Raw genomic sequence first — 479,268 nt, 5'->3', positions numbered from 1 at the left:
AAGCTTAAATCCGAGGCACATTACTTCTTCATACTATTCTCATTTATCAACAAAACTTTTACCGATTATATCGCGCAAAATGAATTCAAAATACATACCGTCGTTTCGAACAGAAGTTTTACAGCGTTGGACAAAATAGTTTTATTTTATGTGTGTTAACTATCGCGGTAATCGAAGAATTTACTATTTGTAATTGAAAAAAAATATGAAGACAATAAATATGCGCGTGAATTTAGTTTATTGAGTAAGATGACTGGGTACTATTATAGATAATGGGTTATTGCATCTTATAGGCTTATTCTTTCTTTATTATTCTTACTGGCTCGTATATCTCTGGCTCTATCACAATTAAAATGAACTCGGACAGTAAAATTAATTTTATTTACAGAACTCGCACGGGCGTCGGGCGTTCAAGAACAGAACACGAGAAAGGAACGGACTCCGAAATGGGCGTGTCGCAAACGACTTCGAGTTGTATCTCACGCCGATCAACTGTCGCCAGAATGCGAGGCGTTGTACAAACATTACAAAAAAGCCAAAAAAACAAGTGGACTACTTCAGACGAGCCAAGATGGCGTCTAAGTTGTCAAAAGAGGCTTCATTCAAACAATTAGTGGCAGGAATGAACTCTGTGGCAAGAAAATTTCTGTGGATGCAGATGAAACTCTGTACTACGAGTAATGAAAACAATACACTCTTTTTGTTTTGGCAGTCGTGTAAAAACAGAAAAAAGGCAGAAGGTTTAGCCTAGAGAAAAAAAGTTATTGCACTTTCAATTATGAAACAAAGCCCAAAATGCTACAGATTCTTGCAGAGAATATTCATCCTGCCATGCAAAACGACACTTAACACTTAACAAGTTGTTATTAAACGTGAACATTGAAGCTGGCATTAATACTCAAGTCTTTAATGTCATTAAACAAGAGGTTCGTATGAATAAGAGCCATCTACTTATTCATTATTTAATAAAAGGTATCAAGTATTTTATTGTTAAAGGGATAATTAAAAGCAAGCGATGAATTAATTGTATTTTCAAACATTAGAAAAGTATTAGTAGGATTATGTTATCAAATTGGACCCTGGGCTCCTTTAAGATGCAACCAGGGGCCCGTTTCTCAAAAGCTTGTAACTTGTAATATACTTTTGAGAAACGGGCCCCTGGACGACGCTAAAATGAGCAAGACCTAAAATTAAAATTAACATTTTTTTTTATTTTCAGGTCTGCAAATGGAATGAGGCCAAAAGAATGTGTTCCATAATATTTGATGAGATGAAGTTGGAGGCTGGCGTCCATTGCTCTCGGAAACATGACAATATTAATGGATTCGTTGAATTGTCTGAGAAGACCAACCACTTGGCCGACCACGCTCTAGCGCGCGGTTCATAAGTGGCAACAACCGATGGCGTATTACTTCTCCGAAGGTGCCGCGTCGGGTCCGCAGATGAAGGCCATCATCAAGGAGATAGTGTGCGAGACCGGGCTTCAGCCTATCGCTTTGATAAGCGACCAGGGCACTTCGTTTCAAAGCGCCTTCAAAAGCCTTCAAGAGGACACTAAAAGATCACAAATCTTAGCAGGCCAGGAGACCGGAATATCTCGTACATATCTTAATTTCTTAGAAAAAAAACTATTTGTTTCTAGTTTCTTACGAAATTTTAATTGTGTTGAGTTAGACCAAGTCAAGTCTGCAACGATTTTGATAGCAAACGCAGTGCAAGTGTTATTTATACGTCATAATTTCAGAGACGTACGACGTTTATTTTTTTTTAAATAACCCTTGCACTGCGTGTGCTATCAAAATCGTTGCTTACTTATCTTGGTCCAACTCTATTTAATTTTATGAAGATTATATGTGTGGATGAAACTCCTCTGGTTTTGAAACTCATTATGTAGTTCTACGCAGACCAGCTTGTCCTTCTTCATTTGAAATTGCGCTGTTTTATCAAACCAAAATTAATGTTGTAATTTCACAATTTAAAATTCGTACCAAACAGTATAAAACTTTTTACATTAAGGTTTGCTGCTGATTTATCATCAGTAACTTTAGGTTGTAGTGCGGTTGTATTATTTATATCATATATGTATTTTTTTTTGTATATTTTCCAGATGACACTATACACTTAAATGGCCAAAGCCTTACTATGCTATATGACCCGCCACATTTGATTAAAGTGACTTGGCTAGGCAGACATTCATTTCTGTATCTTTAACACTAAGCATTTTTAACTGGTGTAATACATTAAATAAAATTTTAAAAGGCACCGATGTGTCAAGATTTAATATTAAAAACTTGCCTCTCATGCAAGCACAGGCTTACAAAAAATATATAAGAAAAGGTTTAGGAATAAATGATAATAAATATTACATTGTGCTTTCATTTAAAAGGTTATTTCAGTTTATCTGGGAAGATTCCGGATAAACTGAAATAACTTTCCCTATTAAAATAACCTTTTTATGAAATTATGGTAAAATATAAATTTGAAATTCCCGCGCTGTGGGAAGAGTAGAATTTAAATTCCTTAATTATTCCCGCCATTTGCATAAAAAAAAATTATCGAATGGGGTTGGCCGGTGGAAGTTTTTAGCAGATGGCGCCATCATAGCTTGCCCTGTCAATCCCTAGAATTGTGTCAAATTTAAGCCAAATCTCATAGAAAAAGGGGCAAGCTATGATGGCGCCATCTAGGCAAACCTTTGACAGTTGCCAACCCCATTGCACCAGTTGCCAACCACAGATATACTGGGTCAAGCAGATCTTGTCAGTAGAAAAAGGCGGCAAATTTGAAAAACCGGGCAAGTGCGAGTCGGACTCGCGCACGAATGGTTCCGTACCATAATGAAAAAAAAACGGAAAAAATGCAAAAAAAAACGGTCACCCATCCAAGTACTGACCACGCCCGACGTTGCTTAACTTTGGTCAAAAATCACGTTTGTTGTATGGGAGCCCCATTTAAATCTTTATTTTATTCTGTTTTTAGTATTTGTTGTTATAGCGGCAACAGAAATACATCATCTGTGAAAATTTCAACTGTCTAGCTATCACGGTTCGTGAGATACAGCCTGGTGACAGACAGACGGACGGACGGACGGACGGACAGCGAAGTCTTAGTAATAGGGTCCCGTTTTACCTTTTGAGTACGGAACCCTAAAAATGTAGGCGCGAAAGGATATCGTCCCATAGATAATTTGAATTTCGCGCCTTTTTATACTGACAAGATCTGCTTGACCCAGTATACTTAACGACTAAACAACAAGTAGGCCAGACGTTTGTCTGATACGTAGTATCTTCTAGTTTGTGCATGATAAAGAATTATTCCTTACAAACCAACATACATACTACCGGCAGAGAGTATAGCTACCGGTCTCGCACATTACTTAGCCGATTTGCCGATAGATGGCGATGGCGCTATATACATAATTATGCTTAGTCATGGTATAATAATATACTCCGCCTGGTACTCCATTCCCGTCTTTTCTAGGTCACCTAACTGACACGGGCCTACGTCATCATGCGACAGCGCTATATGATAATATGCGATAGCGCTATATATAGCGGCCATGTTGTTGTGACGTAGGCCCGTGTCACTCTGGGAATGGAAGACCATGTTTTATTAGACTATGTGCTTAGTATACTTTGGTATACTTCTGGTCAAGTCTTTTTTTGTGTTTATAGTTATATGAGATAATTGAAAGTTTGTACGGAACCCTCGGTGCGCGCGTTAAACGAACTCGCACTTGACCGGTTATTCAATTTTTTTAATTAATAGTCAAATTCGTGAAGGCCCTCCGAGATCCGAGGCGGAATACAATTCAAGAACAACGGATTAAATATTTCCTGTTTCGCAGGCCGAAAAAGTATTTTGAGGGTTCCGTAGTCAACTAGAAACCCTTAAAAATTCGCCGTGTCCGTCTGTCTGTCTGACTTTTTCTTTTAGAGTACTACCTACTCATCCTTACTTCATGCGTACTTTTTTCCGCTTTAACCCTAAGTATATGGTGTGATGTGTTGTTGGATAGGTCTTGTAAAACTTCTTTTTTTATAACATGAATATTTTTTGTAATTATGCTCCCCCTCTTCAGCAGTTTTGACGCTAAGGTGGAACACGCGACACTGACATACACCCCGGCAAAAAATATAGACAGCTATCTTAACTTTCCTTTTGTCTTCGAAAAAAAACCGGCCAAGTGCGAGTCGGACTCGCGTTTCAAGGGTTCCGTACATTACACAATTTATACAATGTATTTTTTTTATATGAAACGTGAGTGAATGTCTTTAAAATTCCGTAGGGGTCGGATCAAAAACTAAGTAATTAATTCACGCTTGTCTGCACATTTCTAATAGGTTTTCCTGTCATCTATAGGTAAAGAACTATTTTATGTATTTTTTTTTCAAAATTTTAGACCCAGTAGTTTCGGAGATAAAAGTGGTCATTATTTGCCTATTTTCTTGAATTACTTCTAAACAGTTTATTCTAAAATTATAAAAAAATATATATTTGAGATTCACACAATGAGCTCTTTCATTTGATATGTAACATGATATAGTTTGAAAAACTGTATTTTTTATTTTTTCTCATTTACCCCCCAAAAGTGGCCCCGATGTTTAAAATTCATTTGTTTACGTTACATGTCTGACTTTGAGTCACAAACTTACACATGAGTACCAGATTTCAACTTAATTGGTCCAGTAGTTTCGGAGAATATAGGCTGTAACAGACGGACAGACAGACAGACGCACGAGTGATCCTAAAAGGGTTCCGTTTTTTCCTTTTGAGGTACGGAACCCTAAAACCCTTGTCATCATCATTTAAAATCAAGGGAAGCTCTGGCTCTGTTATGAACAGAAGCCATATTTAAGAGGGATTCATCTTCTTAACTCATGATAAATAAAACAACCGTTTACTTCCTATAAACTTCCTTTACTTAAAACAGATTTCTAAAAAGGACACTTTTTCATGTATATACATAATATCTATTCTTTGAGCAAGTCAGGTATATAACACATCAAAACATGTTTATTTTTTTGGAATTTAACTGCTAATTAATGGAATGATTTTTGGAGACAAGATAACTAGACATACAGGATGAAATTTGAATGACCAGCCATACTAACCCTTTACCAGGCTAAGGGATATACAGGTTGTTTGGTACATCGTTTGCCAAATTAAAACGGCAGATAGGTTGAGTCATTTTTGCTATCTACTCATGCCTAGAAAAAAAAAATGGCCATGGTTTTTTTTACTACTGCGCAAGTAAAAATTTGAAATTTACGAAAAACTGGCATAGAGCTGGAAAAAAAACGTTCGCAATATTAAAAATTTCTAGGCCTGGGAAGATAGCAAATGACCCAACCTATCTGCCGTTTTAATTTGGCAAACGATGTACCAAACACCCTGTATATTTCCCACATACGGCACTTCAAACATGTGTTCTATTTTCGATGAGTAAGATTGACATTCGATTGTCAATTTTGAACTGTCAGCCTGGTAAAGGGTTAAGGTCATACTGATCAACTTAAATGAAGGGACCAATGCCGAAATCGCGAAAAAAAATTTGGCTGTCCCATAGAAATCAGCGGCATCACATCAGCCGGAATGTATTCGCAATTTCTGCATTGGTCCCATAATAAAAGTTGTTTAGTATCACCTATAAAGTCATTACGCAGAGTTTGGCTAGTGGTTAAAATTCGACCCTGTTACTGTTTGCAATCTATCCACGAGGCTAGAGAGTTGTCTCCTTTGCCCGTGTTTCTAATATATATCACATACAAGTTGACGATTTATACCTAAATCTACATTTTGGTGAACATGGTAATCAACTGGCACATACTACATAACATTCACAGCCTCTGTATATTTGAATCATAATTGTAAAAGGCACACAATTTCATGTCACAATTTAAAATCGAACCACATTTGAGCTTATATTATATATTTATAAAACATAATTTAATAAAATATTTTTCATACATAGTATATAAATGTCATGATATTCACCCACTTTTCCGTAAAATGATGCAAACATTTCAATAATATTTTGAACCAGTCGTTTCGAAGTAAAACGAAGACATGCAATTTTTGTGTTATAATTATTTGCATCAACACTCACTCTAAACATTGCAGCTGCTCCGACCATTCATAACGATTATTATTACAATAACTTAAAGTAACCTACATAACTAATCCATAAAGACATTCACAACAGTTGTCATGGGCATTCATGCGACACTAATTACGTAATTAACTAAGAACCCTAATCTGAACAGCAGCCTTTGTAGGCTTGCTGTATAGAAACACTTGTGTATGGCAATCTTCTATTAATCTACTCTGACCCCTTTATCTTACAATTAGCTAGGACCTCGAGGTCGTATGTGAAAGGAATCCATTTACACCCCACGGGAGCGGCTTGTCGAATACAAGGGGTCGTTGTATACAGTTTGTGGCTTATCCACATAATTAAAACATTAGCGAAGAGCATTTGTTAAACGTGTGAAAGGGACATTTGTGTTGACGCATATTAAACTTGCTTATAGCCATCTAATAAAGTCCTATAGGAATTCGAGATACCTATTTGTAACCTCGAGGACCTAGATCTCGGAAGTTTATCTGGTGTTGAACTATTGTTCAGACTATTTTTTGCATAGTTTTGGTTGGCTGTATTGACACCAGATCAATTTTAAATATATGTCAACACACGACACCATGCAGACAAATGCGCTTCACCGAGGAGTAAAAACCACTAAATGCATTTACGAGGTCTTGGCGAACCCGAAGGAGTTCCACTTCTCGATGTGCGGCATGATCTCGTTGATGACGGGGTACCATTCGGCGCCGCGGTAGTCGATGGCGGGCAGCTCGCCGCCGTAGTCGGACGGCAGGTGCGACGGCGCCAGGCACTTGTGCAGCGACGGCATCTTCGAGCCGTGGAAGAAGATCTGAAAATTAATGGTAAAAAGGTTAAAATAAAAGCGCATCACGGTATATATCATATCAGAAATTAAACAACTACCTAGTTTAAAAGTAAGGGAGGGGAACGTAATAATAAAAGGAGGGAGACATTCTGCCCGCAGCTGTTAAACTTAACACATTTAGCGCCACTTGCACCTTCCCACTAACCCGGGATTAAGCGTTTAAAACGTTAACCCAGTGTCAAATTGTATTGGTAACCATGATAACTTAAGGTTTAACCGGTTAATCCCGGGTTAGTGGAATGGTGCAAGTGGCGCTTAGCGTATTAAATTCCAAATAGTAGATTGTTAGTCAAGGGACGAAATGCACCCATTTCTGACAAGATAGGGCCAAGTGGGTTCAAAATGAGACATAGGTAATAACCCATTCTACCCATAAACCTGTTTAGTTCGAGTCAGAAAGGGGTGCTTTCAACCGAGTTAAATAGTCTACTACACATTTTGAACTAAGTACTATAACTTTCATGTAACAATTTGAGGTAAAACGATCATTATTTATGAAATTGGGAGTTAAATATCAGAATAGACCGAATCCCTTTGAACCGAATTTCCATTGCTAGTCCTACAAAAACGTACTTGGAAAATAAAACGGCCTAAGGCAATTTAAAACCTGGTTCATAGATAAATAGAGGCAGTATTTCAGTCGAATAATATTGCTATAGCTAAAACAGAAGGGGCTTCTGTGTGCGCATGCGTTAAGAGATTTTTAAACGGTTTCTTTTGAGACGGTTTTTCGGGTTTTAGAGGGCAAGTCTTATGAATAACTATCTGGTATCAATTTTTCTCTGAATCTAAACATAAGTTTGTAAACAAACATATTCAAATTGTTTACTTTGTATCGCTTTGTTGGTGAAATGCACTAATGCAGTTTTACGTGAAATTATATATATCGCAAAAATATCCTAAATAACACTGAAATTATTAACTTTAACTTTTCTGTGCCTTAACTCGACGACTCGAGCTATTTCTGGCTTGCCAAGATAAAGGATGAAAGGTAGGCAGTAGGCACCCTCCACGCAAGGTATAGTATACTCACTCTGTTCTTGAGCTTCTCCCTAACGAAGGGCTTGAACATGTTCCAGACAACATTGAAGACCATGGGCTGCTTGACGAAATGCACCTCCTTCAGCCGTAGCGGCATGGCGTCCTGGATGAACGTCAGAAGCCGCTTCGAGAACGACGGCGTCAGGCCCATTGTCTGCAAACAAAATCGAACAACAACAGTCCATTAAATTGAATCATTAAAACAATATTAAAGATTTTTGTTCCTAGTTGCGTTAAAATACACGACTTGCTCGCATTTGTTGCACACAACCCAATTTGACAACAATATACGGGCCAACTTCGTTTCGCCCGTAGCGCGCGTCTTTACGGAGTAATATATATAAGTCAATCATCGACGTATTTGGTGCATCAAAATGATATTAAAATACTAATTATTTACACATTTTTAACACTATAATGTTTTAAGATTCATTAACGAAGGTTAAAGCACTCAGACATGATTATTGCACCCACTTTCTCAGCTGATAAAATAATAAGTATATTGTTTTAATTTCAGATATTCCAGTATCGGTTGCTACCTACGAACGTAGTACTGTTGAATATGATATCATCAGTTACATTAATTATGATACATAATAGGCACTTACTAGTGATAAATTGTAGTGTTCAAAGTTATCTACATGTACTTCAAGTGCAAACGGACGTACCTACCTCTACTTAAACAATGTTAATAGGTAGTTACGTTGCCCAAACAGATTTTTAGTGTATGTACCTATTAACTATGTTACAAGAATGTATATTTAGATAAATAAGATTTGTATTTAACCTGCAGCTTTGCAAATTGCTACCAATAGAAATATAATTTCTTTTTAAGCACAATTTGCAGTAGTTAATTAGCGATAAATAGGCTATAACACTTCATAGATCACGGCCGTCTTGCGGCTGACCACAGGTGTCACCCTCAACATCGGACACCAGCGCGCCGAGATAGGAAAACGTGCCCACACCTACTTGTATTTACCCGTCAAACGTTTATGTCCTTTAACCATTTGGAGAGGAAAACATACTTCCTCCATCGCCGCAGGGAACGGATGTTTAACTAAAATATTGACCTATCTAAGAGGGACTCGGCAAAAATTAGCACTGCAGATAACTTGAACAAACTAGCAAGATCGAGAGGTGTTTCAAATACTTAAATATACACAATCGGAGATGTTCTTGGACACCCTTGTTCTCATTGCATGTAGGTCGATCTTCCACGCGTGATGCATCTCAAAATTCCTAACATGCTACTATAACCGGAATAAACGTCGTTTTATGTACTAGCCTCGGACGTGACGTCCCTTGAGCCTAAACCCTGAATCGAGTAACGTTTTCCTCGGAGATCGTCTCGTTGACCGTCCGATCATGCCAACTCCGTGAAAATTGATTCATGACACCTTCGTAAAATCACAAGGTACTTAATTTGAGAATCTTTTTACTGTTTATAAATCTTGTTGCAAGCATAACGATCGATAATTGGTAATTAAGTGTAGGAAATCGATCATAACAACTTGGAAGGTTGATTATAACAATTATGTGTTTGGAACAATGGTGACAGACACGTGCTATGAAAATTAAGTTTGAAAATGTATTACGCACAATTGATATGTGTATAATCTATTAATAGTACCTTGAGTACCTTCTAGCTTATATTGATGTAATACATGGATATTTGGTTGATAATATGATAATGATATATGACGTATTCATTTTTAATCTATAGGATTAATATACAAACGTGAATCATGTGTTAATAATTCATCATAAGTAGTTCATAAATGTGTCGTAAAGGTTTTTCTAGAGAATGAAGATCCGGTATCCGTTTTAAAATCTTGTAAAGAGTTACGTAAACCTAAGCTTTTCTTGGATATAGTATTCAATAAGAATTGTATTTGTATTGAAATAGAAATAGAAATAATTTTATTCGTGAGCACAAACACAAAATAAAAACTTATACTGGCGGCCTAGCCAAGGTGACGATCGCCATCGCTTCGCCATCGAATCGGTTTGTGTCTCCCTATCTGTGTATTGGTTGGTGTATATAACGACGCTCGCAGCCTCTCGGAAGTAGGATCATATACTTAATTATATTATAAGATTGTGGAGCACTCAATTAATAAAAGGTTATAAATGTTATAATAATATAAAGGTTACCTTTGTTGCTCTCATTTTGTAACAGTTCCATAAATAGGTACCAAGTTTTATACGTTTAACAATAAATAAAGAGACGATAGAAAGGACGATCTCAAATATTCTTTGTTGGGAGTATAATTGCATTTGCTAAGTACTTCAATTTTAAACAAATACATTGTTTTAAGCGCTGTGTGAATCACGCGATGAGAAGTGCAAGTAGGTACCTACAGCGTGCGAAGACGTGAGTTTCATGCAAAATCATCCCAATGTAGTAGTTTCCGCCGCCCCTACTCGAAAACAAGATGTACTTATAAACATAAAGTTTGAATTATTTTTTGGCTGACTGAAACTGGGTTATTGCAGTAATAATAGATATAGGTACTCGGTGTCATAATGTTACCTTATCTAATACCTACCAACATAAATCAGAAACCGTGTAAACTAGGTAGGTAAGTAAGTATACAGTAAAAATATATATGCTCTACTAACATTTAAATTAGTTAGGTATTTTGAGACGACTGTACTCTCATGCCTGTGTTTATTTATTCCTATTTGATCTATGAGTGACAAGCCGTAAATTTTCACTTTCTTGGGACCTGATACGAATGAAGTTTTGTTAAAAGCGACAATTTCACCAGCGAATTCACATTAGCATGAAACACATGAAAGTGGATATCTTGATAATTCTGAGATAGGTACCTATCGTATAGGTAGGTATGTCATATCGCATTTATCAGAATTCAGGTAATGTCACGAATTGCCTGTTGAACTGAGTTGCTGTCCCTTTGTTGTGGTTGCGCGCGTCTTTTGTCATTCAGCATGCGCGTGCGACGGTGAGTGAAAGTGAGGCGATAGCGGGTGCTTCTGTCATCCTCATCCCGTACAGATCGATCACCGATACCAGTACTGAGTGTGATCTCTGGTTGCGCATAGTCGTTTTAATTCTAGAGGTTAAGTTATACTAGGTACCGGCTCAGAGGCATACAGATTATGATTATATTCAATTACAGATGGTATCATTATCATTCGTTGCAAAAATGCTACAAGATTATATGTATATCTATTCCTACTATACATTTTTAAACTGATAGGTACCTTTCTGCATTAATACCTACATTTGTTTACCAAGATTCGCTTTATCCGACAATACTCACTCAAGAGTAGGTAAGCGATAAGCTTATGTTAACAACAATTTATAAACAAAGTGTATCGCTCTGTACACGCGTGTTATCGTTATTTAATTTTTTCACTTTTAGTTATTCATTAAATAATCATTCCTTCAATCATGTATATTCCACAATGAAGTATATATTTCTTGATTATGAATAACTTCATTAAGAATAAAGGGTTTTGTAATTTATTGTATGACTTCCCTAATGAATTCAGGGACTGTGCTAGCGTGCCAAACACCTGAACAAGCCACAATGAACCCTAACACAATAGGTACAGAGGCCATTGACGCGTCTTTGTTGCAAAGCCATGTGCGTCTCAATCTAGGTTTCATCAAAGACGTGTATTAATGAATTGGGTAGACTGCATAATATAAGTTACCTGTGTTTCTTATAATAATTGCAGATATCACATAACTACTGTAACTATAGTAGGTACTATGTATATTAGACTTGTATTTTTTTTAACTTCCTAACTACTAATGTTCTGATTAAAAACTGAAATAATTAATATTACTGTGCAAAAGATTGCGGCTAGACTTGATGAAACATTGGACCGTTTCGAAAAAAAGATGCTTAAATAAAACATATAATATATGTATATGATGAGTGTTAGCATCAGGTACGGGTAGCATTATCTACTTCTGTTAGGTATTTAGGTACATAAAGCTAAAACGAGTTTCACGATTTGTAAAGAGATTAAAAGTTTATATTATGGACATGTCTGTACATCCATAAAACACGAATACAATGTGTAATCACGCGCTTCGTAACAATAACACAGATGCTATGTTTGTACAACGTAGATCTAGATCCATTAACAAGCGAGTGCTCGATTTCTTAACCTAATTGACTTGCAAGTTTACGCTGTTATAAGACAGTCCAAAGCAACAGGGTATAAATAAAATAAAATAAATAAATATTATAGGACATTATTACACAAATTAACTAAGCCGAAGTAAGCCCAATAAGGCTTATGTTGTGGGTACTTAGATAACGATATTATAATTATATTATATGATCATAGAATTTGATCATTTCATGCAATGCCATTTTAGAATAAGTGCTAATCTTATCTTTAAAATGTTTTGACGTGTAATGTATCCGTGCATTTACGAAATAAAGAAATATGAAATATGAATTGATCACTTCACGATGTCGTTAGGTTAGGTTTGACTTTTTCAATTCAAGAAATGACTGTCACATCATGAAATGATCAATTCTAATGATATTTGAAGAGATTTGAAATATTTGAACCCTGTACCACCGGCTTCATAGGCAGGGTCACTACCGACTGGGCCAAACAGGTCGTCAAAACAAATTAATATAGAATTGCATTCATAGGTACCTACAATTTTTTGGCTTGGCGACTTGATATACGTTCTCGTTTAAATACTCAGAAGTACCAATTAAATTAGGGCTAATTGGTGGTATATTGTATGTAACGTTAAATTACAAAAAATGTAACTAAACATGAGATGTATTTAAAAGATTACAAGCCATTTTAAATGTGGTGAAGACATACGAGTAGATGGCGAAACCAGCAACTCAACAATGAAGCGCAATGGCTGTTATGATCTAAGATAAATCTAAGGATTACCAACTATAATAACACACTATCGTTGTGCATGCAGAGTAAGTTTAAGTTGTAATTCTAGAATTAGTACAAGGTTAGTGTAAACGCCTCGTCAAAAGAACGTAAGTATGTGCAGTATAAGTTATAACATTCGGTAATCATTTACCCCCTTATTCATAAACGCGCTACAAACCTCAATTAGCTAATAATCTTTATCTGTCATGTTAACTTATGTATTTGTAAGAAAGGGATAAAACTTATGTTTAACAATATCAGGCCCGGAAAGTTTTATGAATAAGGGTTAAAATATAAGATAAACTGTAATATTCCAAAAAAACCTACAATAATAACCTTCTGCCTTCATATTTAGTAAGGGATGTAACGGCAATAACCAGTTGCACCAACCACATTTGACAGACTGATCAACGTCAGCGGGCGCGCCCCGGCGCTTTACTAAGAAACTTTCCATACTTACATAAAAATTTAGCGAACGCTTTAACGATACGAACAGTTTGGTGCAACCGACCCTTAATCTGAAGTCAAACTATATTGATCAAGTACTCTCTGGCCCTGGCTACCTCCCAAAAGGAGGGAAAGAATTGCTCCTGATTGAAGAATTGCATCGATGATTAAGAACATCTCGCTACTAAGTACATGTCTGCACAATTAGCATTAGTAAGAGACATCTCCAGTGTTCCAGCCGTGTTTCAAAACAATTCATCAGTTTTACACGTGCTTGACAGGCTGTTTAGAAAACGAATTGTCAACAGAGGAAAGTCAGAGACTTGTCGATGAAAGGTGACCGATATATCAAAACCAAAAACAGCATTACACTAATTAATTATTTACACTAAAATCTGTTAAAAGTAGGAATATTTTCAACTCTTTGGTGGCCAATGCTTCAAAGTCACCCTATAAGCTCAAAAGTCAGAAAAGTCATAGGTTCGAACCCCCACGCGTAAGTTTTTCAAACATACCTAAGTATTATAAACAAATTAGTGAAATTAGTATGTGTATGCAAATGTTTGTTGCACATCACTAAGCAATTGAGGCCTGTTTACCGTCCTAAAGGAGCCTCAAGTGTTAACGTTTACAAAACATTGTAGTAACTATGAACTTTTCTAGAGTAACTAAGCCGTGATATTCATAACAACCACTTTGTCGACCGCCCTAATGTACAGCGAACTGCAAAATTACATGGACACATTATGAATGAATTAATTCATAAAGTGGCCATGCAATTTTGCGGCTGTGGTGTACCTACGCGATAAAAATATCGATTTAGTTCGCTTGTGAAAGTTGTGAACAAGTGTCTCGACTCACGACTGATAACAATCCTGATTAATCAGAGATGAATGAGTGCTAACCTGCGTCCAGCCCATGTTGTTGAAGTCCATGATGACGACGGTGCCGCGCACCTGCGACTCCGGCTCCAGCATGGCGGCCTCGTGGATCAGGTAGAACAGCCGGAACAGCTGGTCCGCGTTCACCTTCTTCGGGTCCCAGGAACCTGATCACCACCAGCCATCAATATAATGTTACTTTCTACAGTTTGTTTCGAGAAAGATAGACTTGATAATAATTTGTTTGTAACTTAAAGGCACCTTGTTTAATCTCTTAATAATATATTATACAATTTATAAACCAAGCATTACATATAAATCTTGATAAAACAAACCCTAGTTTTAAGATTTAAAGGATTAGAATTGAGATAAGACACCGATATAATAGTAAGTAGGCCTGCTCAATTAATCCTTGGCATCATATTTACTTTGTATACACTTATATTACGCAAATAATAGACTTAAAGGGAAATAGATGCACGTTATTTTGTAATTGTATTAAAACAATTGTTCATTTATAATGAAACGTACCTACATAGTTTAATTATCTTGTTATTTAACTATCAGCTTTGTTCATGTTTTTTTTCTATGAATGAAATATAATTTGAGAGGGTTACAGTTATTTAATTTGGTAATTTTCGAAAATAAATAAATCGTGTTGTATTCTTCATTGATTGAGTTCTATGCACGAAACGTAAAGATTCAAATCCTGGACGATATTAAATTTCTTCAAAATTTTACCGTACGGAGTGATATAATACTGTGATTAGTACGTACCTACCTAATAACAAGATTCCCTCTGTCACGGGACAAGAGTTTAGGACGTGCATAGGCCGGTGTGTTTTTCAGTATTTACCTCCTGCGTTGACGATGAGCACCCGCCGACCCTTGTGGTCGCGGCCCTTCATGACGTTCACCACGTTGTGGTTGAGGAAGGCATCCTTCTCGTGGTCGGGCATCAACCCGTCTAGCAACGACGCATTGTCGCGCTTGAACTCTGCTATCCTTCGCATCTGTGAAAAACATTCATTTTTAATAAATAAAAATAAATAAATAAATAAATATTATAGGACATTTTTACACAAATTGACTAAGCCCCACGGTAAGCTCAAGAAGGCTTGTGTTGTGGGAACTCAGACAACAATATATATAATATATAAATATGTACTTAAATACATAGAAAACAACCATGACTAAGGAACAAATATCTGTATCATCATACAAATAAATGCCCTTACCAGGATTCGAACCCGGGACCATCGGCTTCATAGGCAGGGTCACTACCCACTAGGCCAGACCGAACGTCAAAAAATAAAGAAATAAATTCTAACCGTGTTTTGATCAGAATAAAAAATATAATAACTATTCCCTACAATGATTGACATATTAATTGAGTGGCATAGGTCGGTTGTGTGTACGAAGATTTTTTCCTATTTCCTTGCACAGTGCTGGTAATTTATCTCGGTTATATACGAAGAACAAGTAGTCTGAATTTATACAACACACTTATTGAAGGAAATGTAACCTACATTTGTTTATACATTCGTTAGCTATGTCGCATTAACCGCGATCGAAAAGACAACAAATTTGTAGCATTTCACCACTGCGTAATAAAATTCCGCCTTTCGGATTCGCATACAAACATATTATACATTTGTACAGTTGGTGACATTGTACCTGCTTGTCATCATAATAATCAAGTCGTTTACTATACCTGGGGACACAATGAACCTCATTTCCTCATATGATTTGGATAATTTGAGTAAGTAACTACTAACTACACAACAAGAAAACTACCGGGAAATGATTTTCTGAAGAAAATATGCAACTACTTAAGTGGGTAAATTGTGTAGCAAATCAGCCATGACTTAGAGTCGAAGGGCAGTCTAGCCGACTGTCTCTTGTGTGGCCATTTTAGTGACCATTAATTACGATAGGTACGGAGACGGTGCATGAAAATTACAACACAGGTTAAAGTTTAATGCACCTGAATGTATTATGCTATTAAAAATCACATTGTAGAATCCTAACGTCTCATTGTAACCAACATGTATTCACTAATATCGTTAAGTTATGGATTACATGCATCATAACGGTTCAGTTTGTTATTGTTTCAAAGAAAGCTAAACAATAGATTGCGCGTCATATAATATTTAAAGATCTGAAATGCCAAAAAAAAACAGGAAAAAGGTGTAGTGGTTTTAAGTATGACGGTGAGTATGTAGGGTTGGTCCTGCTCACGTAGCAATGAATCACTCTGTATAAACGTGTACCTATAAAAAAGTCGGATTAAACCCAATAAGCCATAATTTGCCATTAGCAGTCGCTATAGGATAGGCTCCTGCAGAATACGATCAGGAAGGCGTTAAAAAGATATCTTTTATTGTTTAGATATGTAAGATGATTAATTGAAAGAAGATGCTTGCGATTCTAAAATGACAGCCGATTTAGTCAACATAAGACATACGTAAGTCAAAAAAGCCTCTTGTCATTGTGTAAATTTAAAATTTTGGGCAATCCATCTTCAGGATAATTTAGATTGCCAGCAGACCCCAGCTGCATATGAACGACCGCGGGTTGCCCAACCACGTGCGAGCGGCGGGTTAACGACTGATTGCAATAACGCGGCAACCCATACCTTCAGAGCAACCATGAGGTTGCCTAATCATTATTCCGTTATTAAATGTAATGGAGCTGCCAATCGGTGCCGTTGCATCGACATAGATTGCAATCGACACCATCAAAATGATGTATATCACTATGAAAAATGAATGTACTTAAGACTTTCTATGTAAGAAACTTTTTACAAGCGCCTTATGCTGACATGTCTATATAGAAAGGTTATATACCTACTTAGCTGTGTGAACAGTAAAGACATTCACCACTTTTTACTTCAGCAGCATTCGCGTTGTATAATAGTGTTCGCTACTTTTTAACACCAATGGATAACATTAGTTATTGACATAGGTACCTACATAATTATTATATCATTTAATTTGCCGCGTATTAATTATACGTAGGTATCAATCTTGTTGGTACTTAAAATCTATTTTATAACAAGGCAGTTACAATATGTACGTACAATATAGTACAATACAACTTGCAACATACAATATAGTACAATCTACTAGAAAACACTTGGACATGGTAGCCTAAAAGGTAGTTAGTAAGTACGCTTTTTTTTTAATTTGCTCAAAAAAATTTTATGTAGGTACAGTCAGCATCAGTTAAAAATTAATATCACGGATCTAACAAGGACGCGTCCATTTGGCAACTTTCGCTGATACCTAAAAACTATTTGATGCTAACTTTGCTGTAACTACCCTAAAGAACCCCACGGGCGCAGCACGGTTCCATTTTTATCGCCTATCACTATGCGCGTCCCTTTCGCACTTACATACTTGTTAGAACGTGACAGGCATGGTGACAAGCGATAAAAACGCGACCGTGCTACGCCGCCTGGTCGATATTGTAAATAGAAAACAAAGAAACAAACACTAGTTACAGCTAAAACAATTGGTGTTCTTGCTTATCAGTCGTGCCCGCCGGCGGCGAGCGGTTGAAGCAGTTATCATCCAGCACGATATCGTGTTGATTCGTTCGTCACATCATCCACGAATACAGAATTACATGGTCCCTGCCCTGCCCTGTGTCAACGTGTGAATAATACAGTAAAGCCACTTTCTAAACGAAACGCAACGAGGTTGAAACACTTTAGAGCTAGAATCAAAACGTAATTGTGATTTTCACCTACAGCCTATACAAAAAAAATATGAATAAAGAAAAGACACCTCACAAACAGGCACATAAAAACATAACCTGGTCTCTTGCTATGACTGGGTAAAATAAATAATCTCGGCAAGGTAAAGGCGGCAACCCCTCTGACGTTGCAAGTGTACTAAACAGTGTCTGCATAAGAGCATACCATGGTACGGATGGAAGAAAATTGCTCATTTAATCCATTCATGCCAAAAAGCACTAAGGTGAAATGCAGAAATATATACCTATTTACTTTTTCAAATTAAATAGGTCATCCAATGTAAGCTAGCAGCGCGGAAAAACTAATTCGCATGACTTCAGACAGAGTGACGTATGGACACAAAGTCGCCAAACTCCGGGTAGAGATGGCACATGAAGAAGAATGCAATAAGGCAAAGTAATTAGTACCATACATCGATATAGATTATAGACTGTTAAGTGTAGGTACCTACTGGTGCGGCTGCAGGCGAGGTGCCTGCCTGCGCATCCGGCTCATATCGCACAAACGCGGGACGTGTCACCGCCGCCCTTTGGACCATCGTAATCTAACACAAACACTACACTATTACCACTAAGTACATAACTTATTGATACTAACCATTCATCAATTATGTCATGTAACAGTTAATGATAAAATAATTAAATATTATTGGTGGCAATCTACCGGTCCTACTCGTATATTAAACAGGGCTTGTACTACCTAAGTACGTGCGTAGGTATATAGAAAAAAAATACTTGGGTAGAATGAAAACATCCGACACCCAATGCGTTACTCACAATTTTTTTAAACCGGGTTTAGAACCGGCATGCATTATATTAAAAGATTATTCCACGATTTCCAGGTAAGTAATTACTAGGTAGAGGTACATCCATAAAATCCATATTTATGTAGGTATGCATGGCAATAAAGTCCTATTTATATTTACCTACTATAAAAATAAATATCGTTTAAATTAAAACATAAGAGCAGACAAAGCGAATTAATTTAACTTACGAGTATGAAATGCTTATGATTGTGCAGATGTGTATCACATATATTCATACATATGTGTCGGTTAACTTCAAACTCGGGTAAATCCATTCGACCCTCTCAGCAAATATCTACCCTATTACCTTTTCTTAATACCAAAATCGCATAATGTGACAGAAGGATTTACCCGAGTTTGAAATTAAGCGACTCATATATAATTCGACTATATAATTCATCTATACTAATAATTATTTAATTTAAGCTATATGCTAACTCTACTAGCACACCTAATCATTGATTTAGGTACCTATTAAGTTGAGTGTCAAGTAAAAAGTGACTACTTTAAAAAAAATCGTATCTTGATCTGTCAATAAAAATAAAAATGTGGTAACTATGTATGGTATGCATGTCGTAGGCCGATCGTAAGATCAGGCAGATCGTAATGTTCCTGTGTAATGTTTTGACGATAGTCACATTAAACCAATACATAGGTAGGATAGGTTCGTTAGGTTGCTTCAGATGCCCGAAGGGCAAACTGTCCAGAAATAGGAGCCTCGCGTAGCGGGGCTCCGTCGACTCAGAGAACGAGTCAAAGATTTTCACGTTTCACGATACACCTAGGAATTTCACGATATGCCTGATCTTACGATCGGCCGCCGACATGCATACAGATCAGTTACTGCGTTTTAACTTCGAGTAGCAGTGCGAGATACGAGATTTTCAAAGTAGTGACGAAAAGTCACTTTAAGTAACATAAGGAATTAATAACATTATGAGCCTTAAGAGTCAGGAGTATTAGGAAATAAAGCTAATTATGTAACTCCCATCAATGTTTTTAATAACATCGATTATTTATTAAATACAAGAATGAGTCACATCTATGTGAGTGAGTACATGTAATATCTGCCCAGTAAAGTCATTGTTTACTTTATTCACACATGTATATTTAATGTGCAGAGCTTAATTAAAAGTTACGAAGAATCTTGGTACTTACATGTTGGCATTGGCACTTGCATATACCTACTTAAGGTGCAGTGCAGTAGACTCAGAGATTTTTTTAAATTTTAACTTCTAAAGGTACTAAGCGGCTCACAAATTACACCTATATACGTTCCAAATTTAATCAAAAAAGCTTTACTTTTCAGTTAAAATGGCTGTGACATACGGACAGACAGACGGACATGACGAAACTATAAGGGTTCCGATTTTGGCTACGTAACCCTAAAAATGAACATCCACCATCAGTCTTTATAAAAGAACATGATGAACTTGTTATAAAACAAGTAGAATTGAGTCCCACTTCTAATTTACGTTCCTATGTTAGTATATGCACTAAAAAGGATTGAAAAGGAAATCCTTTGCCGCCTGATAACTAATGATAAAATGTAACATTTTTTATTATTTATAAACCTTGGCTCACACAAACATTAGGAACCTTGGCACACTGTTTTCCCCAATATCGTAGAACGGTGAGCTATTGCATTCTTCCGTATGATTCAATCGTCGAGTTCATAAATACAATTATGCATGTTGCACCGAGGCAGTGTGATTAATTCATAAGATAAACAACCTGTATTATCGGTCCAAAGACGTATCTAAAAATCACTTAAGTAGGTACAATAATAATTCCGATTTACGTCAAGATTACAAAGTTGGAATTATTAATATGTTCGTTCGTATATTCGCTAGCCTGTAAGAGGCTAGGTTATACTTTAGCTAGGTTAATATCTTGCAATTAGAGGTCATCATAATAATACGGAGGTGGACGGCAGACGGCCTAGAGGACCAAATCCAACGAGATGGTGGTGTGACCAAATATCCGCCCAGATGGACATCCATCACACTAAAAACTAAGCAACGCTTTCCACAAAGCAACCAACAGGGAGAAGTGGAGAGCTACTACTTAGGGCATACTGAAAATTCCTGAACTGGCCACTTTGAAAAAATAAGTCGTCTCATATATCAGAATCCAGAAACTTTCAGTATGGCCCACGTATAAGGAAAATTAGTATGCAGAGTCACGATGCTCAGCAGTGAGGGACCGACTTAGAAGAAGAGAGAGGTCATCAAGTTTTGGAAGTAATGAATGATTCATTCATTCTTTGGGTTTGATGGAATTAGTCCGGTATCTTAAGATGTCTTCTTCGGCGAAAATCTCATCTAAGTACAAGTACGATCCAACACCATACTAGGATTTAAAAATTACAATGACTTTATTACTTATTTTCATCCAACTAACAATACATAATTACCATACATCGGGGTTTTCGGTACGGGAATAATTTCGTGTAAGTATTTATAACTTTGTTTATTGTAAAATAATTACCAAACTATGAATTAAACGTAGGTAGTGAGGTCCAAATGTGCTTAGAAATGTTAAATTAGTATCGTTTTTTACAGTTTTTACCTGTTATTTGGCTAGTGTAAAACATTCCCGCACCGAAAACCCCAATGTATGATAATTACATATATTTACTTGCTGGACAAAAACATTGCTAGTCAAATTGAATTAAAGTACCAATATAAAACTAGCAATAAAGTGGTAATAAAGTGCAACAATGTCGATGCCCTCCCGGTACGTGCACTGTGACTTACATGTGTATTATAATATTGTATAACCGAGTAATAGAAGTAGTTGACATTGGGCGCTGCTGACAATATTTATTCTACCGGTCCTTGCCGCGGCGATGTTTTGCGCCAGCAAATAAACTAAGGATAAACCAATTAACTGCATGTCTTCTGAACGAGAGTTTACTCTCAGACATAGTAAATCTTGGCAGAGGGTAGCATAATCGTTTCAGTATTTGTAACAAGTTTTACGATATGCCATCATTTCACTTTAAGGTATATTGGTGTAACTGCAGACGGGCCAATAACTGCAATTTTAACCTAATCTAAGAATCTCACAGAGAAACAAACTAAAACCCCATAGCCTAGCCACCTACATGTCCCGTAGAAAGTATAATTTTAAATACTGAACATACTATTACAGAAACAACCCTAACGCGAAAATTATACTACATATATCCTGAAAGACATTTAATTTACCATGTCTGCTATAAAATTAATTCGCATTAAAACCCAACAATTTTCTTTAGACGTACGTAGATATTAGACAACATTTCCCTACCAGCAATTTGTACTTTGAAAGCGCTCTAATTACAGGGGTTAAGCGAGTCTCGTGAAGGCATATCACTCGTCTATCCACTTATCCAGTTATAACTAAGTAGTTTCCACAACGTTGCTAGGCGGGGATAACGTTGTTATTCGAATGCTGCTGTTAGTTTATATGGAGCAAGCATATATCGATAAGCGATGCACTTTGACATCGGCTATCGTATGCTCTTCCGGATGTCGTCATGAGAGAGTCTAGGTATCTCCTTATGTAAATGTGTGTGGGGCAAACAGAGGTTACACTGTTTACAGCGTTTACTGATAATTTCTTTAACTGTTAAGTAATCTGTGAAAGATAAAGTATCGCCAATATATGTTTCCATTCATAACTTTAAACAAATGCTAAATCTTCTCTTTTGTTCTGTATCTAATCTACTATTTTATGCCACATGTCTGTCCTTTGTCCTTTTTTATCCGCAAAAAGTGAAATTGTATAAAATAGTCTTTAATATCAAAGTGCCGTAATATCAAATCGTCAATATTTACGCTCGTGAAAGGCAACGACGATCGGTCGTTGTTATGTCAACTCACCGCCAAAGAATAAAGATGTTACGACAAAGCGCATAACAGATTAATTTTGCTTATGGTGTTGTAAAAAAGTAATGTTAATATCTTCAACATCATCTTCATATATTTAAGAGTTAGACTCTTGTCGGTGGATAATATCTTATGATGGTAATTAAACATCACTGCAGAAATAGTTGTACAGTCGACGTCAAATATATGTTTACATTTTTCGCCTTATTACAAAGGAGTAAGGTGCAAAGGTGTAAACATATATATCTTTGACGTCGACTGTACCTATGATTTATAAATACATGTTTTCTGCTGATGTTCGTAGTTTTCAGCATCCAATAGGGGCACACATATATCTACATAGGTACATGGTATAATAGGTAGGTAATCCTCGTATATGTATTACGATACCTACAAATAGATCATAATTATCATATCTCGTTGACAAAACACGTAAAACAATAATATTACCGAAAAATAGATATATACATTTAAATAAATTTAATAATTGCAGACTGTGCCTATTAGACGAATCGGTACAGTCTAATATACAGCAGGATCTTCTGCATCAAAATGAAACAAACCTGCCAACGTAGGGCAAGGACAATGTAGCCGTGCGGAATTAAGACTGGCGTAGAAGGAATTTAATCAATATTCATACCTACTTAGACATTGTACAGATTAAGCCTGTGTTGTATTACTGCCATTGGTCTGTAGTTAAAAAATAAGAATAAGAAATGAAGTACCTATTATTGACCGAGCAAACGCGAAATGCGAGCGATATATTTTCTTTTAAACTGCAAAAATACGTTTGTACATTCGACGGCTTTCTTCTTCTATGCATTAGGTACTCATTCTCGTGAAATTTTGTGAGCAAAATATTACTATTGAATTATATGTTTTTTTTTAAGTTTTTGTAAATGTTTTAAAATTGCGGATCCATGGGGTCTCGCGAGGTCTACAACTCACAGCACAAATCATTTCAAAAATGCATTAGCCGTAATTTAAGAGATACGAAAGACATAACAGAGATTACGCAGACATTAAACGGCGAGGTCTAGGCCAGTCTCACGAAGTCGACCGTTAACTTCTAACACCAAAGAATTACTCAACAGTACGTTATTACGATGGGTAGAGTTACGCAAATTTGGTACGCTGCCGGCAGCCCGTATGGCATCCGTAAAATTTGTCGGTCAATGAGCAGGAGCACTTATTGTATAAATAACACATCGATGCTTAAATCATGCTGCATGCCTACTATTGTTCTTTGGGCCGCATGATACAGCACATGTAGTTATTTCAATATTTATATTTAGTGAATGTTTTTTATTTTATATCTAGAACCACCTTGACCAATTTGACCATTTAACACAGGTTACACAGGGCCAACAACGTTCTCACGAGTATTAAAAAAAAAACTTAAAATAATTTGCAAGCGGCTATGGAAACTATAAAAAAAAATATATCTACATTTAAATTTGTTCAGGTATTTAAGTAGGCGCTAGTACATTGAGATATTAGTATCTAATCTAGCCAAATTTAAAACACGCACGCACCTTTGCGTTTTTACACGAGTCCAATTTCACGGTAGGTTAAATTAAATTAAATTGCATGCCGCAGACCGACGAAAATATACAGCTCATTTTGAAATTAAACTATCTACTTAATTATTAGGTATTATCCATCGTGGCAAAATGTCGAAATGATGAATTATGGTGCCCCAAGGATTCTGCGGCGCCCCGTTTCACAAACAACCGGTCACTTCGTTATGCGATTCACGTGGCTCATACAGATGCAGTGACAAACGTGGTTAAACAATGAATTATATAACTTGCAGTGAGTTTGAACTTCTGGCGAAATATCATACACAATGGATAGTTTGAGGTCAAATTAGTTTTCAAAATAATGAATATAATGATGCTGGTTTTGGTAATAACTATCATTTTAAGAATAACGACAACTTTCGCAAGTTTTATTAACTTAACTACTAAAACCACTTATCTACAGGGTGTCCCATAAGTGACACTGGAGGTAGACCAGGCCAAGAGGACCCAAACCAACTTAACATGACCCCAGTAAAAGTGGCACGGTTTTCGAGTTATTGCCAAATTAAGGTTTTTCATGAATTTTGACCGTTTTTAACATTGTTAGTGCCAGTGTGCACTCGGAAAGGTCTCGAAGTTTATTTTTTTATGTGTACGGCATCATGAATAGTTATTTAAGATAACAGTATAGGTATTTTATCGATAAACAATGTAAAATGCAAAAAAGTACGGGTTTAATCTTGAATTAAATTCACGGCGAAACATTAATTTCGACTTTGTCCACCTGTCGTGAAAAAAAAATACTAGAAAAGTAATGAGAAAATAACATCAAGCTATTGAGCATGTTATGCAGATTCAACAATGGTATGACACATGTACCTTCCTGTAATATAATAGGAATTATTATCATCTTTCGAAAGCCTCATCAAAAAATAAGTTAAAACTAGGAAATCAGCTTTTACTGGGGTCATGTTAAGTTGGTTTGGGTCCTCTTGGCCTGGTCTACCTCCAGTGTCACTGTGACGTGTCACTTATGGGACACCCTGTATAAAATGGGCCAGGCCAAGATAAAAGTAAAGCTACGCTTAAGGGAAATCGACGAAAAAACGGGAGCACTTCTTGTAAGATAGCTCATCCCAAATGGATAAGGTCACCAAATATCGATTGTACAGTCTTGTTTCTCCCATTAAACAGTGTTATATTTCAGGACTTAAACTAAATTTGCTAAATACATAATAATACCAGGTAGGTACTCACCAGTGCGAGAGCGCTTTCCGGGTACCACTTGCAGGGACGGAGAAAGATTGTAAGCGTTTCATCGTCATCCGCAAAGTTCAGGTCCTTGTTCTCTTTGAGCAGTTCGCGCAGCCGTTCCAGCGCCTCGCGCACGCGCTCGGGGGTCTCGCGTAGCTCCTGCTCGGCCAGCGCACGCGTCTCCGCCGACAGCTCCTGGCTGCGCTCCAGGCGGAAGTCCGTGGAACTCATGGCGGTTTTACTGTTGAGGAAAATTCATCAGTATTCAAGCTGCATATATGGCAGGCGAGTCGAATTTCATGGGAGAATGGCACTATGTGTGGTGCTCATGATTGATTGATGAAGTTTATTTTATTTTCTCAACTAGTTAGGTATTGTAAAAGTAAAATCCCTTGTGTTACCAAGTTACCACTTAGAGTAAAAAAAGTTAGACGAATACAACGTGACTTGAGCAGCAGACGTAAAGTTAATATAGGAGGTGTATTGTATTGCCATTTGTCCCCGACGGGCACAGATGGAAATATGTGCATTCATATGAATGATGAATCATTCAACTTTTTCACAATACACAAAGTTTTTTTGCTTTTGCTTTTGCTGGGTTTCAGTTAACTAACTGCAACCCAGCAAAAATTCAAGACGACTAACAACGACTACAGCCAGCTTCAGTAAAACCTCACCCACAATATTACCAAACCAAGTTATTTCAAACTCCTCCAATCTATTTTGGCCTTGAAATAATATTGAATGAATCGACAAAGGTTAGGTTGGTCTCAAAGTTAGTATTTTAATCACCGTTACATTCAATTATCTACCTCAGTGGTGGGCAAAGTACGGCCCGCGGGCCAGCTCCGGGCCGCGAATGGATTTTATCCGGCCCGCCGCCGGTCCTATGAAATAATTAGTATATGGGCTATATGGCATTGGCCCACGATTATCACAAATCAAAATAAATTTCGGCTACAATTCTGGCCCTCCACTTAAATTTCCTAAACTTTCTGGCCCCCCCATGAAGAAAGTTTGCCCACCACTGATCTACCTACACCATTTTTTTTAAGTACTTAAAGCAAACTACTTGGGCAAGGTTTAATCGTAACTGTTTATCTAACCTAACGAATAATATATACTCGTCGTTAATAACGATTATCCATGAGATTCCTGTTAAGACTGCAGACTTCCTAGAGATGTCGGCCGTCGGGTCCAACTCGACTTGACACTGGGCCCGAGGTGAGTGAGGGCTCCTTAGGATGCCGGGCACGCCCGCACGTGGCCGCGCCGATTTAGATCGCTTAGTATTCACCTGTCTTCGGAAATTAACCGACTTGATTTATCACTAGCGCGGATTGTTCGTAAGATTAATGCGATGGGTTGCAAATCTATATAAATTAGGTATTAGGTACTTAATTGAAGACTGCTAATCAACCACAATGTTGTTAGACGATTTCCAAAAAAGTTATGGTTTACAGTCGCTTGTAGTAGGTATTATTGCGAAACGGATTCTGAGATCTAACTAGGCAGGCCTTAGGTTTGGATTATATACATTTGTTCGGTCAAGCCAAGAGTAAAAAGTAATTTTGATATCAATTTGTTTCATCTGTCGACACTGCCAAACTGCTTCTTGTGCTTCATATTCGTAGAACTTGGCATATTCTTTAATAAAATATTTTTGTTGATGGGGTTGATAATAATATTACTTGGAGTTAAATTTACTTAATGGACACGAATATACGAATGTAAAATTATAGGATTGCACAAACCACAGTTAACAGACTGATCAACGTCACGCGGTAGAGATCTATAAAACTTCCCAAACAATACAATTTAGCGAATACTTTAACCTAATACCTAATACTTTTGGTGCAACCGACCCAATATGAAACCTTGACTTAATTGATTTGATATAAAATAAAGTTTAGGGTGATTAACCAACTGATTAAAATAAATAGTATTTTAAACATTAATATAATTAGGGTCAGTTAAAAAAGTTTAGATTTTAGAAAGACGAACATTTGTAAAAAAGATGCAGTTACTTTAGTGCCTAATAATACCTTTCCAAATTTGAGTTTTCAATATCAAAAGATCTTTGAGAATTTCGGTACAAAACAAAATATTTTTCTGATCCAGCTACATTGATAAGATTCTGTTTATCAAAGAATTTGATTAGAACATAATTCAAAGAAAAATCTGCAAACAAATGATACAATTGTGCAATACTCGAATATTTATAGTCAATGTGCGCAGACTGTATGAATAGTTGAATACCCTCAGGGCATAAATTAAGAGAATGGTCACATTTTACACAGCGTACCTAATCAATTCATTATTTTAGTCACTTAACTTGGTAACACGCATACGTAAATAGGTACATGTGTAATAGGTACGTACACGTTTCACAAATAAAATTAACTATTACCAATAATGCACTGTAGTCGATAAGTCTCACTATCACGATTTGTGTGCATGGCTATAGTCAGTATAAGTACATACATAGATATATTTGGTATTTTGATTGCTACATATTTTCTATGATCTTCGGTTCAGTCAACTCTGCACGCGCTTAAGTTACTACACTTGTTCCCAATTATTTTGCACACTTGCATGTTGTTTTGCATCGATAGCTTTTCTCTCGAAATAACGAAGTCAAGTCAGTTACTAGACAATGTATTCCTTACGCAAGCAACTTTGATATATTTTGTCTATTGATGACTAAGAAACCTTTCTCTGAATGTTACATTTCTCCCAATCGCACTGAATACTTGAATCGGTTTTTCTTGTGTTATTTATCTGTTAGATATTTGTTACGTTTAGAACTAAAAGGTACCTACCACTTCAAATTGAAGCTTTATGGAAATAGCGTCTTATTCACAACCGACAAAATGTACCCTTTTGGTTTAAATCGGCACATTTATAGTTTTAGAATTCATTTATTTATGATAATAAATATAAATACATATATACAAATTTAGACCGATCGGTTATTTATACCAGTTCTCGGAATTTTTTAAGTACGAATTAAAAAAAAAACAATGAATATTATTAAATTAATAAGTCAAAAAACATCTATTGACAAATATACCCATGGACAATTTTAGAGGAACGCAAAAAAGGTAGGTAATTTCAGAATTAGTACTTAGGTATTTAAATTTTTTTTGTTTGTAATCCTCTAAATTTGTCCATGAGTATAGTATAGTAGTATATGTATAAGTAGGATCATATATGGTTACCTAAACTTAAACGTTAGGTGTAACAAAAATCTAATTCCTTAAATTTTAATTTTACCTCTTTCAAGTAAAAATCACTACTAAAAGAATCACAATCGTAATTTCGAAAACAAAACAACGGAACCTAATTACACAACAAGCGAAAACAAACGAGCACGACACTGAAAGATGCGAACTGGTGCAGTCGCGCTCCAATTTGCTCACACAAGCGAATAAACTTGTGAAAATCGCACACTAACCTCGCTTGGATCGCGTAGAGGAACTCGCGCGCCGGTGGAAATGACAAAGGGCGGGAAATCGATCGTGCGGCGAGAGAGAGGTGTGAGCGAGTGTGCGCGCGCGCGCCTACGCGCCCCTTATATACGAGCGATAAGGCGCTCTTTGTAATCGCATAAACACAGGGTGGTAAACAATGAACATATTAACTACCAAATTTAAACCGCTAATGATTATGAGGGTCATAAACAAAGGGATGAGACGGCGTTGTTTTCATTTTTCTTGTGGTTTCTTGGGAGTCATTATTGTTTTGTACGAATGCAGAAGGAACCTTCGTCCTTGGTGCCGTTGGACTTTGCTTTGGATCAGTCACCGCAAGTCGGTGCACCCCGCTCGCATCCAACGTCCGCTTGATAAATAGTAATACTTAACTAGTAAAAGTATAGGTACTTACAGGGTTCCGTAGTTACCCGTCCTTCAAAATGAGGCTACCTTGAAGGGGGGCTATCAGTGGGTATCCTATGCATAACAACAAGCAAAAGGTACCTTTGTAGCACTTTTACTAAGAAGGCAAGACTTTTGCACAAACTCAAAAACGGCTTTACCGATCTCGTTCCCTATAGTTTTCCTTAAAAAGTCTTTGCTAAGCTTTATACTTTCACGGTTTTTTTCACATGTTTTGGACCCATGGTTCAAAAGTTAAGAGGGTTTGGTTTGGTTTGGTTGGAGATTTGTTTTTTTCTCTCGGAGCAGTTATTTCTGAAAATATTATCTAAATTATGTTTATCAAAAAATGGTTCGTAAAGATCCCTAGTGATTTATATTGAAAGACTTGTCCAACGAGACCCCACACTATAGGGTTGAAACAAAAAAAAAACATTCACACTATTCGTGTAGGGGACCTACCAAAAAAAATTATAGGTACGACTTTGTCGGCGTAACTGATTTATATATCCATGCAAAAAAATCAGCTTTCTAGCACTAACAATCACGGAGCAAAGCTGCGTACGGACAGACAGACGGACATGACGAAAACTACAATAGGTAATTATGAAAATAACTATCTATTTGCAAATCTGGTAGATAAATATACATATACTCATGGACAAATTTAGAGGGACGCAAAATAAAATGTTTAATTACTGGATTACAGCAATTAGTAATTAAACTTTCTTTTTTTGCCTTCATCTAAATTTGTCCATGAATGTAGTTCACTGAAACCAGTCAAGTGAGAGTCGGCCTCGTTAAACCCTAAATATATCTATAGGATTCAGTCATAGTTAATATAATATGTTATTCAAAACTACACCAAAATAAATTGCGCTTTGAAGTTATTTCGCCAGGAACTTCTAAAATTATGTTCAAAAAATAATTACCTATATTAGGGACATACTTATTCTCTTCACCTTTGCTTTCCAACCGATTAATGATTAAAAATACCCAAACCCTCATCAGTAGATCCAGAAATGAGTATCTTTTATAATAAATAAAATATCCAAATCGGTTCAGCCGTCTTATATAATATAAAATGGTCATAAAGATCCCGACGAATGGATATTTACCTACCTACTCGTATTTGAATAGGTCACTTCTAGTTGACATTAGACCTCAAATTAGTTCCATTTGAATTACTCTGTTCACATACATTTAAGAATGTATACATGTAATCTACTTACCTGTTGCTAAATAAAATGTGCGAACTTATAATAAATGGACATTTAATAACGGAAATGACCTTTCATAATTATTACCTACCATAATTATTTTAATTATAATTATAACCCATTTAATACTCAATTAAAGACAACACATTTTATCTTTCACAAAAATCGGTGTCACACACTGCTTACAGTTGCTTCATACGCAGAGTCAAGTGAAGTAACAGTGAAGTGACAGTCTCTTGATGGTTGCATCTTTGCTAACCGTGTAGTACCTAATGTTGCGACCTGAACATCTTAATTGTTAAGTCCATAGCGGCAACATACTTGCCATCATACTTTAAACAAAAACGCATCTCTACAATAAGTACCTCTCTAGAAAAAGAATTACGGTTCGAAATCAAATGACTAGAAAGGAATGTAAAATGGTTTAAGGGTTAATGTATAATGCAGACTTGGAAACAACTTACTTAGGTACCTGATTTTTTAACAAAAATGAGTAGTATTATGATTGAATAGTCAGTCCAGTGACCTCGTATTAACATCAATAAATACTACGTGCTGCATTGTAGCTAAACTGGTGTTAACCGATTTTGAAACATTTGTTTGCATTTAGTGGTTTCAATCTCATTATGTTAATACTGTTAGTTTCAGTCACACTGATAAAATATAATTACAAGAAAAACTTAAAAACAACTAGAACACGATTCTTATATTTAAAATACAGGGTGTTTATTTAGTGACCTGCAATAATTTACGGGGTGAATATATATGTCATACTGAGAAACTTTTACTACAGAACCATCTCCGAAATCGCGTAAAAAAATAGAACTACCTTAAGGCAATCGATTAAAACTGTAGATTTCCCCTTATATCACCCGGATATAAAAACCATTCAAATGATCCCCCGTTCATCAAAATTGGCTGAGTAGATTTGACTCTATGCTGAGATACGTAAGTATAATGAAAGATACAAACATACATACAGTCGCCATCAGATTTATCGGAGTAGCAAAGTCTTGATAACAGAGGCTCAGTTCAGATATTTGTGAACACCTCGGCCGCTCCAATATATCTGATAGCGACTGTACAATTGTAGATAAGACTGCTAAAATCATAACTTTTTCTTATGGCTTTGCCGTCGTCCGTGAAAATTAGTAAAATTACAGTTTAATAACAAAACTACATGACTACTAAAACTTCGGAGGCTTGGACAAAGCAATTATCAAAGTTTAACGAGTGATTCATTATATTTATATACGAGATAGGTGCAACGGTCACTGTGTCGAGTGTCCCGCTATAAATCTATATTTGCTAATCCTAATTAATGTGACAACCACAATGAAGACGTGTTTACACACTGTCTGTACAAAGTACTTTGTAGGTACAAAGGGATCAAATACACAGTTAAGTAGGTAGTTGTTAGTATTATCACAGAATAAATAATAGTACTAGGTACAGAAGACTCACTCTCCAACAAAACGCGTCTGTTACGATCAGGACAGATATGGCCGCTAGGTGGCGACAGCGCCACGCGCGGCTTATGGCTTTCCCCAAAATTGGTGTGGAACGGATGTACTTTTAGCTACCTGTAAATCGACGAAATCGCGGAGTGAGCCACGCCTGGTATTAGGTATAAGTAAATAGGTGTACTTTATCTACCTCGAGGGTGACACATAGTAGAACCGAATAGCAAATCAGCGTTTTCAATTCGGTTGATGATGAAATTATAGGCATTCTGTTGACGTGTGAACTGTGTTAAAAAAACCCGGCCAAGTGCGAGTCAGACTCGCGTTCCAAGGGTTCCATACATTACACAATTTTTAACAATTTTGTTTTATATGTGAAATGAAACGTCAGTGAAATGTCTTTAAAACCCGTAGGGGTCGGATCAAAAACTAAGTAATTCCGACTCACGCTTGACTGCACATTTCTAATAGGTTTTCCTGTCATTATAGGTAAAGAACTATTTTGTGTATTTTTTACAAAATTTTATACCCAGTAGTTTCAGACATAAAGGGGGGGAATGGTATTTTTTCATCTATTTTCTTTCTAAATAATTTATTTTAATATTGCAAAAAAAAATTGAGTCACTCAAAATGAACTCTTTCATTTGATATGTAACACTATGTAGTTGGAACAAAATATTTTTAATTTTTTCATTTACTCCCCAAAAGTAGCCCCCATGTTTAAAATTTATTTCTTTACGTTACATGTCCGTCTTTGGGTCACAAATTTACATACGTGTACCAAATTTCATTTTAATTGGGCCAGTAGTTTTGGAGAAAATGGGCTGTGACAGACGGACAGACGGACAGACAGACAGACAGACAGACAGACGTACGAGTGATCCTATAAGGGTTCCGTTTTTTCCTTTTGAGGTACGGAATCCTAAAAACCGGCCAAGCGCGAGTCAGACGCACGACCCAAGGGCTATCATACCATCATAGTTTTTATAATGTACATATTTTTATATTTGATTTTTCAGGTAAGTATATTTACTTGTTAAAGAAATTTTAAAGTTTTTTTTTTCATATGGTGCTGTAGCGGCAATAGAAAAAAAATAGATATTTTCAACTATTACGATTCTTGAGTGAGAGGCCGCAAGCAGGTATAGATGAATGGACAGCGATGGCTTAACACATTCACTGCCAGTGACCCGCTAGGCGGGTTCTCTGTTCGTGTTTTTTCGAGTTTTCGCTATAAAGTAGAAACTTGTATTATCGGCTACGCTCGTAGCGCGTAGCTGGAGCAGGCAGTGAATGTGGTAATAATAGTATTCCGTGGATCACTTTTCGGATACAGAATCCTAAGTCATTAACAGAATTTCAAGAAAGTCTCCGTTGTTTGAAGTGAACGTGTATTAACTGGACCTATACCTACTTACCTATGTGATAAAACTGATAAAAGTAGGGACGAAAGAGTTAAAATAGAACTACGTCATACCAAAACTACAACAGAACAGAAGTTCCTACCTGGGAGAATTAAAAGCTCAAAAGCACACACGATTGCTAATTTTGATACCATAGGTACCTATTTTTGGCTAAATTACGAAACTACACTATACAACTAACTAAATATTAACCAAGTCTACATTTCACATGCGTTTACCTTGCTTTTCTTTATACATAGGCTATAAAATAAGACATTTAGGTACTTACGTCCCAAATAGATGGATTCATTTAGCTTATAGTGATCCCATTTAACTTCAGTTCATGTTCTTTCTTATGATTAACTTCTTTCCTTAAATTGTAAAGTGATTGATTATGATTAGAATAAAAAGCATAGTACTGAATGTAGATTATGTATTCGAAGTGGATGGCTCGTCGTTTTCCGTAACATTGGCACTGGCGGAGGCGTCATCTGAGTTAGCTTCATCGTCGCTGCTCGCTTGCTGCGACAAAAAACTCAGTTTTAATACTTTTAATATACTTAGACACGAGGATTATAGATTAATTATAAATTAATTACATTTTTAAACTAGGCGGATAACTTTATTTCTCGATAGCAATGACGCACTTTTCATTAAGCCCTATTATTAAGCTTACTTACTTAGCCCTCAAAGACAAGTCTAGAATTTTTACCCTTTTTCTAATGCTAAAAAACGAAGTAGTCTCAGTTTTTATTGCTTTGGCAACTTGTTGTATAGTTTCTGTCCTGTTATATTGGGATACTTTTTTAGCATATTTTGTCTTAAGTCGTCAAGATATCCTGCAGTCATCATTACCTATATGTCGTTACCGTTGTTTATATTTCTAGTTTATAAATGTTGTCTCCAACTATCATTAGACGTGTAGTCGTGATGGGTGCCGGGCCGGGCGGTAGTTTACCACCCCGTGTGTGAACTAAACAGGGACAGGTTACAGGTACTTACTTCAAGCTTCAAATCGGCGCTATGCGTAGCGAGCAGGGTTTTCTTAACGTAGCTAAAGATGTGGTCGCGGCAGGCGTGGTCGGTGCCGGGCGGCAGCCACCCGCGCCGCGCATGGCACAGCAACGTCGCCGGCGGCACAGCTAGCAAGGCTTCCACTTCAGGTAACTTCACGTCGCAGTACTGTGAAACGAAATATTACAAATGACAAGCGCATTATTATTCGTTTATCACGGTAATGTCGGCATCAATAAAGGTTAGTAGAATGCAGAAAATGGTCAATAATAGGGTATTTGACTACTAGTCAAATCAGTTTCTTTTTTCGAACTGTCAAAACGATTTTGCTACTATTGAATTTATATGAAAACACTAGCATGCGACGTCACAATCAAATTACCTACTCTTTATAGTTTTATACGGGTTTTAAAATAGAAATTGTGTTTCAAAATAACTGCTGTCTATGTTTCTCTATTCATGTTCTGGTGCTTTATTTCATACATGGAGTAAAATAATTCATTTTAAATACAGTCAAATACCCTATTGAGGACACTGAATATGAAAGATTTTTTGTCGATACCAATGTTCATACCTGGTAGAATATCTGGCGCTGCGCGGGCACCATGCCCGGGCGGAAGTAGACGGAGCCCTCGGGCAGGTCCTCGGCGGCGCTCTCCTCGTTGCGCGTGTTGGGCCGCACGCGGTCGTTCTTCTTGTAGTGCACGACTTGGCCGCGAGTGTTCACCATGGAGTGCACGCCCGCTGTCAAAATAGACTATTTATTTATGCATTTCAACTATGATACAATCGGCCCTCCATAGAACGTTGTCACAATTATTTTACATATTAAATTAATGTAATGCCAATAGGGTATTTGACTACTAGTCAAATCAGTTTCTTTTTTCGAACTGTCTAAACGATTTTGGTACTATCTATAGCATGGTATAATAAACCATGATCTATAGTTCGTTTTTTTAGCATTAGAAATAAGGTAAACGATCTTGATGTGTCTTTCAATACAAAAACACATTTTAAAAATAAGTTACGGCAAATATGTAACAATTATGAATGTAATACGATGGTTTATATTCGTCTGCTTTCATAAGTAATAGTTATTGATTTTTAAAATGCGTTTTTCAATTAAAAGACATGTCAAGGTCGCTTACCTTCTTTCAAGTTCTTTCTAATGCTAAAAAAACGAACTATAATATATATCTTATCTTATACCTTTAAACGAGCAACTCTTGTTTATTTATATATGTTACTGTAAAAGCCCGAAGTACGGCGAAACCTAGGTTTTACCGATGCCGATCGGTAAAAGCCCGAAATGTTAAATCTTACTAGTTTACTTCGGGCTTTTGCCAACACCGATATGGTAAATCCTAGGTCTTACTACGGCGACCGGTAAAGTTTGAATCATGCACTGATTCTCAACCCCTCCCGCTCAAACCCCCGTACACCGCACCGCATGCGCCGTTAAGTGGGTTAGGTTAGGTTTGAACTGCGATCCTCACAGAACCGAACAAAAGTGGGTTAGGTTAGGTTAGAACTGCGACCCTTACAGAAACGAAATGCTACTAGAAAAGTGGGTGGTTTTTACCTCCTTTTCTACATAGTGCACCATCTACCATAATCTTCCATCGGGAACCGAAGAAGTCGTTTTCTTTTTCTTAAAAATTATCATCTAATAATCTCAAGAATCAGTGCATGATTCAAACTTTACCGGTCGCCCTGGTAAGACCTAAGATTTACCATATCGGTGTTGGTAAAAGCCCGAAGTAAACTAGTAAGATTTAACATTTCGGGCTTTTACCGATCGGCATCGGTAAAAACTAGGATTTACCGGTAAAACCTAGGTTTTGCCGTACTTCGGGCTTTTACAGTAACATATATATATTTCGGGAATCTCGAACGGGAATCTAACGATTTGCTTTCGGGGGTGCTAAATCGATCTAGCTAAGTCTTATCTCTGGGACAACGCGCATTTTTGAGTTTTTCTAATGTTTTCCGAGCAAAGCTCGGTCTACCAGACATTGGAATTTATATGAAACACTAGCATGTGACGTCCTAATCAAATTACCTACTCTTTATAGTTTTATACGGGTTTTAAAATAGAAATTGTGTCTAAAAATAACTGCCGTCTACGTTTCTCTGTTAATCTTCTGGTGCTTTATTTCATGCATGGTGTAAAATAATTTATTTTAAACACTGTCAAATACCCTATGACGTAGTAAATGTGAAAAGGTTTCATAGTGGGTCAAGAATCAAATTGTTCGATAGTACATATAAATAAATAAATAAAAATAAAAAGCTTTTATTTCAGCCAGTACCCATATACAAATTGCATTAAAACTAATTTAAAACTAGTGGCTCTGTGAGCTGGAGACCTCGCGAGCAGAGCTTTAAATAACATGGTGCTAAGAGCTTTAAATATAGTAAATTTAAAAAAACAATACGAAATTTATGTGTAAAAAAATACAAAAAGTTATAATATCCCAGCATACAATTACTGGGGATCGAACCCAGACCCTCTGTGCAAACAGAAAAAGCGAACATTTACAAACTGAGCCAATAGTTCTTCAATGGGTTGACGAAATTTAGCTACTACTTCTCAAATTAAAATTAGTTAAAATTAAATATCTCAATACCTCCGAAACCAGCGAAATAATTTTTTTCTGAATTTTTGGCCATTTAATCTATAAACATATCTCAAAAAGAAAACACTCGCATGGTACCGATACCACTATTTGTTTAGACGCGAGCTATCACGACTCCGCCATTTATAAAAAATTCAAAAAACCGGACGGACAAAAACAAATTATTTAGACATAGAATCCAGTCACAAAATTTCACGAGATTCGGTTAAGAATTGCGACCTGTAGAGGAGAACATCCGGACATACAAAAGCAAAATGCTCCAGTCGAAACGTAGACCTTCGCTACGCTCCGGTCAACTAAAACTACTGACTTGCTACTGACACTGTAGAGGGGTGCCACTCATGTTAAAATAAATCAAGATCGCACATTTTAAGTGCAAGTCATTTTCTATTCTGGTCCATGTGAACAGAAATCCAGCGCTTAAACACCGGACTCCTTATATCGTCAGAAACAGCCACAAGTATTTTGTTGTCGGAAAGGCGCAGTCTCCTCCAGAACGAGGCAACGCGGGATCTCGTTACCGCGAAAAAGTCAGGGACCCCCGCGTCCGCGAACATGCCCGACGCGCTGCAGCACCGCGGCAGCCGCATAAGAGCCCGGAACGCGTCATTGTACTGAACTCTTATTCTGCTCATTGCCTTCTGCGAGGAGGCAATGAGCAGAATAAGAGGTATATCCACAGTAAGGTATATAGGATATCCACAACTGGGAGGTGTACACGCCTAAGCAGTATGCCTTGAAGAGTGTGGTTTTTACATCCTTGCTGCATTTAGAAAACCGCCGAGCGAGCATGTTGCCTCTGACGGCGAGGGCCCTCCGCTCGCGGTCAATATCAACATCGTCATGCAGCCGTTCCGTCAATAAGTGCCCCAAATACTTGAACCGCCTAACAACATTTATTTCCGACCCATTTAAATACACCGGAGGTACGCTGTCCGGCCCAGAACCCGACGCGAACACCATCATCTCGGTCTTGGAAACATTATATTTCAGTCCATATAACAAAGAAGCCACAGGCTATTCTGAATGTGATGAGTAAGAGCAAACACAAAGCGTCATAAATGATATCATTTATTACGAGCATCATAGCACAAAGTACATAAGCGAGTTCTAGAACCAAAGTCCTAAAACACGTACATTGTATATTTTTTTATCTTTACCCATCCTTTATTGCACCTACCCTCTAATCAAATTAAAACTGTCGTGAGCCATAATGACATTAAATTCATATCAAACCGTAAAATTAATTTAATATTAGTAGGTATGGCTCTCTCACGTTTTCTTTTAACCATGCGCGAGTAGCACGACTTGTTTCGGAGAGCCTCAGTGCACGATACCTGCGCGCTGCGAAACATGTCGCGCGGGTGACTAAAAACTCTTAAAATCAGTTTGATTTACCCACTTTCTCTTTGATTCCATAAAATACATGCTGTTGCTGAATGATGAATGAAACAACCCTAAATGAATTATCCTCCAGAACTGCATTAAAAGACCTTATTGCATGGTAATAAGGTTTCTAATGGTTAGGTTGTAATTAAGTAGTTTTGTAGTTTATTATAATTATTTATAAAAAAAAAAATAGTTGTTGCCGTTTAAACATCAGTCCATTCAAGTTCATTTATCTTTTCTTCCAATAAGTAATAAACGTTGTAAAATCAAAACTTTTAAAATTCTACCTTGATGCCTCAGCCTAAAATCCAAGGTCTGATACATTCTAGCTTCAGGAATCTTCCTAGGATCATAACCATATTTGACCCATTGCATCCTCCAAGGCCCATCCTTCATGTAGATGGCAACACATGGCAGAATCACCTTCAGAGAGCTTGATTTCATTTTCGTGTGGTATCTCAGCAAGTTCTGAGACCAAACTGGTCTTTCTTCAAACAACTGGACAATAATTAGTAATTACCAACAGAGATGGGCAAGATGTGACTACAAATAACAATTAAGAATAAAAATGCAAACATCATTTGCAATGACACTGTATTTTTTTTTGCAGACATAGCTAAAATAATGCTGCAATAAATTGCTGAATCATATAAATAAGTAAAATATAGGTAGGTATATTTATTCTGTTGAAGATTGTAATCATAAAAATTTCAAGCAAATTACTTAATGAACTTAATCAATAAAATAAATAATGAATCAAGTTTAGCAAAGAGAAAATTTTGCCTTCGTTTTGACAAAAAGTTAAAATTTTACCGATTTTTCTAGATTAGATCATTTTCCCTAAATTACATATTATTTTTGTATTAACAAAACTAGTTTTTGTACCTTGTGTATTGTTTCTATCTCCTGTTTCAATGGAGGATAAACAGACAACCTCAACTGTTGTTGCTTCACATAAGCCTCATTTGGTTCAGTAGGCAGACTATCAGTCAAATTGAATGTATAATGTGCCATGCCAATCCCTCTCTCAGTTCTCCTCTTGTTGTGAAAGTCGTCTTTGTCTGAGTCCTTGTCCTGGGCTTGCTCTTTTTTGTTTGGATACCTCTTGTCGGAGTAGGAGTAGTTTATTGGCTTGTCAGACCTTGTGAAGTTGGAGGGGACAACAAACAGAGAAGACTCCTCCCTGTGTTAAGAAATAAAAATTGTGAGAATTTTCCTAGTTCTTAACAGTAAGCCTAATAATTTAATACATCTGTGAATTTAATGGGCAAGATAGAGTCAGAGAACATAATATATGTATATGGTGCCGTGCATTCTGTACAGTTTTTGAGGGTTCTGTACCTCAAAAGGAAAAAAACAGAACCCTTATAGGATCACTTGTGCGTCTGTCTGTCTGTCTGTCTGCCCCTTGTATTGTACTGTATTGTAGTATGGGCGATTTTCCGCAACTCGACGTCCTGCGCCTATATTCCGTCCGCCCCTTTATCTCCAAAACTACTGGGTCCAAAATTTTGAAATTAATACACAAAATTGTTCTTTACTTATAGATGACAGGAAAACCTATTAGACTGTGCAGTCAAGCGTGAGTTGGACTTAATCACTTAGTTTTTGATCCAACCCCTAGAAGTTAAAAATTGGGTAATGTACCTCCACTCTGCACTAGCGCCACCTTTTTGTTGTTGCTCTTTCTGTTTTTTTATAATTTTACATTTTTGATGAATAAATGTTGTGGCATTGGGTAATGTAACATTGTTTGTGGACCCAAATCATAACGAATTGGTATCCAAGAGATGGCAAAAGAAGTCAAGGATGACAAAAAATGCGCTGGGAGGATGAGCTGAAGCTCACTGCGGGACCAAAATGGAGAAGAGTTGCCCAAGACCGGAAACAATGGAAGCTATTGGAGGAGGCCTTTGCCAACAGGCACACTGAGTTGAGAGACTTCTTATAGAAATAGAAGCCAGCAACCAATATTAACTAAATTCTCTCACCCAGTCTAAGGGGCTATATCAATAAATAATAAATAAATAAAAATGTAACATTATTGCACGTGAATCACATGATCAAATGTCCTTTAACATACTAAACAATGATAACAAATTTACGTAATACTTACGTCATGAAATTGAAATCATCTGTTCCTGAGGGCAATATTTCATCTATAATGCACTGGGCACTCTCTCCCTCTGTTTGTACAGGAAGATATTGGAAATCGCACATTGCTGTAATACCAAGTAAGCTAATAAAGCCATTGTAACTTTAAAAAAAAAACAATAAAATTTATAACAACTTATGTATTATTGTATGAATGACTATTATTCTCAAAAAAAACATTTTTATGTTGGATCAATATTACTGAAAGTAAATGGAACCACCAATAACAACTACAATCCGATGTAGTCAATCAACAAGAATGACATAAATTTAAAACTTACAATCAAATTTATAGATCCTTTTGACCTGTCCCACAACTGAGGTTCCCACAACCTCCCTCTTAACTTCATCCCCGTTTTTAGTTTTCTTCACTTTAACCTTCAAAAGCACACCGGCAGTTCTCTTGTTGTCACCAAACACTTTCTTTATGAACGGATTTTGCGGCTGAAAGTTCAGACCCAGCCGCTTTTTGTTTGGTTGAGCTAATATCTGTTTCGAACGAAATTGTATTAAACCAATTATAATTTATCTAGTAAAAAATAAAAGTTAACAATAATAAAAATTTACCTCGGAAATATTTCGGATACCACCTAAGCATTCCATAGCTTTATCTTCATTTTTTACAATTCCCGGAAATTGAATACAAACCAATTCTCGGTTTAGATCTTCGTTCTCCATTATCGTTTGATAATTTTCTTTTTACTGAGAAAATAGGAAATGCTTAGTGCTTTATTTTAACTGTAAACTGTAGCTCATTTTAAGGTTATGTTGACATTACACTTTAAGTTTGACAGTTGACAAAACAAAATGATATCGTTCAGTGTATCGTTCAGAAACTCAAAAATTAATTCATGGAATTGACGACTACCTTTCTCCAAAGAGTAGTATAATATACCTTTCTCGCTCTCGCTTAAAGCCGTAATAGACTACCGCACCGCACGACCTTGGTGTCGACCGGAAGCTTGTTTGGTGCGTGCAATCACCAACGACAACCGCCAACCAAGCTTTCGGTCAAAGTGGCATTGTCGGTGATTGTCGGTTTCCAACCATGTAGGTTTTGTACTAAGTTTCAGACATTGCCCCTAACCATAGAATAAATAATAGTAACTCCCTAACTTGTAAAAGTACAGGGATCAAGCTCGCTATTTGCCACTTTTACTTAAAAAGATGATTGGTCAAGGGTAAAACTAAAAGTTTATAATATACTGTGTACCTATAATGTGTAATTTAATTAATATCACAATTTTAATCAAACTTAGTGATATACTTATAATACTGTATAAAACTAATAACCTAGTATCAATAAGATAATGGAAGTCATCTATGTGCTACAGCTTCTACAGCCACTAGTAGTCTGTAAAAAAAGATTATGAGTTATTACACATTTGTAAAACACGAAAATAAATATTATTATAATAATTTAACAATATCATCTAATAGGTACCTACTTTTCTAATAACATATTCCTCTGCCGCTCAATCTCAAGTCTATCCTTCTCCATTTTGAGTCTTATGTTATTGCATCTCTTCTTTTCTAAAAGTTTTTGCTTTTCTATTCTAATCCTCTCTTCTTCCAAGTTTAAAAGTCTGTCATGTACCAGTCCTACAAAATAAAAAATTAAAAAAAGGTTTTATTTACAGATTTCAAATTATGTGAAATAAAATATAGTTTAACTGGTATTTTACTGTTAATTCTTGATACTATACTAACTGACTGGTCTTCCCCTTTTCCACAAAGGCTTCCCAGTGACTGGAGCAGAGGACACCTCATTGGAACTCATCGCTTGGTCCATGTCACCCCCAACTCCATCTTCTAAACTCATGTCAATGTCTGCTTGTGTGAAATGTTGTGGATCCGATGGCCATTTCTATGCAAAATATTAAATAAAAATGTAATTAATAACTAAATGTAAGATGTAGTAAATATTGTAAAAAATTTAAAGCTTCTTACATAATGTTCAATTATTTTGTTTTCAATATTATTAAAAATAAAATATTTTACCATACTGCTGGTAGACGGATCTGAACTGCATATCTCATTTGATATGTTACTCTGAGACGGAACCTGAAATAGTCAAATAGTATTAGTAAGATACAACTCTCTTCTTCGTTAAGGTAAATTTAATTGTATTTCTTATTACCATATGATTTGATGAGAGAGCTGATGTTTCAGGCACTCCTGGTAGTCCAAATGCTGAAGTATTTGTGCAAATAAGTCTAAGAATCTTCTCTTCCGAATCTGTTAACTGAGTACTTGCATTGCAACCGGGAGTAAAGCGATTTTTGCGTATCCTAAATGCTTTCTTTTTCACATTAGATTTCCAATCACGCCATGTCTGAAATGAAGCGAATTTTACTAACTCATGCTCACCAGAAACTGTTCTTGACGTAGATTATGCTTGCTTACCTGTTGCCATTTATCAGGAGTCTTTATAGCACCAGATCCGAAACCAGAGTTAGCATTTAGTTTTTCGGTAATTTTAATCCAAGCATTCGTTTGCCGAACTCTACCTTCCAAGCCTGTGAATTTACCTATCGCTAACTCTTTATCCTCCTCTAAGAAGTGCAGGAGCATGTTCAACTGCTCGGGGCTTGCCTTACGCCTTTCCATCGCATTAACTTAACAATAATATCAACAGAATGATTTCAACTCAGAATATAACAAAGTTTGTTAATGAAAAGTCTAATTATACAGCACATTATCGGTTAATTTTGTTAAATAAGTACAAGATAATTGGTCTTTAAGTTATTTTCACTATGAAATATTTCTTTAGCTTCTTTTATTTCATTTTTTAGTATGCCAACAAACCACAAACCAAACTTGATGCATTTGCATTTGCATTGCATTTTGACATTGACATTTCATCTTCAGAGCTAAAAAGCACTATCTGTAATATTAATAAAAAAAATATCGACTTTAAGATCAAGTAAATAAACCACAATTTACAATGGCAGTAAAAGTTATTGTTGTTGTTTTTGTATTTTGATTCGTAGCAACAATGCAGAATCCGTTTAAATACCTAATTTTAAAATCAGTCGTATAGATTTCTAAGTTAATTTATAAAGTTGCACGAAAAAGCTTAGACTGCTGATATACATATTTCAACATTGCTCTAGCGACTAAGTGTAATTAAGGTTTTTGTTATAGTTACTAACTAAATAATGAGAATATCACATATTCTATCAAAGGAAAAATAAAACGGTATTTGGCCAAGTGAGACTGTCAGTGGCCAAACAAACTTTTTGTTATGTTAAGAAGTTAAGTTAGTATTTATATTCTTTGGTTAGTATTCAAAGAAAAGACTTATTAAAAGGGGAATGAAGAGATGAACACTCTTTTTAAATTACAATTGCTACGAGGCAGTTCTCACAGAGAGAAAATAGTACGCAGACACCTCCGAGATGTATCCGATTGTGTAAATCTGCCCGACTCGTATTTACTCAAAAACTGTGGAGTTAACCGGATGGTATTCCATCGAATTCTACTTATACTAGAGCCTGTTGTTCCCAAGACACAAAGGTCGAATGGTATACCATTCCCTTTAAAGGTACATCATTATTTTAAGAAGCTACTGTAGGTATTGTTTACCCCTTGAACTATAAATAAAAATGGTCCTTCGAACCAGATATTAGCATATTAGCGTTATTTTTTTACCCGACCTATATACCTATTATGTATGATTGTTTCAGATTCTAGTTTTTTAAACATTTTGCTTACATTTCCATTTTACTTTCTAGGTACTGCTGACTTTGTCATTTCTGGCTAGTGGTTCCCATCAGAAGTCAGTGGGCAAAGATTTCAATGTCAATATTTCCCAAAAGTCAGTGAGTAGAGTTATCAAGATCATTGTAGAAGGACTCAACTTTGTGTTGGATAAATGGGTGGTATTTCCAAGTAGTTCCCTTCAGAGGGAACAAATAAAAGATGGGTAAGTTTAGAAGTAATGTCAATAGTGGGTACATACATACTGCATTGTATTTTTTTTACTTAGGTACCTGTTATGGTGATTTGCAGTTTTTACAGGAAGTATCACTATCCTGAAACTATTGGATGCCTAGATGGCACTTATGTTGAAATAGTGTGCCCTAGGGATGATGAAGAAGCATTCTATGACAAAAAATGCCAATACTCCATACATGCACAGATTGTAAGTATTATTTTAAAAGTTTAATACTGACAACATACTTTATTTATTGGATTTCTTATTTTCCAGATATATCTTGCCTTACTCAAACTTACTCCAATATCTTTTCTCATTTCAGTTCATCTAAAATGAATAAATTTATTAGTGATCACCATTATCAGTTTTACTATGGCCAGTTACCTCATTTATAATACGAATACTAAAATAATTATTAATATTCCAGATGTGTGATGCGGATATGGTGATAACAGCAGTGTGCTGCCGTTTTGGCGGGGCGTCGAGCAACGCCTACATCTGGAGCAAGATGAACATTCGGCCTTTTATCGAGCATGTCAGTAAGCAGGGCGAGACTGGCTGGATTATTGGTACCTACCTATCTGTAGTCAATTTAACCTATCACTCATTTTTAAATTCAGCGTTACTAGCTACTATTTAGGGTCACCTCACACTAGCGTCTTTTGAGCGTCGGCGTCTAGTCAGCGCGTGATTTAATACTCTTTGGTCAGCGCTATGGAAAATGGCGTTTCCGCTCAGTTGCGCCAACATTGCGTCGAGCAGCACCCATAAAGTTGTCTAGACGCTGACGCCGAGAGACGCTAATGTGGGGTGGTCTACATCACCTTACATTTTACAGCTACCCTCTCTTTCGCATAGTGGAAAGGCCAAGCAGTATACTACCGACGAGTAGAAATAAGGGGTTGTCGCTTTAAAAAAGTGTTGAGGGGATATAAAATCAACTTTTGTGATAAACACATCATTAGTATCATTCAACACATCACATTACAGAACAGAAGGATACCAATTATTTTAAAACTTTTTCAAAATAAATGCTTACGAACGAGCCGCCTGCAAGATCGGTACAAACAAGTACCTTACACAATCTTGTGAAGTCTATGTGGACCACAAATGTCAGTGTATAATTATTTCACTTTTCTTTTTCCAGCTGACAGCAAATATCCGCAAAGACCATGGCTTATGACACCGATCCCCCACGCGCCCCAAGGCACGCCAGAATCCCAGTACAACCACTTCCACGCTCGCACGAAATCCTGCATCAACTGCTGCATCGCGAAGCTAAAGGGCCGATGGCAGTGCCTTTATAAAAGACCTCTACATTACTCCCCACAAAGAGCTGCGAAGATTATCAATGCTTGTGCTGTGTTGCATAATCTTTGCACAAAAGCTGGGTTGGACACGGAGCCTTATGTAGAAACTGAGGCGCTTACGATGAATGAAGCTACTGAACTGCCTGAAGATAATATGAATGACTTGTATATTGGTATGGAAGTGAGACGGCAGTTGGCGGAAAGAATTTACTACAGTGTTTAAGATACATATGTTGAATCTTTGTAACATGATTGTAAAGTGAAAATTTTAACAGTATTACGTAAGCAGAAGGGAAAATCAAAAGACTGATCTTATTAATTACAAAAATACTTTAATAATTACGTAATTGTTATTCAAAAATGATCTTTACTCATTAGTGCATAAGGATCTGCATCTGCGCCAGTTGGCTGTAGGTGTCGCCGGGCATTCTGTACGCGATGTTGCCCGCGAATGTGTTCAGCACCTCCGCCTGCTCCCGTAGCCATTCCAATTGCTGTAAATAATTTATCTTTGAAAAGAATGCTGGAATATGACGTCAACTATTACTTTACAATTTCAAAGTATCATAGACGTGAGAATTTATAATTTTATTAGAGTGTATGATGTATCCCATCGACGAAAGGTGGTGACTGGTGACATATTTATATTATGGAATTCCCCATCACTGCATTGCTCGTTTGTGCGGTTCTTTTCGAGGTTTCACCCGTATCGATCAGCAGTTTGGTAGGACAAACACTTTATCGCTATAGGCAGCGGGCATAAACTGTAGGAGGCAGCACAGGAGCCCCCTCCTTTATTCAACTCTTATTAAGGCCATTAGATGGCAGCACTTGCTTAGAGGCGTTAAACGTTAAGGTTTGCGATTCAAATTACGAGGTGGCAGACCCTCGAACGAGCACTATTCTGTGTACGGGGTACCTTGTCGGTGTTGGTGTGCGGCGCGCCGGGCAGGGCCTCCCTGGGCGCTTGGCGCAGGCGCTGGCGCTGCGCCACCAGCACCGTGCACACGGCGCGCAGCACGGCCGGCAGCGCGCGCAGCAGCGCGCCGCGGGCGCAGCGCGCGCCCGCCACGCGCGCTTCCAGCTCGCTGCGCCGGAGCGGGACTAACGAGCACTCGCGCAGCGTCTGTGAAAAATTACAAATATTTCTCAATTAATCAAATCCTTTATGCTTAATACCGACAGAGTAGGGGGTTATTCCCACTAGTTACCACCAAGTTCTTACCAGTGGTAACTACTGGGAATTTTTTTCCCACCTTTTACCACTGGTAACTACTGGGAAAAAAAGTAGTTACCACTGGTAAGAACTTGGTGGTAACTAGTGGGAATAACCCGACAGAGTATAGTATATAGAATATTACTATGACACTAACCTCCAATGCGGCGTCGTAATTCTCAGCATGGAACTGATCAAAGAAGGTAATGAGCTTGCACAGCTTCGTGTAGGCTTCGACGAGCGCCGGCGGCAGCGCGGGTCCCTCGCGGCGCAGGCGGCGCGACACGTGCTCGGCGCGCGTGCCGAGGCGGGCGCGCAGCGCGCCGCCGCCGCCCGCCACCAGCACTTGGGGGAGCAGCATGCAGAATAGCTCTAGGACTTTCTCGAGGTTCTGAAAAAAACAAGTGGTGTAAAAATTCGGCCCACCACAATAAATGGAAGCTTCTAAAGTAAAAGTTCTCGAATATCCAAGAACTTTTTCAAGTTTTTGAAAATTCCGCAACTTGCACATCTGTATTCGTACTGAATACGTGAATTCTTATAAACAAATTTTTTCACTTGCACTTATAAATCTCATTTAAAAAAAGAACACGTAATTGACGCAAACAACTAATCCTAATAAACTTGTACGGTTAAGGCGCTCTTATACTCGAGTTTTACGTTTTCAAGGGGTGAAGACGCAGCGATAGAATAGGCAGGGGGGCACCCCGCGCGCCCCGCCGCACGATTCCCGCGCCGCGCAACACGTCTACTTCCTTATTCTGTCGCCATCCGTATTCTGGTTTGTTAGTTCCAAATTTTTTTCCGGAAACTTATATTGAATAAGGTTTATATATTTGCGAAATAAATAAAATTGAAATTGATTATAGGCTATTTCGAATTTTGATGAGTATTTAATGAAATTTACAATGGTGGTAAGTAAAGATAATTATATAGGTATACAATACTAGAGTATTCCACAGTAAAATAAATAATCAATAATTTCTAATCACAGTTAATTCCACGTTGTTTTATCATTCATGTAGTCTTGTGTGATATATTAGAAATCGATACTTTTGGGTTCAATTGGCGTAAAGGACATTTTGGCGAAAATGAGTTATATATATATATAGTTTTATTCAGAATTCCAAGCGCTTTCGTTCTGTATAGTTAAAATTTCAATATCTCTTTAAATATTTAAATTTTGGAAAAACATCTTAGCTCAGGGGGCGTAAATGACCAGTTATAAAATACATAGTATAGTAAAAGTAATTATTATAAATTGTTTTGATATGGGGTCATCCATTAATTACGTCACACGTTTAGGGGGAGGGAGGGGTCAAGAAAATGTGACATGTTGTGACATGGGGAAGGGGGGAGTCACAAACATTGTGACGTCACTTTAACTTCATCAGTAACCGAAAATTAATTTAATTTTTTTATTCGCTGTACATTTAAATAATGAGTTTTTGGAAGTCATTTTCGTTGGTAAATTCTAATTGGTTTTGTGTTATAAAATTACTAATATTTCTTTTACCAAAAATATTTTTTCATTAAAAAAAATAATGCCGAGTTACTATTACTGATTTTGTTGAAAACAAAATTGCCTAAAATGTGACGTCACACCAGGTGGGGAGGGATTTGCAAAATGTGACCAAGTGTGACAATGACAAGGAGGGGGGGAGGGGTCAAAAAACCTAGAAATTCGTGTGACGTAATTAATGGATGATCCCTATACATAAATAAATAGATATAGATGGTAGGACAGCAGTGATTCTGTTGAAACAAAAAAAAAATGTTTTGTGGTTAAAATTTTTTGTAAGTACATTAAGGGGCCCACTGATTAACAGTCTGCCGGACGGTATCGGCCTGTCAGTTGTTCGGAACTGTCAAAATTTTGTTCTAACTGACAGGCCGATACCGTCCGGCGGACTGTTAATCAGTGGGCCCCTTTACGCCCTTTTTTTAATAAGACAACCATAAAAAAAGAGGCGCAAGGGACGCCCTTCTTAAAAACAGTCGTGTTTTTTGGCGTAACGGACATGCTATTTTCGTAAATAAGCATTGTATCATAAGTTCAAGCAATCAGTTCAAAAGAGCTCAAAAAGTTAAGAATAAGCCATATACACATTGGCGTAAAGGACATTTTGGCGAAAATGAGTTATATATACAGTTTTATTCAGAATTCCAAGCGCTTTCGTTCTGTATAGTTAAAATTTCAATATCTCTTTAAATGTTGCCAATTTTTTACCATGATTTTGGAAAAACATCTTAGCTCAGGGGGCGTAAATGACCAGTTATAAAATACATAGTATAGTAAAAGTAATTATTATAAATTGTTTTTATATACATAAATATATATATATAGATGGTAGGACAGCAGTGATTCTGTTGAAACAAAAAAAAATGTTTTGTGGCTAACATTTTTTGTAAGTACATTACGCCCTTTTTCTAATAAGACACCCATAAAAAAAGAGGCGTAAGGGACGCCCTTCTTAAAAACAGTCGTGTTTTTTGGCGTAACGGACATGCTATTTTCGTAAATAAGCATTGTATCATAAGTTCAAGCAAACAGTTCAAAAGAGCTCAAAAAGTTAAGAATAAGCCATATACAGACATCCGTTTATTCAAACAAACCAAAAGGTATGATTTTTTTTCTCAAAATAAAACCGTTTTTTGGCTCCTAAAAATCGCGTTTTGTCCGTTAAACCCTTTGAGCCTACGGTAGTCGATGTGTACCGTAGTTGGTAACGAATACACCCCGAACTTAGACTAAAAAAGTCTGAGTATGTCACTTACGACCCCCTTCTAAACAAGACTCACTAAATTATCAAAAATGTCATGGTCGTAAAGGACATTCATAGTGTTTTTGACCAATTTTAAAGGACATTAACTTCTTTCGTATTGAATTTATAGATATGATCGTTAATTTAGGTTAAAGAGACTAACATTTTGAATACTTTTCCAATATACATCAAAAATATAGCTCGATAAATAAAAAACGTATATCAACATTAAACAAAACATCGCAGTAATTCGCGTCTCCTGAAAAGTAGCATTTTGTCCTTGTTGTCGTTACGCCAATCGAACCCAAAGGTATCTTCAGTCTTGTCTTGACCGGGCGCGTGCAACATTACACTGCACTGCCGAGATAAGGGAGTGTTCAATAACTACTTTGCGTACGATTTCCTATTCCTAAATTATCGATTTAAAAGTAATGTTAAAAATAGGCTCATATTAATTGTTATATTGTTTTATTGTCTAGTGGACATAATATTGTCTATCATTCGGACAATATTTTATTGAACTTGCCGAGTTTGTTAGTATGAATGTACTCGTAGCTATCTATGTACCTATGTTTATGTAACCCGAGAGATTTAACTAGTCTTCAAGTGTGGTTTCATTTAGATAGATTAACCACATTGTAGGACAAAAGTTAGATAATATCGATACCATTGATAAAATATGCTGCTGTCGATCGTCCTATAAGTTGTCAAACACAGTCCTTAATAATCCCCTATCCTCCTAAGGCCCAAGGTCCTACCTATAGCATTTATTCAGTTCGATGAAATTTAAATCATAATAATATTCAATTGGAACAGTCGTTCATGTTTCAATTTTTTTGTAATAATGGATATTCTTGTATAAGATGTATGTGAAAGCTTTTTAGTACCTACTAGTATTTTTATTCAATAGCCTCACCACGACTTTGACACTGACATATTCGCTAACGTCTGCGTAACTTACTTTCTATACATCATCGAGTATCTTCTTTTAAAACGATTATGAAACAATTAAGTAAACGAATTAATTTAAACCGATTTGGTCATTAAATATTATTTACTTCTTCGTCCAGATACGTTTCAAACTTTCTAAAGTGCTTGAAACGAAGTTTTTTTTTTATATCAACGAGTTATTGTAGCCGAGCTCATGCAATGACAGAAATAATTAAATTACACACAAACAACCAGTTCCACTGATCAGGGACGAATAATAACAGGCATAACATAACCCTGCGCCCGGTCAAGCTGCATCTCCGATGTGTGACCTGTCTTGTTCTCCTAATCAACAAAAAATGCGAATCAGAGAGGTACAGAGTGTATTATGCACAGGCTAGTATGTTGTCGCAGGACTATAAGAGATTCCACTGCGAGTAAAATAACGATAGTTGCTGAAAAAACCTGAGCTGAGGTTTCTAAGTTAAAGGGCAAACATTACATTTTAGTAATAAAGGGCCCATAAAACTATTTAATAATTTGGTATTATAGATCTTTACGCCCATGAGTAAAGATAACTGCGGAAAAAACTCTTAGCGTAAATGCTTTAAAATTTAAGGACAAACATTAGGTACATTATAGTAATAAAGGTCCCAGGAAACTTTTTATTTGATATTATACACCGCTACGTCCATGCTATTTGTTTTGAATTTAGAGTTTAGAAACTAATTTGTGGTAGTAAAAGACACAAATATTAGAAAAGTCCTGTACAACCTAGTTCGCTTCATATACTTATGGTAAAATCATTTTTAGGGCGGGTTGTAAAGGGCAAGTAAAATAATATCAATACTAAAATATGTCCTTTATGACCATCTTGACCATACGATATGAAAAATCTTCAAGACAAATGAAGGGCTTAAAGGACGACAAAAGACATGTGAGTCATTTACAACAATATTTATATTTAGCGGTAACCTTTACGATAACATCTTTGAGCATGTAACTGGTCATTTACGGTCCCTGAGCTAAGGTGTTTTTACAAAATCATAGTAAAAAATTGGGTCGTAAAGGCAAGTTTTTAAGAGATATCGCAATTTTAACTATGCAGAACGAAAGGGCTTGGAATTCTGAATAAAACTGTATATGTAACACATTTTCGCCAAAATGTCCGTTACGCCAATTGAACCCAAAGGTATCGATATTATGAATGTCACAAGTTTTCCTAAAATTGACAATACTTTTATATACCTATATACAGAATATTCTAATAAATGTATTGACAGTGCGCTGTTATTGTCAATTTAATTAAATTGAGACGTTCCACGCGAAAAGGTACCTTATGGCGGCTGGCGCTTACGTCGCATAGCACCGCATTAGTATTGAAGCGGCGTTAATAATAGCGTAAGCGCCAACCGCCATAATGCCGGCTACATACGTAACGATAAATCGTTGCGATAAAACTGTGCAGTCCGACTGTGCAGATAAATCGAACCGTGTGTATGACAAATCGTTACGATAAATCGTTGATCGGTGGCAGTTGCAAATTATATCAGAAAAATCGTTGTCGAAGCGAACTGCACAGTTTTATCGTTGCGTGTGGATGGCGACCGTTCATTTCGGCAGTACTTCACGTCGCTCGCTTGTGTGCGCACGTGGGTTACCTATTATTCAAGTAAGTACATTAATGAAAAAAATAAAGTTTAGAATTTGGAAAGTAAAGAAAGTGAATTAAACTAACATTTATTATGTGTAATCAAATATATATACGGTTACTGTCTATCCTTCGGGGCCCCCTGAGGAACGGGGCCCTGTGTGCACGGGCCCCGTGTGCCCTTATGGTCAAGACGGTACTGCATTTAGTGCCAGTGACCCGATAGTAGGGTTCTCTGTTCGTAGTCGCTGTTTTTACAAGCTTTTATTTAGTTTCACCTGACTGTTGTCTGTCTGTTTGTCGGTCTGTAATCAAATCTAGCAAGTTAAATTTGATCCACTTCCCGGTTTCCGATTGAGCTGATTTTTTTTGTATTTGCATTGTATTTGTAATTTGCATGTATAAATCGGATGACAATCCAATATTATGGCACCATTGAGCTGATCTGAGGATGGAGACAGGAGGTGGCCATAGGAACTCTGTGATGAAACAACGCAACCTAATAGTGTTAGGGGTTTTTATAATTGTCTTGATGAGTATTAGTTGTCTGTTGTAAGAAAAGTACAGTCAGCAATAAAAGCTTGTACCAAAAATGAAATTTTTGGCAAAAACTTATTTATGTACTTACGGGATTTTTCATGTTTTCCTACGCTCATACTATAATTTTATTTAATCGTATGGCTTTACCTACATTATACATCTGTATAATAGAGAAATCATAAATCTAACTCCAAAGCAGTGCCATTGTGGATGACATGTTGTTTCTGATGAGCTTTGCGGAGAACTGACGATCGGCTCCGATATCGGAGGCGTGTGGAGGCACTAGGAACGTTCGATTTATCGCACAGTCGGACTGCACAGTTTTATCGCAACGATTTATCGTTACGTATGTAGCCGGCATAAGGTACCTTTACCCGTGGGATGTCACAATTTATCTCTAAGTGAGTTTCTATGGTTCATTTTATATATTGTTCGAATAGCCCTCTTCTGCAGAACAAAAATGGTAAAATGGTATTTAGAGTTAGACGAAGAAAAGTCTGCAGCGGATTTGATAGCCCACGCAGTGCAAGTGTTATTTTAAACGTCAAACTTCTATGAAATTATGACGTATAAATAACACTTGCACTGCGTGGGCTATCAAAATCGCTGCAGACTTTTCTTAGTTTAACTCTAGTAACTATTCGGTCGTGTCAATGTTACAATAGTATCTGAACGGTTGCTCCTTCTGTCTTATGACATAATGCTATGGCAGTAATGAAAATATACTGATCAAGTTGTTTTCACATCGGTTAGCTAACGAGTTTTGCTCACTGCAAAAGCTGCAGAACTCAGTCTATTCGAAAGAGCAGAAATATGGGGACCCCACTGGAATTTAGAATCTAGAGTTATACCATGAAAAACTGTAGGTACTATCAACCAATCGTAATATGGAGCGCTTCAAAAATTGGCAAGCGTCCGTCCTCCAACGCGTCCCGCTCGGGACTGAGCGGCGGGCTGGCAGCGGGGGCGCGAGTAAATGGTGCCGTGAATTCGTAAATTTTGAGTTTAAAGTTATATGTGTTACGAAATTAACAATATTAAACCCGACGGACATTACATCATTACAGACGTTTACTTTTGATGTGATTTTCAATACATCAAGTAGTATAATATTGAAATGAAATGAGTTTTAAGGTAGAAAATAATGGTATGTTTGGATTTTTTTTTATCGAGCGAAGTTTGTTCAATTATGTAACGAGTACCCGACGTACTTACATAAAGGTCTCAAAAGCAACATATATTTTTTTCACGTGTCTAATCTTTGCCGTTTCTTAATAAAATGGCACTAAAAATTACGTTTCTAAGAGCTTACCTCGCCTTAAACTTACCTCGGCTATATCATAAACAGTAATGGCATCTTCGAACAGGCCTTTGTTAACTAGCTGCTCAGCGACATTCAGGGCAATCACCTGCAAATTGATTAAAATTAATATTCGAACTTCAATCTTTGTCATTTTCTGCGCCCCTCTTTAGAGACACAATTTGACAAGTCGACCTTATCTCACAGCAATTAGGTATACTATCGGCACTCACTTTGCTGTCAATGTGCGGGTTGTTGAACTGGTCGAGCAGGCCGGGGCTGCGCACGCCGGTGTTGGTGTCGGAGCGCCCGAACAGCATCTCGTAGTCGCGGCACTCTAGAGCTAGGTCCGTGCAACAGCACATGAATAAGTTCTTGCCTTCAGGGTCTTTCAAGTTTCTGTAACAATATAGAACGCTAATTTTAAAAACCGGCCCAGAGCGAGTCGGACTCCCGCACGAAGGGTTCCGTACCATTACGCAAAAAACGGCAAAAAAATTACATTGTATGGGAGCCTCACTTAAATATTTATTTTATTCTGTTTTTAGTATTTGTTGTTATAGCGACATCATCTGTGAAAATTTCAACTGTCTAGTCTATCACGGTTCATGAGATACAGCCTGGTGACAGACAGACAGACGGACAGCGGAGTCTTAGTAATAGGGTCCCGTTTGGGTACGGAACCCTAAAAAAATTTTATAGAGGAAGCAGAGTAGTGGGTCATAATAATTATAATAAATAGAGAAACAAAAGTTGTCTATCCTTTTCCCAATAGCAAAGGATATTACAAGCTGCATGTGACTTATATCTGCGCCAAGACGGCCAGCGACGACTTGGCACAGATTTTTTTTTACGATACATACAGAATTTTCAGTGCCTAACAAAACCAACGTATGACAAAGGGGGGTTACGAATCATGTTGCCCCTACATCGCACAACATGTTCCCTTCTTTGCTTGCTGCACTGTACCATACATATTTACTTCTCGGTGCAATCGTGAGCCAAACTATTGTGTGTGATTGATATACTACTGGTATTGGCCTGTACCATAAATATTATTATTTGTTTTAACCTTTCCGCAAAGAAAAGACAAATTACAACCCAAGTCTAACTCTAGTATAAGTTACTATTGTCTTACCTGAGGAAGAAGTAATAGTGTAAAGCATCGGAGGGGTCTGTGAGCTCAAACTTCCTCACGTAGAGCAACAACAGGCGGGCCAGGTTGAGGCGGCGCAGCGGCGGCGGGTCTTCCGTGTCCACCGACACTGGAATAATACTTATTGGTAATAATTTGTTCTTGTAGCCCAGGTGACATTTTTAACCTGCTTCCAAAAAAGGAAAAGGAAGGAAGGATACTATACAAAAATAAAACCGAGGTTATCGGCCTTGTTTATGCTGCTATTGCTACCTTAATTAATGTATATAGTGTATGTGTATACTTACGTAGGGGCGCTTGGACGTTGCGAGGTGTTCCCAACATGTAGACGTCATGTAGCGCCAGGGCCATGTGAACACCGTGTACTCGATATCTAAATAATAACAATACATATTTTCATTTTAAAAGTTCAAAACAAACAAGAAAAACGACATATCATCATTGGCCACATCATCTGTTGTAGATGCTTGATGCGGCGCTTGTGGGTTTGTGGGTTTCCGCATCGCTTTTGATGGCTATAAAGTCCTATAGTAGCGCGGCATTTCTTGATATAATATCTAATATTCACCTTGGTATTCTTGACAGGAATTCAATCGCCGGTTCAAACTGTCCAGTCAATGTTAGCACTTGGAAGTAGACCAGTGGTTTTTCATACGCGTGGTAATGTGTCTCACCTGTAAGAATAACACATTAAATTTCAGATTTTTATACAGTATGTTAGGTTTTAAGTTTTTTATGGTATTTTAACGAAAAATGTTATTCCCCAAATACAAAATATTTGACGGCTTTGATGCTCTAGTTAGCGCTGGGCCCAAGTCAGAGTAAGGACTTGGAGTAAATGGCTCAATCAATGGAGTTGGATTCTGCATTGATTTGCTATTTTAAGGAGATGAATGTTGGATAGGGCCTTATATCCTTGTTTACCTAGCCTAGGGTATCTTAGGGACTACAATCCTTACCATATTCTTCTAAGATCAGTTTCTGCAAGTCGGAGTAAGTGAAGGACTCGGTCTGTGTAGATCCGCTCTTGATGACCGCCAGTTTCAACCACAGATAGTCGTCGGCCGTGCGAGCAACTTCGGAATGTTCGTCGCTCGGGTCGCAGCCGCCCACCACACAGTATACCTACGAACACCATGGTAACGTCAGAATGAGGCTAAATGAGTTGTAATGTTGTTATAACAAAGATAGGGCGTTCTGGACGCACGACGATCTGGGCGGCGGGCCCACATTTTGATCGTGCCGCGCGAGCCGCCGCTCGCCTAAAGACTACAAATTGCTTCAAAATTTAAGTATAAGCCGGGTACTGACTGAGCGAGCAGCCTCGTGAGGCAAATCCTCGGTCAGTCAGGACGTGCCTCGCCCGAGGCAAACGCATGTCTGGCCTCGGCCGAGCGCGCCTCGGCCCGAGCCGAGCGTTGTCGGTTTTTTGTCCATGCTCAAAGGCGCCTCAGTAAGTTTGCCGCGCTCACTCAAGACGGTTGTGTTTTGCCTCGCTTGTTCGGCGCATGTTAGCGCCATGGATAAAGAACAGTGCCTTAAATTGACACAACTATATGGTGAATATAGACGATTATGGGATCGAAATGTCCCGATTACACTAATAGAGGACTAAGAAAAGATGCGTGGAGAAATATAAGCCAAGAAATAAACATTCCAATAAGTGATTTAAAGAAAAAGATGGAGTCCTTGCTAGGATCTTACAGGAAGGAAAAGTCGAGAGAAAAAAAAAGCCGAATCACAGGATCAGGTATTTAGGCAGACCACTGCCTAAATACCTCATATCATCATCTTCCTCGCGTTGTCCCGGCATTATGCCATGGCTCATGGGAGCCTGGGGTCCGCTTGACAACTAATCCCATGATTTGACGTAGGCACTAGTTTTTACGAAAGCGACTGCCATCTCACCTTCCAACCCAGAGGGGAAACTAGGCCTTATTGGGATTAGTCCGGTTTCCTCACGATGTTTTCCTTCACCAAAAAGCGACTGGCAAATATCAAATGATATTTCGTACATAAGTTCCGAAAAACTCATTCCTCATATATAAATAAATATCGCTACCAAGCGACAGTTTTCGAATGAACGGCCTCATTACACGCGCGGTCTCTGTGCGACTTCACGTTAAACTGAGCGCTCGATGTTTGGCTCAGGCGTCACCGTGGCTCGGCTTTTCCGCGCGCGGCAGCCTCGTGCAACAAAACCTAGTGACCGAGGCTGCCTCGCGCGGCAAACGTTGCGCGGCAAACGTTGCGCGGCATTCGTCCGAGGCTGCCTCGCGAGGCTGCTCGCTCAGTCAGTACCCGGCTATATTGGTAGCCACGGTCACGGTGGTAGTCACGGTATAGTTTTTTTTTTTGTATAAACGAGACGAAGATTGGGTACTGCAGTCACATGAGGGCGCACGAGCGAGCAGACCAGCTCAGCTCCCGCTCCTGACTTACTTGACTTAAGATCCTATGTCCCCTAGATGGAGCTGAGGGCGTCCACAGTGACTCTCCATGTAGATCGATCTTAGCTTCTCGCTTCATTTCGCTCCAAGACTTCCCGAACTTCTTCGCCTCTTCTAACACCGTACGCCGCCAGGTTTGTTTGGGACGGCCACGCTTTTTCTTTCCTTGGGGGTTTCAATCTAAGTTCCGACTCCTAGGCATAATAAAATGCAGTCGCTGTGGCCGAAATCGGCCGGGAGAAGAGAGAGACCACGCGCGCGTTTTGTACATCAAATTTCTTAGGACACATTTTTTGGTAGATTAAACCAAAAATGTCACTAACAAGACTGGCGAATCACAACGTCAAAAATTACAGGGGCAAAAACGCTGTAATAACCCTGCCATAAAAATAAATGTATAAAGTGGTCTTTCCAATAAGCTATACTCACAGCTCTTTTATATGGATCAGTTGAATTGCGAACTTGGATTCTGTACTGGAAGTTGATAGCAGTTTGCAGCTTATCACTTAAAGCCTTCTCCGGATTGCTGATGTGCTCCTCCAGAGCCGCAATAAACTCTTCATGATCTCTCCTGTGAACAAACAATAAGAAAATTTCTGCAAAGTAATTAAATTACAAATAAAAGTGAAGAAAATCTCAGGGGAAAGTGATGTCCATGAAAGAAGTGATAAGTAAATATTCACGGCTTATAGAGATCTCTATTTCTTTGCCTAGCATCAAACATCAATTTAGATATTTATGTACACTAAAATGCACAAAGTTATACAAAAAAATAAAAAAGCTCCACTCACCCAGCCTTCCTGAGGCAATGTAATGCTGCAGTAGCATCACCGCTTCTCAAACAGTAATACACCATGGGCCAGAGAGGACGGTCGTCAATCGTGCCGTCAGAGAGCGCGGGCGCGGCCTGCAGGCGCAGGGCGACGAAGCCCCGCACGAGGGGGTAGGTGCCCGGCTCACCACCACGCAGCGCGCCGCCAGGGTTCGTGCGGACCACGTCGCTCATGTACTGCTTGTATCTGAACAGATATGCGAAGTTAAGCCTATGTCATGAATTTAGGTTGACTATGATTGTATATAGTTAGTGACGCATCACTGCGCGGATTTTATAGCATCCATGAAGTATTATTATGTATTGATAATATTTGTATAAACAGCAAAGTAGTAATTTACTGCAGGTTTTACTTTTTATAGTTTAGCTGACAATATATTTAATTAAAGACATTCATATGAAGTAGAAATATTAATCTGTTGTATACAAAAAAGAGAATCAAATCTCTAGTGTACTTTTAATGTAACATATTTGATATTGAAAAAAAAGACAGCAAAAGAAATAGACAAACCTCTTTTCCAAATACTTCTTCCCTTGTGCAATGAAAAACTGCTGGTTGGTGGGATTCCCTCTCAACTTCAAAGGATCCTCCTCCCTTGCTAGGAGCGGAACATTGGCCATTGTCTTTATAATTTCCCACATCTCTTTCACTTTCTGTAAAAACAATATCACATTTTTGGGAATTCAAATACATTATCAAATATAGACTTAGAAATGAGAAGAGTTAACATTTGTAGTCTTACACAAACTGGTCAATTCCACTCAGCGGAGTAGGTACAGTCATCTTCATTATGATAAAATTTAGTGAATATTTTAACTGTGACAGGTTGTTTGGTGCAACCAAGTTTTACTTCTGTTACACCAAATCATAAAAGGTATTAGAGCAAATTGTAGTCATTATTGGAGTAACATCATGAAAAGCAGCATTCAAATTAGAATGGAACAGGAGATCTTTTTATAGGAATCTGGGTGGCTAGAGGATAATACTGCGTACTTACAGGGTGCAAGCATACTTACAGGGTCATTCAGCTCCTCGGCAACCTGTGCAAATTTCTGGTACAAAGGCGTTCTTGACTTAGAACCTTGGAACACCAGCTTATTGTACTGATGAACTTGCTTTGAATATGCCACCTCCACGGGATCTAGGATAGAGTGTCCAAACTTCTTGGGAGTATCAGCAATGCTAGGGGGCTCTGCTGTGCGTTTTAAATCTAGCCAGTTTTGAGAGGGGCCTATCATGGCATTCATTAGCTTGATCTTCTCTTTGTTCCATTCTGATACCATGTGCTCCCATTTCTGGTCTTCAACTGTTTGTAGTGCCTGGAAGTGGGAGTGCCTTTTTTAAACATGGAATCTACTTCAATGAGTAACTAATTAATCATGGTGTTTCTACATTTCATATTACGTTTTTTAAATTAAAATATATAAAAATTAAAGCAATAAATCTAGTGAAGTAATTAACCAGATTTTGCTACATCTTATTATGAGTAATTTGTACACTTACATTTCTGTTCACTTCATCGATTAGTGATAATATGGCGTTTTCTCTCTCATTCTTCAAGAAACTCTCGACGTCTGAATCCGCAATAGGCTGCAGAGGCTCAAATGTTCGTTTAGAACTCAGTGTATCTAGCTTTTGAGATATTTGCTGCAAATCTATTCCTTTTGAACCGAACAGCAAGTGGCTACAAGAAACAAACGTATGATAATGCAATCCAATCTTAAAATAAGTATTTACAATCACTATTTGCAACACAAACATAAGTTACATACGCTTGGATGTCATTGGCGCCAGATTGAATAACTTTGGAATATAACTCTTGTGAAGCCTCCAACACCTGCCCCAAGGAGCGCTCAACCCTTGGCAGTTCTTCATTGCCTTCTATCTCTGTTGTTAGCTGTTCCGCTTGCTGTAATAACTTGCTAAAATCGGAGTCACCCATGGTGTTATAGGTTATGCTTCCTTAACAATACCGGTTAGAAACCTTTAACTATGATATAATATTCCACAAACGTTTGTGAAATCATAAGAATGGTCAATTTAATTTCTCTATCAAGTTCTACGATGTCACAACAATAAGAAATTATTTTTAAATCGGTCGTTAGTAGTTGGTAGAATCAAGCGTTTTTGTAGCTTGTTTGTAGCTGTCAGTGTCAAACGTAAAAATCTAATGACAAAATTGGACCACAGATAACGTATACGTTATAGAGTGCGTTCGTATACTACCCCGATAATTTCTTGCAGATGGCGCATGTAACTTGCAAATGGTGCTTATGTAAGTTCTGTTATAACTTAAAATACATCTTGTACCATCACCCACACTGTTAACTATAGATCGGTGGACTTTATACGTTTAGTAATAAAAGCCACCGATGTACATTTAGGAGTGTTGCTGTTGTATACGTGCAAACAACGGTATAATAGCAGTAACACACTATCGCACCGCACCAAGGTCATTGTGCGACGCACCCATAAGTAAGAGCGAGAAAGCGATATCTCTTTCTCGCTCTTACTTATCGGTGCGTCGCACAATGACCTTGGTGCGGTGCGATAGTGTGTTACGGCCTTTAAGCAGTGTGCGAGTTCAGCAAGATCCTAATATGGCAATCTGAGAGAGAGTAACCAACAGTAACCAAGCGCAGCGTAACTGAAGCAAATAGGAGACCAAAATAATTTCACAAATAGCCCACGTTAATTAAAACGGGGCGTGACTTTGGTGCGGTGCGGCGCACTTATCGATAGTGTGCAAGGGCATACATGCGTTAAGGACGCAGGTAAAAGTTAGAGCGAGTAAGAGATGTTTTTACCACCGTCGCGGTACGGTGCGGTAGTCATTTACGGCTATAAGAGCGATAATCTCTATAAATTGTAAATAGTGTACATATTTAAAACCTAAAGGGTATCTAAAACGGTATCGCATAATTTTAATAGGTACATTAAAAGAGTTAAGTGGGTGTGTTTTACAAAAAACCAAAATGTTTCCTCGCTTCATTTAATATTAGAGATACATAACATGAAGTACTTGGAAGTACAAATACAAATCCGATTACAACTTTCGCTTTACTATACGGAAGGCCAATTCTCCATCGAAACATTTGAAGTGAACGCCATCAGTAGAAGACAAGACTCATAATTCCATTGAGTCGAGTCTGTTTCATTTGAATTTCTTTGGTCCGAAGATGAGGTCGGCGTCGGGGGCGCCCTTGGGGTGCTGGTACTTCTGTCGGACGTGCTGGCCGCGGTTCGGGTTGCCGAGCCCGCCGGAGCCGCCGCCGCTTTCGGCACTGTATTCCTCTTCTTCTTGTCTTTCTGATATGTTTAGAGTTAACCTAAGGAATGAAAATAAATAAAATTAAGGTTGACTGGTAGAGAATGCCTTATGGCATTAAGTCCGCCTTTTGTACTATAAGGTTTTCTTTTGTGCAATAAAGATTAAATAAATAAATAAAAATTGTTACTTTGTGCCAGAGACCTGTAACTAATAAATTTTATACAGTTATATGTTTACAACAATATCCTGGCACAACTGGCTCAAATCGTTGCCTTATTCGCAGGCAGGCAGGCAGAATAGGGTTCTGCTTCGGGTAAGGAGAAGTGAATTAAATTGCATATCATTAAAGAGGTCTAGCTCTGGCAACGCAAGCTGTTTCAGTGTTCCGAACATATGATACTGCGATTTTTAAGGAAAAATAGTATGGCAAAATTAAATTAAATCACCACTTGGGGTTTAAATGGAGTCTTCTTCTTCTTCAGTCGGTCCCTCAATGCTGAGGATTGTGACATCATGTCCTAATGGAGTCTACATACCGTTTAACTCTTTCCTTCTCTTGCTTATCGGCCAATGCCTGCTGCTGCAAGTTGCTGGCCAGCTCTGGCGGGGCGTTGAACGACTTGTACTGGGGCTTGGTGCCTTTCCGTACCATCAGGACAAATTCCACACCTTCCTCCCCTTGCTGTAATAAACAAATAAAATCTATTATATTCTTATTATGAAGGGTATCAAATAAGTTTTCATAAGACTTTTATCGTTTAGATCGCGTTCTAAAAACTGACGGATAGCTTCTTAACGGATAAACCGATTTTGATGCAGTTTTTTAATCCAAGGTGTCGTCTGTCGAGACTTCTACTTTTTGGCTCGTGGCACAGAATAAGTAATAAGTAGTACTACCGTACAGAAAATAAACTTTCTACAAAACCGAAGTTTGACAGCGATTCAGGGACGAATCATGCTGTGCCTTTCTTATCTATGGTACTATCCCTTTCGGCTATTAAGGGTTGTCAAAATTCAGGGTATTATCTTATCTGTGGTCGTACACGCAAAGGGACGCCAAGTTGTGCCAACCCTAATAATTGCCCGGAACAATGCTGAGGCGAACGGAGCCGAAAATGCCCGAACGCTCTAGTTTCCTACCCCTGCTCGTGGATAGTTTTCGCTAACTAGATGTCGCTGTTTTAAATTTGTCAGAGGTCTTAAGTTATATGTAAAGAATTGTTTGTACAGACAGAGCCTACCAGCAGCTGGTCGTAGGTTTTCTTGGTGGTCTGGCGGCACGTCATGGGCACGGCGATGTCGCGCTGCTGCGGCCGGTTCTCGCGCTGCCGCTCCGCTATGTTCTCCATCACCATCTTTTCGAATGCCGACTCGAATTCCACGTCTTCAACCTACGGATTTTTTTTATTATTAGATTAGCAACTTCTTAACGATGACTGAGAAATGCTTGCTAATAAATATGTATAATGTAATGAAAATTTATATATATAGATGACCGACAATACATGATTTACAAGATGATATACAATTACCTACGCATGAAAGCCCAGCGCCCAAATAAATTATGTATATAGAATATTGTAGGAATATTACCGGCTTAGGCGCGGGTCTCCTAGGCTCGTTGCCCATATTATTATCATCGCTCTGCACCTCATTCTCCTCCATCCCAGCATTCTCCGTTAGCGGCTCGTCATCTGAACTCTCGTCCATCAACTGCGGATTATCAGTCTCGTCATCAGTCTCTATAATCGTGTCCAACCCGTCATTCACGCTATCGTCACCCTGGTCCTCGTTATCATATTCCTCCTCACCTAATTCTGGATATAATGTCTGCCTCAACTCTTCAATTGCGTCTTTACACTGCTGCCAATCCGTAAAAAGCGTTAACTTCGGTCGGAGCGTCGTCAAGCACTCCTGATAAATATATTTGACGTAAATAGGGAATTTGTTTTCCTCAGTATAAATGGGGTCGGAGCATTTGAACCAGTAGTAATTTTGGAAGAAGATTAAGAAGTAGTCGAGGCGTTTTTTGCTCGAGCCGCTGTTGAAATACGCGCCGCAGGTCTCTAGTAAAGCGCAAACTAGTCTGATTCGGAAGACATTATCTGGTGGATCGAGTGGGGAGACGACAGTATGGTCGTTGCTGACGCCAAAAGTAATGAATGAGTATAAGACAGTGAAGACATCGCGCGAGTCGAGCAGCTTGTAGTTGTAGAGCTCGCCGAGGTAGCGCACGGTGGCGATGCGGCGCTGGTTGTGGCGCGGGTGCGGGTCCTCCAGCGTGGCGCGGATGTCCTCCAGCACCGCATCCACCACGCACGGCGCCACCATCTCCTACAGCAGCAACGTAACGTTTTAGGTTTAGTTTCATATCCTCCTGAGTCCCGGATACCCTAACAAAGGCCTCATTACAAAATTAAATTATAACTTTTATTAAGTAAGACAAGGTTACAAATTCAAAAACAAAACTAAAGCTCCTGTTAAAATCAACATCGTCAATATTGGTAAAAATGTGGACAAAATATGTGAAATTAATGAGTTGTATGTATCATGGTAAGGTTGAGCACTAGTACGAAAGAACGAGGGATCGTTCATGTTCCATGTAGATTCAGAAGTAGTGCTCACCTCATCCTGAGGGCGAAAGGTCAATTTTCGGGATAATCTGGTCTCTCAAATCCAATAAAAATAATGGATTAGTGTTCCTTTATTTATCCATATGTAAATGTAATGTAAAAAAATCTGCATAAATTGTTCAAAGAAACCTACTTAGGCTTCGAGCAACACGGAAGGGAGGCGGCATTCGCACTATTTCCCCTCTGCCGAGGTACAAGATTAGCGCGTCAATCTAATCTAGCGCGGATAATAAAACTAGTTGCACTTGGATTTTTCACTAGACCGAGTCCAGACGCGCGCGTGAACACTGCTGCACAAAAATGCCTGTTTGCTCGGTTTTTTGTTATAAAAAGAGGTCGGGGACATCAAATTTACAAAAAGAAAGTGTTACATTTCACATGTAATATTTTTTTTACATATCATACGTTTAATTACATTCAAACACAATTATTATATTTTAGTCTCATGTAATTGTTAGATTTATCGATTTTGCTCGCTCAGTACAAATTGCGGATCGGTCGAGCGACAAATCCGACTTCTCATCTCTCAGAATACAATAACATACTTCAACGAAAATGTGTTAGTGTGCGTGTTGTGACACTTGTCACTCGTCCGTACACAAAAAGAGATCGAGGTTTGCAAGATTTGTCTTTGACGTGTGTCATTTTCTATGTATTTGTGTCGTCATTACAGATTGGATTTTGTATGTAAGTGTGTGAGAAGTGCGACTGTGTGCACCTTTCCCCCCGCGAAAAATGGCAGAAAGATTTGTACGGTGAGATATCGCTTGGGCCCCTCCCTTCCGATGTGTCGGAAGCCGGTGTTGCTCGAAGTACTTAGGTATTCAATTTCAAACAAATGAATCTACCTTTCATACTCAAGCCCAGTATACACATACCTGCCAAGCCGCGAGCTCCGCCGCCATGCGCGCGAGCGCGCGGCGCGCACTGGCCCGGACGCGCCAGCCGCCCGCCAGGTGCTGTATGGCCACGGCCGCTATCTCCGGATCCTCCCAGTTTATCTTCCGCATCAGTCTGAAGATCTTCTCCTCGTTACTCTTCTGTAGATCCTCGTGTAGAATTTTCCTTATGAACTGATGCATAGGTGGCTCTTCCTCTTTAGGTTGGGCCGGGGCTTCTGGCGGGCAGACGTAGTAGAACGCGTTCTCGATCTGCGTTACGTAGCGCGAGTCGAGGGCCGAAACGGTCTAAAAAAATGCTTAGATTATTTATCTATTTAACATAGACAACTGCCGCGCGAACTTGCATGCGATTTTAGTTAAATTGCGGACTGTTAGTTACGCTCAATTCAATCGACCGATCAAAAACCGCAATGTAATGAAACTCGCATCATCTAAATGAGCCCTATATATTGAAGATTCGAGTTCATTTCAGGCTAAAATTGATGAGAGCCCTGCAAAATCGAAGTGGAAACTTAATGGTATTTTGAATGCTATTGAAACGAGCAAATAAGTAACGCACGATAACTAACAAGACCACATCTTAATCCATAATAACATACCTTTTTCCTCATCATCTGCTGCAAATAAATCATCGTCCTCTGATGAGTGTCAGGATTGCAATATAGATACCTCCCGCACGTCTCAAGCAGGTTGCACGCCATTTCGATGTGATGATGCTTAAAGTCGTGTAGTAACACTTTCAGGCAGTATAGGGCTTCCATTTTGGAGTACAGACCGAATTTTACTAATTCACCTATGAATCTCACTACTTTTATCTGTGAACAAAAATAAAATTGGACTATAAGTTCTCTATACATGTACTCCACAGAAAATTGCAGATTACAGCAAAATATACCTTTGATTCAATGTTGATCTGATCCTTTTTCCTAACATGATACTTAAAATCTTGCTTCAACATCTGGCATAAGTCGATGCAAACATCAGGCAACACTGGATACAGATTTGCCGCAAACCGGGAATAAAATGGCAACAAATCTAATCTGGTTCTGGCAACACTGAACAGGACCCTTGTCAGTTTCTTCCTGTTGTTTTTGGTGTTGAGATTCAGGACGAAGTCTACAGCTGCGTTGTCAATAAGTTCCCGATTGATACAGTTGGGCAGTTCATTCAAAAATGCATCTAGAGCGTATCTGTAACAGAATATTAGGCAGATTATTTGTAGATAGATATCTGGAAATTCATACTCCTACCTCCAGTGTCAGTTTGACGTGCAATTTTTGGGACACCCTGTATATATATTTTGTAGGAAATGTTATACAGATTATTTACGTATAAGACAATTTTTTGCTATGGGCTACCGTTTACGAATTATTTACGAAAAACTATAAAAAGGGACCTTTAAACCCCGCCCTACCCGTTAGCTTCACCCCCACCCTTCGGTACTTTTAATATGTTGTTTAATACACCATTCCCTACAACTATGCCAAAATACGCGACACATTACTTCCCCAGTTTTTCCTTCGTTTAGTGGCCTATATGACATAAAGCGTTCAAAAAACTTTACAACATATTTACGATAAGTGCTAGTGCTGCACTCTGGCGGCAGAACATTGCAAAATTACATTACCCCCTATTCAACACTAAAGAATCATATATATAAAATTGAAAAACCAGAACGGGATAAAAAACGAGGGAAGAAGCGAGATGGCGCCTTACAAATTTCTAAAAAAGTTTTTGACACGTTTCTCAAATACGACGCACGTATGATAAGAAAAAACTGTTCTAATCTATTATCTAAGTATGAGAATATAACTAGAGCATAAAAACTATCGCTTTCGATGCGTATTTAATTTACAATAAGCAAAAGAAATTTTCATAACATTCTTCGTTTTACGACTATCGGCTATTTTCGGAAACTCTCGGTTGGTTTTGTTTCGAACTTCAAATAACCAAAATTATGTTTGTTATGTTGGTATGCAGTGATTTCGGCCTTTTTTACTCGAAGTAAAATAAAAAGTGCTGTCAACCTCAACCTTTTACCTTAGTTTATGCCCATACGAGTGACATGCCATATAATGACTGATAATGACTTATCAATATCAATAGTCATTTGTATTTTGTTGTTTTAAATTTCTTTTTGAGTTATGTTATTCAGATTTACTTTCACAGCTTCGGCAAACAAATTCGTCCGGGGACCGGGCTGCCGAGATGGGCCAAAAATACAAAGTTGATAGCAAGTTATAATGTAGGTAGATAAAATTTAAGTGCATGTTCAGATATTTTTGAGCGAAACGACCTGGTGAAAATAAGCAAACGTACAGTCAGCAGTCGGCCAAATATCGTAATATAACTCTGTTGCTATAGAAATAAGGATGTGTTCCGATATACTGGCGGAATACTGAGAGACAAAAGTGGCTAAGCTTACATTGGCTCGGACATTTAGAGAGAATGGGAGAGGATCGTGCCGTGACGAGAGCGTACTTGGGACAACGAAATGGGAGACGCCCAATTGGACGTCATAGGTACCTACCGCTGGAACGACGTAGTTGCTCGAGATCTGCTTATCCTCGGCCATGGGGACTGGCGAGAGCTATCGCAAGACCGAGAAACATGGTGTGTTTTGTTTTGTCTTTTCTCGGAGGCCAGGATTCACATAACCGTAAGTAATGTTAGTATTCAGAAAGGGAAATGGGGAGTACGTACGTTTGTACCAAAAGGCGATTTATGGGCGGTGGTCGTCCATATTCGTCTTAAGGCGGAAATTAATCTAATGAACGTTTTTGCAATTAGGCTTATAAAAATAAATAATAATTTTATGTTGAAACGAGTTTTAAATAAATAACTACGTAGATGAAAAAGTATAATTTTGCCTTTTATCAAATCACATAATTTTTTTCAGTTATTTTGCGTATTAAGTTATCCAAATAACAGGTACAAATAAGAAATCCCTATCACCGTTATGAACCCTGGCAGGGTTGACACACTCTTAATTTCATTTACGCGAGCGGAGCTGCGGGCCCGTCTAGTTTACTAATATCAGGCGTGGCTCACACCGCGATTTCGTTGCGTCGCAACAAGTACATCCGTCCCACACCAATTTTGGTGGCTAGTCATAAGCCGCGCGTGGCGCTTGAGCCACCTAGCGGTCATATCTGTCCTAATCGTAACAGACGCGTTTTGTTAGAGAGTGAATCTTCTGTACCTAGTACTATTATTTATTCTGTGCTAATATTACTTGTTGGAGACGCTGGCGGGCTGATGGTCGTCCTCCACGTCGGGCACGGCGGGCTCCTCACTGTCACTTAGCTCGTCTTCTTTCAGGTCCTCGTCCAACATTTCCTCTGTTACGGTTTCAGTCTTACTTTTGGTTGTCTGCAATGATCATAGTTTGTTTGTAGAGTTATTTTAAATGACGTTTAGAAAGGAATATATCAGATTATGCGCGACATTAAAACAAAAGTGCCTTTAGGAACCAATGGAACAATGGAAGATCATAAGAGTCAAACTAGGAGGCGTAAAAGCGATCATAAAACTTGTCTGCACTTGCCTTGCCTTTTGCAAGGGCTTGGATCCAGTTTTGACATTTACAAAACATACAAAATAGTTTATTTGGTTTTAACACATGATACAATAAAACATAAAAAGCTGGAATCTCCCATTAAGTATAAAGATACTTGTGTCGGGAGACATACCGCTCTTCCATTGGCAAATAGGGTACAAACCAACAAACTGATATAAAATTTAAGGTAATAATTGTTTGGTATGTCGCAATCTCTTACCTCCTTTAATTGATAGTTAGGCATAAACACTTTCAAATCCGGCAAGTGTGTATAAAAGGTCCTCGTATCTTCATCCTGCCAGGGGTCGGTGCCGGCCTGCATGTTGAACTCCTCGGTGCCGCCGATGGTGACGGTGCCGGGGGTCTCGGTGACGGTCATGGACAGTGTGGGGGGCTCGCCCGCCTCGCCCAGCTCCTCGCCGAGCACCTCGGCGAAGCTTTGAGCGCCGGCTAGCAGTTTGTCGTAGGTGGCCTGAAAATATGTGAAAATTGGCGTTTAATATGTTTAGGAATAGGATGACAATGATCATGAATATCATGATTGTACTTGGCAAATTGCAAGATGAATTTTCATAATTATTTTACAAGCTTTTTATTAACTTGCAAATCTTGCAATGTACGTAAGAGACGGCTATAGGAACTCTGTGATAAAACAACGAAACCTAATTGTGTTTGGGGTTTTTAGAATTGTTTCGATGAGTATGAAATTTTTTCCAAAAACTTATTTACAAGTGAATTTAGTAAACTTGAAATTTCATTGTATAAATTGCAATATTTCCACTGTTACTTAGATAGTAAATTGTTTTCAAAACCAATAAAAAAAATATAGAAATCAGCAATTCTCAAAAATATAACAATAGACCATACACCATAACAGGGGCGTATTTACCCTAGGGCCATCCGGGCCATGGCCCGGGTCGCCAAGTCCCAGGGGCGGCATATGCCGCCCCTGGCCGATTGCATTTTGTTTTTCTTCCTTGACTTCTAGGGCGGCGAAACGTATATTGGCCCGGGGCGCCAAATTTCAAAATACGCCCCTCCACCATAACCTAATTATTGCTGAAGTTACACCTATCACTAGTCTTCTATTATGGTGTCCCATTGCTGGGCAAAGGTCTCTCCCCGTGGCTTCCACAATTCCCGTCATAGCGCTCTGCTCTGGCCAGTTGTTGAGAAGGTTGTCTATGTCGTCCCGCCATCTCCATCTGGGCCTGCCGCATCCGGTAGTTATTAAGTGGTAAAAATGATTGGCCGGTCTATACCTGGTGGTGTTCCAGCTGGTCCTTGCGCTCCTGTGAGAGCTCCCCGCGCGTGTGCAGCGTGCGCTGGTTGGCGGCGTGCAGCGCCTGCAGCTGCGCCCGCTCCTCCAGCAGGTGCTTCAGTAATGTTGCGAAGTAGTCCTTGAGTAGCTGGCGCACTACTGTTTGCTTTTCGGCCGGCAGGAATGTGTTTCGTGGTATTTGCACATTCAGCTTCTGTAATGCATGAGACGTAATTGGTAATATCACAGTCTTAAGCCCATGATTCTACAACATTTGAAATAGTAGACATAACTTTTGACGTTTGATTCCTACACTGTCAATTCCTATACCAGCCTATACTAATCGTCTTAATAGTCTGATTGTTAATATAGGAAAGACATGAAACTAAGAAATAAAGAATATGGAGACTGTAAGGTGCAATATTGTGAAAAATAGTTTGTTTCAGGGTATTTATTATTATTATATTGTTTAATACACTAGCAGCTGAAAGCTGATGCGTGTATATCACTGCACTTGTTTTTTTTAACAATTAATGTTGATTAATATTTCTTAATATTTTTTTGATAAATGATATCCCTCATCATAAGGTCAGCCTGTAAGCAACAGTAGCTGACCTCTCAAGCAAATGTTGTTGATTATCAATTGTTTAAAACATTTGTATTGGTGGCAAAGAATGGTGACACATTAGTCAAATGCTATGTAGAGCACTTCATTCAAAAACAAATCGCGAAAGAACAGGCCGGGTTTGTTAAGTGCAAAGGGACGCGTGAGCAAATCTTGAACATTAGGCAGCTCATAGAGAAATGCAGAGAATTGAATGTACCTATGGTGCTCTGCTTCATCGACTACGCAAAAGCCTTCGACTGCATCAGCTGGCACAAAATGTTCGGAGTAATGAAGGAAATGGGTATACCAGAACACCTAGTATTCCTTGTGCAGAACCTCTATTTGAACGGTAGCACTAGAGTGCGGTTAGATGACGACATTTCCCATCCCTTCAAAACAGAAAGAGGCGTCAGGCAAGGCTGCATACTCTCCCCTCAGCTTTTTAATCTGGTTGGAGAACATATAATGCGCCGTGTACTGGACGGCTGGAAGAGAGGTGTAAGGGTTGGCGGCCAATTAATAAGCAACCTTCGGTTTGCCGATGACACCACCATTATTGGCACCAATGAAGCCGAACTCTCGGAGTTATTGCGCAGGATCGAGGATGTCAGCGCAGAATATGGACTTCTCATCAATAGGAGCAAGACCAAACTTATGTTTGTGGACCAAGCGGACCAGATGCAGAGGACTTACGAACTGCGTGACCTGGATACGGTGCAGGAATTTGTGTACCTGGGGTCACTAGTTTGTAATAACGGGGACTGCGATAAGGAAGTGACAAGGCGTGGGCAAATGGCCAAATCAGCTGTCAACCGGCTGGGGAAAATATGGAAAAACAGAAACATCAAGCGCAACACAAAAATACGCCTCATGCGCACTCTCGTTTTCTCCATATTTCTCTATGCAGCGGAAACTTGGACCCTAAAAGCTCGCACAAGGGCAAAAATAGACGCGTTCGAAATGTGGTGCTGGCGCAAAATGTTGGGCATCTCATGGACAGCGCATCGCACCAACGTGTCTATTCTGAACGAGCTCAACATAAAAACCCGTCTATCTACTATCTGTCTCAGGAGAATCCTCGGCTTCTTTGGGCACTTGTCCTGGCGGGAACCCGACAGTCTAGAGAAGTTGATGATCGGTGACCAGGTTGAGGGCAGAAGAGGCAGAGGCAGAATACCCACACGCTGGTTTGATGCCATTGAGGCAGTCACACGCGTCAAGTTCCAGGGCTCTATGCGGAAGGCAGAAGATCAGCCAGGTTGGAGAGCAATCCAAGAAAATGCAACTTATGGCAGTCACAACCCTCAGTCATGAGGTTACGACGAAGAAGAAGATGTAGAGTCGGCTCACGGCAGTCTGCAACTCTGCACCATGCAGTCTACATACATGGCTTATGACCGCACAAAATAGAGACAAATTACATGTGATTGTGATACTCAGCAATGAGGAAACAAGAAAAAATAAGTATTGAAGCAGAAGGTAAATGCGAACCAATTAATTAAAAATCCTAACAGCATAAGTGCTTTATTTGATACACTAGAATTGATGTGAATTTATTGATAATATTATCCTATTATGTACAAAGTTATTTTATCTATAAATGTATAACATTACCTCTGCAGTATCCTTGATTTTTTTGGGCACTAACCCTGCGTAATCTTCACCACAGTGCTTGCAGAACGACAACAGTATTGGAATATTGTTTGGCTCATCCTTGTCCATGTTAATCAGAACAGTTAGAACATTTCCCAAGAGAGGCAAACCAATTTTATTAGGGAACACACCCACTGCAACTAACTCTGCATAAAACCTGATATCCACACGCAATTTAGAAGAGTTCGTTATTTTATCTGTCACTTTAAGAAGTTTCTGCCAATTTTCGAAGAAATTTGAAGAGAATTCCGAATACGTGCGGTGGACAGCTGAACACAAGTTTATTGCGGCTGGTATGTCTGACATCTTTAACTTTGCTTCTGCTATGGCAGCCGCTACCTCAGATATGTATTTGGTAAGGTTCAATACACTGTAATCTTTCAGTAACGCGTCCATTTGAATAGCACTGAACGACTTCAATTTTTTCACAAAAGTGGTGTTCTTTTTTAAGCCAGAATCTAATTTTGAAAAGTAGCTGTCTGGGGGTCGAACGCAGTTCAAATTACTATTCCTCATTTCAGTTTTCTGTTTTATTCTTGCTTCCAGGCCAGATATATATTCGGCAAGCGCCAGTTTGTCATTCTCTTCCGTATTTTCAGCCGTCTCATCAGCTGCACAGTTCGTATCGGTTTCATTTTCAGGTGCACTCATTGTGAAATCATATATATCATATCCGCATTATATAAAACGATTGTCTGTTCTTATTTGCTATATATTTTAATGTTATTTACTCCGTTCGTTCTTGTGTTCCACGTCCATTCACAGAGCATTTTTATAGCATGCTATGACAATTTATGACTTCTAATTTGCTTTTTATAGAGTGACAGAACACAGATATATTTTTCTACTTATCTAGTGTTTTCATTCTACTTTGAGCAGTTAAATAAGTAACTTGAATATGTTTTATTGCTTAGGCCCCGTTCGCACGGCAGCTTTTTCAACGCGCGTTGAAAAAGCGTTTGAATGACGCAAATGGATAACCATGTATGTATTCACACGAAGGCGGTTTTTAAGCGCGGCGCTTTTTTATCGAGCACTGTTCGATTTTCGGCGTTGAGCGTTGGCGTCAAATTGAATAGAGCATACGGAACTCCGTGTATCTGTTCTCACAAGCGTTAAAAAAGCGCCGGCGCTGCTGTCAGTTGGCTGTCAAGTGTCAATTTTTGGTGTCAATCGTCAAGATTATTATTAGTTTCACCTTAAAAATGTCAACTTATGCTTACAAATTCCTGAAATATTCAAGCTATATTCAAATAATACGTCGTAATAGCAAATAAAGTATGGCTTTGCTGAGATGCGTACGTGGCAGTACGACTCACAAGTGATTTTTAAGCGTTCATATGAACACAAATATTGGAAACGGTAAAAAAGCGCCAACGTCGGGTTTTAACGCAACGCTTTTTAAGCTGTCGTGCGAATGGGGCCTTATGTTGGCCAATGAAATGTACTTAGCCCGCTCCACACAGTGTGGAGCAAAGAGAATATAATCACTACGTTTTAAGAGACGGGACTTCCATACTAGCGACTTGATTGGTCTGTGTATATGTTTGGTTATCCAATCATTACCAACACGTACGACAAAGAGAATATAATCACTACGTTTTAAGAGACGGGACTTCCATACTAGCGATTTGATTAGTCTGTGTGTATGTTTGGTGTTCCAATCATTACCAACATGTATGACAAAGAGCTGTCAAAGAACAATAGTACCAACATAACAGGCTTAAATAGTGTAGTATGCCAGACGCTTGCGTATTTTATCGATATCGATAAATTGGGGAGGGTTGAACATGGTCCCCTGTCAACAAATTTCGTACTAGAAATCAGGTTAGAATCGAGTCCACATTTAAGTCGTTATGTTATATATAGTGTGGACTTTTAGTGGACTAATACATGTTGGACTTAAATGTGAACACGATTTTTATTTGTTAAAATAAAAATATGTAAAATGATTTTATTTTAATAATTTAATATAATTAATTTAAAATACATCCCGACGGTCCGACGGTCCACAGGTAACAGAGTAAAATGTGTGTTCACCTGATTAAATGATTTTTTTTTCTCTATAATATATTCTTGAATAATGAAATTAAGTCTTCCTTTACAACTTATTTGCGCCACTGCCTGCATCTGAAAACATTTAATAATTAAATCAGAGACACATACTTTTTCTTATATTTTAGGTTAAAATCTTAAATAATAGAGAATATCACGCAAAACTCTGCGTAGGTAGCGCCACTACCACTATCTGTCACAATCTAGGGGTCTACCACGAAACAAGAAAACCGAAATTTCGTTATCCTCTCTATCACTCTTGCATATTCGAGCGATAAAAAGGCAGATAACTAATATTAGATTTTCGCGCTTACCAGTACTTAGGACCTTGTTAACAAACCGCCTTGATGCATCAATGTCATAATAATTTATTGTCTGTGAAAACTTGTCAAAAAACAGTTTAAGGCAGAGTATGTATAAGTTAGTCTATGAATTTACTGGAGTCGGTAGTACTGCACTCTGGCGGCAGAACATTGCAGTAATATCCCCTATTACTAGATTCCAAAAATATATAATATAAAGTCCATTCCATTAATGCACAGATGATAAATAATTTTCCACTAAAAATATTCGGAGAAATAATTATAGTCATGTTGTATACCAGGAAATTCACTCATTTTATTTTATTTACATTGATAAAAAATTAGGCTGCAGTCGATATCGATACGTCACTAGTTCACAATGAAAGTGGATATGAAATATCTAATTTTCGATGTCTTTATAACCTGCTACACCAAATTAAGGCTAAAAGTATCTAAAGCAATACTTACCGGTCTTCATCTAATGGAAATTTCGAAAAATAAACTTCCTTTTCTGCGATTTTCGCGAGCGTATCAATTGCCACATATTTCGCACTGAAACAACTTCGTTTTCGGTGGCATTTAAACAAAATCTATTGACTCACTGTATGTTCTTATCACGTTTGACTGTTTTGGAAAATAACGAAGGCTTTTAAAAAAGAAATTGCAAGAAATACGTAAGTAAAACCTACGAACCGCCATGACAAGCAACAAAGCAATGTGGCTGACAGTTGACTTGACAGATAAATAGCACTGACGTTTTATTTTGTTTTTTTGGCTATGGCTAGGTCACTGAAGCCCATACAAAACCTTTTTTTGTTCCCAGTTGCGTCAGCCTGGTGTGAAGGGGGCTTTATTTTATAGTCTGTGCTTCCGGTAACTGACAATGACAGAAAAATTTTAGGTTACTTTTTAACTTATTTGTTCATGTTAAATATTATTTCTAAATGTATAAATGTTGTTATAATAATGTGTGGAATAATTTGTGAAATCTGTTACTCAAGTTCTGTTACGCCTAAGGTAACTCAGATCGCTACAATTTCAATTTAGGCAATGCAGGTTAGCGCCAATTTCAAACTTTTATTTTATTTTAAGGTTTACAATGATCGTACTATTCTGCAACGTATTAAGAATAGGGGTCCAGACTGTTTCAATACCTCAGAAATAAATTCCGATGGCGGTATTAGGATAATTTTCTGTGGGGCAGTGCTATGGATGCAGGGCCAGGAGCTAACACCACAGCCTGTTGAAAGTGATGTTGGAATTCTGCTTTATAATGGAGATATTTTTGACGAATCTTGGAATGAAAGTGTCTCTGATACGATGACTATAATGAAAAAGATTGCTCCAAAAACAGTAAGTTATTTTAATGAAATAATAAGTTTGGTAAACATTTGCCTAAACATAAACTTTTTTTTTCAGGAAACTTCTGCAAAAGAACATATTATTGCACAGTTAAAATTGCTCAAAGGGCCCTTTAGTATTATTTACTATGATAAACTTACGCAAGATCTATATTTTACTCGTGATCGGATTGGTAGGAACAGTCTGCTGTTTCATAAAATGGATAATTATATAGCAATCAGTAACGTCTTGGGTGAGCTAAAAATACTTCTAGATGTTGCGCCACAAAAATATCTTTAATACATAACATTAATAAATTTAATATTTTTAGATAGAAGATATAATTGTGTAGAAGTTCCAGCAACACATATTTACTGTTTAAATATTAATACTAATAAAGTCACATTACACTCATGGGCTAGTAATGAAACAGAAAATTATTTAATTGAAGATCTATATGAGACCTTCCAGAAACAACAAAATATACCTGATGAGGATTTCAAAGTTGCATCCGAAACTCCAAGAGAGCTCTGGATTGAGGTGGGTGATGTAGCATGCACTTATAAATATACATTAATTGCAAATAATCAATGTATAGGCATTAAATATTTCATATAATATTGTGTGTTAACTTTTACAGGATGATCTGATAGAGTTTCTTAGAGCTACATCCAAAAACAATGATGGGCATATGAAAATGATGGAGACACTTTTGAGCCATCCAACTATTATAATCACCGTTAGAAGACTGACTGAACTTCTACAAAAAAGTGTAAAAATCAGATTGAAAAGGCAACCCAATAAATGTAAAAACTGTCTTATTTCTAGAGAGAACTCTTGTTCTCATTGTACAATTGGTATCCTATTTTCAGGAGGTTTAGACTGTACTATTCTTGCATATCTGGCTCATAGATATGTATCTGAAGAACAAAGCATTGACCTTATAAATGTTGCATTCAAAAAAGATTCCATGGCATCATACGATGTGCCAGACAGATTGACAGGGAGACAGTCTTTTGAGGAATTGAAAACTCTATGTCCAACAAGGTGACTCATTTATAACATTTTGCTAAATTTGATTACACTTTATGTAAGTTGTGTTCACTTCCTTGATTTTAATTATATTATTTTGTAGAAAATGGAATTTTATAGAAGTTAATGTTCCCAAAGAAGAACTAGAGGAGTTTCAAATGAAAACAATTGCAGATCTAGTGTTCCCAAGGAAAACTATTTTAGATGAAAGCTTAGGATCAGCTTTGTGGTTTGCCTCTCGTGGACAAGTTGAGGATAGTACTTCATCTTGCAGGGTAAAATGAACTCTATTTGTACACAAATAAAATACATTGTAGGGAATATAACTTTTTTTATTATAGCAATTGTGTTTACAGGTGTTGTTATTAGGTTCAGGTGCTGATGAATTATTTGGGGGATATAAAAGGCACTATAATGCATTTAAGAGACATTCCTGGCCAGGGCTTAGTGAGGAACTTCTATTGGACTGGAAGAGGATATCTTTTAGAAACCTGGCGCGAGATAACAGAGTGATATGTGACCACGGGAGACAACCCAGGATGCCGTACCTGGATGAGGAGTTCACAGATTATGTTTTGAATTTAAAACCCTGGCTGAAGTAAGATTTTAACTTACAGTTATATATGATTTAATAAATTAACACAATATAAATTAATTCTTGTGTTTTCTATTCTAGGTGTTTCCCTAGTGATGATTTTGGTCCTGGCATTGGAGACAAACTAATGTTGCGTCTTGTTGCCTTTAATTTAGGTTTAAGAAATGTTGTCACCCTTCCCAAAAGAGCTCTACAATTTGGATCAAGAATAGCCAATAAAAAAGAAAAAGGTAGTGATTTGTCAAGTAGGTTCTTGAACACTTGAAATAAACTATTATAGTATTTGAACCTTTATTTATCAGTTTAATCACCCATATCTCATATCCATAAATACTAAGTACATGTTGCATCAACAAAGTGTAACAAGCCAGTTAACCCTTCATCAAGACCCAAGACATTTTAAGAGACAACTGTTAAACCACAACCTTAGCATGTCCTGTCCTGTCTCATTTGATAATAGTGTTTTCTCTTTTACAATGTGTTTTGTAATGTTTCCTAAGACCACTGTGTGAAGTGTAGCTCTTGTCACAAACATTACAGCTATATGGTTTGGCACCGGTGTGTGTTCGCAAGTGGCTATGTACATCACCAGAGCGCTTGAACCTGCGGTCACACCTGGGACATGCATAATTTTTAGCATCACTATGAATTCTCATATGTCTGATTAAATCTTGCCGTTTTGTAAAGGACCTTCCGCATATTTCGCAAATGTATGGTTTGATACCCAGATGGATTCTCATATGAACAACCTTATGTTCTGCTCTAGTGAATGTTTTTGAACAAAGTTTACATGAAAATTGTTTGATACCAGAGTGTGTAGCAATGTGCTTACCTAATACTGATTTGTTTTTTAATATACGCCCACAAATCTCACATTGGTATATTTTTGGTTGAGTTGATTCTGTTTTCCTCAAATTTCTAGATTGTTTTTTAAGATGCATTTTCTTATCATCATGTTGTGGCAAGTTGTTCAAGATTCCTGATGTAGGTTCATTTTCGTCTTCCTTGCCAGACACTTGGTTATTAAAGTAATCCACATAAAACGCTGAGTCGGCGTCATCTGACAGCCAAGAATCAAATGTGTTCTTCAACTCACTATCCATTTTGTTAAAAATATCACATTCTATTTTAATATCCATCTTGATATTGTCCAGATCAGTGTCATCCAAAGTTAGTTTGCTTGGTGAATACTGACAGTTCTTAGCTAGTTTCTCTTTTCTTAACTTAGAATCAATAAATAAACACTTTTGCTTGAAATCATAAAATGTTTTTACATTATTTTCACAGATTTTGCATATGGCTGCAGGTAACCCGTCACCAATACCAATCTGAAAGTTAGATTTAAATATTATAAGTATCAAATCATAATCTGGCGCGATGAATTTTTTAATTCCTAAAATGTAACTTCTCTTTCCAATGCTTACTTACCTTTAAATCAATACATGCACTGATTTTTTTATCAAGTGTAAGATCGCCATCCACTGAAAATAAATTGATCATTGCCTCAGTATTCATGCATAGCCTGCACGTTTTTTCATTTATGGACATTTTTGATAAACAAAAATTGAAAAATTTGTTCGAAGAATGGAAGATCTTTCGTAAATACAATCAAAGTCAAACGTAAACAATACAATACTGCGTTCGAATACCTACTACTATAAAGATGTTTTCGTACCACCGCCTTTGAACAAAAAATGTATAAAACTAACTACACATCAATATTTCTAATCTAAAAAAGAAGGTAATTACTTTCACTCAATTTAGGTTGATTTCTAATAAATAAAAGAATAAAAATCCGTGGAATATTTGTCTATAGTGGCAAAAAGTAATAATATTTGAACGCAAGTTGACATTGTCAAATCGATGGGATAAAGCCACAGAATAAATAATAGTACTACCGTACAGAAAGGAAACTTCCTACAAAACCGAAGTTTGACAGCGGTTCAGGGTCGAATCATGCTATCCCTTTCTAATATATGGCACTATCCCTTTCGGCTATTTAGGGTTGTCAAAATTCAAGTGATTATCTTATCTGTGGTCGTGCACGCAGAAGGAAGTCAAGTGGTGCCAACCCTAATAATTGCTCGGAGCAATGCTGAGCCGAGCGGAGCCGAGTTTGACCGATCTCAGGAGTTTCGCACCCCTGATAAAGCATAGAAGGTAGGATTGTATAGAAGTGGTATACGCGTGCCACCGTGAGGGACAAAACATAGGCGACACTGTGATTGGTCGAATTCATTTGTTGCCCACCATTATCCATACTAAAAAAAAGGTGGGGAACAAATAAAATGTGCGACTGTCACAAGGACAAAGAATAATAGCTCTTTCGCTGCTACTCCTACTGACAGATACATAAGGCCAAGCACGCACCACGACTTTTTGTCGCGCGATAATTTAGTCGCAGAAATGTAACGTATGTGTTTATATGGCAGTGCGCGCATATGCGACAAAAATATCGCAGCGATTTTAAAATTGTGATTTGTCACATTTTTCCGCGACTGCTCGCGACGCGATTGTCGCAAAGTGAATTGCAGCATACGGAGTTGTATGGCCCTGCGCGCACTGCGATAATAAAATCGCACCGCGGAGCTCAGTCGGCACTTCGCTCTCCAAGCCTCAACATGTCGGAACCTGCTTCTCCGATGGAGTCTCAAGATGAGACGCTAGATGTTGACCATTTAATTGTGGAAATAGAAGGAGATCACCTTTGTGGTATAAATACTCAACGTTATACGGCGATCGCATATTAAAGACACGTTTCATGACAAACGACTGGTACGAAATCCATGTTGAGAATGAACAAATCGTCGACTTTTTCATCGCAGTGCGCGCAGTGAATTTTCTGCGATATATTACAGCGCGATTCTAATAGCCGGTTTAGACTCTCGGCTCGCGGCTCGTCTCGCGGCGCGTCTCGTGGCTCGCCTCGAGTGGCCCTGAGCGCATGAGCCCGTCGAGCTAATGATTACACTCTCGCCTCGTGGCTCGGCTCGAGGCTCGTCTCATTGCGCGTAAGCTCGTCGAGCTAATATATTTTAAACACTAACGGCACGGCATAATAGTCCTGTAGCGCTGGCTATATTTTGAGCCCTAACTTAAATTAATATTAAAGTCAATTATTTTTTCGCTTACGAATACTGTTATAAGATGTTAATCTTACATTTTGTTTTGTGTCACAGATATTATTTGCTTCTTAAGTAATTTAATAATTTGTGGTAATTATTTTTATTTTGAATTATTTTGGAGAAAAGAATATTCGAGAGAAAACATGTAACTGTGTCGCATTTAGGATAGTTTTTTTAATGTGAAAACATAGTTTGTGTCAATTACGTCCATTGCAATCGGATACTATGTCATACTATTCAAAATGACTCAAAAAATAATTAAAGTTAAAAAAAATTGCTGACGTGGCATTTAATCGTGTCAATATGTAGGCTTATTAAGGCATAGCTTCATAAGATTTGTGATAATTTTGTTCTAACAGGCTATTACCATAACAAAAGAATATTAAAGTTACTAGAGTTCACATCTTATTAATATAAAAGGCGGGATTAATAAGAAATATGAATTTGTGTCAGTTTCATCCATTGCATAAACAGATAATACAAAAATAATGTTTGCGTTCATACGACGCTAGCGGGCGGCTATTAACGGGCAACGCGGGCCGTGCAGGGGGGGCGGGCGCGGCGGGCACGGCGCGACCTTGGCGTGGCGGCGGCGGGTAAGGGCCTCTCTCTAAAAACCACACGTTGCGTACGCAACGCATGTTTACTTCGCCTGCGCGCCAAATTAACGCAACTTATGCAAAGTTATAATACTACAAAGAGAACTTATAGATATTGTACAATGTCACCATTTACCAAAAGAACTGTAAGTAAGTACATCTTATTGCGAGAATTAAGGTCTGTTTATATCTATATACACATTGAGAATGTGAAATTCCTCTTTGACGTTCGTTACGTAATGTTGATTAACAAATATGCGACAGATCCATCCTGAGGGCCTACCGCGAACATCGCAATTCGCAAATTGCGGACATCTTTCTCTGTCACTTTTATTACGTCTAATTGGAGTAAAACAGAAAGAGTCCGCAATTTGCAAACTTCAGTGTTCACGGTCACGCATCATATATTTGTGACAATGACAGGGAAAAGGTACCACTTTAGTAAAATTTGGTTATTAATACCGTGACTTGACTAATAAATTTTAATATAAAGATATAATTTTTTTTTCGTTATAAATAGCATAAACCAGTCTTTCCATACTTAACATAAATTATGCACATTATTTTTTTAATATTTTTTTTTGCTCTTATCATTTTTTTATAATAGGTATTATTAATTACACAATTAATAATACCTATTATAAAAAATGCTACGAACAAAAAAAATTGAGGTTATTTAATGCCTGTTTATTCTGATGTTTTGAATATATTTACCTTAAATGATAATTACCAACACTTTTGATAGTTCAAGCTTCTTGGACTGGGTTCAATTGGCGTAAAGGACATTTTGGCGAAAATGAGTTATATCCACTACCGTAGGCTCAAAGGGCTTAACTGACAATTGAGAAAAAAAAATCAGACCTTTTTTGTTTGTTGGAATTAACTGATGCCTGTATGTGGCTTATTCCTAACTTTTTGAGGTCTTTTAAACTGATTTCTTGAACTTATAATACAATGCTTATTTACGAAAACAGCATGTCCGTTACGCCAAAAAACACGACTGTTTTAAGAAGGGCGTCCCTTACGCCTCTTCTTTATTGTTTATCTTATTAGAAAAAGGGCGTAATGTTCTAAAAATTAAACTGTTTTAGTACCATTTGGCGTAAATCCAACAATTTCGTTGCAATATTGGCAACTTGCATTTAGGGAACACTATACTTCTAAGTGCACAAACTCCCCCCTTAAAACTAGGATCACATAGTCTGGAAAGAGTTAGTAAATACAGTGAAACCTGGTTAATTGGCACCTGGATAAATGGAAAACCTCAATAATTGCAACCAAAAGTCCGGTCCCGGTCCCTTGAGACCAAAGGGCCTCTATAATTGAAATTTTGGAACCTCTATAATTGCAATTTAGATTTTAGGGCTTTTCGTAATTTTGCCTCTGTAATTGACCACGTCGCAACTAAGACCTCTATAATTGACACTGTGCTAAAAAAATCCGTTATTTTTGCTCTCCTTTTTACCTCTATTATTGAAACGAGTCTTACTTATTACCTCTGTAATTGAAATAATGTAGTTGTAGACAGCAGAAACAATATTTTAATAGCAGTGATCATTTTATTTATATCTTCATCCAGAATTCAATTTATTTATTGGGTATCTATCACAGCCTGTAGTAGGTGAAATATTTTTTATTAAATCAAAAACAAAGTATGCTTTTTACATTCCAATAAAACTTTCTTCTACAATTCAAGGGAATTTTTTAAACCCAAATGATTAAGAAGAAAATAAAGTAGTAATTAATGTAGTGTAAAAGTGCAAGTATAGAAGCTATATATAGACCAGAAACCCAGAACGTAAGCGTGTAAATCTACTTTCAATGGTTATTTGCACCTCCATAAAAGAAATTTGTCAGAACGCAACCTCTATTAATGAAAACCTCTATAATTGACACAACGATTTTTTGAACCTCGTTAATTGACACGACCTGCTTAAATGAAAAACCTGGTTAATTGACAAAAAATGGCCGGTACCTTGAGATTGCAATTATCCAGGTTCCACTGTACAAATACCTCGGCTGCTGGCTTAATGAAGCGTGGGATCCTGAGCAGGAAGTTAAAACTAGAATTGGTATTGCCAAGAGTGCCTTTCAAAATATGAAGAAACTGTTGACCAACAGGAAGATTAATTTAAAATTAAGGTGGCGAATGGTGAAATGCTATATTCTTCCAATCCTCATGTATGGCTCCAAAAGCTGGACGCTAAGGAAAAATTTGATCAGTAAATTACAGGCTTTTGAAATGTGGATCTATCGTAGAATGCTTAAGATAAAATGGACCGACAAAGTTAGTAACGAAAGAGTCATGTTATTAATGAAGAAAAAGGTGGAAGTCGTAACAACTATTAAAGAAAGGAAAGCTACATATTTCGGACATATATATAGAAACTCAAAATATGATTTATTAAAACTAATTATTGAAGGGAAGATTGAAGGGAAACGAGGACGTGGGAGAAGGAGAATATCATGGACACGGAACATAAGAGACTGGTTGGACGTGGGCAGTACAGAGAAACAAATTCGCATGACTTCAGATAGAATGGCATATAGACATAAGGTCGCCAACCTCCGGGATGGAGAAGGCACTTAAAGAAGAAGAAGAAGATACTTCTAAGTACTATAATTTACATTCTTTTTTCCGAAAAATTATAGAAATGTATTCACTGTTAAGTTTTTCCCCATTTTTGTTATTTTGGATACTTAAACGTGGAAAAGGTCGTTTTCTTAGCCACAAAAACAATGTTTTTTTTAATTTGTTTATATTACTTCAACAGAATCACTGCTGTCCTACCATTTAATTTGTAACAAATTAATTTTACTATAGAAAGTATTATGCGTTATTTCTGTTTGTAATGTTAATTGGATTATAAATTTTACTTTTACATACTAAAATACTATTAGGTATAATAGTAGTTTTGAAATTTCGTATGTCTATTCAGTAAACCTTAATGAATATCGACTACCGTAGGCTCAAAGGGCTTAACGGACAAAACGCGATTTTTCAGGAGAGCCAAAAAACAGTTTTATTTGAGAAAAAAAATTATAACTTTTTTGTTTGTTTAAATACACTGATGCCTGTATGTGGCTTATTCTTAACTTTTTGAGCTCTTTTAATCTGATTGCTTGAAAATATAATACACTGCTTATTTACGAAGATAGCAAGTCCGTTACGCCAAAAAACACGACTGTTTTTAAGAAGGGCGTCCCTTACGCCTCTTTTTTATGGTTTCTCTTATTAGAAAAAGGGCGTAATGTACAAAAAAATTAACTGTTTTAGTACCATTTGGCGTAAATCCAACAATTTCGTTGCAATATTGGCAACTTGCATTTAAGGAACACTACTACTTCTAAGTACTATAATTTACAATTATTTTTTCAAAAACTTATACTTAGAGTATTCATTGTTAAGTTTTTTCCCCATTTTTTGTTATTTTGGATACTTAAACTTGGAAAAGGTCGTTTTTTAAGCCACGAAAACCAATGTTTCTTTTTTTATTTGTTTATATTTCTTGAACAGAATCACTGCTGTCCTATCATCTATATCTATTTATGTACTTATATCAAAACAATTTATAACGATTACTTTTACTACAGAAAGTATGTATGCGTTATATCTGTTTGTAATCTTAATTTGATAGTAAAATTTAAGTTTACACACTATAATACTAATAGGTACAATAGTAGTTTTGATATTTTGTATGCCTGTTCAGTAAAACTTAATGAATATGCGATTATTTATAACATAACATCAGAGTAGGGAGTAAAAAAGGCATATGGCTAGGCCAACTTCGTACTTCTATGGATTTAAATCCAAACGTTATAGACAATAACTTTCATATTCCTATAAATTAGGGTTTAATTTAAACGAAAATGTATTAATATTACGTCTAATCATAATTGGAAATGGGCCAGTCACATACAAAACCGAAAGTTATCAGTCTAACCTTAATTAAAGCCTGACAACAGTTTATTTAACCCTGAGATAGTGTCGCTGCAAACAGCTCACGTATGGCAATAATGTGCGTACGTCATGTATAGTCGGGGTAGTGGGCATTGGCTTCATGTTGATACTCATATAATGTCAAAACATTGCTTACAAAGAATTCGGTTCTTTCAATTTATCTATTCGTCAAAATCTGATTCTAAATATTCAATATTTATATATTCTTCGTTTTCTGACTCTGACGAAGTCTGATTTTCATCAGATGTTGTGTCGCTTTCAGGACCACCAACCTCGATTATAAAATGTTCAGTCTCCAATTCGATTAGGTATAGGATTTTTATCGTCGATCTACATAAACCTTAAATGAAATATTAAAGTTTAAACCAAACAACTAACCAGTTCAATAAAACCGCACTATAAAATGTCAATACCGGTCATGTCAACAACCAACTTTAAAACATTGTTTATTGGATTGCTATGTAATCCTTCGTCTTTTTTAAGCTGTAAGTATTTGATTGCATTCACTACAATTTTTTTCGCAAATTGGTAATTTTTTTGGCATTTTTGTAATAAAACCGTTTTTGTAATAATATTTGAATATATTCGTAGATATTTTCCGTTTGTTTACATCGGTGACATTCGATGACATCCAACGTTCGTTGTCAAAGAGTACTTGTTGCCAGTAAAATAAATTAGTAACATTGAAAATCCGCAAAATGGCGAGGGTCAAATAAACTGTTGTCAGGCTTTAATTGCCATAATTATCACTTGAATATAATCATGTTTTAATATTTTCTTAAAACTGATGAAAAAGGAACCAACTAGTTCAGTATAAATTGTTAAGTTTTAGTAACCCTATATAATAAAGCATTAATGAGCACATGAGCAGGTAATGCAAGTACCTCCTTAATAAAAAAATTGACAAGGAAAGTACTAGGTCATCCCAATTAAACACAAAAAAGCAACAATTATAAACTCGAAATTGTACATAGTATGTTGGCGTATCTCTTACATTGTATTCTCTAACATTCGTATAAATATCCACTAGTTGTGGGCGTAACGTACATTAAGCACTCAAAAATCTACTGCAAATAGGGAAACTGACAAAAATTAGCACATATTTAATAAAATATCCGATACAAAAGGGCGTATCGTACAAAAAGTTGGGAGCTACGCACAAATGTCTCACATATTTTTTTTGAATTGGCAGATACGGCAAAATGCGTTGGAAAATTGTGTTCAAGCATTGATTTTTCAAAGGGCTTAACGGACATTTTTTTCAAGTTATCGAGACGTTAAATATACCATTCGATAGAGAAAAAAAAACTGAGTATAACTGCATTCATAACTCATTTTCGCCATTTTGTCCCTTACGCCCTTTGAGCCTACGGTAGTCGAATGATCGCATATTTATGACATTATATTAGAGTAGAAAAAGGCATATGGCCAGGCTTACGTACTTCTATGGATTGAAATGCAAACGTTATAAAGGTTAATCCTGTAAATTAGGGTTTAAACAAAAAAGTATTAATATTACGTCTTAATCAATATTACCAATGACCCAGTCACAAACAAAACTAATAGTTATCAGTCTAACCTTAATTAAACGCCATAATTATCATTTGAATATAGTCATGTTTTATTATATTCATAAAACTGAGGAAAAAGTACCCACTAGTTCAGTTTAAATTGTCAAAATTTAGTAACCCTATAAATAAAGCAATGAGCACATGAGCAGGTAATGCAAGTACCTACTTAATAAAAAAATTGTCAAGGAAAGTATAACTAGGTCATCCCACTTCAACACAAAAAAGCAAGAATTATAAACCCGAAACTATACATAGTACGTACGGGGGCGTATTTCTTACATTGAATTATCTAACACTCGTATATCCATTAGTTGTGGGCGTAACGTACATTTAGCACTCAAAAAGCTACTGCAAAGAGGCGTAACGGACAAAAAATTACAACATATTTAATAAAATTTCCGATGCAAAAGGGCGTATCGTACACAAAGTTGGGAGTTACGCCAAAATTTCTCACAACATTTTTTTGAATTGGCAGATACGGCCAAATGCGTTGGAAAATTGTGTTTAAGCATTGATTTTTCATAGGGCTTAACGGACATTTTTTTTCATGTTATCGAGACGTTAAATATACTATTCGATAGAGAAAAAAATACTGAGTATAACTGCATTTTCGCAATTTTGTCCCTTACGCCCTTTGAGCCTACGGTAGTCGTTATATACAGTTTTGTTCAGAAGTAAGTACTCGCCGTTAGCAAGATGAAAACAACCGGAGATAATATGCCTGTGTTTTCTTTATTATTATACTATATTATCAGAAAAATATTAATTATAACTCTAATCGGGATATACCTGGCATAATCAACTACCGTTTGATACATTTTTAAGCTTCGTAACAGTAAATTATGCTGAGAATAGTCAACATGTGTACCGTGACTGGTAACTAATACACCCCGAATTTGGTATAAAATAGTCTGATAACGTCACTTACGACCCCCTAATAAACAAGATTCACTAAATTATCAAAAATTTCATGGGCGTAAAGGACATTCATAGTGTTTTTGACCAATTTTAAAGGACATTAACTTCTTTCGTATTTAATTTATTTATAATCATATCTATAGCAATCGCTAATTCAGGTTAAAGAGACTAACATTTTGAGTACTTTTCCAATACACATCAAAAACATACCTAGATAAACAACAAAAATATATTATAAACATTTTAAAAATGCAGTTTTTTGCGTCTCCTGAAAAGTAGCATTTTGTCCTTTACACCAATTGAACCAAAAGGTATCGTAATAATATATATTACTAAAATTAATAAAATCAGTCTTTATATTGTGTATCAACTAGGTACATATTATAGTTGCACATGCAAGTGCAAATATTTTCATTGCATTCAATTCATGCTATGTTGTGGGGGGCGTGGCTAACGATAATCGCAAGCCAAAATTTTTCCTTTTGATTATACCAACCCGGTGGAGCCCGTAATATCACCAAAATAATTAAAACAATTATATTCTGCTCCTCAAACGAGCATTTTTTTTTTTCAATACCTTTTAAAATTTATGAAGTCTTGTATTCAATGTAATTGACGTTGCTTGCCACGCTTTATACATCACCAAATTAGCAATACATGGCGTCTTAAAATAATCTTAAAAAGTGTACTAAATATCGAATAAATGTTATTTTTAAAAGTCGCTGATGTGACATTCTCATTCAAAAGGTACTTTGTCGTTTACCATAAAGACGAAATTTTATTGTATCTTTATACAAATAACCTATCAGAGAGTCCTTATGGCAAGGATAAAGTGGTACCTTTTGATTGCGAACGTCACGAATGTTGGTCAGTATGAGGAGCCTACATTTTATTTTTAAATATACTTACAACATACCTACTCCCACACTATGAAAAGACTTCATGTAATTATGCCTCCGAATGAAATAAATACACTGTAATGGCTCCTCTACACGATGGGCCAACGCCGGCCACTCCAAGGGACGCATTTATGCGTTAGAGGGAGCAAGTGATATTGCTATCTCATTGAGTGGCCGGCATTGGCCCATCGTGTAGAGGAGCCATAATGTTCATGTAACAAGCACCCTACCCGCGTAGGTAGCCTTCCCCGCGTACGCTGTTCATGCAAAGTTTTATTTTGCCAAATAGTAAAAAACCGTTGTTGAAAATGACCCAAATTATGAATGTTGTCTCGATGTGGCATTATAATAATGTAGACGTAAACTTAATAACATGAATTTTTTTTTGTGGCAGATACATGATGTTTATAAGAAAAAAAAATATTAAAAATAAAAGCGCTGGATGAATTTGACACACATTTGTTTGAATAACATATTATAATATCCTGTGAAGTACAACACTTCACTTACCGACTATAATTTTATTTAAGGCATTTTAGGTTCACTATTAGGTATTTATTAAATGTCATTATACCCGTGGATGAAAATGACACAAAATGCGTGTGTACGTCGGAAGCCACTTTGCTTTTACAGGGAAACAAAGAATTTCATCTAGAATATTTTTTTTACCGAATGCTGTTTAAAAAAAGAAATAAGTACCTAAATTTCTACCTAAGCAAGTACCTAGGATGACACAAATTATTATTATTAGATTTAGTGTGTGGTCTGGAAACTATATGTAAAAAATAAGCAACATTAATAATCTTATAACATCAAAAGTTATTGCTACCGGACTATAAAGTTTATAATCGAATGACAAGTCGAACGCGAGTGTGAACGCAAGCGCGCGTCCCGCGCGAGCCCGTTTGACTCGTGCCCAAAAAACCGCTCCTCCACGCGAGCCAGGCGAGCGCGAGCCGAGCCGCGAGACGAGTCACGAGCCTACCGTTCACACTCGCGCTCGCGTCTCGTGGCGCGGCTCGCGGCTCGTCTCGTGGCTCGCGCGAGAGTCTAAACCGAGTATGAAATCGTGTCGCAAAAATTAAAATCGTGGTGCTCGCTTGGCCTAAGACTATCCCGTTCTGTCAGTTACCCCCACCACTCATGCCAGAGGGGCTACCGCGAAAACCGAAATTCGCAAATTGCGGGGATCTTACTCTTTTACTCCAATGAAGGCGTAATTAGAGTGACAGAGAAAAATGCCCGCAATTGACGATTTTCGGTATTGGCGGTAGCCCTACAGATATCCTAGATTCATGAGATAAAGTCAGTGCCACAAAGACGGAAAACGCGACGATCCGCTACTGCCGGCTACACACGTAACTGTAAATCGTATCGATTAATCTGTGCAGTCCGATTTGAGCAGTTTTATCTACCGTGTGTATGACAAATCGTTGTCGATTATCCAAGGGCCCAACGTTTTCTGTTCTCTTTCACGGCGCAGCAACTAGTATCTCTCCTCGCTCTTTTAAAAATGCCGTTTGTCAAAAAAGGACAACTATACTATACTGTTGACAAGATGGACTTCAAATCAAGTGTTGCCTTTTTTGATGCGCCCAGGCTGTGTATGTGTGCGTAAAAGCGTATATGTGTGCTCTTTTAGGGATGTGAAAAGTCAATTTGAATCATGTTATATATCGATAAACGCTACACAGCGGAACGAAATAGCGATTAATTGAAGCTTCAATATCTTCGTTAAACATGAACATAATTGAAATGCTAATGGATAATGAATATATTATAATGTAATTAAACAATTCAATTATTGCGGAACACATATTTTAGTAGGTATTTATGTATTTTAATTAAATATCTGAACTTTCCCTTGGTTCCCTGCTGGGGCGTGACGATAAAATTGTGATCTGATAACCACAATAAAGAATGAAAGCGTTTTTGTTCATTTTAGGTATCGTTAAACCTTTGAAGTAAAATTAAAATTGCAAGAAATGTCGATAGTTTATCGATATGACTTTATCGACATGGCTACAGCAAGGTGGGCCTCATTGTTAATCGTACACTAAACAAAAGTGGCAACAGTGACAGCTCGCTGAGATGGGATCTCTATATATTAAATCTATGCGATTTTCGTAACGATTTGTCATACACACGGTAGATAAAACTGCACAGATTAATCGCTACGATTTATAGTTAACGTGTGCAGCCGGGGTACCGCTACAATGGACTCCACAGTTTCCACACTTGCTCCACACTCGCATTCGCGGCTTCGGGCCGTGATTCGCGCACGAGTGTGAAGTGGTCTTTAGGAAGCGATATTGCTTTCTCATTCCGCCGTTGGTCGAATATGTCTTTATGTTGGTACTAAGAATTTGTTTTAGTACTTTTAGTTACATATGCTGTGGCTCGTGCTGCAAGGGCGGAACTTGCGATTTGGCATTTCTTATTATTTTTAGTCTGTCTATTACAAAAATGGCTGCAAACCGTCGCAAGCAAGACGACAAGAATTTAGAAATTTTACGTGAACTTATATCTATTAATGGAAACAAATATTGTTTAGATTGCAACCAAAGAGGACCTACGTACGTTAATGTTACAATCGGTTCGTTCGTTTGTTCAAAATGTTCGGGAATGCTGTAAGTATTTATTTTGTGCGTTATTGTGTTGTTGCTTTTGTGCTAGAAATTAGATCAACAAACAGATAATTTGAACTGCACGATTTATTTGCAGACGTGGTCTGACGCCTCCCCATCGAGTAAAGTCGATCTCAATGGCCACATTTACCCCGGAAGAGATAGAATTTATAAAAGTGAGAGGAAATGATTACTGTAGGCGCGTTTGGTTAGGCCTATACGAGGGTGAAAGTGTGAATTTTACTGATGAACAAAGTGTGAAAGATTTTATGTCGGACAAATACGAGAAGAAACGTTACTTTCTCGATCAACCGCTGAATAATACTGTTACGAACGGAAGTTTATCATCGAAGAGTAAGTCAAAAGCTAAAAGCGGAAGTGCTGCAGCGAGCTCAGCACAGCTGATATCGATAGCGAGCCAGGCGCCGAAGTCGACAGTTAACAATAACACGCTCGTGAATGCGCCCAAACTGGGAAATAGCTTTTTCTCTGGAGGTAATGATGTCAGCATGAAGATAGCTCGGCCGGTGCACAGCATACCACAGGCCAGCCCGCTCGCGGCGCCGCCCGTCGTCGCCCCTGCTCCAGTACCTGAGTAAGTAATATTCTTACGCCTTAGTAAATATTCCAGTTTTGTGTGCACTTGGTTTAATGCTTATATTTTTGTTACAGTTTTCCTGTTGACTTTTCAACTGCAAATATTTATAACAGTAGCCAGTTTAATAATAATGTAAACAACAATTATGTGCCTGTCCCATCCACCACTACAAGTTTTGCAGCTTTTACTCCTCCATCATCTACTGCTAGTGAGTAGTCCATTGCTATTTTTATTTATAATAAGCTAACTTACTTAATGCAGAAGCAACGCAAAATGATCTTGGTATTATATTTATTACTACTCTAAATAAATTTTCTTTGATCCATTTGAATAAAATAATCGATGACTTTTCCAGATGATCGCTATGCAGCATTAGCAGATTTAGATCATGCACTGAGACAGCAAAACATGAAGTCAATGGGTAAGTATAATGATGGTAAAAACACTGTGTGAATAAATATTAATATTTTGAGATGTTTTCTCTGATCCACTTGTATTTTGCAGAGGAAGGTAACAATATAAATAGCAAGAATCCGTTCCAAAGTGCACCAACCAATGACTTCTTCGGCAGTAAAAACCCTTTCTTCAATGGGAGTTGGAGCGCTGCTCCGGCGCCTGTGCCTGTTAATCCTTTCATGGTAAGTCAATAGTAGTATATGGTTAATTTTAAGTGGTAATCAATATTTTCTCACTCCTTTTTTCTATGGTTATAAGTTTATAACTTTAAGGATTTTTGCTGTGTTTTCACAAACAAATAAAATAATTAAACCATAATGACAGATTGGTTCATCAAAATAGGGTATTTGGTATACAAAAACAAAGTTCATTTGAATTTTGATACTTCATTTAAATTTGCTAAAGATTTATTTGGTATAAAGTTGGTTTTTATTCTGGTAACATTCAGCACACTTTTAGGGGCAAAAGTTGCACTTAAGTTTAAGGAACAAAAAGACATTGTTACCAAACCGATATCATAATTAAGATGATAACATTATTTATGTCATTGTTTATTATAGTGAGTTCATCATACTGCTTTGTGTTCTTATTTTAGATCATTGATAATATTGTTAAAGAAAATATACTTTATTATGAGCAAATAATATAATGATCCTACAAGAAACAATTAATCAATTTAATTGGCAGGGACATAGAGATATATTATGGGCATTTACAAAATGATGAATGTATATCATGATACAAAAGTGTAGAATACTTTACATGCCTTATCATATGGAGGAAGTTGTAGTATTTTTGCATAACAGTTCACAGAACTTCTTATCAGTCACATCAATTTTGCAGTTTTATTTTTGTGTACATTCCAATGACTCATCATAATAATGTTCATTTTTCTTGTGAATCATGGTTATTTGGGGTTTCAAAATAAATTAATTTGTGTTTGTCCTGAGTGGCTTGGGTCACATACTGCTTATGGGATTTATCATGGATTTATCCTACTTTAAGGAAATGTTTTTCTTTTACAGCCATCATCTAACTCTGGGAACTATGTTAATTCGAAGAATCCTTTTCTTTGAAGAGGTGGTCCATGTTTTGGAGACAAAGAACAAATGTATGCAACAAAAAGCACAAAATTAGCTACAAATTTAGTATAGTATACATTTTTGAATAAGTATATTATGATTTTACAAATTTCTCGGTGATATTATATTGGCGTTACAACTATTTATCAGTCTTAGATTAATGTGCTTAATTTTAGCAACGGATGTGCCTCTTTTTGCCTTAACAAGTTGTAAATTTCTCAGTATATATTAGGCAAGTCAATGTTGTGAAAGTATTGTATTAGTATGTCTGGTATAGTTTAAATCAATCAATCAGGAAATCTGAATGTGAGCATGTTGCAAGGCAACTTGCTGTGTCCAATTTATTCAATTTAAATTCTCCATTATGTGGTTAGGAACTGCTCAGTAGGGCCTTATAAGGATTGACTGGGGCTAGTTTTTGTAGGTCGGGACAATTATGTACCTATGTATATTGTATACGATGACGCAATTCGCGACGCTCTGATGATCTTATCACACCCAAATTGCAGTTTTCGTGCTTAAATCGTTTTCTCAGCAAATATTTGAGATATATGGAAATTATTGTAAAATTAGTGAGCATATACCAGGTATTAAAAAGCATAACAAATTGTTAAATTATATGGAATATCCGATTAACTTATTTGAATGAAACAATTTTGTGGGATGTTTTTTTTTCAGACAGCCACATTGCTGTTATTCTGAGAAATAAGTAATATAGTATATAGGTATAATATGAATAATAAACAGACAAATGAGGCAGGGACCATTCCACATGAGGAGGATTTTTCTCCTTAAATTAACTGACAAACGTATGGATTATTTGATCCACACATAATATAAATGCCAATCTAGTCAGATTATTAATGAAATTGTGTTCTGATGACTTTGTTTGAAGCAGCTGAGTCATAATAGATACGTTGGCGTAAATATCCGTTTGTTAAAATTATCAGTTCATAATAACGTAACTTTACTGTGGCATAATCGCCTATTATTTCATTATAGTATAAAGATAAAGAAGGTATCTAGGATACTTATTTCCAGTCATTGCGTCATATTACCAATAATACAGTAAGTTAGTGAGACTACAAAACGAGATTAGTATTTAGATTAGGCAACAAGCTGTGTGTGATGAGTCATCGAGCGCGCGCGGCGGCCTTATGTTCATAGTCATGCCCGCCATGAGGAAGCGAGCTTAGTAAGTACCTAAATGTTACTGTTTCCATCCAATTCAACGCTTCAAATTTACACATGTTTATTCTAGATAGGGGTGATATTAATTAAGAATACGTAGCCGAGAAGTATGAAGCGACCAAACATTTCCACACAAAGTATTTTAGTCTTGTAAAGCTTTTATCTGGATGGATTGTTTATTTACACATCATTATGAAGTTTTAGAGGCTTAACATTGTTATTATTTTTTATCAACTTGTTTCCTGATTAATGTCTACGTGTTTATTATCATGAATTGTTTTATATCCGACTATGCCATCGTATCTAGAATTATATATTTCTATCGTATAGCAAGTATTGATTACTTTTACTGGTTAAAAAACCATGACAAAAGTAGGATATGTGTTTTTATAAGAATCATTTTTATGTTGTCGTATGATTTGACTTCATTTATGAATTATTGTATGTTTGGTACTTGACGCCTAATCATATAAGTACCAGCTTCAATAGTTATAGCTCACATCACATCTAATCATAATTTGTTTCGTCTAATACATATCTGAAGCCGGCTATCCATCAACAGACTATATAGTGGAAGTTAATTGTAGGTATTACGTATTTACTTGTATCTATGATCAATTGATCAGTTAAACTGATGATAAGTAAAGCTTATAGATGTACATTTAGCCGGCGTAAACAAGCTCTCAAATCATGTGCTTGATCTGGTCTGTGATTTAAATCAGTAACTTTTTTAGTAATCCTAATCATTTAATTGCGAACAATCTTTACTTATCAATGCACTATTATTTATTAATTAGTTATTAAATTAACGTATTGTTTTTTATTTGAGCACCAAGATCTGTTATGTTGTATTAATGGTGTAAAAAATAAACACTTATTTTTTTTAACAAGGATATTCTTTATTCAATCAAATTTGTCTTAAACATTATCAGTCTATTTACATTTTCGGGTAGCTACGACGATGATTGTCGGTCACATTTTATATTTGGTGTTCCGGCGGGTGAACATGGGCGTGGAGAAGTTGTCTGGGGTGACGTTGGGGCTGGGCAGCGGCGTCTTGTCGGCCGCGGGCACGGAGACGGTGGACGCGTTCTTGATGGCCTCGGGCAGCTCCTCGTGCGAGCAGTGTGGCTGCGACGATGACGCTGCCAGCCTTTTTTCTGATATTGTTTTTAATAAGTTTTTACCAGCTTCTTTAGTCTGGAACAAAAAAAAATTTTTCTTAAAAAAATACTAACGTAAGTGATCGGTCCTCCTTAGTACAGTCAACTGTAAAAATATGGGTGTAGACAACTTACTCAAAAATATGTCCCATAGTTCTTAATTCACTGACATAAGAGATATGGCACATATTTTTGAGATGATTTGTACACTCACCCATATTTTTACACTTGACTGTACCTATTGACTTTGCATTGCGTCTGATAACATTCGATGTGAGCGTAGGCGCATCGGATTTGCATGACAGGGACTTAGCATATCTCAAAAAAAGATACCTGTGATAACAATGGATTGGATCATTGGACAGCTTAAATTGTTTTTTTTTTAAATAAATGTAATTATTCTACTTAACACATTTAATACATTATTATTCTACTTTTAGTTTTAACCCTTTTCCAGGTTGTAACAATCTACAAGAAATCCCGACAAATCTAAATATATTCGAAATCTGTTTATGTAGAAGTACCTAAAGCATGCTCCATCCTAGACTCGCATCGGCCCTTACCATCAGGTGAGATTGTGGTCAAATGCTTACATTTCCCGTAAGAACAATCTAATTTGAACCTTAAAACGCTAAAGTTGAAATTAAATTGACACGTATGTGGTCGATGAATCGTACTATGCCTTCAAAAGGGTTAAGGGCCCTGTTCGAACATATTAGGCTTTGTAAATGATCACTCACAGTATCGTGCTCCAAGCACTTGTAGGCGTAGTGCGCGGCGTGGTCGAGCAGCGAGAAGCGCAGGTAGTAGTGCGCGAGGTAGCGCATGGCGGGCGGCAGGTCCTTGCTGCCCGCGTTGGCCGCGTCCTGGCACGCCGCCGTGTACGCCGCCGCCGCGCTGTTCGGCATGTTCGACTTCTCGTACAGTCTGCAACATTTACTTGTTATACTTAATTTGTCAGGCAACAAGCGACATTAAAGTTTTAAAGTTAGAGTTGACTCTTTGCTGACCTGATTGTAGGTAACGAGGTGTGTGTGGGGTTGAAAATCGTGGGTTCAAATTCAAACCTCAGTAGTGCCGCGTAGAGCAGAAAAAACGATATAGAAAAAATGCAAACGGGTGGCCAAAAATTCGGTCAAGATACTTATCAAGGTAAGGATCATTATTATACACTGACGACAGGTTAATGTAAGTAAATTTGAATATAATTGTATAGTTTTCTTGGAGCGTAAGAAGGTGTTTAATAAATATCACTCTTCGCTTTGAATGTCAACGACAGATAAAACGGCCTTGAGCTGTGAAATTAAAGCATTTTTACAACTGCCAATGATTTATCAGTCGGTCAAAGTCTCAAAGATATCAATTAGCATGACTATACTTACTTAGCTAATTTAAATAGCGCCATCCCTTCAATATCGCCCGTACTATGAGCTTTATAATAACATTTCAAAGCATTAGGTATCTTGTCCATCTTCTCATACGCCTCCCCGAGAGAGACCAGCATTCTCGAATCGTCCGGTTTTAATTGCGCCGCCCTTGAGTAGTAATAGATGCAGTAGCCATTCAGGCCGAGTATTTCGTAAGCCTGGCCGAGACCGTTCCAAGCGCGATAATCATTGCGATCCACATCTGAAATAATATGGCCTAGTTTAGCTTCAATTTACGAGAACAGAACCTTATATACTAGTGGCTCTGTTGAGCTGTAGACCTCGCAAGCATAGCTTATTGGGACCATGCACGATGACAGCGCCACACAGCGGTTTGATCAATCAACAATACGAAAATTTTAATTTAATAAAAAAAAACGAAGTTTTAAGTGAAAAAAAAAAATACAAAAAATTATATCTTACTGGGGATCGAACCGAGACTTTCTGTGTGCAAACAAAATAAGCGAATGTTTGCAAAATGCGCCATGATAGTTCTTAGCTAAGCTGACGAAATTCGGATACTCATTCTCGAGTAAAAACTAAATATCAAAATACCGTCTAAACCAGCAATACAATTTTTTGCCATTTACTATGTAAACATGTCTCAAAAAGAAAATACTCTTATGATATCGATACGACTATTTGTTTAAGAGCGAGGTATCACGACTCCTCCATTTTAAAAAAAATCCAAAAACCGGATGGGCAAAAAAAAAATTATTTACTCATAAAATCTGGTCACAAAATTTCACGAAAATTGGTTGAGAATTGTGACCTGTAGAGGAGAACATCCGGACAGACATACAAAAGCAAAATGCCCCAGTCGAAACGTAGACCTTCGCTACGCTTCGGTCAATAACTCGATAACTGTGTAAATTGGGATCCAATTTGAATGCAAGCTTAATACGGACGGTGATAATTTGTATCATACTGTGTTTGTGTTAAACATTAAACATAACAAATTACATACAACACAGTCATAGATAGACACAAGAATGCATTTAAACATACTAATTAGTTATACATATATTATATACAACAAATATAGATACGTATCTACTAGTGCTACATATAAATCATTAAAGAGAACCTAAACAAATTGTTGAGTCATGCATTGCGCTACGGAACTCCATATTTAATTACTAGATAATCATTATCAAAACTTTGCTCTTGATTATTAATGTGTTATTAGCTAACTGCGCTTCTGAATTTAGTAATGAGGTAATTAAGTAATTCAACAGAGATTAAATGAGGATAATAGGTATTTATTTATCGATAAAAGTATCTACTTATATGTATATTTATTTCGCATGGTTTAAAATAACGGCTTGACGTATTTTATTACAATTATTACGTAGGTATTAGAACATTTGTAAATTTTGAATATATATATTAAGTATTGACGACCGGTCTGGTCTAGTGGATAGTGACCCTGTCTGCTAAGCCGATGGTCCTGGGTTCGAATCCCAGTAAGGGCATTTATTTGTGTGATGAACACTAATATTTGTTCCTGAGTCATGGTTGTTTTCTATGTATATAAGTATGTATTTATCTATACAAGTATGTATATCGTCGCCTAGTACCCATAGTACAAGCTTTGCTTAGTTTGGGGCTAGGTTTGATCTGTGTAAGATGTCCCCTAATATTTATTTTATTATTATTTATTTATTGAAGTTGGGTAACTGTGAACTAATCACTATTTACTCTTTCTTCCACCACTCCAATGAAGGCATTACCTATGTCATCTAAAATCCTACATAGAATGAAACATTTATCAGATGATATACCTTTATGTGCCTTGAAAGGGTTAAAGTAGTATGTCAAGCATAATGAAAACATTGAACATATTTACCAATGGCCTGCCTATAGCACTGGATAGCTGCATTAGAGTTCTGCAGCTCTATGAACTCGTGACCCATGAGTATCCACGCGGACAGGTATTGGGGGTCCAGTGATAACGCTCTCTGGAAGTATATTACGGCCTTTTGGTGTTCGCTCCGCAAACTGTAGTAGTTTCCTGGAATACAATCGTGATCTTTAGGTTTTCACATCGCACAGTAGCCGCAGTTCAAGTAGGTCATCGCTATAGCTATAGACACGCAATAGGTATCTAGAACGCTTCAGTGTGATAACTGCGTAAATTAATAAAGATTATGATGAAATTAGAAAGAGGCGAGTTTTCGACGCAGTCTAGCAGTAGAATTAAAGTCAGGTAATCTCATTCATGGTAAGTGATGTTAAGCAAAGTGTGACGCAATCTAGTTAATAGGAGAGGTGACAGTCTGGTGTTATTCGGGGTTACGCATTTGACCCTGGACTCAATTATGATCTCATGTTATCAGATGTAATTGGTTCAGAATCAATAAATACCTACACACGTCTCACATAGATACATCTATTTACGACTCCGACGAGACGATAGCTTAATTGGTGATATACTCGTATAACTAGGTTGCCCGGTTTATTCCGGGTGGCTGCCCCTCAACACCTTCCTGACATACCCACTTTGCCCACGCCAAATTTGGTCTAGCCCCGCGTTTAAATTATCGATAGGTACATTAGGGTCAGAGGTCAAAGGGGGAAAGATAAGAAAAGGTTTAACTAACACAAAAAGTGCTGGCAACATTGTTTATAAAATTGATGAAACATGAATAAGGAGTGAAAACTCGAAAATATTCAAAACAAAACTAAATATGAATTGAAAATACAAGTGTGTATAACAAACGATACCCTATAAAATATGCCCTACAACTAAAGTAAGTCGACTGTGGCTTGGACCTTGGACCTATTGCGGGAGTATGGTTTTTCAGCTAGGCTGGGTTATAAAACTAGACAAAACTCGTATTATAAGGCATAAAAAAAACAGAGTTTATTACTTACCGATTACGCAGCAGGTCTCCACTCTGTACTTGTCGATGGAGACGGCGCGCTGTGCGAGGTGCGCCAGCTCCATGCGCCTCTCTTTCAGGTACAAAAGGTGAGAGTACACATCCCAGTTGTCCAGACGGTACGGATCACTTTGGCATAGCTCTCGGAATAGGGCTAGGGATGAATCCACATCTGAAAGAGACAGCTAACTTAGGCTCATTCAAGACAATGATAGAAGACTTATTTTATTATGAAGGATAGTTGGTACACTGAATTGTGCTTGCATCAGCTGTAAATATGTGCAGACTCTAATGGCAGGCAGAATATGACATTAAAAATTAGACTGGCACACTATTAAGAGGCTCACAGCACAGTTATCATAAGGGAAATTTATAACCGCGCTATTATTTAATTAGTTGTTATTTAAGTTTGCTAAGGTTTACTCTGTGTGTACTAAATATTAGAAGTTTAAATTTTTAGAGTCAGTCTAAGTTGCAGTCTAACAGATTTTGAAGTGACAAAGTGTAACATTGCATTGCCACTATAGTTCGTTTTTTTTTAGCATTAGAAATAAGGTAAACAATCTTGATATGTCTTTTTATTGAAAAACACGTTTTAAAAATAAGTCACAGCAAATATGTAACAATTATGAATCTAATACGATCATTTATATTCTTCTGGTTTCGTAAGTAATAGTTAGTGATTTTTAAAAAGCGTTTTTCAATTAAAAGACATGTCAAGATACCTACCTTCTACCTACTTACCTTCTTTCTAATGCTAAAAAAAACGAACTATAATAAATATAATATTTCCGTCAGACTTAACTTGATGCAGGAGCTTTGTTGCCTGAAATAAGCTTTCATTCCTGCTTTCCTTGATGAAATTTTGACTTGTGGAAAGGGCAATAGTTAAAGGCTAACTACTACCTTATTTTTTGTCTACATAGTACCTAACACATTAAAATCTCTTACCTCTTCTATCATGATGTGCAATAGCCATCTGTGCTATAACATAAGTACTCTTATCAAACCCCGCAGCAGCCAGCACCATGTACCCTTCGAGTGCTTGCTCTGACAGCTTCAGGTCCACAAAGGCATGTGCGGCAAAGAAATACATCATCCAATGCTTCGGTAACTGTAAGGAGTCCAGTGCATCATATTCATTGGCTAGGCCTGCTAGCTCAACCCAGGCACACCAGAGGATCGGGACTGCAGAGACTGCGGCCTGCAGTGCTGTGACTGCCTGGCTCCGCAGGTCTAGCTTCTTTAATACTACTCCTTGTAAGTACAGTAAGTATCCATCTAGGTTGTTGCGGTTTGCCTGGAGTAAACGATAACGAAGTTGTCATTTTTTTTCAATTTGTTGTATTTGTATCACAGACTACATAAACCTGCATATGAGGCAATTATCAATACCCTAGTTTACACTGGTAGTTGCAATCATGACTGTGCACAATGGTACTAATTAGTTTCATTACAATAAAATTTCGCTTGTAATTATATAATTGTGCACTAAGATATTGTTATGAAAAGTATAAGGTCACATGGTGATCTCAGGATCTATATTTCAAACTTCAGTGTTTCTAGCAGGTTCATTACACTTTCTCTTTTAATAAAATGTTTCTAGATTCCATGTAGGAACAAACAAGTTGTGTATCTGGGAGTCAAGTTTGATGATCATAACTTAAAAAAGTGTGGATTTAGCAAATGATGTCTCTTAACACATTCAATACCACTAAGTGCTACGGGTTAAGCTCGTAGCGCGTAGCCACGGTTTCGTCGTATGTAGCGCGTAGTCGCTACGAACAGTGTACCTGACAGTCGGGTTCTTGGTGTTGAATGTGTTAAGCAAGATTTAGGGTTTAAAGATTAAGAGACCATGGCGGGGTCCCTTTGTTTCCCATAAAGTTTTAAGTCATAATGTATTGTTTGTATGTATTGTGCATATTATCGTTAGTCAGAAAACTGAACCGTTAACTTTTTAGGATTTTCGTAAGGTTATTCTATAGATAGGTTAGGTTAGGTTTGTTTTATGGCAGTCCTGAAAAGTTACGCGTTTCTGAGAAAAACCAATTATGACTAACGAAAATTCGGACAAACAATATATTATGACGTAAAACTATTTGGGAAACAATAGAGACCCGACTATGGCATAAAATGATTTTTTATGGGCGGTATATGGCTATTGATAGACGTAAATTTGAATATAGCATGAGGATAGACAATAAATAAATGCTAAGCTTACCTTAAAAAAAGACAGCAGATCCAGCAACACCTGTGTGGATTCAGTGTTCTCAGCACCTGTGTCCGTCGCGTTATCCAGGCGCTTCTTCTCACTGGACATATACTGCGCGTACCGGTGCAGGAACACGCACTTCTGAGACGTGCAGTTCTCTAAGAAGTGCGCCGCCCTGTCGTACTCTTGACAATCAAAATAACTTTTCGCTAATAAATAAGATTCCTTCTCCTCCGCTATGATTCCATCATCATAACCCCCGGGTGGTTCTTCTATAGTAACTTTATGATCTTTTAATGCAAAATTTAGTTCTGCGAGCCATTTAGTAGTCTGAGACAGACCCCGAGCTGAGCATTCACGTATTCCGTGTAATATATCTTTTCTGACCTGATCTAGGTCTATTGGGATATCTCCTTTAGGATTCATTGTTAGTGGCATGTTTATAATCTTGAGGAAACGCAAATATCCACAAACAATAAAAATACATCAAGCACCGGCGATTAGAATTGTTATGTCAGTGTCAACGTCAACGTCTTGAACATCCGTCAAATCATTTAGAAATGTTGAAAAAAAAAGTTTACATACTCTTGTTAAGTTGGTACACTGGTTTTATTCTATAAGTAATTATTATATTGAAATCATCACTTATCTAGTTTTCTTATCTATATTCATTTAGTCAGTGTATTCGAGAAACATTTAAAAACGTTGTTTGGTCCTGCAATATCTCTGAACGGGATACTCTACTGTATCTATCAAGGGCCCAACGTTTTCTGTTCTCTTTCACGGCGCAGCAACTAGTATCATTTCTCTCTCCTCGCTCTTTTAAAAATGCCGTTTGTCAAAAAAGGACAACCATACTGTTGACAAGATGGACTTCAAATCAAGTGTTGCCTTTTTTGATGCGCCCAGGCTGTGTATGTGTGCGTAAAAGCGTATATGTGTGCTTTTAGGGATGTGAAAAGTCGATTTAAATCATGTTATATATCGATAAACGCTACACAGCGGAACGCAATAGCGATTAATTGAAGCTTCAATATCTTCGTTAAACATAAACATAATTGAAATGCTAATGGATAATGAATATATTATAATATAATAAAATAATTCAATTATTGCGAAACACCTATTTTAGTAGGTATTTATGTATTTTAATTAAATATCTGAACTTTCCCTTGGTTCTCTGCTGGGGCGTGACTATAAAATTGAATTTTAGGTATCGTTAAACCTTTGAAGTAAAATTAAAATTGCAAGAAATGTCGATAGTTTATCGATATGACTTTATCGACATGGCTACAGCAAGGTGGGCCTCATTGTTAATCGTACACTAAACAAAAGTGGCAACAGTGACAGCTCGCTGAGACGGGATCTCTATATATTGAATCTATGGTATGTATGATGAAAAAAAAAACAAACGTCATTTACATTTCATTCATTGTACGAATACAAGACGATTTGTTTTGCGTTTTCACTTGAGATTGAGCAGCGGTTAGTTGCTCGACGAATTCTTATAAGCAACTGCAATTTAAAATCATGGCAGACTCGAACATAGAACCTCCTACCAATGACGTAGAGAGTAACTATTCAACTCCTGCAAATGATCCCAAAAACATGCAGGAAGTAACACAGTATGTAAGTATTGTAAGTTTGCTTTTATCTATTCTCTTTATAAATATACCATAATTTAAAATAATATTGGACATTATAGGATTATGACATTCATTTCTTGAAACTTGTAAATGGTGAACATTAGCGAATTTAAAGGATTTCAAATGGTTTCTTACAGGTACAATCACTGCTCCAAAATATGCAAGATAAGTTCCAAAGCATGTCAGACCAGATTATAAACAGAATAGATGAGATGGGGACACGAGTCGACGAGCTTGAGAAGAATATCACGGACCTGATGACTCAAGCCGGAGTTGAGAATGAAAAATAGGAGCTTCATGCACAATGTTAGGGTAACCTTAAGGTACTTGCTAGTTAGTTTGCAATATCAAACATATTTAGACTTAAAATGCAGTTCAAATTATTATAAACAATTAAGGTCTGTAATCATAAATATCTTTGATTCAATGTTGTGAAATTTGTGTCATTTGAAGATTTTTGGTGGTTTATAAAAATATAATTAAAAATAGTTACTTCAGACTTGCCAAGTTTTGTATATTTTACATGTTATATAATAAAAACTGCATGATCACTAACCACATCACCACAGAAGATAACATAAAAGAGTGTTACCCATTAGGCTAAGTAATTATTGTTAGGCAATAAAAACACCAATTGCTATTGATAACCTCACTAATAAAAGCAATGTACCTATACCTTGTAATTTTAAGAAACTTGATTTTGTAATATAGGAATTAGCATTTATATCACATACTTAATGTGCTAGTTTTGATGTACCATTTTGAAAATAAGCACATGTTTTTAGATATAACTCATTTCTAAATTATTTAATTTGTAGCCCTATTTTATAAATTACACTTAGTCCAAAGTACATACTGATTTGTTTTATTCATCAGATTCATACTTATTTAGTTTGGGTTTGGAGGGTGCATATTGATTATCACAGTGCCAGCCACTGACTGGCGCAAGAAGACTTGTAATCAATACACCATGGCACCAATGTCAGTTGGTCATGCAACAAAATGGTAGAAACAGAAACAACACAAAGGCATCAAAAAACTTGGATACATACATTAAGTAAAGGATAAAAATTGAGAAATTTCTGACTGATAACAAGGATAATAAGGATGCCACTTAATTAGGTATAGCTTTTTATTTTACAATTTTCAGTAAATTTATAGTTGCAAAAAGGAAGCAGGTATGGACTAAGACTAGACAAAAATGTCTGGCCAAATCTAGACAAATAATTCTCAGAAATGTGCTTTGATTCAAAATGATCAGTTAAAATTTCGACCTTACTGTCTAGGCAGAAAAGATTAAAACTGTTATGACAGTTTTCAAGCCATTTTGATATTTGCTCAGTTGTAAAATTTAACCGATTCCGACTGTGTTATATCTTGGAACAACTGTTCACGCATTCTTTAGTACATAAACCATCGCCCACACTGTGTAGTTCGTAAACCTTATTACAAAGGGCATAAAGTCCATCGATGGACTGTTAAAGAGTGTTGCTGTTTGTACGCCGCCAAACACGTCAACTCGTTAAAACTAAAAACAGTAAAAACTGATAGCGCTGCCTGAACGCGGTGTGCCAGACTTTGAAGTTTGATGGAAACTGGTTGGTTTTTGTCAAATAAAAATATTTGACTTGGAAGCTTTTATTTTTGACCCCCGACGCAAAAAGAGGGGTATTAGAGTCTGTGCGGAAAGAGAAGAATCGTGGAATGTATGAGGCCCAATACATTCCATGACTCTTCTTCCGCACAGACTATATGTTTGACGGCAATGTCTGTCTGTGGCATCGTAGCTCTCCAACGAATATACCGTTTTCGATGCGGTGCTTTTTACGTGATAGAGTTTCCTTGCGGTGGTTCTTACCTATGTTTGATAGAAATATGTTTGTGGGCTCAGCACGGTTCAATTTTTATCGCCTATCACTATGCGCGTCCCTTTCTCACTTACATACTTGTTAGAACGTGACAGGCATGGTGACAAGCGATAAAAACGCGACCGTGCTACGGGGGTTGATTTCTACCTGTGATTTCTACCGATCCAGCAGTTTGAGGAGTATCAGCTCTTTGCCAAAATGATGTAAGGCATTTTTGGCATAAAATGGATGTTATGGAGTAGGGAGACTAGGGAGTTTTCAACGAGAGTTATTGATGCAGGTTATTAATGACCGACTGTGGGTACTTGTTGTTACCGAAAGGCCTATTTTAACATTCTAAGTCAATGATGAGGTTTCGTGATTTTATCAAAGAACTCTTATGGCTTCCCTTCCCTTCCATTATTATTAGATCAGATGAATCATACGTAGGTACATACTATAATTGTTACCTGAGTTACGTTGTAGGTAGGTATGCCAAATTTCAGCTCAATTGGAAAACGGGATGTGAAATATCTCGCAAGATTTGATTACAGATATTGATTATTGGGGCAGGTGAAATGAATAGAAAAACTCATAAAAGAAACAAGACACCTACACAAAAAAATATTTTATTAGTTTCTTAACCATATAAAATATTATAACTACTTATGTAAAAATACCTGTCTATATAAGATACGTTTTTATATTAGTAAGTAGGTAAGTATATTACTTAGCCTTACGTAAAAGTGATCCAGCCAGACAAATTAACGCGACTCGGTTTCTTCCGAGGACGTTCCTTCTTCAGATTCTTCAGAATCCTAGAACAATCAAGCATAGTAAGTATAGGTAGGTAGGTATACTTACTAAAATTACCTACTTTCGTGCGAAAGGAGTACCTAGAGGTGGGTAATGTAATGATGATGATGGCTCAAGCTAACTAATTTAGATTGACCTGCGATTACGTTTAGTATCTATCAAATCTCGGGGTCAATTTACCTACCTACATGACTAAATGACACGATAAAATATTAAATAGGTCGACATTGTTAGTCATATTTTTTTATGACTCTATCTATGAAAAGAGATCCAGTGCCCGGTTATTTTATTTTTAAATGCGTCAGCTTAACATAAAGTACTTATTTTTGCAACTGACAACCCAGGTAAGTAATTATTTCCCATTATCGAACTGACCGTAGTTTCCTCTTCCTGCTTAGAGCTCATTAGAGCCGCCAGTGAAGACGCCCGAGGCAGCGTGGACGCCCCGTGCTTCTCTGGAGTTCGCAGTCTACGCATGTTCTGCAAAACCAACATATTCGTTAGTTAATAAAACAGCGGAAACGGTTCAGTTGAATAATTCAGAGAATAATAGTTACTAAGCCACTAGGTATGTCATAAGCGGCTTAATCCGACCCTGGCGTTACAAAAGAAAGGTAGCTACTTACAGTACGAGGGTCGCACTGAAATATTCGGGAATGGGACACTTAGAAATAACATAATAGAAACAGGCATATAATTTATAAAAATGTAACTCTTTATAAAACTTTTAAGGTATATTCCATTTGGTTGTCATTTGTATTTAAGAATTACTGGCAATTTGAAAATTGTATGTCGAACATTATTTGAATTTTTGGCCAAGTGATTTTTCGGATCATATTTTTAAACGGTTTTCAATATGCCCTCAGCGAACAAATAAAAGTTACAATGGGCTTCTGTTATTTTTTTATGAACTAGAGTTCATCGTACGCTCGTTTGCAGTTAAAATTAAATATGAAAGTCACTTTCATTTTATACCATGGGTGATCTTAAGAGCGCTCTTACAAGAAAAGTCGAAATAATGCAAAATTGATGATACTAGTCGACGAAATTCAGGACTTTGCGCTCATTATTAGAAACAATGAGTACTTGTTCCAGTAAAAGCGTCTTCTTATCTTTATAAATGTCGTTGTAAATATTAGAAAAAGGACTTATTAAATTAGTAATGATTTTTTTTCTGATGGTCGTTTCCGAAAAACCCCGTGAAGCACTGAATGGCGAGCTCTTATTTGGAAATGTTGAGAATTTTACTCTGCTAAACCTGGCTATTTTGTATTACTAATACCCTGTACTTTAGGCATATCAAACTATATTTTTCCTACATACCTTTGAGAAAGAGAAAATCAAAGTAAAACGAACTCGATTTTCTCTCAGAAACAAGTGTCAATTCCTACGAAAATCTACTTAATATCGAAGTTATTTTCATACTCAAGCAATCTGCAACGTTTGCTTATACTGTTGGTATACATTAGTGTTTATGAAATTCTACTATAATTTTTTGGCAATTTTTTGAAAACTACTCTATATTACCGATGACGCGCGCTGCGCCAGCTCAGTGCCGCGGCAGAGCTTGTAGAGGCAGGACGTGTGTCGGTCGGCTCCGCACATTTTCAACGGCGACGACGAGGTTTTTTATCATTGTGTGCGGCGGGCGCCGTGTAAAACGCTATACTGTGTGCGTGTAAACCGCAACGAGAGACTTTGATCCTAGCACCGTTTTTATAGTATTATCATTTATAATGGTACAGTTTAATAAACTACCGGACAGGATTAAAAATATTTGAAACGACCTGACATTCTATATGTATTTATTTGACTCAAGATAGTACTCAGGGTCTGATGATGGAGCCGGAAGGTGGGCACCGGTACCAATCAACCATGCCACTAAACCACTTTGTGTTTAGGCTCGTTTTATTCATCTCAACAAGATCTTTGACACAAGATAGTACTCAGGGTCTGATGATGGAGCCGGAAGGTGGTCACCGGTACCAATCAACCATGCAACTAAACCACTTCGTGTTTGGGCTCGTTTGATTCGGCTCAACAAGATCTTTGACTTAAGATAGTACTCAGGGTCTGATGATGGAGCCGGAAGGTGGTCACCAGTACCAATCAACAATGCAACTAAACCACTTCGTGTTTAGGCTCGTTTTATTCGTCTCAACAAGATCTTTGACTTAAGATAGTACTCAGGGTCTGATGATGGAGCCGGAAGGTGGTCACCGGTACCAATCAACCATGCAACTAAACCACTTCGTGTTTGGGCTCGTTTGATTCGTCTCAACAAGATCTTTGGCACAAGATAATACTCAGGGTCTGATGATGGAGCCGGAAGGTGGTCACCGGTACCAATCAACCATGCAACTAAACCACTTCGTGTTTAGGCTCGTTTGATTCGTCTCAACAAGATCTTTGACACAAGATAGTACTCAGGGTCTGATGATGGAGCCGGCAGGTGGTCACCGGTACCAATCAACCATGCCACTAAACCACTTCGTGTTTAGGCTCGTTTTATTCGTTTCTATAAGATCTTTGACACAAGATAGTACTCAGGGTCTGATGTTGGAGCCGGAAGGTGGTCACCGGTACCAATCAACCATGCAACTAAACCACTTCGTGTTTAGGCTCGTTTGATTCGTCTCAACAAGACCTTGGACACAAGATAGTACTCAGGATCTGATGATGGAGCTGGAAGGTGGCCACGGGTACCAGTCTACCATGTAACTGAACCACTTCGTGTTTGGGCTCGTTTGATTTGTCGCAACAAGATCTTTGACACAAGTTAGTACTCAGGGTCTGATGATGGAGCTGGACTGTGGCCACGGGTACCAGTCTACCATGTAACTGAACCACTTCGTGTTTGGGCTCATTTGATTCGTCGCAATAAGATGTTTGACACAAGATACTACTCAGGGTCTGATGATGGAGCTGATGATGATAGACAGGTACCCGTCGCCACCTTCGCGCTCCATCATCAGACCCTGAGTACTACCTTGTGTCAAAGATCTTGTTGAGATGAATAAAACGTGCCTAAACACGAAATGGTTTAGTTGCATGGTTGATTGGTACCGGTGACCACCTTCCGGCTCCAACATCAGACCCTGAGTACTATCTTGTGTCAAAGATCTTGTTGAAACGAATAAAACGAGCCTAAACACGAAGTGGTTTAGTTGCATGGTTGATTGGTACCGGTGACCACCTTCCAGCTCCATCATCAGACTCTGAGTATCACCTAGTGTCAAAGATCTTGTTGAGACGAATCAAACGATCCTAAACACGATGTGGTTTAGTTGCATGGTTGATTGGTAATGGTACCTTCCAGCTCCATCATCAGACCCTGAGTACTGTCTTGTGTCAAAGATCTTGTTAAGACGAATCAAACGAGCCCAAACACGAAGTTGTTTAGTTACATGATAGACTGGTACCCGTGGCCACCTTCCAGCTCCATCATCAGACCCTGTGTATCTTCAGTGTCAAAGATCTTGTTGAGACGAATCAAACGAGCCTAATCATGTTACTACATGGTTGATTGGTATCCGTGACCACCTTAATCATCATCAGATCCTCAGTACCAGTTCGTTTTTAAACCCTCGTTGATACAAACTTTACAACCTATAGGTACCAAATGCAATGACGAAACATGTAAATGAGCGAGTAGGTACCTATAATTTCTTTCGAGTAATATACCTTCATAAGTACAAGTATGGGGCTATTCATAAATTACGTCGTTTCAAATGGGAGGAGGGGGGGGGGGGGGTCTGGACATCGGATGATGGTAACATGACGTAGGAGGAAACAGATTCATCCGAAGCTTGATTTTTGGATGATTTGAGGGGTGGGGGGGGGGTCAAAAATCGTCAAAAATAGATGACGTAATTTATGAACAGCCCCTATGTACATTTGCACTGCATTTAGTATTTTCGTACTTACCAAATAACAGTTTTAGAACTTTAAAAGTTAAGTACAGTTAGTGTTGTTATGGTTGATTTCAATATGCTTCGCGAAGGATCAAGAATGTTTAATCCATCATTGTAGTGCGAGTGTGGTAGAAGGGATCGGCGTACTGAGCTCGCACGGCCTGCCGCAGCGCGTAAAATACCTAAACTCGCTCAACGCCGAAATGTAATAGCGCTCTTAAAGAAGCATGTCATTCCAAAGCGACGTCAAAAATTTAAATCGCATTTGTGCTGTTAATTAAAAAGACTGCCAAAAAAGTTGCATATCGGCAGATTTCAACATTCCTAAAGATTCATATGACAACAGTAAAAAAATCTTTTATATATATATATATGTAAAAAAAACTTCAATTCCGTTGGCTACTCCACGAATTTCATACAAAACCACTAAGGCCCCAAAATCGCCATACAAAAAGGACTTTGGGATTATGAGCCGTGTGCATTACAGAATGATTACTTTCAAAAGAAAATTTATATGCGTGGTCAGTTTGAGTTTAAGTATGCATTAAAATAAAGATTGACTGTCTAGATGCGACAGTTTTCTCTATTCCCGACATTTTCAGTGCAACCCTCGTACTTACACTCGGTCATGTCAATGTGTTAAGCAATGAGCACACTTAATTAGAACTTTGTCGATTTAACATTTTATGACAGAGTTAAAATGTATCATTCGTAAACCATAATGCAAAGATGTAAGATCCATTGATGGTCAGTGAAATTGTTACGTGTCAGTTCATTGTTCTTCGAAAGTTTCTAGACGACAGGCTGTCATACTCATACCCCAAAATGACGAGTCCGGCACGGCGCCGTAAACTTTTGGTAACGGACAACGCTTTGTTAGACTGAACAATGTGTCGAAATGTCTTCTAATTGAATGCTGTGAATACCTTCGTCATCTTTCATTGTAAATATTATGTCCATGATTATGATTGTTTGTATTGTAGGAGTACCTACGGTGTATGATATAATGTATCTTATCAACCTATAGATGTATGTGTAGATATGCGACAGATAGCATGTTCTGCAAATAAATAACGATCATAAGTTTGGCCATAAGGGTATCAATATCATCACTATATGCTGATGTGAGATTCACTGTCTCGGAAAATGACACGGTGGCTAGCGAGCTTTTAGCACACGTAGGTATGTGATTAACTTCGCTCCTGACAGTCCTGACCCATGTATGAGCGAGTGACTTTAAATGATAAAAACAAAATAATTTTGTGAGATATTTCAAGTTCTCAACAGGGCTGAGCTAATAACTACAGGATCTAAGTAAAAAACAAAATCAAAGTCATGAACAAGTAGGCTAAGAGCAGTGGTGAGACACTCCTGACTTCGGTCGAACTCGGCTCCGTTCGGCTCAGCATTGCTCCGAGCAATTATTAGGGTTGGCACCACTTGACTTCCTTGTGTGTGCACGACCACAGATAAGATAATCACTTGAATTTTGACAACCCTAAATAGCCGAAAGGGATAGTGCTATATATTAGAAAGGGATAGCATGATTCGACCCTGAATCGCTGTCAAACTTCGGGTTTGTAGGAAGTGTCCTTTCTGTACGGTAGTACTATTAATTCTTCTTTGCTATGAGGGATGACTGTTCTCACCGCGGAGTCGTCGTCTCGAGCAGGCGAGGGCTGCAGCAGCGACGCGAGCGAGGAAGAGCGCGCCGACACTCCCGTGCTTACTTGCTTCTCAGGAGACCGCAGCTTCCTTCTGAAGTTCTACAAATTGACAGCCCCGTCTATGTTCTACTCGAGTGTTGTTTACAAGTGTTGTTACAATTAATCTGGTGCATTAGGTGCAAATAATATGAGACATAGTTTTTATTTATGCAGAGAAATTATATCACAGTTGACAGAGTGGGTAGGATTCAAAATTACTACAAATATTTACCGTTGGTTCCGAGTCTTCCGAGAGACCTGTTAGAAGCTTAAGAGAAACAAAATCATTTATAAATTATAATTAAAAACTTTTCAGATGGATATTAGCTTTTTTGTTTTCGTTTAGTCAGCAATTAAAGTAACTATACGGGCCAGGTATTCCAAATGAACTGTAGAAACACGTTCTTTGATTGTTGAGGGAGTTAGAGCGTGTGCGGACGCACACCACATTGGGCTTGGGTTCTGAGGGCCTAATACCGCCAACATAGAAAACTCGACTCGAATATATTTTTTCTGCCTCTCATTGCTCTTGCGTATTCTAGCGTCAGAGAGGTAGATAGCGTGTTTATATTTTTCGATGTTGGCGGTAGGCCCTTTAAAACCGATTGTACTTGACAGGTTTTTTTTGCATTATGTTTGCTTAACTATAGTGTGTACCTTTCAAATAGAGCTCGACTCGAACGGTTTTACTTAACAATAGAGAATAGGATTAGCCGTCGAGCTCTATTTGAAAGCTACACACTATACCATATTATCTTTTCAATCAACCTTACTAGAGGTTTGAATTTGTAAAAAGTCTCAAAAGTGCTCACATCGAGATCCGCCTTATCATTGATGTCAGCGACCTGCTGATGCGCCACCGTGAGCAGCTCCAGCGCCTTGGCGTGGAAGTTCAGCTCGATGAGCATGAAGTCGCTCAGCAGCGCTTTCAGCTGCTGCAGCTTGCGCCGCTCGAAGAACTCCGTCTGTTCGCTCAGACCCTTCGCCGTGCGTGACATCTCCGCTGACGCTTTTAGAAGCTCCGATTCCGCGTATGTCTACATCAATTTGTTTTTAGACGTACGAGTAGGTAAGTACATTAATTTTATTTGAAGTGAAATAAAAAGTTACGAAGAATTTAAAACAGAACTTCAAAATATTAAGTTACAAGTTACTAAACGGCGAACTTACCCTTAAGAAACAATCACTTCCAGACACCATTAAAGTTGTAGCATTAATGGTATTAATTATTAGTATCACTAAGTATTACGCTGATACGGTTACTAGGCATTGCGTGAGACTCGAGCATAAAACGATATGTGCGGGCTCATTTAGACGATGCGAGAACTCGCATGCGAGTTTCATTACATTGGGTTTTGATCGGTCGGTTAAATCAAATCAAAAAATATTTATTGTATGGTTATGTGAATTGGACGTAGGTAACCAACAGTCCGCAATGTAATTACAATCGCATGCGAGTTCTCGCGCCGTCTAAATCAGCCCTAAGGTTGGAGGAAATGGAGGGATATCCCTAAAATTTAAAACCTTTACATTTAAGAGAAATAACGGCAATAACGCATTTTCTTGCTGACGACATATCCCAAATGCCAATCTCCGCTATAAGTACCTCACCCCATAACACACTCGACTTATAGTAACAATAGGTACCTACAAATACTCTTCATTGCATATTGCACACGACAATACCAGAAAACAACGAATACAGTAACTCAAGAAGAAGTAAACAACAGGCGGTCTTATCGCTAAAAAGCGATCTCTTCCAGACAACCTTTATGTAGCGGAAATTAGTAACATACCACTTGCTGTCTGTTAAAGGGCTGCCGCTCCCTGGTTTTGTCCAGAACCTTCTTCCTGGCCAGTTCCTTCTCCCTTACGCTCATGGTGTGCTTCACCTCCTCTCTCGCGTGCTTGCATATTGCCTCGTACTGACAAAGCTCTCCAATGACCTGACATAAAATATACCTCTTATACTTAGTAATATAGTACAAGCCATTCTACTACACACGAGATAAAAGCTATCCTCAGCAACAGTGGAACCCTGGGTGAACATGGAACCGTTTCAAATTCACAATAGTAGGTGAATAATTAAGAGATATTCCTTTCGACCTGAGCAGGCGTGGCTCACTCCGCGATTTCGTCGCTTTGCTACAGGTAGCTAAAAGTACATCCGTTCCGCCCCAATTTTGGGCAAAGCCATAAGCCGTGCGTGGCGCTGTCACCACCTAGCGGCCATTTCTGTGCTGATCGTAACAGACGCGTTTTGTTAGAGAGTGAGTCTTCTGTACCTACTGTACCTAGTGCTATTATTTATTCTGTGACCTGAGTCACATTTGAGATAGTATAATTGCGTCACAGGGTATCTCTCGTCTGTACTACTAGTGCCTGCTAGAGTCTGGCCAAGCTAAGTTGGCAGCGATTTTGATAGCTAAGATTGTGCAAGTGTTATTTTAAATCGTAAAACTTTTATGAAAATATGACGTTTACTTAACACTTGCACAGTCAACTTAGCTTGGTCTGACTTTATGAACTGTCTGTAGGCCAGTAGACATACCTTGGCTTCTAATCGTTGTACTTCGCAATTTCTATATTCTTCAATAGCGGTCAATGTTATTGATACGTTTTCAAGACCAGCACTTAATGACTTATTGACTATTTCATTGTTCGCGTACTCCTTCAGGACCTTAGCAAGCTCGTCGCCTTGATCCCGTAGTCTAAGGGAAAATAGAGATTATTCAAAAAGCTGTGATAAAAAATAAATCAATAAGTAATGTAAACGGGGTGTGCAGCAGAAGTTGCTAAGCAGGCGAGGTGTTCAAAATTATCTTGATGCGACTTTATTGTTAAGAGAATAAGAGCGTGTCAAGGTAATTTTGAACACCTCGCACGCTTAGCAACTTAACTTCTGCTGCTCACTGTACCTTGCTGTTCTCCTGGCATAATCTCCAAACGCAACGCACAATTCCCCAAAGTTTTTTTCGACATTAGTAATTCGATCTTGAATAAACTTTGCTTGTTGTTCATAGCTTAAGGAGTGCGAATTATCACCTCTAAACATATTTGCAACTAATTTATTTTATTTACGTATTATGTTTGCATACAATGTTGCTATAGAAACCATTTTTTAAATTGGGCGCCATAGATTCAAAGAATGAGATTGACGCCATAATGTTGGTTTACGAACTGAACTAAAAACAAAAGTACCAACGTAATAAATGATGCCACTTTTAGCAGAATAAACTATGGCTTGAACGTACTCAGCAATCAAATGTCAAATTGACATTGACACATCATTGACAATATGGAATGAACTTACTCTTTGGAATGAACATTGGTCGATTTGCTTTTCGTTGTTTTCGTTTCGATAAACAAACAGCTGTTTTTGTGGAAATATAGCATAATCTTTGCCTTATAGCAATATGAATGAAGAAATTGATGAATTTGAAATTTACCATCAAGATTTCACAACTGCTTCAGAGTGGGAAGTATTTATTGCACGAATAGAAGAGATACTAAACGAGTGGTCACTCGCCAAATCAAAAATTTGCCTAAATTCAGAATGTCAGGGTACAAAATGGGTCAGTAAATGCGAAGATATCAAGTTCCATGGTCTGAGTTTCAAACTTTCATATCACACGCTAGATTTTACTGAAAGTAAAACGGATGACAACGATAACAAGTCTTTGTTAGAAGATTTACAAAATGGTATTTGGGCATCAACTGCAAACTTCATCGATGAAGTGGACGGCGGCAGTCCTTTCCCCGTTTTTACATGGTTCGGGCTTAAACGTTACGTGATGCTTTGTCCAAGTGAGCCTCTTGTTGATGGTAGCCTTATAAAATTAGTAATGAGTTCAGCAAACATTGCCTTTGCCAATGTAGATTGTGGAGCGCCTTTCTTCATAAAAGTTAGAGAACATTGGCAACAGTGTTATTTGGGTTTCTATGAGGACAGCGAGCATAAGACTAGTTTTGATTCAATACACCTGAAGCGCATCTCTAATCAGTGTTCTCACCTCAGTGGCCTTGTTAGTTTGTTTAAATCAAAGATTGCTTCGCCAGTAGCCCTCGGAGCTGTTATAGTATCAGCTAAATTTTCTTATGAATTGAAGGATGTGGAAGCATTTGCCTGGACTCGCACCACACATTCAAATGAGTTCCTATCTATTGATGGCTTTGATGTTAAGAAGTTGATAGAACTGCCTTTTGGTTCGGAAAAAAATCCTATCTACAGTGCACTGTTAAATGCTATCTGGCCAAAGTTCCTAGAGAGCTCTATTGTTGATTGTTCCACATTTTCTGACATAGACCCTATAATGGCCCCTACATGGACTATTAGTTTGAAATTGAGAGACAATCTAACATGCCAGTTGTCCGAAACAATTGATAAAATGATGAACTTACTGGATAAAAATAATTTGTTAATGGATACTCTGGGCCTGAGTCGGAGTCTGGGGCTAGTGAATCCTTTGCACAAGATCACGGAGGCTCCCATCACAATATCAAAGCTTGTGAAAGCAGCAATAGGCCAGGGCACCAATATACAGGAGTTCAAAGGCCCCATAGCAGATGACTTGCTCATGTCACTGCTGTACTACATATTTCCTGATGCAGTGGAGGATGACACATTTAACTACCCAGAAAAATTAGAGATAGAAATTAAGGTGGGTGAATCAACATATATTGGGTGAATATACATACATTAAAAGTGTAGTATTATAAAAATAAAAATGTAGTATGTAGTATTATAGCTAGTCATTAACTTGGTGTCTAATCTATTTTTAAGTTAGCTGAAATTATTCTCAAAATTAGTGTAGAGAAATTTGTGGATATTAAATTTTTATAGTTCAAATATTTAATGAATAAATTACAACTTATAGCATTGAGTATGTAGTTAGTAAACCAGAAAGATTAGTAAACTTTTAATAATCATTTTCTTTTTATTGTCTTTCCAGGGTGAGGGTGGTGAGTCTAAGTTACTCGGGTACTTAAAGACCTCGCCCCGCAACGGGCTTGTATGGCGGTTGTCAGTGGCGGCGGCGCGCCTCCTGGACGCTGGCGGCCTGCCTTACCTAGCACACGTGTGGTACGAGTTCACTCAGGAACTGCAGTACCGCTGGGAGCGTCGCATTCTCATTCCAGGGTAAGTCTGACTTATGGTCATGAAAAAATATTTATTTGGCCATTTTCAATATTAGTTCGTTTTTTGAATAACAGGAAAATATAGGCCAGTTGTTGTTTTGTGTCAGATGGATAAGGAATTATCCCTTATGCGTCTGTTATAGTAATTACAACAGTTATATTTGAATTAAAACTTTTCAACAGATTTGTGGTTATAACAGTTTAATAGTCAAAATATTTTAATTTATTAACAATATTGATTTAATTATGAGTAAAGTGTATGTACAAATTGTAATAACATTTAGCACCATTTGGATTATGCTTCTCTTGTATTTGGTTATTGGAAAAATTAACTGGATTATATTACTTTCTTAAATATCTAATATTTACAACTTAAAAATAATTACAATACCTATTAAATATCTAACTTAACATTAAGTACGTATATCGACAAAATAAACAACAATGATAATAGCGTATATTAAATAATATTGCTTTTCCACCATATAAAATAATTAGTTAAAAATATGATTTAAGTCTCATAATTTCGTTGGACGGAAACGATCTCGGATCTGACTAGTTCTTAATTAACCAAATGGAATGGATAAGTTGCTCGATTTCTGGATCCATAATATTCGTTTCGTTACTTCGGGTGGAGGGAATATCTTAATATGTCTATTTTAAGTCTCGTGTGCGCAGCAGCAGAAGCTACGTAGAAAACGAAGCTTATAATTTTATTTACCCATGCCTCTTTTTCTTTGGATAAAATGTTCAACATTCAATACTGACCGACGTTCGGCCGAAATTGCGACTTCCGCTGCTCACTGTAAATATGTCATCGACGGCGTAAATTTTCCTTGCGTGCGATCAAAGTAGTGGTAACGATCTCTACTACGACGGTCACCCTCGGATCACTTCTTGTTTTTGGAATCGGCCTTCTTCTCGAGGCTGTCCCACGGCGGGCTGCCGCCGGGCTCGGCCGCGCGGCGGGCGGGTGGGGCGGCTGGGGCGCGCTCACGCGCGGACCACGACGTGCAGCGCGCGGCGCGCCGCGGCGCCGGCGAGCAGCGCGCGCGTGGGCTCCCCGCGCGCCGCGTCCGCGCCCCGGCCCGGGCTCGCTATAACGGCACCAGGCCGCCCCGCGTCGTCGGGTTCCGGGCCATGTAGATGTCCATGTCGTGGTCGGTCCAGTTGTCGGACGTGTCGCAGTAGCCCATGCCGAGCGAGCCCACGCTGTACCTGCTGGCGGGCCGCGAGCGCGAGCGCGGCCGCCGCCGCGAGTTGCCCGTGCCGCCCGTCGCGCCGCCCGCCGCGCCGCTCAGCGACAGCCGCGACGCCCGCTCCGATGCCGCCCCGAGGGACTGCCGCGACTGACGGAGATCTGAAAATCCAAATACCGTATTGAAAAAAATATGCTCCCGAATGCGGGCCTAAGCTACGATAGCGATAGTGAGAAGAAAAGGAAGCGTTCAGGATCGGGTCGGGATCAAGCATGACTTACCGGTTCGAGATCCGAGAAGGCTGCCCGGGTAGCCGGGCATCCCGTAGCGGGCCGAGGGCGCGTAACTGTGCTGAGATTGGCCGTCGGCGAGGGAGCGGGCGCGGCCGGGCCGGCCGGGCAGGGGATCGGGGGGAGCCGGTTCGGTATAGGTTCGTGCTCGCGGGATCGAACGTGCGCTGTAAGCCGACACTTGATCCCACTCACGCTGCTTGCCGAACGCGCCGAGCGTGGCGAGGGAGGACAGCGGGCCACCCGGGCTGGGCGTGCCGAGCGCGCCGCAGCAGGCGCCGGGCAGCTTGTCGTTGTGCAGCCTGTGCACAGTCCTCGCTCGGCGACGAGAAGCCGCCGCGAACACGAGGACGGCCACCACGATGGTGCCGCAGATGGCGGCGCTGGCGGCGATGGTGATCTTATCCATGTTGGAGGCGGCGGCGGACACGGTGCGCACCTCGCGGCACTGCGAGTACGGCACTGTTTCGGGGCTCACGTGCACTTCTTCTAGCGAGATGACGCATACCACTATACATTCCTGTACACATACAGAGATATTAATACCATATAGGTATAGCAATAAAACATATTCATATTTTTACGATTTACTATTATAATCGTGATCAAACAGTGATCTATACACAAAACAACCAACCGTACCAAGCGTACTTAGGCATATAAACATTAGATTAATGAAAGAACAGCAATTACTTCAGTCTTTGTAGTGCCTTCGCAAAAAGTATATCGAGTAGGTAACGTACATAAGTATTTTGCTTTTTGCGTGCATAAGACGTGGCATGTAGGTACAGTCGCCATCATCAGATATTTCGGAGAGGCCAAGGTGGTCAATAATATCTGAACACGCACTCTAGCGCCTTGACAGACGTGTTCAGATATTTGTGAGCACCTTGGCCGCTCCGATATATCTGATGGCCACTGTACTTATTTAAACATTTGTGTAGCACTCACCTGGGATGGAACGTTTTTTATTTTGAATTCCCTCTCACTGGCTTCAAGCGGCGGGCCTTGTTTGAAAGTTTTATCACCAAACAGTCTGTACACCACTCGGAATCCAAGAATATTCGCTACGTCTGAGTCCCATTGTATAATGACAGAGTTGTCTTGCCTGTAGGCATTCTTAACGATGACCTCGTTCGAGTCGTCCACTTTTGGTTTCTGGGGAAAGTTCATAACGAGCGGCGGGCGCTGGTGAGGGGCGTGTCGCCAGGTGGGCGACGCGGGGCGCACGGCCGGCGGGGGGCGGGGCCGCGCGGACGCCGTCGTGGTCACCGGCGCCTTCGACGATGCCTCACTACTAGTAGTCGTAGCAGGACTGGTTGCAGCCGTTGTTGTTGTAGTTGTAGTGCGTGTGGTTGTACTTCGCGCAGTTGTCGATGTTGTCTGACTTATCTTCCAATCATTAATCTGCCTCTGTGGCGTAGTCGACTCTTCTGGAGTAGCCGTCGTTCCGTGCTCACAAACCAGCTCATTTGGTTGGAAACTATAGAAACCGCGCTCACGGAATTGTGGCGGGTGGCCACAGAACTGGGGATTTCTTTCTCTAGAGGTTACTTGTAGTTCACCGTCTCGTATCCATTCTATAATCCAGCGAAGTCGACAATCACAATTCAAAAATCGTCCTCCGATACTTAAACCTCGAAGGGTATGGTTTAAATGGGCAAGAGCTTCGGCCGGCACGGTGGGTAATGGATTACCGTCCAATGCCAGAAGTGTAATCGATGGATTACTTCCAAAAGCATTTCCAGGCAGCTTGTTTAATAAGTTGAACCCTATGTCGAGAACTCTTAATTCCGATAATGTGCCAATCGCAGCGGCAGGAAATTCCGGTAAGAGATTATTTAAGAGACTCAGGGAACTTAATGTGGTTTTCATACCAGCAAATGCGTCTTCTTTAAGCGTCACAATCAGGTTTCGTTCCAAGTTAAGCGCTGTCAAGGAATCTAACCCTTCAAAGGTTTGCTTGCCTTCAGGTCCGGGTAATTCTCTGATGCTGTTCTGCGACAGATCGAGGAACGCTAAGCTGCGAAGACCTCTTATACATTCTGGGACGCTTTTTTGTTTAGTTCCTTTAAGATTTAAATTTTTTAGCGAATTTTCGAGTCCGGTCAGCGCGTGGGGCGCCAGTGTGACGTTATTGTCTGATATTTTTAATGTTGTCAGTTTTCGCAATGTTATAAACGAATGGTTATCTATGTAAGTGATGCGATTCTTTGAGATGTCGAGAAGCGAAAGATTCGTTAATATCTTAAAAGCTTTAACTGGCACTTCATACAACTCGTTATCTTGCAAGTTCAAGTTCTTCAGATGAGGCCCTTGCCCGCGAAAGGCGTCGTCATCTATTCGGGTGATCTTGCAGCCGGAGATCTGAACGTTGTGAATCTTTAAGTGCGTAAACATGCCATCCGTGAGCGCCGGTATCGTTGAATTGTTGATGTACAATAAGTCTATTGGAATGTTTCTTGCGCTCGAATTCAGTGCTTTTAAAAGCACAGCGAAGTCCACCTGAAATATAAGCATACAGAGTATTAATCAATAGAATTTTGAAATTACTTCTGATATAAATTTTGTGATCATTGTAATTTGAATATTCTGAAGAAAAAAACAAAGCTAGATTGTTTTGGTAGATTTTGATTTGTCATTGGCCAAATGACATAATATTAATTAGTACATATAAGTATTTCGATATATTTTTTAAGGGGCCAATTTTTTATTGTTGAGTTATCTCTTAATATCCACTAGATGTCGCTAGCGGTCACCACGTATGTGGGTATAGGTACCTGGTCGCACTGGACGGAGAGGTCCCTGGCGAGGTTGACGGCGCACACGCAGGCGGCCTGCAGCGCGGGCACGGGGTCCCACGGACACGTGCCGAGCGCCTGCGCCAGCGTCACCGCCGCCACCACCACGCGCACCCACGGCCGAAGCCATGAGACGCGCATTCCCACTCCCTGTAAACAATAAATGTACACTGTCAATCGAAATATGTAGTTATATTATGGTCGTGTAGTAATTGGCAGAGTGCAAATCACACTTATTAGCAGTTATCATATATCGTGGGTGAAGTTTTCAATGGTAGTATAGGACTGGAATGAAATTCCTCCTCATGAATGGGCCAGACCACTCAGACATGCAAAGACAAGGGAAGAATAATTTTAATTTAGTGTGAACCTAGAGCTGCCCTTAAATGTTGCACCAAGTCAAATTAGGCTACACATAGTCACATAATTGACACTGTTAAGGATTCAAGATTATTTATACTTAGGTATTTTTAAAATGAATTGCCGAGGAATCTTACTTTCTTCACACAAACGCTAATTGAAGGCATAAGTAACCCGAGTAAGTAAGAAAACTGCCTTATAATTAGAAAAGCGCCAGAAATGAAGATTTCACGAGACTCTTGCAAAGCGTTGTGTGAGCTCTAATTGGACAGGCGAGGAATCCGCGCGGTGACATTTTCTCCGCGAGTGTCTTTCCGCTCCGCTCATCCTCACCTCACTTCACGTGTTTAATTATTTGTTAAAGATGTCTTGCTTTGCTCACTTTCCGTTTCCCGGTGCATATTTGAATAAGCTCTTACATAACTTATTTATTAAGTTTCACTAAGGCTCGTGGCACGTGATTTTGTGTCCAATAGAAAAACTGCAAGTCGAATTGTCTTATTACGATTTCTTATGGAATCAATGCGTATTCGCTTGCATTTCCACATCTTTGTTTCGTTGCCACACTCTGTGGGGTAAAACTAAGGTATAAAATTGCTGGCCTACAAAACTTCAAATGGATCGACCCTCAGATAGTGATTGATCTTAATAGGTGCCATTTTAGAAAACGATGATAGTAAAATCGAGTTTTAATATTTTGTGGTAAAGATGTAAGGGTATCGATGATACACTTAAGAAAAGTAAAGTAAGAAAAGTGAAGTGTGGCTGATAAAACTACGCGTTTCTCCTAATAAAGCTATGTACAAGAAAACCACGATTTTATGATTTGACGTATTAGCTTGCATTTCCACATCTTTGTTTCGTTGCCACACTCTGTGGGGTAAAACTAAGGTATAAAATTGCTGGCCTACAAAACTTCAAATGGATCGACCCTCAGATAGTGATTGATCTTAATAGGTGCCATTTTAGAAAACGATGATAGTAAAATCGAGTTTTAATATTTTGTGGTAAAGATGTAAGGGTATCGATGATACACTTAAGAAAAGTAAAGTAAGAAAAGTGAAGTGTGGCTGATAAAACTACGCGTTTCTCCTAATAAAGCTATGTACAAGAAAACCACGATTTTATGATTTGACGTATTAGCTTGCATTTCCACATCTTTGTTTCGTTGCCACACTCTGTGGGGTAAAACTAAGGTATAAAATTGCTGGCCTACAAAACTTCAAATGGATCGACCCTCAGATAGTGATTGATCTTAATAGGTGCCATTTTAGAAAACGATGATAGTAAAATCGAGTTTTAATATTTTGTGGTAAAGATGTAAGGGTATCGATGATACACTTAAGAAAAGTAAAGTAAGAAAAGTGAAGTGTGGCTGATAAAACTACGCGTTTCTCCTAATAAAGCTATGTACAAGAAAACCACGGCGCATGTTACGAGCTGCAATCAAGCGGTGCATGGACCGTTGCAGGGAAATGCAGCGTGGCGGCCGCAGCCGCCGGCCGGGAAACGCGGGCTTTCCCTACCACGCGCTCATCCTACTAATTCAAGGAATGAAATGCTCAGAATTTTGATCAGTTGTCGGGATTGCGAGATTACTGAAACGCCAGGAAATAATTTACTGTTAACATGAAATACTGAATAAGTACCTACTGATTGTTTTATTACACAAACGCAAAAGAATTCTTTTTTTGTAGTTTATGAGACCTAAAGGACGACTACCACAAAATATTTGCTTGCGGGTGATGATGAAATGTGTATTAGGTATCCAAAATGTTTACTTATTCATGCAATACAATAGGATAGAGGATAGATAGGTACTCTTTATTGCACAGTGGCGTGCACTTCATAAAGGCAAAAAGGCACTGCCTACCCTACTATAATTCCGATGTCTATCCTCTTAAACTACTTAATTTAATTTATACTTGATCGTACTATCAGTAATCGATATAACTTAAAACATTCTAAAAATTAATAAGCGCTCCATCTACCGGTTAAGCTTTGTCATCAAGTCATCATCTATAATAATTCTACGCGACGAAGTTTACACCACGCGGCACTAGCGCCGCTACGTGCCTTGCACGGCAAAGACAGAAAACATTTCCGTCTAAATCTTTCTATGTGTGCCTTCGTCGTTACGCGGTTACAGTGTAATGGGCCTTCCTATAAGTACGAGCACACAATTATACAAGTAACGCACACATTTAGACGCAATAGGCAGTGTCTTTCGTACCAAACCTAAACGAATGAAGCCCGAAAGTTTCCGAATAGTTCCGATGTTTATGTGACTATTTTAAAAAGTAGCATTTGCTATGGTAATTTAGTGCAAATACGAGACTATTTTTTTATTCGTTTACAGTATTTGGTTAAGTTTATTTTCATTTTTTATTCGGTCGCCATTGTTTGTTTGTTTTGGTGAGTTTATGAGATAACAGTTAACAGTTGCCGGAAATTATAAAGTGCGATTAGTGAAAAAATGGATAATTTAACTGTGAAAGTTGTGGTGGGTGTGTGTGTGTGCAAACTATTAAAAATGATACGTTTTCGAAGCTTTCGTTTAGCCAAAAAAAGAAGTAAGTAATTGAAAAGACTTGACAACAAAATGAAAACCATCACGCAATTTTTTTGGTGAGTTAGTAGCTCTCATTTTTTAAGGATCCGTATCCAAAGAGTAAAACGGGACTCTATTACTAAGACTCTGCTGTCCTTCCGTCCGTCCGTCTGTCATCAGGCTGTATCTCACGAACCGTGATAGCTAGACAGTTGAAATTTTCACAGATGTATTTCTGTTGCCGCTATAACAACAAACACTAAAAACAGAATAAAATAAAGATTTAAGTGGGGCTCCCATACAACAAACGTGATTTTTGACCGAAGTTAAGCAACGTAGGGCGGGGTCAGTACTTGGATGGGTGACCGTTTTTTTTTTGCCTTTTTTTGCATTATGGTACGGAACCCTTCGTGCGCGAGTCCGACTCGCACTTGCCCGGTGTTCTGATATAATTTTGCCTACCCAGTCCCAAATCTCTGTGCACGCGACTGTTATTGCACAATACTACTACTACTTTTTCTTGAGTATTTTTGCAATACTCTTATTATGGAGATTTCTATCATTATCATAAGAAGTATGGACAAAGTAATAGATACGTGTGAATTTAATGTGATGTTTTTAACGTCGTTTGCACCTATCTCGTAACATGGTCTAAGTATTATTCGCTCCGTAATACATTAACATTACCCAGACAGGCTGACAGACTGCGGCAAACATTTGCCGACGTCCAGAAATAATTGACTGCTGTTTGTGGACAAACTATAGTATCAGATTACACTCACAATCAATACCTCTTGTGTCTATCCAGACATGTATGTATACTTTATATTGGTTTTTACATACTTCATAAAATAATCCATTAGTTTTTGTGAAGAAAATGTTTATGATTATTTCCACAATAACTTAGTTTAAAAACTCCCAACCAAATTAAAGCAGTACTTTCGACCAAAAAAACCGCACTCAAATCGGTTCATCTGTTGGGGAGCTCAAATGCCAGAGTATACACACTTCCGTCGGGTTTAAAAATATAAAATAATACCTATGTTTAGGGAGATGTTATTTATGAGTTAAAACCTTGTATGATGAACCTTGTTTTAACCTACACTACAATCCACTTAGTTTTCATTTGCGTGTGTGAGAATTACGATTTTAATTAAGTCAGTTCATTGATTTTATTTCAGTTGCCTCATTACAAGCGTGGTTGGTGCCGAAGGAATTTATTGATGTAACTATTGATTATCCACGTAGTATAGGTAAGAGTTTACGTGCATACTGCCAATGAAAAAATACGTAGGAAATATATAGGAAGTGCGCCTCTTTGAATTATGTTCAATAGTAAGATTTAAGAGGCTAGGTAGAGGTACTTACCTCAAACCTTTAGAACTACGATAAAACTCACGAACTCTGTTGTAGTTTGCGGAGTAATGTATAATATACTTATACAGTCAAAGTTCAAACATAAAACATCAACTTGGACATACAGATGAATTTATAGACAAGTTTTTGAGTAAACTTGTTTATAAGTTTTTGAATTATAAATAGAGAGTAACTATGTATGTATGTATAAAGTTATAAACTCTTTATTGTACAAAACACAAAACACAAATTTATGGCACAGGATAGGCAGTACAAAGGCGAACTTATCCCTTTAAGGGATTTCTTCCAGTTAACCTTTGAGTAGATGAGAATTGATGAAGAACGGTAGACAAATATAGCACTGAGTACAATAGACTAGAGGAAAGTCAATAAAATTATAAAAGAGGGCGAAAATAAATAATATAAGATAAACATTAGAAGAGAAGAAGAGAGTTTATGATACCGTGATGATACTCCTATTTATGGCACCTTTGAGGTGGCACGTCACACTGGCCCATTTGCATGCGTTTACGAACATCTTCGAATTCGCCGCTAACGGGACCGCAACGCGAGCTTACGCGATTCACTTTCGCGTCTCGTAGCTTTGAGCTCGAGCTCGTTCACTACCAACAAGTAACATCGATGACACGACGGTTTCGCTAACCGCTAATTATTTAAGTATTTAAAAACCCAATTATCATAATTTGAAAAATTAAGATAATTACTTGTTTATTAAATTTTGTCTCGCGGTTTGAGATTTTAAAGTTGCGTCTCTCGATTTGTAAGCCTTGTTTTGCGGTTCTTGAAATTAATTTGTTATGGTTATCTTTTCGTCTTAAATACACCCTTGTGTTATATTAATTTTTCTTAAGAACACCTAGGATAGAACCTTATTGTTTTCCCGAGACGAAAGTAATTACGAACTTAACTGCAGCAAATTGCTCTGCTGTTGCAATCCCGTTTAGGAACTTTCCCGACATGCATGGCTTAAGCAATCTTAGTCATTAGTACAAGTGCATTATTAGTAAAGTTGTCTCTTAACAACTGCTGACAGTTTTGGATGTATTCGTGTAAGAATGTCACTATCTTCCCTGGGTTCTTGTATTTGTTTTCATTCTTAGATTTGAGTGCTACAGTGACAACATAATGTAGTACATGGCTGCTAATATTTGATACCTATTTGTATTGAACCATCTGTGGGGCAGAGGTCATCAACTGAACATTTATTTTTGCCGTGATCTCGAGATACTATTAAACTTACTCCAATTGATTCTCCAGCGTGGTTTGTTGAATGCATGGACTAACTAGTCCGTGGTGAATGACAGTTCTATTAAAATTTGCACAGTTCCATCAGATCGGTGTTGTACCTCTGACACGGCCGATGCGACCAGCAGATTTTATTGTTTTCAACTTTTGGCATCCACCTGCCGCTCGGTACAAAACTCTTAATTGAAAGCGAGTTAACTGGAAAGCGTCTAAATTTAGTCGGGCTGGTACCGGACGTGTGTTATGTCAAACTTTCTGGAACATTTTAATTTTTCTCGGCGGTGCACGTTAGATTTCAGAATGTTGTTTTTTTTGTCCTATTTGTTTATTTCTGTTATGTTGTGGAGATGCTATTAATATTGCTTTTATTTAAGTTTAGAGTGATGTACTGATGTAGTTGTATGAAACTGCCAGTATCAATCAGGCATATTGATAACAAGCTTTATAGCTGACGCCAACAGATGGCGCAACTGACCGGTGTCTTCGACGTCTTTTCATTGCTGTTGACTTATTTCAATGTCACTTAAGCTTAAAACCCTTCACTATTAATATATTGTATCTTTTCATACGTAAATTATAAAAAACAAGTTTAAGATGTCACGATATTTATTTATTGTATTCGTTTATATTCAAGTTTCTTGGAGTAATTTAGTTACCCAATTCCTCACTAGATGGCACTTTAGCAGAATGAAACTAGCTAACGCTTGTTCATCGTGGAATGTACGAAAGCCGCTGTGAACACAACTGTGTTGATCTTTCCAAAGGTTAACGGGGAATGATGATTGGATTGGACATGCGACTGCGTGAAGTCCGCAACCACTGTTACGCTTTGGCGGGCCTAAATTCCACTGACCCCTATTTTTTGGAAAGATCATTTTAACTGAAGTATGTATTGTATGTTTTTTTTTAATGACGATAATAAGGCTTAGAAAACACTGCGATTTTCTTACTAGTGTAGTAAATAAAGGTAGTGGACCCCGCAGTAATTCCTCAGCTAGAAAAAACTTTACAATATGATAAAGTATCAAAAAATAAAAAGTATTGTATAAATATCCAAAGAATAATAATAATAGTATTTTCTAGTATCTAGTCAGCGGCAATTCACCACCTGCCTCGATAACGTGTGTTAGCATTGTTATGGCAGGTGTCCGGACTTCTTTGCAATAGCCCAGTCTCATTGTCCCCCCAAACTTTAATCCAGGATATGTAGACCGGTATACTATTCACTTTTTCTACAATAGTCCCAATGCCTGCTGGGACCGGTTCATGGGTGTTTATTGTTGCGCCTGTGAACGGGTTCCAGCAGGCGTTCTACATGACATTAAAGCTCTCCAAAGGGCCTCTACGTGTTGGATCTATATCCCCACGCAAGCCTATCAAAAGACCGGGATGTATGCCTATACATCCCGGTCTTTCGTGAATTCCAAAATAGTATTTAAGTAAATACCTATAGTCTTAAATCGTTAATATCTTTTTACGGAAAAATGCTCCGTTCAAACTTTCGTCTTCACCGGACATATTCATGTAACGTATTGCAATAATATATGAAATAAAATAAAAAAATATCCCAGCAGAAATACCAATAAGTTTGGTAAAATAATTTTGGACGGAGGAATTACTCGGTTAAATATATAAACAGATTTGTATTTTTACGTATAAGTACATACCTAACTTATGAGTGTTTTAGGGTTCCGTACCTCAAAAGGAAAAAACGGAACCCGTATAGGATCACTCGTGCGTCTGTCTGTCTGTTTGTCACAGCCTATTTTCTCGGAAACTACTGGACCAATTAAGTTGAAATTTGGTACACATATGTAAATTAGTAACCCAAAGCTGGACTTTTTTTTTTTAATTTTAAAATACATAGGTTTGTAGTTATTTAAGAAAATACAAATCGCCAAAAAATGACCATTCCATTGAAAAAATATACAAAATAGTTCTTTACTTATAGATGACAGGAAAACCTATTAGAAATGTGCAGTCAAGCGTGAGTCGGAATTATGTACGGAACCCTAGAAACGCGAGTCAGACTCGCACTTGGCCGGTTTTTTTTGGATATTTATATGTTAGTTTCGTTTCGGCTCATACTATACAATAACCAAGCAAAATTTCATCGACTGAGAAATTAATGCATGGGTCTCCATACAACCACTTGCTTCGTTTCCTACACTATACGGTTTCAGTCTTGCATTGCGTGCGGTTATGTAGCATTCCGTACGTTACACTCGAAATTAAAAAAATTGGCCCAAGGTTTTAAGATACGTCATTGGAGTGGTTAATTATTTAGAACAAAGCTTATTGTAGATTGCTGAAATAGTACATTACTACAGAGGCTGGGAAGTAAGGGGTTGCTAGTTGTGAGGCCGACAACCTCTTTTCACGCCGATGTATGTATAGTGCTTTTCTTAAACATGCAATGAAATAAAAATAAAAATTGATGATGATAATAATTGTTTCATGTCCTAATGTGATAGGTTATTCAGTGCGTGGGCTCCTTAAGGGGAATGAAAATTTTATTATTTTTGCGCTACGACGCACGGTTTAGGAGATACAGCCCTATAAAGATTTTTCTTCCGTTTTTTTCGTATTTTTTTCTTTTTTTGTGTTTTTTAAATATTACTTACGGGTTATCAAACTGCACAACGGGACTTAATCGCGTATTTAAGTTTTAAGATTTACCTCCGACGTTCCCGTTCGTGGTCCGACGTTGACCACGGGGACAACGCCGTCCTCGAAACGTCGGAGGTAAATCTTAAAACTTAAATACGCGATTAAGTCCCGTTGTGCAGTTTGATAATGTTTAATAATCGTGAAAGTTTAAATCAGTGTTTTACTTACGGGTTTCTTAAGGGGGAACGAAAATTTGATTATTTTTGCGCTACGACGTACGGTTTAGGAGATACAGCCCTATAAAGATTTTTCTTCCTTTTTTTTAATATTAATTAGGGGTTTCGTAAAGAGGAACGAAAATTTTATTATTGTTGCGCTACGACGCACGGTTTTGGAGATACAGCCCTATAAATATTTTTCTTTCTTTTTTTCGTTTTTTTTCTTTTTTTTGTGTTTTTTGAATATTGCTTAAGGGTTTCTTAAAGGGGTACTATTAAAGGGAAAATTACTTCCCGGCCTAGGCCTTCAATTTTGTATGAAATTCCTTTACATTTCTCTCGAGTTGGTCCGCCCGAAACGTGACACTTCGAAGCCTGTTATAACGCACGTAACGACGACATTTCATTGTATGTTTGAGAAAAAGTTATTTAAGTGTTGGAAGGTGGTTGGTTAAAGTTGTTTTAAGTTTTAAAATGAATATCATAGAACAGTGTTCGAGTGAAATCGTCCGGTTAATTTCCAATCAAGGTTTGACATCCCTATTGCTCCTGACTCCATCGCGAAACATAATTGTATTGCGCGTTGCGTCACGAATAACGCTCCTAAATCTCCTAATGTTCGTATTATTAGTATATCGGGTCACAGACTAGTTATTATTAAAGACGAAGTAACTACACTATCTACTAATAAATCTGCACGGGCACAAAGAGGCGTCCAGCAGAGATAAAAACAGTAGATGGTATCACTTTAACGAGGTCTAGGACCTTTGCTTACATAAAACAATTGATCAAGATATATCATAGTGTCATAAGTCATAACATCGGTAAGCGAATATCAATGCGCCATACAAAAAATTGTGTGGAACCGAGAAAGTAGGTCTCTAATCTCTACCGTCTACAACAATGACAAGTATAGCTGATTCACACTCACCTGTCTCGGTAGCAGTTCTTATCGGATTGCGATCGGATGCAGTAATTTGTATGGAGATTAGGGGTCAATCGACACAGATTTAGTTTCTAATTTGTCTGCTGTACTTACCCAAAAGTAAATTAATTAGAGAAAAAGAAATCATTATTTATATACAGTCCAAAACTACGCCAAGACCGGTTTTAGGTGACATATATCGTAACTAGGGTTATTAGTGTGGCAAGAATTAAAAATTCCCGGTTCTGGTTCTGTTTTTGTATAGGAACCTAGCCACAACAAGGAATTGGAGTCCATTATCCTAACTTTTAAGGAACAAAAGGGACAACTAGTTTATCTGATGACGTATGCGGCCGATTAGCAGTCTATAATATACTAGTCACTGATCGGGAGCGTGCCGCCGCGCATCCACTTCCACGGGCTATTCAACGCACGTCCGCAAATTACGCCGCGGGATCATTCAAGACACGATCCTTATGCGGCACGAGACTGGATACTAGCGCCACCGTTACAAATGCTTATCTAGAGCACCGAGGCGAAGGTTACGACTAACCACTACAACACACGTCCTTGACCGCCGTAAAAGCTATACGTACTCGGAGAGCACACTTATACTGGGTCTTATACGCGTTCGACTTTTATAGGCTCGGTTAAGCGTTTGGCATAACATCCCAACCCAACGAGCAGAATCCTCTCGCCCATATAACCATTCCAGTCGCAGAATCACAAAGTGGTAACTAAATGTCAGATGTGTCGTAACAGAGTCCACACAATGTGTCTAGAATTGTTTCGAAACAAAGTGTCGTCGCCGTGTCTACACTTTTCCGTAACAAGGTGTCGACACATTTGTGTGCACTTTGCGTGCGGTTTGCGACTAAATCTGACAGCAAATTTGTGACAGCAAATGTCAATATAAAATACCTCTTGAAAACCAAGGTTTGTCAAACTACTATTAGTGTCTCGTGTGCTCGTAATTCTAGTAAGTCATCATGGGCAATGCAAATGATAATAATCGACCGAAACCATATAAACACCCAACACCCGTCAACCTTTTACAGAAAAGTTTTTAAAGAAATTCAATAAGCTACTTAGGTCAGGCAACGAATGCTCCAAAAGTTGTAGAGGGAAATGCTCGGAACACAATTTTTGACTCCGTAACTCGGTTTGACAAGTTAGGAGGTGAACATATCAAAAGTGCCCGGCCGTAGCCCTTGAGCGGGGGGGAGAGAGGGGGCTTTGAAGGTCCCATTTTCCCGTTTTTCGATTATATCTCGGAAACTATGCATCTCAGCGACATGGCCACTTATACAAAATGAAAGTTGAGTTGAGTCTTGAAAGTTTATTTAGGGCTCTCAATTTTATCTTGATATATCTATATCAGTGAAGGTGCTAGGCCGTGTTTGGTATCGTTTTCGTATAAATCTGGGGTGCTGAATCCATTTAAAATATCACATTGACACCATTCCACAAAATAAAAATAAATCTTTTTAGGGTTCCGTACCTCAAAAGGAAAAAACGGAACCCTTATAGGATCACTCGTGCGTCTGTATGTATGTCCGTCTGAATACAAAAAAAAATAGTTCTTTACCTATAGATGACAGGAAAATCTATTAGAAATGTGCAGTCAAACGCGAGTCGGACTTAATGTACGGAACCCTTAACGCGAGTCCGACTCGCACTTGGCCGGTTTTTTTGAAACTCTTCTTGACGCTTAACCGCTGAACCGATTTCGTTGAAATTTGGTATAGAAATAGTTTGCGTCCCGGAACAGGACATAGGATAGATCTTATAACCAAAATCATCTTTTGAAGGTGTGAAAAGTGGCGTAGAAATTTGTACGGGAAATCAATAACCGCTGAACCGATTTATATGAAATTTGGGATGGTCTACATCTTTGATTTAGTTAAAAATGATGAAAAAACATGACTTCAAACCTAAACTTAAACAGTATTAACTCCAAGAAGTCAATTCTGAATTCCCCCCTACACCTCATTTCACACCTTTAAAGGATGATTTTTGAGATAACTTATTATATCCTGTCTCGGGACTCAAAATATATGTGTACCAAATTTAAATTAAAACTGTTCAGCAGTTTAAGCGTGAAGAGGAGTTTAAAAGAAAGTATTTTAATAAGTTTATATGTTTTTACTTCGGAATGGTGTCAATGTGATACCTTAACTAAATTTGGTACTGCGAATTTATACGAAAACGATACCAAACATGGCCTCGTAGCTTTACTGTTGTAGAAGTCAAAATAAAATTGAGAGCCCTAAATTCTTATTACTTGGGCAAACTTGTGTAGAAGGAAAAGGTAAAATAAAAGTCTTCGGCAGGAATATAAGACACAAATATTTTTTTTTTTTGCGTTACTATTTCATTCATCAAATATAAACATACCTTGATTATACTATTCTAGTGAGATCCTCATAGATAAACAAAAACATTTACTTAAAAAATTACAAGGTCGAAATGTCACGGAACTTGTGAGAGTAATATGTGAAAAATAAAAACTTTTATGACAAAAAAAATCTGGACACAATTTAAGAATCACCCAATTGCGTCGAGGAATCATCTGTATTTTTGCTTGTTTCATTACCTCCTCGCTTCTTTTTTGTCCTTTGTATTCTGTAGCAATTTGTTAGATCTGAAAATAAAGATAACATGCGTCGTCACGGATGTCGATTTATAGGTTTTAGGGAGTGCAGAATTCGAAAACGATGATCATTTTATAATCCAAGATGGCGGCTACGTATTTTGTCATAAAAGTGGAATCCAAAATAGTCATCATTTTCTAAATCGGGGCCCCCTAAAACCTATAAAACGACATCCATGACGACTTTTATGACATAGTGCATGGCCGCCATCTTGGAATCCAAAATGGTCATCATTTTCGAAATCTGCGCCCCCTAAAACCTATAAAACGACACCCATGACGACTTTTATGGCATAGTGCATGGCCGCCATTTTGGATTCCAAAATGGTCACCATTTTCAAAATTGGGGCCCCCTAAAACGTATAAAACGACATCCATGACGACTTTTATGACACAGTGCATGGCCGCCATTTCGGATTCCAAAATGGTCATTATTTTCGAAATCGGCACTCCCTAAAACCTATATATCGACACCCATCTCGACTTTTATGACAAAGTGTTTTGCTACCATCTGCATGCAAGACATTTCTATTATTTTTACGTACAAAAATGGCCCCCTGTCAACTTTCAATCGAGATTTAATCGATAATTTATTCGATTAATATTCAGATTAATTCAATTTCAATCTATGTTAGGTCGACTAAACTAATCGCGATTAAAATTTGAGAATTAACTTTTTTTATTCCATTAATTAGTCGAATAAACAGTTAATCGATTAATGTCCATCTCTGACCACGGCATTTTTACACTTTGAGAATATCTGAAAACAAATCAACACAAGGAGCCATTTTGCAAATCCAGTAACATACCAGTAACTTTGTTATTACTTTTGACAGCGCGTGTCATGTGTCAACACAGAGTCGACACAAAGTCGAAACATTGCAACTACTTTGTGACTGCAATATTTCTCAGCCTTAAACCATATTTATACATCATAATTAACAAGTTTCGTAGTATGTAAAGCGTTATTTCTGTTATTTAAGTATAGTATACGCATCGAAGTACTAAAAATGCTTCAAATAATATAGTTATGAACACAGGCACTGAGAAGTAAACAATTTCATTTCCGGCTAAACTAAAACAATGTGGTGGCGCGTTGATTATATTACACTTAGTTTATCAAATCACTCGAGCAGTTTAATTCCCCATAATAATTTAAGTCCTATTGTAATATAAATGCAAACAATATATAATTACGTCTTGTAATCCGTTTTAGAGATGGCGTATTAATGTCACTTATTTTTATTTAAGTATTTTTCCATCTGACAGTTTTCATTTGACAGGAACAAAATGAACGAATGAACGAATGATTTTGGCATAAAGTAGTCGCAAACCCGAAACAATGTGTGCACACGGCGACCACACTTTATGTCACTTTGTGTCATGTGTCGACCCTTCCCCATTTCTGGTAACTGTGTCGACACGGCGACGACTCTGCGACTGGAATTGTGACCGAAACAGACGGTGTCGACACAAGATGTGTCAACACCGCGTCGTAACGGCGACTGGAAATGGTTGTATGGGCGGTGTTTATAGAAAAAAATGCCGGTATACAATCTGACTGCGAAGCAATCAAGTCACTGATAGATGCGGATACAATTCGAAATTACGTTGGAAAGAAAGAAGTAGATGCACATGACGATATTAATATTTAGCACGTTATTAGCTCTAGGAGTTTGTAATGGGTAAGGTACTGACAAACTATGAAAACTATTAGGGACGAATCAGACTACATAAAGAATAAAGATATGTATATAATTATGATCTCTATACGGTATCGGGTGTCCATCGCACAGATCCAATACATACATGTTTAAAAATAATGTTAATTGTTCTCCATATTTACGCAACATGCATTAACAAGTGCATTTAAAGTATTTAAACGGTTCGAAATTTCTAAAAGCACTATTCAAACTCTTATTTTATATCCCTGATACTAAAATGACAGTTCAATTACCCATTCTGCTACCGAACTACCCAATCAATCTAGTTGGATTGTGTAAATTGCGAATAGAACTGTCTTTTTAGTATCTTGGAAATAAAAACAGCTTACTTATACATATAAGTACATACAGTGCAAGTTAAATAAAGGCCGCTCCAATCTATTTCCTCTGAAGCAATCAAGTCGCTGATAGACGCGGATACAATTCGTATTCACGTTGGACTATGAATGAAACGAGCGCAGATAACGATATCAACCGCGCTTCAGTGGGTGTGTGTTTACAAAAGCGCGGTTAAATAAATATACTCACTATAAACAGTCAAATAAAATGACTAGGTATTTAAAACAATTTAAACTCGCTCGATTATTCACCAGCGAATGGCTGTCATGTTTTGCATTTCAATATTATCCTGTATTTCAACAGGGCGAGGCGAATTGAATCTCAAATTCTGATTAATCGTTTAATAACTATAACGATTGCCAGACTATCTACCTCGACCTCGTAAATCTGCAATAGGATTATTCTTAGTTCAATATTTGATGTCAAAAAATCTTTAAGCTCTGGATTTTTTGACTGATCGGATAATTGTCTTAAGTATTATGAACGTGAGTAGGTATATCATCAAATTTGCATCGCCAATCTGCAGGAGATTTATATTGGAAGGATAAAAGTTTGTAGCTCCCTTTATAAATTTATCGCAAGCTCTGCCAAGATACGACATTAAAGTTTCATGCCCCCGTCACTCCGCCTGGAATCTTGGGAACTAACTGACACCGCAGTTGCCTCCAGGGATAAGTTTCGTGACAACTTTTAGCGTTATTTATAACCTTTAATTGGTTTCTCGGCTTCTTTGAATAATGCAATTAAAAGGAGATACCTACATTATATATAAATTAGAAATATTTTATATGAAGTGACCCGATTTCATCGATCTCGACATTTTGAGGGACTACCTACGTATTAGACGTGATGTGACTCGGTAAGGATTACTCGGAATTCTGAATTTGAGTAGTAACCCGAAATAGTTCGTGTAGTATTTACTATTTCGTCGGCTTTTCCACACTTCCGTGTGTAGGTGGAAAACGTGTCCTTTAAAAGACGAACATTTTTTTTCTAAGAAATATTAAATGGAACACGATAAATTTATGAAATAAATAACAGTAGATTAAAGGAAAGCTAAGTGAAGCTTTGATAAAAAGAATATAGTCTGTATTAATAAGAGTCTCCACTAGGTACCGTAGATGCGAAAGGCGTACAAATTAATGCTGTCACGAGAATAACATATGACGCACTTCGTCAACGATAACATCATGAATTAGGAGTTAACGAGTTGCACAATACGAGATCTCTCCTAAACAAAGACAGTTTTAAAAACGCCATTTGTCACATCCACAGCGAAAGTTTGTGATTCAGCATTGGCACGACTCCGATAAGTCATGGTCTCGGTTTGTACCTTTCTCCTGTGAATCACAAGCAAAGTATTATTAGTTAGTTAAATGAAAAATGGTATTTTGCTGTGCCCTTACAGGGTTTCATAGCTGTCCATATCCAAATGTAAAACCTAATGTACTTACCTATGGAAGCAATAGATTATTACTGAATGACGAGATTTCTGGTAACAACCAACATGGCGAATAAGGATGGAAGGCTAATGCTTTAAATGCCTATATGCATAGGTAGTGCATGATTATTTTCCATCGTATTTTTACGGAAACGTACCTACGGACGTCCTTTATGTTAAACGTATTTCAGTCAGTCTCGGCTCGGAACAAAAAGTACTGAAGTTGACTGAAGTAGCATGACAAATAATATGAACAATGGAAAGGAATTATGCACTACATCTGTAATACATTATATTATACCTAGGTCCATTTGTTTGCCGGCTCGATGTTTGTGGAGTTGCTTGTGTCCATTGTTGGAGGTGGGTGTTTAGTTAAACACTTATGTAATCAGCCTGGTTTATAGTTTTGTTAATTTGCTTGTATATCAAGCAAGCAAAATAATATTACAAATTACAACATTTAGCAGTGCAAAATGAAAAAAATATAGATTAATCTTTCATACACGCAATACGTGATCGCTTGAACCCAGACTCCGCTATCTCTGCCTCTCCTTCCGGTCTAACATAATAGTGTGTTTAACTTTTTGAACGCCCAAGACGTCAACTGACGCGCCGCGCGCGGCTACTGCCCAATATCAAACATCATCGTATAAAGTCTGCAGCGATAAGTCTGCAGCGATTTTGATAGCCCTCGCAGGGCCACTGTTATTTATACGTCATAATTTCATAGAAGTTTGACGTTTAAAATAATACATCGACTGCGTGGGCTATCCAATCCGCTGCAGACTTTTATTGGTCTGACTCTACATTCAGACAAGGTTCACGGTGACACGCCACACACGATAGGCGTGGCGTGCAAAACGATGTAACTGAAAACCGCTTGATGCGTGGTGCGACAAAAAAGGCACCACTGAAGTAATTTTTGCCCAAATTCTAACACAGCTCGACAGGCCTATTCGGATTTCGAGATAATCACAAGATCTTGAGACGATTTAGAGATCAACTAGATCTACATTAGATATCGACTAGATCTGATGTGACTTGGATATCTAAGTCATAACTTGTCGAAATCGTTCAAGAGGACCTCCAGAATCGCGGAAACGTCAAATTTGACATATCTATCTTACAAATATCTTTAAATTATCCGTATCGTAAGTTGTTGAAGTCTAGTAGAAATCTAATTCATTTTCCGAATCGAGCCGCGAGTTCCTTCTCGGATTTGTTGCCGACGACAAGCATAGCGCTAGAGGAGGAAACTGATTCACTTTTTCATTCCAGTCCTTTGTGGTTACCTTTTTTGTTGCCAAATAATTGTCGTTCCAAGAATATTCAAATAAGGCTTACGAGATGGGGCGAGTTGTTTAATGTTACGCTTTAGGCTCGACGACAAACTTGCTACAGGTGATCTGCATAAACAAGCTCATGATATTCTTAACGGCTCAACTAGTTGAGCATTTATTGCGGCAGTTCCGTTGTGGCCATTTAACCGGACTGTAATGTCGGTCATTATGCTTCTGGAGCGTGCGGTATCGGCGTGAGTCGCCTAGTTGTCCGTCCACAGGAACATCGCGCTATTTAATATGCTGTCCTAGCTATTTTTCCAATGAATGACTAGGAAACGTTTTATGGCAAAAGGTTTGTAAATATCCTATTGACGTCAACTGAAACAAAACACTTGCCTATGGGCACTTGCAACTACAGATTACGTCATATGAGTATTTTCGAACATTATTGGCATTCATTAATAATTATAATGATTATGGCAGCACAATTTCAACAAGCCCTCGAGCTTGGTTCTCTCCCACCTTCCTTAACAACTGGTGTCACCTTCCTGCTCTATAAGTCCGGTAGTACCACGGAAGCGAAGAACTACAGACCCATCACATGCTTGCCTACACTCTACAAGCTCCTTACATCCATTTTGAGAGCAAAAATCAACGCGCACATTGTCGCAAACAATATTTTGGCCTCTGCTCAAAATGGATGTAGGGTTGGGTCCCGTGGTACTAAAGAGCTCCTCCTCATAGACATGACCATCTGCCAACAAATCCGGCGGACCAAGGGGGCCCTCTCAGCCGCTTGGATTGACTACAAGAAGGCCTATGATTCGGTGCCTCATTCATGGCTGGGGAGGGTCTTAGAGCTGTACAAAGTTGATGCAGCTTTGAGAGCCTTCCTAAGCGCGTGTATGGGGCAGTGGACCACAGTCCTTCGTCAACCTGGAGGCGGGGATGACCGACCTGGCCCACAGGATTTTATAAGGATTGAGCGAGGAATCTTTCAGGGCGACAGTCTGAGTCCGCTATGGTTCTGCCTAGCTCTGAATCCCCTCAGCACCCTGCTGAAGGATTTGGGACTAGGTTGCCGGCTTCGGAGAGAGGGTGAAGTTATTTCTCACCTTCTGTACATGGATGACCTCAAATTATTTGCACCAAATACCCAAGGCTTGTTGGAGCTACTGAAAACCACCGAAGACTTCAGTAGTGCCATCAACATGGAGTTTGGTGTCGATAAATGTGCGGTTATGCATGTACAGCGGGGGAGGGTTGTAAATTCAACAAATTTACAACTTTCTGAGACAATGTCTTTCAGATCTATCTCTGAATCAGAAACCTATAAATACCTTGGTATGTCACAGTCGTTGGGTATTGAGGACGAGGGTATTAGACGGTCAGTGAAGGAGCGCTTTTTCAGTCGGCTCACAAAAGTCCTTAACAGTCTTTTGTCAGGAGGCAACAAAGTGCGCGCCTTCAACGCCTGGGTATTAATGCCCCTCCTCGCATACTCCTTTGGCATACTAAGGTGGACTCAGACCGAGCTGGACGCCCTGGATCGGAGGGTCCGATCACTGCTCACCACACATCGCATGCTACACCCACGCTCGTCAGTTATGAGATTGTACATCCCACGGAAGTGTGGAGGTCGAGGCTTTCTAAACGCCAAGGATCTCCACAACCGCGAGGTGTACAATCTCAGGAATTATTTCCTTAACAACGAGTGTGGGATGCATCGTGATGTGGTGGCAGTAGACAGGAACCTCACGCCGCTCTCCTTGGCAAACGAGAACTGGCGCAAACCTGTGGTACTAAGTACTGCGGATCGCAAGGCGGCATGGGAGAGTAAGGTGCTACACGGGCGGTTCTACAAGGCCCTCACGGGACCCGATGTGGACCTGCTCGCGTCGGTGAATTGGTTACGATTCGGGGACCTCTTCGGAGAAACCGAGGGTTTTGCCTGTGCAATTGCGGACGAAGTGATGATGACGAACAACTATCGGAAATACATCCTGAAGGACGGTACGGTCGACATCTGTCGGGCATGCCGCCGTCCCGGAGAGTCACTCAGGCATATAATTTCCGGTTGTTCTCATCTTGCTAACGGTGAGTACTTGCACAGACATAATCTCGTAGCCAGGATTATTCACCAACAACTTGCTCTTCTATACGGCCTTGTGGACCGCGAAGTACCGTACTACAAGTACTTACCTGCGCCTGTTCTCGAGAATGGTCGTGCCACGCTCTATTGGGATCGATCTATCATCACTGACAGGACTATTGTCGCCAATAAGCCTGACATCGTGCTGATAGACCGATCGCAGCGCCGGGCCGTGCTCGCCGACGTCACCATCCCCCATGATGAGAATCTCGTGAAGGCCGAGAAGGACAAGTCCAGCAAGTACCTAGACTTAGCTCACGAGATTACCGCCATGTGGGATGTTGACTCGACGATCATTGTTCCGATAGTTGTGTCAGCGAACGGTCTCATAGCGAAGAGTCTCGACCAACACCTAGAGAGACTCTCGCTGGGTGGTTGGATCAAGGGTCAGATGCAGAAGGCGGTAATTTTGGACACGGCGCGTATAGTACGTCGGTTCCTCACTCTGCGGCCCTGACCACCGGCAGCTTGGGCCCTGCCCCGCTGCCGGCGGCACCCTAGGTTAGGTTTTTTTATAATGTGTTTATATGTATTTTTTATTGTTTTGTAAGTGTTTTTATATTTTACTTTTATACTCACATTGTAAAATCCTAACCTAAGACCCTAATTGAATAAAGAAAAATAATGATATGTCCATGTAATTTTGCAGCTCGATGTAAAAACAAAGGTCCCTTGCTGACAAATAAGGACCTGTGTTCATTCTCGATAGCCCTAACAACCTTTCTCACCATTAACAACGTAAAAATACGCTCATACATACTATAATTATTGTCCAGCAACTGCTTTTGTTTACAAAAAGTGAAATGTACACCAAATTGCCAATTGCGGTAGGTAATGTAGCCGTACAGTCGTCTAATGACTTGTTGTTCATCGCGCTGATTGCCGGTATCACCAGGCTATGCATTCCCATTGCTTGCGTGATCACGGGCGAACCTACTCAGGCGACTAACCAGTATACCCATCGTGAGACACTTCAGTATAAAGAGCGCGCAATCAGAGTGCCCTGTTATATTGGTTCGGTTAGCAGCAGCCGGAATGCTACCACAGCTGCGACGCTGCGCCCGTGACCCAGCTTGGGCTTTCTCTGCTGACAATTGTTTCTCGCCGCCTACACTCATTACTATTACTTCCACCTGCTTCATATAAACGTCTCAATGGCAGGTTTCTTTCAATTTGCCGTAATTGCGAATGGCTATGTGTGAAGGTTCCCAAATTTAGTCTCGTTAATGTGAAATGGACCATGCTGTATGTAATGAAAGCGGCGGAACGGTTTGACAATGCCAAGTTGACAATATTTTCACTTTCTTGTTTTTTATTTATTTACTAAGTAAACTGGCCCTGCTGGTGTTTTCATGTAGGTATTTATTGTAAATAGGTCATTGTGTAGATTTTATAATGTAGATAATTCTAACGACGGGAAATAAAACCGCCATTTGGCATAAGTAATATGAGTAAATCGATTAAAAAGATGGGCGTGTGTCCAAAATGGTTTGCGGGGTATCTATTTGAATAACTTTTAAGAGTTCAATGGGTATCATTAGGTCGTTACATTTTATATCGACACCATTTTGCAAATTGTATTTATACTAGGTAGTTATCTCAGTTCTGGTAAAAGTAGAACCTCAAAGGTCCGTCATTTCACATAGTTAACAAAGCAATCTCACAATTCTCTGAGGACCTCTGACCCATCTCAGCAGGTATATGGCGGCCGAGGGGTCAGGACGTACTTAGGCGATATTACGGCATGTCCGATTGACGTTCTAAATCCCATTTTGATCGTCCCGATTTCACGTTGCTGTCAAACGACGATCGACAGGGCTTTAACTCTCGATTACACCCTCATCGTGAGCCTCACTGTACCTCGGATTATAACTATTCCAAAAGGTTGTCAAATATGAACCTAAACCAAATAAAATCTTGCTCATTTAACGACGGACGGCCATGATATACCTATAAACAAATTTTAAATATCGTTATTTAATGTCAATACTACGCCTATTATAGCCCAGGACAGGACCTAACATTTATCGATGATTCAGTAACGAACCTGCACTTTTTGGTTACTTATGGACTTTCTGCTGTAATATCAAATGCTTAAGTATGTCTTTATACAGTTCTACGCATTTTAATCGATAGAGGAAAAGTATAATAGGGTTTCCGTCCGTTTAGACTAGTGTAACGGTTAACGTGAGAAGAAAGCGCGACTCGACCAGGCTCGAGTGCCTGCTCGCTACTGTTCGATACATAACAGTACTGATACTGACACACGGTACCTACTTATAGTGGTATACGAATTATGGGTGTCTACGTATTAAGTAAGGGCAGCCACGCGAAGAAGCTTTGATCGTGCAGGGAGCTGCCTACTGCGATGTTCATTAGCACCGCTGCTTACATACCGATGTAAACAGTTAACACGAATTGTGTGTCATCATCTTTACTAGGTCAATCTGGCCTACCGCTCGTTTACAAGTATTATGACTTATTTATAACAGTTGCCGTTAAACGAAGGCTGTTGGGACAACTTTCATGTTTATGAGAAATCTGATAATGAGCTAAAGATTCATATCGATGCATGAGCATGATTTGAAGATATTCAAACAAAAAAACAAGTAAGTAGACCGGTATATTGTATGGACTATAGTTTGCCCGATACGGTTATACATCTGTATCCGATTGAGAATAATTGCAACAGAGATTAATAGACGCATTCCGGATCCCTTCTGCAATGTAATTTAACTTCCCTTTGGTTATACTCGTATTTGGTAATATTGGTATAATTATGTAGCTCCGATGAAACAATCACGATTCCGTAAAAACATAATTATTCACGGGCGCGGTTTCCTGAAAACGTGTGTTGTCGGCACAAATGTTAAGTATGATATCAGCCAAAATTAAAGTTCCGAATGTAATTATTTTTGTTCGTTTATCAGAATTCTTCTTTTTTTCTCGAACGCTGTGCTATGTTGGTTGCCGAGCTAACGTAGGGTTACTGGATACAATTCTGATAATGTACCTGGTACCTGATTATTGTTAATAGATAAATCCTGTTATTTTATGAACGATAGCATTTGGTCTGCGAATTCATAAATTAATTATGTAACAGGTATTGAAAGTTACGATATGATCAATTGATCATAAGGTCCATGCTTATGAAAGTTATGAACGAAATAACATTTCATATTTACCAGCTGGTTCTTGGTTACCTGGCGAAGGGAGCTTTAAAAGACAAAGTTAGCCCAAATGATCTTGTACATGGAAAGAAATCCTGTATTCAGCAGTGGGACGTGACGTACCCAATCGAGATGGTCTTGAATAACGTTCCAAACATTTCTGTAATTCGAATGTCAAAATCCCTAATGTTTTACGAAGAATCCAGACGTCTAGTAACCCTAACCTGTGTATGAAGAGCGCGGGAGTGTGAAATGCGCGGTATGCGGGGCGTCAAGTTAATGAATCGAGGCGGACAGTCGACTCGCCGCGTAAAAACGCGCGCCGTTGGCGACCGCGATGCCGAGCGGCGCGCGACGATAGCCTGATGCTGATACTATCGCGCATACACATGGATTAACACTAGTGCATTTATATATTCAACGTATGAGGTGATGAAGCGCTAAGATATTCATGATATTAAGTAGTTTATCTCACAAGTGTCACGTCGGAATCTGTGGATCTCTATTGACCAGGTGAATTGGTTAGTTAAATTGATTCAAATTTGAAAAATAACAACATTTACCTACTTAGGCAAGTGGGAAAATGATTCGAAGATTGCTCACTTTTTTTTCTTCAGTTCGGTATTTTTTTTTGTTGAATGTCAAAATGTTTGAAAAGTATTAGGTATAGGTTGCTACATTAAATCGCATTCAATATCTTATCGGGCACAAAAATCTTTTAACATAGCTAACTGGATAAGTATATAATAAACATAAATATGAGTCTGATAGTGACTAATAGGTATTTAACCTACACTTTATCATTCAAATTATTCAAAATATAAAACCATATTACAATAACACGCAAGTAAATTAAACTTTTGCTAACACAAAACACAACTTAAAACTAAAAACTAAATATAAAAGACTTCCCCCAAATCACTCCCTTCCGGCATGGTCGCAAAAACGCTAGCGGCGTACCCCTCTGCCTGCACCGCCAGGCTTAACCTCTGGGCAAAGAAAGCGCCAGCCCTATGATCGCCTGAGATGCCTATCAGCCGAACTGACACTTCTCTGACAAAATCCTTGGTGTCAGACGACCACGGGCCCAACGTTTCCATTGCAAGCGCCGCAAACTCATACCCATTCGTCAAGAACGCGTATTTGCGGCGCTTGACAGTCTGGGCCTGGTCCGCGGCAGTCCCAGGCTTCCGAGCCGACCCTTCCACGTAGGACGGAGCCAGCGTGTCCACGCAGGTGGCGTCCCACGCCAAAGGGCGACCTAAGCTCCAGGGCACGAGAGATAGCCATCAGGTCTCTTGCTGCATGTCTGCTGCGCAAAGACCTGACGGCTCCAACGTCGCGGGAAGAGAAGCAGTGCTGAGGGCGCGGCGGATTAAATCATTACGGGTAATGATGCCTGCCATGCCTGTAAAGTCGGCCAGCGCTCATTTTGCAGTGCAGGCCATGCCGCCCCAGAGTGTCCACCGGCTGAGCGCAACGGCTACAAGTGTGGGGCTCGTAGATTCGTAGACCCAGGCGAAGGCAAACCGCAATCCTCAGAGCTGAGGGTTCCGTGGCGGAGCCCAGGTTTCGAGAAGGGAGCGCATGCAACCAATAACCCGACTCCTTTTCTGACACCGCCATGAGTCTGGTTCGTTCATGGTGGTTCGGGGAATTCAGCAAGAGAAACTGGTGATTTCTTTTCACAAAAATTACTTACTACTACAATACTTACCTACTGTTGTTATGTAAATGTTTATACCCTTTTTAATACACATTCACTGCGTATCGTAATAAGCAGATTAAATCGAGAAAGTAGTTCGTAAAATATTGAGTAACTTCTCGACAAAACTGAATCAATACATACTTCCTTATGTCTACCTGGATTTTTTTTGCAGGTGTAATGTAACATCAAATTGATTAGGCTATCCATTCTGCTTCAAACCGATTTGCTGTGTTGCATTCGCTATATTGCCATATAGGTTAAAAGCGTGCATTATAGCACAATCAGTATAAACGGCGGAGACAATAGGCAGGCGCGGCGTCCCTAATGTGCACAAAGTCTATTAGACAACGTCCGAGTGTCCATCCATCATGTCGTCCGAAGACGTGAGTAAGATGCATGTCGCCGCCGCACCTGGCCGCGCGGGTCAATAAACCACATTAGTTGCATTAGCTGCGCTTACCGGCGTTACCTTACCGCGCACTGCGTGCACTATCTAGGTACGGTCACTAGCACTACCTACATTCGCGTCCTAGACACCGCAAGGTCAAGCCGCTCGAGGAGCGTTTAGCCAAAGTGTAAGGCGGAAACCACTTGATGACCAAGCTACGATTGTTGTTTGTTGTATTATGACAGATTTCCATAATATATAAGTGGAGATAGTACTTACCTAACACTTTTTTTAACCCTTTTTTGCAGGTAAGTAGCACGTGCGGTTTTACTTAACAATAGACAATAGGATTAGCCGTTGAGCTCTATTTGAAAGCTACACACTATACCTACTTATTACCATGTGTTTTATGTGAACGTTTTGAAACGTCCCTGAAAAATACACTGATGGATCTACAAATGTATCTAATCATTTTATCTTGGAAATCATCATGTTCGGAAAGCGGAAATCGAGTAACATATATGTATATGTTTTAATTTAAATAGTTCTTATTATTTAAATTAGCTTTAGGTATATCAAAATGTAACTCGCCATTTAGCAAAACATACGCTTTGAACAATCTTCTACCCAGACCCACCGACACGTGGCTACCGGTATTCACTTGTACCTATAATATAATAATATACCTTCACCTACGTTTTATGGACTCGGTCCGGTGTCAGTCACGACGTGCCGTGTCCCCAATAAGCTCTTAAAATCCGCAAATCGCTGACGCCTTATACGGATAGTCCCGGTTCGATGTCCCCTTATTTGGCAGGTCTTGTTGCTAACCTTTTTAGTTTTTATGTGGTATTTCCTTACATTATTTCTTATTGAGTTTACGGTACTTTTGATTGAGAATTTAGTAGTTTTGGTAATAATATTTATATCTTCCGTGCGTTATAAAAAAAACGAGATTGGTAACTAGATGGTTCCAAGAATTGCTGTTTTTTACCAAACAACAGTCAGCAGACGTTTCTAATACACACATCTTGTATTTTATCCTCTAATAGCCGGACATAAACCTTTGATGTCTCTCAAACGCTCGCTTATGGATATACGAGATGATTTTATGTTTAGGTAACGGCTGTTACTTAAAGATTTTATGGAGCAATTCTTGCGCCGCGGCAGGAGCAATACGAGTAAATGACAAAAGGAACGATCAAATCTTGATAGCGTATAGTAGCTACTGTGTTCTCACAACGCTACATTTCGTAAATGAGGGGCCGTGGTAAAATTAAAACTTTGAAATGGGCATTTACGTTGAAGAGAGTTGTTAGTGACCCATATTTGCGGCTATTAACCTAGCTGCATGGTTGGCGCGTCTGCACGCTTGCCGCGGAGTTTGTTGACGATTCGCGCATTAATCTCGACGCCCGGCGGCGGAGACAATACGCGCGTTGTACAATAGTTATTGCTTTCCGTACTTGCCTTGCTATAGTCTCTGGCGCTTTAGAGCTTTGATTACATATACTTAAACCGGATGTTAAGTACACACTTATATTGGTTCGCTTGAGCTAAACGCCGGTAAAAGATTGGAATGCTAAGTCTAGTGTCCCACGGCGCATGCTCCGCCGAGCTCGCTAATAGCGACACAGTTACTCTGCCCATTGTCTTACGTGCGTCGTCTTAGGTTTTTGTCCACTTGAGACGTCGATAAAAATTTGAGGGAGAATATGCTAGACGGCGAATTTTTAAGTAGTTAACAACAATTTTATTCGGGATTAATTGACATGTGTGTATGTTAAACTACGTCCAAGACCACCGGTGGACGGGCAGCAGCGTCCCTCAAATTCGGTGTACTCGACTGCGATCGCCAACCCGCCTGCCAAGCGTGGCGATTATGGCATACACCCCCCAAAGGGGGAGGCCTATGTTCAGCAGTGGACGTCTTATGGCTGAGATGATGATGATGATGATGAATTGACATGTGACGGAGCAAGTTAAAATGAAATCATTTTGGAATAACAAAAAATATAATTTCTGTTTGAATTTTTTTTTTACATCCTCGTTGGTATGTTTCTATGTGTGAAAATTCAATACCTACATGGCAACAGTCCTATGAATTGTTGCTGCCGATAAGTCGATAACGTGGACGGTTGAAGCGTGATAACGCGAATTTCCCGCCCGCCCAAACACTCACTCGCGATAATGAATGCATGACATTAGCTTACATAATTGCGCTACTGGAAACTAGTGTACAATAACATACACAATAACATCGCTTTTTCACCTCAGTAGTTAGGACTAACTTTTAGGTGTTTTGATGCTAGGGTACAAGGTACAAGTAAATGACAGAATAAGAGGTCAATAGGTACGATGTTCAATTTCTAATTTCAGACTAACCCTGCAATATATTAAAATTGCATTGTATTCAAAATCAGCTAGTAATAAACAAACTTACGTCGTATAATCTGCATTTGGTGTTTTTATTATGAAAAGAAGTCTAAATAAATAAAATAATAAATTTAAATGTAAGTACTTATAAATATTATTTATTTAGGTACGTGAAAACCACTTATTATGGCGGTTATCACACCGTCGCCGTATCCGGATGCGGCGCCAATGTGATTTCCGCCTAATAGCTACCTCCATTTAAGAAATTATACAATTATTATAATATAAGTATACACATAGATAATAAACATAAATATAACATGTTTTATAACAGTTTATTAACCATTGTCTTTTTTATTTTAGTCGATAAATTGATATTATATGATTATTTACGATAGATGGTGCTTTTTATGAAACTCGACAAGTGCTTACGGACGATTTTCTCATCGTAACGACATAAGCGGCCGCGGCGTCGCTTCACGTTTCAGGCGTCGTGGTGGGTGGAGGCTCCCCGCGACCCTGGCTGTCATTCGACTCGCAAACCGGACATGGGCGAAACCAAAGGTCAACAAACCAGTATACTTGCGCTCTCCGACTTCACATAGTTCTTACTCATCACGAAGTCACATGACTCTGGCTCGCCCAAGAACCCACCCCCGCCCACGCTCTCGCGGCATTTGGAATATACTCCTCTCCTGGGGGTACCAAATATTCCTATAAATAGAAGCTTTTATCCCGAAAGTTACTATAAATTTACAACCACATATAAGTGACGAAGTGCTGCGAAAGCAATCACGAAACCAATTATTAATGCTTATTACATTACACGTCTATCTAATAAGGCATATTAGCAGTTCCATTATTTCATTTCGTAAACATTGTTAGTGTGAGTACGACCGCGTAGAATTCGGAAAATTGAATGCGCGCACGCGTTAAATACAATGTAAAATGTTAGTATTCAAACAAATAAAGTGAAAAATAAATTTGAATAGGGTAGGTAGGAAAACTTCAAAGTTGGCTTATTCTTGACGGGCCACTTGCCAAATGCATGTTATCTTAGCCGGAAGTTCTTCAGTTAAATGTAGTGTCGGTTTATTTGAAGAGCTATATCAGGGGCTACCGTGAAAAATTAAAATCGTACTTCGTGGCAGGGCCCCTGCTGCTACCATTAAAACGACTTGAATTTGCGTCCAGATATTACTGCTTTAAAGTAAGTAGTTTTTTTAAAGAAGGACGGAAGCGGGTTACGTGTAAAAAATTGCGTCTAAAAGTCATTGACATAGATATCTAGGGACTGGCTTTACGGACAATAATAATGAGGCATGATAGGGGCCAGTGCAACAGCGGTGTGACGACGGTACAACGCGATTGGTTGATGAGTTCGCATCACGAGCGCTATTGGTCGCAACTAATTGCGTAACACTGCACGATTGGCTGGAATTCGTGAGTCATACCGCTAAACTAGTACCATTTTTAGTGCCCGTAAGGCCAGTCCATAGATATATATATATATCTAAATATATATATATATATATATATATATATATATATATATATATATATATATATATATATATATATATATATACATATATACGTTAATGCTAAAAGTGCACACAGCGGTTTTGTTTTGTTGTAAAACATTAATTGACAAGGAAACCATCCTTTAATAGGTATTATAAATACTATAATGTTAATTGCTCGATAAGTATATTATTACATGATACATGCACACCGTATTTTCGAGTCCATATTTTGATATACCGCTTCGGTTAGACGGTTCCCGGGAAAAGCAATTTCGTAGTTAGCGACTACCCCAATTACCGTCACTCGCTAGTCCGAAGCACCTAGCTGCTTGTTAAACACTGCAAATGCCAGATATCATTGACACACGGGCTTCCAGTCACAAACAAAGCACTCCGAACTTCGAACTTGCAGTTTAAATTACACTTCTCCCTCGTGTTTCGGCTGGTTTGACTTCAGTTAATATTACTTATTATGCACAATGTCGAATTGTTTATTTGATGCCTCGCTTTTTCCGGTAACGCTTGTACTACTTGCCAGTAGTAGGTATACAATAAAAAAAAAACTTTTATTTCAGACAACATAAGAAGTCCATATCAACATAACTACATTAAAATTACAATATAATAGCAGTTTATTTATAGACTAAATTGAGTTAAAATTTTCCAAAAGTAGGTTATAGACGGTCATGTTTGACGTGGGCGGCACTATTACCAGAACCGCAAGCAAGCAAACAAACCAAGTACATATTTAGTTAGTTCAAAGATCAACAAAAAGGTCCGAATGATGAACCATTAGTATACATGCACTCTCCGAGGAAGATCGATCGTTTTATATTAGAAAAGTTTCATATTTTCGATGAGATGGGTGTAGATTGAAACAATTGTACACAATTGGGTTTTCCTTAACTTTCATTTCCTCGTTGACTGCTATTAGGTAGGTGCCTATATTGCACACAGCGCTGTAGTTACGTTGACCCTGATCAGTTTTACTTTTACGTGTGAATTTGATTAACACATAATAAAAACACGTTTTCTTATAAAATTGCTTTACCTAGTACCATCAGTTATCCAATTATCATTGTTTAATCCAAAACTCCGTACCTAGTAAACGAAGAAACCTGTAGTGGAAATCTTTAGAAAAAATTGCTGAAATCTGTTCTACGAGTAGGGACAGTATTTTTCATGTGAAGAAAATCATATAAGACTCATTATTTTTTCATAATAATCTTAAATTACCGGGCTTATCTTTGTTCATGTTTTTCTACAATCTTATTTACTGGTGCTATTATGGAGACAGTCGCCTGGGTTTTTAATTTTTATGTAAACAGTAACTCTATCAAAGTTCAAAGTTTTTATTGTATATAAGAATCAGGTTACATTGCAGGTCGAAAATACAATTAAACATTCGTTACACTGAGACTTTACCTTTTCAGGTGTACATACATTTGCAACATATATATTTATCATTTATCAACAGCGGGGAAAACTATGTAGCGATTCGCAATTTAACACGTGCTCAATTACGATGCGTACATATTCTTACGTAAAATGAAACGGTAACTGTAACAGCACATCGTAATGCGTTTTTAATATGTTTTAAAGCACTGTTGTGCGGCGGGAGCGCCCGGGCTCGGGCACATGTCAGGTGCCTCGCGAGGTTCCCACTGCACCGCTATCGACTGACTCTATCTCGCTTATCGCGGCCTGTCGACGATGTGCTGTTAATGTAGCCTTTATCCGTTGTATTTTGTGCAGACATTTGTTTTATAACCGGTATGATATCATTTGATATTTACCACTAGCTTTTCGGTGAAGGAAAACATCGTGAGGAAACCTGCATACATCTGCGAAGAAATTCAAAGAGGTGTATGTGAAGTCCCCGATCCGCATTGGGCTAGCGTGGGGACTATAATAGCCCAAGCCCTCTCGCGCATGAGAGGAGGCCTGTGCCCAGCAGTGGGACATATAGGCTGAAAAAAAAAGATATATATATATATATATATTGTTATGTTTTTCGTCTTCGATTGGTGTGGATTTATCCCGTCTATCTTAGCATGAGTAAACAGAAATTATCGATGTAGGTATGTACCGGTTTAGTTTACCTATTTGCTGCATTTCATTAGCAGCAAGTTAGGGTGCCGATGCAAATGTACTAGAACAAAGCGAACAGCCGCCCGCCTAATATCCGGCGCCGCCATTTCTCGAAGCGACTCGATTCGGTGCCGTGCCGCATTTTCGAACTTGTATTTGGCGTAATACCTAAATTATATTGAAAACATGTTCTTTATGTTTTCCTGCTGGCATTACCTAAAAGCCCAGCCACATATAATCGATCCCTATTTTTTATGGAGGCAATTGCCATTAGACCAACTGACACAAAGTGGAAGCTAGTGCCCTTATTGGAATTTCGAGGTACTTTTTTTTTTTTTTTTTTTTAGCCTGGTTAAGTGTCCCACTGCTGGGCAAAGGCCTCCCCTCGCTCCCTCCACTCAACCCTGTCTTTTGTAGTTTCCCGCCAATCCAGACAAAATACGTCCAAGTCGTCCCGCCATCTCCTTTTCGGTCTGCCTGCACTCCGGCTAGGTACTTATATCATTTTAATCTCGATGTATTGAGAATGTATTTTATAAATCCGGGATAACCCTCGGCTTTCGGTTTGATAGAACAGCACACTACCTCTTCTCGTGAAGTCAACGTGACGTATTGGTGGCAATATTGGATTGGTGTTGACACCTGCATCTGTATTGAATTTTGATTTCTGAATGTGTTCCCCCGTTTCGGAACGCGCAACAATAATGCACTGTCGAGTCGCGGAAATGCAACGTGCCGTCGAAACTGCCAATATTTCACGGGGAAGATTACGAAGGCTCCCGCTTGTGTACAAAATATTGTTGAGGGTGATGTAATGGAGCAAGGGCTTACTCATATCGATAATTACGACTGTAAATCAATTGATTTATTGATACGTACAATGTAATACATGCCGGCAGTTTAAGCGTCATAAAAAATAATTGAGCATAGGCGTATTTTTTTTCAAGAATTTCATTATATTCATAAGCAGTGATAGTTAATTTTCCAGCAATTTTGGTGCAGCATAGTAAAAATAAAGGATTTTCTTCATTTTTTTTCTAGGGAGAGTATTGGCTAAGGTTAATATTACTGTTATTACCTAACCCTAATTATCTATTCCACCTAGAGTAGGGCATACAGATGCTTTTAACCAATAATGCTGCACCAAAATTGCTGGAAAATTTACGATCACTGTTCATAAGAGACCTTTATAATATTATCGAAACGATTCTGCACTGATTTTAAATCAAATTCAGCCATAAAACGAATGATGAAACGGAGGGTTAAATCGGTACAGCTGGCGTGAATAAGATGCAACCCCAGCGTCCACTTGTCATTTTATACTGCACTCGCTTCTGAGAACTTTGCCTTGCTTTATTTTACGACAGGGCATTTATTTAACGTTCTCATATCTTGATATTTTATCATCTCTAGCTGACGCGAGCTGCTCCGGCAGTATAAGCCTGGTGTTAAACTTAATAACGCGGTTTAAAATGCAGATGTGACTATAAAGAGCGCATGAAGCAATCGAGACTGTCTAGAGTCAATATAGCGTTTCTAACATATTTCCGATATCGCAAATACATTTTTTTCGAGAAACTACGAATCTGAATAATCTGGAGAAAGTTCGCGGTTGACGGAACTACGCGTGCGGCAAACAGCATCGCATCGCTGCGTAAAACTCCCACTGTAGGGTTAACATATTAATTCAAATTCATATTAATTCAACGCAGAAGAATATCAAACGGAAAATAGATGATAAGTTGATCATCATAAATATGGAAATGAAAAACGACTTTACGCTCTTAATTTTATTATACCAAAAACCATATCCATCCACAGGTTCTGATCAATTGATATATGTATAATATACCTCAATAATCATTAAAGCTCCAGTACCAAGTGTCGCAAATGCGCATTCTTGAAACCGAATTATGTATTTGCGGCACTTGCAATTGAAACTCTCGATCCCTGGTCGTCAAACACCAAAAAACTAGTAAAAGAAATTTCTACCAAACTAGTCTGGGTGTCTGGCGACCTACGAGCTGCCCCTTTTTTGCACAACTCAGCCTCACTGTGCAGAGGGGGAACGCGGCCAGCGTCCTGGGAACAATGCCACAGGCTAATTTAGGGCTAGATTTATGATTTATTTAGTTTGTTATTTAATCTCTGTTTTATTAATAGGTAAAACTTATTAAAGTTCCAGTTCTTTAAAATATACAAAAATAATAAAAATAAAAACGCTTGATTAATATAACCCGGTGTACGCTGCGTGCACGAACGGAAAGCTAGCACATCCAGGAAAATAATATACCTACTTAAATCGAGCCTTGCGTGTGCCTACCGCATATGGTTTACGTATGTGTGAAATAAATAAAGATTTAGGTTGTCAATTGTCGATTTTCGGCCAAATGTCTGTTCCCATGATTTTAGTATCGATGTAGTTGTACTCTTTTAAATAAATAATGTATAAAAAACTGTTGTGCCTATAATATTATGTTCTTCTTACAGTAGATTTACCGTAAAGATATCTACTCAGTTGAATTGCGTTAGTTTTTCATACTACTCCAGATAAACAAGATGTTTTTGATTTGAATGCAGCTTCCGTTTGATCCAACGTACGTAATTGCAGAAATGCGACCTCTCTTGGTCGCCGTATTTGCCAGCCAAACAGTGAAGCAGAACGTAAACACAGCCAATGTAAACGAATTCAGTGCACTCTTGTAAATTCGGGTTGCCGCTGCAGCTTGCTGCTGGTTATGCGAATTTTAAATTAGGTGACTCCAGGAAAATGTCTATGCATAGGTACGTAAATTAAATTTTTATAGACCTGGATGTGAAATTATGCCCTTGCAGCGGAGTACTCCCACTTCCGTGTGCATATTTGATAATAACACAACTTTGAAGTGCTCTTCGCGCGAACAAACCGTGTCGGATGCTTATGTTCAGAAAGTGGGTCAATGTACGGAAAGAGATTTTCTCTAGTGTACCCCAGGCTTGAAATTTTACCTGCAAATCGTCCTTTAAACTAGTATGCCCAACTTACCATGTCGCGTATAATCCTGACGGGGTAAGCAGATAATCCTTTGAAAATGGCCACTTTCGACGAACACTGTCACGTAAGAAAATTTTATAATTATTAATTGAATAATATCACCGATAATTTGTCATCGTTGGGGCACAACAGTGGTAAAGAGGTCACTTTCGATTAGCGATCAGGAACCGGTGCGGTGGCTAGGCCGGCGGTAGCAGAGCCATGTCTGCAAGATGCACTCTCGGCAGTCGGCGGCGGACTGTGCGCCGGCGACGGCCCCCACCAGCTCCTGACCTACACCGCTGCGGCAGCGCCGGGTCCGTCCGGTAAACAAACGGTTCACCGACCGATTGCGCGCGATGCGACCATTAGCCGAGCAGCCTCCTCACCACTCCCAGTCAACATTTGTAATTCAATAAGCTAACGGTCCCGAGCGCGTTCGCGCGCTTAGCTCCCGACCAATCTGGGTCGTGGCACACAAAAGACGACCATAATTTCGGCTGGCTTAATCGGCGTCAGGTGTACATTATGGCAGCGGCGATCACGATACGATACGTTTGCAAAGTATTACAATCAATCTGCCGCGGTCTCTCGAGGCGGCGCTCGATGTGCGAAATTTGCATAGGTAAACGAAAGAGAAAATGTTTCGCAGCTCGCGTTAGTCGCCGAGTGTTCTTTTGATTTATTTAGGTGCTTTCTTTTCGAGGTCGTGCATTTGTCTACTCAAATTGCTTACAAAGTGAAAGTTATGACGACGTTGGTGGAACGTGACAGTTGTTATTTAATGATCACATGTAAAAAATCTTACTAACTAGCAATTTTATTTTTTGTGTAGGTAATAGGTAGGTAGGTTACACACATTTGGTTTAAATTTATTATTTTTGTTGTTAACAGAATTGCCGAGGGGAGTCCAAACGCGAGAACATGTTTGCTTCATCAAAAGCTGCAGTTGTTGAACTGCTGCATCCAGCGCTCGCAAGAGTCAGGCGGGGCACCCGGCAACTCCTCCGAGGACGAGTTCTACGACTGTTCGGAGGGCGAGGGTGCCGACTCCCAGTTACCTTGGGACCGTCCAGTCGGCAGGCTAAAGCGCCTTGAGGACGCTACTCTCAAGAATGGAGCGCCCCTCTATATTCCTCGCACTCAGGTAGGTAATAACAAACAAAAAATATCGGGGGATATAGTGGCAGTACTGCTAAATAAATTGCACTCTTCTGTCTCGGACGTCGCCGCTAAGCACGATTTTTACTTAAGTAAAACTAGCAATTCTGTCAAAATAATTATGGGAACGAAGTTCCTTATAGGACGGTTTGCGGATGGGGGCTAGGCGCAAAAAATGTAAGATTTTGCCGTCACAGGCCATACTAGTGCGATAGACGCAAATGTCAAATATTGGCGTCGCCAAACCTAAGACAATATTATGCAAATTATATTAAAATTTTGCATTACTTTTTAAAATAATGAAATGGCTTTACTATACGTGTCTAGTATCAAAACGGATGTGATAAAAAGGCGTTTCAATGTAGGACCCGGCTCCGAAGACAGAAGACCAGCTGGAGGAAGACGCTGAGCTGATGGTGCGGCTCGGCGACGACGCGCGCGCCTCCGAGCTGCGGGCGCGCATGATGAGCGCCTCGCTGCTCTCCGACATGGAGGCCTTCAAGGCGGCCAACCCCGGCGCCGAACTCTGCGACTTCGTACACTGGTACTCGCCGCGCGACTGGCGGCCCGACGGCGGCGGCGCGCTCGGCGACCGCATGCTGCTGCCCGGCAACCCCTGGGTGGAAGCCTGGGACGTCGCGCGACCGGTCCCCGCCGCGCGCCAGCGTCGCCTCTTCGACGAGACTCGCGAGGCGGAGCAGGTTCTTCACTTCCTGCGCTCCCGAACCGTCAGCGGCGCCGCGGAACTTCTTTTACCGGCAATTTTGCGAGCGGGTGCCGTCAAAGCCCAGGCGGAGGGGGTCACCGCGGTCAGCGCGGCGGTGGGCGGGGTCGATCAGAGGCGGTCCTTCGAGATAGCCGCGCGGGAACTTTACGATGCGGAAAGGGAAGCGTGTCGGTCTGTCTGTGTCCGCACCGTGCTCGGCGATAGCGAGGAAGACCGGCCGCTCGACTCCGCGGGCAGGAGTCGGATCCTCAACGCCGTGGGCGGCAGCCTGCCGGCGCCCGCGCGGCGCGAGTTTACGCTGCGCGTGCGGGACGACGTGGCGCCGCAGGTCATGCGCGCCGCCCTCTCCACCGACATGTTCATCATCGGCGCCTTCACAGAACGCATAGTGTGCTTGTAGCGATACAAATATTTAACCCCTTTATGCCATTATGCCACTGTGCCAGCGATCACGTTCATTTTTGTATTAAGATTATTAACCGTATACTAAATGTTCAAATTAACGAAGCATTTGTCAATATACAGTGAAACCTGGTTAAGTGCGACCTGGATAAGTGAGAAACCTCTATAGCTGGGACTCATGGTGCGGTCCCGACACTTTAGCATTGAATTATCTATGTAAGTGAGATAAAACGAACCTCTGTAACTGGGATTAGTTGTTGTGATTTTATTGTCACATTTACCTCTATAATTGAGACAGAGGGTGTATTTTACCTCTTTTACTGAGACTATTTTTATAAGATTACATTTTCCTAATTGTTTTATAGAATTTTATAGGAATTGATCTCTGTATCTGAGACTCTCTAACTTGGACTTTATTGATCAATTTCCGTATTCTTACTAGAGTCGGACCAAAAAAAGCCTGCATCGGATTTGATAGCCCACGCAGTGCAAGTGTCATAATTTCATAGAAGTTTGACGTTTAAAATAACACGTGCACTGCGTGGACTATCAAATCCGCTGCAGACTTTTCATGGACTGACTCTAACTCTTAGTCTATCCACAAATGCCGCATTTGCTTAATTGCGTCTTAAAGGATTTTAAGTTTGATTTAGTTACTTTATGTAGTTAAGACTATCGAAACGAAAGCTGAAATCTTGATAAGATTTTCATTTAATAAATTTCTAAGACGCAATGAAGTCCATATCAAATTTAATTTTATTTTAAAATATCTATCCTTTGGAGAATCATTCTAAATAAATTCAAAGCAACATTTAAACAGACTTTAACAATATTTAGGGACAAGGATTATTTTACCTTATTTATTTTTAAAGATACAGTGAAACCTTGATAAGTGAGACTACAAGGGACGAGCAGATTTGTCTCACTTAAAGAGGTATTCCACTTACCCAGGCTCTCAGTTAGCCAGGTACAAATAAATTTCTGTCTCATTTACAGAGGGTCCCATTAATAGAGGTGAGAATAGAGGATATATCTCAGTTATAGAGGTGGTTAATAAGGTATTTTGTAATTATCTTTAAATGTTTAGGTAAAATAATCTTTGTCCCTAAATATTTTTTAAGTCTGTTTAAATATTTCTTTGAAAATATTTTGAATGATTTTCCAAAGGATAGATTTTTTCAATTAAATTTGATACGGACTTCATTGCGTCTCAGAAATTAATTAAATGATTGAAATTTGTTTATTCTTGTTACTTATCAAGATTTCGGATTTAGTTTCGATAGTTTTAACTATATAAAGTAACTAAATGAAACTTGAAGTCGTTTAGACACAATTGCAAATGCGGAATTTGTGGATAAACTAAGAGTTAGTAAGAATACGGAAATAGATCAATAAAGTCCAAGTTAGAGAGGTCATAGATTGAGGTTATCTCAGATACAGAGGTAATTCGTATAAAATTCTAAAAAAATAATTAGGGAAATGTAATCTTATAAATATAGTCTCAGTAAAAGAGGTAAAATACACTCTCTGTCTCAATTATAGAGGTAAATGTGACTATAAAATCACAACAACTAATCCCAGTTATAGAGGTTCGTTTTATCTCACTAACAGAGGTAATTCAGTGCTAAAGTGTCGGGACCGCACCATGAGTCCCAGCTATAGAGGTTTCTCACTTATCCAGGTCCCACTTAACCAGGTTTCACTGTAATTACAAAATACCTACCTTATTAACCACCTCTATAACTGAAATATACTATATTCTCACCTCTATTAATGGAACCCTCTGTAAATGAGACAGAAATTTATTTGTACCTGGCTAACTGAGAGCCTGGGTAAGTGGAATACCTCTTTATGTGAGATAAATCTGCTCGTCCCTTGAAGTCTCACTTATCCAGGTTTCACTGTATATCAATCCAATCATGCAGCATTATCAAAAACGCTAGCGCAACACTTGCAAGAAAGAAAAAACTAAATGCCCTCTTAGTTCAGTCTTCCTTGAGATAAAGTGATAGATTTCGTTAGTAAGTAGATAATATAATATAATAGATAGCTAATAGTACCTACAATGTAAGATAAATTAGAAGACAGATCGCCTTACCGCCTGCTCAGTTTTGTTAACTGGTTAAACAATACTGAATGTGTAATCATGCGCAAGCAGGAGTTACGTCGATCTGTCTCGTAACAGGTAAATAATGTTAAGCGTATTGGTGCAATTGTAGTTGAATAAATAATGTTGAATTGTTCATAGAATTTATTAATATATTTATAAGAACTTGTTTGTGATGTTCTAAATGTTTGTTTAAATTTTACGGTAATTCAATTAATGCATATTACACTTTTGCTAGTGTGCCTATGTGATATGTTCCGGGGACTAGGGAATGTAAACCGGTTTTTATTTGTATGTAATTTCGGTTAATAACTGGTTACCAGCCGGTTTTTTCATACAATTAAAAACTGGTAGTTTACATTCCCTATTACGGACCCGGACGCTAAGCTGGCTTATCAAACTCTACGCCAGCAGTTTTTACGCTGGCGGTCTATCTTGTAACACCGAATTTGTCTCATAATAATCTCGTGAATATTTATTGTGTTTCGAACATATGTTTATTCCATAAAACGTGACTATGTAAATTTATATGGACAACAAGACCGTGTTTTATTTATAGCGCGAGTAATAGGGTCCAGAAATTCCCGCATCCCGCAAGTAACGTAAAATATTCAGCGCCGAAACAAATTCAAAGCCGAACCTTTCGACTCGCACTCGCATGAGTGTAAGCACCAATTTACTCGTGTTATGTTCAAGATGATTTAATAAATTGCGACTTGTTGTAGGGATCTACTTGTTAATTCAGAAGGAAAGTAGTAGGGGAAAACGGGAACCGAGATAACTCTCGCTGTCGACTTCTGAGATCTGAGATCAGTTTTATTTGCCGGTTTATGGCTGTCTCATTGCCGTTAATGAAATAAGACGGAGTATACGAGCAGTCGTCCCGGCGTCGCAGAACTTGTGAGCGGACTTGTGACGTCATTTTTTGATCCTTGTGCTGTCACTGACTCGGTACTGTGATCGTTATAATACAGCGAGAGACGAACGAGAAATAAATCTGAAGTGTGTACATTACTGGGTGCGGTAGGTTAGGAACGGCCAGAGTGTTTGGCTGGGCGGAGATGGAGGGGCTGTGGCACGGGCGGCGGAGCGCGGGCCGGGCGGCGCATGCGCGCGCCGCGCCGGGCCGGGAGCCTCGCGAGTCCGCTCAGTGGTGCGTCGGGACGCCCGGTCGATTCCAGGGGCGCGCGCAAACACTCCACTTTCCAAAAACCGAATGAACCGTAAATTTTGTGTAAGAAAAATCATCAAACCGCAGCTGTGCTAAATGAATTTTAAAACAATTCCTTGCCTCCTTGCACGGCTACCTGTTACTGTTTAAAATTTTACCAATATTGCGGTCCAAATTTGTCGCGAAATCGGTAGGTATTTGGGCAAATATTTACTATCAATTAATTAGAAAACGAAGGTGCGTAATCACACATGGATTGTTTCCACTTGTCATGTCAATATCGGAAGTAAATTAATAACAAGTTTGCGTGAGAATAATATACGTTATTTTTAAAATTGAAATGTCGCATTCTTGATAATAAATGAAACGATAAAGTGTCACAGTAGAAAGGTTATGCAAAATTAACGAGTTTTAATAGGCAGTTTTTTTTAACTCGTTGGTCGTTAAGTTTTAATATGTGCTAACCTGGAGCCGGTCCGCAGCAGAGCTGAATGACAGAGAAACTTGTTGTACCCGAGGTAAGTGCCTGTTATATTAACTTATTGGGGAGGAAAATATACGAGGAATACGGAATTGGTTATAGCAGTTGCTAAATCGAGACTAATCTAAAATGAACTGATATCAACAGTTGACAGACCAATATTTATCCATAGTCGTAGCCTTGCTTACTTACCTATTCCTTGAAAATTCGACATAGGTTAGTATAAATTTAAACACCATGCTTACGATAGTGCCACTGACCGAGAACTTGTAATAGAATATTAGTTTCCCTGTATCGCACAGCTATAACGTGTATTTCTGGTTACGCGAGTGAAAGTCCGGACCTCATCAGTGCCATCGTTGGTACCTATCGAAAATTGGAAATACCTTAGATGATGGACGAATAGTAAAAAATGGTGTTAATGAATTTCATAGAATTTCGAGCACTCGTAGGTATTTTATTTTATCGTAAAACTAAAAATAGTAAGATTACTACGGAGCACTTATGGAATCACTTTGGTCTTGAAAATCGATTGTTATTTTATTTTTATTTTGCTTATCTGCAATGCAAGTAAGTGTGCATAGGTACGTCGGCATGCCTGCAAGAATGAAACTTCGTAGCTCCATTACAAGATTGATTAAACGAAACCCTTATCCAGCGTCCCACGTCTGTCTGTACGTCGAAACCTCGCACGGACGGAGATTTCTTAAGTTGAAATTTACCACAAAAAATACGACTAAGTTGTGCCTGGTCTTAGTAAGAAGATAGGGAGTATAAATTTACTCGAACTTTAATGGCACGTGAATCCCAAATACGTCATCGTCAGTTGTTTTCTTTTTACTGGATAGGTTACGGTATTAGGTTATAGTACATTACGATACAACCTTTTCGCACGTGTATTGTACAACGTTTTACGTAGGTACCTACATATGACCCTTTAAATTTTTGACATAGGTACGTATTGTATTGTTTACCTTAATCCGGCCCTAGAGCGGTAAAGTAGCACCATATTGTACTGTATCATCATCAAGGCCTGTTCACTTCCTAAGAAAGTTATGTCCCCAAATAATTGCGCATGTATGCGCCTGAAGCTTCTATGTGTGCTTTGGCCTCCTAGAAAAAGTTGCCAGTAATCAAAATAAAAACATTTTTCTACAGCAACATTGAGCAATGTTGCTGCCAACTGAGATTTAAATTTTCACGAATTTTTTACATTATTAATCATAAAACGGGACTTCAAACACTTAAAGCTGAACTACACGCGATTAAGTTTTATAATGAATATTTGCTTCCAACTGTCTTTATCAATGTTCATAAAATATATGGAGGGTAGGTACGTCTACCCACCATAATAATAAAATATATTTGTCAATGACTCTGTCCAACTGCTGTGGTTAAAGTTCATAACGAAAATTGTATTTATTAAATCTTTAAATAATAAGTACAACGTACTACCACTTAAGACTCTGTAAGTCTGTACCTACATGGATTACAGCAATGCACGTAGAAAATGTGCTAAATGCGGAGCAACGGCTGTTGAAGATACATATTTGAGTGAAATTCATAGCTTTAGTGGGTTCAGAAGGAACCGCGTCATAACGCATATGGAAAGCGTATTAATTAACCGTGAAGAAATGTATGAATACAAGTTGGAAATCTGTGTAAAATCCCGTGTGTAAAGTGTAGTGTATCTGTGTGTGTAAAGTGTAAGTAATAGGTAGGCACGCCTATAAAGTTTTCAGTATATTATACTGAAAACTTTGTGAATGCGCTTTATTAACGTCTATTTTTTTAGTAAGTTGTCAGGGTTTAATTTTCAGTGTATATTTCTATATGTAAAACATTTTTTTAATAAATAAAATAATACAATGTTATAAACATAAATATGCCTTTTATTTAAATCAATTGATAATACCACAAACAAGGGGTAATATTTGCATCTTTTATATATTTCGTGATATGAAGATAACAAATATGTTTATCAACAGAATTACTACCTATACCTACCAATACCCGCCAGGCTAAACCGGTTGTCAACTTTAGTTCCATTGGTACACAACGACGGCGCCACTAGTATAAACGTATAAACGGTTGGGGACATTTTTTTGTATGGAGTTACCGTTCTTCTCCTAGTGAGTATTATATTCTTTGATCATCATCATCAAAATTTAAGAGCATGGCTCTTGTCGGTGGAGTATGCGCCAGTTTTCGCGGTCCTCGGCCAGGTTTTTTAGGTCCCTGTAAGACACGACATTTGCTTTTGCTTTTAGTTGTACTGTAAATAAATATAAAACAAATCTATCCATTTACAGATTTAATTTCTACCAACAAAATTGATTCATTATTAAAAGTGATTTCTAAAAAGGGCAAATTCCAAAATCAACTGTAGGTACCATCTTTCACACTGTACATCTTTGAAACAAGCAAGTTTGTCAGAAAACATATCAATCTTTATTAACCAATATTTGTATTCTATTTCAAACACAATACCTGTATTGTTTTTTTTCTTTTTTAAATTAGCCTGGTTTAGTGTCCGATCACTGCTGGGCAAAGGTATTGTTTTATTGAATAAATATATGACTACCACCTACCTAATAGACAGTAGAAGAAACAACCGTAAACAAACTAGAATTGCCTTTTTCCTCATTAAAGTTTGTCACATTTAGCCCTCATTTTATATGTGTATCAAAAATAATCACCTTCCGAGTTTTCTGAAAAACTAGACTATTCCAAAATAAGTTAGAATCTTCCTTCCTTTTTATAGTGTGTAAGAAGACTACGTTGGTACTATAACGAAAAATATGATTAAAATTATCTTATAATATGTAATATAAATTGTATATGTTTCAAATGTTAGTACAGTAGAGTCCGGTTATAACGACCCCCAAGGGACCGCTGATATTACGTCGTACTAACCGGACGTCGTACAAAACGAACTGCCAATTTTAATATATTTTTTTAATTAAAATAACTACATCATTTTGTATTTATTAATACTTATGCGACAATCAAAGAAAAAAATAACATTTCTTTTAAAATATTTATTTACGTTAGTATTACGACACGTGGTCTTAAATGGAAAGACTTGTGTGTTTAGCAGAAGCCAATTTTCAAGGTACGCTTACTACTCACTCGTCATCCGCAAATTACCCGAATCCCGTATAATAAAAAGTCGTAATTCTTGGGGATCTAATCAAGATGACGTTGTTTTATCACACAGTTCCTATGGCCACCTCCTGTGTCCATCATCAGATCATCTCGAAGGTACCTACCAAAAAATTGCATTGTCACCCAACTTACAAAATTATGTAAGGTTTACTCGGGTAATTCCGAATGTCGAAAACTGTCGGATAATTCCGAAAAGAGACTTTTATTATGATGGAATTAAGGGTGATTTTCATCTGAATTTCGGAATTATCCGACAATCGGTAATACCCGAATACACCTTATGTGAAAATTTAAGCTCAATTGAATAATGGGAATTGGGTTTTATTTAGTTTGCAAGATTACGAAAAGTCACATGACTATTTCATCTTGCTCCGTTTTAGGCAAAAGGGGGAGGGGAGTTGGGTGCGCGGGACGGAGTAAGCTTCTTACCAACAAATTATTTGTAAAAACTACGTCGCTCGTCGTTGTAACCGGACTTGACGGACGGATTTTGAGTCAATTTTCGTCGTTAAAAGCGATCGGTCGTTATAAGCGGAGTCGTAATAAACGGTTGTGCTTTCATAGTAGCTTATACTAAAACCAAACAAGTGCCTATACTTACGTCGCTATAAGCGGTTGGTTGTTATATGCGAAGTCGTACTAACCGGACTCTACTGTAGTTTTAAGTTAACTGTAGTATAGGTACCTATATGTTGCTATGTCATTTAAACTAACCCAATATAGTAACAGCACCAGTCATGGGACATTTAAGAGGAAATTTGGAGTATTTATGATATTTCCCTTGTACATGTAAATGGTCTTCCGCTTAGCGTGTTAAAAGATGAAAGTCCTATCCGCCTTTCATGTTTTAGGCGTGTTGTATCAAAGATACTGTAATGAGTTTCCACATAATTAACAAATTAAAACTATGCTTTTTTTCTCCAGTCATGGACACCAAAGCTCCAGTAATGGGCCCCCGGTAATGGACGTGGATCCAGTAATGGGCCCCCTATAATGGACATTGCTCTATCAGTATAAAATATTGAAATGGGGAATAAGTTATGGCAAAAAAAACAACAATTTTTGGTATAAGCTTTTATCGCTGAATGTATTTTTCTTTCCACAGCCAATTATTATTGTATTAGATTCATCGAGACAATTCTAATATACCCAAACACAATTAGTTAGGGTTTATTGCGATAAAGTTCCCATGGCCACCTCCTGTCTCCATCATCAGATCAAGTCCATGTTATCATAATGTTGCATTATCATCCGATTTGCATACTTAATTACGTACTTACACAAAATTTCAACTGAATCGGAAATCGAAAAGTGGGTCAAATTCAGCTACCAAGATTTGACCCACACTAACTAACAAGGCAAGTTAAATAAAAGTTTGGAAAAACGATATTAATTTATCCTAAGTCCGAGAATACCTCCTGGTTGACATATTTCGTAACTACATTTTACTTCTGTATTGTTTAAAACATGAAATTATGGCATGGCAAGCATCATTATGTCAATTGTCCCATCATAGGAGGTATGCAGTTTTACAGCTCCTATAATGGGATTGGGCCAAATACCACTATTTTTTTACATCTGTGGAGTCACAACATAGTGTGTTGTATACCTTATCTCATGGTAAATGCAATTAACAAAACACATTCTAGTTTTCATCAAGTATTAATTAATTAAAATTTAATAAATTAACTCACCTCTCTTAGCGAAGTTGTTAAGAATTTTTAGTGATATTTTTTTTCAGTGGCACGACAACTTTTGGGTTGACGCACATTTCTTAAAAAATAACCGAATTTAATAAAAATTCAAACATAATCAGCTCTAGGACTCTTATTTATGATAAAAATATATCCAGTGTTTATAAACTACTTTTATATACTTATTTTAGAGGAATTGTGTTTTTTTGTCCCATTACTGGTTCCGTGTCCATTATAGGGTATACTACTATAATATGTACCACCTTTATAGGTTGTGACATACACTAAATGATCCTCTTATGTTATATTCTACTTGTCCATGGACACTGTGTGTTAGGCCAAGCGCGCACCACGACTTTTTGTCGCGCGATAATATAGTCGCAGAAATGTAACGTATGTGTTTATATGGCAGTGCGCGCATATGCGACAAAAAAATCGCAGCGATTTTAAAATTGTGATTTGTCACATTTTTCCGCGACTGCTCGCGACGCGATTGTCTCAAAGTGAATTGCGGCATACGGAGTTGTATGGCCCCGCGCGCACTGCGATAATAAAATCGCACCCGGACCTCAGTCGGCATATCGCTCTCCAAGCGTCAACATGTCGGAACCTGCTGCTGAAGACGCTAGATGTTGACCATTTAATTATGGAAATAGAAGGAGATCACCTTTGTGGTATAAATACTCAAAGTCATACAGCGATCACATATTAAAGACAACGTTTCATGACAAACGACTGGTACGAAATCCATGTTGAGAATGAACAACCCGCGACTTTTTCATCGCAGTGCGCGCAGTGAATTTTCTGCGATATATTACAGCGCGATTCTAAAATCGTGTCGCAATAAACTAAAATCGTGGTGCGCGCTTAGGCTTATGGCTGTTATGTGATATGTTTGTATGGAAACAAGCGCTCTCAACCACCTCAAGTGTCATATTTAATCGGCAGTAGTGTAAGCATAACGCGTACCGTTTGAGGTATGGACAAAAGGTGCGGTCGTACGACGGTAGACGTCAAAGTTATGTTTATATTTTGAACCTTATTTCGTTGTAATAAGGTGACACTTGTCTTTAACTTCGGTCGTATCAATAGTAACCTACCCATAAACATGGGAACAGATTCGTAACGTAACCCCGCAGGTAACGCAGGTTACGTGTGTAGGTTTTATTTATTACGTTTCCGCCGCTCCTACCTGTACGACCTGTGGGCAACTGAGGGCCTACCGCGAACCACGTTCGACGTGTTGCCTCTTTGTCGCACTTGTAAATTCATACGTAAGTGTGACAGGGAGGCAAGACGTCGAACGTGGTAGGCTTACTGGGCCTTGGCCGCAATATTTTTGGACCTTAAGCACAGAATAAATAATAGTTAGGTTTAGTTTAGGTTATTCTTGTTTGTTACAATTGAGGATTAGGTATACGATGAGCTCTACTCTACATATTTTATTAATAATGAGATACATCAGACGAAGACATTGGAATAAATAAGAGCGTACATTTTATGAACTCGCACTTAGGGGCTATTCATAAATTACGTCATTTCAAATTAGAGGGGGGGGGGTCTGGACATCGGATGATGGTAGCATAAGGGGCGGGGGGTCAAAAATTGACAAAAATCAATGACGTAATTTATGGACAGCCCCTTAGGGAAAACTGAATCGTACCTAAGTACCTAAACATGGGAAAAATTGTAATTTAAATAGTTCTTATCTTTTGTTATATATACCTACATAATATTACATAATAATAATTCAAAGAATGAGTGAAAGAAGGCTAACAAAGAGACGGCGCGATTCGGGAAATGAATTAGAGATTCACTAGATATGAAATACAGTAGTAGTAAAGATATGTGACGTTCCACGGCAAAAGGTATGGCGGTTGGCGCTTACGCTATTATTAACGCCGCTCCAATAATATTGCGGCCGCCATAAGGTACCTACCTTTTTCCGTGGAACGTCACATATCTTTACTGTTTCATATCTAGTAAATCTCTAATTCATTTCCCGAATCGCGCCGAGAGTGTCGGTAACATAAGGGAGAAGTAGAAACGGGGAGTGGGAGGGGAAGACCTGGGCGGACTTTATGTTATCAGATCGGGAAAATCCTGAAGAAAGGCCAGGACAAGAGCACCCTAAATCGACGAGTGTGTACAACGTGAGGAATGTTATGAAAGTGAAGGAAGGGAAAGAGGTAGGTATGTCAGGATCGTAGCCAGTGGAAATACGTGGTCTCTGTCTACCACTCCGGGAAATAGGCAGGATTATATGTATGTATGTACCTATGTAATAATTCACATTACTTTTTAGCCTTTTTAGGTACCTATCAAATACATTCTATATATCTTTGTATAGGTACGTGAAATGAAGTAAACTGAAATAAAAAATATGGTGCGTAGATATAAGTATTCCATCAACGCATTTGGTCCGCATGCGAGTAAACTAGCTGTAATGTTAAATGGAGCGGTGACCACGTCCTCCATGTCCACTGAATGGTCCGACCATTATAAATAGACCATTATAGTGTGCGCTCGGGTGGACAATGGCTAGGCGACACTTCGATGCACGTCTTGCGGAGTCTGCCTCTGTCCGTGTGGCAATCTATTCGACAAATTTACATATTACGGTATTGAGGGTAATGGATTGCATACGATTTAGTTTATGTGGCATTACTGCTGATTAGGGTTGAGCCGTTTTATAGGTACCGTGGCGCATAATAGTACATTATTGTCGAGGCTCGGAAGTAGCTACTTGCAGGCTGAGGATTCGTTTTAAACGGACAACCTTGGGAGTCCGTTTAATTGAATCCGAAGCCAGCAAGTAGCCTTCCAGCCGAGTCATATATAGTGCTTTTCTCAAAAATGGTGCAAGAAATATAAATATCATAGAAATATTTTACAAAAGCAACTTTCTTACGTATATATTTTCACAGAAAAAAGTAGAAACAATTGAAAAAATTAGCTTTGACGCCTTTTTATTTTTTTAATAAAAAAATAGAAGTGTATTTTTCTGCCGAAAATACGCCAACCTATTTGAGACAGCTAAATAGTCGCGGTACTAATCATCTGTTTGGCTGTTTAATGGGCCTGTGCCTTCATTTGATATGGCCATTTCAACTTTTAAAAAGTTTGGAACTCGACAAATAATGGAATTTGTATGCAACATTGCAGTCCCAAAATCGAGACTGCAATGTTTTTAACTTTTTAATTTTTGACTGACCATAAACTACGCGCTTCGCAACCTATTTTTTAAACGGCAAAGTCGACTTTGCCGTCCATTTTTGAGAAAAGGAATATTTTTATTTTTAGCATTTTCAGTAAGTATCCCGAAACTGTCTATTAATTCAATAGAGTTTACCGGAGTATATTATTATACCATGGAGTTTACTTAATTATCGGATCAACATCTCGTTTAAAAGTTGACCGGACCGTTAACGTTAACACCTCTAGCATCTCCTGGGGATGCCTTATAAAGCGGTGAAACATGTGTTCAGTATTTTCTTATCATTGATGATGGTTTGATATACTTGGCGGCGTGAATGCGTAGTTAGGTACATAAACTGAATATAAAATACGCAATTATTAAGTAGGTAAATTTAAGTAATAGAACATCAAAGCAAAAACATTTTAGGAACTATGGAGGAATAATACGAATGAAACATTTTTAGGGTTCCGTACCTCAAAAGGAAAAAACTGAATTCTTATAGGATCACTTTGTTGTCCGTCCGTCGGTCTGTCAAGACCCTTTATCTGCGGCAACGCGTGGAGGTACCGAGTTGAAATAAAAACCGTAATATACTCAGGTCTACTACAGCCCCTTGAAGCAGTGAAAAAATCTACTTCTAAGTGAACGTAAAAAAAGTACGTATATTTCGAATTTTCGACTTTCTCAAGGGAATTAAAATTTATAGGGTACCTACCTACTTCCCGTGGCTCTAGAACTTTGAAATTTGGCAAGTAATATCATCTAACACTACAAATACCTTACAGGAATAAATCTGAAAACTACAAATATGTGAAAAAAAAGTTAAATTTGTACGAAACCCTCGGTGGGCGAATCCGGCTCGCACTTTTTTGTTTTTAATCATAGATTATCCGAAAGAATGAAAAATTGCACTTTCAAGTTGGCTGACCATAACGTCATTAGCTAACATGAGCACTGCACCAATATAACTTTTAGCCCCTTATTCATGTAGGTAGATCCTATATATATATATATACATAATTATACATAACTCTGGCCTTTTATATTGCGTGATTAATTATTTTATCGCAAAACCCGTCAAACCACAGCCGGAAACAATTATACGATAAAAATTTTCGGAATTGTTAGGTTATTTTAAAAGTGTTAGTTGGAGCGAGCCTCGAGCATCATGTACTGGCGAATATGTACGTGTGGGTAGCTAGCGGAATGTAGCTGTTTTTGATATAGCATATTTCCCGGATATAGGCTGGAGGTGCGCCGGAACCTCGGGTTCGCGGCTGCCGATCACATTCCCGGCGAGCCTTCCCGTTTCCACCACACAGATTCTCATGTATATCTTAAAACTTTTCTTTTATTTAAAATCATTTCTTATTTTCTATTATTCGTACTTAGATCATAATTTATTTGCCTACCTACACAGGTTTCGGCTAGCAGTTAAGTAAATGACCGACCGCTCTGAGTGATTACTTAAAACCTACTAACTCAGCGCTTTAGTGTTATGGAAGGCACTGTTAATCCCATGGTATAATAATATACTCCGCCTGGTACTCCATTCCCGTCTTTTCTAGGTCACCTAACTGACACAAGCCTACGTCATCATGCGACAGATAATATGCGATAGCGCTATATATAGCGGCCATGTTATTGTGACGTAGGCCTGTGTCACTCTGGGAATAGAAGACCATGTTTTATTAGACTATGGTTAATCCCGGCTTTTGTTTACAATAGAAGATAGGTAACTGACCTCGGGAATAACTAGATAGGTAGGTAATAGATAAGAAAACTTTAGTTACCTATCTAAAGTTAAATTATCCCTCAAGAAGAGAGTTCTTTCCGAAAAAAACCGTGTATCCTAATATGTAGTTTCGTTCTAAAAACATTGCAGTCTCTTATTTTAATTTATAGCTGCGCCTATAATCCTATTTCTTCAATATTTGTACAATTTTATTATATGTAAGTAAGGTCTATATACAACTACATATATAATAGGTAGTATCCAGTACAGTTCAAGAAAGGGTTCTATGTAGTACCTATATTAATCTCATTTGATTGCATGGAATTCCAAATGTAACTCTCCATGCAATCTCCCAAACGACGGAATGTCAATGGCATCGCGATATCCAAGGGACATTGGGCAATCTAACAAGCGACTACTCCCAAACTGTTCATTCATGTAATAGGGTGATTGAGGAAGAGGTAACCATCCCAAGGCGTTAGTTTGCTGAGCGCAAACGTCATAACATACCTATGAATTACAATAAAACGTAGGTAGTTAATCGGTGTGCTGATTGCTTTGAATGCTTAGACTTGCTCTGGAAAGAATAAAGGAGTACCTACTCACGCTATAACGGTCCGGATCCGGGCCTGGTACCGACTTCAAGGATATCAGTTGCAATAGGCATACAAAATGGATATAATATTTTATCTTATCTTTTTTAAATCGATTTTCGTTTTTGTAAAGGTTTTCTTAAGATAAAATTACCGATCACTCATCATAGAAAACGAAGAGTCTAACGGCTTGGCCCGACCCGGACCGTTCTAGTGTGAGCCATCGTTAATCGTGCTAAACGTATCAGTAATTGTAGCAAACCGCACAACACGACACCGTTCTTCTACTATATCCAAATATATCTACTGACATCATATAGGATAGGCGATAATTATCGATGAGGCTGGCTTTCCGTCTTCCCTAGCTAGATGACATATTATTATACCTACTTACATGGTTAAAGGTGAAGATGCGAAACCATCTATGGATGGTATATAGACGCTACTTATCTAATATCGACGAGAAATCTAGGCATGGGTTAGGTATGTAGGTACATATATCTTCAATGCTTCAGCTGCAAGTCTGAAGTCGATCTCATAATCCGGCGCTGCTCGCGCGCGCTATTAATCCCAGCGTAAACGTCTAGAATAGATAGCCGAGTGCAAACTAAAGGGAGCAAAAGATCCTAGGTTTGATGCCTGACTTACGGAGGCGAGGTAATCTTTTAAAGATCAACGGCAGTTCTTTTAAAGTGGGTTAGAATCCGGAAGATTAATACAACTATTAACTACCCAAGCCAATTTGAATAATGTTTAATAAATGGCATGATGTGGGATTTCATACCGTAAATATATAGGTAACTAATACTTACCTATACATATTAATAGGCTACATATGTAATTAATTTCATAAGTGATTTACGACTATTTGCTGAGCGGCCCCCCTACAACTTGAAACTCAAATAACGCATGCAGCTGAGGACGCACTACAACTTTCAAGTTGTACCTTATGCCGAGCGGCATTAGAACCGAATATTTCATATAAGTAATACCTAAGATACGATCAAATCAAAGGCATATTTACCAGAAGTCTAATGATACGTACTTACCTAGTTTAAAAGGCCATGTGAATTGCCCATAAAGAAAGATGAAAACGTCTGAAAGCAATGCTGTAATACCCTGCAATGAATCGTTTTCGCAAAGTATTATAACAATTAGTATCCTCCATTGACGTATTATATCTATGGACTGGCCTTACGGGCACTAAAAATAGTTCTAGTTCAGCGGTGTGACTCACCAATTCGAGCCAATCGCGCAGCCTAACGCAGCTAGTTGCGACCAATCGCGCGCGTGATGCGAACTCATCAACCAATCGCGTGCGTGATGCGAACTCATCAACCAATCGCGTTGTAGCGGTGTCACACCGCTGTACTTTGGCCCCATTCTTATTGCCCGTAAGGCCAGTCCTGAGATTTTATACGTCAATGGTATCCTCAAGATTAATTTGACAAGTAGGACCTAGGTAATTTACGCCTATTCGCTGATAATATTCTCTCCAACATCTTGAAACTCAAATAACTCTTGAGATGTAAATCAGAGACAAAGACAAGGCATGTTTACCAGAAGTCTCCGCAAGCAGCGCTGCTCGAGCCTCGTGAAACGCCCATAAAGCGAGTCGAGGGCGCCTGAGGGCTCTTTCGGCCTCTCGCTTTTTTACAGTTTCCCACTGAATTTTCCGACAAGTTTTATGGGCAAACTAGTTTCTATTGGCAGTAACCAGTAACTGTGGCACTAAATAAATGAAACGATTTTGTGGCTTTTATCGTAATGAGCTCTTGTACCTATGTTGCTTAATTTTTATCCCGAGTGATTTAAACATAGATACATTTCGCAATGTACGTCGTTTAGAATTCTTAAAAGGTGATAATAAACTATACCTACCTAATACTTATGTTTTCTGACTTCGTACGATTTGTCTATCTTTGCTTAATCCCGAAGCAGTCGATTTAGTCCTGTGGTGGCTATTTATCCAAGGAAATATAATTTATCTATATTTGTGTTATCCGACGAGATCTTTTCTTTACCTACTTTTCTCTGACCGGTTGCGTAGACTCGTTCCCGTCCGCGCGCATTCCACCAAAATTATCTGTTCGTTTCGTTATATCCGCTGTCATAACAGTACGCGTGATTGAAATCCAGACAGAGACAGACAAATAGTCCGATACACAAAATTTTATATGTGCGGGCAGCGTAGTTGAAGATGCAAGTAGGTATATAAAAGTCAACATTTAGACCCTTGTGCCGTGAGAAAATGTACCTACTTAAACTTCATCTAAAATCTTATTATTAGAGTCATGTGTTCTGTTGGCTTCGGGGTTTCTAAGACTTACATTAAGTTTCATTCATACTAAAAATTAAATTTCTGTCGGAAGAAATCACAATCTCGTAATCAGACCAGCAATAAATAAATCTATGTACAATAAATCTCAGTCAGGATTATATAAATACAGTAGAACCCCCTTAAGACGATTCTGAGGGGACCTAGAAAAAAAAAGTGTCTTAAACGGGAAATCGTATTAAACGTGAAATAAAAACTAGTATCAAGCGTGGCTCACTCCGCGATTTCGTCGCTTTGCTACAGGTAGCTAAAAGTAGGTAAGTACATCCGTTCCACACCCATTTTGGTGGCTAGCCATAGGCCACGCGTGGCACTGTCGCCACCTAGCGGCCATATCTGTCCTGATCGTAACAGACGCGTTTTGTTAGAGAGTGAGTCTTTTGTACCTAGTACTATTATTTATTCTGTGCTAGTATTATTTCATGTACAAACACCGCAGCGGTGATAGTGAGCGAATGATATCTAAGTGTAGGTAGGTTAAATTCACACGCGGTTAAATAATCTAGGAACACTAACGATAGGCTCTACTAGAAAGTCGTGAAGTAAGTAACTAACTGCAAATAAAAATGTGGGAGCATTAGCTTGCACTCTGTGGTCCATAACCGTCAAGCAGATGGCATAGCATTCTCACGCCGATAAGGACCCGACAAAAGATATTAAAGACAAAACCAAAAAATCTAAGGTAAGTAATAAACACATTAAAAAATGTTGGCTAACTACATATTAAGAATAATCTATTGAGAAAACCTTATTACTAATGTTACATTGTGCGTGAACATTTACATTTAACGTACATTGTTACGTGCGCCTGAACTAGGATTATAATCCTGTATCTCAGGCAGAGATAACGTTGTAATTGATATGTATTGCATAACAATACGACCGTACGATGGTTATGTCAATAACACAAACGTGCAGATGGTGCGTAATGGGAATTTTAGATGGCGTATTAAGCGGGACGCGAGTCGTATTAACCGTGAAAAAATGTATTAAAACTCGTAAAATGGCGTATTATGCGGGAAATCGTATCAAACGTGATCGTATTAAGCGGGTTCTACTGTAAAACTATTTTTACATCTTTTTAAAAATAAGTCCCATCATGCATACGGAGACAATTACATTTTCTACAAGTTTCACTATTTACCTATAAGGAGTGGTCCAGTAAAAAAGTCGCAGTGAATTATATGGTATATTTTTTTTGCTAATTATGAGCGGTTTTTTTTAATTTAGTTAATTATACTATAAAGTAAAAATATAAAATAAAATAATATCGATAAATATGAAATTGTTTCAGGTTTCTCATTTTTATTGCAATGTACCTACTTTGTAACTTTTTAGGGTTCCGTACCCAAAGGGTAAAACGGGACCCTATTATTAAGACTTCACTGTCCGTCCGTCCGTCCGTCCGTCCGTCCGTCCGTCCGTCCGTCTGTCACCAGGCTGTATCTCACGAACCGTGATAGCTAGACAGTTGAAATTTTCACAGATGATGTATTTCTGTTGCCGCTATAACAACAAATACTAAAAACAGAATAAAATAAAGATTTAAATGGGGCTCCCATACAACAAACGTGATTTTTGACCAAAGTTAAGCAACGTCGGGAGTGGTCAGTACTTGGATGGGTGACCGTTTTTTGTTTGTTTTTTTTTTTCTTTTTTTTTTTGCATTGTGGTACGGAACCCTTCGTGCGCGAGTCCGACTCGCACTTGCCCGGTTTTTTTTGAACAGTACAATTTGATAATATTTGTTTACCGTTTTCTACAACGCCACACATGAAGTTCCAGTTTCATAACTTTTTTTATGCTTTTAAGAACATCATCTAACGAATAAGCTATTCCAATAAACTGGAATTTATCTTGGGTAGTTAGGAAGTCTCTCCAATCTAACCTCTGACAGAGGTTTTTCTATGGAAGACAAACTCTGTAAAAATGGCAAATATACAAAAGTAGAAATTCCATGTAACTACCACAAAGTGAAGTCAAACAAAAAAAGTTATATATAGAACGAAACATAATTTGATAATGTATTAATTCGCTTATCAACTTTTAGAACAAAAGACTTGTATGAGAAATACCTTATAATTTCCTTCAGAAGACACTGTTCAAAAAGTGTAAGTGTACGAGAGATGTAATATAAAACGCGAAAACTCTAATTCACTCTTTTGTATTAAATACGAGTGTATTTAATTGTAAAGAATAGTAATCTACGGATGACTATAGAAATGAACTGCTTACAAATTATTACAAAATAAAATGAAAAATCCACATAATGTGCTGCTACTTTTTTTCCGGACTACTCCTTAAGGGGCCCACTGATTAACAGTCCGCCGGACGGTATCGGCCTGTCAGTTGTTCGGAACTGTCAAAATTTTGTTCTAACTGACAGCCCAATACCGTCCGGCGGACTGTTAATCAGTGGGCCCCTTTACGTAGTAAACTGTAGTAGGTAGGTATATAATGTTTCTCGGTACTTATAGCGAAAATTATTTGTAGAGGCGTAACTAATATAATAATCATTTGGCGTGATTAGCTCTAAGTGTTTTAATGTAATTTTAACTTTATAACTTTATAATTAATGTTTCCACTTAACGGATTGTGTTGAAATTAATGTTGAGTATCAAAATATTGTTAGAAACCTCCACCATCAAGATCACCTAAACATTGGTACTTGTGGGTGGTGGGTTGTTGATAAAAACAAATTCACTAATACGATGAGCATACCTTAATACCCGATTTTGAAAATACTGCCCACAATTAAATATGTTGAGACGTGAGACCTTGAGAGCGAGGAAATGCCACCAGCATCCTTGGTACAATGCCATAAGGGTTTATTTTAGATTTAAGCTAGTTATTAATTTATTTTAGTAATACCACTGTATATATCTTGTTTGTAAATAAATGATTTTACCGCTTCAGAAAAAAAAATTGACATCTGTCAGACACCAGTGACAATAATATCAGACATGAAATAAAATATTAGGCTGACCCGATTGTTCTACATCTACATAATTTACATGTATGTAAATTTGAATAAAGTTATTGAAATGTTAATAAGTAGTTAACATCAAAAAAGTATTCTGTGCCCATTAAGAGTCCAATGAAAGCAATCCTCCTCAAATTGTGAACCTTAATTACGCAATCAATTTTCGATGAATCTTCATTCTTATCTAATGAGGTCATTATCATTCAATTTGGATTTAAAAAAGTCCCGTTCCCGAGATGCCCGTTTTTACCATCATCTGTCTATTCGCCGTGCCGACTTACAAAACCAAAGGTGAATAAACGAGAATAAATTTCGTGTTATTTTTATGTCCGGTTTTACGACTTTTACGGTTCCAGAAGCTTTTGCAATATTTATATTTTCAATTTAAATTTACTGCTTCGTGTTAACCATTTATATCAACTTAAAACTTATTGTTAATATTGTTTAAAGAGTTTAGGTTTTATTTTTTTATTTTACATCATATTATTATTGTGTAGGTAAGTAGGTAGGTATATTGAATTGAGTTACGACAGCTGGCTTGAATAGTAGTTAGGTACACAATTACATCAAAGTCGAGATCACACATCACACACCTCACCTTAACTTTTGTCCGGTCTAGCATTTGCCGCCTGTCATTTCGAGATCCCTGACACGCTGCCACCGCGCCCTCTTCCTCTTTGAAAAGGCGTGTCCTTCAGTTTTCTGACAGATGGTCATGTCATGATAACGAAATACGGAACCCTAAAAACGGTTTAGGACGTTAGTAACCTTGGTATATATAAAACATGTTGTTCCTGTCTCTATTGTCTGTAAGCTGAACGCGGTCGCCCAAATGCTAAATACTTAAAAAATATCTGGGAGACCGAGCTTTGCTCGGAAAACATATAAAAACTAAAAAAATGCGCGTTTTCCCAGAGGTAAGACCTAGCTATAGATCGATTTATCCCCCATATAGAAAATTTCATTGAAATCGTTAGAGCCGTTTCCGAGATCCCCGAAATATATATGTCGGCGGCCGATCGTAAGATCAGGCATATCGTGAAATTCCTAGGCATATTGTGAAACGTGAAAATCTTTGACTCCTTCCCTGAGTCTCCTTCGCTACGCGGGGCTCCTATTTCTGGGCAGTTTGCCCTTCGGGCATCTGAAGCAACCTAATGAACCTATCCTACCTATCTATTGAGTTAATGTGACTATCGTCAAAACATTACACAGGAACATTGCGATCTGCCTGATCTTACGATCGGCCGCCGACATATATATAAATAAATAAACAAGAATTGCTCGTTTAAAAGATAGATAGATATATAAATAAATAAACAAGAATAGGGAGTATTACTGTATTGTTCTGCCGCCAGAGTGCAGCACTAGCGCCTCTAGTAAACCATAGAGTAACTTATACATACTGTCACTTAAACTGTTTTTTGACAAGTTTTCACAGACAATAAAATATGACATTGATGCATCAAGGCGTTTTGTTAACAAGGGCCTACCGGGTAACGCGAAAATCGACATTTAGTTAATCTATAAGATAACGAAATTTCTATTTTCTTGTTTCCCGGTAGACCCCCAGATTGTGACGGATAGTGGTAGTGGCGCCTCCTACGCAGAGTTTCGCGTAATATTCCCTATTGCTCGTTTAAAGGTATTGGATAAAACAAACACGTGTTAAAAATCACGTTGACAGATTTACACACACGTTGTTTAAGGGATAAATATTGTTGATATATGAAAGTATTTGTGTCCGTCACACATTACACAACGGCTGGATTGTTTGTACAGTCACCATCAGATATATCGGAGCGGCCATGGTGCTCACACATATCTGAACACGCCTCTATTGTCAAGGCGATAGAGTGCGTGTTCAGATATTTTTGAGCTACTTGGCCGCTCCGATATATCTGATGGCGACTGTATGTCTCAGATAACTTGGCGAGCGGCCAGCAATTGTTTCGGCAACGTGGAAAATACATTGACGGCTTACTACGGCCGACACTGTCGCACGAAATGATGACCCCAGCCGATCGATCATGTGTTAGTACTCTACGTATAGCGCCGAAGTAAAATATGTATAGGTACTGGCAATTATATAGCATGCCTGTCTAGCCCTGCACAATGCGTTGTCACTTTTGTATCAGATTTAAACGCATATCCACCAACGTCAAAGTTATTGACAGTAGAAGAAATGTAAAGCCTAAGTATAGGGGCCGTGCGTGTTGGAGGATCTGCCATCTTGTGGCCTGAATCGGTAACATAAGCTGTACAGTTACACTTTACGCCAGAGGAAGTGCTGCCCTCTACAGTTCACGTATGTTTTCTTCTAGGTTCTGCCATCTTATGGGCTACATTGGAAGCTTAAACTTGACAATTACACTTCGCGCCAATAAGAGGGGACTCCTATGCTGCCCCCTACAGTTCATGCACGCTCCCTATGAAAAAATCGTACCCGCAGTTTGATAGGTGAAATATTATTTGTGGTCAAATGTCAACTTTGACACCGAAAGTTACCGCGTAACGTACAGAGCCGCCATCTACATGAGCTGTCACATTCGAAGAACTTTATAGTAGGCTTTGCACATCTCATACAATCATATTTGTTTGCCAACGTCGTAGGTACTTACTTTTAATACTTACTAATATAACTTAATCAAATAACCGTGTTGAATTTTTCGGGGTTTTTAAAAATAGGTCGTCATTTGTGTTAAGGACCTCGGGGAAGCCCTCGAGCGTCATTGTCGAGGCCCCACAATAGAGGTGTTCATTATACGAAGTGTAACCAATAATAAGCACGGAGGCTGCGTCCGCCCGGTGACAATGCCTATAGGACCTTGTTTGTTTCATATATACCTAGCATCTTGTTTATGGGACTAAATAATGTCATATTTATGTGTTCTTGCCCAGCATGCATTTTAGTAGTAATAGTAGTAAAACACGTTATTGTACAAAAATCTAAATAAAACAGGAAAAATAACAATCGTCATTATTACAAAGGCGAACTTATTCCTTTTTTATTTGTTTTGACGTAGAATTAGTGAAAACACAAGTGGACGGTATAGTTTTGACTGCATGCTACATGTGTCTCATTTTATTACGACATCTTATACCTTTAAACGAGCAATTCTTGTATATTTATATATATATATATATATATATATATATATATATGGGGATCTCGGAAACGGCTCTAACGATTCCGAAATTTGCTATATGGGGGTTTTTGGGGGTGAAAAATCGATCTAGCCTGGTCTTATCTCTGGGAAAATGCGCATTTTTGAGTTTTATATGTTTTCCGAGCAAAGCTCGGTTTCCCAGATATTGTTAAATAATAAATATTTAAACGAGCAATGTTTGTGAAACTGTCTGACCGCTATAAATATTATGAAATAAATATACTGTACGATATTGGTCTATTATGAACGTAGCGATTTAAAAACTAAACTAAAATTAAAATAAACCTACTTAAAAATTTAACTAATACTTATAATATTATATAAAAACTAAAATATACTAATAAAATATATGAAAATAAAAAGAAGTTATAAAGAGAATACCCCTTCTAGAACCTCCGCCTGCGGCATTGAGCCCATAACGCTGGCTGCGTTACCTCTCTGTATTGCCAGCGATATGCGCTGGGAGAGGTAAGCGCCAGCTCTATGGTCTCCCGAAGCGTCGACCAGCCGTGTCGACAGGTCCCCCATGAAAGTTTTCATGTCCACCGACCAAGGACCCATTGTTTCCACTGCAAGCGCCGCAAACTCATAATCTTGCAGTAAAGATGAGTATTTGCGGCGCTTGAGTAGTTGGGCCTGGTCGGCAGCAGCGCCAGCCTGTGCCCGGGTAGCCTGGATGTGGGACTGCGCAAAGGTGTCTACGCATGTAGCGTCCCACACCAAAGGCCTACCCAGTCTCCACGGCACCAGTGTGGCTCCGTCCGGTCGCTTACCATCGTCTCTCGCCATGCCTGAGGGTTCTAAAGTAGCAGGCACAGAAACGGTAGCAAGCGACCGCCGGACCAAATCATTAATGGTGCCGTGGCGATATAAACGGCCGGCGCTTTTGATGCAAGAGAGGCCATGTCGACCTAGCTGGTCCACGTCCTTGCCGCAAGCGCAGGTGTGGGCGGAGCATATTTTGGCCCCAATGCGCAGGCAAACTGATATTCTGAGCGTGTTTTTTTCTAAAACAGTACCAATATTGCGAGACGGTAAGGCGTTCAGCCAGTGACCCGATTCGTAACTAGAGACAGCTAGTAGGCGGGCGCGATCTGAGTCGTCCGGACTATTTTGTATTAGAGACGCGTGAGTAGCTTTAAGGCCCAGGCTCTCTGGACATGTTTTGTGGCCGGGGCGGTCACCCCTGGGCACGTGCCACACCAAGCGGTCTCAGCCTCCGCCAAGCTCGCTATCTCAGCGCCGGAAATCTGAGGGAGATTTAAGATTTTACCGACGAGAGACAGCGAACAGTAAACGGAAGACAAGAAGGCAGGCAACGCTACGCTGGTCGAGGAGCGAACACCCAGGCCACCAAATCGAACAGGGAGAACCGCCTGGGTCCATGATCTGAGGTCAAAATTAACATTTAAAATTTTAGATAGAGTGGTTTGGAGACTGCTGTCAATTGATGAAAGTATGGCGGGGTATTTCCATATCGGACAGGATCGAAGTAAATACATAAATTTTGGAGTGAAAAGGCAAAAACGGATGATGTAAAGGGCCATGTGGGGATTAATTTCGAATAACAGATTGGATGTGCAGTTAAACAGATTTAATTTGCAATTAATAACAGGGTTGATGGCTTCGTCGAAAATTGGTGAACCTAGAAGCGTAAGAGATGAATTGGAATGAACAGAGAGGTTGGGCAGGATGGCGTTAAAGTTTGTAAGTATTTCGGATTTTCTTTCTGATGGAAGGTGATTAGGTAATATTGGTCTTAGTTTATTCTTAAATCTTTTCCCTGAGTTTTCTCAGTCATATGTAGACAATTTTATTAAATAGATGTTTGCCATTATTGCCTTTATTCCCTCATCTATTATTTACAATGATGGTATTACCGTGTTAAAAAAAGTGGGAAGTACCTAGTCCATTACGAATTATTTACAAATTTCTTACCATCAAAGAAAATTGTAGAAAAAATACAGCTGAACTAGATGGTGTCAGGCTTTTGACAACCAGAGTTTAATTTACCTATGTACCCGTAGATAAAGCGGCCTCAACATCAATTGTAAAATTCGAAGCACGTATTTTCATAGAAACTATTTAGACAAACTATTTCGTACCTGAAGTCTGCAAGCGATACTAAAGTTTTTAAAGGAATCATCATAATATGTATACAGTCAATCAATCTTTACTAAGTTTTACTTGCTTACCTTGTCAAGTGACCGTACGGTACGGTGCACTGACATATCGTGCTAATTAATATTGCCATGTGCAGTCAGGCTTGCCATTTAGTACGGTATTAGTCTAGGCTAGAGAGCGTGTAAGTATAAAGCGTACTCCATTATAGTGCCGCCCGCTACCGCTACCAACCCTAAACTACGAAATTGCCCGCGACACAGACCACTTACGAGTAAGTACATACTCATAAATAAGTTTACACTTATACTAAAACTGACTAAAAAATAACTGCATCCCGTTGCCAGGGAGGGTTTGGGATTATATTGAGCAACTTTTACTATGGGACCAATCCCGAAATCGCGAAAAAAAATTTGGCTGTTTCATACATTTTGGCTGGTCCATTTTCTATGGGAGGGTAAAATTTTTATTCGCGATTTTGGGGTTGGTCCCATAGTAAAACTTGCTCAGTACAATCCCGAAACCGCCCTGGCAACGGGAATGCAGTTATTTTTTAGCCACCGTGTATAATAAGCCGACTCCCGGAGCCCAATTCAGTTATAACCATTTGTTATGGTTTTGATCTGGTTTTGATACCACCTTGATGCATGCTTGATGCTGATTAGTGCATGAGAAATGAAATGAAAGTTGTGCGTGAGATGTGCGCCAATCACCAAGACGACCGTCATGTTAAAACCAGTTCAGAAACATAACAAATACATATTTCAATTATTTCATATCTAGTGAATGTCTAATTCATTTCCCGAATCGCGCTGTTAGTATGAGAGCAGCCTGCGTAGACAAGATGCCAATCGTTCACGCTCCGTAGCGTAGCGTAAATTGTCTCTCTCTGTCACTTTTCCATATTAGTGCTACAGAGACAGTTGCGTTTCGTTCGCTAACGAGCGTTTAACGATTGGCATTTAGTTTTTTCGTAGCGTTTACGTTTTCCACCTACTCGGATGTGAGTTGATATCAAAAATGTTTCTACTTGTTGGTATGTAATAGGTACTGTGGAGGTTTCAGTATTTATAGTTGGTCAAGCAGATCTTGTCAGTAGAAAAAGGCGGCAACTTTGAAAAATGTAGGTGCGAAGGGATATCGTCTCATAGAAAATTAGTATTTCGCGCCTTTTTCTACTGACAAGATTTGCTTGACCATCTATAGTAGCAATGTCGTAGTGGCATATATCGTATCGTACTGTACTAGCAAGTCTTCGTCTATCCTTCATATCACCGAGTCCAAAGGCAGTAATCTATGTCCCCATGACTACGACCTACGAACTTTCACTCCCTGCATTATAATGGCGTTCCTTTTTTAAAGGTTACAAACCTTCCTTCGTGATGCACTTTATGGCGAGTCTTTACTATTGCAGGACTCTTTAATGAAACTCTGTTGAGTTATTTTATAGATGACCAGAGCGCCTGCCGCGAACAACGTTCGACGAGTTGCCTCTCTGTCGCACTTGTAAATTCGTACATTAGTGTGACAGGGAGGCAACACGTCGAACGTGGTTCGCGGTAGGCCCTCAGATATTGCGGTTTTATCGTAGGTACGACAGCATCACTCTCGCAATTATGTATTTACTAAATTTTGATAATAAAGCTTAATAAATACTTGCCACGTAAATTGTTTTGAATATGCACTGTTCAGCCATTTCATAGGTTTTCTCAAAACTTATCTGCTTATTAAAACGGCGTAAGTGCCGCGAAGGTACGCCCTATTGCTTTTATAGCTTTTTGTATTTTTTTAGGTACGGAAACCCCCATTATGCGATTTTATGCGTCATGTCATGTGACACGCACTGGCCGGTTTTTATTAAAAAAAATTCAGAGTTCAGATATTGTAATTTCATGAAAACAAAATGATACTGGTGATGTCATCACGAGTCTATAACAATAATATGAGAACTTTTTACAAAAAAAAAGAAAACCGACTTCAAAAAGGTTGAAATAAAATATTATCCTTTTTTAAGTCTATGCGTTACCAACTGATTTATGTTTGAAGTCGGCTTTATTTACAAAAACAATATTTATTAAACGGCTTTGACTAAAATTATTTTTGGTAGTAGGTATAATTAATATAAATTATATAGATAGCATAATTAGGTAGGTTTATTTTTACAAGTTAAATATATAATATATAATATAATAATATCCGTGACAATTTTTACGTATGTAAGTAGCAATAGGTATGTGTCGATAGGCCTTGCAATAAATGAGTTTAATACAATAAGTAACCGATGCTATACGAATAATAAAGAAGTAAGTAATTAAGTATCCTAATGTCTAACAACTTTCGTTGTGGACTCTATTGTAAACGTTTCGTATCGACACAATCTACCCACCGCACGACAAAGTGTTAACTGTCAAGTGTTAACTGTCACACCTGTCATCTTTGTAAAATAGGGAGAGATTGCAGACTGTAGAGACAGTTCAGGATACTTACTTCTAAAGATATTCACATGGGGCGTTTTGCAGACATCAAAGGAAGGATTTTAATGAATAGGGTATATATCTGACTGCTAGTCAAAACAGTTTGTTTTCTCAAACTGTCAAAACAATTTGCCACTATGGAATTTATATCAAACTCTAGCAAATGACGTCACGTTCATGTTACCTGCTTTTTATATGTTATATAAAATAGAAACTAGAAACGCACATTATCACGCATACTAGTGTAATGCAGATTAGTGTCAAATATGTCAATCTTTAATAAAGTTAATAAAGCAAGAAAATAGGCAACGCTTTATTGTACCTTCGTAGCACTGTTTTCCCGCTATGTAGGTAGTGAAAACTTTTCGTAGCGCTAAACCGCGATATAGCACCAAACGCAGTGAAAGGGTTTACGTAGATATACTTTTATACATATCGGAGGCGCTTTTTGTACAATAGACCGCTTGCCCTGTAATGTGATTTAGCAATTTCCTTCGCATTTTACCAACAAAAGCATTGGGGGATGCTCTAATAACTTTTATAGGCTCCTGTTTTATAGGCACTTACTTATTTAGTATCGAAAAGGTATGCCGTTGTCGTATAATGTACCTATTTTGGTGAAAAACATTCGAATAAAATAATTTAACTGTCCTTAGCGCCTTTACATATTCATAATCAAATTAAATAAACAGTCCTAGGCGTTTCAAATGGACACACGTACACGGAAGTTACAATACATCTTAGAGCATTTAATAACTCGAGTCGGCTTTAAGAGCTTACCCCTCTGCCGAAAACCTTGCACAATTGTGCAAACTTTTGTATGGACTGTGTTCGAGCCGCTATAGTTTAGTATCCAAATTTCCTAAGAGATGGCGTTGTTACAAACGCAAACTAGGTAACAGTAGTTCATCGTAGAATATACATATATAACTGTCAAATATGAGAATAAATGATTGGTATTGGTATCTTAGCAACTTATTCAAACAAAGTGGTCCTTCGAGTTGAGAAGTGAAGTGACTTAAGTGACATAGACAGTGCATTCAAAAGTGAACTTTAATTACAGTACAATAGAACCTAATATTGAACTTAAGTGTCAGTGACTTAGAACATTTAGAAATATTTCAAGAAGCCGTCAGTCAAAATTACAAAATTAAAATTAAAGATTTCGCGAAGATAAGATAAATAAAATATATGTTCAGACCTACGAGTAAACTCAGAAAATTCGCCGCTATAAATCAGTGCTATTTACAAGATCAGAATTTATTGAGTTGGAAAAAATAAGATTTCACAAATAGAAGAATAGAACACGTCAACATTTTTTCCATGTCAAATAAAACAATCATGATTTCGGTGTGAATTTTCATAGTTTTAAAGAATAGTTATCTCAAAATGTCTCAAGAATTACCTGGTTTATTAGCCGAGCAAGAAAATATTTGTGGATTAATTCTCAAAGCGCAAGCGAACTTCAAGAAAACACCAAAAGCGAGATTAACAAGAGGGTACATCAAGACACGAAAAGAATCGATAGAACAATATTTTAGTCAGTTCGTAGCAAACAATCGAGCCTTGATTAAAATATCAACACGTCAGACAAAGCGAAGTACGAATATTTCAAAGACGATGTATATTCAGCATGTGAGGAAATGTTCCTAGATTTGAAAGCAGAGATGACAGACATGCTTGAAGGTTCGACGACGGGTTGCACGAGCAGCACTAATCCAACACCAAGCACAAGCAGGGACGACGTGAAGCTACCGAAAATAGATATTGCGAAGTTTACCGGTAACTATCAAGATTGGACTTCGTTTTACGACATGTTTACGTCACTCATCCACAACAAACAGAACTTGAGCAGCGTCCAAAAGATGCATTATTTAAAAAGCTACTTGTCTGGAGAACCTGCTCAACTGTTGGATCATCTAGCCGTCACTGAAACAAACTACGAATTGGCATGGCTCACGCTGCAGAACAGGCACAACAACAAGAGAGTTATAGTTAATTCCATCTTGAGCAAGTTGATGAATCAAAAGAAAATTCACACGGGCACTGCTAAAGCGATTCGAGAGATATTAGATACAACTATGGAGTGTCTTAATAAGCTGAAAGTACAAAACATTAATACAAGTTCATGGGATACACTTATTATACACATCATTGTTGAGAAGTTAGACGCCGAGACACATAAAGAGTGGGAGGAAGAAGCAAGTAACCTGAACCTCACAGAGTTACCTACAATGATCATGTTCAACAAGTTTTTAGAAAAGAGATTCCGAGTTTTAGAGATGATGCAACCTAGCCAAACAACGAACATGAACATGCAGAGTACCTACGGAAGCACCCAGAGAGAACCTAATGTCACTGTCGAGTCTAAGTCATTTCACGTGTCACCAGTCATCAAGTGTGGTTTTTGTAAGCAAGACCATCATTTGAATCAATGCAAAGAGTTCCAAGAGCTAAAACTAGAAAAGAAAACAGAGTTCATTCAAAACCAACAACTCTGCTTTAACTGCCTAATCCATGGTCATGCTGTCCGTTTCTGTAAGAGCAAGTTTTCATGTCAAAAGTGCGGAAGAAGACATCACACACTGTTGCACAACAATACGTACCAATCCAAAGAGAAAGAGCTCAAAGAAGAAACAAAACAAGAGATAGAAAGCAAAGATTTCAAGCGAGAGAGAGAAACTAAACAAGAACCCAAGCAAGACATGACAAATAAGAGAGAGATAGTTGCCCACCTAACAACAGGAAGCATGACAGGATTGTTATCTACAGCACAAATTAACGTGACGAACCATCAAGGAAGAGAATTCATATTAAGAGCTTTGTTGGACCCATGTTCTCAAGAGTCTTTCCTGAACGAGTCTGCAGCCCAAACTATGGGGCTTAAGAGAAAACGCGTAAACGGAAACGTATCAGGTCTTGATCAGATGAGCACACCCATTCGATTTGCTGCAGATATCGAGATTTCATCACGTCATAATCCTGAAAAAAAAAATGAGTATAACAACCTACATAGTAAAGCGGGTCACTAACATCATGCCTTCAGAGAAACTAACCATCGACAACTGGGTTCACCTAAGAGACTTACAACTAGCTGATCCGACTTACCACCAACCAAGTTCTATAGATATTCTATTGGGAGTAGAAGTTTACAACGAGATGATACAGCCTGGTCTGATCAAAGGCGTTCCAGGCTCTCCCATAGCTTTACAAACACATTTGGGATGGATTATATCAGGAAAAGTCACAGTCGGAACAGAACAAGAGCGAGAAGAGAAACCATTCATTAGTATGCATTTAAATGTCGAGTTGAACCATATGCTAAAGAGATTCTGGGAGCTAGAGACAATAGATGAAGAGCTAACAGCAGAAGAGATCGAAGTAGAAGAGTTATACGAGAAAGGAGTCATAAAAGAAGAGATAGCGTCAAACCGCTGGAGGTCTACTGAGATTGTTATGTGCGAGAGAAAACAAAGAGTAAGACAAAGAGAGAGGAAGATTCGCAGTTCATCTAACATCCGATTCATGGTCATTAGACAATCCTCTAATAGCCTCCACCTTCCAAATTTGAGAATTTGTCTCTGGAAGCCCTGGCAGTTCGAGTTTCTAAATCGAGTAAAAGAAAGGTGGAAGTGAAGACAGTATACACACGAGCTATCGAAGAGAAGACTTTTTGTTAGTAACTTTTAGTGATGTTTATTTTATTTTATTAAAAAATGACATTCTGTCATTTAGGCGGGAGTATGTTCGAGCCGCTATAGTTTAGTATCCAAATTTCCTAAGAGATGGCGTTGTTACAAACGCAAACTAGGTAACAGTAGTTCATCGTAGAATATACATATATAACTGTCAAATATGAGAATAAATGATTGGTATTGGTATCTTAGCAACTTATTCAAACAGACTGACGTTTATTTGTCATGGTTATTTGTACGTTACGTACAAAATAGCCATACATTGCGTCATGTACATTTTATCTTAGTTTGACTACCATTTCATATGTATGTATGTTATGTGTGTGTATGTATGTATGTATGTATGTATGTATGTATGTATGTATGTATGTATGTATGTATGTATGTATCTCTCAGTTACTTAAAGGTTAGCTGAAAGAGATCCCTTAACGGGATAAGTTCGCCTTTGTACACATTTACTGTACTCTCTCTCTGTGTTATGTACTTGTTTTGTGCAATAAAGTGTTTACTTACATACTAAGGTACTTACTACTTACATTTGACGTGCTCCTCCCCCGCAAAAATCGGCAGACTGTTTTGTACAGAAAATGACAGACAAGGCGCCTCACTAAATGCTCTAAGCCATATTTATTATTTTCACCCTATTAAGCAGTGAGAACATACCTAGAGGGACAGAGATAATAGAACCCAAGTATATCGAACTTGTATTAGACCCCGCATGTTGAAATGACATTTGACTATAAAGGTCACTTGAATGTCATTTTGTCTCACTCAGTGAGCAAAATCGCATTTTGCTCACTAAGTGTGTCTCACTCAGTGAGCAAAATGCGATATTGCTCACTGAGTGAGACAAAATGACTCAGTGAGCAAAATCGCATTTTGCTCACTGTTTTTAAGAAGCAAAGTACCCTTGTTCGAGCTGCTGAGGTGAAAAATTTTGTGTACTACACGAGATCAAAGTTATTTACATCTCGTGCGCTTTTGAATCCCTTACTACGCTCAAGATTCTAAATTAGATTCACTCGCTACGCTCGTGAATCTATTATAGAATCTTTCGCTTGCACGGGACTCAAAATAAGCACTCGAAGAAATATCAAACTTTGATCTCTTGTTGTACAAATAACTATAGGTAAGTATAGTGAGTTACTTACTGCTGCTTCGACACTACAAATACTTTTATAAATGAACATAACACAACTACACTAAACAAACAAACAAAAAACAAATTAGTCATTCATATTTTATTTAAGTTTGAGATCAATCAATCAATGTCCTTCGTCGATAGTCATGACAGTAGCGGTGGGTTCGTAGTCGGGGTTGAGGGTGCGCGAACGGACTATTTCCTTGTAGACGAAGGCGGACTTGCGGGGGGTGCGTGTTCGAGCCGGGTTCGTGTAGTCCACCTCGTACAAACCATATCGCTCTCTACCAAAGTGATAAAAAAAATTACTAAGTACGTAGAACGGACGAACACTGATTGAAGGATTGAGTGTTATTCTTTTTAGTAGTCAGTATAGCCACTAATAGTCTGAATAGGCTGCTTGTAGTTGTAAAATAATTTATATTTAATTTATAAAAAAACAGATAAGTACTTATAGGGCAAATGTCACGATTATGACGAATATATGAACCTATACTATTAATATTACAAACTTACATGTAGCCCTGCATCCATTCGAAGTTGTCCATGATGCTCCAGGCGGTGTAGCCCCTGACGTCGGAGCCGTCGTCGATCGCGTCCAGCATGGCGTCCAGGTAGCCCCTGTAGTACTGCACGCGGTCGTCGTCCTCCAACCCTCCCAGCGTTGCGAAACCGTTCTCCGTGATGTACACCGGCGGGTTGTTGTAGTCCTTCCTTATCTTAGTTAAGATCTTGTAGAATCCCCAAGGCGTGTACTAAAATTGATTGTATTTTTCATAATTTGACCAAAATTTCAAAGACTCGGAAAGAAAATTCAATGATTCCAGCGAATCGCGCGCGTCGCGCCGTCATCGTCAGGGAGCGGGGTGAGTAGGTAATGATAATAGTACTTACACCCGTTTTGTTTTTGTTGTAGTCGCATTGCTTAACTACACGCGTGATAATCTCAATAGTCGCGTTGTATGATGCAGGCTCACCTAAAGGACACTACTGGTATAATAATAAATTATTCAAAGCCAGACAATTTATTATACCTCTTCGGTAGGAAAGTGTAAAAGCAACTTACTTTAACTTTACCTGATGCTCCAAATGTCCAATCTTCTAAAGTGTATGTAATTGCATTTATGTCATCCCAGAAAGAAGGAGTGGCGTGATATCCGCGTACAGTTTCATTTCTGTACGTTAATGTCGAATAGTAATGATTCAGACAGAAGTAGTCTGATGTCCCGCGAACATATGCCTTTTCCTCTTCGGTGAATGCGGGTAATCTGGATTTAGGATACCCTTGCAGAGCGCTCTTGGCAGCTATGTTTTCAACCATTTCATGTGGATAACCACCGTTTTCCGAGAAAATAGGATGAGCATATTGGCCCCACTGAGAAAAAACACAATGTGTTAAAATATTGTAAGTACTTAAGTATTAAGTTTTTTAAAATATGGTCAAAACCTTACATCAAATTGGTTGGCATCTTCAGCGGCTTGAACATGTTCCATGTTATTTTCATCTTCAGGCTCATACCAAGTGGAGCTCAACGTAATACTGACGGTGCCGCTCTGTTTTGATCTGTACTCTTCGTCATACATATGCCAAGTTTTTGCGTGTGACATAAGTATATTCCTAGAGCATAAATACTCTGCTATTCCTTTGATATTTAGTCGCGGCGCCATAGTCACGTCACCGTAACCGGGACGGCAGGTAGCGTGTGGCTCATTGAAAGTGATCCAGAACTTGACCCGATCTCCGAATAACTCGAATGCAGTACGAGCGTAGTCGGCGAACCAGTCAACAATGTTAGGGTTCGTCCAACCGCCCATTTCCTGCAGCTTTTGAGGCAAATCCCAATGGTACAGTGTAACCATAGGTGTTATATTATATTTTAGCATTTCGTTGATGTAGTTATTGTAAAATTCCACGCCTGCCGGGTTTATTTGATCGGGAAAGCTGGTGGGCATTATTCGAGTCCAAGACAGAGAAAATCTGTAGAAATCGATTCCAAGTTCTCTCATCATCTCTACATCTCTTTTATATAAATGGTACGAGTCGTCCGCGATGTCTCCATTGGAGCAATCTTTAATTGCACAAGGATCGGTATGAGTTAAATGGTCCCAAATGTTTTCCGATTTCCCTGTAAGAAATGAAAGGTACGTTGAGCCTTATAAGTCTAACAGCGAGAAACAGCGTAATACTCTTTTAACTGTCATTAGGTACCTAATTAAGTTACGTTTAATCGAGCACATAGCGTACCATCTTCAACCCAAGCGCCCTCTATTTGGTAGGAAGCAGTGGCCGTTCCGAACACGAACCCGTCGGGAAACTTGCGTGGCTCGTGCCGACTGCCGGCCGATTTGCCTTCGGCCATGACAAGCAATACTGAACTTAAACTGAAAATCAAATGTATAAGTGTACAATAATACATCATACATAATCATCATACGTAAATTTAAAATCAAGGCCATATTAATGTAGATTATTAGTTACCAAGCGGACCCCAAAATGCCGGGACAACGCGAGGAAGACGATGACCCAGTACGGCACTCTCTCTTATGAAAATCCCAAAAGTATGATCCCCATTGATTTACAAAACAAGAAATGGAAACAACTCGTCAATATTTCCTTCCTTTTTCTAAAACCAGATTTCCTATTTCTAAAACCAGAACCAAAAAGTTATAAATAATGATATGTAGGTTGCATACCACGGTATGCATTAAAGGGTAACACAGCTTTCTTCCGGTTGAAACTTTGAAGCTAAGAACCCGTTACACTTGCTATTCATACCATACCTACCTAAATAAATAAAGTAGGAAATATTATAAGATTTTTAATACTCACAAAAGGCGTGCTTTCCACATTTTACTATTCTCAAACGTCTTATAAAGATGTCTCCATTGGCACAGTGCTTATATATTGCTAGATAAGAACACAATTTCTCCAAATATAAGACACTATCATTTCAACGATTGATAAAACGGCCGAAGATCATATGTGCATCATATTATCTGAAGTGTTTAAATAACAGATGATAGGACTTGTCACCTGCAATACTATGTTACACAACGAAGGCCGCAAAAATATCTGACACGATCTTAAGGTAACGGGCCCCAAGTTCGTGTTAGTACGTTATTTCGTTAGTTTTGTTTCTGGCGCAAATAATAAGGAATTTAAATATTTTTTATTCAAATTATACATATGAAAAAAATCAGTATTATTTAATCTCTTCAATAAAATAATAACCAATATTTTAGTGATTAAACTGAGAGTAATACGACGGTCGAAACTGTCAGATGGCCGCGAACAGCTGTGTTGTATGCGTGCACTTTTTTTAGGCGTAAGGTGCGCGCTCTCACTTGTTAAGCTTATAGGAAGGAAAAGCTAAACCCATTCGAATAAAAGGTTTTGGGAGTGTTTCTGTGGGTTCCTTAGTAATTGATTTGATAAGAAAAAATATTTAATATATGCATAGAAATACCTTAAAATTGCAATAAATCGACTCACGAAATAGCGGTCATTTTATTTTACGTGTATCTCCCATTTCGTGCCACTAACGAATCAAGGATTTTCTAGATACATTTTGAGTTCTTGTTTTGACATTGGAAATGTCTTTTCGTTCGCTCCAGTATACGGTCCGATTTCACGAAAAAGTGCGATCCCCTTATATCTCGGAAAGTTGTGAAGATATGATATTAAAAAATAGGCTCAAAAGACGCATAATCACGAGAGCTGTACGGTGCAAAAATAATTATTCGAGAAAGTCAAAAACAATAAAAAGTTATGGTCGAAATAGTGAAAATAAAATTCAATTTTTTCCGAATTTTTGATTTTGGTGCTCGATAATTTGGAAACGAAGAATGATATCAAAAATTTGAGAAAAACGGCTCTGGAAAATTTAGTCAGCTACAATTTGAGCCTAAAACAAAGACGATCGGGTTAAGGGTTTGCCCTGTAGCCTAACCTTAAAATAGTCAAAAAGTCAGAACGACATTTTTCACAGGACATTTATGACTTCATGTTTCGCAGAGTTCGTTATCGGTGTTTGTTGTGAATTATCGGGATTATGACGGCAGAATAACACTTGCACTGCGTGGGCTTTCAAAATCGCTGCAGATTTTTCTTGGTCTAACTCTATCTATCCTGTTTGAGACGGGCGTATATAACGCACTATTCGACAATCTATGCATTCTTGTGGTGGTGGAAATAGAGATAGAGGCAGAGGTAGAGGTAGAGGCAGAGGCAGAGGCAGAGGCAGAGGCAGAGGCAGAGGCAGAGGCAGAGGCAGAGGCAGAGGCAGAGGCAGAGGCAGAGGCAGAGGCAGAGGCAGAGGCAGAGGCAGAGGCAGAGGCAGAGGCAGAGGCAGAGGCAGAGGCAGAGGCAGAGGGAGAGGGAGAGGGAGAGGGAGAGGGAGAGGGAGAGGGAGAGGGAGAGGGAGAGGGAGAGGGAGAGGGAGAGGGAGAGGGAGAGGGAGAGGGAGAGGGAGAGGGAGAGGGAGAGGGAGAGGGAGAGGGAGAGGGAGAGGGAGAGGGAGAGGGAGAGGGAGAGGGAGAGGGAGAGGGAGAGGGAGAGGGAGAGGGAGAGGGAGAGGGAGAGGGAGAGGGAGAGGGAGAGGGAGAGGGAGAGGGAGAGGGAGAGGGAGAGGGAGAGGGAGAGGGAGAGGGAGAGGGAGAGGGAGAGGGAGAGGGAGAGGGAGAGGGAGAGGGAGAGGGAGAGGGAGAGGGAGAGGGAGAGGGAGAGGGAGAGGGAGAGGGAGAGGGAGAGGGAGAGGGAGAGGGAGAGGGAGAGGGAGAGGGAGAGGGAGAGGGAGAGGGAGAGGGAGAGGGAGAGGGAGAGGGAGAGGGAGAGGGAGAGGGAGAGGGAGAGGGAGAGGGAGAGGGAGAGGGAGAGGGAGAGGGAGAGGGAGAGGGAGAGGGAGAGGGAGAGGGAGAGGGAGAGGGAGAGGGAGAGGGAGAGGGAGAGGGAGAGGGAGAGGGAGAGGGAGAGGGAGAGGGAGAGGGAGAGGGAGAGGGAGAGGGAGAGGGAGAGGGAGAGGGAGAGGGAGAGGGAGAGGGAGAACACAAAATAAAAACTTATACAGAGAAACATAAAAAAGAAAAAGTGCCACGAAATGGTCTCACCTCAGCATGTTGCTGGCGGCTGCTAGCAGATAGCTGATGCTGAACCCTGGCAGTACCTAGTGGAGCTCGGGTTTAATACAACATAAACACACGCTGTTTTGGTCATCGGACTCGTCTCGATGAGCACTTAGGAGAGTAGTACCCAAGATAGAGCTGATGCTGAACCCTGGCTGTACCTAAAGGAACTCAGGTTTGTTGCAACATAGGCACACGCTGTTTTGGTCATCCGACTCGTCTTGATGAGCACTTAGGAGAGTAGTACCCAAGATAGAGCTGATGCTGAACCCTGGTTGTACCTAGCGGAACTCAGGTTTGGTGCAACATAGGCACACGCTGTTTTGGACACCCGATTCGTCATGATGAGCATTACCCAAGATAGCTGATGCTGAACCCTGGTAGTACCTATTGGATTGGTCATCTCTCGTCGCGTCAAACTGCTGTCAAGAAAATTTCATATCTTGCAGCAAATGGGCCGCTGCCGATCACCACTTCTCGAGTTGACTACGGATTTGCCGTGTAATAATTTTCGTGCACTTTGAACATTACTATATCCTACTTATTAATCGAAAAATGAAATATGTACCTATACTTATGTGCCACGGCGACAATTATTCAAACTTCGATACGCGTGTGGAAATTTTGCAATTTGTTTGTTCACATGCGTTATGTCCAGTATACTTGTGTTAGTCTAAGAATAAAATAATTATCATTCAACGTTGTAGTTTTATTTTGTAACTTTTTCCTTATCCAGACTTTCTCGTCGCTCAGCGACAATATTTTTTTGAATTCCGTAGATTCATTTCCAATGTGCTCGATAGTCGTGTGAGGCACGAAATCTGTGAATTTTTAAATACATATAACGACGAAGATAATTAAAAAAATAAATTAGAAAACAATTAATGTATTTCATGAAGTTTCGTATGAGCGAAATTCGGTATATGTTTTTTTCACTAGAATTCTCATAAAACGAGTTTGAATGTGACCCGAATTAAATTTTTTAAGGTACATTCCACGAATATTCTCATATTAACTACTAGCACAATTTTATTTATAAGTAATTCAATTTATTTGATTTATTTTTGTGTATATTTAGTGTATAAGATAGTTATTTTTTTTGTAAATATATATTTATTAATTGATAGAAGAAAGATTTAATATTTATTAAATCCATAGTAAAGTACCCATATGGTTTACAAAGTCTTAATTCAACCATTAAAGTCGACGAGTACAAAAAACTTTAAGCTATAGCTGGTCAAGCAGATCTTGTCACTAGAAAAAGGCGGCAAATTTGAAAAATGTAGGCGCGACGGCGTCTCATAGAAAATTTGAATTTCGCGCCTTTTTCTACTGACACGATCTGCTTGACCAGCTATAGCTCTCAATTTAACATTTTTTTTAAATATTATTTTTAATTTGACCTTACAATTACTCGTAAGTAGGTAAGACCGTTAAATATTTTTTCTACTCCCGTACTTTTATTTGTCATTTAAAGGGTCGTGCACACACCTTTAAAACCCTACCTTATGGGTCAAACAGATCACTGTGTTATGTCTTTCCTGTAGACATACACAAGGGTTAAGGGCTATAAAGGTTAATTTTCTTATTTAACCCTTATCCACGTGAAAAGGTCCTCCTTTTATTTAGAGAACTATGATAAAATCATTGCTTACATGCCCACAAGCTGTTAACTATTGCCCACAGGAGAGAAAACTAGTGTGTTATCGCGAACAGTGCATTTTTCTCTCCTGTGGGCAATAGTTAACAGCTTGTGGGCATGTAAGCAATGATTTTATACTAGTTCTCTAAATAAAAGGAGGACCTTTTCACGTGGATAAGGGTTAAATAAGAAAATTTACCTTTATAGCCCTTAACTCTTGTGTATGTCTACAGGAAAGACATAACACAGTGATCTGTTTGACCCTTATAGTTGTCAAGACAAGTCTTTAGTCTATTCCCCAAAAAATAATTTGTAAAAAGAACGCAGTATCTTTTTGGCGATTTTACGATACTTCGTGTAATGACCACTTAAAAAATATTGAATGAAATACAGTGTTGCCAACCTTATTTTAAATGTCATCTCTGACAAATAAGTGAACCATAGACATGTTTTTTTTTAATTTCATTCATTCTTTCCCCACCCCTAGCCTCCATTTTTGCTACTTCTTGAATTGAAATATTTGTTAAATTTACAATTTTATTTCAAAGTAAGTGCTCGGTCGTAGAAAAAGTATTGTATGCAACGTTGTTTAACTGAGTCAAAAAATACTCGTGGCTTCGGCTTCGCCTCAAATTGTTACTCACGCCACTCGCCTTTTTTGACCTCTCTTAAACAACGGTTGCATAAAATACTATAAAATATTATCAGCAAATTATCACCAATTACTCTAAGAAAATTTATTCCGAAACAGGGGACACGAATTCACGAACTTAGGAGCTGAGCTAAATTTGTATCACGAAATGGGGGCCAAATAAGAGGTTCATGAAAAAATTAATATAAAAAAAAGTTTCAACTAAAACCCTATAGTTTATACATTAAATTATTAACAAAGAACTAATATAACTTACTCGAAAGCTTTCAAGCAGTGGCGGATTTGCCCTAAGGCCAAGTAGGCCCGGGCCTAGGGCGGCAAGTTTATTGGGGGCGACAAATTGTAATAAAAAATTCGCTGATCATAACAAGAAATAACTCAAAATGTAGTCGATATGATGGGTGCTGAGAAAGGGGCGGGTACAGGGCCAGGGGCCTAGGGCGGCAAAGACTGCAAATCCGCCACTGCTTTTAAGGTATTGATATGCTTAGTAATATTTAAAAAAAAATATACAAACTCTCAAGAGCCTTAACCTGCCGAAACAGGGGCCCTTTACCTTATTTGTATAGCCATAAGAGCGTGTCACATATTTTTGCGGCCTTCAAAGAATAATATATTATTGCAGGTGACTGTACATAATTCAGTAACGGGTTGCGAGGCGTAAAGCTAAGAATAGAAAGTGGCATTTCTTGACTGCAGTCAGCTGACAAATAAAATCCTTAACAATTTCAGAACAAGAAATTAAAATCAGAATCGGGCTCCGGGCAGTGTAGGTATTACGGGACATGTGAGGAGTGTCTTTTCAAAATGGCTTATTTTGTTAGGAGGAAAGCTGCTGCCTAGTGCGATTATGAATCGTAGGATGTACCGTCTATCGTCATCACTCACTTAGGGTAGGGCCGGTACAGACGGACTGCAACTTGTATCGGAACTGCACGCCGACGTTGCAGTTGGCGTGCAGTCGGCGTGCAGTTCCCTTACCTACCGAGTTGCAATCGGGTTGCAGTCCGTCTGTATCGGCCTTTAAAGATCAGTATTTTCTGTAACCTTAAAGTCGCTTTCGTAAAGCCTGATGCCTAGTAGCCGTTTAAGAGAACGAGAAGGAATACCGAAAAGTAGACGTTAGTCCCATGGGTTACGATTACGAAGGAGTAAAATAAACGATACAAATGTGTCACCGATGAGTGATGACGAAAATTCGTAAACGAATGTACGAATTACGTTATACTTATGCCTAATACCTAGCGACGAAATTTGACGCGTAAAGCGACGAGGAACGTTTTAAGTTAAGTAAAAGTTTGTCAGTCACGTATGTTTGAAATATACCCCGCCGAGTGTGGCTCGGGGCTTAAGGCTTGGCCACATACAGAGCGCGACGCAGCGCCGCGTCCACGCCGCGCGACCGCGGCACATGCTAACAGGTTACCGACGTCAAACAGACTGCGTCCCGCCGGTATCACGCCCCGCTTCTGTCGCGCCCCGCGCCGCGCGGCCCATTGCGTCCGCGCGGCGCGTGCGCAGCGCTGCGCCGAGCGAACGCGGCGGCCCGCCGCGTCGCGCAAGGTCACGTCAGTAGGATCGGACGTAGGCAGCGAGCGGTGCGCCGCGTTCCCGCGCGGCCGCGCCGCGTTCACGCGCGCCTTGAGGGCGTGTTGAGAGCGTGAGGCCGGCGCGATCGGCGCGCGCCCTGTTTGACCAGGCTTCGCGTCGGCATCACGCGGCGCGGACGCGGCGCTGCGTCGCGCTCTGTGTGTGGCCAAGCCTTTAAGCCGCTCGCGCCGATAAACATTCAAGTGATTTTCGCAAAAGTGTATTATTTTCTCCACGTGTAATTTAAGCGAGAAATGAATTTTGGGCTTAGGTTTGTCGATTGAAATAAACTAAATAAATGATGACTCACGCTAGACCGGGTCGTGCCCGGGCCGGTGCGTCCGACATGTCATTTTCTATGACGGCTGATTGGTGACTACGTGGTGCTTGCCATAGACAACGACGCGCCGGATGCTCCGGCCCGGCGCCGGCCCGGTCTAGTGTGAAACCTTAATGGCCACATCTTGGAACGGCTACTTAACTTAATCTAGATATTTATTGATTTAAAATAGGCTTGCAAAAGTGACCCAATATCTCAAGAGTGTTCTTTATTTTATACGGCATGGGTCATATGGGTTACTATTTTTTTTAAACTTTGCGTAAACAAATAAATTGTTTAAAAACGTTGCGTACGTTTTATAACGCCTTTCTTTAAATTGTATAATCTAGTACGTAATGATTTAATGAAACTACACAATATTTCTGAAGTTGCCTGCCCGCTTGGCGCAGACCCTTTATTTGATTGCGCGAGTATTTGCCGCGCTATATCGTAGCCACGTAGCATTGTTTTCCCGCTATTTAGCGAAAACTTTTCGTGGCGCTAACCATGTATTTTAAATTGGTATCAATATCAATTTAAAATACGTTTACATTGATATATTTATTTTGTAATGTGATATGATATGGCAATTTCCTCAGCATTTTATCAACAAGCATTGGGGGATGCTCTAGTTAACTTTATAGGCACTTTCTTTAGTACCAACTGAAAAAGTACATCGTTATCTACCTACCTACTAACTAGGGATTGCAAATCGACAAACAGTTTCAAAAGTAAAAAATTTAGTAGAGTGAGTTTTTAATTATAGTGTTGTTACATGTCCAAATTTTCCAAGACGTCTTTTGTTAGACGCTCTATAAACTAGGAAACTAAACAAAAAACAAATTAGTCAGTTATTCATATTTTATTTAAGTTTGAGATCAATCAATGTCCTTCGTCGATAGTCATGACAGTAGCGGTGGGTTCGTAGTCGAGGTCGAGGGTGCGCGAACGGACTATTTCCTTGTAGACGAAAGCGGACTTGCGGGGGGTGCGCGGCCGAGCCGGGTCCGAGTAGTCCACCTCGTACAGACCAAACCGCTCTCTGCCAAAGCGATCAGAAAAATAAATAAAAATACTAAGTAGACCGGACAAACATTTCTGTTCTCCAAATGGATTTTTTTACAATAAATAGGAAATACTAACCTTACCTCCTATTGTTAACAAGTTTCTGTCCAAAAAAAAAGAATTACATACTTTTTACTGACTGTACTCTTCTCATTAACTCGTCTATCAAGTACCTTTCGAGACCTTTGTAATGAGCTTAGCCTCGGTGTTTGTGTTTTTCCATCGAGGAGTTCCTTTGGTTATATTGGTTATATGGTTCCTTCCGACTGAATCATCAGATCAGCTCCATGTTAGCATATTATTGCATTGTCGTCGGAATTGGTTTAAATTTTAGTTAATACAGTGAAGCTAAAGTGTGTAAAAACAGAATAATTTACACTCAATATTAGGGTAGGTAGGTCATAAATAAATTAGGTCTAAAATCAGGTAAGCAAATCGACCAAATTAAAATCAACCTAAATACTAAAAATTTGCAAAACAATCTAAATGAATAGTGCAATGGCAAATCAATGCATTGAAGATTTTAACAACAAATTATTTATTGTTAATAGGGATTGAAGGATTGGGTCTTATTTTTTTAGTAGTCATCAGTATACCCACTAATTAGTCTGAAATGTCACGATTACGACGAATATATTTATAGTACTTAGGTATTACTTACGTGTAGCCCTGCATCCATTCGAAGTTGTCCATGATGCTCCAGGCGGTGTAGCCCCTGATGTCGGAGCCCTCGTCGATGGCGTCCAGCATGGCGTCCAGGTAGCCCCAGTAGTACTGCACGCGGTCCTCGTCCGCCAACCCTCCCAGCGTCGCGAAACCGTTCTCCGTGATGTACACCGGCGGGTTGTTGTAGTCCTTCCTTATCTTAGTTAAGATCTTGTAGAATCCCCAAGGCGTGTACTAGAATTGATTGTATTATTTAAAATTAGTCGAAAATTGCAGCGACTTGGAAAATAAACGCAACAAGTTTATTAGAACCTAGCGAGACCAGTTAGACGTTTTTAAAGGAGTAGATATGTAAGTATACATTGCTAGTATTGAGACAGTTGTAAAATATTATGGACGCAGTAGGTAAAAGGAACGGGTAAGGAGGAACGCAGATCCGGGTTCACTTAGGTACTCTGAAGGGGAAACGGACACCAAGTGCGCTCTCCTCGATAGCTACTCGCCCGTATCAATAGGAGGACCAGCTCATAACCACCTCCAATGCAAAACCAACAACCAATAAAATAATACATAATAATATATTAGCTAGGTACATGATCTGTAACACCATATTGTAACATCCCCATACTGTATCAATGCAAATAAATAATTTCTGATTTCTGATTTCTGATTTCGGATTTCTGATTACCTACTTAAGGTGATGGTACCAGTGCTCGACATGCTAATGCCCAATAGATGACTCCCTGCTGTCACCTCTATTGACAATGACTTAAGTTTCAAGATGACATGTACTGGGACCGCGTCGAGCACCAGTACCACCACCTTACTCGTGACGAGGTACTTGTAAAAAACCCGTCGTAAGAATATGGCTACGAAATACCTACGGTAGAAAAAGCGATAACACAAATTGCTTACTATTGGTATAAATTATTCAAAGGCAGACAATTGTTAATAGGTACCTTTACGGTAGAAAAGTGTAAAAGCAGCTTACTTTAACAAAATCTGATGCTCCAATTTTCCAATCATCTGTGTTGTATGTAATTGCATTCATGTCATCCCGGAAAGAAGGAGTGGCATGATATCCCTGTACAGTTTCATTTCTGTATACTAGTAACGAAGAGTAATGATTCAGGCCGAAGTAGTCGGATGTCCCGCGAACGTAAGCCTTTTCTTCTTCGGTGAATTCGGGTAATCTGGACTTGGAGTACCCTTGCGCCGCGCTCTTAGCAGCTATATTGTCCACCATTTCCTGTGGATAACCTCCATTCTCCGAGAAAATAGGATGAGCGTATTGGCCCCACTGTAAAGAAAAACAATGCGTTAAAAATAAGGTAGGCTTAAGTTTTTAAACAGTATTAATATACGAGCAAAGTCCTTACATCAAATTGGTTGGCATCTTCAGCGGCTTGAATATGATCCGGGTTGTTTTCATCTTCTGGTTCATACCAAGTGGAGCTTAACGTAATACTAACGGTGCCGCTCTGTTTCGATCTGTATTCCTCGTCATACATATGCCAAGTTTTAGCGTGTGACATAAGCATATTCTTCGAGCATAAATACTCTGCTACCCCCTTGATATTTAGTCGAGGCGCCATGGACACGTCACCGTAGCCGTAATAGCAGAATACGTGAGGCTCATTGAATGTGATCCAGAACTTGACTCTGTCTCCGAATAACTCGAATGCAGTACGAGCGTAGTCGGCGAACCAGTCAACAATGTTAGGGTTCGTCCAACCGCCCATTTCCTGCAGCTTTTGAGGTAAATCCCAATGGTACAGTGTAATCATAGGTGTTATATTATATTTTAGCATTTCGTTGATGTAGTTATTGTAAAATTCTACGCCTGCCGGGTTTATTTGATCGGGGAAGCTGGTGGGCATTAATCGAGTCCAAGACAGAGAAAATCTGTAGTAATCGATGCCAAGTTCCCTCATCATCTCTACGTCTCTTTTATATAAATGGTACGAGTCGTCCGCGATGTCTCCATTGGAGCAATCTTTAACAGCGCAAGGATCGGTATGAGTCAAATGGTCCCAAATGTTTTCCGATTTTCCTGTAAGAAATTAAAGATACGTTAAGCCTTTTAATTCTATAGCAGCGAGAAACCACGAAATGCTCATTTTGACTGTAGTGCGTTACATAGATTACGTTTAATTGAGCACATACCATCTTCATCCCAAGCGCCCTCTATTTGGTAGGAAGCAGTGGCCGTTCCGAACAGGAACCCGTCGGGGAACTTGCGTGGCTCGTTCCGACTGCCGGCCGATTTGCTCTCGGCTAAGACAAGCAACACTGCACTTAATCTAAAAATCAAATATGGACGTGTATATTCATCATAAATATACTGAAACTTAATGTCTGTAAATTGAACATTAATGCCAAGTTAATGTGAATAACAATTTTACCCAGTTCGGCACCCTTTTCCATCAATAATATACCTAAATTCAGTGTCTTTAAATTAATAAAAATAAAATCGTGTTAATATGAATTTTAATAATTAATACTTAGGACGGCTCCCTGTCCTATCAAATTTCATAAAGTATAGTCTCACCAGGAAGAATGCATAATATTTGGCATGCCATGCCATGAAAAAACTCGTCAAGTGGTTTAACACATAGATTTACACTGTGCTGCTAAATCACTGACAAGTTAAAGTCAAAAGCATTTTACAACATTACATAAATGACCCTGCAAGGGCGCAGCAAACTTTTGATAAAATAAAAAAAAAACTATTGAAATTGATTGGTATGTAAAATTGTATGAGATCACATTAATACTTAAGAACTAATTTACTTACATAGGTATCTAATTTTGCATAATATTAATTTACCATTTATTTTAATAAGTTAAGACAAAATTTTGTATTTAGATAGTTATTATTTATTTAGTTAAACCTTTGGGAAGCAAACAGGCAAAAACAACACAAATATTAAATCAGATAACACATTCACAAGCCACACAGTTTCCACTAATGAATAATAACAGTTATGTTGTTCAGAAACTAACATTAATACAATTTAAACTTAATTTAACATTAATTTAATATTACAATACGAGGAGTTAAACAGCAACGTTGCCCCCTTGTAAAACAAATAACTATTCTTATATGTAGGTATATTAGGCTGCATTCTACAGTAGGTAAGGTAGTTAGTATGCTGTTGAGTGAAACACAGTTTCTTATGGTTGGGTCTTTGAGCTAAATACCCATATACTACATATACCATGCCACAATAAAATAAAAACTAATGCTAATACTCACAGCAAGCCTTTCCACATTTTGCTGTTCAGCCGAACCTCCTATGAAGGGACCCCCACTGGCGTCGTGTTTATATATTGCTAGATAAGATCACAAATTTCTCACATATTGACACTATCGTTGTAAAGGTTGATAAAACGGTCAATGAGTGGATTACCGGTGTCACCTTTTACTTCACATTATCTAAAGTGTTTAAAAAACAACAGGTCTGAGGAGTTGTCGTCATAACATCTTTCATACAATCAACATAGTAACTTAGTAAGTAATCGGCATTTGTATCTGTGTCGAGCTGGCGAGTCGTGGAGCTTGTCAATTAATGCACCCCGTTGTTATTATATTTTTATTTTTCTTTGGGACTGGTTGGGATCATATCCGTTGATTCCGTTGCATTGTGTCAAAATAAAGAAGTCGGTTGTAATCGTTTAATATGGGATAATTATGTGGAATCTTCATATTAAGCAGTACAGTAACGGAAAATTGTTCTATTTTTTACTTACAAATATGGGCCATTATGGGGTAGGGTTAGCCAACAACGGACCACCGAAAATGTAGGCACGCGATGAGTCGATCAGGCGATTCCAATTTGCACACGGAACACACAATCTACACAGCGAACGTAACAGGAATACGAATTTGGATTGTACTACGTTTTCAAATTAAAAGGCGGAAAAGGTGAAATCAATAATTCCATTGGGATTCGTAACAAAATAATTATTTTTTCCATTTGTTCATCGAATAGGATCAATTTGAGCCTTTGCCACAAAGACAATTAAATTGAAAGGCATGGAGATTTATATTTATGTTCATTGTGATAAAGTCACGCATCTCAGTCTATGACCGATGGTACAGCGAGCTGCAATATTGCATGGACGAGCTGCAGCAAAATTTAAAGACGACCATGCAGTAGCTGTACCCGTTAGCTATATTAGCATTAGCTATAAGGTACGCAAACTAATATGTATATAAACATCAAACTTTCTATAAAAATAGGAAGTACTACCACGACACTGAACTTTCCACGAAATTTGCATGCATCACACATGTACACGTGTTAAGTCATTTCTGTCTTCAGTTGGCGGAGAAGACAATAATTTCCTTTTCAACTAAGTCTTGATAATGGTTGGCGGCACGCAAGTTGTACTCAAGATCATTCGGATTCCGGCGGTTATATTTTATTGCACCTTTCAGTGCGAACGACACCACCCATGCCAAGATGACAATCTTTTGCGCCGTAGCGAACGAAATGCCTCTCTCTTTCTCTATCGCACTATACTCCATATGGAAGCGTGATAGAGTGATATTAGCGTTTCGTTCGCTACGGCGCAAACGATTGTCTTCTTGGCTAGGCTACGTACTATGGACAACGTAAAACTTCGTAGCAAAGCTGGGCCTTGATAGTACGAGTATTTTACCTCTGTGAATCATAAAGAAGATTAGGTGCGTATTTAATGATATCACGAAACCAAAGTTGAAGGCAAGTTTTTGCCGCGGCGAAGTTCCAAAAGCTTGGGGCAGTTAATTGGAAATCCTCGTAGCGGTTTCGTCGGCACATTTTTTTGCTGCTCTGAAATTTGACTCTGATTTCTTTGGTTTGACCCAGATTTTAATACTATTTAATAGTACCTATTGTCCTTAATAGTACCTATTGTCCTTGTTTGCTGGGTATTTTGCATTTCATTTAAATTTATCTTTATTAGGTAGTAGGCACCTACCTATTTTTTTTGTTCATTGAAATTACCATCAATCCTATCCTTTTCACACTTGTTTCTGTTATTAGTTAGCATCGAAGTGACTTATATCATATCACGATATCACAAGTACAGAGACCACCGAAATATTAATAAATTAAAAAACTGTAGCGTAGACAACTTTACTAAAACTCGCCAGCTAGGGAATCACTGAAATAATTTCTGCGTTCTTCTGCTTTTAAATCGTCAGCTGAAATACCACGATAACATGCCACAGCCGTATTCAGCGGTCCTCTTTTGTTCATTGCAATTTTGACAGTTCAGCCGTGACATTTGTCATTTATTACGAAAGTTGCAATTTGATAGCCTGATAGAGGTCCGCCTAAGCTAACTATGGGAGTGTCATTATTTTAAACGTCATACCTAATAGCATTAATGATGATACCATATTGCAACACTTTGTTATTGCATATGTTATGCTGAGTAAACTTGGTCTGACTCTATCGCCTCGTCTGTTAATGTTTCGATTCCATAAAAGACACACCAAGATATAATTAAAATCCTTTTTAATGTAAGGCGAGATGTAAACATATCCTTGACGACTTTGACGTCGACTCTTCGTCGACTGTAGATACATAAAATAATCAACAATAATATCAACATTTTTTCAAAGTAATATTAAGAGACTAAGGTACCTGTATAAAAAAGCTCTAAGTACTTTAGTGGGTAGCTGAAAATCTTCCTAAAAATTTTATTCATCTGCCCTCCTGCGATTTAAGTGATGTTAATTTGCAAATAGTCACCCGAGACCTCCTCCCCCTCATTTAATAGATTTAAAAGCCTTTTGCAATTAAGGTGACACACTGTCTCTTCCCGACATTCATCAAGAAAGTACTTGGGACGAGTGCGCATTTATAATCGTTGGATATCTATAAGAGAGTAGGTATAGGTAATTTATTTAGATGACTATAGTAGTATATAATATATGACACTAAAAGTAGGTATAGCTCTAAAGTATAATGGTATGGTATATACTTAGCTAATATAATAAAAACCGGCCAAGTGCGAGTCGGACTCGCGCACGAAGGGTTCCGTACCATTACGCAAAAACGACAAAAAAAGACACGTTTGTTGTTGTTTTTAGTATTTGTCGTTATAGCGGCAACAGAAATGCATCATCTGTGAAAATTTCAACTGCCTAGCTATCACGGTTCATGAGATACAGCCTGGTGACAGACTGACGGACAGACAGACAGACGGACAGTGGAGTACCCTTTGGGTACGGAACCCTAAAAAGATAAAAGGATAAAAGTTATATAACGAGTCAGTTGCTGATAGTGAATAACGTGTACTTTGTTTGTCCTTCATATTGCTGAATTCAGAAAACGGTTTCTGACATCCTAAGACTAAGACTCCTTAAACTCAGAACTTGGGCTGGGCCATATTATAATAACAAAGAAAACCATTTCTTTATTATTATATTAGCTAAGTATATACCATACCATTATACTTTAGAGCTATACCTACTTTTAGTGTCATATATTATATACTACTATAGTCATCTAAATAAATTACCTATACCTACTCTCTTATAGATATCCAACGATTATAAATGCGCACTCGTCCCAAGTACTTTCTTGATGAATGTCGGGAAGAGACAGTGTGTCACCTTAATTGCAAAAGGCTTTTAAATCTATTAAATGAGGGGGAGGAGGTCTCGGGTGACTATTTGCAAATTAACATCACTTAAATCGCAGGAGGGCAGATGAATAAAATTTTTAGGAAGATTTTCAGCTACCCACTAAAGTACTTAGAGCTTTTTTATACAGGTACCTTAGTCTCTTAATATTACTTTGAAAAAATGTTGATATTATTGTTGATTATTTTATGTATCTACAGTCGACGAAGAGTCGACGTCAAAGTCGTCAAGGATATGTTTACATCTCGCCTTACATTAAAAAGGATTTTAATTATATCTTGGTGTGTCTTTTATGGAATCGAAACATTAACAGACGAGGCGATAGAGTCAGACCAAGTTTACTCAGCATAACATATGCAATAACAAAGTGTTGCAATATGGTATCATCATTAATGCTATTAGGTATGACGTTTAAAATAATGACACTCCCATAGTTAGCTTAGGCGGACCTCTATCAGGCTATCAAATTGCAACTTTCGTAATAAATGACAAATGTCACGGCTGAACTGTCAAAATTGCAATGAACAAAAGAGGACCGCTGAATACGGCTGTGGCATGTTATCGTGGTATTTCAGCTGACGATTTAAAAGCAGAAGAACGCAGAAATTATTTCAGTGATTCCCTAGCTGGCGAGTTTTAGTAAAGTTGTCTACGCTACAGTTTTTTAATTTATTAATATTTCGGTGGTCTCTGTACTTGTGATATCGTGATATGATATAAGTCACTTCGATGCTAACTAATAACAGAAACAAGTGTGAATAGGATAGGATTGATGGTAATTTCAATGAACAAAAAAAATAGGTAGGTGCCTACTACCTAATAAAGATAAATTTAAATGAAATGCAAAATACCCAGCAAACAAGGACAATAGGTACTATTAAGGACAATAGGTACTATTAAATAGTATTAAAATCTGGGTCAAACCAAAGAAATCAGAGTCAAATTTCAGAGCAGCAAAAAAATGTGCCGACGAAACCGCTACGAGGATTTCCAATTAACTGCTCCAAGCTTTTGGAACTTCGCCGCGGCAAAAACTTGCCTTCAACTTTGGTTTCGTGATATCATTAAATACGCACCTAATCTTCTTTATGATTCACAGAGGTAAAATACTCGTACTATCAAGGCCCAGCTTTGCTACGAAGTTTTACGTTGTCCATAGTACGTAGCCTAGCCAAGAAGACAATCGTTTGCGCCGTAGCGAACGAAACGCTAATATCACTCTATCACGCTTCCATATGGAGTATAGTGCGATAGAGAAAGAGAGAGGCATTTCGTTCGCTACGGCGCAAAAGATTGTCATCTTGGCATGGGTGGTGTCGTTCGCACTGAAAGGTGCAATAAAATATAACCGCCGGAATCCGAATGATCTTGAGTACAACTTGCGTGCCGCCAACCATTATCAAGACTTAGTTGAAAAGGAAATTATTGTCTTCTCCGCCAACTGAAGACAGAAATGACTTAACACGTGTACATGTGTGATGCATGCAAATTTCGTGGAAAGTTCAGTGTCGTGGTAGTACTTCCTATTTTTATAGAAAGTTTGATGTTTATATACATATTAGTTTGCGTACCTTATAGCTAATGCTAATATAGCTAACGGGTACAGCTACTGCATGGTCGTCTTTAAATTTTGCTGCAGCTCGTCCATGCAATATTGCAGCTCGCTGTACCATCGGTCATAGACTGAGATGCGTGACTTTATCACAATGAACATAAATATAAATCTCCATGCCTTTCAATTTAATTGTCTTTGTGGCAAAGGCTCAAATTGATCCTATTCGATGAACAAATGGAAAAAATAATTATTTTGTTACGAATCCCAATGGAATTATTGATTTCACCTTTTCCGCCTTTTAATTTGAAAACGTAGTACAATCCAAATTCGTATTCCTGTTACGTTCGCTGTGTAGATTGTGTGTTCCGTGTGCAAATTGGAATCGCCTGATCGACTCATCGCGTGCCTACATTTTCGGTGGTCCGTTGTTGGCTAACCCTACCCCATAATGGCCCATATTTGTAAGTAAAAAATAGAACAATTTTCCGTTACTGTACTGCTTAATATGAAGATTCCACATAATTATCCCATATTAAACGATTACAACCGGGTTCTCTCAACAGGGTTCCGTACCATTACGCAAAAACGACAAAAAAAGACACGTTTGTTGTTGTTTTTAGTATTTGTCGTTATAGCGGCAACAGAAATGCATCATCTGTGAAAATTTCAACTGCCTAGCTATCACGGTTCATGAGATACAGCCTGGTGACAGACTGACGGACAGACAGACAGACGGACAGTGGAGTACCCTTTGGGTACGGAACCCTAAAAAGATAAAAGGATAAAAGTTATATAACGAGTCAGTTGCTGATAGTGAATAACGTGTACTTTGTTTGTCCTTCATATTGCTGAATTCAGAAAACGGTTTCTGACATCCTAAGACTAAGACTCCTTAAACTCAGAACTTGGGCTGGGCCATATTATAATAACAAAGAAAACCATTTCTTTGTTATTATAATATTTAATTTATCAGTCTCATTAATTGCCTGATTTACACACACACTAAATTCAGTGTTCCTAAAAAAGTTAGGAAGGGTAGATTGTAGGTAATTAAATAAAGTGACACATTATGCTAAAAGCGGAAATTTGGTACCTACTGAAATAATTGCAAGGCATTTATTTGTCAGACCAAGAACGTTTTTGATTCATTCAAAACAAATAGGGCATTGGTAACTTGGACTTTCTGGTTAGAATGGTGCTATTGGTTCTTAGGTCAGTGGCATACAGTACCTGAGATCCGACATATCAGAAAAGCTTTAACTCAGCTACGATTTTTATTGAAGAAAACCTCTTTCAATGTTGGCTAAAACTGTTAGCCCGAATTAAAACGAATACAATTGATATTGATACCGCATTTCCCAAATTCAGCTCTGGAATTTAATTTGACGCTACGGTGGAACACACAACACAAATAACTATATAAACCTACATTAGTTTTGCGACACGGGTGATATGGGTTACATTTTTAATTTAGGTACCTACATACTACTCTGAAAAAGAAGGAAGTAATTTGTACAAAAGAGATCGTAGTCGGGTTAAAGTTTTGCAATACTTTGCTTATTCAAGTAAGAAAATGCTGCAGACATAACATAACATGTACATAACTAACAAATATGGACTGTAATTTTGGTCTGAAATAAATATATATTGATTGATTGATAACTTTAAACAATATACTAACGATAAAAGTGATGTTCCAGATGTGGCGGGGCTGGAGGTGAGCGATGCGGGCGCGGTGGGCGGCGTGGGCGCTCGCATGGTGCGCGTGCGCCGCGGCCGCGCCCGTCGAGTCGCCGCCGCCGGCGCCGCTCTGCGACCCGCTGCTGCTACGACACCCGCCGCCTAGGCCCTCGGTAAGACTTGTTGCGGATGTAACGGGAGTAGGGGGATGTGCGGCGGCCGCACCCATCGAGTCGCCGCCGCCGGCGCCGCTCTGCGACCCGCTGCTGCTACGACACCCGCCGCCTAGGCCCTCGGTAAGACTTGTTGCGGATGTAACGGGAGTAGGGGGATGTGCGGCGGCCGCACCCATCGAGTCGCCGCCGCCGGCGCCGCTCTGCGACCCGCTGCTGCTACGACACCCGCCGCCTAGGCCCTCGGTAAGACTTGTTGTGGATGTAACGGGAGTAGGGGTCTGTGCGGCGGCCGCGCCCGTCGAGTCGCCGCCGCCGCCGCCGCCGCTTGTCGACCCGCTGTTGTTGCGACACCCACCGCCTAGGCCCTCGGTAACGCAGCAAGCGAAGATGTCACCGTAACCGTAATAGAGTTCGACACGAAACGCACGCTCAGAGCGTGCAGTACGGTTACCATCAGCAAACTGATGGTAACCGTACAGGTTGATGCCACAAATGTACGATACGACGGTCGGCGAGTGTGTACGCTCGTGACGATCCAAGCGTGTGTTCTGTGGCCGAGGCATAACTCAGGCATAAGTCTGGCTCATACCTTTAAGGTGGGATCAGACGGTTCATTTTCTAGTTTCATTATTCATCTTTCACTCAAAGTGACACGTCTGACCACAAAATGAACCCAAAATGAAAAATTAATTCATTAGTGAAAGAATCCAACAATGTTGGATATTTTCATTCGGCATCTTTCACTCGCACTCCGAATGAACAAAAAATGAACTGTGTGAATACAGAAATGAACGTTCATTCGGATTTTGCATATTTTCCTCGAATCCTGTGGGTATACTACCTACTATCTAGCTAGACAAAGATAACGTAAAAGCAATAAAATGGTGTTCAAGTGGAACGAACAAAGTAGGATATATGGTATTTCTAGGTACCTACTCTGTACCTATTAAATATCTCAGAGTTCCAAAACAATCGCCAGTAGCAAGGTATCGCAGTACAATTTGGAGTTTTATTCGGCTAGGTATACTGTCTCTCATTAAAGTGTTTTCTTTCGCTATTAACGGACCTATTACTAATAATAGAAGTTCTACAAAATTACTTTAAGTCATCCGCAAATGATTGCAATAGGATTTCGGATCTTCATCGGCTAGTTCTCTCAGCAATATATTCGAGGCTCCAAATATTTTTTTTCTTGCGATCCAAGGTCGCAGCCACTACCGAGCTACCGACGACGTTTTCTTTGCATCTTGTTTGTTAAAATCTTTATTAAATGTTTGATCACAAATTAAACTTATACCAAGATGCACAACTTCATTCGACGCCATAGTGAAAGAAAAGAAAAAATGAATAATCTTTTCAGCTGCCGTGTGAACGTGGAATGAAAGGAAAATGAAACATTCACTCAAGTGAACATTCATCCGAGTGAACCGTCTGATCCCACCTTTATACTATTACTGTCAGTCTGTGCTAGCGTGATCGTCATAATGAAATAATCTGCTGTGAAACAGCCACTGCTTGAGCTCCAAACACATAAGTTATGCCGTAAGATAGACTAATGTGAAACTTTGGTGAAACCGTTTGTGGTTGGTTTGGTGGTACCGTCCTTGGTTTGAAATGTACACAATAACACAACAAATCGCCGTATGACAATAAATAGGCACATACTATCTGCCAAGTAGAAGATACCTACTTATTTATTTACAACACCGTTTAGATTTATCATTTGAATAAAGCGCAGATGAATTATGCATTCGTCATACAAAACCTGACCTAAATTTCATTCAACTGCTGTTTCTTATGATTCATATCCTATCAATGTCTATCATAAACCTGGAGATAAACAATATTAAATTTTCTTAATCAAAATCAACAAGTTTCTAATATTGGACGATTTGAGCATTAAAATTGAGTATATTCTTCGAATTAAAAACTCGTCTGTATTCCTGAAAGACATTAAATTTATAAATAATTCATCCAATTATACGGACGTCGCCAGGAGAAATGCACCAACTTCCAACGGCCAAACTTGAGGAAATTAATTTTAAGTCAAGACGTCTATTCGCTTACCTCACAGAGCTATGATAACGCCGAACCAGCGTAATCTGACCTCCAGATCCGTAAGCACCGGGGAGCACACGGGTTTTTCTGAGTGGACGCGCCTGTGCTTGGGGAGCTCTCGTCCGCAGGCCGCGGCGACTTCTGGACCAGTTTATTTTACGAAGGGGCTTCGTTAAAGTTATTAGGCTAGAGCGACTAGAGCGTGCTTAATCTGTGCTGAGCTAGTCGGACTGTGGCTCATTCTCTGAATATTGCTTGGATAGCGTGATTTTTTTAGCGTACCTACCTATATACTTTTGAAGCTCATATCAGTTCAAACTGTATGGCGTAGACTCGGCTGTCATCATTCGCATTCGGGTCTATCAAACATGTTAATTATTACAAGAGCTACGTATGTGTCTCAAATGTAAAATAAATTTAACAACAGTAGGTACAGAGGTACCGATATTACATTTTTTACGAGACAAAAAATCGCATAGCGACATGTTGAATTGCACTCTGTTTCTTTATAAACGCGTTCAATAACACCACATTAATGGGTCAAACAGATCACTGTGTTATGTCTTTCCTGTAGACATACACAAGAGTTAAGGGCTATAAAGGTTAATTTTCTTATTTAACCCTTATCCACGTGAAAAGGTACTCCTTTTATTTAAAGAACTATGATAAAATCATTACTTACATGCCCACAAGCTGTTAACTATTGCCCACAGGAGAGAAAAGTAGTGTGTTATCGCGAACAGTACATTTTTCTCTCCTGTGGGCAATAGTTAACAGCTTGTGGGCATATAAGCAATGATTTTATCATAGTTCTCTAAATAAAAGGAGGACCTTTTCACGTGGATAAGGGTTAAATAAGAAAATTAACCTTTATAGCCCTTAACTCTTGTGTATGTCTACAGAAAAGACATAACACAGTGATCTGTTTGACCCTAAATGCTAACATAAAAATATGCATGTTTAAGATAGCAGGTTTTCAGGAGTTTCATAGTAAGTAGAATCGATTGACGATTGATCGATTCTTTCAAAAAATTCAAAAATTTCGATTCAAATTAATTAGGTAACCCAACTGCTACTTATTTTAATTACAACAACCAATATCAAAATCTACGCGAACGAAGGCGCGAGCAACACCTGGTAAAACAATAAGTGAAAGTAAATGCTCGAAACCTTTTCTAATCCAAATTGATGAGAATGATGAGATCGCTTTACTAATGGTCGAAAATAAAATTTGCCCTTATGTCTTCCGGGGTCAGGGTCGGGTCTGATACAGGACAGTCTCTGTAAGTAGAGGTATATCATCGCCTACCAAGCGCAGACGACCTACTCAAATCGACCAGCAAACTGTGACCCTGGAATAACTTATTATGCGTATTTGAATTGCTAGTTTTGATACTAAATAAACATATGCTCGCCTGCGACCGGAATATACGGACAGGACGCAATACCCTTTTCCGGAAACCTGGCGTTCGTACTGACTCCCTCACGTGTCAGGAAAAAAAACGCCCGAAGTTGTTTTCCAAGTATAAACACATAAATGTCACGTGGAGATAACAGCTATGTAGTTGATATACGTAATGCACGTAACATGTGATAAGGATGTTTATTATGGGTTTCATTCATAGTCGAATAATACAGATAATACTACCATACAAAAGAGTTTTTTTTACCATGGTAAAGGGTTTGTTTGGATAAATAATCCTAAGCTAAAAGAACACTAGGTGTTTTGAGGTAAATGTTACCCAATCAGGCTTACATATTTACTAGAAATAGATACAAATCTAGAATCATTTACCTATCCTCGTTCAGCGCAGCTCTAGTTGACATTATTCTGTTGGTTCTTAACAAACACATCCCTCGCTAAGCATCCTCTCATATCTCTGGTAGAAACGCAGCCTTAAATCTGTGTATTCACAGGGATAGGATTGCCTAGGTATCGTCTTCGATAAGTTAAGTTCTCGTATTCAACTGAAGAAATCTTACTCGGTTTACCACTGCTGGCATAGATAGACGTTACAAATCCCTAGATACCGGATTTACGTCAATAATTAGGTAAGTAATTAAATTTTTAACAAGCAGAAACGTCAGCGAACGATGCTATTAAATTTAGAATAAAGTCAGTCATTGCGAATGACACTGTAATCAGCCAAGTAATGAACTCCAAATTTCTTGGCTTTGAGCTAGACAGCTGCCTCACCTGGAGTGGCCATATAGACCAAATGTGCAAGAAACTCGCAACGGCATGCTTTGCGTTAAAGCGGCTGGCTCGAGTACTTCCATTTGAAATGGTCCGAGCGTGCTATTTCGCGTCAGTCCACGCTCTCCTGCAGTACGGAGTTGAACTGTGGGCCGGTGCCGCCGATTGGGAGAGAGTCTTCCGGCTCCAAAAGCGCGCCGTTCGCGCGATAGTTCGCGTCCCTCAATGTCACTCCGCGAGGCCTCTGTTCAAGTCGTTGGGAATACTCACGCTTCCCTCGCTTCTAATAATGCAAATGGCAATAAATACACGTGATGAAGTAGACTCCAATCCAATCATCGAAGCCCCGCGTAGGTACGCAATGCGCAGCGCGCGCGCTGGAATGCTGCCACTCGCGTCGCACAGACTCGCGAAAACCAAAAAGCTAAGTCATGTAATGGGTCGAAAAGTGTACAATTGCCTTCCGCGTGAAATTGTTACTGCAAAAAGTGCGTCAATGTTCAAAACTAAACTTAAACACTGGCTCCTCGAGCAGACGTTCTATGACCACAAAGAGCTATTTATAAGTAAACCTATGTCATAGAATAAGAATAATATTATATAATACCTTCCTACATATTGTAGTACCTATTTGACATGTAATTTTATATTATTAATAAATGATGATTATGATTATGATTATTATGATTAAATTTAAAAGTGGAAAAATTACTGTCTTGGGTGAGACTTGAACTCAGTTCAAGTCTCACCCAAGACAGTAATTTACAGTATCGACTCCAGCACCCTGCCATTACCTATACTTACTTTACTCTTTGTTGCTGGCTATGGATGAGGTCTTGGTGGCTCAGATGACAGAGCGCTGGAGTATCGATCCAGAAGCCGTGAGTTCAAGCCAGACCCAAGACAGATTTTTCCACTTTTAAATTTATTCTAAGCTTAATTAGGTACTTATGAGTTCCAAATGTTCCGATTTTTAATAAACTTCTAAAAAAAAATTCGTTCTTAATAAGCCGGCTGATGGACTGATCTGGAAAAAATATTTTAATACATATCAACATTGGAACCAACTTCACAGTGGTCATACGCTACAGGAACACACTGTTTGATGAAATGAACCTGCTGAAGATCATAAAATGATGGCACGAAGGTGGTTCATTTCTGTAAAAGATTATTAATATACTAAAGTTTATTAAAATTTTGTTTGTTTAGAACGTGCTGGAGGTAGAGTCAGCCGCTGCGCATGCTGCGCGGTCGCTGTCCGAGCTGATCGAGACGGGCGGCGTGAACGAGACGCGCGCGGCGGCGCTGGCGCGCTCCGTGCTAGCCGCCCAGCTCGACCCGCCGCCCGACGCTGTGGCCCTCGGCGCACCGCAGCTTCGCCTCGGCGTCCTCTTCGTCGCCGACCCACCCAGACTGATTATCTTTCAACAAAACAATTCTGCAGCCCTCCAGCAATTCTGGAAAACTTTAGCTTCCGCATGGAACGCGAGTAACGTCGTCTGGTCGAATGCCTGGTACTCGTGCGAAAGGGAAGACAGAGGCTGGTGGAGCGGCGCGGCGGCGGCACGGGGATCGGGCGCTCTGCGTGCCGCGGCGGCGCTGTTCCGACGAATACCTGTTATGCCGTGCGAAGAAGCAATGTACGATCGCATGGGTGGGCCGCCGGCCTGCGATCCGGACACAACGGATTGTGAAGCCTTTCCGGCCTCGGGATCTGACTTTCAAAATATAGAGGTACAAAATACAGACAGGACAGGACTGTCAGAAGGCCCAAAAGCGGGGTACGTCAGTAAATTTCTGATCCTACACAAATTTTAACCCACCGCAATTAATAAAAAGGTTTACATTTTTAATTGGTAAATAATAGTCCCCACATTACGCTATATTATTATCAATATTGGTTAACTTTTTTAACTTACTGATTGTAGGTAGGTACTTGTTAACGTGCCGCGTTTCTCGGCTCTCTGACAGTGATATTACTGATGTTTATGGAACATAGTTATATTTAAGAATACCTATATACCTATAATATCATTTATCTTGATAAATGTGTTTGTTTTAAAGTATCGGTGCAAGTGCCGGCGGGGCTACTGGCACGAGATCGGCGGCGGCTGGCTGAGCGGGTCCGCCATCACGGATCCCCTGCGGTGCGCCGCGTGCGGCATGGCCAGCAGCGACGAGGCGCAGTGCGACGGGGAGATCTTCCACGCCACGCTGCTAGCCGTCAACCTGGCCGGCATGCTCGTGTGCCTCGTCATTGGCTTCATTATATTCAGAAAGAGAAAGTGCAAAGTAAGTAACTCTTGGATCCGCGAAGACAGGATGTTAATGGTTGCTTGTTTATTTTGTTAAAAATACTTATACCGAAGATAAATGGAATAGAAGTACCTATATACTAATAGACGCCTTTGGCGTCGAGACACTAGTCCATGGGGTAGGGGGGCTCGGGTGCTCCACAAGGCGCTCAGCAAACGCCTAAGGGAGGCCACAGGCCACTCGCGCAGGCAGCTTTCTCGCGCAAAGATTGGCCATAGCAATCCAGCGCGGGAACGCTGCCTGCGTGATGGGCCCTACCAAGGGCGCAAAATATTGATAAGTATTTTAAATTTTTTAGCTTTAGTTATTTTAATTGTAGTTAATTTTAGTTTTATATTCCTTTTATAACACTTATTATGACTAAATAAATGTTTTTTTTTTCACTAATAGACACTAGACAGTAGGTTATAAATTATATGTTGTATTATTGGTTCCAGGCCGTCGCAATGGGCATGTGGACTGTGCTAGAGGTGGTGTTGCTTGGGGCTCTGTTGATGTATGGATCCGTAAGTAGCAAGTGGTACACATACCTACTTATATCATATTTACGTAGCTTCTGTCACCAATCGGGTAATCGCTCTTCAACTTTGTGTACCTACACAAAATGGATATGATGAATTGTTAAGTAATCTGACGTTATCTTGCCGTCAGTGTGCAGTCAATACACGTAATATTATCAACACAGTGAAAATAATGTATCTTTGCACTTCTTTTATCTAAGTTTGTTTTTGAAATGAAATCGACATTTTAGATTTATCTTATCATTATCAAGTCGTGACAATGTATCACATGTTTTATATTATTTATACATATATTAAATGTAGGGAATTTTTATGACATAAGACAGGGAAGTATAGGAAGTATGTATATGTATATTTATTACTTCTTTTTATTTATTTTTCGTCTTAAGTTAGGTATTTTTATAATATGAATATAAAAGTAAAATATAAAAACACTTAAAAAACAATAAAAAATATTTACATATAAACACATTATAAAAAAACCTAACCTAGGGTGCCGCCGGCAGCGGGGCAGGGCCCAAGCTGCCGGTGGTCAGGGCCGCAGAGTGAGGAACCGACGTACTATACGCGCCGTGTCCAAAATTACCGCCTTCTGCATCTGACCCTTGATCCAACCACCCAGCGAGAGTCTCTCTAGGTGTTGGTCGAGACTCTTTATTACTTATTATTACAAAGGTCAAGGTGTAAATTTTGTGTTGACGGTGATTTGATTTTTCTAGGCAGTCCCTATTAGAGGGACGTGAAGTTTGCACTTTTCATGAAAAAATTGACCCATTAATTTCCATTATAGGTAGGTTATTTTTGGTGGTTATTAGCTATTAGCACCATGCCTTAAACAGTTAAACACTCGTCGTACAGTCAACCTTGGCAACATTCTCAGAAAATTTAGCCTACAAAAGTTATTTGAGCCATCATAGTAGAGAGCTCGGGAGCAGGAGTTATGTTTTACCATCATAGTTAGTTACCATAATATTGTATATTGTGCAGGCAGCGACGCAATACATCAAGGAGCCGCGATGGCGCTGCGTGGCGGGCGCGTGGCTGCGCGAGCTGGGCTTCGTAGCGTGCTACGGCTCAGTGGTGCTGCGGCTGTGGGTGCTTCTGGCTGAGTTTCGGACTAGGAAGGCGCACCGGTGGACTCCAAGGGACTCTGAGGTACGTCATTATACTTATATATGTATGATACATGATGGCAGCATGATCTCTTGTTATACTATAGTTATAGTCACCCTGCTTGATGGGAGAGTGATTACGTGAGTTTGGTTTTGTGGTGTGCTTCGGTTCAGTGATGTTTCTTGGGTTCGATCGTGGGTGCTGCTGAGTTCCTAAAGACTCATGTATGATAGGTACACTGTGTTGCGATACTGAAGGTGTAGTGGCTTATGGGCGCTGCGAACGTTTAGCTTCTTGGAGTGCTACGGCTCTGTAGGATTCACTAAATTCACTCACTATAAGACAACATTATTTATAATAATGCCATTAATGCCATTATGCTTCCGTGTCGTACGGTCACGTAATGCTGCGACTATTTGTACTCCTAGCCCGTGGCGCGCTCATTCTTTTTTCCGTGGTGGAGTCCGAGGTTACAACTGCAAGTTACAAATTACCGTGATAGGACATTGCTAGTATATTTGGCCGTGATGTAATTATGGGTTATAAGTTATGTTATAGATTTCAAACTGAACAAATGCGTATAACTGGTTTTACATACAAGTTGTTTTACCGATAATTTTGTGTACTTTGCAGGTGCTACGAATAGTAGGCGCAATGCTCTGTGGCGCTACGTGTTATTTAGCAGCCTTTACTGCGACAGCGGCGTGTGAGCGAGAAGGCTGCACCAATGCGGCTTGGCATCATGTCACCGCTGGCGCAGAACTACTGCTGCTAGCCGCCGGAGCTAGGATCGCATATGCGGCGAGGAACGCAAATGTGCCCTTCCAGGTAAATACTTACTTACTTACTGCTGTGGCGCAACGACCCGAAGTGGATCTTGGCCTCCGACACCAAAGACCGCCATGCTACTCTGTCCAAAGCCGTTTCTGTCCAGTCGACGTTCGTCCAGGTAAATAGATCTTAAAAATGATTTTGATAAAAACCTTGTGCTTCATACAAGGTTATTATAGACGGAAGCCACCTCTACATACCCAGTTCACATTTGCAACGTAAAAGAGAGAGGTCTAGGAGGACACCAACGAGACATGGCCCCATGTAACTGAACGGGTGCTGAAATGCTTCTTAATACTGCGACCCATTTTGCGATAATATATCCTGATGACAAAGATTCGCAAAAGTAGAGCGACTTAACCCCGGATGAGTTACACTCGTTACCCACGAAATGACATCTTTAATATGTATTGTATTTTATGCAGGAGCGCGGCTGGTTGGCGACCGCGCTGGCATGCGAGTTTTTTAGCGGGCTAGCGTGGCGCGGCGCGGCGTTGGCGGGCGCGGCGCCCGAGCAGGAGCCGCTGGCCGCCACGGCGCGCGCGCAGGTCTCCTCCGGCGCCGCGCTGGCGTGCGTGCTCGCGCCCAGGCTGTGGCATGGATACCGCGCGCGGTCTCTTGCGCAGGAGGTAACAGTATAAAAACTATTAGACATAGAAATCAGCTATAAAAGCGATTATGCCAAGAGATACAGGTAGATTCTGACAAACGCTAACTTTGCACAATCTTGGCAGTAAGGATTCATACTACGTAAAACTTGGTATGAAAACTGAACTAATGTGATCCGACTCTATCCACACTTTGTTGGATGGAAATTATCTTCAAAAACTTGGTTTCAGGTATCTCGCAGAGGCCCAGCAGAGGGCTTCGGTGTAGAGGGCGAGGAGGAGCCCACATCCGAGGAAGTGAGGGCCGAGCTGAAGCGGCTCTACGTGCAGCTAGAGATCCTCAGGAACAAAACGCTCCGACGGGACAACCCTCATATCAGCAAACGCAGGGGAGGACGCAAGCCGCCGCACAGGCGGTTTTCCTTACAGGTATACTTGGTGCCAGGTTGATATACTTGTAGCATCATATTATGGCTGGACTATCCATTGAGTTTTTATATCGCCGTGGTTCTGACTGGTAAACTATCAACCAATGGATATAAAGCATAATCCGCCTCTGAGACACATCATGCATACCTTTAACACTTTAAAAGATTAGCACAAGTGCAAGTGCTACATGAAATAACATGTACTTCACGCGCCATAACAGCAATAAGTGCCATGTAAGCTTAAGTATGTACAATTTCAAATTTCACACATGTCATTATCAATGTTATATTTATAATAATTACATAACATGGAACCATACAACAGACGGACATCCGATAACGACAATTTTGTCAAAAATTATAAACATTTGCATCTACAGAACACTTCCATCCCATAACCTATGTATGTGTAACGTATGTACCTACAACAACCCAAATATGTAAGTACCTATATATTTGAGCATTTCTGGTCAGTAAAGTAGTACACCCATCTACGAGTAAGTATACAATATGCAAGATCCTTATAGTTACTATACTTATTACTTGCTACATCATTATCCAGTACTAACTAGTTATATCCCGTATTTCTGCAGATTATATATGTAGGAGGTCTTTTTTCCCAAAATACTCGTCAACCTTTATACAAACCTATTCTTGAACAGTACCTACTTATGTGATACCTACCTCAACCCTTCTGTATCGGTGTTCTCTATCTTCATTGCCATTAATTAAATGTTTCATCTTCCATCCCACACCGACTTTAGAAAAAGGGCAGTCGTGAAAAGGTAAGGAAAGGTGTGATAATATCGCATGTGCACTGACGTGGAGCACCCGCATGCCCCCGGACCGCGCCCGCCCGCCCCGGCGCCCCACCCCTGTCCGTCTGCAATGTTTCGGATGTCTGCTTTATCTGTGGCCGGGTCCCCAGCCATTGGGCACCCGGCTCTGCGCTCGGAACTATCCGTTTTATCTTTCAATCGAGATTCCTCGATTGAAACCATAATAACGGATGTTTTTGTTCGCTATTTCTGCCGTTTGGCTTGATCTTCCTTTGAGCGTCTTTCATCACGCTGACGTTTATTTGTAGAGATTAAACCGATGCTACACGAATAATTTATGATTCACGTTTCATCCTGACCTGTCTAAATGCACTAGATATTATAAAGCGTGTTGAGTTTTGTATCTGAAGTATTATCCTAATAATCAAGCAATAAGTTCTCAGTAGGTACTTATTTACCTAAAACGCCATTGAAGTTAAAAAATACCAAAATGTCTCAATTAGCTACATGCATGAAATGTTTGCAATATACAGATGTAGTGCATAATCATTTTCCTTCGTATTTTCACACGTACGAACGTGTCTTGCTATTTCAGTCAGTCTCGGTACAAAAAGTACTGATGTTGACTGAATTAGCATGACAAATACGAAAGTTTCCGAGAAAATACGAAGGAAAACAATTATGCACTACATCTGTACGTCAATCGATTCTACTTCCCGTGAGATTCAACTGTTTCTAATAAACCTGCTATCTATTATACCCCGGAATCTTCCAAATTGTAAAACATAAATGTGGGGCGCGCACCGCGAGTAAAAACGCCCCCTTAGTAAAAGCGTGTAGCGCTGCGCCAAAGTGTTTAATACACATATTAAATAGGGTAATAAAAAAATGGCGTATTTATATTTCACAGTTTTGTCTTAATTTCGTGTTGTTAAACTTGTTTATTGAACAAACATTATAAAATATTTTTCATGCATGTAGCCCAGCCCTTTATAAGGAGATAAAGGTTCATCAAGCACTTACTCAAAATAGTGCCAAGACTGGATGGTTTATCTAATCATTATTACATAACCATAATCTTCAAAAATAGCATGAGTGAATTGAGCCTATGACTCAAACTCTTGAAACTCTACTACGCTTAATTACACATACCGATTGTTAAAAGTCAACACGCTTCAGTACCTCTGTCGTTGTCGATAGCTCTCTAACGAATGGTTCTATGTCCAGGCGTTGCAGGCGCGGCGAGGCGGCAAGGGCAAAGCCGGCGGCAGCGCCAGCGCCGTGGAGGCCAGCGAAGCCGGCGACGCCTCCCGCACGCCGGAGGACTCCGTGTGCTCCAACGAGGGCCCCTCGCACTACACCGACTGCGACCAGACGTGATCCCGCCGCCGCGACGGGAACTCGTCCAGTCGCTCCACGGCCAACGGCTACGGCGACCTGCTGGAGGTTTGAAGACTCGGGTTGCGCATCACCGTGTGTTGGTTCAAAATTCGGACAATTGCAAAAATTTGGTGGTTGTATTTCACTTATTAATCGTCGAAGTACTGTTCGAACTGCGTTTCGGCAGCTTTTATGAATGATTCTTCTCTCAACGTTATCCGATTAAAATTAATGGGGTACCTAAGTAAATATTGCTACGAGCAATAAAATCATTTACCAACGCGTCCAAATTGTTATTTGGATGCGTTTATTGAAATTGTAATCTAAATATTGAGGTCTTGCCTAAAAACATTTTAGAACATAAATAAAGCTCATGAAATGAGCAGGGCATGAAGCCTGTAACTAAATGTTAGTATTGAATACTCCTATGTAAAGAAAGCGCCCATCTCCTGAAAAAGTTGGGCCCGTTTCTATACTAGGTGTATGGCTAATCGCGTAAGATCATGTTGGATAAGAAAAATAGGAAAGTGAGCGGTAGTTATCGTATGTGTTGCGTTTAGAGCGGAGTTGATTGGTGTATTATAGATGAACCACGGGGGATTGATCTTTTTCCAGAGCAATAATTTGCCTAGTTCCTGACCATTGATGTTACTGTAAACTAGTTTCTAAGTGGCAGGGCAGTCAACTTGTAGCCAGTGTAGCCACTTCTGCCACCTTCACGAGTCATTTTGGCCCCTAGTTGTGCCCGCTGAAGTACCTACTTACTAGGGTAAAATGGTAGTTATTGCCCACTACCAGTGATTGCCCGCATTTTTAAATATACATTGTTAAGGTAACAGCACCAGTCATGGGACATTTAAGAGGAAATTTGGAGTATTTATGATATTTCCCTGATATATGTAAATGGTCTACCGCTTAGCGTGTTAAAAGATGAATGTCCTATCCCTCTTTCATGTTTCAGGCGTGTTGTATCCAAGATACTGCAATGAGTTTCCACATACTTAACAAATTAAAACTATGTTTTTTTTCTCCAGTCATGGACACCAAAGCTCCAGTAATGGAACCCCGGTAATGGACGTGGATCCAGTAATGGGCTCCCTATAATGGACATTGCTCTATCAGTATAAAATATTGAAATACGGAATAAGTTTTGGTAAAAAATCAATTATTGGTATAAGCTTAAAAGTTTTATAAATCGCTGAATGTATTTTTCTTTCCTCAGCCAACTAATACCCATCGAGACAATTCTAACATACCCAAACACAATTAGTTTGCGTTTATTCCCATGGCCATCTCCTGTCTCCATCATCAGACCAGGTCCATGTTATCATAATATTGCATTATCATCAGAGTCCGAGTCAAAAAAAACGGAGGAGGTTCTCAAGTCGACGCGTATATATATATATTTTTTTTTATGTATGACCACGCATAACTTTTTACAGAGATGTTCGATTTTGATAATTATTTTTTTATTGGAAAGGGTATACCCCGAAGTTGGTCCCATATAAATTTGGAAAAAAAAATCCAACCTTAAGGGTAGGAAAATAGGGGATGATTGATTTTTTCACTCACCGATTGTAACGTATGACCACGCATAACCTTTTACATAGTAGTCGTAATAATAATAAAAATTTGGAAAAAATCCTACCCTTAGGGTGGGACAATAGGGGTAATTTATTTATATTACAGAACAAAATAATAGTTAAAGTAGGATTATTAATATAACAGTTAATAGCTAAAGCAAGGTAGGTAGCTATTTTAAAAGTAATCAAAAATTAAGCATGTAATAATTTGTATAAATTATAGCCACAGAAAATTATAAAATAAAAACTTTTTAACAAAAAAAATAACCGCCGAAAAAAAACTAAAAGGAAATAAAAAAACCGGCACTAACACGAAACGAGTCGACCAACAAAAACAATAGCACACTGAAAAGAAAAAAATAATTATTTTGTCTTCAATAACGCAAGTGAATACCTATGAACTATGTATATATGTCGCAGTCGGATCGTATAATCCGCCGTATTACATTACGGCTAGCCGTTTTCAAAAACAAGGGCGTTTTGAAATGCGGCGGTTTAACGATTAGCCGGATTGAATGCGGCTGAATGAGAATCCGCCGGAATGTATTCGGCGCCATACGTTCTTCAACACGGCTAGCCGTAATGTAATACAGCGAGTCATTAGCCGCCGCTTTGACAGTTTTTAGTTCCCATTTTTAACACCCGTGGCGCTGCCTGACAAACGCTGGGGTGTCCATCAAATCTGGAGTTCGTCGGACTGTTTCTTTTCAAAAAACATTTCTTTCGCAACTTAACTAGACGGAGCCCCGCTTCGCGGGGCTCCTATTTCTGAGAGGTTTGCCCTTCGGGCATCTGAAGCTACCTAACGAACCTAACCTACCTACCTACCTATTGATTTAGTGAGACGTCCGTGAAAACATTACACTTTGGGGAAAAAAGCGTAGGTAGGTAAGTAGGTAAGGTTCGTTAGGTAGCTTCAGATGCCCGAAGGGCAAACCGCCCAGAAATAGGAGCCCCGCTTGCGGGGCTCCGTCTATTTAAGTTGTGAAGGAAATGTTTTGGAAAAGAAACACATGTAGTGCGGTGGGACCATGGTAAAAATAAATTAAATTGCAAACATTGTCAAACTCCGGTTACGTAGGCGACCGAAAGAACTGGTCACCCATACAACCATTTCCAGTCGCCGTTACGACGCGGTGTTGACACATCTTGTGTCGACACCGTCTGTTTCGGTCACAATTCCAGTCGCAGAGTCGTCGCCGTGTCGACACAGTTACCAGAAATGGGGAAGGGTCGACACATGACACAAAGTGACATAAAGTGTGGTCGCCGTGTGCACACATTGTTTCGGGTTTGCGACTACTTTATGCCAAAATCATTCGTTCATTCGTTCATTTTGTTCCTGTCAAATGGAAACTGTCAGATGGAAAAATACTTAAATAAAAATAAGTGACATTAATACGCCATCTCTAAAACGGATTACAAGACGTAATTATATATTGTTTGCATTTATATTACAATAGGACTTAAATTATTATGGGGAATTAAACTGCTCGAGTGATTTGATAAACTAAGTGTAATATAATCAACGCGCCACCACATTGTTTTAGTTTAGCCGGAAATGAAATTGTTTACTTCTCAGTGCCTGTGTTCATAACTATATTATTTGAAGCATTTTTAGTACTTCGATGCGTATACTATACTTAAATAACAGAAATAACGCTTTACATACTACGAAACTTGTTAATTATGATGTATAAATATGGTTTAAGGCTGAGAAATATTGCAGTCACAAAGTAGTTGCAATGTTTCGACTTTGTGTCGACTCTGTGTTGACACATGACACGCGCTGTCAAAAGTAATAACAAAGTTACTGGTATGTTACTGGATTTGCAAAATGGCTCCTTGTGTTGATTTGTTTTCAGATATTCTCAAAGTGTAAAAATGCCGTGGTCAGAGATGGGCATTAATCGATTAACTGTTTATTCGACTAATTAATGGAATAAAAAAAGTTAATTCTCAAATTTTAATCGCGATTAGTTTAGTCGACCTAACATAGATTGAAATTGAATTAATCTGAATATTAATCGAATAAATTATCGATTAAATCTCGATTGAAAGTTGACAGGGGGCTATTTTTGTACGTAAAAATAATAGAAATGTCTTGCATGCAGATGGTAGCAAAACACTTTGTCATAAATGTCGAGATGGGTGTCGATATATAGGTTTTAGGGAGTGCCGATTTCGAAAATAATGACCATTTTGGAATCCGAAATGGCGGCCATGCACTGTGTCATAAAAGTCGTCATGGATGTCGTTTTATACGTTTTAGGGGGCCCCAATTTTGAAATTGATGACCATTTTGGAATCCAAAATGGCGGCCATGCACTATGCCATAAAAGTCGTCATGGGTGTCGTTTTATAGGTTTTAGGGGGCGCAGATTTCGAAAATGATGACCATTTTGGATTCCAAGATGGCGGCCATGCACTATGTCATAAAAGTCGTCATGGATGTCGTTTTATAGGTTTTAGGGGGCCCCGATTTAGAAAATGATGACCATTTTGAAATCCAAAATGGCGGCCATGCACTATGTCATAAAAGTCGTCATGGGTGTCGTTTTATAGGTTTTGGGGGGCGCAGATTTAGAAAATGATAACCATTTTGGATTCCAAAATGGCGGCCATGCACTATGTCATAAAAGTCGTCATGGGTGTCGTTTTATAGGTTTTAGGGGGCGCAGATTTCGAAAATGATGACCATTTTGGATTCCAAGATGGCGGCCATGCACTATGTCATAAAAGTCGTCATGTATGTCGTTTTATAGGTTTTAGGGGGCCGCGCTTTCAAAAATGATGACCATTTTGGAATCCAAAATGGCGGCCATGCACTATGTCATAAAAGTCGTCATGGGTGTCGTTTTATAGGTTTTGGGGGGCGCAGATTTCGAAAATGATAACATTTTCAATTTAAAAATGGCGGCAATGCACTATGTCATAAAAGTCGTCATGGATATCGTTTTATAGGTTTTAGGGGGCGCAGATTTCGAAAATGATGACTATTTTGGATTCCAAGATGGCGGCCATGCACTATGTCATAAAAGTCGTCATGGATGTCGTTTTATAGGTTTTAGGGGGCGCAGATTTCGAAAATGATAACATTTTCAATTTCAAAATGGCGGCAATGCACTATGTCATAAAAGTCGTCATGGATATCGTTTTATAGGTTTTAGGGGGCGCAGATTTCGAAAATGATGACTATTTTGGATTCCAAGATGGCGGCCATGCACTATGTCATAAAAGTCGTCATGGATATCGTTTTATAGGTTTTAGGGGGCGCAGATTTCGAAAATGATGACTATTTTGGATTCCACTTTTATGACAAAATACGTAGCCGCCATCTTGGATTATAAAATGATCATCGTTTTCGAATTCTGCACTCCCTAAAACCTATAAATCGACATCCGTGACGACGCAAGTTATCTTTATTTTCAGATCTAACAAATTGCTACAGAATACAAAGGACAAAAAAGAAGCGAGGAGGTAATGAAACAAGCAAAAATACAGATGATTCCTCGACGCAATTGGGTGATTCTTAAATTGTGTCCAGATTTTTTTTGTCATAAAAGTTTTTATTTTTCACATATTACTCTCACAAGTTCCGTGACATTTCGACCTTGTAATTTTTTAAGTAAATGTTTTTGTTTATCTATGAGGATCTCACTAGAATAGTATAATCAAGGTATGTTTATATTTGATGAATGAAATAGTAACGCAAAAAAAAAATATATGTGTGTCTTATATTCCTGCCGAAGACTTTTATTTTACCTTTTCCTTCTACACAAGTTTGGCCAAGTAATAAGAATTTAGGGCTCTCAATTTTATTTTGACTTCTACAACAGTAAAGCTACGAGGCCATGTTTGGTATCGTTTTCGTATAAATTCGCAGTACCAAATTTAGTTAAGGTATCACATTGACACCATTCCGAAGTAAAAACATATAAACTTATTAAAATACTTTCTTTTAAACTCCTCTTCACGCTTAAACTGCTGAACAGTTTTAATTTAAATTTGGTACACATATATTTTGAGTCCCGAGACAGGATATAATAAGTTATCTCAAAAATCATCCTTTAAAGGTGTGAAATGAGGTGTAGGGGGGAATTCAGAATTGACTTCTTGAAGTTAATACTGTTTAAGTTTAGGTGAAGTTGAAGTCATGTTTTTTCATCATTTTTAACTAAATCAAAGATGTAGACCATCCCAAATTTCATATAAATCGGTTCAGCGGTTATTGATTTCCCGTACAAATTTCCACGCCACTTTTCACACCTTCAAAAGATGATTTTGGTTATAAGATCTATCCTATGTCCTGTTCCGGGACGCAAACTATTTCTATACCAAATTTCAACGAAATCGGTTCAGCGGTTAAGCGTCAAGAAGAGTTTCAAAAAAACCGGCCAAGTGCGAGTCGGACTCGCGTATTAAGGGTTCCGTACATTAAGTCCGACTCGCGTTTGACTGCACATTTCTAATAGGTTTTCCTGTCATCTATAGGTAAAGAACTATTTTGTGTATTCAGACGGACATACATACAGACGCACGAGTGATCCTATAAGGGTTCCGTTTTTTCCTTTTGAGGTACGGAACCCTAAAAAGATTTATTTTTATTTTGTGGAATGGTGTCAATGTGATATCTTAAATGGATTCAGCACCCCAGATTTATACGAAAACGATACCAAACACGGCCTAGCACCTTCACTGATATAGATATATCAAGATAAAATTGAGAGCCCTAAATAAACTTTCAAGAGCGGATATCTCAAAAACTATTCAACATATCGAAAAAATTGATTGAATAAACTTGTAACAAATTAAATTAACTTTCATTTTGTATTGTCGTCAAAGTGGCCATGTCGCTGAGATGCATAGTTTCCGAGATATAATCGAAAAACGGGAAAATGGGACCTTCAAAGCCCCCTCTCTCCCCCCCGCTCAAGGGCTACGGCCGGGGACTTTTGATATGTTCACCTCCTAACTTGTCAAACCGAGTTACGGAGTCAAAAATTGTGTTCCGAGCATTTCCCTCTACAACTTTTGGAGCATTCGTTGCCTGACCTAAGTAGCTTATTGAATTTCTTTAAAAACTTTTCTGTAAAAGGTTGACGGGTGTTGGGTGTTTATATGGTTTCGGTCGATTATTATCATTTGCATTGCCCATGATGACTTACTAGAATTACGAGCACACGAGACACTAATAGTAGTTTGACAAACCTTGGTTTTCAAGAGGTATTTTATATTGACATTTGCTGTCACAAATTTGCTGTCAGATTTAGTCGCAAACCGCACGCAAAGTGCACACAAATGTGTCGACACCTTGTTACGGAAAAGTGTAGACACGGCGACGACACTTTGTTTCGAAACAATTCTAGACACATTGTGTGGACTCTGTTACGACACATCTGACATTTAGTTACCACTTTGTGATTCTGCGACTGGAATGGTTATATGGGCACTCTACAATCTAAAATAGTAGTACGATGCGGCTAAACGTTGGCCGCCCTATTGAAGAACGTATCGCAATGACAATCCGGCTAATCGTCGAACCGCCGCATTTCAAAACGCCCCTGTTTTTGATAACGGCTAGCCGTAATGTAATACGGCGGATTATACGATCTGACTACGACATATACATACTTCTGAAATCAATCACACAAATCTGCGTATTTATATATTTACAATCTGTTATTTTTGGAGTCGGTGCCAGCCTCAAACAAACTTGAGCACCTTAGTGAAGCTAAGCATACCTCCTGGTTGACATATTTCGTAACTTCATTTTACTTCTGTATTGATTAAACATGAAATTATGGCATGGCAAGCATCATTATGTAAATTGTCCCATCATAAGAGGTATGCAGTTTTACAGCTCCTATAATGGGATTGGGCCAAATACCACTATTTTTTACATCTGTGGAGTCACAACATAGAGTGTGTTGTATACCTTAATCTCATGGATTCTAGTTTACATCAAGTAATAATTAATTAAAATTGAATGAATGAACTCACCTCTTTTAGCGAAGTTGTTAAGAATTCTTAGTGGTAATTATTTTCAGTGACACGACAACTTTTGGGTTGTCGTCAATTTCTTAAAAGATAACCGATTTTAATAAAAATTCAAATTGAAACAGCTCTAGGACTCTTATTTCTGATAAAATATAGCCAGTGTTTATAAACTACTTTTAGATACTTATTTTAGAGAATTTGTGGTTTTATGAAATGCAGATCTTTTTGTGAAATGCATTCTATTTTGACGTGTGAAATTTAATGTATATTTACAACAAGAAATAAATGAATCTAATCTAATCTAATCTATGTCCCATTACCGGTTCCACGTCCATTATAGGGGTGTTTACTATATGTGGTACTTAACAGTTATATAGTTATCAAGCGGACCCCAGGCTCCCATGAGCCGTGGCAAAATGCCGGGATAAAGCGAGGAGAAAGATGTGTTAACAGTAAACAGTGCACAAAGTAAAGTGATTAATGCAATCAAACATCAAATCCATAAACTCATTTTATTGGTTTGCTACGATTAAGGATTTTAAGGAATTGCGTGCCTTTAAGTGGATAACGAATTATGGTTTTTTTTTCTACTGCTAACACATGGTGAAAACAGCAGAAACAAGTATATGATCATTTCACAGAAAGTAAAAACATCAAACCGAAGCAATATAGGAAATAGGAAAAACGTTCATACAGTTATTTTAATCGCGTTAGTTATTCTAATGGTCCATTAAGCACAAGCAATACGAGTTTCCTTTTTAGTTACTCGTGTAGGTACAAACATAATAATATAATAGTTTTATAAGTTAAAATGTGATTCTGAAGACCAAACGAGACCGCTAAAGTAGATATTAATTAATTAAAGTATAGGGACTCGAACATTCCAGCTCATCCTGTTTCTGTTCTGAATGCGATTATTGTCAGGCAAATATCAATATCAAAAATAGATTTTTGAAAATTTTAGGTTAAGTATGACATGACTTATATTATAAGAAATAAGACGTTAATTTATTGAACTGTTTATTTTCTAGTCCATCACAGCTTAGCTATAACTAAAAATCTCGACCTTCTACATACATATGAGTAAAATTTGTTTAATATATTGATAATATATTTGTTGTTGTACTTAGACTTAATTTAAAGTAATTTTTCGTTGTAAGTGTTGACTATTGGTTTGTAAAAAAATGTATTGCCTACCTTATAACAGCAGCGTACCTACTTACTTGGTTGTTCTACAGGCGTCTATTTATTTCTGAAGCTGAATGATGTCAGGCAACTGACGTGGCGCTCCATGTTATTATCATATTTTTAAAGTCTGCCTCTTTATGATAATTATGATATACACCCAAGTATTGTAGGTACCCAAATGATATGTAAATATGCTGCTAAGTGGGAACACATTTAAGATATGTATGTAATTTTGTTTCTTAGAAAATTAGGACTTTTGTGTCCAGTTGTTATTGTATTTAAAACATTTTCTCTAAAGTATATTGATGGGTAATGGATAGCGCGGGTATTATATAACAATAGTTGTGTGTACATATTAGAGTAAGTGTTCAAAATTACGTGTGCGAAGTCTGGCAGTTTGTTTGTGTTCCATTGAGCTTTGTTCCATGTTTGCGATGCGCGAGCGCGTATATTGTGATGCCGAGTAGTATTATATATCGATGAATATATTATTTATTAATAAACCACATGTTCATATTTGGTGCTGTTTTATTTTCCTGAATGGTCGGTAATTTTCGCAAGCCTTTATTTTAGATTCACCGGTCTCCGGTAAAGACGGGTTGATCGACATATCTAACATTTATATTTGATTTAGGTTGTTCTCGGTTTCCAATTGAGTTAAAAATCATACCTACCTAACTTCCGTGGCAATCGGCAATTCGGCGAAAAAACTGTTTCGTTATTTAAAACAGACTATTTCGCGTCTACATATGTATATCCTTATTCAAAGAAATACGTATGTATGCAGTGGTAATGGGCCACATTAGTTATGTGAACTGTCACCTATCACCAATAGCCCGGCCGTGCCACACTTATCTACATTTCCGGCACTTCCCTGTAGAGATAGGTAGGGGTGAGTAAATACTGAGTATTTACTCGGTATTTACTCAAAGCACCCGATAAATACCCGTATTTACTCATTTAGGTGGGTAAAAACGATTGCTTATAAAATATTCAAAAGTGAGATTTAAGAACAAAATTGTCTTTTATTGAAGAGTGCTAACGTGTATTAACAATATCTATAAAATAAAAAGCATATAGGACGCATAATTTAGGAAAAAAAGGTAATTATTAGTGAGAGGCAAATTGTGATAACGCATAGTTAATAATTTTGTTTTAAATAAGAGGGTATTTACTTTAAAAATATGGTACTTACTTCAATTCTATCGATGTTCTAGATAACTGCATGTCGCGCAAAAGTGCGTGTTTACGCGGCACTTACGACCTTTTATTAAGGGTTTTTTAAAGTAAACTCAATCCGATGATGTTCAAAATATTGTTTATTGTACTCCTAATACGGCTAATCTCCCGATATGTTTTCATATTTTTTCTGAACTTTGGTTCTAAAGTTATAGAGAGGTAAACATTATTTTGGCCTTTCGAGACGGTTTTTTTCCAAAAATATTCAATTTATCCAAAAATGTTCTTTGAAACATTCCAGTTATTTTTTGAAGACCAATTTAATGATGTGCAACACGTTGGTGGATTCTGAATTTTTTTTCGTGACTATTAGTTACATGTATGGAGTGCCTCTCTTGAAAAATACATTTCTTACAATTTTGAGTACTTAATCCAGTAGCGGCTTCCATAATACACCTATATTTCAAATTTATATGCCCCTTTGCACTCTAAATAGTTTATACCCACCAATTTGGGTATAAACGAGTAAATACGGGTATATTGAGTAAATACTGAGTATTTACTCAGTATTTACCCGTGAGTATTTACTCACTACCCATCTCTACTTCCATGGCCCTGCGTTCCTGCGTAGCACAGCCTTGTAACCTCTACGGGGTCACGCGGCGCGTCAAAACCGCTCGTAGCAGTCGTAGCCTCTATCCAATACAATAGCAATAGGTCTATCATCTACTTTTCGACGTCACAATTAATGCATCTATTGCCTCTCCTCTGACTGAGTTTTTATTTAAATTAAAAATAATTTACTTAAAGCGGAATAACCATTTACAATTTGTACTAGAGTGATATCGTTTTTCTGTGTATTCTAGAAAACAATTATATTTGTGTACATGAAACAACCGTAATCATAATATTCATAATCGCCCTATTTGTCTCGAATGTCGAAGATCACTATCGAGATAGTGATCTTGATTCGACAATGTATGTCCAGGTGATTTGTGATATTTTTAATGGATTTTCTATTGAGCGAATTCGAGGCTTCTTCATAACTAGAATAAGTTCTATTACCAATGTGGATTGTGGAATGTGGCTACGTGCAATGTTTTATGTCCATGGCTGTTATGAACGCGTAGCACGTGCTACGCCGCGGGCGTTGCTTAGCAACCATTGCTCATATTTATGCGTCCTACGAAACATTTTTGTTTTTATTAAAGCATGAAAATGTCGCATGACGACTACATACCCATGGCAACAGCAGTCAAGTGAACTGAGGAACGATGTAGTCGCTAAAATGTTTGTTATTATAATTTAATTAGTACCTATGGTAAGATGAGACATAGTGATTAGATATATTTACGATAAGGCAGCTTGGTGAGAAGATCGTGACACCATCGCCATCATGTCAGGTAAGTACGGGTTTGTACTTACAAAAAAGTTTCACGCATTAAGCACTCAAAGTGCTTTATTGTTTGTTAGACTTAGTAAATAAGTAAAATACCAAAGAAAATTAAGTAGGGTCAGGTGGGATGAATATAAGACACGGGTAAATATAAGACTAAGTTTTTAACTCACAAAAAAATATTCTACTTCATTCCTATTGCAATTAAAAAGAAGCCTTGTGTGTAGACCCTACATAGGTAACTAAGTATAGACTACAGCAATATTCTAGCTACCGTCTGAATTATATTAATAATTAATAATCTTAACATTTATATATGTTTATGTTGTAAGCCGATTTTTACAAATCCCGTATAGTTTATGCCAAAATAAAAATTGTATAAAATAGGAAATGCATCCTGTGACATCTACTAGAAGTAATGTGGCGTTTAATTTTGTGGTGCTCTACCATGCCTGCTAGAATTGTTATACGAGGCATGCGGAAAGAAACACGACACCCGAGCATGCCACACGCCACCCGGTCTATCGTACCACATCACATTATGTGAGCCCAGTGGCGGATTTGCAGTCAATGCCGCCCTAGGCCCCAGGCCCTGTAGCCGCCCCTTTCTCAGCACCCGTAACATTGACTACATTTTGAGTTATTTCTTGTTATCATCAGCGAATTTTTTGTCACAATTTGCCGCCCCTAATATCTTGCCGCCCTAGGCCCTGGCCTACTTGGACTTAGGGCAAATCCGCCACTGTGTGAGCCTAGTAAGGTAAACGTACTAGTGCTCGACATGCTAATGCCTTGCTGCCACCGCTATTGACAATGACTTAAGTTTCAAGATGACATGTACTGGGACCGCGTCGAGCACCAGTAGGTACGTTTACCTTAATTCAGGCTTCAAGTATAAGATTAGGAAAGGCACTAGGCATTAAGAACAAATGTTGCTGGCAATACGGGACACCTTAAATTAAAAACATAAATGATAGTTTAGAAGCGGGAGACCGACTTTACCTCGCTTTTGGTTTGTATAATTGTAGATCTTGGTTAGAATGTGAAAGGGTGGCGGGATGACGATTTTGGGACTTATGCAGTTTATAAATGAATAAATACATTTATTTAAAGTACATAATTATAAATTTGGTTTAGAAAAACATTGGATTATAGTTAATATATTTTATTATTAGATTTTAAGTAATCCAAACGCATTGATTGATGCAAGCAACCATGACGCAAACGCATGGCCGTACCTATTTTGTACACCTACATGACAACGCCAAATCTGTCAGCGGCCAGTAAGCCGGCTTCTGGCTTCCCATTCCAAAGTTATTGACAAAAAAGGTTTACGCCGAAAAGGAATTTAGATCGGTGACGCTTTAAAAGTTAATATTGTTGCATTTTCCTATAACCGCAAATTTAAACTATAGGTAAATACCTAGATTTCAGAGCTATAAAACGTTTTTGAGAGAAATTTTTAAATATTGAAGTTGACGAGCTGCTTTATTTTTGCGTCTCATAATCATTTATTGGTAAAATATTAAATTTTACAAGTCTACATTTTAAATCGATGACAAAATTTCAATTATATTAAATTATTGTAATTGATTGTATACAATAATAATATTTAATAAGTTTATAATAGATTGTAGAAATATTTATGGCATTACTAGCGTTGAAGAATGTTGCTGCTGCCTGTACTTCACAGCACCGACCCCGATGGTGTAGTGTTGTATTGCATGAGTTTAAGGTGTTTGCGAATCAATTCGCAATAAATAGTTAACCTTTCAATCGTTAGTGGATGGCGTGTCGCTGTGAACGGTTTGTATCGCGACTTACCGCCAATCTTATGGGGCACTAAGTTTAAACTACGTGAACTATACAGGCTGATTACGGGGCGAATATGTATAAATATGTATATTCTGTAACAATGTATAAGTTTCTAAAAAAAATAATGCGATCGGTGTTTTGGTCGCAAAGAGTTTAACTGCTGTTTATATTTATATCGAAGCGAACCTACCTACTTACATATCTCCATTTCTGTAATGGCAATATGGCACGAGTGATGAAGGGGACTTTCAGAAAATGTTCTAAAGGAATAAAATCTGATTTCAAAGTACGTATACATTATATTGAAAAAAAAGCCTATGGTCCGGATTATCCATGACTGCATATCCATAACTCTTAACAGCAAAGAAAACATTCGCCCTTCGGCACACGCTTCTCATTTATCTATCACCACCAGTCGGACAGCTGGGTTTTTCGATAACAATTTACTTGGGAGAGTGGATATGGTGTTCATCACAGGTCGTGAATCGGGGTGGGCCTTCGAAGAAAATGCTTATTCAATTTGTTAATTTAAAAAAAAGGTTCGTAGGTAAGTATCTACATAATCTTAATTTTAACCTAGAGGGGATGTATTAAGGAGAATGTATAACCTTTTCCTAAATGGAGCAGCCTGTAGCAAGTTAACAGGTAGGCGGGCGTCTAGGCCGGGAACGGTTCCCGCTGAGAAACACGATCAGTCTTAACTATGTCTTCGTACCCAAACGACCTGGAGCACACCTCCATATACACGAGGGATATTAATGGTATTCCTCATACACCTACAAAGATTACTAGAAAAAAAAAACGCGTGTAAGACGGTAATAAACAAAATTTGCGCCGTCGCGTTTTATGTACTACTTAAATAACTTATCCCCTGGTCTTAATGACGGTGTTTAACGGCAAGGGCCCAGTGTCAACTGCTAACAGAAGTCTTGTAAGCTCGAAACGCGTATATACCTATAATATGTCTATTCAAGTTGCTACAGTGTGTTAAATAAAGGATGCTGTTTAGCAAAAATGTGTCAACCGACAATATTTTTTTAAATAAAATGTCTACCTAAGCGTCAATTTTTTGAGTTGACATCTTATTGCAAAATGGATGTGGGTTGACACATTATTGCTTATCAGCATCCCTTACGGGCATCAGCGCCATGATGATACCGATTAAAAAACGTAAAAACTTCCAACACTCATTGTCACATATCGCAAAAGTTCGAGCGCGAGCTCCACGCACGAGCTAAGGAAGCTGGAGGGCTGTCTTACCGTGCAATTCCTCAGAGATTCAAAATGTAGTAAAAACTTGCATCTTCTCAAATTACCAGACAGCGAAGAGAGCGACGGAGAAGGAGGCCTCGGCAACCTAAACCGGCTGATCGTGAGGCCGCCGGGCCACAGCGGCAAGGCCAAGCGTGGCCAGCTGTGCTTCGACGCGGCCTTCGAGTGCGGGAACTTGGGCCGAGCAGACCACATCACTGAGCTCGAGTACGATCTCTTCGTGCGGCCCGATACTTGCCGCCCACGCTCGCGGTTCTGGTATAACTTTACCGTGGAAAATGTGAAGCAGGATCAGGTCTGTGTTCTTGAAATACTGAAAGCCTTTTTCTTACAAGCCCATTTACTGCCTGTAGGTTTAGTACTAACTTTATTGTGGACAATGTAAACAGGACCCGCCGCGCCGGTTCCTCTTCTTAAAATTATGAAATCCTCTGTGCCATTTGGTCTTTTATACACACATTTTATTTTTGATTCTGATATAATTGACCTCTCGTAAACACAATAATTAACAGGTTACATTCGATGTACCTGCTGACTTCCACAAACTTCTTCAGATTCCTTATTTTTGACACAAGCCGGAGTTACAATTACAATAAAACAATTGAATAACCAGTACCTATCGTATTTCAGAGAGTAATATTCAACATAGTCAACTTAGGTAAAGAAAGAACTTTATACAACGGCGAAATGACACCGCTAGTCCGCTCAACCTCGCGTCCAAAATGGTAAGTTTACATTACAAGTTAGGTCGGCTACATAAGTTGGCGTGTGCTTGCACACTGGATGCAATTAGTTTCCGTACGTGACGTGACTTATGCATGGTACAATCAGGCTCGACACTTTGATTGTGCTGCGCCGCGTTCCGACCGTAATCAAGTCGACCACGCATGTGCTAGTATGGTTAGAAGTTAATAGCTGATACTATAGACGATATCTAAAGTTCTAAACGTAGGTACCTATTTAAACATACCTAGTACAGCGGCAGTCCTACCCAGTAGGTACTGAACGTACACTATGTGTAAGTAGGTAATCAATATATTAAACAAGCTATTGGATTTGGTAGACCAAACAAATAAAAGCGATTCTGCATATTTTTTTACATTGTCATTTTCTATGGCAGGCAACGCATTCCCCGTCGTTTCATCTTCTACCACAAGTCACCAGTGCACCGCGGCCGGCGCGTGTTGACCCTCGCCTTCGGCTTCGACCGCGAGGAAGATGTTTACCACTTCACGGCGGCCGTGCCCTACTCTTACTCGAGGCTGCAGAAGTATCTCACGCTGTGGGAGAAGCGCGCACAGACGTTTGCTGCTAGGGAGTGCATTGCGCAAACTACGGTGAGACTAGCACACACTATCACAAGTGATGAGTACTTAGATATACCTACATACTTTAAGAATGGGCAGCAGTCTTTCTCATCAAATGATGAGTCTGATGTTCGGAAAGAGAAGAGTCGTGGAATGTATTGGGCCCCATACATTCCACGACTCTTCTCGTTCCGCACATACTATTAAAGTTTTTTCTGTTGCATCGTAACACGACGGCAAGGCAACCTACTGCTAATTTGATTTACAATTAGATATTAGTTTTAATAAAACCGTGTGCTATCTGAATTTGTAACACTTTGGATAGTAAGATTAGACTGATTTTACTAAGTACTACTTGGTACTACTACGGGCTGTTAATAAGCTACGATCAGTTAGGAGGTACCTTCACATTCAATGTTCTATTTCTTAAAATCCCTGCAGCAAAAACGCAAGGTTGACCTCATCACCATAGGGGACCTCGGGGTACAGGATAGAGAGATGAGAGAAGAGTCCGTGGTGAAGGGCAATAAGGGTGCTCCAAAGAAGCGCGTCGTGCTCATCCTTGCGCGCACGCATGGCGGAGAGCCGCCGGCCTCTTTCATATGCCAAGGTACCCATGTTAAAGGAATCCCTAGAATTACATATTTCAGAAATTGGTAAAATTAAATGACATGGCTTTTAAAAATCGCATGCTGTTTATGTATTTTTCTCAAACATGCAATGAAATGTCGTCACTCCAGGCGTTATATCAGGTTTCGAAGTATCACGTTTAGGGCGGAGCAACTCCAGAGAACTGTAAAGGAATTTCATACAAAATTTAAGGCCTAGGCCGGAAAGTAATTTTTTTTTAATTTCCATTTCACAGATATGTGTGACACACCATCGTGGCATTCAGCCATTAAAGTGATAACACACTATCGCACCGCTTTAAAAAAAAAACTAGGCAGTTTATGGTTTATGGTACGATTTCATTTTTTTTTAATCTTTATAGGGCTGTATCTCCTAAACCGTGCGTCGCAGCGCAATAATAATCAAATTTTCGTTCCCCTTTAGCAAATCCCTTAATAACATTTAAAAAAGCACAAGAAAAGAAAAAAAGCAAAAAAAATATTTATATGGATGTATCTCCTAAACCATGCGTCGTAGCGCAAAAATAATAAAATGTTCGTTTCTCTGTAAGAAACCCTTAATTAATATTAAAAAAAAACACAAAAAAGAAAAAAAAGAAACAAACTTTATAATGCAGGGGGCCGATTTTTGAATTTCGACCGCTCGATTTCGTGTATTTCGTCCAATAATATCTCCAGTACCCGGCATTTAAATTCTACTAATAGAATTGAAAACGAGTGGTCAATACCACTCGATTCCCAATTTCTATCGCTCGTATTTCAAAAATTAGCATTTCGCTGTTTTCCACCGATTTTAGAGTGACGAAATCGAACGCTCGAAATTCAAAAATCGGCCCCCTGTATCTCCTAAACCGTACGTCGTAGCGCAAAAATAATCAAATTTTCGTTCCCCTTTCGGAAATCCCTTAATAACATTTTAAAAAACACAAGAAAAGAAACAAAAGAAAAAATAGCAAAAAAAAAAAATTTATAGGGCTGTATCTCCTAAACCATGCGTCGAAGCGTAAAAATAATAAAATGTTCGTTCCTCTGTAAGAAACCCCTAATTAATATTAAAAAAAACGAAAAAAAAAGATAATAAAAAAACTAAAAATACTTTATAATAATGTTCTTAAACCGTGCGTCGTAGCGCAAAAATAATAAAATTTTCGTTCCCCTTATGAACCCCACGCACTGAATAACCTATCACATTAGGACATGAAACAATCATCATCATCAATTTTTATTATTATTTCATTGCATGTTTAAGAAAAGCACTATACATACTTCGGCGTGAAAAGGGGTTGTCGGCCTCATAACTATCTATATGCATTCGGCCGGCAACCCCTTATTTCCCAGCCTCTGTAGTAATGTACTATTATATTTAATTACAGGTATCCTTGATTATTTCTTAACTTCGTCGGAAAAGGCTTTGGCGCTCCGAAGCAACGTAGCTGTTCAGGTAATATGGGTAATAATAAAATAATGCAGTTAATTTCTGTGAAATTTTACAAAGCACTTTCTAGTTCTTTGCCAAACCAAACTAAAAATACGATTACCCTCAGGTGGTGCCGATGTTGAATCCCGACGGCGTGTTCCTGGGTAACCAGCGCTCAGACCTGCTGGGCGCCGACCTCAACCGCAGCTGGGTCACCGCCACCACCTTCGCCCACCCTGCCGCCGTGGCTGTCAACGACCTCGTGTCCAAGCTCGTCGCTGAGAAGGTGACATTGGTGTAACTCTCTTATTAGATCTTCCGTATTTCTGAGTAACCCGCGGTGAAACCCGCTGGTGCTGGGTTGGTGTCCTACTTTTTTTTTATACCACATCGGTGGCAAACAAGCATATGGCCCGCCTGATGGTAAGCAGTCACCGTAGCCTATGGAAGCCTGCAACTCCAGAGGTGACGTGACCATCAACGATCGTGTCCAATATCGTCGCTGCAAAGAAATACGAAGCGAAAGTTGGTGCAACTAGCGCCATCTAGGATGTTATCTACACAATTTTGAATTTATTTTATGGCATTTCTGTTAGGCATGTACTGAAAATCAGTTATAATGAAATAATATGCGTAATTTAATAAAAAAAAGTAATCGTTCATATTTTATTTACATTTAGATTTATTTAATTCATAATAGTAACTTGAAATACATCAAATTATTCTATAAAAATACGTATATTAAAATCAGCGTTTTGTGTTTTCAGTCTCTTCAATTGGATTTTATAATCGACTTGCACGCGGACATAAGCTTTGAAGGAGTCTTCGTTAGAGGAAACTCATATGATGACGTGTACAGGTGAGTACTGAGTTATCGGATTTTAAAAATACTTCAGCATGGCTATTGAGAAATAAAGAGCCATTTCGAAGAATATTACCCAGGTCAGAAATACTATTAGCTTAGCACCTTCGCATACAAACTTCTATGCATGCCCCCCCCATGCTTGTAACTTGTAATACAAGCGGATGTCACTTTTTGACAGCTTTTGTTAGAATTGTATTACAAGTTACAAGCTATTAAGAAACGGGCGCATGATATATCAAGTACCTATTGTAAATTATTTGTTCAAGGTGATAACGTTCTCCTGGCACCACAATAAACTAATAGTATCAGGACTGCATTGCTCGTTTGACGTTTGGGGCTTGATGCACTTTCAACCGTGAAACAACTTACTCTAGGTTTGAGCGTCACGCCGTCCTTCCAAAATTCCTGGCATCCCGCGTGGAAGCCTGGCGTCCCGAGGCATGCTTGTACAACGCAGACCCACAGGCCGCTGGCACGGCGCGCCGGGCGCTGCCGGAGGGCGCCGTAGACGCCTACACATTACTCGTTTCGCTGGGAGGACGCCGGCTCACTCCCAAGGGACCCTACATACATTATACTGAAGATGCTTGTATCCTTTACACTATTTTATAATGCACCAAATGGGGCACTACTAACGCCATCTAGTAAAGATTAGTAACAAACAATCAATTTATTGTTTCTGGCTTTCTGCTAATTGATATAAATTTGGACGTAGGAAATATCGTTAACAGGCCTTGTAAGTACATACATAGTCCTACTAGCGACATCTAATCTAGGTTTTTTGTACTGTACGAAGCACAAGGTATAAAAGACATGAATATTAATATCCATTTGTCATATTATACTGAAGTCTATTTAAGTAATATTAATCTGCTTTGTAACAACTCATTTATAAACATAATAAAAATTATAGCTTTACTGCATAGCAAGTGCACAAATATTGATACAGCTAGCGCCATCTTGTTTCTTTATAGTGCATTATTATACTATGTTTGCAACTATTGAAGAAAAATCATTTACTAAGCACAACAGATGCTAAAATCGGCCGATCTATTGTGAAGGCTCTCTGCGACTACTACCGACACATCGGCGTCATACCCCCGCGGCAAGGAGCACCAACCAAGAAGAAGGATGACCGCGGTCGGCGTCGGCGACGGCGCCCCGCCGCCGACAGAGAAAGGCCAGTCCGCCGCACATGGTCCCCAATGTCCCCACACGAACACTTACCGCACATACATACCAAAATGTACGATTTATGCACTAATCTTGTCTTTTACCGCACAGCTACAACACTCTTGTGATTCGACACCCATTTACAGGAACGCACAAGCGAGGATGTCAAACTTATCTCGGTAGTTACCGACCAAGTAATTACGTAACTAACACATTTTTATCCCTTTTTTGGAAATAGTCAGCCACCTATTGACACATCAATAAAACTTTGGAAAATTACTTGGGTAGTTAATATAGGTAATAACGAACATTTGAAGTTTAAACTATCATTATTGCTATAACGCCTATAACCGCAGTGAGAACTACTAGCAGTATTAGCTATTAGCAATTGCTGCCACGAGAAAAACATTGATTATTCATGGTGACAGGTCGCCAAGCTCAAGTCCCGAACGGCGTGTATTAGCCGGGCGGGTGCTGTCACCGCCGCTGCCCCCGGCGTCGCCGCCTCCGCGCCGGGCGCTGCCGCCGCGCTCCACGCGACTCCGCCGCACCAAGCCCAGAATAGAGCCTGACTTGGACCCGCTACTGCCTCTTATCACAGGTACACTGTGGCTGGTGGTTTTAACTTTAACACATACCTAATTTAAGGTGGCGACTGCTAATTAATAGATATCGAAGCTAAAGCGCTATCACTATAATATATATAAGTATAGGTAATATCTATAATACATACTTTGGATATCCACCTGACTCCTAAAGGATTTCAAAAATGAATTTTAACTTAAATAAGACTAGATTACAAATTTAAAAATAACACTAAAGATTCTGGACATTAGGATACATGTATATAGGTACCGACACAATCTTACACTTCATGTCTTAACAAAAGTTTAAATACCCAGTATTTTCGTAGATTTTCTAGTGACTTGAATCCTCACAACATTATTGATCGACGGGTTAACTATAACTTTTAATGATGTTCATTTTTAGGGTTCCGTACCCAAAGGGTAAAAAAAGGGTCCGTCCGTCGGTCTGTCACCAGGCTGTATCTCGTGATCTGTGATAACTAGACAGCTGAAATTTTCACAGATGATGTATTTCTGTTGCCGCTATAGCAACAAATACTAAAAACAGAATAAAATAAAGATTTAAGTGGGGCTCCCATACAACAATCGTGATTTTTGACCGAAGTTAAGCAACGTCGGGCGGGGTTAGTACTTCGATGGATGACCGTTTTTATAGATAATGGTACGGAACCCTTCGTGTGCGAGTCCGACTCGCACTTGCCCGGTTTTTTTTAAGTAATCGACTGGGTTCTTCTTAGGTTAAGTAACTGACATATATTATGTATGTCGATAGATGGCGCTAGTAGTACCGTGTTTCAAGAGCTATTTGCTTGACCATTAATATTTATTACGTAAATAAAGTCAAGAGCAACGTTATATAAAGTTTCATTTCAAAACTTAGACCGTAACTTTGCCCTTTATGTTAAAGCCATACAAAGTTAGGCAACTTGAACACATTGTTCAATCTACCGACTGTGCAACGTGACATCTGGCACGCGGAGAAAGATTGGCAGGCCGTGTTATGTATCCAGTTGAAGCGTTGTCTAATTACTTAGCATCGTAAACGGGACCGAGTAAGAATACGCTCTCGTATTCTTACTCGGTCCCGTTTTAGAAGTTACCGTCTCTTTCTATTGTCTCCTTAAAAATGGCAAAGCCACACTTTGTCACGTCAAAATCGGTAAAGAGCTAGCTTAGACGGACTCTAGATATATTTATAAACAATCATTTCGATTGCAGGCACAGCTGTCCGTACGCCCCGGCTATCCGTAGTGAATCTCAGCGCTATCGTCCGCACGCCGACGGGCCGCGATCCTCGCCCGAGGCTCGCGCGCCCGGCCAGACCCTCGCACCCGAGGTTCACCAGCGATGAGTACGACACGCATGACTCTGACTCTTAGTTGGTGTGAGAATCCGCATATGTGATACAAACGCGGTCACCGGTCGCGGCCGCGTTAGAGCTGACACTCGGCGTTTTCAGCAAAATTTGTAACATTTCCTTTTTTTATTAGAAAAGAGTGTTTTTTCTATTAGAGTCTGTTCGGAAAGAGAAGAGTCGTGGAATGTATTGGGCCCCGTACATTCCACGACTCTTCTCTTTCCGCACAGACTCTATTATCGTGGAAACAGCCAGTTACTCTGCATTTACGGAATATTCGGCCTAATCCTATTTGTATCCCCAGTGGGAACAAATGGGACCGTGGACGGACGATGCAATTCCTATTTGTCGTCATTTGTTACCACTCGTTTAGAGTATGTATAATGTGCTTCATATATCTATTGTAACTGACTTTTTTGAAGGAATCATTCAAAAGTTACATGGACTAATGAGGATAGGCCGAATATTCGAGTGTAGAGTTTGGACGGTCAAACACTCTAAATGGATTAACTCTTTGGCCGTCTGGTAGTAGCGGTCAAGGTGTTAAATCACCGTAAACCACGTGTAAAATAATTAAACCTCAGATTTTACAACAGTTTTGGCTTAGACTTTAAGAAAGATCTGTAATTTTTGCATTATTATTTAGTAGATGTAAACAACAATGTAAAGTCACCAGGTAAGAAACTACATTTCGTTTTATCTGTAATTACAGAAAAACTACACAGCTCGTGAATAATGAATAAGATCATATGAAATGCATGTATGTATGCATAAATTGTTTTTATTTGAGTTAACGAGTGACGTTGGTTTTCAAAGTTTTTATAAATTCATATACTTAAATAAGGACATTTGAAAGTTACCGAATATTAAACTGAAGCCGAAAATGGTTGTTTTAAATATAAAACTTTTAATAGCTCGCCTTATATTAGAAGTTATAGAAAAAAACTGGCTGTGCAATTTAAACGTTTTCACTTTATTCCTCAAGCACCATTTCTCTACTTTTGTATTTTACCATTTGTGCCTTATGTCGTATAGCATAATGCCCCTCTCTGCTGTTTGTAATGTTTGTATTGTATATTAATAAACCAATAAAACAAATACATTATTTTTCAATTAAATGTATAATGTCCAAGCTTTTCTTTATATTTACAATTACTAACATCTAACTAATCGTTCAGTCATCTCTTTCGTAGAACATAAGTTATCGAACACTATTCCAAATATCACTACTACTCATCAACCATAACTGCAAACGAAAAACGAAACTGAGTATCGCACCGAGATTAATTCTCTGAACATAGTAATTAATTAGGTATTAATCGTTCAAGAAACAATTTGGTTTAAACAAAAACGAATCGACGTCACCTAAGCAAACTAGGAAGTTAATAGGAGCATCACGAAAATAATACGTCCGGACGGGGGCCCGGCGGGCTTCCTAATAAATATCTTTGGCATGAACCAACGGAGCTCGTCGACAATTCACACACTATTATTGCTTTGTATGCCAAATGAGTTGGTCAGTTGTGTCGCTGGGGCGCGGCTTGCGCGGCGGTCATTCCCAAGCACCGGCGCCGCCGTCCGCGACCGGCGCCGTCGCGGCGCGCGTCCCTCCCCCGCCTCCCCCGGCCGCGCGCCGCAAGCGCAGCTGCTCCTCGTCCTCGGGCGTGCGCATCTTGCGGAACTCGTACACCAGCGGGAAGATGCGCTCCACGGCCGACTGCACGTCGCCCACGCTGCGAGCTGAAAACGACACCAGCGTTATTTTCTACCGTCTTTAGTTTATAGTTACGTCAAGCGCGGAAGGAGGGCTTGGCTTGAGCGATGTCACATCCGGGGGCATTGCGTGCATACGGCGCCTGTTCAGTTTCTTGTTAATTTCAGTACAGCAGAGGCAACTGGCAGTACGAAAATTAACTTACTGAGATAACAGGCTCCACGTTAGTTTTGAGTACAGGACCTATGTACTCATATTCGTAAGCAACCTACGCTCCAGTGAATTATTTAGTGTTCTAACACGAAAACAGTGGATTCGGGGACTGAGGAAGTCCGCTGTTGTCGGGAAAGTGTTGAAGTTGTACTTACTTCTAACTTTTGTTACAATTCAATGGCGATGTTACAACCTTCTATGACCGTAGCAAAACGGACAAACAAAAAATTATGGGGACACTTTATCTTGATCGAAAGAGATCGTGATTCTGAGTGGAAATACATACTATAAAATTTCAAAATCCAAAATGCACGTGGTAGCCACCGTATTTAACCCCCGAAATTGCCACATGAAAACGAAAGCGAAGACAAACAATTCTTTATTCTTTATTCAGGTAAACACTATGTTAGATATGAGCGCCGCGCCGGCGCGCCGCCGCCGCCGACAAAATTTTCGCGCCGCCGCCGCCGACGCTGCGCTATCGGCGTGGCATCGGCGTGACCTTGTTAGATACCACTACTTTCAGAATCAGATAATATATATTTTATCTAGTTTAGATCTTTAACGGCGCCAGTCAGAATAGCTAATAGACATTGAAAAGGTATTTTAGGTACATATAATTCAAAAACATTGATGGTAAATTCAAACTTTTCTGTTTGGTAACCGCGCTGCTAGTGTTAGGGCAACGAAATTACTAATTTTGCCAGCTGGCTAGCTCATCCGTCATTCACCGCGAATTTAATCATTGCAAGCATGTTTTGAATGTCTTTAAAAGGTGTAAAAAGGGGTTAATTTCAGATATTAAGCGTTTTCACGCCCAAAGATCCGGCCCTTGGCTTCGCACGGAAGGGCATCGGAAATAACACATTTAAGCTCGGCCATTGTTCATATTTCAAGCTTTGCTCTCTTGCAGCCCAATCTTAGGCCTCGCGTCGCTCGCATAGAAGACGCTATCGGAACCTCGTAAGTTTTCGGCCCCGTTTGGAGCTTAACTTTCGGGCTCGCTTTTAAAATGCCTGGTCATTGGTTCTTCTCCGATCTTAGCTCTACTGCAGCACGGCCTTTGGCCTCACACGAATGCACCTGCAGGAAAGCTCCTGGTCTTTAACACTATGGCCTCGGTCTTTATTGGCCTTCGGACTAGCTTACACTGGACCAATAGTTAAATTCCAAGCTCTGCTCTCTTGCAGCTTGGCCTTCGGCCTCGCATAGAGGCGCGACGTAATCGGCGCTTCGGGCATACGGCCGTCAGCCAAGCTCATACTTGGCGTTCGATTCTAAGCTGTATGCTTACCTGCAGCTCAGCCTCTGGCCTCGCATGGGAAGGCGTCGGAATCAGGTCTTCGGTGTTAGGTGGAGCTCGACCTTGGGCCTCACTTTTTGACATAAATCACGTTTTGATTTTTGAGATATATTTTGTAATAATATGTATGCTAGTTTTAAGGTATTTATCTATGGGCCAATAGTTGCCTGAAAATAAATGTTTTCATTTCATTTTCATTCATAAATCGGTTTGTTGGGTCTGTTGGTATGTAGAGGGTGTATATCCAATCGACACTGGCTTGACACATTTAATTTGAATATAGAAGCTCAAGTTTGAAGTATGTTTAGGCCGCCTTTACACCTGTAAGTTACTTGCGTAATATTTACATAATTTACTTACGGTTGCATTTACACTTGCAATAAATGCTTACGTAAATAATGCTTACGTAAGTTGTGTAAGTTTAAACTTGCAAAAATTATTACACGCCCATTTACATTATGCTTCCCAAATCAGTAATAAAATGCCTTCTCACAGTCGCCACGTTCAAGCAGCTGCTGCATACATAATTTTATCAAATAGTCGAAAGCAAAAGAAAAGAAAATGCTGGATAAAACCATGGCTAGAAAGAAGAATGGCAAGAGGTGCATTTGAAAATCTTTTGAAGGAGTTAAGACTGGAAGACCGAGACCAATTTTTCAATTTTATAAGAATGAATTCTACGACTTTTGAATATCTTTTGGAAAAAATTGCACCAATCATAAAAAAAAAAGATACACATTTTCGACCGGCTATTTCATCAGCTGAGAAACTTATGGTCACATTCTCAACTTATCAATTTAGTTCGATAAGCTGTGAGTCGCTTCCGTAAACAAACTCGAACGTGTTTAGACCTGTAATTTTCCATTTTACGTAAGCTGTGAGAAATTACAATAAGTCACTTATAAGTGACTTCCGTAAGTAAAACTTACAGGTGTAAAGGCGGCCTTAAAGTCAAACTTGAGAATGTCAAATGACTCTACTTCCATCAGCCGTAATGATAAGTCATATGTTGTGAATATAATTAAATAAATAAACAAGATGTTGACAAACTAAAGTGCCTTCCAGTATTTATACTAAACCTCCAAAGACCTCCTGTAACGATTTACAGGGTCGATATTGGCTAGTGACGGAGCTTGAATTTTCCTCACTTCGGCTCTTTGGAATGTCGACCAGACGTTTCCCTGATACAGTCAATCCGCTAATTTGTACTTAGCACAAAAGATAAGGGCTTCGCAAAGATCTTCCGGCCAGGGCCTCGCCAAGATTAAGACCGCCACTGATGCCCCGCGATCGGCGCGATACCGTTTATGCTATATAAAACTTTTTTCGTACCTTTATTCAATCAATTTTGCTTGTAATTGAAAAATGCGCTTATTTTATAACTTTCTTACAGCAAAAACATGATTTTCGGTAAAATTTTGGTTTGGATTCTTTTTTCATTAATCAAAGGTGTTTCAAGGCCACGCCGCCGATTCGCCGCCGCCGCCGACCGATTTTGACCGGCGCGCCGCCGCCGGCTAAATGCCTATCGGCGCTCATATCTACACTATGTATAAGTTTACAGCTCCAGCCAAGGCACTTATACTGTTAATAGGTACCTACATATGTTGTCAGTATCAGTCAGTATCATAAAATTAGTAGGTACACTTATTGTATTACACACTTATCTTTATAATTGAACATACATATTATGTATTACTAAGTTACATAGAGATAAAAAAAAATAATCTGATATTAAATAACATAGGTAGAGTTTAAAAAAAACCTGATACTACGTTGTAGGGACGGCCACTTGTCTGCGAATATGTCTGCGTTTTGGACTGTAGCTATGAAGTTATTTAGTAATTCTATTGCTCGGTACGTGGGTGCGTTTGAACCGTGATAGGTGCGAACATTTGGATATGCAAAAAGGTTTCTGGCTCTACGTGCGCTACACCCTACTGCAGCTATGTAGTTGTCTGGGGTAAAAATACGCATATGCTCCAGAACGGATGGGTTGTCAATACGATTTCTTAAAAGCAGACAATAGTGTAAGGCAAGCGTTTGCTTACGCCTTAGCTCGAGAGACTCTAACCCTACCATTCCCAATACAAAGGATGACGGAAATAAGTACGGGTAGTATCCGCAATACCTTTTGTAAAGATGTCTAGCAAATTTACGTTGGACGCGCTCGACCATTATGGTATATTTTGCTTCCCGAGGGTCCCATGGGATAGAATTGTACTCAAGCTTGCTGCGAACATAGGCATTATAAATAATTATTCCGATTTTAGGGTCACGAAATTCAGAAGTCGTTCTAATAATGAACCCTAAAATTTTGTAGGCACTTTTGCAGATATTTATAATGTGTGAGTGCATGTTTAGCTTAGTGTCGAGTGTTAACCCTAGATCCTTTATTTCTGTTACTCGGTCAATGACAACTTTTCAAAGACCTGATCATTTAACACGGTGACCCTTTGGTTTAAAGGACAAAAAAAATATTAACATGATAAATATACGCCAGAAAGTAGATAAATCGCCTAGTTTTGAGTCGTTTAATAAAATCCTTTGATACATCACTGTCCTGTCCAATATGCGATTGATTATTTTTCTATCTGTAGAGAGCCTTGAAACTTTACTAACTTAACGGTCACGATAGACACGCATCGCGAGAATTTAATGAAATTATACCGAATTGGTTAGGATTCGGACATATACCTTTACGTTTACGTTACGATACCTTTGGGTTCAATTGGCGTAAAGGACTTTTTGGCAAAAATGAGTTATTCATATATACAGTTTTGTTCAGAACTCCAAGCGCTTTCGTTCTGTATAGTTAAAATTTCGATATCTCTTAAAAAGTTGCCTTTCCGACCCAATTTTTGCACCACGAGCTTGCAAAAACAGCTTAGTCACAGACATATTAATATTACACATCATCAGTATACCTACAGAGACGTGTGTGTGGTATCCAAACGGATGCTGTATGACATGCGCCAGGAGATAACGGCCAGTTATGGGGTTAAAGCAAATTACGGCTTTTCTGAAACTTGTTTAGTACATATTGACTTGTATCAGCATGGTTGCGAGAATGGAAGGAATTGAATGACAGCATATTTAGGTAGAGGTGGACCATTTCAAGTTTTCATGCCTAGTGCTACTTCAAGTATGAAGCTTATAGGGATATGTATGCATTCGTGCTGCAAAGTTAGCGTGGTCAAAGATTATGCAGGTCAGCTTTTTCTTGTGGCTGGCGAAAGTTATTACTTTACAGATTCACCACATTAATAGGTGAATAGAATTCTTTTTTAGTTTTTGGGCGGCCAGTTACTAAAAGTGGCCACTTACTGGCGAATTACCTACTTACTATTCAAAATGTTATTGATATGTCATAGTTTTCAATTGTTTGGTGGATTTAAATATGTCCATGTTACTTTACATCTACGAGTACGTTTTGCGACTGGCGCTTTCTGCTGAGAGAGATGGAGAAAGGTAACTGTTATTTCCCTGTCCCCTTCAGTAGGAAGATGGTAGAAAGTGACGATAAGGTAAGTGCAATATCCCTGTAGCTATAGTAATCGACAGTGGAATATGTCTTAGATAATATAATTATAAAAAAAACATAAAATAAGTACCTGTTATTGTGACACCTCCCGTAGAGAATATTTTTAATGTAGCTTTAGGATTATATAGTTTATATGTGACACCAGGGTGAAGCTCTGGTTCATAGCTGAAAAAAAAAGAGGTAAATAAGATATGGTTTATAATAACAACTTCAGAAGTTCAGACATAAGATGAAAAAGATTGTTAGAACTAAATGTCTGACTTTGGCACAATTCTTTTCTTAGACTTCCCAAATCTTTTACAATATAGGATCCTCTTTGGCTAATACTAAATGTATGCTAAAGCAAGTAAATTACTATTTTGTTCATGAAATATTGTGTTTATTACATTTTATTATTAAATGTACATTTACAGTGTAAAAACTTATTTGAAAAATTTCCAAGTACCTATTGAATAATTTAAATGTGACGTTCCATGGGAAAAGGTACCTTATGAGGGTGTCTAGTTTCGGAGATATTAAATGTTTATAAAAAGGTTGTTTACCTGTTTTTATTTTTGTATATGTTAGTTATAATCCTAGTAATGTCGTCTCAGAGTTTAGTAGTAGTAGTAGTCAAACACTTTATTGTACAAAAATCAAAACAAAACAGGAAAGTCCGTTTAGTATGGTACCTTATGGAAAAGTCATTGAAAATTCCCAAAAATAACTAGTCAATACGGGAAAAGAAGTTTGGTAGAGAACTGTATTAGCATTCTGAAAAACTAATTTGATAATATCAGTTCTGGTCTAAGGGCCTAGCAAATATTATAACCGTACATCGACCAACATTACAAATCCAAGTAGCCTGCTATTATACCAAAGTTACTCTCGTCAAGTCTTTCTTAACTAGAGTAATCTTCATTTGGTTTGGTCGCATGCAATAAATCTGCCATTGGTTTGCTGAAAAATGCCAATACCCGACGCATTGCCATAGGGGATATCTGAGGTCATCGAACCTCAAAGCCGCTTGTCTTCAATGGCAACCAAAATATATTATTGATAAATAATAGACGATTTATACCATCTTAACCCCAACATATTATTAGTTTATCCTAACTGATCCATCATCATGTAACTTAACCACAAGGTACCTTTTCATTACATACAAATTATAGGTCTTTTTTAAGATTATTACGACGAGGAACTAATTAAATTTGTGGCAGTTTAATGTAAATTAAGATTTTCAATTCATAAAAGATAAACTTCAATGTAATTGATGTTTTGTAGTGATGTATTATTAAATTTATAACCATAAGGTACCTTTTCTTAAATGTATGGAGCAAAGACTGTTATTGTTATGTAAGTTTAAAGTGGCATAAGAGGTTAAATATACAGAATTTCATTCATATGTGCCCAGAAAAATTGATTGTGGGTCACATTAAAAGTAAAAAATATTCAATTTCGTGGTTTTACATGAAAAAGTCAGAAATGATATTTTTTTTGCTTAAACTGTCTCTCAGAGTCGTTTTCTACTAGATAAATTTAATTGCAATCAATCGTGAAAATGAAACAAAACTTTATTTTCAAGATATTGGTTAGTATACACATAAAGCAGTTGATATCAAAGGTTTCTACATATTTATATTACAGAACAAGTCGCAACATTTTTTTAATCTCAGGAGTCTAATGTATTTTTATTTGTAGTCAACTATGTAACTTACTTCAGGAACATAGTTTTTTAGGTGGCTAAACATAAAACTTCTCTATCGTAAAGTTGCTCATTTTACAACATTATTTTCAAAAAATAATATCTCTGTAACTACACAACTTAGGAGGTTGATCTTATGTGTTATTGATAGCTTATTTATTGTAGATTACTGGGGTATGCATAACTCCATACCCGCCATAAGGTACCTTTGACCATGGGACGTCACAAATACTTATTTAGTATTTCTGTCCTGTCGGTTTCCGTTTTCTATTCACTTAAATAAAATTCAACTTCAACTTCATATTCAATTCAACCCAAATAGCCGGAAAACATTGGATGGAGACAGGAGAAGACAGAGAAAGATGGAAAAAACTGGAGGAGGCCTTCACCCAGAGAGGGATCCATATAAATTAAAAACCGGGCAAGTGCGAGTCGGACTCGCGCACGAAGGGTTCCGTACCATAATGCAAAAAAAAAAGCAAAAAAAAAAACGGTCACCCATCCAAGTACTGACCACTCCCGACGTTGCTTAACTTTGGTCAAAAATCACGTTTGTTGTATGGGAGCCCCATTTAAATCTTTATTTTATTCTGTTTTTAGTATTTGTTGTTATAGCGGCAACAGAATTACATCATCTGTGAAAATTTCAACTGTCTAGCTATCACGGTTCGTGAGATACAGCCTGGTGACAGACGGACGGACGGACGGACGGACAGCGAATTCTTAGTAATAGGGTCCCGTTTTACCCTTTGGGTACGGAACCCTAATAAAACAACTAGTTCAAAAATACATAGTTAAACTAAAATGGATATGGAAGAAAAGGCTATAATAATAATCTATCATCTGTTCTACATGTCGGCACTATTTTGATAAAATCTCGTATCTGACACAGCCACTCAAAGTTGAAAGGCAGTAACTCTGTATGCATCCCATACATAGATTCTTCCCATTTTTCTTTTGATTCACAGAAAGAGATACGAGTTTTTTTCCAAAGTAGTGCTGATGTGTTACTTGGTTAACAGAACCTACTTACCTCTCAGGCAATTATTCTTCAATTGTAGTGAAATGCCATTATTTAATACCTAAACCTTGCAGGTCAATGAACTCATTTGTCTATTTATACCTACATATCTTGAAACATAAGTCCAATGTCACGATGTCATTACCCTCTGATCAGACAATGAATTCATTTTTTTAAAGCGAGGAAACAAGTTACAAATGGATTTCATCTTTGCAAGCATACAAGAAAATGAAATTAAAATTTATTTTATGTTAACACTCATATACTTGCTACTGCTTGTAGGTACTTTGTAAATTGTTACTGTGTAGATGTCAGCATACATCAGTTGTATGTATGGGAAGGCAACATTATCAACAAGCAGGCACCAATTTCTCGAAAGGTATTAGCGCCACTTGCATCATCCCACTAACCCGGGGTTAACCGGCTAAACCTGGAGTTACCATGGTTACCAGTACAATTTGACACTGGGTTAACGGCTTAACCGGTTAACCTCGGGTAAGTGGAATGGTGCAAGTGGGCCTTAGACTAATATTATTAGTCCACGAACTGTCAAAATCGTATGGGTTACCATGGCAACACACTATAATTACCCGCGTACCGTTCGAGAAATGGGCCTCAGGCAGCAAGCACTAAGATAGATACCTACATTGAGGCCACCTAATGTGGGGGTGGGGATTATTTAAAAGTAGATCAAGTTTCTTCTTTTTGAATCATGAATAAATAAGGCGGATTGTTTAAATGTACTGCGACCAACTATATCAATAAACAACCAAATCAATACTCACTCTGCCTCCCTATATTTGTTGGAGAATGCCGTAATCCTTATTCCGAAGGGCATTCGACAGGTTCCTAATACATTGACTACGCGAAAGTTCTGGAAGCGCACTTGGAAGCCGAGCTTCTGCAGCGCGCGCGCGTACCGGCGCGCCGCCACCTTGGCCTGGTCCTCGCTGGTGGCGCCCGTGCACGTCACGCGCCCCGACGACCAGATGGACGCCGTCGTGTACGGGCGCCGCAGCTTCATCGTCACCATCCCGTTCTCGCGTCGGAACTCCACGTTTACACCGTTCAAAGCTATTTGTCTCAGGTTCAAGTGGCACTTAACACTAAAACTACACACAACATTGTTTATCATGATGTCTATTTCGGGGGTCTCCTCGTCGTCCGGCGGCGCGGCGGCGTCGAGCGCCGCCGGCGGCGCCACGGCCTGCGGCTCGGGCTCCCGCGCCGGCTCGCAGTACTCGTGGTCAGGCACAATGTGATTGCTGATGCTGATGCCATTCTCTTGGATCAGCGTAGCCATGGCACCCACAGCTTGCTGGAAATAATCAATATTACTCGTTATATTATTTTACGCAGACATTAAAAATGTTATGTGTGTAAAAAGAAAATCCTCAGTGCTGTAAGTTAATGCAGAAAGCTTGATTTCTATTGTCACACATTTCTACCCCAAATATGAGGCATCAGTACATACTGGTCAAGTTAAGGAAGATTGCTAAAGATTTAGGTAAATCCTTACATGCAAGGAAATACCATAAACACAATAAAAACAATCATTCCATTCATAAGCCTATGTTATTGTGTTTGTGCATTTGTTTTAGTTAGTGCTTAACAATTTTTTATTTATTTTGAACTAAGATTCTTCAAGAAGAGACCCAAACTTCGTAGCTCCCTCTTTGGTTATGAGAGTAAGTTTGAGTAAGACAAAAATATTTGACCTACTTAAGTGAAAAGAGGTCAGAAATTTAATAAAACAATGCCTACACTGGTGTGCTCTCAATATTTACTGAAAAAGGAAATGAGTCAGATCTTTTAATCAACATTGATTAAAAAACATAAAGTGCCTACAGTACAACCTTGTGAGCGGTTATCGGCAGCTTCCAGCAGTAAATCGTAAAGCAAACTTTATTGAAAATTGTTGATTGCATAACAATGGCCAATCCCAAACATGCACATGAAACAATGAAAACAAGTTCTACTCTGCGTGGATTCATATGTTATTATGCAACATTTTGTATAATTCTCCATTTTCACTACTTTAAATTTTATGAGATAGGATGGTTAGCTTGAATAAATTAAGACTAATTTAGAAAGTCCTCTGACATAGGCCTATGTCGGAGGACAAGCTAAAGTTGTCGATGGAAACTAGAAAAGTAGTAAATAGTAATATATATATAATTGTATAGTGAAAATTAAGGTATATTTTTAAGTAGATAGAGTATTAATGTTACAAAACTTCAGTAATAAAGGCTATTTTAATTTTAATTTAGAAGGTGATGATTATGATGATTTTCATAAGTTTTCGTTATATTATTTTTAAACTTTTCCTAAATTAAAGTTTTTTGAATTCCAAAACATGCAATGAATATTGTCAAACAATGAATTAAAACTGGACAATACCCTCCTTACCAAATTTACTTTAAAAAATTATAGAATATAATCTCTTCAGATATTTCTACAGCATCTTCACAAAATACCTGATCATAAAGGACTAGGAAAGAAAACAAAGGATTCCTTTTAAGTTACTTGCAAAAGGGAAGTCTTTAAATTATTCTGAAACCAAATCGGGGCATAGTATAACCACAACTCAATTCTGGGCATAGTACTTAACACAAAGGAATAGGCCTATGTTCATAACTTGAGTTTGTAAATTTGAAGTATCATTGGAATGATAACAACTTGACATTGACTGCACACCTCATAGAATGCAAAACAGAATCAAATTTCGCTCGATATGAAGGAGGGATAACAATTAGGCCACTTCCCACGGCGTGGCACGACGCGAGACAACAGACAGATGACACTCGCACAGCTGACTGCCGGACCCCCCGCCCTACCCGCTCGTCGCCTCCGCCCCGCATCCGCCCGACCCTGCGCGGTGCACCCTGTGGTCTACCTGCGCCCTTGTGCCGGGATTGCACTTGCACATGGTAATTTGTCTCGCGTCGCGAATACTACGCACTCGATGGCCTGGTCGGAAAGGGGACATCAAATTCTTCCCGCACACCTTATGCACGTCATTGTCAGTCAAATCACAAGAAATCTTGCTGTAATATAGCCAATTCTCAGTAAAGCGATCACACTAAAATAAGTCGAAGTCAGCAGTTATTGACCCCATAACGACCTGAACCACACGTGATTGAATTAGAGTACAAAGAAAAAATATTTCTCAGTATTAGGTAAAATAATATAGGGTAATCCCGAGATCCCTTCCCCTTTCACAGAATATTCAATGACATCAACAAATCGGACTACTAAGAAGCAGGTAAAATTATTACAAAATAACAAGAAAACTTGAAATAAAATGGGACAGATTCGAGTCATTCAAACTGAACAGGTGATGGTTTCAAAGGCAGGATCTGAGGATATCCGTAAATATTATAATCATAAAATTGATTGAAACAACAATTACCTGAGATAATGAGTTATATTTGTCACAATTATTTTTACACCAGCAGCGAAGTAACAAATTTCATTGCAAAAAGTCAAGGGTAGCCTAAAAGTGAGCTGGTCATAAGATGTCCTTGCACAATAACAACAACTTCGGTTCACAAAAAATCACCATCTAATAAACAGTAGTTAAAAATCTTCGATTTTATAATAAATGCAAAATTAAAAACTTATGCACATCCTGCCTAGCACCGCCATGTTCCATTCAAGACAAGTGAACGAATGAAAAATATGAAAATGAATTTTGGATTAATGAATGAAGGATCCTGCGTGTCTTTGATAAAAGAATGAATGGATTTATTTGTCTATGCGCTTTTCTAATGGGCTCTACAGACGTTTGATAAATGTTTGCGGTTTATTTGGGTTGCGGTCTATTTATCAAATTTTGGATAAATTAACAATTACTCAGAGGGGCTACCGCGAAAACCGATATTCGCAAATTGCGGGGATCTTTCTCTTTTACTCCAAGGAAGGCGTAATAAGAGTGACAGAGAAAAATGCCCGCAATTTGCGAACTTCGATTTTCGCGGTTATAGCCCAGGTGCAACCTGGGTGCAACAAATTCAATCGATGTATTAAATGCCGCAATGAATCAAAAATCGCATGTGATTTGGTGAGCTTTGTAGACTCTTTTAAATTCAAATAATACGAAACAACAAATAGCATTCACTTCATCTGCGACAACATGCAAATAAAATAACTTTTTTCTTGTAAGTTTCTGCATATTTCATATTCGGGAAGAAAATGTAAATACATTGTTATTTTACACTATAATACAATGTCCGATCGTTTATTAACTGCCTTATTTGACACGAAGATAGCCATATTTCATAGTCTGTGGCCCCTGAGTCGCCATTGCGAACTTCATACCTGCAGCTAACTTCATAATATTGTTCGATCATCGGTCAAGCGGTTGAATATTTCGTAATTAGACAATATTTTTAAAGCTGTGCCAATAATGATTACTATTTAGTGTTCGTTTATCAATAATATTTAGTAGAAAACCGTTTATTCGATAGGATATAATCGCGAACGTGCATATGCTTTGTTGTGAGAACCACCTTTATCTGCTGTCATTTTGAGCTATGCAACACAATTTTTTCGACTTTTCGATAATGAAATATAACTTAGCGGTGGAATAGTGCGTCTCGAACAAAACAAACGGGCAGTGGTCTCCGAAGGTCGTGTACTCGTCGAGGGTTCGCGATGTGGCATCAGTGGGTGGTGTGATCTGGAGAATGTGCGGTGGCGTTTAGTGCGTGAAGACGTGAGAAAGGGTGTCAGTATGGAGGTAGTGGCGAAGGACGAGGAGCGCATGCGGCGGCTCCGCGCGCTGGAGGAGCGGCTGTGCGACCCGCGGTCGCCGGGCAACGTGGACTCGTTGCTGGACACGGTTGCGGCGCTGGTCTCCGACTGCGACCACCCGGCCATACGTCGCATGAAGAACGTCGAGGCCTACACTAGCAGATGTAAGACACCACTTTATTTCACATAAAACCTTGTCAATATAAATTGTGGAAGCTTTGTGCAAATGTATTGTTTAAGTTAGTAGTAACAGTGTTGTTAACAATGACATCATGTACATTATATTAGTTGGAAGTTTCTTCAACTAAAAATGTAATTTAATTTCAAATCATATTTTATTGAGTTTCAATTTGTCTTTAATAAATAGTCTGGATGAAACCCCTTTGTGGGATAAGTCTTCCCTTGAAGCCTCTTTGTAAATGTAGTTAGATGGTTTGCTACTTTGCAATATTATAATGTGATGCATATTACTGCAGAATATCTCACTATTCTTTTCAACTGAATTGTTTTGTTATCTTTTGCCAATCATGTTGATTACATTGTCATTAAACAAACTTTCATACAAAACAATTGTATAATACATTGAACTGACTGTCCAATGTATGCCTATTTTGTCAGTAAGAAATATTTTGGAAGCTTTTATTTCTTAATAAATGTAACTCTCTTTTGTTATAGATGAAGAGTTTGCATCTGAAATTGTTGATCTTCGTATGAAGGCAGCAGATTTTGACCTAATAAAAGTGATAGGTCGGGGAGCATTCGGGGAAGTGCAACTAGTCAGACACAAGTCCACACGTCATGTGTACGCCATGAAGCTGCTGAGCAAAGTAGAGATGATCAAAAGGTCAGACTCCACCTTCTTTTGGGAGGAGAGACACATAATGGCACACGCTAACTCTGAATGGATTCTCAAATTACATTTTGCCTTCCAAGACCACAAATATCTTTACATGGTAATGGATTACATGCCTGGTGGTGATCTTGTTAGTCTCATGTCTAATTATGATATACCCGAGAAGTGGGCCAAGTTTTATACAATGGAAATAGTGCTGGCATTAGACGTAATCCATAACATGGGGTTTGTTCACCGAGATGTAAAGCCGGATAACATGCTAATTGACAAGTATGGTCACTTAAAATTAGCAGATTTTGGCACCTGCATGAGAATGGGCCCAGATGGGCTGGTGAGGGCTAGCAATGCTGTAGGGACTCCAGATTATATTTCTCCTGAGGTCTTACAGTCCCAAAATGGAGAAGGAGTGTATGGCCGTGAATGTGATTGGTGGGCTGTGGGTATATTTTTGTATGAAATGTTAATTGGGGATCCACCCTTTTACGCTGAGAGCTTAGTAGGAACTTATGGGAAAATTATGGATCACAGAAACTCTTTACAGTTTCCTGATGATGTAGAAATATCTAAAGAGGCCAAGTCTCTTATAAGAGGGCTGCTTACAGACAGAGTTAGAAGATTAGGTAAGAATAGTGTTGATGAAATCAAGCAACACCCATTCTTTTACAATGAACAGTGGAGCTTCGATAATCTCAGAGACTCTGTGCCACCTGTAGTCCCTGAGCTGTCCAGTGATGATGACACTAAAAATTTTGATGAAATTGAAAAATCTGATGCATTAGATGAATCTTTTCCAGTGCCAAAAGCATTTGTTGGCAACCATTTACCCTTTGTGGGCTTCACTTACAATGGGGATTACCAACTGTGTGGTCGTAGGAACCAGCACACAGATGTTGTAGACACAATCTCAACCAATCATATCAACAATGTTGGTTCTGAAGCAATTTTGCAGCTAGAGAAACTTTTAGAGAGAGAGAGGGATGGTAGGCGTAAACTTGAGGATAGACAAGTGAGCCTTTGTGCTCAGTTGGAAGAACTGTCTCAGAGAGAATCTAGAAGTAAAAAATTAATAGCAGACACTGACAAAGAGTTGGCATTACTCCGACATGACCTTAAGGAAATTCAGCGTAAGGCAGAGATTGAAGCAGAGTCAAGAAGGAAAGCAGAAATGAACTACAGTGAAGCCAAAAGACGACTCGAGGATGAACAGAACAAGAGAGCAAAAGAAATGAGCAACCTACAAAATTACAATGATAAAATCAACACCCTAGAAAAGCAGTTGACGGAATTACGCGAGAAACTAAAGCAGGAGTCTGAGGCTGCGGCTAAGACGCGGAAACAGGCGGCAGAGATGACGGCTGCGCAGGCCGCCGCCGCCGCCGTCAGCGACGGGACAACGGCGCGTCTGCGAGCGCAGCGGGACTCGCTCGAGCGCGAGCGGGCGACGTTAGCCGACGAGCTGGCCGCTGCGAAGGCCGGCAAGCAGCGTGCCGAGGCCGCCGTGGCCGAGGCGGGCGGCCGCCTCAGCGCTGCGCACGCAGAGCTCGAGCGCTCGGCCGCACGCCTGGGGCAGGTGGCCAACGACAACCGTCAGCTGACGGAACGCGTGTCGCAGCTCGAGAAGGAGTGCGCGTCGCTGGCGCACGAGCGCTCCGCCGCGCACCACCTGTACCAGCAAGAGCTCCGCGCCCACCAGGACACGCAACGCTCGCAGCTGCTTTCCAAGCAGGAAGCCAACCTCGAGCTAGTCAAAGGTGAGCTGTCTCGTCCCTTGTTATTCCTCAGCCCTTTCCCCCTATATTTCCTTGTATACCCCGACCCGACCCAATAATTCGGTTCGTGCTAAACTCACTACAGCTAATTGTTACCCTAAAACGATTTTCATTACTTCACTTTTTGCATGCTTCAGGAACATTGGAAATGATATTTACAGGTATTGTCAGTTTGCTAATTTTCCCCGTAATGCACGTATATTTTGTAAAAAATTATCAACTGTAGCCTTAAATGCCCTTCCGATATCCTGGCTATGGGTATAAAACCTTACTGATCGGTTTATGTTAGCTACAACAGGTTAAACAGTGGGACCGACCACATCGAAGCTTACATTACGCTGATACGGCATAAATACAGCGAAATGTCGTACGCAAACTGCTCAAGATGTTTCACTCCGCCTACGGTTTGATGTGGTCGGTCCCTAGTTTAGAAGAGGGATTGTTTAACTGTGTGTTGGTGGGCAGCGCTGCAAGCTAAGCTGAACGAAGAGAAGGCGGGGCGACAGCGCGCCGAGGCCACGTGCCAGGAGAAGGACCGTCAGATGTCCATGCTCAACGTCGACTACCGCCAGATGCAGCAGCGCCTGCAGAAGCTGGAGGGCGAGCATCGCCAGGAAAGCGAGAAGGTAATCTATACTCTTGTATTATAGAAATAGAAAGAAAGAAAGATATGTTTTTTGTACCTACTCGGCTTGATGGAAATATAGAAAAATTCACAGCCTCAGGCGCAATTTACGAGATTGTGGATCTGTAACACCAGTACGCCACTCTATCAACTGAACCTCCGCAACTTACCCGATTGTGGCTAATATTTCCATTTTAACTTTATTCCATGACTTGTTATTTTAGCACGCAACTTAGATACTGTTTGCAATCCTATAAAGCCTAGTTGCTAATTTGATACTTAGAATGCCAATTAAAGGGTGGTATATATGGCACTTTATTAAAATTTCACACATCTAGTGATTTTGTCCATTTTCTTTTTTTACCTGGAAATGGTATTTTCTGCAACAAATTCATTGGCAAAACATCAAGCTGGTGTTTTTCTCTGTAAAATTTGTCTTAGTTTTTTATAAACGACGATTTTATATTAGAATATAATTTATTTGATATTTATTTTTATAAATATCTTACGCATCAATATATTTCTTGGAACGATTACTTCATATTACGTTTCTGGCTCACCGTTAACACTTTTCATAGTAAGTAGGTATGGGTGTGGGAGCTGAATGATGTGTTTACGATGAGACACCGAGTTCTAACCTGGCAAAGGGATTCTGGAAGGAACACGATTCACGAATGTGTATTCCCAATAATCTTCAAAACTGATCGATCTATTTAAATGGATTTTTTCTAAAAGATCTGGGTCTGTGATACAATACCTACTCAACAGTTCTTAGATAAATATGTAGGTCGTAACTTACTATAGGACTCAGTAAAAATTTTATTGCATTTATGTATATAGAATATAGAGTTATTTTTTACTTTGTTCCATTTCCATTAAACGAAAACTGATTATTCGGAGGATTTTAAAACGCTTATAATGTATTAACAATCAACCAATTACTAAACTACCGATTTGCATCCCTGGTGTCAATGTCTTTATTGTGTACGTACCTTAGTTGAGATCACATACACAATAAGTGTTTAATGATAATTAGAATTAGAATTTTTTCTCGTATCGATAGCAAGCAAAATGTATGAAAAAGCTTAGCTTTCATATTCTTTCGTTCATTTAACACCATTTTCGCACAAACACCAATAGCACTCTATGTAAAGTATTGTAAAGGTGTCCGAGTGTGCGTAAACCTCAATTTTGCTACCGAACCTAGGCTAACTTTGCACAAACTTGGCAGTAAGAACGCATACATATCCCTATAAGCCCCATACTTGACGCAGCACTTGACATGAAAACAGTAAACTTTGGAGTGAACAACCGCCTCGTTTGCAGGTGGTCGGTCTGCAAGCGGCCCTCGAGCAGGAGCGCGCCGCGCGCTGCGCCGGCGCCGGCGAGACGGCCGCGGCCGAGGCCGCCGCGCGCGCCGCCGCCGCCGAGCGCGACGCGCGCGCCAGGGACCTGCACAACGTGCGCCAGGCCCTGCACACCGCCTCGGAGAAGCTGGCCGCTGCGAGTGCTGAACGAGACATGTACTACACTAGGGTGAGTCGCTACCTATTATTTATTACAAAAAAAAAGTACCCTATAACTAAGGATTAACATAACTCACGACAGCAACCGCGCCGCCGCCGCTGGGCGCATGGAATTATTATGGAATTACGCGTGATCATTCGCTCTTAGACTCTGTGCGGAAAGAGAAGAGTCGTAGGATTTGAAGGCGTTCCAGTACTATTGTCCAACACTGTCACGTAATTATAGTTTAGTCTAGTTTGACGACCGGTCTGGCCTAGTGGGTAGTGACCCTGCCTGTGAAGCCGATGGTCCTGGGTTCGAATCCCAGTAAGGGCATTTATTTGTGTGATGACACAGATATTTGTTCCTGAGTCATGGTTGTTTTCTATGTATTTAAGTATTTATACAGGGTGGAAAGGCACGACGATCCTTTCCGGAAATGGGAGATAGTTTAGCCTAAGCTCTATATTTTCTCCATAGAAACTATGTTAATATGGGCAACCGTTTCTAAATTATGACCTTTTAAACATCCACGCAAAAAACTACTTTGTTCTAACCCTAACAGGTGACAGGGTCAATGAACTTACTTGTAAACAATCAGTATTCGACAGGAAATTATGCTAATTTGTTGCCATCTAACCATTTTTAGGTCTGCTTACAGCACGGTAAGAATCATTGCAGGATTTTCGCTTTCTTAGTGGTTCCACTTGTTCAATACTTGAATGAAATAGTTATGTTATTCCTTAATATTAATAATACTAACCACAACATTGTTTACAACGACAGTTCAAATGGTGACATTGACAACCACTCAAAAGTACGCAATCGTCTTATAAATATCTCTGGTTTCCTTGACTGATAAAAAGGTTTTAGTTTCTTAACACGTTTCACAAAATTATTTTCGAATAATTGGAAACTATTTAAAATAATAAAAAATTACATGTAGGTTGTGTTAGTTGCACCAAATGAACTTGCAAAAATGAAATACTAAGAATAAATCAAGAATAAATACTTCTTCAATACCAAACTAACAAACCTTCTTGCGTGGTAGGAAATAGACAAGACGTCTGATGTTTGAAATTAAATTTTCATTGAACTATACTTATTGAATGTCATATTCTTCAAATAAAAATGTTAGATGCTCGTGGCTATTTAAATTTGTGGGGCTGTGTAAAAGATATGGTGTACCAAACCAAACGGAATGTGAAACTGCGGACGAAATGAGACAAAGGCTAATTGGTGCTTTCTGCGGAGGATAAATGACGAAGAGCATACACTATATCGCATGTGCATCGACATACTCGGGTACGGGCTGCGGCGGCGTTGTAATACACGGAGGTACATTTGAACACCGTATGTGAAAAGAAGATAGTATTAAATATTGGAAAAAAGTAATTATCTAAGAAAGTAATAAAATTGTTTGTAATATTTTTGCATGCATTTGATTTAAGTATTTGACATTTATGCGTCATTCATACATCATTGCGATACTGTCAACGATCGGAAAAAAGTGTAAAGTCCCGAGCTTTCCCGACGGAGATCCTTAATCTAGCCGTCATGTGCACATGCTATAGGGTTATCACCACAGTTAAAAAGTAGTATTTTTGCAATTTTTATTTTTTACTCAATTAACGATTCTTACCATTACCAATAGTCTCTGTATCACTTAAACGACCTAATACTTCCGGGAAGGATCGTCGTGCCTTTCCACCCTGTATATTATATATGTCGCAGTCAAAAGTGTGAACTGGTCAAAAGAACTTTTAACCGACAAAAACAGGCAAAACTGCTTTTGACTGAGCATGTTGGTCAAAAGTAGTTTTACCTGAAAATCATTGGTTAATAATAGTAATTGTGACTGTTACTATCAGTCAAAAGTACTCGCAGAAATAGGTAGGTTAGGGTTATTTTTTTTTGCTACGCCCTAAAAACGAAACTGTTCCCAGAGATAGGTAGGTTAGGGTTAATTTTTTTTTGCTACGCCCTAAAAACGAAACTGCTGCCAGAAATAGGTATGATTTTCAGGTAAAACTACTTTTGACCAACATGCTCAGTCAAAAGCAGTTTTGTCTGTTTTTGTCGGTTAAAAGTTCTTTTGACCAGTTCACACTTTTGACTGCAACATATATATCGTTGTCTGAGTACCCTCAACACAAGCCTTCTTGAGCTTACTGGGGGACTTGGTCAATCTGTGTAAGAATTTATTTATTTATTTTATTTATTTATAGTACGACACTAAAGGTGAATACTTGAATCAAGTTGAATCCCTTTATTCGAGATACCGTAGGTAGTTTTACTCGGTACTGAAAATAAATTATACATATATGACTATGACAAAAATGGCAAAGTATCAAAACTATTTATTAGTTATTTTAAGCCTTTATAAGGCAGAGGGAATATATTTCCCACATGATTTTGAACTATGTTACAATGTGATAGGGTTCAATTTTGCATAATTTCTGACACCCTTATGCCTTATAAAGGGTTAAGATCATGAATGACCTTCATATTTATTTACGTAAATTTATATATTTTGAATTAATATATTTACCGATTATGTGCCGGAGAGTAACTAATAAGGGGGACTATAATTATGTTGTGTTTATGTTTTGGTTATTGACCTAGTCGGCCAGTTGAACTATTTTCCTTCCTTATCACTTGCGTATGGTATGGTGTAGGATATAGCCGTAATAACAGAAATGTCCCTGAATAGATTTTCATTAACTTAAATCTACGATTCTTGCATTAAAACTGTTGGAAACCAATAACATTATAAAAATAATTGATGATTTGTTTTATAGCCTGGTTAACATAAGCAATATTTTAGACCGATATACAAAAGTACGGATTTTATCCAAAAAAGAAACTATAGTTTGATTTGAGTGTCTTGTTTGTCGTATCCTTTATATCTTAATAAAATAGCCACAACCGAATACAGAACCTCCTCCTTCTATGAAATGGAAGTCGGTTAATAAAAATGAAACAGCTACGTATTTAATATAACATAAGAAACTATAACTGGACAACTTTAATTTTCATTAACATACGCAAACTGAACAGATTATGGGTACAATATTTTTTCCTATTGGTTTTAGGATTACACATAAGTAGTTTCAGAGATTATTTCTTAAATATAAAAAAAAACCCTTGGTAGAGTTCAACCACTTTTCTTATATCGAGACGCTAAATGGACATGACATGACGGAGAGCAGAGAGTTTTTGAGAATAAGGGCTGATTTAGACGATGCGAGAACTCGCATGCGAGTTTCATACCATTGCGTGTTTTGATTGGTCGGTTGAATTGGACGTAATCAACAGTCCGCAATGTAACTAAAATCGCATGCGAGTTCGCGCGCCTTCTAAATCAGCCATTAGTCATTTAAAAAATGCCACAAAACCTTTTAAAACAAGCTGCTTTGTCGAATTAATATTATTTTAATTTTATATTCCATCCTAATGCACGTCTGAATGATATTCTGTTAATTTATTCCTGAGGCTACTCAGACGTGAATGCCTTTTTCATTAATAACTTAACTGTGAATACATCAATGAACTTAACTATGCTTTTAGTATCTTGATGCGAACTAATCATAATCTCATCACTCCGAAATAGACCGTCCTCTCACGGACTCGCGGAGTGACTCATAGTCGACAACAAACACATAAGTATACGCCTTTTACCTTAAACGCTATACCTGTGTGTGCAGTGTCTCGAAATAAATAAACATACGATTACGTAGGCCGGCGGTTTTTCTCCCGTTAATGTCTTAGTCATGATAATGATGAGATTTGCACTGCTAATATAATTGTTAGAAGCGTCCTCACTGCGGGTCGGCGTTGTGAGGGCCAATGGGTTGAATGTTTTATACGTATTTATAATAAAACTATGTCGTTCTCAGCCAAAAAGTACCACTTAGTTGGTTGTAAACAACTAGTAAGAAAAACCCTTATTGTCAATCGAAAAAGTGGTCATTTTCGGCTGGGAACGTAACATTCTATTGAGACGGAGTGACGCTACACTGAATGCCTATAGGTCAGACAATCTAGTTCGCCGTAATTATCGAAAAAGTCCGCGCTGCATGCGCTCTCGTTTAGGCGGATTCATGACTTGCCCGAATATGAATACGTAAGTGTTGTGCGACCTTGATATTTATGACACAAACATTCCGTAGACAAACGCTGGTGTACGAATATAACTTGAAATTCTTAAATATGTATTATGACCCCGTTATTGGCGCCGGTGCCAGATTGTTACTATACGTTTCCTGGATCGATTCCCCAATGAAAGTATTGACGATTTTACATCTTTCCATTATTTTTCACCTAAAATACTTTTTACCTTAATTTTACCTCATTTATCGTAAATTGTTTTTACATCGTGATTCATGTCATATAATGCCGCGAATCCATTCTTAATATTATAAATGCGAAAGTGTGTCTGTCTGTTGCCTCTTCACGCTTAAATTTGGTCAAAATTTGGTATGGAGATAGTTTGAACCCCGAGGTTTTTTATCAATCATCATCATTCCACGCAGACAAAGTCGCGCGCAAAAGCTAGTAGGTAATACTTACGACTTCGAAACTGAATGGTTTTCTCATTCGTCACTGTCACTGTACGAGTTGATGTAATTGGACCAATCAACGTAGGGCTCGCTGAAAATTCCATGAAGGAACCGCCGACATATTAATTCTCGAGTGTCATAGAGTTTAACGTATTTAATTAAAATAAATAGGCCAAGGAATGTACTTCAGGCTAACAGATACCTTAATAGAGCTACGGAGAGGCATGTCAAAATATGTTAATACCTACATAAGTAATTACAGTTTGTATGGTCAAAATAAAACAAAAATCGTAAAATTGAAGAAAAGTGAATTGAATTATTGAGCTTGACAGTCCGATCCCCTACATAATACATACGTTATTTTTAGGGTTTTAGGGTTCCGTACCCAAAAGGTAAAACGGGACCCTATTACTAAGACTTCGCAGTCCGTCCGTCCGTCCGTCCGTCTGTCTGTCACCAGGCTGTATCTCACGAACCGTGATAGCTAGACAGTTGAAATTTTCACAGATGATGTATTTCTGTTGCCGCTATAACAACAAATACTAAAAACAATAAAATAAAGATTTAAATGGGGCTCCCATACAACAAACGTGATTTTTGACCAAAGTTAAGCAACGTCGGGCGTGGTCAGTACTTGGATGTGTGACCGTTTTCTTTTTGCCTTTTTTTCCCGTTTTTATTTTCATTATGGTACGGAACCCTTCGTGCGCGAGTCCGACTCGCACTTGCCCGGTTTTTATTGTTCACTATAGTTATGTTAGCTGAAAATCTTTCATTCTCTTTGAACTTCCGTCAGTCCGCATTCCACTCGAAATTGGATATCTAGGTATTAGCAGATACATGTGTGTTACCACGTGCTGGTTGTTTGCTTAAACTGTTACTGACATAATTATTAGTTCCGTCCTGTCTGCAGTAAATACACTCGATGGGTAACAACTTGGAAAATATAATAAAGATAATGATTACAGTATGTAGTTCAGTTTAAAATGTTCGTCCTTCCGAGTTCAGGGGTTGAAAGTTTGACCTATCTATGTCTATACTGACATTCTTGTACACAGTATCATGAAACTATTGTATACCTTATTATGCGTTGCGCCTCATGCCCATTATTCATACTTCTATTTGAAATGCAAAAGAAACTTGTGATTATCTGTGGGTATATTACTTTTTTATCGGTAAAGTACTGAACCTGAAAATTTGTACAGGCTATTTTTGGAAATCCTAAGGGCAGAGAGGAGAAATATTTCTAAGCGAAACCCACACGGTCGGAGCCGTACAACTGCTCTAGACTGTTTCAGTACCTACAATAAATTTATTGTTACGTGATTATTCTCAGTGCCGTTTTTTCGTTGATATCGAGATCCCTACAATAATGTAGCCTAATACTGCCGATATGTACATATAAAGTGTAGTTACTGTGTGTTAATAGTTCTACTATAGTACAATTTCATTGTAGATTTAATTGCATTCTTATCACGAACCTCTTGACCTATAAAACTAAACAATATTGCGACGAACGTAAATTGTCCCTGCTTTTCTACTCACACTTTATCTTAGGAATGCGACTATAGGTACTGAAAGTACCGCCAGGAATCTCGCTTCATACATGAACAAAGACATTGTACGTTATTTATTATAATGAAATTGTTAAATGCAAATTAGCATCATTGACGCCGGGACCATAAAACACAAGTGTTATGGCATTGTTCAATATACAGGAATGCCTATTTCCTGCTCATCATTAACTAGTTTGACGATTATCGCAGGTTCCTAGATCACTGCGTTTGCATGTTGAGATTCTACGAAGTAAAGCACTTGCGTATCTGTTTATAGTTATATATTTATGTATTCATGTCATCACCTCTGGGTAGGGTAAAAACTACCACGCGGTGTATACTTTTGGATTTTGCTAGCATTTTTTTCTAGACATTTTAAATGCAAAGTTAAACAGGCATCCGAAATACTAGTAATAGGCATGTTGACAATTTTTTAGAACTGTATTCATTTTATAGATAGACACGTAATTATTACAAAAAAAAAGTATTTAAAATTTTTATTCATTAATTTTAAACACTAAATAGAGCTTAATTAGTTTAGTGTTTAAAGTTTGAGCCTAAACGCTCCAAGCTGTCACGTGACGTCACGAACATAACAAATAAATAAACAAACTGCTGCCAAAATGTCAGCCCTAGCGTAGATCAAAAGCTGTATTAGTATTTAATTTATCTCACTTTCTAAAATATAAGTATTATGTAAATATATAAGCTAAAATAATGGATAACAAATTTTACATGTCTTATGCAGTGCCTATGTGTAAAAGAACAACAATCAAGACCCTAGAGTATAAAACAAATATTTGTTACATGATACTTACGTTGCAGTTACGAATTTTGACTTGAATGATATTGTTAATTGCGCACTATATGTATACATATTACGTTCAGCGATGATAAAAACATTTCAAAAATGAATCACAATAACTGACTTTAACACAAAAACACTTACAGTTACAATTTAAGATGAATTATTATGATACAACTAAAATTTTGAATGCAAATCTAGCGGGCGCAGATATAACTTTTTTAATTTTTATTTTGTTTTGTTTCCGACAGCCAACGTGGCAATGATAGTTCCATTCAGCCAAATTATTAAAAAGATTTTGGTGAAATGTCGCATTATATAACATTTTATTTATTTAATAACAAATAAATATACACTTTATATCATGTAATAATATTTTTTGTACGTAATAAATGTATATTGTCGAAATAAAAAATACATACAGTTTTTGAACATCCTAACTCTTTGGTGGTGTCGTATGGATTACGGTCAGGTTTGACGACTTGTCTGTGGTGTTTCTCATGTCATGACGTCACGCGCTCTGATTGGCGTTTACAGTCACGTGATATTATTTTAAATACTTTTGATTATTTATAATTAATTTATTACGCATATTTACACTTGCAAAATATGATTTTCAGCATTCTAATATTCCCTGCTATGGTAAAAACATAACATGTTATATATTCGCGATTCATGTCAACATGCCTATTTTACACGAAACATTCGACAGTAACTTTTATCAGTCAGTCATCATTTCCAATAAAAGAATGTCCACCGTACATTGTTATGTTTTTTGGGATATGCTCGCGGAGAAGAAGAAAAGAAATTTATATTGTCTTAATTCCCCAATATCATGTTTTAATTAAACGTCTCATCACGGTAATACCTAATTAGTTTTAGAAAAAACCATGACTATCTTTTTTCGCCTTAAAAGCAGTTTCCGAGAAGACACATACAAGCATTCCTCAAATAATAGGTACTTAGCTATTCGATTAATCAATTGTGCTAACAGGGAGTGGTATGAGGCAAATTCTTGCCTAAATAAAGTTCAGGCCAAAAACAGTAGCACTGGAATAAGCGCTGGGTTGTTAGGGCATACGTCAAAGAACCTTTATCAATTATGCCATACATGGCAGTTATATGCCTCGGCATAAAGTGCACTGGGACATATGTGGACATTATGACGGGCGATTGTGTGCTGCACTCGCAGATCACCTGCTCACTAGATGGAGCATTTAAGACACCACAGATAGGGACCGGGATTCTAACATACGAGTATGTTGGGCAGGTCGGAGTTAATTTGGCCAGAAAGCCTACTTAACCGTCGCAAATTAGTACAACTGGTAGATACTAGTCAAGTCCGTAATAATCGAATTCCATGGACGCTTCGCCCATGCTAATTTAGTATATTAGCGAAAACGATCATTTTAGATGCGTTCACGTTTACTGTTTACGTGTGTAAATAGAAAAATGTTAACAAATAGTATTCCCAATGATTAACTTATTTGAGTATACAATGTTATAATGGTGAGAAATGCTATTGAGTGGTATAGCTCGTAGAGTACTTTTTTACAACTAAATGCGACTAAAACTATACTTATTTATTTTAGCATTAGCAAAAGGGTAACAAATCTTGACGTGTCTGCTTATAGAAAAACGCTTAAAAAATAGTAACTATTACTTATGAAGAATGTTAATGATCATACATGTGACGTCCCACGAGTAAAGGTAACTTATGGAGGTTGGCGCTTACGCTATTATTAACGCCGCTCCATCATATTGCGGCGCTATGCGACGTAAGCGCCAGCCGCCATAAGGTACCTTTTGCCGTGGAACGTCACATATATGCTGTATAATTCTTAGATATTTGATGTGACTTACTTTTCCAATAATATAGATTATCAATAAAAGTGTTTTTCAATAAGCTTTCACATCAAGATTGTTTACCCTTTTTCTAATGCTAAAAAAACGAAGTATAGCGACTGCGAATCCTCGTATTAACCTTTATAGTGCATATTCTACAATAGGTAGTCTACAGCTGCACTCGTACCTTACTAGACGACACAATTAGATTAGATGTGGTCCGATTTTAGCTGCAGAGTAATTATGCTTATAACTCCTAATAGGGAGCCGGTGTCAGGGCGAACTTGTGAGGATTCCTCATTTTAAAGTACTTTAATGTGACAATCTTGCCAACGCACGGATAATTTACATTTCATTAAGATAATTATCTCTTATGGAGACATGAATAGTAAATGAGCTCGAAATATAGACGGTCTTCAATAGTGCAAGCATGATGTCATTTGGAAATACCATTTGTTTGATTTGTGATATAACTTACTAAGGGCCACTTGCACCATCCCACTAACCCGAGGTTAACCGGTTAAACCGTTAACCCAGTGTCAAATTGTACTGGTTACCATGGTAACTCCAGGATTAACCGGTTAACCCCGGGTTAGTGATTGGTGCAAGTGGCTACATTTTCTGATTTATCCGAACAATTGCATAAAGACTGTCATTAACTTATAGGATAGTACTTCAATTGTTCTTTTATAATTGTTACATAATTCTAGTCATAACAATTTAGTCGAGGACTTTGTAATACGAAATACATATTTTAATTGGAAACAAATTTATTTCATAATTAAGATAATACATAAATTAAACATAAAACTAATTTAAAACTAAACTTAAATATAAATATAAACTAAATAAGTATAACAAAAATGCCTACTGAAGCCCGTCCCGGGCTGCCCCCGACGCAAAGGTGCCCATCACGCTCGCTGCGCGTTGCCGCGTTGGACTGCGATGGACAACCTTTGCAGCATATTTTAATTTACATTGTTTTACTTGATCTTTCATTGATCAGTAAATTTAATTGTGTTTTTATATTCACTGAAGAGAAATCAATAGCGTCCGTACCGTATAATTTCCAACAAAGTCAACCGTTTTCATTGTTATTTTGTATTGAGCTTGACATTTAATACCAAGCTAATTGTTAAAAAATATATGTTTCATTATGTTGGTTAACCAGATATTATATTTTTCACTAGTATACTATTTAATTGTTAAACTAATATGCCAAAACTGTGAAAAATATGAACAGTGTGCCAAATATGGGTTTCTAAGGTACACTAATACTTGTATGTACCTATGATCTAAGATGATAACCCGTAAGAACCTTACAAGTGACATGAATGTATTACATGCAATTATGATATGATATCAATAAACAAATAATAAATAAGAACACGATTAAATTATGAAGTAGAATTAGGTTATTTAGATAGGTGGTAAATAGTTTAATTAATAGTATAGGACATAAAAAAAAGTACAACAAAGTATGTGCTTATCTTCATACCTTAGAACATTTTTAATTCTGAAGCACTTAAAAGCTTTGTATCACATAAATCACATCCCTCAGAATTTCGAGTAAAAAAGAAACAATTTTAACACTTATCTATAAAACGTAATGTAGGTCAGGAACAACATAACTTTTACCCTCTTTTTGCAATTTTTAACCACAATAATTAGGGCTATTGAAGGATATGGATGAATCAACTTTTTCTTGTCACTAGTTGCCATGGTTACGGTCTCCTGGGTCACTCTTAAAATACTAGTTATTTCGTATTTATATGAACCAAACTTGAATTATTTGGTAGTTATAATAAGGCCTTTCCATAATGGGACATGTACAGTCAGCAGCAGAAGTCGCTATACACTCCAGGTGCTCAAAGAGAGGTAAACGTTTAAACTGTCAAAAAGTTGTTGACTGTCATGGTAGTATTTACTTGTGAGCGCTCAACGTGTCACAAATATCTATAACAGTCGCTATTCATTAATTTCTACACTTACAACAAGTCATTGATACCTTAGCTGCCAAAAAAACACTGGTATCTAAGCGGTCAACGTGTCAAATATATCTGAACAATATGGAAAAATAGACGTTAAAAGCATACAAGTAGGGTCGAATAATGAATGAAAAATAGCCATGCTAATTACAAGTAAAGCGTTTTGACAATCATCGAAAGCAGTACAGTCTTGTCATCATATACATCTATCTCACGTTTTGCTCTTCAACCATTTGACATTGACAGGGGCTCTCGGTCAACTTACTGCAAACTATTTCTTTTATCAGAATCGTCAAAACGAATGACACATAGCGAAAGCTAACTGAAGCCGAATTTAGAGCCAATTGTCAAGGCACGTTGTGGTCTCAGTACTGTTACTGAGACCACAACGTGCCTTGACAATTGGACGCCTGTGCGTTTGCTTTTCAAAGCAGAGACCGCGGGTTCAAATCTCAGTCGCACGCACTTAGAAATTACAGCTTTTTTTTTGGGTTTCATTTCTATTATTAATTTGTGTCTTCTGGTTTTATGTTAATTTCGCATTAGTTTATATAATTTTTGAAGATATGTGACATGTAGCGTATGTACGACTTTCTAACAGGACGTTGTAGGTTTGAACCCGCAGTGGGCTTTCCTTAGATTACTCCTGTGCGGAATGCCATTTGATGTTTACTGCTAGGTTATACTAACAAAAAGTTCAAAGATATATAACTCCATTATAACTCCGTATACTCTATCCTCTCTGCTAAGTTGTAAAAACAAAATTCGTCATTCCTATGGTCAACAGTTAGCATATTACGTATATGCATGGCAGTGATGTTTTTATCGCACGCATACCTACATCTATAGAAGAGGAGGCACCGTTCTTGCGGATCATGAGTCCAACCAACAAAACAAAGAGAGGAGTTATAGTTGGATATGTTTAGTTTAACACCTTTACTGCCCGTGCTCCTCGCGTGGGGCCACGGCTAGCCTCTATTACAAAGCCATAAGGTTTACATGTCAGATTGGGACAGTGAACGTGTTACGTTTCAATTCAATTATTTTCTCCTTCGTTCTTTGATCGATTCGGAGCATCGTATTTTAGTAGGTACTATACAGGTTGGCCCATTTAGATCGGTCAGTATGGGAGAATCTAAAACTATAAGACATACACCGATCTCTTCTTAGGAACCATGTCATCGATTTTAGTAACAAGAAAAACTGCATTCATACATTAAAAAAAAATAACAAGGGGTTGCACTCCGGGAGTGCCGACAGAAGTGAAAACTGAATGACTAGTCCAAAATGTCTGCAGCACTATGTATAATTGACCCATCCTCCTTTTTATTGAAAAACTTTAGTTCCGAAATTACTGGTCAGTGAGCTTGTTTAAAATTCGAAATTCAAATTTGTAGCGTTAATTGTTGAAAATTCGAATAGAAATTGTAAAGTTACCTTGCAGACCTCGCATCTAAATATATTTGGTCAAGGTATTTTGAGTTTTATTCACCAGTACTAGAGTTCACTTTTATTAGCGATTTCATCAAGATGTAGCTTTGAATTATATTTGAGTGATATAAAGTTATTAATGTAACTGTGAGATCCTCGTATTTCAGCTCGTACAAGATTAGAACATTGAGCTTTATTGCTTAATATAAAAGTCCAGTTTTAAATAATTGACCTGATTATGATACGTTAGGACTAAAGTTCTTTGGTGAATAAAAACGAAACAGCAGGCTCAGGCATACATTTTCGCCGCGCGGTAGAAAGAGAGGAGAGACGCCTTACGCGTTACGCCTTACGCTGTCTCGAGTTTATCATTCTTTTCCCACCTCAAAAAGTGCACAGCGCCGCTAAAGAAGTTTTCACTTCAAAAATGTATGTAAAATGTAATGAAAAAAATGGTGGTATTTTCAAAAACTTACTAAAATAAATTAAAGGATATGAAAACAATGCATTTTATCCATTTCAGACATCATGTTTCATAGTAACATTTACTGCTACAATCGATATCTAAATAGAAATAGTCTTAGTTTTATTTTTCAAAACGTTCGGGGTTCGATTCCCGAGCTGAGTACACATTTTTTTTTAAATGTATGAATGCAGTTTTTATTGTTACTAAAATCGATGATCGATGACATGGTTCCTAAGAAGAGATCGGTGTATATCTTATAGTTTCAGATTTTCCCATACTGACCGATCTAAATGGGCTACCCTGTATAGTATATTATTTTAGTACAATAAGCGGGCTAAATAAATATATTAACATATATATCCTCTACGGTTTGGAACTCGGAGGTTTGGAAGAACGGCCGCCTATGACAGTTATAATAAAAAGCGATCATTCTCGTAGAACCTACTTATTTATTGTCTAAGTTTGACACTTGACGATAAAATACTTCTTTAAGAAAGGAGGTCTCAATTCGTAGCTGCTACAGTATTTTTTTAAAGTTAAACAGATAAAATGTTGATGCTTAGTTACCATTGAAATAACAACTGCTTAGCAACTGGTGGCACCCTGGCTGCTGACGTACGTGATTGGCAGTGCGTGTAGGTATTAATGACAGCAGCTCGAATTTGAGTGCTTAGGTACCACTGACTTTCTAACCGTTATTGTCATTGTGATTAAATAAGGGTGTATGTGTTAAAGAAAAACTCAGAAGTTAAGATATATGTGACGAACTGAAAGCCTACGTGAAAATGACAACTTAGATGTCCTTATTTTTGTGACGATTGAAGTGTATATGTTTTCTTGGACACCTTGCCCGCTCAGGTATATCTGATGCTGACTGTACTAAGCACGCTTGTAGAACATGGTACACCAGCTCTTCTAAGAAACTATGCTACTATTGTCTCCTGGCTGATGGGAAAGAATAACAACAAGAAATAGTTGATCGACCTATATATACTATAAACTATAAATACGTACCAAAATTTGGCGCTGACCTAGATACTGATGTTTGGTTTCGTTGTATGTAGAGCGAAGAGCTGCGGTCGCAACTGGAGAACGAGCAACACTTCAGCCACGTGTACCGCGCGCAGGTGGGCGAGGTGCGCGCGCAGCTGGACGAGAGCGCCCGCGCCGCGCGCGACCTCGAGCAGGAGCGCTCCAGCCTCATGCACCAGCTGCAGCTGGCCATCGCGCGCGCCGACTCCGAGGCCATCGCCAGGTAACATAACTAGGCACCGCCGAACCAGATTAAATACAAACTAACTTAAAACAAAAAACATTAAAGTTACGTGCGGCTCTGCTGAGAGCTGACCAAAGAATTGCCTCGAACTCCATGCTTCTTTCAGCGATGGAAACAATTTCCTTAACTAAGAAAATATATATTAAGCGGAGATAGATTAGGTTTTGTTTAAAAATGTTTTGTGACTGAAGATGTAACAGATAAAATAATAGAATGGAATGGCCCAAACATGACTAAATTTGATTTTTATTTTCCTCAGATCGATAGCAGAGGAGACAGTCGGCGAGCTCGAAAAGGAAAAAACCATGAAAGAGCTAGAAATGCGCGACGCTCTAGCCACGCACCGCAGCGAGTTAGCCGCGCGAGACTCTCTCGTGCAAGGCCTGCGCGACCGCGAGCATGAGAACCGCGCCACCATCGATCTGCAACGGAAGGTAGGACATAGCTCTTTATTCACCATGAGGCCTTTTACATCATGACATAATGTTTTAAGGAGTACCCCACTGTACAAACCAATGCGGGAACCGCATTTGTGGCAGCCAAAGTCGAGGAGGATTGTGTCTCTTTGCGCGATTTCGGGCTAGTTCTTGGAACCAGGCGTTGTCGTGGCCTGAGCCTCCAATAACTACTAAGGGTCGGTTGCACCAAACCGTCTTTCACTGTTAAAGCGTTGGCAAAATTTTACTGTATTGGGAAGTTTCATAGATCTCTGCTGCGTGACGTTGATCAGTCGGTTAACTGTGGTTGGTGCCACTGGCCCTAAGGCATAAACTATTGCTGGTTAAGTGTCAGACTTACTAAATATTATTGTTGTGTCCCCAGGAGGTAGACGAGTTGCGGCGCAGCGGCACGGCGCTGGCCGAGCGTGTGGCAGGCTTGCAGCGGCTACAAGAGGAGGTGGAGCGGCTCAACAAGAAGCTCAACTCCGAGATCATGCTCAAGCAGCAAGCCGTCAATAAGCTGGCCGAGATCATGAACAGGTCAGTCTGCTACTTATTTTCTCTCTATACAAAACCAGTAGTGGAACCGGGGATTTCGGGTTCTGGCCAAACAATTTCAGTACCAGGAGCATTCCCTACCTCAAACTACCAAATCATTTGTACAATAAAGACAAATTGTCAGTCAAGAGTGCAAACTCTGTGGCCCTTCAATGACATACAATTTTAGAGCATAGTAGGCATGATGTTTACTATGTCATTTAGTCTGAACCAACCCGTCCTTTATCCATGAAAATAAGCAGCTGGTTGAAATGAACATCTGATTTCTAGTTTTTGCCAGCGTGAGAAGATTTTACCAAGTGATGTACTTCATGGGTATTTATTTCAGTAAAGCCCATCAGTGAAGCTATTAGACATATCGTAGATCGTATTCATATATTTAATCCCAATTAAACATGAAGCTACTAATGTTTTTAATTCTGGCTAACAGGAAAGACATGAACCCGGCCGTGACAAAGAACAAGAGCAAGATGTCTGTGCGCAAGGACAAAGACTACCGCAAGCTGCAACAAGAGCTCACGCGCGAGAAGGACAAGTTCGACCAGCAGGTGGCCAAGATGCAGCGCGACCTGCAGGACACGCAGCAGCAGCTGCTAGAGGAGCAGCAGACCCGGCTGAAGCTCGCCATGGAGGTAACAACATGTATACAAAGAGACAGATCACTCGCGAGAAGGACAAGTTCGACCAGCAGGTGGCCAAGATGCAGCGCGACCTGCAGGACACGCAGCAGCAGCTGCTAGAGGAGCAGCAGACCCGGCTGAAGCTCGCCATGGAGGTAACAACATGTATACAAAGAGACAGATCACTCGCGAGAAGGACAAGTTCGACCAGCAGGTGGCCAAGATGCAGCGCGACCTGCAGGACACGCAGCAGCAGCTGCTAGAGGAGCAGCAGACCCGGCTGAAGCTCGCCATGGAGGTAACAACATGTATACAAAGAGGCAGATCACTCGCGAGAAAGACAAGTTCGACCAGCAGGTGGCCAAGATGCAGCGCGACCTGCAGGACACGCAGCAGCAGCTGCTAGAGGAGCAGCAGACCCGGCTGAAGCTCGCCATGGAGGTAACAACATGTATACAAAGAGACAGATCACTCGCGAGAAGGACAAGTTCGACCAGCAGGTGACCAAGATGCAGCGTCACCTGCAGGACACGCAGCAGCAGCTGCTAGAGGAGCAGCAGACGCGACTGAAGCTCGCCGTGAAGGTAACATACATGTATACAAAGAGACAGATCACTCGCGAGAAGGACAAGTTCGACCAGCGGGTCGCCAAGATACAGACCGACCTGCAGCACGCCTAGCAACGTGTATTCCATGGTGTTGAGGTTTTACGCTAAACCAGTATACCTAAAAATGTCCCTTTCGTATAGAACTTTTTCGTGTACCCTTAATCATCAATTAAATAAAATCGTATTTTTGTAGTCGATTCGGATGGCATTGTAACCAAGCTTTTTTATTTATTTAAGAAACAAACAGTCTTTTATAGTTACATATAACACTAGAGTTTTTTCTTAAAACTAGACTTAAAGTTTCCTTAATAAAAATATCTTATCTGGAACTCTGTTCGCAGGTCGACAGCAAAGACGTAGAAATCGAGCAGCTAAAAGAAAAACTCGCCGCGCTGACCTCCGAAACAGCATCCCAATCCTCCGCCGACGCAGAAGATGGGGAGACAGAACAGACCCTCGAAGGCTGGCTGTCCGTGCCGATCAAACAGAATATAAGGCGCCACGGCTGGCGCAAGCAATATGTAGTGGTGTCATCGAAGAAGATCATCTTCTATAATTCGGAGAGCGATAAGCAGAATACTACGGATCCTGTTATGATCTTGGATTTGAGGTTAGTGAACAAAAACCTTATATAAGGTTAAAAAGCAAGTAAGCAGTATACAGGGTGTCCCATAAGTGACACGTCACAGTGACACTGGAGGTAGACCAGGCCAAAAGGAACCAAACCAACTTAACATGACCCCAGTAAAAGTGGCACGGTTTTCGAGTTGTTGCCAAATTAAGGTATTTCATGAATTTTTACCGTTTTTAACATTGTAAGTGCCAGTGTGCACTCGGAAAGGTCTCGAAGTTACTTTTTTTTATGTGTACGGCGGTTTATTTCTCTATCCAGAGTTACATAAATCTTAACATAAATCGTTATTTTTACTAAGTAGCAACGGATTGCAGATTTCCTAGTTTTAACTTATTTTTTATGAGGCTTTCGAAAGATGATAATAATTCCTATTTTATTTCAGGAAGGTACATGTGTCATACCATTTTTGAATCTGCATAACATGCTCAATAGCTTGACGTTATTTGCTCATTACTTTACTAGTATTTTTTTTTCACGACAGGTGGTCAAAGTCAAAATTAATGTTTCGCTGTGAATTTAATTCATGATTAAACCAGTACTTTTTTGCATTTTACATTGTTTATCGATAAAATACCTATTCTTTTATCTTAATTAACTATTCATGATGCCGTACAAAGAAAGAAAACTAACTTCGAGACCTTTCCGAGTGCACACTGGCACTAACAATGTTAAAAACGGTCAAAATTCATGAAAAACCTTAATTTGGCAATAACTCGAAAACCGTGCAACTTTTACTGGGGTCATGTTAAGTTGGTTTGGGTCCTCTTGGCCTGGTCTACCTCCAGTGTCACTGTGACGTGTCACTTATGGGACACCCTGTATAAGGTGTCGTTTACGTGAAAATCGTGTTTTGCTATTTTCGTGCATTATCTCAGGGCTACTCTGGCTAAGTTTAATTGAACCTTGAAATCTAAAACTTATATTCTTCAAATGTTGGACAATTCCAAAAATAAAAATACACGGAAGTTAGAGATTTTATTATATAATTATTAAAAGCTAACATTCTTTCTTGCAGCAAAGTGTTCCATGTCCGGTCAGTGACGCAAGGCGACGTGATCCGCGCAGACGCGAAAGACATCCCGCGGATATTCCAACTGCTGTACGCCGGCGAGGGCGAGGCTCGGCGGCCGCAGGACGCGCTCGACCAGCCGCAGGACCAGACCGACCAGCATGGTAAGGAAGGATCTCCCGCGTTTGTTTTAATTGCAGGATACCATCCAGCAGGACGCGGATCAATACTCCAAATAAGAGCAATGTTCCGGATGGACTAGGGCGAAGAAACATTCCTGCAAATTTTAAGAACTGCAGGAATTTTTATCAAATACCTACGACGTTGAAAGCAAATTGATTAATAATTAAGAAGTTTAAAGTTGCTGCTACTTTCTAACATGTTGTCATGTATAGAAACTAATCAAGCGAATGCTAAAAAGTGATTGCTGAGCGAGTATAGTATGAATTATCTCAGGTGATTTTTTCGGGCTCGGACCCTAATCTGCTAAACAAAAGGTATTGTTTCCTTTATGCAGTGGTTACACTGCTGACTGCTAATAGCTCCGACATAAATAACGGAAACAAGCCCGTTTAAAAAGCGAACTTACCATTCTATTTATATGGTTCAAATTCATGAAACAGCCCATAACGGAGATAACACGTTTTGTTATCTCCAAAAACAAGACCACCCTGATCGTTCTCTGAACGAGCTGTCATATGAATTTGAACCTTAATACTATCACGATAGTTGCTTTTTAAACGACATGGTTGCTTTGGCACGTGCTGAAGAGCGCTCTTAAAAGAAACAAAGGCTTTTGTTTAACGGATTAGCACCCGAACCCGAAAAAATAATCTGAGAAAATTTATACTACTCGTATACCTACTACTCGTCTTGTGGTTATAAGCAAATCATTGGTAGTACTAGCTATAGGGGACTGTTCAGTTCTCACATTTTCCCTGTAACTATTTGAGTGTATCGTTGTTGTGTCGCAGCAAAGAGAATTTGAAATGGAGGCGGATTGTCATAGTAAATTATGTAGCAACAGTAAACTGTTAGAACGCCATTTGACTTTGATCCTTATTCTTTCACTGATATGTGTTAATTTGTTAAATATGAATATTAACGTCATCTACTCGTCACTAGGCCAAAAGTATGGTGCAATCTTTTCGAGCTATGGCGCCATAACCTTCAGCCTACTCTCGAGTAGATGGCGTTAATTTTGATATTTAACAAATTAACACATATCAGTGAAAGAATAAGGATCAAAGTCAAATGGCGTTCTAACAGTTTTAATCTTCTGTCGAAAGATGGCAGTAAATGTACTGTGGCTACATAATTTACCATGACAGTAACTCTCTATACACTCTATTCTCTTTGGCCGCAGGTAACACGGTGCAGCACAAGGGGCACGACCTGGTCAGCATCACGTACCACATCCCGACGGCGTGCGAGGTGTGCACGCGCCCGCTGTGGCACATGTTCCGTCCGCCGCAGGCCTACGAGTGCCGCCGTGAGTATATTTCAACTTTTTCTCTAATATGCTCGGAAATATTCGTATTGTAGCAAAAATAGTTCTGAAGATCTTCATTATATAATGTCAAACAAGATAAAATAAATCAAAATCATTATTGTAGGTACTGTTTTAGAGGACAGAAAGTTCATCACTGTTTTCAGTTCAGTAGAAAAAGGCGGCAAATTTAAAAAAATATAGGCGAAAGGGTGCCGTAGGGAAAATTTTGATTTCGCACGTTTTTCTACTGACAAACATGTTACGAAGAAAAAACAATGCAAACAGCCAATTATTAAGAGCCCACAGGAGTGGTCATTCCTCCATACAAACGTAGTCCTCGTTTTCCTCCGTGGTTTTTGAAGCTAGAGCAATGATTTTTTCAACACAGATTAATATTGTCAATATCTGTGTCGGACCGTTTTGCTTTTTTTGATATTTTTGTTTTTTAAGGCGCTAGAGCCCTTCAAAAACGGCCAAAATGGCCTAATAGACTATGCCGCAATGAGAGGCGTGGTATTCAAAACTGATATCAATTAGCCAAAAAAGCAAAACGGTCCGACACAGATAATTTCATAATCATTTAGATTTCCAAATTTGGTTACGATTGGTTAAGTTTTGGGGGAGGAAAAAGAGGACTACGAAACCTCGATTTTTGTCATTTTTACGCAGGATTTTTCGCCTCAGCTGCAGTTGTCCCTATCGCACTAATTTTGGGGGCGGAGTCAAGTTTCTAAATACGTACACAGCCAGAAAAGTGATGGGCAATAGTCGACATTTAATGTCGATAATCTAGTGATGTAAGAAGTTATCGATAAACCGTCTTGTGTGAAAATATCTAGATCCTAAGATACAAGGGGTTTTGGGTTGAGAGTAGAGGACACATTTTTGTAGTTATGTTATGATATACAATCTATTATGAACTTTTTGATTCTAATATTTCAAATTAGAAATCAAAATCAAAAATATTTTATTGCATGGTTAAAATGGGTTAACAAAATTTTTAGGTACCTACAGGCACGCTTCGTAATTGTCGAGCAATTTAGGGTCCTAGCTGAATTGGTTGTTCCATACTTACTCGTGCTCTATGGAATGTCTAATTTAGCTAGAACCCTAAATGGCTCAACAATCACGGAGCGTGACAGTACAAATGATTCATGTTCTGTATATCCTGCCCTACAATGGCGTTAATATTTGGTTGTCATGTCTATACTTCGTTTTTAAGCATTATTGAAAAAAAAAATAGTAAATACTAATATTAACCACTAAGTACATAACTATTACAAAAAAAGCTAAATAATTATACGATTGCACGTCACCTTCACTCTAATGCTAAACAAACGAAGAATAAGAACTAACAGCGATAAGACCGCCTGTTGCTACCTTTATCTACATTGTAAATCGGTTTTAGGGTTCCGTACCCAAAGGGTAAAACACGGGACCCTATTACTAAGATTCCGCTGTCCGTCCGTCCGTCTGTCACCAGGCTGTATCTCACGAACCGTGATAGCTAGACAGTTGAAATTTTCACAGATGATTTATTTCTGTTGCCGCTATAACAACAAATACTAAAAACAGGATAAAATAAAAAATTTAGTGGGGCCTCCCATACAACAAACGTGATTTTTGACCGAAGTTAAGCAACGTCGGGCGGGGTCAGTACTTGGATGGGTGACCGTTTTTATAAATAATGGTACGGAACCCTTCGTGTGCGAGTCCGACTTGCACTTCGCCGGTTTTTTTTAAATTTGTTTTTATGTTTGTGGTGTAATAAAGAATATTTTAGAGTCAGACCAAGAAAAGTCTACAGCAATTTTGATAGCACACGCAGTGCAAGTGTTATTTATATGTCATAATTTCATAGAAGCGACGTTTGAAATAATACTTGCACTGCGTGTTCTATCAAAATCGCTATAGATTTTTCTTGGCCTAACTCTACTTTAAATTACAAAGTAAGGCCTAAATTATAAAATAATAATGTTGGCCCATCAATGTTTTTTTTTTGTGTTTATTAAACTTGATATTTTGTCTATAGTATTAGCGGACATGGCCTCAAAATTTAAACCCGCTTAAGAATCGGGCCTTATTTCGTGCATTATATACAATACTACCCATTTTTGTGTAGTCATTATTTATACTATAGAAGCATTGTTTGAGTAGCCAATTATTTAAACAGTATTTTTTTAAAGGGCAACGGTGGCAATATTTTAAGGTCTGGATAATAAGATACAGATCTTAATAAGGATATCAATGTAAGTGAATGTTACCATGACTACCAAACAAACAAATGTGATAGAATTTGCCAGCTGGCATTGTAACATTCAGACAGTTACCTATGTACCTAATCTGAAATATGAATAAATTAGTAATATTTTAAACAGGAAAGTAAACCGAATTTTGGCCTTTTGCTGGACACAATCACAATAGTAATTTGTTTTACAAGAGGGCAAAGTTTATCGCCACCGGTTGATGCATTTGCAGCACCAATGGTAGAAAATGCAAGCTCATCATCAACTGCATAATCGACGTTTGATATGACTATTGAATCCGAGCTTTTTGATCATGAATCATGATAAAACAAAATTTTAGAAGGTCGCAGAATAGTGGATTTAAAATATTTATTTTCTGTGATCTCAAATATCAGGCACGATCATACAAATTGTACATTTGCTGATCTTGCCTTTGTCATTGAAAGACGTAAGGGTTTACACAGAGAATATATATTTAAGTGTAATATGTGCAAAAAAAAGGAAACGATACACTCTGAAGACCCAAAAAGAAAATGTTAGTAAATACTGCTCCTCCCCATGGTTACTTGGTTCCTTATTCAACCTACCTGAAATTAAACGAGTAGGTTAGTAAATTATATCATTTTACATTATAAAGTTAAATGTTTAGGTATCTCAATCACTTACTCACTGGTGGACATGGACGCAAAATTTTTGCCCATCTACTTATACTATCTTATAAAAAATGAAATTTTGAAAGTTAGCACGCTTAAAGTTCGTTTTTTTTGCATTAAGGTAACAGATTTTGACATGTCTTATTAAAAATTACCATTGAAAAATAAGTCATAGCAAATATGTTAGAATTATAAATCATATTAATCATATTAATGAGCAAGAGCACCCTAAACCGGCGAGCGTGTATGAGGAATGTTATGAATGTGAAGGAAGCGAAAGTGGTATGTCAGGATCGTAGCAAGTGGAAATCCGTGGTCTCTGCCTACCCCTCCGGGAAATAGGCGTGATTGTATGTATGTATGTATGTATGTATTAATCATATACTTTTTTATATTCTTTTGCTTTCATAAGTAATATAAACTAATTTTTGAAAGCGTTTTTCAATAATTATTAATAAAAAGACACGTCATGATTGTTTACCTTCTTTCTAATGCTAAAAAATAACGAACTATAATAACCGGGCCTTATTTGGTACAGAACCTTGATTTGATAGGTACATCGGATATTCTGGGCCCCTGAGTTTGTTACGTAAAGGACAAAATGGTGACATGTGGTTAGAGCTGATACTGTTAAACTAGTGGTTCTGTGCGCTAAGTATAAAAAATAAGCTTCAGCGAACTCATTAAGCCTAGAAAAAACCCTACACCCTACTGCCACTTAAGTCAGTCTTGAGTCTTTGAATCAATTTCCGTAGTAGTATTACTACTACTAAGGTACTAGGAGGTAATAAGGCCTATAGTAGGTATAATAAGGCCTACCTGAAAAATAATGTTCTTACAACAGTGTAACCGTGTTAGTTATTTGAGTAACATATATGTAAAGTGATACAATTAAAAGCTAACAGCAGACCAGTACATAAATTATATCTTATGTACTTCTTATGAATTACACTCTTATAAAGGTTTCGGCTAATTACGCTTAATTACTTGAATAAAGGTAGATGAATTGCGTGCGGTCCAATAGGTAACCACAACTCACGGAGTCCAAAACAATAAGCTGATCAGCAAAGTCAAGTAAACAAAGCCAAGTCACAGTAGTAGAAAGATTATCGAGTTCCGTAAACGTAAGCCGGGTCAAAAAATTCAATCGCAACACAGTAAGTAATAAGTGAACGCCTCGTGGCAGTAACGCACGAAAAATAACATTGCAAATTGTCGGCAATGAGGCGCGCGCGGGTGCAAGCGTACGCATCTGTGTGCGTGCATTACACACACAAATACAGTCTCTCACGCCCCGTCAGAGCGACGGGTATATTCAGCTTGAAATCTCAAAATTGACTTTTAGCTCAGCTCCCGTTTCGTCTTAAAGCCGCATCCACACGGCTCGGTACGCTATCATTAAAAAAAAAAGCTGTAGGATAAAGCGAGAAAGAGAAACAATGACTTTATAATTTATGTCTCGTTCTTGCAGGACTATTTTGTAAGATCGTGCGAACACTGTTTAATATAATCATAGACTACATAACTTTTTTTAAAGATATACTGCTTTGCAAAACTAGCGTTCTTAAAATTGCCTTAAATAGTTCTAACTTGTTTACATCCTTATTTTTTCTTTTAAAAAAATATTAAGGCGGGACTGGCGGGAGGGTAAATAGTTTTTGACTTGACTTTCTGGATGTTACGATTCGAGTGCACGAGTTATGCTTGATGCTTTAATAATTGATTAGTTTACCTTATTTCCTCGCACGTTTGAAGAAAAGCACTATATATATTATGGTGGGAATTAATAGCAATTCGTGGAATCGTCTCATACATGGGAAAAGTTGTTATCTAAGGCCGTTGCCAAGCGGCGCGAGCGGTGGTTCGCGGGGCACGATCAAAATGTATAGACTCTTTCTCGTTGAATGAACCTGATTTGCTCCCGCCGCGCGCCGCGTGCGTCCAGGCCGCGGCCTAACTCGTCATGAGTCGTGAAACACGAGCGTATGCGGGAGGAACAACATTGCCTCACATTAGACATCGGTTACACGCTAATTCTGGCGTCAGTTCAGGCATAAGTCTTATTCGAGTTTTGACTGATGCCAGAATGATGGAAAATGAACACGGTTACACGATCAGTCCAGACTGACAACAGATTGATAAAATTACGACACAGTCGCCGTTTGGACACAGAACGCTACACAGTCATTTAGTCTTGTCTAATATGGTGACTAGTGACTTACGCGAGAATGACACAAACAGGTTACACGATCAGTCTCCTATCAGTTTTCTGTCATTCAAAACGGACTGACGAATATTTTCAAAAAAATTAAATTTTCATCAGTCCAGATCATCAGTCCGCGTATTACACGATAATTCTCCGGTCATTCTGACCAGAATGATGGACTGAACTGACGCCAGAATTAGCGTGTAACCGATGCCTTACACGATAATTCTCTCGTCATTCTGACCAGAATGATGGACTGAACTCACTCCAGAATTAGCGTGTAACCGATGTCTTAGGATTTACTTACATGTATACGGTGAAATATTAACGTGTGATGTTGTGCAGGATGCCGCATGAAGATCCACGCGGAGCACGTGTCGGAGGCGGAGTCGGTGGCGGCGTGCAAGCTGCACGCGGACCGCGCGCGCGAGCTGCTGCTGCTGGCGCCCGGCGCGCCCGACCAGCGGCGCTGGGTGGCGCGCCTGGCGCGCCGCGTGCAGCGCTACGGCTACCGCGCCGCGCACACCAACCACGACCACACCAAGCTGTCGCCCAGGTGCGCGCCGTTGTTGCTGTCGCGCCGGCTGCAACGATCTCATAATCACCAGATTTTTGGAACATATTTAGAGTGATAGTTTGTTTTTATTCGTACGATGAACAATTTGCATTGTCTGTTCCCAGCTTATTAGAAACTTAAATTGTTAGAAGTCGATACGTCTTTTGTCGACATTCCAAAATCTAATATGAAATTGTCGGCACTTTTCGAATTGGTTATTTGACCGTAGTTATTTCGTTTGCAGAGACTCGATGCGCTCCAACCTGAAGATATCGTACATGAACGCGAGCCAGCGCAGCTCCACGCTGCCCGCCAACGCGTCGCTGCCGCGCCAGTAGCGCCACCTGTGCTCGCGAACGTACACTGACGATGGCAACATGTTTGGATCCCAATTTCGTTCATCACCCATCGGTTTGTACTAACATTATATTTTCGTAGACGTCATTTGTTTTAAATGTGATCGGTTTTCGTCCGCTCAACGGCGTTATATTTTGTTACGATATTTTTCGATGAATCTATTGAAAATTTGTTTTTGTAACTTATTCAGTGATTTATAAAATAAGCTAGTCTCATGTAGTAAGTTCAAATTTCGCCTAAGTTAAATGATTCAGCTTGACCGCTGTGATAGTTTTTGATAATTTACAAGTGAGTACTTACATATGACACGCGTTTGGATCGATCGAAGCGTCGCAGGAACTCAATTCGCGCCTTCACGTTTGTAAAGTTTTCGTACAGATTTTGTCAGTTGTCAATAATTTATATTCGCATCTTTATGCCAGTTGCGCCCTAATGTCGTGATGCCTGCAATAATATTTTGCATTTATTTTTGCATTTGCACGACGCGCAAATGGCACATTTATCTGATTTATCTCGAATGCATACAGATGGACGAACAGTGTCAAATTGAGTGCCTGGGCGATCACGATTGCGATCCCGTCTCATGTTAATATTATACCGCAGCATACATTGTTTATAAAATAGCTCATACGCAGACTATATTAATTTTAGGGTGTTTATTATAACACAATACGTAGACTCTCAGGGTATCTTCTTGCATCCTCGCGTCCATCCAGAAGACTACTCGATAGTTTTGTACACGCGCCTTACAATATCAAGGCAACGATCATAAAGTTGCAGTTTAAGAATGAATTTGGCTATAACTTGGGCCAGATATATAATGTGAATTACACAAAATTGTGAAAACAGTCAATATTTCCATTTGAATTTGTTTCTAACAGCTGAATAGGTTCGTTCGCAGACGTTTCTGCTTGATACAAAATTAATGCAGATATATAATGTACTAAATTCATGTAATTCTCAGTAAAAGTACAAGTAACAGAACTAAAAGTTCCACATTTATGCTCCCTGTGCTATCAGAACACGACGGTATGTTTTTTTCTGGGACCTCAAATTCTCTACCTATGTAAGATCTTTGCAATTCCATACTAAACAAGTACCTTACTTCAATTACCACTGATTAAATGTTCATATAATAATATCTATGTTACATTACTCGGACATAGTATACTTCTCTTTATTTTTGTAACGCCTATAACCAGATTTGCATTTTATTATATTTAGATATTTTTTGTTATATTTTTGTGTTAAAATTCTTTGTGTTTTAATTGTTCATAACCAACATATTCGTTATTATTACTGTAGAAAAGGTTCCAGAATTACGTAAATAATATTTTTATATGTTGTGATCTAATACTATCAATGTTTTAATAAAAACCTGTACGGCCTACACTGGCGTGTATTTAAAAATAATGGCCAAGCACAGCCATAAAAGTTCCAATTAAATGTTATCGGTATAACGACGGAATTGTGACTAAATAGGGCCTTATAACTTGGTGATAATCTGATTCTAAACCCAATTTTATATGTCGTATTGCAGTTTTTAATAACTAATTAATCAATATGAAATTGCGGTAGTGACAGAATGTAATTATAATGTCATTTAATCTGGTGTCAAGTGTTAAAAGCTGGCGTATGTTTCTTTAAGGGAAACAACGTTACATCGGTCCGTTTGAAAATCGAGTTTTTTATAATGACTTATAGTATCACTATTGCTAATAACTGCACTGGTTACTAAACTATTCACATTCTGCACTCGTTGCGTTCTTCTAGATAGGAGTATTACGAGTAATGTGAGCACTTGTGACGGGACCTAACGTGTTAGAGTAAGCAACGTGCTTGCAACTTAACGAAATCAGTGCCATAAGTGATTTGTTTAGTGAAACGGCTCCAGTAGTTGCTCAAAACCATTTTCCACTAAATCCAGCGAGTTACTTAATTATATAAGTCTCCCATTCGGGCTTCCTTGAATCATACGATCATTTTATACTGTTTAGACTAGTGTAATGCGCTTATTGTATCGTTATTATAATGGCGTTTTGTAGGTTATGCGAACTTATACTATCTAAATGCCTAATTCTGTGTCTGATTATAATTTTTGGCGGGGCACTGATATTTATGTGATTCAAGGCAATAAAAACAATTGGTTGTCGCACAGAGTATCGACTAATATAGTCTTATTCGGAGTATATGGGTGCCAAATGTCTGATTTGGTGAATTACCTATTAATGGTACAAAACATGTAATTATCCCTAGTTGCTAAATGCCGCGAGACGGCGTCAATCGAGGGGTTATTGCGATGCCAAGTCAATACTTATAAACACCAATTTTTATACGCCTTCGTAGGTTTATATAACATTTTCTACAGATGTGATTTTAAAGTACAAAAGTGTCGAGAGTACATTCTTGTTCATGTACTGACCTTGCCAGAAGTCAAGTGGTAATGCGGTATTACTCTTGGCGGCTCGCTCAATTGTTTAAGGCCCAGACGGAATGCATTCCAGCTGCGCCTTATGCATAATAGAAACTGTACCTTAACTACGCAGCCGGCGTAATACAAGTTGCAGTGTAGTGTTTCTTTTTTGTTTTTGGCTAATACAAATACAAAGCAATAGTTAAGTTTACCGCAAAACACGAGAACCATCTTGAAGGTCTAACGGATCATCAGCACTATGTGAAAAATATGATTACGAGTCAAATTATAGATAAAGGGCCTCCCATGGCGCGCCACGCATCGGCCCGACTACATATGGATGGCCCGTTATCTATTATTGGACTTGTAATCTGTTATTCATAGGGAGTCTATAATCCGTGGGACCTTCAAGACGGTTCTAACGACTGTTTAATACGGTGTTGTGCGGTAAACCTAACAATTGCTTAGAATTTCTTAAATACACTGTTAATTGGATTGGTCTAAAACAAAAACGAAACACTATAGAATGCAATCCGTCTGCTGGAGCCTTTTGGAAGGCCATACCGCGCTCGTTGAGCTGTGATAGTGAAGACGTGTCTGCGAACACCCGTGGTGCTACAGGAAGCAGGCCTCCGACGCATTGTTGTTACTAGTGGTTCTTGTTGAATAGATGCGCTGTTTATTATTGCTCTACACACTGTTTACATTCCTCCGACGAAAGCTATGTTGAGTTTTGTTTATCTTAGTTTTATATTGACTCAAGTTCAACTCTCTCGCTTGTCCAGTTATCGCTTTTATATACTTTTAGATATAGGTCCGAAACAATCTCTGTTCATTTATGTACTGACATACGAATTTCAAATTTACCTAGGTACTTAAGTGTTTGATAGATGGCAATCACCGTAGTTATACGCTTATTTTTGAGATGCATTTTTTAAATATATATAATTAGGCAGCTGTTGCATCGTGTTACTCCATTCCATGATATTTTATTTTTCGCGCGTTTGGAAATGGTTCGTTTGCCAAAGAAATTTTGAAAATCAGCATAAACAAAATTATTTCACGTCTTATTTTAATAGTCCACGTTTTGTTTCCGTGCTTGTCATTAATATTAATTCAGTATGATAATAATTATTGTTATTTACTATGCATAATTATAAACCTGATTTTATTACACGACATTTTTCGGGAGTATTTTTTTTTTTTAAGTAATCGTAGCCTTATCCTTTATACACGTTTGTATGTTAAGAAATACTCCCAAATTGTCTGACGTATAACACTCCGATAGTGGACAATGTAAAATCATATTATGTAAATTATTTATTATTATTCAATTACATCTCTTATTGTAACGTTTTATTTATCGAGCTAAAATTGTAAGTTCCTAACTAGCTAGCTTCTCATTTGTAAAGAATACTTCTCAGTTAGCTTGGCGCTGATAGTTTGTTCGGCTTAACTTAACAGTTATCGCGTAGTAGGTGTAACGTTATTAGTCTTAATACATTATGAATCTATTACTTTATAAAATTATTTCGGAATTGAGTCTGCGCCCGTGCGCGGGCTGAGCGAATAATAATTATTATATATGCCTACGTATACGTGTCATGCAATATACTAATACCACGTGCCTTAGCTACGGCCCACTCCCATATCATCTAGGCAAACTATGTTAAATCTATCAATAGTTATTATAATGTACATATGTTTTAAAATAAACCGATATTTTATGGATTTTTAAGGAATTTGTATATTGTAAAGATTATTAATTAATTTTATCATAAAATTAATGCCTAGCTAATAAGTGCTACATTTGTGAAAAATAAATAACATTTAAAAACTCATTGTTTTATTTCGAAACTCTTAATATAAATAATTACATACAACATTAATAAAATTTGCAATAAAACAATCAATAATAACAAATTGATTAAACAAATGATAACAATAACATCGTGAACGACTAATACAATACAATATTCTAGCTGTGGGTGATGTGGTTCCATACAACGAACCTTCTATACTGTGTGAGCTTACGACTAAGTGAATACTGATATGGGATGGGATGCGTGTGTGGATCTGTGGGCGCAGCACGGTTCCATTTTTATCGTCTATCACTATGCGCGTCCCTTTCGCACTTACGTACTTGTTAGAACGTGACAGGCATGGTGACAAGGGATAAAAACGCGCCCGTGCTAAGCCGCCTGCTCCCATTCATTATATATTATCAGCTCCGTTGATAGGTTGAACGCGATATAAATTTTCTCGAATACATGATAAGGCTTGGCTTTTCAACGTCACGTTCAATATCGTCATCCCAATATCCAATAATCTGAAGGCAAGGAATAGTTTGATTTATATTGACAGCGAACTTACTAAAGATATACTATACCATAACTTCAGGTGTCCATGGTTTTGTAAAAGCTATTTTGGAACTACTATTGATTTTGTCAGGCCAGAATGCCGTATCTAATGAATAATACTTGTATGTTCAATAAGAATTATTTCTAGTGCTACAACGGAATTGATACTAGAATCAGTGGGAACAGAACCGTGCACTCAGAATAGGCCCACAGACTTCTTGAGGTCCTTCTGCTTCCAGCCGGGTAGGGCGCGGAACTCGCTGTACGGCATGTGGAACGCGGACACGAAGTCGTCGTGCGTCAGGTAAAGCTGGAAAATGTTCAAGTTTAGGAGCATTCCATGAAATTGTCTACCGTTTGTCCCGTAAAAACGGTTTTCTGAAGATCTGCAGGTATAAGAGTTTCCTTTTATATGACAAATGGACAAAAATATGCACAGAAAAATAATCGCCTGATTTAAATGCCGAAAAAAAAGTCGCAACACAGGAGAAATAAAATGCGTTTGTTCGGGACAGTCCGTGGAATGCTCCTTAGATGATCAGCAAAGTGGAAAAAGTTTAGAATACTTGAGCTCAAGGAGTTGAGTTTGGCCACATACATAACTGAATTTATTAATTGATTTGCTGAGTCATTTCCACATTCTCATGGAACTGTCTTTCGACTTCTCGGAAATGGACAGTGCTTTTTGTTTTAAGAGTATATGTGACGTTCCACGGGAAAAGGTACCTTATGAGGGTTTCTAGTTTCGGAGATATTAAATGTTTTGTAAAGAGGTGAAAAAATGCTCAATTTTTTTTTATTGTGTGATCTGAAACCTTAATGCGTAACGTTTGTTTACCTGTTTTTATTTTTGTTATAAGTTAGTTATAAGCCTAGTAATGTCGTCTCAGAGTTTAGTAGAAAAGGTACCTTATGGAAAAAAGATTGAAAATTCCCAAAAAAACTAGTCAATACGGGAAAAGAAGTTTGGTAGAGAACTGTATTAGCATTCTGCAAAACTAATTTGATAATTTCAGTTCTGGTTGGGGCGCCTCGCAAATATTATAACCGTACATAGACCGACATCACAAATCCAAGTAGACTGCTATTATACCAAAGTTACTCTCGTCAAGTCTTTCTTAACTAGAATAATCTTCATTTGGTTTGGTCGCATGCAGTAAATCAGCCATTGGTTTGCTGAAAAATGCCAATACCCGACGCATTACCTTATGGAATATCTGAGGTCATTGAACCTCAATGCCGCTTATCTTCAATAGCAACCGAAATATATTATTGATAAGAAATAGACGATTTATACCATCTTAACCCCAAAATATTATTAGTTTATCCTAACTGTTCCATCATCATCATGCCTCATCATGTAACTTGACCACAAGGTACCTTTTCATTACATACAAATTATTGGTCTTTTTTAAGATTATTATGACGAAGAACTAATTAAATTGGGGGCAGTTTAATGTAAATTAATATTTTCTATTCATAAAAGATAAACTATAATATGATTGATATTTTGTAGTGATGTATTATTAGATTTATTTCCATAAGGTACCTTTTCGTAAATGTATGGAGCAAATACTGTTATTGTTATGTAAGTTTAAAGTGGCATAAGGGGTTAAATATAGTATTTAGTTGGGGTTTTAGGATTTATTTCATTTGAATGACAGAATTTCTTTCATATGTGCTCAGAAAAATTGATTGTGTGTCACATTAAAAGTAAAAATATTCAATTTTGTGATTTTATATGAAAAAGTCAGAAAATACATTTTCACCTCTAAATCGGTATTGTTTTTTGCTTAAACTGTCTGTCAGTGTCGTTTTCTAATAGATAAAATTTAAATCTTGAGAGCTCATTGCAATCAATCGTGAAAATGAAATAAAACTTTATTTTCAAGAGATTGGTTAGTATACACATAAATCAGTCGATATCAAAAGTTTCTATTTGCATTACAGAACAAGTCGCAATATTTTTTTAATCTCAGATATATAAGGCATTATTATTTGTAGTCAACTATGTAACTTACTTCAGGAACATAGTTTTTTAGGCGGCTAAAGTTAAAACTTCTCTATCGTAAAGTTGCTCATTTCACAACATTATTTTCAAAAAATCATATCTCTGTAACTACGCAACCTAGAAGGTTGATCTTTTGTGTTATCGATAGCTTATTTATTGTAGATTACTGGGGTATGCATAACTCCATACCCGCCATAAGGTACCTTTGACCGTGGGACGTCACATATCACTTCACAGTGTCATTGCCATCACGTCAGGTCGCTAAGATAAATCGAAGGAGGCATTCAAATATTATAGGAACACCAGTACCGCCTACCACCAGTAGACAAGGAGACGTTGTTGCCGCTCTGTACCGCGGTGTTGCCACACCAAGCCTTGTTTAGAGCATTCACTAGAAATATCTTGGACGTACCTCTTTAGCCAGCGGGTCGACGTCTGAAGGCAGATGGTCCTTGGGCCCGCGCAGCACCGCCAGTGGATACTTCTCGTGCTGGTCGAAGCGATTGGCGCTGTTGCCGCTCTGCAGCGCGCTGTTGCCATTCTTCACGATCGCCTTGCCTTCAAGGGCGCTGATGATGGCGCTGAATGTTTTATGGCCCTGGCAAAGAAATGAATAAAGCCAATTTGGTTTCTTGCGAAGTAACGAATCTCTCGTAGTTGTTGAGTCATTGATAAGGCCCAAGGTCTTGATCGCTAGCTCGTTCTAACAAGGAAGGGTACCCAACTGTCCGACTCCGATTTGATTTATTTTGATATATGTTATAGAGTAGTCTAAAATAACGGACACGTATTTTTTTTTAGCTGCCCAAACTCAACCTGTTAGGAGAAAATGGCCTTCAAAGTACTGAAAATTGACCAAACCTTCTAATTTCTGAGAAGAGACATGTTCAAAAAAATTGATAATTAATTACTTGTTTTGTTATATGTTGGAGAACATGAATAAAGAATGGGGACGTGTTTTGTCATTTCACCATAAACTCATTTTTTATATAAAATAAAAAAATATATAATAAATAAATATAATAAATATATTTTTATATAAAAAATGAGGTCAACCAAAGGTTACACTAAACCGTTTGTAACTATTTTGTAAACATTTCCGCAATTTTTTAATGTATGTGAAATTTCATACTTTGCCGCTGATCAGTCCGTTTTGTGGCCAATGCAACTGGCCCTAAGTGACACTGATATTTAGTAGTACGAAGGTAATTTGCATTTACTTTCCACATGGAGTGTTTCCAGTGCGGGAAGAAGCCCGTGTAGTGCGGCGGCTCCCGGCCTTGGCTCAGCACGATCACCGGCGTCTCAGGGTCGCGCGCGGCCGGATCTGCGAATAAAACACACATATTCGATATTTTTCAAATTCAACATGCGTTAAATAATTCAAATATCAGTAAATTTACATTTGCTTGCATACCGGCAGCCCACCCGTTCTGAAATCTTACCAAAAAACGGTTTATTCCGATTTGTCCTCGCCCCACGTGACCGCCGCCAGAAATGAAGCGGGGACAGATAGGAATGATTTATATGAATACACCAATTCCCATCTATGCCCGGCGGGAACAAATGGGTATACAACAAAAAAACTGACAGCCGAGTGGATCAAGCGCTCGCCGCCACTAACGCGATACAACGATCGGAAAGGTACTAACTAGTCAGTACTGAAATGTTTTTGGATGTTGTATGTAAGTAGGTAGGTACTACATGTAATTAGTATATTTTCTCAAAAATGGACGGCAAAGTCGACTTTGCCGTTTAAAAAATAGGTTGCGAAGCGCGTAGTTTATGGTCAGTCAAAAATTAAAAAGTTAAAAACATTGCAGTCTCGATTTTGGGACTGCAATGTTGCATACAAATTCCATTATTTGTCGAGTTCCAAACTTTTTAAAAGTTGAAATGGCCATATCAAATGAAGGCACAGGCCCATTAAACAGCCAAACAGATGATTAGTACCGCGACTATTTAGCTGTCTCAAATAGGTTGGCGTATTTTCGGCAGAAAAATACACTTCTATTTTTTTATTAAAAAAATAAAAAGGCGGCAAAGCTAATTTTTTCAATTTTTCTACTTTTTTCTGTGAAAATATATACGTAAGAACGTTTCTTTTGTAAAATATTTCTATGATATTTATATTTCTTGCACCATTTTTGAGAAAAGCACTATATATGACTCGGCTGGAAGGCTACTTGCTGGCTTCGGATTCAATTAAACGGACTCCCAAGGTCGTCCGTTTAAAACGAATCCTCAGCCTGCAAGTAGCTACTTCCGAGCCTCGACAATAATGTACTATTGAAGAATACCTTGCGCGAGATAGGCCCTCGCGAGCGCGCGCGCGTCATCCTTGGCGCGCTGGCAGCAGTGCGCGCCGAGCCACACGAACACGCTCGTGTGCGCGTCCAGCAAGGCCGCCGTTTCTGGCGCCAGGTCGTACTGGCTGAACGAGATGATCTCTTCAACTGAAAATGCAGGAAATTATAATTGAAATAAGGTACTAAAAACCTGACGAACAACAGCCGCTGAGTAAAATTATCGCGTAATATCTGCTACTGCCCCAACCGTAAGTTGTACCTACTGAGTATTTCCTAATCAGAGCATGCCACTTTGAATTGTGCAATAATTTATACACACATGAAACTTACAAGAATACTGCCCAGGAGCACCCAAAGACACGTAGAACAGGCGCGGCGGCAGCGGGCGTTCCATCTCCTTCAGCGGCGAGGCCACCAACAGGTCGCGGCGGTCTCCGATGGCCGCCCAGAAGTCCGGCTTCTCTTTGCCTGAAATTATAACTTTATTTTGCACATAATACTGTTCAATGGTGCAGGCTGGAGAGGAGAGAAGATAAGTCAATAAAAGAGGCAGGTGGAGCCAAGGAGTTTGCAGGTTCAGATAAACTTATTCGTCGTGTGGTCGGTAAAATAACCCCACGCCATTTGTGAAGGATGATAAGGGGTTTGGCGGGATCCTCAGTGTTTTTATTAGCAGCCGTAGAAACAGCTCCAGAGAAGGTAAAAAATCAGCATCGCAAGAGCAAATTTTTCCATATACTTCTTGGTGTTCTCCATAGGTATGACACATTGACGAGGGGCTGTCGGTGAGTATTTAACGGATATATATAGGTACTATAGTATGTCACATATAGTTAAAGGGTGACTGGATGAGATCGCTTTATCAGCCTCTACTTTTGATCTAAGTCAAGTACTGTTTTATTTTATTTAGGCATGCAATAGATAATATATATTATGTGTATTTGTTCCTCCGAAAGCTGGTCTCCGCCGCGGTACCTTGCATGACGAGGGTGTGTTCAGCCGCGGCCATGTTCTTGGCGACCTCGCGTTCGTCGCCGGTGGCGTGCGCGGCGCACCACACCCACACGCGCGCGCCCTCGCGCAGCACGCAGCACGCGCCGCGCCCGCGCGCGCCGCGCCGCACCTCCACGCCGCGCGCCTCGCGCGCGTACTGCCCTGATACGAGGATGAGCGCGCGGGATGGTGCTACCACTCGACGGCCCATAGCTGGGAAATTAATAAAACATAACTGGTGAGCTATTTCTTCATATATGTCTGCTGAATTTGTCATCAAGCGGATAATGTAGTTTCCTTAAAGACCACCACGCCAGATATTGTATGAGGCACGGCTTGGCTCTCTGCAGAAATACACGTGCATGGAATTATATGTCAGCTGTGGTGTGTGACATCATTTGTGTTGTGTGCCCGTAATGCATTTATAATTTACCTAATGATTAGAAGTAATAGGATTATTTTTTATTTTGTACATATTGACAGGGAGTACAGGGATCACAGTAGACTACAGTAGATCGAGACCGATGGAGACAAATCACAGGAACTGCAAAACCAAGTGGACCCACAAAGAGAGAGAGAGAGAGAGAGAGAGATTGACAGGAATTATATAAGCAAGTATACTTACGATCGTAGTCTGAAGCGCTGCCGACATAAGTGATCATACGTCCTTTGAAAATTTGCAAGAAGTGCGCCGGTTCCTTGCCTTGATAAACCCACGCCTGAAAGCAATATTGCATTAATTTGTAAAAAAATACTCAATATTTAATAAACACTTAATACTAAATGTCTATAGAGGTGAGAATACTGGTACCTGGACGGGAAAACGCCCCAACTTATTGTAGAGGTCTTTAGCTTCTTTAGCACCCAAATTCCTCAGATCATTTGGCGAAGAGCCACCCTGAAAGACATAACATTTTAGTAATAGATTTTTCTGTTCTTGCATTTTTATGCCTCACCATCCTGTGGCGGCTGTGGCATACACCGGAAAATAGTATGTATGTATAGCGCATGGTACCCCTAGGGGTACAGCTCAAGCTAGACACTACATAAAAGACGACAACGAGATGCCCTTCACTTCTACTTCCAGTAATTGGTGCAAGTGCCCCAGTTGTCCAAATACCTACACCCGACTAATGTCTCACCATCCAGTAGTAGAGTATGGACTGGTCCCCAGTGGGCGCGTGGTAGGTGTACAACACGACGTAGCAGTCCCGGTCGTAGAACACGGCAGCCTGCGGGCGCTCCACCTCTATGAGCCCATTTTGCACGCGCCATACACGCAATGCACCCGACCCGTCGTCCGGAAGCTGTGCCTGAATGTACAAGGACGTATATATATGATTAAAATCTTCATCCAAGAAGATTCACTTCTGAAATCCATCATTTAGGTTCCTGGCACAGAGTCGCAATGATGTTTATTATACACGTTGCCTAATTTGATTGGATAAGGTTTGGATACATGACACATACGTACGGAAACACTTACTCAAATACTCACACTACAATTGCATGTACGATGTTTAACATGTTTCGTCTCTTACCTCGGCTGCAAGCCATGCATTGGACGCCAGACTGACGGCATCCAGCCGTGTTGTAGCAGAACGAGCGACTCGCACGCGATTGTCGCGGCGTTTATCGCACCAGCGCCAATCGTGGAACAACGCAGCGAATTCCAACGGTTCGCGGCCTGAATAATAAGGAAGTTCATTATTGGTATGGGCTAAAAGTTTTACGAACACTATTGTCCACATCGCAGTTGAGGAGTTAAGTAGGTAGTACCACCGCTCAGAGATCAACTGAAGTTCAAAAATCTCTCAACACGCGCGCCTGATCGTAAAAAAAGAAAACCTGCTTGTTTTTTCCGGGCATCCTCATACACGAGCTCGTTTTTGTTTATAAATAAACAATTGAAAGACGAACCTGCAGCAGTGACAGACACGGGGCCTACGTGGCGTCGAGCGCGAGCGAGGCCTCGGGCCGCGGCGAGGGCCCCGCGGCTCGCGGAGGCTCCCGCTGACGGGCCCACCCAGGCCCAGACGCCACGGCTACCGGCGTCCACGATGTAAACTCCCTGGAACATAAGAGGTTTCATCACCACTTGACATGACAATCAAATTAAATTTTACTAAGGTCATATATATTATATTGCACAAAGGAAGTGTGTGTTGGGGAAGTGCACCAGTCTATAAAGTAATTTCTGGTCAGTAAGGGCGATCATGGATGGTAGTCTTGTTACTCGAAAAGATCGAAAGAAACTTACGTCATCAGCCAAATCCTTCCTAAACAGTGGCGCCCGCTTGACCTCCTCAAGCCTCGCCGCCGGCCGCTGCGACGGAGCGGTGATGGGCGCGACGCGCGGCGGCTGCGTAGCACGATACAGCCTCGCAGGGCGCGGCGGATCCGCAGGCGGTGTGGCGGGCCGCACGGAGCGCGCGCGCAGCTCTAGCAGCGCATCCAGCAGCGCGCAGTCGGCGGGCGGGAGCGTCTGCTCGTAGCCGTCGTGCGCGATGGCGATGCGACGAGCTGTCATGCCCTTGTCGGCGCCCCGGGCCATGCGGTATGCGATCTACAGAAAAAGTTCCAGTTGCACATCCGAAGTTGAAGTTGGTAGGTAGTATAGTGGATGATGTCGTGTATACCTTAGCACCGAACATCTTCTCGATCAAGTTAGCCGCGCGGCCGAGCCACAGCACTAGTAGCGAGGTGGTGTCGAGCACGAAGACTCCATCAGCGGCTAGCTGTGACCACGACACCGGGTCCAGTTGGACGAGCACGGGGCGGCGGCCGCGCACTCGGTAAAGACGCGCCCCGCCGTTTAGGTTACAGCCGCTTCGCAGGATTCTGGAACAACCATTGATTGATTTTCCTTTTTTTACATATAGGGATAATCAATACCGGCCGGAATAGACCTGTACTGACAGGCTAAAAGTAGGTCATACGCTGTTTGCCGGCTGACTTAACAAGACAATAAAAAAATTTCAACTGTCTAGCTATCACGGTTCATGAGATAGGTACAGCCTGGTGACAGACAGGCAGACGGAAGGACAGACGGACAGATGGAGTCTTAGTAATAGGGTCCCGTTTTTACCCTTTGGGTTCGGAACCTAAAACAGAGGAAGGCGCTGTTGTAAATTTTTTCCACAAACCTTCCAAATTCCATCGCAGAAGTACGACAATAGCCTGGGGGACTCCTTTGTGTTGTACCTAAGCCGCCAGCTGGATCGCGCGGCGGACTGCCAGAATTCTCCAGCTCACACATTTAAAGTCAACGAAGTAACGCTGTTGGAATTATAATAATATTTAACAAACCTGATCCCATCGCGGAAGTACGACAATAGCCTGGGGGACTCCCTGGTGGCGGCCTCTCGGTGTATGACAGTGGGCACGGCCAGGTAGGAAGCTAGCTGAGTCCCTCGGCGGAGCGCCAAGGCCGCTAGGGCACCGCAACGCTCGCCAGCCCATGCGTGGATGTGGCGTTCGGCGCATTCCGCGTTGCCGTTCTCTTTAACTTCTTTGCGCTGTAAATATTTAATAGGGTCATTCAGAGACTTAAAGCACAGCATGCTACACGCTTCGATTATGTCTATTGGTGAGAACAAGGTGAGCTCTTTATACAGCTCGCTTTACAGGAGACTTTTCTCCTGCAAAACGAGCACTCGCTTCAACGCACACCTCATTATGTCCGTAGATATCTTTGACCACTAAAGATTAACGAACGATTCACAAGTTGCGACAATAGTTGGGGGCCGATTTTTGAATTTTGAGCGTTCGATTTCGTCACTCGAAAATCGGTGGAAAACAGCGAAATGCAAATATTTGAAATACGAGCGATAGAAATTGGGAATCGAGTGGTATTGACCACTCGTTTTCAATTCTATTAGAGTAGAATTTAAATGCCGGGTACTGGAGATATTATTGAACGAAATACACGAAATCGAGCGGTCGAAATTCAAAATTCGGCCCCCAGTAATACTTACAATAACATCCGGGCCTGCTGGCTGGCCAGGCATGGACGAGGAGTACACTAAATAGGCTTCCCCATCGTAGAAGGTACCGTAGTGGTTCCTCGGAAGCATTTCCGTGCCCGATTCCTGCATGAGAAGCAAATGTACCTACTTAGATAATGTACACAATCAAAACGTTTGAGTGAATAATTCACAAAATAAACAAAACAGGAATTTTGCAAATCGACCGCCTTTATTCAACAAAAATTTAAATCTCTTCGAATTTATACTAAGCCAATTAAAATTGGCGACGTAAATGGAACTGAAAATCTCGATTGGTAGTCCATCGATCAATCAATTATTTATATACTGCGCGTCGCAACTCGCCGCTGTGCGACATGATCAACTCACTCAACGGGCTCCTGCGCAGCCCTGCGCACGAATCCACAAGTGGATATTTTCATGGATAAGTGGCGTAAACTAATGTCCAGGTGCCTCGCTTATTGTGAGAGTGAATGAACGTGTGATAAAAAAGATGATGAATGGAAAACTTGTAATGTGAGATTTTATTGTTATAGTTGTATAATTTTTAATGATGATATGATGTGTATAAGTAGTAGCAAGTGTAATTGGTATAAGTACTATAACCGTTCTTGTGATATTAATAATAAATAAATACATTCTTATAACTACTTTAGGTTTTCGGTATGGAAATTATATTGAAACTTGACATTTGCTTGATACACTGGCGTAATAATTACACTGGTATGCATCGAGTAGGTAATTCAAGTACGAGTAGATTGACCATTGAAAGTGAAATGCGGCAATAGCCTACAAATGATCAGTTGTCCGTACCGGTGATTAAAGTCGCTGGTGATGCACACGACGAAGGGCACAATTTGCCAATGTTTATTAAGCCTAGTGACATTACCAATCATATGACATTGCTAACATTTACGATATTATTATTTCCACGCATACATATAAGTATATGATTTGCAACACCTTGCACCACATGAATTGATTAACAGCAAAGATTTTACCGACAATACCAGAGTCTTAATTAACTACGAACAGAAAAAAAACCGGCCAAGTGCGAGTCGGACTCGCACACGCTCAAGGGTTCCGTATCTATAAAAACGGTCACCCATCCAAGTACTGACCCCGCCCGACGTTGCTTAACTTCGGTCAAAAATCACGTTTGTTGTATGGGAGCCCCACTAATTTTTTTATTTTATTCTGTTTTTAGTATTTGTTGTTATAGCGGCAACAGAAATACATCATCTGTGAAAATTTCAGCTGTCTAGCTATCACAGATCACGAGATACAGCCTGGTGACAGACGGACGGACGGACGGACGGACGGACGGACGGACGAACGGACGGACAGCGGACGGACGGACGGACGGACAGCGGACGGACGGATGGACAGCGGAGTCTTAGTAATAGGGTCCCGTTTTTACCCTTTGGGTACGGAACCCCAAAAAGTTAAAAATCGTCTCTTTATGGGTGCCTGTCGTTGTTCGGAAATGTCACCTTTTGCGATTAACTGACAGGCTGATATCGTCCGGCGAACTGGTAATCTGTGGGCCCCTTTAGCGGCCCTTGCACCTTCTCACTAATCCGGGCCATCCGGGGCTAATCCGTTAAACCGTTAAAACAACCCATATATAATATGTCAATGGTTAACCCATAGTGTCAAATTGTCGTGGTAACCATGGTAACTCTAGGTTTTACCGGTTAACTCCGGGTTAGTGGGATGGTGCAAGTGGCGCTAACTCTATATTCAGGTCGATTAGAGGTATAGTGGTAGGTACTTATTAGGGTGGTTCACGTTTGTATGGGAAAAATTCATACTCTATAAACTGAAATAAATGTCATATAAGTACTAAGAAAAAGTGACCAAGGCCTCTAGTGCCCCAGGCTGGAATCGAACCAGCGTCCTCTGCTATCGCGGCAGGTGCCTAAGCCACTCGGCCACCGGGCCACAGCGGCATAGGTCAAATTTTCCAAGTATATGCACTTCTTACTGAAGGCTTATGGCGCCCCCTGGCCATCTCTAAGGTAGAACAGTATGGTTCGGACCTTCTAACTAGATCACTCATGTGATACTGAGTTAGCGAGAGAGATGGCGCTGCCATCAATACTAAAGTATTTGAACAAATTAATTTATTTCAGAAAAATATTTCAATTTGTTTTTATTAAATAGAAACACTACTATATAAATTATAAACTGAAATAAATATCATATACTAAGAAAAAGTGACCAAGGCCTCTAGTGCCCCAGGCTGGAATCGAACCAGCGAATTCATACTCTAGCTAGAAGAAGCGGCACCCTCTCATTTTGTTACACTTGTTATGTTGACTAAATATGCCAAGTTTTGTAATCTTTTCTCAACTACAAGGGGGTGCTCAAACACTTTGAAATTTTTCTAAGTTGTATGAAATCCATAAAAATCACGTTATTATTTTTTAGATTTTTATGTAAGTAGTAGTAGTTTTCACATTATTTGAAAGTGTGATTTAAAAGTTATTATGTAAAAAACCATTTTTATTTCTATTTTTTATGATTTTTTTAGGTTAAATTCTAAAAATCTTACTTTTGAAAAATTATAAAATTTAGAAATAAAAAAGTTTTTCTACTTCAAAACTTATAAATCATATGTGTAAATAATGTGAAAACAGATACTTAAATAAAATTCTGAATAATAAATAATTGTTTTGTTTGGTTTTCATACAACATACAAAAATTTCAAAGTGGTTGAGCACCCCCTTGTAGTTGAGATAAAATTACGAAACTTGATGTATTTTATCAGCATAATAAGTGTAACAAAATAAGGGGGTGCCCCGTCGGAAAATAAAAAATAGTACATTTCAATGCAAGTGTGGAAAGTGTGTTATTATTTACGAGTCCCGAGATGTCTTTTATGAGCCGTAGGCGAATAAAAGACACGGGACAAGTAAATAATAACACTTCCACACGTACATTGAACGACGTTTGCGAAAAAATCTAAATAAAACAAATATTGGTTATATGAGTATTACACTTACAGTTACGAATTTTCCCTTGAACTTTAATGATATTCTATATTATACAGCACTATAAACTACGTTCAGAGTTGATTTACATTGCAAAAATTAATCACATTAACTCATTTCATACAAAACACTCTTACAGTTGCAATTTAAGTTAATTATTTGGATACAACTAAATTTTAAGTGAAAATGGCGGGCGCCGGTTTTACTTTTTATTTTTTTCTGTTAACGGCATCCAACGTTGCAATGATATACTTGGTCAAGCAGATCTTGTCAGTAGAAAAAGGCGGCAAATTTGAAAAATGTAGGCGCGAAGGGATATCGTCCCATAGAAAATTTGAATTTCGCGCCTTTTTTTACTGACAAGATTTGCTTGACCAACTATAGTTCCATTCAGCCAAATAATAAAAAAGTTTTTTAGTGAAACATCGTGTTATATAACGTTTTATTTATATAATAACTAATAAATATTTACTGTACGTAATAAATGTTTAATGGCAAAATAAAAATTATATAAAGTTTTTGAACATCCAAACTCTTTGGCGTGGACCTATCGGTTACGGTCAGAATTATATTTAAAAAAGCAGGAAAAGTAAAAAGCACTAGTTCGCAAAAAACAACTTTGCGAACGCTAAACAGCTACGTAAAGTAGCACTTTTTGAGCAACTGTATTAAAAAAATGTTTTTTGAACCACCCTAGTACTTAGAATTATTATACCTTCGTTTTTCTATCGACAATCGTTGGGAAAATGATTATAGTTACCTACCTAATATACTTAAACGATTTAACTTTATTTACTAATAAAGGAATAGGAAATCAAATTGAAAATACAAATCGGTCGGGGTATGTCTTATCTTTTATCTTATAGAAAGCGTTAAGTCAGGTTAAGTCAAAGTTATGTATACCACTAGTAGTTCGCCCCGAACTGAGAACTCGCGGTTTGACAAAAATTATATAGAGCGATTTTGTTGCACCTACTTACTCGTATAGTGCGACATAAAATAATAGAAAATAATTTTTAAGAAAAATAAACCGACTTCTAAGGAGGTAAAACCACCCACTTTTCTAGTAGGTAGCATTTCGTTTCTGTAAGGGTCGCAGTTTTAGCCTAACGAACCCACTTCTGTGATAGCAGTTCGGTTCTGTGAGGATTGCAGCTCGAACCTAACCAAACCCACTTTTCTAGTAGCATTTCGTTTCTGTAAGGCTCGCAGTTCTAACCTAACCTAACCCACTTTTGTTCGGTTCTGTGAGGATCGCAGTTCAAACCTAACCTAACCCACTTAACGGCGCGTGCGGTGCGGTGTACGGGGGTTTGAGCGGGAGGGGCTAGTAAGTTTGGCATCATTTTACTTTATAAGTACCTACATTTTATGGTAGGTAATCATAGTGGTTTGTTTAGTTTAGGTATCAGTGGTTTTCTGGGTCAAGGTCCGAGTCCGGGTCTGAGTCCGGGTCCGATTCCGGGTCCGGGTCCAGTTCCGGGTCCAGGATAAGGTCCAAGTCGAGGTCCAGGTCTAGGTCTTGGTCCAGGTCCAAGTCCAGGTCCAGGTCCGGGTTCAGGTCATGATAAGAGCCCGGATCCAGGTCCAGGTCTGGGTCCAGGGCCAGCTCCGTCAAAATCGCCAAACGTGCACTATACGTCGTTGAAGAGTTTCGGGTCTGATCATCATCAGCAGTTCCACTTCATCAAATGCGACAGTTTTTAATGAAAATGCTTGATTTTCTGATGAAAATACAAAAATCTCTATACGCATGCCTTTAAGATTTGAGGGGTTCCCTCGATTCCTCATGGATCCCATCATCAGAACACGAGCTTGAGAAAAATGTGGCTTAAAAACTTAACTTGCTTAACAAACATAACGAAGAAGACAAATCGCCAAACGTGAACTATGTGTCGTTGAAGAGTTCCGTTCTGATCATCATCAGCAGCTCTACTTCATCAAATGTCACTTTTTTGAATGTATGTGCTTGATTTGCTGATAAAAACAAATATATCACTATATGTATACCTTTAAGATTTGAGGAGTTCTCTCGATTCCTCATGGATCCCATCATCAGAACTGGGTTTTGATAAAAACGGGTCCAATCTGTATGTATATACATACAATCAAAAAAAGAATTTTCAAAATCGGTCCAGTAATGACGGAGATATGGAGTAACAAACATTTAAAAAAACCGGTCAAGTGCGAGTTGGACTCGCGTTCCAAGGGTTCCGTACATTACCCAGTTTTTAACAATGTGTTTTTTATATGTGAAACGCGAGTGAATTTCCTTTAAAAAACCCATAGGGGTCAGATCAAGTAATTAGTCCGACTCACGCTTGACTGCACATTTCTAATAGGTTTTCCTGTCATCTATAGGTAAAGAACTATTTTGTACCTATATTTTATTCAAAATTTTAGACCCAGTCAGTAGTTTCGGTGATAAAGGGGGAGGGTGGTAATTTTTTGGCTATTTTCTTAAATAACTTCTAATCTATTTATTTTAAAATTACAAAAAATATATATTTGACATTCTTAAAATGAGCTCTTTCATTTAACACGATATAGTTAAAAACACATTTTTTAATTTACTCATTTACCCCCCAAAAGTGGCCTCCATTATTAAAATTCATTTGTTTACGTAAGATATTCGTCTTTGGGTCACGAATTTACATATGTGTACAAAATTTTAACTTAATGCATTCAGTACTTTTGGAGAAAATGGGCTGTGACAGACGGACAGATAGACAGACAGACAAACGCACGAGTGATCCTATAAGGGTTCCGTTTTTTCCTTTTGAGGTACGGAACCCTAAAAACACACAATCGAATTAATAACCTCCTCCTTTTGAGATTTGGAAGTCGGTTAATAAATGAGGGCGCCACTTTCTACGTAACTGTCACATTTTTGACGTAAAATGCTTACACATGGCAACTATTTTGTATGGACATTTTTGAATTCCATTTTATTTAATTTCTACTATTTTATGTCGCACTATAGGCGGCATTGGATCAAAAATCGCGTGGATTTATTGCAAAGTCTGTGGAGCCCTTAACTGATTTAAGATTTAAGTCACCATATAGATTAAAATAAACTGTATCTGTGGTAAGCCGAAATATTTCCTGTCAAATGTCAAATACCTATATTATGTTTATTTTTATCTTGCTAATTATTTCAAAATGGTACATTTAAAAACGATATTATAAAAGTGTAAGCCGAGCACTTTCATTTGATACCACCCTCGACCATACTTTCTTGCAAATAAAATGACCAGAATAGCAAGCCCCCTCACAAACAACTTTTTGGCTTCTAAGCTCTTCTAGCTCAATAACCTCTTGATCGAGCCTGCTCATAATTTAAGGACTAAAATATAATGCCCTCGACTACATGTTTACCCAATTTCATTTAAATTAGAACAAATTTACTTTAGTTATTGAGTATCAAACAATCTTCTGACAGTTCAGCTTAAAAACATCGAAATGCCGGGACGTGCCGCTAGCCAGCCGCGTGTTCAAAGTTGAATGTAAGAACTTCGCTCGCTTCGCTCGCTCGTTCGATTATAAGCCAAATTCAACTTAATTTAACTCCTTCACAACGTTACCACAGCCTAATTAACTTCGTGAGTACGAAAGCATTTCATAATAAGATATTCTAATTGCCTCTGTTTTCTCCAAATGCAATTTAGATTAAAAGCTGAGGCGGTGATTTGAGTTGATTACAGTGCAGAGAAAATATAATGCCCGTGGGCTATGGACGCGGCGAATGCATTCGTGCATACGTTCGCTGCAATCACGTAGTCACGCGCGTGTCGCGAGTTTTCACGAAAACTCATTTTTTATCCATGCACTTTCGACAGTTTATCTCATAGCTCGTGATTATAAATAATTGATGACTTGTTTTGTTTATTTAGTCTGCAAGCGCCTATCTAGCTAACTAATTTAACTATGCATGCTTGACAAGCTGTTTTGATGTTGCAGAATGCAGAACCACGTATATATGCGCGTTTTTAAATAAATGGTGTTTTTTATCTAGTTTCTGAAAGTCCTGTGCTTCTATCTACCCACCTAGTTTGTAAAAAAATGCCACTGAATATTGTTCAAAAATAAGATATTCATTTATGCTGAATTTCAGTTCAATGAAAATGCTAAATACTTAAAGCTTCTTAAATGCTTTCTACTGTAGGTACCTATTTAATAGGATATTATTTTACTAGTTTACTGCCCATAGTTTGTCTTTCATTACTAGGTATTATTAGGTATGACTTTATTATTATTTTATACTATTTTATAAACTATGCTATCAAAATAAAAGTTGATACAATAAATAAAGCAAAATAACCATGATTTCAGTCCAGACAGTTCTTGCTTTTTTGGTCGCGGTCGGCGAACACGGCGGCCAGCGAGCTGTACTATCCACGTACATTTAAATAACTGACCATTTGTAAACCTTACTACAACGTAATAAGTTCCATATTAGGCAATTGTGCGTGACTATACATTGCGCGATGCTGCGATAACGCGGCACGCTTCACTTGCTCTTACGGCACAGCCGTAGACGCTATATTTGCATGAAACTTAACTCTATCATAAAAAGGTATCAGTATTCTTTAGACGAATATTCTCACTACGATGACTCAACAAGTAACAGTTGCTGAAGAAGACTTTTGTACTAATGACTATAAAATTGTTAAATTGGAGTACCTATCTATTTGTATTCTGAGTTTTAGCAATTTGTCGCTAGCTTAAAGCATTATGATGCAATAAATTTCAGGGAAGGTTCTTCATTGTTGTAGTTAAACCCCGGGTTATTCTGTTAAATAAGTATGTAGAATATTTGTTTTGGAAAATTTCCTAAATTGAGGGTATTTCGCTCGCAGCTTTTGTAGAAATTTTCAAAGTTTTCCGTGATTGTTGTAAACTGTTTGAGGGCTTTGTATTACAATTAGGTATCTTTTAGAGGGGAAGAAAAATTCGTTATACCTACGTATTTTTTTATGAGGTAGCAATAAACGACCATGCAATGGCATACCCGGTTGGTGGATATGGATGGATATATAGTTTTCACATCACCTATTCGAAAAAGGGCTTTTTCTTCCCCGCTAGGAGGGATCAAAGTGGCACTTTTCTTCCCTGCTAGGAGGGATCAAAGTTGTACTTTTCTGTTCTAGGACACGATTAAAAAAATCTTAGTGTTGACACAATCTGTGGCTTAAACAGATTATTTAAGCTAAAAAAAAATGTGCAAAAAAATACACCCACTTGCCTGAATTTTATTTGCCATAATTTCATTTGCCATAATAGTCAACAGCCATTATATTGTTTCCCATAATTACATATGCAATACTTATTGTTTACTATATTAGTCACGTGCCAGAAACTTTGTTTCCCATAAAATCAATTTCAATAATATCATTTGTCATCATCATTGTAAGCCATAATTATCACTAGCCATAATATATTTTTTTTTACAGAAACCAAATGCTACTAGAAAAATGGGTTAGGTTAGGTTTGAACTACGACCCTTACAGAAAAGTAATGCTACTGGAAAAGTGGGTTAGGTTAGGTTTGAACTGCGACCCTTACAGAAAAGAAATGCTACTGGAAAAGTGGGTTAGGTTAGGTTTGAACTGCGACCCATACAGAAAATAAATGCTACTAGAAAAGTAGGTTAGGTTAGGTTTGAACTGCGACCCTTACAGAAAAGAAATGCTATCAGAAAAATGGGTTAGGTTTGAATTGCGACCCTTACAGAAACCAAATGCTACTACTACTTGCCGCCAACAAACTGTTGTACAACCGCCAACAAACTGTTGTACAGTTTGGCGAAATTTTTGGTACTGTTTTTGTATATGTTTTTATATAACAATAAATAAATAAAAAAAAAACTAGAAAAATGGGTTAGGTTAGGTTTGAACTGCGACCCTTACAGAAAATAAATACTATTGGAAAAGTGGGTTAGGTGAGGTTAAATATTCTATTACATAGTATTATTACAATTAATAATATGGACAACAACACGTATGGCAATCGTACGTTCTGGAATCTAATAATCGGGTAAACAAAGAGTATGTCACATCATTTTTATGGTAAACAAACAATTCGGGCAAATGAAATTCGGGCAAATAAAATTCGGGCATATGAGTATTATTTTATATAATTTTCGGACAAACAATAGACAACCATTAAATATAGTGTGCTAGAACAGAAAAGTGTTACTTTGATCCCTCCTAGCAGGGAGGAAAAGTGCCACTTTGATCCCTCCTAGCAGGGAAGAAAAAGCTCTTTTCCGAATAGGTGGTGTGAAAACTACTATTATTAACGTGTTTAGCCAAGTTTCAAGTTACAGAATGCAACTAAGGTACGAGTATATGCAAATAAATAGTTTTTCTACTCGTCGACTGTAATTCTTGAATTAAGATTTCTTATACCAAACTGCAATTGGGTATTTTTAATGTATGGGCTCCCAACTCAACTATAATATTCATATCGATACAGTTTAGTCAACTATAATGAAATTGACCAATCACAGCTCGCCGCGATCAAGAGGACGAAACAAAACCATAGCTCAAAATAATTACCTATTCATTTTAGGTTGTATAGTAGAAACAATTGCTTCATAAGTCAGAAACGCGCATGTGACACCCTTAATATAGCAACATCCATAGACTACGAAAACCACTTAGCGTTGCTTGTTAGTCTCCATAGGCTACGGTGGCCGAAATCGAGAAAACAACTGTCTAAAAATTGAATTTAGCGCGGAGCAAGTACCAGGGCCTCATGAGTTACGAGAAGGTGTCGTTGACCACCGGGCCGAGCCGGCCGGGGCGCGTACCAGTATGAAGGTATCGCGGCTGTTCGCGTAAATCGCGTATCTTAGCTTTTGGTTTGGTTTGTTTGTATGATTCTACTAGTTTAAAGTATTATTTTTGTTGACGCGTAGAAAAAGTATTGTATACAATAGTGATATAATCAAGCTTTTCAATCTCGTACCTTACTTAGACAACTCAGCAAGCTTCGTTGTCTAAACACGGTACTCGACTGAAAAGCTCTCTATTATATCACGATTGTATAAAATACTATTAATGAACACTGTAGGTAATAAATAATGAATTGTGTCGGTGTTTTAGATTCCAGTCTTTTTTAGGTACAATAGAAACAAACTGATTTTGAAGCTAGCCTAGTATAAGTATTTGTCGAAGAAACTAAAATACTAATTATTAGAATTCATTATGAGTTCCGGTTTCCATACTTAGACCGTAAACATCGGGCCATTAGAATAACTGCTCTAACTAAGTAAGTAAATAATGTTTCCCATGATGCGATTTAGATTATCCACATATTAACAAGTGGCAATAAGCGCATTGCGCGCGTCCACCGAGCGTGTTGCAGTTGCCCGCTAGTTAGCATGCATCTCGCTGCAATTTATGCTGCACTCGACTAACTGTACACTTTCTCTTGCAACTCTATGTATTTCACGTCAGGAAGTCGCCGCTCGAAATGACACTAATTGCATTAAATTCCGCAGTAAGATAACATATAGCTTCTATCACAATTGTCAAGTCGTTATTTCAAACTGATTTTTATCGTAACACCCAAATCATGTGCCTACATGATTTTGATTTGTAACTTGTGACTCGCACAGGCTTACACCACTAGACTTAACGACTTGCTCACACAAAAGGTACTAATATATGCCAATTTACATCTTGCGCAAGAGAAATGAAGATTATATTAATAAAGTCACGAGTGTCACGACCGATTCTCTATTGTGCCAGGGTCGTGATAGCGCCAAATAATCGTTCTACGGCCAGTGATCTTCTTACCGATATTGGGTCGTGCTTCTGAAGAAAATGCAGTGTAATAAAAGTTAACGATGCCAATGATCATGTTCATGATATTAGGCACATAACTTATTATCAAACTCTCTATTTAGTCTATTAAAAAAACATATTTAGCTAGGTATCTTTGACTCTTTCTTTAGAACTACCTATTGTTATTTTATTTGAAAGTTTACAAAGATTATGAATGCTCCCTGCCCATTCAAAAATTAAAGCGTTCAATTTGTTTCAATTTTCTGAGCAGATAAGTACAGAAACACTCTGTGGTATGTTGATGGTATCCAAAATAACGCCTTTCCTTCCGCTGACCTTTCGCACGACTCCGCGGTTACGGTGTCTCGTCAAATAATGTGTTTGTTCATAAAGTAACTAAGTAATTCTCACGAAAAAATATCCCAAGAAAAGAGCGATAACCTAAATGTGTTGACATTCACACTATTGTTATTTTTTGGTAAGTAATTAAGATTTTGGAGTTACCTACTTACCGTACTTACCTTTTTACACTATTAAAGTGACCGAATTTGAAGATAATCTCTCTATATCTATATATTTGTCTGTCTGTGTGTATGTATGTGTGTGATATCTGTTGGTAAACCTTAAATAAATAAAATAAATAAATAATTACAGTTTTTGAGCGAGAACCCTCTTATTGTTTTAATGGACCGTTTCCGCTGGGCGCAGTAACGGCACTCGGGCAATTCGATCGGAAACGTCTACAGCCACTGCAGCCGCTGGACCTAATTTTTTTGCAACTGTGAATTGCAAAATTTCTTGGCGCGGTGAAAATGAAAAAAAAACTTCAAGCTATATTGAGCTGATAATTGAGTTTGGATTTCTATAGGTAGGTATACCTACATTTTCTCTTTACGTATGCCGTTAGGTAGCCACATCGGTACGCGGAAATAGACTATTTTGTAAGTTGTTAGCGTAGCAAGTTTTCATGATCCTTTAAGGTTCTGTTAAGCTTTAAGCGCAAAGCTTTAAGACTAACACACAGCAAGACGTAGGGCACATACAATTAACCTACGTATTACTATCATAGTTGTATAAAAAGTAACTAATAGTAAAATAATGATACCTACGGTGCCATACCTTTGACTTTTACGAAACCGCCATCTAATGCATGTGGGCGGTACTAGATAAAAGGTAGTCGTATCTCAAATTACCCTCGTGGCGTGAATGACGAGTGATACATTAGGCGTGCGTGATAGGTCAGGGGACTTATCTGGCCACATTATTGTTAGAGAAAATGTTATTATTTAGAAAACAGTAATGAGCCCGCATGGGGCACGACATTAGACTTGAATTAATGTACCTAAAGTACGAGTTTAATTCTGAGGATATCGTCATATCAAGTCATATGACAGTAAGTCTAAATTAGGTATGTCACCGTAAAATTGTAAACACTCGTCAGCTTATAATCTCGCTAGTTAAATAATAAAATGACGACAGTTAGATTACAAACTAACCTAATCTAACCTACGTTAGATTATAAACTAACGGGTGCACAATCTTACGGTGTCAGGTATAAGACAATCAACGGTCAATGTTCCTTAGGAGTGCTTTTAACTATAATGAGTGTTCTTAGATTAGACGATTGATATACACTGTGAAAGTATTTATAGCAAATATTGCATATTATACTTATGCCATACATAAACCCAACAGTAGCTAGGTATGCTCCCGCCATTGCCATCCTCATCCTGTCGTAAACAACTGTTAGAACTAGGTGTAGGTGTATACCTACCTACTTGTAGAATACTTACCGCGACCCTCCAGATGATGAAGGCGGTGTGGTCGCGCGGCACGGTCCGGAACGCCGCCTCCGCCACGCGGGTGCTCCCGCCATCCTCATCCTGTCGCCACAAACATTAGCTTTTAGAACTTCTTATAAATAGAAATCAACACCCAAGGGCAATGAAAAAAAGTCACTTAGGATGCAAAATATCTTACAAAAATTTAATTGCTCTTGAGTGTAGTTTAGATAGTAACTAGAGTCAGACCAAGAAAAGTCTGCAACGATTTTGATAGTATTATCAGTGCAAGTGTTATTTTAAACGTCAAACTTCTATGCAATTATGACGAATAAATAACACTTGCACTGCGTGTGCTATCAAAATCGTTGCAGACTTTTATTAGTCTAACTCTACCCACGGGAGGTAATAATTCTTTCAGGTTCGGTTTTTCATTTTGACTCGATGTACAAACATAAATTTACATGTAAAGATATTTTTGACGTCGACTGTAGGTATTGCATGTAGGAGAACTAAACAGGCGTATTGTAGACGGCTTAAATAAAATTAGTGTATTTCAGGCGGTGTTTTAGCGCCGTGTAAAACGAGAAAAATATTAGCAAAACAAAACAGGGACGGTAAAAAACATCTTAAAGTAGGAAGCAGGCAAACTCAAGTGTTCCTGACCTATTAACATAATAATCTAAGTGAGTAGGGTACCTATTAATTGTTACATTTTCCATATACACACTATTCAGTCTTTTAGGATATATTATAGGGTGGGTACACCTGCACAATACGAGTAGTTAGGCTAATGCAGCGGTCGGCAACCTTTTAGCAGCCAAGGGCCAAATAGTAGTTACCGGAGTTGACGCGGGCCGCACTTTGTTAATATGTGTGACTTTATCAGACATTGTCCTTTGTCAATATTACATACAAAATAGCCAGAGAGGCTCGCGGGCCGCTTGTTGCTGACCGCTGGGCTAATGTATTAAGAAAGGGTGCGTCCAATGCCGTTGGGAGCGCCCCTTGGATCAATTCAATGTATCAGAACCTTCGTAACGGAAGAATATGTTATTGTGGCTAGCTTGGCTATCTTCACAATGGATTTGGGAGCGGTTAACTATAGTTTAGTTTACTAGACTACCTACTGTAACTGAACAAATGCCCATATATATTTGCTCAACTTATTAGACACAGGAGGAGAAAATTACAGAAACATGGGGCCAATATTAAGAGAAAAGGATTTTTACAATACAGAACGGCGCCGTCTAGGGTGCTGTTTATTGGCTATAGATCTGGGGTACTTAAGAAAAAATTTAATAGCGCAATTCGGAATCTTTGCTAGTGTGAACGACGCCATCTAGCGTGGTATTCGTAAATTAAACAAAATCTTATTTTATGTTTTAACTCACGTGTTTTTAGTCACTCGCGCGACATGTTTGAGAGAGCCTGAGTCTGCAGTTTATATGGGTACCTTCGCTAAACAAAATGATTGTTTACAAACAAGACCATTTAACTTCCTACCTGCATTACACACATAATTCGCAATAAGTACCTAATATTTGCTAAGGTACGATTATAAGTGGAAAGGGGACGGCCCCCATTTTCCTTTCTGGATATTCAGAGACCCAGACTTAAGATAAAGTAATAAAGTGCTAATGCTAATGTGTGCAACATGGTGGGAAAATCTGACACATTAAATGTTTTTCATCAACAAATATTAAGTACTACATGCATTCTACACTTTTAATTAAGTAACAAATTATGTTATCGAAAACATACAAAATAACACACAAGCAGGATAAATATAAATTTCACTGCTATTCCACTATCTCATCCCTAAAAACACAACACTTGACTTTGGAACATTACTTGGTCAGCGCCAATCTCCAGGACATGCATTTCCGTGTGAGGTCAGGAGCCGACTGGGCCCGCTCCCATCACCGCGCGGCACTCCCAGATCGCGAAGATGCTATCACTGCTATCAGACAGATTTGTAAACACTGGAACGACTCAGGCGACCGCAACGCTCACACACTCTCCGCGGACTAACCGCCGGCCAGCGAATAATGTGAAAAAAGAAAATTGTTTCACGCTTCTTGCGCTGACGCTTAATAAAATGGATAATACATTAATTCCCGCGAAAGTCTAGGCGGGACGTACGTCCGATTGATTGGTGGCCGCTATCACGGTTTCATCTGGCTTCGACAGCTGTCTTAACTATCTACTCACTCAATTATTTGAAGTAATGAACGACAAATTACTATTTGCCACGATTACTTTGTTTTACGGAGCGATTCTCTAATTGCAGTTTACTTTTTTTTACACATCTAACTAACGAGTATTAATGCCGAGGAAAGTTTGATTTTTATATAGGTAAGTAGGTACCAATTTTAAGTTTTAGTCTCTATTCAAATACAAAGTTCAAGAGTTTTAAATTTGTATTTTATACTAACCCGGATTCTAGGTTAAAAGCTTAGGGAAATGTGAGAAAATATATTAAACAGTTACCTAATTCAAATTACTCTAAACAATTTCAGACTCCACCGCCTATAAAAACAACTAGGTATATTCATAAACAGCATACTAATTAAAATAGTTTTTGCACAACGCATGCAAGATACCCAACCTGATATTCATCCATCCACGTCTTCTGTTATCTCACTTTCTTATTTACTAATGGTTTCGCGGAATGCCGAGGCTACGGTGACAGAGCCCAGGCTCGCATACACTGACACCAGAGGCAGGAGGACTATGGGACTAGCAATTATTCCACCGACTGACCATAGCCGAGCGATCGTCTGAGGTTAACCAGTATGTCTTAAACCTCTAGATCCCACAGTTAACTTTAACACTAGTAAACACTTTAATTGGTTGGCCCGTGACGAACAATCGTCACCGATGGGAATCAGGGCCAGGATCCACGCTCGGACGCGCACTTTGTGCGCTTTGACATGAGCTGATTCACTTTCGTTTATAATTTTGGATTCGTAACGTCCGTAAACACAATGACGTGACAACAAAACAATGCACACATGAGGTAGATGCTTGCCGAATTTAGACGTTCAGATGTAGGTAAGTGATTCGTTAACTACCCACAAAACGTAAATTATTCTTAATGTAAACAAGCTAAGTTTCACATTAGTAGCTAGGTACCTACATAATACCATGTCTGTAAAACGGTGGTCGGTATGAACCAGTATGAACGTTAACCATTAGGAATGGGCTAATGAAATAGGTACCTATTTGCTTGGTGTGGCTGAGTTGTGTACCTCTGTGGGGAGAAAGATTTACACAAAAATGCTAGTGATTTATCCTCTAGCGTCCTTATACAAGAAAAATTGGCAGGTTAAATTTACCTAATGGTAGGTATTAGAATAAAGAATTGAATTTGTTTCGTTTTAAAATCAAATCATATGATTCAAAACAAAACAAAGTCGTCTGTTCCATTTAAGGCCAGGCCACACCGGCTGTGTGTGCGTAGACGTACACGTGCGCGTGCGCTAAAATGTTGGAGCCGCGCACGCACACGTCACGCAAGCGGTGTGCCGTCTCTCATAAGAAACTGTATACTACAACGCGCACGTGCACGTCTACGCACACGCACCCGGCGTCCACATGCCTTAAATAATGATTTAAATTTATTTGAATTAGTTCTAGTAGGTATTAGAACCATGGGACGGAGTTTAAATCAGAATGTAATTAGTTATGTACTTAAGTTTAAAAAGTGTCCCGTATTGTGACCCTAATTTAACTTAGTCGAAATGGCGTCGTAACAGTCTTAACTGACCAAAACTTTTTATAAGTTTCTCATCTACAGAAAATACCTAAGTTTTATAAGAATTATAAGTATAAGTATTAGACCGGATAATTTGTCTTATTCTCATTTATTGCAATCATTATTTTACTTAGCAGTGGGATTACAATGACTGGCAAAGTTAGCGCCCCAGATTGTTTGCATTTGCCGTTACTACACCTACACAATATCAGGCGTGATGTGTTCCTGCTCAAATTGATTCGATACAGCACGCTCGAGTAGCCAGCAAAAAACGACCTTGCTTTTGTATTGGTATTGTCACTGCGTTACGATTTGAATGCAACGATACCGGATTATTTGGTTTTGTGATTTGACCTCTTTAATATAGCACAGAAGATGACTACAGGCTTTTATCTAAGGCCCTGCCCGTAGCCGGCTAGAAAGCGACTATCAATGTATCATCATTATCGCCAAGACCACATCTCAGACATAAATCTCGTTCGGTCTCGTCCATACAACGCTATGATCCAGATGTTTTTTTTAGAATAAATTGTTATATTTTGGCTTTTCGCTACCCCGTACAGTGCCATCCAGCATTCAATTTGTGAACTAAATAAAAGCTGCAGGAGTTTGAAGTCAATGTCCCAAGAAAAATCTCAATAGCGCGATTCAGGATTTTTACTTCCCCGTACAGTGTCATCTAGTGTTAAATTTGTGAACTAAATAGAAGCTGCAGGAGTTTGGAGTCATTGTCCCAAGAAAAATCTTAATAGCGCGATTTAGGATTTCTGGTACACTGAACAGCGACATCTAGCGTGCAATTCGTAAACAAAACAAAAATTTTAATTTTTAACAAGCAGAAACGTCTGCGAACGATGCTATTAAGCTTAGAATAAATTTAAAAGTGGAAAAATTACTGTCTTGGGTGAGACTTGAACTCACGACCTCTGACGATCCAGGGAAAACAAAAATTTAATGAAAATGAAATTTTAAGTCTTCCTACCCTCGTTACCTGCTCCTACCGCACATGAACATTGCTGATTATCACAACGTATTAACTTCACGTTGCGTAAAAAAGGGATGCACTATGGCCGCATGAGCGAGACGTCTGAAAATCGTGTAGCCATTTAAAAAAATATTATTTTTGTTTTTATTCTTTTTCCTTATACTTAAACCTTTTTGGAATTTACGATTTTTATTTCTACCTACTTATAAGTAAAAAAATCGGTCTATGGCGCGAAACAATTGACAGATGTTGTCACACATTTTTATTCTGCCAAAATTTTGTAAGGATAATGTTAACAGATGATAATTCGGATAAAGAGAGCGAATATGAAGATAGGAGTCCTGAAGGCAGTCCGAATATTATGAAGAAGTCATTATCTTCAGTTGGATTCCGAAGCAGTACGGAGAATCAAAATGCGAGGCCATTAGCGTTGCGAGCGACGCAATCCTTCACCGGAGCTGTGGAAGAGCTTCGACTTTGTGGTAATTTTCAAAGAATGAATCTGTGTAATAGGATAAATGTGATATCAGCACCGAAAGTAGCCACGGTTTGTCCTTGTGGGTGTCTGCTGCGACCCGCTACGGCCGTCCCCTTCCGTACTCGGGAACGGAACACATTGGCACTTCACGTCGTCTCCCCAGAGGTGCTTACCTATCATGGATACTGTTTTGAGCCGAACCAAATAGCCATGTTTTGGAAGAAAGACTGTAGAATGTTCTTGTGGAAAGGCCAAGCGAAAATGAAGAACGTGATACACGCAGATTCTCATAAGAAATAATCTACCTACATGTAGTAGCTGCGTTTTCATAATGTTTACGAATTATATGTTTAGCAAAACTGTAATTTGCTTAATTAAAATGTTAATTGAGTACTCAAGCTATTTATTTCTTAAATTCTTTACAACTAGTAACACGTTACGTGCACATAAATAATAACATCGTAAATCGTAACAAAAACTTTACAAGTATATTCATATTCATACATCGCTAACTCTACTGTAACGTTTGCACCGTGTCCAATGGCTGTTTTTCGACACCGGGCATATTCGCTTCTACATTTTCTCCGCACGAGAATCTAACGTAATCGACGATTTCGACTTTGTTCTGTTCTAATATTTCTTCGACAGTATAGGAGGGGTCCAGAAGGTACTCTTGGTAGATGAGGCAGGTCTCGTCGTCCGAGTCCTTGGCGGGTTTGTCGGTGTTTTTGTCGCCTATTTTCGCGGGCGCACACCCGACTATGTGCTGGCAGAGCTGGCGGCCGACGTCGTCAGTGTCGGCGAGCTGGCGGTAGGCGAGCATGGCGCCGTACTTGCCGGCCGAGTAGGCGCCGGGCGCGGCGGGCGCGGGGTGCGTGTAGGCGGCGATCTTCACGTCCTTGCTGTTCGCCTTCCAGCACTCGGCGCGTCTCAGCACGGCGTTCTCGCCTACGTTTCCGATGAATAGCGCGAGGATTTCGGACAACTTTTTGCCGTCTGCGGATAGGTTGCCGAGCTGCTCGCTATCAAGTTCCATCTGCAATAAGTAAACAATATATTGGTCAGAATAGTAAATTGACTTTACTAACAACCGGTAGACAACCTAGATATGGTTTAATGGTATGGTAGACGCTCAGAGATGTGAAATAGTACATTACTACAGAGGCCGGGACGAAAGCGGTTGCCGGCCGAAGACATATAGACGGCCGAGCGAAGCGAGGCCGGATAGGTCTGAGCGCGGGCAACCCCATTTCCCGCCAAGAGGTATGTATAGTGCTTTTCTCAAACATGCAATGAAATAAATAAAATAAAAAATCCACGAAACCCAAATTTTATTTATAGAAAAAACTAAAAGTACACCCAAAATATAACCAACACGTACCTATATCATTATCACGCGTATGTTTTACACGAGTCGTGTATTTTTACTACCCGTATATTTTCATGTATCTTTGATTTTTTCGCCTTGTATCCGTCTGACTGTCGTTTTCGTCACATAAGTTTACATAGTCTTTCATGTTGATATCATGTTTCACATACATCGTTGCTTTATGCACGGAGTAAATAAGTATAATTTCCACAGTGTTGACGAATTTGTAGTTACATCCATTTGAAATATGCCACAAAACTGTTTCTAATAAACTGTAAGCCATTTTTCTTAGTTTCTCAAATAATAAAATTGCCATAAGCAACCATATACATACTTCGTCTTTGACTTGGCGGCAGAGGCAGCAAGTTATTAAAATCAATTCTGCTTACGCTGCCAATTCCAACGCCTACGATTACAATTAATATTAATTTCATTATTTCGTCGGAACTCATATTAAAGTCAAAAAATCAACAACGCACCATAAATCCAATAAAACAGAATTAATATTTTTCAACTTTACCTCCATAAAAATTTAAAAAATATAACTACGCGTGTTTGAGTAGACCTTTTTACCGCTAACGTTTAGATGAAATATTTTAAATGTTTTTATTTGTGTAGTTAAATTTATAATTTAAAATTATAAAATTATAGAATGTATTATTGATTAAGTTCATGTTGATTTTATACAAATAAAACTGCAAATTATAGCAAACATTGTTTTTTGTTTTTTTTTATAGGCGTAGTGGCAGAGTGTCATTACGAACCATAAAGCAAATACTGCCTGTAGTTTTTTTTAATGGATGAATGCCACGATGCTGTGTCACAAATATCTGTGAAATTAAAATTAAAAAAGAGGACTTTGCCGGCCTAGGCCTGCAAGATGTGTATGAAATTCCATTAACGACCTTTTGTCCTAGCCGCACCTGAAACGTCATACTTCGCAGCCTATTATAAGGAACATAACATCAATATTTCATTGCATGTTTGAGAAAAATACTTTATAAAAAGTATTTAAATACAAAATACAAATATTTCCTTGATATATATTTCAAATGCAAAATACAAAATAGTTTTTGAATTTGTCTTTTAGTTCCCCCCACGTACTTTTAAAATCGTTATTTTGAGAAGTATAAGCATCAAACAAATGCATGAAACTGAGACGTACTTCACAATAACTCAACTCCCGTTCAATAGATGGTGCTGCATGCAATACCTGAACCCAAAACCAGAAGTCTAAGCGTCAATCAAAATGGATGGAACTGAGAACTGCTGCATTAGTGACGCCAGCTGGCATCAAGCTGAATATTGGAGCAACCCGATTTTGTATAATACGCGACATTGTCAAGCTTTTAAAAACATCAATAATTTGAAGTACCTTAGTCACTGGACCTTTGGCTTGCAGGTTGGTGTGTGCAAATTTGAAACAAGCAGCAGCAGCGTCTTCTATCAGCTTCTGGAACTTGTCATTTTTGGCTACAAAGTCTGTTTCGCAGTTGAGTTCTACCAGGGCCCCATGACTCTTGTCAAACTTGACAGCTACAAGTCCCTGGACTGCTGTGCGTCCGGCCAACTTTGTAGCTTTGGCCCAGCCCATGGCTTGAGCTTGCTCATTGAGCCAGGTTTCAGCCTGTAATAGAAAGAAATAATTTCTTAGTCTTTCTTAATGAATTTGACTTTTAAGATTAATTTTGTATGGATGTTTTGAACTCGAAACTATGACTTAAATCAAAATCCCTAATTATCTACTAGTATTATAAATGCATAAGTAACTATCTCTCTGTTAACTTTTCATGCTTAAACCTCTGAACTAGATGAATTAAATCAAATTGAATTTGGACACTGAAAAGCTAGTGGTACATATCAAATGATACAAAATTTAGGTAAAAATATTAATCAGCAGCAAGGACAAGATTTGTGTGATGAACACTCGTGGCATTATTCATTTTAGCCTGTATGACTTTATCTAAGGCACAGTGTAACACAGAGGTCAAACAGATTTGAGATTTAACATAATGACAACTAATGTCCATGTTTACTTATAGTACAAAAGGATATATAGTCATAAATTTTAACCGTTACATACATATGAAATTAAATATTCCCTTACACACCTTTTCCGAATCATTCTTGTGCATTTCAAGTGCCTTCTTGCAATTGGCAATCGTGTAGCCTGTTTTCTTCCGAAGTTTAGCCAGCAGTGAAGACTCTACTGCTCTGCAAAGTGGGCTTGTGTGGAGGCCCCGCACCAACTGGAATATCATCTGAAATTATAGTTACCAAATACTTACGCTATTTTTAAAACATTCTATAAATTAATTATTAAATGTGAACTGATTAGTTTAGCAAGAATATTATTCTTTTGTATGAATAGCACACACACTCACACAAGAAAAAATAAGAGTTTACACAAGTCTACATTTTGCACATCACTTCTAGATATTTTTAAACACTTCAGTAATAAAAACAAACTGATTACTGTTTTGCTCAACAAGCCATTGCCGACAGCCAAGCCTATGACATCATCTGAGTAGGAAGGGGCACTAGGTACTTGCTTCTATCAAGGCCAATGCTCGGACCAATCATGATGGTTTTATATGTAGCTATAGAGCGACAGTATACGCAACAGCTAGGATTAGTTACCTTTGAATAGCACTCTACTTTTTGCTTCATTTACCAATTCTTAACCTATAAATTAAGGTTTTTATAAGTCGTATACCAATTGACATTATAGTGGTGATGATATGAGCATAAATACTTTTTAGTGATTGATTTCAGCTCGACAATACTGGCCAAAAACATCACCATAGATACGAAACAAATGAAGGTTTCAAACAGTTTCCATGGATACGAGATCGATTTGATATTGTCAGATTAGTTCTGTAGATAATTCATTGTTATAATTTAGGTTTCTAATAGGATAATAGTAGTAATTGTGACGAGAAGTTAAGAGATCGATAGGACTAAGACACATAACCAAAAAAACTTATTGAGCATAACCTAATTTCAAAAGACAACTTACCTTTTGTTCGGTTCCTTGTGGGATCGGTAAGTATTTTAAGTGTCAACTATTTAATGGACTTGGCAAAACACTCAGTTTTTATGTCATGTAAAAGAATTTACAAGCGGAAATTATTCGCGGAAAGGAAATAATGTCAATTTTTGACATTTGACATTTGTCAACGCCGGTCGATTGGAAGCATAGACCGTTTCATATTTCAGTGATTGGAAGTGACGTAAAATACCGCCTTGCGTTTAATTTATGCTTATTTTAGATGGGCACCTTTGCATAGATTCTTTAAAAGGCGTTTAAAGTAGAATATTGTTTGTACTTTTCAGAGCGACCTTGCATTTTCTTGTACATTAATTACGTACAAAACTGTATGATAGGTCTTCTATACGTAAAACTTAATTCACAAGCCTTCTGTAGTAGGTACAAGAAATTCTGATAAAATTTAATAAGTACCTGGGTGGATTTCAAAATTCTGCGAAAACTTATGGTTCGGTCTTTATAAAAAAAACTAGTAGGTTGTGCGAGTTGCAACTTTTTTATATGTTTTTAAGAACTATTACCTCCATGTTCCTTCAATTACCATCTCCAATAACTTAATAGTTTTTTTTATATAAAATGTTTTATGTGTCTAAAGTCATCACCGTCTACCGGAAAAATCTGAACCTTTTTGTTTGCAGTGAAAATTATAGCATACCTATCGTACGATCGCGATTTTTCTTTTACTTATATCTTTTCCATGTTGTTGTTTAACACATGAAAAAATATGCAATAATTCCTTCACCGAGAAAGTACATTTAAAAATATTTAAAATTTTGTCACGAATATTCGTCAACACCGTCATGGTAATGTCAATGTGAGCTTATCTCCGTGTATGAACAACGAAATACCGCTAAAGGTCCTTGCCCTATTTTTCACTTTAATATAGAATGCCAAAAATGATTTCACTATAAAGTCACATCATTGAATCGTGAGAAATATTACGAACAAATTTGTAAAACGTAGTTTGTCACAACAGAGCATCATCACCGTTATGCTTTGGTTTAAAAAAGTTACAAATGATATATTAGAAATAATTATTGAAATGAATGGCAAACTACATGAAGTTTATTGTGTAGCATAGACATTAACTACTATTATTCGTATTCTAGAAATAAAAACAAGAAACTCTCAAATCGTCAACACCATACCCATCATCACCGGGAAAAAATGACGACCGGTGATGATTTCATGTGTATGGTGATGACGATTCTCAGAAACTTTTCTAGTTATTTTGCTATAATTCATTATGAAATTAAGCTGTATGTTTGAAAAACGTTCTCTATGTCTTCTAACACTATATAATGTCTACCTTATAAATGTAGAAGAAGATATGACTATTTCTTTCACACTAGAGGATGGTTAGTTTTTAAATAACATTTTGACTGAAGTAGGCAAAATTTAGGTCACTTAGAACATACAAATGTTTATTTTTTATTATCTAATAATGTAAATCGTGCAACTTAGAGTCTGTAATTGCATGTTAGTCGTGTTAAAACAAAGTATTTAAACAAGCAACATATATTAAGTTTTAAGCGACCATAGGCTACGGTAGTGGCTCACTATCGTGATGGCCTTAAGTTTTTTGATAATATTATATTAATTGATGTATATAATTACAGCAATTAATAATTATACCATTGGGTAGTCACCGGACCCAATACCTAACATTTTGTAATTTATGACATGCATTACAAGTAGGGGTCTTGCAACTTATAAAACACTGATTATATATTAATGTTTAGCTATTAAACAACATATATATGGATTTAAATCATTATAGCTATTTTTAAAGTTAATTTATAAAACAACAAAAATACAAACTTATGCAATGAATCACATTATCAAAAAAAAAAGTAATATATCATAAAAATTAAGCTCACTGGTAAGCCAGCAATTTTATAATATGATATAAATACCAAGTTATGCAGTAGATAAAAGAAGATGGGGGTTTAAACTGATAATAAGAGTACAATATTGTTAATATGATTTAACATTGAAAAAACCCAAAAAAATAAACGAATACATAAATTGCCTATTTCGGAAATTAAATTATTTAAAATTATACAATAAAAATACTTGTTATATATTAATTTATATGAATAAAATGTATTTTTTATAAATAATTTATGTAGCTAGTTTTATGTTCAAAAACATGTTATTTGTAATGTTTATTAAAGTTCTAAAGCCTTACAATTAAAAAGTTTTTGTTTTTTTAATACGTTTTTAATACATATATAAATTAGTTCCCAAATCGTCATTACCGTACATGCAGTGTCATTACCGTCTATAAAAGAGTCATTACCATACCATGATTGTCATCACCATCTTGCGTTTTTATTTTCCGAAAGCGATAACTTCAAATATAAGCCACAAATGATTGTATAAATTCCATAAATATCCTCAATATACAGCCCCCTATTACTTTACCCAGCTAGAATCGTGTTAAATTAAACATTAAAAAAAAATATTTTTTTGTATGGTGAAATTTTTTGTGATGAAATCCACCCACCTACCAACCTTAAGCAGTGTGATACTTACCTTAATCACCGTTGCATCTTCAACTACTGCCGCAACGTTTGTACTTTTTCATCAAACTCGCTCAGTAAATGTGGAATTGTACCTAATACGCAGGTTTAGCGGGAGTTATAGAAAAAGCGTTTTCCCTAGGGAGTTATGAAGTTTCTAGTGCCATAGTTAACAGTTTTGTCTTTAAACTTAATTTTTGTATCGCAAGTGTGATGAAAAACATTGTGCTTAACTCGGGGCGTAATAATATTGCAAACTCGAGTCTATTATAAATCGCTTCGGCAAGCCGTCGCGATTTAACTATATACTCTCGTTTGCAATATTTAACTTACACCCCATGTTGCACAATGTACTATTACAGGAAATAAACTATTAGTCAAGTTCAGCCGCCATGGACAGAAACAGCAAACCAACGAGAAAGAAAAGTCACCCTGAACCATCGACTACCGACGCAAAATTACCTAAACTTCCGAAGATGAGAACAGCCGAAAGTTTAAAAATTAGGACAAGGCCACTATTCTCACTCGCTGAAGAAGTTCTTAAATTACCACCACCGCCGAAACCTGTGAAGAAGAAGCCTACGGCAGCTCCTAGAAGGCAGTCTTCTGGTAAACTTTCTTTATTTTATATAACTTAATAAAAGTAATAAGCGGGATCTTGGTAACGACCACATGTAAGTAAGTAACACAAACACTTTACTGTACGGAAGAGAGGAATATGTCTGTATGACATCCATTGACGTATTATATCTAAGGACGGGCCTTACGGGCACTAAAAATGGTACTAGTTCAGCGGTGTCACTCACGAATTCGAGCCAATCGTGCAGTCTAACGCAACTAGTTGCGACCAATCGCGCGCGTGATGCGAACTCATCAACCAATCGCGTTGTAGCGATGTCACACCGCTGTACTGGCCCCATTCAAGCCCCATTCTTACTGCCCGTAAGGCCAGTCCTGAGATACGTCAATGATGACATCATAAGTTGATGCATACCTACATAATATTATGTCAGAGTGAATTATGGTTGAAGCGCATGCGTGATAACCAGCCAGTCCAGAGTCACGAGTTTCGGAGCCGTAGTTCGAGTCTCGCCAAAGAAGATGGTGATCCACTTTTCCTTTATTTCTAACCATACCACGTCGTTGACAAACAAGCATGTACGCCCTGATGTTACGCAGCCACCGTAGCCTATGAATGCCTGCAACTACAGGGGTGCTACATGCGCGTTGCCGACCCTTTAAAAACCTGTAAGGGGTCATCCATTAATTACATCACACTAATTTCTAGGTTTTTTGACCCCTCCCCCCCTCCTTGTCACACTTGGTCACATTTGGCAGACCCCTCCCCCCTGGTGTGACGTCACATTTTTTCAACGATATCGGCAAATATTGATTTAATATTTTATCAAAAACAAAAGAAATACCTATAGTAATTTTATAAACCAAAACTGATTGGGACAGAAAGTTAAACGAATAAAAACGTCGTTCCAATAACTTGTTTTTTAACCGTACAGCGAATAAAATAGTTCAAATATTTTTTGTTACTGATGAAGTTAAAGTGATGTCACAAGTTTGTGACTCCCTCTCCCCCTTGTCACAACATGTCACATTTTCTTGACCCCCTCCCTCCCCCTAAACGTGTGATGTAATTAATGGATGACCCCTAAATACACTCCTTTTTCTTCTTAATACAAAATGAATTTAGTATGGGGTAGCGCATTGTTACTGGTGAATATCCAATGGAAACTCTGGTAACTTTAAGAAGTGAACTTATGGTATGTTGCTCCGCGTCTCTCTTAAGGCGCATATGATGGTTATGGCGGAAACGGGTAAGTCTCGGTTGCTCAGTTCGTTAGAGCGGGCCGATATCCCGGAGTCGCGAGTTCAAGTCTGGTCCGAGATTGTGAATTTCACTTTTCCTTTATTTTCTACGAATTGACATTATTTTTTAAGTGCATGGCCACATAATGGCGTGCGTATGCATAACTCACCCCCCTAACAATATTATACTTAGGTTACGCCTTTTCTTTTTGTAGTGATGCTAAAATTCACCGCCTTGCGCAAAGCCCGGGAGCAGTTCAGGGTTAAGCTAATGAATCTAATTTGCCAATCCGAACCGGGGGAGGACGGAGATTGCATTCCTTCGGGAGAAGAGAAGAACATGTTACGATATTACTACTACTTACGATACGGGATAGATAATGTTCATGTTGCTCCGCTTGACAATAAAATTATAAAACGGTAAATATACCTACCTACACATTTATGTACTTATTATTGAGTTAATTTCGAGGAGGGACAAAGGGGGTCGTTTCGTTGATTATTGACTAAAGGTTTATTAGTAACAAATGTAAATTTCGAACTGTACCTATATTATGTGTTTTTAGAATTCACAACTTGATTTCACCGAAACTAAAAAGGTGGCAGGATACCATGGCGATAGCCACAGACGAAATGCGCGAGGATTTTATGATGAGCATGAAGAAGGCTATAGTGGACTTTGTTTTGAAAGATCCTAACACGGTTGGTATTATCTGTCGCTATAGGTAAAGTACATGTACGGACGAAATGCACGATGGGTAACTGAATGACATCAGTTATAATTAAGCTCGGTACACACTTATCCCACGTACGCAACGTTATGCAATGCATTATGACATCTTAACCCTGAAATTTGTACGCTTAGAAACATACTTGTCGTACGCAACGCAACGCATGACAAGTATGTTTCTAAGCATACAAATTTCAGGGTTCATAATGCATTGCATAACGTTGCGTACGTGGGATAAGTGTGTCCCTGCCTTTAGGGTTGCCATTCGTCCCGTATTACGGGACTGTCACCGTATTTAAGTATTACGTCCCGTATTTTTACTGGTCCCGTTTTTGTCCCGTATTTTGTCGACCGGTCTGGCCGGCCTAGTGGGTAGTGACCCTGCCTATGAAGAGTATGAAACCGATGGTCCCGAGTTCGAATCCTGGTAAGGGCATTTAATTATTTATTTGTATGGTGATACAGATATTTGTTCCTGCGTCATGGTTGTTTTGTCGTACGCAACGCAACGCATGACAAGTATGTTTCTAAGCATACAAATTTCAGGGTTCAGATGTCATAATGCATTGCATAACGTTGCGTACGTGGGATAAGTGTGTCCCTGCCTTTAGGGTTGCCATTCGTCCCGTATTACGGGACTGTCACCGTATTTAAGTATTACGTCCCGTATTTTTACTGGTCCCGTTTTTGTCCCGTATTTTGTCGACCGGTCTGGCCGGCCTAGTGGGTAGTGACCCTGCCTATGAAGAGTATGAAACCGATGGTCCCGGGTTCGAATCCTGGTAAGGGCATTTAATTATTTATTTGTATAATTGCATCATCATCAGCCGTGTAACAAAACCACGGGATCTCGTTTGGGCTCATTTGAATCGCCATGACAATGGACGGGACTATAGCGAAAATACGCTTTCTAGAAATACTTTTACAGCCATTAAACACTTAAATAGTCGAGTTGTAGGAAATTACTTAGTTACGATGCGACCTTAGATTATTCGTAGTCAGGTTTCTACTTAACGCCAATACACAGGGGGCCTAGCCAATCGGTGACAATCGTTGATAGAAAACGGCAATCGAAAGTTAATTTAATTTAACCTAAGTTAATTATTGTTTTAATAGTTACGTGACATTTCATATAGTATCTGTCATCCGGATAGGTTATTACTTATTCTTACTTTTCGTTTGGCGTTTGTCGTTGTATGATTGTCATCTTGACTAGGCCCCCAGATATGCCTATGCTGCATTAAATTGCTTCAACTCCCTGCGTTGAAAGCACATTCACACGCCGGTTGTAATGTATATAATTATTTGTCAACTGTCACATCAATTACGTTGCGTGCCCTAGGTGTTTGGTTCAGCCTTTAGCCCCCATTCTCACGGGAGCTTTTTCAACGCGCGTTTGAATGACACAAATGGATAACCATGTATGTATTCACACTACAGCGGTGGCGCTTTTTATCAAGCGTTGTTGGATTTTCGACTTTAAGCCGCACTCTAAATTCGATTTAACGACCAATACATCGAATTTAGAGTGCGGACAGATTCAAGCGCTTTTTTAACGCGCGTTGAAAAAGCTCTCGTCCGAATGGGAGCTTAACGTTGCGTGAAGGGAGCTAGGCTCTTCGTTAGTTTTGTCGATTGTGTCGCCTAAATATATTTTTACATGATAGGAAGAAACGGCTGAAGAAGAAGACACTCCCCTCAAGCAAGAGCTGGCAATGAAAGATGACGCATGGAGGAATCGTTACGCCATGGCCGTCAAAAAGCTCAACAAGGAACTATTCATCCTAAATCCTTGCATCGCACAAGTTTTGGATGTTTGGTGGAATAACTACAAGTAAGTTTTCAATTATTTACATATAGCTACATGAAATATAGTGGATTTCCAACCTAGTAGGCGGCTAGAGATAAATGGACTTCTGGCGATTCAGATGTTTCTTACACATTCAAAGTTAACTTTTTTTCACTTTTTTCCTTTTGACCTAACACTTTCCTTCTTATTTTCTCCGCTTTCGTCAGGGAATTTCCATCAGAGTTATTCTATTGACTCTTGTAGAGCGTTGCTAATATTAGCAGACCAATGCGCAGCAGTTATTCGCGTCGCCGTGGACATGTGAGAGAGCTTGTTGAGGTTACTTACATGTTCTTCAATAAAAACTCGAAATACATCCAATGTCTTTTTATTATTGAATAAATAATAAATCTATCACATTGTGAGTCACGATTGATGTAAAACTTCAATGATTAATTAAGATTAATATTATACATTTAAATGGGCCATCACGGAGCCATATTTTAGTTGTGGAGGCTTGACAAGAAGTGTTGTCACAGATAGAGTATAGATAGAGTGACGTACATAGATAACACAAATGTCATAGAGGTCCAATGTGCGGTGTAGCGCGGTGTATACACGATATTCAACACTCCTCCTTACGCCTCACATTGGATTATATTAATCCTGAATTTGCTATCTGCAAATATGGCTCTACATATAAAACATGGGCAAGCAAGTATGGTAGAGCTTAAAATTAACACGCATGCTAGACATAAATAAATTAACAGATGATGCATAACATTAATTAAAAGAAAACATATTTCATCACAAGCTTAACGGTTTAAGATTTAATGCCTTCACAAAGTTGTTATGTTTCTGACTACATAATGGCTTAGTTAGTACGTCTGCCACCATATGGTCAGTTTGCAAATACTTTACACTTAGGTATTTCCTTTGAACTAAATCTTTGACAAAATGGTATCTTAGGTCTATGTGTTTAGTTCGCTTATGGGAGTGATCTTTTACAAGAAGCAACCTTTGTGCACTTTGACTGTCGTTAAATACAACTACATTACAAGTTTTGTTTATAATTTCAGAAATGAAACTTTTAACAAAGCAAATGTCTTTGCAAACGTCAGCAATAGCGATATACTCTGATTCACAACTAGATAGAGCTATACAACGTTGCTTTCGGGCCTCCCAATTGATGACATTTTTGCCTAATTTTATGACAAACCCAGTGTAAGATCTACGGTCTGATATATCGTTTGCCCAGTCTGCGTCTGTGTAAGCATTAATATCAAAACTATTGCTTTTGGTAAAGTACAGTCCATAGTTGACTGTACCAGCTAAATAACGCAGAACACGTTTTGCGGCGCGCCAGTGACTTTCATTAAAACAGTTGCTAAACATACCTAACTGGCTGCATGCAAATGATATATCAGGTCTTGTACAAACACTTAAATACATCAAACTGCCCAATAATTGCCTATATTTATATGCATCATCATTTAAACATGCTTTATCTGGCTTTTCAAATTTAGTATTTACAGGTAATGGTGTGGAAACAGCCTTACAATTTTCCATATTGTACTTAACTAACAAACGTTTTATGTATGCTGACTGATTTAATGTAGTTACTCCATTTTTTCTGTGAACATTCATTCCCAAACAATTCTGTAGTTTACCTAAATGACGAACTTCAAAATTGTCTTGCAGGAGTTTTAAAACATTTTTAATACAATTGCTATGAAAGATGTAAAAATCATCAACATACAGAGCTATTATTACATATTCAGTCTCAGTTTTCTTAATGTATATGCATGGCTCACACTTACTTTGAACATAACCATTGTCTGATAAAACTGAATGTATTTTGGCGTTCCACACTCTGCTAGCCTGCTTTAGCCCGTAAATGCTTTTATTTAATAAACAAACTTTGTCATTCTGTTTAAAACCTGATGGTTGTTCCATGAAAATTTGTTCATTAAGGTCTCCGTTTAAAAATGCAGTAGTAACGTCTACATGATCAATTTCTAATTCTAATTCAGTTGCCAAAGAAAATAAAATTCTCAAAGTGCTGTGCCTTACAACAGGTGAAAAAGTGTCAGTGTAGTCTATCCCCTCTTTCTGACTAAAGCCACGAGCAACCAGTCTTGCTTTAAATTTAGAATCTTTACCTGAATCATCTAGTTTCTTTTTAAATACCCATTTACACTTAACTATATTTTCATTTTTGGGTCGATCGACTAGCGTCCAGACATTATTTTTGATCATAGAGTTATACTTACTTTGCATCGCCTCGAACCAACTATCCTTTTCTGACGAGTTCACGGCTTCTTCATATGACGAGGGTTCATCTAATGAACCATCAGCCATCGTTGATAACATGGATAAATCGTAGTCGTCAAATCTGCTAGGTACAGTACCTCTCGTGCTACGTACGGGGCGTGAGCTAAATGTGTCGGCAGCAATGAGCGGATGCGACGACATCGACTCCTTACCAGGTGAAGTTGACTCCGGCACAGAAGACACAGCGCCCAGCGGGTCACAAGCTCCATTACCTTTGTCATTACTATCAAGTGATGACGCAGGAAGCGAAGACTCAGAGCCCACCGGCACATAGTCTTCATCACGCGCGTCATCATCACCTTCATCGCCAGTACAATATCTTTCAGACAGCGGCGACCACGCAGGTGGCGTCGGCGACTCCGCATCTGAAATGTGACGAGGGCTAATTGAGCAAGATTTGTCAGATTTATCACATTCATTATTAGAATTGGCTTCATTATTTAAATTCAATTAATTATTTAAAATTAATTCATTATTTAAAATGCATTGACTAGATTCATTTGAATTTAAATCATTAACATTATTAAAATTGCCAATATTCATGTCAATATTATAAAAATAAAATTCATCTCCACAACTTGGCTTGCAACTGTCATTTTTTCCAGGAAATTTATCCTCTAAAAAGGTCACTGTCCTTGCAAGTATTACGTTACGAGGATTGGCAGGATCACTCAAACGATAACCTTTGCAGTTTTCACCATAACCCACAAATATGTAAGCTTTCGCTTTTGGATCAAGCTTACGAAGTTTTTGACTAGGAATCAAAGAATAAGCAAGGCATCCAAAGACGCGTAAATGGCTAACATCTACATCAGACTCAGACCATAAGCATTCAGGAATGTCACCGGACAAAGCTCTGGTAGGAGACCTATTTTTTAAATAAATCGCGCACATTACGCTCTCTCCCCAGTAGCGATTACAAAGGCCGGATTCATGTAACATTGCTCTTGCTTTGTCAAAAATCGTTTTCCCTGCACGTTCCGCAACACCATTCTGTTGGGGTGAATAAGGTACAGTGGTCTGGTGAATGATACCGTGCTTCTGAAGAAAACTACTGAGTCTATGATTAACATACTCTGTACCATTATCTGTGCGAAGCACTTTAATTGGCAAATTCTTTTGTTTCTCAACTAGGCTTTTGAAATTAATAAAATGGGAGCTTACCTCAGATTTATTCTTCATCAAGTAGCCCCAAGTCTTGCGGGTGTAATCGTCAGTAAATGTAAGCAAGTAACGTGCATTGCCCCACGAGCGCACTTGCATCGGGCCTATGACATCGGAGTGCACGAGCTGGTTAGGGTGTGTGGCATGACTGGTGCTGATCGGAAAAGATGCACGAGGCATTTTCCCGGTCAAGCACGCCTCGCACCTACCACGAGTGTCTTGATCCTCCTGAAACCGAAAATTCATGCAGTGTTTCCCATCACCCAGCGTGCGCATACCTTCTTCTGACAAATGTCCAAAGCGCGAATGCCATGTGCCCATAGACACATCTGACGCAGCATGAGCCTTCTCTGTCCCTTGCCTATGCATGGGCTTGAGAGACTCCTCCTCGAAGACACGCCGCCCTTGCACCTTTACTTTATACAACCCTTTCTCTTTCCTAGCTGTCAAAACTTGGTTGCCTGTGATTTTACAATCTTTATATATTCGACAGTTATCCTTTGTAAAAATGACAGTATATCCCCTATCGGCAATGCGTCCCACTGACAATAAATTATTTGTAAGGTCTGGCACATGGAGAACATTATTTAGGCTTATGTTAGAAGATATAGGAACCCTACCAGTATTATTACTACACAGTTTATGACCATTAGCAATAAAGACAACAGAATTTTTACCTTGGGTTTCACTGAAAAGGTTTCTATCTGAGCACATATGGGCCGTCGAGCCTGAATCAACGACAAATTCTTCTTCCTCTTCACTACAGGCTGCATTCGCAGAACCATACATTGACTGCGTAGGCTGATCCCTTTGCTCCTCCCTTCGTTTCTTGAAGCAACGTTTTACTGTATGTCCATTCTTCTTACAAAAGCTGCAGTATAAGGGACTCTTCTTCTTAACATGTAAAGCTGTAGAGTTCTCCTCTCCATTGCGCCTATGCTCCTCCTGTAGCAGGCGCGTCCGGACCACTTCAGTAGTTAATTTACTTGTCAAGCAGGCAGTTTCCAATCCAGATACAAGATTGTCGAACTCCTGGGGCAGGCCGGAAAGCAATATCTCAGCTACTTCATCGTCATCTATGGTTTTATCGATGTCTGCCAGTTGCTGGACCAATCGCATAACCGCCTCGATGTACTCCGACATTCCACTAAATTGCTTGTACTCGATCTTGTGTAACTGCCTGAGTAGGAGCACTTTTCTATATAGACCCTTCGGCTCGAAAGTATCTGCTAGCTTCTTCCAAGCGTCTTTAGCCGTCTTAGCTTCACGCACATATTGATATAAATTTGGCTTAATGGCTAAACAGATACGGGCCAAGGCACGGGCTTCATTGGTGGCGTCGGTGTTGGTACCTTCGACGCACGTCCACAGACCGTCAAGGGTCAATAGCATTTGCATGGCAAATTTCCAATTTACGTAATTGTTTATGCCGTCGAGTTTCTCGATAGGGATTTCCGTGTGCTTAGTAGACATGTTTTAAGTTTATTGGATGGATCCGGGTGAAGATATAAATGACGGATTGCACGAGGGGATGTGTGCAGATCCGTCCACATCTAACCTCAAAACTCAAAATGTATGTAACTATTCTTGCACCTTCTTGGTGTTTTTGTACTTACAATCGCACGGCGTTATATCTGGGCTTAGTAACCTATTAGCAGACCAATGCGCAGCAGTTGTTCGCGTCGCCGTGGACATGTGAGAGAGCTTGTTGAGGTTACTTACATGTTCTTCAATAAAAACTCGAAATCCATCCAATGTCTTTTTATTATTGAATAAATAATAAATCTATCACATTGTGAGTCACGATTGATGTAAAACTTCAATGATTAATTAAGATTAATATTATACATTTAAATGGGCAATCACGGAGCCATATTTTAGTTGTGGAGGCTTGACAAGAAGTGTCGTCACAGATAGAGTATAGATAGAGTGACGTACATAGATAACACAAATGTCATAGAGGTCCAATGTGCGGTGTAGCGCGGTGTATACACGATATTCAACAGCTAATTAATTGGCGATTAAGATTATATATCTATTTACAAGTATATATCGGCAACCAAACCTATTCAGCAGTATTAAAAAAGAAGCTTTCCTGAACAATAATTTGATGGAAGCCTCTTACTTCGGAATTTTGTTTCAGTGATATGCGATTGGTAAATTTAGAGGATCTGACATCGTCATCAGATGCTTACACCCTACAGGAGTTTAACTCTGTTTGTAAAAGACATATCGAGATATCAACCAATATCCTTTTGAAGGAGTGGCTACCGATGCTGAAAGCTATTTTTCTACAGGTACTTAATCGAACTTCATTAATACATTGACTTACACTGTATTGCCTTATTTAATCATCACAATGTGACTTGATACTTCGCTGTACCAATATTACAGGGTTCTATGTTTCGTTTTTATCGAACTGAAATTTGAACATTGTCATAGTGACATTAAGTCGAATTTCAACTATCATGAAAATGTAACATAGAGCTCTGTAATATTGGGCCAGCGACTTGATACTATTCTCAGATATGTAGAACGCAAATGCACTAGAGGTAATATTATCTACAGTGCGCTGAAGCAACTCAATCAAGAGCACTGCCGAATACAGCTTCAATTAGACGCTCCATTTGTCAAAGACCCGTATTGCACCCAGATGAGCCAGACTTGAGCGTTTGGTCACGATCTTAACCCAAACTGACCCGATGAAATGAAATGAAGGATCGGTCGCGGTTTTGTAGTTTCTGGAAAGTTATGTTTAATCAGTGCGATGCAACGTATAGCACTAGTAGAGTTTCTGACGTATTTCACGTGTGCATCAACCTGCTACGACAAGTTTCCCTCTACGTACCTATTAATTTCAGCGTGCTATGGCGGCTCATTATCGCTCAGTCGTGCTACGGCGTAGTACTGGCATGCACTAGAAATAGTAGAGATATTGTTTTTCATAGTAATAAATTGCGAAATATCTTGGGTGTTAAGGTATGCAGTTTGGGAGTCGTGAATCAAACACGGGCATCGAGTTAAGACTGGGTGTTTTATGCGAATCTAATGCTACCCATCTATGTCCAATACAAATAACTAACATTGGGGAAATAATTATGTGTTTGTTAAGAACCAATAGAATCACAACATTTGTTTTCCTCGCTCAGCGTGTAGTGATTCTATTGGTTGTTAACAAACACATCCCTCGCTACGCATCCTCGCACATCTCTGATGGAAACGCAGGTTTAGGCCATATAAATAAGAATGACTAAGCTTTATGACAATCGGCTGGCAATATTCTTATTTTGGTTTGACCCTTGTTACTTTATTACACTGTACCTAAATTTTTGTTAATTCTACAGGGGATGAAAAGGAAACAAGTCCCAGAAGCCAAACAGGCGTCCAAAATAAAGCATTTTTATAATTGCTTGGGTTGCTTGATGACATATAATTTACAAACTTTATGCCTGAAATCGATGAAACAATTCACTGATTACTTGTTGGATGTGGGGGTACGTGTATAATTTGTATTAAATTATTCCTGAGTCCAGATAATTAAGTATGTCTACTTGTCTATGTTTCAGTAATATCTCTTATGTCACCACTTTTGCAGGGTTTAAATCGAGGATTTGTGATAAATCTTGTATTTTCGAATGATGTGATAGAATTCGAGCCCACATTCAAACAGTTTAGAAATCAGCTGAGACTATTGTACGATTTTCTTACGGACGCGTGTAGGGTTCCACGGTTGGAGACCATGCTGTATAAGGAGACGGTCTGTCCCGGTAGGACTTTTCTACAGGTAGGTGCCAAGCTATAATACCATTTGGGTTATTAATTTATCTTTCTCTATATATTTTTTAATTAATATATCCGACTCTCATGCATACTTGCCTTAGAATAGAAGGTAAAACTAGTGGAAAGGGGATTTTTGACTGAAGGAAAATGTATGCCTGGGATCATCCGCCCCAACTACGCTCTATAATAAAATTATATGAATATTAATTTCATTCACATAAACTTTTTGTATGTCAGCCGATCATAGACGAAGAGCTAGTAGAAGGATATAAAAAGCAAATAGCTGACTTAATAAGTGAACAAAGAATTGGACCAGAACTGAGAGTTCAGGATTTCGATGATTACGTGTGCTTGTTGAACGGAGAGGTACATAAGTGTGTTTTTTATTTAAAAGACTGCCTTTCGTAAAGACTGCCCTGCTTTATATCAAATTGCTTTTGTTAGAAATGAGTCTTACTCGTAACTACATAGGTATCGTAAAACATCCCAACTATAGTCCAATACTGCAACTATGGTCCATTCCTTTTGGTTTACTCCAAGTTTTTTTCTTCCATTCATAAACATACCTTGCATTAGAACTACAAAAATACAGTAAAAACACACTTTAACGAAAATATAACAGTTAATTTTGAACCATAGTTTGGAGCTTTGGACTATAGTTGGGAGGTTTTACTATGGAATTACTTACACATTCACGCCAGTACCTAAGGTATATACGATTGAGACCTTGCTTACAGTTGGGTAGTTACTTTAAAGCCTAGTCTTTATTCGTGGTCATAATTTGATTTAATAAATTTTCACAACCGATGTTTTTTTAGTCGATGTCAAGCGTGGAATCGTTCATCAACTCTAACCCTCCCAAAACTTTCGAAGAATATTGCGCGGAAGCGGTAAAATGGGTAGAGCTAGCCAAAGAAATACCGTCAAAACTAGAGGGGACCATCGTGATAGGGATGTTTCAGATGCAAAGAGGAGAACTTATCAATTCACTTCGACAGGCAGCGACGAGATTGGCTAACACTATTTTACGGAGGATGACAGATGACTATCAGGCTGAGATTAAAGCGTAAGATTTGATACGGCTTATTTAATTTGGTTAATTGAGTTACTAGGCAAAACAGTGTACGAAGATCTGTATTAACCTGGTGTAAGTAATTTAATAATGAGTAGGTATAGAAGAGACTTATTGTCACCGTAAATTTATTTACTGTCATCTTGCGACACAGGATTAAAACTTTTAGAACGCTATAATATGACTTGGATCCATGTTCCTTCACGATTATGTGTTAAAATTGTCAAATACCAACCAGTGCTCGCCATCTACATGAGTATAGGCCACAGGTATGGCGCCATCTTTTCGAGCATATTATTTTCTTGATTTTCCGAGGAACGTGTTTTCTTAGACTTTATTTATCTTATACACTTCATAGATCTTTAATAATATGTACAGCAAGCTGCAAAATTGCATGCAAATTATTAATGGAATTTATTCATAAACTGGCCATACACTTTTGCAGCTGGGTGTAAGCTATGATATTTTATATGGGTGTAAGTACGTTTCTTGACTTCTGCCTCATTTATAATGCAATAAAATAAGCACTTCTTCGAATTATGTATGTACATATTAACCCCAACTGTACCTTCTGCCTGAAAATAGTTGTTGTATGCATTCAAATCCCATCAAAACAATAAGTATATAACTAAGAATAAGAATTACCACATAATCAATACTTGAAAATAAAGATTAAATAAGTGGCAATAAACTAACTAAGTAGGTGTTATTGGCATTTGGCAGTAAAAGTGTTAAGCAGGTAAGGTTATTTAAATGAACATTATAAAATTCTATTGTTAAAATGAGAAGGAGCGTGTTCAGGTAATTTTGAACACCTTACCCGCTTACCTATTTTTGGTGCTGTGTCTATCTATGAATAAATGGTAATGCCCTGCAATTCTAATAGCATATACGACGAGTATTCCCTAATCGCGACCACCCTCCTAACGCCGCCGCCGGACACGAGCGGGCTGATGGAGCTCATAGAGTACTACAAGAAGGCACAGGGGGTCCTCGTAGAGGAGATGGAGGACAAGCTGAGGAATGTGCTGCGTTACATTGTGTTCCTAGGGGACTACACGTCGTTCACGCCGTTGGAACTTAAGGCTAACAACCAGACTTTTCACTGGTTAGTTGAAAACACATTGCTGCGTAAAATAGATTTGTTATTAACCCTTTTCCAGGCTGCACTAATCTACAAGGTATTCTCAAAAAATCCAAATACATTTCCAATAATCCAGCTTTCATGATTCGTTTGAAGACTAGTCATATTTCCCTAAAGTCAAATCTAATTTGAACCTTAAATCGGATGGCTAAGGTTGCAATCCTACTGACGCGACATCAATGGCGACTGCTTCCCTGACGGATGGTTGTTGTTGCAACGCTGTGTCAAGAGCAGTTGAGACGGCCAATGCATTTCCGCTTATGGCTTTACATTCTTTACAAGCCTATCGCTGCACGGCACTTCTTGAATCTTGCCGCATAAGTCGCATGTGGTCAATAAATCGTACTATGCCTGGAAAAGGGTTAAGAATGCTCTTCACTTGCACCACTAAGTAATGTGGACTTACAGGACGCGTATATGTGGTAAATTGATTTAGATGTTTGTTGGCTATCGATAGTTGCGATAGTTTGGAGCGTGCATGTGTATAGGCGGTTTTGTTAAAATGTGAATCATAATAATAGGTATTATACTAGAGTCAAACCAATGCTAAGTGGGCAGCGATTTTGATAGGTAGCACATACTGTGAAAGTGTTAAGTAAACGTCATAATTTCATAGAAGTTTGGCGTTTAAAATAACACTTGCACAGTCTGTGCTATCAAAATCGCTGCCAACTTTGCTTGGCCTGACTCTACTCCTAAGCTGTTTAGATATGTACTCAACTAATTATTTCCCCAATTCAAAATATTGTTGACGTTACTCGTAACTAATCAAACATATATATACTGACTTTCCTGTTTAAATTATTAATATTTATTTAACCAGTCTTTAAAATTGATAGTTGGAGTTTAGGTGTACTTATTAAGAAATACCTATTTTAGGGTGTTAAGTTTTATAATTTTATAAATAAGAAGAGGGTTTGACTGTATAATGTATATGTGCATTTAAAGGTATGCTCGCTTGCCCGGTATTATTGAAGAATCTAAAGTTCTTTGTGAGCAAAAGAAAGTCGAGTACAAGGCTCTGCTGAAGGTAAGTACGTACTTATATAGTACATACATATATTATGTAATTGTAAATTATGTTTTATTTAAGTAAAGAGAAACATGGTAATAATTCTGTTAATGTTTTAGACTAGAATTGCTAACTTTATAAACGATTTAGACGTTTACGAAATGCAATGCAATGAACTACAATACTGGGGTGACATTGAACAGTTATCAAAATATGTCCTACGAGCTCGACGGCTTGACGAAAAGTAAGTGATTATTAATGATTACTTTGATGTTAAGGTAATACCGTTAAATTTAACTAAGGTCCAGTCCTAAAGTAAAAAAAAAAATTACATTTCTAAGTACCTATATCTATGTTATTTTTTGTTTTGTTGAAGTGTTTTCTTACATTTAATATTAAAATGTTTTGCCTAAGACTATTAAAAATTTAGATCACGGGGAGTGTATAGTTGGAAGGTACGCACTGTTAGTCCCGTGTTGTATGAAATGTTTTGTTTATCCAGGTTGGCTAAAGCTTTGGCGACAATCGATCAATTCAATCAAGAAGAGGCATCTTTCGGGTACGAACTATCTCAGTACCCAAAGAGAAAACGCATATACGATAAACTTGTGCCATTTAAGCGATTATACGACTCCGGAAATGATTACCTCCAAAAACATCACAATTGGATCACATCTAAAGTATGATATTTTGTTGTTATTATGCTCAATATACACCTAATTTCTATAATTCATTTATACGGTAATTACTTTTTCTCAAACATGCAATGAAATATTGATGTTATGTTCCTTATAATAGGCTGCGAAGTATGACGTTTCAGGTGCGGCTAGGACAAAAGGTCGTTAATGGAATTTCATACACATCTTGCAGGCCTAGGCCGGCAAAGTCCTCTTTTTTTAATTTTCATTTCACAGATATTTTGTGACACAGCATAGTGGCATTCATCCATTAAATAAAATTAGAGGCGTATTTGCTTTATGGTTCGTAATGACACTCTGCCACAAAGAATATAATACTCACTAGGAGAAGAACGGTAACTCCATACAAAAAAATGTCCCCAACCGTTTATACGTTTATACTAGTGGCGCCGTCTTTGTGTACCAATGGAACTAAAGTTGACAACCGGTTTAGCGTGGCGGGTATTGGTAGGTAGTAATTCTGTTGATAAACATATTTGTTATCTTCATATCACGAAATATATGCAAGATGCAAATATTACCCCTTGTTTGTGGTATTATCAATTGATTTAAATAAAAGGCATGTTTATGTTTATAACATTATATATATTATTTATTAAAAAATGTTTTACATATAAAAATATACATTGAAAACTGGCAACTGGCAACTTAATAAAAAAATAGACATTAATAAAGCGCATTCACAAAGTTTTCAGTACCTTTTATACAAATAACATTAGGCATGCCTACCTATTACACTTTACACACAGATACACTACACTTTACATACGGCATTTTACACAGATTTCCAACTTGTATTCATACATTTCTTCACGGTTAATTAATACGCTTTCCAGATGCGTTATGACTCGGTTCCTTCTGAACCCACTAAAGTTGTAAATTTCACTCTGGCTGCTTCAACAGCCGTTGCTCCGCATTTAGCACATTTTCTATGTGCATTGCTGTAATCCATGTAGGTACAGGGCTGTAACCGCGAAAATCGAAGTTCGCAATTTGCGGGCATTTTTCTCTGTCACTCTAATTACGCGTTCATTGGAGTAAAAGAGAAAGATCCCCGCAATTTGCGAATTACGGTTTTCGCGGTAGCCGCTCTGACTTACAGTCTTAAGTGGTACGTAATAGCGGTACACGTTGTATGTATTATTTAAAGAGTTAATAAATAACATTTTCGTTATGAACTTTAACCACAGCAGTTGGACAGAGTCATTGACAAATATATTTTTTATTATGGTGGGTAGACGTACCTACCCTCCATATATTTTATGAACATTGATAAAGACAGTTGGAAGCAAATATTCATTATAAAACTTAATCGCATGTAATTAAGTTTTAAGCGTTTTAAGTCCCGTTTTATGATTAATATTGTATAAAATTCGTGATAATTTAAATCAGAGTTGGGAGCAATGTTGCTGTAGAAAAATGTTTTTATTTTTATTACTCGCAACTTTTTCCCGGAGGCCAACGCACACATAGAAGATTAAGGCGCACACATGCGCAATTATTTGGGGACATAACTTTCTTAGGAAGTGAACAGGCCTTGCTCTGCCACTACGCCTATAAAAAAAAAAACAAAAAACAATGTTTGCTATAATTTGCAGTTTTATTTGTATAAAATTAACATGAACTTAATAAATAATACATTCTATAATTTTATAATTTTAAATTATAAATTTAACTACACAAATAAAAACATTTAAAATATTTCATCTAAACGTGAGCGGTAAAAAGGTCTACTCAAACACGCGTAGTTATATTTTTTAAATTGTTATGGAGGTAAAGTTGAAAAATATTCATTCTGTTTTATTGGATTTATGGTGCGTTGTTGATTTTTTGACTTTAATATGAGTTCCGACGAAATAATGAAATTAATATTAATTGTAATCGTAGGCGTTGGAATTGGCAGCGTAAGCAGAATTGATTTTAATAACTTGCTGCCTCTGCCGCCAAGTCAAAGACGAAGTATGTATATGGTTGCTTATGGCAATTTTATTATTTGAGAAACTAAGAAAAATGGCTTACAGTTTATTAGAAACAGTTTTGTGGCATATTTTAAATGGATGTAACTACAAATTCGTCAACACTGTGGAAATTATACTTATTTACTCCGTGCATAAAGCAACGATGTATGTGAAACATGATATCAACATGAAAGACTATGTAAACGTATGTGACGAAAACGACAGTTAGACGGATACAAGGCGAAAAAATCAAAGATACATGAAAATATACGGGTAGTAAAAATACACGACTCGTGTAAAACATACGCGTGATAATGATATAGGTACGTGTTGGTTATATTTTGGGTGTATTTTACTTTTAGTTTTTTCTATAAATAAAACTTGGGTTTCGTGGATTTTTTATTTTATTTATTTCATTGCATGTTTGAGAAAAGCACTATACATACCTCGGCGGGAAATGGGGTTGTCCGCGCTCAGACCTATCCCTATTCTCCCGCACTTTTGTGCGTAAAATAGCACTTTTCGTGCGTATGTCAAAAGTTTAAAGGGCCATATGTACTGTAAAACGTTGTACGATACACGTGCGAATAGGTAATTCGCAACTCGTGTCGATTTAAAACACTCCCTTCGGTCGTGTTTTAATTTGTCGCCACTCGTTTCGAATTTCCTCTTTTCCGCATTTGTATCGTAAATAACTATTTCAGGTTGGAAGTCACGAACCCGAAGATATCGAGGGTGACATTGCATATTATTATAAGATAATCTATAAACTGGAAAAATCCTTTCAAGATGTACCCGAACCATTTCGTCTAGCTGCAACAATAAGGTATGTATAGTAAGGTATTGTTACTCTCATGCAATGAGGAGGTGAAAAAAGAACATACTAGATGAGTATCTATGTATATTGTGACGTTTATACAATAAAAGTGCAATGCGAACTACCTGCAAGTCGACATTCTGTTGTCAACTGTCATGGCGTACAGGCGGGTCGCGGAGCACACCTGACTGACCAACTGAGTTTTATTTATCACCTTGTAATACAACAGAACCTAGACGTCACAATGGCGACGAGAATAAAGAACGTAAGAAAAAACAAAAAAAATCGATGTAGTTGCTAAATAACCGACAAAAAGTTATCAGTTTCAAATTATTTTTTCAATATAAGGGAGGGAGACGAATGACCCAAATAGCACAGGTATGATGGACCCATTGTGGACTTAATTTATAGCTCTGAGCACATAAACATCTTTATAAGGTACACTTCTGGTATTTAAACTATATTTTGATCGAGAAAAGAACTATTTTTACGCTAATATTATTACTATAGGGCACATTTCAACGTCTTATTCAGTTTAAATACTATTTAATGCTTTTACCTTTCCAAAAAACGGGTCGGTGAACAGAAATTAAGCCAAATACAGTAAAATAAGTTATTATAAAATAGAAATAAAACTTTTATAGCGACTGTGTATTTAAGGAAGCGTGTAAAACTATAATTAAGTTATACGTATTATAAATAAACTGTCGCGCATATTGCTGTGTAGTGCTGAATATGTCTGTTCACCGGTAATTTACTACAGGTAACTAAGTATACCAACGTGGTGCTGTCTGCGTTAACGGTTGTTGAAACAATATCTGGGTGCGCTGTAGTTTATTATTAGCTCACAAATGTATCAAATTAACGACAAATGCTTAATAATAGTTCACATAATAGGGTTAACACTTTTAACCAGAAGTTATCTACCTAAATAAATAATAAGTGTACGCTTTATTTAGCGTCAGACTCAATAAAAATCAACAGATCATCTGCTATACAACATGGTGCTACTTAGCTTACGTGTGCTAGTTAGATATGCATTTAAATTATTTAACCAAATCAGCATAATATTATCTGGGTCTTGTTTCTATAATGCAAAAGGAAAAATAAGTAAACAAACTGATACTGTCGGTGAAATTTGTCGTAAAGCTTAAGCTTAATACGAGTATTCTCCAAAAATGGAATACTTTTATGGTTGTAAATGTTGTTGTGTTAATATTGCACTCACCCTCCTGGGGCCCAGCCATACAAGGAAAAAGTCTGAAATTTGCTATTGAAATTTGAATCTATAGTGTATTCAGGGTTGATTTTGTTTTGTTTAAAATGGAACGAAGCAAAACAGATGCAACTCTGCTTCAATTAAACATTAGGTTGTGTCGCTAAGGAGCAAAATGTCATGGTTACGGCGACGGCGAACATTGAATCCTGAACGAAGCGAGGTATTAAAATGGAATACTGAGCGTAGTGAGGGATTCAAGTGTTAACGCCCAAAGTGAAAATAATTTTGCTACCATGTGACCCATACTGCTTTTACATCACATAATATATGTATAAGGAAATAAAAAATAAAAATAAGTTAGATTAAAGAACCTAAAGTCTTAAGAGTTTAAACCTAGAGTCTTAAGAGTTTAAAGAGTGAAAAGAGTCTGAAAAGTCTAAAGAGTTAAAAGAGTAAAGAGTCTAAAGAGTCTAAAGAGTCTAAAGAGTCAGTCTAAAGAGTCTAAAGAGTCTAAAGAGTAAATGGTCTAAAGAGCCTAAAGAGACTAAATAGTCTAAATAGTCTAGAGTCTAAAGAGTCTAAATAGTCTAAAGAGTCTAAAGAGTCTAAAGAGTCTAAAGAGTCTAAATAGTCTAAAGAGTCTAAAGCGTTTAAAGAGTCTAAATAGTCTAAAAAGTCTAAAGAGTCTAAAGAGTCTCAAGAGATTAAAGAGTAAAGAGTCTAAATAGTCTAAAAAGTAAAGAGTCTAAATAGTCTTAATAGTCTAAATAGTCTAAAGAGTCTAAGGAGACTACAGAATCTAAGTTAGAGTCTAAAGATTGTAAGAGTTTAAATAGTCTAAGGAAGTCTAAAGGGTCTAAGGGTCTTCAGAGTCTGAAGAATCTAGAGTCGTACATGTGTGCAGTAAACAGATTTTGTTGAAAATAATTATAATAAAAAAAAACCATTTTCCGAATAAATGTAAAAAATTCTTCCACCGAACTTAGAAAGTACCTACTACAGCTGGTAGGACCGTGGGCCTTGGGAAGGTATGGCTATGCTTAATAATTCTGCCGCGCCAGCAATGATTGCGCGGTGATCGATTACATTTGGAAACTCATGAAATGCTTACCTTGTCCTCCTTAAATAAGTTCTTTATTTAATTATTTAAACGAGTTTTCAAATGCAAGTACCGCGGTTATGGTGGTGGGGCGGGGTTGCTGATGCCGACTATGGTGTATTTAAAATAACTAACTAGACATTGACACAACCTTGCCTATAAATATGAAAACTAGAAAAGTCGAGTTTCATAGGCTGAAAAGACAATGGTATTAATGTATAGTTTATGCAAGATACGAGTTCCGTATAAATAAATACCCACAATTGGAGTGAAGACTCCGTGAGTGAAACCTAAGTCCGAATAAGGAAATACCATTGGAGTGAAAACTCCGCGAGTGCTGCATGGGATATCGGCCCATGTAGTGCAAATGATAAGTTCTTCAGAATTAAAAATAAATATAGCTCAGGAAAAATTCCATAAAATTTAAATTGTTAGTAATATGTGACTATAATTAACGTTAAGGAGTGAAACTCAGGTTATTGTCACAAAGACTCGTTGAACTTTAATGTATGTCTTGGGGTCCAATCCTATGTATATGTGTCTACCTGTTCTGTTTGTTACACGTTAGGTTACTTCGATAACTCCTTAAGTACAGAAACTCGGTAGTTAGAAGGTACTTACCTAACGCACATGTTCCGTGCTTACTTACGGATAGTATTACAATAATGTCTTAATTGTCCGCTTTAGAATGTGCCTGAGTGTCGTGTGCCTGCTATCTGCGAGCACTCTTCCAAGTACGCACGTTTCAGAAGCTAGCGTAATGGACATTTTTAAAGTTGCTGTCGACAAATTACAAGAATACTTTTCGCAAAAACAGAGTTTGTATGAACGATTCGTGTTTCGACTGATGCAACAAGAATTGTACTTTGGAAATTTCTAATCTAATCTATTCCTAATGATTCTAAATGTGATTTCAATGCGGAAAATTGAGCCTCCGCCGATCTAAAGGAAAATATTGAATCTAGGGGTTTCAGTTACAATAAACAAGTGATTATGGGAACAAATTTGATAAAATGTTAGGAGGCAACTGAAAGAGTTTTTGGGCAAACATAACAAACAGGTAGACAGGATTGCGATAATGGCGCCGCCTTACCCCTAAAAGATAAAATGTGCCGGCATGTGATAAATGTGCCTACAAAGGCCAATTCAAAATGCAAAGCTGCACTAGGACTAAATGAGTACCGATAAAAGTCGACGGGCCGACTAAATTAAAGTCCAAAAATAAATAAATTACCTAAAGTCAATCAACTAATTTTAGTGCCAAAAGAACACAATAGTAATTCTATAAATTTACAATCAGGTCAAAGGTCAATTTAAGGTAAATAAATAGACGCTGGGTCCGTCACAATGCCACACATTGTGTAGGTATCTAAAGTAAATGCTGAAAAAAATACAAAGTACCAATCAGTGACGATGCGTGAAACCTTGCACTCCCACTGCGCTACTTTATATATGACTTGTTCCTAATAGTGAAAACATACGCATACGAACATAGTAACCAAATCCGTAAAATGGACGGTCAAGCGATGGCGTCAATATCGGACAGTTACCCAGATAGAGATGAGTTTTAAATAAGTGTAATAAAAAGGTACGTTAGTGGGAAATTTATACTGTGTAGTGTACGTATAAAAACGTAAGGACCAGACGTGATCTTGATTGCACCAAATTGCAGTTTGCCTAGTTGAAGTTGAAACTAACAAAATCAAACAAACCTTGTAAATTGAGGTTGCAGATCGAGCCTCTATATTTGCAAGAGTACATATATATTATCAAAGAGTTATTTACTTAAGTAGTTGTTTAATTATCGTACAGGTACTAAGTACCAAGTGTGAACTAAAACCCAAAATGGCGTAGGGTTTTATTAAAGCAACGGAATAATAATAAAGTAAATCTTCGAACAATGTAGTCGGTGAAACCGTGTTCATGGTAATGAAATTCCATTGGTTCCTTGTAAAATATACATAATTAGAGTTAAACAATATATGCCACCATCAAAATGAACATACACAGGTGCTAGTTTTGCTCTATAATAAATCTGTAAGTAATTGAACCTAAGGGAAGCAAAATGTCTTTAAAAAAATTTATTAATGTGACTGTAACTGTAAAATTAAGGCTGTGTATATTGTAGTCAAGGGCTATTGTAGACTATAGTGAAGGCTAAAATCAACTTCCAATTGTAAGCAGGGATTAAAGTTGTTTTCATAACATAAATAATATCATTCATTGTATAAGTAACATTAAGTTGCTAGATTAACAGTACAGTCGATATACCATACTTGAATATAATTGAGGTCAATACTGTATTCAGCAAGTATTATAATTAAAAAACGGTAATAAAATAATGTATCCAATGCAATTTATAATAATAACGGTCAAATATGTAGGTACCTACATCATTTTACCCGAGTAATAGAAATCTATTTGTATAGATCATGGTTTGCGTAAATAACATACCAGTACACAAGTAAAACTAAATAGGTTGTGATATCTGGTATGACTTTTTACCTTACTTAACATTGGACCATTTACGTATATTATAAATTGCATTATATCTATATATTATACTATATTACCTATCAAACAGCCAAGTAAAACTGAGGAAATCAGTTGTTGCCAATAAATAATGTACATGTACGAGATGTTATTGGAAAGCGACCTGTATGTTACAATTTTATTGGAAATTCACGAAATAGGTATTAATTGTGTGAAACGTGTATATAGCTTGAACGCTAATGAAAATACCTAGAAAAGTGTAAGCATCCAAAGAAAATATGTATCAATTAAGGTTAAACTGGTAAAATATTTAAACCTCGAGTTATTATCAATTTGAACAAAAGAAAGCAGACTCGAAATTCAAAACTGAAAAAAGGAGAAGGAGAGAGACTGACATTGTAAAAGTAAAACCATAATTGTATTAAAACACTTTATTACGCTAAACAAGTACATAAAAATAAGAGAATAGAATAAATGTGTACAAAGGCGAACTCATCCCTTTAAAGGATCTGTTCCAGCTGACCGCTAAGCAACTGAGAGAGATACTAGGAATAGTGTAAATATTCCAAGGTTATATTGTTAAAAAATGTTTACTGTTGAACTGTTGAGAAATGAATATATCCACACCTCGCCGAGTTTCTTCCGCCGGTTCTTCTCGGGTCTGAGGTTAACGCTGTTTTCCGAACCGGTGGTAGTATGTCGGAATTAGAATCTAAATTAACCTAGCAGTTGTAAAATAAACAGATGTGAGATGACTGAACTATTGTTGCATGGCTAACGCATAAAATAAAATAAATAAATCATTATAAAAAGGAAGAGATGTGACGTTTATACAATAAAAGTGCAATGCGAACTACCTGCAAGTCGACATTCTGTTGTCAACTGTCATGGCGTACAGGCGGGTCGCGGAGCACACCTGACTGACCAACTGAGTTTTATTTATCACCTTGTAATACAACAGAACCTAGACGTCACATATATACACGCCGGTTCGAGGTTGTTACGATCAAAATGTGTGCATTAAACCGTTTGTTTGTTTTATTAGAGCGAGAATGGATGATTTCAAGGTTCACCTTCCGATCATCAATACCCTGGGCAACCCTGGCATGAAAGCTCGGCATTGGGAGAAGATCTCCGACATTGTTGGCTTCCCGATCGTCGTGGACGATAACTTGTCCCTAGAAAAGGTCCTCGACTTCAATCTAATAGATTACAACGATAAATTCGAAAGCATCTCAGAGGCTGCCACTAAAGAAAATAATCTGGAAAGGGCTTTGGACAAGATGATGAAGGAATGGGCCGATCTCACTTTCGAGATTTTACCTTACAAGTTAGTATATTTATACAGAACTCAGTAGAGTGTTCTAAAATGGATTTGTTAATCACTGTAAATGAAAAATTACAGGGATACTGGAACATATATCTTATCGAGTATCGATGACATACAGTTGTTGCTTGACGACCATATTGTCAAGACGCAGACTATGAAAAATTCGCCTTATATAAAACCATTTGAAGAAACTATAACGTAAGTAAATCCAGGCTGTAAATCGGGTACCCTAATTGTTAACTTAATTAATATTTAATATCTGGGCGACCGAGTTTTGCTCGGAAAAAATATAAAAAGTCAAAAATGCGTGTTTTCCCAGAGATAAGACTAAGACTAAGACTAGCTATATCGAATGATCGCCCTCGAAAACCCCCGTACGTATAGAAAATTTCATCTAAATCGTTAGAGCCGTTTCCGAGATCCCCGAAATATATAAATAAACAAGAATTCCTCGTTTAAATGTATTGATTGATTGATTGATTGACCAGTTTTATTATTGAATAATTTATTCGGTGAAATCGTAAACGCCTGTAATCATAAGACCAAATCGTCGGCCTAAGTCGCAAACCTCGTAACTCCCCCGATGTTTACGACTATAAGTATTGAACTAAGACTAATTTCCTTGAAATGGAGTTACGAGGTTTGCGACTTAGGCCGACGAAATTATACCTACCTACCTATCATAATTAGTAGGCCTACGATAACTAATTTCGTAAAAATTCCTCTATAGTGACTGGGAGGGCAAGTTGGTATTATTGCAAGAGATCTTAGACGAGTGGTTGAAGGTACAGGCCACTTGGATGTACCTGGAACCCATTTTCTCATCTCCAGACATTCAGCAACAAATACCCGAGGAAGGGCGTCGCTTCAGCGCTGTTGATAAGGTAACCAGCTATAATATTTTATTTTGATATTGCTTGTATTAGTAGTTTTTGGCGAGGTATTATCCAGCAGTCATCAGGTATACTTGGTGAATTTACACTCGATCAACGATCGTGATTGTCGACGCCCTTAAATTTAATATAGGTAAGCGTATGGAGGATACGTTTTGTTAATTTCATGCGACCTCTGCATTTTTACTTAAATTGTACATTTGGTCCTACTTATCTGATATTAATAATACATATAATCGATGATAATTGTAGACGTGGCGCGAAGTTTTGAAGGCTGCCTTCCAAGAACCCCGAGTTTTAGACGTGATCATGATAGACAAAATTTTGGATAAAATGAAGAAATCCAACAATTTGCTCGAAATGGTCCAGAGAGGCCTGAACGCTTATCTCGAGAAGAAACGTTTATATTTCCCGCGCTTCTTCTTCCTGTCCAACGACGAGCTGCTTGAGATTTTATCGGAGACTAAAGATCCTATGCGGTCAGTATTATATTTCTTATCTTCACCGAGTTGCACTTGAGTGGTACCTAGTACTGCTTATACATTTATATTTATAGAGTGCAACCTCACCTCAAGAAATGCTTTGAGGGAATCGCAAAACTATCATTTACGCCCGAGATGGTCGTGACTCACATGCGTACTGCTTATACATTTATATTTATAGAGTGCAACCTCACCTCAAGAAATGCTTTGAGGGAATCGCAAAACTATCATTTACGCCCGAGATGGTCGTGACTCACATGCGTTCATCGGAGGGAGAGATTGTGGAGTTGACTATGACTATTGATACTGTAGAAGCAAAAGGACAGGTAATACTTATGTTATGAGCCTTTGACATGTATATCTTTTTAATGTAGTATTAAACAACTGTACCGATATTCGAAACCTAAGAATAATATTGAGAATGGCAACATTGTGTTGTCGGTCGTATTGTCCTTTTCTAGCATATACGTCCCTCTCTCTCTCTCACATTCCCACCACAGAGCAGTTGGTTTTGACAGGTGTTTGACAGTTACCGCCAAAACAAATTTCCAAGTCATTGGCTTGCTGTTTTTCCATCTGGAAGGTCGTGAAGCTAAACTGCTGGTGAGTTTTTGAATTTGTACCCCAGTTTAGCTGACTATATTGAAAAACAGTTTCTAACGGCTTTGGCCGTTCGAAATAAATATTTAAATTTAGTTGTCCGTTAAACTATCTAGCAAATAAAAACGATCCGGAATAGTGATGTGCAAGTGTTTTCAAAGGCTGCCTGCGCGCACCGTGGCTATGCCAATGAAAATACTAAAACACATGTTAGAAAACATATCGAGCTGGTAAAGCGTGCACGTGTCACCATTATAATTTAATTTTATACCTACATTAAGTCTCTTCAGAGTCTTGTTAGTTTAAATCTTTGTGTGTGTGTACATATAATAACGGTTGAAATTATAATACTTAAATGGTGATCTGTGGAGGCATACCCTTCAGTTTTCAAGTGATTTGTGTTTTCGAATACGAAAGGATCGGATAGTTAATACGTGTTACGTAGAACCTACGTATGAAGGTAGAAGCTTATAGACGTGTGTGTAGGTTTTATCTGTCCAAGTATCTATCAGCAATTTGTCTTTTTATCTCGTTCCGGGTTAATATAATATTTATTGCAAAATTTATTTTTTGGTAATAAACTTGCTGATAAATAATGTGTACCCGCTATAGGAGTCGACGAAGCCCCGCTTCGCGGGGCTTCTATTTCCGCTCTGAGGGACACAAGGTAACGAACAAACCTACATCGCAAACATTGCATTTATTTTTGTGGAAAGTGAGTACTTCGGCAGTACATAAACTTAAATCTGACTAGACATAGAGAGAGATTAGCATGGCTCTGCGCAAGAATGACATGCGAAATCGTGAAGTATTTCACTCTTTATCTACCAACTTATATCTCTCCAACTAGATCTTTGATAAAAAAAAAAAAAAAAAAAAATGGTTAAAATGTAGGTAGGTACCTACTTAAATAAATAACTTAGCAGGTACTTACAGCCTAAAAAGGTTAAGGAAAGAACTATTGCATGTAGTTGCTATATGTGCTTGTGTTATTTTGGATTTGAATAATTTGATTATTAATTCTATACGTAACTACATACAAGATGGTCAATTCTTAAGCCTACCTACCTACCTAAATAAATAGTACACTTGTAAACGTTTCAAATAAAATCGGAAGCCTGTGATTTAGAAGGGCATTAACTGTAGAGTTAAAGTTTAGTTTTGGCAAATCTGCGTGTCACCGTGAATGACACTCTCTAAAAGTGCCTGTTAAAGCCTGCTTAAAGCCTTTCACCTTGTCGAGCAAGCAACCCGCAACTAAGGGAATATTACCCACAGGGTATTTGATTTGAATGATATTCTTAAACCTACGTCTGTTATGGTTCCACCTGCGTGAGGTGTGCCTAAGAGAATCTTTTATTCGTTCACAAACTAACGTCATGTTATTTGTGATAAAACCAATATATTATGTACCTATCTAAGCCTGCGCAAGGCTGCCATGTTTCCACCTGCGTAAGGTGTGCCAAAGAATCTTTGATTCGTTCACAAACTGACGTCAAGTTATTGATGATGATATTATAACCTATGTAAGCCTGCGCAAGGCATGTCAGACATATTCACAGAAATATAAATGATATGGTTATAACACAATTAAGCGAGCGAGTAGGCCACAATCAGAAAAATATTACAAAGATGAATTTGTAAATATCTCCTCTTAGAGAAAGTAAAAAGGGTTTAAAATATTTTTTTGGGTAAAAATCAGTCGAAATAGGCAAGGCTTCGTTATTAGAGTTTTCATTTCTGTTTACCAATCTATTCTAAGGGTCCCGAACACCCTGTTGGCTAAACCCAAAATTGGGCTAATTAACTGTGGTAAAAGTGAAAACTACTTACTATTTACAATAACATTTCTAAAATCAAAAAAGGTAAAAAATAACCTAAGATTCCAGGCCTATCTCGACTCATTTTTATTTTAAAGATGATAAAATCTTTGCAACCTAATATATAAATAAAATTGTGGTCTGGAGACGCTAAGCCTCATAACTTGGGCGGCATAGATAATACTAAGAAATTTAGTCGCTGAATTTCGACTATAAGCCCAGGCAGAATATTGATAATTAGAATAAGGAGTGGTCAATCCTCCAAGGTCCAGATAATCTGTGGACTCTAATTAAATCAGGCTCGGTAAGCTCACGACACGACAGAGCTTACGATTCCATTCTGAAATAAGCTATGTTTACAATATATATTACTCATAGTGTGAAACAAACAGCCTGCTCAAGGTGTACAAAAGGTCCGTTTAACGGCCCTATGAATATCTAAAACCCTTTGAAGTCTAGGCCTGCTAAGGCAGACTAGAAATAAATACATATGATCCCAATGTAAGAGCAGCTCACAGTTGCATAAATTATATTTGCCTCGAGAGCACTAGTCTTTCAGTTAACATGTTTACGAGTACCTACCTATGTACACGATATGACCAAGGTTACCTACCTATTTAATTATTATATCTCTGACTGCCATGGTATGGGAAATTATTATGTGCTGGCGGTGCTGCACAAGCATGTTTGAAATAAAATATACAAAACTGGCCTAACGGGCGTTTATGAATTATGTATTTTACACCCTTATGTCTGTATTGTGACCCTGAAAGTTTTAAACCACCTGTATCGTAAGTGCTCCCATACACGGATTAAGTTTATTATAAACTACCCATGCCCTAACCTCAAGGGCAAGTGCTTCTATGCACGGACCAGATACTGTTACCACTTAATTCACTTATCATGACTTGTCATAGTTTGATACTACACGTTTAACAAATTTAAGAACGTGGAATGTACCCACTACAAAAAAAAAAAAAAAAAAAAAACAGTGACTGAATGGTTTGCACGAAAGGTTCTAGCACAACTTCTGGGCGGTCACGCCTAGGGCATGACCCTCTAGTTCTCAATTTATACAAAATTATAGCATTGTGATACTGTTCGCTTGCACAATAAAATAGAGAAACAGGAGCACGCCTTGCGAAAAGGCGAAGCTATTTTTGAAACGCCAAACTTTCAAAAATAGATTGAAATATATAAATATGTCTTTGGTGTGGAACATGTACACCCAAACAAATGCAGTAATTTATTATATGTTGGCAAAACTCTGCCAAAGTGTTAGTCTGTCTGTACAGCGTAACCTGAAGGCATCAATGCACATGAATCTCTTGAAACATGGTGGATTAATTAATTTACACCCCGCCTGTGTCTTGCTCTTACCAAATCCACAAGTTAAGGACCTCAACCTATCTAGGTACCCTTCTTGCCCGAGACCTGAAAAAATGTTCACTATAATCTCATGCAGTCAAGTGTCGGAAAACTAGGTCCACACACTTAGCGCTACTGTGAATATATATCTAAAAAGTCTGTAGACTGCCTTCCAGGAGGCGGGATGCTAATAGACTAGCCTATATAGTAGGCCAGAGATATAGTATTCAAAAGCACACTGGTCCAAATCCAGTAATATTATATGTATTTCAAAATATAAAATAATTGACAATTCGGCGTATATCTGATATCAAAAAGTTACAATTATCCTTAGTTCATAAGGAGGATAAGTATACATAAATATCAAATAGATTCGACAAAGTGTTGACTCTAGCATTGGATGAAATAGGTCCCTCTTAAAGGGCCTCTGCGCTGTTGGCTTTGGGCCCACGGGTGCCCGGCAAAAGGTCGGGGACCCCATGGTCCGCACAGTTATTGCAAATAATGTATGATCACTAAATAAACACACAAATTTGCATTTTGGTTAAAAACACATATGCGATGAGCTAAGGTTTCGAATTAAGTACCTTATTCTTAATAATTTACACACTGGAAAGAGGAAACTGAATATTCAGAATTAAGCAATGCTATGAATGGTTTACATCAATTAAACCACTTTAGCGTTCAGAACCAATCAAGCTTATGCCTACTAGTAGGCACCAGATAAGGTAAACTACTCTTACTGCATATATAGAAATTAATGAGTACAATTAAGGTCACTTGATGATAGCTAAACATGAATATAAGCAGAATGAGCCTGCACCTTTACAAATATCATTGATAAGGTTCTGTGGCATTTCTATATTAACCATTTGAACGCCAAGAGCACCAAAAAGCGTCATAACTAGGCGTGCCCACATGAGTGTTTAAGCTCTCAAAGTAACCTTCACAATTTTAAGTAAGGTTTGTTTAGGTACATTAGCTCGCGTTCGCGTTAGTAAAGCTTACAAAGGATTAAATGCATTTTATAGCTATAACCAAGTATATAGCTCACACTGACTCACAGTCATTAAAGGAATTCAGTAATTCCCTATGACATTTTAGTAAGTAGGTACCCAATATTAACTTTGTGGGTAGTGATAGTGAATTATAACGAATATTTAAAATATTCGTCTACTTAACCCCGAGGGATTCTGGAAATAAGAAAGGTCTTGTCCTTGTTATATTCCTGCAACTGCTTACTTTACTAGATAATTATTATCAAATTTGTTAATAATTGGGAGTTATAAATAAAAACTACCCGAGTACTTTATGATTTTATTCTTTTCATACTTGAATTACATCACTCCTTATCACAGATGTTGTATGCTCCTTGAAGAGTAGACTGACTTATCTCATCTTCTTTTACCTAGTTTTCATATACATATAATTAAGTATAGCACCATTGTGGTGACTCATTTTTTCTCTTTGAACATTTATAAGTACATTAAGTACGTATATGAAATGTAAAGTTAGTAACATAATATAATGGTATATCAAATTGTATGCTTTACATAATACCTCTCTCCTCACAGGTGTTAAAATAAAGGGTGTACTACATAATTAATTAAACACTCGTAATATAATAATATTACATATACATAATAAGTACATGTATAATCACATTGGCTTGGCGTCTTCCCACCACCAGGCGATAACAAACACGTCTCAATATTATTCTTAGGTTTCGAATATCGGTACAGTTGTTTAATGACAGCGTTTTACACAAAAATAAAACGCTAATTAAATAACTTACCATATTCGAAACCTAAAGTTTTAATCCTGCCTGGTGTAAATATGTATAATTTTGAGACAATGACTTGGAAATTTGTTTTGGCGGTAACTGTCAAACACCTGTCAAAACCAACTGCTCTGTGGTGGGAATGTGAGAGAGAGAGAGGGACGTATATGCTAGAAAAGGACAATACGACCGACAACACAATGTTGCCATTCTCAATATTATTCTTAGGTTTCGAATATGGTAAGTTATTTAATTAGCGTTTTATTTTTGTGTAAAACGCTGTCATTAAAGCCTGACAACAGTTTATTTGACCCTCGCCATTTTGCGGATTTTCAATGGTACTAATTTCTTTTACTGGCAACAAGTACTCTTTGACAACGAACGTTGGATGTCATCGAATGTCACCGATGTAAACAAACGGAAAATATCTACGAATATATTCAAATATAAACGGTTTTATTACAAAAATGCCAAAAAAATCACCAAAGATGCGAAAAAAATTGTAGTGAATGCAATCAAATACTTACAGCTTAAAAAAGACGAAGGATAGCATAAAAAAGACGAAGGATAGCATAATAGCATTCCAATAAACAATGTTTTAAAGTTGGTTGTTGACATGACCGGTATTGACATTTTATAGTGGGGTTTTATTGAACTGGTTAGTTGTTTGGTTTAAACTTTAATATTTCATTTAAGGTTTGTTTGTTATGTAGATCGACGATAAAAATCCTATAATCGAATTGGAGACTGAACGTTTTATAATCGAGGTTGGTGGTCCTGAAAGCGACACAACATTTGATGAAAATCAGACTTCGTCAGAGTAAGAAAACGAAGAATATAATAATATTGAATATTTAGAGTCAGATTTTGACGAATAGGTAAATTGAAAGAACCGAATTCTCTGTAAGCAATGTTTTGACATTATACGAGTATCAACCACGTATCAACATGAAGCCAATGCCCACTACCCCGACTATACATGACGTACGCACATTATTGCCATACGTAAGCTGTTTGCTGCGACACTATCTCAGGATTAAATAAACTGTTGTCAGGCTTTAATTTAACCGTCAAAAGTTTGAATTGTAGGTAATTTTTAGCGTTAAATAATCATGCTCGACATTTTTCGACATCAGTTTTGATATTTTGATATTTTTAAGTAGTTACACTGCACTGGGCACTGGAAGATTAACTTGCATTCAAATTCTGTTAAATACAAAAAAACGAGGTTTAAATATCGTGCTAACAACTATTTATTTTTTAATTGAATAAAGGTAGAAAAATGGCTGGTTGAGCTGGAGGTCTCGATGAAAGACTCTGTTCATCGCGCTGTGGCTCTCTCGTATGACGACTACATGCAGGTGCCGCGGCAGCAGTGGGTGCTCGTGTGGCCGGGTCAAACTGTAAGTGCATTCTTCTTTTCCAAATTTTTACACGGAGTGGTCAATGCCCAAGATGAAACAATAATTTCAGTTAATCAAACTGCTTAAAGTATCTGTGTTGTCAAAATAGCGCTATTGGGATACCATTAGATCAGGGTTTCAAATCATGGTCAAGCCAATATTTGTTATGCATGGCATTGTTCTAAGCTTTGAATATTTTACAGGTTCAATGCATAGCAATGACATACTGGACTTCTGAGGTGACCGAGGCTATTCTCATCAGTGTGGCGGCCATGAAGCGATATTGGGATAAGTGTCAATTTCAAATCTCCAAAATTGTTGACCTTGTACGCGGAGAGCTTAATTTGCAAAACAGAATTACTCTTGGTATGAAACAAAATTACTCTTTTTACATGAATTAAACTTAATTTTATAGTACTTAATTTTTTTTTTTTTATAGTAGAGTAGACGTAGAAATAAAATTATATGTTTAAGTATAGTGCTTAGATATCACCATTTTTATTTGTGAATGGCTTGCATGCTTATTTCAGGAGCCCTGGTTGTATTGGACGTACACGCTCGGGATGTACTCTTATTGCTTATTGACTTCAAAGTTCAAAAGATCAACGATTTCAACTGGCTCTCTCAAATACGTTACTATTGGGAGGTACGACAAAAGAATACTTCATTGCAGAAAATATAGATATCTTTATGAATTGTGTCCAAAATATTATAAGTGGAACTTTACTTCTAGAAACAAGAAAATCAGACCATGCAATGTGCTACCCGCATGATCAACTCTCAGTTGATGTACGGCTACGAGTATCTCGGAAATGCGGGCCGCTTGGTCGTCACTCCGCTTACCGACAGATGCTTTAGAACTCTATTTGGCGCGCTACATCTGAATTTAGGTAGGTACATATTGCTACCATGACCCCAGCCTAACTTCAATTTGTAAACTTTTAGTGACATAATCATTAATTATCTTGATGGTGTACACTTTTAGGCGGAGCTCCAGAAGGCCCAGCGGGAACTGGCAAGACGGAAACTACGAAAGATTTAGCTAAGGCCGTCGCTAAACAATGCGTCGTATTCAACTGTTCTGATGGTCTAGATTACATTGCTCTTGGAAAATTCTTCAAGGTTATAATCGAAATTAAAGACCTACGTTTTCAAATCCCACATGTTGGTTATCTTCATTTTACGGATATTTTTCCAGGGTTTGGCATCATGCGGTGCTTGGTCATGCTTCGATGAATTTAATCGTATCGACTTGGAAGTGCTTTCCGTAGTTGCACAACAAATCTTGTCCATCCAGCGAGGTATCAACTCGGGTTCCACGACGATGTGGTTTGAGGGCACGTTATTGCAACTCGATAAAACCTGTGCTGTGTTCATCACTATGAATCCAGGTTACGCTGGCCGTTCAGAGCTGCCGGATAATTTAAAGGTAAATAATCATATTGTAAGGAATTAGGTAGGTAAGTATACTTGCATTACTCTAGTCAATGTCAAATCAATAATTGGTTTTATTAGTGTTCCGTACAAAACTTTGTTCACGGAACACTTATGGGATCACTTCGGTCTTGAAAATCAGTTATTAAGTGTTTTATAGAAAGATATTTATTTGTATGTATTCCACTAGAAAAACCGCGTTCCGTTGCATTCTTCATTGTTTGTCGACATTTATTTTAAGTTCAAATGTTTACTTTTAATATTTCAGGCTCTATTCCGTTCTGTGGCCATGATGGTGCCAGATTACGTTCTTATTTCTGAAATCGAGTTGTATGCATTTGGTTATTTGAATGCAAAACCACTCGCTGTCAAAATTGTTGCTACTTACCGCTTGTGTTCGGAACAGCTGTCTTCCCAGAGTCACTACGATTACGGTAAGTTAAATTCATTTTTAATTTGTATTGGTTTAGATAAAATGACTAAATTCACCCCACGTGTGTTTGAAGTTTTGACTCACTCTATCATATGACTCACTTTACCATAGGCATGCGCGCCGTGAAATCAGTGCTGCGCGCGGCGGGCGCGCTTAAATTGCGCTATCCTGATGAGGATGAGGATGTCATCTTGCTGCGCTCAATAAAGGACGTCAATCTGCCCAAATTTCTCGAGCACGATGTTCCGCTATTCATGGTATGCTACTTTTTGTACCGTTCTAAACGATATACCGAGTCGATCATGTTGTCTCACAGTATACATAGACACCGCATTATGAAACGTTTACAAAGAGCGCGAGGTCACCACACAAAAAGTGGATTCAATAGAAACGTCAAAATCGTCAAATGTAAATATTTTTAATCGAACGAGCGAGCGAAGTTCTTCGAACGAGCGAGCGAAGCAAAGCGAAGTTCTTACATTCGACTTGGATCACGCGGCTGGCTAGCGGCACGTCCCGGCATTTCGATGTTTTTAAGCTGAACTGTCAGAAGATAGTTTGATACGCAAGAACTTAAGGCGAGGTATGCCCGAGGAAAATTTTCAGATTCTGTCAAATTACCCCATTTCACACACAAGCACACTTCACGCACACTACCTCACTTTACTGGGACAGGTCAGTGACCCATCCTGTTTTTTTTAAGATGCAAATGAGAGTATTTTAAGTTTCGTGTTAACCACTAGCCTCCTTTGAGGAAGAGAAACTCTAAAAAAGTTCCATTGAAAGAAGGAAGAGAAACAATATATTTTATCTTACTCTCCTTGTCTGTTCATGTCATATGTGACGTATTTAAATGTAAATTAACTAAAATCGAATTCATTAGATACGCGTACTAAATAAACCGAATAAATACAGAAGTCGTCAGATGAAAAACGTTATTTAGGTACTACTCTATTCAATAGGGCTTTCGATAAGGCGCAAAATTAATTCAATGACAATTTCAATGAAATCATATGTGTATTCCGATGATGTTATTATTATATAACTTACTTACGTTAGCTTAGCTTCAATCTGTATATATTTTGTTGTAGTACCTAGCTAATAAGAAAATTTTGCATGCTTTTTCAAGTGAAATGTAGGGGAGAGCGGGGACAAACGTAACGGCGGGTGGAAAGGAAAGTAACTATTGCTCTGTAAGTTTATCTAATAGTCAAAACACCACTCCGCTGCTATTAGGTGATAGACAGTGGCGCCCCCTTCACTTGCATTCAGTCGAAACGGGCGCCACGTGCTATTAGGTTGTGTGAGAAAACGCAACGTGATTTTTCTAATCAAAAGTACGTTTTTCGACTTTTAGTTATTTGATGTTTACGTTGTATTAAAATACATACATTTTCTGAATAATTGCATATCCCCTAGAGTGGCATTGTCCGGCTCCCGGTCTCTATGGTGGCGGGGAGCCGGGAGACGGACAGACATAACAAGCCGTTGAATGGCGGCGCCTCAGATTTAACGGTGGGTTGAAGTTGAGTGGCGCGGCCATTTTGGAAAAATATACGTCAAGTGGCGGGGCCTCCAGGGTGGTCATCGCGAATTTGGCGCGTGTTAGAAATATGACCGTTTCTCAAAAAATATGTATGAATGATATATATTACCTATGTATTATTGAATTCAGCATAAAGTGGTTTATTTGATTGTATACCAATGAATTACATTCTATTTTATGTGAATTATGCTGGACTTGATCAAATCTCATATTATTACCAAATTTTTTCTACTTTCATGTATAAAAATACGTATAATTAGGAAATAAAACAATTGATTGTAGAAAAAGCAGTTTTTATGACAAAACAATACATTTAATATGATTCACACGACAGTTCTAACAAACTTTATTTTACGCGGGAATTCGACCGTTAAGGAATACCATCCTTAATAATTGTTTATTGACGAATGTATCTTGCAAGAGTGAGCAAGCAAGGCATAGGGTTAACGGTTTTATTTTAGGCGCGAAATACGATGTCGCACAGAGGCCGGGAGACGGTCTCTGCTACTCACGGGCTTGTTATGACGGAACCGTCTCCCGGTTCGCCGCCAATTAGGGAAGTGTCCGGCTCCCGGCCTCTGCCAAGCAGGGGCATATTTAAAAAAATGCCCGCGTCATTTTTCCTACCCTTCAACCGGAGGCCCTGCCACCCGAAGGGATATTGATTATTGATTCGATTGATTGCAATTTATTTTCTCGAACACGTTCCGTTTCAAAGATATCTTTCATGTTTTCAGAAAAATGCGGTCGGGTACAAAAGTAACAAAGCCGTATAGGTACAAAAGTAACATTTACATCCCATACAATATATACCTATTGAATCTAATATGGGGTCACATGCTTAATGCGTCAATGATGATTTAAACGATGTATGCCATATTTATGAGTGAAGAAACTCTGAACCTGAATTATCTGAGTATGAAACATGTTTATAACAGAATAATTGATCTCATCACTTGAAATAAAAACAATTTCTAACGAGGACTTAATATTGATTTGTTTTCTTAAAATGCTAATGTTTATGTAGTTAAAATGCAAATATTAAAGTGTGTGATCAATAATAATTTACATAGTTATATAGTACTTTTTTGATTTGATATGTCATATTATATTAATTACAGCCCACTGTGTCTTGTTACTTTTGACTCACATGTGTTACTTTCTGCACGCCAACGGGGTCATAAGTAACAACAGACGATTTTTTAGTCACTCTAGTACTTACATACAAAATACACAATTATAAGGTTAATCAAGATGTTAATTTACAGAACATGCAATGAAGTTATATATGACTACATTAATTTCATCAAAATAATAACGGTTAGCCAGAAACTAAGGTCAAAGTACAAAGTGTTGCGTTTCTCCCCGCTCTCCCCTACGCATCCAAAATTACTGTCCACCTATGTTCATCACTACATTTTTGCAAATAAACATATCGTTATCTTTATCAATAAATAAAGTCCTGGCAGGGTGGAAATTTAATTTAGGCGGATTGTTTTTCTCTGCATCTGACTGTACAGCTACGCCAAATTTTTGGTAAACTTACGGTGTAGTTATATAGTACGAAAATACTTAAGATATATGGACATTCCTCTGGTCCTTGAACTACGTCCAAAAGAGAGGTATGGCCACTGTGAATTACATCTCGCTTTGTGTGGTAGGACACAGCACAGCAGATGTAATTCCAGATCTAGAGCAGAGCTCAACCTTACAGAAATCTGCAGCCAAATAACACTAGATCCTACTCATAGTATTGTTCCTGCCGGTGAGTATGCTTGCCAGTTATCAACGAGGGTGCGGAGGGTTAGGCACGGCAACGCGCATGTACCTAACACCTCTGGAGTTGCAGGCTATATCAATAGGCTACGGAGACTGCTTACCATCAGACGGGTCGTATGCTTGTTTGTCATCGACGAGGTATAAAAAATAAAATTATATAAGTATGCACAGAATATAATTGAACTAAAAACTTTGTTTTATTTTATAGTAAATTTGGATAACAATCGATACATAGACAATCCCAGTAAACCAGTCCGCAGCCTGTAAGCCTCGTAGGCAAGTATATCTCGGCCTCACGAGCCGCAAAAACTCACTAGGACTGAGGCTAGACCATAGTCGTTTATTTATTCTTGATTTCATGAAGGTTTGCAGAACAGCACGTAACCGCATTATATATCTGGGCGGACCTCACAGCAACAAAATAGGTGTACCGCTTCAAGATTTTCAAGTAGTACACGAAATATTTACATATCGTTCCGTATTAATAGGTAATATTTGAAGATCAAAAGTTCTCTAACATAAATACAAGATCACAAAATTGTCATCACAATCAGTTCATTGACGTTGACGTACAGAAGTCACATGGGTACGTTTTTAAAATTACGCAATATTAGGTAATACCAGCATAATGAAAATTAACTCCAATCAGTAAGTATGAGTCTTCAAACTTTTTTCATTTTAAGCGGGGTTTCAAGGAGCAAATTACTTAAATGATTTTAGAACCGTATTGTTTTAAGATAGTTTACTGCGTTTTTCAATAATTATCCCCCGTAAACAACAACAAATCAAATTTAAGATGAGACTCGAGCTCTATGTGATGATAATTAATTTACCCTATTTTTGTAAATACAATTTGTCTACTGGTATACTTTTTCGTATACGTATATGATTTAGTGTCAAAATAATTGCAAAACACAACTGTCAGTTTAGTGCGCCCCGCGATAGGACCGCCTTCGTTCAAGCCCAGCGGGCATCTGATCAAAGAAGTTGCGTGCACGGGACCGCTGATATCATGTTTTTGAACTTATTTATTTAATGTTAAAATAAAAAAAAAGTAATCGCGGAATTCGCTCAAGCATAAAATTGCGCGTTATTAGAAGCAGTTTTCATATTTTTATCTTTTGTGCACAAATTGTTACGAATGTTTGAAGTCCGTTTTAGACCTATGTTCGTGATCGTTTTCTATCGAGCAAAAGTCAAAAACTTAGGATTCGAATCGCGGAAGTCACTAGAAAAAGCCCTCAAGATTGCTAATTGAATGTATGGCAGCCGTATTGTGAACCAAAAAAGAGCTACGGCTTTTTAAAAACTTCGTTTTCTGAACCCACTGCACCTTAAGTAAATTTGTTCTAATTTAAATGAAATTGGGTAAACGTATAGTTGAGGGCATTATATTTTAGTGATTAAATTATGAGCAGGCTCGATTAAGGGATTATTGAGGTAGAAGAGCTTAGAAGGCCAAAAAGCTGTTTGTGAGAGGCTAGCTATTCTGGTCATTTTATTTGCAAAAAACATGGTCGAATTTAGTATCAAATGAAAGTGCTCGGTTTGCACTTTTATAATATCGTTTTTAAATTTACCTTTTTGAAATAATTAGCAAGATAAAATTAAATAAAAATAAAATAATATAAACATAATATAGGTATTTGACATTTGACAGGAAATATTTCGGCTTAGCACAGATACAGTTTATTTTAATCTCTATGATTTCTATGATGACTTAAATCCAGGGGAGGGACAGTCGTATATAAAGCACTTTATTCGAAAAAATAGCGATATCTATATTACTTAACGCTAAACTTTTTTTTAATATGGCTTCACTTAATTCGTCAGAACGTCTCAAAAGTCTTGTATCTAAGGCATGGATCAAACAAAAAAACATCTGTTAGAACAGATTATTTATTGGCGATGGAGGCGATTGTCACAAAAAACAACTTTGTCAAATAAAACTCAAAATATTATAACACCCCATTTATTAAATATATTAATACGGGTCACTCACTGAAGTTTTGTTATTAAAACACCCCATTTATTGTTTGTACTACGACATAATTCAGAAAAATAAAAGTACTTTCAGTTTTACAATGTTAAAAGAAACAAAGTTTTCATACGCCATCACAGTTGCTGAGAACTTTCTTCTTCTTCTTTGTCCAACCCATGTTCCCAGTTTATCTGGGGTCGGGTCTCCCTGTACATTTGCTGTTGCTGAGAACTTTATTACCAAAAAAATTATTAAAATTATGGCGGGTAGATTCACAACCTGCTGCGTGTAATTGTGTTTCGTGGTCAATTGTGTGTTATTCCAGCCGTGTATGATAGGTAATTTATTTACATCAACAGTCAAGTTAAAAGTATCTAATCTGTTTTCGTGTATTAATAAATATCCTGAAGCCTTTCTTCAAAGTCAAAGTTTTTTACGTTCGCAACATACTTAGGCGCTATTTATGCCTCTCCCCCCCTGATATTGACGTTGATATTTCTGGTTAAGAATTACAGATGGCACTTCAAAATGGATGCAAAGTTCCACGAGAGGGCTCTCTTTGTCCTATATATTATACATACTACTCTTTGCTTAAATCTATCAGTCAAGGGCTCCACAGACCTTGCAATAAATCCAGGCGATTTTTGATCCATTGCAGCCTATAGTGCGATATGAAATAGTAGAAATTGAATAAAATGGAACTCAAAAATGTCCATACTAAATTGTTGCCATGTGTAAGCATTTTACGTCAAAAATGTGACAGTTACGTAGAAAGTGGTGCTCTCATTTATTTTCTACTATTTTATGACGCACTATACGATACCTAAGTAGGTGCAACAAAGTCAATCGCTCTATAATAATTTTTGGTTAACTGCGAGTTCTCAGTTCGGGGCGAACTACTAGTTTAGATAGGGCTAATGAAATACGAGTAAACAATAATTATGTACAGTAGCGCCTAAGTATGTACGGTGACTGCGAGTGGGCTTATAAGTTCCGTCTAGTAGTGAGTTGAGATGGTCTGTGTTGCGAGTGTCTACATTGTATGCAATGCGGTTTTGTAATATTACTTACAAAGGTAATTGGTTGGTTGATTAATGAATTTAACAAGCCAATTAGGAATTTAATTTACTTGTTTCTCTTATTTATATAGGGTATTATTGGTGATCTGTTCCCTGGTCTACCACTGCCAGAAGCCGGCTTGCCGCATCTGGTGCAGTGCTGTAAAGAAGTCTGTGTTACGCTGAATTTGCAAGCCAACGACTTTTTCATTGAGAAGGTAGATATATTATTATTAAGCTTTATTGGAATTACACATTAGGGGCATCCATTAATTACGCCACACGAATTTCAAGGTTTCTTTACCCCTCCCCCTCATCACACTTGGTCACATTTGGAAACCCCCCCCCCCCTGGTGTGACGTCACATTTTTTCAAAGAAATCGGCAAAACGAATAAAGTATTATTAATTTTTACTCTAAATATTTTTTAAATATTAGTAATTTTATAACCCAAAACTGATTATGAAAGAAAATTAAACTAACGATTATCGTTCAAAAACCTTGTTATTTAACTGTACAGCGAATAAAATAATTTAAATCAATTTTAGGTTACTGATGTAGTTAAAGTGACGTCACAAAGTTTGTGACTCCCCCCTTCCCCTTGTCACAACATGTCACATTTTCTTGAACCCCTAAACGTGTGATGTAATTAATGGATGACCCCTTTGAATGTATATATTAATATAAAATTAAATTCAAAGTGGTATTTAGAATTGTAAACTGAATTCTGAGAATAGCTTTTTTATGAAATTAAATGTAATGATAATGACTGATCACTAAGTATTGTATTTTACAACTAAAAAAACAATCGTAATATTTTTCAGGTTCTTCAGTTGTATGAAATGATCCTCGTAAGACACGGCCTCATGTTGGTAGGATTCCCTTTCTCCGGAAAAACGAAATGCTATCATGCTCTTGGAGCAGCTTTAGGCTGTGTGCACGACAAGGTGTGCCATCGTTTCTCTGTTATTTATTTCTATACACCTCAGTAGCGATCCTAAATCCCAAATAAACCAAACAAAATAAAAATTATCTAGACACACTAGTACACACACACTGGACACAAATGGACTTACCGTTCTTCTACTTATTAACGTAGAGCATCAGAAAGTTACACTTATCCTGTTGACTATGTAATACGCGACGCGATGTGTAATCATGACAACATTAGTACTCCACGGAAGTAAGCGTGCAGTTTTTAACAGGCTCTTTAATTGTTAATAATAATAATAATGGAATTGTCTAATGTAGCATAAAGTACCGCAAAAAGTGCCTGATTTGAAACCACAAGCTTAATTCTGCAAAGTTCATCTACTTTTTTTAGAAATTAATGGACGAGAATCATGTAGAGTGGACAGTGATAAACCCGAAATCAATCACGATGGGCCAGTTATACGGGCAGTTCGATGCCGTGTCCCATGAGTGGTCTGACGGCATCCTGGCAGTTAGTTACAGAGCATTTGCGGTTTCTCCTAACGATAACAGGTAATTTGATCACCCTGCTTTTGTTATCGGCCCCTCCATAGTAATTGGCTACACGTAACAATAATAATTCGATAGGCGTAGGGATGTGACGACCCCATCGCCCGCTGGTTTTACCAGTGCAATCAGTCAACGCAGGGCAGCTTGTGGCGAGCTGTTGGGGATTAGCGACCTCACGTACCCGAGTGCTCCTGGAGAGTTCTGTTACCCGCAAGGAGGGTGGGTGGGACAGGATTCTCTGCCTCTGGCTTGCCTTAGCCGGCCGGCCAGAGTGGAGTCGTTAGAGCTATAAGCTCCACGGGTGGAAGTGAAATATGCATAAGACGCGAGTTGGCACAGTGGCTGTTAACAGCCACTGGGTAGAAAGCGGCGCACACCTCTCGACACCCCTGAGCCGCTCACACCGGTGTTGCCCTTGAGCCATCCTAGATGTCGCTTTTTGTGGGGGCCCATCTTGTGAGGGCGAGTCACCGTCTGCCGGAAATAAAATTGCATACCGTTTTATTAGGCAGGCGTCCGGTTTTTACCCCATAGCTCAGTTCTTAGTCCATCGCTTTCACCCAATAACCTAGTTCATTTTAGATTCCATCAACTCTCAATAGTCCTTACACCCTGGCGGGTGCTGCCTCTGCGTGCGTCCCATGACACGGGCAAGGGCAGCCTCCGCTCGGTGTACCCCTTACATTTCATTAAAGTGTCAAAAGGGCCTCTACGTGTTGGCTTCGGCTCCGCGCACGCCTCCCAAAGGTCCGGAACACCATTGTTCCGTGATGGGAAAGACATACAAAATAATTCTATTGCATTGTTGCTCTCTGTCTTACTACGGAGTGGCCAATTACTATGAACGGGCCAATAACTATATTAGGTACCCTAGTATGTCAAGAACTCTTGAAAAATCTTCGTTAAATTTCAGAAAATGGTTAGTCTTCGATGGTCCTGTGGACGCCATCTGGATCGAGAACTTGAATACCGTGTTGGACGACAATAAGAAGTTGTGCCTGATGAGTGGCGAGATCATCCAGCTGGCACCCACCACTAACCTTATATTCGAACCTATGGATCTTGAGGCCGCTTCACCTGCTACGGTATTACAGTATTTTTACACTCAAATTGTCAAACAATTTGTTACTATTTTGATCTTGTTAGTTGTTATGATACGAATTTGACGCATGAAATGTACTGCGAGTTGGGCCAATGCCGTATCATAACAAAATAAAAACTTTAACATGTTGGTCCCTTTGTCAGATTATTTATGGGGGTATAACGAATACAATCCTAATTTAAGCTACAGTTTACTAGAAAACCACAACTATTTTTCCATCTAGTTGTACACATGTAGTAAACATTTTGTGCGTACCATACTTTACTCTAGATACATAGTTTTTAATACGTTTTGACAGGTATCGCGCTGCGGTATGATTTATTTGGAGCCCAAAGGTTTGGGTTGGCGATGTTTGTTAGAGTCGTGGTTAAATACTCTACCACCGTTTCTGAATACAGCCACTCGTGCCCTTATCAGAGCGCTTTTCCACCGCTTTATGTCGCCATTACTTTGGCTGGTTGAATTATCGGGACAACTTAAGGTATGGAGACGAGAAGTTAAACATTCAATAGATCCGCGATTATTCAAGTTAAATTTCATTATAGAATTTTACGTTCCACCAGTGTTATAACAACCACCAATGCTTATAATTATAATATAACCCTTTTGATTCTAAAGATTGGCTTTTCTATACAAAAATGACAAATGACACAAAGAGTCACTGACACCTGGACCGAACGAGATACCTTAATACTTATACGTAAATAACTAAATCTCCTTTATTAATTGCGTTTTTTGTTTTTATTAAGATAATAAAATATTTACAACACTTTATTAATTGAATAAGTTTTGTTTTTCAGCAAATGTATGTGACATCACGCAGTAATCTAGTAACAGGATGTTTTAATCTATTCGACACGTTTATGGATGACTATTATGATGAAAAATATACAGATTCTATTGCGGATCTCGATGTTAGGGCACAATTAGAGGTATGCCAAATATATATATCAATGTATACCAAAATTTTTTTTTTTAATACTTTTGAAAATAATTATTAATCAAATGACATTTTTTAGGGTGTTTTCTTCTTTTCTACTATTTGGTCCGTTGGGGCAACGTTGGAAGCAGCTAGTCGTCCTAAATTTGACATGATGTTCAGAGGATTACTCGAAAAAGAATTTCCAGAAGAGGTATTTGGTCCAGTTTATTGTACGTAGTATATGATAGAAAAACCTTTAACGGTTTTTCGGCCCCTAAATATTATGTTAAAACTTATTCTGGCTTTTCAGATTAGGCAAGCTTTAAAATACCCGAAGGCGATAGACAAGCCAGAAAAGCCGTACATTTTCACTATTCCTAAAGACGGGACTGTATATGACTATCGATACATCAAAGAGGTCAGTAATAGAAATCAAATTATAAATTTATTCGTCAGCACAAACACAGAAGAGATACTTATACAAAAAAGAAAAACATATACAAGGTGACCAAAAAATAAGTGCATTACCGTTGCCAGAGAGGTTTTATGATCATACTGAGCAACTTTTACTATGAGACCAACCCCGAAATCGCGAAAAATTAAATTTTGGCTGTTTCATACATTTTGGCCGCTCCATTTTCTATGGGAGGGTAAATTTTTATTTCGCGATTTACGGGTTGGTCCTGTAAAAGTTGCTCAGTATAATCCCAAAACCTCCCTGGCAACGTGAATGCACTTATTTTTTTGCCACCATGTATAACATACTGTTCTATGCTCCATATCACTGTGTTATATGTATAAGTGTCGATTAAACTAAATAATGTATAAGTAGGGCAAAGGTAAATGGAAGCCGTGGCAGGACGACGTGGTCTCAGCTCCGCCTATCAGCAGAGACACCCCGCCGAACCAGATACTGGTGACCACCCTGGACAGCGTCACGTACCTTGCACTGTTCAGGCTACTAGTGCAGCATCAGAAGGCTGTTATGATGGTTGGACCCACTGGGACTGGCAAGTCGTCCTACATTATTGTAAGTTTTATTGACTGACTTACCTACTTAATAGGTATATTTTTAAGAATGTTTTTTCTATGCTGCTGTACTTTGGCAAAGCATATCTGTTAATTTAATTTAATCAATACAACGACATCCTGTAAGTTTGCTTAGCGTCTAAAATCGAATTATACATTATTTTCGCTTTCTGTGTTGGACTCATCTATTATTACAACCTAACTATTTTTTAGGATTTTCTAGTGAAAAGAGTAGATACGAAAGTTTACAGAGCTCTCCTAATGGCTTTCTCGGCTCAAACCAATTGTAATCAGACTCAAGATATTATTATGGCCAAGCTTGATAAGAGGAAAAAAGGTTGGTGTCACATTTAATTTAACCCTTTAGTCCGTAGCGGCAACATACTTGCCCTCATAAAAACCGTATCGTTATTTATGGGGACAACTTAGCCATTTTTTTTGGTATTATATTTTTATTTCAAAATTACACATGTGTTTAATTAGTGCTTTAATAAGGTACACATTTCGTCCTGGGAGCTCGACGTAAAGCATATGGTTTGGACGAAATTTACCCAATCCTCTCGAGTAACAATAACGACTGCTGACAAATACTACAAGAAAATTTGCGGTTTGCGAACAAAACAATATCACACAAAAAAAAACGTATTATGTAAACAGCAATTACACATGATTCGTATAGCGAAACATCTGGACATAGTCTAAGCATTTCTTTTCGTTAAAAAAAAGTTTAGGATCTGTGCATGGTGGCCTTTAAGAGAATATGGCATATTACTTACGATAACTCTGACTTCGACATCTAATATAACTATCATGGAGCGTTTCTATCGACCCGCTCTAGCGATGGATCAACGCCATGAATGTCCGTTAGGCTTAGGTTTTTAGATTATTTTTCTAGCTGTCTCCGTCATTTCGCTTGCATCAGAAATTGAAGGGATCCCAAAACGTGGGGTGAAAAATCGTTTTTATGTAAAACTAAAAATTTACCATATTTATTCCGCAGCTGCTCAATTGAACAATCATGAAGAGGACACTTAGATAACATGTTATGGCAGCGTATTAACCTGTTGTTACTTTAAATCGTACCAAAGAGTCCGTGAAATAGTCTCAAATTCAGCTCGATAGGCTTGTCCGGACTATATTTGCTATACGGTATTAAAAACATCATAAAGTCCCTAAAATAAAAAAAAATCTTACTTAGTTACTCCGTTGGCTCAGCGACCCAAAATGAGACTTGGCCTCCTACACAAGACAGCGCCACTTTTCTCGGTCCTGTGCGACCTCTTGCCAATTGTTGACTCGAAGTTCGCGCAGGTCCGCCTCCACCATGTCGCACCAGCGATATCTGGGGCGTCCGATATGACGTCTTCCTACTGGATGGCCCAGGTATGCTCTTTTCACGTTCCGATCTTCATCCATTCTATCGAGGTGGCCCAACCAACGGAGTCTGTGAGCTTTAGTCTCCCCCGTGATCTTAGGTTCAGCCACTAGGTCTTCGATCTCACGGTTCCTAAGGACTGACCAGCTTCCGTCCGGTCTTTTTTTGGGCCCAGTATCTTACGGAGGATCTTCCTCTCGGTCACTAGCAGCATGTTTTCTTCCTTGAGTGTCAGTGTCCACGCCTCGCATCCGTAGGTTAGGATTGGACGAATCACGGTCTTGTAGATTCTGATTTTGGCGCGTCTACTTAGAAGCTTGGACACTAACACCTTATGAAGGGCTGCACTGCATCGCAAGGTATTCTGGATCCTGATCTTGATATCCTCGTCACGATTGTTGGTGTCTGTAACAGTGCAGCCTAAGTATTTAAATTTTGACACTCCTTTGTACTTTATATCTCCTACATTTAGATTTTGAGGTGGAGCGCGGGTATTTTTATAGCGTCGCATGTGGAGATACTCGGTCTTTTCGTGTGATATACTCAGGCCGACCTTTTTAGCTTCTGTTGCCAGAACACTGACGCTTTGCCGCACTTCGTCTACAGAGGCTCCAAGCAGGGCTAGATCATCCGCGTAGCCGATCATCTTATGACTCCCATTTAGCTCTATTCCCCCTTCCAGTGACAAAACTTTTTGTAGGATGTACTCCAGAACCAAATTAAAGAGCATGGGTGACAGTGCATCGCCCTGTTTCAACCCCGTAATCACCGCGAATTCTTCCGTCAGCTCTCCGTCGACTTGGACCAACATTTTGCTCTCCTTCGTGGCGACTTCAATCATGCTTACCAGTTTTTGAGGAATTCTGAAGTATCTTAAGATATTAAAAAAATTGTTCCGGTCAATACTGTCATACGCTTTGGAAAAATCCACGAACACCGAGTGAATACTCTGGGCATACTCCCACCTTTTCTCCATCAACTGCTTTAGAAGAAAAATTTGGTCAACAGTGCTACGATTTCGTCGAAAGCCGCATTGGTAGTCTCCTACGATTTTTTCCGCGTACGGTTCCAATCTCCTAAGTAGCACGTATGACAAAATTTTGTATGCAGTCGGCAGCAAGGCAATTCCGCGGTAGTTCGTGCACTTCCTCTTAGACCCTTTTTTATGGACGGGGCATAAGACTCCTATATTCCACTGCCCTGGTTGCTGTTCACCGTCCCAGATTTCACGCAGGAGTACATACAATTGGCTCTGTTCCGCGCTTCCACCATGTTTCCATACTTCTGATGGAAGGCCATCCATCCCTGGAGCCTTATTGTTTAAAAAAAAATTCAAGCCTTCTTAAATCAGATATAGCTTAAAAATACCCTCAGATCAAACTCTTAGAACATAGTAATACAAAATAATACACATTCCAACAATTAGACCAGGTTTCATCTGTCCCTATACTTAACGATACGGTCTTTACTTAAAACAAAAACACGTCTCTACTATATTACGTTTCGAAATCAAATGACTAGAAAGGAATATCAAATTGTTAAAGGGTTAGTATGTATAACATATTTAACTTCAATTAGTGGACCCTTTTGGGAATGCAATCAAAATCAGCACATGTTGTCTGAGAAACGAGTTCGACATTTTATTTTAAATTAAAATCGCTTAGGGGCTCTATGGCCATGCTTGCTCTTGTCTATAGGTATAGGTCTTGCTTGAAAATTCCTACAAAACGAATGCATTTAATATTTCAGGTTACTTCGGGCCACCAGTGGGATCCTATTCTGTAGTATTTGTAGATGACGTGAGCATGCCACAAGCAGAGACTTATGGTGCTCAACCACCTATAGAGGTTTTGCGACAAGGCATAGATTTAGGACTGTGGTACGACCGCAAGACCAACGTTGCTATGCACCTCATAGATGTTCAGGTTAGTAAGTATAACACTTTCGTACTTTTAACTATGTGTACTGTCACTTGTAATAACATCTTACATAACGAAGCAGCGAAGCACGCACGCAGGATATAAATAACATTACCTATGCCAGATCTTTTGTAATGTTTGTACCTGTACGGCGGACACTTTCTAGTACAAGTTCCTTATTTATATTTAGATGACTGTTTTGTTTTCCAGTTTATGTGCGCGATGGGCAAGCCAACTCCTGGAGCAAAATTGATTACTCCGAGGTTGACTCGTCATTTCAATTTCCTTTGCATTGACGAATTTGATGAGGAGACTCTCAAGGTTATATTCGGCAGAATAATGTTGTGGCATCTAGATACAAGGTGGTTACGAGTAAAACATAATTTTTGGGATTAAATATTTAACGAAAGCTTAAATAGTTATTTGTTTTACAAGGGGGCAAAGTTGTTGTTTAACCGCTCGTGCTAATATTGATACCCGAGCAAGCCAAAGATTCCAAAATTGAACTACGAGCGTAGCGGGTGGTTCGAAAAATTGAATCTTGAGCGTTGCGAGGGTTTTAAAGCACGACGGTTAAACAAAATTTGCCCCTGAGTGAAACACAAAATGTTTCACCACACCAACTCGAAGCAAATATTAAATGTAAAATATCAAACAAAATCAAATCAAAATGAATGTTAGAGTCTGGCTACTGAAATATTACACAAATGTTTGGCGGGAAATTCAAAAAATCTTGGGCTGGTCACACTTTGTGTAGTAGGAAATATAGTTTTGATACTAGAAAATATTTTTGATTTTCTGTGCACACGTAAGCTACCTAAGGATATAAGTTAAATATACGTTGACGTGCACTCAAAGTCAGCTCACATAATTTCTACCACTATGTAAAGTATAGTCAACGATAAACACATATGTTAACACTTTCTCACCATATACCATTGTAACAAGGCGAAAAATGAAATGTAGTGTAAATAAGACCTAGCTCTATAATACCGTAATATTAATCCATCACCAAAAAAATACATAAGTACTATGCCAAATATGCTAAATCATGCTAAATGCTAAGTATCAAAATATTTATAGAGCACCAACCTCCTAATTTGTTTACATTTGTTTAGGAGTTGTAAACATTGCAGTTTTTCGTTATACAACGCTACACGTCGACTTCGCACATTGTCGTAATTATTTACGAGCTTAAATAAAAGTTTGCGAACCACACTCAGTATAGACATTATTAATGTAATTTAAAATAAACCCCTTATAAACCGCAAACAATTTGAATTAATGACATAAATTGACAACTGACTTTTAGCTTTTTTTTTAAATCATAGACAATTGGTGATACAACAACGAAATATCTGTCAACAATTTTTGGCTAGCCAGACTCTATTAAATATTTATCATCCAAAATCATCATTTAAAAGTCAATTCTACCAGCAAACATAAGAAAACAACTCAAAATTTGCATTTGATTACTTTGCGTCACATGTGAATAAAATGCAACTTTGCTATCAGTTTTTGAAGTGCAAAGTAAGCCTTTCCGAGCTGGTGTGGTGAAAAGGTATTAATCGATTTATATTTAAATACTTTCAGAGGCTTTTCCAAAGAATTCGATCCCAGTATCGAAGAGATTGTGAATGGTACATTGGAGGTCTACAAACAATGTCGCTTGAATTTGCTACCAACACCTGCCAAGTCGCATTACACATTCAATCTACGTGATTTTTCGAGGGTTATTCTGGTGAGAGTTTAGAATGATTGGTTAGACGCTTGTTTCCTTGTAAAAATATATAGGTAACCCAAGTCCTCTTGTTGAATGAAAAAAGGGGGAGCCCAGAAGCGAGATGTACAGTAAGGTGCAGAGTTAAGTGACCCCCCTGCATATAAATTTGTTTCTAGGGGGGAGGGGTCACTTAACTCTGCAGCTTACTGTACAAAGGCCGGTGATGATGATGACATGGAACTTTGTTATACAGGGTGTGCTGCTATCTGTGCCGGAAGTGACACCTTCCCTGCAGTCCATCAAGCGCTTATGGGTGCATGAGTGTCTTCGGGTGTTTTCGGACCGCTTGGTTGAGGAAGCGGACAGGCAGTGGCTGGTCGAGTGTCTGAGGGACGCTACACGCAAACATCTCAATGATGAATTTGATAAAATGCTTTCAAGACTTCTACATGGACCTAAGGATACGGTATGTTAGCCGTAACATTAATTTGTTAGTGTTCTATAATATTGTTGTTAGTTGTATAAATACAACAAATTTGTTATGTTTACAGATAACCGATTATCATCTGCGAAACTTGATCTATTGCGATTTCGCAAATCCTAAAGTAGACACGCGCTTTTATATGGAGACTACTAATATGGAACATCTGAACTCGACAGTAGACGCCTTTCTAGTAGAGTTCAACAATATGTCCAAAAAGCCGATGAATCTCGTATTGTTTAGGTGCGGTTACAATTTGGTTATTGTTTAATTAATAGCCGTCGTCGTATTAATAATCGCTACATGAAGGAAGGCGTAAAATTAAATATGCTATCATTAAAAATGCGATGTGAAAATTCCCTACTATGAAAATTTGCGTTTGGGAAAATCATCTAACAAATCGTACATAGGTGGGGCATTCTACAGAAATATCATCCCCCTGGCCATACCTATTGGCTAATTCCCAGAGATGCCGCTTTATTAGCATCTCATTTTTGGTGACTGTGTAACCCGTGCCGAGCTCCATCTACAACCAAAACTGCTTAGCGGAATCTCCTGGAAATTTGCGAATAGGTATAGCCAGGGTAATGAGACTGCTGTACAATGACCCGGGTACGTTTGGCAAATATTCTAATTATTATAATTCGTGAAAAACAGATTTGCTATTGAGCATGTGTCCCGAATTTGCCGCGTCCTGGCGCAACCCCGATCGCACGGGTTACTGGTTGGACTCGGCGGTTCAGGGAGGCAATCTCTTACACGGCTGGCAGCTCATATCAACGACTATGATCTTTTCCAAGTAAGTTACCATAAATTCTAATTAAAAAAAAAAAAATCTATAGTGTAAATAACATTATTTGCGGTATTTGACGTCTGTCACTCACAACAGCAATACTACGTAAAATGTTTTGCACATCGAAATCACAAAGGAAAACAACTGCACTGCGAACGTTTACGTTCTACGTCTTTTTTTTTTAATTTTAGGGTTGGCCGGACACCACAGTTATGAATCGGTAGTCGTCTAAGTAAATCGATATGAATTTTTCATTTTTCTTTTAATAAAAACAAGGAAAAGGTGGATAATTAACTGTAAATATGGATATATTTATCGTCACTTAACAGACAACAAATTTGACACAGAAATAACATAAATAAACTTTAAAATAGATCCCCAGATAGTTTCAATTTTGACAATGGGTGCGATCTACTCGGTCGGTGTATTAAATACACCGACCGACCGGTAGCTTGCGGGAAAACCATAAATTCTAGCTTTATTTAAATCTTAAATAAAAATTCATTATACGTCACAATTCGATACCTCAGTCTACGTGCCATCCAATCGTAATCGCTTGCTGTGACAATCGATTTGCGTTAGTTACATCTCTATATACGTCAGTCATAATGTGTCAAATACCGCAAATAATGTTATTTACACTATAATGCAATAAGCAGAGCTCGGATTTTTCACGGCAAAACAAAACACTATCGGAATCTAGCCAGTGATAGAAACATTATTTTATCGATATCGATAATTCAGTACTAGAAGAAAATACGTCACCAAATAAAATAAATATGTAATAAAAACATTTGTATGAAGTTATATATTAGAAACAGTCGCAATTTCTTCTTCAAAATCTACGTCAGTACACACAGTAGGGTTGGGGCGAAAAAAAGTTTTTCCCCCACTTCATGTGTATGGGAGGTACCCCAAAAAAACATTTTTTTTTTTAGATTTTATTGTACCACTTTTTCGGCGTGGAAAATATACATACTCATACCAAATTTCAGCGTTGTAGCACTAACGGTCACTGAGATTATCCGCGGACGGACGGACGGACGGACAGACGGACGGACGGACAGACGGACGGACGGACAGACATGGCGAAACTATAAGGGTTCCTAGTTGACTACGGAACCCTAAAAATGTATTGAGGCAATACCTGTCATATACTCTAGTAATACTCGATATCGATAAAATAATTTATTTCAAGCACTGGCTAGATTACGCTAGTGTTTTGTTTTGCCGTGAAAAATCCGAGCTCTGGCAATAAGGCCATGGTCACAAGGCATTATAAAATTTACATAGACATCATATTATTATAGAGATGTAATGTCTCTTATATATTTTTATTGTTAATTATACATTAAAGTTTAAGACGTAAAAGGGCTTTTGATCCACATGACAATTTTTTGGTATCTTTCCAAATTATATTACTTACAGGTTGAAATGAGTCGAACTTACGGCAAAACTGAATGGCGAGAGGACTTGAAAACATTACTTAAGAAATCAAGCACTCCTGATTTGTTGATGGTGTTCCTATTTGTTGAATCTCAGGTAAGTTAACCAAAAGTGTGGGGATTAAATAAATATCTACTCATTTTGTAAATTACAAACTAATATTTTGTCATATACCATAGATTAAAGAAGAAGGCTTTCTAGAAGATGTAAATAACATGCTAAATTCGGGAGAGGTGCCTAATATATTTGGTGCTGATGAAAAAGCAGAATTGTGTGAAAAGATGAGAGTCGTAAGTAGTATTTTTGTGTGAATAGGAGTATAATAGAACTTCTTCTGATCGTATCCGTTTGTTTTAGATTGATAGGCAGAGAGATAGGTCGCTGCAAACGGACGGCACGCCTACAGCGTTGTACGCATACTTTGTGTCGATCGTGCGTGATCAGCTGCATATCGTACTGGCCATGTCACCCGCCGGCACCTCGTTGCGTACACGCATCCGCAAGTTTCCCGCGCTCGTCAACTGCTGCACCATTGACTGGTTCCAGGTATCATTGGAGTTAATACCTACTGAATAGCGTTACAAATGATCTGTTTACTTCTCTCATGGAGAACTCCTTATCAGAACATCAGCAGGGTAGCTACTCGTAAATCGACTCAATTCTTCTAATACTGAGCGGTAATGTGCGCAATGTCGTAAATCCTGATATAACTTTTTAATGGATTTTAGGAATGGCCCCCGGACGCGTTGCTGGCGGTGGCGACACGGTTCTTAAAGGACATAGAGCTGACAGACCTTGAGCGAGAGACTGCCATCAAATTATGCCAAGTGTTCCACACGGACACGCAAGAACTTACACGTGCCTTCCGGCTGCGGCTCAAGCGGTATAACTACGTCACACCTACCGCCTACCTAGAGCTCATTAACATGTTTAAAGCGCTACTGACTAAGAAGCGAACGTAAGCACAACAAATTACTGCAAACGGTTTTAACTATTGTTGAGGCCTTAACAATATTATGTAATATTATACCACCAACAGAGAGCTACTTTCGGGTGAGAAGCGATATCTGACGGGATTGGACCAGCTTGCCGTTGCCGCAAAACAAGTATCAGTACTACAAGAGGCTTTAGTAGTGCTTCAGCCGAAATTGGCTGCTGGTGCTGCGGCTGTGGCGGTAGCCACGGCTAAAGTGGAGAAGGAGAAAGAAGGAGTTGCATTGGTTGAGGCTGATGTATTAGTTGACCAGGCAGCTGCTGAAAAGCAGGTTTGTGAAGAAACATAATTTATTACACATGTGAGTAATTTAATCTGGTTGATCATGAATCAGGATTTGGCGCGTTGGTACTTAATGACTATGTTAGTAATTATGGCCCCCAACTAGCAGATATGAGTCACATTAGTTAATTTTATAGTCCACATATGTCGAATATAATAATATGAAATTATGGATCCACGTATGATTCGGATAGTCCGGGCATTGCTTTACGATCTCCACCTTACACTTGAGTCGGATGTGATCAAAAAGTTTTTTATTGTTCATTAGGCGGCAGAAGCTCAAGGTATAAAAGATGAGTGCGACGCGGATCTAGCCGAGGCCATGCCGATTCTCAATTCTGCTCTTGCAGCCTTGGATACATTAACTCCTCAGGATATCACTTTCATCAAGACCATGAAGAGCCCGCCGAGAGGCATCAGACTTGTCATGGAAGCTATTTGTATTTTAAAGGTAACATTATGTTCTAGGTACCTGGGATATTTGGTGAAGTCGGTGTCTCAGAACTATGTCATCACACGTATCCCGTTTGTAAAACTAATAAAATGTTGACGGAATTTCTTTGAAAAAAGGCAAAACTAGGTACAGTCAACTGTAAAAATATGGGTGTAGACAACTTACTCAAAAATATGTCCCATAGTTCTTAATTCACTGACATAAGGATTATGGGACATATTTTTGAGATGATTTGTACACTCATATTTTTACAGTTGACTGTACATGACTATGACTTGCCGACTTCTTACACGTCCATTGGTAGCACTAACGTGACGTAGTATTGTCACATCTCCGAGAACTGAATATGTAGTACCTTGTTTTATTGTGCCGTGATTATCATGAATTCATGAATCTAAAATCTGGTAAAGATTATACAACATATTATTCTCGCCTCGAGTTCTATATGGTCGGATATGAAAAAAGTCAACTTTTCAGGAGAGCCAAAACAAAACTGGTACTTTTACAATAACTGTGTGGGTTAGAAAGACCATTCTTTTTTTATTGAGAAAGGCCTTTTTACTTTATATTCCAGCTAAGCGTAAAACGTTGTAGTAAGTCGTATTTTGACTTATACTCACACTCAACACTAGGAATATATTAGGGAATATTTTAGGCATAAGGTCTCAAGTTCCGATCCAAACGTAGTATTGTTACTACTTTATTTATTTATTTATTTATTTATTACTATTCGGAGATCCAACAGCTGTGAACATGTTAATAGGTTTTATAAATGTGATACAAAAAGCCGATTACAGGTTCTCACCAGTAAATACAGATTAACAAAAACAATTGGTGGTTAGCACTATTGCACTACACATTCATTTCAACGCCAAAGGCAGAGTAGCAAATTTTGAATTCGTATTACTAAAGAAGATGCAAAAGAAATACAGATTAACAAAAACAATTGGTGGTTAGCACTATTGCATTATACATTCATTTCAATGCCAAAGGCAGAGTAACTAATTTTGAATTCGCATTACTAAAGAAGATTCAAAAGAAATACAGAAAAAAAGAAAAAACACAGCACAATGAAATTTCACATTCCACTAAGCCATGCTCATTTAAAGAACTCCTCTGTCAGGATACGCCGCACAGTTTGGATGTTGCTGTTGAAAATATCGATGTCATGTTCCTTCTTTAGTATTAAACAAAACGTATCTACTGATACATACCCCAAAATGTGTCTACATTTTAGATGCATAAAGTCTAAAGTCACCGCCAACCAGTAGCGTGCACAGAGATTTGGGACTGGGTAGGCAAAATTATATCAGAAAACCGGGCAAGTGCGAGTCGGACTCGCGCACGAAGGGTTCCGTACCATAATGCAAAAAAAGGCAAAAAAAAACGGTCACCCATCCAAGTACTGACCCTGCCCTACGTTGCTTAACTTCGGTCAAAAATCACGTTTGTTGTATGGGAGCCCCACTTAAATCTTTATTTTATTCTGTTTTTAGTGTTTGTTGTTATAGCGGCAACAGAAATACATCTGTGAAAATTTCAACTGTCTAGCTATCACGGTTCGTGAGATACAGCTTGATGACAGACGGACGGACGGAAGGACAGCAGAGTCTTAGTAATAGAGTCCCGTTTTACCCTTTGGGTACGGAACCTTAAAAAATGAGAGCTACTAACTCACCAAAAAAATTGCGTGATGGTTTTCATTTTGTTGTCAAGTCTTTTCAATTACTTCTTTTTTTGGCTAAACGAAAGCTTCGAAAACGCATCATTTTTAATAGTTTGCACACACACACACCCACACCCACAACTTTCACAGATAAAATTATCCATTTTTTCACTAATCGCACTTTATAATTTCCGGCAACTGTTAACTGTTATCTCATAAACTCACCAAAACAAACAAACAATGGCGACCGAATAAAAAATGTAAATAAACTTAACCAAATACTGTAAACGAATAAAAAAATAGTCTCGTTTTTGCACTAAATTACCATAGCAAATGCTACTTTTTAAAATAGTCACGTAAACATCGGAACTATTCGGAAACTTTCGGGCGTCATTCGTTTATGTTTGGTACGAAAGACACTGCCTATTGCGTCTAAATGTGTGCGTTACTTGTATAATTGTGTGCTCGTACTTATAGGAAGGCCCACTACACTGTAACCGCGTAACGACGACTCACGGGGAAGACACACATAGAAAGATTTAGACGGAAATGTTTTCTGTCTTTGCCGTGCAAGGCACGTAGCGGCGCTAGTGCCGCGTGGTGTAAACTTCGTCGCGTAGAATTATTATAGATGATGACTTGATGACAAAGCTTAACCGGTAGATGGAGCGCTTATTAATTTTTAGAATGTTTTAAGTTATATCGATTACTGATAGTACGATCAGGTATAAATTAAATTAAGTAGTTTAAGAGGATAGACATCGGAATTATAGTAGGGTAGGCAGTGCCTTTTTGCCTTTATGAAGTGCACGCCACTGCCGCCAACCATAATAATCGAAACATTTGAGAGGCAAAAAGTATGAAAAAAGACGGATGTGAAAATAATGCTTTATGCTTCACGAAAATAACGAACTTTCTGTATCTTGGAAACTAAAAATGGTATAAATACCAGAGTCAGTTTGTTAGAATGATAATTGATAACTCTCTATTTATAACCGTTATGTTAAAATGTCATTTTGGTCTGATGTTCGTATCCGACGTTATGGAATTCGTGTCGACATACTTTTATTAGCATTAACCTTTTCGACACCAATGACGGATTATATCCGCATCGTAGGTGCAACGCCAAAGACGGATTAATCTGTCACAGACCATAGAGCAACATAGACCTACGTGCATATGCTTAAAGTTCAATTTCAGTTATGACACTTCGGTGACGTGGCATCTGAGTGGCAGATTTTGTGTTTGACACGGCGTCAAAAAGATTAGGCGTTTTACAATATTCGGATAATTATCTTCATCTAGGTTTATAAGCAACACTACGTGTGCTACGTGCATAAGTGTTCTGCATGTACCTGTTTACAAACTACTTACTTACTAAAGTTATTGCCTTACTGCGAAAACCGTCCATAGACGTTGGACGCGCATGTGCATCATACCTGTTAATAAAACCCCGAAAACTTGGGTATTTTCTTGAATTGACTAAAGAGAACGTTGTTTGTGTTATGCCTACTTATTTTCAAAGTCTGTTTTGCTTATTTATTTCTATGCTTCTTGTCATCAGGACGACCCGGTAAGTCAAAGATTTTTGTAAACATCACGTAAAAGTGTTTATATATAGCGCATGATTTTTCAGTTTGTTCACTGTGCTCGTTTTAAGTATGCCACATATAACACTCTTGCAATTTTCGAGCTTTTTTCATTAAACATTGCTGGCTGATTAAATAGTTATAAGTGGTTAATGCAATATGCATATATTCAATAACCTATTTCTGAAACATATTTACAATTTCTGCACTCTTCAGGAAATGAAACCTGATAAGTTACCCAACCCATCGGGGGTCGGAACGATAGAAGACTATTGGGGCCCGTCGAAGAAACTGCTGAACGACATCAAGTTCCTGGAGGGTTTGCAGAACTACGACAAGGACAACATCCCGCCCGCCGTTATGAACAAGCTGATGAAGACGGTCATGCTGGACGAGGGGTTCGTGCCGGAGAAGATCAGAGCTGTCTCCGTCGCTGCCGAGGGTAAACATAATTTATCTAATATCCTCGTTTTCAAAGATTACAGCCTGATTATGAATCGTAAATTCCCACGTTTTTGATTTGTATTTGTCTTTCCTTTTCGTCGATGTGTTGTTGTGTTGCAGGCATGTGCAAATGGGTAATAGCCATGACAAAGTATGACAAAGTGGCCAAGGTAGTGGCACCGAAGAAGCAGAGGCTCGCTGCCGCACAGGCCGTCTACGACAAGGCCATGGCCGCTCTTGCCGTCAAACAGGCCCAGCTCAGTGCGGTAAATATTGCATTATGTTACTACCTAGACGGTCTTCACATTGGATGCGACGGTCTCCACACGTCGCTATTATAGTGTGTGAGCGGGACACATTCGTCTGATTTGTACTTGTGTATAGGTTCATGTGTGCATTCTCATCAGTGTGATGACCGCGTTAGGTATTTTGCCTTGTTAGTCACGTTTGCGTGAACTATACACACACTACTACAACACTAATACAGTAATCTTTAAATTAAATCGGGCGGTTGTGTCTGCTTTCCAGGATTATTTTTTAAACTTAAACCCTTTGAACGCTTTAGGTAGGTACTACGTTATAATTATAAACACTGACACTGACACGCCAAGATCCCCGGGCGCACCTAAGCGAACTAAAGTAAACCTTACATGAAAGTGTGAAGGTGACTTTGACAGCGTACGTCATAACACCTATTTTAGTATTTTTAGTTGTCCATGGCGCTGTCGGCACGACTAATAACGACGACTTTAGGTGTTCTTGGCTTTCAAAATGTTAAGCAAAGAACATTAAGCATATTTAACAGAAAGCGAAACACTTTTTGTAGATTCTATACACTTTTTGTAGATCCAACTTAAACTGAAATCATTAGAAGACGCATTAGCCGAACAAAGCCGTCAACAAAAGAAACTGGATGACGAAGTGATGGACTGCAGTAATAAGTTGTATCGGGCTAAAATGCTTATCTCAGGTCTAGGAGGAGAGAAAACTAGATGGACACAAATTGCCAAAGATCTACGAGGAACTTATAATTCCTTAACGGGTATGGGTATTCGGTAACGGGTAGACATAATGTTGTATGAGCACAGGTACAAATTTTGAAACTACATGGAATTATTTTTTGCAGGTGACATTCTTATTGCCGCGGGTATAATCGCTTATCTAGGTCCATTCACAGCTAGTTTTCGGATTGACCAGGTTTGTTTAAAGAGATTTGGCTTGAGCTTTGTTGGATATAGAGATTATATTAAATTATAACCTATTAATAGGTAATAAATATAAGTATAAGTTAAAATTTCCAATATGCAGATTAAAAAATGGGCGCAAGTATGTCACGACTGCGGAATTGTATGCACTCTGAACTACAGTCTTATCAAATCACTGGGCGATGCCGTTACCATTCAGCAGTGGAACATCGACGGTTTGCCGGCTGATGACTTCAGTGTTGAGAGCGCCATTATTATCATGTAAGGAAATCTCCTCTTACGATATTGGGCCTTTTCGTTTTCGTTTCCTGGACTGTTATTTTGCTATGAATTAAGTATAGCAGCATTAAAAATAATTATTTTTTTAGGGTTCCGTACCCAAAGGGTAAAAACGGGACTCTATTACTGTCCGTCCGTCTGTCCGTCCGTCTGTCCGTCTGTCTGTTCGTCTGTCTGTCTGTCACCAGGCTGTATCTCATGAACCGTGATAGACAGTTGAAATTTTCACAGATGATGTACTTCTGTTGCCGCTATAACAACAAATACTAATAAGTAGGGAACCCCCCGGTGGACGACTCCGACTCGCACTTGACCGGTTTTTATTAATGATGCTATGAACTACAGGAGTAATAAAAATGTATAAGTATAGCATGGCACCATTAACTCGACTTGCTTAAATTGGCTTACTTTTATTATGGAGTGGTTTTAGCTGGTTTTACAATTCTTGCATGTGCAAGATCTGAGTATTTTATTTTGAGATGAACACTTGTTTCTTGTAAAACTGTGTTAAATTACAGGACAGCCCGTCGCTGGCCACTTATGATCGACCCGCAGGGTCAGGCAAATCGGTGGATTAAGAATATGGAGAAACCCAACAACCTGAATATAGTAAGAATGACTCAAGCGGACCTTGGCAGAGTATTGGAAAATGCGGTGCAATTTGGTCAACCGGTACAATTCGTTCGTTAACCAAACTATTATTGAATGAACTCCTTAACCATTAATCGTCGCGTTGCTATTATTCCGTACCCCGTAATTACGTATTAACAAGAAGCAATAATCCCAGTAGACATTGGATGAGCAAAGGCATCCTCACTCTCTAAATAGCTGCAATTTTTAGGTACGCAATGATTTGTGATATTGTATCTCATCTCAATAGCCGGTTATTAATACGTAGGTTTCTACAGAATGTCGTTAGTCGATTCTCTCTTTACTTTGGCAGGGTAAAAAAACCAACAAGATAGTTGCTCTTAATATACAAACAGTACTTAATTTTGTAAGATATGATAATAACGAATGAATAATATTAGTGACACGATAATATTTTTTGCAGGTATTGTTAGAAAACGTTTTAGAGGAATTGGATCCTATGCTGGAACCTCTACTTCAACAGCAAACATTCCGTCAAGGAGGCGCTCTTTGCATAAAAATAGGGGACACCATTGTCGAATACAGCAAGGAGTTTAAGTGAGGAATCATTTGAGTAAATGTAATGTCGTTTATTAAGCAACGAATATTCCATAATTGATTTCTTTTGTAGGCTCTACATTAGTACAAAGTTAGCAAATCCTCACTATTTACCCGAAGTGGGCGTGCGTGTGACCTTGGTCAACTTTATGTTGGCTCAAGATGGTCTAGAAGCTCAACTGCTAGCTCGTGTAGTGGCAAGAGAAAGGCCAGATCTCCAGCAAGCCAAGTCAGATCTGACCACGCAAGGTGCAGAACACAGGAGGCTTTTGCAAGACATTGAAAAAAAAATACTAAACGTTTTGGCGACATCAGAACACCTACTGGAAGATGAAGAAGCTGTCCAGGTAAGTTGAAAACGAATTTAGTTAAGTATGTTCCAAACACCCATTACATGTTCGTTACACATTGTCATGTCTTTATTCACTAATCTATTATAATTATTATCATCGCCTGCATATTTTGTGTAAAGAAAGATGTGGGTAGTGCCAACTACAATTGCTGTCAATTCGAACTGCGAATTAGACAATTGCTGTCAATTCGAACTACGAACTAGACTACTCTTAGATTTTACATATTTAAAGCAATCAATAATATTTGATATTGCCAAAATTTAATCAATTCAGTCTTTAAATGATGAGATTGTGTATCTGGTGATGAAACTCAAAATGAAAGATAACAAACTCAAGCCACAACGAGCTTGGTCGCTATATGTTGATTTAATTTCCGTTTTTAGATTTTGAACTCTGCGAAAGATACGGCAAATGAAATAAAAGAGAAACAAGTGGTGGCTGTAGAGACTGAGAAAGCTATTGACATAGCGCGGAACGACTACGTGCCTATCGCAAAGCACTCGACAAACTTGTTTTTCCTCATCGGTAAATTTAATTTTGTTTTCATCCTCTTGCCATTCCTGTCTACTTTTTAGACACTGGGGAATTATAAATAGATGTCCGCAGACAAACTTATTCTATTTTTTCCTGCTGCTTATACATTTTTCTGAACCTATAATCTGAGCAGTTAAGGTTTGATTAAAATTGAAAACTTGTCCAAAACAAAAATGTAATTTTACTGACATTTATTCGAAACAAGCTACCTGAATAATCAAGCTATTTGAATAATCAAGGATGAACACATGAACACATTTTGTAAATAAAATATAATTGTTGATCTATGGATTTGTATTAATGGATTATTTACAGCATCATTAGCAAACATCGACCCCATGTATCAGTACTCGTTGGGATGGTTCGAAGGCCTGTTCACCGGCGCCATCGACAACACTGAAAAAGTGGACGTGATTGAAGAACGGCTAGCGATACTACGCGCTTACTTCACATATTCGCTCTATGCTAATATTTGCAGGAGTTTATTCGAAAAGGTTTTCCTACATTATAAATAAAATTTACTAGAAAGTTCATGCTTGAATAAATATTCAAATGGATCTCTATTGTTTCACATAAAGTTTTAAGTCATAATGTATTGTTTGTCCACATTTTCGTTAGTCAGAATTTGTTTTTTCTCAGAAACTTTTCAGGATTGCCATATAACAAACTTAACCTAACCTATCTGTAGGATAACCTAACGAAAATCCTGAAAAGTCAACGGTTTCAGAATTATGACTAATGATAATCTGACAATCATTACATTATGACTTTCAATAATTATGTCAAACAAAGGGATCCGATATTCAAATATATAGGGTAATATACCCAAGGATTGATCTTTTTATGTACTGTAATTGGCCCGTAATTAATTACGGAGCAAAGTGACCATTGCCTTAAAATATGTTTGAAGAGGGCAATAACTGGAGGGGGCTGTCATTAGTATAGTTTACTCTTCCTACTTCTATTTTTTATTAAAATAAACTTAGGTACTTGAGGTACATACTTAGGGGGCATTTCACCCGGACTATAGTTCACCCGGTGATATTCGCTCCCGTGTCATTTAATATTTTAGGATAAGATGGTGTTCTCCTTGCTGCTGGCGGTAACTATAATGGTGGCGGAGGGCCACGTTGAACAGAGTCATGTGTTGTTCCTGATGGGAGGAGGCCAGCCGAAGCACCTGCCTCCCAACCCTGTCCAGTTTCTTAGTCCATCCGCTTGGGCTGACTTTAACGGGTATTTATATACATACAGATGACAACGATTTTTTCGATTATCCTCTGTTAGCCTTAAGCGAGCATAATTTTATTATTGTTCAACCATTTTATTAAAGATTGAACGAGATGGACACGTTTCATGGGATAATAGATCATTTCATGGCCCATATCAGTGATTGGGAAGCATACTGTGACACGCCAGACCCTCAAAACCAGCCGCTTCCTCAACCATGGGAAAAAAATTTAAAGCCATTTGAGGTATACATTCATCATTCGTTTTTTATTATAACATTTATGCTCACTTAGCCGTACCCCCGTCCACCCCTTCGCAGAAAAAAGCCTTTAAAAGGCTTAGTCGTTTATCGAATAGCCTCAACGATTGGCTTTCCCTTTTAATTGCTTACCTACCCGTTCATTTGACTATAGCTGGTCAAACCAATTTGTCAGTAAATAGGAACAAACAAAACTATACCCATCCTTTTCTTTTGGGTGATAGTACTAGTGTAAGACAAATATAGTATGAATCTCTCTATCTATGTTTGAAATTAGACAGTCCTTTGACACACTATATTTTGACTTAGCACTAGGAAGGGGTTTCCCTTTCAGAGACACCGCTAAAATGAAATGGTATCCCCTTCCTAATTCAAAAAATTATGACACCTGTGTTGTCAACGTGCTAGACACCCAGTCCTTCACTTTAAACATTACGAGCAATATTCGATTCTATTTTTACGAAGAGAAAAATTAAAATAGATAAGCGTTATAATTTATAATCGATACCCCTTCAAGAGGTTACCGCTTAGGAACGGGTATTCAGCTTACCCGTATTATGAAGCGCTTAAAAAGCCATGAAAGGGTTTTAGTTCGCAACGGCTTTGGTAAGCAAAGCCTTCCAAAACCCTCGAAGTGGATACCGGACCGGTCCCTGGCCGTACCCTTTGTACCGAATTCAGTAGTTAAAACAAAGTTGGGTAAGAACTATATAAATATTAATTAAAGATTTTATTTAATATTATGCATAAAAAATATGATGTAACAAGAATCCACCGAATTAGGAATTAATGATTATTTTTCATATTATGTTGAGCTTCGTTCTCCTTCGACTTGTTATTTGCTTTTCTTTAAATTGATATAACGAGTTCATTACCTAGTAAATATTTATTGATTGATTTTATCTTCTCCTTATTTTCAGAAATTGTTAGTCTTACGCTGCTTGCGTTTAGATATGATGGTGCATGCGGTTCAACTCTTTGTAGAAGGTAATAGGGTCAGTCCATGAAAAGTCTGCAGCGGATTTGATAGCCCACGCAGTGCACGTGTTATTTTAAACGTCAAACTTCTATGAAATTATGACGTATAAATGACACTTGCGCTGCGTGGGCTATCAAATCCGCTGCAGTCTTTTCTTGGTCCGACTCTACAATCAAAATTGATGGTGACAGTGACAACCGAGCAAACAAGCACCGATTGATTCCATTGAAGCTTTATATGTTAAATGTTTAAAGTTGGATGATGATATTTCAGGTGAGATGGGTCGTCAGTTCGTTGAGCCGCCACTTTTCGATTTGGCATCTTCTTACTCGGAGTCCCACTGCTGCATCCCTCTTTTGTTTGTTCTTACTCCAGGGTCAGACCCTATGGGAACGCTTCTTAAATTTGCTGATGACCAGGTAAAGAAGGAAACGTATATGTATATACAAATGAAATGAGTGATTATGAATTCATTTAATTAACAATGGTTATTTTTATAAAGGGCTTTGGATCGTCGCGCCTATTCTCCTTATCCCTTGGTCAAGGGCAAGGTCCTATCGCTGTCAAGCTTATCGATGAAGGAGTTAGAATTGGTACTTGGGTAGTGTTACAAAACTGTCACCTCGCCAAGAGTTGGATGCCGATGTTGGAAAAGGTATAATCTGTTTTATAAGTACGTAATATAAGTTTGGTAATTCCCTCTTTAACATCGCTGTTATTGTTTACAGATATGCGAAGGTTTAATGCCAGACAATGTAAATCCCGACTTTAGACTTTGGCTTACTTCGTACCCCGCCGACCACTTCCCTGTCTACGTATTGCAAAACGGAGTCAAGATGACTAACGAGCCCCCGCAAGGTAATACGCTTGCTTTAACTTTTTAGTGAATCATAATCATAATTCAAAGGCACATTAACACATTTAGGGGCTATTAATACGTTGATTTTGTTGTCCATTTTGACTTCTCCGAAAGAAATGCGATTTTTAATTTTCCCTGTCCTAATTACGTAGGATCCACGATTTAGGCGTTAGAAATACTTACTAGGTCATAAAAATGTCAATATTAAAATATAGGTATTGCAGAAAATGGCAATTGAACCGCACAAGTCCCTGAGATAAAAGCTCACGTTTATTTTTTAAGTCCCTAAATAATTAATGTCCGCTAATGTTTATTTCAGGCTTAAGAGCGAATATCGCTCGTTCTTACCAGAGCGATCCGATCAACGACCCAGAGTGGTTCGAAAGCAACAAGCAGCCAGAAAACTTCAAGAAGCTGCTGTTCGCGTTGTGCTTCTTCCACGCGGTGGTGCAAGAGCGGCGGCAGTTCGGCCCGCTGGGCTGGAACATACGCTACGAGTTCAACGAGACCGACCTGCGCATCAGTATCACACAGCTTAACATGTTTCTCAATGAATATGACGTTAGTGGCCTACAAATTATTTTTTAAAATATTATTAATTTTCTAAAAGACAAAATTATAACTTTGCGGAGTTTACTATTTAACTCGTTCGCTGAGAAATTACGTCGACACGTGAGTTATTTGTGGACTTAATAGCGTCGGCGAACATGTGAAGTAATTTTCATTTTGTAAGCAGGCTAACTAATTCGTCCCGGGCTAGATGACTATGCATTGAAATAGAAACTGATAATAAATATTTTGTCAGGACGTGCAATTCGTGGCGCTGCGATATTTGACGGGAGAATGTAACTATGGCGGGCGCGTCACCGACGACTGGGACCGCCGGTGCCTGAATACTATGTTGTACAAGTTCTACAACCTCAGGGCTATTCGCGAAGACAAATATAAACTTGAATCTACCGGTAAGTAACAGAATATAACACAATCGGATTAGGACTAAAAGTAGAAAAAATATGATTTAATATTCAGCGTTCTCTCAAGCCGGCTGTTTTGATTTTTCTTTAATAAAACAAATGAAAACAAGTTGTGAAGGGCAAGAGAAATATGCCGATACGTCATTTAAAAAAAATCGTCCAGTATCCTAAGCTATAGGGTGTACTGAATATCAGTACTTAAACCCATAACCCTACTTTCTGGTTAAGTCGCAGTCGAATAAAATGTCGATATTGGGGTAAATCACGTACAAATATATAGAAAAAAGTGGAATCCATGTCCTCTGAAAAGCTATAAGCGCTGAATCTGGATTCAGCAAGTATTTTCTCTAACATGTATTTTTTCCGCAAAAGTGTCGAAGACTTTTTCGTGTAGAATTTAATCGGCTTTAATGTTGCCTTACATCATATTGCCATAGAGAACTTAGATTCCGAGTAAAATGCAATTTGTCCATGCTTGTACACATTTTCCAAGATGGTGGCGGTTCCTCGAGGTCAAATAATGTGTACATGAAAAAAGAGACCTTTAATTAACATACATACCAAATTTCAGGGCTCTTCTAGATATTTCGAGGTTAGTTCTAATCCGATTGTGCAAATAAATGCTGCAGCAGACTTGCACTAATTAGAGTTTTGACATACCTATTTTGATTTATCATAATGACGTTATTGCTCCCTTAATCCAAATCGGATGCGTCCTCTAGTTTGCCTTTTTTTGACATACTTTGGCCTTAATACTCCCTCCTCCTCGGGTTTTAGGTGCTTTCTCATTAGAATCTCAAAGTGAAAATTTCTTTTTTCGGATGATGATGTTAAAAATATGTACTTGGTAGGCATATATTATATACCGGACCTGAAGGAGCACGCGGACTTCATCGCGTTCGCGCGGTCCCTGCCCGTGGCCACGCCGCCTGGAGTATTCGGCTTCCACGCCAACGCTGACATCACCAAGCACTTCCGCGAGGCCAATGAATTGCTTGACACCGCCATATTGACGCAGGTACACTCGAACGCAGCTCATCGTATTTAATTTATAAATAAATTTATATATCAATAGGCTGTATATTTCTAATTTTTCATACATTTTAATTAGCTTAATTACAGTGTCGCAATAGTATCAGATAAGAAGCGCATGTACCTATCATTTAAGTAATCATAATTAGAAACGTGCATTATAAATCTTGTATTTAGTACCTGTATACTTAGATTGTAGAAAACAATATTTTTCTTATTTTTCATTCATTTGCCGGTTCGCGACTCAAGGATCGCTTGGTAAGTGACCTCACAATGATATTTTGTTAATCTTGTATTTTCCGATATAACATAATTGATTATCTAATCACTTTAAAATAAAAATCACCTGCATGTTAACATAATTAGACATAAATATATATACTGCATATGAAATATACTAATTATCATCCACATGCAACAAGGATCTTTTCAAGAAATATTTGGTAAGCAATAAAATCAACTAACTAATGTAGCTCAGTGATACAAAGAGCGTCTCTTGGCCTCCGAAACAAGAGTACGCCACTTTTCCCGATCCTGCACCGCTTCCTGCCAATTATCGGCTTGAAGCTGCCGCAGATCCGCTTCAACGCTGTCTCCCCAACGGTATTTGGGTCAACCCACCGGGCGACCACCAGTCGGTCTTCCCAAGTACGCCCTCTTGGTAGCTATTTCATCCTAAGTGGCCGAACAAGCGAAGTAAGTGGGATTTGGTTTCGTCGATGATATAAGGTTCGCACACCAACTCCTCGATTTCGAAATTTTTCCTTATCCGTCTTGATAGATCTCAGGATTCTTCGAAAGACCTTTCTTTCCGCTACCAGGAGCTGACATTCCTCTTTTTGTGTTAGTGTCTAGGCCTCACAAGGATTGATCGAATGACGGTCTCATATATCTGTAACTTAGTATTTCGGCTGAGAAGCCTGCTAGACACCAACACTTTATAGAGGGCTGCACTGCATCTCAGGGCGTTTTGGATCGTTAATACTAACACTACTACTACTGATCCAAGGTACCGAAACTTGCCAACTCCACGGTAGACAAATAAAATCAATAAAATCAATCCTAAGAATTTCGAACCACTAGATTTTTGGTCGAATAGAAAATGCCTCATATTAACAAAACTTTACAGGAGTCAGTCATTCTGAATCATTAATCAATTTTTGATATGCTATTATAGGACACGATGGCCGGTGGAGGTGGCGGCGCAACGCCGGAGGAGCAAGCCATGGAGATAGCTGAAAATGTGCTGGCGCGATTACCTGCTAAGATCCTATCGGGCCCGTCGCACGAGGGTGACCTCAAGCCGGCCGAGATGTCGCCCATGTCTATCGTGGTCATCCAGGAGGCGGCGCGCTTCGAGCGCCTTGTCAGCGTCGTCCGGACTAGCTCACGAGCTGTTATTGGCGCTGTGCAAGGTACAATGATTAACGATTAAACGATGAACGAATGAATGCTCTTACAAATCTTACAATAATTGTTGACACAGGTGTGAGTGTGCTCACGGACGTAACGGAGGAGGTGCTGACAAGCATGGTCCGCGGGCGCATACCAGCGTTGTGGGCCGGCAAAAGCTACCCGTCACTCAAACCGTTCGCGGCGTACTTCGACGATCTTCTGGCTCGACTAGAGTTTTTACAGGTAACATTTACTTATCCGATTACGGCAACGCCAAAAGGGACGATTGCAACGTTACGAGTATATGCATATTTTTTTAGCTATCATAAGTGGAAAGTGTTGTGAGTGCAATTCTTTATTATTATTTTAAACTTTATTATACAATGCAAGAATAAATTATAATTCGACTCGACCACATCACACCAGTCTTGCACCAGGCATTCTTTCTCCGTTTTGATAAATTTGTGTTGTGAACACGTTTACCATCTGTGCAGCACTGGCACGCGAACGGGCCTCCGGTGGTGTTCTGGCTGTCGGGTTTCTACTTCCCGCAGGCGTTCCTCACCGCCGCGCAGCAGAGCTACGCGCGAAAATATAAGATACCCATCGACCAGCTCGCTTTCCACTATGAGGTACATATACGAACAACATATTTGCCACATTTTCACCCGATAACGCAGCGCAAAGGATGGTAATGTAATTATTGATTGTTGCGATGTGAGACTGAACCTTGTGAAAAAAGGGCATCAATGTTATTTCCCATGTTACCTTGACGTGCATATTACATTATTCTTCGTCAATTACACAGGTGCAGCGTACATTCACACTTGAGGAGCGGCCTGTCGAAGGCGTGTACGTCAAAGGGTTGTTCATGGAGGGTGCGCGCTGGAACATGGAGGACTACTACGTAGACGAATCGTTCCCGAAGTTCCTCTACGATACATTCCCACCGGTATGAATCACATTAATTATTACTTTTATTTCAACGAAATACAGGTGCATAAAAACATAATAAAGTACTTAAATTAAAAACATACATATAAAATAATTGCCTTAGATCATGATAGCTTGGTAGGGTGCCCAGAAGGCAGACCGCATTGCCCCTCTGAATAGCAATGCTGATCCGCTGAGCAAAATATTGGCCAGCCCTAGGGTTACCCGAAGCCTCTATAAGGCGTTAAGGCAACTCCAAACGCCGCAAATATGTAAGTGCTGCCAAGGGTGACATATTTGCGACGTTTGAGGCTTTCGGCCGAGGCTTATGGTTCTGAAACTAACTAAGTATAATATTTCTTTAGTGAACAAAGTAGCCTGAACCATTTATAGTTTCTGATTGTTTATCATTTACATTCAACAACCTCGGCTTTTATGTGTATGAGTCTATCTATTACGAAAGCATTATTGTTTCGCTACACACCGACAGCCAACATCCTCAGCGTGACTTGATGATATTCTATTTTATTCGTGTTTCAGGTATGGCTCATTCCTATGAAGAGCTCGGACATCCCTCAGGACGAGTTCTACAACTGCCCGCTGTACAAGACGGGCGAGCGACGCGGCGTGCTGTCCACCACGGGCCACTCCACCAACTACATCCTGTTCATGCGGCTGCCCACCAGCATGCCTCCTGACCACTGGATCTTGCGCGGTGTAGCGCTGCTCACACAACTGCCGTTTTAAGGGATCGCGATATAAATTCCACTTTTTTAATATTATGTCTTTATTGCCTAGGTATTCAGCTGACGTATTTACCTATTACTTTCATTCGTTTTTTTTAATGAAATACGCTGAGGTTTATCAGTATATTATTTGTTCTGTCTGGTTGGCTCCGGTCTGCTATTTTGAGATCAGAGTCAAAACAAGATAAAGGTGTTAAATATAAATAAAACATACTAACTACCTAAAGGTAGTTCTAAAGAAGCGCTGGTGGCCTAGCGGTAAGAGCGCGCGACTTTCAATCCGGAGGTGGGGGATTCAAACGCTGGCTCGTAGTAATGAGTTTTTCGGAACTTATGCACGAAATATCATTTGATATTTACCAGTCGCTTTTCGGTGAAGGAAAACATCATGAGGAAACCGGACTAATCCCAATTCAGGTCTAGTTTACCCTCTGGGTTGGAAGGTCAGATAGCAGTCGCTTTCGTAAAAACTAGTGCCTACACCATTCTCGGGACTAGTTGCCAAGGGGACCGTGGCAAAATGCAGGGATAACGTAAGATGATGAACTATCTTTTCTTTTTCAATTCCAGCTTAATATTTTGTAGCGTTTTCTATATTTGTATTAATTAGATCTTTAATACCGCTTCGCTCTAGAGTCTAGAGAGAAGTTTTCTGTCTAGAGTCTAGACAGAAAACTTGGTACCTATATATGGGTTTCATGTGATTACAGTATTTTAATAGTTTTACTATTTTTATAGGTCTGTTAATGGTAGCCATCACTTATAATTGTGAAATCAACATGTTTTTTTAAATATAAAATGCTGACACAGCTTCTTCGTCTAGCAACTGGGCTGTAAGAGGCAATTTCCTGTAAGTGTGTGTGTGAGAAAAAGAGAGGAGAGAAGACATAATTACCATTACATACTTCACATTATTCCTGTATCGCATTTGTTAAGTTTTTTGTCATCGACATTATGTGTATTGTGTTATTATTACCTACCTGCTTCGTTATTGTTGATATCATTGTGTTGTGATTTATATAAATATTAAATTGATTATAACTATAAAGTGGTAATTTCTTTTATGTTGCTATTTTTGAGATTGAATTCTCATAAATAATAATATGAGATAAAAGGGGACAACATCACGTGATCGTTTCTCCATACAAACTTAGTTCCCATTTCCGGTTAGTTAGGATTCCTGTTTCGCCGGATATACTTTAGGACGTCACAATCCGAGTATGTATAAGAGAGCCCGACGAAACAAAAATCCGACGAATCTGGAACTAACCCCATTTTCTTCTCCATTAACATTATACCTACTTAATAGAAAGCATTTCTACCCAATTTGATGTAGGCATATATTAGTTAGGACTGTTAGGAGCACTTCAAAAAATGTATGGGATTAGTTTCGCTCCTTCGCTCCTAATTCTTACAAATAATAATAAGTTTTTGGCAAAAATTTAATTTTTGGTACAAGCTTTTATCGCTGACTGTACTTTTCTTACGACAGACAACTAATACTCATCGAGACAATTCTAAAAACCCCTAACACAATTAGGTTGCGTTGTTTCATCACAGAGTTCCTATGGCCACCCCTTGTCTCCATCATCAGATCAGCTCGATGGTACCATAATATTGCATTGTCATCCGATTTATACATGCATGCAAAATTTCAGCTCAATCGGAAACCGGGAAGTGGATCAAATTTAACTTACAAGATTTGATTACAGACAGACAGACAACGGTCAGGTGAAACTAAATAAAAGCTTGTAACAAACTAAAATAAGAGCACCGTGAACAAAGTTTTGTACGGTGCTCTAAAAAGAAAGTCAAACCAAAGGGCAGTCGTTTTTTAGGGTTCCGTACCCAAAGGGTAAAACGGGACCCTATTACTAAGACTCCGCTGTCCGTCCGTCCGTCCGTCCGTCCGTCCGTCCGTCCGTCCGTCTGTCACCAGGCTGTATCTCACGAACCGTGATAGCTAGACAGTTGAAATTTTCACAGATGATGTATTTCTGTTGCCGCTATAACAACAAATACTAAAAACAGAATAAAATAAAGATTTAAATGGGGCTCCCATACAACAAACGTGATTTTTGACCAAAGTTAAGCAACGTCGGGAGTGGTCAGTACTTGGATGGGTGACCGTTTTTTTTTTTTGCTTTTTTTTAGTTTTTTTTTGCATTATGGTACGGAACCCTTCGTGCGCGAGTCCGACTCGCACTTGCCCGGTTTTTTTATATTAAAGATTATTTTTATCAAATACTTGCCACCAAAGACATTACTATGTAATGAGGATAAATGTCGGGACATGATAAATAACTACAGTAACTTAGCCGAGTAGTACTACTCGGCTAAGTTGCAGGAAAAAATAAGGTCACGTGGTCCGGTCGGCAGGACGAAGCGGAATAACAAATCCTGGTAGTCCGATTAATCGAACCAAGTGGACAAAAAAAATAATGTGGTCCGATCGGTAGGACGAAGCGGAATAACAAATCCTGGTAGTCCGATTAATCGGACCAGTCGGAAAAAAAGTTCATGTGGTCCGATCGGTAGGACAAGGGCAATAGGACCACGTGGCCAGAGGGGGCTATTGTTAATACACAATAAATTGTGTAAATATTTTCCATTATGTATAAACCAAGGCGGATATCGGGACTAAATTTGAATGCTAATTATCTAGGGCATTAGGGGCAAATTAGGGGTCGATATATGAAGGCTTAAGGCGAAGTTCGCAAATTGCGGGCATCTTTCTCTTTTACTCCAATTAATGAGTAATTAGAGTAGGTAACACTTCGGTGTTCGAGAGAGATAAATTCAAGATAAATTGCACATATCGATTCAGTGCTCTACTAAGTACTCGCTCGATAAAGATCGCGATCCCGCATACTTACGGCTTGCTTACGGCGCGATTCAGGAAATGAATTAGAGATTCACTAGATATGAAATAGTAAAGATATGTGACGTTCCACGACAAAAGGTACCTTATGGGAGCTGGTGCTTACGCTATTATTAACACCACTCCAATATTCAGCCGACCAATGGTACCTTTTGCCGTGGAACGTCACATATCTTTACTAATTCATATCTAGTGCATCTCTAATTCATTTCCCGAATCGCGCCGTTAATCATGCGTTAGTCAGGTTAGTCTACACTACGAGTGATGCCATGAAATATGCATGAAATGTGTCAAGACATGAAAACTAAGAAACAAACTGACACGTCGTTTCTATGGAGACCTGATTATTTTGTTGTTCTGTCAATATTACGATTCGGTGTTGTTCATTCTTCCTTCAGTTTTTCATTTATTTATTTATTAGTAAATAATTCATTTTCATTAATAATTAAGGTGAATAAGTGAAAGAGGTAAAACAGTATTGCTATAAAATAATAGCTTAAAAAAAGGATCTACTTAAACAGGTAAAATACAACTTTTTTATGTATCGTAATAGATTTTTGTTGTTATTCATCATTTTTGGTTCTATGTTATATACTTTTAGATATCATGCAACGTGGAAATAAACCAACCCGAAAGAAAAGCCAACCCGTATCATCTTCGAGTAGTAGTATGCCTAAAGTAAGGAAGTTAGATATGATGCCAGAAGACTTCAAGATACGAACGCACCCACTATATTCATTACCCGAAGAACTCCTCAAATTTCCATCTAAACCTACAAAATCAAAAAAACAGCAAGAATCCAAGCCGGCCGCAAAGAAACGTCCTACAGGTAAAGCACCTAAAATACTGGTATCGTCTTGGGTCGTCCCATTCGTTTTTCGTCAAGTTCTTAAATTAGTCCTATTCTGCTTTCGTCACTCATTCTACATTGAAAGCTACCGACGATTGTGACGGATGTAGAATGAGTGACGAAAGCAGAATAGGAGTAATTTAATAACTTGACGAAAAACGAATGGGACGACCCAAGACGATACCAAAATACTTTTCCGAGCATGTTAAGAACTTTTACTTCGACTATCTCTAGTATGATAATTATGCTGACTTACTACGGATAATTTATACTTCTTCCAACTAATTTACACAGTGATCCAAAGTTTTAACGCTTTAAGAAAATCGCGCGAAGAATTCAGGAGTAAACTTATGAGCTTAATTTGCCAATCTGCTCCCGGCGAGGATGGAGACGCTAGACCGCCCACGGAGGAGGAGAACAAAGCGCGATACTATTATTACATTCATTATGGCCTCGATACTATCCACGTTGCACCCCTGGACAACAGAACAATACTCCGGTATATTTTTCGTTCGTGTTTAATTTTCATTTAACTGGCAGTGTTCGTACAGTCAGCAGCAGAAGTCGCTATACGCTCCAGGTGCTCAAAGAGAGGTAAACGTTTAAACTGTCAAAAAGTTGTTGACTGTAATGGTAGTATTTACTTGTGTAGCTGTCAAAAAACCACTGGTATCTAAGCGGTCAAGGTGTCACATATATCTGAACAATATGGAAAAATAGACGTTTAAAGCATACAAGTATGGTCGAATATTGAATGAAAAATAGCCATGTTAATTTCAGGTAAAGCGTTTTGACAATCATCGAAAGCAGTACAGTCTTGTCATCACATACATCTATCTCACGTTTAGCCCTTCAACCATTTGACAGGGGCCTCTCGGTCAACTTACTGCAAACTATTTCTTTTAATAGCAGAATCGTCAAAACGAATGACACATAGCGAAAGCTACCTGAAGCCGAATTTAGAACCAATTGTCAAGGCACGTTGTGGTCTCAGTAACAGGCGGTTGCTTTTCAAAGCAGAGACCGCGGGTTCAAATCTCAGTCGCACGCACCTAGAGATTTACATTTTTTTGTTTTTTGTTGGGTTTCATTTCTATTATTAATTTGTGTTTTCTGGTTTTTTGTTAATTTCGCATTAGTTTATATAATTTTTGAAGATATGTCACATGTAGCGTATATACTACTTTCTAACAAGACGTTGTAGGTTTGAACCCGCAGTGGGCGTTCCTTAGATTACTCCTGTGCGGCCATGCCATTTGATATTTACTGCTAGGTTATACTAACAATAAGTTCAAAGATATATGTAACTCCGTATACTCTAATCCTCTCTGCTAAGTTGTAAAAACAAAATTCGTCATTCCTATGGTCAACATTTAGCATATTACGTATATGCATGGCAGTGATGTTTTTATCGCATACCTACATCTATAGTTCGTATTATTTAGCATTAGAAATAAGGTAAACAATCTTGATGTGTCTTTTAATTGAAAAACACATTTTAAAAATAAGTCACAGCAAATATGTAACAATTATGAATCTAATACGATCTTTTATATTCTTCTGCTTTCATAAGTAATAGTTATTGATTTTTGAAAAGCGTTTTTCAATTAAAAGACATGTCAAGATCGCTTACCTTCTTTGAAGTTCTTTCTAATACTAAAAAAAACGAACTATATAGAAGAGGAGGCACCGTTCTTGGGGATCATGAGTCCAACCAACAAAATAAAGAGAGGAGTTATAGTTGGATATGTTTAACACCTTTACTGCCCGTGCTCCTCACGTGAGGCCACGGCTAGCCTCTATTACAAAGCCATAAGGTTTACATGTCAGATTGGGACGGTGAGTTACGTTTCAATTCAATTATTTTCTCCTTCAATTCGTTCTTTGATCGATTCGGAGCATCGTATTTTAGTACTATACAGGGTGGCCCATTTAGATCGGTCAGTGTGGGAAAATCTAAAACTATAAGAGATACACCGATCTCTTCTTAGGAATCATGTCATCGATTTTAGTAACTAAAAAAAATGCATTCATACATTAAAAAAAAATGTATGTAAAATGTATTGAAAAAACCGGGCAAGTGCGAGTCGGACTCGCGCACGAAGGGTTCCGTACCATAATGCAAAAAAAAAAAAAAGCAAAAAAAAAAAACGGTCACCCATCCAAATACTGACCACTCCCGACGTTGCTTAACTTTGGTCAAAAATCACGTTTGTTGTATGGGAGCCCCATTTAAATCTTTATTTTATTCTGTTTTTAGTATTTGTTGTTATAGCGGCAACAGAAATACATCATCTGTGAAAATTTCACCTGTCTAGCTATCACGGTTCGTGAGATACAGCCTGGTGACAGACGGACGGACGGACGGACGGACGGACGGACGGACGGACGGACGGACGGACGGACGGACGGACGGACAGCGAAGTCTTAGTAATAGGGTCCCGTTTTACCCTTTGGGTACGGAACCCTAAAAAATGGTGGTCTTTTCGAAAACTTACTAAAATAAATTAAAGGATATGAAAACAATGCATTTTATTCATTTCAGACATCATGTTTCACAGTAACATTTACTGCTACCTACACAATCGATAGACCGACACAATCGATATCTAAATAGAAATAATCTTATTTTTATTGTTCAAAATGTTCGGGGTTCGATTCCCGAGCTGAGTACACATTTTTTTAAAATGTATGAATGCAGTTTTTCTTGTTACTAAAATCGATGACATGGTTCCTAAGAAGAGATCGGTGTATATCTTATAGTTTCAGATTTTCCCATACTGACCGATCTAAATGGGCCATACTGTATAGTATATTTTAGTACAATAAACAATAAGCGGGCTAAATATAGTACATTATTGTCGAGGCTCGGAAGTAGCTACTTGCAGGCTGAGGATTCGTTTTAAACGGACGACCTTGGGAGTCCGTTTAATTGAATCCGAAGCCAGCAAGTAGCCTTCCAGCCGAGTCATATATAGTGCTTTTCTCAAAAATGGTGCAAGAAATATAAATATCATAGAAATATTTTACAAAAGCAACTTTCTTACGTATATATTTTCACAGAAAAAAGTAGAAACAATTGAAAAAATTAGCTTTGCCGCCTTTTTATTTTTTTAATAAAAAAATAGAAGTGTATTTTTCTGCCGAAAATACGCCAACCTATTTGAGACAGCTAAATAGTCGCGGTACTAATCATCTGTTTGGCTGTTTAATGGGCCTGTGCCTTCATTTGATATGGCCATTTCAACTTTTAAAAAGTTTGGAACTCGACAAATAATGGAATTTGTATGCAACATTGCAGTCCCAAAATCGAGACTGCAATGTTTTTAACTTTTTAATTTTTGACTGACCATAAACTACGCGCTTCGCAACCTATTTTTTAAACGGCAAAGTCGACTTTGCCGTCCATTTTTGAGAAAAATATATTAACATATACACTGTGGAAAAATAAGTCGGGCCCTGGAGGGAAACTCTTAAATCCTTAAGTTGGCTCATTTTACTTAAAGGAGACATTCCTTTATTTTTAAAAAGAAACAAAACTGCATTTACAGATATATTTTTTTCTTCAATTTGGCTTGTCTAAAAAAATCTTGAGTACTAAATTTTAGATTTTATGGATATTTTGTACAACAGACGAGTGTAAGACCTAATGTTTCTTGGATAAATTTTATCATTAACATTAACTGTATCGACTAGTAGAATAAAATTGTGAGTGTTTATTTTTTTGAATTTTTAGTCGGTTCGAGTCCCGGGCAAGCGAGTTTTAGAAAATCTTTGAATGGAGTTTTGTTTCTTTTTAAAAATAAAGGAATGTCCCCTTTAAGTAAAATGAGCCAACTACTACAAATTAAGGATTTAAGGTATAGATGGTCAAGCAAATCTTGTCAGTAGAAACAGGCGGCAAATTTAAAAAATGTAGGCGCGAGGGGATATCGTCCCATAGAAAATTTTAATTTCGCGCCTTTTTATACTGACTAGATTTGCTTGACCAACTACAGTTTCCCTCTAGGGCCCGACTTATTTTTCCACACTGTATACATATGCTCTACGGTTTGGAAGAACGGCCGCCTATGACAGTTAAAATAAAAAAACCGATCATTCTCGTAGAACCTACTTATTTATTGTCTAAGTTTGACACTTGACGATAAAATACTTCTTTAAGAAAGGAGGTGTCAATTCGTAGCTGCTACAGTATTTTTTTAAAAGTTAAACAGATAAAATGTTGATGCTTAGTTACCATTGAAATAACAACTGCTTAGCAACTGGTGGCACCCTGGCTGCTCACGTACGTGATTGGCAGTGCGTGTAGGTATTAATGACAGCAGCTTGAATTTGAGTGCTTAGTTACCACTGACTTTTTAACCGTTATTGTCATTGTGATTAAATAAGGGTGTATGTGTTAAAGAAAAACTCAGAAGTTAAGATATATGTGACGAACTGAAAGCCTACGTGAAAATGACAACTTAGATGTCCTTATTTTTGTGACGATTGAAGTGTATATGTTTTCTTGGACACCTTGCCCGCTCAGGTATATCTGCTGCTGACTGTACGTAAGTTGGCTTCAAAATTTGTAAATCAATTTTCTAATCTGATGATGTACAGTCAGCAGCAGAAGTCGCTATACACTCCAGGTGTTCAAAGAGAGGTAAACGTTTAAACTGTCAAAAAGTTGTTGACTGTCATGGTAGTATTTACTTGTGAGCGCTCAACGTGTCCCAAATATCTTAACATTAATTTCTACACTTACAGCAAGTCATTGATACCTTAGCTGTCAAAAAACCACTGGTATCTAAGCGGTCAACGTGTCAAATATATCTGAACAATATGGAAACATAGACGTTTAAAGCATACAAGTATGGTCGAATATTGAATGAAAAATAGCCATGCTAATTTCAGGTAAAGCGTTTTGACAATCATCGAAAGCACTGCAGACTTGTCATCACATACATCTATCTCACGTTTTGCTCTTCAACCATTTGACAGGGGCCTCTCGGTCAACTTACTGCAAACTATTTCTTTTAGCAGAATCGTCAAAACGAATGACACATAGCGAAAGCTAACTGAAGCCGAATTTAGAGCCAATTGTCAAGGCACGTTGTGGTCTCAGTAACAGGCGTTTGCTTTTCAAAGCAGAGACCGCGGGTTCAAATCTCAGTCGCACGCACCTAGAGATTGCAGCTTTTTTTTTTGGTTTCATTTCTATTATTAATTTGTGTTTTCTGGTTTTATGTTAATTTCGCATTAAGTAGTTTATATAATTTTTGAAGATATGTCACATGTAAGCGTATGTACGACTTTCTAACAGGACGTTGTAGGTTTGAACCCGCAGTGGGCGTTCCTTAGAATACTCCTGTGCGGAATGCCATTTGATGTTTACTGCTAGGTAGTATAACTAAAAATGGCCCATTTAGATCGGTCAGTATGGGAAAATCTAAAACTATAAGACATACACCGATCTCTTCTTAGGAACCATGTCATCGATTTTAGTAACAAGAAAAACTGCATTCTACCGTCCGTCTAAATGGGCCACCCTGTATAGTATATTTTAGTACAATAAGCGGGCTAAATAAATATATTAACATATATTTGCTCTACGGTTTGGAAGAACGGCCGCCTATGACCGTTTAAATAAAAAACCGATCATTCTCGTAGAACCTACTTATTTATTGTCTAAGTTTGACACTTGACGATAAAATACTACTTTGAGAAAGGAGGTGTCAATTCGTAGCTGCTACAGTATTTTTTTTAAAGTTAAACAGATAAAATGTTGATGCTTAGTTACCATTGAAATAAGAATTGCTTAGCAATTGGTGGCACCCTGGCTGCTGACGTACGTGATTGTCCGTGCGTGTAGGTATTAATGACAGCAGCTTGAATTTGAGTGCTTAGTTACCATTGACTTTCTAACCGTTATTGTCATTGTGATTAAATAAGGGTGTATGTGTTAAAGAAAAACTCAGAAGTTAAGATATATGTGACGAACTGAAAGCCTACGTGAAAATGACAACTTAGATGTCCTTATTTTTGTGACGATTGAAGTGTTCATGTTTTCTTGGACACCTTGCCCGCTCAGGTATATCTGCTGCTGACTGTACTAAACTGTAATTAATCTAAACGCAACCTCAAATGACAAAGTCGTTTCAAGGTATAGTAAGTAATACAAAAATGTATTTAATATAAGAGTTTAAAAAAATCTGCAATGTTTTTTTCGTGCCGACAAAAAATGCATGGCCAGTAAAGGGAATTAAGTAGATTAAAATAATATAATAATAAGTATGATAAGTAGAAGGTAGCATTTGTAAAATTAGTAGTTAAACAAATAGTTTATTATTTTACCTACTGGTTTAAGGGTGCACAATTTGCTTACACTACAATTGAGACAATGGAAGGACACTTTATTTGCGGTTACCTCCGAAATGCGGGAGGATTTCATCATGAGCATGAAGAAGGCAATCGTGGACTTCGTTTTGAAAGATCCAAACGAGGTATGAGACATGATATAGGTAAATTAAAATAAATAGGCACATACAAGGTACATACCTACAACAGTATGAAGTTAGTGAACAATTGATTTTGAACCGTTTTATTTTCGGTATACAATCGTTTTTGTTCTGTTTTTGGCGTATTATATGTTCTGAATATTTAAAGCTCTAACTGTCGCTATACATAATTTTAGATACCTAAAGAAATATAATTTTATCATTATCATATATTTAATCATAATACCACATTTATTAGAAATATTGTCACATCACAAAAACATTGGATGATCACTATAACAAAAGTATATTCTATTTATCATAGAAAGAAGATACGGGGACCGAAGGAGCGTTTAAAAATGAAGAAGTTTTTAAAGACTGTTCGTTAAGAAGCCGGTACGCCGCTTCCAAAGCGACTCTTCTGAAGGATCTCTACAGCGTAAACCCTTGCATTGCTCAAGTCTTGCAAATTTGGTGGAAACAATTCAAGTAACTTCTACTCATATTTTTACTTGCACTTCATTAATTTATGAATGGTTTGATAATGATTACGAGCTTGAGTTTTGTTTTAGCAATCTCCGTCTGATAAGTATGAAGGACATAACACAAATACATGAAGCTTACGAATTACAAGACTTTTGTTTCGTGTGCAAGAGACATATTGAAGCAGCTTGTAATGTGCTTACGCTTCAATGGATCCCGACGTTGCAAGCCATTTTTCTTCAAGTATGGCAAAGCTAAAATAAAATTAAAGTAGGTACTCAGTATGTTTGATATCGGAACACATAATAGGTATGTGTTTTATTTTTACAGGGCATCAAAAAGAAACAGGTTCCAGATACAAAGTATGCACGTAAAATAAAGCATTTCTACAATTGCCTGGCTTGCATGATGACCTATAATTTACAAACTCTGTGTTTGAAATCAATGAAAGACTTTACAGAATACATCATGGATGTGACGGTATATGACACGTATTTCCATTTGCACTTAGTTTCAACGTATAGTAACTACCTTAGTACCTATCTATTCCGTAGGGTTCCGTACCTCAAAAGGAAAAACGGAACCCTTATATGATTTTCATCACACTCGCTCAGTAAATGTGGAATTGCACGCAGGTTTAGCGGGAGTTATAGAAAAAGCGTTCTCCCTAGGGAGTTATGAAGTTTCTAATGCCATAATTAACAGTTTTTTGTCTTTATACTTAATTTTTGTATCGCAAGTGTGATGAAAAACATTGTGTGTAGCTCGGGGCGTAATAATATTGCAAACTCGAGTCTATAAATCGCTCCGGCGAGCCGTCGCGATTTAACTTACTCTCGTTTGCAATATTCAACTTACGCCCTATGTTGCACAATGTACTATACTTTGTTGCCCGTATGTCTGACTGTCAAGACCCTTTATTTCGGGAACGCGTGGAGGAAAAGTTGCAATTAAAACTATATGTACATATCTACAGTCCCTTGAAGTTTGAAAGAAACAAATTTCTAACAAGTTAGGTAACGTAAAAGTATATTTCGACACTCTCAAGAGAATCAATATTATAGGGTACTTTCCGTTGACCTAGACCTATGAAATTTGGTAAGTAATATCGTCTTATACTACAAGTACAGGGGAAATCTGAAAAGTATAAATTTAACGGAACCCTCGGTGAGCGAGTTCGACTAGCACTTGTCCGGTTTTTGTTCTCAATATGAATGAAGGTATAAACTTATAGAGCCAAGGAATATAATATATTAATATTATATTCCTGTTCAAATTACCAAAATTTTATATTTTAGACTTCTTGTGGAAGCTCGTGTACATTTTCTTTTCTTATCTTTTTCTATTTTGATCTGTTCACCAAATTTTATCTAACTCAGTTCAGTGGTGTGAGCGTGAAGATGTAACAGACAGAGTTACTTTTTCATTAAGTAAGGTATAAATATAAAATATACGGCAGTAATATTCATACGTTTCCATTTACAGGGCGATAACCAAGGATTCGTTATAAACACGGTGTTTCGAGATGATGGCATTGAGTTTGAGCCCCCGTTTAATGAGTTTATGGATCGGTTGTCTATTATATACGACTTCCTCATTGACGCTTGTCGACAATATCCACGTTTGGAGACTATACTGTATTACGACTATGATTCTCAAAGTAGATCAACGCTCCTGGTACTATACATATAGACTTACGATCTAAATATAATATATACATTTTAATATAAATGTGTGCGATATTTAATACATTTATTTATTTTAGCCAAAAATAGACCGGGAACTTGTGAAAAAATGCAAACAAGATATATATGATTTAATTAATGAACAGAGACTTGGGCCCGAATTGCGAACCAAAGATTTTGACCCTTATGTTTGCTTGTTAAATGGGGAGGTGAGTACATTGGCATATATCATGTTTAGTACCTATACAGCAAATTAGCTCGTGTCTAAGGCCCACATTGCCACATTAAACCTGCGTTGAAACCGAAGTCAGTCAGGTGATTTTTTGTTGGTGTTCTCTAAGAACCTATGCTTGTATAACTTGCTAGAAACTTAAGTTATGTTTTATTTTAGTCCCGGATGAAAGTTGAAGAATTCCTTAAGTCAGTGCCTGAAAAAACATTTGAGCAGTTTTGCGACGAATCGGTCAAGTACGTGGAGTTAGCGCGGGACATGACGCTATATCTAGAAGGAACTGTTGTTATTGGAATGTTCAGAATGCAAAGGACAGATCTGATTGGCATGTTGCGCCAAGCCGCCTTAAATATGGCCAATATGTTATTAAAAAGAATGACGAATGACTTTCGCAGAGAGATAAAGTCGTAAGTTAATTTAAAACCGTAGGCTAAAAAATGTGATCGTTGTTTAGCTTGTTTGTGTTTGATAGATGGTTTATTACATTGTATTTTGTACCTTCACGATATCCTAAATTAATATAAAAAAACGTATTTCTTAAGTTTATAAATAAGTATGTGGTGGCAGGATAAACGACGATTATTCAAATATTTCGGCTACCCTGTTGCGCCCACCGCCAGACACAGCCGCCCTGATGGAACTCATAGACTACTACGGGAAAGTCGAAGACGTTCTGACGGACCAGATGGAAGACAGACTGCGCAATGTCATGCGATATATTTTGTTTCTGGCCGAGCATACTACTTTGACGGCGAATGAGATAAAAACTAACAGCCAAGCATTTCACTGGTAAATAACAAATAACATACATAGAAAACTATATGCGCATGGTAGTGGGTTATAAACAAATTGAACTATTAATAGAGTTATTCGTCAAAATATACCGTCATATACGAGTAAATTCATTTCATATACCATGGGCCGATACTACTTAAGACAAACAAAGAGAACCATAATGTTTATATTGTTCATCTATTGTTATCAATAGTTTTACGAAATCAGCTCTTCAAATTGGCACGTGGCGGCTTACCGACAGCGAAATAAGGCTTTGAAATATTAATTGATACTTGATAATAGGTACCAATGTTAAGTTCGTCGATAGTGGACGGGTTAAACGTGGAATTATCCCAGGATTGAAACATATACCTAGCGTGTTTATAGGTAGCGTGTATTCACAAGTGCAGTCAGATGTCAAAAGAAATCATCACGCCGAAACAGGTTTTGCCGAGTATCTTTGTTATCACTAACCCTTGTTCAAGACATGACGGTCTCAAGTGGAATCAGGCCAAGGTATATAAAATGAACTATTACCTACTTCAAAATATTGATGGTTTTAGGTACGCTCGCCTGCCAGGCATTATTGAAGAATCTAAGGTAATATGTGAGCAGAAAACGGCAGAGTACCAGGAGCTTCTAAAGGTAGGCTTCTTACTGGCATTGTACTTTCAATTAAACATTCGCCAATAGCGCTGACTATATTAATATGTAAAAAATTGTGCTTTAGGTTCGAATCGCGAAGTTTATAGACGATTTGGATATTTACGAACTGCAATGTGATGAGGTGCAGTATTGGGGAGAAATCAATGAATTGCCAACATATGTTTCAAAAGCGAAAACTCTCGATGATAAGTAAGATTTTTTACTTAGTATATTGGTATATTGTTAACTAATTTGTTACGTGCCATTGAATGTTTTTTGAATTCTTCTATATCAGGTTATCGAATGCATTGACGAGAATAGATCAATTTAACGAAGAAGAAGCTTCCTTTGGTTATGAATTGTCACAGTATCCAAAGAGAAAAATGATATATGACAAACTTGTACCATTTAAAAAGTTATTTGATGCTGGTCACGAATTTATCGAAAAACATCGCAATTGGGTGAATTCACAGGTAGATATCAAAATTTTGTTTTCAGTCTTCAACAAAATCATAAATGCATATTTTAGTTATTCAAAATATCTTTATTTGTTATTGTCTTATTGTGGGTTCCTAATGCTACAGCTATAGATGAATACAATAATAATTGATATCAAATAAGATAGTATTATTTAATATACTAGCGACCCGAACACAAATGAGACAAACACAAAAGGACCTACACCTTCCTTAAGAATTCTATTAATAACTGAAAACCGCATGAAAATCCGTTCAGTAGTTTTTGAGTTTATCGCGAACATACAAACAGACAGACGCAGCGGGGGACTTTGTTTTATAAGTGATAATTTAGATTATGTTACATGAGTAATTAAATTTTAACTAGTCAGGTTGACAGTAACAATAACAGTTATCGATTTATACATACTAGTGTAGTATAGTTACGTTTTGAAGAGGGGACGTAGAGCCAGAATATTAGAAAGGAACAAAATATTAGGCGTGCCGCGCGTAACTTGCGACGGAAGATTACGAATTCGCGTTGGTTTTAAGGTTTTTTGACAAAATCTCTGAAAGTATACTTCTGTTTGAAAATTTGCCTTTACCTACATAAAGGTACCTTATGGCGGCTGGCGCTTACGTCGCATAGCGCCGCAATAATATTGGAGTGGCGTTAATAATAGCGTAAGCGCCAACCGCCATAAGGTTACCTTTATCCGTGGGACGTCACATATTTTTATTTATTAGCTATTTCAGACTAAAATTATACTGTAATGGTATGTAGGGTAACGATATACAATTTATTTATTTAGTCGTATGACGCACACGTACATAAAATATAGGCAATCAATTAACAAACTGAAATAAATGTCATATACTAAGAAAAAGTGACCAAGGCCTCCAGTGCCCCAGTCTGGAATCAACCGGCGTCACTTCTTACTGAAGGCTTATGGCGCCCCCTGGCCATCCCTAAGGTAGAACAGTATGGTTCGGACCTTCTAACTGGATCATCTGAGGTGATACCGAGTTAGCGAGAGAGATGGCGCTGCCAATCAATACTATTAGAACAAATTAAATTATTTTCAGAAAATATTTTAATTTGTTTTTTATCGAGTAGAAACACTACTACATATATAAATTATAAACTGAAATAAATGTCATATACTAAGAAAAAGTGACCAAGGCCTCATTTATTTCAGTTTATAATTTATATAGTAGTTTTCTACTTGATAAAAAACAAATTAAAATATTTTCTGAAAATAATTTAATTTGTTCTAATAGTAATTATTGTAAAGTCATGATATACAATGGAAAAAAAATGAAAATATGAAGCTTTTTCTTGATTTTTCTATAGAGCCAACTTAACTTTTTTAAGGTTTTGCTTAGAGTTGCCCCTTGAAAATTTAGTCTAGAGCAGAGGGCTTCGGCTATGTAGTTTTAAGGGTTAAGTATTTTTTTATAGATAACATTTGGTATTATTTGTGTGTTCTGCTCTAGGTTGGGAGTTTTGATCCAGAAGACATCGAATCCGACGTGGGTTATTATTACAAGAACGTGTTCAAGCTAGAAAAACAATTCCAAGACGTGCCTGATACGTATCGACTTGCTGTGGCCGTTAGGTGAGTACAAGTTCAGTTTTGTAAGGTTCATCTATTCATGATTATATTTGCATTTGGTCCTGAATAATTAACAATGTAGTACATCTCGCTCGCTTGCCATTTAACGCGAATTTAGAGCCGCCATATATTTTGCGCGCGCCTCACGCATCTGTCGCATACTGTTAGTAAATTAAGTTTTATCGAGTAATTACTAGTTTTTCCCATGCAGTTATACCTAAAAAAGACGATATGAAGTGCAATGTGTACATGGAAAGTGAAATTTGTAAATATCGCATCATCACAATGTACAGCCTTGTACATCTTTACGGATGATTTAATCAGCATTTGTGTTCAGCGTAGTGTTCAGCTGGTAAACAAGAGTAGTCTTCATTTTCCAAATGTTTGCAACTATAAGGTGCTAAAAGTGTTCCCGTGGGGAAACTTGGAGGTCTAATACAATAGTCGTGTACTTAACCTCACTTTATTATAGAGTACCTATACAAAGTTTTTGCCAAGTTTTTATACATACTCGTGTGACGAGTTTGTCTATGTCCGTGGGACATTGTTGGAGGTGTTGGCTTAAAGATATAACACATGTCGAGTGGCGACATATTGTGCTTCATTCTATAGAGAAGATGGACATAGTTCCGTGGGACATGGTTTGAAATATTGGCTTGAAAATATTCACATGTCGCGTGGCGACATTGTGCTTCGTTCGTGGAATGAAGGTCAGATCTTTTTCAACTCATTTTAACTATAATATAATGCTTATTGCATAGCAACATTGTTTGAAATATTGGCTTGAAAATATTCACATGTCGCGTGGCGACATTGTGCTTCGTTCGTGGAACGATGGTCAGATCTTTTTCAACTCACTTTAACTATAATATAATGCTTATTGCATGGCAAAAAGCCTTTCGTCCGTGGGACGAGCAAGAGTATCTACTATTCGATTATAAAATGGATCACATGTGAATGATGTGAAAAACATGTCATCCGTGGGATGATCATTTGTGAATCGTTTTGTATTATAAAAATAAATAAAAAATGACATTAGCACACTAGCATTAGCACAGTCATGGACGTGGTCCTGTTTCATGTACATAATATAACATAAATAACACAAGCATATTCTAATATAGACAGTGATATTCTGTCATTAACAAGCCCGCTAGCGGCATTATACAAAATTGTATGCTAATTAAGTATCTATTTACTGTTTACAAATAATAACAATGTTCTGGATGCTGTTGGAAAAATGTCTCTGGATTAATGTCTATGCTAAGCATTTATAATATGTGCTGAACCCTTTTAAGACTTAAGAATGGCCTACCATTTTTATTCTGTAACCTGCACAAATACAATAAAATAAATAAGTGACTTGGCAGTGTATATCACACACATATACTAGTGTACAAAAGAATGGTATTTAACAGCCTTTATAAGGACTAGATCCAAACCACTGCCTTATTGTGATCCCGGGGTTAATGGCTTATACTTTTTTCACTAACAATTACAAGTTTACTATAGCTTTAGCTTGTTTCATAATATCATATTGTGTGAATACAGTTTGGTAAATTGCCATACAAATTTACTAATAAATTCTAATATCATAAGGAGACATCATAACATAACCCTTCAAGGGCTACTAATTTATTTTAGCCACCCTCATAAAAATATAAATGAAAATGTCACAATTATAACGTGAACAAAACTATGAAATGTCCCCGGATAGCTCAGTCAGTTGAGCAATGGAATTTTAAGTTCTCGAAGCCCTATTGCCTTCGGTGAAAACGATCAAACAAGACATATTTTCTATTTAGTTCAGAAAAATGTATTATATATTGAATTAAGTCGAGAGTTTATTATTACTTTCAAATGTAAGATAATGAACAGTATGTTGTATAACATACAAGACTGTAGGTGAACAAGGATACAATACCAAAACTATGCATATGAAATCTTAATCAGTCCATTGGATGGATATTTAATATCAATTGAATTATAGCACAATGCTTCAAACTCATTTATTTATCAAACTTTCAGGCCTTTATAAGACAGTGGTAACATTTATTTATGTTTTGGAACCCTTTTACAAAATGATAGGGTTCAGTTTAGCACAAGCTCATGCCCATTAAAGGGCAGACTTGAATACATTTGTGATAAGAAAGATAATATAATCAAATATAAGTAGGTAGGTAGGTAGATAATTAGTTAGGTTTATAGGTAAGTATGTAATAGTTATATTACATTTCCCAACTTTTGAACATTAGTGTCCCCATTACCTTGTTGTATTTGTTTTTTAAAGGGTCAAGAGAAAGCTTTATCTACCAAATGTCTATAGCAGAATCCTTGAGATTTTAAAACAGTAACGGTCTTAGCTAACTTTAAGGCCAAAACATACAATGAAATAATATTATTACTTAGGTATTTATTTATATCTGTGTTTGAATGTTTGATACCTCTTGGTACTGTAAAATTACTTTGAACGGTTGGGGGGCTAATGATAATGGGTCAGGTCCATCAGAGACAATTATCGATAGTAGAGCTGAAATGAAAGAAGGATTGGATTCCGAAAGTAAAATTATGCTTTATGCCCATTTTATGCCATAATGAGCAATAGATATTTTTCTTTTATCTCTAATGATCTAAGTAATCAATTATAATTGTATAAATAATCAGTAGTGAATTGAAACAATTTCACAAGTATAATAAAATTTACAACAGATCATTTTGTTGCATTTATATGCTTTTCTTTATACTCTCTGTACGAATATGATCAGTAAAGATCCAACAGAAAGTGGATAGATAGGGACACCTCTCAGCAGTCTTACGACTGTCCAAGCTGATCTATGAAGATATTTTCACTTAACAGAACATTCGAGACAAACTGTCTATCTATAATAACTCATAAGCTCATAACTATGTTATGTAAATAGTCATATTCTGTTTTTCTTAGTACCTATTTAGAATTCTCGAGGTGTATGCACATGTTGTAAGTGATTTGTGGTTTTTATTATGGGATAGTGCACGAAACGTCACAGACCGATCCACATACATATGTGTGGTTATAATGTCACACAGTCCCTAAATAAATGTTTTACATTATTTGACCTAATTACATGTTGTTTTGGTTTAAATTGCTTATTTTGTTAGATTCTGTAGTGGTTGAGAAATACTAGAACAGATAATTGAAAGAATGATACCCAACAGGATCATCTTTTTAAATAAGTACTTACCTCTAGACATTTATAATAAATAAATAAAATATTCCCTATGCATATGTCCAGCAGTGGACGTCCTCTGGCTGATATGATGATGATGATGATGAAATAAAATATTAAAATATAATACAAAGTGAAACTTGTTGTAGCTAGGAAAGCAATTTATTATATTTTAAGTGTAGGCTATATAAATGGTAATACCCCTTTTAGCGTAGTTAGGAAGTGACTACTTAGTTAGCTTAGTTAAGTGGTTACTTAACAACTTTTTAAATAAGGATACTTAAATCCCTTCCAACATAAACTATCTAGTGTTAAGAGCCCTTATTCCTTAGAGCGTTCACCGATTTTGCGAAATAACACTCGATAGATGGCGTTAGCGCTCGGTACGCGAGCGCCGGCAAAGCTAAGCGCGTTTCAACGCAGACAAGAATAATTTTGATACTTTTCAATTTAATTTGCAAGTAAATTTATTTTAACGTTATATTGGCACTCTGTATTTTATTTTATAAGCATGGTAGTAGTCAATAGAGTATATGTGATGAGATAATATATAACCAACGACGAGTAAAAAATAATGATTGTTTACCTCTGTATGTCATGGAATTATTGTGACAAGTTCATCCACGAAGTCAAGTAACTTATTCAAGTCAGTTCACCAAGGAAGTTGAATAATTAAATGTTTTAAAGATAAGGTTATATTAAATAATAATATATACAGGGTGGCCAAAAATAAGTGCATTCCCGTTGCCAGGGAGGTTTAGGGATTATACTGAACTAAGCAACCGCGAACCGCGATGGGACCAACCCCGAAATTGCGAAAAAAAAATTTGGCTGTTTCATACATTTTGTCTAGTCCATTTTCTATGGGAGGGTAATTTTTTTTCCAGCAACCATTTTCTTGCCAGCAGCGGAAAAGCACTTATTTTATGGCCACCCTGTATAATGACAATAAATTCGAGAGTACCTGCAAGTAACAACTACTGAACTCTCTGAAGTTCGATTTTATGTCTAAAACAGAAGTATCTCCGTTTTTAGGGTTCCGTACCCAAAGGGTAAAACGGGACCCTATTACTAAGACTCCGCTGTCCGTCCGTCCGTCCGTCCGTCAATCACCAGGCTGTATCTCACGAATCGAGATAGCTAGACAGTTGAAATTTTCACAGATGATGTATTTCTGTTGCCGCTATAACAACAAATACTAAAACAGAATAAAATAAAGATTTAAGTGGGGCTCCCATACTGTTGTAAACGTGATTTTTGATAGAAGTTAAGCAACGTCGGGCTCGGGCGGGGTCAGTACTTGGATGGGTGACCGTTTTTATAGATAATGGTACGGAACCCTTCGTGTGCGAGTCCGACTCGCACTTGGCCGGTTTTTATTTAGAACGAAGTTGATTTATAAGGTTTACTTGATCCTTGTGGGAAGCAAATGAAGCTTTATTTGTAAGTATGTATGTAAAATAAAATAATATTAATAATCTATCAACCGCATCTAGATCGATAGTGCTCGTCAAGGAAAATCTATTGAGCCCAAACACGATGGAGTTATGATGAGTAGATTAGGAGTTCTGGTGACCAACTCCTGACTCCATCATGAAAACCTGGACTTCATCTAGATTCTAGATCGATGGTGCTTGTCGGGGCAAATCTATTGATCCCAAACACGATGGAGTTATGATGAATAGATTAGGACTTCTGGGGACCAACTCCTGACCCCATCTCGTAATGGAGTCAGGAGTTGGTCACCAGAAGAGTCTCATGACTCTGGACCTCATCTAGATAGATGGTGCTCGTCAGGGCAAATCTAATGAGCCCAATCACGATAGAGTGATAATGAGTAGATTAGGATTTCTGGTGACCAACTCCTGACTCCATCATGAGAACCTGGACTTCATCTAGATCAATGGTGCTCGTCGGGGCAAATCTATTGAGCCCAAACACGATGGAGTTATGATGAGTAGATTAGAACATCTGGTGACCATCTCATGATGGAGTCAGGAGCTGGTCACCAGAAGGGTCTCATGACCCTGGACCTCATCTAGATAGATGGTGCTCGTCGAGGCAAATCGATTGAGCCCAAACACGATGGAGTGATAATGAGTAGATTAGGAGTTCTGGTGACCAACTCCTGACTCCATCATGAGAACCTGGACCTCATCTAGATCGATGGTGTTCGTCAAGGAAAATCTATTGAGCCCAAACAGGATGGAGTTATGATGAGTAGATTAGGAGTTCGGTGACCATTACTGACTCCATCATGAGAACCTGGACTTCATCTAGATCGATGGTGCTCGTCGGGGCAAATCTATTGAGCCCAAATACGATGGAGTTATTATGAGTAGATTAGAACATCTGGTGACCATCTCATGATGGAGTCAGGAGTTGGTCACCAGAAGGGTCTCATGACCCTGGACCTCATCTAGATAGATGGTGCTCGTCGAGGCAAATCGATTGAGCCCAAACACGATGGACTTATGATGAGTAAATTAGGACTTCTGGTGACCATCTCATGATGGAGTCAGAAGTTGGTCACCAGAAGGGTCTCATGACCCTGGACCTTATCTAGATAGATGGTGCTCGTCAGGGCAAATCATTTGAACCCAAACACGATGGAGTGTTAATGAGTAGATTAGGAGTTCTGGTGACCAACTCCTGACTCCATCATGAGAACCTGGACCTCATCTAGATCGATGGTGTTCGTCAAGGAAAATCTATTGAGCCCAAACACGATGGAGTTATGATGAGTAGATTAGGAGTTCGGTGACCATTCCTGACTCCATCATGAGAACCTGGACATCATCCAGGTCGTCCGGGTATAATAAAAATGCAAACCCTAACCAGAATTCAAGTAACGCTGAAAATCTATCACATAAGCGAGAGTCGGTTGTTAAAATTTTTTTTTTTTTTTTTTTTATGAAATACGAGGCAAACGAGCAGACGGATCACCTGATGGTAAGCGATTACCGCCGCCCATGGACACCCGCAACACCAGAAGGGTTGCAAGCGCGTTGCCGGCCTTTAAAAATTAAATATGGTGTAAAAAATGTACACCCTTGGATCAAGATTTTCTAATCATAGTATACAGCACTTCTCGGAACTCTCTCGATGGTTACGAAAGCAACGAACGCCTGACGGTCGAGCACAGGTCCGTCCCCTAAGCGCACTCGGCGGAGACTGAGGAGCGCGCGGTGTCGGTGCAGCGTGATTTATACGTCTTTAAAAAAATATAGATTTACGGCTAGGTAGGTCCTATAGTTATGATTTTTTTTTTATGAGTAGACATAAAGTTACAATTTGATAAAATATTATTTTTGGGGCAAAATATAAGTCCAATTTGCGATAAAAAAATGTAATGTAACCCTGTTTTCACCAAAAAAATGAAGAAAACTCGGAAGGTTTTTTATCAATTTTTTAAAATGAATCTTCGATTTTCAAGCATGTCAGCCCCTCGTACAAGATATGGTGAGTTGAATTGTAATCATTCATGTACCAAATGATTCTTGTTTACTGCAAAATTGAGAACCGAACGACCCTTCTCACTGCAAAATTTGAAAAAGACTCCTAAGAAAACTCATTTATTTTAGGTTCAAAAAGAGAAAATGAAAATTTGAACGTTTTCAGCCCCTAGTTTAAGAAATGATTATTTAAGTACGTTATCAGTTTTTGAATAAATACTAATAGTTACGTCGTAATCTTAAATGAAAAAGGAAGCATTTTGCAAAATACGCTCGTCTGTAGGAGTAAGGACTCTTAAGTCACCATGTAGTAACAAATTTACTATATTTAGTTGAAACAACTCCAAACATGTCTCAAGATACTCCAACCGGGGAAAGAAGAGTTGTATTCGGATTTTAGAATATGGACATGCAATAAATTACGCTTAATTGCATGCACGAGAAGCAATGCGAATCTATTTAATTTTGAGGGTGTATGACACGAATAATAAATCAACTTGAGATTTTGAAACTGAGATTACAGGCTACTTACTAGATACTTCTTATTTCAACAAATAGTACAATTCTTTTTATGTTTATTTAGAATAGCAATACTCTTTGAGGACCTGAGATAAAGAAATATGACTATTCAGACACATTTGTTTATGAATAAATTAATAAAAGGTAGGAAATGAAATACGTACTTATTGGAATAAACGAATACAATATTAGAGAAAAATATGGCATCATAATATCTTAAAACCTTGTCTTACGTATCTTAGACAAGTAACAAGAAAGTATAAGGTATATAGTAACAATTCACATGTCTTCCTTCTTTTATGGAGGCTTTATATTTATATACCATAATATAGGTACATTACTTAGATGCTACTTAGTACTAAAAGAGGGAGTAATAATATTTCTATATTTTCTTTACATAATGGAATTATCATGTCTCACATTGGTTAAGGTAAAGATCATAAGGGCAGGTCTCACCAGTGAATATAATGTTTTATAACGAAGGGATGCTCCAGATAACTAGTCTGCTACTTTTGTTAGATATTTATTAGGTATCTTTACATGTTCAAAATTTTGTACACAGTAAATCTCTGATTCTCAAGTATTTACCTATTAAAATAGCATGATAAGTTCAGACTCTAATTTTATTGTTGATAATTCTCATATTATAGGAGGGAGAATTTGAAACATTGATCTACTTTAAGATTTCTCATGGCAACTTATGTTTAGTTTACCTTTGCTGATATATAGAGATAGGTATCCATGATAGATATATAAAATATATATACATTCTTGCCAAAAATACAAGTGCTTGTTTTTTGGGTAGTTTTTTGAGATATTTGGTTTTAACAAATTATTTAATTCTCTTCTCTAAACATCTACATTGTTAATTATTCAGGACCAAATGCAAATATAATGATAGGATTAAACGAACTTACCTGAAGTGAAGTTCAATCCTGATTATATGAAGCATTTGGTCCTGAATAAAGGGGTACCCCCACCCTCCTCGAGTAACCATGAATTCATGGTTACTTCCCAATCAGTGTATGTATGCTCTAAACTATATGAAGTGTCATCTTGACAGTTGGTGATTTTTTCTTTTATGGCGGCTCTAAATTCGCGTTAAATGGCAAGCGAGCGAGATGTACTACATTGTTAATTATTCAGGACCAAATGCTTCATATAATCAGGATTGAACTTCACTTCAGGTAAGTTCGTTTAATCCTATCATTGATGGCCATTATTTAATAAATTGTTATACCTTCTACGGGGCCATTATTTACCCTTTGAATTAACAAAAACATCACCTTACATGAAAGTGTGAAGGTTACTTTGACAGCGTTCGCAATAACACTTATAGTTACGACACCTTTTGGTGTTCTTGGCGTTAAAAACATTATTAAATTATTATAGCTTTTACGGGGCTTTACCTTCCGGATTTCTAAATTTGAAGGAAAGGAACAGTTATTGAGTAAGTATGAAATTTACTTAATTTTGTAATGTCGCTATTTTTTAGAGAAAAAATAGAACAATTCAAGTCGAATATGCCAATTGTCCAAACCCTGGGCAACCCCGGCATTAAGCCCAGACATTGGGAGAAGATATCCTCAATTGTTGGGTTTCCTATTATCGTGGACGAGGAGTTAACACTGCAGAAGGTGATCGACTTCAATTTAGCGGACTTCATCGACAAGTTCGAAAATATTTCGGAAGCTGCCACTAAAGAAAACAACTTGGAGAGAACATTGGACAAGATGATGAAGGAATGGGCTGACCTTACATTTGAAATCTTACCATACAAGTTAGTGGAATATTTTTAAAACTCTTTTTTAGTTTCAAAAAATCAAATTACTACAATACAACTAGGTATACAATCAATTAAGTAATACGAGGACACTGTATCAGATTCTGATTAAAAATAAAATGAAGAAACATAAACATTTCAGAGAATCCGGAACTTACATATTATCCGGTGTTGACGAAATTCAATTGCTACTGGACGATCATATTGTCAAAACACAGACTATGAAGAACTCACCATACATCAAACCTTTCGAAGAAATCATTCTGTAAGTAATTTTAATAACAAAACTTCCGTGAGACACAGACATATTAACAGGTTCACTGTCCGTGCCCCGTATATGGGTCACGGCAAGCCTCTATTACAAAGCCGTAAGGTTAAGAATTCAGATTGGGACGGTGAACGTGTTAAATATACCTACGTACGGGTACGGACGGAGTGAAACATGCCGAGCGTTTTTAGACTTAAAATACGTGAGTGACCTGGCGGCTTAGCACGGTCGCGTTTTTATCCCTTGTCACCATGCCTGTCACGTTCTAACAAGTATGTAAGTGCGAGAGGGACGCGCATAGTGATAGTCGATAAAAATGGAACCGTGCTGAGCCCGCTGTACGTCTACCACCAGTTTTGGCATTGACATATACGCTCACGTCTACGTAACTTACTTTCTATGCATCTCGCTCGTACTCGCATATTAGTGCAAGCGAGATGTACAGAAAGTAAATTATGTAGACGTGAGCGTTATGTCAATGTAAAAACTGGTGGTAGACGTACTGTTCTTAATATATATAATACATTCTTTAAGCACTTAAATCATTTATTTACACAGATAATAAGTTAGCGTTATATTCTTAATTGTAAAACGCAATATTTAATGTCAAAGTTTACATGGAAATTAATCAATTAAATATTATAAAATTTTAGCGATTGGGAAGGCAAGTTAGTACTTCTACAAGAAATTTTAGACGAATGGTTAAAAGTTCAGGCTACTTGGATGTACTTGGAACCCATATTTTCGTCTCCGGATATTCAACAACAAATTCCTGAGGAAGGGCGTCGATTCAGTGCCGTTGATAAGGTTACTATAAATAAGTCATGTATCTATCAGTTCTCAGTTATCCATTTTGTACTAGTCAGTGCTGGAATCCAGCTCCAATGATTTCTATCAAATTAAAAATATAATATTATTTTATGTTTTATTTAAAGATATATATTAAAATATGATTAAATTAATTAATTAAAGATCATTACAAAACACACACACACACCTTAAATTAAAAAAATATATCTTTAAACAAAGTACGACTCAGAACGACCCAGAACGAGGATCACCACCCACCCCACTACAAAATATAATTGCTAAATTTTATGTTTTAGAGAATTAATTCTTCTGGATTATCACGTACCTATACACGGTGTAACATGAGTAAACCGAATAATTTTAACAGCGTATTCCTGATCATATTTAGAGACAAAAATGTCCTATAAACTTTTTTTTAAAAACGCCTAGTTTCAGAGATAATATTAATTTAAAAATAAACAAGGTTTTGTTGTTACATAATGTAAAAGGATTTTTTGATGGTAATGTTGCTGCTATGGGACGTAGTCTAAATATCCTTATTGATAGATGTCAAAAAGTGACAAGTACCACTTTGCAAAAAGAAGGTATTGCGAAAAAAAAATGTAAAAATCAATTTTAAGTAACAAGTTCACCAATAACATTTATTTTTTATGTACAAATACATTCAAAAAATTGAAAAAAAAACAAAACAAAGGCGAAATTGACCTAAACTCATATTAAATTTTTTCCTTCTTTTGACCTCAGAAATGCGTGGTTAAAATTATTCGGTTTCCTCATGTTACACCGTGTAGAAATCATATCCCCGAAAGAGACATAATAAATTGTTCCCAGTCATTCTGAAAATTTACGTATGTGGTTAAACTCCGTCAAACTTTTCATACGTTTAGTATATGGTTTGACAAAGTTTAGACGCAGACAAATCGGGAAAATCAAACGGGTGCTAAATTTCATCCGTAAGGAATTTCCGCAAGTAACGACGACATTGATACGTGACTTTCGCTTATTATAAGTAAACTAACTAGGCTTTGCTGTTTTCTAACATGTTTGCTGATTTCTTCAATCAATCAATAATTTTATTTCGTCATCATAGGTGTAAATACATTAGTACAGGTGATAGGGTGTTTTTTCAATGCAGCAGCTATGATGTACCTTTACGGCTTACGATATTTAAAATATAGTTAAGTAATACAATTATTTACAATTAAAATATGAGTTACAAACTAGAAAAATAAATTTAAAAATTATAAATGTCAACTGACCTTAACATAATATACCTACCTACAAACTAGTAATAAAAACTTACAATGTTCTCAGTTTAATATTCAATTAAAATTAGGAATAATTAGGTAATAATTTAAATGTCACTATCTCATTACATACTGCTATCACACAAAAAGTCTTGAACATTATAATAACATTTTTCCAAAAGAAATTTGCGCAATAACCTTTTAAATTTCTTAGATGTGGCGAGACATTATGAAGGCTTGCTATACGGAACCTCGAGTCCTGGATGTAATCACGATAGAAAAAATGGTAGACCGACTCAAAAGATCAAATGCCTTGCTTGAATTGGTACAGAAAGGACTGAATGCGTATCTCGAGAAGAAACGGTTGTACTTCCCGCGTTTCTTCTTCCTGTCCAATGACGAGTTGCTGGAAATTCTATCAGAGACGAAAGATCCTATGCGGTAAATTCAATACAAATCTGTCAATAGTATCGGCCATATCTTTCCTGTGCATAATTAGAGCTATGCTATAACTTTCTTGACTGGGGGCCGGTTCTGTTTCAATAATTTGGTAACGACTCAAGGTAAAGGTATCAAAATAAGTTGAAAACCGTAACATGTTCTAAGCAGAATCGGCCTTCTGTAATACTACTTCGCTGCCCCAATATTACTGGGTCCTATGTTTCACTTTTATCGAACTGAAATTTGAACATTGTCATAGTGTCATTAAGTCGAATTTCAATTATATTGAAAATGTAACATAGAACCCTGTAATATTGGGGCAGCGACTTTACAAGAATAATGACTTGAATAGCGGTTTTTATTTACAGAGTTCAACCTCATCTAAAAAAATGTTTCGAGGGAATCGCTAAATTGACGTTCACTAGTGAAATGGTTGTGACGCATATGCGCTCCTCTGAAGGAGAAATTGTGCAACTGGTTATGATCATCAATACCGTTGCTGCTAGAGGACAGGTTTGTTATAGATTATAGGTATGTAATTTATACATTACATTGATTATGGATACATTAGAAAACATACAGAAAGCTTTTCTCCGCTTCCTTTGTAAAAAAACATACACCCCTTTTTATACTCAACCAAGTTTTTACTGGGTATGCTAGGCTTTCACTCCCTAGAGATAAGGCGTAATGTCAACTTAATATATGCTGCATCTCAAATATTAAGAGGAGAGTTGGACTGCTTGGACTTGGTGGCGAAGACAAATACCTTATTTGTTCCCGACAACTACTTAAGTGGTCGTACCCATCGCCTCCTAGCGAATGATACCTCTCACACAACAGCAAACCAGTACTTTTCTATCATCCGCACTCGGATACTTCTCAACAATATCTTAGTTTTTGCACCTGTCTGCGACTTGTTTGCCGACAAACATCATAAACTTTATAGATATTTTATACGTTTTTTTGAATCAACATGCTTAATTAATTATTATCATATTCATTATATAATTTAATTACTAAAGCTTTAATATTACATATTTAATTTTACAGCACATTGGCACCCCTAGCTGGAATGCTGTAGAATTATACCTGAATAAATATCAGTTAAATTGACCGTAATTTAAGAATATCTGCTAACATCTGCTTATCGAAATCTTCCTTATTGGGGTTAAATAAATAATAGAACTTATTTTCTCTAAATTAATGGATCTGTGATATCGACGTAGGTGGAAAAATGGTTACTGGAGTTGGAGAAGTCAATGAAAGTATCTGTACATAACGCGGTGGCGCTCTCCTACAATGACTACATAGCGCGCGCGCGGCAGGAGTGGGTGCTCATTTGGCCGGGCCAAGCTGTAAGTATTTTCCTCATTTTGACTTCAATTATTCAGAACACAGATATAAAATAAGTAACGACGACCCAGAAGTGTAGACAGGTATTTAGATTAACATCATGTGGGTATTGTATATTATATCTTTTAAATCATAATACATTCATTTACTTACATCCAATGCATTGCTGGTAGAACAATTTACCAATATTTGTGTCGTCTTTTGTAAACATCCAAAACGCAGTAACAGATATTTGGGCTCGTTACACCACTGCTGAAAAACATTGCTGACAGGGTCGATGCCGAGTAATCTCTAAGGTGAATGAAGCATTAAGTAGAAATGATTTTTTTAGGTGCAATGCGTAGCAATGACATTTTGGACCTCAGAAGTGACAGATGCAATCCACATCAGTTTATCGGCTATGATGGACTACTGGCACAAGTGTAATTTCCAAATCTCCAAAATAGTAGATTTGGTTCGCGGCGAGCTAAGTCTGCAGAACAGAATTACTCTAGGTTCGTTCATCAGTCATCACTTACACAGGAATTGCCTTACAGCCTGAATCGAACTTTAAGATACGTCAAATATTACGTCTAGATACGATATGGATTAGACATGCCAGTGTCAAAAGTGACGTTTCTTCAAACAAAAACGTTACTTTTGATACTGACATATCTAATCCATATCGTATCTATACGTAATATTTGACGTATATTAAAGTTCGAATTGGGCCGTGGTATATCCACACCAAGTCCTATCTTTAGCAAATTTTTGACGTATCTTAAAGTTCGAATCAGGCCGTAGTCATAATTAGGTCGTGCCACTACACGGCGATCAGAAATTAAGTGAAAAATTATAAAAAAATTGTGTAATGTCACCTGCAATAATATGTTACTCTTTGAAGTCCGTAAAAATATGTGACACGCTCTTATGGCTCTACAAATAAGCTCGTGTCAGATATTTTTTGCGGCCTTCATTGTGTAAATAGTTATTTGTACAACAAGAGATCAAAGTTTGATATTTCTTCGAGTGCTTATTTTGAGTCCCGTGCAAGCGAAAGATTCGAGCGTAGCGAGTGAATCTAATTTAGAATCTTGAGCGTAGTAAGGGACTCAAAAGCGCACGAGATGTAAATAACTTTGATCTCGTATAGTACACAAAATTTTTCATCTTAGCTGTGAGAACATACCTATTAGACAACTTGAAAAATGTAATCCTTCTTCGTCACTTAATACCTATGCACTCATGTTTTCTTAAGATATACAAACAATTAAGTTTAATTACCGCAATCGAACACAAAAACAAAACGTAATGATAAATTTCAGTAAAATAATATGGAACTAACGAACATCAACCGACACTTCAATCTTTTTGTTTTTTTGTAACAAAAAAAATTGTAAGATACGGTCCGAATTCCGGATACGTACTATTCGTCAACTATAGTACAAATTCTTAAAAGTAAAATAATTAATTTTGCGTGATAATCTGTGTATTTTTTGAGTTCATTATTTTAATTGTACAATAAAATACCTTAAATATAGTATTTTTGTCAGTTTTTATCAAATCTTAAACTTTATTTTAATTAAATAATTATTAAGAATTCATAGTCGTACGGAGCTCGTACGTGGTTTGGAACGATGCGTTCTGAAGTTTTTCGGGGGTCTATTATAAACAGTCAGTATACCGTTGAATGTCGTTTGAACTTTTTTCGTCCGTTTCTTTTTGCTAACAGTGTGAAAGGGACAGAGATAATAGAACCCAAGTATTTCGAACTTGTATTAGACCCCGCATGTTGAATTGACATTTGACTATAAATGTCACTTCAATGTCATTTTGTCTCACTCAGTGAGCAAAATCGCATTTTGCTCACTGTTTTTAAGAAGCAAAAACGCTTGTTTGAGCTGCTGAGGTGAAAATATAATTGCAAGTACACATGGTATAATAATATACTCCGCCTGGTACTCCATTCCGAGATTCGCGTATGACCTAACTGACACGGGCCTACGTCATCATGCTGTTTACAGGTTCTCAAACTTTAAAATGTGGGAGAATTTTAACCAACGGTGAAAATTATTTTAACGGCATTCATTTTAAGTTATTCATGTAGAGACATAGTAAAATAAAACAAATCGAATGTATTATATTAAACTTTATTTATCTGTACAAGACAAACGTTTGAAAAACTAATTCACAGTTACACATTAATTACCAAGCTTACGACGTGAAAAGTTTGGAAAACACTGCGACTGCTGACACTGAGCGAGAAGGAAATAACAATTAACACGCGTTCGACAAGGATGACGGTCAGGGCATGAAGTTATCTAGATCCGAATTGTCAAATATGACAGCGCTATCCTGTGTTGCCAGTAATGTAAACAGAATTACCCGAACGTCTGAAATTTCTTTCGTGAATCGGAAGATATTGCTAACGAATAATTAAAAATGACGTGTTATTGTAAAATTTAAGATAAAATACATATAAATGAAAATTATAAAATTATAAAGAAATATTTTAACTTATTAACCATAGGTAAAATGTACCCATGTAACATGATATGTTGAAATAAAGTGGCAATGTTATTGTGACGTAGGCCCGTGTCACTCTGGGAATAGAAGACCATGTTTTATTAGACCATGCAAGTACATAATTTTACTTTATATTTCCGGCCAATTTGCTTCAATTCTAGTCATTAGAAAACAAACAAATAAAAATATGGATTTTATATTTTGTAGTTATTACTAGAATCTATAAGATCCTAATTTTTATTTAATCAGTAAATCACATTGTATTTTAGGAGCCCTTGTGGTACTGGATGTGCACGCTCGTGATGTGCTCATGCTGCTTATCGAATGTAAAGTGCATCATGACAACGATTTCAACTGGCTTTCTCAAATACGGTACTACTGGGAGGTAAGATTAGATTATACCGCGTCGAGGCTCAACGGGTAACCGGCGTAGCAGTTCTAGCCGCGCAGACATTTTTTCGAGTTTTAGTTATGCGATCTAACTCCGATACGATACTGATCCGTCAGTGCCAAAAGTGACCACTTTGCTTGAGGAGATGCCACTTTTGACACTGACAGGTCAGTATCCTATCAGAATCAGCGAATATTTTCGGCGTAGGGTAATTCACCAGTAACTGGCCACCGGTCAGTAACTGGCCACCCTAAACTAAAAATGAATTCTATTCACCTATAATCAGAATTCATTTTAGTTTAAGGTGGCTAGTTATTGAAGGCTGGCCAGTTATGGAAACTATACTAAAATGAATTATGTTTATAGGTATATGGAATAGAATTCATTTTTAGTTTAGGGTGGCCAGTTAATGGCCGGTGGGCAGTTACTGGCGAATTACCCTACCTACAATTTATTTCTAAAAATATATACTAATTTTTTACATGCCTATACCTACCGTCTTTTTATATCGAGTAGGTACCTATACCTACATATGAAAGTTAACAAAGCACTGCACCCTTACTTTTACCGCTTACGTGCCGTACCGTAACTTTCACTACGCTCAACCATAATAAACATTTAACGTTAAGAAACTAATAATGTTTTTATTTCATATTTGAATCCTCAAAAACTCCGATTTTTATTATTATTTATAGGAACAAGAAGAAGATCAAAGTTGGCAAATTGCTACCCGCATGATCAACTCTCAGTTGATGTACGGCTACGAGTACCTCGGAAACGCGGGCCGCTTGGTCGTCACTCCGCTTACCGACAGATGCTTTAGAACTCTCTTTGGCGCTCTACATTTGAATTTAGGTAGGTATAGGGTTGCAGGCGTGGTAGCTGAGTTATTATCATACTTTAGTTGGATGACGCCTATCTCTGTACAGTATGATCGAATAATTTAGGTTAAAGTCAGGTCGTTCAATGACAGATTCAGGCGGTTTTTGTATTTGGTTGGTTAACCAATAAATTTTATAACTAAAGTGTAATTCTATGGAACTTGCTAACTATGTAAACAAAAGTCACTAGTAAATTCATCATTTTTGACAATTTCATTTTTTTTAAATCATTTATTTACATACAATATATATCAATCAATCAATCAAAGCATTTATTTTCAGGCTACTAAGGCCCATAGATACATACCTTACAAACTAACATATATATATACAATAATAAAAAACTTAAATACTAAAAAATCATTTTCGTGACGCAGTTTTCTGTTGCGGCGTCACTTGCTCTGGTGTAGGATTCGGCAGATTCCCACGGAACCGCCGAAATATCACACCCTTCGGCCAGAAGTCCGTGCTCGCGATGGCTTCCAGCAGCGGCCGCGGCACGCGCACCACAAACGAGCTGAAGTGCACGTAATGTCGCGATCGCAGCTGGAACACTTTCAACTCGTAACGGGTCTTCTTGCGAAGATATTCCACCACATCGTCTGCCGTGGCGGAAACATGCAGGCGCGATACGTATAGCGCCGTATTCGGCGTGGCAGCCCTCAGTCCAGATGCAATATCTGGCTCCGCTGTGCCACACTGGCTCTTGCGAGGCGCCTTGCGCGGCCGCCTCTCCTTCGACGCCTGCGGGAAACCTTTTTCGGCGCGGGGTAGCTTCTCATCTCGAGAAGCAGATTCGGGCACCTTCGGTGGTGCCTTTCTTTGTTTTGCAGCAGCAGCGTAATCGAGACCAGGAGTCACTGATACACCAACTGGAGCAGATGACGGTACGACGAGACGCGGCGTGCGGGGTGCGGGGGGCGGGCCGGCGGCGGGGACTGGCGTCATATCGCTCGTTGCTGACCCAGCATTGCACACAATTGCACGCGCATCACTACACGAGCCCAAGTCAGTGGCCTCGTGTGACCTACATACCGAAACAGTGTCACGGAGTGTCACTACCTCAGTACGAAGTTCACAAATGGTGTTATTGGCCACCTCTAACTTAGACTGCACCTCTGCCAAACTTGTCTTCAGGAATGTTATGTCCTTCAGCAGCCTGTGAACGTCGACGTGGTCGAAGGTAACCGGCGGTAACCGGTCCAGCCGCTTCGCAACGAAGGCAGGCACGTCGTCTGGATCGGTCTCCTTGAACAGTTTAATGATGTCCTGGAGACTCTTCACACCCCCATCCCTCCGACGGGATGGCATCTGGTCGATTTTCCCGAGCGACTGGAAAAGCAGCGCCTTGCCACTGCAAATATCGTCTTCACTAAAACTTGATTTGCAGATCTGCCTGATGCTGACTTCGTCCATGGTGTCTACGGCATTCTGTACGAACGCCAGTAACTCGTTCGCTATGAGTTGTTGCGAACCCATTACGAAAACATACGGGGCAGCGACCTAAGTCGCGCCGATCGCGAATAAAAATATTATTCAGTATTGTGCAGTAATGCGCGTCCGATTCCAAGCGCGCACAATTCTGCATATATACAGTGGTACTACTAAACGAAATTAATAACTAGCTTAAATCTAAAATAGGCCCTTGAGGCATTGTACTGTTGTGTATTGTGTTGTATGTTGACGGCATCAATTTCAATATTGATTCGGTTAAATTGTGTTCTAATGTATGGGGAAGACAAACTAATTATAGCCAGCCTTTTATGAATGTAGTATGATACCTTAGGGTATGGTGCTTTATGCACACTAGCGTCCCTTCCCCTCTCCCTGACGCAACCCCCCCTTTTTGCATGAAATATGTCCCGGTTCACAGTTATTTACATATTTTGAGGAAAGTATACATTTTAGGAAAAAAGTGTCAATGAAAGAAATAATCCTTAATAAATTCTTAATAAAAAAGGTCATATCTATTTTTTTATATGATGCACCATATTCATGTATTAGCTTGTTAAAATTCGAAATAACATAGTTTTTACTTAGGATTCGAAACTCATTTATTATACACAATGTAACACGAGGAATCCGAATAATTTTAACAGCGTACTCCTGATCATATTTAGAGACAAAAATGTCCTATAATTTTTTTTGAAACCGGCTAGTTTCAGAGTTAATACCAGTTAAAAAAAAAAACAAGTTTTTATTGTTACATAGTGCAAAACGCCTTTTTGATGGCGATGTTGCTACTATGGGACGTAGTCTAAATATCCTTATTGATAGATGTCAAAAAGTGACAAGTAACACTTTGCAAAAGCTAAGTTTTACGAAAAAAAAAGTAAAAATCCATTTTAACTGACAAGTTTACCAAAAACATTTACTTTTTATGTACAAATATATTCAAAAAAATTAAAAAAGAAAACAAACAAAAAAAAATTTTTTTTGGCGTAATTGACCTAAAGTTATATTACGTTTTTTCCTTCTTTTGACCTCAGAAATAAAATCTTTCGCATTTCTTGAGAACACCTTGTATAATAAGTTAATAAGTGTTATAAAATGAATATAACCTTTTTTATTAAGAATTTAATAAGGGATTATTTCTTCCATTGACACTTTTTTCCTAAAATGTATACATGAGGTCAAAAGAAGGAAAAGATGTAATATGAGTTTAGGTCAATTTCACAAAAAAATATTTATTTAGGTTTATTTTTTTTTTTAATGTATTTGTACATAAAATAAATGCTATTGGTAAACTTGTCACCCAAAATGGATTTTCACTTTTTTTTTCGTAAAACTTAGGTTTTGCAAAGTGTTACTTGTCACTTTTTGACATCTATCAATAAGGATATTTAGACTACGTCCCATAGTAGCAACATCGCCATCAAGAAGGCGTTTTGTACTATGTAACAATAAAAACTTGTTTTTTTTTTAACTGGTATTAACTCTGAAACTAGCCGGATTTCAAAAAAAATATAGGACATTTTTGTCTCTAAATATGATCAGGAGTACGCTGTTAAAATTATTCGTATTCCTCGTGTTACATTGTGTAAAATGAGTAATGATAAATGAGTTTCGAATCCTAAGTAAAAACTATGTTATTTCGAATTTTAACAAGCTAATACATGAATATGGTGCATCATATAAAAAAAATGGATATGACCTTTTTTATTAAGAATTTATTAAGGATTATTTCTTTCATTGACACTTTTTTCCTAAAATGTATACTTTCCTCAAAAAATGTAAAAAACTGTGAAACTGTGAACATATTTCATGCAAAAAGGGGGGGTTGCGTCAGGGGGAGGGGAAGGGACGCTAGTGTGCATAAAGCACCATACCCTAAGGCAGGGGTCTCCAAACTTTTTTACCTGAGGGCCATATTTAGCCTCAGAGTTTTCGCGCGGGCCACCGTCAGCGCCGAGAGGGGGGGAGGGTGTATCTGGTTGCTGCTGTTATAGGGCTGAACCACCTGGAGCCTGGCTCCCGCGGGCCGGATTGGAACGCTGTCGGCGGGCCGGATTGGAACGCTGTCGGCGGGCCGGATTGGAACGCTTCGCGGGCCGGATTTGGCCCGCGGGCCGGGGTTTGGAGAGCCCTGCCCTAAGGTATCATACTACATTCATAAAAGGCTGGCTATAATTAGTTTTTCAAAAAACACAATCTGACCGAATCATATGGCAGTTTGTTTACATAGTTAGCACGTTCTACAGAATGACACTACCCGAAAATGTAAAAAATGATTGTTTACTTTTATTTAAATACCTAAAGATACAGACTATAGCTGTCATCACTTGAATTGTTACTGCAGGTGGTGCACCAGAGGGTCCCGCTGGAACTGGCAAGACAGAAACTACGAAGGACTTGGCAAAGGCGGTCGCGAAACAATGCGTTGTGTTTAATTGTTCAGATGGTTTGGACTATATTGCGTTGGGAAAATTCTTTAAGGTAAAATACATGCCTTCCTTTTGATATACATTAAGTGGTCCAATAAAGCGACAGCGGACTTTATTACAACATTATGTTCCCGCTTCGGCATTGTTTTGATGCAGATCAGTGAGCGTCCCCACATATGGTTGTCAATATATAAAACATAAAATATTATTATAAATACAATATTAACTTTATTGATATTTGCAAGGAATAATAATAATATTTTCTACAAGGCCCTCACGGGACCCGATGTGGACCTGCTCGCGTCGGTGAACTGGTTACGATTCGGGGACCTCTCTCGGAGAAACCGAGGGTTTTGCCTGTGCAATTGCGGACGAAGTGATGATGACGAACAACTATCGGAAATATATCCTGAAGGACGGTACGGTCGACATTTGTCGGGCATGCCGCCGTCCCGGAGAGTCACTCAGGCATATCATTTCCGGGTGTTCTCATCTTGCTAACGGCGAGTACTTGCACAGACATACCTAATCTCGTAGCCAGGATTATTCACCAGCAACTTGCTCTTCTATATGGCCTTGTGGACCGCGAAGTACCGTACTACAAGTACTTACCTGCGCCTGTTCTCGAGAATGGTCGTGCCACGCTCTATTGGGATCGATCTATCATCACTGACAGGACTATTGTAGCCAATAAGCCTGACATAGTGATAATAGATCGATCGCAACGTCGGGCTGTGCTCGTTGACATCACCATCCCCCATGATGAGAATCTCGTGAAGGCCGAGAAGGACAAGTCCAGTAAGTACCTAGACTTGGCTCACGAGATAACCGCCATGTGGGATGTTGATTTGACGATCATTGTCCCGATAGTCGTTTCAGTGAACGGTCTAATAGCGAAGAGTCTCGACCAACATCTTGAGAGACTCTCGCTAGGTGGTTGGATCAAGGGTCAGATGCAGAAGGCGGTGATCTTGGACACGGCGCGGATAGTCCGCCGGTTCCTCTCTCTGCGGCCCTGACCACCGGTAGCTTGGGCCTTGCCCCTCTGCTGGCGGCACCCTAGGTTAGGTTTTTTATAATGTGTTTATATGTATTTTTTATCGTTTTGTAAGTGTTTTTATATTTTACTTTTATATTCATATTATACTTGAGATGAAAAATAAATAAAGAGAATATGATTACAGGGTTTAGCATCTTGCGGTGCCTGGTCATGTTTCGACGAGTTTAACCGAATAGACCTGGAGGTGCTATCCGTGGTGGCACAGCAAATCATGTCTATCCAGCGAGGCATCAACTCGGGCGCCACGGAGATGGTATTCGAAGGCACTCTCGTACAGCTCGATAAGTCTTGCGCAGTTTTCATCACCATGAACCCTGGTTACGCTGGACGATCTGAGCTGCCTGATAACTTAAAGGTTAAAATAGTTTATCTATATTAAGCAATGAATTGTTGATATTATTTATTTATTTTAAACTTTATTTATTGCACAATATAACAAATAAAGTACGAATGGCGGACTTAATGCCTAAAGGCATTCTCTACCAGTTAACCATCAGGCTAAACAAAAACAGTAGTAGGTGCAGGCATTAAACAAAAAACAGCAGAATACTTAAATCAAAAATATAGTGATAAATACTTAATACAAAAAACTATATTTTTTATAATTTACAGGCCTTGTTCCGTTCTGTGGCTATGATGGTACCGGATTATGTATTGATTTCTGAAATTGAACTGTATGCGTTTGGGTATTTAAACGCAAAACCTCTCGCTGTCAAGATTGTAGCAACGTACCGTTTGTGCTCGGAACAGTTGTCTTCTCAAAGTCATTACGATTACGGTAAGCAAGTTTTGGTAACAAAATAATTACCTATTGTAAACTTATTGGCACTTCATCCACTGGTTGGCATCTTGAAATGAGTGTTGTTGACTACTGCTTATCTGTGTCAATCATTGGATAGTATATGTACTCTACCTGTGAATTACCAAGGTATAAAATATATATTTTTTATCAATGATAATGCGTGTCAATTTATATATTTTTTTAATTTGTTTTGGTGTATGTAGGTATGCGTGCCGTGAAGTCAGTGCTGCGTGCGGCGGGCGCGCTGAAGCTGCGCTACCCCGACGAGGTGGAGGACGTCATCCTGCTGCGGTCCATCAAGGACGTTAACCTGCCTAAGTTTCTTGAACACGATGTGCCGTTGTTCATGGTATGTTACTTGTGAATTATCTCATAAAAAACGGGTACAGTAATTTGACAGTATTTTCACTATTTATATATTTTTTAATATTTTCTTATTCTTTTGATTTACAGGGCATCATTGGTGATTTGTTCCCTGGATTACCTTTACCCTTAGCTGATTTGCCACACTTAGTTACCTGCTTAAAGGAAGTTTGCGTTCCTCTTAATTTACAGCCTAATGATTTCTTCGTTGAAAAGGTACGTAAAGAGCTAGTTTTAGTCTTACACTGATCATCAGGAAGATTGAAACTTATCTAGCACAGTTCCCATTGTAAACTTTTTTTTACGGCTATTCTCAAAAAATATATTTACATTTGCTGTGAGGTTGTGACATTTAGACCGCAGACATATTATCTGGGAATGGCCGTCTTCACATTCTTCATGTGAGTACAAAGCGTAAACGCATTCCAGATACATGTACATCTAAGTACCTACATGGTTTTGTTTGCTTACATTATACATCCGAAAACATCAAAACAATATTCTACTACTTATTCTCAGGTTCTTCAGCTATATGAAATGATACTAGTAAGGCACGGCCTTATGTTGGTCGGGTTCCCTTTTTCTGGAAAAACAAAATGTTACCACGCCCTTGGCGCAGCTCTAGGATGTGTGCATGAAAAAGTATGTATCATATCAATGTCGGGGAATATATTAACTCTATTAAATTGATTATTGTCCTTATTTAAATCTGCCTGGTGTTTTTAGGGTTTAATGGGCGAAAATCCAGTAGAGTGGACAGTAATAAATCCGAAATCTATTACAATGGGCCAGTTGTACGGTCAGTTTGATCCTGTCTCGCACGAATGGTCTGACGGTATTCTTGCGGTCAGTTACAGAGCATTTGCAGTTTCTCCTAATGACAACAGGTAATTAGTTCACTCACAGAACTGTGAGAGTCAGTAGTAGGTCTTTTTTAATACTATATGGAAACATTAAATTGTTTTACAGCAATCATTAAGTCATGTCTTTTGATTTCTTCTCGCTTTTCGTTCTACAATACGTATGCCTTTTTTACTAACCCCATAGTAACAATCGTTTTGACGTGTCATAAGGGTATAGTCGCGGACGGTCTAGAACGCAAAATGACTAGTGTAATATTTTGCCTATATCCCGAATCCCGAATTTAGTCTACATCGCGAACAGTCTAGAACGCAAAATGACCACTTTTTTATATCACTGGGGTAGGTTAGGTTCGTTAGTTATCTTCAAATGGCCGAAGGCCAAACAGCACAGAATAGGAGCCCCGCGACAGCGGGGCTCCGTCGACATCGCTAACGTAAAGATAAAACGAGTAGGCATTTTGCGTTCTGGACCGTTCGCGATGTAGACTAAAAGTAATATAGGCAAAATATTACACTAGTCATTTTGCGTTCTAGACCATCCGCGAATAACCCGTCATAAGGTTTGACTCGGTAGTGTATTTATTACTACTAGTAACTATTTTATAATGTACCTATTTATTTTTATAGAAAGTGGTTAATATTTGACGGTCCGGTGGATGCCATCTGGATCGAGAACTTGAACACCGTTCTGGACGACAATAAAAAGCTATGTCTCATGAGTGGCGAGATCATTCAGCTCGCGCCTACTACCAACCTGATATTTGAACCCATGGATCTTGAAGCTGCATCACCGGCTACGGTACTTATAATTAGATACCTTGTTAATTATAAAAAGTTGACGACAGGTTTAACGTAATTGCGAATACAATGGACGATGGATTTTGGAAAAGAAGTCAAAATGTATAATAAAATGACACTGATTATTCCGATGTTTTCGTGTTGTCTGGGTATGTTATTTAGGCATTTTTATAAAATAAGCTAAAACTAAGTAAAGGCACTGTCGCAATAAAAAATATGTTTACTCAAGTATAAGCATAAACAGCAGATAGGCGTTTATAAAAGGCTGAATGCAACTTACTGTACCTATAAATAAATAAGTGCCTACAACAATACGGTTACAAAAAGCTATTAAAATCTGTTCAGTTGCTCGACTATACAAAGAAGTAGGTACTTACTGTCGAAATATGCCCTAAAATTTTATTTGTTATTAGGTTTCACGTTGCGGTATGATTTACTTAGAGCCCAAAGGCCTGGGGTGGCAATGCCTGCTGGAGTCGTGGCTGAACACCCTGCCGCCCGCCCTGCACAGCGTCAATCGCAATCTCATCAGGACGCTATTCAAACGCTTCATGCCGCCTTTGCTGTGGCTAGTTGAGTTATCAGGGCAAACTAAGGTATTTTTAAATGTATGGTTGTCCCGTTCAGAAAATGCTATGTCTATTTTTCTTAGTTGTCGTCTGTGTAGCGTGTCGTTTCATTGTTGGAAAAAATGCCTTAAAACAAGATTAAAGGTGTCAATCATTAGTAGAGTGCGGGTACTTTACCTTATGTCATTTTTAAATTTAAACGAGCAATTCTTGATTATTTATATATATATTTCGGAAACGGCTCTAACGATTTCGATGAAATCTGCTATATGGGGGTTTTAGGGGGCGAAACATCGACCTAGCTAGGTCTTACCTCTGGGAAAACGCGGCTTTTTTGAGTTTTTATATGTTTTCCGAGCAAAGCTCGGTCTCCCAGATATTGTCATTAAAATAGAGTGTTTATCCATTTTTAAATTACAGCAAATGTACGTAACATCACGAAGCAATTTGGTTACCTCGTGTATGAATATATATGACACATTTTTAGATGATTTTTATAATGAAAAATATATGGAATCAGTATCTGATCTTGATGTGAGAGCACAACTAGAGGTAAATACCATTTATTTTTATGTAAAATATTTTCTTTTGTAATAGAACGTTTACCAAACTTAAGTATGTAATAAAAGTTCATGACTGATTTCGTTTCTACGTTCACTGATTACTTACATAGGTACAGACCGTAGTCATTATTGTTTAGGTACTTTAATTAATCGTTAATACGAATAGATCCGACTAGATAAACACAAATTAAAACTTTCAGGGCATATTCTTCTTTTCCTGTATCTGGTCTATAGGAGCAACGTTGGAAGCTAGTAGCCGCAAGAAATTCGATATGATGTTTAGAGGATTACTCGACAAACAATTTCCAGATAATGTAATAAAATAACCTTTGTTGGATAACTTAATTTTAAATTAATACGGGTGTCTTGAAGGGTTTTTTTTCTTTGCAGATCCTTGAAGCTTTGAAATATCCTAAGGTTATCGATAAACCAGAAAAGCAATACATCATTATTATTCCAGTGTTAGGGACTGTGTATGAATTTCGTTATATTAAGGAGGTAAATAAAATATTAAGTATGTACGTATCTTAATATAAGTAGATAATGATTTAGTTTTACAAAACTAGTTATAACCACTTCTGTTTACTAGCTTGCCACCTAGCATGCCACAACTAATAGGATTTAATATTTAAAAACGAAACATATGTTTCAGGGAAAAGGTAAGTGGAAACCTTGGCAAGACGACGTTATCTCGGCGCCTCCAATCAGTAAGGATACTCCGCCCAATCAGATACTGGTGACTACCTTGGACAGTGTCACGTATCTGGCTTTATTCAGGCTCCTGGTCACACATCATAAAGCAGTCATGATGGTTGGACCAACTGGAACTGGGAAATCATCCTATATCATTGTAAGTAACATTATGCACTTATTATATGAGGATTTGTATTGAAATATTAGAATTTGAAATGTGATTGTAGTTAATTAAATATTTTTAGGATTATTTGATTAAGAGAGTTGACACGAAGGTTTTTAAAGCTCTTATAATGGCATTCTCTGCTCAAACTAACTGCAATCAAACGCAGGATATAATTATGGGAAAGCTTGACAAAAGAAGAAAAGGTATATTTTTCACCTATCTATATTTATATTCAGCTAGTATTTCTCGAAAGCGTTAACTTGTGACGTTCGCGGCCAAGAATGTTATATAAGTTTTTTCCGTTAGAACCTCGAAGCTTGGCACTGAGAGTTTTCAAGTCAAACTTGGTTAAATCTTGTCTTCTTCATAAAATATAAGGAGTATGCTAGGCTAATGCAATTCAGAGAAGAGGGGTTTAAAGAACTTTATTGAAAGTGACGTATGTTTTTCAGGATATTTCGGTCCCCCAGTAGGATGCTATGCTGTCGTATTTGTAGACGACGTGAGTATGCCGCAGGCGGAGACTTACGGCGCTCAACCTCCTATAGAGGTTTTACGACAGGGCATAGATTTGGGGTTGTGGTATGATCGCAAGACTAATGTTGCTATGCATTTAATAGATGTCCAGGTCAGATGATAACATGTTTCATATTTTCGCATTACGTTTTTAGGATGCACTATTTCTTATAATCAGATAATTCACATTTCAGTTTATGTGTGCAATGGGAAAACCAACACCTGGAGCAAAACTGATTACCCCGAGGTTTTCTCGTCACTTTAACTTCCTGTGCATTGATGAATTTGATGATGAAACCCTTAGAGTCATCTTCAATAGGATAATGGCATGGCATCTGGATACAAGGTGATTTCGTCATGAATTTACCTGATTCTACATAAACAGAGCTATAAGAAACGTACATATATTTACATAAATCAATAATACATAATGTTTTATTATTTTAGAGGATTCACAAGAGACTTTGAGCCATGTATCGAACAGTTGGTCAACGGCACTCTAGAGGTTTATAAAGAATGCCGATTGAATTTGCTGCCCACGCCATCCAAGTCTCATTACACCTTCAACTTACGTGACTTCTCTAGGGTTATTCTGGTGAGGCCTAAATATTTTTTGCTTGCCAATCTTTCGCTAGACAACTGTTTATAATAAACTTCTCTTTTTAAATAGGGTGTACTGTTGTCTGTCCCGGCCGTAACCCCGGATACACAAAGTATGAAGCGCTTATGGGTACATGAATGTTTGCGAGTCTTCGCAGATCGTCTCGTAGAAGATTCGGACCGGCGATGGATGGTTAAATGTTTACGAGCTGCTACAGAGGAGCATCTCGACGAAAACTTCGATACAATGCTCTCGAGGCTTTTAGACGGACCGAAAGATTACGTAAACACTTTGAAAATGATAATGTACTTACGATGAAGTGATCAATATGTATAAAATTATATAATTGTTTAATTATGTCCACAGATAACCGACCGTCATCTTCGGAATCTAATTTACTGTAATTTTGCAAATCCGAAAGTTGATACACGTTTCTACATGGAAACGACCGACATGGAACATTTGAATACGACCGTGGACGCCTTCCTCGCCGAATTTAACGCTATGTCCAAGAAACCAATGAATCTTGTATTATTCAGGTTCGTATACAATTAAAGTTGGTAGGTATGCGTACTATACTTAACAACATTTAGACGTTTTTACAAGCTTTTGTTTAACTATCCCTGTTAGTAAGTATGTACCTGTGTTAGTTAGTATGGGTCAAATCTTGGAAGCGAAATTTGACCCACTTACCGATTTACGATTGAGCTGAAATTTTGCATACTTACATATGTAAATCGGACGACAATGCAATATTATGACGTCATGGAGCTGATCTGATGATGGAGACAGGAGGTGGCCATGGGAACTCTGTGATAAAACAATGCAAACTAATTGTGTCTGGGGTTGTTAGAATTGTCTCGTTGAGTATTAGCAAAGATAATTAGTTACCTGTGGAAAGAAAAGTACAGAGCCATAAAAGCTTGTACCAAAAATCAAACGTTTTGCCAAAACTTAAATCATATGGAGTTCGTTTAACGATTACATTCACTAGGTTCGCTATAGAGCATGTATCGCGTATATGCCGCGTGCTGGCGCAGCCGGCGTCGCACGCGCTGCTGGTGGGGCTCGGTGGCTCAGGCCGCCAGTCTCTCACGCGACTTGCGGCCAGCATCAACGAGTACGATCTATTCCAGGTATCCTACCTTACTTTTCACATATTACTTAATAATCATATCCAAATACTCGACTAATGTTGACTTTATTTGCGGGGTCGTTGCTGTTGCCAGCACATTTTGAAAATACAAACATTATTTTTAGCTATAACTGACAACTGTACAAGAAAAAAATGATTTAGATCGGATGAGGGCGGATAAAGATTTTGATTGGTCAGCTACTAAATGTATGGATATTTTCGATTTTAGGTAGAAATGAGCCGTACATACGGAAAGAACGAATGGCGAGAAGATTTGAAGTCTTTGTTGAGAAAGTCAAGTACTCCCGACTTATGTATGGTGTTTCTGTTCATTGAATCTCAGGTAAGAGGTAGACATTCTTGTTTAACTAAATAATTAAACAAGTGAACAAAATAACAACGATATATTTTTTTGTGTATCGCCTAGATACCGTGTCAAATGCCTAGGTCACATCCGGGCGTTCAGCAGAAATCTATTAAAAACCACAATTTATCCTATTCAAGGATACAAACATCCAATACTTAGTAGGTAAATACATCTTAGACAGGCTGCTAAAATACTATAATAATAGCTAATAACAGTAATAAAAAAGTAAGTATAATGATAATAAGTGATAATGATAACCAAGCGACTTTCCCGAACCCTAAATTTTGATTTCCCTAAGTAAGGTAAATCTAATCATTAATTTATTTCTTGGTGTAAATAGATTAAAGAAGAAGGATTTTTGGAAGACGTAAATAATATGCTGAACTCTGGAGAGGTGCCAAATATTTTTGGGGCCGATGAAAAGGCAGAACTGTGTGAAAAGATAAGAGTCGTAAGTAAAAGTTAACTGTAAGGTATGTGTTCTCGAATCACATTTATTTTAATAATTTGTCATTTTGGTAGATTGACAGACAAAGAGACAGGTCGTTGCAAACGGATGGTAGCCCGACAGCGCTGTACTCGTACTTCGTGTCGATCGTGCGAGATCAGCTGCACATCGTGCTCGCCATGTCGCCCGCCGGCACCTCTCTGCGTACACGCATCCGCAAGTTTCCCTCGCTTGTCAACTGCTGCACAATTGACTGGTTCATGGTATGTATAAGCAAAGAGAATTTACTATAGAGGCGGATAGGCTACATTCCTACTAGTCAAATCAGCTTCTTTTTTAGAACTGTCAAAACGATTTTTTAGTATAGAATTTATATGAAAACAAATATAGTGACGTCACGGTAAACTCACCTACTTTTTATTTCGATCCGATTTATTAAATACAAATTGTGTTTAAAAATAGCTGCTATCTATGTTTTTCTAATAATTATCTGGTGCTTTATTTCGTGCACGGTTTGAAATAATTTATTTTAAGTACAGGAAACATCCCTATTATCAAATTCTCTCTGGTATAAGGATACATGAAAATCATAACTTTAGCGTAGGTAATTCAACACTTCCTCAATGTCATTGTGTTGCTTAATGTCTAAATTGTTTGTAAAAACAAACCAAAATGCTCTTTTTAAAGGAATGGCCACCGGACGCCTTGCTAGCAGTAGCAACAAGATTCTTAGGAGACGTAGAGCTGACAGGCTTGGAACGTGACACCGCAATCAAGTTGTGTCAGGTGTTCCACACTGACACGCAAGCGCTTACACGCGCCTTTATGCTGCGGCTCAAGCGCTACAACTACGTAACACCGACTGCCTACCTCGAACTCATCAGTATGTTCAAATCGTTGCTGGGTAAGAAACGGATGTAAGTATTAGAAACAAGTACCTAAATTAGCTATTCGTCTACAATGTTATATAAATGGAAGTAATAATATGCTCTCTCTTAAACCAATAGGGAATTACTTACGAGTGAGAAGAGATACTTGACCGGATTGGATCAACTTGCCGTAGCTGCCAATTCGGTCGCAGCGCTACAGAAAGCCTTAGAAGTGCTCCAGCCAAAACTGGCAGCTGGTGCTGCAGCTGTGGCAGAGACTACTGCGAAAGTGGAGATGGAGAAGGAAGGTGTAGCCGTAGTGGAGGCCGAAGTATTAAAAGACCAGGCTGCTGCTGAGGAGCAGGTATGTGAGAAAGAAACATATAACTAATCAAACATATAAATTCTGATTTAATTTTGACCACGTCATATTACTGCTTACTTGAATTTCTTGTCGTTATCTAGTTTCTTGGTTTTTGTTATTGCCTTTTAGTATGTGTTGTGTGTTGTGGTCTAAAATCGTGGACTAACCTCGGAAGGGCCGTATACGCCGTGTTTTTATTGAATTACTTTAACTTCGGGGTATGGTTAAGTACGTTTAAGAAAACTAAATGGCATAGTTAAAATTGCCAAAAAAATTGTTTTTTCTACATTATTTATTTATCGAATACTGATGGTCCTAAAGGCGGTGGGCGCGTGGGGTAGTACGATAATGTATTACTTCACAGCTAAACCAGTATGCTACCATGCTACCAGTGCATGAAATAAACCTTAGGACTCGTTAACCATACTAGTGCCTACTATACTTCAGTACTAAATGTTTAAAAGAACTAATTGCTATTTTTAACTCAAGGGAGCGATATGAAAGTAAAAAGAAACCGTTTAAATCTTTATTCAAGTCAAACTAGGCCGGCTTCAACCCTACGCCTCTAACATGAGAAGATTTAGCCCTATATGGGACCGGCAACAAACTCAGAGGGACAAATCTTTTCAAAACAAGTTAAAACAACACATAACACATCATTTCTTTATTTCACAAAAGTAAGCTTCTAATGAAACATAAGAAATCAAAATAACACTTGAAATAAAACACTTAGCTAAATGGTTAAAGAACGCGGGATTCTATAAGCTATCAGAATAATCCTTCAGGAACGTAGCGAGTTAGGCACGAGGTTGGCTAACGAGTACGTCCGATCTCTAGCGCGGTCCGATCAAGAAGAACTACCAGCGGCGGAGCCTCTCCGCTCCCGCCTCCGTCAAGTTGGCAAACCTGCTCGACCAGTCTACCAACATACCGACAAAAACGCCAACTCGTGCCTACGCTCACTCGAGAGAAACCTCTCGACGTTCCAAAGCCTTCTACCTGTCATCTCAGTTCAACAACACGCCAATAGATGGCGTTACTCTCTACGCAACTTTATTTCAACAATGCGCTAATAGACGGAGTTACTCTCTACACAACTTTATTTATTTTGTTACAACCAAATAATACGTAGCTCAACATTGCTAATCGATTTTATACAGGCGTCTAAAATAATGAACTATAACGCTGCAATACGTCTTTCTGGTGTCAGGGTCCGACATATTTATTTATAAAAAGTAATTAAATGTTGTATGTAGCGTTGTTATAACACGGACATTACATTTAACTCGACCAAACAATTGAAAACTGTGACATAACAATGTAATTTCGAACGAACATCGATCGTCCGATATAGTACTGAAGATTAGTAGCAAATGTTTCAACTCGTACTAAACACTAATCAGTATGTACACGCTTCTAAGGGGCCTAATCAGAAAAAAATAAATGATTGATTATCTCTGAAATGGAGTTGATTAGAATACCTTTGAGAAAGTTACTTGATTTAAGCTCAGGAATGCACCCTTAAAACTTACGGAAATGGTTATTCCCACTAGTTAAGTTACCACCAAGTTCTTACAGTGGTAACTACTGGGATTTTTTTTCCCACCTTTTACCACTGGTAACTATTGGGAAAAAAAATTCCACTAGTTACCACCAACTCGGCTTGGTGGTAACTACTGGGAATTTTTATTTCCACTGGTAAAAGGTGGGATTTTTTTTCCCTGTAGCTACCACCAAAATATTGTTAAAATTCAATACTAATAAAAACACTAGAAATAGTGTAGTACATATAAATGTAGCGTGCTGTAATAAATAATTATGTGTCAGTTAGTGATTCAGTTAACTGCTTTAAAAGTGATCAAATATATTAAAACAGTTTTACCAGTATAAGTGTAAAAACTAAAATAGAAGAGTCTCATTCTAGTTAAATAGAAATTAACTTATTATCCGAATTAAATGTATCTTATTGACTGTAAATTGAATTACATATTTATACAAACGAACAAATATGCATAAGGTATTAAGGTCCTACATTGTTTCTTACTTTACCGTGATAAATATTAAGAAAACTTAAAAATATCTATACCAAATTTAATTTCAAGATCACATTCATTTTCCCAACTCTACCAGGTTTTATAGACGTTCGCATTCGCACGCCATCGTCATCAGAATCAGATAAAGTACATAATTATTATTTTACCCTCTTTCTGATTTTTGCTCTTAGCCTGACGCCCTCTTGCCCCTTTGTCGTACTCAATGTAAGGTTGTTTTATGTGATTTTAATTATCTACACGTTCTTCCAATAAACATATTTTCCAAAAGAATAAAAGTTAAATTAAAAAAAAGAACTGTACGAATAGTACCTGATGCCCCTCTGGTAGAGTGTTATTACCATCCCGCTAGCGTGGGTGTTTAAGCAATCGAGCCAACCAGCGTAACATGACCGAGCGATGTACTAGACGAACGTAATTGGAATGCGAGCCTATGCTGGTTAGTCCCAGCAGTCAGCCCATCCGTAGCGCGCCCTAAGCGGTTTTAATAACAACCATGCCCTTTAGTTATTTAGCCTGACTAAAAATTATGAATACCTACATATTCCAGCTGTGCATCGCGTTATAATAGAACGAAATTAAGTAGCTATAAATAAATAAATAAAATTCTTTTATTTCAGACAAAGTCCATATCAACATAATAACTAAGTACACTAAAATTATAATTAAAAATTACATAAAATAAAATAGAAATTGAATTAAAAATAAAATACAAATTATTACTAACCATGGTATAATAATATACTCCGCCTGGTACTCTATTCCCGTCTTTTCTAGGTCACCTAACTGACACAAGCCTACGTCATCATGCGACAGCGCTATATGATAATATGCGATAGCGCTATATATAGCGGCCATGTTATTGTGACGTAGGCCTGTGTCACTCTGGGAATAGAAGACCATGTTTTATTAGACCATGTTACTAACTATTATTTACACTAATAATAAATGTCATACACAACCTTATTATTATGCTGGGCCATACAACAATGGTTCACATAAGCGCAGTCAAACCTGCTCGCAATCATTTTCAGGATGCTGTTGGAGCTGCCCCTAACACGGCGCACCAGGGATGCGCAGCGCTTGCGCATGGTTGCATAGAAGCAGTCTACCCGGGCTGTCGCGAACATCCCTGACGCGCTGCAGTATCGAGGCAACCCTATCAGCACTCTGAACGCATCGTTATATTGGACTCGCAGAGCATTGTACTGTTTCTGGGTATAATCACACCACAGTCTGCTGGTATAAAAGACTGTACAATAGGCCCTAAACAGGGTGACCTTGACTTCAGCGGAACAGTGTTTAAACCTGCGTGCGATCATATTAGCCCGTACAGACAATGCTCTGCGTTCCCTTTCGATATCTGCATCGTCTTTAAGGTCAGAAGTTACTTGATGTCCGAGATATTTAAACTGGCAAACTAATTTTAGCGGTGTGCCATTTAGTTTGATCGGTGGGACATCAGGCAGGCACTTGTTTCTCACCTTAAAAACCATGCACTGGCTTTTGTTGACATTATACACGATGCCATGACTCGCAGCATATCTTTCGCAACTTCCTAGAAGTCTCTCAAGGCCACAAGCAGAGGCGCTCAGCAAGACCATGTCGTCTGCATAGCTAATGTTGTTGACACATATTCCGTCAATATAGCAACCGACACGGACGCTATAAATAATAAAACGAAATCAGTTCTGTCGGTTTTTGACTGATTTGTTTGTTCCTTTTATATAAATAAGTAATTAATTTACAGTTAATAAGATTTCTTATAATCTGGTCCATTTAAAGGTTAATGCTAAATTAAAACTCAGAAACTCTCACATCCATCTTTAATATTCTTTTTGACGACTCATTAGGTTCGGCGGCCTGGGTATCCGCAAAATTTCTTGTGTTGCTCTACCTGCGTTCTTGTCCTCGGTGCACGGTGCTCAAAGCCTTATAGGGAAAATATTAGATCCATCCATTGGATCTATGGAGGCTACACACTGCTCTGAGGTCAAGAACGTTTGGTCTATAACCTGTCCCAATACAGACCCGCCTGTCAATCCCTGTTCGCATAGGCAATGGGACGAGCCGCTCTGTCAACTAGTACGGAAAAACCTTTTAAATACGTCAACATTGGTACCTTCCTTGATAACACCACCTCCCGCCTGGCAGCTAGCTTACGTTTGGGGGCATCAATAAACCAGCCACACACACTGGGCCACCATGGCCTCTCATGTGTCCGCTGGTAGACTCTCCCGCCACGCCAGTATAAACGCTGTCATCCGTCGGGCCCTTGTTAGTGCGAAAGTGCCGACAATCCTCAAGCCCAGCGGGCTGGCCCGGGACGACGGCAAGAGGCCTGACGGAATGACGCTGGTGCCTTGGAGCATGGGACGGCCGCTAGTTTGGGATGCTACTTGCGTTGACACCCTGGCACCGTCCCATGTTCCAAGCACCAGCGCTGGTGCTGGCGCTGCGGCATCCTCGGCCGAAAGCCTCAAACGCCGCAAATATGCCGCCCTAGGAACCAGCTACATGTTTGCGGCGTTTGGCGTGGAAACCTTGGGACCGTGGGGGCCAAGTGCGCGTCGGCTGTATAAAGACTTAGGGTCGGTTGCACCAAACTGTTCGTATCGTTAAACAGTTCGCTAAATTTTTATGTATGGAAAGCTTTATAGTAAAGCGCCGGGGCGCGCCGGCTGACGATGATCAGTCTGTCAAATGTGGTTGGTGCAACTGGCCCTTATTGTCGCGCCTAATAAAGGCCTCGGGTGACCAGATGACTGGCCAGTACTTCGCACAGCGCATTAGCTTAGCTATACAGCGAGGAAATGCGGCCAGCCTTCTGGGCACCCTGCCCGTTGACGGCGATTTAGGCCAAATTTTTTAGCTGTAGGTAGGTTAAGTATTTAGTATTAAGTTTTATTATGTTGGTTTTTGTTTATTTAATTTAGCACCAAGCCGAGTTGGTGATAACTAGTGGAAAAATTTTTTCCCAGTAGTTACCAGTGGTAAAAGGTGGGCTGACTACTCGGACTAACCAGCATAGGCTCGCATTCTAATTACGCTCGGGTAGTACATCGCTTGGTCATATATATAACGCTGGTTGGCTCGATTGCTTAAACACCCATGCTAGCGGGATGGTAATAACACTCTACCAGAGGGGCATCAGGTACTATTCGTACACTTATTTTTTTGTATTTAACTTTTATTCTTTTGTTCATTGGAAGAACGTGTAAGTAATTAAAATCACATAAAACAACCTTAAATTGAGTACGACGAAGGCGCAAGAGGGTGTCAGGCTAAGAGCAAAAATCAGAAAAAGAGTAAAATAATAATTATATACTTTATCTGATTTTGATAGCGATGGCGATGGCGTGCGAATGTCTATAAAACGTGGTAGAGTTGGGAATGTGAATGTGATGTTTTTAAGTTTTCTTAATATTTACCACGGTAAAGTAAGAAACAATGTAGGACCATCAAAATTTATGAAATAAGAGTTATGGTAATACCTTATGCATAATTGATAGGATACAACTATGAATGGTTTATCGCAATATAAGTATGAATAATATCGGTACCTATGCCTTGTAATTGCTAAACAATCGCTTACCCACATAACCATTCCAGTCGCAGAATCATCAAAGTGGTAACTAAATGTCAGATGTGTCGTAACAGAGTCCACACAATGTGTCTAGAATTGTTTCGAAACAAAATGTCGTCGCCGTGTGTACACTTTTCCGTAACAAGGTGTCGACACATTTGTGTGCACTTTGCGTGCGGTTTGCGACTAAATCTGACAGCAAATTTGTGACAGCAAATGTCAATATAAAATACCTCTTGAAAACCAAGGTTTGTCAAACTACTATTAGTGTCTCGTGTGCTCGTAATTCTAGTAAGTCATCATGGGCGATGCAAATAATAATAATCGACCAAAACCATATAAACACCCAACACCCGTCAACCTTTTACAGAAAAGTTTTTAAAGAAATGCAATACGCTACTTAGGTCAGGCAACGAATGCTCAAAAAAGTTGTAGAGGGAAATGCTCGGAACACAATTTTTGACTTGGTTTGGACAAGTTAGGAGGTGAACATATCATAAGTCCCCGGCCGTAGCCCTTGAGCGGGGGGAGAGAGGGGGCTTTGAAGGTCCCATTTTCCGGTTTTTCGATTATATCTCGGAAACTATGCATCTTAGCGACATGGCCACTTATACAAAATGAAAGTTAATTTAATTTGTTACAAGTTTATTCAGTAAATTTTTTGATATGTTGAATAGTTTTTGAGATATCCGCTCTTGAAAGTTTATTTAGGGCTCTCAATTTTATTTTGATATATCTACATCAGTGAAGGTGCTAGGCCGTGTTTGGTATCGTTTTCGTATAAATCTGGGGTGCTGAATCCATTTTTGGTATCACATTGACACCATTCCACAAAATTAAAAAAAAAAAAACTTTTTAGGGTTCCGTACCTCAAAAGGAAAAAACGGAACCCTTATAGGATCACTCGTGCGTCTGTATGCCTGTCCGTCTGTCATAGCCTATTTTCTCGGAAACTACTGGACCAATTAAGTTGAAATTTGGTACATATATGTAAATTAGGGCCTCCAGAGACGGACATGTAAGGTAAACAAATTAATTTTATACCCAAAAAAACCTATTAGAAATGTGCAGTCAAGCGCGAGTCGGACTTAATGTACGGAACCCTTAATACGCGAGTCCGACTAACACAAAAGAAAGTATTTTGATAAGTTTATATGTTTTTACTTCGGAATGGTGTCAATGTGATACCATACCTAAATTTGGTACTGCGAATTTATACGAAAAAGATACCAAACATGGCCTCGTAGCTTTACTGATGTAGAAGTCAAGATAAAATTGAGAGCCCTAAATTCTTATTACTTGGCCTAACTTGTGTAGAAGGAAAAGGAAAAATAAAAGTCTTCGGCAGGAATATAAGACACAAATATATATTTTTTCAATCATCAAGCATAAACATACCTTGATTATATTATTCTAGTGAGATCCTCATAGATAAACAAAAGCATTTAAAAAATTACAAGATCGAAATGTCACGGAACTTGTGAGAGTTATATGTGAAAAATAAAAACTTTTATGACAAAAAAATCTGGACACAATTTAAGAATCACCAATTGCGTCGAGGAATCATCGTATTGTTGCTTGTTTCATTACCTCCTCGCTTCTTTTTTTGTCCTTTGTAATCTGTAGCAATTGGATGGATCTGAAAATAAAGATAACTTGCGTCGTCATGGATGTCGATTTATAGGTTTTAGGGAGTGCAGAATTCGAAAATAATGATTATCGATAATCCAAGATGGCGGCTACATATATACATTTTTTATTTGGAGAACCAACAGCTATGACAAAACCATAGAAATTATAGTGGATACAGAAAGCCAATTTTAGGAACTCACAGGTACTAACATAATACTAAACTAACAGGTACTACTTATACTGAGGTTACGCACTATCGCAAGCACATATGTGAACAAAGCCAACATTTTGACCTTTTATCATAAAAGTCGTCATGAATATCGTTTTCTAGGTTTTAGGAAGTGCCGATTTCGAAAATGATGACCAGTTTGAAATCCAAGATGTCTGCCGTGCACTTTGTCATAAAAGTCGTCATGGATATCGTTTTATAGGATTTAGGGAGTGCAGAATTCGAAAATGATGACCATTTTGGATTCCAAGATGTCTGATATGTTTCTCGCGGGAACAAATGGGAATACACTCATTACTGATGTATTCCTATTTGTTCCCGCCCTACGTGATGCGGAGACAAATGGGTACGTATTATATGCAGCGCCTATTCCCTCAGTTCCCGTCGTAGACAACTGGGAATACATCTGAAAATTGCGTGAAAAAAATATTTATATGCAACGCCTATTCCATCTGTTCCTGGCGGGGACAAATGGGAATACATCAGATAATAGTGTGTTCCCATTTGTCCCCACCTCGATAAAGTGGGAAAAAATGGGAAATATTTACATGCAAATTCTATTCCATCTGTTCCCTGCGGGGATAAATGGGATTACATCCGAAAATTATGTGTTCCCATTTGTCCCCACCCCGATAAGGTAGGAAAAAATGGGAAATATTTACTTTCAAATCCTATTCCATCTGTTCCCTGCGGGGATAAATGGGATTACATCCAAAAATTGTGTTCCCATTTGTCCCCACCCCAATAAGGTGGGAAAAAATGGGAAATATTTACATGCAAATCCTATTCCATCTGTTCCCTGCGGGGATAAATGGGAAAACATCCAAAAATGTGTTCCCATTTGTCCCCACCCCGATAAGGTGAGAAAAAATGGGAAATATTTACATGCAAATCCTATTCCACCTGTTCCCTGCGGGGATAAATGGGAATACATCCAAAAATTGTGTTCCCATTTGTCCCCACCCCGATAAGGTGGGAAAAAATGGGAAATATTTACATGCAAATCCTATTCCATCTGTTCCCTGCGGGAATAAATGGGAATACATGTTTTAATGCAAATACATCCAAAAATTGTGTTCCCATTTGTCCCCGCCCCGATAAGGTGGGAAAAAATGGGAAATATTTACATATAAATCCTATTCCATCTGTTCCCTGCGGGAATAAATGGGAATACATCCAAAAATTGTGTGTTCCCATTTGTCCCCGCCCCGAAAAGGTGGGAAATATTTACATGCAAATCCTATTCCATTTACGTACAAAAATGTCCCCCTGTCAACTTTCAATCGAGATTTAATCGATAATTTATTCGATTAATATTCAGATTAATTCAATTTCAATCTATGTTAGGTCGACTAAATTAATCGCGATTAAAATTTGAGGATTAACTTTTTTTATTCCATTAATTAGTCGAATAAACAGTTAGTCGATTAATGCCCTCATCTCTGACCACGGCATGGCTCTTACACTTTGAGAATATCTGAAAACGAATGAACACAAGGAGCCATTTTGCAAATCCAGTAACTTTGTTATTACTTTTGACAGCGCGTGTCATGTGTCTACACAGAGTCGACACAAAGTCGAAACATTGCAACTACTTTGTGACTGCAATATTTCTCAGCCTTAAACCATATTTATACATCATAATTAACAAGTTTAGTAGTATGTAAAGCGTTATTTCTGTTATTTAAGTATAGTAAACGCAACGAAGTACTAAAAATGCATCAAATAATATAGTTATGAACACAGGCACTGAGAAGTAAACAATTTCATTGCCGGCTAAACTAAAACAATGTGGTGGCGCGTTGATTATATTACACTTAGTTTATCAAATCACTCGAGCAGTTTAATTCCCCATAATAATTTAAGTCTATTGTAATATAAATGCAAACAATATATAATTACGTCTTGTAATCCGTTTTAGAGATGGCGTATTAATGTCACTTATTTTTATTTAAGTATTTTTCCATCTGACAGTTTCCATTTGACAGGAACAAAATGAACGAATGATTTTGGCATAAAGTAGTCGCAAACTCGTAACAATTTGTGCACACGGCGACCACACTTTATGTCACTTTGTGTCATGTGTCGACCCTTCCCCATTTCTGGTAACTGTGTCGACACGGCGACGGCTCTGCGACTGGAATTGTGACCGAAACAGACGGTGTCGACACAAGATGTGTCTACACCGCGTCGTAACGGCGACTGGAAATGGTTGTATGGGTAGTTCCTAAATATCCTTTGTGTTGTTACACCCTTCGCACCCTATTGTTCTTAACCGCCGTATCGCCAGCCCTTATGGCCGATAAGAATGGTATTAGTTGACATAGTTTGATAATCATACTGGAACCAATTTAGGCTAAGCTAAAAATAAACACGTGAAATATATTTGGCTATTTACTCCGCCCACCAAACTTTCATCCCTTTTTACCTGGCCCAAAGAATGAATACGACAATCTTATCAGTCCACTTTTAAGTATGTCGGAAGCAACTGTAAAAGGGCGTTTTCAGAAATAAATATTGAAAACCTGATTCTTTCACATCTGGACGTTCTTGGGCTCATTCTACTCAGAATCGACAGCATTCTCCATCCCACCATTAAAAAAAGATGTCCCAAAATGTCCATTCCATTACGTCACGTTTTAGTATGAAAAAAATTTCACCTGTATGTGCGTGACGTAGTGGAATGTACAATTTTCATACAAATTTTTGGGACATTTTATTTTATCATCAGAATTGAATATGCTAGTGATTCTGAGTTTAAAGAACCCAAAAACACCGGGATCTGTGAGAATCGGGTTTTCGATATTTATTTCTGAAAACGCCCAAAAACAAAATAATAAACGTTAAATACAAAAAAGAAGTGTACGAATAGTACCTGTACTGCTACCACCAGTTTTGACATTGACAGATTAGCTCGCGTCTACATAAATTACTTTCTATACATCTCGCTTGCACTAATATGCGAGTACGAGCGAGATGCATAGAAAGTAAGTTTCTTAAACGTGAGTGAATATGTCAATGTTAAAACTGGTGGTAGTGCTTCTGATGATGCCCCTCTGATAGAGTGTTATTACCATCCCACTAGCGTGGGTGTTTAAGTAATCGAGCCAACCAGCGTAACATGACCGAGCGATGTAGATTTGTATTTAAGATTTGTATTTATTGTTATTTATTATTTATTGTAATTAGGATAATTTAGTTTTTAAGTTCTACATAATAAGTTTTCTGCTATGCCCCACCCGGGTTTAATAATATGACGTGTATATTTTGTATACTTATGTTATTTAGCATGAATAAATGAAATGAAATGAAATGAAATGTACTACCCGAGCGTAAAGAATGCGAGCCTATGCTGGTTACCTAGTCCGAGTAGTCAGCCCATCCGAAGCGCGCCCTAAGCGGTTTTAATAACAACCATGCCCTTTAGGTACTTATTTAGCCTGACTACAAATTATGAATACCTACCTACATATTCCAGCTCTGCGTCGTGTTATAATAGAACGAAATGGAGTAGCTGTAAATAATAAATCGAAATCAGTTCTGTCGGTTTTTGACTGATTTGTTTGTTCGTTTGTATAAATATAATTAGGATAATAAGTTAATTTCTACTTAACTAGAATGAGACTCTTCCATTTTAGTTTTTACACTTAAACCGGTAAAACTGTTTTAATATTTTTGATCACTTTTAAAGCAGTTTACTGAATCACTAACTGACACATAATTATTTATTACAGCACGCTACATTTATACTATACTATTTATACCGTTTTTATTAGTATTGAATTCTAACAATATTTTGGTGGTAACTACTGGGAAAAAAAAATCCCACCTTTTACCAGCGGTAACTACTGGGAATAAAAATTCCCAGTAGTTACCACCAAGCCGAGTTGGTGGTAACTAGTGGGTATTTTTTTCCCAGTAGTTACCAGTGGTAAAAGGTGGGAAAAAATTCCCAGTAGTTACCACTGGTAAGAACTTGGTGGTAACCAGTGGAAATAACCCACCAAGCCGAGTAGGTGGTAACTAGTGGGATTTTGTTTTCCCAGTAGTTACCAGTGGTAAAAGGTGGAAAAAAAAAATCCCAGTAGTTGCCGCTGGTAAGAACTTGGTGGTAACTAGTGGGAATAACCCACGGAAATAAAAAAAACCGGCCAAGTGCGAGTCGGACTCGCGCACGAAGGGTTCCGTACCATTACGCAAAAAACGACAAAAAAAATCACGTTTGTTGTATGGGAGCTCCACTTAAATATTTATTTTATTTGATTTTTAGTTTTTGTTGTTACAGCGGCAACAGAAATACATCATCTGTGAAAATTTCAACTGTCTAGCTATCACGGTTCTCGGGTCCCGGGGTAGAGTCGGGTCGGGGCCTGGTGACAGACAGACAGACGGGCGGACGGACGGACAGCGGAGTTTTAGTAATAGGGATCCTTTGGGTACGGAACCCTAAAACATGTGTATAGATAAAAAAAAAATATAACTAAAAATTCGGTCAGGATCCTTATCAAACAAAGATCAAACGTAGAACATTCGATGAAATAAATATGATTAAGTATGCTTACCTTTACCCTAATTGTTCACAACTGATGTAAATTTTTTAGGCAGCGGAAGCTCAAGCCATTAAAGAAGAATGCGACGCAGATCTGGCGGAAGCCATGCCGATTCTCAACTCTGCTTTAGCAGCTCTCGATACTCTCACACCACAAGATATCACCTTTATTAAAACCATGAAAAGTCCACCTAAAGGCATCAAGCTCGTCATGGAAGCTATTTGTATTTTAAAGGTAATAAAAGTTCACGCATTACCGGATTTAAATATAGGTACAAATAAAAAATTATAAGTAGAAGATGAATATGATGGACGGAAAATAAGAAAAAATAGTAGAGTGTGCGTGGATATTATTGAAGTGGTCAGATTTGATATTGAGGAAAATAAGGAATATCTGATGTGTAACTAAGAAAGAAGCTGTCTGTTTTGGAATTTACTGCATTATGAATATATTTTATTTTAAATTCTTGTTGTTTATGTAATGTAAGGCTTAAATATAATAATAATTTTCATTTCAATGCCTCTTAACAGGACGATCCGGTAAGTTAACTATTCTTCTCAGTTAAAGTATTTTCAGTTACTACGAGTAGGTATTATTATTTTGATGTTGACTATTCCTGATTCAAGTAATATGGGTTTGGACTTAAAATACGGGTCTTAAGATGAAACGGGACGACCGCCTCGAAACCGGTTTTCCTTACAAACGTATTCTCCATTTTCCTCTCTGGATATTAACATAATTAAAAATATTTTTACACAATTTGCTATGTACTTTAATCATAGCTATGGGCCATAGCTAACGGTCGGCCCGTTTGATTTTTTTTTCGATTTTTTATTTGTTATAACATTTAGGAGCGAAAAACAGGTATTATACAAAAATTTAAAACCTAGTAACTCTTAAAGTTAAATAAAAATAAATCAAACGGAATACATCAAATTGTTTAAAAATATTTACCATAATGTCAATACCCAGGGAGAAAAGTGAGGACTTCGTTTGTATGGAGAATCGATCATCCCCTATCAACTTAAATGTTCTAAAAACTTATCCAGGAAATGAAACCTGATAAGATACCCAACCCATCGGGGGTCGGAACGATAGAAGACTATTGGGGCCCGTCGAAGAAACTGCTGAACGACATCAAGTTCCTGGAGGGTTTGCAGAACTACGACAAGGACAACATCCCGCCCGCCGTGATGAACAAGCTGATGAAGACGGTGATGCTGGACGAGGGGTTCGTGCCGGAGAAGATCAGAGCTGTCTCCGTCGCGGCTGAGGGTACACAACACATACATTTACTCATTAAACACATTTTAACAGATTGTATAATCCCGAGCTTTTCATTATAGCAATTGATAATAATGAATGATTGTGAAAAATGTGTTGCATTATAGGCATGTGTAAGTGGGTGATTGCCATGACGAAGTACGACAAAGTGGCAAAAGTGGTCGCACCAAAAAAGCAGAGGCTCGCTGCCGCACAGGCCGTCTACGACAAGGCCATGGCTGCGCTCGCTATTAAACAGGGCCAGCTGAGAGAGGTACATCAAGAAATACTCATTTGAATCTTTTTTGAAAACGACACGAACTCATTACACATTTTGATTCCCAGGTCCAACTTAAACTAGTAAAATTAGAGGATGCCTTAGCTGAACAAAATCGCCAGCAAAGGTTTCTCGATGATGAGGTGATGGACTGTAGTAACAAGTTGAAGCGAGCCGAAATGCTCATCTCAGGATTAGGAGGAGAGAAGAATAGATGGACGCAGATAGCTAAAACTTTGCGGGAAACGTACAATTCTTTGACTGGTATATAATAAAATAATACATATATAACAGAGTTTGGAATCGTAAGTTTGATGAAACTTATGTCATAATACTCATATTCATAAATTGGTTTTTAGGTGACATTTTAATTGCTGCTGGTATTATCGCCTATCTTGGACCATTTACTGCTGCTTTTCGAATTGAACAAGTATGTGATTTAATTTAAGAAGTTTTACTAGTTACAAGTAGGTACAACTTTTAAGAACAGCATATTTTGTATTATATGTATTTCACAGATAAAGAAATGGGCTCAGGCATGTCACGATTGCGGCATGGTGTGCACCCTAAACTACAGCCTGACTAAAACTCTGGGTGAACCAGTCACAATACAACAGTGGAATATAGACGGACTGCCAGCCGACGACTTCAGTGTTGAAAGTGCTATCATTTTAATGTTAGTTTGGTGACATGATTGATTATAAAAAAATATTTTAGCAGATGTCTTACTTAATACTTTTAATATGTATTTTTAGGTCAGCTCGTCGCTGGCCTCTTACGATCGACCCGCAAGGTCAAGCAAATCGCTGGATCAAGAACATGGAAAAGCCTAACAACTTAAATGTCGTTAGAATGACGCAGGCGGATCTTAGTCGAGTTTTAGAAAATGCTGTGCAATTCGGGCAGCCGGTATCATGTCAATCCTTTTTGTTTTTATGGAATACCTAGAATTAAAGTTATCATTATATTTTACATTATATTACAGGTGCTATTAGAAAATGTACTAGAAGAACTGGATCCAATGTTGGAGCCTTTACTTCAGCAGCAAACATTTCGTCAGGGTGGAGCACTCTGCATAAAAATAGGTGATACTATTGTGGAATACAGCAAGGACTTCAAGTAAGAGCGTTATAACTTTAACAATAAGTTATAAATTTAGAGCAGTGTATTTTATAATTGTTCATTTTTTAGACTCTACATAAGCACAAAGTTAGCAAACCCTCACTATTTACCCGAAGTGGGCGTGCGTGTGACCCTAGTCAATTTTATGTTGGCTAAAGATGGTCTTGAAGCACAACTGTTAGCTCGCGTTGTGGCGAAAGAAAGGCCAGATTTACAACAGGCCAAGTCAGATTTGACAACACAAGGTGCCGAACACAGGAGGCTTTTGCAAGAGATTGAAAGGAAAATCCTTAATGTATTGTCCACGTCAGAGCATCTCTTAGAAGACGAGGAAGCAGTACAGGTAAAGTCATAAATCCCATCTAAAGAGGATATGTCTTTTCAGTGGAGTTCTCGCCAGGATTTTTTTCAATTAACCCGAATCTCTTCATACATTACGAAGTCTATGATCAATAGCAGTGTTGGCCGAAAGTTAATCCAAATTGAAAATGCTGGCCATTAACCATTATAAATTGAACCGTAATCTGTAATCGTCCGTCACGGTTTAAGGTTCAATTTATAATGGTTAATGGCCAACATTTTCAATTCGCATTAACTTTCGGCCAACACTGATCAATAGCAGTGCACGAATAAATAAATACACAAACATTATCATATGTACCTAGTTATTATTACACTATATTGACTTACAGATATTAAACTCTGCTAAAGATACATCAAATGAAATTAAAGAAAAACAAGAGGTAGCCATGGTCACCGAGAGAGCAATTGATACCGCTCGAGATGATTACGTACCCATCGCTGTCCACTCTACTAATTTGTTTTTCCTTACTGGTAAGTAATTGATTTGTATTATACGCTGTTGATGTAATACATATTTATATAACGAAAATATATTTTATTTTGCAGCATCCTTAGCAAATATAGATCCGATGTACCAGTACTCTTTGGGGTGGTTTGAAACTCTCTTCACCTCTGCCATAAACAATACAGAAAAGGTTGATGACATCCCACAGCGACTGAGAATATTGCGCGCTTACTTTACATACTCGCTGTACGCTAACATCTGCAGAAGTTTGTTTGAAAAGGTTTATTCAGAAATATACTAAAAATAATAACACGATAGAGGTATGACATAGTACTTAATACAGGTGGCGTTCACGTTCGTAGTTCGTATTCGTTCAAACATCGTAGATATTTTTTATGTACCTACCTATTTGAATGGAAATCAAATCAATCTGTATCATATTCCATAAACCTGAAATATCTGAATAGTTTGTTGCCTTTACGTATAATATTTAAAAAAACAATGGAAACAATGGTTAAGTTCATTATTTTCCTCTCCCAGGACAAACTAGTGTTCTCCTTATTGCTGACGATCACAATAATGGTGGCCGAGGGTGAGCTAGAGCAGAGCCACGTGTTGTTCCTGCTAGCCGGCGCCCAGCCGCGGCACGTGCCGCCCAACCCTGTTAAGTTCCTCAGTCCACAGGCCTGGGCTGAATTTATCGGGTGGGTAATGATTACAAAAGGATTAATCGAAAATGATTTAAATTCAATGTTGACGTTTAAAAGTGCCCTTGTGGCCTATTTGCTGAATAAATGTTGAAGTTTGAATTTACGCTTTAAGTGGTTACATTTATGAATAACATGAGCAGCAGCTCAACTAACCTAGAACTAAACTACAATATTATTTACAGATTGAATGAAATCGACCGATTTCATGGCTTATTGGACCATTTCATGGCTAATATTGATGTATGGAAAGGCTATTGCGACCTAGAGGACCCGCAAGATCAGCCTCTGCCCGCGCCGTGGGATAAGAAATATACTCCCTTTGAGGTTGTTTTTTTTGATTAAAATAAAATATTATTCTAAAACTAATGATGCATTGTTGGATCTAAGTGATAGTTTTTTATTTCAGAAAATGATGATTCTGCGTTGCCTTCGGTTAGACATGATGAGACCAGCCGTTCAAAGCTTCGTGCAAAGTATAAAATAACAAATTTGTGTTTATTAAATTTACGTTACTCCTTATCTGTCATATCATAAAATTACTCGTTAACTTTCATTTTTAGATAAAATGGGTCGCAAATTTGTTGAGCCTCCACTTTTCGATTTACAATCTTCATATTCGGATTCACATTGTTGCATACCTCTTCTATTTGTGTTAACTCCTGGATCAGATCCCATGGGAACTCTACTTAAATTTGCCGATGATCAGGTAATTTTAGTAACAATGCAAGTACCTACAAACTTATATTCATTGACGTTAATAACGATTAAATGGATGCAGTGAATTCATGATTAATTTATTTTCTAAGGGATTTGGAGCCTCCCGTCTTTTCTCTCTATCACTGGGCCAAGGCCAAGGCCCTATAGCTGTCAAGCTTATAGAAGAAGGCGTCCGAAGTGGTACTTGGGTAGTGTTGCAGAATTGTCATCTAGCCAAAAGTTGGATGCCAATGCTTGAAAAGGTATTTGTATAAAATTGGTAAACGGCAACACTGCTATGCGAATTTGGCTAAAAATATTTTTTTATTACAGATTTGTGAAGGTTTTAAGCCGGACACTACCCACCCGGATTTTAGGCTTTGGCTGACTTCATACCCCGCTGACCACTTCCCTGTCTATGTGCTACAGAATGGAGTAAAAATGACCAATGAACCACCACAAGGTTAGAAAATAATAATGAACACCTTTTCCCACCCAAAACATTGCAAATTATTTGGAAGGACTATGTATCTCATACAAGTTTCCTAATACTACTGTCCTACTATGTATAGGATGTTTAGTACAGGTTGATTCAAGACAGCTTTCACGCATGAAATGAACGAAACTTTCATTTTATGAGTGACACTTGTTTCGGTATACAGTCAGAGCCACCATTTTATTGGTTAATGTGATACACACAATAGGTATGTATTTTCATTCATTTAACCATTCCATTTGTGCCAGCTCTAGTGAATCGACGACCTAATATATACGTGAATTGTAATGCAATGCTCTATTTCGTCACTGTTTTAATTATAAGCCCTTCTTGTTTGAATGTACTTACAGGTTTGAGAGCAAATATCGCTCGGTCGTACCAGAGCGATCCGATCAATAATCCAGAGTGGTTCGAAGGCAACAAGCAGCCGGTGTTCTTCAAGAAGCTGCTGTTCGCGTTGTGCTTCTTCCACGCGGTGGTGCAGGAGCGTCGGCAGTTCGGCCCGCTGGGCTGGAACATACGCTACGAGTTCAACGAGACCGATCTTAGCATCAGCATCACACAGCTTAACATGTTTCTCAATGAATATAAAGTGAGAATGTAAACTTTTTCCTCTGTTCAGTTTTCTTTTAATCTTGTGGACACAGGCATCTTTTAGTGATCCGTACAACATATAACTTTGTATAACATTGGTTTCACATTGCATGGAATGTACTGAGCTGAGCAAATTTTTGAAGTGAAAACTTCTTTAGCGGCGCTGTGCACTTTTTGTGATGGGGAAAAAATGTTAAACTCGCAACAGCGTAAGACGTAAGACGCTTCGTAAGATGGACACGTGACCTGATCGAAAAACTGTTACAATGTCATTGAGTTTTCACTTCTGCCGGCATAATGGATTCATTCTAGATTTCAATGTATGGGCAACACGGCAAAATTTGTAACTAAGGTTTATTGCCTGTGTTATACCTGTAGGTGAGTACATTATAAAACACTACTCCCCCCCACCTTCGGCTTCACCCCCTCCCCCCTTGAAAAGTGTCCCATTTTACAGATTTTCTCAATTTTCAGGAAAACGATACAAGCTAAGATAAAATGGTCAAAGACTAAACGTGTTAAATGTTACGCGCGCGCGCGGTAGCGAACGGACGTGCCATACTTTCGTGTCATAGTGAAGTGTGTTTACAATTATTTGTGTTTATTAAATGGGCACCAAATGCGATGCCTGCAAAGACGTTATCTACGACATTTCGTACATGGAGTGTGCTCAAGAGACTTGCAAAAAAATATACGACCTGAAATGTCTGGCGATGACCACAGAACGATTTGAGGAGCTTACGCAGGAGTACAAGGAGAACTGGCTTTGTCCAGAATGTGTGTGTACTATTCCCAAACGAGGAAATGCTGAGACACCGGTCCGAGTCAACTTTATGATGAACAAAACATTTACACCCTCGTCGGACGGTCGGTACGTAAACACGGAGCGCGGCGGCCAACGTTGTGTTGCCAACCAGAATGAGTCCATGGGTGACTATGAAAGTAAAGGGAAGGATTTCTGTGTAGAAATACTATCGCGAATGGATGGGATCAGTAAGCAGTATTCCGAGCTTCAAAACAGATTTATCTCAACAGAAAATGAATTGAAAGAATTAAGAAAAATAATGGAGGTAGTTCAAGAAAAAGCAAATAAAGTGGATATATTAGAAAAACAAATGAATATTCTTCTCGAAAATAATGAGCTGTTACAAAAACGTCTTAATCTAAGCAGTTCTACACAAAAAAGAGAGAATAGGCTTCTAAGTAAGATAAAAAGCCCCGTGTCATCGCCATCGGTACCCATGGTACCCATGTCGGAAAAGGTCGGTGAAAATGAAGCATCACAATTAAAAGAAAGTCAACTGCAATTATCGCCATCAACGTCAACACTGTCATTTGTGGAAGCAGCCAAGAAAAATAATAATCTGAATATTAATACTCAAACACAGTGTGGGGCCACGAAACCCGCTAGTTTAGGTACCAGTAAGGAAAATCAGATCTCGAACGCGTCTCAAGTAAACCCGAGAAATGAACCTCAGAAGGCGGCACAGGGAAAAGAAGAGGATGGAGACTGGATAACGGTAAAGCACAAAAGAAGTAGATACCCTAACAGCGAAGTGAAAAGAGGAGGAAGTACTACCGTGAATGACATAAGAGGTATGGAAAAAAAGAAGTATCTACATGTTTGGCGATTGCAGAAGGACACAGAAGAAAAAAGCTTGGAAAACTATGTGAAAAGTATTTGTGGAGCTGACGTATCGGTTAAAGTGGAAAAAATAAAACAACGAACGGAAAGGGACTATGCCTCCTTTATTATAGGAGTTCCGGAAAGCAAATATGAAGTTTTATCTCAACAGGAAAACTGGCCAGTAAATATCGAGTTCTGCGAATGGGTTTGGTTTCGTCGCCCCCAGAAAAATCGAACCCAAGAATAACTGCACTATTGATATATACTATCAAAACGTCAGAGGCCTAAGAACAAAATTAGACGAGTTTTCTATGGGGGTGGAGTCTTTAGACGCCGACATAATTGCAATCACTGAAACAGGTTTAAACCAATCCATTTATGATGCGGAAATAATACCGCCTGGTTACAGCATTGTAAGGTGCGATCGAGCGGACGGGCGCAAGCAGGGCGGCGCGTGTCTCGTGGCCACACAACGACTCGAGCTGCGGCGAGTACCGGTTCCCGATAACGTGGATATCGACAAACATGTGTTCGAACTAGCAGGTGCTACTGTTTACTTACGTAAGAAGTTTCTGTTTTTTTTGTGCGTCGTATATATACCACCAAACAGTAATGACAATGAATACATGTTATTGTTTAGAATAATTGAACAATATTGTAGTAAGTATAGCGATGTGATAGTGGTAGGGGACTTTAACTTACATTCATGCTCAAAAGGTATAGGTGCATATTACGATTTCTTTGTGACATTTTGTGGGTTCACTCAGAGTAATGAAATAAATAATTGTAACGGTCGTTGTTTGGACTTAGTTTTTAACAAATTAGTGGAGGGGTCGGAGGTGCGGGTACGTGCAGCGACGGCGCCGCTCGTGCCGGTGGACGCGCACCACCCGCCGCTGGCGGTGAGCGTGCGCCGGCGCGGGCGGTGCGGTGCTCGGCATACCCCGCAATGCAACAATGAACCTGCCCCCGATATAGAAACTCAATGGAACTTTAACAAAGCTGACTTTCAACTTTTATATTCAAAAATCGCTGCAGTTGACTGGACACCTTTGTATAATTTAGATTTAGATAAGAGTTTAATTTATTTTTACGATACTTTTTATTCAATAATAGATGAGTGTGTTCCAAAAAAAAGGCAAAAGGGGGGAGGAACCATGTGCATTTATCCTGAGTGGTACACGGGGGAGATAATTCGGAATATCAAAGTTAAAGCTACCCCCCAAGTAGCACAGATAGCTCTATAACTACTCACTTTTAGTTCTATCTAACGCTCTGTGCGTATTAAGACACTTATAAGAGCACACTCGTGGTCCTACAGCTGTATAATAGATCTCAGTGATATTTATATAGCTTAGGGCTGATTAAAAGCTGCATTACGGCTCTGAAAACTACCATTAATACGCAAAGAGTGATATAAAGGTATATTTGCTACTACCCTATACAGCTTTAAGGGTTATCAAATGCTTTAACCGTTATAAGGTCTGTTTAGTGGATAAAATTACGCCATGTGCTGTATAAGGAGGTAATTATGGACTTTTATTACGTTGACTTATTAAGGGAACACAAGTGAACTATTATGAAGCTAATAGACGTATAATGGAACACATGTGGCACATAATACAGCTTGTCGCTTAACATGTTTACCCCTAAGCAGCTTTTATTACACTGACTTTTAAGGGAGCACGAGTGAACTAATATGAAGCCAATAGACGTATAATGGAACACATGTGGCACATAATACAGCTTATCGCTGAACGTGTTTACCGCTAAGCAGCTTTTATTACGCTGACTTTTTAAGGAAGCACGAGTGAACTAATATGAAGCCAATAGACGTATAAATGGAACACATGGGGCGCATAATACAGCTTATCGCTGAACGTGTTTACCGCTAAGCAGCTTTTATTACGCTGACTTTTTAAGGAAGCACGAGTGAACTAATATGAAGCCAATAGACGTATAAATGGAACACATGGGGCGCATAATACAGCTTATAGCTGAACATGTTTACCGCTAAGCAGCTTTTATTATTCTGACTTTTTGAGGAAGCACGAATGAACTATTATGAAGCCAATAGACGTATAATGGCACACATGGGGCGCATAATACAGCTTATCGCTGAACATGTTTACCGCTAAAGCAGCTTTTATTTCGCTGACTTATTATAAGAGAGAACGAGTGAACTATTATGAAACCAATAGACGTATAATCGAACACATGTGGCGCATAATACGGCTTAGCGCTGAACATGTTTACCGCTAAGCAGCCTATTATACTGCCATTGGGACTGTCTGCATAGCGGCTGTTAAAACGTTCACAAGATGCCTTATAACTGTTTAGAGGTTCACTAGTGTATCGAAATAACGACTTGGACTTTATAGTGGTTCACTTAAGTATCTTTATCAGATATATAACAGTCGTATGCTGCATATAAGAATTTTAACGGTTCACGTTGCTTTTTAACATTGACCGCCATTTTATTGTATATAACCTATAAAATTGAAATTGCTTTTCCAACTTTTAAGGGTAACAATAAGGTTTTGTGCCTGAGTTCTTAACCTAAATCATTAGTTTAGTACTTCCTATAACGTATTATTAACTTTTTATCTCATAATTCTGTCCAAACCACTGAAATAGTTTTTACACATAGCTTATTTATATCATTAATTTAAATAAATACTGATTATTTTCGTGGCGCACTGAAATTTTCTTAGATAATGTATATATATAATGTCAATAAACTTGCATTCCCAAACATCTTTCTCGCATTAATATATAAAACATAACATTTAACTAAACACTTTAACAAAATGACTTATGGTGTCGTTGCGCTTAACGTTTTTGCTTCAATATAAATATGTTCACCTCTGCGTTCGTCGTCACTATACAAAATTTAATAGCTGATTTTTAAGGCAGAGGTGTAAAAGTATGTTATTAATTATCTTTTATTCAGCCCAACGTCAATCTTTCCCGGTATTAGGGCGCACATGTGATATATTAGCTGAATAAAGGGTAACTGGTGGTCTCTTACCCAGTCAATATACACCTCTTATAACTCCTGTTACCCATTATAATTCCGTTAAATTGCTGCTACAACGCTCTTAAGTAGCTATGTGAACTTAAGGCTGCCTAATTTGTGCCCATTTAAGAGTTATAAAAGCTGAAAAGACGCTTATACAGCTCTTATGCAGCTTTTATATTCCAGCTTCAAGCGTATTCGTACGTCATTATGCGGCTGCTATACAGCTAATCTGTGCTACTTGGGCCTTCATAAAAAGTATAAATCTAGTAAATCAACCTTAGATTACGAAGCGTTTACTCAGTGCAAGGCTCGATTGAAAAATCAGATTAAGCAAGCGCATGAACATTATCGAGACCGGGTACAGAGTCATATGGCAAAAGATCCTAAATCATTTTGGAATTATATGAAATCAAAAAGAAGCAGCAGAGGTACGAAAACAATATTAATGAATGGAGAACCTCTGTCCAGTGAACAAGTAAGTAGGGAATTTGCTAGGTTTTTTCACTCCGTGTACAGCGTGGAGGAGCCAAAGTTGGAGGTAAGTGCCGCAATAGTGGCAGCGGGCACCGAGAACAGCGCGGCGCGGGTTCAGGTTGACAGACTAGATATACAGGACGTGCGGCGAGCCCTTCAAAAACTTAAGCCAAAAAAATCGGCAGGTCCGGATGGTATTCCATCGTACGTATTTAGGGACTGTAGAATGGTGCTGGCAGAGCCGCTATTGCACATATTTAACCTCTGTCTTAAGTTAGAAGTATTCCCAGAAATTTGGAAAATTACTCGAGTAATACCGGTACCGAAAGGTGGATCCGGAGATAAGGCAGAGGATTATAGACCGGTGGCGGTTCTGTCAACACCGGCAAAGGTATTTGAATCGGCTATTCACAAGCGAGTATACGAGCAGGTGAGCGCGCAGCTCGCGGACGCGCAACACGGGTTTCGCCCGACACGAAGTACGGCCAGCAATCTTCTGAGTCACGTAGCGCAGATTATACCTATAGTAGATAGCGGGGGTCAAGCCGATACTGCTTACTTTGACTTCAAAAAAGCTTTCGATCTCGTCGATAACGACGTCTTGTTGTCAAGGTTGGCAGGCTTCGGTTTTACCCCCCACTTACTTGGTTTTTTTGCAGACTATATGAGGGACAGACAGCAATATGTAGAATATGAAGGGCACAGATCGAAACCTTATTTTACTAGATCAGGCGTAAGCCAGGGCAGTAATTTAGGGCCTCTCGAATTTTTATTAATGATAAACGACTTGCCTAAAACAGTAAAAGATGCAAAGTGTTTATTATTCGCAGATGACCTTAAGTTGTCCCTGGCGGTAAATAGTGAGGATGACTGTAAAACTTTGCAGGCGGATATCGACAGAGTCGTACAGTGGAGCAAGAAAAATCTTTTACAATTTAATACCAAAAAATGTATGACTATCTCTTTCTCTCGGGCGCGTACTCCCATTCAAAATAGTTATAAGGTAGATGGAGATGTAATGATTAGAGTCACAGAAGTAAGGGATCTAGGAGTTAGTTTTAACACTGAGTTAACGTTTCGAAATCACATTTCGAATATTTGTAAAAAAGCATTCAGGAATCTAGGTTTTGTACTAAGGATGGCTAATGGATTCACAAATATGAAGGCTATAACATCTTTGTATAATGCATTGGTTAGAAGCCAGCTGGAATACAATGCTGAAATATGGGCTCCACACGAAGCAAAGTATATTTTTATGTTAGAGCGGCTACAGAATAAGTTTATTAGGTATATGTATATGAGGCAATACGGTGTCTACCCGTTTTATCCGCTGATGTATCCGACATTGTTTATTTTAGGCATGGTCGGATACAATCAGCTGAAAGTCAGAAGGGAGCTAGCACTCGTTACATATATCTTTAAGCTGCTTAGAGGAAAGATATACAATGCGGATATATTGGGGTCGGTGGGTATTTGTGTTCCGCGCGCTTGCGTGGCGCGCCGGCAGCCCGGGCTGCTGGCTGTGCCTCGCGCGCGCACCAACCTGCTGCGCGAGGCGCCTATGACGCGCGCCGTGCGTACCCTGAACCTCATAGCCACGCATATAGACCTATTCTCATGTACGATGAGTGAGTTCACAAAAGACGCATTATTAACTCTTTGTTATAATAGTGAATAGATTAGTATGTTATGTAAAAAAAAAAAAATGTTTTTGTTAGATATAGGTATGTACTTGTTTTTGTTTGTCTGTTTATGTTTGAGTTTTTTTTTGCAACAGTATCGCATTGGGTTCTGCCTGTAATGATATTTGTATGTGTGGAAATAAATAAAATAAAAAAAATAAAAATAAAAATAAAATATTTATTAATAAATTTCCTACAAATAAATACTTCCATTCATTTTGATACGAGTTATAGTTTTCAAGCTATGGTGCGCCAAAGTTTACTAAAAATCTGCCATTGACAAAAATGTAACATTTTATACTCGGGAAACAATATATCAACCATTTCCCTCGCGTTATCCCGGCATTTTTAACCACGGCTCATGGGAGCCTGGATTCCGCTTGGCAACTAATACCAAGAATTGGCGTAGGCACTCATTTTTACGAAAGTGACTGCCATCTTACCTTCCAACCCAGAGGGGAAACTAGGCCTTATTAGGATTAGTCCGGTTTCCTAACGATGTTTTCCTTCACCGAAAAGCGACTAGTAAATATAATATCGAACATAAGTTCCGAATAACTCATTGGTATTATTTTTACAAATACATAAGTACTTACATTCATTTTGATACGAGTTATAGATTTCAAGCTACGGTGCGCCAAAGTTTACTAAAAATCTACCTATAATACTAGGACGTACAATTCGTGGCTCTGCGCTACCTGACTGGCGAGTGCAACTATGGCGGCCGTGTCACGGACGACTGGGATCGCCGCTGTCTCAACACCATCCTCTTTAAGTTTTACAACCCCAAAGCTATCTACGATAAGAAGTACAACCTTGACTCAACTGGTGAGAATAAATACACTAGGTATCACATCCCTTTTCTGACACATTCAAAATTCTTTCAAAGCTGTTAATTCGATCGGTCAAAATTTAATAATGAAATTTATAAATATAAAATGTTAATTGCCCATGGTAGAATTTACTCTTGCTATTCTGTTGATGCACGGTAAGCAGTACTATTAGCTTAGCACCTTTGAATACATAACGTATGTACTTCATGCAGGGGGGGCACCTTTTCTCTGCAGCTCTGTACAACACATAAAATCATAACTGCAAATTTTGTTGAATACAGGCATCTACTATATCCCGGAACTAAAGGAGCATGGCGATTTCATCGCGTACGCGCGCTCGTTGCCCGTGGCTGCGCCGCCCGGCGTCTTCGGCTTCCATCCCAACGCGGACATCACCAAACACTTCCAGGAGGCCAACGAACTGCTTGACACGGCCGTTAAGACACAGGTACCTACAGAACCGTACTCGTGCGCTGTAGATACTGTGGTCAATGTGTAATGAATTAGTCTGATTAGTTTTCAAATGGTTTACAAATCATATGGGACTGTCTAAGGCATGTTCCTTGTACTGGTTTTCTATACAATATCTGTCCCGGAACCATGAACTCCCGGTTCTCGCCATACAAATTCAGTACCGCGATCATTCCCTAGCACTATTGATATTATTGAGATTAAGTACGGATCGATTCGCGAAAGCAGGCACGAATGGAATGAACGAATTTTTTATTGTACCTATGAGGTCGCCTGTGTCGGTATACAGTCAGAGTCACCATTTTATGGGTGTGTGTGATACACACAGATATTTTCATTCACTCATTCATTCCATTCGTGCTAGCTCTTGTGAATCGAACTGTAGTTAGTAAGCTGATAACTTAGTTCATCTATGTATTTATAACATTTACTTCGTTGAATTGACTAGTCCATTGCATTAGGTATAGGTATTTTAGTGTTGATTATATTTTTTTTATGTTTCATTCATTTACTTGTCGGCATGCTCAAAATAGGATCGTCTGGTAAGTAACATGTTTAAACTTTGTTCTTTATAAAGTATGTACATTTAACATTATGATTATGATCAATAAATGTAACATTTTACGTTTCCCTTCTTGCGCTCATCTAGGATTTGTTTAGAAAATTTGTGGTAAGTAATAATGATACCAAATTTAATCAATCAAGTACATTATATACCTACAGATTCAGCAGAAACGTCTGCGAGCGATATTACAAATTTTATATTAAAGGAAAAGCTATAATATAAATAAAATTTTAAGCAATAATGATTTATACCCAATACAAATCAGCAACACGCGTATGTATTTGCACTACACGATAATTTTTGCTTTTTCTGTTTTTTTTTTTTAACTAAATTGGTAATTTGCTTGTAGGACACAATGGCAGGAGGAGGTGGCGGCGCAACACCGGAGGAGCAAGCCATGGCCATCGCAGAAGACGTGCTGGCGCGACTGCCTGCTAAGATTCTATCAGGCCCGTCCCATGAAGGCGATCTCAAGCCGGCCGAGATGTCGCCCATGTCCATCGTGGTCATCCAGGAGGCGGCGCGCTTCGAGCGCCTCGTCAACGTCGTCCGGACTAGCTCACGAGCTGTTATTGGCGCTGTGCAAGGTACTACATCTAAGCTTATACATTTCTTGAGTCTGTTTGATGCGGCCTATTAATGCAATGCACTATATTATAGGGGTCAGTGTCTTAACGGACGTAACGGAAGAGGTGCTGACGAGCATGGTGCGCGGGCGTATACCTGCACTATGGGCCGGCAAGAGCTATCCGTCACTAAAGCCGTTTGCAGCTTACTTCGACGATCTTTTGGCGCGGCTTGCATTCTTACAGGTGATGTTTTGTTATTACGCTATAGATAAAAGTAAATTTAATATGATTCCAATTTATATATGAAGTAACAAGGGAGGTATACGTATATTTATTTCACTTTGTGCAGCACTGGCACACGAACGGACCTCCGGTGGTGTTCTGGCTGTCGGGCTTCTACTTCCCGCAGGCGTTCCTCACCGCCGCGCAGCAGAGCTACGCGCGCAAGTACAAGATACCCATCGACCAGCTCGCCTACCACTATGAGGTGCTCATTATATAACGCAACCAAATTTAGATGCAATAAATATTTGAGATTGCCTCTCTCTGTTTTGTTTATAACCTTTATTATATAATTTTATTGTCCACGTGTAGGTGCAACGTGTATTGGAGCTGGAAGAACCACCGGTAGAAGGCGTGTACATCAATGGGCTCTTTATGGAAGGTGCCCGCTGGAACAGGGACGCCTACTTCATCGATGAGTCGTACCCCAAAGTCCTCTACGACACCTTCCCGCCGGTAATACCGTTGGCGTTTACAGTTAGTTTAAAAAACTGCCAAGAAAAATATATGACAGGCGTAGTGTTCTGGTGCTGTATTAGTATATAAAATATATTTATACAGCACAACACTACGCTTGTGACTTTATATTATAGTATGTGTACTGTGTAGTTTGTACCTATATCTTTCTTTGGTTTGGTATTAGGTGTGGCTGATACCAATGAAGACAGTGGATCTCCCGGTAGCGGAGTTCTACAACTGCCCGCTGTACAAGACGGGCGAGCGACGCGGCGTGCTGTCCACCACGGGCCACTCCACCAACTACATCCTGTTCATGCGGCTGCCCGGGTGCAAGCCGCCCGACCACTGGATCATGCGTGGCGTTGCGCTTCTTACGCAACTGCACTTCTAGGTGAAGTGGTTCGAATTCGAGACTAATGCATTAAATCGAGGCGACCAGTGGAAGAAACTGAAATAGGTACAGTCACCTGCAATAATATGTTACTCAACGAAGGCCGCAAAAATATCTGACACGATCTTATTTGTGGAGCTATAAGAGCCTGTCACATATTTTTGCGGTCTTCGAAGAGTAACATATTATTGCAGGTGACTGTACTTATTAGTTTCTTTTGATTCATTTTCTAGTTCTGTGGTTATGAAAATATGTACACGTTATAAGACGTACGTAGGACGTCTTCGTGTACGTACACATTAGTAACCCCTTAGATAAATAATCAGGTGACCTCACCTTACAGCGGATTTTAGTATTTACGCAGTTTAGAGGCGATAATTTACGATTGATAGGTACATTAAATCAAACTCAATGTCATTTCAAACTAAATTGGCTGGTAAAATTTTTGCGACCCTCCTATTTATTGCACTCTACTTGATCTTGCCTAATTTGATCTCATAACGCAAGATATGTTTTAACCGTGACAATCAGACTGTAATAACTAAGATTGACGTCTTGCCAGTGAATCCTGCGATCCCTACCTGGGGGCGCCCATCAGAGGGGGGGTACAAAAATACCGCTGACGCATAGAGGAGGCACATTAAAAATGTACTACTGCTTGGAAGCAAATGACATTAGTTTTTTATAGGTGAGATACCTACGGAAGTGTATAATGTGATTTTGGCCCTCTTTTTGGCAATTATTTATAGCTAAATCATGATTAGAAATATTTTTTCTACTTAGTATTAGTACCAACACCTTTACATCTTATAGTTATAATTGAGATTGGATTATAAATTCCATTTTATTTGATCACTCTAACATACGTTTATCGTGGTTAGAGGACGTTCTATTCGTAACCAGTAAGTTCAAAATAAAAATGAACATGGCATATTAACTGTGAATTAGGTATGTTATTAATATCTCAATAATCTCGCTGCGAAAGAGATACACATGAATTTATATATTAAATCGGTCTCGTGGATGTTTGAATGTGAACAAAAGCACTTATCTAAACCACTGGAACTAGACTGAATCAGCGGATACATAGTTGCTTTACTACCTACCTAGTCGTTAAAACTAGTCTTCAATTTTATTGGTATTTTATTTAGATATAGGTATGAGATAATTGTTATTTATTCTTCGTTTTTTGTTTATCCTCAATAAACACATTTGAACAATTTATATCAGTTTTGTTTATCTTTATCACCTCTAAAAATATCATATTCAGGGTATTTTTTTTTAAATTGTAGACCATAAGAAAAAACCTCTAATAAGGTTCTCTAAATAATAAAATTCTGTTGTCTATAAATGTAATATTTACTACAAGTGCAACATAAATAGTAGGGTTGGATAATTACGCTTTACGGTTTTCAAAAAAGGATACTATTATGGCGATACGCGAAGTCAATGCTGTTTTTGCCTATGTCATGCCATGACATAGGCAACAAAAAAATAACCTACACGAAGATCATTGATTGGTATAATCAACTTAAACATTGTAATCTGTCAGATAAATTATAAGTAGGTATTATAAACGTTCATCCCTTATCATAAGTTATCAATCTTTTCATTATGGATTTTCATACAATTTTACTGAACAGTTATTTTTTTATTTGCGAAGGAGGCGTACAATTTGTATTCAAATCAGTTCATCACAAGCTGGACCATAAATACATGTATTAAAACCTCTTTTTGCGTTGGGAGTTAACAATGTTGCTTCTTCCCTTCCCGCCTCACGATAATCTCTACTTGCCAAGTAAAATACCAGTTGAATAGAGCCTAAAGCACCCAGTAAGTAGCCTATTTAAAGCACGTGGTGACCCTAGACGACAATGGCTTGCAACAATAGCCCCGGAATTAATTCACCCCCACGTGAACTATTGCTCTGAGACAATGGGTTCATTTGCTACACGTTACTGATCACTGTTTATTGTTATTGCTGTCACCTTCTGCCAATGGCGATACGTGAGTAGTAATCTCATGGAATTTGATGTAGGGATATAAATAAACCAACACAAGTAGCAGGAAGTTTGGCTTAATGAGCGGCTGGAAATGATATTGTTTACCAGACTAAATATAACGTTTTTGGGTGGGTATGCTTGTAAATCTATACTTTCTTCAAAACGTTTGGGAGTTAAAAAAAACTTAAATGATATTTGACTTATAAGTCGTTAGATTCGTCTCAGTAGTGGCAATAGGCTATGATGATGATTATCTTTTCACTGCTATTTAATTATCATAAATCATAAGTTTAATGTAGGTGTATGAATACAACAATCAAAGCGCAGTGAAAAAAAAAACAAATAGAATTGATGCTGACTTTAGAAGCCAACAAATATAAAAATAATTGAAATAATAAAAGTGGGTACGATGATTTGCAAATTAATAACAGTTATCACTATCAGTGGTATCGGCCCGATTCGACCTTTAAGATACGTCAAATATGTGACGTTCCACGGGAAAAGGTACCTTATGAGGGTTTCTAGTTTCGGAGATATGAAATGTTTTGTAAAGAGGTGAAAAAATGCTCAATTTTTTTTTATTGTGTGATCTGAAACCTTAATGCGTAACGTTTGTTTACCTGTTTTTATTTTTGTTATAAGTTAGTTATAAGCCTAGTAATGTCGTCTCAGAGTTTAGTAGAAAAGGTACCTTATGGAAAAAAGATTGAAAATTCCCAAAAAAACTAGTCAATACGGGAAAAGAAGTTTGGTAGAGAACTGTATTAGCATTCTGCAAAACTAATTTGATAATTTCAGTTCTGGTTGGGGCGCCTCGCAAATATTATAACCGTACATAGACCGACATCACAAACCCAAGTAGCCTGCTATTATACCAAAGTTACTCTCGTCAAGTCTTTCTTAACTAAAATAATCTTCATTTGGTTTGGTCGCATGCAGTAAATCAGCCATTGGTTTGCTGAAAAATGCCAATACCCGACGCATTACCTTATGGAATATCTGAGGTCATTGAACCTCAATGCCGCTTATCTTCAATAGCAACCGAAATATATTATTGATAAGAAATAGACGATTTATACCATTACCAAAATATTATTAGTTTATCCTAACTGTTCCATCATCATCATGCCTCATCATGTAACTTAATCACAAGGTACCTTTTCATTACATACAAATTATTGGTCTTTTTTAAGATTATTATGACCAAGAACTAATTAAATTTGGGGCAGTTTAATGTAAATTAATATTTTCTATTCATAAAAGATAAACTGTAATATGATTGATATTTTGTAGTGATGTATTATTAGATTTATTTCCATAAGGTACCTTTTCGTAAATGTATGGAGCAAATACTGTTATTGTTATGTAAGTTTAAAGTGGCATAAGGGGTTAAATATAGTATTTAGTTGGGGTTTTAGGATTTATTTCATTTGAATGACAGAATTTCTTTCATATGTGCTCAGAAAAATTGATTGTGTGTCACATTAAAAGTAAAAATATTCAATTTTGTGATTTTATATGAAAAAGTCAGAAAATACATTTTCACCTCTAAATCGGTATTGTTTTTTGCTTAAACTGTCTGTCAGTGTTGTTTTCTAATAGATAAAATTGAAATCTTGAGAGCTCATTGCAATCAATCGTGAAAATGAAATAAAACTTTATTTTCAAGAGATTGGTTAGTATACACATAAATCAGTCGATATCAAAAGTTTCTATTTGCATTACAGAACAAGTCGCAATATTTTTTTAATCTCAGATATATAAGGTATTATTATTTGTAGTCAACTATGTAACTTACTTCAGGAACATAGTTTTTTAGGCGGCTAAACTTAAAACTTCTCTATCGTAAAGTTGCTCATTTCACAACATTATTTTCAAAAAATCATATCTCTGTAACTACGCAACCTAGAAGGTTGATCTTTTGTGTTATCGATAGCTTATTTATTGTAGATTACTGGGGTATGCATAACTCCATACCCGCCATAAGGTACCTTTGACCGTGGGACGTCACATATTACGTCTAGATACGATATGGATTAGTTATGTGCAGTTATAAGTGAAACATAATCTGAAGGTGATATGTTCACGATCTAACAATAGGAAGCTTGACTGGTGCAGATTTTCTCACAATTTATTTGGCGAGTCGTAAACTTGAGCAAACTCATCCGAACAAGTGAGTTTGAGACACGAGAACACGAGGTGATTCCCCGCTGAGTTTTTATTGCTATGCGATCTGTTCGCGCGAGTTCTTCCAAAACCTATTTATTTCGCGATGAAGAATATTAGTTTTTCGTAGAAACATTCGCTAAAGGTATGTCACGAGTAAATATGTCGTCTTATTAGTTTCTTTGATGTTCGGAATATGAGTTAGTAATTGCGAAGATGCTAGCAATAAACAAGTAATAAAACGTGGATTCGTAATGTACGAACTAATTACTATGTAGGATAGGTAAATAAAGATCTCAGGGGGATTATATTATGGTATATATTGGAGGTTTATTTGGTCGGATCAGCGGCGGCTCAGCGCGCCGGCATTCGCTCCGCCCGACGCGCGGCCGCGCGGACGCGCTGACAGCCCGACTCGGCATATTACGGTGCTCTGTCATTTAGCATGAAAAAGCTTGCATCCTAGATACGTCATGTATTAAATAAGTAGTGGGGGTGGTGGAGGGGCGGTTGAGCGGGGTCGTAGTACGGGAGGCACTCGGTCTGGCGCGGCGTTGTCCCGGTAACGCGAGATATTGATCTGCGCCGCGCGCAGCATCCCGCCCCCGCGCCGCGCGCCCCGCCACATGCGCGCCCTTGATTCTGCCGCTCGACCGCTCGCGCCGACACCCCCCAGCCACCCACTCGTCACCCTCCTCCCCGCGATACAAAATACTTATTACACTCGCACAACATACTCGACGTAATCCAATACAGAAATTTTACTTATGCCTCGTGATGCGGTGGAAAGCGTAATCCGGCAACTTGATTAAATTAAGAATCCTCTGTGATATTAACTAGGGCTTAACAATATTATCCACTAGGTACACGGGAAAAAGTGCTACCGTTTATTAAATTTTGTAAAACGTAGCGAGGGAATCACAAGGCGCAATTATAGAATAACTTTGGTCTTGTGGGCCATAGATATATATAAGTACCTATCATGATTTCATATCATGAATATTAAATGAATTAAACCACCTTTAAGCACATCACGCAATCTTAAAAGTTGTAGGTAGGCCACACTATTGTAAGTAAAAAGCAGGGTTTGAAAAAGCACCTTAACATTTCCTAACAGCGTAGGTACAGTGAGCAAAATGCGGTTAATCTCACTGTTTTCTAACTGCAAACTATGCTTGTTCCACCTAATTGTGTAGATAGGTTTATTATTACCGAATAGATAATCCTGATGGTGCAATGAATACCGCTCGCACTGTGACAGTGACTGGCCTGC

The 479,268-nt window shown here is 38.4% G+C and overlaps 24 protein-coding genes, 2 long non-coding RNA genes and 1 other non-coding gene across 36 annotated transcripts; 14 read left to right on the top strand and 13 right to left on the bottom strand.

Annotated features, from left to right (window-relative positions):
* Positions 1 to 5,406: 5,406 nt before the first annotated feature.
* On the bottom strand, positions 5,407 to 29,038 carry LOC134790530 (clavesin-1). Its single transcript, XM_063761354.1, has 6 exons — positions 28,911 to 29,038; positions 25,457 to 25,694; positions 15,093 to 15,249; positions 14,261 to 14,403; positions 8,005 to 8,166; positions 5,407 to 6,935 (listed from the first exon to the last, which is right to left on the bottom strand). The coding sequence occupies exons 2-6, from the start codon at positions 25,682 to 25,684 to the stop codon at positions 6,750 to 6,752; spliced, it is 876 nt and encodes a 291-aa protein (XP_063617424.1). The 5' UTR covers positions 25,685 to 25,694; positions 28,911 to 29,038; the 3' UTR covers positions 5,407 to 6,749.
* A 4,798-nt stretch (positions 29,039 to 33,836) lies between these two features.
* Positions 33,837 to 41,339, bottom strand: LOC134790527 (general transcription factor 3C polypeptide 5). Its single transcript, XM_063761350.1, has 8 exons — positions 41,181 to 41,339; positions 40,895 to 41,102; positions 40,576 to 40,681; positions 39,345 to 39,642; positions 38,747 to 38,957; positions 35,006 to 35,175; positions 34,420 to 34,599; positions 33,837 to 33,939 (listed from the first exon to the last, which is right to left on the bottom strand). Exons 1-8 carry the CDS (start codon positions 41,289 to 41,291, stop codon positions 33,847 to 33,849), a joined length of 1,377 nt encoding a protein of 458 aa, XP_063617420.1. The 5' UTR covers positions 41,292 to 41,339; the 3' UTR covers positions 33,837 to 33,846.
* A 489-nt stretch (positions 41,340 to 41,828) lies between these two features.
* LOC134791085 (myb/SANT-like DNA-binding domain-containing protein 4) lies at positions 41,829 to 43,438 on the bottom strand. The gene is made up of 6 exons (XM_063762113.1): positions 43,020 to 43,438; positions 42,754 to 42,948; positions 42,615 to 42,677; positions 42,324 to 42,480; positions 42,062 to 42,215; positions 41,829 to 41,967 (listed from the first exon to the last, which is right to left on the bottom strand). Exons 1-6 carry the CDS (start codon positions 43,221 to 43,223, stop codon positions 41,931 to 41,933), a joined length of 810 nt encoding a protein of 269 aa, XP_063618183.1. The 5' UTR covers positions 43,224 to 43,438; the 3' UTR covers positions 41,829 to 41,930.
* Positions 43,439 to 43,903: 465 nt separating this feature from the next.
* On the top strand, positions 43,904 to 46,101 carry LOC134790526 (putative nuclease HARBI1). The gene is made up of 5 exons (XM_063761349.1): positions 43,904 to 44,160; positions 44,351 to 44,541; positions 44,628 to 44,760; positions 44,981 to 45,122; positions 45,701 to 46,101. Exons 1-5 carry the CDS (start codon positions 43,939 to 43,941, stop codon positions 46,084 to 46,086), a joined length of 1,074 nt encoding a protein of 357 aa, XP_063617419.1. The 5' UTR covers positions 43,904 to 43,938; the 3' UTR covers positions 46,087 to 46,101.
* Positions 46,102 to 46,170: 69 nt separating this feature from the next.
* On the bottom strand, positions 46,171 to 60,836 carry LOC134790525 (nuclear pore complex protein Nup93-like). The gene is made up of 15 exons (XM_063761348.1): positions 60,477 to 60,836; positions 60,208 to 60,388; positions 59,721 to 60,023; positions 59,215 to 59,357; positions 58,663 to 58,890; positions 58,301 to 58,442; positions 56,381 to 56,546; positions 55,990 to 56,095; positions 55,709 to 55,794; positions 55,404 to 55,530; positions 54,499 to 54,664; positions 54,294 to 54,374; positions 47,237 to 47,470; positions 46,783 to 46,989; positions 46,171 to 46,357 (listed from the first exon to the last, which is right to left on the bottom strand). The coding sequence occupies exons 1-15, from the start codon at positions 60,644 to 60,646 to the stop codon at positions 46,238 to 46,240; spliced, it is 2,460 nt and encodes an 819-aa protein (XP_063617418.1). The 5' UTR covers positions 60,647 to 60,836; the 3' UTR covers positions 46,171 to 46,237.
* Positions 60,837 to 61,680: 844 nt separating this feature from the next.
* Positions 61,681 to 73,371, bottom strand: LOC134790524 (regulator of nonsense transcripts 2). Of its 2 annotated transcripts, none has more exons than XM_063761345.1 (11): positions 72,552 to 73,371; positions 70,332 to 70,544; positions 69,290 to 69,541; positions 68,746 to 68,882; positions 66,406 to 66,700; positions 66,110 to 66,325; positions 65,487 to 65,795; positions 63,569 to 64,309; positions 63,208 to 63,366; positions 62,512 to 62,657; positions 61,681 to 62,033 (listed from the first exon to the last, which is right to left on the bottom strand). In XM_063761345.1, exons 1-11 carry the CDS (start codon positions 73,239 to 73,241, stop codon positions 61,859 to 61,861), a joined length of 3,333 nt encoding a protein of 1,110 aa, XP_063617415.1. In that variant the 5' UTR covers positions 73,242 to 73,371; the 3' UTR covers positions 61,681 to 61,858. The 2 variants fall into 2 exon arrangements, with proteins under 2 accessions (XP_063617415.1, XP_063617417.1); XM_063761347.1 differs by having other exon boundaries at positions 63,217 to 63,366.
* Positions 73,372 to 75,854: 2,483 nt separating this feature from the next.
* On the top strand, positions 75,855 to 78,203 carry LOC134790522 (asparagine synthetase domain-containing protein CG17486). The gene is made up of 8 exons (XM_063761343.1): positions 75,855 to 75,964; positions 76,040 to 76,300; positions 76,367 to 76,541; positions 76,620 to 76,828; positions 76,929 to 77,335; positions 77,424 to 77,595; positions 77,677 to 77,918; positions 77,997 to 78,203. Exons 1-8 carry the CDS (start codon positions 75,872 to 75,874, stop codon positions 78,178 to 78,180), a joined length of 1,743 nt encoding a protein of 580 aa, XP_063617413.1. The 5' UTR covers positions 75,855 to 75,871; the 3' UTR covers positions 78,181 to 78,203.
* A 6-nt stretch (positions 78,204 to 78,209) lies between these two features.
* On the bottom strand, positions 78,210 to 79,514 carry LOC134790523 (zinc finger protein 22-like). The gene is made up of 2 exons (XM_063761344.1): positions 79,344 to 79,514; positions 78,210 to 79,243 (listed from the first exon to the last, which is right to left on the bottom strand). The coding sequence occupies exons 1-2, from the start codon at positions 79,461 to 79,463 to the stop codon at positions 78,362 to 78,364; spliced, it is 1,002 nt and encodes a 333-aa protein (XP_063617414.1). The 5' UTR covers positions 79,464 to 79,514; the 3' UTR covers positions 78,210 to 78,361.
* An 11,905-nt stretch (positions 79,515 to 91,419) lies between these two features.
* Positions 91,420 to 95,832, top strand: LOC134790520 (arf-GAP domain and FG repeat-containing protein 1). The gene is made up of 6 exons (XM_063761342.1): positions 91,420 to 91,618; positions 91,713 to 92,210; positions 92,288 to 92,421; positions 92,569 to 92,634; positions 92,718 to 92,851; positions 93,695 to 95,832. Exons 1-6 carry the CDS (start codon positions 91,455 to 91,457, stop codon positions 93,743 to 93,745), a joined length of 1,047 nt encoding a protein of 348 aa, XP_063617412.1. The 5' UTR covers positions 91,420 to 91,454; the 3' UTR covers positions 93,746 to 95,832.
* A 54-nt stretch (positions 95,833 to 95,886) lies between these two features.
* On the bottom strand, positions 95,887 to 103,144 carry LOC134790519 (cell division cycle protein 23 homolog). The gene is made up of 7 exons (XM_063761341.1): positions 102,642 to 103,144; positions 101,369 to 101,717; positions 100,410 to 100,589; positions 99,382 to 99,546; positions 97,488 to 97,734; positions 96,846 to 97,032; positions 95,887 to 96,142 (listed from the first exon to the last, which is right to left on the bottom strand). Exons 1-7 carry the CDS (start codon positions 103,068 to 103,070, stop codon positions 95,915 to 95,917), a joined length of 1,785 nt encoding a protein of 594 aa, XP_063617411.1. The 5' UTR covers positions 103,071 to 103,144; the 3' UTR covers positions 95,887 to 95,914.
* Positions 103,145 to 104,051: 907 nt separating this feature from the next.
* On the top strand, positions 104,052 to 105,131 carry LOC134791084 (heat shock factor-binding protein 1). Its single transcript, XM_063762112.1, has 2 exons — positions 104,052 to 104,261; positions 104,416 to 105,131. The coding sequence occupies exons 1-2, from the start codon at positions 104,163 to 104,165 to the stop codon at positions 104,566 to 104,568; spliced, it is 252 nt and encodes an 83-aa protein (XP_063618182.1). The 5' UTR covers positions 104,052 to 104,162; the 3' UTR covers positions 104,569 to 105,131.
* A 1,607-nt stretch (positions 105,132 to 106,738) lies between these two features.
* On the bottom strand, positions 106,739 to 115,695 carry LOC134791082 (CBY1-interacting BAR domain-containing protein 1). 2 transcript variants are annotated; one of them, XM_063762110.1, is made up of 8 exons: positions 115,480 to 115,695; positions 115,113 to 115,272; positions 114,358 to 114,507; positions 113,374 to 113,598; positions 112,794 to 112,829; positions 112,505 to 112,621; positions 107,317 to 107,421; positions 106,739 to 106,943 (listed from the first exon to the last, which is right to left on the bottom strand). In XM_063762110.1, the coding sequence occupies exons 1-8, from the start codon at positions 115,614 to 115,616 to the stop codon at positions 106,890 to 106,892; spliced, it is 984 nt and encodes a 327-aa protein (XP_063618180.1). In that variant the 5' UTR covers positions 115,617 to 115,695; the 3' UTR covers positions 106,739 to 106,889. The 2 variants fall into 2 exon arrangements, with proteins under 2 accessions (XP_063618180.1, XP_063618181.1); XM_063762111.1 differs by lacking the exon at positions 112,794 to 112,829 and having other exon boundaries at positions 115,480 to 115,694.
* Positions 115,696 to 115,894: 199 nt separating this feature from the next.
* LOC134790517 (rab3 GTPase-activating protein catalytic subunit) lies at positions 115,895 to 160,077 on the top strand. The gene is made up of 4 exons (XM_063761339.1): positions 115,895 to 117,222; positions 117,514 to 117,701; positions 156,035 to 156,287; positions 156,667 to 160,077. Exons 1-4 carry the CDS (start codon positions 115,978 to 115,980, stop codon positions 157,426 to 157,428), a joined length of 2,448 nt encoding a protein of 815 aa, XP_063617409.1. The 5' UTR covers positions 115,895 to 115,977; the 3' UTR covers positions 157,429 to 160,077.
* LOC134790516 (leucine-rich repeat and fibronectin type-III domain-containing protein 3) lies at positions 118,773 to 155,936 on the bottom strand. Its single transcript, XM_063761338.1, has 5 exons — positions 155,153 to 155,936; positions 121,970 to 122,140; positions 120,141 to 121,694; positions 119,181 to 119,709; positions 118,773 to 119,060 (listed from the first exon to the last, which is right to left on the bottom strand). Exons 1-5 carry the CDS (start codon positions 155,153 to 155,155, stop codon positions 118,798 to 118,800), a joined length of 2,520 nt encoding a protein of 839 aa, XP_063617408.1. The 5' UTR covers positions 155,156 to 155,936; the 3' UTR covers positions 118,773 to 118,797.
* Positions 160,078 to 160,181: 104 nt separating the features above from the next.
* LOC134790518 (G-protein coupled receptor 179) lies at positions 160,182 to 223,614 on the top strand. The gene is made up of 11 exons (XM_063761340.1): positions 160,182 to 161,226; positions 210,454 to 210,606; positions 216,074 to 216,598; positions 216,929 to 217,156; positions 217,618 to 217,686; positions 218,689 to 218,856; positions 219,448 to 219,642; positions 220,071 to 220,274; positions 220,485 to 220,682; positions 221,446 to 221,466; positions 222,688 to 223,614. Exons 2-11 carry the CDS (start codon positions 210,478 to 210,480, stop codon positions 222,838 to 222,840), a joined length of 1,890 nt encoding a protein of 629 aa, XP_063617410.1. The 5' UTR covers positions 160,182 to 161,226; positions 210,454 to 210,477; the 3' UTR covers positions 222,841 to 223,614.
* On the bottom strand, positions 189,606 to 203,831 carry LOC134790381 (lactase/phlorizin hydrolase-like). The gene is made up of 11 exons (XM_063761149.1): positions 203,815 to 203,831; positions 202,722 to 202,858; positions 201,935 to 202,608; positions 201,547 to 201,855; positions 200,551 to 200,789; positions 199,710 to 199,866; positions 191,746 to 191,884; positions 190,953 to 191,626; positions 190,567 to 190,875; positions 190,017 to 190,255; positions 189,606 to 189,784 (listed from the first exon to the last, which is right to left on the bottom strand). Exons 1-11 carry the CDS (start codon positions 203,829 to 203,831, stop codon positions 189,625 to 189,627), a joined length of 3,054 nt encoding a protein of 1,017 aa, XP_063617219.1. The 3' UTR covers positions 189,606 to 189,624.
* A 10,433-nt stretch (positions 223,615 to 234,047) lies between the features above and the next one.
* LOC134791081 (cytosolic carboxypeptidase 6-like) lies at positions 234,048 to 244,737 on the top strand. The gene is made up of 12 exons (XM_063762109.1): positions 234,048 to 234,193; positions 237,321 to 237,568; positions 237,904 to 237,998; positions 238,394 to 238,610; positions 239,022 to 239,190; positions 240,583 to 240,650; positions 240,754 to 240,912; positions 241,394 to 241,485; positions 241,866 to 242,080; positions 242,524 to 242,737; positions 243,093 to 243,265; positions 244,470 to 244,737. Exons 1-12 carry the CDS (start codon positions 234,187 to 234,189, stop codon positions 244,628 to 244,630), a joined length of 1,818 nt encoding a protein of 605 aa, XP_063618179.1. The 5' UTR covers positions 234,048 to 234,186; the 3' UTR covers positions 244,631 to 244,737.
* A 973-nt stretch (positions 244,738 to 245,710) lies between these two features.
* On the bottom strand, positions 245,711 to 257,770 carry LOC134790515 (TATA box-binding protein-like 1). Of its 2 annotated transcripts, none has more exons than XM_063761336.1 (4): positions 257,503 to 257,770; positions 254,876 to 255,408; positions 251,453 to 251,547; positions 245,711 to 246,348 (listed from the first exon to the last, which is right to left on the bottom strand). In XM_063761336.1, the coding sequence occupies exons 2-4, from the start codon at positions 255,391 to 255,393 to the stop codon at positions 246,161 to 246,163; spliced, it is 801 nt and encodes a 266-aa protein (XP_063617406.1). In that variant the 5' UTR covers positions 255,394 to 255,408; positions 257,503 to 257,770; the 3' UTR covers positions 245,711 to 246,160. The 2 variants fall into 2 exon arrangements, with proteins under 2 accessions (XP_063617406.1, XP_063617407.1); XM_063761337.1 differs by lacking the exon at positions 257,503 to 257,770 and adding an exon at positions 256,788 to 256,915.
* A 626-nt stretch (positions 257,771 to 258,396) lies between these two features.
* Positions 258,397 to 293,160, top strand: LOC134790511 (rho-associated protein kinase 2). Its single transcript, XM_063761334.1, has 13 exons — positions 258,397 to 259,009; positions 259,521 to 261,449; positions 261,933 to 262,093; positions 263,419 to 263,628; positions 277,316 to 277,506; positions 277,787 to 277,961; positions 278,350 to 278,507; positions 278,956 to 279,157; positions 280,095 to 280,363; positions 281,403 to 281,560; positions 282,763 to 282,888; positions 288,339 to 288,549; positions 288,794 to 293,160. The coding sequence occupies exons 1-13, from the start codon at positions 258,826 to 258,828 to the stop codon at positions 288,885 to 288,887; spliced, it is 4,068 nt and encodes a 1,355-aa protein (XP_063617404.1). The 5' UTR covers positions 258,397 to 258,825; the 3' UTR covers positions 288,888 to 293,160.
* Positions 293,161 to 293,528: 368 nt separating this feature from the next.
* LOC134790488 (villin-like protein quail) lies at positions 293,529 to 318,587 on the bottom strand. Of its 3 annotated transcripts, none has more exons than XM_063761298.1 (17): positions 318,160 to 318,587; positions 315,561 to 315,650; positions 302,970 to 303,083; positions 302,302 to 302,510; positions 301,632 to 301,833; positions 301,253 to 301,558; positions 300,913 to 301,063; positions 300,534 to 300,679; positions 300,135 to 300,305; positions 299,804 to 299,890; positions 299,618 to 299,711; positions 298,975 to 299,205; positions 298,330 to 298,479; positions 297,991 to 298,146; positions 296,911 to 297,017; positions 296,103 to 296,288; positions 293,529 to 293,989 (listed from the first exon to the last, which is right to left on the bottom strand). In XM_063761298.1, the coding sequence occupies exons 1-17, from the start codon at positions 318,172 to 318,174 to the stop codon at positions 293,876 to 293,878; spliced, it is 2,529 nt and encodes an 842-aa protein (XP_063617368.1). In that variant the 5' UTR covers positions 318,175 to 318,587; the 3' UTR covers positions 293,529 to 293,875. The 3 variants fall into 3 exon arrangements, with proteins under 3 accessions (XP_063617368.1, XP_063617366.1, XP_063617367.1); XM_063761296.1 differs by lacking the exon at positions 318,160 to 318,587 and adding an exon at positions 317,403 to 317,844; XM_063761297.1 differs by lacking the exon at positions 318,160 to 318,587 and adding an exon at positions 317,403 to 317,844 and having other exon boundaries at positions 298,330 to 298,467.
* Positions 318,588 to 320,510: 1,923 nt separating this feature from the next.
* Positions 320,511 to 321,164, top strand: LOC134790507 (uncharacterized). Its single transcript, XM_063761331.1, has one exon. It carries the CDS (start codon positions 320,583 to 320,585, stop codon positions 321,069 to 321,071), a length of 489 nt encoding a protein of 162 aa, XP_063617401.1. The 5' UTR covers positions 320,511 to 320,582; the 3' UTR covers positions 321,072 to 321,164.
* LOC134790505 (elongation factor Ts, mitochondrial) lies at positions 321,158 to 325,319 on the bottom strand. 5 transcript variants are annotated; one of them, XM_063761329.1, is made up of 4 exons: positions 325,160 to 325,319; positions 324,252 to 324,389; positions 323,516 to 323,767; positions 321,158 to 321,807 (listed from the first exon to the last, which is right to left on the bottom strand). In XM_063761329.1, exons 2-4 carry the CDS (start codon positions 324,273 to 324,275, stop codon positions 321,286 to 321,288), a joined length of 798 nt encoding a protein of 265 aa, XP_063617399.1. In that variant the 5' UTR covers positions 324,276 to 324,389; positions 325,160 to 325,319; the 3' UTR covers positions 321,158 to 321,285. The 5 variants fall into 5 exon arrangements, with proteins under 5 accessions (XP_063617399.1, XP_063617397.1, XP_063617395.1 ...); XM_063761327.1 differs by having other exon boundaries at positions 324,252 to 324,401; positions 325,160 to 325,318; XM_063761325.1 differs by lacking the exon at positions 325,160 to 325,319 and adding an exon at positions 324,781 to 324,919 and having other exon boundaries at positions 324,252 to 324,401.
* A 2,759-nt stretch (positions 325,320 to 328,078) lies between these two features.
* Positions 328,079 to 399,424, top strand: LOC134790508 (dynein axonemal heavy chain 7-like). The gene is made up of 73 exons (XM_063761332.1): positions 328,079 to 328,323; positions 329,751 to 329,955; positions 330,102 to 330,237; positions 331,933 to 332,099; positions 337,696 to 337,849; positions 338,897 to 339,046; positions 339,148 to 339,336; positions 339,570 to 339,698; positions 340,151 to 340,398; positions 341,291 to 341,512; positions 342,497 to 342,578; positions 342,680 to 342,804; positions 343,063 to 343,240; positions 345,921 to 346,042; positions 351,890 to 352,174; positions 352,250 to 352,372; positions 352,905 to 353,058; positions 353,320 to 353,546; positions 353,731 to 353,875; positions 360,392 to 360,520; positions 360,724 to 360,886; positions 361,051 to 361,166; positions 361,254 to 361,410; positions 361,506 to 361,642; positions 361,719 to 361,949; positions 362,223 to 362,388; positions 362,499 to 362,644; positions 368,844 to 368,969; positions 369,575 to 369,697; positions 370,075 to 370,235; positions 371,146 to 371,317; positions 371,633 to 371,815; positions 372,135 to 372,266; positions 372,354 to 372,467; positions 372,567 to 372,674; positions 373,089 to 373,286; positions 373,499 to 373,622; positions 376,410 to 376,585; positions 376,790 to 376,941; positions 378,173 to 378,320; positions 378,556 to 378,768; positions 378,854 to 379,026; positions 379,441 to 379,582; positions 381,005 to 381,118; positions 381,202 to 381,312; positions 381,380 to 381,568; positions 381,751 to 381,980; positions 382,062 to 382,287; positions 382,567 to 382,749; positions 386,224 to 386,449; positions 386,572 to 386,717; positions 387,298 to 387,493; positions 387,578 to 387,648; positions 387,760 to 387,917; positions 388,454 to 388,607; positions 388,990 to 389,123; positions 389,197 to 389,470; positions 389,860 to 390,001; positions 390,326 to 390,504; positions 391,083 to 391,246; positions 391,344 to 391,485; positions 392,420 to 392,486; positions 392,752 to 392,897; positions 392,981 to 393,133; positions 393,207 to 393,336; positions 393,657 to 393,898; positions 394,143 to 394,299; positions 395,163 to 395,329; positions 396,521 to 396,758; positions 396,830 to 396,981; positions 397,233 to 397,370; positions 397,547 to 397,690; positions 398,212 to 399,424. The coding sequence occupies exons 1-73, from the start codon at positions 328,107 to 328,109 to the stop codon at positions 398,416 to 398,418; spliced, it is 11,928 nt and encodes a 3,975-aa protein (XP_063617402.1). The 5' UTR covers positions 328,079 to 328,106; the 3' UTR covers positions 398,419 to 399,424.
* LOC134791159 (U6 spliceosomal RNA) lies at positions 354,869 to 354,972 on the top strand. The gene has a single exon (XR_010144276.1). It is a non-coding gene; the product is annotated as a U6 spliceosomal RNA (small nuclear RNA).
* LOC134790513 (uncharacterized) lies at positions 391,541 to 391,932 on the top strand. Its single transcript, XR_010144195.1, has 2 exons — positions 391,541 to 391,637; positions 391,819 to 391,932. It is a non-coding gene; the product is annotated as an uncharacterized LOC134790513 (long non-coding RNA).
* A 2,470-nt stretch (positions 399,425 to 401,894) lies between the features above and the next one.
* Positions 401,895 to 475,050, top strand: LOC134790509 (dynein axonemal heavy chain 7-like). Its single transcript, XM_063761333.1, has 73 exons — positions 401,895 to 402,127; positions 402,443 to 402,647; positions 408,498 to 408,633; positions 408,953 to 409,116; positions 409,200 to 409,353; positions 409,441 to 409,590; positions 410,596 to 410,787; positions 410,876 to 411,004; positions 411,187 to 411,434; positions 411,595 to 411,816; positions 412,365 to 412,446; positions 412,532 to 412,656; positions 412,742 to 412,919; positions 414,399 to 414,520; positions 423,193 to 423,477; positions 423,623 to 423,745; positions 424,402 to 424,555; positions 426,020 to 426,246; positions 426,615 to 426,759; positions 427,473 to 427,601; positions 427,931 to 428,093; positions 430,374 to 430,489; positions 431,191 to 431,350; positions 435,176 to 435,312; positions 436,445 to 436,675; positions 436,933 to 437,098; positions 437,326 to 437,471; positions 437,576 to 437,701; positions 438,005 to 438,127; positions 438,212 to 438,372; positions 438,976 to 439,147; positions 439,560 to 439,742; positions 440,136 to 440,267; positions 440,479 to 440,592; positions 440,669 to 440,776; positions 440,931 to 441,128; positions 441,217 to 441,340; positions 441,590 to 441,765; positions 441,848 to 441,999; positions 442,101 to 442,248; positions 442,324 to 442,536; positions 442,621 to 442,793; positions 443,249 to 443,390; positions 443,619 to 443,732; positions 444,097 to 444,207; positions 444,279 to 444,467; positions 444,892 to 445,121; positions 445,212 to 445,437; positions 457,537 to 457,719; positions 458,535 to 458,760; positions 458,877 to 459,022; positions 459,094 to 459,289; positions 459,385 to 459,455; positions 459,544 to 459,701; positions 459,781 to 459,934; positions 460,011 to 460,144; positions 460,217 to 460,490; positions 460,840 to 460,981; positions 461,057 to 461,235; positions 461,496 to 461,659; positions 461,848 to 461,989; positions 462,072 to 462,138; positions 462,226 to 462,371; positions 462,472 to 462,624; positions 462,695 to 462,824; positions 463,208 to 463,449; positions 470,928 to 471,084; positions 471,371 to 471,537; positions 472,475 to 472,712; positions 472,786 to 472,937; positions 473,044 to 473,181; positions 473,289 to 473,432; positions 473,620 to 475,050. Exons 1-73 carry the CDS (start codon positions 401,905 to 401,907, stop codon positions 473,824 to 473,826), a joined length of 11,937 nt encoding a protein of 3,978 aa, XP_063617403.1. The 5' UTR covers positions 401,895 to 401,904; the 3' UTR covers positions 473,827 to 475,050.
* LOC134790514 (uncharacterized) lies at positions 418,544 to 419,627 on the top strand. The gene is made up of 2 exons (XR_010144196.1): positions 418,544 to 419,288; positions 419,562 to 419,627. It is a non-coding gene; the product is annotated as an uncharacterized LOC134790514 (long non-coding RNA).
* Positions 475,051 to 479,268: the final 4,218 nt, after the last annotated feature.

This window comes from Cydia splendana, chromosome 5 (genome assembly GCF_910591565.1).
Source record: "Cydia splendana chromosome 5, ilCydSple1.2, whole genome shotgun sequence".
Classification (NCBI taxonomy): Eukaryota; Metazoa; Arthropoda; class Insecta; order Lepidoptera; family Tortricidae; genus Cydia; species Cydia splendana.
The sequence above is the reverse complement of the archived record's forward strand: the minus strand, read 5'-3'. Positions and strand labels throughout refer to the sequence as shown.

Bases quoted from the DNA above. Each gene is read 5' to 3' on its own strand.
- LOC134790530 (XM_063761354.1), bottom strand. From the start codon at position 25,684: ATGAGTTCCACGGACTTCCGCCTGGAGCGCAGCCAGGAGCTGTCGGCG. The intron at 15,250-25,456 runs GTGAGTACCTAC...TGTTTTTCACAG, and splicing joins CGGAAAGCGCTCTCGCACTG to ATGCGAAGGATAGCAGAGTT. The intron at 8,167-14,260 runs GTTAGCACTCAT...TTTTGTTTGCAG, and splicing joins ACAACATGGGCTGGACGCAG to ACAATGGGCCTGACGCCGTC.
- LOC134790527 (XM_063761350.1), bottom strand. From the start codon at position 41,291: ATGGAGAACGAAGATCTAAACCGAGAATTGGTTTGTATTCAATTTCCG. The intron at 41,103-41,180 runs GTAAATTTTTAT...CGTTCGAAACAG, and splicing joins GTATCCGAAATATTTCCGAG to ATATTAGCTCAACCAAACAA. The intron at 34,600-35,005 runs GTATGAACATTG...TTCGTTTCACAG, and splicing joins AGCGCCAGATATTCTACCAG to TACTGCGACGTGAAGTTACC.
- LOC134791085 (XM_063762113.1), bottom strand. From the start codon at position 43,223: ATGGAAAGGCGTAAGGCAAGCCCCGAGCAGTTGAACATGCTCCTGCAC. The intron at 42,481-42,614 runs GTAAAATATTTT...TATTTTGCATAG, and splicing joins ATCCGTCTACCAGCAGTATG to AAATGGCCATCGGATCCACA. The intron at 41,968-42,061 runs GTAGGTACCTAT...CTTTTTTTACAG, and splicing joins AGGAATATGTTATTAGAAAA to ACTACTAGTGGCTGTAGAAG.
- LOC134790526 (XM_063761349.1), top strand. From the start codon at position 43,939: ATGAACACTCTTTTTAAATTACAATTGCTACGAGGCAGTTCTCACAGA. The intron at 44,542-44,627 runs GTAAGTTTAGAA...GGTGATTTGCAG, and splicing joins AGGGAACAAATAAAAGATGG to TTTTTACAGGAAGTATCACT. The intron at 44,761-44,980 runs GTAAGTATTATT...TTAATATTCCAG, and splicing joins ACTCCATACATGCACAGATT to ATGTGTGATGCGGATATGGT.
- LOC134790525 (XM_063761348.1), bottom strand. From the start codon at position 60,646: ATGGGTGACTCCGATTTTAGCAAGTTATTACAGCAAGCGGAACAGCTA. The intron at 58,891-59,214 runs GTTTGTCTATTT...ATATCTGTTCAG, and splicing joins AAGAAGTATTTGGAAAAGAG to ATACAAGCAGTACATGAGCG. The intron at 54,665-55,403 runs GTAAGACAATAG...ATATTGTTACAG, and splicing joins CACTATTACTTCTTCCTCAG to AAACTTGAAAGACCCTGAAG.
- LOC134790524 (XM_063761345.1), bottom strand. From the start codon at position 73,241: ATGAGTGCACCTGAAAATGAAACCGATACGAACTGTGCAGCTGATGAG. The intron at 70,545-72,551 runs GTAATGTTATAC...CATGCATTACAG, and splicing joins AAATCAAGGATACTGCAGAG to AAGCTGAATGTGCAAATACC. The intron at 68,883-69,289 runs GTAAGAGATTGC...TGATCATTGCAG, and splicing joins CTAACTATCAATTAAAGGAG to ACAACCAAAAGTAAGACTGA.
- LOC134790522 (XM_063761343.1), top strand. From the start codon at position 75,872: ATGTTAAATATTATTTCTAAATGTATAAATGTTGTTATAATAATGTGT. The intron at 77,336-77,423 runs GTGACTCATTTA...ATTATTTTGTAG, and splicing joins AAAACTCTATGTCCAACAAG to AAAATGGAATTTTATAGAAG. The intron at 77,596-77,676 runs GTAAAATGAACT...TTGTGTTTACAG, and splicing joins ATAGTACTTCATCTTGCAGG to GTGTTGTTATTAGGTTCAGG.
- LOC134790523 (XM_063761344.1), bottom strand. From the start codon at position 79,463: ATGTCCATAAATGAAAAAACGTGCAGGCTATGCATGAATACTGAGGCA. The intron at 79,244-79,343 runs GTAAGTAAGCAT...TCTAACTTTCAG, and splicing joins GTGCATGTATTGATTTAAAG to ATTGGTATTGGTGACGGGTT.
- LOC134790520 (XM_063761342.1), top strand. From the start codon at position 91,455: ATGGCTGCAAACCGTCGCAAGCAAGACGACAAGAATTTAGAAATTTTA. The intron at 91,619-91,712 runs GTAAGTATTTAT...ATTTATTTGCAG, and splicing joins TCAAAATGTTCGGGAATGCT to ACGTGGTCTGACGCCTCCCC. The intron at 92,211-92,287 runs GTAAGTAATATT...TTTTTGTTACAG, and splicing joins GCCCCTGCTCCAGTACCTGA to TTTTCCTGTTGACTTTTCAA.
- LOC134790519 (XM_063761341.1), bottom strand. From the start codon at position 103,070: ATGCCACTAACAATGAATCCTAAAGGAGATATCCCAATAGACCTAGAT. The intron at 97,735-99,381 runs GTAAATATGTTC...ATATTATTTCAG, and splicing joins GTGCTATAGGCAGGCCATTG to ATGTGGATCGCAATGATTAT. The intron at 96,143-96,845 runs GTGAGTGATCAT...TTTTTGTTCCAG, and splicing joins AGTGCTTGGAGCACGATACT to ACTAAAGAAGCTGGTAAAAA.
- LOC134791084 (XM_063762112.1), top strand. From the start codon at position 104,163: ATGGCAGACTCGAACATAGAACCTCCTACCAATGACGTAGAGAGTAAC. The intron at 104,262-104,415 runs GTAAGTATTGTA...GGTTTCTTACAG, and splicing joins TGCAGGAAGTAACACAGTAT to GTACAATCACTGCTCCAAAA.
- LOC134791082 (XM_063762110.1), bottom strand. From the start codon at position 115,616: ATGTTTAGAGGTGATAATTCGCACTCCTTAAGCTATGAACAACAAGCA. The intron at 112,830-113,373 runs GTGAGCACTTTT...GTTTCTCTTAAG, and splicing joins ATGATAAGGCGGATCTCGAT to CTTCTAACAGGTCTCTCGGA. The intron at 106,944-107,316 runs GTCAGTTCGATA...TGATTGTTCTAG, and splicing joins AGCAGGAAGAGGAAACTACG to GATTCTGAAGAATCTGAAGA.
- LOC134790517 (XM_063761339.1), top strand. From the start codon at position 115,978: ATGAATGAAGAAATTGATGAATTTGAAATTTACCATCAAGATTTCACA. The intron at 117,702-156,034 runs GTAAGTCTGACT...TGTTGTTAACAG, and splicing joins CGTCGCATTCTCATTCCAGG to AATTGCCGAGGGGAGTCCAA. The intron at 156,288-156,666 runs GTAGGTAATAAC...GTTTCAATGTAG, and splicing joins TCTATATTCCTCGCACTCAG to GACCCGGCTCCGAAGACAGA.
- LOC134790516 (XM_063761338.1), bottom strand. The intron at 119,710-120,140 runs GTGAGTGCTACA...GTATGTGTACAG, and splicing joins TAAAAAACGTTCCATCCCAG to GAATGTATAGTGGTATGCGT. The intron at 119,061-119,180 runs GTAAGTCATGCT...TTGGATTTTCAG, and splicing joins CCTTCTCGGATCTCGAACCG to ATCTCCGTCAGTCGCGGCAG.
- LOC134790381 (XM_063761149.1), bottom strand. The intron at 199,867-200,550 runs GTAAGTAATACC...TCGCTTTGGCAG, and splicing joins GAATGGATGCAGGGCTACAC to AGAGCGGTTTGGTCTGTACG. The intron at 189,785-190,016 runs GTAAGTTTGTAA...TCACTTTGGTAG, and splicing joins GAATGGATGCAGGGCTACAT to AGAGCGATATGGTTTGTACG.
- LOC134790518 (XM_063761340.1), top strand. From the start codon at position 210,478: ATGCGGGCGCGGTGGGCGGCGTGGGCGCTCGCATGGTGCGCGTGCGCC. The intron at 217,687-218,688 runs GTAAGTAGCAAG...TATATTGTGCAG, and splicing joins CTCTGTTGATGTATGGATCC to GCAGCGACGCAATACATCAA. The intron at 221,467-222,687 runs GTAAGGAAAGGT...TTCTATGTCCAG, and splicing joins AAAAGGGCAGTCGTGAAAAG to GCGTTGCAGGCGCGGCGAGG.
- LOC134791081 (XM_063762109.1), top strand. The intron at 241,486-241,865 runs GTGAGTACTGAG...AACTTACTCTAG, and splicing joins TCATATGATGACGTGTACAG to GTTTGAGCGTCACGCCGTCC. The intron at 242,081-242,523 runs GTATCCTTTACA...TAAGCACAACAG, and splicing joins ACATTATACTGAAGATGCTT to ATGCTAAAATCGGCCGATCT.
- LOC134790515 (XM_063761336.1), bottom strand. From the start codon at position 255,393: ATGGCTACGCTGATCCAAGAGAATGGCATCAGCATCAGCAATCACATT. The intron at 251,548-254,875 runs GTGAGTATTGAT...TTTTTTTTTCAG, and splicing joins AACAAATATAGGGAGGCAGA to CTATGAACCAGAGCTTCACC. The intron at 246,349-251,452 runs GTACTTATTTTA...TGTCGTTTTCAG, and splicing joins GGGAGGTGTCACAATAACAG to CTCGCAGCGTGGGCGACGTG.
- LOC134790511 (XM_063761334.1), top strand. From the start codon at position 258,826: ATGGAGGTAGTGGCGAAGGACGAGGAGCGCATGCGGCGGCTCCGCGCG. The intron at 262,094-263,418 runs GTAATCTATACT...CCTCGTTTGCAG, and splicing joins ATCGCCAGGAAAGCGAGAAG to GTGGTCGGTCTGCAAGCGGC. The intron at 288,550-288,793 runs GTGCGCGCCGTT...TTTCGTTTGCAG, and splicing joins CACACCAAGCTGTCGCCCAG to AGACTCGATGCGCTCCAACC.
- LOC134790488 (XM_063761296.1), bottom strand. From the start codon at position 317,432: ATGCATGTCCTGGAGATTGGCGCTGACCAA. The intron at 303,084-315,560 runs GTAAGTATTCTA...CTTCTCATGCAG, and splicing joins TCATCATCTGGAGGGTCGCG to GAATCGGGCACGGAAATGCT. The intron at 299,712-299,803 runs GTACCAGTATTC...TATTGCTTTCAG, and splicing joins TGGGGCGTTTTCCCGTCCAG to GCGTGGGTTTATCAAGGCAA.
- LOC134790507 (XM_063761331.1), top strand. From the start codon at position 320,583: ATGTTAACAGATGATAATTCGGATAAAGAGAGCGAATATGAAGATAGG.
- LOC134790505 (XM_063761325.1), bottom strand. From the start codon at position 324,810: ATGAAGCAAAAAGTAGAGTGCTATTCAAAG. The intron at 324,402-324,780 runs GTAACTAATCCT...CTATAATTTCAG, and splicing joins AAGTAGAGTGCTATTCAAAG to ATGATATTCCAGTTGGTGCG. The intron at 321,808-323,515 runs GTACTTCAAATT...TACTTATTGCAG, and splicing joins CCAAAGGTCCAGTGACTAAG to ATGGAACTTGATAGCGAGCA.
- LOC134790508 (XM_063761332.1), top strand. From the start codon at position 328,107: ATGGACAGAAACAGCAAACCAACGAGAAAGAAAAGTCACCCTGAACCA. The intron at 341,513-342,496 runs GTTAGTTGAAAA...GTGCATTTAAAG, and splicing joins AACAACCAGACTTTTCACTG to GTATGCTCGCTTGCCCGGTA. The intron at 378,321-378,555 runs GTGAGAGTTTAG...TTTGTTATACAG, and splicing joins ATTTTTCGAGGGTTATTCTG to GGTGTGCTGCTATCTGTGCC.
- LOC134790509 (XM_063761333.1), top strand. From the start codon at position 401,905: ATGCAACGTGGAAATAAACCAACCCGAAAGAAAAGCCAACCCGTATCA. The intron at 410,788-410,875 runs GTACTATACATA...TATTTATTTTAG, and splicing joins AAAGTAGATCAACGCTCCTG to CCAAAAATAGACCGGGAACT. The intron at 472,713-472,785 runs GTACTACATCTA...ACTATATTATAG, and splicing joins TGTTATTGGCGCTGTGCAAG to GGGTCAGTGTCTTAACGGAC.